The following is a 576716-nucleotide window of genomic DNA, read 5'->3' as shown; positions in this document are numbered from 1 at the left end:
TTCCATCAGTACCGCCTGATTTAATTTGACTAAATTCCATCAGTTTTCTTTTACTATTGCCGATATCCATCTGATGCTCTATTTGCAAGAACAGTATCTATTCCTCTCAACTGCTCTCCTAAATCAATTGCAGTCTTTGTCAGAACTACAGTGGGCAAAATAAATGTTGCATATTGCCTAAACTTAAATATTGGATGTTGTGATTCAGAAATACGTTATGAGATCATTACATTCATCTGTTTGTAATGTAATTCTATCGGAAAAAGTCCATGCTTCTATCATGAGGGGGCAGTATGTGCAGTTTATGGTATATGCCAACGATGTCACCTGTAAACATTGCCGTACTTGTGCTGTGTGTCATTACGGGAGTTGTGTTGCTTCAGGACGGTTCGGACATCAATAATGTGTGATCAGAGGCTCCATATAGTCACCTCAATGGAACAGGATATGTCAGAGCATATCACTGACTTCAATTTGCAGTAGGATTTTGGAGCTGTACTGGAACATTATGAATCACCTTGAAGAAAATGACTTATTGATGCATAGCCAACACTGATTCAGAAAATATCCTTCTGTGCAACACAGCTAGCTCTTTATTCCCAAGAAGTAATGAGTGCTGTCGACAAGGGATCTCAGATCGATTCCAGAAGGCTTTTTATACCGTTCCTCACAAGCGACTATAAATCAAATTGCGTGCATATGGAGTATCGTCTCAGTTGTGTGACTGGATTCGTGATTTCCTCTCAGAGAGGTCACAGTTTGTAATGATAAGCGGTAAATCATCGAGTAGAACAGAAGTGATATCTGATGTTCCACAAGGTAGTGTCATAGGCCCTGTGCTGTTCCTGATTTACATAAATGATCTAGGTGATAATCTAAGCAGCCCCCTTGGATTGTTTGCAGATGACGCTGTAATTTACCGTCTAGTAAAATCAGCAGACGATCAATTTCAATTACAAAATGATCTATAGAGAATTTCTGTATGGTGCGAAAAGTGGCAATTGGCAGTAAGCAAAGAAAAGTGCGAGGTCATCCACAAGGTTACTAAAAGAAATCTGACAAATTTTGGGTTTACGATAAATCGCACAAATCTAAGGGGCTATCAGTTCGACTAAATACCTAGGAATTACAATTACGAGCAATTTAAATTGGAAATACCACATAGATAATATTGTGGGGAAGGCGAAACAAAGACTGCGCTTTGTTGGCAGAACACTTAGAAGATGCGACAAACCCACTAAAGAGACAGCCTATATTACACCTGTCCGTCCTCTGCTGGAATACTGCTGCGCAGTGTGGGATCCTTACCAGGTAGGATTGACGGAGGACATCAAAAAAGTGCAAAGAAGGGCAGTTCGTTTCGTGTTATCGCGCAATAAGGGTGAGAGTGTCACCGATATGGTACGCGAGTTGGGGTCGCAGTTATTGAAACAAAGGCGTTTTTCTTTGCGACGAGATCTATTTACGAAATTTAAATCACCAACTTTCTCATCAGAATGCGAAAATATTTTGTTGACACCCACCTACGTAGGGAGAAATCAGAACACGAACGGAGGGATTTAGGTGTTCCTTTTTCCCACGCGCCATTCTAGAGTGGAATGGTAGAGTAGTAGTATGAAAATGGTTCGATGAACCCTCTGCCAGACACTTAAGTGTGAACTACAGAGTACCTATGTAGATGTAGAATGTCGCTGTAAGTCAAAGTGATGTCTCTGTAATAGTGAACAAGTTTCTAGCTGCGGGGTCAGAAGATCGTCACAGAAGTGACCGCAGAAGAAAAGCAATAGGTTTGCGGGACTGATAACTGCGTACAAAAGCAAGTAGAAACCCTCAACACAGTGCTACACATCAACAGCGTCAGTTCCAGAAAGATGCAGGAGTGCAGGTATCAAAAACACAAACGATAAGGAATAATATCCGTTAGCGGGGGTTACGTGCCAGAAGACCTCTCAAGTCTCCTCCCCTGAATCGGGTTCGGAGAGGGACTCCTGTCACATGGGTACTATACCACTCTTTGTGGCAGCTATGGGACCCGTATCAGTCTCCACCTTGACAATACTGATATTCGCGTGTGGAGGCAGCGAGGACACGTTTACATCCTCGTTACATCGTAGACCAACATCCTTATCAAGGCAATTGAGTCATGCTTTGGGATGGAATCATGTATGGCCGTAGGACACCCCTTGTGTGACAAGGGAGGATGATTGTTGTGAAGTATCGGGAGGACATCCTTGCACGCGTTGTGGACTCATTTGGTGAACATATTGGAGCGTGTTTCACGTTGATAGACAACAATGTACGTTCTCATTAACACAATCCTGTGAAAACATTCTTAGTGGAGCGTAGAATCAGTCGGATTAAATGGCCTCCATATTCTCCAGATCTCAGTTTCATTGAGAATGCATGAGCCACGCTAAAACGAGCAGTTTGCAATCATCCTAGAGACCATACAGAGCTTCATGGAGGCCGATGGGAAGGAATGGGACAATATCCCACAGACTTATCTTTACAATTTGGTAAGGCGTATGCTTAACCACATTCAAAAGTGTCTCCAGCTACGAGGAGGGCCAATTGGTTCATAACCAATGTGTAATGCAAGATGAGAATGAGAAGAAACTGTAGTGTTTGCAGTAGAATGCTTTCCAAGGGTTTGTTTTTGTTTTTTTGTTTGTGTGTTTCAAGTGAAAATGTGGCCCTCTTCTTTATTTTTGTTTTCTTACGACTTTACCTGGCAGATCAAAATCAGTTTTGTTTCCTGTTATACCTGGCACTGAGAATAAAGCAATATGCAATATTTACTTTGACCACTGTATAACGTCGTCGGTTGACCTCGAAGTTTCTTTTCGCTCAACTTTAACTCTCGTTACAAATTTATCCTTTGTTTCCCTCACAGCCTGTTCAGTGCACATATTGAGTAACGTTAGAGATAGGTTATAAACATTTCTCATTCCCTTCTCACCTACTCTTTCCCTTCCAAGTACTTTGTTACAGCTGCAGTCTGGTTTGTGCGGAAATTGTGAATTTCCTTTTGCTCACTGTATTTTATCTCCATAATATAAGAGCTCAGGACATCTGAACTGGTAACGCTGTTTCGGAAACACCCGTAAGTGCTTATACCTACCACGATAGTACATCAAAAGGGGTTTTATAAAGCGGGGAGATTACTCATATTAAAAGCACTAGAAGGCTAATGATGTAATTTAGGTTAAGGGGGTACTCTTCCACGATTTCCGTGGATTTTTTCCTAGTAAAATAAAATGTAATGCTTAAGCTGTTGCTGTTATTTTATTCCTTAAATCTTTGTCTTTGAGAAATCATGTTTGTGTCCCCAACGGACGCTCTCCGTAACCGCTGCATCAGGTGGAAGAACCCATTGTAACCAGAACGTTCTTCATCAGTGGGAATTCCCGAAGCCCTCCTTTTGAACCTGTAAGAAAACAGTTTTGTGTAAGTCATTTTCAATATATTTTCTGTCCATATACAAAAGATAATTGAGAAATATTAAGTTCTAACAAAATGGCCTCGTTTTGAAACACATGTTATTCGCGCAAATGATGAACGAAATACTGCAACGCCTCATTGCCATGCAGTCAGATTCTTAGCCGTAGCTGAAGAATGTGGCAAATTCAGGACCTGAAATTGCTCAGAGTTGTTTAACCCACAACCCGAAGTAAACAAAGTGTACGTGCTAGCCATTTTCTCAATGAGCTGAAGATTATCAGAGTAGTATTATATTTTACTTCGTTTTCAACACGCAAATAGACAGAGCAGGGAGAAATTTTGGAAATTCGTAAGGGACTAAATTGCTGAGATCATCGGTCCCTAGGCTTACACACTACTTAATCTAACTTAAACTAACTTACGCTACAGACAACACACACACCCCTGCCCGAGGGAGGACTCGAATCTCCGACGAGTTGAGCCGCGTGAACCCGGGTAAGGCGTCCCAGACCGAACGGCTACCCCGCGCGGCACAGAGCAGGATATTTAGATCTTGAGCAGTTGTAGAGATTGCTTCTTTTCAGCAAGACTGGAGTTGGACAAGTTACCTGCGTAACAATCCCTCCAACACTCCCGCCCGGTGTGGCCGTGCGGTTCTAGGCGCTTCAGTCTGGAACCACGTGACCGCTACGGTCGCAGGTTCGAATCCTGCCTCGGGCATGGATGTGTGTGATGTCCTTAGGTTAGTTAGGTTTAAGTAGTTCTAAGTTCTAGGGGACTGATGACCATAGATGTTAACTCCCATTATGCTAAGAGCCATTTGAACCCCCAACACTCGACCATGAGTCATATGCACCAAGCAGTTCCTCTGTCACCTCCCTGACAAACGCCACTGACATTTGAAAAATATACAGTGTGTCCCAGGTTTAACGGTCAGTATTCAGGAACATGCGAGAAACGATCATTTTAACCAAAACTGTCCTGTAAACATGGACTGTATAGTGCATACCTGAGAGCTGTGAGTGCTTGTTCAGTAGAGGAGATGCGTTTCAATGTTGCATAGCTCTTACGCTATGCACTTTAGAGCCTTTCTTGTTTTCGTCCATACTGCCATCTGTCAAAATCCGGAAAGTAAAGAGTACAGCAGGAGAGATTTGTTTCACTGTCTCAAAGACGAAGTGCTCAGAGCTCTTAGGGTATGCATTTTAAAACCAGTGTTTACTAGACATTTTGCTTCAGATGATCGTTTCTGTCATATCACTGAATACTGACCATTTCTCATGGGGCACCCTATCTCTATGTATCTCAGTATCACGCTCCATATCTGTAGCGAGTGGCAGCAACAGGAACAGCGACGGCAGTCAGGAAGTACCTACTCGCCGCCGCAACTTGTATTGCCGGGGCTCCTCCAAAATAGCGATCGGCGCTCCCCGAACACAATGGGCCATGAATCACGGCGCGTTTCTGGGCGCCACGGCGGTGGTCGCTGGCAATGCTGCCCAGACGACACGTCGCGGACCTGGCTGGGACACCACACGCCGCTGCGCCGAGGATTCCGCGGCCCACGGCGCTGGAACGCACGCCTGCTCGACCGCGCTCGTCTATTCTGGTGGCCCGTGCGATGCCTTAAAGCGGGCGTCGGCGGTCCCCGTCGGCTGGCTGGCAGAGCTGACGTGGCTTCATCGCGTGGAGCCAACGCAGCTCTCCGGGACACTTAGCGGGCACTCTGCCGATCTGCCGCCGGTCCCGGTGTTTCCATTGTGTACAGAGATAGGTCAGGCCACGTGGCCACCCGCGATACGTCAGACCTCGCAGCACTCTCGCGGGGCAGACTGTATACGCTAACTTATTAGCTCTATTTGACAGAGTTTTTTTTTCCTTATATAGTTTCGGCCCCCCCCCCCCCCCCAACTGGGCGGGCTGGCAGCAGCTTAGTATGCCGCTCTTCAGCCTACAGATTTTGTTTTAAAAAGATGAAGATAATAAATAATAAAAACAGGTGATAAAATCGGAGACGTAAATGGTAACATGGCGGAAAATCGTGGAACTTAAAACATAGAACAAAGAGATGATGATGCTAATAAAATACATATGAAGCAGACAGGTAAAATAATAGACAGACAATTAAAAAAACACGGCGACGGTCTGGTTTCTGTTCGCAAGAGACATAAAATTCACACTCAGCGACAGCATGATTTCAACAACACTGAACATTCACTTGAACACTGCACTAAAATGCTGGCAAATATGACATATCACAGCCGAGGGCAGACGGGGGGAACCTGGGCAGATGATGGGAAAGAAAAAGGGGGGGAAGGAGAGGAAAAACGAAGGGGGGTGGGGGAAAAGGAGCCGATGGAGGATGAAGACCCATAGGAGGTGGGCGGGGGGGGGGGGGGGAGAAGGGAGGCAGGGAGAGGTTAGGCGGAGTGAAAACAGGATGGAAGGGGGAAGAGGGAGCCCAGGGAAAGGACAGAGGAAAGGACGGGGGGGGGGGGGGGTAATGTCTCCTAGCAGTGCAGAGTACACCCTGATTCTAAATGGCTTTTGCTGCGATTGGCATTCATAAGTAATGCAATACAATATTTTTTTCTGAAAGCAGGTTGCTTTTATTCAGAATTCCAATACACCATATTATCTACCACTCTTTTGGTTCCAAAATACTGTTTTTCACCGTAATCTCCGTCCAATGCGACAGGGAGTGCGTCTGTGCCCGCCATGGTACCACTCCACTGGTCGACACCGGAGCCAAAGTCTTGCTACATTTAAATAACCTCCCCATCATCCACATACCGCTTCCCGTGGAATGCATCCTTCATTGGGCCAAACGGTGGAAGTCGGAATTTGCGAGATACGGGCTAGGTGGACGAGGAAAAACAACCCAGTGAAATTTTATGAGGATGTTCGACAAAAAACTGTCATGGTCAGCCTCGTAACGCGCCAGTAATTTTGCACAAATGATCCTTCGTTGCTCTATACGTTAGGCGGCTAGGAACCCATCGGGCACACACCTTTGAGTACTGCAACTGGTCGGCTATTGTTTGTGCACTGCCAACAGAGATGTTCAGTTGTGCAGCGACGTGTTTGATTTGATCCGCTCATCAGTGTCCACACGTTCCATCTTTGCAGGAGACAAAGCTGAAAGCGGCCGACCGGCAAGCCTGAGATCGGACAGGTTTGCGCGACTTTGTTGCGATGATGACAGACGCCTCGCCCAACGACTCGCTGTACTTTTGTTCACTGCAAGCGCCTATGAGTATCTACCGTGCTCTCGATTTCCACCAAAAGAAACTCAATGGCATCTCTCTGCTTGGTACGCACCTCCGTTACAGACACCGTTTCGAAGGCTACGTATAGAGCGACCAACTATTGGAACTTCATGAAACTATAAGGGCTGAAGCGGGAATATACCACGATGTCCCACAACAAGTTCCGAATTTTTTATCCGAAATCGGGCGAGAAAAAATGTGTTGCATTACTTATTAAAAGCCTCTCATATTTCCTTACGCCATACGACTCTAATATTCCGTTTTTAGTGTTTTGACAAATTCATTAAATTATCACGATGGTGAGTGTCAGTAGCTGAATCGCTCACTAGGAACGCCACTATCTATTGAAAAGTAAAATGGTTGCTCAGTGCAGGACAAACCATGACGTATTGTGTGGCTGGCTGAGAGTGAATGTCTAATAACGGCGTAACGAAGAGTCAGAACAATTTAAAATGAAACTGCAACAGATGTCAAGTTGATTAAGGCATTTTTGCTGGATACGGTTGCAGGTGAAAAAAAGACAAACAGTGGGCGACCTTCAGGGTATGCAGAGACTGTCGGAAAATCCGATTAGTGTTTACACGATCACCATTCAAATCAGTGAGAAAGTACCAAAGACTACACTTCACAGAATCTTACCAAACTTTTACAACTGTACGTTTACAAAATAATAGTCGTACAAAAACTAAAAGCAAGTGATTATGAATAACGAGAACAATTTGCCAATAACACTGAAACGTTCTTGTTGATATCCTCTTAAGCTAGCGTCGGTGACTCGACCTGTGATGTTGGGAGTTTTCCATGGAGCGATACGGGCGGCACTGAGTTTCGCGGGCGCCAGTTTCAGCACAGCGCGCAAGTTCGGGAGAGTGGATGGGCTTTTGGTAGGATGTTTGACACGGAATGTAGTTGGAGCGACGAGCGTGTCAACTTGTCCACGCTTAGCAACGGTCGCCAACTTACAAAGGCGCCGTATTTTTCAGTTTGGAGCTGGCAGAGAGATTGGAAGTCAGATATAAACTATTCGATTCCTTTCATGGCCTCAGATATAAACTATTCGATTCCTCTCAGGGCCTCCTATTGCTGGTCTGTAACATTTCTTATCCGGTCACGAAGGTTGTCCTCCGAGGTTTATCTGCTGTAATGTCGTTGCAACAGCCATTACCAGCCTTTGGGGAAGTTAATGTTGAGCTTCCGTTGGCCAAGTTACATCGTCTTCTGATGAAGCAACGTTTCATTTAATTGGCATTGTAAATAGTCATAACGTTCGTATTTGGTATAACGAAATGCCAAGACTTGTGAATGAGCGCTTAGGGGACAGTCCAAAACCATTCTGTGGTATGCATTAATCCACGACGAAGTTAACTATTCATTTTTCTTTCGTGAAACATCTTTTACCGGTACTGTGTTTTCCGATATGCTTCAGAATTATGTCATACCTCAGTTCCAGGTGATGCAGCCCCATGTAATGTTTCAAGTAGATAGAGTACCACCTCAATGGACTGCATGTGTTCGGGAATATTGCTCGAAGAGTTTCCTGATCGGTTGACTGTTACGGATGGCCCAATCCCATGGCCAACCAGATAGCCAGACGTTATGCCATTGGCACTTTTCTTTCGAAGATTTTGGAAGACCAAAGTGTACGCCACACTTCTACCTGATATTCGCACATTGGGTGAATCCATCATTCAAACATTTGAAACTTTCAAATGTTACAGAATGTGTGGCGCGAGATAGTTTGCGAATCGCCAGCGGTGTTCATATTGACTGCATAAAATGAAATTATACCTGAGTGAAAATTTTATGGCCCTGCGAATGCTTGTGGCAAATATTGTCTCTGTGCCGATGTCGAAATATTATTATGTCCTGATGTTGTTTCTAGAGTTGTAACAACTTTAAATCAGAATAACCATTCTTGGACATCCTCCATAATGTCAACTGGGATCTGAGAGCTTTTAGTAACTTCCTTTTGATTTTAGTCTTCAAATTTTCTACTGGTTAGATGTCGTCCCTCATTTCTTTTTATATTATCTGAGGCTAATCCATCTCGCCGCAAAATTGCCGTCTAGTCTTCTAGAGACTATCCTAGTACTATATCAGAAAATGGTAAAGAACATGGGTATAATTTTGGATGACCGTCTCAACTTAACAAAAAATACTCTCGCCACATGAAGGTAGATTTTCATTTTTTTTCTATCCGCTAGAAATTTCGGAACATATCTTGATAGCAGAGTGGAGTACAAGGTCACCAGCAATTTGAAGCCTAATGCAGGATTGGCTCAGGTGACTTTTAACATCGGGGGGTTATGTAGGGATTTTACAAAAGAGGATCAGGTAGTGATTGTGGGTGGGGCTGGTAATAGTATTGATAGGGATGGGGAGTACGACATAGATGGTGACCTGGAAAAGATAGCCACTCAGACTGGCAACACGAATGGGCATTTCGTGCAACTTTTTCAGCGTCACGATCGGCCTCATCTTAATACAGCCGTCGGGCGTAATAACATGAGACTTGGGGGTGCGCTAATGACAGAAGGCCTGAGCCACATTTCAGTGGTGTCGGTGGAGTCTATCAGCAGGACGGGTTTCACTAGACATGGCCTGCACCTCAACAGATATGGAAAGGGGAGGTTGGCAAAGCTTATAGGTGACAGCATAGGTGGGGGTGGTGGGATCACTCATGGGAAGATTCCGGTAGTTGTGGGTGTTAGAGCTGTACCTTTTTTAGATTGAAGTCAGCTGCCAGGTATTCCTGATTAAGGGAAGTCTCTCTAACAAAGAAACCACTTTCGACAAAGCTTAGGTATCCGATTAATGAGGGAATTAGTATATTTCATCAAAACATACAAGGCATTAGAGATAAAGTTAGTGAACTGCTTATAGATGTTGACTCTGAAATTATTGGTATATCTGAACACTTCTTAAATAAGGAGATAATTCAGAGGCTTCCTTTACCAGGATACAGGTTGGCTGGCAGCTTTTCTAGGAGCTCTTTGCGGTGTGGGGGAGTAGCCATGTGTGTGAAAAACGGTATCCCATTTGAGTCAATTGATGTTTCAAAGTACTGCACTGAAAAGGTGTTTGAATGTTGTGCAGGTGTGGTTAAATTTAGTGGAGCTAAACTTCTTACTGTTGTTATTTATAGATCCCCAGACTCCGATTTCACAACATTTTTGCTAAAGCTAGAGGAGGTTCTTGGTTCACTTTATAGGAAATACAAAAAGTTAGTTATATGTGGTGACTTCAGTATAAATTGTATAAGTGATTGTGCAAGGAAAAGGATGCTGGTAGACCTCCTTAATTCATATAATCTTATGCAAACCGTACTCTTTCCAACGAGAGTGCAAGGCAACAGTAGAACAACAATAGACAATATTTTTGTTCATTCGTCATTACTAGAAGGGCATTCTGTTAGCAAAATAGTGAATGGTCTTTCAGATCATGATGCACAAATTTTAAGTCTAAAAGATTTTTGTGCTGCAACACATGTTAAATATAGTTACCAACTTTTTCGGAAAGCTGATCCAGTTGCTGTAGAGACTTTTGTAAACCTTATCAAGGAACAAGAGTGGCAAGATGTTTATAGTGCTGATACAGTAGACGATAAATATAATGCTTTCCTCAAGACTTTTCTCATGCTCTTTGAAAGTTGCTTTCCGTTAGAACGTTCAAAACAGGGTACTAGCACAAACAGGCAGCCTGGGTGGTTCAAATGGTTCAAATGGCTCTGAGCACTATGGTACTCAACTGCTGTGGTCATTAGTCCCCTAGAACTTAGAACTACTTAAACCTAACTAACCTAAGGACATCACACACATCCATGTCCGAGGCAGGATTCGAACCTGCGACCGTAGCAGTCGCACGGTTCCGGACTGCGCGCCTAGAACCGCGAGACCACCACGGCCGGCTCAGCCTGGGTGGCTGACTAAAGGTATAAGAATATCTTCTAGAACAAAGTGGCAATTATATCAAAACGTTAGAAACAGTCACAATCTAAATGCAGTAGCCCATTACAAACAGTATTGTAAGGTGCTTAAAAAAAGTTATTAGGAAGGCAAAAAGTATGTGGTATGCAGATAGAATAGCTAAGTCTCAGGATAAAATTTCCTGACCGATTATAGTACTCGGTAGTGAAGCCACTTTATAAAAAGGGAGACAGGGATAATGTTGATAATTATAGACCTATTTCTATGCCATCGGTGTTTGCTAAAGTTATCGAGAGGGTTGTATATACATGGTTACTGCAGCATTTAAATTCACATAATTTGCTGTCAAATGTACAGTTTGGTTTTAGAAATAGCTTAACAACTGAAAATGCTATAGTCTCTTTTCTCTGTGAGGTTTTGGACGGATTAAATAAAAGGTTGCGAACGTTAGGTGTTTTCTTTGATTTAACGAAGGCTTTTGACTGTGTTGACCACAAAATATTACTGCAGAAGTTGGAACATTATGGAGTAAGGGGAGCAGCTTACAATTGGTTCGCCTCTTACTTTAAGAACAGAAAGCAGAAGGTAATTCTTCGCAATATTGAGAGTGGTAATGATGTTCAGTCCCAATGGGACACTGTTAAATGGGGCGTTCCACAAGGATCGGTGCTGGGGCCACTGCTGTTTCTTATTTATATAAATGATATGCCTTCTAGTATTACAGGTGACTAAAAAAAAATTTCTGTTTGCTGATGACACCAGCTTGGTAGTGAAGGTTCTTGTGTGAAATATTGAAACATTATCAAATAATGTAGTTCATGAAATAAGTTCGAGGCTTGTGGAAAATAATTTGATGCTAAATCACAGTAAGACTCAGTTTTTACAGTTTCTAACTCACAATTCAAAAAGAACTGATATTTTAATTAGACAGAATGGGTATGTTATAAGCGAGACTGAACAGTTCAAGTTCCTAGGCGTACGGATAGATAGTAAGCTGTTGTGGAAAGCCCATGTTCAGGATCTTGTTCAGAAACTAAATTCCGCTTTATTTACCATTAGAACAGTATCTGAAATAAGTGACATTTCAACACGAAAAGTAGTCTACTTCGCATATTTTCATACGCTTATGTCATATGGTATTATTTTTTGGCGTAATTCTTCTGATTCAAAAAGGGTATTTTTGGCTCAAAAACGGGCTGTTCGAGCTATGTGTGGTGTAAGTTCGAAAACCTCTTGTCGACCCCTATTCAATAGTCTGGGAATTTTGACATTGCCCTCACAGTATATATTTTCTTTAATGTCGTTTGTTGTTAGCAATATTAGCTTATTCCCAAGAGTTAGCAGCTTTCACTCAGTTAATACTAGGCAGAAATCAAATCTGCATGTGGAATGCACTTCCTTGACTCTTGTGCAGAAAGGAGTGCAGTATTCTGCTGCATCCATTTTCAATAAGCTACCACAAGAACTCAAAAATCTTAGCAGTAGCCCAAACGCTTTTAAGTCTAAACTGAAGAGTTTCCTCATGGCTCACTCCTTCTATTATGTCGAGGAGCTCCTAGAAGAGCTAAAAAATTAAGCAAATTCCAGTGTTACATTCTTGATTTTCTTTATTTAAACTAGCGACGTGTCGCCTGAATATGTTTCTTATATTTCATTTTATCTGTTTCTACAATCTACAACTGAATATGTTTCTTATATTTCATTTTATCTGTTTCTACAATCGTGTTATAATTTCATGTATTGACTCGTTCCATGACCATGGAGACTTCTCCTTAATGTGGTCCCACGGAACAATAAATAAATAAATAATAAAAGTAAACCGCCATTTGTCTGTATATTATTATATTTATCTTTTTTACTATCCGGATTGAAGGAGGAAATTTGATGAGGTCGCAAAAGTTCCATTCTGAGGTACCAGCTTGGCAGAAGTTATTAACCGTCCTTTCGCACCTGACCGTCAAGTGTATTACACGAGAGCCGTGTTAACGAGAATCTCATCTTATCTATACTGCAAATGAAAACGAAAGCACAGCGTTTCAAACAGTGAATCTTCGATAACTATTGAAACGAAGAGACTCTGATTTCCTTCCTTTTTAGTCAAATATGAGTCCTACTAGGGCTCTTGCTTTACTGGTTTATATGGACGCATAGGACGTCATACGACGAAACGCTGAGCTACCTCAGCCCTTCCACAATGTTAGGCAATGGACAGCGAGGGGTCGTATTGGAAAATTCACTGGTGAATTCTCCTAAGGAAATGTTATGAGTTTACTAGGAATTTCGCTTACTTACTCTCTACATTTTAGTCCTTTAAAACTCGAAGACATCGGATAGGAGTTGCTCATTCACATTATTATTGGTATGAGGTGGCAAGTGCAGAACATAAAAATCAATCTGGAATAGCTTATTATCCTGCATCCATAGAAACATAACAGAAAATATAGAAACTACAGGCAAAGCACAGGTTTGCTCTCGTCTCAACCTAATGAATAATAGTGGGTTAGTGAAATTGATCCCTTCGGTACGAAACCCAAACCCATCGGAGTATCTAAGCATGCATTCGAATACTAGGAATCAAACCTGAAAATGCGTTTCCAAATATATCTTTTCTACAGTAAGGCAGTAGCCCACAGCAATAACCGATACAGAACGTCAACAATCTGATATTTCATTTGGAAAAGAGAGCACAGGAATACCGGCTCATCAAAAATGAAACAATTCTGGACCCAAAACCTTTAAGGCTAGACGTGGTCTTAATTTCTACGAACGAAGTAATAAATTGTAGTTATTAATAGCATCCTGCCATCTATAGGTAACTTGTATTTGCCAGCTTTTTCTTAAAAACGCAAAACCAAAGATAATAGCTGCCTGGCGAAGAACGCAAACATATTACGATCTGTAGTCGTTTATTTTCGTACGGCAAGGATTTCGCCAAACGTAATAGACGGTCGTTCCGCGTGTTTTGAAGTAACAGAAGGCTTCACACTCGGCGTAAAAGTGGGTCTTGTATACGTGACCTGAATAGATGAAGTAAACTTTCAGTTTCCGAGAACTGCCGAAAGTTTCTCGTCTATTGTTCTCTTAAGATATCGCTGACTAGGAGAAAGAAATTTCACTGTGGACTCGCTCATGACAGAAAGAGCATTAATGATCTGACCTGGCCATTATTCAAGAAAATCTCTATAGCTTTACTGGATTCATAGATTCTTCTGTGATTCCCAATTTTTCAAGAGCTATTCGTGTTTTAATAGGTGGCCTTTCGTAGAGTACCTCATTGGGTTTTACTGTGTGTCGCTATATGCCTGTCAAAAATCATGCAGGTGTTCTTTGAATAAATTCAACTACCGCGGTCAATCCAACGTGATATCGACCGCGCGGAGATGGCAGTGCTCTAGGACGAATACGAGATGCATCTTTAAAATACGATGGCCACACAAATGAATAATCTTTAAAACAATTTCTTCCCAGAAAATCATTATACGCCTTTCCCTCTACACGATTCATGTGGACGTCCTTTTTATATACGACCAGTCGATTATCACCGAGATGTTTATACGACCCTAGTGAGTGTAATTTTGTCGTTGCTGACACACTATCCATGCGAGATACACAGGACCAAAGTTTAAGGCATTAAACTCGCGTTCCGGAGGACAACTGGTTTTCTGTGGTTTCGATAAATTACTTATGTCGATCGCCGGGGCGAATCGTTTAAACCACAGTGATACCTACAGGGCGAAGTGGCGTAGTGATTAGCTTGGTTCATATGCCTCTGAGCACTATGGGACTTAACATCTGAGGTCATCAGTCCCGTAGAACTTAGAACTACTTAAACCTAACTAACCTTAGGACATCACACACGTCCATGCCCGAGGCAGGATTCGAACCTACGACCGTAGCAGTCGCGCGGTTCTGGACCGAACTGCCAAGAACCGCTCGGCCAGTGATTAGCACCCTGGACTCGCATTCGGGAGGACAAAGGTTCAGATCCACGTCCGGCCATTCAGATTTTCCGTGATTTCCCTAAACCACTCCAAGCAAGTGCCGGCATGGTTCTTTTGAAAGGGCACGGCCTATTTCCTTTCCCCTCCGAGCTCATGCTCCGTCTCTAATGACATCGATGTCGACGGAACGTTAAACACTAATCTTCCTTCCTTCTTCCTCCAGTCACACTTCCTTCTTTCCACTAGTTGTGTATTGTGCTTCTGAGCTGAACACAATTCCGACATATGTGTAGATGACTCTACATCTACACCTACATCTACATGATTACTCTGCAATTCACATTTAAGTGCTTGGCAGAGGGTTCATCGAACCACAATCATACTATCTCTCTACCATTCCATTCCCAAACAGTGCGCGGGAAAAACGGACACCTAAACCTTTCTGTTCGAGCTCTGATTTCTCTTATTTTATTTTGATGATCATTCCTACCTATGTTGGTTGGACTCAACAACATATTTTCGCAATCCGAAGGGAAAGTTGGTGACTGAAATCTCGTGAATAGATCTCGCCGCGACGAAAACCGTCTTTGCTTTAATGACTTCCATCCCAACTCGCGTTTCATATCTGCCACACTCCCCTATTACGTGATAATACAAAACGAGCTGCCCTTTTTTGCACCCTTTCGATGCACCTGGTAAGGAGGGATTGAAGAAACGACTAAAACCATGCTAATTTCACCCTTCTAACAGATCAAACTGGTTAAAAAGTTTGTGCCATCATATTGATTTACACCGATTGCGTATCTTATTTTTATCGGAACCCACTGTCTTACTATCCTTTTCATTACAGAAGATTGCTACACTCTGCCATCTGTGTAACGGAATAATGACAGCAAAACCAGCGGATATATTTGAAATCGCGTTCTTTATTCTTTTTAACACATGCTGGCAGTTTCGACGTCAAATGGTGTCATCTTCAGGACCCAATAGTAAACTGCCATTGACAACCGTTTTGATGTGCAGTGAACAGAATAGTAGGCAGCGGGCCAAAATTAACTGGATTCCGTACCTTCCATGGCAATAACAAGCCCAGCATGGTCTGACGACGTACTTGACTTTAAATGCGTATTATACCAACTACAGACTGTAAATATCTAAGCACACGTCATCCAATACATGCGACTGTACGTTATTTGTACTTTCGATGTAACTATTAAAATTTTAATGTTAGCTGTTCGTTATCTTCTCATTTCTTTTTAATTTTTTCATGACTTAAACTACTCTGTTGTTCACTACGATTTTTGTAACTGTGTATCCTCGCGCGCCATCTATTAGCTTGTGTGACTTTTGCAACGTCTTCAATTATTTGCTCAGTATATTCCAATCTCTGTCTTCCTCAACAGTTTTTATCATCTACAGCTACTACAGTACCATGGAAGTCATTCCCTGATGTATTAAAACGTCTCATATCATCCTCTCCCTTCTTCTCGTCGCTATTAGCCATACGTTACTTACTTCGCCGACTCTGCGAAGAACCTCATTGCCTATGTCCACCAAATTTTTAACATCGTTCTACAGTATTAATTGCTGACATAATCAGGGGATGAAAATAAGTGACCTAAATATTTTCAAATAGAAATTCTTTTAATAGTCAAGATCGCAAACAACGACAAATTAAAAGATGGATGGGTTCGGCTGTTCATAATCCCATCTTCAGATCTGGAACGCAGTTTTCCGAAATTCCTTCACCAGGGAAGACGAATGGAATATTCCAGAATTTGAAACACGAACAGCTGTTAGCATGAGTTTCTTAGAAGTAGATACCTTAGGGGTTGCGAAGCAACTCAAATCGCTTGATACGGGCAAGTCTTCAGGTCCAGATTGTATACCGATTAGGTTCCTTTCAGATTACGCTGATGCAATAGCTCCCTACTTAGCAATCATATACAACCGCTCGCTCACCGATATATCTGTACCTATAGATTGGAAAATTGCGCAGGTCGCACCAGTGTTTAAGAAGGGTAGTAGGAGTAATCCACCGAACTACAGACCTATATCATTGACGTCGGTTTGCAGTAGGGTTTTGGAGCATATACTGTATTCAAACATTATGAATCACCTCGAAGGGAACGATCTATTGAAACGTAATCAGCATGGTTTCAGAAAACATCGTTCTTGTGCAACGCAGCTAGCTCTTTATTCATACGAAGTAATGGGCGCTATCGACAGGGGATCTCAAGTTGATTCCGTATTTCTAGATTTCCGGAAAGCTTTTGACACCGTTCCTCACAAGCGACTTCTAATCAAGCTGCGGGCCTACGGTGTATAGTCTCAGTTGTGCGACTGGATTCGTGATTTCCTGTCAGGAAGGTCGCAGTTTGTAGTAATAGACGCCAAATCATCGAGTAAAACTGAAGTGATATCAGGTGTTACCCAGGGAAGCGTCTTGGGACCTCTGCTGTTCCTGATCTATATAAATGATCTAGGTGACAATCTGAACAGTTCTCTTAGGTTGTTCGCAGATGATGCTGTAATTTACCGTCTAGTAAGGTCATCCGAAGACCAGTATCAGTTGCAAAGCGATTTAGAAAAGATTGCTGTATGTTGTGGAAGGCGGCAGCTGACGCTAAATAACGAAAAGTGTGTGGTGATCCACATGAGTTCCAAAATAAATCCGTTGGAATGCGATTACTCGATAAATAGTACAATTCTCAAGGCTGTCAATTCAACTAATTACCTGGGTGTAAAAATTACGAACAACTTCAGTTGGAAACACCACATAGATAATATTGTGGGGAAGGCGAGCCAAAGGTTGCGTTTCATTGGCAGGACACTTAGAAGATGCAGCAAGTCCACTAAAGAGACAGCTTACACTACACTCGTTCGTCCTCTGTTAGAATATTGCTGCGCGGTGTGGGATGCTTACCAGGTGGGATTGACGGAGGACATCGAAAGGGTGCAAAAAAGGGCAGCTCGTTTTGTATTATCACGTAATAGGGTAGAGAGTATGGCAGATATGATACGCGAGTTGGGATGGAAGTGGTTAAAGCAAAGACGTTTTTCGTCGCAGCGAGATCTATTTACGAAATTTCAGTCACCAACTTTCTCTTCCGAATGCGAAAATATTTTGTTGAGCCCAACCTACATAGGTAGGAACGATCATCAAAATAAAATAAGAGAAATCTGAGCTCGAACAGAAAGATTTAGGTGTTTGTTTTTCTCGCGCGCTGTTCGGGAGTGGAATGGTAGAGAGATAGTATGATTGTGGTTCGATGAGCCCTCTGCCAAGCACTTAAATGTGAATTGCAGGGTAATCATGTAGATGTAGATGTAGAACTGTAACTATAAAAGACAATTGCTTTAAGGTAACAGTGACTCAACGAATTGCAGGAAATATTCTAAACAGAATCATGTAAATAAGTCACTGACAGACAAACGTCATCCGAACAGGCCTTGAAGGCCCAATGGTACCGACCGGCCGCCGTGTCCTCCTCAGCCCTTAGGCGACGCCAGATGAGGATACGGAGGGGCATGTGGCCGACGCACCGCTCTCCTGGCTGTTGTCAGTTTTCGTGACCGGCGCCGCTACTCCTTAACAAGTAGCCCCACGATTGGCCTCACAAGGGCTGAGTGCACCCAGCTTGCCAACAGCACTCGACTGACCCGTCTAGTGATCCATCCAAGTGCTAGCCAAACTCGGCAGCGCTTAACTTCGGTGATCTGACGGGAACCGATCTTACCATTGCGGTAAGGCCGTTGGCAAATCACTGACACACCAATTATAAAATCAAGTATAGTGTTAGCAGATAAAATGAGGCTAAGATACAACGTCTGCACATCACAGTGCGTTCCAATATAAGAATCGATCTCAATTCGGTGTTGGCTGTACCAATGAGATAAGCATTTAAGATCTAATAAAATAAATAATTGCTATCCTTACAACAATGAACCATTAACAGACATTAATGCATAAGAGATATATACAAAGAAACAAACCATTCTTAAAATTTTTCATGCCTGGGATTCACAGTCATGTAAAATTTTTTGAAAGACATCATGTTTACACCAGTGATTGTTAAACTTATTATTTCCACTATTGCAAATTCGGCCTTAGGCCATTGTCAGGTGCAGATGTTTTGGTTTTAAGCCATGTCAACTTTATTCACGCTGACACATTTATACGTCGTTGTCATTTGCTGTTCCTTAGCAGCGTTACGAATGTATATAACAGCAAATGACGACGACGTATAAATGTGTCAGCGTGTATAAAGTTGACATGGCTAAGCCGGCCGGAGTGGGCGAGCGGTTGTAGACGCCACAGTCTGGAGCCGCGCGACCGCTACGGTCGCAGGTTCGAATCCTGCCTCGGGCATGGATGTGTGTGATGTGCTTAGGTTAGTTATATTTAAGTAGTTCTACCCCCCCCATGAACCATGGACCTTGCCGTTGGTGGGGAGGCTTGCGTGCCTCAGCGATACAGATAGCCGTACCGTAGGTGTAACCACAACGGAGGGGTATCTGTTGAGAGGCCAGACAAAAGTGTGGTTCCTGAAGAGGGGCAGCAGCCTTTTCAGTAGTTGCAAGGGCAACAGTCTGGATGATTGACTGATCTGGCCTTGTAACAATAACCAAAACGGCCTTGCTGTGCTGGTACTGCGAACGGCTGAAAGCAAGGGGAAACTACAGCCGTAATTTTTCCCGAGGGCATGCAGCTTTACTGTATGATTACATGATGATGGCGTCCTCGTGGGTAAAATATTCCGGAGGTAAAATAGTCCCCCATTCGGATCTCCGGCCGGGGACTACTCAAGAGGATGTTGTTATCAGGAGAAAGAAAACTGGCGTTCTACGGATCGGAGCGTGGAATGTCAGATCCCTTAATCGGGCAGGTAGGTTAGAAAATTTAAAAAAGGAAATGGATAGGTTGAAGTTAGATATAGTGGGAATTAGTGAAGTTCGGTGGCAGGAGGAACAAGACTTCTGGTCAGGTGACTACAGGGTTATAAACACAAAATCAAATAGGGGTAATGCAGGAGTAGGTTTAATAATGAATAGGAAAATAGGAATGCGGGTAAGCTACTACAAACAGCATAGTGAACGCATTATTGTGGCCAGGATAGATACGAAGCCCACACCTACTACAGAAGTACAAGTTTATATGCCAACTAGCTCTGCAGATGATGAAGAAATTGATGAAATGTATGATGAAATAAAAGAAATTATTCAGATTGTGAAGGGAGACGAAAATTTAATAGTCATGGGTGACTGGAATTCGAGTGTAGGAAAAGGGAGAGAAGGAAACATAGTCGGTGAATATGGATTGGGGGACAGAAATGAAAGAGGAAGCCGCCTGGTCGAATTTTGCACAGAGCACAACATAATCATAACTAACACTTGGTTTAAGAATCATGAAAGAAGGTTGTATACATGGAAGAACCCTGGAGATACTAAAAGGTATCAGATAGATTATATAATGGTAAGACAGAGATTTAGGAACCAGGTTTTAAATTGTAAGACATTTCCAGGGGCAGATGTGGACTCTGACCACAATCTATTGGTTATGACCTGTAGATTAAAACTGAAGAAACTGCAAAAAGGTGGGAATTTAAGGAGATGGGACCTGGATAAACTAAAAGAACCAGAGATTGTACAGAGATTCAGGGAGAGCATAAGGGAGCAATTGACAGGAATGGGGGAAAGAAATACAGTAGAAGAAGAATGGGTAGCTTTGAGGGATGAAGTAGTGAAGGCAGCAGAGGATCAAGTAGGTAAAAAGACGAGGGCTAGTATAAATCCTTGGCTAACAGAAGAAATATTGAATTTAATTGATGAAAGGAGAAAATATAAAAATGCAGTAAGTGAAACAGGCAAAAAGGAATACAAACGTCTCAAAAATGAGATCGACAGGGAGTGCAAAATGGCTAAGCAGGGATGGCTAGAGGACAAATGTAAGGATGTAGAGGCCTATCTCACTAGGGGTAAGATAGATACCGCCTACAGGTAAATTAAAGAGACCTTTGGAGATAAGAGAACGACTTGTATGAATATCAAGAGCTCAGATGGAAACCCAGTTCTAAGCAAAGAAGGGAAAGCAGAAAGGTGGAAGGAGTATATAGAGGGTCTATACAAGGGCGATGTACTTGAGGACGATATTATGGAAATGGAAGAGGATGTAGATGAAGATGAAATGGGAGATACGATACTGCGTGAAGAGTTTGACAGAGCACTGAAAGACCTGAGTCGAAACAAGGCACCCGGAGTAGACAATATTCCATTGGAACTACTGACGGCCGTGGGAGAGCCAGTCCTGACAAAACTCTACCATCTGGTGAGCAAGATGTATGAAACAGGCGAAATACCCTCAGACTTCAAGAAGAATATAATAATTCCAATCCCAAAGAAAGCAGGTGTTGACAGATGTGAAAATTACCGAACTATCAGCTTAATAAGTCACAGCTGCAAAATACTAACACGAATTCTTTACAGACGAATGGAAAAACTAGTAGAAGCCAACCTCGGGGAAGATCAGTTTGGATTCCGTAGAAACACTGGAACACGTGAGGCAATACTGACCTTACGACTTATCTTAGAAGAAAGATTAAGGAAAGGCAAACCTACGTTTCTAGCATTTGTAGACTTAGAGAAAGCTTTTGACAATGTTGACTGGAATACTCTCTTTCAAATTCTAAAGGTGGCAGGGGTAAAATACAGGGAGCGAAAGGCTATTTACAATTTGTACAGAAACCAGATGGCAGTTATAAGAGTCGAGGGACATGAAAGGGAAGCAGTGGTTGGGAAGGGAGTAAGACAGGGTTGTAGCCTGTCCCCGATGTTGTTCAATCTGTATATTGAGCAAGCAGTAAAGGAAACAAAAGAAAAATTCGGAGTAGGTATTAAAATTCATGGAGAAGAAATAAAAACTTTGAGGTTCGCCGATGACATTGTAATTCTGTCAGAGACAGCAAAGGACTTGGAAGAGCAGTTGAATGGAATGGACAGTGTCTTGAAAGGAGGATATAAGATGAACATCAACAAAAGCAAAACGAGGATAATGGAATGTAGTCTAATTAAGTCGGGTGATTCTGAGGGAATTAGATTAGGAAATGAGGCACTTAAAGTAGTAAAGGAGTTTTGCTATTTGGGGAGCAAAATAACTGATGATGGTCGAAGTAGAGAGGATATAAAATGTAGGCTGGCAATGGCAAGGAAAGCGTTTCTGAAGAAGAGAAATTTGTTAACATCCAGTATTGATTTAAGTGTGAGGAAGTCATTTCTAAAAGTATTCGTATGGAGTGTAGCCATGTATGGAAGTGAAACATGGACGATAAATAGTTTGGACAAGAAGAGAATAGAAGCTTTCGAAATGTGGTGCTACAGAAGAATGCTGAAGATTAGATGGGTAGATCACATAACTAATGAGGAAGTATTGAATAGGATTGGGGAGAAGAGAAGTTTGTGGCACAACTTGACCAGAAGAAGGGATCGGTTGGTAGGACATGTTCTGAGGCATCAAGGGATCACCAATTTAGTATTGGAGGGCAGCGTGGAGGGTAAAAATCGTAGGGGGAGACCAAGAGATAAATACACTAAGCAGATTCAGAAGGATGTAGGTTGCAGTAGGTACTGGGAGATGAAAAAGCTTGCACAGGATAGAGTAGCATGGAGAGCTGCATCAAACCAGTCTCAGGACTGAAGACCACAACAACAACAACAAGTAGTTCTAAGTTCTAGGGAACTGATGACCTCAGAAGTTAAGTCCCATAGTGCTCAGAGCCATTTGAACCATTTGACATGGCTTAAAGCCAAAATATCTGCACTTGATAATGGCCTAAGGCCGAAATTGTAATAGTGGAAATAATAAGTTTAACAGTCACTGGCGTAAACATGTGTCCTTCAAAAAACATTTTTAAAACTTTCATAGTTAATATACAACATTCTGGATTCAAGTAGGTCCACTAGTAAGTGACCCATTCAAAGCTGTAGACAAATTGGGAGCTGTGCGTTCTCGCGTAGGCCCAAATGTTAAAAATTAGGTCGACTGATAAGTTAAGGATGAAGAAGTTCTCTTCAGAGTCGGCGAAGAAAGGAACATGCGGGAAACACTGACAAAAAGAGGGTACAGGATGGCAGGATGTGTGTTTAAAAAATCAGGAAATAATTTCCTTGGTACTGGATGTTGCATCTGGAGTGGTCACAATTGTAATTCGTAGACTAAGAAGCAGGAAACAGACCAGGGCAGATGGGTACAATACAAAATATTAGTAAACAGTACTGTAATGGAATAATCAAACACATTTACTCATCTTTCGTTAAGCAGTCATGTTGAACATAACAAGCTTTTCCAATTTTTGAATAAAGTCTTTTGTCAGTTCAGCCGTAAACTCTCTTTTTAGCTGCGCTGGTTCTCGCAGACCTCATTATGATATCGGCAGCCGCTGTCCCGTGGAACTGAGCTGTCAAACTGAGTAGAACTGCTTTGGCAAAGTGACCTCCAAACGGTGCCTGCGGAGTCCTTTATGCCAGTGCTGGAGAGAACGTTGGTGTCGTGTAGTCTTCCCGTCGAGGGGAGGTGCGGCGCGTTATACTGCCACGCTGGCGTCATCTCTCGGGGTCCGCAGATACTGACGATCGCGCTGGCGGGCTTTTGACGGCCAGCGCACCAATGGTGTCATACGATGACAACACACTAGAGGGGGCTGTAGACGGTAAAAACTGTAAAGGAAGACAAAGACTGCAATACGCCCAACAAATAATTGTGGGCGTAGGGAGAAAGTGCTCAAAGAATGGTGGAAATTTGTGGTCGGGCGCATCAGACCAGTCAGAGGGCTGATGAGCAATAAAATGAAACAAAATAAAAATTACGAATTTGTTTTCACAGTTTAATTCATTTCCACAGCTGAGACGATTCTCGATATCTATGCAGTTTGATTAGGAGTCGATTGTGAGGAACAATGTCAAAATCCTTCTGGAAATACAGAAATATGGAATCCACTTGAGATCCCCTGCACCAAAAAAACCATATTTTGAACTAAGTGACTGAACATGTACTTAACTGTCAAGTGCAGTGAAATTACTGATGGCAAATATTGTACGCATATTTGTAATGTACATGCAAGCCAAAACTTCGTTGCAATTGCGATCGCAACTTCCGCTGACGCCCTTGTAATAGTCTTCGATAGGCACTAACGTCTTCGTCTAATGATTTTAATGTCTGTATTCTTCGGTTACATTCTGTGAACGTTAGGTTGAGGTTTTGCGGACATAAGAGATGAACCGGCGCAATCGCTTGCAAATAATCCAGGTGTTCCTGAAGGTTTATAAGGCCAGTTCGAGGGAATTTTCTCCGTACCGTCCAAAAGTGGACGCGGTTACTGTGACACCCTCGACGAGCATTTTCGCTTCACCTTCGATATAGCCTTGAAGGAGGACATATTTATTAACAGTGGACAAATAGGGGTTGCTATCTACCGAGCCTTCAAAATGTTCCCCAAACCTAGGCCAGCTCTCCTTGTCTCCTGAGAAGAGACACAATTTAATGGACGGTAATTTGACTGTCCTAGTAACTGCGTTGGCCGGAAGGACCACATTATTCGTGCTTGAAGATTACATGGGTTCAGAGTTTCCGCCGGACACGATGATTACGGCACTTTGCTTTATCAACGTAATCCTCACATAAAATTGTGTCAGTGTTGTAATTTTCCTTTGAATAAAGGTCGTTATTTGGTCGTCAAACAGTAGAACAATTGATAGCGTGTCCTCCAAATGTGCTTTGTAGTATGTAAATCCGGAGAGCAGTGTTTGAGCTGAGAATTCTCCGATCGCGGTGACGAGTCGAGTAATATTGGATGTCAAGTGAGTTCGCTTTCTTTTCAGCTTATGTAGTTTTCCTGTCGATATGTCTCACAATGTAGTTAGTAGTTGTCGCGAACAATTCAAAATTATAACAGCAGCAAGTAAACGAAACGTGGCAGCTACTGCTGACAAAAGCAGCTCGGAAATCAACCAGAGCTAATAGCTGCGAGACACTTCGGTCTTCAATACACTAAGATCTGCAGTATTTGTCCCACAGCAGTATTAAAGGCAAGAAGGGGGCTGTAGTTTTTACTCGAAAAGCAGACCAAGACGAATTACATAACATGCGTGAAACAATACATTTCCGTGAGCGTGAGTGTAATATGACTGCATGGCCGCTCCTCCTTATTAGGAAGTCTGAAGTGTTGTTTGCAGTAATTCTTCCATGCGTTGGCTGCAGTGATCCTGTCTCTCACGTTTCGGCACCAAATATTCGTTGTAGCTCCAAGGAGATAAGTAAGACACGCCGCTTCGTTTCACAACAACAAGAATATTTCACTTATACCAGAGAGAAAATGAGTAATACAAAGATATTATAATATATTATTCTATTGCGCAGCAACAACAGGGGATCTGAAGTGGATTCCATATTTCTATATTTCCAGAAGGCTTTTGAGATTGTTCCTGACAATCGGCATCTGGTCAAATTGCATAGCTACAGAGTATCGTCTCAGCTGTGCAAATGAATTCAGCTGTGCAAATGAATTCAGCTGTGCAAATGAATTGGTGATTTTTATTTTATTTTACAGGTCACCAGCCTTCTGACTGGTCTGATGCGGCCCGTTCACGAATTTCCGCCACCCCCTTAGCACTTTTACCCCGCGTTCTTAATTATTTGTTGCACATGTTCCAATATTTGTGTTGCTCTACAATTTTTACCGTCTACAGGTCGTTCTAGCGTGTTGTCATGTTATGACACCATTAGTGCGCTGGTCGTCAAAAGCCCGCCAGCGCGAACGTCAGTATCTGCGGACCCCGAGGTTGACGCCAGTGCGGCAGTATTGCACCTCCCCTCTCTGGGAAGACTACGCACACCAGATTACACCGCAAATAACTACATTAGCTATATAACACTGTTTACGATGACTACAGTTACTAAAGTCACGGTATCATGTTACGTACGGTCCACTGTGAGCGGAATATCGCATCTTCGTAGATTACAGTGTAATTGGCGATCGCACTTAGTTTATACATTTTTATAATCAGCACTTCAAACGTATTCATACAAACCACAAGAGTGTGATTGGCGATGGTATTTAGTTTATACATTTTTATAATCAGCACTACAAACATATTCCTACAAACCACAACTCATGTGCATGGATGTGTGTGATGTCCTTAGATTAGTTAGGTTTAAGTAGTTCTAAATTCTAGGGGACTGATGACCTCAGATGATAAGTCCCATAGCGCCCAGAGCCATTTGAACCATATTCATACAAACCACAACTCAAATGCGTTTGCAGTTTGCGCTAATCCCTTGTTAGTTCCGAAGATATCTGTCGGCGCTCGATATTCCGCGTAAGAAGACATAACTTCTCTAAAGATGTTATAAAGTGTTAATGGAGCTGTTAGCGGAAGAAGTAGACGGAGTGCTGACTGCTCAGTAGATCCGCGGAGAAGTACGTCCGAATTCATACGCACTGCTTTCGGCTTCAGCTTTTAGTACGCAGTCTAAACAAACTCGCTCTAAAAGCAATAATAAGCGAACGCCAGAACCGTATTGCGTGTTCTACGCACAACGTGTCACTGCCAACGCGGTCTACGAAACCGTACTAGAGGTACAAGAGCGTCTAAAGATACTGAACTCGTGTAGTTGGTATTTTCTTTGCCTCGAGCAAGGCAATACTTTTAAAAATTGCACGAAGAAAGACAAGGCCTTCTGAACAATGAACTTGTACACGCTTACGATACCCAGATGTTAGAATAAATCAAACAAGATCGAGTTGATTTACCTATTTCTGAAGCATACACAGACTCCTTTTATCTGCCACATCACATAGAAAAGAAAGACAAAGAACTATAAAATGGTGAGTTGTTTTTGATTGATCTGCTCTTGAAGAAGGCACACCGATGTTTTATAAATGGTCTCAACCTTCAACGACGTTCCGCCGTTATAGCTGATATCACTCAAGCCTCAGTTTGCTCTTCACTCGAGACGACCGAGATCTCATGACTTCTACGGTATAAGTTCCCTGTCGATGATAGTTCACAGTCAGTTCATAGAAGGGGGACGGTTGTTTACTGCTTCAGACGCCATTCTTTCGGTCCTACATGCGGCCCCTTTCTGTTTTCGGCCAATCTCAGGAAAGTCACAATTCTCCACTGCTGAAGCCTTAATACATAAGACTACGTACGTGGATGACGTTATGGCCAAATAACAACACGGATTGATATCTCTTACTGAGAGCTGATCTCCTTGATAGAATAAATACAATTTCCATTGTCATAATGAGCAACAAATTCACCACGAAACACAGAACGCCCAAGGACAAGACATATAAAAGAACATTATAGTACTGGGTGTGTTATAGGATCCAACAAACGAATGCTTTCATTAGCCCAAATAGCTGTCGCTGGCAAAACATTAGCCATTATAGCAACCAAAAGAATCTTTTTTTATAGTTACTGCAAGCTTCTACGGTCCTCTGGGTTTAGTCTCACCAGTATCCGTCACCGAAAAGATTTTATTCCAAACCAAATGGCTGCTAGCGTTTTGATGAGACAAAATCCCGCCTCATAAACTTTGCACGAAATGACGTACATCGCTATAGTCTCTTCCGGATCTATCTAATATATCTTTATGGTCCGCAGCTCGTGGTCGTGCGGTAGCGTTCTCGCTTCCCACACCCGGGTTCCCGGGTTCAATTCCCGGCGGGGTCAGGGATTTTCTCTGCCTCGTGATGACTAGGTGTTGTGTGATGTCCTTAAGTTAGTTAGGTTTAAGTAGTTCTAAATTATATGGGACTGATGACCATAGATGTCAATTCCCATAGTGCTCAGAGCCATTTGAACCATACCTTTATGTAGGTGGGACCTTTGAGAACAGAAGCTCGCGCATATTATTTTTTGCGATGCTTCTGACCGAGTACATGGTGCCGACTTTTATGTTACGTGTGAGATTCAAAAATGGTTCAAATGGCTCTGAGCACTATGGGACTTAACTTCTGAGATCACCAGTCCCCTAGAACTTAGAACTACTTAAACCTAACTAACCTAAGGACATCACACACAGCCATGCCCGAGGCAGGATTCGAACCTGCGACCGTAGCGGTCGCGCGGTTCCAGACTGTAGCGCCTAGTACCGCTCGGCCACCCCGGCCGGCACGTGTGAGGAAAACGGAAATACTTATATACACGTGATGTGCAGTAAAAAGTTGTGTCCGTCAAGAGAGTAATAATCTCACGTCTCCAATTGTTGCTACATTGTTGGAAATAAGGCTGTTGCGTTGTTACAACAATGCTAACAACTGTGATAATGACAATGCAACGTTTTGGACTGACTGCTCCATGGCCCTAGCATGGATACGAGAAAAACTCGACACCTGGAAGGCATTTATTAGTAACAGAATTGTGACATCTCTAGGGCATATCGCAGTGGTATATGTCTTCATTTCAGGGTCATCATACTTTTCCATCATGTAGGTCAGTGGTTCCCTACCTTTCATAGATGATTACCCCTGATTGCAATCAGATATTAGATAATACAGCCACCCCTCCGCCGCATCACCGACTTTCGCACCTAATTAAACTTTAGAATGAAAAAGAATTTTATTTGCCGGCCGAAGTGGCCGTGCGGTTAAAGGCGCTGCAGTCTGGAACCGCAAGACCGCTACGGTCGCAGGTTCGAATCCTGCCTTGGGCATGGATGTTTGTGATGTCCTTAGGTTAGTTAGGTTTAACTAGTTCTCAGTTCTAGGGGACTAATGACCTCAGCAGTTGAGTCCCATAGTGCTCAGAGCCATTTGAACCATTTTTTTTTTTTAATTTTATTTGGTCACTTTTATTTCTAAAATGACGAAAGATGAATTATAGTTAGTTTTTGTGTTTTATTAACCACCAACTAATGACTCATTCCAGCACGACCTGTCACCTCCCGCACAGATCATTCGTGTGTGTGTGTGTGTGTGTGTGTGTGTGTGTGTGTTTTTACAATGAATGATGAAGCAATTCCCGGTGCATCGCGACTGTTACTAGTACAACTCCTTGTCGGGTAAGGAAGCTAATTATCCACATACTTACTATTTGCAAATCACTTGATTGTGAGTCTCTTTACTTCTGTATTGGCAGAAACTGAAAGACTACAGGGTGCTAATGCTTTGTATCTGGCCATTATTACAGTAATAATAATAATAATACTGTGTACAGAATTGTAGTAATCCTTATGTATTTGATGTTGTATCATGCTGTAAATTATTTCATTTACCTGTTTCGAAGTGAGTAATGAAGCAACTTCTAAATTGCTGCATGAAATATCTACAACTTGAAGAAGACATTATACATAGGACATTATATATAGGACATTATATATAGGCCGGTATGTCTCGTTTTTACGGTCGTCGATATGTGACAGAAAGAACATAGTATGTGTGTGCTCGCCCGCCAGGTCAGCCGTGCGGTCTAACGCACGGCTTTCCGGATTGGTAAGGAGCGCCTGGTCCCCGGCACGAATCCGCCCGGAGGACTTGTGTGGAGGTCCGGTGAGTCGGCCAGTCTGTGGATGGTTTTTAGGCGGTTTTCCATTTGCCTCGGCGAATGCGGGCTGGTTCCCCTTATTCCGCCTCAGCTACACTATGTCGGCGATTGCTGCACAAGTAAGTTCTCCACGTACGCGTACACCACCATAAAATGGTTCAAATGGCTCTGAGCACTATGGGACTTAACAGCGAAGGTCATCAGTCCCCTAGAACTCAGAACTACTTAAACCTAACTAACCTAAGGACATCACACACATCCATGCCCGAGGCAGGATTCGAACCTGCGACCGTAGCGTCGCGCGGTTCCAGACTGAAGCGCCTAGAACTTGGCCACTACACCACCATTACTCTACCACGCAAACATAGGGATTACACTCTGTCTGGTGTGAGGCATTCCCTGGCTGGGAGGGTGGGGTGTGGGGGGGGGGGGGGGGGGGTGTCCACTGGGGGCCGAACGGCACAGCAACCCTGAGAGAGTGGTTCGGTGTGGGGCGGCGGCGGAGGGGTGAAGTGGACTGCGGTCGTCGTCGTGGGGTTGTGGACCACTGCGGCGGGGACTGAGCCTCTCCGTCGTTTCTAGGCCCCTGGTTAACATACGTACAATACAGTGTGTGTACTTGGAGTAAGTGAGGAGCCTGTAACCTCCACCGCATAGTGTTACGCTTTAATGTTAGTGATTGAGAAAAAGTAATTATTGATAACCTTTTTTTTTTTTAATACAGTTTCACGGCTGAAACACAATCAAACCCTTTTCGTTTTACCCGTAAGAAAATTTGATTTTACCCTTCGAGGGGTAATTACACCCAGGTTGGGAACTGCTCATGTATGTGCTCTGTTGGACTATGTGCAAGGAGCGAAATTTTCGCATCTGGCTGTCATTCAGGAGGCGGAATCGCGTGGCCTGTGGTAGAAACAGAGAGCCGTCAATAAATCTCACTGCGTCAATCACGCACCTGTTGTGCGTGGGCAAGACTTGGAGTCAGTCTGAACGCCTCGCACCGTCGCCTTTTGTGCGTTGGCGAACTGCATCAAGGTGGGCAGCGACGTCACGTCGGCCTCGCCACTCTTTGGAGATAAAGTGGGTACGATAATATGGCTTCTCTCCGTGCGCTACTTACAGCCCTACTTCCGGCGCCAGAAAAGCATTGAAGTGGCGCCTCTGTTTTCGCTCCAAAATTTTGGTTCAGTCATTGAGTTTGCGTCAGTTTGCCTAGCACAGGGGCCGAACGAAACAACCAATCGAAATAACATGATTTCAGTCAAACACCAACTTTGCGAAGGATAAATGTGCATCGTGTACGTAGAGAGGAGTAAGTTTGCCGTCTTATCCCCGATTTTTCGAAAATTTTGTGACGTTTCTCGGCCATCATGTTGGCAGTAGGATAGTCACCTGTGATTTTTGAGAGGGTAGAAGTTGGGAAGGAAGAAAAAATATTTTATGGGGTTGGTGACGGAGGCTCGAACCGCGTGGTTGGAGATCAACAGATGCAGGGGATGCTGGCCTTCGGCGGCTGTTTTGCAGCACTCTGTTCACTTGGAGCAGAGGTAAGCTTTAACAGTCCGCGGTAGAGCGATCCGTAATCTGACGAGTTCGCTGCTCGTATGTTTTGGATGTGCAGCCTAAAGTGCCGATTTGGCTCCAATTTGAATTTGGGTTCTTTAATATTGCATCAGCGACCAGCACAGATATAGGGTATCTCGGTGCTACAGCCTCCGTTCTGTCTTGCTTCCATAGTGTTCCACCTACAGCGCTCGCCTCACCCATTTTGCTATCGAGATTCAGCTGATTTTATTTCACTGCTACCGTTTTTCTAGTATTTGCGTCATTTAAGAGGAAATAAGATCCTACGAGAGGCATATTACTTCGTATTAATTGGCGCTACAATTAAAAGTTAAAATTCTATTAAGGGCACTTACTTTTGACTCATTTTGTTCAACTTCAAAGTAAATAAAGATTTCGTTAAAAACAAACTTAACTTTCTTAATTAGTCCTATAGCTCTCGTGCTTTGGTAGTACGAAGATAACCTGATACAGTATCAATCTGTGCTTCACTATGTCGTTGTCATTTGCGTAAAATGACCATATTGGACAAGAAGACATCTTTGTTTCTCTAACTGCTGTAAAAGCAGATTAAGCACACACGCTCTACCACGTATTCAAAGGGTTTAGTTTAATATGACGACACTTCAGAGTTACCGAAATTCAAACGTACACTTCACTATGCCAGTGGAGGCAATGTCCAGGAACGGACATTCCAACTGATTATCTTTATAGAGGAGTCCCTTCAAAAACAGTACAACCATTATCTGCCTGGTAGAGTGGACCTACGTTGTTATCTAACGCCCATCTCAATGGCCATATGACCGTCACGAATTTGACACTCTTGCTTCCTCGTTGGAATATACACTGAAGAGCCAAAGAAAATAGTACGCCTTCCTAATATCGTATAGGGGCCCCGCAAGCATGCAGAAATGCCGCAACACGACGTGGTATGGACTAGACTAATATCTGAAGTAGTGCTGGAGGGAACTGATACCATGAATCCTGGACGGCTTTCCATAAATCCGTAAGAGTACGAAGAGTGGAGATATCTTCTGAACAGCACGTTACAAGGCATCCCAGGTTTGCTCAATAATGTTCATATCTGGGACGTTTGGTGGCCAGCAGAAGTGTTTAAACTCAGAAGAGTGTTCCTGTAGCCACTCTGTAGCAATTCTGGACGTGTGGTGTGTCGCATTGTCCTGCTGGAATTGCCCGAGTTCGTCGGAATGCACAATGGACATGAATGGATGCAGGTGATCAGACAGGATGCTTACGTAAGTGTCACCTGTTGGAGTCGTATCTAGACGTGTCAGAGGTCCCATATCACTCCAACAGCACGCGCCCCATACCATTACAGAGCCTCCACTAGCTGGAACGGTCCTCTGCTAACATGCACGGTCCATGGATTCATGAGGTTGTCTTCATACACGTATACGTCCGTCCGCTCGATAGAATTTGAAACGAGACTCGTCCGACCAGGGAATACGTTTCCACTCATCAACAACACAAAGTCGGTGTTAACGGGCGCAGACGAGACGTAAAGCTTTGTGTCATGAAATCATCAAGAGTACACGAGTGGGCCTTTGGCTCCGAAAGCCCATATCGCTGACGTTTCGTTGAATGTTTCGCACACTGACACTTGTTGATCGCCCAGTATTCAATCTGCAGCAATTTACGGAAGGGTTCCATTTCTGTCACGTTGAACGATTCTTTTCAGTCGTCCTTGGTCCCGTTCTTGCAGGATCTTTTTCCGGCTGCAGTGGCCGCAGTGATGTCGGAAATTTGATTCTTCACAAGGTACACTCGTGAAATGGTCGTAGAGGAAAATCCCCACTTCATCACTACCTCGGAGATTCTGTGTCCCATCGCTCATGCGCCGATTGTAACACCACGTTTAAACTCACTTAAATCTTCACAACCAGCCATTGTAGCAGCAGTAACCGATCTAACCACTGCACCAGACACTTGTTATCTTATATAGGCGTTGCCTACCGCAACGTCGTATTCTGCCTGTTTACATAACACTACATTTGAATACGCATGCGTATACCAGTTTCTTTGGCGCTTCACAGAAACTTTCGCAAATTTCACTTGTCCAGAATATAAAGTCAGTAATAGATGCCACTAGATTTAGTTCTCACTGGAAACTTTTACGTACAATTGTATATATTCTTCGCTTCCGAAGAAGACTAGCCAACAGAGGAAATCTCCAGACTGAATTTATGAGGGGCGACAGAAAAGTTTCCGTTCGAAGATCGTACAGTCTAGAATCGGTAGGCCAATCAGGCAAAATCGCCATGAGCATTGAGGAAATTATCCCACTGGCATAGCAGGTTGAATATACCCGTCTCATAAAACATCGTGTCCTGCTGCATGAAGAAATCCAGAATTGTCCACTGCACATCCTCGTTCGAGAGCAATCATCACTCTTGAAGGCCTTTTCTGAGGGACCAAAGGCGCGACAATCGCATGGAGAGAGATCAGGATTACAGGGCTGGCGCTCTAGTGTCTTCCAGTTGAGTTGGCGTAACTTTTGCTTTACGACATTTGCGATATGGGGATGTGCGTTAATCATGAAGCAGCAACAGCACCCCTTGTTGCCGTTTTCCTAGACGTTTCGCCTTAACTGCTTGCTTATATAGCCGCATCGGAGTCACGCAGGGTTGCATACACGCTGCATCAACGTCCTCCAACGGAACCTTGTCTATGGACCTTATACTTCAGAGGACTTGATAGAAACAGGAATCTTTTGGATCAGGTCAGCACATACATAATGCTTCGTCCGAGAAATCACGGCCTTACTGAAGAAACTATCACTGCCGAACGATTCAAAAATCTACCATAATTACATGGAGGCGTACTGTGGCTAGATCGTCTGCAGCTCGAGAATTAACTCCCAAACTGAACTGACTCCAAAAGAGCAAAATCCATTCATCCTGGAGAGAAATCACAGTTTCACAATGGTGTTGATTATTATTGCACACTCGCTTACACCATCTTGGGGTTCGAATTTTACATATCAAACATAGATCATTGAGCCGTGTGGTTCGATCAGCGATATTCCCGCCGCCAGTATGGGTCATCTTTCCGGCGATGTACGCAGAGCGTTGTTTTTCCACTTGCTACATGTCTCCTGGCATCGGGATCTGCGGCGGCTGGCTTCGTCTAACAAGCAAGAGGGTAAGGGCCTTGCTTGTCCTGTAAATAGTGGTCGGAATCCACAACTGGGTTCTGTGCGGTTGACTGTATTTTCTTGGACAGCCGCTGCTACTCCTACTGCGTCTGGCCTACAATGTGTTGATTTTAATTGGTTTGATACGTAATGTTTTAAGGCGTATGTGGTGTGATCATTAACATTTACGAGGGCCTGGAGTGCTGAGACATTCAGTTGTAGATCTCTACTGCCAAGGTTTAACCGCCATTGAAAACAGTTTGCTGGTCCTTGTTTGAGTACCGTCTGGTTATTGTATTTATATCACACCACGGAGTTAAGATGACCACTCGCTATATTTTTCCCTGGATATATTTATCTCTGAATTGCAATAACATTACAGTTACGTTTCTGTTCGAAGTAATAGCGTGTCTGAGAGACACGTGTATAATTTTGAAATCAGTAGTTTGCTAAATTCTTACCAGTTACTGTGGCCAGTTGTTATTGTATGTTTAATGGCTTTAAATGGATTCTATTGGTGGTGGTACTAGAATTCCTTCAATGACAGTAGATCGATATTTTAATCAATTTCATGTATTTACTTTATTGATGTGTTGTAATGAGTTATTGTGTTTCTAGTTATTTAAGGCAGATATCAGTCTGTTGTAGATACCCACTAGTTCTGGGGTTTTCTCGTGCCCATTCTGAGTGTTGCTGCTCCCGTCTGGGGGTCCATGTTGAGCCTGTATTGGAAACAGCTGAAAGGTCGGCGTCCGTTTTCCGAGAGTAGTTGTTGAATCTCACGAACTTGTGCTAAATTAACTGAATTATTTTAGTAATAACAATCACTGTCATAATGAAAGAGTACATTGGTTATAAAAGTTAACTCATTTCAGTAGATGTTTAATAGGCCGAAAGTGCCGCGTTTTTATGAGTGTTTAAAGTAGAACTAATTTATTTTCACCTGAAAGGTAAATTTGAAACGTGTGTGGTAGTTTTAAACATGTGATGGTTTTGTTTGTCAAGTTCTCTTGTTTAAAGGTACCAAATACACTCCTGGAAATTGAAATAAGAACACCGTGAATTCATTGTCCCAGGAAGGGGAAACTTTATTGACACATTCCTGGGGTCAGATACATCACATGATCACACTGACAGAACCACAGGCACATAGACACAGGCAACAGAGCATGTACAATGTCGGCACTAGTACAGTGTATATCCACCTTTCGCAGCAATGCAGGCTGCTATTCTCCCACGGAGACGATCGTAGAGATGCTGGATGTAGTCCTGTGGACCGGCTTGCCATGCCATTTCCACCTGGCGCCTCAGTTGGACCAGCGTTCGTGCTGGACGTGCAGACCGCGTGAGACGACGCTTCATCCAGTCCCAAACATGCTCAATGGGGGACAGATCCGGAGATCTTGCTGGCCAGGGTAGTTGACTTACACCTTCTAGAGCACGTTGGGTGGCACGGGATACATGCGGACGTGCATTGTCCTGTTGGAACAGCAAGTTCCCTTGCCGGTCTAGGAATGGTAGAACGATGGGTTCGATGACGGTTTGGATGTACCGTGCACTACTCAGTGTCCCCTCGACGATCACCAGTGGTCTACGGCCAGTGTAGGAGATCGCTCCCCACACCATGATGCCGGGTGTTGGCCCTGTGTGACTCGGTCGTATGCAGTCCTGATTGTGGCGCTCACCTGCACGGCGCCAAACACGCATACGACCATCATTGGCACCAAGGCAGAAGCGACTCTCATCGCTGAAGACGACACGTCTCCATTCGTCCCTCCATTCACGCCTGTCGCGACACCACTGGAGGCGGGCTGCACGATGTTGGGGCGTGAGCGGAAGACGGCCTAACGGTGTGCGGGACCGTAGCCCAGCTTCATGGAGACGGTTGCGAATGGTGCTCGCCGATACCCCAGGAGCAACAGTGTCCCTAATTTGCTGGGAAGTGGCGGTGCGGTCCCCTACGGCACTGCGTAGGATCCTACGGTCTTGGCGTGCATCCGTGCGTCGCTGCGGTCCGGTCCCAGCACGTGCACCTTCCGCCGACCACTGGCGACAACATCGATGTACTGTGGAGACCTCACGCCCCACGTGTTGAGCAATTCGGCGGTACGTCCACCCGGCCTCCCGCATGCCCACTATACGCCCTCGCTCAAAGTCCGTCAACTGCACATACGGTTCACGTCCACGCTGTCGCGGCATGCTACCAGTGTTAAAGACTGCGATGGAGCTTCGTATGCCACGGCAAACTGGCTGACACTGACGGCGGCGGTGCACAAATGCTGCGCAGCTAGCGCCATTCGACGGCCAACACCGCGGTTCCTGGTGTGTCCGCTGTGCCGTGCGTGTGATCATTGCTTGTACAGCCCTCTCGCAGTGTCCGGAGCAAGTATGGTGGGTCTGACACACCGGTGTCAATGTGTTCTTTTTTCCATTTCCAGGAGTGTATAATGTTAGGTGCTACTGACGATAGTGATTGCATGATGTGTTACTTTGGTCCAGTCCTGCCACCCTACAGCCTATTGTGCTGAGTTTGTGTCGTTGCGTAAAAGGTGTAATTACATGCTGTCTCGATACTTCAATCGTTATTTTGGATTGTTCACGCCCTTAATGCTACAAAATCTGTTCTCCGTCACTGTGTACCATGCAAAATAGTACTCTGCGTTGCAGGTCAGGTAATAGAGGCCTCACTGCCTACAGACACAGCGAAGCTACACAAAACCTTTGAAGTCTGAGTGATCGAAGTGATCGATTTCGCAGATTCTTTGTCCTTTCAAAAAGGAAGCTTTATTACCAAGTGTTACGCTGTTCTGTTTAACTGCGCAGTGGCGAGCAATCCACCTTGAGATCGTTACCGCCCTAGCTGCAGATAAATTCTCATTAGCCATGTAAAGATTTATTAGCAGACTAGGCGCCCACATACTCGTACAATTTACAGCGACAACGGTAAGACCTTTCCGACAGCTATCTGAGAAACCCGGAACTTTGGACGATTCTTAAATTCTATCGAACCCACCAGTACATCGGCCAAAGAAGTATCACCTGGAAGTTCATCATCCCACGTGCAGTGTAGTTGGGAGGCTAGAGGGAGGGAATGGTCGGCTCAGTGAAACGATGCCTTCGTAAAGTACTCGGGTGGAGCGGTATGGACGAGGAGAGACTTCAAACTGTTCCTGTAGGCATCGAAACCGCACTCATCTCGAGACCTGTCTCCCAGACTGATGAGGTGCTCACCAAGTCGCACTTTCTGGTAGCAGCAAAGCTGAAGCCTTATTACTTCGAGAGGAATCGAGCCCTTAAAGTAAACTGGCTTAATAAAAGAGCTCCAGGTCCAACAGAAACTAACTACTTGCTGCTACTCCAGAGCGTTCACGAAGTTTAGATCGTCGGTAGAAGCTATACGAACAGCATCAGCGACATATTCCTTCTTCAAGAAGACGTTTTGCTCCGACATACGCGGGAAAGGCCAAGGGTAAAGGACTTAAGAGTAGGCCAGGACGGAGTTTATAGGATTGTTATTCTCACAATTCTGGATTGCAGAGAGATTACTAGGCCAAACCAACATCGTTGGAGATTTCCAAGGCGGACAGGATGCCGCAGCGCAGTATAATTATACAAACTGACGGAAACAAGTCAGAACACAAAAAAATAATAAATGTAGAGTAATAAAATTTCGAGAATACATTTGTTTAGGTAACATGTTTAGGTGATTAACGTTGCAAGATCACAGATTAATGTAAATGCTTAAACACCATTGCGAAATTGAAATGCTGGAACATTAATAATCGGTGTAACCGCCAGAATGTTGAAAGCCAGCAGCAAACGTCCATGCATTGTGTCGTATAGGTGCCAGATGTCCGTGAGTGAGGTAGATTCAAATGGCTCTAAGCACTGTGGACTAAACATCTGAGATCATCAGTCCCCTAGACTTAGAACTACCTAAACCTAACTAATCTAAGGACAGCACACACATCCATGCCCGAGGCAGTATTCGAACCTGCGACAGTAGCAGTAGCGCGGTTACGGACTGAAGCGCCTAGAAGAGCTCAGTCAGAGCGGCCGGCTGCGTGAGGTAGTGTTCCATGCCTGTGGCACTTGGTCGGTATTACAAAGTCAATTAATGGTGGTTGTGGTTGACGCTGGAGCTGTCGTCCGATGACGCCTCCATATGTGTTCGAATGAAGACAGATCTGGTGATCGAGCATGCCAAGGCAACATGTCGACAGTCTGTAGAGCATGTTGGGTTCAATAGTGACACGTGGGCGGACGTCTTCCTGTTGGAAAAGACCCCCTGAAATGCTGTTCACAAATGGCAGCACAACAGGTCGAATCACCGGGCTGACGCACAACCACGAAAATGCTCCAGCTGTCATGCAAAATCGCACCACAGAGCATAACTCCCGCTGTAGGCCGAATGCGTCTAAGACAAGTGATTGCAGGCTCTCGCATGGCCTCCTCCTAACCAGCACCCAGGTATCACTGGTACGAGGCAGAACCGGCTTTCATCAGATAACACAACAGATCTCCACTCCACCCCGCAATGACCTCTCTTTTAACATCACTGAAGTCGCAAACGACAGTGGTTTGGGATCAGTAGAATCCACGCTACAGGGCATCTGGCTTATAACGCTACAGGGCATCTGACTTCGAGCTATCATTGAACTAATCGATTTGAAACAGTTCGTTGTGTCACTGTGGTGCCAACTGCTACTCGAATTGCTGCTGCAGTCGCAGTACGACACACCACAGGCATACGCCGAAATCGAAGATCTTGCCTGTCGGTAGTGCCACGGGCCATTCGGAGAGCCCTGTCATCTTGCGAACGCTGCCAGCCATCATTTGCAGTGGCTACATTCCTGCCAAGTCTTTCTGAAATAAGTGGAAGAAAGATCGAGCTTCTCATGGCCTAATACACGACCTCGTTCAATCTCAGTGAGCTTCGTCGTCTTGAAGGCATTCTCGACTAACTCGCTACGTCCAACCTCAAAGGTAACCGTCACAGAGCGTATTTAAGGCAAACCTGTTTTACATCCTCATAGTGTCGCTATTAGCACTATCCTTATACAACTATCGCAAAATCTGAATAGACGTCATCTTTCAGATGTGGAAACACATCTACGAACTTTCTTTTATCTTGCACAACTCCTTTTTCTACGTCAGTTTGTTTGATGTCTTTGTATGACTCTTTCTCTCTTCATTATAAATAAAGATTCTTGTTGTTGTGAATGTAAGCGGCGCTTGTTACTTATTTACTTGGAGCTACACGCAATACCTGTTGATAGCACTCATTATTGTGTGTGAATAAAAAGCCATTTGTGTTTCACAGGAACGATATTTTCTGAATTCGTGCCGGTTATTCGTTAATACGTCGTTTTCTTCGAGGTATTGGATAATGTTTCGACGCAGTATACAGGGTGTCCCAGCAGGAATGGTCAATATTCAAGAATATGAGAGGAATGATCTTTCGAAGCAAATAAGACCAGTAAACTCCAAAATGCATACCTTAAGAGCTATGAGCACGTCTTCATCTTCGATACTGTGAAGGAAATCTCTTCTACTACATGCTCTTTGCTTTCCATATTTTGAGATGTGGTAGTGTGGACTAAAACAAGGTAAAAGTCCAGTAAACATGGGCTCTAAACTGCTTTAAGAGTTATGAGCAAGTGCTCATATTCGCTGCTGTGGAACACGTCTCTTCTTCTGAACAAGTTCTCATAGCTCTTAAAATATGCACTTTAAGAGTCCATATTTACCCGGCGACTTTTCCTTGTTTTAGGCCATACTGTGTCCTATCAACATATGGAAAGCAAAGAGCTTGTAGACGAAGAGATTTGCCTCACAGTGTCAGAGATGAATAGGTGCTTATACTTAGTAAGGTATGCATTTTAGCGCCCATGTATACTACATTTTTTGTTTCGAGTGATGGTTTCTGTTACATTCCTGGATATTGACCGTTCTTCCAGGGACACCCTATACTTTCCAACATCATTCTGCAAGTAGCTAACGCTCCATCTAGTAGCTCATAACAAGGCACTATATGCACACCTGGGAAAGGTAGGTCGTCCTTTCTTGTTGCGGGGGTCCTACAATCGTCGCCGCATGCCACATCTCTGTCGCCAAATGCCTCGATCTCACCATTCTTGATCATCCTCTTCCATTCCTCTAGTTTCCGTCGCTTCTTGAATACCTCTTAACCACACCTTCCGTGGTTTTCCTCTTCTTCTCCTTCTAGGAGGTTGCCATGAAATTACTCTCTTGGGCCGTCTGTCTTCTTCCATTCTCTTGACGTACCCAAACCATCCTCGCTGTCTTCCTTCTACTTCTACAATTATAGTTCTGTGTCCTTTCTCTTATTTCCTCATTTCGTACTTGATCAAATCATGAAATTCTCAAGTGGTCGGTTTCTTAACCTCTAAGTCTCTTTTTATTTCTTTCTGTGAGTTCCCAGTGCTCAGTCCCATACGTTGTTACTGGTTCCACGATGCATTTGTATAAATGAAGTTTTGCCCCAAAGCTCATTTTTGAGGACTAGAGCCGCGCGGGATTAGCCGAGCGGTCTTAGCCGTTGCAGCCATGGACGGTGCGGCTGGTCCCGGTGGAGGTTCGAGTCCTCCCTCGGGCATGGGTGTGTGTGTGTGTCCGTAGGATAATTTAGGTTAAGTAGTGTGTAAGCTCAGGGACTGATGACCGAAGCAGTTAAGTCGCATAAGTTTTCACACACATTTGAACATTTTTTTTTTTTTTTTTTTTTAGGACCAGAGTACAGGGTTTAACATTTGGATAGCCACCCTTCTCTACCTGATCCGTCCCTGGATATCTCTGTCACATCTTGCATCACATGGTAGGATACTACCCAGCTACTTGACTCTTTACACACTTAATAAGATGTCCATCAATTCCCAGGTTACTTCCCTCTTTCCCGCAACATAGATATTCCGTCTTCTCAAAATTAATTTTCAAACCCCACTTTTTATACCTTTCGATCAACGTCCTGAGCATGTAAGACATATCCCTCTTCATCGTTTGCAGCAACGACCTGGTCATCGACATAGAAAAGTGTGTACGTACTGTTTCCCACTTCAATGCCCATGCCCACGCACTTTCTAGGCCACTGATTCAGTGCCTTCTGCACATACATCTTAAAGAGTGTGGGAGACAGACATCAGCCTTGCTTCAGTCCATTAATTATACCGAAGACCTCTCTAGAAATCTCTTTCCCTACTTTGATGACACGTTCTGCTGACTTGTAGAAGTTAAGGCTGCTTCTTAAATACAATTTTGTCAGTTCCCCTGACCACAGCACCTCGAACAACAGCTTTTGTAGCACTATGTCATACTCTTTCTCAATATCTATGAAAACCAAATGACTGCTTGGATTCCTTTCGAATCTCTTCTCCATGATCCGTCTTAGGGTAAAAATGTTGTCTACGCATGACCTGCCTTTTCTAAAACTACTTTCTTCTTCCAATTTATATACAAACTTCTCCATTCTTGATTTTAAAATAATCCCGTGCAGCCTGCTAACTGTACTTTTGACACTTATGTCACGATAATTGCTACATACTTTATTGTTTCCTTCTCTATGTATGGTAGGTAGGTCTTACGGAAGTATTGCTCAGTACTGTCCTTTCCGAATCTCCTCATGATTCTGTCTTATACACTCCTGGAAATGGAAAAAAGAACACATTGACACCGGTGTGTCAGACCCACCATACTTGCTCCGGACACTGCGAGAGGGCTGCACAAGCAATGATCACACGCACGGCACAGCGGACACACCAGGAACCGCGGTGTTGGCCGTCGAATGGCGCTAGCTGCGCAGCATTTGTGCACCGCCGCCGTCAGTGTCAGCCAGTTTGCCGTGGCATACGGAGCTCCATCGCAGTCTTTAACATTGGTAGCATGCCGCGACAGCGTGGACGTGAACCGTATGTGCAGTTGACGGACTTTGAGCGAGGGCGTATAGTGGGCATGCGGGAGGCCGGGTGGACGTACCGCCGAATTGCTCAACACGTGGGGCGTGAGGTCTCCACAGTACATCGATGTTGTCGCCAGTGGTCGGCGGAAGGTGCACGTGCCCGTCGACCTGGGACCGGACCGCAGCGACGCACGGATGCACGCCAAGACCGTAGGATCCTACGCAGTGCCGTAGGGGACCGCACCGCCACTTCCCAGCAAATTAGGGACACTGTTGCTCCTGGGGTATCGGCGAGGACCATTCGCAACCGTCTCCATGAAGCTGGGCTACGGTCCCGCACACCGTTAGGCCGTCTTCCGCTCACGCCCCAACATCGTGCAGCCCGCCTCCAGTGGTGTCGCGACAGGCGTGAATGGAGGGACGAATGGAGACGTGTCGTCTTCAGCGATGAGAGTCGCTTCTGCCTTGGTGCCAATGATGGTCGTATGCGTGTTTGGCGCCGTGCAGGTGAGCGCCACAATCAGGACTGCATACGACCGAGTCACACAGGGCCAACACCCGGCATCATGGTGTGGGGAGCGATCTCCTACACTGGCCGTAGACCACTGGTGATCGTCGAGGGGACACTGAATAGTGCACGGTACATCCAAACCGTCATCGAACCCATCGTCCTACCATTCCTAGACCGGCAAGGGAACTTGCTGTTCCAACAGGACAATGCACGTCCGCATGTATCCCGTGCCACCCAACGTGCTCTAGAAGGTGTAAGTCAACTACCCTGGCCAGCAAGATCTCCGGATCTGTCCCCCATTGAGCATGTTTGGGACTGGATGAAGCGTCGTCTCACGCGGTCTGCACGTCCAGCACGAACGCTGGTCCAACTGAGGCGCCAGGTGGAAATGGCATGGCAAGCCGTTCCACAGGACTACATCCAGCATCTCTACGATCGTCTCCATGGGAGAATAGCAGCTTGCATTGCTGCGAAAGGTGGATATACACTGTACTAGTGCCGACATTGTGCATGCTTGTTGCCTGTGTCTATGTGCCTGTGGTTCTGTCAGTGTGATCATGTGATGTATCTGACCCCAGGAATGTGTCAATAAAGTTTCCCCTTCCTGGGACAATGAATTCACGGTGTTCTTATTTCAATTTCCAGGAGTGTATATCTCCACCCATTTCCCAATTTACCGTCCTCTACATCTACATCTACACGCCTATTCTGTAAATCACACTGAAGTGCCTGGCACAGGGTCCATCGAACCACCTTCACAATAATTCTTTGTTGTTCCACTCTCGAACAGAGTGCGGAAAAACGAACACCTATATCTTTCTGTGTGATCTCTGATTTCCCTTATTCTATTGCGATGATCGTTTCTCCCTTTGTAGGTCGGCGTCAACAAAATTCGGTGGAGGAAATTGCTGATTGAAACGCCTTTTGCTTTAATGATGCCCTCTCAAAATCCTGTATCATGTCCATGACACTCTCTCCACTGTTTCCTGATAGTACAAAAAGTGCCGCCTTTCTTTGAACTTTCTCGATATACTCCGTCAGATCTATCGAGTAAGGCTCCCAAATCGTGCAGCAGTACTCCAAAAGAGGACGGACAAACGCAGTACGGGCAGTCTCTTTAGTAAATCTGTTGCATCTTCTAAGTGTTCCGCGAATTAAATGCAGTCTTTGGTTCGCCCCCCTCACAATGTTTTCTGTGTGTTCTTCCCAATTTTAGTTATTCTCAGTTGTAATTCCTAGGTATTTAGTTGCATTTACGGCCTTTAGATTTGACTAACTTATTGTGTAACCGAAATTTAACCAATCCTTTGACCATTCACGTGGTTGTCTTCCCACTTTTCATTATTTAGAGTCAACTTGCAAATTTTCGGATATATATATATATATATATATATATATATATATATATATATATATATATATATATATTCTAAATCGTTTTGCAACTGCTTTTGATCTTCTGATGACTTAACTATACGAAAACGACACCATCATCAGCTGCTCAGATTGTCTCCTAAATCATATAAGAAACAACAGAGGGCCTATAACACGACCTTAGGGAACGCTAGTAATAACTTCCGTTTTACTCGATGTCTTTCCGTCAGTTACTACGAACTGTAACGTCTCTTTCAGGAAATCACGAATCCAGTTGCATAACTGAGACGATATTCCATAAGCACGAAATTTGATTATAAACCGCTTGTGAGTTACTGTGCCAAAAACCTTCAGGAAATCTAAACATACGATATCATTTTGAAGTCCATTATCGATATCACTCAACACTTCGTGCGAGTAAAGACCTATATGTGTTTAAAATTAGTTACGACTTTTGACAGTTCAGTACGGAGCACGTGGTCGGTAGCGTAGTTGCCAGCGCGTGCTGATTACGGCAGCTCACTCGACTGCGTGAACCGCAAGCCGGCCGATCTGCTATCTTCCTCAGACGATTCTAAAGAAATTATTCCGTAATGAACTCTGATTCTCGCACATCTTATAGCTTCATTCGTCAGCTTCCTGATGAACTGCCTGTCATTTCGTTAATGGTCATAGTTATTATGATACTTCAATATTAGGTAAACTACTGCACGAAATTCTTAAAGTTTGCAGTAAAAAAATGTGGGTCACTATGAATATACGTTTGGTTCGTGTTAGTTCATACGTTGTGCCGTATGAAATTTAGATAAAATATTGAATTAATCTTTAAACTTTAAAGGATTTCGCTATCTGTCTCCAACGTCGAGAAAATTGAATCTACATAAAGGGCTCCATCAAGAACGCACGCTCCAGTAAACAAACCAGAATTAAACATTCATAAATCCCTTGCATCTCACAAACGATCTCAGATCACAAAACGAGATTTTGGCAAATGATATCACGCAAAGAGGGGAATATTTTGCTATGTGAGTGATACGCGAAACTTCTATATCTACTATTCAGGAAACTTCAGTTTTTTAGATGGAATATTGTAACTTTTAAGGCCCATAAATATCTGGTGAAAAGAAAATTGCTGCGTGTTTTGCAACAGTGTAAGAGAAGAAGTTAAACGTTTATTTTTATATTGAGAACGGGCTATTAACCTGACTTGTCCTCAGTTGCTAGTTTAATAACACTGTTTTAGGATTATGTCACATTTCAACTGCATGAGAATGTTAGTGACTTGAATATTTGTAAACTCTGCTGTGTTTAGGTAAAAGAAGCAGATTTTAACATGGCACAAGAGACGTTATGTATTACTCAAAACTCATCACAGTCCCTTATGAATCCACGGCTCCTCAACTACCTTCTTGGTATGGCTGACAACTCGAGACCAGTCCTGTGGTGTAACATTTACAATGGCTTCTTCCGTCAGCATTTCAACCTCACTGTCCGTAAATTTCTTGTTGTTTTTTGACACATTACTTCTCATCTAGGACGATATACTCTCATTCGGATTTAAACGAGCATGATATGGAGAAAGCCTAATTAAACTATGCCTTTTAGAGTTAGCCAGTTCGTCGATGTGGTAACGTGGTGTATTTGGCTTGTACAGCACTACAAGTTTCATTAACTCTGCCTTAGACCTGCTATATTCAAATTTATCCAGTGTGCCATTTCTTTCTATACAGAATAAAATGTCTGTTTTCCTCCACTGCATTGTTGGAGCTTCAAAAAATGGTTCAGTTGTCTCTGAGCACTATGGGACTTAACTGCTGAGGCCATCAGTCCCCTAGAACTTAGAACTACTTAAACCTAACTAACCTAAGTACATCACACACGTCCATGCCCGAGGTATGGTTCGAACCTGCGACCGTAGCGGTCGCGCGATTCCAGACTGTAGCGCCTAGAACCGCTCGGCCACCTCGGCCGGCGCACTATAGTTTCACAAGAACGGTGTTTTCTAAATCCGTGTTGACTATTTGTCAATTGACTGTTCTCTTCGTGGTAATGCATAATGTTCAACCACAGTATATGTTCTTATATCCTACTGCAAATCGACGTTAGTGATATGGCCCTATAATCCAACGGATTACTCACACTGCCTTTCTTGAATATTGGTATGACCTGTGCAACTTTCCAGTCTTTGGGTACGGATCTTTCGTAGAGCGAGCGGTAGTGTATTATTGCTAACTATGGAGCTATTGTATCAGCATGCTCTTAAAGGAACCTGACTGGTATACAATCTGGACCAGAAGCCTTGCCTTTCTTAAACAGCTTCGCAACGCCAAGGATATCTACTTCTAAGTTATTCATGTTGGCAGTTGTTCTTGATTCAAATTTCCATTTTTTTGTCTTCTTCTGTGAAGGAATTTTGAAAAACCATGAATAGTAACACTGCTTTAGTGGCGTGGTCATCAATAACATCACCACCGTTAACCGCGCAGTGAAAGTATTGATTGCGTCTCGCCACTGGTGTACTTTACATACGACCAGAACCCCTTTGGGTTCTTGCCAGATTTCGATACAGAGTTTCGTTGTGGAAACTATTAAAAGCATCTCGTACTGAAATTCGCGCTACATTTCGAACTTCTGCAAAACTTCGCCAACTTGGGAATTTTGCGTTCTTTTAAATTTTGTTTTGTGTACCTTGAGGGATCAGTACCATCTCTTATTAATTTTACAAGGTGCTACTCCAGGCGGGTGCAAAATGAATGTGCGCAAGGGAGAATAATAAACGCTAAGATGAATATTTGACTCTGTCTGACTACCCCCTGAAGCAGATCTTAGGATCTCTTAAGTCTATAAATTACAATCTAAACATAAATGAATGATGAAGGCAACTAATCCTACTAAATGATAAACGTTGTTTCTGCTTATATATTAATTGTAGATTTTAAAAAAACCTTTATATTACAATGTTTACATTTCCTAAGTAATATTACTAATCAATTGCCCAACTCTGCCCCTTATTATGACTGCACGGTCTAATGACAACGCGAAATGAATGACATCATCTAAGTACCAAACACTAGAAGACACTACTTTCAAAGATGATCTACGGTGTTGTGGAACCTCAGTGGAAATAAACTAACATGATCACAGCTGTTTAGCTTTTATAGTCCTAATAAGCCGAAGCAGTTTGCGATATCACCGTATGTACTGCGTCCGGGGCGTCGAAGTGATGCTTCTCGTATTCGTTTGCGACTATGGGAGAACTCCAGCCACAATCTTTCAAACAATAGGACGGCAGAAGGCAGTCCTCTGACTAATATACTCTAATACTGTCTTCTACTCTCTGTGTTCTACAGACGAGAAACGCGAATCCCAGCCACAAGGACGGAGTTCAGATAACATCTCAACGTAAGTATAGGCAGAGGAAGTGCTCTCAATTACTGAAGCTAGCTGCGTACTCAACGACGATTTCCAACCCAGAGGTGAAGTCCAGAATAGTATAGGTTCGCAACAGTACAGTGCCTAACTGTTCTAACTATAAACTCTCCTGAGGGCAAACACAGCAAGTCCGTCTGTACCAACAAAGCTGATATCGAGTTACCGTCACACACAGGCGCTCACAACAGAAGATGCCGTCTTCCCAGCAAGGTTCGGATCCCCACCCTCGTAACTCCGAAAACGAATCATATCCCCGAAACCACGGAATATTCTCCCTCTCTGCAGATTCTTCCGAACGCTGACCAACCATATTTTAGTCTTTTGCCGTCCAACCCGCGGGAAGTTTGCGAGGAAGTACCTATACTCGTACAATGGTACGCTTCTGAGTAAAAATCCTTGGAAATAACCCAGCCTGCATGATTTCCAGTGTGCCACTTCTTCGTTTCTCTCACCTACATCTAAGATTTGTTGAATCTGGTAGTATTATCCAGTTATGCTTCCGGTCCTACTATAGTAGCGGCCGGCCGTCACTCTATTGTGCTCCAGAGCTCAGGTGCCACGACGTCCGTCTTACTACTTCCTGTGTTTAAGCAGAACAAACACCTGTGCGTGCCTTCCACCCGAGCTTGAGTTCTGCCTGCCGTTCCATCTCCACTGGCGTTCCAGCCTCTACCAGTACAGGCAATCATTCATTACGCCGTTTTTATAATAAAGATACTCCATCGCGCAATAAGCGTTAACAATTATTTACAAGGCGTACGTGACAATGTTAGTCTCCTTGAAATATTCATATATACGATGTACAATCTATTAAATGATATCTAATTGCGGGTGTAGTCCACGGCAAAGTATGTGGATGAGTGAAACTTCCTAGCAGATTAAAACTGTGTGCCCGACCGAGACTCGAACTCGGGACCTTTGCCTTTCGCGGGCAAGTGCTCTACCAACTGAGCTACCGAAGCACGACTCACGACCGGTACTCACAGCTTTACTTCTGCCAGTACCTCGTCTCCTTGTATGTGGATGAGTGCTTGTAAGGTGCGAAATTATAGCCACCTTACAATTTATTTGGTACTTATTTCTCAACTGCCGTCGATACTCCTCAGTGTCCTTCCTGAACCTCGTCATGATTCCGTTTCATACATTTCCACCTACTTCCAACTTTACTGCCCTTCAGTTCTTTCCGTTATTTTATTGTACTTCCTCGTGTTCCCTCTGCTACTTCGCCCCCACCCCTCTCCGACCCTCTTCGTCCCCCTCCTTCTGTCTCTCCTTATTACTTTCCCCGGCAAGGCTGCATACTGTCACCGTACTTATTCAATCTATATGCAGAACGTGTTATGAGGAATGCGAGGCTAGATGAATGAGAAACAGGAATTAAAATAGCTGGAATAAATGTAAACAACCTCAGGTACGCGGATGATACGATCCTGTTGGCAGAAAGTGAAGAAGAATTCAGAACACTCTTGCTGAACGTGAAAGACGAAAGTGAATAGGCCGGTCTTAGGCTGAATGTGAAGAAAACGAATATGATGGCAACTACACATACCAATTCGTGGGATATAGCAGGAGAAACCATGGAGGTAGTGACCACATTCAGTTTGAAACGTCCCCTTAGAAAAATTATACATGACTGTGCTTAAACTGACACACAATATTTTTGGCGCAACGCAATCTGACTTTCAGTAATCCCAACAAAAGAATGGCCCTGACTAACATTAACCTATACGTTTCACAAATCACTTACCTCACAAAAATCTTCGTTACTCGAACTACTGCAAAACAGCGAGCGCCACTACTGCCAGCTAAATAAAAGATTCAAACTACGGAAGGCACTAACTACTGATAGGCATAGTTAGCAAATGAAAGATTTTAATGGAGAACAAACAATGTATTTGCCTTACTAGTGTTCAAAATTCATAATATATATAGCAGTTCATGACATCCAGTCTTAAAAATTTCCAAACTCCGCCATTTCTCTCCCCACATCCACCACTGCTGGCGGCTCACCTCCAACTGCACAACGCTACACGCTGTTCACATCCAGCTGCCACTGCCCAACACTACAATGGCAGACAACAATGCTAACTAGCCACAGACTGCACACAGCACAGCCAGTGATTTTCATACAGAGCGCTACGTAACGTTGCCAATAAGAAAATATAAACAGCCTACTTACATAGCCCCCATGCTCCCCACAAAAAATTTTACAAATTGTTTTGGGCACTGGCCAATACAGATTTGAAAAATTTTTTCATAATTATAGTAAGAAAGATATCAAATGCACACACTTATTAATACAATGTTGGTCAAAAGCTAAAATTATCTCACAGTCCAGAAAGACAGTCCTGATCATTCATCACAGTGAAACTGCCGTTTCTTTTCTCAAAGTCTGAGCAGTAAAAGACAATGCACATGGAAGTAGTGGATTTCCATGCAGTCTTGAAGAAGTAGTGTTGTCCTTCCAACGGAAAGACAGTGCTGACTCTTGACATGCTGACAGGTAATGGGCCACAATAGAGCAAACCCACAGCAGAGTCATTCGAAGTTTTGAAGAATATTGGTAGGTAGGTCATCACAGAGCAGACCCACTGTAGTCCTGGTAGAGACTACGGTATTGGTGGGCCACCAGAGGTGCAGACCCACTGCAGTCCTTGTAGAAATAATGGTATTGGTGAGTCAGCAAAGGTGTAAACCCACTGTGGTTCTTGTAGAAATAATGGTATTGGTGGGTCATCAAAGATGCAGACCCACTGTAGTCCTTGTAGAGATGGCCAGCAGCCATCTATTGTGACTGTGCAGGTGCACAATCACCATTGAAGAGTCTTGCGGAAAATATAGCAAGTCCATAACCACCACTTGTGCACTCACAATGTTTTTGGAATTGTCCTTAGAACCAGCAATGCTGTTATCCAGTCCCTTGCTGAATTATTAACACACGTGCAAACACTGACAGTCCCTACTTCTCACATATTGTCCATATACTATGACCAACAGAAACGTGTGCAGCGAAATGTAACTTACAAGTTAATAATATGATGAATGGTGACAATTACAATTTTATAACACAAGAATACAATTACAAAGATACAGAAAACATCATTAAAAACATAATAATACAGATAACATTTGTAGTAATACAGGCTTTACAAAAGAATCGAAATAACATATACATCAGTGTTACAGGAATTATGACATAAGTACATACATAAAAGATCAGAATACTTTCGAAACATCAACTTCACACAAGAGCATTAAAACAAAACAGAACAGATAAATAATGTCTAATCACCTTTACAAAGTAAATAACATATTATTAATGCAAATTATATTTGAGGATAACAGTATTCCTCATCATAGTGAATGTAGCTTAGTATTAGAAGAGAAACAAATTCTATGAAACAGTACACAGAGACAGGAAGAAAACAAATACACAAGGGTACACAAACACATAGGGGGATAACACAAAAGGAAAGGACAGGGTTTGTTTTCAGTGTAACATTTGGTACTGCAGTCCAACCCAGAACTTCATTCCATAGATCGTCCCTCTTATTTCAACATTTGCTCCAGCCAAAAAAAAAAAAAAATCCTATCCAAGCATGCTTTCTGTATTCTGTTCACATCCTCTTTCAAAAATAGTTTTTCTCCGCTGTACACTACTTTTTTGGCCAAACCATTTTCTTATAGCTTCTCAATGCATTTCTTCCAATCCATCATAGCTAGTTTCTTATATAGTCTACCCCCTCTTAAGCTAACTTAAATCTACTGAGCTCAGATGCTAAACTAAGGGACGAGGCAATGCAGCAGCACAAAACAATTAACACAAACAGCAATGACAAAATATTCAAATGGCAAAGCAAGCTACAGTAAATGTAAATTACCAAGCAATGCAACATTACCACTAATATGAGCCAATGTGCAGCAACAAGAAAAATAAATCAGTAGTAAAACTAGCTTAACAGAGTAATACAAAGTGACATTCAGTAGCACTATGCATGGCAAACAGCAGCAGCAAATGCTATAACTAATACCTAAGCATGGCAAAGATCAAGCAGAAAAAATATTACACTAAAGGCAACAATGCAGATAAGGGAAATGTCTATTCACATCTTAATATCTATGTCATTAAAGTGGTGCACCACAAAAACTAATTCTACAAAAAATTACCAAGTACTTGAAAAGAAAATTATATATGCAGTTACTGTTATTAGTCCCTTCTTATTGTTCTTTCCATTCCAAGAGCTCCTTTTTCGAAGAATGTGGAACCATAAAGTAATTATTTAATAGATCTCTTGACAGAAAGTGTTCACATTAGCAAATGCATTTAATTTTATTTTATGAAACCAATGCTGCAACACAGCTAGAAAACAGATATCAAACGAAATAAGCAATTACGCAAAACAAAGCAAAAAAACATCATTCAACAGCTATGTGGCATTTCATAAGTCAGTAGAAATTCTCTCAATTCTAGTAGAAAGACACTTGTCATAATCAAGTGTGCAGATGTACGAATATTTCCCATCAATTCATAAGCATTTCAGTAAGTAGCACAAAGTACGAGTAATCATGTTTCCAAGTAATGAGCGTGTCGTATTTGCGATGCTTTCTACAAATAAATGTCAATAGTGAGGATAACGGCCTCTTTTTTTTCCACCTGTGCCTCTGAAAGGCACACACTAATGGCTTTTTTCCAGGCAGGTGGTACAGCTGGGCGTCCACGACGCATTATGTGAAGGTCACTTAACTTTCTTACCGAAATATTTACGACAGCAGTGACAGTCTCATATAAAAAATTTCACAGATCAAGAATTTGTGTTACAAATCTGTGGAAACAAAATCCTATTGATATAACTGTCCAAAAAATTTTCGTTGGCATTGTAATACACTCACACATTTACATACATTTCATAACTCTTAAAGTACAATTCTTGATTTCCAACATACTTTTTCACAAGTCAGAGTCCCTAACCACTACTCATTACTCCTTACCTTATTACACATATACATATTCGTTGACACTTTTTCAATATTTCATCATAATAAATATGTAGCATAATCAAATTCCTCATATAGCATCAGCTTATTGATCATAAACATACCGCAACAGCTTAATACACATTGTCGTCGTAATAATAACATCATAACACCTCAGTCAACTCTCAAAATCGTCGTAGCTTCCTCCAATAATTTCATAACCTAAAAAAAATTCTCTGCTCATTTCAATAGTGTCATCTACCTCAAACGTACTTTAAAATCATGATCCCATACCAAATACATCATTCAAAGCTCTCATAGTATCACAATGGTTCCAAAAAAATATGAACAGTTCACAAAGTACAGACAAAATACAATTTCATAAGTGTTAAATTATCCAACTGTGTAATTGCGTAAACATGTGTCACTGACAAAACAAATTTTTGTGTCTCTGTTAAATAATCAGATAGCTGTGTAATTCTGTGTTGGAGAAATATGGTACTGATGTGTAAAGTTGTATAAGAAAATACCATATTAGCTAGGGATCCTTGTGCTTGCCACACACATGGTACACAAAGTAAGCGTGTACCCCCTGAGGATTAATGAATAATACCCTCAGGTGTTACAGATTACAGCAGTGGAATGAAATGTATCATGGAAAACCTTTGTATCATTGTACTTCAAATATCTTTAAAAATAAATGTTTTAAGTACAAAATTAATCACTCAAATACGTGTACTGTAGCGCTAAACTGTGCGTCTTGTTGTAAGATAATCTCTGTGGAAGTGTCGTAGTTATCGTCCTCCGAAAGCTAAGTTCTGCAGAAGTCAGTGTACTTACCTCGTAATAAACAAAAGTGAAATGCTTCGCGTATAGATATCTTAGTTATTACCGTTATTGCCGTGATAAAGAAAGTACTCTGCTGTAACGTATCGTTGTGCTACGGAAAAGGCTGTCTCATTGTAGCTATACCACAAATGTTACTACTAAAACATGTTTTACTTTCCAGAATAATTCAGAAAAATTGTGCAGATATAAAACAGAAACACCGCAAAAGCAACATCATAAATTGTCACTCATTGGTAGCGTCGTGATAAAATCTTGTAGCTGTCAAAGAAACCAAATACTAAGTCATCTTTAATCTCACAGAAAGTACTTCAAATAAAGAACGTCTTTTCAAGTACCAAAATGTTGCATTAAAATCTCATTAGCAGTATATGTTCCAAGTATGTAAGCCTTACAGTCGTTACGTAATCGTGCAACTAAAAAGCAAGAATGTACACACACAATTAAACTGTGTCGTCTGTTCACTATAACAATGCATTCGTGATTACTGTCTAAATATGTTCCCTAGGTTCAAGACTGGATAGTTAACTTTAAAACATAGTTGCATGTTAACAGTTTCTAAGTCTGCCGAAGCGTACTAGTAACATGAAGTGAAAAATTTTATAGCAAAGACTAAATTAAAAAGCGGATTATCTTTCAATAAGCGGTTTTACATGTAAAGTGTGGTGCAATCCTTTACTCTTCATAGTACTCAGGGTTTCAATTTGAACGCAATTATCATGTCGTATACGTCGGTAAAGAATACTGGAATTTTTCTCAAGGTTAGCGTCTATGTAATTTTTCCGTGAGCCAGCCGGCGCACGTGGCTGCCTGCGGAGCGAGTCATTGTCTGTCTCTTTGTTGGCGCGCATCGTTATTGGGATTAGGAGCCCTAACTTATACAAATTCACATTGCCGAGAGGGGCCTGTCCTGTTTGAATCCCGCCAGTTCTGATGAAATTCAGGTCTGTCGTTACGATTGTATCGTCTGTCGTCAAGTCGGTAGTTTCCATAGTTTCTTTTTTGTCGGTCATGTGGTGGAGAATTTCTCCTGGAATCGTAACTGCGCGCTGAACTGTTGCGTCTGAAGTCATTCCGTCTCCCTTGACGGTTGAAAATGCTCACAAATTTGTGTTTTTACGTCATTACAGACTTTTTGACATTTCGATTCAGTGTTATGTAACTCAGTAGTTAAATCTTCACGTGTTTGTTCAAGTGTAGTGTCTAACTTTTGAAGCTTTTGCTGTGTTTGTCTCTGATTTTGTTCCATTGTGTCTAACTGTTGCTGTGTTTGTCTCTGGTGTTGTTCCATTGCGTCTAACTTTTGAAGATTTTGTTCCATTGTGTCTAACTTTTGAAGATTTTGTTCCATTGTCTCTAACTTTTGAAGCTTTGTCCCATTTGTTGCATTAATTGTAATAACAATGCACTGGTGTCTGAAACATGTTCCTCAGTGCTATTCGGCAATGCATTTGAACCGCCAATATTCGCATTTTGAAAAGCAGAAAATGTGTCTTGACTTATTTGAGGAAACGGCGAGGACGCAAAACCTGAATCTAAAGTATTTGCAAGATTGTGTCCTGTCATTTCGGATTCCTGAGGCAGGCTGTTGCCGACCGATCGATCGATAATGCTTCCCTGTTCACTAATTGTTTCACTGCCTACACCATTATTTGCAGCCCGCTCCATTTCCCTATGCACAATTATCAAATTACTACTTTGAACATTAGTTAATTCATTACACGGTGGCGCTAACACACTTCTTTCGTCTTCACTGTTATTTCTCAGTTTACTTTGGAGCCTAGTATTACGTTTTTCACACGCCATTATTGTCACAATATTTCACACGACAACACAGAAAAGCACAATTTGAAGAGCAAAATAAGAAAACACATTAACATAGCATTGAAAATAATATCTCGTTAATTGCAAGCGCAGCTGCGAAATACTTGGTGCAAATCTACATGCATGCCACAACTGTTTTACTGTACAAGAATGAAAACTACAACTACAAAGGGAATTCTCTCTATGATTACGCGCTAGCAATAGACAATAGCTACACTAATTACACAACTACAAGAACAAAATCAGAAGATTCCAGTGAGGTATCCTCGGCTACGGGTCGACATATGAAACGTCCCCTTAGAAAAATTATACATGACTGTGCTTAAACTGACACACAATATTTTTGGCGCAACGCAATCTGACTTTCAGTAATCCCTACAAAAGAATGGCCCTTACTAACATTAACCTATACGTTTCACAAATCACTTACCTCACAAAAATCTTCGTTACTCGAACTACTGCAAAACAGCGAGCGCCACTACTGCCAGCTAAATAAAAGATTCAAACTACGGAAGGCACTAACTACTGATAGGCATAGTTAGCAAATGAAAGATTTTAATGGAGAACAAACAATGTATTTTCCTTACTAGTGTTCAAAATTCATAATATATATAGCAGTTCATGACATCCAGTCTTAAAAATTTCCAAACTCCGCCATTTCTCTCCCCACATCCACCACTGCTGGCGGCTCACCTCCAACTGCACAACGCTACGCGCTGTTCACATCCAGTTGCCGCTGCCCAACACTACAATGGCAGACGACAATGCCAACTAGCCACAGACTGCACACAGCACAGCCAGTGAATTTCATACAGAGCGCTACGTAACGTTGCCAATAAGAAAATATAAACAGCCTACTTACAAGTTATATCGGTTCCCAGATCTCTGCTGATGGCGACTGCAGCCATGAAATCCGGAGACGCCTGTTGCTCGTTAGACAGTGAAAGGTGGCTACACTGAGTCACAGCACCAGAGATTGCGTCAAAGAGTACTATTCCACCGCCTCCACTGGTGCAGTAGTAGTTCAGAGGTTGCCGTGGACAGTACTTGTTGAGAGGATGTCGAGAGCAGTACTAGTTGAGAGCATGACGTGTGCAGTTGTTGTTCTGTTGGGCGAGAGAGTAGATGCTGCTCAGTTGGTGTAATGTATAGATGGAAAATGTTGCAATGATCACAGTGCATTTTTTGTCAATATATATGGAGGTAACAAAAAAAATTATTTCACATTTCCTTAATGACAATGCCTCTTGGTCACAGGTTCAGTCAACAAAGCATCTGGCTCATGTTCATGTATTAGACTTGTAATTCTGGTTTCTATGTGCAATTATAGTATTTCTGTTTTTTCAATTATTTCATTGTAAATGGTGTTTAAAATTTCTTGTCGTATTGAGGAAGAACCGTGCCAGATACATGTATGTTGAATCACACTACCACACACAGAACAGTTACACTTGTGCTTTGTTGTTTCGTAGCTTTTATAGTTGCAGGGGACTTATTAATCAATTGTGTTAACGGAAATTTCAAATGGTTCAAATGGCTCTGAGCACTATGGGACTCAACTGCTGAGGTCATTAGTCCCCTAGAACTTAGAACTAGTTAAACCTAACTAACCTAAGGACATCACAAACATCCATGCCCGAGGCAGGATTCGAACCTGCGACCGTAGCGGTCTTGCGGTTCCAGACTGCAGCGCCTTTAACCGCACGGCCACTTCGGCCGGCAACGGAAATTTCCTTTCATTCTTTATTGTTATTTTATGCAGTCAGACTGCGTACTAATACTAGTCAGGGCCAACCGGTCACGAGACTTAATAACCGGACACACAGCTAGTAAAATTATTGCATAAAAATTAAGCCCCCATGCAACAGGCGATGTCAAACCTTGACCAGGTTATAAGGTCCTGAGGTATAACACTAGCAACAAAGATCCATATTGTGAGGGCTATGGTCTTTCCAGTTGTGATGTATGGATGTGAGACCTGGACCATTAGAAAGGCTGAACGGCGAAGAATTGACTCCTTCGAATTGTGGTGTTGGAGTAAACTTCTTAGAGTTCCATGGACTGCAAAGAGAACCAACAGATCAACATTGGAGCAAATAAAACCAGATTTCTCCCTGGAAGGTCTAATGTTAAAACAAATGCTGACCTACTTTGGACACACAATGTGAAGGCATGCCTCCCTGGAAAAAACATAAATGCTGGGGAAGATTGAAGGAACTAGAAGAAGAGGACGTCAGAGGATGAGATGGATCGATGGCATCACAGAAGCAATGTGTTCCAACCTGGAAGGTCTACAGGAGAAAATGCAAGACAGGAAAAAGTGGAGTGATTTGGTTCATGGGGTTGTAACGCCGGAAATGCATATCCTCCTATTTCCATCTGTTGTACTATAATTTTTTTTCCTTATTTTGTTACCTGAAGATATGACATTTCTGTGTCTTTATATATTGTAATTGTTTTATTATGTATATGTATGTATATATATATGCATTTATGTCGTGTATACTTGGTTTGTTTTGTAAATATTATTTGTATTTTTACGTTGGGTCTTGCCTAGGGAAAACTATGCTATCGAACGATTATATCGATAGGTCGTGTGGAGAACCAGAGTGTTTAGGATCTTTGGTAGTGTTAACTCTGCCGTGTGGAGCGCGGGCAGAGCAGAGTCTGCCTGGAGTAGGGCGGTGGAGCAGGTGTGTTGTGTGACGCTCCCGCGAGTTGCCGCACTTTCGGGGTTTGGCAGCATGTAATTGCGCTCGACTTGCTATGATAGTTTCTGACACGGTGTCGCGGACGGGAAGCATTAGCTGGCGCACATCAAGAGCCCGTTTCGCCTGGTGACCGTGTCGAGAAGAAGGCGCGCCAACATCCAGCTTCTGCAACAGTGACGGCCGACAATGAGTGACTGTCGCCACCTCCCCAATCGACGACTGCAAACCTTCAATCAACCAACAAAGAAGACAAAAAGCACGTAAAGTTTTAGAACTGTATGGCAGACCTCAGCTTTTCAAACTGTTGCAGCAAGAAAAAAAAATGTAGCAACTTAGCATGTACTTTGTTGCTCATTGTCCCAACTGCTTTACCAAGCAGGGTCCCTTCCTTTTCTGGAATGAACCCAAGTGTCGTGGAAATTCATATGCCAGCATTAAAGTAACATCATTCCATTTCACTGCTTTAATTTCAAAGTTCAGTTAAAGTATTCATAGCTGGCTACAATATTTAGATTACACAAGCAGAAATTAAGAGTGCGAGTTCTGTTACCATATTTTAGCTTACCTGTGACTGCAGCTCAGCTTGGTACGTACTAAATTTCACTATTGTTAATTGTTCAGAATCATTTAATTCAAGTTCAAAGTTAAATCTCTTATTTCTAAATTGCGTAGATTCAAGAAGCTTTTGAAATGATTGTTGAGGTAGCCCAAGACTGACCTTATTTTATTGAATTTCGTAGTGCTTCAGAAACAAAGTTCACTATTAATTTCAGTCACTAAATGAACTTTCAATTTTCTGGTTTTATTAATTCTTTTGCTAAATTAAGTCAGAGTGTAGCGAAATTTATTACTTCTGACAAACATTCAGTTTTCACACAATGCATATCAACCTTCAGTTGCCACGCTTTTAGTGCTAAATATATGTGCATTAATCTTTCGTTTTCAGTTATTGTAGTAGTTGTCCATGGGACTGGCGACCGTAATTTTCCGCAAATCTCAAACATCTAATTAACGCCAATTAATTGTTAACGTAACGACGGCACATTTACTTTCTTTATTAACTTTACCCCTTTTCAAAATTAATTTCCAACAATTTCATTTGCATTTTTCTTTTCATTTAGATGTAACCCTTTCCTCCCTCTTTACTGACAGATTAACTTTGGTGACGATTGCTTTTCCCAAATTTCCATTAGGTACACGCAGTTTAATTTTTCACTGTCATTAAGGTCGATAAGTGAGGGGGAGGCTACACACCTATTTGTGGGATATAGCAGGGAAACCATGGAGGTAGTGACCACATTCAGTTATCGCGGTTCCCAGATCTCTGCTGATGGCGACTGCAGCCATGAAATCCGGAGACGCCTGTTGCTCGGTAGACAGGCGATGTCAAACCTTGACAGGGTTATAAGGCCCAGAGATATAACACTAGCAACAAAGATCCGTATTGTGAGGGCTATGGTCTTTCCAGTTGTGATGTATGGGTGTGAGACCTGGACCATTAGAGGGGCTGAACGGCGAAGAATTGACTCCTTCGAATTGTGGTGTTGGAGGAAACTTCTTAGAGTTCCATGGACTGCAGAGAGAACCAACAGACACCAATATTGGAAGGTCTAATGTTAAAACAAAAGCTGACCTACTTTGGACACACAATGCGAAGGCATGCTCGGGCATGGGTGTGTGTGATGTCCTTAGGTTAGCTAGGTTTAAGTAGTTCTAAGTTCTAGGGGACTTATGACCTAAGATGTTGAGTCCCATAGTGCTCAGAGCCAGCCAGCGAAGGCATGCCTCGCTGGAAAAAACATTAATGCTGGGGAAGATTGGAGGAACTAGAAGAAGAGGACGTCAGAGGATGAGATGGATCGATGGCATCGATGGCAAAGAGAACCAACAGATCAATATTGGAGCAAATAAAACCAAATTTCTCCCTAGAAGATCTAATGTTAAAACAAAAGCTGACCTACTTTGGACACACAATGCGAAGACATGCCTCGCTGGAAAAAAAACATTAATGCTGGGGAAGACTGAAGGAACTAGAAGAAGACGTCAGAGGATGAGATGGATCGACAGCATCACGGAAGCAATGTGTTCCAACCTGGAAGGTCCACGGGAGAAAGTGCAAGACAGGAAAAAGTGGCGTGATTTGGTTCATGGGGTCACGAAGAGTCGGAACCGACTAAACGATTAGAGAGAGAGAGAGAGAGTAACAGAACTGAGCGCTCTCCCGAGAACAGCGCCAAGGGCACGCACCCGGACTGCCGTACCCCAGTTACGCCATTGCGTGACATTCACCTGCAGACGAGTGGGAGGAATGCGCGGGTCGTGTTGAGGCCGAGAAGAGACGGCGCCCCAGTTTTCGTTCCTCAATCTCGATAGGCGATTGCAGGAATCAGCAGAGACCGCGGCGGGTCGAGCGCTTCGCGTGCCGTGCTGTGGTGTGTTGTGGTGGGCGTGCGCAGCGGACGCTTGTAAGGGGGATGGGGGGGGGGGGGGGGGGGATCGGAGGGGCAGAGCCGCGACCAGCTGGGACGTGTGCCCGCCGCTCAGTTGTTGCGTGCCCGCGTCGCCGTTCACAATAAGCCTCCGAGTATCTCGCGTAGTGCGCAGCCGTGCCGCACAGTGCCGTGTGCTTTTTATTCGCCTCGTTTCGTGTTCTGTTCCGCTGTGCTGTGACCACACATGAGCGCTCCCTGGACTCTCCCCGCGCAGGTCAGTAACCGTGCCAGATGCTCTCTCTCTCTCTCTCTCTCTCTCACCCCATCACATGCTATCACTGACACATTGTTCCGCAAACAATGGCGCGAGGCTTGCTCTAATTTTAAGATTAAACGATGTCGGTGAAAATGTGCAGCTGTTTTATATCTCCTGAAATCTTATACTCTTAATGTTTTTTCAGCATTCGTATTTCACCCGTCAAATACTTATGCAGTCACATTAATAGAAGTCATAGTAAGCAACAACTCACGATGCGATTGGAGTGGTTCTCTCAATCTTTAATGTTCCAGTTCGTCTGCTCGGTACTCAGAGTTGCAACATAATTCGATCTGAAGTTTTGTCTCCTGCGTGTAATGTGTCCACACTAGTGAACCATGCGTCTATGAGAGCTAAACTCGAAATTAAAACCAACATTGCCACTAGAAGATACCTAAGATTGGGATTCACCTCCTGACTGATAAATCCAAACCTCAATGAAGATTTTGGGTGCAATCATGAATACTACCTGTGCGAATACATCTAAAACTGGTATGGTGAGACCGTGGCTGTGTATAATTAATGTAGGTTTATTCTTGCAAAGAAGACAGCAACCAGCCACTATTAATAGTAAGAATCAAACTACATAAAATATTCTTCTTAAAAAAATATTTAGGGACGTTTCTTGTGACAACAGTAATGATAGCGGCTGGTTGCTGTCTTCTTCTTTGTAAGAATCAAACTACATAAAATATTCTTCTTGAAAAGATATTTAGGGATGTTTCTTGTGACAACAATAATGAACCGTTTAGCTACGATAAGAGCAGCACCTGTAAAGAGCACCGCAATTTATTGTTGTCACATTTACTTAATGTGCAAATACGTCTCTTTTCTGACGCTAATTGACAGTCTTTTATTATAAACATCTATTTATCATTAGGGCAAGATTTTGAGAGCCCCTCCTTGTATACGTCTCTTTTCTCACGCTAATTCAAAAAATGGCTCTGAGCACTATGGGACTCAACATCTGTGGTCATAAGTCCCCTAGAACTTAGAACTACTTAAACCTAACTAACCTAAGGACATCACACACATCCATGCCCGAGGCAGGATTCGAACCTGCGACCGTAGCAGTCGCGCGGTTCCTGACTGAGCGCCTAGAACCGCTGACGCTAATTGACAGTCTTTTATTATAAACATGTATTTATCATTAGGGCAAGATTTTGAGAGCCCCTCCTTGTATACTGAACCTGAAGTCAAGTTTTTAATTTTTTTGTTTCTGTTTATTTCTGCCACTATCTAAAATATCGATAGAAAACAATACGTAACACTACTTGAAGTTTTCACGATAAACAGTAATTTACACTGGTGTCATCACTAAAATTCTGACGTAATTACACCGACAAAAATGTTAATCTTGCTCGATAAGTGTGTATTAGGACAAGGTTTCATGCATCGAAACGCAACGCAAAAATTCAGATCGAAGTGTATGGTGACTGTAATTTTTTGTGTTTTGTTCCTTTCAAATATACATTGACCACTTTTTCCTAAAACATGATCTTCCACGCACGTTACAAATCAACAATAGGTAAACGTGTATATGGTTATGGTTGAATTAAAATTAATTTTTTCGTCTCTGCCTGATACCCGCTCATAAATACGTAAGAGGGGCAAGAACTGTCCTTTTCTGACTCTTATGGCGTTACACATGTTTCCACTTATAGTGCACAAGTGATCAATCGAGAGAAGTGCGATCCCAGAAACGTATACTCCCTCTCTCTCTCTCTCTCTCTCTCTCTCTCTCTCTGCGACTGGGAAGGGAGAACGTTTTCGTGCTTATAAATAGCCTCTCTGTTTTGAAAGGTGTAGCAGCGTGGCGCTGCTGCTTAACGTAGCGTATTCCTAAGGAAAACAACATCTAACAGTGCTAAGTATGTGTGGCTTGTGATAGCTGCAAATTGGCTCTTACTATGGACGCACTGTGCTGGAGAACGTTCCCGCTGTCGATGAGCTGCGGTGGAACCTTCTGTTGAGAAGCCCCGCAGTAGACGTATCTATTTCCTGCAGACATTTTCATTTCTGAAACATACACGACAAGAATAGAAAAGCGCGGGAAAATGACTGCGTCTTGTATTTATCCCTTTGTACACTTTTCAAGGGTGATTAATTATCCTAGACGTGAAACCTAAAAATTGTTACTTACCACGGCGGACGAGTTAGTAATTAGATCCTCGAACATACAGAGAGGCTATGATGTGGAGAAAAAAATCACTTGTGACATCTCAAATCATACGCCATCCCACTCAAAGGTTTAGTCCAAAGTTTTAATTACATAACTGAGGTGACAAGAGTCATGGGAGAGCGATATACACGCATACAGATCGCGGTAGTATTACGTACACATGGTACAAAAGGGCAAAGCATAGGCGGAGCAGTCATTTGTATTGAGGTACTTCGTGTGGAAAGGTTTCCGACGTGATTATGAGCGCACGACGGGAATTAACTGACTTTTAGCACAAAAGAAGCTAGGGGCATGGGACATTCCATTCCGGAAATCGTCAGGGAATTCAATATTCCGCTATCAACAATGTCAAGAGTATGCCAAGAACACCGCGCTTTTCTGTTTCAGACATAACCTCTCACCACCGACAATACAGTGGCCAACGGCCTTCAATTAACGACCAAGAGGAACGACGTTCGCGTAAAGTTGTCAGTGCTAACAGACACGCAACACTGCGCGAAATAACTGCAGAAATCATTGTGGGATGTTCTGCGAACGTATCCGTTAGGACAGTGCTGCGAAATCTGGCGTTAATGGGCTACGGTAGCAGATGGTCGACGCCAAGTCGGTGCTAATAGCACGACATCGCCTTCAGCGCCTCACTTGGGCTCATGACCATACCGGTTGGATCCTAGACGACTGGAAAACTCTGACCTGGTCAGATGAGTCCCGATTTCAGTTGGTAAGAGGTGACGGTAGGGTTCGAGTGTAGCGCAGGCCCCACGAAGCCATGGAACCAAGTTGTCACCATGCAAGCCGAGATTGTCTTCATAATGGTGTGTGCTGTGTTTACATAAATGGACTGGGTTATCTAGTCCAGTTGAACCGATAATTTCGGAAATAATTATGTTCGGCTAATTGGACACCATTTGCATCCACTCAAGGACTTCATGTTTAAAAATAATGATGTAATCTTTATGGATGACAATGCGCCATTCGCTGGTCCACAATTGTTTGTGATTGGATTGAAGAACATTCCGAATAATTCGAGCGAATGATTTGGCCACCCGTTGAACATCGGTGAACCGATCATTGTGCGGAAATAGATGTTTTCGGCTACTTGGAGTAAAAAAAAAAGGGTCAAATGGCTCTAAGCACAATGGGATTTAGCAACTGACGTCATCAGTCCCGTAGACTTAGAGCTGCTTAAACCTAACTAACGTAACGACATCACACACATCCATGCCCGAGGCAGGATTCGAACCTGCGAACGCAACAGCAGCGCGGTTCCGGACTGAAGCGCCTGGAACCACTCGGCCACAACGGGCGGCCTACTTGGAGTCCATTTGCAGCCATTCATGAACTTAACGTACGCAGACGATGGAATTTTTATGGGTGACAATGCGCCATGTGATCGGACCACAGTTGTTCGCGATTGGTTTGAAGAACATTCTGTACAGTTCGAGCGAATGATTTGACATCAAGATCGTCTGACATGATTCTCATCGGAGACTTATGGGACACAATCGAGAGATCAGTTCGTGCACGTTTTGTATTATTGAGAACAGGAGTCAAAGTGTCACGGACATGACACAGGATTTCGGGTGGACTTCATTAAAACAAACGCGTTTCCCGTTGCGGCCGGATCTTCTCACGAAACGCCGGCCGCGGTGGTCTAGCGGTTCTAGGTGCGCAATTCGGAACCGCGTGACTGCTACGGTCGCAGGTTCGAATCCTGCCTCGGGCATGGATGTGTGTGATGTCATTAGGTTAGTTAGGTTTAAGTAGTTATAAGTTCTAGGGGACTGATGACCATAGATGTTAAGTCCCATAGTGCTCAGAGCCATTTGAACCATCCTCACGAAATTTCAATCACCAATTTTCTCCTCCGAATGCAAAAATATTTTTCTGGCGCCGACCTACATAAGGAGAAACGATCATCATAAAAAAGTAAGGGAAATCAGAGCTCACACCGGAAGATATAGGTGTTAGTTTTTTCGGCGCTTTGTTCCAGATTGGAGTGATAGAGAACTATTGTGAAGGTGGGTCGATAAACCCTGTGCGAGGCACTTAAGTGTGATTTACAAAGTATTCATCTGGATGTAGATGCAAATACGTCACAGCTGAATTTGTTTCCGCGTGACTGTGCTGGTAGCTTTTCCCGTACGGGTGGCTGTCTGGTGGCGGAGTAAACAAATTCCTTGAATCGCTACAAACTGTCTGTGAGTTTTGTCAGTTGTTTATGCTGCAATCTCTACCACGATCGAGAATGTGACACAGGAGCCACTCTGGTAAAGCAAGACCTAAAGTTTCGCTGCTTCCAACTTTTTCATGTCCCTCTATGTAAGTTGTAAGTTCCAGTTCATACTTTAGACTCGACCTGCAGTAGGCTTGGACCAAGGTGGGGGGGAGTCTCATGGGACATACGTAGAATAAATAGGCAAGAGAACTACGTGTCTCGAAAATGATGAGGAATTCTTTAAATTAAAAGTTAAATTTAACATAGGATACTTAGACGTGGGACTTGGGGAAGGCAGGAAAAGGTGTGGACGAGACCTAATCAGCTATCGTTGGTTGCACAATAAACACGTACACTTTAAAGAAATAATTTTTTAAAAACAATTATTTTAGAAAAATTGACTCGTAACTCAAGCTACACTGACGGCTGAAGGCCTTATTAAGAAGAACTCAAATTACTTTTCGGCTGAAGGCCACAAGCAATATGAATAATTTAAACAAATATTATTTTTAAACAACTGACACAATCAGACCAAATAAAAAGGGAGTGATCCACAGACAGTTCTCCAAGGATCGACCTAAGAAAAAGTCCCTACAGCTGCGTAAGCGGTGAGACAGGCAGCCAAGAGTTATGCTCACCTAACAGGAAGGCAACTCAAACTATGTTTAAACGCCGATCAGTCCTCTTAGCAACTCCACCTAACGTGTGATGACCATTACAACGATGGAATAATTCAAGCGAGGGTGAAGTAACAGCCAGCACCGCGTCTTCAGAATCTGGTGTTTAAAACATCGAAAGGCAGAAGATATCACTACATCAAAGGTAGACAAAACAAACCACAATCCACACCGCAATCAAGGAGGCTGTCGAACTGCACGTCATGCCGGACAGCATCGGCAAGACGAGGAAAAGTACACTACTGCAGAAATACGCTAACCTCCAGGACAGGTAACTGGGGCGTTAGCGGCCACTAGTCAGTAAAATACCGGCTGGTTGCACTTCACTAAATAGTAACACAAAATTCAAAAAACTAATAACAGGCAGCAGAAGACAGCTAATGGATACCGCCAACACGACACGCTCCACTTGCTGCTGTTCATCTCACGGCGACCCTCGAGCAGCAACGCACGAATAAATGGCGTGATCCCAAATAGAGGAGGTTTCACTATTGGGTTAATGTTAACTCAACGTGGGAGGTCTGGTTGACAACGAGATTGTGGCCCTCGCAACTACAGCCCCTCGATCCGGAATGCGTGCGTGCCGCCAGCGGTCCCGGCATGTACTCGCGCTGCCGGACCTCTCGGCTGCTCCGTCCCAAACGAACTCTCAACACACCCGACCTGGAAAACACATCCTTCCAAAGATACTATGGGTACTAGATATCGATAAACGCTGCTGCTGCCTCTTGCAGACAGACAATGCTAACAGACATAGTGGCGCTAGTAAACAATAGAAGAAAACGAGACGCCACTATCACTATTACAAGGAACCAACCTACCATCGGCACCAATGCGAGGCGCACACGGCTCGGATACCTTACAGTTACTTACGTGAGTGCCTGCCTAGATGAGTGGGATCTTACTAGCAACATGATGGCCAGATAAATGCGCACATTCTCAGGTATCTGCTATCTATAACATATCAGACACGATTCGTAAGGCCAAAAATAGAACTAACAGAACACGGGAATGCAGGAAATGTATTCGTAGCTGCGAATATGGACAACCAGCTGCTGCATAGTGGAGTGAAGACAGTGAAAATTTGGGCCGGACTGGGACTCGCACCCGGATTTCGCCCTTATCGCGAGCGGTCGCCATACCTTGAGGCTACCCGAGCACGACTCACGGCTACATCCAAGCTTCCGTATGTCGTTGACCAAGTAATTACACCTTGTACTCCTACATCCATTATGCGTATACCCGTACTGGGGAGACACTCGATTTGAAAGTCGCTTGCCCTGTTTCGGCTGATAAATGCGGTACTGAAGTGCTCTGCAGTATCGTATAACACAAGATGTCCACTAGGAGAAGACAGGAAGAGATAGACTCTTAAGGGGGGTAGGGCGTCAAACGGGCCGACTTGGAGCAGGAGAGGCATCACAGACATTTTAATTTCCAGTGTCTATAATTTTACAAATAAATTCATAAAACTTAGTCAGCAACACCAGGAAGGATTCAGGATTTCACACTCATTGCAGTGGAAGTTCGAAAACATAACAAAATAAATTTTTTTACTTGCGAAATTTCATCATTTTTCACCTACTAATGGCTGCATTTGTTGCTATAGGTACACTTTTCTTCATAAGTTAGAGAGAAATTTTATAGTTAATTACCTCAATTTTTATCACAGTTTTCAATAGATTTGGAAAATTCTAGAGTTTCATACACCTTTAAGTATGGTTTGTATGCTGTGCAAAATTCATCGAAGAACCTCTCTTACTTATGAAGAAAAGTGTAGCTATAGCAACAAATACTGCCATTAGTAAGTGAAAAAAGGATGAAATTTCACATGTAAAAAAATCATTTCGTTATGTTTTCGAACTTCCACTCCTATAAGTGTGAATTCTGAGTCCTTCCTGGTAATGCTGACAAAGTTTTATGAATTTATTTGTAAAAGTATAGACAGTGGAAATTAAAATGTCCTGTGGTGCCTCTCCCGCTCCAAGTCGACCCGTTTGACGTCCTACTCCCCTTAAGGCTAACTTCCCGAGCATAGATGAAAACGATTGCAAGAAACAGTATTCCCTCGTTTACATGCCCACTTAGTTATGGTCTTCAGAGCTGTATTCATAGTCGAAGTGTCAAGTGAAATACTGATAATGATGAGAGTACACTTCGATTTCCGTTTGTGTAAATTATGACATTGTCAAAGTGTTCGGTGATGATTGGTATTATAGTTGTTAAATTAATTGTATGACACATGTCTGTCTCAAATTTTGGGACGAATGCAGATTCTTAAATGTTATGCAAAAGTGATGCACTAGTAACTGACTTAGACAAATTAGTATAATAATATTAAAACATTTTAAATGCTCTATGGTTATTACTCTTGGATTTCACATTTCAACCCAGCCGGCCGAGGTGGCCGAGCGCTTCTAGGCGCTACAGTCTGGAACCGCGCGACCGTTACGGTCGCAGGTTCGAATCCTGCCTCGGGCATGGATGTGTGTGATGTCCTTAGGTTAGTTATGTTTAAGTAGTTCTAAGTTCTAGGGGACTGATGACCTCAGAAGTTAAGTCCCATAGTGCTCAGAGCCAGAGCCATTTCAACCCAACGTTTTCGTCCCCGTCTGCGGAGGACATTTTCAGAGAGGATCGTAGCTTCTGGTAGTGTGTGAGTCAGACCCTGGCTCGCTACTGACTACAACAAAATTCCGTGTACGCGTGCTTCAGCGCAGTGGCGTGGCGTCACATGTTTTGACTACCCGAGGGAAGTTGGCCGTTGTACGTCCATACGTCTGCTGTTGTTATCATCCTATTGTGGAAGACTGGTACACATCTTCTTCTGCAACGAAGTCCAGGTGTCATTAAATTTCACGCCCTCCTCTTTTCTGCTGAAATTCCTCGAGTGTTTTACAATCTCTATGGCCTCTCTGTTTAGCCTTTCATGGTATCCGCTTGTGGCTGCCATTACTTGAGGCTTATCAAAATCAATATGGTAGTCTCCTGGCTGTAAAGCATGTTCCGTAGCAGCTGATCTGTCAATCTCACCTCTTCTACAATTGCCCTTGTGTTCTTTGACCTTTTTTTCTACTACCCACGTATACCTCCCTCACCCACACACACACACACTCACACACACACACACACACACACACACACACACACACATATATATATATATATATATATATATCCTTGGCCAAATTTAGTTGATCTGGTATCTTACGGGTGGATTTGTAGATTACCACGATGTTCCGTCTGTTTTAGGATTTTTGCTATCGGGACGGTAACGTCCGTACTGAAGGGCAGGAAAACTTATGATTTCTGCGGGGTGGTCTTAATCCTTTATTTTACCTCATTGGACGAATAACAGTTCTTGAGCAATGCATTGGTGAGATGTTTTAATCCTGTGTCAAGTGTCTCTGGTTCACAGATTTTCTTTGCCCTATCATCAATGTTTTTCTGGTGCTTCGCTTGTGTAGGGGGATAGCGGTTCCAATCCCGGCGTAGGTAATGGTCTGTGTGTGTGTTTTCGATAAACCGTATGGCCTAAGGTACCATCTTCTTTTTTGAAAACTAGCACATCAACGAAATTTAATCCTCCGCCTGTCTCCTCCTCCACGGTAATCTGAATTTCCATATTAATCCCGTTGAGATGTTTGTGAAAACGACCTCGTTCCTCTCTGCGCGCCTCCACAAAACAAAAGTACCATCCACGTACTGGAGCCAAATATTCGGTTTCTTGTTGGCAGTTTCTAATGCCCGCTCCTCGAAATTTTCCGTAAGGAAATTCCTTGTAACTGAGCTTAAAGGCGCTCCCCATAGCCATGGCATCTGTCTGTTCACAGAATTTACCGTTCCATTTGAACTACTTGGTTGTGAGGACAATATTTAAAAAGGTGTGCAGTATAAGGAAGAAAAATCCGATTCAGCTGTCACAACACCTCTTTGAACGTCATCATAGTAAATTGTGATATCATATCAAAACTTATCTTATCTTATCTTAGAAAATACATTAAGGAAAGGCAAACGTACGTTTCTAGCATTTGTAGACTTAGAGAAGGTGGCAGGGGTAAAATACAGGGAGCGAAAGGCTATTTACTATTTGTACAGAAACCAAATGGCAGTTATAAGAGTCTAGGGGCATGAAAGGGAAGCAGTGGTTGGGAAGGGAGCGAGACATGGTTGTAGCCTATCCTCGATGTTATTCAATCTATATATTGAGGAAACTAATGATGGTCGAATTAGAGAGGATATAAAATGTAGACTGGCAATGGCAAGGAAAGCGTTTCTAAATAAGAGAAATTTGTTAACATGGAGTATAGATTTAAGTTCAAATGGCTCTGAGCACTACGGGACTTAACTTCTGAGGTCATCAGTCACCTAGAACTTAGACCTACTTAAACCTAACTAACCTAAGGACATCACACTCACCCGTGCCTGAGGCAGGATTCGAACCTGCGACCGTTGCGGTGGCGCGGTTTCAGCCCGTAGTGCCTAGAACCGCTCGGCCACCCCGGCCGGCTAGATTTAAGTGTCAGGAAGTCGTTTCTGAAAGTACAGTATTTGTACGGAGTGTAGCCATGTATGGAAGTGAAACGTACGATAAATAGTTTAGACAAGAGAATAGACGCTTTCGAAATGTGGTGCCACAGAAGAATGCTGAAGATTATGTGAGTAGATCACATAACTAATGAGGAGATATTGAATAGAATTGGAGTGAAAAGGAGTTTGTGGCACAACTTGACTAGAAGAAGGGATCGGTTGGTAGGACATTTTCTGAGGCATCAAGGGATCACCAATTTAGTATGGGAGGGAAGCGTGGAGGGCAAAAATGTAGAGGGAGACCAAGAGATGAATACAATAAGCAGATTCAGATGGACGTAGGTTGCAGTAGGTACTGGGAGATGAAGAAGCTTGCACAGGATAGAGTAGCATGGAGAGCTGCATCAAACCAGTCTCTGGACTGAAGACCACAACAACAACAACAACATCAAAACTATTATGTCCTCCGACTGGACCACTATACTGTTTAATTTTTTGATAAAATGTGTCGAATTCTTAAATGTGAAATCCATTCGACCGCGGTATAATAGCCCGGAACATTGTATTAACTGTCAGTAATTAATATTTCACAGGGGATAGGGGGGGGGGAGCAGTGGGCTAAACAGCAACAAACTTTAATCCTAGCCCCTAGCCAGCCAACATGGTTGCAGTCCCCATCGGGTTCCAGTCCCCTTAGGATTTTTTAAATGCCTTCTGGCGAAAACTAGCATTTTTCCTTAAAATGATCCCAATCTGCCCAACTAAGGTACTACTCCGTCCACACTTACCTCAAGGTAGACAAGATGTTGAACTTTAACATACTTTCCTTCCTCCATTCGATGTTCAAGTTCAGACGATTCACAGATCGTTGGTTGAAAGGTAACATTGGTGGACGGTATGCTGGAGCACCAGCCAGATATTTGGCTACACGAGTATGAAAAACTGTCTCGCACCACGAGGTCGTTAATCCGCCACGACAATTCAATTTGACTCTGGCTGTATTTCTGTGCGCAGCACATTAAGCGCTGTCTAGGAGCAGGTAACATCGTTGTAAGACTGTCAGGCAGGTAGACGGACGTCAGCGGCTGCGGTATTCCCTGACAGCCGGCAGGCACTTACAGCGGCGTGAGCCACTCTGCTAAAGGCGCGTGCTTCCGCTTGCTGGATGACTTGCCGCTGTTCTTTCACCAACTCATGCTGCCAGCCGGTGGCCATTGTGCGGTCTACACCAATAAAATACAATGAAAGAGATTGACAGCAGGCTGTTTCACAGGATAATTTTCGCTTTTACCTTCCTCCTATTAATTATCTATATCCACACTCCGCAACCCATTTTGCTGCATGTGATAGAGGGTCCTTCTGGTACCATTATCATATCCTCTCTTGCCTGCTCCTTTCGTGCATGGGTTGTGAGGAAAACGACTCCCGGTATGCGTCGATATGAGTTCCAGTTTCTCTGATGTTTATGGTCGTGGTTACTTCGTGAGTTGTATATGGGAGGAAAAAAGCAAGGGCAAAATACAAGGAACGAAAAGCTATTTGCAGCTTGTACAGAATCCACACGGCAGTTATAAGAGTCGAGGGGCATGAAAGGGAAGCAGTGGTTGAGAAGGGTGTGAGACAGGGTTGTACCTTACCCCCGATGATATTTAACTTGTACACTGAGCAGGCAGTAAAGGAAACCAAATAAAATTTTAGAGTAGGAATTAAAGTTCAAGAAGAAGAGGTAAAAACTTCGCAATTCTGTCAGGGACATCAAAGAACTTGGAAGAGTAGTTAAGCAGAATGGACAGTGTCTTGAAAGGAGGATATAAGATGAAAATCAACAAAAGCAAAATAAGGATAATAAAATGTAGTCGAAATCAGGTGATGCTGAAGGAATTAGATTACGAAACTAGATAGTTAAAGTAGTAGATGAGTTTTGATATTTGGCTAGCAAAATAACTGTTGATGACTGCAGTAGAGAGGATATAAAATTCAGACTGGCAATGACAAGAAAAGCGTTTGTGAAGAAGGGAAACTTTTTTAACATGGAATATAGATTTAAGTGTTATGAAGTCGTCTCTCAAAGTGTTTGTATGAAGTGTAGCCATGTATGGAAGTGAAACAATTTAGGCAAGAAGGGAAGAAAAGCTTTTCAAACGTGGTACTACAGAAGAATTCTGGAGATTAGATGGATAGATCATGTAACTAATGAGAAGATACTGAATAGCATTGGGGAGAAAGGAAATTTGGGCACAACCTGATTAGAAGAAGGGATCAGTTGATGGAAGACATTCTGACATCAAACTACCGCAATTCAGTACTGGAGGGAAGTGTGGAGGGTAAAAATCGTAGGAGGAGATCAAGAGGTGGATACAGAAAGCAGATGTAAATCGCAGTAGTTACTGGGCGATGGAGAGACTCGCACAGGACAGGATAGCATGGACAGCTGCATCAAATATGTCTTCGGTCTGAGGACCACAACAACAACAAATATTACAGAACATACTTCTATTAAATTAATAAGGAAGTCCCAGAGTCGAACTATATGAACATAAATAAAAGAATATATGAAGAAGCAGGACGCAAAATGGTAAAATTTAAGCTCACCGTGGACTGACTACCGTTATAGATGACTTTGATCTTATAATAGCCTGAAAGTTTTACTCATAGATATGTCATTAAATGAAATAGTTACAACAAATGGTACAAAAACGACGCATTTTTGATTAATTATCAATGCACCGGCCTCTTGAAGTGATATAGTTTTATAGCATGCAAGTTATAATACGAAAAGCCTTTAATCGGCAGTATGTTGTTTCCCGTCATTTTATTACTAGAAGTCTAACCAAAAATGATGCATTCTCGAGATGTCGTCAGCGCGTCGGTGCTTTGAAACAGCATTTTTTCCATAGGATGAAAGTAGTAATATACACTAACAGAAAAAATTGTAACACCAAGACGGAGCTGTGCAACGTAAACAAAAGTTGGTAGGAGTATTTCTACATCTGATTGCTGATATCTGTTCAAATTTAGCGACAGTCGCATAATAGTGGTGCTAGTACCGCCACTATGAGGCTGAAAATCTGGTTTGGTTTAAGGGGACCACACCGTGGGTCAGGTCGAAAAAAATCCATTTTCGGTTTTCATCATATTTCGATAGATTAAGGTTTTATTTAAGTACTCTGAAAGGATTTTGCCGAAAAAAATTTTTCGAGCATTTAAAGAGCATTTTCCTACCACGTGTGTTTATGTGCCACGCCCACTTTTCTGTCACCGACTGTCAACCCACCCACTGTAAGCCATATGGAGATGCCATTATTAGCAAAATACAATGCGTAGGCCATGTTTAAAAACGTTTGGGAAAAAGGCTGAGAAAACTAACTGTTGATATGAGAGGAAAAAAATTAGAAGATGGAAAATTGTTGACCGGACATGGTCGGTTAACTGAAATTGAAATAGAAAACTTGCAGATATACTATGGGTAGGTAATTAGGAGAAATAAAGAAAATCTGGAGGCAATGAAGCGAGATGAAACTTCCTGGCAGATTAAAACTGTGTGCCGGACCGAGACTCGAACTCGGGACCTGTAGAGCACTTGCCCGCGAAAGGCAAAGGTCCCGAATTCGAGTCTCGGTCTGGCACACAGTTTTAATCTGCCAGGAAGTTTCATATCAGCGCACCTCCGCTGTAGAGTGAAAATTTCATTCATTAATGAAGAGAGATGTTTGGACCATATTCTTCCATAAGTCCTCTACTGATGATAAGCCATGTCATGGATTGTGTCCATCAGGAGAAAATTCGTGGTGCAAATACAACAGTGCTCAGGCAACTGGAGAATCTTATTCTCACCAGCATTCTCTTCCTGCTGCCGTTATTCGAGCAATTAAACCTATTTTCAGAGTCTTGGCTCATCATGACCTAAGGAAAAGTCTGCATGGGCAGATACAGAACCCAAATGAATGTTTCAACATCATAATTTGGAAACGCCTTCCTAAAACTGTATTTGTAGACATGCGTACAATGAGGAGTTCATGATGCTGTTATTACATTCAATTGTGGTAATATTGGAAAGTGTTGGGTACGGAAAAAGCTGGGAATTAATCCTGATGAAAATATAATCACTGGGCTGCAACATTGCTATAAAATGAGGATAGCCGATACAGACAGGTCTGCATCTAATTGGCCAAGAAAGCAAGACAAACATCCAAGAAGATGAAAAAGAAGCTGGAAGACCTACTAGAGGCCAAAGAAGGGCCATGATATGCAGCAGGACAGTTTTAATTAACTGTAAGCAAAAAATTTCAAAAGTTTTCTCTTTAAAGTCAATTTCCCGCCAACTAAAATTTTCAGTACATATGTCCCATTATATCAGAAACTATCATAGATAAATGAATGAAATTTTCAGAGAATCTGCATAACATAAAAAGCCACCTCAGGTACTACATTCATTAATTCATTAATATTCCCCCATTAGGAAGTTCACAAAAAAATATTTTCTGCAGAAAAACTTAATATTTTTTGTTAATAAATTTATAAAAGTGTTTCTTAAAATCAATAAAATGGGTAAAGTAGATTTTAGTACGGTTGACTCTATTAGCATCATGTAACACACAGTAAAAATATTAAGGTCCTGCATAAAATAGTTTTTTTTCAGAAATGGGTCAAATACTTGCCTAAATTAACATGGGCTAGATAGGCAGGGTGTGGTCCCCTTAAATACACGCTGTAACGGTCGTAAGCGTTAGTTACCTTTGAGACTGGACGTGATGAGTGGATGTTGGTCAAGAATGCCTTTAAGACGAAAATGTCACCATTGTCAACACCTCACTGATTAGAACGATGTCGTGTAATAGCACTAGGAGATGTTGGATGTTCTGTCTGCGATGTTGCAGAAAGACATGGCAGGGATGTAGCCCCTGTACATGATTGCTGGCAGCAGTGGTCACGGGAATGTACTGTCGCAAGAAGACCGGGCTCCGGACGGCCACGTGATAATATCGAAAGGGAAGACAGACGTGTCGCCGTAGGGCTCTGGCACATCGCATCGCTTCTGCAGCAACAATTCGAGCAGCAACTGGTGTCACAGCGACACAACAACGTCGGTTAATTTAAGGATAACTCCGATCCAGACCTGTGACGGGCTTCCCACTGACCCCAAAACCATACCAGCCACCTGCGATTTAAGTGGTGTCAAGCAAGGGATCATTGGAAGGCAGGGTGGAGGTCTGTTGTGTTTTCTGATGAAAGCTGGTTCTGCCTCGGTCCCAGTGGTGACCATGTGTTGGTCACAGGGATGCCGTGTCAGCAGCCTGTCTGCGTGTTGGACACACTGGATGTGCACCCGGGATTGTGATCTGGGGTGCGATTTCGTATGACAGCAGGAGCGCCCTGGTAGTTATCCCACGCGCTCTGACTGCAAATTTGTACGTCAGTCTGGTGATTCGACGTGCTGTGCTACCATTCATGGACAGCATTCGAGGCGTTTTCGCCGCGCGGGGTAGCCGCGCGATCTAGCCGCCTGGCCACGGCCCCCGCGGCTCCTCCCGTCGGACGTTCGAGTCCTCCCTCGGGCATGGGTGTGTGTGTTGTCCTTGCTGTAAGTTAGTTTACGTTAGATTAAGTAGTCTGTAAGCCTAGGGAACGATGACCTCAGCAGTTTGGTCCTATAGGAGCTTACCACAAATTTCCAAAGTGTTTTTCCAACGGAACTAATTATAGAACCATCGTTTTCTCTAAACAAGGCCTTTTACTAACTGTGTGGCAGGTTGTTTCCGTTCAGGCTTACTACACATACTTAGTAAACCATTAATTTTTTAGGGTGTGGAAAAAATTCTGCTACCAGTCACAATAAAAAATTATTTATTCGTCACACGACCCGTTTCGGGCTTTTGCCCGTCGTCAGGTGTTTATACATTGATGTACATGTTTATATTGCTGGAGATCACTGTTTAAATACAAAGAAAATTATTTGCTGATGACTAAACAGATGCAAGGGGAACAATTGTAGGTGGCAAGGCAGCATTTGTCGAAAATATATCTGTACTTACATAAAGATGAAGTATCCTTTTTGTAATTATTCTGTAGTGACAGTTTTTCCACTCAGTTGCACATCTATTACACTCCTGGAAATGGAAAAAAGAACACATTGACACCGGTGTGTCAGACCCACCATACTTGCTCCGGACACTGCGAGAGGGCTGTACAAGCAATGATCACACGCACGGCACAGCGGACACACCAGGAACCGCGGTGTTGGCCGTCGAATGGCGCTAGCTGCGCAGCATTTGTGCACCGCCGCCGTCAGTGTCAGCCAGTTTGCCGTGGCATACGGAGCTCCATCGCAGTCTTTAACATTGGTAGCATGCCGCGACAGCGTGGACGTGAACCGTATGTGCAGTTGACGGACTTTGAGCGAGGGCGTATAGTGGGCATGCGGGAGGCCGGGTGGACGTACCGCCGAATTGCTCAGCACGTGGGGCGTGAGGTCTCCACAGTACATCGATGTTGTCGCCAGTGGTCGGCGGATGGTGCACGTGCCCGTCGACCTGGGACCGGACCGCAGCGACGCACGGATGCACGCCAAGACCGTAGGATTCTACGCAGTGCCGTAGGGGACCGCACCGCCACTTCCCAGCAAATTAGGGACACTGTTGCTCCTGGGGTATCGGCGAGGACCATTCGCAACCGTCTCCATGAAGCTGGGCTACGGTCCCGCACACTGTTAGGCCGTCTTCCGCTCACGCCCCAACATCGTGCAGCCCGCCTCCAGTGGTGTCGCGACAGGCGTGAATGGAGGGACGAATGGAGACGTGTCGTCTTCAGCAATGAGAGTCGCTTCTGCCTTGGTGCCAATGATGGTCGTATGCGTGTTTGGCGCCGTGCAGGTGAGCGCCACAATCAGGACTGCATACGACCGAGGCACACAGGGCCAACACCCGGCATCATGGTGTGGGGAGCGATCTCCTACACTGGCCGTACGCCACTGGTGATCGTCGAGGGGACACTGAATAGTGCACGGTACATCCAAACCGTCATCGAACCCATCGTTCTACCATTCCTAGACCGGCAAGGGAACTTGCTGTTCCAACAGGACAATGCACGTCCGCATGTATCCCGTGCCACCCAACGTGCTCTAGAAGGTGTAAGTCAACTACCCTGGCCAGCAAGATCTCCGGATCTGTCCCCCATTGAGCATGTTTGGGACTGGATGAAGCGTCGTCTCACGCGGTCTGCACGTCCAGCACGAACGCTGGTCCAACTGAGGCGCCAGGTGGAAATGGCATGGCAAGCCGTTCCACAGGACTACATCCAGCATCTCTACGATCGTCTCCATGGGAGAATGGCAGCCTGCATTGCTGCGAAAGGTGGATATACACTGTACTAGTGCCGACATTGTGCATGCTCTGTTGCCTGTGTCTATGTGCCTGTGGTTCTGTAAGTGTGATCATATGATGTATCTGACCCCAGGAATGTGTCAATAAAGTTTCCCCTTCCTGGGACAATGAATTCACGGTGTTCTTATTTCAATTTCCAGGAGTGTATTTTCACGCCCATGTTTCAGTTTAAAATTTAGCTGCGTATGTGACGAATAAATAATCTTTTATTATGACTGGTAGCGCAATTTTTTCTACACCCTATAATGGAAACGCTCGCCCACATAACGCTGTTGTAACTCAACATGCGCTGTAGAGGGTCGACATGTTGGCAGCTGGATCACCAGATCAGTTCCAGTCGAGCACGCACGGGACATCATCGACGACAACTCCAGTGTGTTCCTCAAACAGCATTAACCATCTCCGTAATGGGCGTCATCGGACGACAATTTCAGCGTGTTCCACAGACAACATTAACCATCCCCGAACTGACGGACCGAGTCCAACAGGCATGGAACTCCAGCCTACAAACAGACATCCTGCATTTGTACAACACAATTCATGCACATCTGCATGCATACATTCGATATTCTGGCGGTAATACCGGTAATCAGTGTACCAGCATTTTACGTTTTCAATGGCATTGCTCGTATGTACATTAACCTGTGATGTCTAATGTTAATCACCCAAATACGTTAAGTAGAGAAATGTTTTTCCGAAATTTCATCACTTTACATTAATTACTTTTTGTTGTTGCGATTTTTTCACGTCTATGTAAAAACCAAGGAATATGTTCTCTAATTGCAAACCTAAGTCGAAACAAGGCCCCGGGAGTAGACAACATTCCATTAGAACTACTGACAGCCTTGGGAGAGCCAGTCCTGACAAAACTCTACCATCTGGTGAGCAAGATGTATGAGACAGGCGAAATACCCTCAGACTTCAAGAAGAATATAGTAATTCGAATCCCAAAGAAATCAGGTGTTGACAGATGTGAAAATTACCGAACTATCAGTTTAATAAGTCACAGCTGCAAAATACTAATGCGAATTCTTTACAGACGAATGGAAAAACTGGCAGAAGCCGACCTCGGGGAAGATCAGTTTGGATTCCGTAGAAATGTTGGAACACGTGAGGCAATACTGACTCTACGACTTATCTTAGAAGAAAGATTAAGGAAAGGCAAACCTACGTTTCTAGCATTTGTAGACTTAGAGAAAGCTTTTGACAATGTTGACTGGAATACTCTCTTTCAAATTTTGAAGGTGGCAGAGGTAAAATACAGGAAGCGAAAGGCTATTTACAAATTGTACAGAAATCAGATGGCAGTTATAAGAGTCGAGGGGCATGAAAGGGAAGCAGTGGCAGAGAAGGGAGTGAGACAGGGTTGTAGCTTATCCCCGATGCTATCCAATCTGTATATTGAGCAAGCAGTAAAGGAAACAAAAGAAGAGTTCGGAGTAGGCATTAAAATCCATGGAGAAGAAATAAAAACTCTGAGGTTCGCCGATGACATTGTAATTCTGTCAGAGACAGAAAAGGACTTGGAAGAGCAGTTGAACGGAATGGACAGTGTCTTGAAAGGAGGGTATAAGATGAACATCAACAAAACCAAAACAAGGATAATGGAATGTAGTCGAATTAAGTCGGGTGATGCTGAGGGAATTAGATTAGGAAATGAGACACTTAAAGTAGTAAAGGAGTTTTGCTATTTGGGGAGCAAAATAACTGTTGATGGTCGAAGTAGAGAGGATATAAAATGCAGACTTGCAATGGCAAGGAAAGCGTTTCTCAAGAAGAGAAATTTGTTAACATCGAGTATTGATTTAAGTGTCAGGAAGTCGTTTCTGAAAGTATTTGTATGGAGTGTAGCCATGTATGGAAGTGAAACATGGACGATAAATAGTTTAGACAAGAAGAGAAAAGAAGCTTTCGAAATGTGGTGCTACAGAAGACTGCTGAAGATTAGATGGGTAAATCACATAACTAATGAGGAGGTATTGAATAGAATTGGGGAGAAGGGGAGTTTGTGGCACGACTAGAAGAAGGGTAGGACATGTTCTGAGGCATCAAGGGATCACCAATGTAGAACTGGAGGGCAGCGTGGAGGGTAAAAATCGTAGAGGGAGACCAAGAGATGAATACACTAAGCAGATTCAGAAGGAAGTAGGCTGCAGTAGGTACTGGGAGATGAAGAAGCTAGCACAGGATAGAGTAGCATGGAGAGCTGCATCAAACCAGTCTCAGGACTGAAGATCACAACAACAAACACTGTAAACGACGTAATCCATCTTGACGCCAGCTAAATTGTGACGTAGCAAGAGGTCTTGCATCCCACTGGCCACCTGCCGGTACATGGAGCAAAAATCTGACGCATTGGTTCTGCTCCGGAAAGTGAAACCCCAGCCCCAGCTCCACGTCCCCGTTCTCTTCCACATCTCGCGTGTGGACGGCGCGAGGGGGCGGGCCTCGTCGTTGTGGAAGTGCGTGCGCAGTGGGCTCGGCAGCGACTGTTGTGCGCGCGCCAATTACTGGCGCTGCCCCCGCCGAGCAGCCGGCAATTGGCCCAAACGACGCGCGGCGCGATCCCCGTATCTCGCCGCGGTCAGCCGGCCTCGCCGCTGGTCTCCAGTTACCGACCGCATCTGTAGGAGGAACCTGCCGGACGCGCCTACCCACAGATACGTGTGTCCCCCTTGTCGCACTGCTTATGGCTTTGCACTCGTTCTTATTTTTTTTTCTTTATTGTATTTCGATTCCCCCCGAAGGGGGCGGGCTGACAGCAGCTTAGTATGCCGCTCTTCAGCCTAGAGACTTTGTTTTAAAAAAGGAGAAGATAATATATAATAAAAAACAGGCGACAAAATCGGAGACAAAGGGTAACAAGGCGAAAAAAATCGTGGAACTGAAAACAGAGAACAAAGGGATGATAATGCTAATAAAATACATGTGAAGCAGACAGGTAAAATAATACAGACAATTAAAAAACACGGTGACAGTCTGGTTTCTGTTCGCAAAAGACATAAAATTCACACCCAGCGGCAGCACGGTTTCTGTCCGCGACATGGGATAAGACGAAACAGCACTGAACAGTCACTGAAACACTGCACTAAAATATGACAGACCACAGCTGAGAGCAGGTGGGGGGGAACTGGTCAGATGATGGGAAAATAAAAAAGGGGGAAGGTGAGGAAAAACGAACGGGGGGAGGGGGGGAAGGAGCCAATGGAGGATGAGGACCCATAAGAGGGGTGGGGGGTGCTGGGCAGAAGCGACAGGGAGAGGGGAAGGCAGAGGACGGGAAGACAAAAAGACTCGGGGGAGGGGGGAGAAGAACGGTAGGGAGAGGTTAGGAGGGGAGAAATACAGGATGGAAGGGGGGAGCCCAGGGAAAGGATGGAGGAAAGGAGGGGGGGTGAGGATCAGAGTGGACAGGAGGGATAAATGGAGGGAGAGAGGGCATCATCCGGGAGGCGGAGTTGATGGAAGCCACCTTGGGAAAGGAGATGAAGGGTGTAGAGATGGAGGGTAGGGGGGACACAACAGTGAAGACGCGGCAGGGGGCGGGGATGGGAGAGGAGAGGAGCAACCAGGGGGTCTCGTTCTTACTTGGGGCCCACGTCAAATACGGAGCCTGCAACGGACTTGTGACGTCACACTAGTCGGATTGTCCGCCACACGTCGTGAACGTTCCGCTCCGTGCAGGGCCCACAGAAAATCAACATGTAATTCAAAAGGTATCCACTAAAGGTCTCAGCTTTGTCGTGTGCTACCGAGATCTTCCATGCATTTAAACATTCAATCAAAAATCATTAAAGGTGTCTGAAATACATTGCCAGAAAAAATTAGTACATTTTAGAGTTTTCCAATTCACTCAAGATTTCTTGTAGCAGCAGTACATATGGAGTACATGAAATGAGTGCATCTGTAGATCAATAGCAAATTGATCCATGCTGAAACAACCACATTAATATGTTTTTGTACGTCCACCCTTTTAGCAGGACGTCTTGGGGACGACGGCTGTTTACTATCGTGACAAAAAATAAAAACACCTACAGCCGTCCTTATGATTTTATTTTACTTTGTCACTACCAGTTTCGACGCTTGATTGCGTCATCTTCAGGCTGTTTTGATGCGGTACAGGTTGATACGATCTCCATGCATAACCCATCAGTTACCAGCATTACTGGATTCGCAGATAATGTGTCAGCACTCCAACCATCAACTGTCAACTGCATGGGGATCGTATCAACATGTACCGCATCGAATCAGCTTGAATATGACGCAATGAAGCGTCGAAACTGGTAGCGACAAAATAAAATCACAAGGACGGCTGTAGGTGTTTTTATTTTTTGTCACATTGGTATGTGATGCAGCTTCCATTGGCGGCACTAGAGTCGCTGACTCTGGCATTCAGTCGATTGTAGAGATGGGGAATACTGTCCGAGGATTCGTTATTCTACGCCTGTTCGACCTATCCACGTAGTTCTACAAAAGTTATTGGTTGACGAATCACATGAGTCTCTTCTCTCCCATCACATCCTACACTTCCTCAATTGGAAACAAATCCAGAGATTGTGCTGGCCGTGGAAGTTTCTGCACGTCTTGCAAAGGACGTTGAGTTTGACGGAAAGTGTGTAGACGAACATCATCCTGTTGGAACAATACATCACTTTCCTGTTGCAAGAACGCCAAAAGAATGGGTCTCACAAGATTTTGCACGTACCGAGCGCTGGTTAGCTCACGTAGCTTATCACACCCCGGACCATAAGGCGTGGGGTGACGCCACTGTGTCTTGGACGAATGCACTCCACGAGACAGCACTCCCAAGGTATGTGTCGTACACGCAAATTACCATCCCTTGCGTGGAGGCAGCATCTCTTTTCATCGGTGAAGACCACAGTGCGCCATTCCAAGTGATTCTCTGACAGCACTGGACGAGATGTGCATGTTGATGCTGTGACATGAATGGAAGACAGCTAGAGACGAGCGTTCCTGTAGTCCCATTGCCAATAACCGGTTCACAACAGTTCGTGCTGACACGCCTGGGCTCACAAGTCCTCTTATCTGTGCTGTGGTAGCCGTACGATCTGCCACTGCTGTCCTTACAATAAGACGATCCAGGTAGACGTCTGTGTTGCGTGAACGTCCAAAAAATCGTCCAAGTGTGTAAGGATGTTCACGTGACTTTCCCCGAAAAAACCATCCTGCCACTCGAAAGGCCACAACTAGAGCCCTTTCAAATTCTCTCAGTTGGCTGTAGGAAGCACAAGTGCTCCTCAGTGGCATGACTGCCTGGTTGCACCACACTGGGACTTTCGGCTGTGAGCATTTCCTGTTAAATGGTGGACACAGATGGCCGCTATCTGCTGTCGGACGACGTTGAAACCATTATCAGAACATCTATTATCTCCCAGGTGGCATATACCGTCATCGAAGTCGTCTTTAATCAAAGTAGTCTTTCCAGGCGTACTAATTGTTTTCCTAGTAGTGTTGTTACTCGCTCCCCGCCGAAGACATCTGTTGCAACTCGTAAGACCTGTAGTGTCAGGTCCTGTGACGTACCCACCAGGGCCAGTCTTTCTCGTGGGCTTGTTGTCATTGTCTTGCAGTCGCCATTTTGGTTTTCCGCGGTCTCCGTAACATTCCAGAAGAGGACTTGTATCCCTCCTTGAGCAACGCCACGACTGACCCCTCTCCGAACTAGGGATCATTCACCAATAACCCTGATGTGAACAGGACGTTAAAAGCAGCTTATTTATCTCTATATCTGTACTCCACAAGCAACCTTATGATATGTGGCAGAGAGTACTTTGCGTATCACTCCTCTCTTTCCTTCTCCAGTCGCCTATGCCGAGCGGGAAAAAAGACAGTTGGTAAACCTCCGTGTGAGCTCGAACCTTTCTAATTTTAGCTTCATGGTCATTTCACGAGATGCAGGGAAACTGCCCCAAAACGACAGAGCCTGATAAAATGATATACCTCGTATTTCTTGTTACTGCCACAAAGTCAGCATATCAGAGACGGTGAGTCGGTTTGCTTAGACCAGGGGTGTCCAAACCGCGTCCCGTGGTCCATTTGAGGCCCAAAGCAAGTGTCAGTGCGGCCCAAGAAGTAAGCGTTATCACACGGTCAGTAAGAAAAATCCATAAAATTCCATTTATATGAAGTTATGATAAATTGAATATTTTCAGTTTGGAAGTCCCACCACGCGATGCTACTTTCTTATTGGTCCATTCCGTTCTTAACATTGCCGTCCGTGCTATACTTGAACCTCCAGAATCCCTTTCTTATAACCGACCGGTCCGTCAGACGCGCTCCTCTGTTATCTTACAACTACTTCAGTTCCAGCTGCGAAATTAGAGATTTTGAGACGTATAATGAAATTAATTTATGGAAATACAAGGAAATTCAGTGATATTTCTGTACAGTTGTGATAAAGAACCTTTTTCATCGTAATTAGAAGTTAGAAATCTTCATGAGGATTGCAATTACTGTCAATGTTTGGTATCTATCAGTACCGTAATTCTGTTGTAAAAGGTCTAATTTCATATTCTATCCATTGCTACAAAAAAATCACGTTATGACATTAACGTCTCTATAACGAGCTTTCACGAAATCCATTAACTGTCATGTGTAATTTCTACCACAACAGATGATCGCTACAAATCAGAATGTCTTAGTACTGCTGGAATCGCGGAAGCTTCTTCCCTTGCCCTTCGCCACCCCGCAGCGGTCGTCATACTCATTGCCCTCGCACCCCACCCACATAAGACAAAGTTCTTTACAGCGTCGTTTATCAGATGGATTGCATAGAGTTGCAGTGTGACATCCAGCTAAAAAAAATTGATCAAGTTTCTTTATTGGAGTTTTAAAAATAATACCTGCCCAGAGATAAATATCACTTGCTGCACAGTCAAGTATTACATATGTCATCTTTGTCTGTAGGCATGTCCATTTGTGAACAGTTATTTTCAAGAATACAACACACAAAGAGTAAAAACAGAACCAAAATCTCAGACGAACACCATTAGAACACCCTGCGAATTGCAACAGCTTCGATCAAACCTGACACTGAAACAATAGTTTCCTAAATTCAAAGTCAAATGTCACATTTATTCTACGATATTTAATTACTCATATATAAAATTATTAATGAATTCTCATATATAAAATGTCAAATTAACTCCATAATGCTGTTTTAGACTAAAGAACAACAAATTAATAAATTCTAAATTACTTAAATGAGTTAACTGAATACCGCCGACCATATCTTCTTTTCCCAGCAGTTGGTTAGTTATTGTTAATATTTAGTATATTTTGTGAGACCCAAAAATACTCGTCTTCATCCAGTGCGGCCCAGGTATACTAAAAGGTTGGACTCCCCTGGCTTAGGGGCTTACATGTTACACGAACAATCCGTGCACATCGGGTTTTGGAAGTCTCCTGTTGCATTCTACGCCTGGATCACTTGATTTATAATTTTTGTGCATAGGTATATTATTTTATCCTCAATCACAGTTTATGCCTCCTGTCTTTCCATTCGTGTCTGTTTATGCTAGTATAATATGTAGTTCATTGCTATTATTATTTCGCTAATAATGGTTGGAAATTGTTAGAGAATCAGTAATCGCCAGTCATGGATTGGGAGGGCATGCAGAAGGGTATTCGTGCAGTTAATAAGAAGCACATGGGCTGATAGCCGGCCTCAGAAATGTTCGGAGTTCCTCAGTCTGTTTTAAGGAGACACAAGCAAGAAGAAGCCAGTTGTAGGGGATGATAAATGTTTATTTCGGTTCCAGGAAACACTTCCAACATAGCTAGAAAACTGAAATATTACAGCACATTAAAGACCTTGAATCCAAGCTATTTCGACTTTCATTGAATAATGTAAGGAAACTGGCATTTGAGTTACCCAAGAGGAATGATATTGGCAATTGTTGCATAAAAACAGACATTGATGGTAGGTAAATGCCGGTTTAATTTAACCAAACAAACAATAAGCATTTAATAGCCTACAAGACGAAAGAGTATGCCATTTTGGCCAACGACTTTCATGACATGACATTGTGTGAGATTTCTAATAATACATTGTAATAATAATAAAAAGTATACTACTTTTATTTCATGAACCACTGTGCAGTTAATATTTTTAGTGTTAAATTACAAAAATAAAGCTTACAGCTCAACAAATGTACCGATAGTAGAATTTATTCCCTTATGGTGTGCCCTGTGTAGAGGGAAGCAATATCGGTTGTCATAGTGTCGGAGCTGCAACACGATTGTATGCTAGGCTGGTCGATTCAGGATGGTGTGCAGGACGTTGGGTTTGTACTACCAGTCTTTCAGCAGTCGTGGAATCAGAAATGCTCCATTAGCAACTAGAGAGAAAATACTGAGATAGTTGTACAACGGCTGTTAGCAGTGACTCAGAAGTGTGATCATGCATCGACCCCGCGGCCCTCTGCATCGGACGGCATTGTTGTTACAACGGCAGTAACTTCTCCTCCCAGTGTGGCCAAGTGGCGTGTTGGCCTTGCGCTGTAAGCATTTCCCGGGTATGGTGCGTCAGATACTGCTGCTCCACGATCAGCTGCGTCAGCAGAATTTAGTGGGCGAGACCGCAGCACTGGCAGCAGCGTAGAGGCAGGATGTCACTGCACCCCGAACCCGGGACCTCAGCGAAGGGTACAGAGCCAGTGGTCTGGCGGAGTCTAGTCTGCCGTCAGGCGCTCTTGCGGCAGACGGGTGCTCGGGCACTGGGTTAGGACCGAGGCACACGAGAAAGACAGGCCGCGGCGCTTACGTCACGAAGGTAGTCCTGAACTCGCTCGCTCGCTCAGCTCAGCAGACAAAGTACGTTTCTAAACCTGTTAACTCGGAGCTGGGCGTGTAAGTATTAGCGAGAAATGCATCTTCCACTGGAAACTGCTATTTTGAAGTCTTGCTGATTAACAGTACTACAGCAAAATTTAATTTAAGACCAATACTCGATGTAAATGGTATAACGGCTTGTTTATAGCATTTAGCCTCTTCTGCTTAACAGTAATCATTACATGCTGGAAGTGCTGCCTTATGCAACTGATAATCATTTTAGCATGATGTTATTTTATTGTACGCTAGTACAGCCGTAACAAATTATAAGTAGGCCCACGGACTTCCCATCATTATAGGACTAATAACAGTAAGATTCCATAATAGTGGATTCCACTAAAAGATTCAGTTTTAGTTTGTATGGACACGCCTAGTTACGAGTTAACAGGTGTAGAAACGTAGTTTGTCTGCTGATGTGAGCGACCGAGCGAGCGCAGGACTACCTTCGTGACGTACGCGCCGCGGCCTGTCTTTCTCGTAGGCCTCGATTAGGACCGAGACGCTCTGTCTCCGAACCCAAGACCACCTTCTTGCCGAAATAAACAATAATATCATTCATAGCAGATTTGCTTTGCTCCATGCTACTATCCGACCGAAGAATGTCCGAACAATACTTTAAGAAAATTAATTTTGCACGGTATGTCACCTTAAAACTGGAGTAACAAATACAAAGGGCAAACCAAAATGTTGACCGACTAGAACCGGTCACCTTCGGAAAGACGATAGCGCTGGCACATGAAGGATTTTTCCTTTATGTTTTGTGTTCTAAATCCGTTATGTGACCATCAAAGTCGCTATTCTAGGAGCCGTTAGACCGTTCAGAGTGTCGAGGCGTTGAAGGGTGTGGATTCCGAGAGGTAACTGCTGGTGATATTCAAGCAAATATTGGCAAGCAGCAGGGAATCGGCACCATGAACCTAGGGGCAGTGTCTGCGCACGAGGCTCCACCGATGGCGAACTGCAGTTTTCTTGTGGCCAATTGTTTATTCCGTTGCATACAGATCTTGAGGAGCTGCTCCTGACGAACACGTAGCAGTCGCTTGCAGACAGCAAAGACAGCTTGTTGCCATTTCCAGAATAAATTTGTTGCCATTCCCTGAAAAATTTTCAGTATGCAGTGGGGTGTGAGTTGTGATATGAAACTTCTTAGCAGATTACGACCGTGTGCCCAAAGAACAGTCAAAACTGGAACCTGTGCCCTTGGCGGATAAGTGCTCTACCGAGTGAGCCATCCGAGCACGACTGGGGACTCGTACACGCAGCTCAAATTCCGTCAGTATCTTATCTCCTACCTTTCACACCAATCCCCTAGGCTGGGACTAGGGGTGCTAGCCCCGCAAGGTATGCAGGGGAACTGTTGTGAAGTTTGGTAGGGGAAGCAAAGCTCTGAGGGGGGGATCGTGAGTCGTCCATTGACAGCTCAGTCGGTAGAGCACCTTTTTATCATTCAAATTTTTCATGCATTTAACCACCCTCTCAGCTGTCTCTTTTCTTCTGCTGCTCCTATTTCAACATCGTAGACATTGGTCCACTCACACCAAACCACGTATGCCTCAGCAATTTGGTGAGCATCCACAGGATCTACAGACTGAGCGTTGTGGCACACAGGAGAGACACTGGATTTGGATGCTACTGGTCATCCAGATTTAGATTTTCCGTGCTCCATCTGAATCAATTAAGCAGAAAGCTGTAACGATTCCTTAAACAAAGAAATCGAGTATTTCCTTTCCTACTCTTGTTCAAATGTTTCAACTGGTTCTGAGCACTATGGGACTCAACTTCTGAGGTCATCAGTCCCCTAGATCTTAGAACTACTTAAACCTAACTAACCTAAGGACGTCGCACACATCTATGCCCGAGGCAGGATTCGAACCTGCGACCGGAGCGGTCGCGCAGTTCCAGACTGTAGCGCCTAGAACCGCTCGGCCACTCCGGCCGGCCTACCCTTGTTCAGGCTGAGATTGTGTTCCATCTCTTTTGCGATCGTAGTCGACGGAACGCTGAACTACAACAATATTTATTTTCGAATTTTACATGTGCTCTAAAAATCGCGCATCCTTAGGCTGCTGCAAAATATCTCCGCGGCGCAGCCCCTTGCATAAGCGGTCACTGACTCTTTATACATAAGGGAAGTGAGCAACATGACATTTTTTTTCCTTCATCTACGGCACTCTGTCATGAATTGTCTTGAGAGTTCTCAAGTATGCAGCGAGCTGCAAGCTGCAGCAAATATCTTTGTCAATAAAACACTGCTCGAAAAAAAAAAGTTCAACACTGACTCCCCACACCATGAAGCCCGGATTAGGACTTGCGTATCGTGGACGCAGGCACATCGGAATAGGCCGCTCCCCAGCTCTAGCTGTGCATGTGTACACCCACCGTCACATACAGGAAGAACCTCCTCTCATCACTGAAGACAACACTGCACCATTCCACTCTTCAGTTAATTCCTGCACATCAACGGAGCCATGCTTAGCCGTGTCGTGCTGTCAGTGGTAGCCTGGCCAGATTTTACTCCTGCTGCAAGCAAACGGTTTCCAGTGGTCCTCGATGACACAGCAGTGCAACACAGTGCCAGAATTTCTATCCCAGATTGTATTCGGTCGGCCACGGCTGCTAGAACAAAGTGTCGATCTTAATGTGTGTCTGTACTAAGTGGAGTCCAGAACCTGACCTATCACTCCTGAAAGCAGCGACACAGCACAGCATGTACAGCAGTCCTTAGATGCCTCCATCCACCTTCCCGCAGGCCTACAAGGGCACCCCATTCATATGCCTGCAGTTGTTCAGCAGGTGTACTTCGTGGTCAGTGAGGCATGGTTGTACCTTAGAATGAGTGTTGCAATCACTTCACACCTTTAGCCTATAAACCTACCACTACTTTTGTAATTTAATATGCTTTTACCTAAATAACACAAAACCCTGTCTCTATATTGCCACATATAACCCTCTTATTAAATTCAGTTTAGTTTCCAAATAATGAACACTATGGGAGGATAGTCCTGTTAATAGTATGCCCGCACACCCACCGTCCCCCACGGCAGTGGAGCTGAACTCAAAAGTTTCTGTATAAATTGTCCCGGTTAGTTAAGAACCTGTCGTGTGGGTCGGGCATAAAACATTTCTGAATCACGTTGTGAATCTAGTCGTGTGAACTAGCAGCTGAAAATTGATCGCGTTTTTCCAGAGATATTTCATACACTTTCAACCACGACGGATCCAAAGACAGTGTTTTTTTTATTACGCTGGAATAAGATATCAGTTGAGTTCCAGTCTATTTTTACTAATTTCTTTCCCTTAGTAATTTGATTTAGTTACTTTAGCAGTCTGTATGCTTTCGTTGAATCCTATTAAATCTGTTTGTAAAAAGGTTTATCAGCTTCCTTCAGTAACCCTTGAATGTTCACAGATATTATTGTCTATGTACTAGCTGATTAGAGAATTTAGTAAACAATGGGAATGTCTCGTATATTTCTGTTTTATTGACACAATTAAGTTCTTGAATTAATGAGAGTTGGCACAGGGGAATCAATGACAGGAGAGTTGATCCTTGTATGTATTGTTTCGGTATAACAGTCAGTCAGTACTACATTCCTTCGCGTATCTATCACCAAAGATATGCTTTCCCGTGAAACTGTCCTTTGCCATTAACGTCCGATAAATTAAAAATATGTCTCTGGGCCATACATTTTCTAAGCTTCTAAAATCTCACGAAACGATATTAATTATCGGTCCGAATCCTTTCAATGTTTGTTCAGTACAAGTTTATACTTTCAACGGGCAATATTTTTCACTTCTCGTTTATTAGCGGAATCACCTTGACAACGAGCGGCGAAGATACTAGTGTGATAAGGTCCAAAATATTTTCGGTCCCAATACTCTTTAATAATGTGTATACAGCGAATAAAGTCCTAATTCAACATAAAAGTTTCCGTATTGTCTATACATCTCTTCACAATCGTAAGTACACCATCGCAGGGTTTTGTTCAACACGTACAATCACCATTCACTTGAATATCAATGTTCGTACACCCAGTCACCTCTAAATAACTCCCTCTCTGGATTTATCCCAAAATAATCTATTCTCCACCGCTCCAATGTCTAATCAAGTTCTAAGAATGCAATTTAATTAGGCTTCTAATCCCAAAATTCCGACTACCACGGAAGAACTGCGAACACAGTCGCCACCGCTGAAAACAAAAACTGAAGAGACCTGACAATGCTGCGCATTGGTTTATATATTACATTCAAACAAAACGCAGCTCTGTTATGTCTTCCTTGGAGTCCCTTTGTACTACTTTGAGTTATTCTATTTTGAATATCTACTCTTTGTAAAATTGAACTATTACTTCGAAATACTATTAGCGTTTTTTGGCTCTTAGGTGTTTTCGTATTAAAGAATTTAATCTAATACTCGTTTCTGTATAACCACTCTCTAAAGAGCGATTACAATAGGAAACGTTAATCAATAGAGTTACCCTTTTTACAGGATCTGACCGTATGTTGTGTCTAATAGAAAAGTAAATCAGGCTATTCAATTCTTTTCCTAAGATTTTACCCAGCGATTAGAAAGAAACGCAGTATGAATAGCTTGGACAATTCAGTTCCAAGTTCATTTACTGCTTTAAAATATCTACTAAAGGTCGCCAGCCTATCCAGGCAATGAAACAGTGAAGTATTGGAAAAGCAGAAGTATGAATTTTGCCTACTTTCTTGCTACTGTTTAAGTAGCTTCTTCAAATAAATATTGCTCCCCGTAAACTATGTTGGTGCAGACACTAGAATTTCTTTTTGACTACTAAGCCCTTATACATTACGTTTTTAATAGAGAAAAAGACCAGTAGATAACTCCAAGGAAGCTAAAAAAAAATTGACCAGGGGGGACTTCTAGAAAAGCACTTTGTATAACCAACCAACTTAAATACTAAAATACTTGAATACTAAAACACACAAAACTTTTGTACTGAACATTTCACTTCATGAAAACCTCTTTCGTACAGAAAATTACTTTCAAAAGTTATTATTCTCATTATTTACACGAACACCATTTAACTGGTGCCTCTTTATATTAAGTTGACACTTCATAAGTCTATAAAACAGGGTACTCGGATTAATCAAACACCAAGAAGGAACCCTATATAGGTGTATGATTAGGATGAAGTAACAGGGTGAACCAGTTTCTTTAAAGTTCAAGAATGATTATTCACTAATGAAACACAGTTTAAATTAATGGTTCACGTAGTACAAAAGTAAAATACAAAAAAATCTCATCTGGTGGCTGTAGTAGGCTTGGGTGTTGCGAACAATTATGACTACTTCACTATCCACAGTAAGGCCTACAAGTATCTTGCTGTATGGGCTCAATTTCTCTTCTTGGCGGCGTTCATTTTTACATACAGTAGCCCAAAAGTTTGCAGGTATACCGTAAGCCGTTTGCAGTCTTCATCTGAGGCATATTTGTGCAAAGTTACAGGCGAAGCTTCTCCTGCTCCACACAGGTGTTGCCTCAATCACTGCTGCCTACAGACTGCGTGACTTACTTCCCGCGCTTGCTCTAGGTAGCGCGCCAGTTCGCCCTTGCCACCTTTTCCATTCCCCAGAGTCACTTTCGTTTCAAACAAAAGCACATAGGCTTTTACATAACACCTATTTCTTATATTGTTCCTAAGCTGACCATTTCTTACAGTTGTTAAATTTACATCAACATGAGCAGTTTATAGACGCAAATATTTTTAAATATAAAATGTCATCAGAAAATTATTTAACGTAATAAACAATTTACATAGTATTTTACATACATTATTCACATACAATGGAAATAACTTCGACCTCCAGTATAGCACAATTTACTTTACATATTTAGAACTATAGTACCACTATGCGAAAATTTTAAGGCAAAAATTATAAAAAAATTAGATGAACCATAAACAAATAGTATTGTAAGCTCATAAAAGTTATTGTGTGCATAGAAAAAACAGTGGACGCACAGACAGGCCCTCTGAGCGCCATTTGACGCTGATGACCGTGACAAGTGAATCGGTAACACAACAAGCGCTCAGTATTGACTTATTATACCCTAGTGCTACTGAACACAGCCCTTGATTAAGGTTGAATTTTCTTCCGGTGGTATACATTCGCAATCTGTTATATCCAACCAATGAGTAGAGTGTCGTTGTTCTAGGATTGCCAGCTGTAAACTATTATAGCTTTACTCATCACAAACGACATTAACTATAATCAGTAGGTTTCTACACTACATGCATTGCGCTATCGCAGTTTCATTTGCGGTGAATTCGAAAAAAGATTTCGAACAGTTACGTGACCGAGTAAGGTCATTTGGATTTGTATCATATCCACCCATAGGAGTGAATGTTATTCGCCGAATCTCATGAAACACATAGCATTTGAAGTATGTTTTGCTCTGTCAGAAAGAGGTCTCGTTAAGTTCGTCACCCAAATATTGCCTTTTAGAGCGGTGTTAAGTGAAAAGAGCGTCACACAGCGATGACCTCGGCCTAAAACACAAGTCCCATTCCTTTGTAAACACACTGAGCTAACAGACCCACTGAAAATTGTACAAAACAATCTGCAGGAAGTTCTATCGCTATTCTTCCTGCTGACACCATGACACAGTTCTGTTTATCCTGAGCACAACGCGGGCGCACAATCACTTTTACCTTATCGTTACATGCGACAGGTTCTAGTCTACTTGTCTACTGGACACTTCCATGACATTACGTACCTCCATTATCTCTTTTCCACTGAGTCTGACCTTTGTAACATTATAATAACTACAAGTTACCCACAAATTTCATAGTAACTTATTAAATGCGTGTTGTGAAATATTGCATTAATGCCCAATAAATAATGAACAAAAGGATACTGTCGAAAGCAATTACGTAAATACAACGTTAAATTTCCATTATAAAAACTAACAGGTTGACAGCAGTTGAAATGTCACTGTGTGTTTCTTCGAACGAATTCTCATTGCAAAAATTTGCTTATCTGTGCTCATCTTTCTTAAAAGGAGTATGATACTTACATGCTCTGTCCTCAGAGTGATAATTCAACTTTTATTCGTCCACTTGCATATAAATATCTTGTTTACACCTTCTATCACATTCTGCAGCTCAAGAGCGTGAACTTGTCAGATTAACTGTGAAGCACAAGTTGTGCACTGCATGCGGCGGAAAAGAAGGCCAGCGCCCACTCCCTTTGCCCGGATCTCATCCGAGATGTGGAGGAGGCTCTGCCGGCAACGATTGAGTGCACCTGACTGCAAATCGTAGCTGATGTAGGTACAAATGAAGCCTGCTAGCCGGGTTCAGAGGCCATCCTTGTTTCCTAGAGGCCTCAATTAAATATTTTATGTTAAGAGAGTAATTAGTTCACTCAGTCTTTGTGCTTTTGAATTAAATATACTGAAATTATAATGCTATTGAAATCGACATTACTAGGAAACAGACTTGGACTGACACTACCAGACACTTAAGTAAAATATGCAATACGTCATCTCTCAAAAAATAGTGTAATTGAGCTATCCTATATCTCTCATCTCCAAAATTACAAACCGAATTCTCAGATCCCCACGTCACGAAAATAATAAATGAACAGACGGATACCCTGCGTCTGTGAATCGTATACTGAATAAACCTATATCCCGCATAATATTTTACAGGGCAGAAAGGTTCATATGGTAGCAGGAACACCTCTACTGGGCGGTAGAAGACTTGAAACAGGCCGCTTAGACAGATGAGTCGTGGTCCACGTAGGTAAACGTCCGTGGTAGGTTACTTATATCGCAAGAACCACTTGAGGCACGCCACTTGATAAGATGGAAGTTGTCTTAACGCATGGGAAATATGTGCTTGATCTCTGTCTTACTGAGTGTATATGGGTCGCCGTGGAGAGTATACGTATTCGCTTTGGACTTTACTCTGTCTACTGTCCGTGAATTTTACGTAAGTGTCAGTCAAGTGGTCTTAGAGCAAGATGGAATGCCAGTGCTTGCGATGTTCTATGAAGTCCATACCCCGAGATGTTTAATTGCCATCATCATGGCTAATGGAAGCGTGACACACTAATTGCTTGGTGTGTTTAATTCAGTTGATCATGAGCGTAAATTAATGTGCTCCGAGGACTAATCAAATACTCACTTACCTATTTCTTATTTATTCACATGTTAAAACAATCAGTGAATTACGTTCTTTCAGTTACGTTTTTGATCTATATTACACGTAAATGACATTACATTTCCATAACTTTTGTTGACGTCTTATAATCGCTTTTCAAGACACAATCCATTGGAACATTGGTGAGCTGGAGATGAGAAATAGGAGAAGTAATATGCCGTAATATCCTGTCTTGGTAAAAGGAAGCGGTACTGAAATTCGTTTCTACCCGCAAAGTCTGAAGCCCTATTTATATTTCAGCTACAGCTGTAAGATGTTTGTGCTTAGATTTTTTTATATCACATGAATGTGAAATTATCTTCATGTGCGTACAATATTTAATAATGATTGGAAAATTATTAGTGTAATTAGACGCTCTATTCTTATTGACTAATTGACTATATAAGTCTTAGATTACAAGCGACAGGAAATTTGTAATTTGGCTCTCAAAAAGATATCGTTTTCCCTTTGTCACAATTTATAACAGTCTACCAGAAATTTCTAACGCAAGGTATCCGACAAGATTCAGTAGTTATATTCCTTACTAGAAATGGATAATTACGAGTGTAGACATTTCAATAATGCCTGTTTTCGTATGAAATAGTAAAATAACAGTATGTAAACGTATTCACATAGCCGACACGAAGAACAGACGTATAAGAAAATAACAGAAGCTATCCGAACATGTGTTACAATACGGTAAAGCTCTGCGAAATTATGAATTATGACCGTGTCATGGTGTACGAGAACACAAGCAGTTCGTAAAAGGTTTGTTTCATGTTGTTGTCGATACTCAGTGGTGTCCCTCTGCTGATCGATGACCTCACCCAATTGTTTCTATTGATCCCTATTTAGCTCTGTCGTTTGCTGCAACCCCCTTCCACAGCTTCATAATCCTTCTCACTGCCCTCTTAGTCTTTCCTATCTCTTCCTCGCTCTTTGGTACAATAATTCTGATGTAAATTTGCCCCCACTGGCGTATGATGGTCTGCTGTTCTACACATTTCCGCCTCAGTGCTTCTTCAGTTTTATTTCTTATTCTATTACGTATAATCGTGTACGTATGAACTGCATTCAGTATTCTTCCAGTATTCTTCGTTGCAATGCCTTCTGTGTTACCCATGTGTTGTTTTCCTGTTTATGTCTTAATGGCTAAACGGTTCAAATGGCTCTGAGCACTATTGGACTTAACTTCTGAGGTCATCAGTCCCCTAGAACTTAGACCTACTTAAACCTAACTAACCTAAGGACATCACACACATCCATGCCCGAGGCAGGATTCGAACCTGCGACCGTAGCGGTCGCGCGGTTCCAGACTGTAGCGCCTAGAACCGCTCGGCCACCCCGGCCGGCTATGTCTTAATGTCTAGGTCTGCGAGCTATACTGTATGATCATTAATAAAAACTACAAACCTTAGGGACGGATTCCTGACGGGAAATGCAGGGAAAAAGGTCCTAATAACATGTGTCCGGAAATGGACGGAGTGCATGCAACGACAACAAATCGTCCCGGAACGCAGTACAGAGCTGCGGCCCATCCAAGTTACAACAGATGCTCAAAGTGACCTCCATGGGATCGCAGCTGATAGAGATAGTAGCGGGGGACCGCTCTGAGCTTCAACAGCTGCTTCTCCTCTTGGCTTTTTGAGTGTCACATTTCTTCCTTCATAAAGCTGTGCTGATCTGATATGAACACAGACTGGTGGTGTTCCAGGTTTCTCCAAAGCTTTCTCTATGAAACAAAACATGTGCTCGGTGTGCCAAAGTTTGAAGAAAACCCTAGTTTGCGAAGTCTTCCATACATTATTCAATAGAGAATAAGACGTCTACGTTACCGGTCTGCAATCCCGAAACCTCATGCTGTCTCCGGTTCGAAAAATATTTTATGTACGTTCGTTCAATTTTCTGATCACTACACCCTGCTGAACTATACATTACATGCAAATGTGCAAATTCCTGTAAGAAGTAATGTTCCATCTCTGATAATCAGTAAAGAACTGTAAACAGTGGTAACCTTCGACGTGGGACACATCACAGTCGGTAGTGTATTGTTTTTTCAAAGTAGCACCATCGACATCGACGCAGCGTGCTTGTGATAAAACATACGCACTTTGTAAAGGCGTTCCTCACACTCATTGCTGTGTCAGGTTCCCGAAAATTCCTTCCCTCCCATTCGTTCATCATCGAATGATACTGATTTTAGGATCCACTACCGCCCGTCTAACATTGACTCTAAAAATGTGATGCCTCTTTCTTTTTTTTCTTTTTTTCATTAGTCTTCTGACTGCAATGGTGCAGCTCGCCACGACCTTCCCTCCAGTGGCACTCTCTTTATCTTTTAACGCATGTCCTATCGACCAGTCCCTTCTCCTAGTTAGTGTTTGCTCATAGTGCTTTCCTCATCGATTGTGCAAAGCATCTCCACATTCCTTATCTGTGACTCCTCCCCACTTTTACGGTAACAATCGAGACGTTGGCTGAAATACGGAGGATATAAAATGCAGACTGTAAATTACAAGAAAAGCATTTCTGAAACAGAAATTTGGTTAAAAAATGGTTCAAATGGCTCTGAGCACTATGGGACTTAACTTCTGAGGTCATCAGTCCCCTAGAACTTAGAACTATTTAAACATAACTAACCTAAGGAAATCACACACATCCATGCCCGAGGCAGGATTCGAACCTGCGACCGTAGCGATCGCGCGGTTCCAGACTGTAGCGCCTACAACCGCTCGGCCACCCCGGCCGGCAGAAATTCGTTAACATCGAATTTAAATTTCAATGTTAGGTAGGCTTTTTCTAAAAACTTTTGTCCAAAGTGTATCCTAGTATGAAAGGAGAAACAGCTCAGGCAAGAAGAGAACAGAAGGCATTTGCAGTGTAAAGCTACAGGAGAATGCTGAATATTAAATCCGTGCATCGGATAACGAATGAAGATGTACTGATTAGACGTCGGAAAAAAAGAAATTTATGACATATCTCGACCAAAAGAATAGAGCAGTTTCTAGTAAACGTCCTGAGGCGTCAAGGAGTCGCCAATGGAAAGAAGTGTAGGGATAAAACGTTTAAAGGGAGTAAGCAGGTTCAAATGAATGAATGTTGCTGTAACGTGTAGAGCTGCATCAAACCAATGTTCAGGGTGAAGACCACTACTACAACGGCAATTCATCAGAGAATCTTATGATGGATATCATTTTATGCTTTATTTTAATCCTACTCTTGAACATCTCTTTTATTTCCGTTATTGCTCTTTCCATGAGATACACTATGTGATCAAAAGTATCCGGACACTGGGCTGAATATGACCTACAAGTTCGTGGCGCCCTCTATCCGTAATGCTGGAATTCAACATGGTGTTGGCCCACCCTTAGCCTTGATGACAGCTTCCACTCTCGCAGGCATACGTTCAATCAGGTGCTGGAAGGTTTCCTGTGGAATGGCAGCCCATTCTTCACGGAGCGGTGCACCGAGGAGAGGTATCGATGTCGGTCTTTGAGACCTGGCACTAAGTCGGAGTTCCAAAACATCTCAAAGGTATTCTGTAGGATTCAGGTCAGGACTCTGTGCAGGCCAGTCCATTACAGGGATGTTATTGTCGTGTAGCCACTCCACCACAGGCCGTGCATTATGAACAGGTGTTCGATCGTGTTAAAAGATGCAATCACCATCCCCGAATTGCTCCTCAACAGTGGGAAGCAAGAAACTGCTTAAAACATCAATGTAGACCTGTGCTGTGGTCGTGCCATACAAAACAATAAAGTGTGCAAGCTCCCTCCACGAATCACACGACCACACTATAACACCACTGCCTCCGAATTTTACTGTTAGCACTACACACGCTGGCAGATGACGTTCACTGGACATACCACACCATGCTGTCGGATGGCCACATTGTATTCCGTGATTCGTCACTCCACACAACGTTTTTCCACTGTTCAATCGTCCAATGTTTACGCTCCTTACACCAAGCGAGGCGCCATTTCTCATTTACCGGCGTGATGTGTGGCTTATGAGCAGCCGCTCGACCGTGATATCCAAGTTTTCTCACCTCCTGCCTAACTGTCATAGTACTTGCAATGGATCCTGATATACTTTGGAATTCCTGTGTGATGATTTGGATAGATGTCAGCCTATTACACAATACGACCCTCTACCAACTGCCGGCGGTCTGTGTCAGTCAACAGACGAGGTCGGCCTGTGCACTTTTGTGCTGCACGTGTCCCTTCTCGTTTCCACTTCACTATCACATCGGAAACAGTGGACCTAGGGATGTTTAGGAGTGTGGAAATCTCGCGTACAGACGTGTGACACAAGTGACACCCAATCACCTGACCACGTTCGAAGTCCGTGAGTTCCGCGGAGGGCTCTATTCTGCTCTCTCACGATGTCTAATGACTACTGAGGTCGCTGATATGGAGTACCTGGCAGTAGGTGGCAGCGCAATGCACCTAATATGAAAAACGTATGTTTTTGGGGGTGTCCGGATACTTTTGATAATGTAGATTTCGTTCCTGTCTTGAGCCCTTTTTGCCCTCTCATCGTTATTGTCCCCTTTTGGTCCCTGTACAATGTTGCATATTAAAAGAGGAGTCACATGAAAACGAGATATTTACACTTACACAATCATGGTTTCCGCTTCAATGTGTCATATTAAAATGCAATCTTCGGTAACTTATAACACTTAAAACACTTGATAATTGCACTTGAAGCCGAAAGAATGATTGGGTAAATGTAAATGTAACACTGTAAACAAACGACAGTCTAATGACGGTACTGACTATAAAGAAATATATTATGACTGTGGCCCCGCATTATGAAAAAATTATAGAAAACGAGACAGATGGAAAGAAAAGTAAATGAACTGTTTAGTGTTTCGAAAGCAGAATTCATAACTGTTAATATAGGGGGGCGTTCAGTAAATGTTGCAATATAATTTTCTCGGCCTATTTCGATTGAAAAAATGTGTAGTTTGTTGTGGGACACTATGGAATATTCCCACTACAGGCCCTATAGTTTAATGACGTTCCGACTGCTTGCACCGCCAAACGTAGCCTTCAAAAACGGCGTCTAAGGGGGATGCGTTCCAAAAAGAGAGCTGCCATTGAGTTTCTTTTGACAGAAAACCAGAGCATCGCAGATATTCATAGGCGCTTGCAGAATGTGTACAGAGACCTGGCAGTAAACAAAAGAGCGGTGAATCGTTGGGCGAGACGTCTATCATCATGGCAACAAGATTGCGCAAACCTGTCTGATCTCCCGTGTGGCAGCTTGTTGCACGCAGCTGTGACTCCTGCAACGTTGGAACGTGCAAACACTCATTCGAGGTGACTGTCGGATCACAATGAAACACCTCTCTGCTCAACTAGACCTATCTGTTGGTAGTGGTGACAGACTTGTCCGCCAGTTGGGGTACTGAAAGGTTTGTGTCCGCCAGGTTCCTCGCCGCCTAACAGAAGACCATAAAGAGCAACGAATAACCATCTGTGCGAAATTACTGGCGCGTTACGAGGCTGACCGTGACAGATGAAGGGAGGTTATTGATGCAACAGGACTTTGACTCCGACGTAGACCAGTAGACTAATACCATGCGGCGTTCCAAGCGTAGTGGCATAGCTTCCAGAGCGCCATCTGTGTCTACCATTTAATAGGGAATGCTCTCAACCAGAAGGGTCAGTGTCAGACGTGTGAAACTAGCAGGCAACTATGCCACTGAGGCACACAGCCAACTGAGCGACTTTGAAAGGGGTCGAATTCTGACCTTCCGAGTGGCGAGATTGTCCTTGCGGAGAACTGCCACAAGAGTTGGATGTTGCGGAACGATGCTGGTATCAGTGGTCACGTGAACTCTTCACAGCCGGAGGCAAAGTTCTAGGCTTCCATGCGGCACAGGCGCGCATCAGGACCGTTGTATTGGAAGGGCAGCAGTGGCAGATTCTACAGCTACCACATCACAGATAACAGGGATTGTGAGCCAAGACGTGTCAACAGGAACTGTGTCGAACTGTTTATTATCAGTGGTATTGCGGGCACGCACACCTTTAACCCATTTTCCACTAACGCTACAGCATCGACGTGCATGGCTCAACTGGTGTCGTCAGAGGAACACTCGGAAGATGGAACTGGTCGCCATGATCTTCAGCGATGAGAGCAGATTCTGCCTGGACTTGGAAGGCCACAATTTCACCCCTTTCAAACTAGCTCTGTTGGGTGCAAGAAGCAAGAGTGCGTCTCCATGGCATGATTGCTTGCTTGGGCCAAAAGGGATCAGCAGATAACCAACCGTTATATGAAATTAAGCAATGCAGGCGCTGACTCTGGCATTCAGTCGATCGTATAGATGGCGAATATTGCCCTGGGATACGTCATTCCACGCCTGTTCGACCTGTTCAGTAAGAGTGTAATGATTTATGTACTCTATATGCACTTTTGCAACAATAGATTGCGACTGGACTGGAAACCTCTAAAAAGGTTTACTAATTTTTTTCAGGCAGGGTATTGAAAGTTATTTTAGAATCAATAAACACTTTACTTACTTTTTCCGCCTGTCTCTTTTTCATTTGACTGCCCCTTATACATCTTAAATGTCTCCTCGCGTAAGAAAATTTTCAAACTGGTTGAAATGTCTCTAAGCACTGTGGTACTTAATTTCTGAGGTCATCAGTCCCCTAGACTTATAACTACTTAAACCTAACTAAACTAAGGACATCACACACATCCACGCCCGTGGCAGGTTTCGGATCTGCGACCAAAGCAGCAGCGCGGTTCCGGACTGGAACGCCTAGAACCGCTCGACCATAGCGGCCAGCTAAGAAATTTTCGTAGCAAAAGTAAGGAAAGAAACAGGTTGGGAGTATTGTGACAACCTGTGAGGGGAGAAAAACATCGGAGATTAAATTAGATGACTCGAGCGTCAGTCGGAAAGTTACGTCAAGGCTAGAGAAGACAGTGCCAAAATTCAAAGCGTTCTGCTCGCGGGACCATTCCGAGCTGCCACGGCGGTAGACTATTGTGTCCTGGTAGTCGCCTGCTGGCCGCTTATCGTGTGTGTTTGAGCAGGCGCGGAGCTGCGCAGGTCGGGGCGTTTGCATAACAAGAGCAGCGCAGATCGCAGGCACAGAGACGGACAGGGGTCGCCGTTTATAGACGCCGTCGCGCCGTTACGAAACAACTGAGCAATCGCCTGCTGCTGTGGTGCTCTGCCGCCTTGCATCTGGTCGTGTCGCGACCGCTGCGGACTTTACTGCGTGACGCTGCCGCGCCTTGACCTGGTTATCACGAGAGAAATGTGCGAGATCGTGGTTCTCTATGTGGAATTCACATCTTGTATTCAGAAATACATTTTGGATAATATCGTGACGGCGCACCGTACTTGATGCTACCACTGCATCTCCCAGATTTCGAGTTTCGTGTCATGAGCATGCTCATAACAATAACTTTTACTTTCTTAGCGGAAATGACACAAAATGTACTATATTGTCTATATTTGCAGATTCGTTCAATCGTTGAAAGAATGATCTGTTCCATATGAAGCATACGTCGCATTAATAATTCTCTTTACTTTTTGAGATGTTCGTTGGTTAAGTGTCAGATATTTCCTTTGAGTCATGTACATGCTTCTTAGTAAAATTTTCATTTAGTATAATATTTCTAAAATACTTCCACTTCGTTCCCATCATTAAATACGCTGTAATATCATTGCATGTATGCGTTCTCAATACAACACCGTTTATTAACAACAGATATGCAGATGTACACTAATGGCCATTAAAATTGCTACACCAAGAAGAAATGCAGATGATAAACGGGTATTCATTGGACAAATATATTATACTAGAACTGACATGAGCTTACATTTTCACTCAATTTGGGTGCATAGATCCTGAGAAATCAGTACCCAGAACAACCACCTCTGGCCGTGATAACGGCCTTGATATGCCAGGGCATTGAGTCAGAGCTTGGATGGCGTGTACAGGTACAGCTGCCCATGCAGCTTCAACACGACACCACAGTTCATCAAGAGTAGTGACTGCCGTATTGTGACGAGCCAGTTGCTCGGCCACCATTGACCTGACGTTTTCAATTGTTGAGAGATTTGGCAAATGGTTCAAATGGCTCTGAGCACTATGGGACTTAACATCCATCGTCATCAGTCCCCTAGAACTTAGAACTACTTAAACCTAACTAACCTAAGGACAGCACACAACACCCAGCCATCACGAGGCAGAGAAAATCCCTGACCCCGCCGGGAATCGAACCCGGGAACCCGGGCGTGGGAAGCGAGAACGCTACCGCACGACCACGAGACGCGGGCGTTGAGAGATTTCGGGAATGTACTGGCCAGGGCAGCAGTCGAACAGTTTCTGTATCCAGAAAGGCCCGTACAGGACTTGCAACATGCGGTCGTGCTTTATCCTGCTGAAATGTAGGGTTTCTCAGGGATCGAATGAAGGGTAGAGCCACGGGTCGTAACACATCTGAAATGTAACGTCCACTGTTCAAAGTGCCGTCAATGCGAACAAGAGGTGACCGAGTCGTGTAACCAATGGCACCCCATATCATCACGCCGGGTGATACGCCAGTATGGCGATGACGAATACACGCTTCCAATGTGCGTTCACCGCGATGTCGCCAAACACAGATGCGACCATCATGATGCTGTAAACAGAACCTGGATTCATCCGAAAAAATGACGTTTCGCCATTCGTGCACCCAGGTTCGTCGTTGAGTACACCATCGCAGGCGTTCCTCTCTGTGATGCAGCGTCAAGGGTAACCGCAGCCATGGTCCCCGAGCTGATAGTACACGCTGCTGCAAACGTCGTCGAACTGTTCGTGCAGATGATGGTTGTTTTGCAATCGTCCCCATCTGTTGACTCAGGGATCGAGACGTGCCGGCACGATCCGTTACAGCCACGCGGATAAGATGCCTGTCATCTCGACTGCTAGTGATTCGAGGCCGTTGGGATCCAGCACGGCGTTCCGTATTACCCTCCTGAACCCACCGGTTCCGTATTCTGCTAACAGTCATTGGATCTCGACCAACGCGAGCAGCAATGTCGCTATACGCTAAACCGCAATCGCGATAGACTACAATCCGACCTATATCAAAGTCGGAAACGTGATGGTACGCATTTCTCCTCCTTACACGAGGCATCACAACAACGTTTCACCAGGCAACGCCGGTCAACTGCTGTTTGTGTATGAGAAATCGGTTGGAAACTTTCCTCATGTCAGCACGTTGTAGGGGTCGCCACCGGCGCCAATCTTATGTGAATGCTCTGAAACTCTAATCATTTGCATATCACAGCATCTTCTTGCTGTCGGTTAAATTTCGCGCCTGTAGCACGTCATCTTCGTGGTGTAGCAGTTTTAATGGCAAGTAGTGTATATACACTATGGTGACGAAACTCATGGGATAGCGATATGCTCGTATTTAGATGGCGGTAGTATTGAGCACACAAGGTATAAAAGGGCAGGACAATGGCAGAGCTATCATTTATATTCGGGTGATTCACGTGAAAGATTTCCAACATCATTGTGACCGCACGCGGGAATTAACAGACTTTGAACGCGGAGTGTTACTTGGAGCTAGACGCATGGGACATTTCATTTTGGAAACCGTCAGTGTTAAGAGAGCGCCGAAAATAATTTGTTGACTGTTAGCACTAAACACGTCGTATCAATCAACGACACTCACGGTAAAAAATGGTTCAAATGGCTCTAAGCACTATAGGACATAACATCTAAGGTCATCAGCCCACTAGGCTTAGAACTACTTAAACCTAACTAGCCTAAGGACATCCCAAACATCCATGCCCGAGATAGGATTCGAACCTGCGACCGTAGCAGCAGCGCGTTTCCCGACTGAAGCGCCTAGAACCGCTCGGCCACAGCGGTCGACCTAACGGTAAAGCGTAACCTAAAATTTTCACATTTAAAATCATGGTAGATGTTTAAACGCATTGAAACGGGGCTCCTCATATATATATTACTAAATGACTAAAATCCTTGATCCAAGATCTTCTAACCAACGGATTACAGGGCCCACGAAATTTATTTTACGACATCTACAAGCAAGCATGTTTGAATGAACAGGCACTGTAAAATAAACTGTCTAATATGTGCCTAGACGGGCAAAACGCCGATAATAATAACACTGAACGTGTTGTTGCCTCAATCTCCCTTTTTCCGGAATCTAAGCAATTTTGCGGCTGATGCAGTCAATGTGGCGTATGGAGGTTTTGATTGGTCTGGGGAGCGTGTGTAGGTAGTCGAAGCTGTTAAGGCGACTGGTCGCGTTAAGTGAGAAATAAGGGTTCGAGTCCCAGGCCGGCACACATTTCCGTGTGCCACTAATAATTCGTGATACCCGAAAAATCTGTGAGTGTTTCATGTAATTAGTGACCTAATTTAAAAAGTTAAAATACTGTCATAGTCTATTCAGTAAGAGGTACAATCTTACGTTAAACGTCCAACACGATAATTCGAGTACTAAAGTTAGAAACTGTATATGCAGTTTGACGTATCGTTAACTCACAGCGCGCAAATTACCCCGATTATAATCATCCAGTATTTGAGAATCAGAGCATTTAGCGACTTCTATCAAACTTTACATATAATTTCGAATCTTTTCGAAACTTTTTCTCGCTTGAACTTCCAAAGAATAATGAAAGGAAAAGGTTTATCACTTAACTACATTTTCACTATTCATGCAGCACAACTTCAGCATCAGGTAAGACGTTTTAATTTATTTCTTCTTTGCTACTAACTCCGCTCGCAACACATTTTGCGGGTAGTGACCACGTATGCCAACTCTCCCGCGATATCTGAGCGTGTTAATGCCCGCTTCTGGGATTTGGGAGGCACGTCGGCTCCGTATCAAATCCAACCGACAGATTAATGACATGGACTACTGAACCGGCCAGCGTAGATGTGGTTTTTGGGCGGTTTTCCTCATCCAGCTAGGTGAATACCGGGTTGGTACCCAAGTCCCGCCTCATTTACACGATTGGCAAACGTTTCGAAAACGTTCACACAGTTTCACATGGGTGACACAACAAGGAGACAATTTTGGTAGCCTACACATATTACTATCAGGGGGCAGCACGGTAGCGACAGGACGGTCACCTGGCCACCCATTAAATCAACCGTGCCAGTTCCGAAATATAACCATGGCGTCCCTGCGTAGATGCGGGACAAGGGCAAAGAACGAGACCACTGAACTACTGTACCTGTAAAATCATATCATTGTACGACATATAGTTCAGGAGATATGACTTCAGAATCATTGCGATGCGTGAAACGGACTTTTCACACCTGTGAGTTCGATCTGTAAAGAATTGGGTGTGGGGGGTTACTGGCATCGATACAAGAAGCAAGAACCTACTGTCCTTTTGGTGACTTACAAAAAACGACAGGTGACCTGTACCTTTAACAAGGCAATCTACATATACACTACGTAAGCCATTTTACGGCGTATATACCATCACATCGCTCCCTAACTTTGTCATAATGATTTGATGAACAATCCATCCTTGGCATACACCCATTAAAATAAATCGCTGGTTGTTGACTCAGGAGTCCTCAAGGGCACAGTCCGCAGCTCGTGGTCTCGCGGTCGCGTTCTCGCTTCCCGAGCACGGGGTCCTGGGTTTGATTCCCGGCGGGGTCAGGGATTTTCACCTGCCTCGAGATGACTGGGTGTCTGTGTTGTACTCATCATTTCATCATCATTCATGAAAGTGGCGAGATTGGACTGAGCAAAGGTTGGGAATTTGTGCGGGCGCTGATAACCGCGCAGTTGAGCGACCCACAATCCAAACATCATCATCATCATCATCATCATCATCGAGGGTACAGAGACGCGTGCGTTTCATCATTCACGGCGTGGCCAGTCTGGCACTCTAGTGGAATGCAGCCAAATGCCCATGAACCTTAGAGAAGACTAAATTACTAACATCTTCCTCTAGTTGAGGCATAAGTCATTATAATAACTTTCTGGTGCGGACGAGGTCACCGACAGTAGCCTCTGTAAGAAAATAAGGTCGCCTTATCTTTGCGTGTGTTTATCGTTCAAAACACAAACATTTTGGTGCACCTACCATGACTCACAGTGATATGTGAACTTTCAGTGCGCCAAATCCTAACGACCTGATTAATGAATTTTCCTCCCGGTGGAACGTAGCTTAAAGATGAACGCTAACCGGTCAACTCTTGTGGAAAGACGCAAGCTGTAAGTTTAGCTTTGTGTGGGTGAGCTGCACCTATATGAAGGAATAGAGAAAAATTAGTGTTTCATGTCTCGTCGATAACTAAGTCATTAGAGACGGAGCAGAAGATCGGATTAAGGGAACGGTGGGGAAGGAATCTTTTCAAAGGAATCATTCCGGCATTTGTCTGCAGCGATTTAGGGAAATCAGAGGAAACCTAAATGCGAATCGCCGGACGCAGTTTTGAAGCACCGCCCTCGCGAATTCAAGTCCAAAGTGGTAACCAATGCTCGCCCGGTTGCAGTTGTACGTTTTTCGGGTAGTCTCATAGAATACATCGTAATGTAGCTTGTGGTATGAATAGCTAACGTCCTCGAATGTTTATTTTCATTTATTTATTCATTTTTTCATAAACGTATGGTTCTTTTCTACCGCGGATGATCAAGACGATCCAGAGGATACGAGCTGCTGATACCTATGGTGGCGCTAGTCAGTACGCGTGTGACAGCATGCGTTACCATTATATTCCAAAACGCCGCCCATAAGAAACGGGATTAAAAAAAAAATGGTTCTGAGCACTATGGGACTCAACTGCTGTGGTCATAAGTCCCCTAGAACGTAGAACTACTTAAACCTAACTAATCTAAGGACATCACACACATCCATGCCCGAGGCAGGATTCGAACCTGCGACCGTAGCGGTCGTGCGGTTCCAAACTGTAGCGCCTTCAACCGCTCGGCCACTCCGGCCGGCGAAACGGGATTCTTCCGGGGCTCATACGTCGTGTTCTGTTGGTGATATAAACGTGTTTTGGATAGCCCTTGGTGTAGGGACCATTTGTATACCCAACAGCAGCTCACTATCGTAGAGTACAGGATCAAAGTTTAAACAGTAACACTTCCTACAGCTAATGTAAATGGAGCAAATCGGTTGGTTCTTTCTGCATTATATTTACCTATGGTGCGCCTTAAGGGGCTTATGGAGGCACTATTTATCTCATGGGCAGTTCATCAGAAAACTCAAAAAACCTGGTTTTTCGGTATCAAAACCGAGCAGCGGATTCCAAGATGGCCAAGCTCAGTAAATGGCTGTAATTTTTACGATATATTCCTAAGACATCCATCTCGAGCAACCTTCACAATTTTCGTGATGTCTTTATCCGTTTCCGAGTTACAGAACTTCAAAATTACCCTACTTGAACACATAAAATACGCACTTAAAATTCGGTGTGAGGTGAAAACGTAATTTATAAAACGACGCAGCACAGAAAAATCTGCTGTAAAGTACCTCTGTTATAATCAGAAGGGTTCTGGAAACCACATGTTACAGTTCTGAAGCATGTGCAAAATTTTTGTGCACCTAAAATCCTATCTGAGGTGCAAAATTAGTTTTGCATTATTTCAATTTACACACTAGTAAACTATCAAAATTTTAGTGATTAATGAAGTTCTTTTCATATGAGTGATATGTCCAGAGGGTCATATAGAGGGAACCAGCGGGAAAGGGCTCCTATCGGAGCACAAAAAAAGGCGAATGTGCACCTGTCTGAAAGATTCTGACTGAAAAGTGGGGTTCCACCCGCCTCCTTCTGTCTTCCTCCGTATATTCAAAAATATTCCCAAACATTTTGGCATCCGGACACATTCACGCCTTTTTGTGCTGCGAGAGAAGGACACAGTGGGAGTGAGAAAGAGACGGAAAAGTAATAAATACTGGAAGATAACAGACGGTGTTTATGGTATAGAAAGAGCAAAGGAGACAGCGACACTGTGGGAGAAAGAGAGGGACACAGTGGCAGTCGAACGTAATAGGCCGTGAGTGAACAGAGCTAGGAAAAGAGTGAAGAAGACAATGCCAGAGGGAGAGAAATAAAGAGAAGGAGCAAATGGAAATCGGTGAGAGCCAATGATAATGAGAGACAGAGTCTGTGAGAATGACAACGAGGAAGAGGGAGATAGTGACAGTGAGAAGAGAGAACAGTAGAGAAAAGGAAAGCAGTAAGAGACTATAAGAGGGAAACAGCGACAGTGAGACAGTAGTAGCAGGACAGAACGAAGGAGAGTGTGGCTAGAGACAGGAGGCAGTGACAGAGAGACCAGAGAAGGTAATGACATTGAGTTCGGCTGAGTGAATGAGTGGGAATGCACAAGTGAGAGTGGGTGGGTATTAGCGACTTGCAACTATGGGCTAGTGGGTATGAGCGAGTTACAGTTACGGCAGCTTGTGGGAGTTGCTCGTTAAAAGAGCGCAAACATGTTCGCGTGCCAAAATTTTTGGAAAAAATTTTAAAGGCGCTGGGGAAGGAAGAGTGCGGCATCTGGTACTACACTTTTTAGTCAGTCTTTTGAATAAGAATATATTCCCCTTTTTTTTGCTCCAATAGGAACATTTTTTGTTGGTTTAAATTTGTTCGAAGGTTTTTCTGCACTTCTTCTACAACAATCACTTTCATGCAAATTTCCTCACACGAAATGCTTGCTCTTGCTGCTGTGGGTTCCACAGTCTGTAACAAGGTATTGGTTCGGACTCATTGATTGCTCACATCTTTCATTGCCCATGTAAAGGACTATTGCATTGCGTCCCATCTAACCACTGCACGTCGCCGTGGTGAAACTGCACTGGAAGGCAAAACATACACTTCTCACAACGTACCATCGCCTTACGGAATCACTCAAAGCGTGTTTGAATTTCGTCTTTACCCCGAATGGTGAATATTTTACACTTTCTACACTGCACTGTGTATTTCATTAGAATAAATTCATTTCTCATAAAATACACGTTACGGGTATGAAGTGCTAATAATAATCGTATATCGCGCCAGTGGAAGCAAGAGGCAGGCGGAGGGGGAGAAGGTATGGTGCAAAACCTTTCCCATATTAGACATCATGAAACGCTACAAACGTAATCTTCCTTCTTTTGTTCATAACTTCAGAAACCTAGTATAATTACGCCCCAACTTGGTGGAAGTAGGAATGTTTTGTTTATGGTAATGTTTGCTGAAAGTTGACTATCCCACGAGCAAAATTTTAGATTTCGCATGTATATATCTATAACGTTTTCTTTAAAGAGTTTACATATACAACCAGTTAATGGTAATACCAGAGAACGATATTGTTTCATATTTTACTAAGTTATTCAGTACAATTGCTAGAACCTTCGAAGAATATTCAAGAAGCCTTCTTGCTAAAACTTTTGATAACTTTACATTGTCAAGCGGTCGCACATCCAAGAAACGTTCGTGGAAAATGACTTCGATCGCGGACGCCAACGAACAAGCAATATTCTATATCTTTCGCGTTTCCAAGCATGCGTGTCAATTTGTACCTCTCTCTCTACATTATTCCGTGATTTATTCAGTTTTCAAATTTATACTGTCTTTTTGATCACCCGGTATTAATGACGCGTATTACGCTATTTAACGTTTGACGATAAGCGGCAGTTCTTAAATGTCTACAATGTATGTATGAGCTTCCAGTATTAGAATGAGAAAAAGTGAACAAAAGCGTAATTCTATTTTTCTACTAATCTATATGAGGCAATTTTCTATCCGTAAATCAAGTAAATTGTATGGCTCGTCACATATTCCTGGATACATAATAAAACAGTTGCCAGAATTGCGGCAGCTAGTGCAAGTTCTCGAACAGATGCTGTTGTGTACGTTGTTGTGCCGCGATAACACTGAAGCGCTCAGTCAGGGAATAACCTTGGTGGTGGGAGGTGACTTTTCTCTTGACATTAACCGTGCGAAAGGAGAGAAAGTGAAGTCAAGTTCTTCATCTCCAGACCGTGCTTCGATGTCCCGGGTGGAATTCCTCTGACCAGTGTCTCGGGAAAAGCAGGCGCGGCCCCCTGTGTGCTATTTGAGAAGACCGTGAATGTGCCGTCTCGAACGACCTGAATGTCGGTGAGGACGACTGACTGTCTTGCTCCTTGTACTCAAGTCTTTGCGAAGATAAAGCGGAGAACAAATTTGTTACGATCCCTGCAAAACTACGCTTCCCGTTGATGTAGATTTAAGCCAGTTATGCTCGAATGCATTGCTTCAGGGCGATACTCATATATACATACAGATTATAAAAACGTATGTATACCAATCAGCCAAAACATTATGGCCACCGACCTATTATCGATATAAACCTAGCGAGGAATGGGTAGTCAGACGCATGCACGGTGCATCTAGTATCAGTGAGCGTGTTGTCCGCGTGTAGAAAGGGGAAGGCACGCGATCTATCTGAGTTTGACCGAGGGCAGATTTTGATGGCCCGGAGGTTCAGCACGAACATTTCCAAAACTGCATGACTTGTCTGGTGTTCGAGGAGTACTGTGGTGAGTGTCTTCAACACGTGGCGAAACCAAGGTGGAACCACATCCGACGTCATGGTGTTGGCCGGTCACCACTCATTACAGATGTCGGACGTCGTAGGTTGGGCAGAGTGGTAAAACAGGACAGGCGACGAAGTGTAGCGGACCTAACGTTAGACTTTAGTGCTGGGCAGAGTACATGTGTGTCTGAACACACAGTGCACCAAACACTCCTAACGATGGTCCTCTGCAGCCGAGGATCCATGCATGTGCCAACTTTAACATCACGACATCGGCAGCTACGACTGAAATGGGCACGTGACCATCGCCACTGGACGTTGGTGCAGTGGTAGAGCGTTACATGATCTGATGAATCGCGATACCTTGTTCATCATGCCGGTGTGATGGTGGGAATCCGTGGTCTTCCAGACGAATAGCTCCTTTACACCTGTACTGCGGGACAGAGACAAGCTGGCGCCGGCACCGTTATGCTGTGGGGAACATTCACATGGGCGCCAACGGATTCAGTGGAGCTCGTGCAAGGCGCCATGACGGCCAAGGAGTTTCGTACACTGGTTGCACCCCACGTGAACCCCTTCATGACGATCATCTTTCCCGACGTCAGTGGCATTTTTCAATAAGATTATGCGCCATGTGACAAGGCCAGGAGTGTGATGGAGTGGTTCAAGGAACACGTTGTGTGTTTCAGCTGATGTGCTGGCCCCCAAACTCGCCAAATCTGAACCAGATCGAACACGTCTGGGATGTGATTGAATTTGACGTCAGAGCTGATTGCCCTCCTCCCCGGAATTTACGGGAATTAGATAACTTGTGTGGGCGGATGTGGTGCCAACTCCCTCCAGCAACCTACTAAGGCCTCATTGCTTGCCGCGCGGGGTAGCCGTGCGGTCTAGGGCGCCTTGTCACGGTCCATGGAGCTCCCTCGTCAGAGGTTCGAGTCCTCCCTCTGGCATGGTTCTGTGTGTTGTCATTAGCGTAAGTTAGTTTAAAGTAGTTTAAGCAATGCGTAAGCTTAGGGACCGATGACCTCAGCAGTTTGGTCCCATAAGACCTTACCACAAATTTCCAATTTTTTCCTCATTGCTTCCAAATGGTTAAAATGGCTCTAAGCACTATGGGATTTAACACCTGAGGTCATGAGTCCCCTAGACTTAGAACTACTTAAACCTAACTAACCTAAGGACATCACACACATACATGCCCAAGGGAGGATTCGAACCTGCGACCGTAGCAGCAGCGCGGTTCTGGACTGAAGCGCCTACAACCGCTCGACCACAGCGCCCGGCTGCTCATTGCTTACATGATACGACGTGTCTCTGCTGTTATCTTTGCCAAATTTGGACATACCGGCTATTAGGTAGGTGATCATAATGTTCTGGCTGATTAATGTATGTGTACAAATGCGTGTAAACGTCTTAAATTTATGTGAAATATATGTGACATATGCGTATGGTGGTCAAAGCCAGAAGTGAAAGGATCCTCGTAAACCTCGGGATTGGTTTCAGTCAAACTTGGTACATGTATTACTTATTATCTGGAAAGAAACACTGTGGGGATAAAAACCAGCAACTTCCTTTTGGCGTGGGAGTGATAACATGGAGGAAATGGACGGAGAGAGGGGGAAAATACAGAGAGAGGGGAAAGGAGAAGATAAACTAATAGGAGATTGGATTATATGCATACCTGGCCACCCGGTACTCAGGTAGTATGCCGATAAAATTCTCTCGAGCTGCCAGCCGCGTCAAGTGAATATTTCGTATGACGTTATCAGCTGTTGTTTAGTGTTGAGAACGCTTCTGCTACTTTTGAAATGGTGATATTTTTCGTGTCTTATTAAAACAGTTTCTGTTGTATATTGTTAATAATACTACTGTAGTAATCGGCTTATATATATATATATATACAGGGTGTTACAAAATGGCACGGCCAAACTTTCAGAAACCATTCCTCACACACAAAGAAAGAAAATATGTTATGTGGAAATGTGTCCGGAAACGCTTACTTTCCATGTTAGAGCTCATTTTATTACTTCTCTTCAAATCACATTAATCATGGAATGGAAACACACAGCAACAGAACTTACCAGCGTGACTTCAAACACTTTGTTACAGGAAATGTTCAAAATGTCCTCCGTTAGCGAGGATACATGCATCCACCCTTCGTCGCATGGAATCCCTGATGCGCTGATGCAGCCCTGGAGAATGGCGTATTGTATCACAGCCGTCCACAATACGCGCACGAAGAGTCTCTACATTTGGTACCGGGGTTGCGTAGACAAGAGATTTTAAATGCCCCCATAAATGGAAGTCAAGAGGGTTGAGGTCAGGAGAGCGTGGAGGCCATGGAATCGGTACGCCTCTACCAATCCATCGGTCACCGAATCTGTTGTTGAGAAGTGTACCAACACTTCGACTGAAATGTGCTTTTTGTAACACCCTGTACATATATATGGGCGTGTGTGGGTTGTACGAGCGTGTGCGCTCGCGCGCTTAGATGTTGAGTAGAACATAGAAAATATTGTGCTTTTCATTTATAATTCTATAACATAATTTCGTCCCGTGTATGTTTTCGTCAGAGAATGGTCGAGAAAGAAAGGCAGTGTGGCAAAAATGTAATCTCTTGTCCGGAAAGTATCTCCATTCACTACTATCTGCCTAAGCTGTTCGGTCATTAGTACAGGGTTATTACAAATGATTGAAGCGATTTCACAGCTCTACAATAACTTTATTATATGAGATATTTTCACAATGCTTTGCACACACATACAAAAACTCAAAAAGTTTTTTTTAGGCATTCACAAATGTTCGATATGTGCCCCATTAGTGATTCCGCAGACATCAAGCCGATAATCAAGTTCCTCCCACACTCGGCGCAGCATGTCCCCATCAATGAGTTCGAAAGCATCGTTGATGCGAGCTCGCAGTTCTGGCACGTTTCTTGGTAGAAGAAGTTTAAACACTGAATCTTTCGCATAACCCCACAGAAAGAAATTGCATGGGCGTTAAGTCGGGAGAGCGTGGAGGCCATGACATGAATTGCTGATCATGATCTCCACCAAGACCGATCCATCGGTTTCCCAATCTCCTGTTTAAGAAATGCCGAACATCATGATGGAAGCGCGGTGGAGCACCATCCTGTTGAAGTCGGCGCTGTCGGTCTCCAGTTGTGGCATGAGCCAATTTTCCAGCATGTCCAGATACACGTGTCCTGTAACGTTTTTTTCGCAGAAGAAAAAGGGACCGTAAACTTTAAACCGTGAGATTGCACAAAACACGTTAACTTTTGGTGAGTTGCGAATTTGCTGCACGAATGCGTGAGGATTCTCTACCGCCCAGATTCGCACATTGCGTCTGTTCACTTCACCATTAAGAAAAAATGTTGCTTCATCACTGAAAACAAGTTTCGCACTGAACGCATCCTCTTCCATGAGCTGTTGCAACCGCGCCGAAAATTCAAAGCGTTTGACTTTGCCATCGGGTGTCAGGGCTTGTAGCAATTGTAAACGGTAAGGCTTCTGCTTTAGCCTTTTCCGTAAGATTTTCCAAACCGTCGGCTGTGGTACGTTTAGCTCCCTGCTTGCTTTATTCGTCGACTTCCCCGGGCTACGCGTGAAACTTGCCCGCACGCGTTCAACCGTTTCTTCGCTCACTGCAGGCCGACCCGTTGATTTCCCCTTACAGAGGCATCCAGAAGCTTTAAACTGTGCATACCATCGCTGAATGGAGTTAGCAGTTGGTGGATCTTTGTTGAACTTCATCTTGAAGTGTCGTTGCACTGTTATGACTGACTGATGTGAGTGCATTTCAAGCACGACATACGATTTCTCGGCTCCTGACGCTCTCGAGCGCCCTGGCGGCAGAAACCTGAAGTGCGGCTTCAGCCGAACAAAACTTTATGAGTTTTTCTACGTATCTGTAGTGTGTCGTGACCATATGTCAATGAATGGAGCTACAGTGAATTTATGAAATCGCTTCAATCATTTGTAATAGCCCTGTACGTAGTGGCTGTCCGCCGGTCATCACGTGCGCGCCCCACGATGCTCCGTGTTTAAATCGGCGCCAGCGGTCGCGCGTCCTGCGAGCAGGTGAATTCGCTGTGTGCACCTCTGTGACGAATGTGTTTGGTGTACCGGGAATTCGGTGAGTAATATTACATCGTACAAGAAGTCACGTACCGTGCAATGCACGTTTGATAGAATTTCCCGAGACCCAAGATTTTGAGATTCGTGCATGGATTAGAGATTGAAATCACCGGAAGAAAATATTGCAGGAACGCAACTGGATTTTCCGTTCTATTCTTGTTTTCTGAATTGCTTGCACCTGATACTCCAGAGCGGATAGTCTCCCTAAATAATGGCGTCCGAAAATTCACACACATTGACTGCTCCATCGGTGACGTGTTGTTGCAACACGCAGTTTATGGAGTTCGGACTGTGTGGGTCTTAAACGTTGCGTTTGAGGTTCCGAATTACGAATTTACTAAAACACAGAAAATATACAGAGAAGTGTTCTCTGTGATGAGAGAGTTTTGGACAAGTGCTAAGTAGACAGTGGTGTTCAGTCAGTTCGAATTGAAATTCGGTAACTCCGTTATATACATACACAGGTGAGTCGCGTAAGACGTAACACCCCCTTTGTTATGCACGTATCGGCATGCGGTCTTCGGCGAATCATAGCGGACTATGGTGCACATACGTTGGTACATGCATTATAATCATAACGTTTATATTGACCGAGATAATGAAGCAAGTACATGTTTTTTAAATGGGACGCTATACTTTTTTACCATAATTCGAACGCTCTGGAAAAGACGCGTATTGTGATGTAACGCATGTTGCTATTGTGATTCAAACTTTGCTTAAAAGATGCTGGGAACTATTGTTCGATTGAAGGTCGAGGCGGTCGGAAGCGGCTGCAGACTGTAAACACGCCTCGCGCGACCCGTAAAGCAGGCCGCGTCGTACAACCAGTAGGTCGTGCGACGTTGAACCAGTAGGACGTGTGTCTCCTATCCAGACATAGTTGCTGCTGGAACATTACGTCCAGATATGTACACAAATCAGGAGAAGTTAGACATGTTACCTTTGTATGGCGAATGTCGTAGGAATGCTGTCGAAACCGTACGGCGGTACAGGGATATGTAACCTGATCGTCGGTGTCCTACTCGCCAGGCCATTGCAAGAATGATCACTACACTGGTAGCTTTAACAGCAGACAAAGGAGAGGAAGAAGACTGCGACCGACAGAGACCACGAAGAGACTGCTCTGGCCATGGCGTTTATCGATCCTCATTGTGGCACGAGACGTATTGCCGCGGAATGTGGGGTCAGCCAGACGAGTATCATGTGCATTCTGCGCCGGCATAAGTTCCACCCATATCATCACCTTTCACTCCAACACGCACTCAAAGCACGCGATTTCGAACGTCGTATGGAATTTTGTCGGTTTGCTCTGCGACGCCTGCGAGGTGATAATACATTCTTCAAACGTGTGCTCTTCACCGACGAAGCAACATTCACTAATCACGGGAATGTAAATTTATGTAACATGCACTACTGGGCAGCTGAGAACCCACGTTGGCTGCATCAGGTACAGCACCAAAGGCCATGGCGCATCACCGTGTGGTGAGGCATTGTAAGAAATTACATCGTAGGACCTTATTTCATTACAGGAGTATTAAATGGAAATTAGTATCGAAAGTTTGAATCACAATAGCAACAGAGCGTTCGAATGATGGTAAAACAAGTATAGCGTCCCATTAAAAAAAAACAGTACTTGCCTCATTATCTCGGTCAATATAAACGTTGTGATTATTGTGCATGTACCAAAGTATGTGCTCCATAGTCGGCTATGATTCGCCGAACATCGCTTGACGATACCTGCAATCGCCCCCAGAATAATGGGGGTGTTACGTCTTACGCGACTCACCCTATGATATATATATATATATATATATATATATATATATATATATATATACTCCTGAAAATGGAAAAAAGAACACATTGACACCGGTGTGTCAGACCCACCATACTTGCTCCGGACACTGCGAGAGGGCTGTACAAGCAATGATCACACGCACGGCACAGCGGACACACCAGGAACCGCGGTGTTGGCCGTCGAATGGCGCTAGCTGCGCAGCATTTGTGCACCGCCGCCGTCAGTGTCAGCCAGTTTGCCGTGGCATACGGAGCTCCATCGCAGTCTTTAACACTGGTAGCATGCCGCGACAGCGTGGACGTGAACCGTATGTGCAGTTGACGGACTTTGAGCGAGGGCGTATAGTGGGCATGCGGGAGGCCGGGTGGACGTACCGCCGAATTGCTCAACACGTGGGGCGTGAGGTCTCCACAGTACATCGATGTTGTCGCCAGTGGTCGGCGGAAGGTGCACGTGCCCGTCGACCAGGGACCGGACCGCAGCGACGCACGGATGCACGCCAAGATCGTAGGATCCTACGCAGTGCCGTAGGGGACCGCACCGCCACTTCCCAGCAAATTAGGGACACTGTTGCTCCTGGGGTATCGGCCAGGACCATTCGCAACCGTCACCATGAAGCTGGGCTACGGTCCCGCACACCGTTAGGCCGTCTTCCGCTCACGCCCCAACATCGTGCAGCCCGCCTCCTGTGGTGTCGCGACAGGCGTGAATGGAGGGACGAATGGAGACGTGTCGTCTTCAGCGATGAGAGTCGCTTCTGCCTTGGTGCCAATGATGGTCGTATGCGTGTTTGGCGCCGTGCAGGTGAGCGCCACAATCAGGACTGCATACGACCGAGGCACACAGGGCCAACACCCGGCATCATGGTGTGGGGATCGATCTCCTACACTGGCCGTACACCACTGGTGATCGTCGAGGGGACACTGAATAGTGCACGGTACATCCAAACCGTCATCGAACCCATCGTTCTACCATTCCTAGACCGGCAAGGGAACTTGCTGTTCCAACAGGACAATGCACGTCCGCATGTATCCCGTGCCACCCAACGTGCTCTAGAAGGTGTAAGTCAACTACCCTGGCCAGCAAGATCTCCGGATCTGTCCCCCATTGAGCATGTTTGGGACTGGATGAAGCGTCGTCTCACGCGGTCTGCACGTCCAGCACGAACGCTGGTCCAACTGAGGCGCCAGGTGGAAATGGCATGGCAAGCCGTTCCACAGGACTACATCCAGCATCTTTACGATCGTCTCCATGGGAGAATAGCAGCCTGCATTGCTGCGAAAGGTGGATATACACTGTACTAGTGCCGACATTGTGCATGCTCTGTTGCCTGTGTCTATGTGCCTGTGGTTCTGTCAGTGTGATCATGTGATGTATCTGACCCCAGGAATGTGTCAATAAAGTTTCCCCTTCCTGGGACAATGAATTCACGGTGTTCTTATTTCAATTTCCAGGATTGTATATATATATATATATATATATATATATATATATATATATATATATATATATATATATATATCGGAAGTCACCGAGACTTAGTCTCGTCCAGTTATCAACCACAAACCTGCACAGTACGCCGTTCAACTGAACGTTTGCGTCAAAACTGCTCTCATTGGAGGCCCGTTGAGCTGTCGTCCAAGCTGAATAGATGCCGTTTGTTTCTTTTAGAGGGAAATCAGTAATGAAACTGAAACTTCATGGGTCACTTCTTGCAGCAATATTATATAATACTTACTTCCATGAAATATGTTTTACTAGGCTCTGGTCGAGTGCTCGCTAGGCATTTTGTTGACACTGACAGTGAAAGACTTCACCTACAAGTATCAGACGCCAGGCAAGGTTTAAACTACTCAGACGTTTAAAAGAAAACGTTGTTCTCCACATCAGCGTCGTCTACCGAAGGCAAGCCTGTCGTCTCTTCTATGTCAGTATTAGAGCGCGACTGCATATTATACTGACGTTTTCCTTCAAGTGTTCTTTTAGGAGGGTTGTCCTGCGATTTCCTTCAGGATCTTCAGTTGTCGTTTTAATGGCCAAGTGAAGAGAAAGAGCCTCTATCACCAGGTCAGTTCGGCATTCAGAGGGATCAATATGTTCTATCAACTGTCGATATTTCTTTCTAGGGTTCTGTTCCGACGCTGTAGGGCAAGATGTCGGCTCTTGAGACACGACACTTTCCGAACCACTGCGAGTGACACAAGTCTGCGACTTTTTAGCCGACATTTCCTCAGACGTTCCACTGTCCGGTGTCGGTTTCCTTTTGTGGGTGTCTCAACAACTGACCTTGTCTTTCCTTGCTGCTCACTGTTTTTATTTTTCAGAGTATCTTTCGTCTTGGGGCGTGGCTCAAGAAAGTCAATCCCTTCATCGCGACTGTGGTCGGTAGCTTTAGCGTCAACAGTGGCCCCTCTGTAAATCGGCAGAGGAATTTCAGTTGAGATCTGTATCTATTCTTATAATAAATAGTAAAACCGTTGTGACTAACTGTCGACCTGTCTGTCTGTTTGAACCCGTTAATACCCAAAAATACTAGACGAATTTTCGTGGGGTTTTCACACGAAACTTGAGCGTAGCTTGGGTCACCATGTAGGATTTATTTCATCAACGCCGAATCAAGAGAAGAAACAAGGTATTGTAAATTAAAGTTTTATCTAAAACCGTCGTGTCTGTCTATTTCAACGCGCTAACCTCCAAAACTTGTAGACGAGTTTTCATAGTGTCTTCACATGTGACTTGAGCGTAGCTTGCGGCAGCATATTAAGTTTTATTTCATCAAGATGAGACCATAAAAAAGAAAAACAAGATGACGTAATTTAACGGTTTATCTAAAATCTTCTGCCCAGCTTAGTATTTCGGATGTATAGTCAGCACGGCGTAGTACCCCAATGAACAAGTAGATGGCGCTGTTAGTTTCGGTGTACACCAAAGAGTCAATAGAAGGCGCCGTTAGTTTTTTTTAACTTGGTGACAGTTGTATTTTCGGAAGTTTACGTCAGTGACAGAATTAAGCGCCGCTAAGTTATCTTTACAAACACAAACTAACGGCTAATTTACTTGGCTACGATATATGGACTTACTTATTTCACATTGTGCATCAAAACCTCAAACACATTGCGTTGCTTCTTTCATTAAATTTTATTTACATCCTTTGCTCTTTCATGTTGCTTTCGCTTTGTTTACAAATAAAAATGCCTGGAAACAGGCGAATCTTTTTGAATCGCCAGAACGGTTAAAAAGCTGAGGATTATGCAGTCCCAAGAATCTAATGAAGATCGTGAGGTGAGACCTGCTGCGGTACGAGAATATCCGGCATTAACTCGTTCTTTGCTGACTCCTCCGAAAGCGAGGTGCGACGTAACTCTGGTCGAGAGTGTCATGCATTATCTTGCTCTTCAGAATCCTTCACTCACAAGGACTTAAACTTACTTTTCTCGAAATTAACAAATTTTCTCTTTAAGCGGTGCAGGTGAGCGAATTTTTATACCCAGAATTTCGCTTAGTCCTAACAATTTACAATTTCGCTTTTTACATCTACAATTCGCAGTCAGCTTATATTTGCCATGACCGTAAACAAAGCACAAGGCCAAAATGCTGCATGTTGCCAGCATGGCTCTCTCTCATGTTTGTGAAACAGACAAGCTGTTCGTTCATGTTCCCAATCATACTAATTCAAACATTGCATACAAAGAAGCTTTACAAGTCAAAAATAAATTCCACACTAAGAAGTCTCGGGAACAGCTATAAATAAATACCCAAGCAACTCCGGGTTACTCAGCCAGTAGTACATAATTTACATCAACTCAGTACATCTACGTCTACGTGATTACTTTGCTATTCACAGTAAAGTGCCTGGCAGACAGATCACGAACAGACGTGTCACACCATAAGGATATCTAGAGAGAGTGAAAGAAGACAGATTAACAAATAATATCCACATATTCTTCCAAAACAGGGGAAGAACCAAAAAAAAAAATAGATGGCAAAACAAGACAGAAAAAGAAAAAAATTCAGATCTAACAGGAGAAATAAAGCAACAGAGACAAATTTAGACCAGAAGCCAAGATATTCAAATGTTTTCAGGAAGATAAAACCAGCACTGGAGTCAAATGGTCAGACCAGAGGAAAATATCTCATTGAGAGAAAATAAAAGAATTTTGGAGGAGGATGAAGAACAAGAGAAATAAATTGTTATCTTGACGTGGCGCTTAGTTGGACAGAAGGAAATTTTTAAAAAATGGACTGGGAGCTTAAAGACATAATTAGTCACTACATTATGACGATGATAAAAATTGTAGCAGAGTTTGGTAATTACCTATGAACCAGGTAGCTAACCCTACTGGTGACGCAATTTTCTAAGGAAATGTAGCGGTCATGAAAGTGGTAAGCATGATAGTTAGTGCTAATAGATAGAACCAATTGCAGGGGGGTAAACCAGAAACTGGGTTATGATATCTTAGATAAAGCAGTGCGAAACAATAGACGTAGACAATCTGGCTACGTAATTTACATGTTTGCAAGGAAACCCTCTAATTTGATAGAAGCAGGGATATGTCTAGGAGGAGAGATGGAGTACTTTTATTTTTCTTTGGGGGAAGGGGTGTAACTGAAGAAAAGGGGAGCAATGGTGACAATAGACCAGAAAGCATGGAGAGGTGTTGTGCATGAGAGTGTAAGTAGACTGTTTATGTGTTTATATATTGGTAGCGCTATGTAGCGCTCTGTATTAAATCTCTAACTGCGCTGTGCGCAGTCTATAAGAGACTCTGTAGCTGGTCGGACGCGGTTGGAGGTGAACATCCAGCAGTGATGGAAGTTAGGAGTGAGTAGTTAGCAGTGATGGAGGTTAGAGGTTAATAATTAGCAATGTGCTAGGTTTGCAGTATTAGCGCGAGCGGACGATCTGGAAGTGTCCGACTTGGAGATTGAATATTATTCATGATTATATAATTTTTGGAACAGAATGTCACGGATGATTATGTATTTTTTTACTGGATGTCACGTTATTAAGGTGAAAATATGTTTGCTCTGCAACAAAATCTTTCCTTTGCTAACCACATGCCTATCAGTAGTTTGAGCCTTCAGTAGTTAGAATGTTTGAATTTATATCGAAACAGAAGTTTGTAGTAACTATTCTACATTTCTTAAGGATGCAAGAACTAAACATGACGAAGCAGTCATGAAGACTTATGAAATGTATAGGTTATTGTTAGGATTTCTACTAATTCAGGGCCATTCTTTTGTATTAATTATTCGAAGTCAGGTTACCATTTTTAAAGCAGTCAGATCGCGTTATCCTTGAATATTGTGAATAATTTATGAATAGGAAAAGTTTGAGTTCTGTTTCTCAGGGCAAATTCTGTGGGTCAGTTTTGAGATGATTAGAATAAGTAAAGAGAAAGTAGGCTCAGTACGTTCAGTTTCACTCAGCAGTTTAAGCAGGTTTACTTGCATTCAATTTCACTCAACAGTTTAAGTAAAAACGTAATAAAGAAGTTTCATCTTCTCAGTTATTTCAATTTAAGTAAAAAATTACTTTATTAAGAAGTTTCAAAAGGAAACAAAGTAAACATTTAAAGGTAATGTTACGGCGCTTAGTGTCGGCGAAAAACAATATTTGCACGAGTGACAGACACGCGTACAAAATGAGGTTCGGTTGAGGAAGGTGCACAGGAACTGAAGCATAAATCAGACCTGGAATGAATAACAAACATCACCATAAAATACATATATTATGAATATTCAACTTGTACATTGAAGATCAGCATGTGGTGCAGCATAAAGTCTTTTGTCTACTGATGGCGTTAATATGCACAATTGTAAGTCTCTGTATAACAGTTCTATTACACTTGACTGAAGCTAAAGTTCCACAGAGCTAACTATTCTAGCCGACAGTTGACATCTCTCTGGCGCGAAGTAAACATTGAATGTGCGATGCACGTCACTGTGCAGCTAAGTGGCTACAATGGCATCGTCGTGGACTAGACTGACTGGGCCCCGAAGAGTAACTGGAGAGTAACTGCGAGTAACTGACCCTGGGGTCGAGTCTGGCGCCCTGGCGGCGCTGCCGTACGGCGGGCGTGGATCTGGCGCCACTCGGCGTTGGTTGGCGCCCGTTGCAGTAGCGACCGCTGTGGACGGCCGATGCACTTGTGCTGCCAACTTCGGAGTTTTCGACCCTCTGTGTTATCGACTGTGCAACGATACCACAAAACACATCTTTAAAAGCAGATTTCTGTGCTACTTTTGCATAATACCACGTGTTTGTTGTTGTTGTTGTTGTTGTGATCTTCAGTCCTGAGACTGGTTTGATGCAGCTCTCCATGCTACTCTATCCTGTGCAAACTTCTTCATCTCCCAGTACCTACTGCAACCTACATCCTTCTGAATCTGCTTAGTGTATTCATCTCTTAGTCTCCCTCTACGATTTTTACCCTCCACGCTGCCCTCCATTACCAAATTGGTGATCCCTTGATGCCTCAGAACATGTCCTACCAATCGATCCCTTCTTCTAGTCACGTTGTGCCACAAACACATCTTCTCCCCAATTCTATTCAATACCTCCTCATTAGTTATGTGATCTACCTATCTAATCTTCAGCATTCTTCTGTAGCACCATACTTCGAAAGCTTCTATTCTCTTCTTGTCTAAACTATTTATCGTACATGTATCACTTCCATGCATGGCCACTCTCCATACAAATACTTTCAGAAACGACTTCCTGACACTTAAATCTATACTCGATGTCAACAAATTTCTCTTCTTCAGAAACGCTTTCCTTGCCATTGCCAGTCTACGTTTTATATCCTCTCTACTTCGACCATCATCAGTTATTTTGCTCTCCAAATAGCAAAACTCCTTTACTACTTTAAGTGTCTCATTTCCTAATCTAATTCCCTCAGCATCACCCGACTTAATTCGACTACATTCCATTATCCTCGTTTTGCTCTTGTTGATGTTCATCTTATATCCTCCTTTCAAGACACTATCCATTCCGTTCAACTGTTCTTCCAAGTCCTTTGCTGTCTCTGAGAGAATTACAATGTCATCGGCGAACCTCAACGTTTTTATTTCTTCTCCATGAATTTTAATACCTACTCCGAATTCTTCTTTTGTTTCCTTCACTGCTTGCTCAATATAGAGATTGAATAACATCGGGGAGAGGCTACAACCCTGTCTCACTCCCTTCCCAATCACTGCTTCCCTTTGATGTCCCTCGACTCTTATAACTGCCATCTGGTTTCTGTACAAATTGTAAATAGCCTTTTGCTCTCTGTGTTTGACCCCTTCCACCTTCAGAATTTGAAAGAGAGTATTCCAGTCAACATTGTCAAAAGCTTTCTCTAAGTCCACAAATGCTAGAAACTTAGGGTCCCCTTTACTTGATCTATTTTCTAAGATAGGTCGTATGGTCAGTATTGTCTCACGTGTTACAACATTTCTACGGAATCCAAACTGATCTTCCTCGAGGTCGGCTTCCACCAGTTTCTCCATTCGTCTGTAAACAATTCGTGTTAGTATTTTGCAGCCGTGACTTGTTAAACTGATAGTTCGGTAATTTTCACATCTGTCAACACCTGATTTCTTTTGGATTGGAATTATTATATTCTTCTTGAAGTCTGAGGGAATTTCGCCTGTCTCATACACCTTGCTCACCAGATGGTAGAGTTTTGTCAGGACTGGCTCTCCCAAGGCTGTCAGTAGTTCTAATGGAGTGTTGTCTACTCCCGGGGCCTTGTTTCGACTCAGGTCTTTCAGTGCTCTGTCAAACTCTTCACGCAGTATCATATCTCACATTTCATCTTCATCTACATCCTCTTCCATTTCCATAATATTGTGTTTTGTTTAAGGCCTACTATAATTGTTGTATGAGGATGAAGAAGCCAGACGCCGCATCACACTGTCTAGATATCTTTTTTTTTAAGACCTAGACGCGGAAACGCACTATCGATCGCCAGTATTCTAAGGAAAAACTCTACGCAGTGCACTAAGTGTGTAGCACAGTTGCACAGTAAAATCTAAGGTACTTGTTGAGCATGTGATTACATTGTTGCCAAGTTTTCTTCATATGATGTCAGTTTTGTACCGACGACATGCACCGTACAAATATTGGGTAGGGAAATTTTTTGTACTGTTAGCATGCAAGGAATCGCACTGTCGGTTTTGACCATGGGGGAGAAATATCCTAAATACGTAGGTTAGTGAATTGTGGGCCTAACGGTTCTCTTTTAATATTCGATATTGGTTTTATGCTTTTTGATAGTACGTAAGATAAGAGGTTAGCATTAATTATTTTCTTTACGTAAGTGAGACCGTTAGAAGCAGAGTATCTTGTAGGAGGCCAAAATAAATGTTTATTTTCTATTTAAATGAGCGTCAGGCTCCCTACAAGATTATCATAAGTGTTTTTTCACCTAAATATAGTCAAGGCCAAAGTTCACAGATCTACGACAAATGGTATCTCTGAAAGTATTTGAACTCTCGCAAAATTAACTAGTAGAACTATTCAGATTTAAATTAAATAATGTTCTAAAATGATTTTGTCACTTCCGCTCTTGTGAAAAGCTGTAAGAAAAGTTAATATTAAGTCCACCGCGTAATGATGGCCAATTGTTGCCAGTCAGCGATCACTGCTTTCGTCTTCTTGATAGCTGAAAAATATTAATTATTCTCTCTTTTCAATTAAAACATTGCGATTAGTGGCTGGCATGTTCTTGAAATAATACAATGAACTCATTTTTACACATATTTCCATCAATAACCTGATACACATCTTTTTTATCGTCTAGTCGGAAGAACAAAAAGAACATCTGCTAGTGTTCAACGCTACACACAATATCTATCTAACAATAGTAACATGAGAATCAGAAACAGCAGAAGAGCGAGTAATAACTTACCTTTTCCATCTTCTATAGTTAACCAAATATATAAATGTTTTATTTCACCATATTGTTTACTGCCATATTGTTTATCATCGTTATTCTCTTTCCCTACCGTAGTATCGACGTTATTTTTTTTGTAAATAATTTTATATTTTTTTCACAATTGACTTTCAGTCTGGTCTGTTTGGTGTTATTCAATATTTTTATACACACGCATTATTCTTAAACATCGCAAAAGGGACACTACATGGGGCACGTTGTGAGTGGTGTAACAAGCGGTTACACCGAAATGATTGTTACTGGGCAGCTAGTGGAAAATCTAGCGAGGCCCTTTCTTAGAGCTGCAGGAGACGTAGAAGGAATAGACTGACAGTGGAGCAGAAGATGAGAATACGTGCCCACTGCCCTTCGGACACAGTCGGAGCAGTTTACAGGCTTAGACACCTCTAGACCTGTCTTCCACTCACGGCTCAATCTTCCACTCACAGCACAACTTCGACATTCATAGCTCGACTCATGGCGTCGGAGAATGACGGAGTATGAGATGGTGCTCAGGTCTCCGGCAATGAAAGTAGATACTGCCTGCATGCGAGTGGTGGTCATTTGCACGTTGACGTATACTGATGTGACAAAAGTCATGGGGTACCTCCTAAAGTCGTGTCGGACCTCCTTTTGCCTGGCGTAACGCAACAACACGACGTGGCATGGACTCAAGTCGTCGAAAATCCTCTGCAGAAATACTGAGCCATGCTTCCGCTACAGCTGACCATAATTGCCAAAGTGTTCCTGGTGCAGGATTTTGAGCACAAACTGACCTCTAGATTATGTCCCACAAATGTTCGATGGATGACTAAATCATTCGCTCGAATTCTCCTGAATGTTCTTCAAACCAATGACGAAAAATTGTGGGCCGTGACATGGCGCATTGACATCTATGAAAATTCCATCGTTGTTTGGGAATATCAAGTCCATGAATGGCTGCAGACGGTCTCCAACTAGCCGAACGTGACAATTTCTAGTCAATGATCGGTTCAGTTGGACCAGACGACACAATCTATTCTATGTAAACAGCGCACACCATTAAAGAGCCATGACCAGCTTGCACAGTAAACATGGTACTCAACATTAAGGAACCATCACCAGCTTGCACAGTGCCTGGTTGACAACCTGGTCCATGCCATCAGCTCATACCAACTGAAACGTGGACTCGTATGACCAGGCCATGGTTTACCAGTCACCTAAGGTCGAACCGATATGGTTACTAGTCCAGGAGAGGCGTTGCAGGCGACGTCGTGCCATTAGCAAAGGCAGCTGCGTCGCTTTTCTGTCATCATAGCCCATTAACACCATATTTGGTCGCACTGTCTTAACGGATACGTTAAGTCCCACATTGATTTCTGCCATTATTTCACACAGTGTTGCTTATCTGTTAGCAACGACAACTCTACGCAAATGCCGCTGCTCTCTGTCCTTAAGTGAAATCCATCGGCCACTGCGTTTTCCCTGGTGAGAGGTAATGCTTGAAATCTGGTATTCTCAGCACGCTCTTGACACTGTGGATCGCGGAATATTGAATTCCCTAGCGATTTGCGAAATGGAATGTCTCATGCATCTGACTCCAACTGCCATTCCCTGCTCAGAGTCTGTTAATTCCCGTAGGAAATCACGTAAGAAACCTTCTTACTTGACTCACCTCAGTACAAATGAGAACTCTGCCAATGCACTGCCCTTGATACCTTGTGTACGCGACACTAACGCGATCTCTATATGTGCATATCGCTGTGCTATGGCTTCTGTAACATCAGTGGAGAGTTGGCGAATGATGTCTCGATGAGTTCATCTGTCGAAGAGAGACCGGCCCCTACCCACGATTTCCGTTAAGGGGTGCGTCAAGCCACAGCTCTTGTCCACCGTCCGCCTTTGGTGTCTATAGTGGGAACGTAGACCAGCCCTCGATACAGTCAGATGATCGACCAATTCTTCTCGGGTACTTGATGTGCTGTTCCAGCAGGATGCCGCTGATCCATACACTGCCCGTGACAGGACACCCTTTGCAAGTAGTGCAGCAATTCCCTGGTCAGTACGTTACCTGGACCTGTCTCCGTTGAATTCATCCGCACATGACGGGCCGACAGCTGACTTGCACGTTTCGTCCATCCACTACTCTTACAGAGCTGCGTGAACAGTTAGAGCTGCCGTGGAATAACGCATCCCAAGACAGTATTTGTCTCCTTCATGATCGTTTGCGTGCCGGAGAGAGTGGCCTTGTTCCCACCAGTTGAGGTTAAAGCGTGTGCTAATATACAGTTTCGATATGTGTCAGGTGCCTCAGAACCGCTTGAGCTATTTCTTTGTAAACGTAATCCTTTCATGTTCTCCATATGTGTTTTTCTTCAACAAGTTTTGGGCGAGCTGGAAAACTCTCGAAACGTGTGATATTTTTCTCCGGCGGTGTGTGATACATACTGTGAACAGTACAAGATGTTTAAAAAGTGGCGCAACATTATAGAAGAATGTTTCTTTTTTTGTTTCAGGTAAGATCCTTGTGTGATTGAAGAAGAATTGCGTTACAAGTTGCAGAAGAGTAATCATTGCCAGCCAGTACCTAGCATGTGTCAGTAACGCCGAGACTCAGAATGCCTTCATAGGAAAGAATGGTAAGGATGCTCCATACAATTCCATCAACAAGCGGCTGTACAAATAGTTTTACAAGACAGAGGTATGGCATATGCAGCTAAAAGTGGTCGACCAAAAGTGGCGCCACTAGAAAAATTGATCGACGTGTCAGCATTCTTCGAGTCCAACGAAGCCTATGGTGTCGTCTATCTTGCCAATCTAGTTTTTCCTTAGATACTGCCTATATGGCACTGCGAGAGTGTTTGAAGTTTCATCCGTACAGAGTTCATGCTGCAGCCCCAAAAAGTTTATTTCTTTGCTCAAAAATTTGTTTTTGTTTTTACGTACCCCGAAATAATAGACAATCTGAAAGTAGAGCTGTGCACCAGTGGTTCATGTCGTGTATAACACCAGATTGGGTAGAGCTCGCTGCCTAGTTTCGGTCTGAAGAGGAACGGATTCCACATCCCAAAGTATGTGAATGCAAATAATTCAAGCATTTGAGCTAAGTCTGCACAAAAAAAAGTGGGCGTTTGGAGTTCAGTGTCACGCAGGCGAATCTTTATCACATTATTAGCCTCCACAAGTGGCGTAACAATTTGTTGTCCACCTGCAGGAGACATAGTTTCAGCAGGCCGGGTCTAAAACAGATACAGCCAACAACGCCATAACATTCTGGGATCAGTGTTACCATAGCCAAGTGATGTCGAAAGGAGACTGCCCACTCCGTCACTTCATGTATCACAATCTGACTTTTTTGTTGAGATACTTTCAGGATGACACTTATATAACCATTCCTCACAGTATTACAAAATAATTTTTATTAGAAAACACCACTTTCTGCTAAACACAGTTTCCTTTTCTTTGTTACTTTCTCACACTAGTCTCAGTAAATAAGCTTAATATTCTGTGGGTATCGTTTTTTCCTTATTTGTGTATAATTATTATAAAAACTTTGGGTCGTTTTCTAAAAATATAACTAGTGCATCTATTTTCTTGTGGTCGCTCGCATTAAACTGCATTAATTCAAGAGCTGGTGGTACAGTGTGGGCCGCTGCTACATATTTTTTAAGTTGAGAGTGTGTCATCCGAAAAGCAGCCCCAAAAAGTTTATTTCTTTGCTCAAAAATTTGTTTTTGTTTTGACGTACCCCGAAATAATAGACCTGGAAACTCAGTAAAATTAAAGAAGCCTTCCTATGGTAACGCAACAGACGAACAAAGTGAGTCAGCACACTACATTCGGTAGCAATGCGAACAAGGAACGATCGCTGATGTTGTACGTAATAAGGCTGGAAGACAGAGTTAATTGCTACACACCGTTAGAGCAGAGTGCTCGAAGTGCGAATGCAGTAGAATGGCACCATAGGGATAGAGGGATGCCTTCATTGTGTTAACCATGCAGAGCATAGTAAGAATGCGTAAGTCCAACGTAAGAATGTCTATTCAGAGCACTGACACTGCAGAATATGGTTGGTTGGTTTGTGGTGGTTGAGGGGACCAGACTACAAAGGCCATCGGTCCCTTTGATGAATATGTTCAGCACTGCCTCTGAAAGGCAAAGTTGAGACACCTTTCAGCTACAGCCAGAGCGTCCATAAAGCTGGCCGGTGAAGGAAAGCAGGCCAAGTGAAGTCGTCATTACTTCGCAACAGCGACACAAACAAGAAAATTCCTGTGCAAATATTACTCGTGTCCAGTGACTTGAGCTACTTGTACTCACTTTGCAGCCATCTAGCATGGAGTCTGAACCTATGCCAGCCTATCCTCTGCTCGTCGAGACGGTCTTCAGTCTCTGAGGCAACGGCAAGTCCTGCCTGGAGGTCAGTCTACATCTACATCTACATCCATACTCCGCAAGCCACCTGACGGTGTGTGGCAGAGAGTACCTTGAGTACCTCTATCGGTTCTCCCTTCTATTCCAGTCCCGTATTGTTCGTGGAAAGAAGGATTGTCGGTATGCTTCTGTGTGGGCTCTGATCTCTCTAATTTTATCCTCATGGTCTCTTCGCGAGATATAAGTAGGAGGGAGCAATATACTGCTTGACTCTTCGGTGAAGGTATGTTCTCGAAACTTCAACAAAAGCCCGTACCGAGCTACTGAGCGTCTCTCCTGCAGAGTCTTCCACGAGTTTATCTATCATCTCTGTAGCGCTTTCGCGATTACTAAATGATCCTGTAACGAAGCACGCTGCTCTCCGTTGGATCTTCTCTATCTCTTCTATCAACCCTATCTGGTACTGATCCCACACCGGCGAGTGGTATTCAAGCAGTGGGCGAACAAGCGTACTGTAACCTACTTCCTTTGTTTTCGGATTGCATTTCCTTTGGATTCTTCCAATGAATCTCAGTCTGGCATCTGCTTTACTTATGATTAATTTTATATGGTCATTCCATTTAAATCACTCCTAATGCGTACTCCCAGATAATTTATGGAATTAACTGCTTCCAGTTGCTGACCTGCTATCTTGTAGCTAAATGATAAGGGATATATCTTTCTATGTATTCGCAGCACATTACACTTGTCTACATTGAGATTCAATTGCCATTCCCTGCACCATGCGTCATTTCGGTGCAGATCCTCCTGCATTTCAGTACAATTTTCCGTTGTTACAACCTCTCGATACACCACAGCATCATCTGAAAAAAGCCTCAGTGAACTTCCGATGTCATCCACAAGGTCATTTATGTATATTGTGAATAGCAACGATCTTATGACACTCCCCTGCGGCACACCTGAAATCACTCCTACTTCGGAAGACTTCTCTCCATTGAGAATGACATGCTGCGTTCTGTTATCTAGGAACTCTTCAATCCAATCACACAATTGGTCTGATAGTCCATATGCTCTGACTTTGTTCATTGACATTGCGAGCCGCAGTGCTGCCGTCTGACTCCAGACTGATAGGGGAGGTGTGAGTGACATCAGAAGACAGGCTTCCTGGTGGCCTAACCAGCAGGTCCAGAGAGGAGTCAATAACCATCACAGCGATGAACGCGCCTATGTAGTTGCATTCTTGCCTGCCTCCTGTTCCTGAGGGCCGACTTCGGTGCTGTGGACCTTACTGCCGTCGGAGGCCGCAGCATGACTCAGCACGACTTCCAGCCAGTGGGTGCTTCCCTGAGCGCCGTCTGTGATGTCAGAGAGAGCGCCTCGCTACCCACTTCCCTCAGCTGCTATCACCTGAGGCTGGGCGGGCAACACTGGCCTGCGACCCGTGACGTACTTCCAGTCTGGACTCAAGAGAAGATCGGGCGTCGCAACGAACTTACGACGTCACACTAATCAGCCTATCCACCACACTTGGCGAACGCTCGAATTCGCAGAGGGCCCACGGGATATCAATTTGTAATTGAAATGGTGCCCACTACAGACCGTAACTTCGTCGTGTGTATCGAGAGCTTGCATGGATTTAGAGGCGCAGCCAATTATTAACCTCGTGTGAAATAGTTACTCGCTCCTCGCCGGAGACGGCGGCTGGCACACGTTAGACAACCGTGCTGTGAATACACGCCACGGCCTGTCTTTCTAGTTGTGGGCCTCGGCTTCAAGCGCTGTGACGACCGTCAGTGCGCGGCGAGCGCGAGCCCAACGCATTCTTGAGTGGCGAGCGCCATATTTGCCCGCCGTAGCTGCTAGCAGCTGTGAATGAAGACAACCGTTTATTTTGGAAAAATAAATGTTTGTTTGGTTGATGATGTTTTACTAGGCTTATGGGGGTCGAATCAACCATCCCCCACTTAACCCAAGGAGTGACGGTCTGGACTCATTCTGACATCGGCAAGCTAACACCGTCGCCTAACGCACATAACGCCAGGTCGCAGCAGTAGTTTATTTCCGAGATGTGTTGTAGCAGTTCTTCAGAACCCGTGTCCCCCCTGCTTAGCTGATTGATAACGTGTTTGTCTGCCATGTAGCGGGCCCTGGTTCGATTTCCGGCCGGGTTGGAAATTTTCTCCTCTCGTGAATTGGGTGTTGTGTTGTCCTCTTCATCATTTCATCATCACCGACATGCAAATCGCCCAATGTGGCGTCACCTGAAATAAGACTTGCACCTCGGCGGTCGAACTTCCCCGGATGTTGCCTCCCAGCCATCTGTGCCACACGATCTTTTCATTTTTCAGAAAACGTGGGAATGCGTGTTTACGAACCTGTAACATTGTACTCAGCTATGTGAATCATAATTGAATCCGCTCGCAACATTTGTAACTTACAAGTCGATACTACAGACTGCACTGCTCTTTTTCATTTTATTTATCAAAAATGTTCAAATGTGTGTTAAATCTTATGGGACTTAACTGCTAAGGTCATCAGTCCCTAAAGTTACACACTACTTAACTTAAATTATCCTGAGGACAAACACACACACCCATGCCCGAGGGAGGACTCGAACCTCTGCCGGGATCAGACGCATTTTTTTTTTTTTTACATACAGGATTTGAAGAAGGTCAGTATGACGGCATCAATTTCCTAAAGCAGTACGACACACTGTAATTCTCAAAAAGCCTTTGAATGTTAGAAGATCTGCAAGCTTCGTTAAGTACAAAAAAATTCATAGTGTAATAACATGTTCGTTAGGATCTGAGTGCCTAGTGTGAAAGTTTACTATCGAGAAGTTGTTGGTTCGAACCTCGCATTAGCAGATTTCAATTAACAAATACTGAATCATAATTTTTAATAAGAATAACAGCTTTTAATTTTTAGTTACTTATCGTATGGGACTAAATCAAAGTTTGACACGCACTCCTAAAATGCCATTTCGTTAAATCGAAAAAACATTGCAAGCACCAATAAAACTGTTGAATCCGCAGAAATAAAGATGTATTTTATCTCCTGTTGGATGTTTCACACTTTGGTGACAAGTTTTAATTTAGCACGTCCGTAGCTCAATCATTAACATCGCTTCTAAGAAACTTTACACGTAATTCCAAACCTTTTCGAAACTTTTTCTCCCTGATGTCCCCGACAAAATAACTAAAGGAAAAATGTTTATAGATTGCTATAGGTTCGTTCTTCATGCAGTAAAGCTTCAGCGTCAGACATAACGTTTTACTTTATTAGTTCTTTACTGATAACTCTATTCGCAACACATTAGCAGACAGTATCCACATACACCACAGAATGTATCTGGAAAATATATATCAATGTACAGCAAATAGTTCAGAAAACATGACACAATGAAATTTGAAGTGCATACAAAACTAGTTTTTCTTAAAAAGGGGTTCTTTTATACACTATAAGACAAAAAAGGACGCACAACAAAGGAATTATCTCAATGAGACGGGAGTCGGTAGGTGTGAAGCATTTGTGCAGACGAACAAATTACTACAATTTCAGAAAAATTCGATGATTCATTCAAGAGAACGAGCTTCACAAATTGAGCAAGTCAGTAATCCGTTGATCAACCTGTGACCCTTAAACAAACAGTTATTTGGCTTATCATTGATTGACACATTTGCTGGATGTCCTCCTCAGCGATGTCGTACCAAGTTCTGTCCAACTGGTGATTTAGATAGTCAAAATCCGCCGGTAGTTGGAGGGTCCTGCCCACAATACCCTAAACGTTCTCAATTGGAGAGAGATCCGACGCCCTTTCTCGCCAAGGTAGGGGTTGGAAAGCGCGAAGACAAGCAGTAGAAAATCTCGCCCTGTGCGAGCGGGCATTATCTTGCTGACATGCAAGCCCAGGATGACTTGGCCATGGAGGGCAACAAAACGGGGCGTAGAATATCGTCGACGTACCGCTGTGCTGTAAGGTTGCAACGGATGACAGCCAAAGTGGTACTGCTGTGAAAAGAGTCGTGACGTACGGCGGACGACAGTCTGGTTGGTAACCCACCGCAACCTGGGGCGTCTCCATACACGTCTTTGCTGGTTCAAAATGGTTCAAATGGCTCTGAGCACTATGGGACTTAACTGCTCAGGTCATCGGTCCCCTAGAACTTAGAACTACTTAAACCTAACTAACCTAAGGACATCACACACATCCATGCCCGAGGCAGGATTCGAACCTGCGACCGTAGCGGTCGCGCGGCTCCAGACTGTAGCGCCTAGAACCGCTCGGCCACTCCGGCCGGCGTCTTTGCTGGTCATCGTGGCTCATTTCGAAACGAGGCCTATCACTGAAGGCTATTTTACTCTAGTCATTGAGACTGCAGCCGGAATTTTGACGATTTTACGTGCCAGTTGGACAATTTGGCACAATACCCCTCAGGAGGACACCCAACAACACTATCAATGTCAAGCCAAATAACTACTTGCGTAAGGGCCAGAGCCACGCGGAGTAGCCGCGCGTTTTGAGGCGTCATGTCACGGTCTGCGCGGCCCCTCCCGTCGGAGGTTTGAGTCCTCCCTCGGGAATGGGTGTGTGTGTGTGTGTGTGTGTGTGTGTGTGTGTGTGTGTGTGTCTGTTGTTAGTATAAGTTAGTTTAATTAGTCTACGGACCGATGACCTTAGCAGTTTGGTCCCTTAGGAATTCACACACATTTGAACATTTTTAAGGGCCTGAGATGGACCGAAGCGATACTGACTCATTAGATTTGTGAAGCTCTTTCTCTTGCCTCAACCATCCAATTTTTCTTAAATTGTAATCTTTCTTTTTTTTTTGCCTGTACATGTATATCAATCTACCGATTTCCGTCCCATTCGAATGATTCCTTCGTGAAGCGTCTTTTTTTTACGTTCATAGGACTTTGATTCTTTAAAGAAACGACAACGATGTTGGTACGTGGGAGGGAAGGTGGGGATGGAGGGGGGGGGGGGAGAGGGATTACTTATTTTGTAACCTAACTGAGCACGGGAATTTTCTCTTCTTCGAAGGCTATATTTCCGAGTTGTTTCTTGACAATTTCTTCGTTCAGCATTAAGAAACTGAAGTCCAGGCAGTGACCTTGAAATGTTGTAAGTATGAAGAAAATCGAAGGGGACAGAGCAGTCCCTAAGGTGCCCTTGTTAGTTGTTTTGCGATAAGGTTGCTATACTTTTTGCACAGCTTGTAGCGGCACTTACACTTCCGTGATACCTGTGTTACCAGTCTGCCCTAGTACCCCTTCTGTTGACGAAGAACCCTACCAGTAGGCTGTCACGGAGCCGGGGGTGCGCCAGCTCGCACCTCGGGACACGTGAGTCATTGTTGTGGAGGTCAGTGCGTGGCGCGCTCACGGGACCTCGCGGCCGGGAAGGCCGGACCGACCCCGTTACGGAGCGGCCTCAATCGCGCGTGCTGTGTTCTGCTGCCGCCGGGCCGCGACCACTTCCAGAAAATCGGACCGGTTTCTCGCCGGCCGCGACAGCCTCCGCTGGTAAACAACGCGCACCACACCTGCCACCTCGACCTTTCACTCCGCGCTGGTGGTTTTAAGGCTGTAGCTGTGGTACTTCGTACGAGCTTCCAGCTTCACACCAGACGCAGATCGAAAGGGCTGGGAGTCGAGGTGGGTGGGGAGGGGCGGTTATAGGGGTTGTGATACTCCCCCAAAGCAAAAACATCTAAGTAGATGCATGTCTCGAAATCTGGCAGAAAACCCAAAGAGATTCTGGCCATACATAAAGCACACCAGTGGCAAGACGCAATCAATACCTTCACTGCGCGATAACAACGGTGAAGTCACTGATGGCAGTGCCACTAAAGCAGAGTTATTAAACACGGTTTTCCGAACCTCCTTCACCAAAGAAGACGAAATAAATATTCCTGAATTCCAATCAAGAACAACTGCCAAGATGAGAATCATAGAAGTAGATATCCTCGGTGTAACAAAGCAGCTTAAATCACTTAATATAGGCAAGGCCTCCGGTCCAGATTGTATACCAGTCAGGTTCCTCTGAGAGTATGCTGATAAAATAGCTCCATATTTAGCAATTATATACAACTACTCGCTCACAGGAAGATCCGTACGTAAAGACTGGAAAATTGATCAAGTCACACCAATACCCAAAAAGGGAAGTAGCAGTAATCCATTGAATTACAGGCCTGTATCACTAACGTCGATTTGCAGTAGGGTTTTAGAACATACACTGTATTCGAACATTATAAACTACCTCGAAGAAACCGATTTATTGGCACATAGTCAGCACGGATTCAGAAAATATCGTTCTAGCGAAACACAACTAGCTCTTTATACTCCTGAAGTAATAAGTGCTACCGACAGGGGATGTCAAATTGATTCCATATTTTTAGATTTCGAGAAGGCTTTCGAAATCGTTCCTCACAAGCGTCTTCTAACCAAACTGCGTGCCTATGGAGTATCGCCTCAGTTGTGCGCCTGGATTTGTGATTTCCTGTCAGAAAGGTCACAGTTCGTAGTAATAGACGGAAAGTCATCGAGTAAAATAGAAGTAATATCCGGCGTTCCCCAAGTAAGTGTTATAGGCCCTCTATTGTTCCTTATCTATATTAACGACATAGGAGATAATCTGAGTAGCCGTCTTAGATTGTTTGCAGATGATGCTGTCATTTGCCGTCTTGTAAAGTCATCAGATGAGCAAAACTACTTGCAAATGATTTAGATAAGATATCTATATGGTGCGAAAAGTGGCAATTGACCCTGAATAGAGAAAAGTGTGAAGTTATTCACGTGAGTACTAAAAGAACTTGCTAAATTTCAATTACGCGATAAGTCACACAAATCTGAAGGCTGTAAATTCAACTAAATACTTAGGGATTACAATTACAAATAACCTACATTGGAAGGATTACGTAGGTAATATTGTGGGCAGAGTAAACCAAAGACTGCGATTCATTGGCAGAACACTTAGAAGGTGCAACAGGTGTACTAAAGACACTGCTTACACCACGCTTGTCCGCCCTATTCTGGAGTTTTGCTGTGCGGTGTGGGATCCGCATCAGGTGGAACTGACGGATGACATCGAAGAAGTACAAATAAGGGCAGCTCGTTTTGTATTATCGCGAAATAGGAGAGATAGTGTCACAGACATGATACGTGAATTGGAGTGGCAATAATTAAAACAAAGACGTTTTTCGTTGCGACGGGATCTTCTCATGAAATTTAAATCACCAGTTTTCTCCTCCGACTGCGAAAACATTCTGTTGGCACCCATCTACATAGGGAGGAATGACCATCACGATAAAATAAGAGAAATCGGACCTCGCACAGTAAAATTTAAGTGCTCGCTTTTCCCGCTTGCCGTTCGAGAGTGGAACGGTAGAGAGACTGCATGAAGGTGGTTCATCGAACGCTATGCCAGGCACTTTATTGTGAATAGCAGAGTAATCACGTAGATGTAGATTTATAATTTTACATTTATCAACTTCCAAAATTATCAGCTAACTTCAGGAGAATAAAGTAGTATGAAAATGCCAAGTAATTCTATTTTTGGTGTTGTGCTTGACTTCGTACACAACGATAAGGAGATGTGGGAAAGAGAGTGGTGCAGCAACTGTTATAGACAGGAGCAGAAATGATCAGTGTACAAATAACACAGTAAACAGAAGAATTATTTAACTTGTATTTCTCCAAGCGGACGAAGACACATTACAAATAACGCGGCAGCAATGAAGAGTCCTGCTATCACAGTGTACACAAGGAAGAGGGTCCCTGCACTACAGCACGAACTGTGGTGTTGAAACGAGGATGCTCCAAGCACGACTGGGCCCATGGCTACCGGTCTGTACTGCGGTGGCGGAGGGCGCTCCAAGTACAGAGCTGTGGATCACAGGCACACTTATTAGATTACAGTAAACGCATGTATCGCCATTTTGAAACATGAAAAGCAGAAATAATGATGAATGATATTGCCTTATTATACTAGAAAAATTTTGTGCATCTTTCATTCAGCTGTTTGCAGCACCTTCAGTCCGTTCAAAAGTATGCCATAGCTCAACACGAGTAATCAGTGAGTTCCAACTCATACCATTCTCGCAGTATTAAATTTGGCTTTTCATCCAATCGTGGAACGAGCTTCAGTATTGCCTACTTGCCTCCATATTCGTCCATCCGAGGCAGTTTGATATTCGGTGTTGGATTTTTATTGCTTCGTACCACTGCAGCCGTTGAAGCAGACTGGCTTGGAAGGTGTGTAAACGAAGACCGACTAAGCCCTCCCCGCACGTGCTAAGGCCTCAAGCAACAAAAGCATTAGTCCTTCCCCTATCTCGCGGTAGATAATCACCATCAAAATATAATGAAATTTCTCCCTCGGGAAATGATCAGCTTCTAAGAGGTCATAAAGGATTAAAATGTTTCTTTTACAATACAGTAATAAAGGGTGTTACAAAAAGGTACGGCCAAACTTTCTGGAAACATTCCTCACACACAAATAAAGAAAAGATGTTATGTGGACATGTGTCCGGAAACGCTTACTTTCCATGTTAGAGCTCATTTTAGTTTCGTCACAATGTACTGTACTTCCTCGGTTCACCGCCAGTTGGCCCAACTGAAGGAAGGTAATGTTGACTTCGGTGCTTGTGTTGACATGCGACTCATTGCTCTATAGTACTATCATCAAGCACATCAGTACGTAGCATCAACAGGTTAGTGTTCATCACGAACGTGGTTTAGCAATCAGTGCAATGTTTACAAACGCGGTGTTGGCAGATGACCATTTGATGTATGGATTAGCACTGGGCAATAGCCGTGGCGCGATACGTTTGTATCGAGACAGATTTCCAGAACGAAGGTGTCCCGACAGGAAAACGTTCGAAGCAATTGATCGGCGTCTTAGGGAGCATGGAACATTCCAGCCTATGACTCGCGACTGGGGAAGACCTAGAATGACGAGGACACCTGCAATGGACGAAGCAATGAATGTTTCCTGAAAGTTTGGCCGTACCTTTTTGTAACACCCTGTATATGTAGTGTGCTGCATATAGCCACATAAAATTTCCCCATTTTTGTGTCTCACAGCGTCAGTAACATAAAAACTGTTCACATGGAATATCGTTAAAAAGAATAGAAAATGTGCAATAAATGAGTATGTACGTATGTATGTATGTAGCGTCATTACATTAAAGATACTTGTGACATCATGCTGTCTGCGATGTGAACTTTGATACTAACGACTTGCTATCACAGATATGGCAGTAATGCAACAACACTTACAACTAAACATTTTTTGGTACATTTTCTTTTTTTTTAATATGTTAGAACAGTATAAGTAAGTAATTTTTTGCTCTCGTTTTATTGTGTTAAGTGTTTTATATGTTGATCTGACATAGGCCTTCACCAGTTAACATTTATTCCGTGTATTACATATTTATGTAAACGCTGTTCAATCAGGCACATTAATATATGTAGGATTTTACTAAAGCGGGAGACTGCTTTGTTAAAAAAAAAAATGTTTTTTGTGTAGCCGTGCTGGCGTGGGGACGCGGCAGTTCCGCAATCTTCAATCAGGTTAAGCGGTAATTTAAAATCAAGGCTGAAAATCAGCCGGGAATTGTTTTGAAAGACATGAAAGATAAGATGGGGACGTGTTTTGCTGAATGGAGTCGATTAGGAGTCTGTGGAATCCTATTCAGTGTGAGGCATCGTTAATCAAATAATCCGTTAATAAAGGAGGCAGACTGCAGTGATTTAGATTGCGGCTATTCACTGCGGCAGAAGAAGAAAGTCAGTCAGTAGAAGGAGCAGGTGAAAAGTGTGAACTGTGATGTAGCTGCATTGAACAGTGGTTGACTGCATATTGTGATCTCCAGAACTGTGGTATAGGAGTACAGAAGAAACTAACGATCAATGATTAGGAGCGCCGTAACAGCAGGCTAACATTTCAAAAGAAATTGTAACAACCTTCGTAACTTTTGTTTGTGACGCAAGACGGAATAAATGCGCACGTCTGTTACATAGTATTTCGTCTGCATTTCGGAGCTAAAACTCCCTTCGTGATACTTCCTGTTGCTATAGAAATCCGAAGTTTAAGTGCAAGAATTAACGCGCTTACAGTATGGAAGTTCAAAATCTAAGTTGGGTAAGTTATAAATCTATAATAAGGAGATATTATCCACTGTGGTCGATTACCATCTTTTATGATTGGACACAAGACGCAGAGATTTTTGTATCAGAGTTAACCACCAACGCGGACACCGCATGAAGCTACGACTTTGCAGTTCCACTACATCTCTGGAGAGGGCAATGACAACAAATTAGTTGCATCGAACAAAATAACAAACGGTACGAAGTTTTCTCTATATTAAAGCCGAGACTCTTTTTGTTAGAATTATAAAAGGGACTTCGATCCAAGTAGGAAACGAAATCTTTTGTGAAAGTCGGAAATGACAGCAGATTCTGTAGTGTGGGATTTCTTTTTCAGACCCGATAAATTATTTCAACCTCACCACGTCGTAACATGCAACAGAAATATACAGGGTGAGTCACCTAACATTACCGCTGGATATATTTCGTAAACCACATCAAATACTGACGAATCGATTCCACAGACCGAACGTGAGGAGAGGGGCTAGTGTAATTGGTTAATACAAACCACAAAAAAATGCACGGAAGTATGTTTTTTAACACAAACCTACGTTTTTTAAATGGAACCCCGTTAGTTTTGTTAGCACATTTGAACATATAAACAAATACATAATCAGTGCCGTTTGTTGCATTGTAAAATGTTAATTACATCCGGAGATATTGTAACCTAAAGTTGACGCTTGAGTACCACTCCTCCGCTGTTCGATCGTGTGTATCGGAGAGCACCGAATTACGTAGGGATCCAAAGGGAACGGTGATGGACCTTAGGTACAGAAGAGACTGGAACAGACATTACGTCCACATGCTAACACCTTTTTATTGGTCTTTTTCACTGACGCACATGTACATTACCATGAGGGGTGAGGTACACGTACACACGTGATTTCCGTTTTCGATTACGGAGTGGAATAGAGTGTGTCCCGACATGTCAGGCCAATAGATGTTCAATGTGGTGGCCATCATTTGCTGCACACAATTGCAGTCTCTGGCGTAATGAATGTCGTACACGCCGCAGTACATCTGGTGTAACGTCGCCGCAGGCTGCCACAATACGTTGTTTCATATACTCTGGGTTTGTAGGCACATCCCGGTACACATTCTCCTTTAACGTACCCCCACAGAAAGAAGTCCAGAGGTGTAAGATCAGGAGAACGGGTTGGCCAATTTATGCGTCCTCCACGTCCTATGAAACGCCCGTCGAACATCCTGTCAAGGGTCAGCCTAGTGTTAATTGCGGAATGTGCAGGTGCACCATCATGCTGATACCACATACGTCGACGCGTTTCCAGTGGGACATTTTCGAGCAACGTTGGCAGATCATTCTGTAGAAACGCGATGTATGTTGCAGCTGTTTGGGCCCCTGCAATGAAGTGAGGACCAATGAGGTGGTCGCCAATGATTCCGCACCATACATTTACAGTCCACGGTCGCTGTCGCTCTACCTGTCTGAGCCAGCGAGGATTGTCCACGGACCAGTAATGCATGTTCCGTAGATTCACTGCCCCGTGTTTTGTGAAACCCGCTTCATCGGTAAACAGGTAGAACTGCAACGCATTCTCTGTTAATGCCCATTGACAGAATTGCACTCGATGATTAAAGTCATCACCATGTAATTGCTGATGTAGCGACACATGAAACGGGTGAAAGCGGTGACGATGCAGTATGCGCGTGACACTACTTTGACTCAGTCCACCGGCTCTCGCAATGTCCCGTGTACTCATGTGTGGGTTCATGGCAACAGCAGCTAACACACCAACAGCACCCGCTTCTCCTGTGACGGGCCTGTTACGGACCCGTTTGCGTGCTACGACCATACCTGTTGCATACAGTTGGCGGTAGATGTTTTGCAATGTGCGGCACGTTGGATGCTTTCTGTCCGGGTACCGTTCTGCATACACCCTGCAGGCTTCAGCAGTATTTCGTCAACACTCGCCATAGATGAGTATCATCTCCGCCTTTTCAGAGTTCGAATACACCATGGTCACAGTTCCTACAACACTACACTATCATAGACGTCTGGTAACACGGTGTACTACAGTTGGTCTGCGTGCGGAGACGAATGCAGAATAACAATAGCAGCAAGCGCTACATGCGGACACTGCGACAGCTAGACCAAACCACAACAGTGCACTACAGCCACACTCGTAAACACGGTCGTCATCGTAAACATGTCCCTGCAGATGCTGCTCGCCGACCGTGGCCCGTGTTTGTTACAACACGCAACTGAACGTCGGAGGTTTCAAGCGTCAACTTTAGGTTACAATATCTCCGGATGTAATTAACATTTTACAATGCAACAAACGGCACTGATTACATATTTGTTTATATGTTCAGATGTGCTAACAAAACTAACGGGGTTCCATTAAAAAAACCTGTATATTACATATTACCACAGTTTAAACATCTGATGAAATTTTCTGATGAGACGTTTAGTGATTAAAGAAATTGATTACTTGGAGGCATCTGCTCTCTTCAGACATCATATAAATAACGGACAAGGCGATATTTGGTTGAATTTTGTAGGACAGTATTATTCTCATAAATCGTCATTACTACTTGATTTAATGTAAAACATGTAATCAGATCCTTATTCTGCTTAACAATAAAACAACTCATATTGAAAGTATTTCATCAACATGTCCAGTTTTGCACTGGCTTTCTTGCCTGATCTAATTTCAAGTAGACTCTAGCTGATCTTTCCATCTTTTCTTTGGATGCTCAATACCGGTACGTCTTTTCCCTTGAGGTGTATATTTGTATAGTAATTTACACATTCATTGATCTGACATCCATTGAATGTGTTCATGCCATTTCTTTGTGTATTCATCTATTTTTTGATGCGCAGTTCATTTCTGATTTCACTATTCTTCATCCGCTCAACGAGTTTGTAACCGGCTTGCAGTGGTCTTAGGAGCCTCATCTGGTGCTGCTACAAACTTCCTCCGTCGACTGGCAGCTAAGAGTCTAAGAAGTAAACCTACGCAACTGATACTTAAATTTTGATCTGTCTTGGGTATGATGAAGTGTAGAGGGAAAAAGAGTCATTTTTAATACGTGCCCAGGTGCAACACCACCTTGAAACAAACTGAGTTTAATATTAGAATGAATACCGTCCAAACGGTAACAGATACATAAAAAGGCTTCAAATAAAAGTTCTTTGGTTTTTTAATGTACGTTACAGAGGTACACCCAGATTTGTAGAAATAGTCTTTTTTTTTTAAATCCTGACCCCCACTACTTTATTTTTCATTTCGACATTTGAATAATAGCAAAATATATAGCATCGTTAATACCAAATTCTGTTATATACGACGAAGAGGTATTCCCATTTGTCAGAAATAAGCCAGAAATACCACTATATCGCTGTAAACGAGCCCGATGTGTGTCCTCTTCATTACCGGTTCTCATGTTGGGTTATTTAATAAGTCTTCACCAGATTCATCTATTCCAAATGTATATTCTAAATATATTTGTTTATTTTATTTTATGAAATATAAAATATCTTGTGTTTTATTTGTGTTTTCTTTTTACATCTGGCGACTTAATTTAAATTGTAACGTTATATTTGAAATTGTCTTTACGTTACTGTAAATCTGTACAACAATGAGAAGCCCAGAGTTGTTCTCCTTAAAAAATGCCGAATGCTCTTTGATTCTGCGCACCAAGCACACCGGACAGTTGCAGTTTCAGGACAGTAGACACAAACAGCATGTTTTTGAAGCAAAACTGAACAGGTGTGTAACATTTAGATGGTTTCTGTTCATTGTAACCACTCTTGTCCCAGGTTGACAAATATGGGAAAAGAAAACTGGTCGTGGATGAGGGAATTAATTTTTAGAACATTATTTCTTAAATGAAAGGTACATAATTTATTATGTAATAACGTCTGAAAAAGGTTTCAAGTAATTTTTCCATGGCCAAAATGTGTATGCGCGTAATTGCTGAATCATGCTGGTCTTTCTGGTAGGAATCGTTAAAATATTCATATCTTTTACATGTTTATTAATGTTATGAATTATTTTTTTTAATTTGCCCGGTCCATTAATCAAAACACAAGACAGATTTTTCATTCGTATTGGCTATATAAACCAGTTCGAACCATTTCCTTACGTGCTGCGATCTCAATTTACCGGACGTAGAAGCGAACACAAGGATATTTTCTGCTTTACATAAAGTTTTTTTCAACTTTGGTCCGAACTTATCATATTTTTCTTTCAAAACTATGAATAAGGGGGACATCGAATTTCCGATTGCACCCATAATGTGCTGTATCGTATAACTGCGTGTTAAGACACTGACGGATTTTACTACAATTTCAACCTTTGATTTTTCTTTGAAGGTTAATGTTTGTCCTACATGCATTTCCAAGTTGAAACGTGCCTAGTCAGATTAATACATTGTCCTCTCCAGCTAATAAAATTTTTGATCTCATAGACTCCAAAAATCCGTAAGCTTCTTCCCTCAATTCTTCATTATTCGCTGAAATTAAATGAAATGGTCGTATGGCAGCGATGGCCGGGAGATCCCACTCGGGGGAAGTTCGGCCGCATAGTTGCGAGTCTTTTCAGTTAACGGCACATTTGCGACTTGCGTGTCCATGATGATGATGTGATGATCAGGACAACAGCACCCAGCAGTAAATCGAACCCGGGTCTGCTGCATGGCAGTCAGACGTGATGATTACTCAGCTAAGGGAGCGGACTCGTTATCCGCTATTTGCATTTGAGTGGCGAATTTGTTGGTCTTCCTTGAAACAATCTGGTGTCTTAATTTAAAATTATGATTCCATTTTGAGGGACCCACGAAAAAATGTTGTGCCAAATTACGATCATCCCTTGCTTGTAAGTCTCACCTCTTGACTTTGTTCAGGGCAGTTTGAAAACTGATCAAGCTTTGTAAACTGCAAACGCTAAATATTTCTTGAATTCATCGACATTTTCCTTATATACATAATTGCATATATATATATATATATATATATATATATATATATATATATATATATATATACGAGTGATTCACCTGCCCCTACATATGTGTCTTACGTAATCTGCAACACTTTCAGAAACCCCACGTGAGACTTTCATTTTCTCTCGCTCAACACACACAAGATATTGGTCTTACAGAAAAACTGAAAAGCACCTTTTTTTTGGAAATTTAATGTAGCTAAATTTTGTACTGAGGTATGTTATCGCTGGAGACCAAAGTTTTCGAGTTAATCAAGAAAAACGCATTTGAATCTCATTTTCGTACGTTTTTCTTGAATAATTTGAAAACTACGGCCCCTAGCGAAAACGTATTCCGGTACAAAATCTAACTACATTAAAATTCATCTAAAAAGGTCCTGCTCATTTTTTCTGTAGGACTAAGAGGTTTCACGTAGCAATCGAGGGAAAACGAAATCTTGCACATGGTATTTGAAGGCGTTGAGGGTTGCATGAAACCCTTAGGTATGGGCAGCTAAATCGTTCGATATATGAGCAACAAAATATTCAGAGTTTCGAAGAAGACAGTTGAGAGATACAGTAGATTGCGCGTCCAGCGCTCAGCGTGTGAGCATCACAGTGTCTTAGCACGCGGCCTTTCTCTCAGATCCTTTGCTCTTGCTCCGCTGGCTTGGCTAAGTTTGGTCGGCCAGGGAAGAGAGAGAGAGGGAATCGTCTCTTCTATCCTGTTCCTGTTATGAAACTGCAACTGTCCGATGTGCTTGGCACGCAAAACTAAAGTGCATTCAACATCTCTTTTCCTTTTCTTTCTTTTTTGACGAGGACAATTCTGTGCTTCCTCATTATTGTACAGATTTACAATAATGTTACTACAATAATGTACAAACATTTTCATTTATAACATAATTAAGTATGAAAAAGTTAAAACCCGAAAAGAAAAAATACACCAAATGTAAAATGAAAACACAAATACAACACGAGATATTTTATATTTCATAATATATGCCTGTGTGTGTGTGAGTGTGTGTGTGTGTCTGGGTGTGTGTGTGTGTGTGTGTGTGTGTGTGTGTGTGTGTGTGTGTGTGTGTACACACATAGAATATACATTTAGAATACAATTATCTGGGAAAGACTTGTTAAACAACCTATCATGACAACTGACATTGAAACGGACACATATCGGGCGTGCGTACAGTGATAAAGAGATATTTCTAGTTTATTTCTGACAAATGCGCGTTTGTAATGCCTCTTCGCCCTATATGATTAAATTTGGTATAAACGATGTTATTCGTTTTGCTATTAGTCAAAAGTCAAAATGAAAAAACAAAGTAGTTGGGGAGGGGATTTCGAAAAAAAAACTTTTTCGACAAATCTTGGTGCACGTTGTAAATTACATTAAAAATCATACAACTTTTATTTCAAGCTTTTTTTATATCTGTTACCGTTTGGACAGTACTCATTCAGAAATATTAAACGCATTGTTTTTTAAAGGGCTGTTTCACCCCCTTATCGGTCATATTGGTACCTACATCGCAAAACGAAAAGCCTAGTATCTAAGACTATCATATCAATGAGTCACTGTTGGAATCAGCCAACTCAGACAAATACCTGGGTGTAACATTTTGTTGGGATATGAAATGGAATTATTACATAGTTTCAGTCGTGGGTAAAGCTGGTGGCAGATTACGGGTGGCAGATTACGGTTTACTGGTCGAATACTTGGGAAGTGGGATCGGTCTACAAGGGAGATTGCTTAAAAATCGCTAATGCGACCCATTCTGGAATACTGCTCAAATGTGTGGGTTCCTTACCAAATAGAACAGGGGATATTGAAAGTATACAGAGAAGGGCAGCACGAATGGTCACAGGTTTGTTCAATCGGTGGGAGAGTCACAGAGATACTGAAGGAACTGAACTGGAAAACTCTTGAAGACAGACGTAAACTATCCTGAGAGTCTACTAACGAAGTTTCAAGAACAGACTTTAAATGATTACTCTAGGAATATACAACAACACCTAAGTATCGCTCACATGGGGGTCGGGAGGATAAGATTAGAATAATTACTGCACGCACGGAGGCTTCCAAACAATCGTTCTTCTTGCGCTCCATACGTGAATGGAAGAGGAAGAAACCCCAATGACTGGTACGGTGGGACGTACCCTCTGCCATGCACCTCACAGAGGGTTGCAAAGTATGGATGTAGATACAGAAAATGTGTGTCTATTATTTTGCTCTACACTAAGACATATTAAAAGCCGATCAAAGTCGAAGTGTATCCCTTGAGTACGTTTACTCGTAAGTCTCTGGCCGTTACACTGGAACTGGTACTGACATCACATTCTAAAATGTTATTATAGTACTGCCTCTTTCCAAAATTTTTTCAGGAGTGGGTGACCTATAGTACCTACCAACTGTTGAAATTTTTAAAGTTTGTATCCTTGACCACTGAACGTAATAAATTAGAAAATTCTTAATATACTTTAGTTTAAGATACATGACGTTGCTATTGTTATGGTCTTTCCTGTTTTGGTTCAAATGGCCCTGAGCACTATAGTTCAAATGGCTCTGAGCACTATGGGACTTAACATCTGAGGTCATCAGTCCCCTGGAACTTAGAACTACTTAAACCTGGCCTAAGGACATCACAAACATCCATACCCAAGGCAGGATTCGAACCTGCGACCGTAGCGGTCGCGTGGTTCCAGGCTGAAGCTCCTAGAACCGCTCGGCCACATCGGCCGGCCTTGTTTTGGTCAACTGAGGAAGGAGGAATCTGAATGATAAGTGTAATGTACCACTTTCCTTCCTATGATAGTTTCAGTATTTAAAATATAATTGCAGGAAAGACTAAGAATTCGAAGTAGTTCAGGTTTTCGATTTGCGGAATAAAATGATACGAAAAGTGATAGTGACCAAAATCATATGTGCGTTAATATTGGAACTATCACTTTTTAACGGTCTAATAACTAAGAGATCCTGCTGTGACAGTCTTTCCAGTTTCTGGTGAAAGGAATCGCTATTTAGAACAGAGGTAAAAGATTTGGTCGGTGCTCATCAATACGCGTTTCTTACATTTTTAGGTGCATTACCTCTGTAACAGGAGATTTATATTATTATTATTATTATTATTATTATTAACAACGTTTTAAATAAATAACATTACTATTATTCGAGTAACCACGTTAACGTTCACATAACTTTCAGAAACTGCAGGTGATCAATGTATTCTTGAACTTCAATACTAAAACGCTGTTACCTCTTTTTTAAACGGCCTTTACATTCTGCATTCCATTATCTTCTTACGTTCTACGTGATATACCATGCAGCTCTTAAAAACTCACACAGCGCTAATTGAATTCCCACATTATTCTTTCGTTATAAAGAGCGTGAACTGTGAGTTGCGTTAAGATTTATCGTCGTAGCACCTGTAGTCTGAGTGACTTATCGTTCACCAGACGTCTACCACTAGTATGACAGCAAACCCGCGTTTGGGAAACGAATTGCTGTCCTGGGATTAGTTCGAGTTTGTGGACCTGTAAACTAAACAGTTTTGGCGAAGAACTGGATGAGTCGATTTTGGCATCTGTGGAACAGCGTTATCTACTGTCGCGACTGCTATATTTTGCGCACACGATTTCGTAATTCCGCCAGCATTACTTCCTTGCTGCCAGGAAGCGTGAATGTAGCTAAAATGTCTTGGTTCCCCTTGCCTACATAAGTTTTTCAACTTGACACCATTCATTTCACCTGCGTGTCAATCATTACTTTTTAGTGAAGAAACTAAACCTTAATAGACTTCCCACCATTGAGAGATCTGTGATGGTCACGGGAAATCGAATGTGGTTCCTTTCCCTCAGTCCCCAGCAACGAGGACAATGGATCATAATAGAAGACTGCGTCGATTTAAAGTATTATTGCCATCTTATAGGTGCGGAGCTTGCAGTCCTATGGTCCTGGTAGCTTTCCGGAAAAGCAGAGTAATATATTTGAAAACATGATCGTTTCATTGTGAATGACATTCAGAAGCAGGTGGACGGTATCTACACCAATAGTAACGATTTGAAATAACTTGAACAACGACTCTCAACCGCTATTGAAACCAGACAGCCCTCTCCGATGAGTCACAGCTTTTGCTACACAGAAGGGATGCATGTGTAGAGAAATACGAAGGAAAAAATCTAAACTTTGTTAGAAAAACATAAGGCAGAGGTATGTGTGGAATGCACTCTTGGTCGATTTGCTTACAACTTTTTCGGGGAAATAACATAAACATTTGCATAACATAGGGTTGGGTTGTATATTGTAAAAAGGTAAATCGCCTTGTTACACGACTATGAGCATCCGCAAATGGCTATAAAATACGATCGACTTTAATTCACTCAGTGGCTCCAGATTCCACTCCGGTAGCAGCGTTTTGTTATAGGAATCCTTCTAAATTCTGTCGACTAGAGCTGTACGAAGCTGTCAAACGACTTAAGTGCAAATAAGAACTGATACCCATATGTATCTTATTCAACCAATTCCAGCTGCGCTTGCTACAAATGGCGATTACTCTGCATGTCAGGAAATCATCATAATAATGTTGCGGAATATTTTAGCGGCAGTTAGGCAGCGTAACAGCCCGTGCTTCATCGTTGACACCTCGAATTTATTGATTGTGGTCATTGTGTTCTCTACCTCGTCAACTGGCGTACCAAACAGTTCAGAGGTCACGCGTGTAACATTCTTCTTCGGTTTCATTCATTACAGATAGTGCACCCTAAAGACATTCCTTATTTATTCGAGAAATATTTCTTCTGGCCACTTAAGGTACGGTGGAAACCATTAGACTTGTATAATGGAAAAACGGAAGTTACTATTGGAAATGAATCTCTAACTCCACAGCTTCGTCATCACTTCAGGCACCTAACTAAACAAACAGCACTGCTCCTGTCGTGACACCAACTACGTTGTACACCATGCGTTCTTACATTCGACAGCACCAACTCATTTGCTGTATTGTTAACGTTGCTTTGTCGCGATTGCGTTAGAATGAACTTTATTCCGCAACCAGTTGCAGTCTGTTATTGTTAACGGTTTTACTAGCGGTGCGATTCGAACAATTGGCGTTCACCTTCGGACATAAATATTGAACAAACCAGTTATTATGCTAACAAAATGCTACTGATTAAGTTAACATTATAGCTGTTTTTCTGAAGTTGTCGTGGAGGTCTTAATTTGAATCTCGGATAATATACTACCCTACATTAGCCCATTACCTGTGAAGCCCAGTTTTTCAGTTCTTCTCTATAAAAATTATGTTAATATTTGTGGTCAGAGTTCACGTATTCCGTTGGAAATATCTTATAATTTATAATCTGGTTTCGAAGTCTCTATCTTGCCATTATGTAACCAGTTTGAATCCTTCCGGTGTCTTCATGACTTTCACATATACAACAATCTTCCATGATTCTTGGACCAATTGTTAGCGATTGCTAAATTATGGTCTGTGCAAAACTATACCAGGCTGTTTCCTCTTTCATTCTTTTCCCCAGCCAAAATTCACCTACAGTTCATCCTTGTCTTCTTTTTCCTACTATGGAATTTCAGTCCCCCATCACAATTAAATTTTCGTCTCCCTTAGCTATGTGAATAATTTCTTTTATCTCATCATACATTTCTTCAATCTCTTCATCATCTGCGGAGCTAGGTGGCATATAAACCTGTTGTGTAGTGGGTGTGGATTTTGTGTCCATCTTGGCTCCTATAATGCGTTCACTATGCTGTTCACAGTAATTTACCCGCATTCCTATTTTCTAATATATTATTGAACCTATTCTTGCATTACCCTCATATGATTTTGTATTTATAACCTTATATTCACCTGACCAGGAGTCCTCTTCCGCCTGCCACCGAGCTCTACAATTCCCACTATAATGAACTTCAACCTATCTGTTTCCCCTTTTAATTTTTCTAACCTACCTGCGTGATTAAGAGACATAACGCTCCGATCCTTAGAACGTTGGTTTTGTTTCTACTGATGTCGATATCTTCCTGAGTAGTCCCGCCCGGAGATCAGAATGGGGAACTATTCTAACTCAGGAATATTTTACCCAAGAGGACGCCATCATATTTAACCATACAGTAAAGCTGTGTGCCCTCGGGAAAAATTACTGCTTTAGTTTTCCCTTGCTTTCAGCCGTTCGCAGTATCAGCACAGCAAGGCCGTTTTGGTTAGTGTTACAACGCCAGATGAGTCAATCATTCAGACTTTTGCCCCTGCAGTTCCTGAGAAGACTGCTGCCCCTCTTCAGGAACCACACGTTTGTCTGGCCTCTCAACAGATACCCATCCGTTTTGGTTGCTATCTGTCTCGCTGAGGCGCGCAAGCCACCCCACCAACGGCAAGGTCTGTGGTTTATGGAGGAGGCTCTCTATATCTACTATAAATATTTTCGGTCGTTCTAAGCGTTGGTACTGCCAGAGTTCATAAATCGTAAAAAAGAAGAAAATCTCTTGAATTGTGGAAGGCTGCAAGTGTTAATGGTTGTAGTGTTGATGAGGCTTTCATGACTTTAAGATCGGTCTCTTTAGAAAACTCGTACACTATATTTATTCGAACGCTTTTGACATGAGGTGGCTAAGGTTTAAAAATAAAATGTGTACTGCACAGCAGAGGGTACCGGGGACACACGTGTTTACAAATGTCAGAGTATTCCCTACACATTGCTTCGTAGTGAAAGTATATTCGTTTTGTAGAAATTTTAAGTCTGTTCCGACTACATTTTGCAATCAGTGTGAATTTTGTGCCAAAGTAGAGTCTTCCGTGGTGAGCGGTAATGCCTCAAATTAGGTATTCTCCGCACACTCACCATACGAGTAGCTTGCTTTCAGTACTGTAATTGCAACAGGGTTCACAGACACCAGAAACTGAACGGTAGCATTTATAAAACTATACGATACTGCAGCGCCTGTATTGATCGGAAGTATGATTTGTCACGAGATCGTTTATGCGTTATGGAGATGCCCAACAAACTCCAGTGGAAGGGGCTACAAGAGAAGTTTACTACTGAAGTTCCGAGGGCGTACGTTCCACGAAGAGTGGGGCATCATGTTACTTCCTCCCACATAAGTCTTGCGAAATATCTACTACAAGAAAAACCAGAGAAATAAGAGCTAATACGGACGTTTATCAACAGTCAGCCTTCCCACTCGTCATTCGCGAATGGAACAGGGAGGAGACGAACAGAGAACTGTATCAGAAATACCCCCTGATGCAGACCGTTAGGTGGCTTTTAGTGCATAATTACAACGTTGTTAATAGTACATACCAAACTGAGGTTGAGGAGATAGAGAAGAAGACGAAAAGTTAAAAAGGCAGTGAAGAAAAGAAATAACAGAGAACGATTAGGATCCAGTAAGGGGAATGCCCCAAGGGCAAAGTACTCGGTGCTGATGTGTGCACTGTCTAATCAGAAATATCCGGATACCCCTGTGAGATGCGGAATTGATCACTAGATGCCTCGATAGGCGGACCATCAGTATAAATGAAGTCATGAAGTGTTGTGTTGTCAGTAGAAGAGCGCTAACAGAAGAAAGGATCGATCAGGAAAGGTGAGTGACTTGGAACGTGGACTAGTCATGGGATGTTATCTAAGTAACAAATTCGTAAGGGGTATATTTCAACCCCCGTAAAGCTGAACAAGTCGGCTTTGGGTGATGTGATTGCGAAGTGGAAACGCGAAGGAACAACCACAGATGTACGGAGATCAGGAAGACCTCTTGTACCAAGAGACAGGGATCGTTGAGCGTTGTGGAGGATGGTTGTAAAATATCGCACCAAATGTGGGGAGTTAGTCAGTTACGAGTTTGAAAGTGCTACGAACAGCCCAGGTAGGAGAAGGACTGTACGTAGCGAGTTGAAAAGAATGGGGCACAATGGTAAAGCATGAGCCACACATTTCTGTTCAAGAATGGTTCAAATGGCTCTGAGCACTATGCGACTTAACTTCTGAGGTCATCAGTCGCCTAGAACTTAGAACTAATTAAACCTAACTAACCGAAGGACATCACACACATTCATGCCCCGGGCAGGATTCGAACCTGCGACCGTAGCGGTCGCTCGGTTCCAGACTGTAGCGCCTAGAACCGCACGGCCACTCCGGCCGGCCACATTTCTGTGCTCAATGCTAAGCGACACATGGTGTGGTGTAAAGAACGATGCCACTGGACAGAGGATGACTGGAAACGATTGCTTTCGAGTGACGGATCAAGTCATCAATCCGATGGAAGGGTCTGGGTTAGGCGAATGCCTGTAGAACCTTATCTATCATGGAGTGTAGCACTAACAATGAAGTGCGCAGGTGGTGTTAGGCTATGGTGATGTTTTTGATGGTTAGGCTGTGCTACCCTTATTGCTCTTAGGAAAGGACATGAACACAAGTTACATCATTGTGTACTGCGTACAGTAGAGGTACAGTTTGGGGACGATGATTGTTCATATCAGCATGACAATATATCCTGTCACACAGTATGTGGTGGGATAGCGATATGCACATCTGCAGATAGTGGTAGTATCGCTTAGACAAGGTTTAAAAGGACCTAGTATTCCATTGGCGGAGCTGTGATTTGCACTCAGGTGATTCATGCGAAAAGTTTTCCGACATGATTATGAGCGCACGATGGGAATTAACAGACTTTAACGCCCGACACGATTATGAGCGCACGATGGGAATTAACAGACTTTAACGCGAAATGGTAGTTGGAGTTCGACGGATGGGACAATTCATTTCGCAAATCGTTAGCGAATTCAATATTCTGAGATCCACACTGTCATGAGGGTGCAGAGAATACCAAATAGAGGCATTACCTCTCCTCACGGGTGCCGCATGAGTGGCTGTGCGGTTCTAGGCGCTACAGTCTGGAACCGCGTGACCGCTACGGTCGCAGGCTCGAATCCTGCCTCGGGCATGGATGTGTGTGATGTCCTTAGGTTAGTTAGGTTTAAGTAATTCTAAGTTCTAGGGGACTGATGACCACAGCAGTTAAGTCCCATAGTGCTCAGAGCCATTTTCTCCCCACGGGCAATGCAGTGGCCGACAGCGTTCACTTAACGACCGAGAGCAGCGGCGTTTGCGTAGGGTTGTCAGTGATAACAGACAAGCATCGCTTCGTCAGACACGTGGGCTTTTGCTAACAGCGCGACCTAGCCTCCAACGCCTCTCCTGGGTTCGTGATCATATCGGTTAGAACCTAGACGACTGTAAAATCGTGGCCTGATCAGGTGAGTCTAGATTTCAGTTGGTGAGAGCTGATAGGATTCAAGTGAGCCCTCACGAAGCCATAGACCGAAGTTGTCAATAAGGCACTGTGCAAGCTGGCGGTGGCTCCATAATGGTTTGGGCTATGTTTACGTGGAATGGACTGGGTCCTCTGGTCCATTTGAGCCGATCGTTGACGGGAAATGTTTATGTTCGGCTACTTGGAGACCATTCGCAGCCATTCGTGGACTTCATGTCAGCAAACAACGATGGAGTTTTTATGAATGACAATGTGCCTGTCACTGGACCACAGTTGTTCGTCATTGGTTTGAAGAACATTCTGCACATTACGAGCGAATGATTTTGCCACCCAGATCGCCCGATATGAATCCCATCGAACATTTATAGGATATAATCGAGAGGTCAACTAGTACACAAATCCTCCACCGGCAATACTTTCGCAATTGTGGATGGCTGTAGAGACAGCGTGGCTCAACATTTCTGTAGGGGATTTGGAACGAGTTCTTGAGTCCACGTCACGTCGAGTTGCTGCAGTACGCCAAGCAAAAGAAGGTCTGACACAGTGTTAGAAGGTATTCCAGAATTCGAATCGAGAACAGCTGCCAACATGAGTAACGTAGAAGTAAATATCCTCGGAGTAGTGAAGAAACTTAAATCACTTAATAAAAGCAAGTCTTCTGGTCCAGACTGTATACCAATTAGGTTCCGTTCGAAGTATGCTGATGCATTAGCTCCATACTTTTTTTCTTTTTTTGGTCATCTGTCTACTGACTGGTTTGATGCGGCCCGCCACGAATTCCTTTCCTGTGCTAACCTCTTCATCTCAGAGTAGCACTTGCAATCTACGTCCTCAATTATTTGCTTGACGTATTTCAATCTCTGTCTTCCTATACAGTTTTTGCCCTCTACAGCTCCCTCTAGTACCATGGAAGTCATTCCCTCGTGTCTTAGCAGATGTCCTATCATCCTTTCCCTTCTCCTTATCAGTGTTTTCCACATATTCCTTTCCTCTCCGATTCTGCGTAGAACCTCCTCATTCCTTACCTTATCAGTCCACCTAATTTTCAACATTCGTCTATAGCACCACATCTCAAATGCTTCGATTCTCCTCTGTTCCGGTTTTCCCACAGTCCATGTTCCACTACCATACAACGCTGTACTCCAGACGTACGTCCTCAGAAATTTCTTCCTCAAATTAAGGCCGGTATTTGATATTAGTAGACCTCTCTTGGCCAGAAATGCCTTTTTTGCCAAAGCGAGTCTGCTTTTGATGTCCTTGTTCCGTCCGTCATTGGTTATTTTACTGCCTAGGTAGCAGAATTCCTTAACTTCATTGACTTTGTGACCATCAATCCTGATGTTAAGTTTCTCGCTGTTCTCATTTCTACTACTTATTACCTTCGTCTTTCTCCGGTTTACTCTCAAACCATATTGTGTACTCATTAGACTGTTCATTCCGTTCAGCAGATCATTTAATTCTTCTTCACTTTCACTCAGGATAGCAATGTCATCAGCGAATCGTATCATTGATATCCTTTCACCTTGTATTTTAATTCCACTCCTGAACCTTTCTTTTATTTCCATCATTGCTTCCTCGATGTACAGATTGAAGAGTAGGGGCGAAAGGTTACAGCCTTGTCTTACACCCTTCTTAATACGAGCACTTCGTTCTTGATCGTCCACTCTTATTATTCCCTCTTGGTTGTTGTACATATTGTATATGACCCGTCTCTCCCTATAGCTTACCCCTACTTTTTTCAGAATCTCGAACAGCTTTCACCATTTTATATTGTCGAACGCTTTTTCCAGGTCGACAAATCCTATGAAAGTGTCTTGATTTTTCTTTAGCCTTGCTTCCATTATTAGCAGTAACGTCAGAATTGCCTCTCTCGTCCCTTTACTTTTCCTAAAGCCAAACTGAACGTCACCTAGCGCATTCTCAATTTTATTTTCCATTCTTCTGTGTATTATTCTTGTAAGCAGCTTCGATGTATGAGCTGTTAAGCTGATTGTGCGATAATTCTCGCACTTGTCAGCTCTTGCCGTCTTCGGAATTGTGTGGATGATGCTTTTCCGAAAGTCAGATGGTATATCGCCAGACTCATATATTCTACACACAAACGTGAATAGTCGTTTTATTGCCACTTCCCCCAATGATTTTAGTAATTCTGATGGAATGTTATCTATCCCTTCTGCCTTATTTGACCGTAAGTCCTCCAAAGCTCTTTTAAATTCCGATTCTAATACTGGATCCCCTATCTCTTCTAAATCGACTCCTGTTTCTTCTTCTATCACATCAGACAAATCTTCACCCTCATAGAGGCTTTCAATGTATTCTTTCCACCTATCTACTCTCTCCTCTGCATTTAACAGTGGAATTCCCGTTGCACTCTTAATGTTACCACCGTTGCTTTTAATGTCACCAAAGGTTGTTTTGACTTTCCTGTATGCTGAGTCTGTCCTTCCGACAATCATATCTTTTTCGATGTCTTCACATTTTTCCTGCAGCCATTTCGTCTTAGCTTCCCTGCACTTCCTATTTATTTCATTCCTCAGCGACTTGTATTTCTGTATTCCTGATTTTCCCGGAACATGTTTGTACTTCCTCCTTTCATCAAACAACTGAAGTATTTCTTCTGTTACCCATGGTTTCTTCGCAGCTACCTTCTTTGTACCTATGTTTTCCTTCCCAACTTCTGTGATGGCCCTTTTTAGAGATGTCCATTCCTCTTCAACTATACTGCCTACTGCGCTATTCCTTATTGCTGTATCTATAGCGTTAGAGAACTTCAAACGTACCTCGTCATTCCTTAGTACTTCCGTATCCCACTTCTTTGCATATTGATTCTTCCTGACTAATGTCTTGAACTTCAGCCTACTCTTCATCACTGCTACATTGTGATCTGAGTCTATATCTGCTCCTGGGTACGCCTTACAATCCAGTATCTGATTTCGGAATCTCTGTCTGACCATGATGTAATCTAATTGAAATCTTCCCGTATCTCCCGGCCTTTTCCAAGTATACCTCCTCCTCTTGTGGTTCTTGAACAGGGTATTCGCTATTACTAGCTGAAAATTGTTACAGAACTCAATTAGTCTTTCTCCTCTTTCATTCCTTGTCCCAAGCCCATATTCTCCTGTAACCTTTTCTTCTACTCCTTCCCCTACAACTGCATTTCAGTCGCCCATGACTATTAGATTTTCGTCCCCCTTTACATACTGCATCACCCTTTCAATATCCTCATACACCTTCTCTATCTGTTCATCTTCAGCTTGCGACCTCGGCATATATACCTGAACTATCGTTGTCGGTGTTGGTCTGCTGTCGATTCTGATTAGAACAACCCGGTCACTGAACTGTTCACAGTAACACACCCTCTGCCCTACCTTCCTATTCATAACGAATCCTACACCTGTTATACCATTTTCTGCTGCTGTTGATATTACTCGATACTCATCTGACAAGAAATCCTTGTCTTCCTTCCACTTCACTTCACTGACCCCTACTATATCTAGATTGAGCATTTGCATTTCCCTTTTCAGATTTTCTAGTTTCCCTACCACGTTCAAGCTTCTGACATTCCACGCCCCGACACGTAGAACGTTATCCTTTCGTAGATTATTCAATCTTTTTCTCATGGTAACCTGCCCCTTGGCAGTCCCCTCCCGGAGATCCGAATGGGGGACTATTCCGGAATCTTTTGCCAATGGAGAGATCATCATGACACTTCTTCAATTTCAGGCCACATGTCCTGTGGATACACGTTACGTGTCTTTAATGCAGTGGTTTCCATTGCCTTCTGCATCCTCATGTCGTTGATCATTGCTGATTCTTCCGCCTTTAGGGGCAATTTCCCACCCCTAGGACAAGAGAGTGCCCTGAAGCTCTATCCGCTCCTCCGCCCTCTTTGACAAGGCCGTTGGCAGAATGAGGCTGACTTCTTATGCCGGAAGTCTTCGGCCGCCAATGCTGATTATTTATCAAAATTTAGGCAGTGGCGGGGATCGAACCCGGGAACGAAGACGTTTTGATTATGAATCAAAGACGCTACCCCTAGACCACGGGTCTCCATAATTAATCATCATATACAACCGTTCGCTAGACGAAAGATCGGTACCCAAAGACTGGAAAGTTGCAGAGGTCACATCAATATTCAAGAAAGGCAGTAGGAGTAATCCACTAAATTACAGTCCCATATAGTTAACGTCGATATGCAGCAGGATTTTAGAACATATATTGTGTTTGAACATTATGAATTACCTCTAAGAAAACGGTCTATTGACACACAGTCAACATGCGTTTAGAAAACATCGTTTCTGTGAAACACAACTAGCTCTTTATTCACATGAAGTGTTGAGTGGTATTGACAAGGGATTTCAGATCGATTCCGTATTTCTCGATTTCCGGAAGGCTTTTGACACTGTACCACACAAGCGGCTCGTAGTGAAATTGCGTGCTTATGGAATATTGTCTCAGTTATGTGACTGGATTTGTTATTTCCTGTCAGAGAGGTCAGTTCGTAGTAATTGACGGAAAGTCACCAAGTAAAACAGAAGTAGTTTCTGGCGTTCCCCAAGGTAGTTTTATAGGCTCTTTGCTGTTTCTTATCTATGTAAACGATTTGGGAGACAATCTGAGCAGCTTGTTTGCAGATGACGCTGTCGTTTATCGACTAATAAAGTCATCAGAAGATCAAAACTAACTGCAAAACGATTTAGAAAAGATATCTGAATGGTGCGAATAGTGGCAGTTGACCCTAAATAACGAAAAGTGTGAAGTCATCCACATGATTGCTAAAAGGAAATAGTTAATCTTCGGTTACACGATAAATCAGTCATATCTAAAAGCCGCAAATTCAACTAAATACCTAGGTATTACAATAACGAACAACTAAAATTGGAAGGAACACACAGAAAATGTTGTGGGGAAGGCTAACAAAAGACTGCGTTTTATTGGCAAGACACTTAGAAAATGAACAGACCCACTAAGGAGACACTACGCTTGGCCGTCCCCTTTTAGAATACTGCTGAGCGGTGTGGGATCCTTACCAGATAGGACTGACGGAGTACATCGAAAAAGTTCAAAGAAAGGCAGCACGTTTCGTATTATCGCGAAATATGGGAGAGAGTGTACAGAAATGATACAGGATTTGGACTGGAAATCATGAAAAGAAAGGCGTTTTCCGCTGCGACGGAATCTTCTCACGAAATTCCAATCGCCAACTTTTTCCTCCGAATGCGAAAATATTTTGTTTACACCGACCTAGATAGGGAGGAACGATCACCACTATAAAGTAAGGGAAATCAGAGCTCGTACGGAAAGATATAGGTGTTTATTCTATCCCCGCTCTATACGAGATTGGAATAATAGAGAACTGTGAAGGTGGTTCAATGAACCCTCTGCCAGGCACTTAAATGTGATCTGCAGAGTATCCATGCAGATGTAGACCACATGACTTCTGTGATCTCAGTGTAAAGCAGCATCTGTGAGTGCGAGGCAATTGTTTGTGGATAGTAACATTCCTGAAATGGACTGGCCTGTCCAGTAGCGACCTAAAGACAATGTAATAGCTTTGGGATGAGTAAGAACGTAGACTTCGCTCCAGATCGCAGCGTCCGACATTAGAACTTTCTCCGGTTTCGGTTCATGAGGAAGGACCGGGTGGCATTTCTCCACAAACATAATGACATATATCATTGATAACGTCCTCAACAGATTTCAAGACGTTATAAAGGGAACGTGTGAGTGCATTCCATAGAATGTCCACTAATAGATGCCCGAATTTCTTGGACCATATAGTGCAGGTCGGGAAGCGCGTCATCTTTTAAACATGTCGCAGAGTTTAGCGATTTGGCTGCGACTAGCTGCTACCCAGCAGCAGTTCAGCTATGCTGATAGGAGATGACGTGTTTTCACTTACAGTACTGGCCATTAAAATTGGTACACCAAGAAGAAATGTAGATGATAAACGGGTATTCACTGGACAAATATATTATACTAGAACTGACATGTGATTACATTTTCGCGCAATTTGGGTGCATAGATCCTGAGAAATCGGTACGCAGAACAACCATCTCTGGCCGCAATAACGGCCTTGATACGCCTGGGCATTGAGTCAAACAGAGCTTGGATGGCGTGTACAGGTACAGCTGCCCATGCAGTTTCAACACAAGACCACAGTTCATCAGGAATAGTGACTGGCGTATTGTGACGAGCCAGTTGCTCGGCCACCATTGACCAGACGTTTTCAATTGGTAAGAGATCTGGAGAAGGTGCTGGCCAGGGCAGCAGTCGAACATTTTCTGCATCCAGAAAGGCCCGTACAGGACCTGCAACATGCAGTCGTGCATTGTCCTGCTGAAATGTATGGTTTCACAGGGATCGATTGAAGGGTAGAGCCACGGGTCGTAACACATCTGAAATGTAACGTCCACTGATAAAGTGCCGTCAATGCGAACAAGAGGTGACCGAGACATGTAACCAATGGCACCCCATACCATCACGCCGGGTAATACGCCAGTATGGCGATGACGAATATACGCTTCCAATGTGCGTTCACGCGATGTCGCCAAACACGTATGCGACCATCACGATGCTGTAAACAGAACCTGGATTCATCCGAAAAAATGACGTTTTGTCATTCGTGCGCCCAGGTTCTTCGTTGAGTACACAATCGCGGGCGCTCCTGTCTGTGATGCAGCGTCAAGGGTAACCGCAGCCATGGTCTCCGAGCTGCTAGTCCGTGCTGCTGCAAACGTCGTCGAACTGTTCGTGCAGATGGTTGTTGTCTTGCAAACGTCCCCATCTGTTGGCTCACGGATCGAGACGTGGCTGCACGATCTCTTACAGCCATGCGGATAATTTGCCTATCATCTCGACTACTAGTGATACGAGGCTGTTGGGATCGAGCACGGCGTTCCGTATTACCCTCCTGAACCACCGGTTCCATATTCTGCTAAGAGTCATTGGATCTCGAACAACGCGAGCACCAATGTCGCGATACGACAAACCGCAATCGCGTTAGGCTACAATTCGACCTTTGTCAAAGTCAGAAACGTGATGGTACGCATGTCTCCTCCTTACACGAGGCGTCACAGCAACGTTTCACCAGGCAACGACGTCAACTGCTGTTTGTGTATGGGAAATCGGTTGGAAACTTTCCTCATGTCAGCAAGTTGTAGGTGTCGCCACCGGCGCCAACCTTGTGTGAATGCTCTGAAAAGCTAATCATTTGCATATCACAGCATCTTCTTCCTGTCGGTTAAATTTCGCGTCTGTAGCACGTCATCTTCGTGGTGTAGCAATTTTAATGGCCAGTAGTGTACTTTCGCAGTGTGGGTGCGGTTTGCCCAGTTGCGGCAGCGGCACGCTGGGGCGGCGCCAGCCGTGGCCGGTGTGGGCGACGCGGGCCCTGTAACGCCGTGTCCGGCGCCGCCGCAGTCACTGTGGCGGTCACAGCTCGTGGGCGGCGGTTCGCACAGTCACCGGCACTAGTTTGGAGCCGCCGAACCCTATATTAAGCGGTGCAGCACAGCGGCCCGGCCCATCGCTGTCGCGTGCCGTGTAGCCGGTCCAGCGCCAGCCCCCTCTGAGCAGGCTCGCTTCTCGCGCCCGTGTGTCTCTTGGCAGCTCACGCCACGGCGCTGCCGGGCTGCGGAAGCCCGCCTGGGAACGAGCGGTATTTTTTACCGCTCCATCCCGCGGCGAGGCCGATATTCCCTGAACGAGAGCGGGTGAGTCTGCCGATATTTTGAGTGCTTCCTGCGTACGGCGTATTCTGAAATCTGACCGTTTCCACAAAAAGGGCTTTCAGGAAAGACCGAGGCAACTCTGTAAGCTTACACGTACTGCTAGATCCACATCCTGAAAATCAGAGCATGTTCTAACAACCCTACCACAACAAAGGTAAAATTTAATTATGATTGTAGTGTTGCTCACGCTGCTAAATATTGCATTTTCGGGCAACAACAAAGTTATATTATGTGGCAGGTGTCATTAGAGCACAGTTAATAAAGTCATTTCATGAAATTATGGATAAACTAGGCACTAATCTTTTCGTGTTTCCCATGCTAGTCTCGTTGTGAACTCATGGCTCAATCGTCGAAAATCTAGGTAGTGATGATTCCAAGCTCGAATGCAAAGAGGCCTAGGTGTTATTCTGCGATATTCAAAAGTGTTGTAGATGTGTTTCATAAACCATTCTTGAAGATTAAACTTTTGCAAGTTTGGACAATGGTGATGTAAAAAAAGTATTCATCACTCCGAATTTAAGTTACACTTCTCTTTTATTACTTTTGTTGTACCATCACTTCACAATATAAAACATACTTGAAAATATCTTCCTCACTGTTAAAGTTCACATTTCATAAACTGCATACAATTTGCGTCTTTTCAACATGACGACCAAGACTTGACTCTTTAAGAACCGCTTACGCGCCGAAAAATCAGAGTTACAACTACGTCAGAGATCATAGTGACAAAAGAAAGAATAAAAATAAGAATAATATCATTGCAATATATACATATCGATGTATCGAAGTACCTCTAAGTTAATGAAATCAAATCTGAATGTTGTCACAGGAATATGTTAACTATTTTACAGGAACACAGTAGAATATTGCTGGTATCGAGAGGTTGAGGTGAGGTGCCGTTATGGTTACGTAATTCGAGTACCATTACAATGTCTTTATTACAGAGCGAGGCAATAATTGAAACTTCTTTATTTAAATGACTGTGTCTGTACTTAAATTGCAGAATGACTGAGAAGATGAAACTTCTACGTTATTTGGTTCTGAAACAGCTGAGTGAAACTGAACGTACTGAGCCTACTTTCTCTTTAGTTTTTCTTATCAAGTCAACACTGACCCACAATATTCTAGCGCAAAGCAATCTGACTGCTCAAAAAAATTGCAACCTGACTTCAAATAATTAATTCAAAAGAATGGCCGTGACTAAAAAGAAATCTTAACAATAACCTATACATTTAATTAAGCACTTACCTCATAAAAATCTTCATTACGCGAACTACTGCAATACAGTGAGCGTCGGGGGACTGATGACCATAGATGTTAAGTCCCATAGTGCTCAGAGCCACAGCGAGCGTCAATACCGCCAGCTAAATAAAAGATTCTAACTACTAAAGCCACTAACTACTAATAGGCATGTGGTTGGCAAAGGAAAGATTTTGTTGCAAACCAAATAATGCATTTTTTACCTTAATAATGTGACATCTAGTTCAAATACGAATATAAATCGTCATTCACTTCTAGTACAAAGGAATATAATCATGAATAATATTCAGTCTCCAAGTCGAACATGTACAGATGCTAACTTCTCACATCTAACATCCATCACTGCTGGCTGTTCACCGCCAACTGCCCAACGATACTTCCATCACTGCTCGCGACTAACTTCCAACTGCCCAACAGTACTGGCGATTAACTAACTTCCAACAACGAGTCCGACCAGCCACAGTCCGTTACAAAGAAAGCGCAGTCACAGATCCAATGCAAAGAGCTACACAACGCTGCCAATAACAGAAGCAGCCCACTTACATAGTATACGGACCGATCTGGCTGACTTCTCTTTTTCGCAGCATTTATCCCGTGTGCGAGTCTGCTGTTTCTATAATCTGGCATATTTATTTTGCACTGACGGAAAATAAAATCGCAATACCAAAAAATAATTGACGTAGAGTAATGAAGCCGGCCGGAGTGGCCGAGCGGTTCTAGGCGCTTCAGTCCGGAACTGCGCTGCTGCTATGGTCGCAGGTTCGAATCCTGCCTCGGGCATAGATGTGGGTGATGTCCTTAGGTTAGTTAGGTTTAAGTAGTTCTAAGTTTAGGGGACTGATGACCTCAGAAGTTAAGTCCCATAGTGCTCAGAGCCATTTGAACCATTAGAGTAATGAAATTTCGCGAATACATTTGTCTCGGTAACATATTTAAGTTATTCACATTGCAGGATCACACGTAAATGTAAGCGCGATATAAGCCACTGCAAATGTGAAATGCCAGTACATTAATAAACGGTGTAACCGCCAGAATATTGAATACAAACATGCAAAATTGCATGTAGTGTGTTGAACAGGTGCTAGATGTCACTTTGTGGAATGGAGTTGCATGCCTGTTGCAATCGATCGGTCAGTACAGGACCGGTAATTGCTGTATGCGGGTGAGTTGTCGTCCCATGATGTCTCGTATGTGCTCTGTTGGAGACAGATCTGGTGATCGATCAGGCCAAGGTAGCATGTCGACATTCTGCAGAGTATGCTGGGTTACAACAGTGGTTTGTGTCCGAGGGGTATGTTGCTTTCCATGAATGGCAGCACAACAGGTCGATTCACCAGACTGGCGTACAAATTTGCAGTCACGTTGCTTGGGATAACCAAGAGAGTGCTCCTGCTGTCATACGAAATCGCAGCCCAGATCTTAACTCAAATTTTAGATCCAATGTGTTCAGCACGCAGACAAGTTGGTTGCAGGCCCTCAACTGACCGACACACGGCCATCACCAGCACCGAGGCAGAACGAGCTTTTATCAGGAAACACAATAGACCTCCACCCTGTCCTCCAATGAGCTCTTACTTGACACCAGTAAGGTCGCAAATAGCGGTGGTTTGTGGTCAGTGGAATGCAGACTACATGGTGTCTGGCTCGTTACTACCCTTGAAATAACCAATTTATAACAGTTCGCTTTGCCATTGTGGTGCCGACTGCTGCTCATAATGTTGTTGCGAATGCAGTTGCACGCGCCACGTCCACACGCCGGACACGATGATCTTCCCTCTCTAGTGTTGCGTGGCCGTCTGGAACCCGGTCTTCTTACGGCCGTACATTTTCGTGATCACCGCTGCCAGCAATCAGGTGCAGTGGCCATATTCCTGCCAAGTCTTTCTGCAATACCGCAGAAGGAACGTCCAGCTTCTCGTAGCCTATTACGCGACGTCGTTCAAAGTCAGTGAGATGTTGATAATGGCGTCTTTGTCTCCTTGAAGGCGTTATTGATTGAATTAACTCACCAAGTCCAATGGCAAAGGTAACTAACGCAGACGACCGTTACAACGTGTGTTTAAATCTAACCTCGTTTGCATCCTCATAGTGGCGCTTCTAAGGCCACTCTTATGCGACTGGCTCGAAATTTTAGCAGCCATAACCTTTCAGATGTAGAAACACGCTTACCAACTTTCGTTTATGTCGCACAGTTCCTTCTTGGTGTTACGATTTTCTCTCCGTCAGTATTTAATTTTATAGCCAGGTGCTTTTATCGTCGCCACTGTCATCAGTTAGCTCAAAGGAGGGAAGTTGTTTGAGCTATGTGTCTATGACTAGAATTCGGTGAGTTATTGTATTTTAGCTGTTTACGTATGGTGTTTTGTGAGGCAGAAACTGAAGACCGGCTCAATGTTTGCCTAAACGAGTGGGGAAAGTCTCTAGCAATCGAACCACTGATGGGAAACACGCCAAGATTTAGGTCCCCATCAAATGGATGGGTAGGTCAGTTAAGAGACTGAAGGAAGGCACAGTCATATCACCTCCAATAGCACCATACCTAGTAAGTCAGCCTTCGAGATGACGACAGCTTTAACTCCATTTTAACACGTTGCATGCGTGTATTAATATGCATGCCAATAGATAACACACTGCCTGAAACAATTTCTTTTTAGTGAATTTTTCGTTGTATATCTCACAAGGGAGCAACGTCTATTCGCCATCACTGATTTCGCCCAGATTTATGATATACTCAGAGATTGTACAGAAACGAAAGTGAGAGAAGTGGAAGCTCCAGGTGGGCAAGCGTTTAGAGAGGAAAAAAAAGCACTTTTGGGGCGGGTCGAGTGAGACATGAGCCAGTCATGTTAACGTAGTTTCCAGCCAGTGGGTGGCGCAGCGAAAGGATACAATACAGCAATATGAGGGACATGGGATCGAGTCGCTGGTTTAATTTGTTTTTTAATTTTTGCGTTACTTAAACTGCAAATAAACCGAAACAATGCTGTATCTATTGTATTTATTAATGTCTTCATAAAAGGTGTGAAGAGGAAAGGAAGAAGAAAATTATGGATCGCAAATAATTTCTAAGAAAGAATTGTACTTGCCGCGTCGACAGGACTCTGTAAACAACTCTCCAAAAAGGGATTGTAATTAAGGCGTGCAGGACGTCCATTAGTTTCATTTTGACCTTCGAGCATATCTCAGCAGTTGCACGCGTACAATAAATTCCCCAGTACGTGTAAAACATCAACTATAAAATAATAAAATATTTAGTTTTGTATACGAAGTTCTCGCGTACACCTTACAATGCCTTCCTGAAAGTTTCTTTGCATTCTAAACTTTTCATTTATTTTCATGCCTTTAATGAAAATATTTATAAACACGATATATTTCGGTTAATTTGTATATGTAACACAAAAACTGAAAATAAAGTTTCGTTAAATGTAGTCGACCTCACGACCCCCAGATTACCGCTCTATACTCTGCGTCAACCGATGCCTGAAAACTACGCAAACATAAATGGCTCATGCCTCACCCGACGCGCGCCAAATGTGCTGGATTTTTTTCCTAAGATCTTGCCCATCTAGAACTTCTACTTCTGTCACTTTCGTTTCTGGCCAAGCGCTGCATGTACCGTAAGTTTGGCTGAAATCGATGGTGGCGCGGTCCCCTTGTGAATGAAGTCAGTCTCAGAAATGAAAGTACCCCATCCGCTTACGTACATACTCATACAGTAAATACTTCTGTTTTATCGAGTTACACTTCTTATATCCACCACCGCTGCCGATTTCACTTGCACTTGCTGTTATAATGACTCTCAGCATTAAGGTAGCAGTTTCAGGTCACTGAGAATATAAGATATGTTAATCCGCACTGTAAGACGAAGAAAAACGCATTACGAAGGAATAATCGGGATGGGACTGACGACAGTATATGGGACGTACACGTACAGACGAAAAAATGATTGCAATTTCAGAAAAACTGGATGATTTATTCAAGAGAAAAAGCTATACAAACTGAGAGAGTCAATAACCTGCTGGTCCACCTCTGGCCTTTATGCAACCAGAGTTGTTGGATGTCATATTGAGGGATATCGTGTCAAATTCTATCTAGTTGGCGCATTCGATCGTTAAAATCCCGAGCTGGTTGGTGGGCTCTCCCCATAATGCGACAAATATCCTTAATTGCGGAGAGATCTGGCGACCTTGCTGGCCAAGTTAGGGTTTGGCAAGCACGAAGAAAGCAGTAGTAACTCTCGTCGTGTGAGGGCGGTCATTATCTTGCTGAAATGTAAGCCATGGATGGTAACAAAACGGGACGTAGAACATACTGCGCGGATGACAACCAGAGGGGTCCTCTTAAAAAAGAAATGGCACCCCAGACCATCATAGCTCCTGGTCGCTGGGCCTTATGATGGGCAACAGTCAGGTTGGTATCCCATCGCTGTCTGGGGCATCTCCAGGCACGTCTTCGGCCTGGGATCTCATTGACTGGAGTAAAATAGCCTTTTGTGACGACTCTCGCTTCGAGTAAAGCCCCGATGACCGGGAAAGATGTGTCTGGAGAGGCCCTGGACAGCAATGGGATACCAAACCGACTGTCGCCCGCCATATGTCCCGACAACCAGGATTGATGGTCTGGGGTGCCATTTGTTTTCATATCAGGACCCCTTTGGATGTCGTCTGTGATATTCTTACGGCACAGCGGTACGTTGACGATATTGTACACCCTATTTTGTTGCCCTTCATGGCAACCCAACTTGGGCTTACATTTCAGTAAGATAGGCTTCCCGCACCGGCGAGAGTTTCTAATGCTTGTCTTCGTACTTATCATTATCAAACCCTATCTTCCAGCCGAATTTCTCCACAATTGAGAACGTTTGGAGCATTATATGCTTATATGGATATGGTGTGTGTTCTTTCGCACATATCCATGTAAGTATATAGTTCTTCTTCTATGCGGATGCACACATATTACCCGAACTCTTACGGAAATTGGTAAGAATGTCTTCCACGAGTAATGAGTGTGTTGGGTAGGGACACTACGAATGTAGTGTGTGGACATATAAGGTGAGAATGTGGGTCTCGCGGGAGCCGTGCGCGAGATAGTCCCTGCAGTCGCACTATCCTCTGTGCCCTCGGTGGCTCAGATGGATAGAGCGTCTGCTATGTAAGCAGGAGATCCCGGGTTCGAGTCCCAGTCGGGGCACACGTTTTCACCTGTCAACGTCCATCAGCATCTGAAGGTATTAATATAATTCTAATTTCGTTTGGAGCATTATGGTTATTGTCCTCCAACCATCTCGGGATTTTGACGATCTAACGCTCCAGTTGGACAGAATTAGGCACGATATCGCTCAGGATGACATCCAACAGTTCTGTCAATAAATGCCAAGTCGAATAACTGCTTGCATAAGGACTAAAGGTGTACCAATGCTTACTGCCTTGCTCAGTTTCTGAAGCTCTTTCTCTTGAATTAATCATCCAGTATTTCTAAAATTATAATAATTTGTTTGTCAGTACACGTACATCAGTGGGATGATTTCCGTCCCATTCGGATTATTATTTCGCGATGCCTCTTTTTTTTGTACTTTATGGTCTGCAGTATTTTGGTACTATTATTGCCGAAAAGCATTTCGATGCTAACATTTGATGCTCGCTTCATATTGCTCGAAAGAAAGGAAGACCAAGTCCAGGTCGTCATTAAAGACGAAATACAATCTCATATAGGACAAGAAAAAGTGGAAAGTTTTTTTTTTGTATCTGGCACGTTGTCGAAGAGAAACTCATCAGAGATGGAGCACAAGAACGATTTGGGGAAGAATTTGGAAGGAAATAGGTCATGTTCTTTTCAAATAAACCATTCCATAATTCACCTTTAAGAATCGAGAGAAACAGTAGTAAATTTAAATCTGGATGGCCGGACAGGAATTTGAAATCGCTCTTCCGAATAGCATGTCTTAACTGTCGGTGGGGTTCAGTACCTACTGAGATCATCTTCGGCATGTAGAAGATTACCAAGTTTTAAGGTCGAATTTTTCTGAGGACCATGTGCAGACAGAACAAAATAGTTGCATTTAAAGTACATAGATACTTTTTGAGTGCCTGTGTAAGCAATCGTAGATCTTTCTGACTTTTTATGGATGTAATCCCGCCAGACAAAATGTTACTCACACTGGTTGCTTTGGATATCTGTACATCGTGTAGAAATTACACGAGGCGCTCAAGCGGCGTTTCACCGCCCATGTAAGTTAAGGCACTGAGTAGGTAGTGTGTGTGTTCCAATCGGTTGTGCAGTCTCAGGGCAGTAAGACCGGTCGACTTCGAAAAGTGTCAGAACAGCGTAAAGGAGCTATTGCGTTTGAACTTGCCCTTAACAGCCAGTGAATGAAGTTGCCCGACCTGTTGGTGTATCAATGCGGACCGCGACCGTATCTACAAATAGTGTAGCGCTCGCAAGTATTTTACGTGGCGTAAAAATAATGGACATAAAAGTTTAATGATTTTCCTGATGTTTCACCAATTCGCCATCAGCAATGGAGAGTGAACCTTCGACAATGTCAGCTGCTCGTGATGCCGAAAAAAAAAAAATTGTTAGATGTCGGCCGAAGATCCCGAGGCAAAAGCCAGCAGACAATACATCGACCTCGTGATTATTGTTTCAGCGGATTCCAGAACTGTTTCTTCTACAAACAAACAGCAAACTTAAGCACTCCTGAAATGTAAATTGTCTAGGACACAAAATCCAGTTTTCAGCCCAATTAACTTGGAGATAAAAAGACAGCAGCTTCAGTGTTTGCCGGCCGTAGTGGCCGAGCGGTTCTAGGCGCTACAGTCTGGAACCGCGCCACCGCTACGGTCGCAGGTTCGAATCCTGCCTCGGGCATGGATGTGTGTGACGTCCCGTGAAACAGCCAAGACAAACCCCCGAGATCACGTAGAACGTAAACACATTGGACTTAAGACAAACAAATCACAACAACAGGCGGCGCTGTAATCGCTGGTTGCAGTCGATCGGGACGTGTGTAGGCCTCCACGAAATTGGTCTGTCGGTCGGCCGATAAACTGGTGCATGTGTAGGGGCCTATAGAAATCATCGCCTCAGTTCAATGCAGAATACCAACTGATACACTGAGATAGTACCACGAGATATTCTGACGCGTTATAGTTTCATTCGGAGTCACTGTCTATGCAGGCATACTGACGCATGAAGATACAGAGAACGATGTCCGACGGCGGCAGGAAACTCGAATGCTAGCCATTGCAAAGACACCCTGCAGCCAGCGCGGAGGGATTAGCCGAGCGGTCTCAGGCGCTGCAGTCATGGACTGTGCGGCTGGTCCCGGCGGAGGTTCGAGTCCTCCCTCGAGCATGGGTGTGTGTGTTTGTCCTTAGGATGATTTAGGTTAAGTAGTGTGTAAGCTTAGGGACTGATGACCTTAGCAGTTAAGTCCCATAAGATTTCACAAAAATGGTTCAAATGGCCCTGGGACTTAACATCTATGGTCATCAGTCCCCTAGAACTTAGAACTACTTAAACCTAACTAACCTAAGGACATCACACAACACCTAGTCATCACTAGGCAGAGAAAATCCCTGACCCCACCGTGAATCGAACCCGGGAACCCGGGCGTGGGAAGCGAGAGCGCTACCGCACGACCACGAACTGCGGACTTAAGTTTCCACACACCACACACACACACACACACACACACACACACACACACACACACGGAGCCAGCGCGGACAGCCTGCAGGAGACAGCTAGGTCATCTGAGGCGTCGACTCGTTGTGGTCGTGATCAGCCGAAAGATAATTGTATGAGATCTTTTCTCTTAGCCCTAGGAAGATTTCGACCATGGTCGTCCGTAGCGGAAGCTTCGGCCGAACTGCTAATGAAGGGAGTGTACTGGGTAAGGAGAGCAAGTGTAGATGGAAATAATTGACTCTGATGGCCTCACAGTTCAGTGCAACAGCACAACAAACTGCACTGGTTGTAAATGTCAGAGGGAAGGTCTACGTCACACAGGTCGGGGCTGCAAATTAGTGCCTCATGTAAAAACACATGCATACCTTTCCATGGTCCGCGGGTTCGGGTGGCATGGTTCCATAAATACAAGGGCTGCTCAAAAAATTCCGAAACATTCGTAATTTCCGACCACTGGTATGTTGGAGCGAAATGCGGTTGGGGTCCCTGCACACGCCTGCGTTTATTTTGTAACTGTCGGAAGTTTCATTGTTGTATGTCTGTTAGTTATCGTTCAGTGCTGCATTGAGTAGAATGCTGTGTCGCACAGTTTGCGAATTTCTAGAGCAACTCGTCTGCATTAAATTTTGCGTGAAACCCAAGAAGACCTTTACAGAGACACAGCAAATGGACAGGAGACCTACCGTGATGAGTGCGTAAGCCGTACTCGGTTTTACGTATTGTCACATTGTAAGGGGTCCGCAGGCCCTTATTATAAATTTGCACTCGGCACAGGTCGATAGGGCAAACAATCGATTGTGTCGTGTTGCGAGAGCGAGTGTGGAGTTGAGCGAGTGCAATGTTGCGGGTAGAGGTGTGTGGAGGCTAGTTGTTGAAATGTAAGGCTTTAACGGAGAAGGGAGTCGCCATCGCCGTGATTAGACCCCTTTGTACTAGAATAATACCGGGAAGGTGAATAAGTATAATTACGGAAGTGGTCAGTGACATTTCTAGTGCCGATATTTTGGTTTCGCGTCTACCGCGCCGGCATCACCTTGGATTGCAGTGTTGGATGCAGTGATGGATTAGCGTGTGATGATAATGGAAAATGAAGAAGCCTGTGCTGAGATTAGCCGTATTTAAATATGTATGACGAAGGCAGTGGCTGTCTCCTCCTTTTTGTGTTTTTGAGACGAATATAGGTTCGTAATCAGTGAAACTGTGTTGGTGTTTTTCTTGTTACCAGACATTTCATTATTATAGTATTGAGAAGGACGAACTGGAAAGTAACAACTTCCGTAGCAGTCAATTCCGATTGCCAGCCCCATTAGGTACACGGTCACATTAATAATAATTATTGGGCTGCTATCCGATCAGATCAGGTCGGTCGAAATAAACGGCGGTGTTACAACATGCTTTAAAAATGCCGGACGGAAGTATAAGATGACTCTCGTTCAGGACGCCCTTCGACGTCTACCGAAGACAGTCACGTCAGGAACGTCAACGAAACTCTGCGTGCCCATCTAAGGATGACTGTCCTAGGGATTGCAGAAGAATGTAGCATTTCATTTGAATCATGTCATGAAATCCTGACACTGCATCTTGTAATGCATCGTCTTGCCGCCAAGTTCGTCCCACGGCTTATGAGTCAAAACCAGAAAGACCTTCGCCACACAATATGTGAAGAACTTTTGGATCGCGCAAAAGTGAACGAGACGTTCCTTAAGAGAATCATAACTGGTGATGAGACGTGGGTCTACGGTTATGATGTTGAGACCAAAATTCATTGTTGACATTGGGTCGGGAAAGATTCTCGAAGTCCAAAGAACGCTCGTCAGGTCAGGTCAAATGTCAAAGTCATGCTGATGGCTTTCTTTGACTTTGAAGGATTAGTCCATCATGAATTCGTACCACAGGGACAAACTGTTAATGTGTGGTACTGTTGGGACGTGTTGCCACGCCTGCGAGAAATGTGAGGACACAGCCTGAATCGTGGCGAGACAATTCATGGCTCTTGCACGATTACGCACCCGCACGTTCATCCCTGTTGGTGTGTGACTATTGCACAAAAAACGAAATGACAGTGCTGCCTAATCATTCGTAATCTCCCGACCTGGCCCCGGCGGACTTCATATTACTTCCAAAGTTGAAACCCCCGTTGACGAAGATTTGCTACGATAGACGAGACAAAAGAAAATTTGCAGAGGGCGCTCTGCGCGATTTAGCAAGAGGCGTACTAAGATTTCTTCCATACATGGATACTGAGTTGGCAGCGGTGTCTTGTGGAGGAAAGTACCGGGTGATCAAAAAGTCAGTGTAAATTTGAAAACTTAATAAACCACGGAATAATGTAGATAGAGAGATAAAAATTGACACACATGCTTCGAATGACATGGGGTTTTATTAGAACCACCCCATATTGCTAGACGCGTGAAAGATCTCTTGCGCGCGTCGTTTGGTGATGACCGTGTGCTCAGCCGCCACTTTCGTCATGCTTGGCCTCCCAGGTCCCCAGACCTCAGTCCGTGCGATTATTGGCTTTGGGGTTACCTGAAGTCGCAAGTGTATCGTGATCGACCGACATCTCTAGGGATGCTGAAAGACAACATCCGACGCCAATGTCTCACCATAACTCCGGACATGCTTTACAGTGCTGTTCACAACATTATTCCTCGACTACAGCTATTGTTGAGGAATGATGGTGGACATATTGAGAATTTCCTGTAAAGAACATCATCTTTGCTTTGTCTTACTTTGTTATGCTAATTATTGCTATTCTGATCAGATGAAGCGCCATCTGTCGGACACTTTTTTGAACTTTTGTATTTTTTTGGTTCTAATAAAACCCCATGTCACTCCAAGCATGTGTGTCAATTTGTACCTCTGTATCTACATTATTCCGTGATTTATTCAGTTTTCAAATTTGTACTGACTTTTTGATCACCCGGTATTTCGAAGGAGACCGTGCACAGTAAGTAAAAGGTAAACGTGGAAATATTTTGTGGACAAAGTTTCGGAATTTTTTGAACAGACCTTGTACTGTTACGTCGATACTGGACAATAACTACTACAGACTTGTTATGAACTCATAAATCCACACGCTGTATTCAAGGAGGAATGGTCAATAGTCAGGAGTATGACAAGAACGATCACTCAAAGAAAAAAATCCCATTAGAAATTGACTCTAAAATGCATACATCAAAAGCTATGAGCACTTAATTCACCCTAGAAGCTGTGAAACAAATCTCTTCTACCGCAAGCTCTTTGCTTTCCATATTTTTGGAGGATGTAGTATGGACCAAAATAAGAAAAAATTTCCACTATACTTGGGCTCTACAATAGTGACCTTAAGAGCTACGATCACTTGTTCAGAAGCAGAGACTTGACTCACAGTATCGAAGATGAATAAGTGCTCGTAACTGTTAAGTATGCCTTGTAGAGCCCAGGTTTATTAGACCTTTTTTGCTCCGAATGATCGTTCTTGTCGTATTCCTGAACACTGACCATTCCTCCTGGGACACCCTGTATAACAGAGCACAAATCACTTGATATACACCTATGTAGTTTAAAATGTAATTAATAATTCTGAATTACTAACGTAATGGTATATTGTCGTAAGACATGTAGCTGAGATATATTAGCGGTACCACAATAACTTAATATGGCTGTTTTATATCCTAATTTCTTTGAGCCTAGAATACGTGTAAAATAGATGTTGGAAATTGTGACAGATGTAATGTGAGTTGCTAGAGCAGCGAGGCGGCAGGTCAAGTCAGTATTAGAAGATAAATCATTAATCATCAAATTATCAATTGTACACTCTATTATGCAAAGTATAGTTGGTTGTTGAGACTAGATATACACTTGTCTGGTCAGAAGTATTCGGACACCTATTGGTGGACGTTAATATGCGATGTCTCCACCCTTCGTCTTTACGGATGATGGCTTGAATTCTGCTGGGGATACTTTATGTTACGTGTCAGAATGCCTGTGGAGAAATGTCATCCCATTCTTTCTCAAGAGCCGAAAACATTGAAGGTTGGCCACATACCGTAACATCACCTCCTCCGTAGCCGGCCGGTGTGGCCGTGCGGTTCTAGGCGCTTCAGTCTGGAACCGCGTGACCGCTACGGTCGCAGGTTCGAATCCTGCCTCGGGCATGGATGTGTGTGATGTCCTTAGGTTAGTTAGGTTTAAGTAGTTCTAAGTTCTAGGGGACTGATGACCATAGATGTTAAGTCCCATAGTGCTCAGAGTCATTTGAACCATTTTTGAACCTCCTCCGTACTTCACAGTAGTCATTACCCATGATGGCAGATAACGTTCTTCAGGCATTCGCCAGTCCCAGACTCTTCCATCGGACTGCGACAGGGTGCAGAGTGATTCGTCACTCCAAAACCCTCCTTCCCAATCACTGGCTGTCCAGTGGCGTCGCTTTTGACACCACCTCAATCGTCGCTTGGCACTGACCAGACAAACGTGTGGTTTATGAGAAGCTGCTCCACCATTGTACCCTATTCTTTTTAACTCCCTGCGCACAGTCATTGTGCTAGCTGGACTGCTGGTCGCATTTTTGGAATTCCCGAGTGATCTTTTCCGCATACTGCTTGAGACTTTTTTACAGCCGCCCAGCGCAACACTCTACTGTCTCTGTCAGTACATGAAGTCTGCTGGTACTGATTTAACGTGGTTGTTCCTTGGCGTTTCCGATTAACAATAACATCATCAACATTGGAATCGGGCAGCTACTGACAACATAATACTTTCCATCTCCTTTCATATTGGCCGGTCTGCCTCTCATGACACATAGCATTGTCCGACACTTTTAATCAGGACGTATAGATGAAGTCGGCAGAAGGAAACACCAAAATTAACTTCCAACACGCCATTATCAAGGCTGAGCCTGGTGTTGAACCTAGTGACCTTTGTTACAAGCAAGAGACGACGCCATAGAAAGAGCACAGAACTGTCCTAACAGTACGCGGCCAGCGCGTTTTTACTGGGCTAAGGCCGCGCGCTACACAGCATCGAGCCGGGTCGTGATGTCACTGCCTTTTACGGCCCACGCAGACAGTGGTGTTAGACACCGCCTTCTGCTCAGCCGGAACTCAGGACATTCCATCTTCAGTACTGAGCCAGTCCTCATCCACTTGGCACGTAGCCCAGGTAAACACTGTACAAACAGTACGCGTTAAAACAAAACAGTCTCAAGAGTATAGGGGATTGCTTTCCATGCATCGTCACACATCTTTCCATGCTTCTTCACACATTTGTTTAGTCAGCAGAAGGCGTAAAAGAAATGGTCAACAATCTTCAATGGAAGAGACTACTAGAAATGGTCTGTACAATATGGAGGGCCTTACCCTCTAACTTGCGAGCCCGCAGGTTCCAATTCGAGTCCATGGATGTGCCCCTACAATAACAGAACAAATATTTACAAGTTATTTTCAAGAAATTACATACAGTCATATTTACACCAACGATAAACGATAATTAAATATAACTGAGAACAAAAGCACATGCTGGTTAAGTAGCAAAATTCTGTAAGATAATTATAATCTTCCTAGGGTTAAGTACGTTACATATAAGAGCTTTGTAACAACTACTCGAAAGTAACGTGCTCCTAAAATAGCGTGAACACCTCGAACTAATTTATGAGCGTGACATGATGTCATAGGAGCAACGACGCATATGACATAATCTGTAACCAAAAAATCATCCGTAAAGTAAGTTATAATGCGTCTAGTATATCTACAGATATGACATGTTCCTACATCAAAATCACAAGTGTCTCTGATGTATCCAATGTATGAAACTTCCGTTTTAGATGTTTGAAAATGACCTAAGGCCGAAATTGTACAGTCGTACAGAAAATAAAGAAAATGACAGTTGAAGGCTTCAAGAAATCATTCAAAGAACATAACTTCATCCAAGTTATATCTCGCTCAATGACAAATAGGCAAAAATTAAGGTGTATCAGAGGCATATGGACAGTCTGTTTGCATACAATCCTGGCGAATGGAGCAGGAACGCAAGGGGGGCGGATAGAGGATTCGGGCAAGGGGGCAGAAGGGGGAGGGATGATTATATACCACATATCTGCTGCAACACAGCGTGGAGTGGTGCAGTGTCCTACGGAGTACAGATGTAAGAGAAGGGCAAATCTTTGGAATAAGATAGTAAGTGATCATTGTTCAGTCTTCAATTATCAGTGTGAGTGACGCCAACTCTCAGTACATCAGTGTGCCTATCACTAATGAAAATTTTTGATCCATAGGCCGCTTCGCATTAAAAGACCTGACATTACATCATAATTAACACATTTTCCCAGAATCGATCTTCTTGGTTTTAGTAGCCAATTTTATATCAGGCATGGTTGTGATTTCACTGTTCCTTTGTTTGCCAGGTGAGTTTAACAGCTTTTCCGCATTAGCTGACACATCTTAGGCAAAATATTTCGCTGCTGGCAGACTGAACAGGAGGTCTGCAGAGCTTCCGAGGAATTCCGTGGAATCGCATTTCAGTTTCCTCCATGTTTTCGCCGCTTTCTCATGTTCTCCCAGACAAAGCTTTGCGAGTGACAAATGATGTAACGAGCAGGCTTGCATTGTCCCTGGAACTAATGTCATAAATTGTCTCTCCAAAGGACGGGGTACCTGTGTTTGAATAGTAACCCAGGTAAAGTTACGTAACTTCAGCTGACTCACGAGAGCTCGCTGGACGAATTCTTCAAGTTGCAGAAGGCAACAAGTATTACACTACGCATTACTATACGGATAACCTTCCTGCCTCTTAAATGACACCCACTGAAGGAACGTAGAGAACCAACACCCGAGAAGAGCACCACAAGGTGCACGGTAGAGTGTGCCAGCAAGCAGTGCCATTTACGTCTCTTCCTACTCCATTCATTGTATCGAGGATAGAAGCACACAGTCGACGCTCCTACTGGTTAGCAACTCTATCTCATTTCATTCTACTCTTCTCCTCATTTCTGATGCACGAAACACGCTCAATAAACAGTGATATCCAGATATTCATCTTGAGGTTCAAGCTCACCCTCGTGTTTTTATTTGCTTACAGGTAAAATTTTTATGGATAAATTTATCACTTTAACAAACACACATGGGTAGAAAATAAGAGAAATCTGTGTTTCCTGAAGGACGAACTATCCAATGACAAATTGAAATGCTGCGCACTCCAGTTCCTTCCAATAAAAGTACAAGACTGAAACAAACCTTTTCCTAATCGAACAACTTTCCCGTGAGCTTTTAATTACGACGTGCTGAGTATCTCATACAATGGGACAGTTTCCGGAAAGAATTGCCTGAGAGCTCTTCATTTCCCTGTGGAAGCACTGTTCTTTTTCATAACTTTACCGATCAATACTACGTGTACCTATTTTCCTTACCCGTTACTTGGCTGACACCAAGCTAGAGGGGGCCAATACTAACACAGCACTCGTACTCTTAGTTAGATCCACTCGAATTCTCACCTCGATCTAGGTTTACAATTGATTTCATAAATTCGGAATAAAATAAAATTACTTGCATGTTGTATGCAGAACTTTTTTCTGAGATTATCACGAATTATATGACTTTTACATCAACAGTGCTTAGCATTTACTCTGCAGAAGCTGTTAAGAATTAGATACGTATGGACGTTTGTGAGATTAATATAGTAAATTTCCTTTCTCCCGAAATCGCTATATCAGAGGAAATCTGTTTTGTACACCTATAAATTCTTTTCATATCAGTTACTATTGTCATTGTTATTATTGTCACTATTACTATCATTATTATTATTATTTCTTAGTCAGCATTTTTTACTCACATTGCCGCTTCAGACACTCAAACCATATTAATACTATTTGTCATATTAAAATTACTATTTTTAGGTAACTATGTTGTAAAAATAGTACCGTATGTTTGAAACTCTTGTCCGACTTAAGACAGTGCCTGATGTCCCTTAATCAGACCAGATTAATTAAATAAATAAATGAATAGCAAATGTGTTCCCTAAATCCATGCTTACATCAATGCAGAATAAACTCTAAAAAAATTAATTTAATATAAAGTGACGTTAGCGTCAACGAGCAACGTCTCAGTCATTATCCTCTGCTTTTTGTGGAGTCATTCACTCGAAGAAGAAAATCACATCAGCAATGTCTAACATTCTAATGCATTTTCTGATGCCATGTTTTTCAAAATGAATAAAGCAAAGAAAACAACAGGCAGTAGTGGCTGAAAGAGGATTTTTATTTCAGACTTCTTACTGTCAGAAACCGTTATGAAATACATTATTATTTTTCGTTTTGTTTTTAGGTTTATTACTAACACTTAATCAACTGGAAGGTCAAAAGCCACACACATAACAAACTAACTTCTGAAGCCTATACGTTAATTTTCCGAACACGTGGCCATGGCTTCCGCATTCTAAATTCTCTCAAAATGTTATTAGGGCCCTAAAAAATTAAAATATTGTTTCATATTGTTTCATCTCCAGTAGCGAAGACAATAACGAAGTATGCAGTCACTCTCAAATATTTCATCACTTTTAGCTGCATTGCAACTTCTATAACTGACACAGAGACAATGGCAATTGTGGGTCATGGGTTTGGAGAAAATTACGCGTGAATGTTAGTCAATGGAAAAAAAAATCCTATTCCACCTTGTAGATAGACATTAACGAAGCTTCTAAGAAAAATTACAGAAAAGCGTTAAGTATTTTCTAAATAATTTATCTGCATCGTGATCCGATCTGGGTCTATCTTGCAACTCTTTAAACCATCACAGCTTTGCACTCTACACTACAAGACTGATTGGTACAGATATTTTCTTTGGTAACTGACGACAGCGTACTGAACAATATTACATCAGTATTTACCTTATTTGCAGACTAATAATTGTAGCTGTTAGGAGTAGTATGCTCTTAGGATGGGTAGAACCTCCAAGTACATGTGGCAACAACGAGTCAACCTAGTGGTGTGGTTACGACCGTGCGGGAGACATCAGGTGGTAAATTATGTGACGTGTTATGCGGAAAGACTATTATCCATAAAGCAAAAAGCAACTAACACGCTGAAATGGGTACATACTAAAGTACCAATGATCACATTATCTGCGTCAAGGAATCGAATATGTGGGGAGGGGGATTAAGAACTGGAGAGGAAACTCAGGCTTGAATAAAGTAAACAGGTCCAAGTGGACGCAGTTTGGAATAGTTATGCAGAGATGAAGAACGTTGCGCAGTACCCTCCGCCAAACACCGTACGGTGGTTTGTGGAGTATCTATGTAGCTGCAGATGTAGATATCGTGCAGACCAGCGAGGAGAGCTACTTCAAACCATCTTCAGACTGAAGAGTACAACTACAACAAACAGAATATTACCCAAAATTAGAAATCCATCAAGTAAGTACACATTGAAAAGAGATAAATAGTGTTGTAATGTGCAAGGACGCAGCGTCATGATAAGCTCAACCGAATGGACGGCAGTGTCTTAACTACACTACTGGCCATTAAAATTGCTACACAAAGAAGAAATGCAGACGATGAACGGGTATTCATTGGACAAATATATTGTACTAGAACTGACATTTGATTACATTTTCACGCAATTTGGGTGCATAGATCCTGAGAAATCAGTACCCAGAACAACCACCTCTGGCCGTAATAACGGCCTTGATACGCCTGGAAATTGAGTCAAACAGAGCTTGGATGGCGTGTACAGCTACAGCTGCCCATGCACAACACGATACCACAGTTCATCAAGAGTAGTGACTGGCGTATTGTGACGAGCCAGTTGCTAGGCCACCATCGACCAGACGTTTTCAGTTGTTGAGAAATCTGGAGAATGTGCTGGCCAGGGCAGCAGTCGAACATTTTCTGTATCCAGAAAGGTCCATACGGGACCAGCAATATGCAGAAGTGCATTATCCTGCTGAAATGTAGGGTTTCGCAGGGCTCGAATGAAGGGTAGAGCCACGGGTCGTAACACATCTGAAATGTAACGTCCACTGTTCAAAGTGCCGTCAATGCGAACAAGAGGTGACCGAGATGTGTAACCAATGGCACCCCATACAATCACGCCGGGTGATACGCCAGAATGGCGATGACGAATACACACTTCCAATGTGCGTTCACCGAGATGTCGCCAAACACTCGAAAAAATGACGTTTTGTCATTCGTGCGCCCAGGTTCTTCGTTGAGTACACCATCGCGGGCGCTCCTGTCTGTGATGCAACGTCAAGGGTAACCGCAGCCATGGTCTCCGAGCTGATAGTCCATGCTGCTGTAAACGTCGTCGAACTGTTCGTGCAGATGGTTGTTGTCTTGCAAACGTCCCCATCCGTTGACTCAGGGATCGAGACGTGGCTGCACGATCCTTTACAGCCATGCGGATAAGATGCCTGTTATTTCGACTGCTAGTGATACGAGGCCGTTGGGATCGAGCACGGCGTTCCGTATTACCCTCCTGAACCACCGATTCCATATTCTGCTAACAGTCATTGGATTTCGACCAGCGCGAGCACCAATGTCGCGATGCGATAAACCGCAATCGCGATAGGCTACATTCCGACCTTTATCAAAGTCGGAAACGTGATGGTACGCATTTCTCCTCCTTACACGAGGCATGACAACAACGTTTCAAAAAATGGTTCAAATGGCTCTGAGCACTATGGGACTTAACATCTATGGTCATCAGTCCCCTAGAACTTAGAACTACTTAAACCTAACTAACCTAAGGACATCACACAACACCCAGTAACAACGTTTCACCAGGAAACGCCGGTCAACTGCTGTTTGTGTATGAGAAATGGGTTGGAAACTTTCCTCATGTCAGCACGTTGTAGGTGTCGCCACCGGCGCCAACCTTGTGCGAATGCGCTGAAAAGCTAATCATTTGCATATCACAGCATCTTCTTCCTGTCGGTTAAATTTCGCGTCTATAGCACGACATCTTCGTGGTGTAGCAACTTTAATGGCCAGTAGTGTATAAACAGTGTTCAAATTTTTCACATCGTAGCAGCACAACCGGTTGAAATTTGCATATGCCGCTTTGGGATAGCGTAGTGAAAGATCTGGGGATGCGGATGTAGTGTCGTTACCTCCTCTTGAAAATTCAAAGCTGTGACTTTAGCAGGCAGAGAGACGCTCAACGTGTCTCTCGACTTTCGAGGTCCGATACTCATCGAATTCCTCGAAGACGGAAAAACTGATAACAGTGACGTATGGTGTGAGACACTCCGTAGCTTGCACAAATTCATTAAGAACAAACGCCGTGGGCTGCTCACGGTGACAGTGATTTTGCTGGACGATAAAGCGTGTCCACACGTGTCAGTGGTCATAGAAAATGTAATGCCCAAGATCAAATGGAAGCAGCTTGAGAATCCACCCCATTGTCTGGACATGTCGCCCAGCGACTTCCATTGTTTTGGTCCGCGAAAAAAAAAGATAGAGACCGAAAAGGAAAAAGAGAAAGGGAAAAGAGAAAAAGAAAAAGGGAAAACAGAGAGAAAGAAAAAGGGAAATCGGGCGACGCAATGGACACAGTGGAGCAGTGGAGGCCGAGTTTCTGTCATAACCACAGGAATAACCACAGCTAATCCTTCGGCTCATGAAACGGTGGGAGAGTTGTGCTCAGGCCTCTGGTAATGACTCCTGGATAAAGACTTCAATTATACCCACAGTGTTCTTCCGTGCCATTTCTTTCGAATACATCTCATAAATACATCTTAGCAGTTTTCGACAGGAAGCCATTTGACTTACACTTCATATATTGGTATTGACATGATATGAGACTTCAGCTTTTACCGTCGCATACGCTGACCGGAAAAAATCGCATCACCAAAAAGTAATTAATATAGAGTAGTGAAATTTCGGGAATATATTTGTCTAGGCAACATATTTAACTGATTAACATTGCAAGTTCACAGGTTAATGTAGACACGAGATAAGTCATTGCAAATGTGAAATGCTGGTACATTAATAATCAGTGTAACAGCCAGAATGTTGAATCCGATTACGCAAACGTGCATGCATTGTACTGGTACCGGCTGTGGGATGGAGTTCTATGCCTGTTGCACTTGGTCGGCCAATACAGGAAGACTCAATGCTGGTTGTGGATGACGCTGGAGTTGCCGTCCAATGATGTCCTATATGTGCTTGATTGGAAACAGATCTGATGATCGAACAGGCCAAGGAAACATGTCTACACCCTGTGGTATGTAAGCGAGCGTTATCCTGTTGGAAAAAACTCCCTGCAATTCTGTTCGTGAATGGCAGCACAACAAGTCGAATCACCAGACTGACGTACAAATTTCAAGTCAGGGTGCGTGGGATAACCACGAGAGTGCTCCTGCTATCATACGAAATCGCACAGACTGTAACTCCAAGTGTAGGTCCAGAGTGTGTAGTACACAGACAGGTTGGACTGGTTTGCTTCTAACCAACACGCGGCTATCACTGGCACCGAGGCAGAACCAGCTTTCATCACAAAACTCAACAGATTTCCACCCTGCCCTCCAATGAGCTTTCGCTTGTCTCCACCGAAGTCGCAAATGGCGGTAGTTTGGGGTCAGCGCAATGCACGCTACAGGGCGTCTGAGCTGTCCTTGAAGTAACCGAGTTGCAACAGTTCCTTGTATCACTGAGGCGTCAACTGCGGGTCAGATTGCTGCTGCAGACTCAATACGATGCGCCAGAACTATTGGCCGAACACGATGGTCTTCCCTTTCAGCAGTGTAACGTGGCCGTCCGGATCACTGTCTTCTTGCGACTCTACATTCTCGTGACCACCGCTGCCAGCAATCCTCTGCAGTGACTACATTCCTGCCAAGTCTCTGTGCAGTATCGCATCCATTTTCTTGTAGCCTCCTCGTTTACACTCAGTGAGGTGGTGATAATGGTGTCTCTTTCGCCTTAAAGGCATTCTTCGCTAACGTCAACTCACCATGCCCAATCAAGATGTAACTCACCCTCACAATCATTACAGCTTGTATCTGAATACACATCGTATTTCAGATATAGGAACACGCACACCAACTTTCGTTTATGTCGCACAACACATTCCTGGTTTCGCGATTCTTTTTTCGTCACATTGAATATTTGGAAGTTTCTGCCGATTGTGGATATGAATATTTCCTGTCAAAATGAAGGTGATAATAAAAAGCCACAGATACAACACCCAATGACCACTGTTACAGTCCTTTAAAATGCAGTAGTTGCTCTGAAACTGTTGGGTGTAGACAGGAATATGAAGTACTGTGACTAAAAACAGTGTATTAATAACAACAATATTCCTTACGTCTGATAAGTTGTCGATAACGAAAATTGGCTGTCTAAACACTAAGTCTGCGTTCGTATCATTACTTTTGCGTTTTAGTACGGTTACAGTCTATTGGAAGGGTAAACTAGATAGTCACGTACGAGCTATCAAGACACGTGCAAAGTACGTCGGTGGCTGTTACTCAGTCTTATGTCTGCAACATTGCACAATGACTCAAGACTCATTCTTTCTATCTGGGCATTCACTCTGGACTTGTATTTTATTGTATTGTATTGTATTGAAGTGGGGACCCAGAAACGACGGAGAGGCTTCGTCCCCGTCGTAGCCCACAGTGGTACACAACCCCACAACAGGCTACAGCAATTCACTCACCCCACCGCCGCCCCACACCGAACGCACTGTTACACTCTGGGCTTATTCGTACTGTAATTTCCCCAGTGAGCAGCTGCGTACTAGATATCGATACTCCGTTCCTTACCAACTCGGTATGATACCCCTCTTCTCGTTAAATCGCCTTCGTGGCAGTGTGTATTTTCAGAAGTGTATTCGGCGCTGCGAATAAGCAAATGCACCGTCCTGGATTTCGCAAGTTTACGAGGTTAAAGCACCGTGCATGTAGCCACTGGTATCATACGCACCATATGGCACATGCAAGTACACGTCCTAAATTAAGCACCAGCTCACAGCTCTTCACTAATCTTATTGATTAAAGATGTGAAGTTGGAGTTTTTTTAGACACCCTGACGGGTGCAGTGGATAAAACATTTGACTAGAATTTATAGTGTGTCCGAGCATCTTAGTTAAGATTGTCATGATCCTTCTACAATATCAACTCACAACAGTGCTGCAGTGGTTCCTTGAAGATTCCATTTCACTCATATTTCTTAAACAGTCTCTTATGATCTCCATTAGTGAAGCAAAAGTGACGATTAAATTTAGGACCGAGCGAGGTGGTTCAGCGGTTAGCACACTGGACTCGCATTCGGGAGGACGACGGTCCAAACCTCCGTCCGGCCATCCGGATTTGGGTTTCCCGTGATTTCCCTAAATCGCTGCAGGCAAATGCCAGGGTGGTTCCTTTGAAAGGGCACGGCCGATTTCCTTCCCCATCCTCCACACAATCCGAGCTTATGCTCCGTCTCTAATGACCTAGATGGCAACTAGACGTTAAACCCAATCTTCCTTCCTTCCTTCCTTCCTTCCTAATTTAGTTAAGAACCGTACACACCTGTACGAAAAAGACGTGTCTCTGTTACAAAGTGTTCATAAGTTGCTTACTTCTTTAGTAACCGCCGTTACGTAAGATGCGTCTAACGTGCCGTTATCGCTAGCAGCGCATTTTCCTATTTTTTTTCCATGGAATAGCGCGATTCATGAAGGGGAAGAAGGAGGGTGGTGTCGCAGTAAATAGTAATTCTGTATTATGTCATAACGCAGGAGTGCCTCTGCGAGCCTTGCATACAGCTGCGTACCTAGGCACGTGACTCGCACCCTCAGCAGTGCCTAGTTTTAGCCTCTATCGACTGTCACAGATTTTCGTCACATGCGTGACAAAGATGCTTTATACAAGACGTCTTTATTTATTCAACCTACATTGTTTAAGAAACACAAACAGATGAATCAAGCCTCAGAGTAAACAAAACTACATTACAAGTAACATGGGAGACGTGGACTCTTCTGCGTATGTAATAAAGCATCTTCAGGTGTCACTGTAACCGCACTACACTGACACACAATATCCTTTCGTTCTGATGTTTTTATAACACCGCATTCGTCTCGTGTGCTTCATGCATTTTGTTATGGTCGCGCAGAATGCGATCAAAATGGTTCAAATGGCTCTGAACACTATGGGACTTAACATCTGTGGTCATCAGTCCCCTAGAACTTAGAACTACTTAAACCTACCTAACCTAAGGACATCACACACATCCATGCTCGAGGCAGGATTCGAACCTGCGACCGTAGCAGTCACGTGGTTCCGGACTGACGCCTAGAACCGCTAGACCACAGAATGCGATCATCTTCTTTTCTTTTGCTTATGTGTCTGTTACAGCACCTGCTATTCATCTTTGGGTTTTTATCGGTTTTTAAGTCTGTGTGTTCTGTGTATCAAAGTCGAGAGAGAAAAAGATAGAGAAAATAAGAGAGAGAGCGTGTGCCAGTTATTACTTTGTTAAATCTGTTTATTGTGATACTTGGGTGGGTGTTCCTGAACGTGTGCATTGCCTACTCTGTATGATAATGTTTTTATCGGGTCAGAGGGTTACCACAATGAAAACTGCTCCTATCATAGTACAGAAAAAGGTGAATATGTCCTGGGCAGTTAGGGATGTAAAAGAAGGAAACTATCCGATAGCTTCAAAATCATTTAAATCAATACATCTTGACATATCCGCGCTTTTTTACTTGTTAGTATTAGTACCCATGTTATGTAATATAACGCACCGTGTCAAGTAAAGTAACATGATACATCATGTCATATTGTGCAATATAAGACAAAGCGTCATGAAACTTTACAACTGCAAGCATCCCTACTCTGGGATACTTCCTATTATACAAGCAACCACGCTCACGGATACTTCCTATTTTAGATGCACAGAACTCTCTAGAAGCACAAAAATTTGTGTCTAATTGTTCTTCTAACCTTCATTCTTATAACCCTCATCGAACATCGTATGTCTAAAGCAGCTCACCAAGCTGGGAAAGTAGGATTAACTCGTAAAAAGCGCGATATGTGAAAATGTTTTGATTTAAATGTCTTTGAAGTTTCCATATAAGTCAAAAACCTGGCTCCCTTCTTTTATATCCGTAACTCTACCGAGGACATATTCGCCTTTTTTGTGTTATGATAGGAGCATTCTTGTTTCCATCTTTTACTCTACCATAATTTTGACGTAGACCGCCATAGCTTGACAACCGATGTAGATTTTTGTTGACTTAGGCGACATCAGATCGTTATAGGCTTTTTCGTCTTTCGGACCATGTTCCCTGTACACGGTAACGGATGAAGCTTTCAAAAAACAACAGGACTACCACTGATTAAATGTATTTGTCTACCTTCTTACAAAATTTGACCCGATTTGCACAAGTCTGAAACATAGATGCGGCGCGCGAAAAAAAAAAAAAACTCACAGAAAATGTTTTCTGCACTTAAAATCGGAATGAAGCTAGATTTTTGAAACCAGCCTTCAATTTTATCGTAAGACTCAATTTTAATCTATTTAATTACCTTCAAACTGTTTCCACGCATTCAATTCACATAATGAAAGCTACTGATAACCTTGGGAGAGCCAGCCATGATAAAACTCTTTCATCTGGTGAGCAAGATATATGAGACTGGAGAGAAACCCTCAGACATCAATAAGAATATAGTAATCCCAATTCCAAAGAAAGCGGCGCTGTCAGGTATGAAAAGTACCGAACTATCAGAATAATAAGTCACGGCTGCAAAAAAAAAAACTAACACGAATGCTTTACACAAGAATGGAAAAACTGGTAGAAGCCGACCTCGGGGAAGATCAGTTTGGATTCCGGAAAAATGTAGGAATAAGTGAGGCAGTACTAACCATACGATTTATATTAGAAGACAGGTTAAGGAAAGGCAACCGTACGTTTATAGCATTTGTGAACTTAGGGAAACCTTTTGAAAATGTTGACGGCAATACTTTCTCTCAAATTCTGAAGGTGGCGGGGATAAAATCAGGAACCGAAAGGCAATTTATAACTTGTACAGAAACAATATGGCAGTTATAAGAGCCAAGGGGCACGGAAGGAAAGCAGTGGTTGAGAAGGCAGTGAGGCAGGGTTGTAGCCTATCCCCGATGTTACTCAATCTGTGTATTGAGCAAGCAGTAAAGGAAACAAGAAAAATTTGGAATAGGAATTAAAGTCCAAGGAGAAGAAATAAAAACTTTGAGGTTTGCCGATGACATTGTAATTCTGTCAGAGACAGCAAAGGACTTGGAAGGGCAGATTAACAAAATGGACAGCATCTTGAAAGGAGGATATAAGATGAACATCAACAAAAGCAAAACGAGGATAATGGAATATAGTGGAATTAAATCAGGTGATGCTGAGGGAAGTTTTTGTATGGAGTGTAGCCATGTATGGAACTGAAACATGGACGATAAACGGTTTAGACAAGAAGAGAATAGAAGCTTTTGAAATGTGGTGCTACAGAAGAATGTTGAAGATTAGAGGGGTAGATCACGTAACTAATGAGAAGGTACTGAACAGAACTGAGGAGAGAAGAAATTTGTGGTACAACGTGACTAGAAGAAAGGATTGGTTGTTAGTACACATTCTGAGGCATCAATGGATCACCAATTTAGTACTGAAGGGAAACGTCGGGGGGGGGGGGGGGGGGGGTGTCAGATCTTGGGAGACAAAGAGATGAATACAGTATGCAGATTCAGATGTATGTATGTTGCAGTAGTTACTCGGAGACGAAGAGGCTTGCACAGGATAGAGCTGCGTGGAGAGCTGCATCAAACCAGTGTTTGGACTGAAGACCTCAACAACAACAACAATGACGAATTTTACTTGCTACATTTCCCTGAATTTTAAACCATTGTACCCCGTCAGTGGATAAAGATTATTGTATAAAATGTTTCGTTTTCACTTTATTCATTTACCTGCCTTCGTGCAAAGTTTGAACCGGTTCGTACAAGTTAAAAGTATGGAAGTATAGCGTTTCTGAAACCTCCCATAAAAACGTGTTTTTGCACGAAAATACAAATACAAATGGTGCCATTAGCTGAACATTAATTTCAGCCGAATTAAAATATTTTGCAAAAGAAATTAATCGATTCGCACTATTTACCTGAGCGCCAGCTCCAGTTCGTCGTTCAAACCTTGTTCAGTATACTGCAACATAGCTACAGTAAGACAGATGATATAATGGCTATACAAATGGCCGTTGGTCTGGGCTAAACCAAAAAGTTTTACCTCATGCTCCTAGCTCAAATAGTAACAGTACACCAAGACTCGTCCCCATCCCCAAACCGTGATTCTGTGTTTGGGCTTTCCGGACATTTTTGTTGCAGTGCTTGTGCGTATTTTTCTATTGTGATAGGGTAGCACTTTCGTTTTCGGAGGTGTTACGAGAATGTTGAATGATTGGTGCTACATACCCACGTTGTTTTATGCTTTTTGTTTTTTATTTCAAACGTTCTTCTGGTCTGTCCTAAGTGCAGAGCATTGCAGCTGCTACGTTGAAGTTGGGAAATGCCAAACCTTTAGAATGTATTTGATCAGGGACAGAGCAGGATTACAAGTTGATAACCTGCGTCTTGCTCAAATTCTACTTGACATCCATCTCTCTCCCTAGTCAGACACCAGAGAGCCGAGTTATTGGTAACTGCTGACCCTTTGGTAGTTAACATTCAGTGACGATAACTTCTGACGGTTGCGTGGTGCGCTAGCTGTGTGTTTTCCTGCATTTTCCGCATTACGGTTTGTGGTCGGCGGGACCTCGCATACCGAGGTTTAAAATTTTCTTACATAGTGCGCTCTCGTTACATTTGTGGCTTAAAAATGATGGGGTGAGCACCTGTCTAAATATCAGTGGTTGCCGAAGACGGTGCCTGGCTACATTCCTGTGAGTTGTGCGAATGGTATACTTTGCTAAGTCGTGGGAGCTGAATTCGCAAATGAAATCAGTTTTCGGCTTTTGGTCTCAGTTTTATTGGGACACGCCACCCTCTGCCTATCAAAATCCTTGAAAATGCTGTGTGTTGGTCATTCACTATGGCTTAACTTAAAAATTCTGCAGATTTAAGTGCTCAAAAACAATCGACATGTGTACTAGAACTTACCACGCGTAATCCCCAGTTCAGAACACTCCTCAGTTCAGGACTGTCCTCTAGGAGCAGCCTTGAGTACATGCTCACTCCTACTGCGTTCCATTTTCATCGGCTATGGGCTACTAAAAATGACTAAAAGTCTCGAAACCGGTTTAGCCAACGCGCAGTATCCCTCGACCAATTCTAACAACGGAGACAAGCAACATGTACTGTTATTCGAGCTGACATCCAACGCCTCTCCACACGATGCCGCGACTGGTCTGAAGACGGAGGGCCTATAAAGGTCTTGAAATTATTGACCAAGCCAATTTGTCCTGATTACTATCATGTCGTTTACAGCCTGCGTAATATGAAAATAAATCTCGTTTTAGAGCACTGATTTGTCATTTTCCATTAGTATATCGGCATTAAAATATATATTCATTTCAGCACCACTAAACAATTTGATCAACAGAGTATCACTGTTTCGATACACATATTCCAGCGCATCACGTACGTAAGTGTAAAAAGATTTCTCATGCTTAGTAAAAATCGAAATACTCGGTACTGATCTTCGGGAGCATTACTGGAATTACATTCTATGATGTTCTAGCCGAAGCGGTACCCCATTGAATTCTTCCGACCTGTCAGAAAAGACCCGTGTCGTTTAGGAGACAGTGACGAGACTCTACGAAATGATTCAGTCTTTTTCTGTGTTTTAGTGAAAGTGTACGCGTAACGCATAGTCAACTCATGTGAGAGAATACCAGTGAGCCCACCAACCTTAATGTTCCCGGTTGACCAGCAAATCGTAACGTTCCTTCACAGCTCGACTCACTGAGAAAAGATTTGAATTTGATCCTTGACCGTGACACCTACTTTGCTAATTAAGACCTTAAGCCACTGCCTCCCCTGATCTTCCAGACGAATTCTGAAAATGCTTTGCAAAAAGCCATCGAAATAAGAGTGCCTCAGAAATATCTAAAGAAATCAAAGCATAATGAGGTAGAGATGTATAGTAGGAATGAGCGACACATATGGTTCTGCAGTTGACATCTGCCATATGCTCAGAACCGTAATGTCTCCAAGGTGACTCGTAAGTAAAGCTCGATGAAGAAAAAATGAGTTAATGTCAGTGATCAACGCTCACGGTGTTAGGTTAATCTGCTACCTGCAGGCACAACAGAAATAACGAATTTACTCCTAGATATTTCTAGAAACCGAAAAGAATAAAGCCCAGTTCTCAGTACATCATAGCTCGTTGGAATTATAACCAACATTCGTTTCTCCTTAGCATTTATTTCTAACCTGGCGCTTTTATCGTCGCGTGCTGATGTGAGTATTTTGATCCGTCAAAATGTGGGATAAGCGCTGTACAATATTGGCTGGCATATAAATACCACGAATCATACAGTAATTGTCTGGCGTTCCTCCATGTCTTTTCATCTACTCTCTCTCACTCCCACTTTCTTGCTGTGTGTGTGTGTGTGTGTGTGTGTGTGTGTGTGTGTGTGTGTGTGTGTGTATGGGGGGGGGGGGGGGGGGGTGTCACACAAAGAGATAAAGAGAGAGAAAATGAGACAGAAACGAGACGTGGAAAAGAAAAAAAAGAACAAAGCTGGATCGGGCCAGAATTAGACCGACCGTCTCACGATTTGCAAATGAGCGTGCATACTTCTGATTCAAAGTGCTATTTATATTTTGTTGCGTAAGTGTGCTTAGCTCTTTCGAGTAAGTGACAGCCATGACGAGGTACATGAGACAAGGTTGAGTGCGTGGCCAAATCTAGCCCCGTGGCAGTTATCTTTAGCCCCTTCAAAGGCTATTTCAGGACTTTTAATGTATTTTTTCAGGCTTATTGCACTATTAACTGTTTGCGTATGCCGAACTTCTTTATTTTACGAATGTAATCAGTATAGCTCACAATATTCTAACAAAGCTTTTTACTTTGGAATACACAGACACCTAATTGGCACTTCGGGTGCGAGGAATGCTGGGAGCGGAACGACAGGCAAAATTCCTTACGGGCAACACACATGACCGATATATCACTGGTAGTCTCGGCAGCAATATCTCCCACAATTAGTTGCTTACTTCCACCTCACTGCACACGTAAAATTTAAGCAATTTCAATTACGCTGTGTCGTAAAATGTAATTATGGAAGATCTGTTGTCGGATTTGCTGTACTTTCTAGTTTCTTTTGAGGTATAAGAAAGACAATCGAGATCTCTACGTGCTGAACCAAAACTTCTGAATCCTCTTAGTACAGTAAAGGAAATGCTAAAATAACGATGATATAATAATAGTTGTAATCTCAATAATTACGAAGGAAAGACAGAAAGTGCAAGGATGCACGGGAAAATAATAAAGAACTGAGTAGTGGGGACAACAAGGTAGATGTCAGTCGTTGAGTATCTGCAGTTCTTTGTACCGATAGAACTATACGTATGGATTCCTTTTCAAACTGGCATTAGGCATTACAGCATCTATTTAATTTCTAGCAGACGGCACCCCCACAGCCTATGAAGATCTCATTGTCAGATATATTAATTGCGCACATCAATTATCTCCACCGGAAGTTGTGAGCTCTCAGGCAGCGTAAACGTTATTGCATCCATACGCCAAATATTGCGGAGAATCTTCCACTATTAGTAGAGTAAAACAACTGTATTTTATTATGAACAAGTAAATGTAGCATGTATGATTACTTTTAAAATGCCAGACTGTGTGAAAATTGTATTTTTATTGCATTCGGTGGGTAACTGTTTTCTGTATTTTCTAGAGGCGCAAGCAGCTCTTGTTTGGAGGGGTCAATCATTGATGGAGGGGGTGGGGGTGGGAGAGGGGCGGTCTTAGAGTGCTATCATGGCTGGAATAAACGAAAGTATTTGCTTTAACAGTGATTTTCTTTGTGCGCAACTAGCTGCATGGACTTTAAAATTACTGGCATCGAGCTTTAGTCCGTCGCTTATAACCCGGTGAAACCAGTGAACCGTGACAATTTTCTTTTATAGTTTTTTAGTTTTATAGTTTTTCTTTCATAGTTAGTAACTGCTAGGAAGCGTTATAAGACCTTACGGGCGATAAACTGAAGTATTTCATACTCATGTACATGTCCTGTGAATATAAACGTCATACCTCTAGTCGTTCAAGATTTTCTATTTTTTTTTTTTTTTTTTTTTTAACTAGAGGGTATTTCGTAGATCCACAATGGGGATGCAGCAAGACCATTATGATGTAGATGCTTCGTGTACCATCCCTGGGACAAGGTGAAGTGTCTTGAGTCTTCTAGAGCGCCCATATTTGTCATGTCAGAAGTTAGTAATCAGCACTGGGTTCAGTCTGGCACAATGGTTCAAATGGCTCTGAGCACTATGGGACTTAACTTCTAAGGTCATCAGTTCCCTAGAATTTAGAACTACTTAAACCTAACTAACCTAAAGACATCACACACATCCATGCCCGAGGCAGGATTCGAACCTGTGACCGTAGCAGTCGCGCGGTTCCGGACTGAAGCGCCTAGAACCGCTCGGCCACTCCGGCCAGCCGTGTTGGTTGGTGTTGCACCAAATGCACCTGCGCTTTGCACATGAACTGGACGCAGGATTCAAACAACGGACAGCCTTCCTTTCTTCAACCTCAGTCTGCGCGCCCGTAACCTCGCTCCATAACACACTATGGCCTCCCGATAGAGGAGGATAATTATTGGTGGTGTAGCGTTCGCGACTCCAGCGCTGGAACGGTATCCGTGGTAAGCAGGTGTGGGCTGGAGGGCAGCCAGCAAACCACGGCCACCCGCAGTGCGGCGTGCGTCCTCCGCAGACGCGACAGGTGAGCGGGCTAAACCCCGCCCAGCCCTGCCGTGGGCGGCTCGCCAGGGCTGGCTATCTTTGCGCCAGTTTCATTACCGCAGTGGCGCCACCCTGTCGCCAGGTGCGTGCGGTGACCGCGCTGATACAGCCCTCTGCAAGTCTTCCCAAACCGCCTTCCGAGTTCTTGCTCTACCCAGGCGAGAGATGTTAGGTTCGCCCACGGAATAGAAATAGCTGTGGAGTGAGCATTCGGATGCGCGGAACGAGAATTCCGTCAGCAACATCTGCTGCAGCTCAAGTCACGTGGTTTTGGGACGGCACGTTTTAACCTATATAGCTATTAGCGTATTTTGAGTGTTATTACTTCGCTGCTATAGATAGATCACGTCCGAATTACAGCCTAACTTCTTATACGTCTTTTACAGACATCTTAACAATTTGGTAACAGGGACTGATGTTGGCATAAAGACGTGAAGTGCAATAGTATTCTGATTTTTTGCCACAATATCATAGCTCAGATTTCACTTTATTTACTTTTTTCTGGCAACAGGATACGAACTGACAGCCAACAATATTTTTTATGCTTTCTATTGTTCTTATATTCACGAAGCTTTGTTCTAATTAATTACGTTACAATGACACTGTAGACTGCGCCGAAGTGTCACTAAAGAAGAACGCATTTGGAACTACGAAACTGTTACAGTAAATACGGTAACCAATTTGCACCACCTGCTTGTCCAACATTATTTTCAATTTTTATTTATTTACTCTTCTGCTTTTTATAGACAAGCAAAATATCTATAACATTTTCTCGCCATCTCATCATAAAAGTGACACCATACAAATACAAGATCAGTGCTCGAATTTTGGAGTAATAAAAGGAGTGACAACCAACAAAATATATATATTACGTTTTCTATTGCACTGATTCATATTTTCGTATCTTTTCTAATTAATTGCGTTACAGTGACACTGCATAAGAAAGTGTCTCATGCGGAAATACTTAGATACACGCAAGGGTTTGAGAACCTGCGTGAATTGGAGGAAATTAATCAGAATGTCATGTATAAATTTTATCTGCATATGAGCACAGAGCCAGTAAGTATACAGCAACTGGCAGTTTACCCAAACACACTTGTAAATTTATCTAGCTCTTGTCTCGTAAACACATGCCATAAAATCGCAGAAATTATCTCTACAATACAAGACTTTATAATACCGTGTCTCGATATTTTTCAACACGTCACGTCAATATGACATTTAAAGTTATACATTTATTGTACGTACCTATGAAAAGTAGCTTGTCCTCCTTTCACATACTTCTCTTTAAATACGTAGCAACGACAATACTGCACCACAGCTGCGCAGAAACGCATACCAAACAAGGTGAATACTGTAAATTCAAGTTACTCAATTACCGCAATTGTTATCCCAGAATCACGTGACTATTCAGGTTTGATGTTGAGAACATGCGCGGCAGGCTATGGTATATGCATCTGTAGGATCACTGCAGTGATACCTCTGCGTGACGTCACTTTGACGTATCTGTCCAGTGTCGACCGTTAGTAAGGTCTATAGACTTTCGTGGTCGTATCTAGTCTGAGTGCGGTGAGCCCCCCGTGAGACGAAACTCGAAGCTCCCATCTGGTATACTTGCTACTGCGAGTTAATGATTCTTAGAAATAATGTGATTGGTTGCTATTTTCAATACCTAATCATTTCCAAGCATGAAAGTAATGTGTGGCTAACCAGATTATGTTCATTTCAGAAATGACGTCTGCAATTTACAGGCATTGTGCGTGCTTCGTTATTATTGATAGATATAAATGTATTTAGTGGTTGCACGCCAGTAGATAATTCAATCTTGCCACAAATTTGTCGATTTGATCTGTTTATTAACTTCATTTTTATTGATCTGATCATTCATGTTGTGTAGTTACATATATAAATTTATAAGTGCTTTGTACACAGGAGTAACAGTTATCATAGCATAACACTCTCCTGAAACCGTAAACGTATTAAAAATACAGAGTATCATTGTGCCTGTGGTATCCATTCATGCGCCCGAGTTTAAGTAACAACTTATATCTTGTACATTGATTGCAACTTTGGAAGCTATGCTGCCTTTTCTTTCTTTGAAACTGAGAACCTACCAACTCCATTATTAACACATGTATCACAAAAATTACTTAATAATAATCTCCTCAGTGGTAAAAGTGTGTTGTGGTTGCGTGAAGTATGTTCTAATTTTTACGTAAAATCAACATTTCCTACGAGAAAAACTAACTTCTTACTTTGCAACTGAAAGTAACTGAAACAACGAGAAAAAACGACAGCAGGAACATTCCTATACCGGTACCAGAATAAACTTCGTCTGCATACGCACTTCAGTTGAAGGCGTTCAGGTTTGGAAAAAAGTCTCCTAAAATAAGTAGCCTGTAAATTTTCCTTCATACTTTATAAACGGCTGAGACTAAGTTATTCTTTTTCAAATATATGATTCTTTACTATGCTCTTTACTCTGAGTGAGGCCAAGTCTGTTTTGCCAGGTGATTAACAAAAATGGTTCAAATGGCTCTGAGCACTATGGGACTTAACTTCTGAGGTCATCAGACCCCTTGAACTTAGAACTACTTAAACATAACTAACCTAAGGACATCACACACATCCATGCCCGAGGCAGGATTCGAACCTACCACCGTAGCGGTCGCGCGATTCCAGACTGTAGCGCCTAGAACTGCTCGGCCACTCCGGCCGGCGGTGATTAACATGTATTCAATACATATTGCCAATTGCGTGTTTCGCGCGTAAGTTGTAAATAGACAATGACAACTCATCCCTGGGACAGATCATTCTTATGTGTATATACCATCGAATATTAGAGAACGTACTTTTATTAAATTAAAAAAAAGTACCCAAATATCTTAGAAAAGCGAAGGTAGAAACAAAAATATTAGAAGCCGCAGGACGCCAACCAAAAAACTAGCTACCTCTGACTTCATAACCCAACATCTCAATCTACTTCGCCAGCGTTAATTTTATGACTTTTTTTTCACTTACACTTTATGAAAACCTTAGCTGCCAATATGTTATTGCCTTACATTTAACTATAACAAATATCACCAATAACAATGACTTTTCGAGAGAGCCGCAATATCTGAAGCAGTACATATTCAGCGGACATACTGTAAGTTGTAATTTAAAACCCATCAAATACGAACTTCAACTACAACGACGAAATTCAGTACGGCTTGTACACATCATAGTGTCGTCAACAAGGTGAGCCTAACGTCTCCCTTTCCAGGTGTAGAACAATGCGGCGAGCTGAGCCTAAAACTCGAACATCCAATTTCTCCATGATCTAAAGCCCTAAGCCCCTTTTCCGCTAGCGACTTCGTTGTCGCAGTCGACTACTCGAGGCAACTGAGTTTATGCCCGAATCATAATAATAAAGTGATTCACAGCTAGTTTAGCAACAACCAGCGATATTGGTCACTGGTTCTGTTCTGTATGCCATTGTGATACCGCTCTGCGGACGACAGTTACGGCTGCTAATATAACTCCTGCGGTTCGTTTTCATCCTGCGCATCTTTCGTTTGTGCTAATTTTTTTTATATAATATGTAAAAGAATGTCTGCAGCCATACCGAAACTGAGCAGCTTAGTGACGAGAGGGTAGTACAATTCTGCAATAAGTATTCAGTGCTTCAGGTTAACGGAAAACAAACAAAAGCTATCCGTACCGAATTCCACAGCTGTTGCTGCCGCTGCCGCTGCCATATTGGGCATCCTGGTTTAAGCGATCCATTCGATTTCAGCGAACCACCATCATCGCCCCTTTTATATCTATCATTACTCTGATCCATGTATACTACAGTGCACCTGCTGGAGTATTAGCCCCTTTCTGTGACACGCTTGTCGAACGTGTTTGGCCGTCAGCGCCAAAATTGTGTGTGCTCTGTCAGCTGAGAAAATGAGGGAATGAGGGCCGTCCTTCTTCGAAAAAGTTGAAATATAGTAACAGCATTAACGAAGCAACAGTGGGAGTAGACAAGCAAAGTTAAATTCATAGTGAGTATTGTTGAAAAGGTTGTATAATAAATCCTTCACACTGCCAGAAAATTGGAAAACAGTAGGGAAAGTGTCGTCTCAGCATTACAAATAATCATCATTAATTTGCTAGAGAAAGTACGTATAGAAACACACCAAACAAAATACAGAAGGCAGTACATAACGCAGTTTTAGTGTATCCTTTGTGTCTAGTTTTCTTTCTGTTTTTCGCACTTCAACTGATCTGATCTTTTCCCTGTTGACACAATTTTCATTAGAAACTAGTCTTTATCCAGGTACTGCAAAACTTAATAATTTTTTGCCTTCAGCTATTTGGTCTGTCTTGTGGGAGGACATTCACAAGAGAAATAACAAAGCATCAAAAATCTTATCATTTTGTCAGAAAAACAAAGTAAACATTAAAATTAAGACGACCCAAAACCACAAAATCTGTTGCTGTAACATGAGTGAGCGAGACGAAAATTAATGAACTTCCAGTGTTAGCAGATTATTTCATGTGGAGTGTTCAGTATAATCGTAATTTTATAGCTGTACACACTAATTTCATTAATTGACACACTTGCGACTTGGTTGACGGCTGATTCACGCGTAAGCACGTGACTCGCATCCGCCAGGAGTATTCGATTTTGAACAGAAATTCAGTCATGGTGAGAAACTGGCCTTAGGGATCAGTGGTGGTCTGTCTTGACAGTGGGCGAGTCGCCAAAGACAGGCCTTGGTATTCAAACACATTCTTGCAACCGTCTAGCAGAACATTTCACCGGATTTCAAATTCACTCACACGTACTGTACTTACAAATGTTACTTCCGCACTATATTGGTAATTTAAAGAGTACCTGTATATGTAAGTGAATAGATGCAATATATACACTGCCATACACGTTTCATCTCAATTTATTAAGAAACTTCTTCATCGTAATCTCCATCATCACTATCATCCATTCGAAATTATCAGTTTGATACCATGATCAGCCACTCTCCATCATCAGCACATCAAACATTATATATCGTCATAAGCCATTGCACATCATCAACAACCACTCTACATCATCAAAAACATCAGCTATTCTACGTCGTCAGCAGCTTGTCGACATCCACTACTGTGCAAAAAGACTGCCTGTACAGCTCCTCACGCATTATGGTCTTCAGCCCTTCACATCCATGTTGCTTCCAGCATGTATTCTAGTGCTACCTGCGAACCTCCACAGTCTGTTCTTATTTCATAGAGCCCAACAATAAACCCTGTCCATTCTATTTGATTTTCATCTTAGCCATAACTACGCCTTCCAGACTAGTATGCTCCTCAATGTATTTGGGTTTTTCCCATTCATCATTCTTCTGCCTAGATTCATGCGGCCTACCACGACTTCATCTCCTGCGCCAACCCCTTCACCTCAGTTATTTCTTGGACACATTCCAACAGCTGTCTTGCTCTATACTTTTTCCCCCAGATCCCTCAGTCTGTCATGGAAGTTATTCTATGATGTCTTCACACATGTTCTGTCATTCTGCACCTTCTTCTTTTCCGTTTTTTTATATAATCCATATAAATGTAGGAACACGTGAGACTATACTCAACCTCCGACCCATCTTAGAAGATATGTCAAGGAAAGACAAACCTACGTTTATAGCATTTGCAGATTTAGAGAAAACTTTTGACAATGCCTACTGGATACTCTCTTTGAAATTCTGAAGGTAGCAGGGATAAAATACAGGGGGCGAAATGCTATTTACAACTTGTGCACAAATCAGGCGGCAGTAATAAGAGTCGAGGGGCACGAAAAGGAAGCAGAGTTGAGAAGGGAGTGATACAGGGTTGTAACCTATCCACGATGTTATTCAATCTTTATACTGAACCAGCTGTAACGACAAATAAAGAAGAATTTGTAGTAGGAATTAAAGTTCAGGGAAAAGAACTAAAAAATTTCAGGTTTGCCGATGACATTGTAATTCTGTCAAGGAAAGCAAAGGATTGGAACAGCAGTTGAACAGGATGGACTTTGTCTTGAAAGGAGGATATAAGATGAACATCAACAAAGGCAAAACAAGGATAATGGAATATAGTCGAATTAAATTAGGTGAAGTTAAGGGAATTAAATTAGGAAACGAAGCATTTAAAGTAGTAGATGAGTTTTGCAAAAAAAAAAAAAACTGATGATGGCCGAAGTAAAAAAGGATTTCCGAAGAAGAGAAATTTGTTAACAGTGAATGTGGATTTAAGTGTTAGGTAGTCTTTTCTGAGTGTAGCCACCTATGGAACTGAAACATGGATAGTAAACAGTTTCGACGAGAAAACAATGGAAGCATTTGAAATGTAATGCTACAGAATAATGTTGAAGATCAGATGGGTAGATCACGAATCAAATGATAAGGTACTGAACAGAATTGGGGAGACAAGAAATTTGTGGCGCAAGTTGACCAAAAGAAGGGATCACTTGATAGGACACATTCTGAGACTTCAAGGGATCACCAATTTGATATTGAAGGGAAGCGTGGGGGGGGGGGGGGGAGTGAGGGGGGACTCGTAGAGGGAGACCAAGAGATGAGTACAGTAAGCAGATTCAGATGGATGTATGTTGCAGTAGTTACTCGTATCCAGTCCACATGATTTCTCAAAACCCTTATATAGCACCATATCTCAAACGCTTCGATACCTTTATGTAGCACCGCATATACCCTTTTCACTTGCGCTATTCTGCTTTTTATGTCCTGCTTGCTTTGCCTGTCTTTTGTTATTTTGCTTCCAAGACAGGAGAATTCTTCCACTTTATCTAAACTGTAATGCCCAATTTCCATGTGAAATTTATCATTAATCTCATTTGTGTTACTTCTTTTTATTTTCCCCGGCCGAGGTGGCCGAGCGGTTCTAGGCGCTACAGTCTGGAACCGCGCGACCGCTACGGTCGCAGGTTCGAATCCTGCCTCGGGTATCGATGTGTGATGGTTTACGCTCAATCCATATTCTATGCTAATTAGACTGTTCATTCGCTTCAACAGATCCCGTAATTCTTCCTCACGTTCACAAGGACAATAATGTCATCTGTTAATCGTATCATTGATATCTTGTCACCTTGAATTTTGCTCCCACTATTGAACATTTATTTGCGGCGCTGCCCTTTGATGTATAGATTGAAAAGTATGTGGGAAAGTTGTATCCTTGCCTTAGATAATTTTTAATCTGGGTACTTCGTTCCTGCTCTTCCATTGTTATTGTTCCCGCTTGGTTCTTGTACATATAACTTACACCTATTTTTCTAAGAATTTCGAACGTCGCTAGTTTTCATAGTCAAACGCCCTCTTGTAGCAATTTCCAACATGTATCTCCCCTGTACTCATTGAGCAACCATTAATTTTTGAAGAGTTTTCATGTTAAAAGACCACGTGTATCTCCCGTAAGTCAAACTTGATAATACACACTGGTTGTTAGCTTTCTGTTCCACACAAATCAGAAGCTAACTGAGGAAAACTGTTTAAATTGCTCCTCCAAGGCATCATTACTCTTTATTTCTTTTCCTGTCCACCTAGCTGCTGTTTTCAACGCCATAAATGTTGAAACTCGTCACTTGGTTCTGTGACTTCGCTGTTAATTTTTAAAATTTTTTGATTTTATGTTATTTTACTCTGTCATTCGATGGCGTGCTAAAAAGTAATGCCTCCGAAATGTTTATTTAGTTTTCGATATCGGCTAATGTGTTACACGTCATTTTCATGACTCAGTCGACTTCCCCGCTACGCTGGCGCAAATTGCAGCCGTCTGCCGCTAGAGCGCTCCGAATTGTAGCGTGTAAAATGTCGGTGAGTGACGTAACTGTATCGGTGGATGAGAAACAGTTTGCTGTAATCGTGTTTCTAGGCGCAGAAAACATGCCTTCTTTTGCCCGGCGTAGTGCACCAACCCAACATGGCATGGATTCAACAAGTCGTAAGAAGTCCCCTGCTGAAAGATTGAGCCATACTGCCTTTATAACCATCAACAATTGCTAAAGTATCCGCGGCTCGTGGTCTTGCGGTAGCGTTCTCGCTTACCGCGCACGGGGTCCCGAGTTCGAATGACGGCGGGGTCAGGGATTTTCTCTGCCTCGAGATGACTGGGTGTGTGTCTTTCATCATCATTTCATCCTCATTCACTCGCAAGTCGACGTAGTGGCGTTAAAGAACTTGTGGAGCGGCGTCCGAGTTCTCCCCGCGAGGGGTCTCCCGGCCAGCAATGCCATACACTCATTATTATTGTTATTGCTAAAGTGTTGCCGCGCAGTGTTTTGTGCACGAACTGACCTCTCGATGATTTCCCTCGAATATGCGATGGGTGGGGCCAAATCATTCAGTCGAATTGTCCTGAATGTTCTTCAAACCAGTCGCAAACAATTGTGGCCTGCTGACATGGTGCACTGTCACCAAAAAAAAAAAAAAAAAAAAAAAAAAAAAAAAAAAAAAAAAAAAAAAAAAGTCTTCGTTTGGCAACACGAAGGACATGAATGGCTGTAAATGAAGTAGCCGAACCTATCCACTTCCCGTCAATGATCGGTTCAATTGGAGCAGAGAATTCAGTCCATTCCATGCAAACATAGCTCATACAATTATGGAGCCATCACTAATTTGCCCAGTGCCTTGTTGACAAATTGGGTAAATGGCTTCTTGAGGTCTACGCCAAACTTGAATCCTACCACCAGCTTTATGAACTGAAATCGGGACTCATCTGACCAGCCCACAGTTCGCCAGTCGTCCAGGGTCCAACCGTTATGGTCACGAGCCTAGGACAGGTGTTGCAGGAGATGCCGTGCTGTTAGCAAAGGCGCTCGCGTCGATTGTCTGCTGCCACAGCCCATTAACGCCAAACTTCGCCTAACTGTTCTCACGGATATACACTCCTGGAAATTGAAATAAGAACACCGTGAATTCATTGTCCCAGGAAGGGGAAACTTTATTGACACATTCCTGGGGTCAGATACATCACATGATCACACTGACAGAACCACAGGCACATAGACACAGGCAACAGAGCATGCACAATGTCGGCACTAGTACAGTGTATATCCACCTTTCGCAGCAATGCACGCTGCTATTCTCCCATGGAGACGATCGTAGAGATGCTGGATGTAGTCCTGTGGAACGCCTTGCCATGCCATTTCCACCTGGCGCCTCAGTTGGACCAGCGTTCGTGCTGGACGTGCAGACCGCGTGAGACGACGCTTCATCCAGTCCCAAACATGCTCAATGGGGGACAGATCCGGAGATCTTGCTGGCCAGGGTAGTTGACTTACACCTTCTAGAGCACGTTGGGTGGCACGGGATACATGCGGACGTGCATTGTCCTGTTGGAACAGCAAGTTCCCTTGCCGGTCTATGAATGGTAGAACGATGGGTTCGATGACGGTTTGGATGTACCGTGCACTATTCAGTGTCCCCTCGACGATCACCAGTGGTGTACGGCCAGTGTAGGAGATCGCTCCCCACACCATGATGCCGGGTGTTGGCCCTGTGTGCTTCGGTCGTATGCAGTCCTGATTGTGGCGCTCACCTACACGGCGCCAAACACGCATACAACCATCATTGGCACCAAGGCAGAAGCGACTCTCATCGCTGAAGACGACACGTCTCCATTCGTCCCTCCATTCGCGCCTGTCGCGACACCACTGGAGGCGGGCTGCACGATGTTGGGGCGTGAGCGGAAGACGGCCTAACGGTGTGCGGGACCGTAGCCCAGCTTCATGGAGACGGTTGCGAATGGTCCTCGCCGATACCCCAGGAGCAACAGTGTCCCTAATTTGCTGGGAAGTGGCGGTGCGGTCCCCTACGGCACTGCGTAGGATCCAACGGTCTTGGCGTGCATCCGTGCGTCGCTGCGGTCCGGTCCCAGGTCGACGGGCACGTGCACCTTCCGCCGACCACTGGCGACAACATCGATGTACTGTGGAGACCTCACGCCCCACGTGTTGAGCAATTCGGCGGTACGTCCACCCGGCCTCCCGCATGCCCACTACACGCCCTCGCTCAAAGTCCGTCAACTGCACATACGGTTCACGTCCACGCTGTCGCGGCATGCTACCAGTGTTAAAGACTGCGATGGAGCTCCGTATGCCACGGCAAACTGGCTGACACTGACGGCGGCGGTGCACAAATGCTGCGCAGCTAGCGCCATTCGACGGCCAACACCGCGGTTCCTGGTGTGTCCGCTGTGTCGTGCGTGTGATCATTGCTTGTACAGCCCTCTCGCAGTGTCCGGAGCAAGTATGGTGGGTCTGACACACCGGTGACAATGTGTTCTTTTTTCCATTTCCAGGAGTGTATTAGTCGTACATTCCATATTGATTTCGGCGTTGTCCCATGCAGTTTTGCTTACCTGTTAGCAATGACAACTCTAAGCAAACGCCGCTGCTCTCGGTCGTTAAATGAAGGCCGTCGGACGCTGCATTGTCCGTGGTGGGGGGAAATGCCTGAAATTTGGTATGACTCTTGACACTGCGGATCTCGGAAGATTAAATTCCCTAAGGATTTCAGAAATGGAATGTCCCATGTGTCTAGCTCCAACTACCATTCCGCCTTCAGAGTTTGTTAATTTCCGTCGTGCTGTCCTAATCACTTCGGAAACCTTTTCACGTGAATCACCAGAGTACGAATGACAGCTCCGCCAATGCACTGCCCTTTTACACTGAAGCGCCAATGAAACTGGTATAGGCATGCGTATTCAAATACAGAGATATGTAAACAGGCCGGCCGAAGTGGCCGCGCGGTTCTGGCGCTGCAGTCTGGAACCGCGAGACCGCTACGGTCGCAGGTTCGAATCCTGCCTCGGTCATGGATGTGTGTGATGTCCTTAGGTTAGTTAGGTTTAACTAGTTCTAAGTTCTAGAGGACTAATGACCTCAGCAGTTGACTCCCATAGTGCTCAGAGCCATTTGAACCATTTTTGATATGTAAACAGGGAGGAGACGGCGCTGCGGTCGGCAATGCCTATACTGTATAAGACAACAAGCGTCTGGCACAGTTGTTAGACCGTTTACCGCTGCTACAACGGCACATTATCAAGATTTATGTGAGTTTGAACGTAGTGCTATAGTATGCGCACGAGCGATGGAGCACAGCATCTCCGATGTACCGATGAAGTGGAGATTTTCCCGTATGACCATTTCACGAGTGTACCGTTAACATCAGGAATACAGTAAAACATCAAATCTGCGACATCGCTGCAACCAGAAAAAGACGACTGAAGAGAATCGTTCAACCTAACAGAAGTACATCCCTTCCACAAACTGCTGCAGATTTCAATTCTGGGCCAACAAGAAGTGTCAGCGTGCGAACCATTCAACGAAATATCATCGATAAGGGCTTCCGGAGCCGAAGGCCCACCCGTGTACCCTTGATGACTGCACGACACAAACTTTACGCCTCGCCTGGGCCCTTCAACACCGACAGTGGACTATTGATGATTAGAAACACGTTGCCTGGTCGGACGACGAGTCTCGTTTTAAATTGTATCGAGCGGATGGACGCGGGTATGGAGAAAACCCCATGAATCCATGGACCCTGCATGTCAGCAGGAGACTGTTCAAGCTGGTGGAGGCTCCGTAATTGTGCGGGGCGTGTGCAGTTGGAGTGATATGGGACCCCTGACACATCTAGTACGTAAGCGTCCTGTCTGATCACCTGCATCCATTCATGTCCATTGTGCATTCCGTCAGACTTGGATAATTCCAAGCACTCTAAGACGTCCAGCCAGCATAGTATGTGTCGTGGTTAGAGGACTCGCGGCAGCTTCCGAGCCGCATAAAACTCTTCAAACTTGCTACATTGTTTTTCTTAAAGCTGTCCTCCAATACCGCTTCTGGTCGATCATGTAAACACTCCAATATCGATTCTGGAAATGCGGGTTCAGCTACCCGATTTCAAAAATGGTTCAAATGGCTCTGAGCACTATGGGTTTTAACATCTGAGGTCATCAGCGCCCTAGAACATAGAACTACTTAAACCTAACTAACCTAAGGACAACACACACATCCATGCCAGAGGCAGGATTCGAACCTGCGACCGTAACGGTCGCGCGGTTCAAGACTGTATCGCCTAGAACCGCTCGGCCACACCGGCCGGCCTACCCGATTTCAACTTTAAAAATCAATGTTCGTTCAATGTAAACATTGTGCCACATTTTAGCCGTGATTGGATTTTCAGTTTGTTACTTTCTTGCTTTGTAAATATTAGTTAATATGGATAAAGTGATTTTGTGTGGAGTAAAGGAAAAGAAGAGCACTGCACTGAGCAGGATGTTATTCATTTCCTTTATTTGTTTGCAGAAGACCTTTTTTTATCTTCATTAGAAAGGAAAGATATACTCAAATGCTGATGTATTTGTTGAAGTAAGAAAATCGAACTGCTTGGCAACAAACCAATACCTACTAGTTTGTGAACAGCTATACCCTCTCTCTCCCCTACAACTGCAAACGTCCTCGCACACAGACAGCGACTGGAGGCAAAACGTTAGCTAATTCTGCGCACAATAATAAGCATTCGGATATTTGTTAGCCATTCCAAGTGATGACGTCGCACTTTTGCCACAACGCGCGATATGTAAGAGAGTGTAATCAAACATTCTCGCACACTTGGAACGACGTGGGTAAGATTTTTATATATCTCTCCTTGAACTATTGCCTCCTCCTGGACACGAGTTCGTTAACATCCTTAACGAAATCGAAATTTCTCTTTACTAAATTACGATCAATTCGGAACGGCTGATTTACAAACAACATTTGTATAAAACAACCGACGCTCGGTAAATCTTTATGTACTGAGGTTAGAAAAATGGATTCAGTAAATGTAAATATGGCAGTGAAATGTCGTATGACTAGAGCCTCCCGTCGGGTAGACCGTTCGACGGGTGCAAGTCTTTCGATTTGACGCCACTTGAAAATTTGTTTCCGAAATTCCATTTTCGTCGTCCGTAAGTTGTGTCACTTGTAAACACAGCGACTGCGTATCGTTCGCTTCGATAGATTGCTTTATGTGCGCGGCGACCATCAGATGCAATTGCCGTCGCTCAGAGTAAACTTCGTGGATCGATAATTGTGTCTGGACCATGGTTTGTATTCTCTATGAATAGCTGAGTAGAACACTGATCACGGATGTGTAGCGGTTTAGCGTAGAGAGGTTTTAGCATTGTCTGTTCGCCTAAAGCTTTGTATGTTTGCCTGGCGCGAACCAGTAACGTGTATAGTGAAAAAGGATCCGACAGGACTTTCGGAGCGGCATCATGTTAGGAACTTGTACGCTGGTTCATATGTTTCGTAGAGGTACAGTGGTGGGTACGGTCTCTTTTAATGACATCCTACATTCCTTTGATCGCCTTTTTGGTGTTGCAAATGGGCCCGGTTTTCATTTTATGCATCGTCACATCTGACAGCAAAGAGGTTATGCATCATCATATCTGACAGCACAGTCCTAGCATGGTGAACGATTACTTGCACCATGGATATGCCAGGCCATTAGATATCGTCGTTTCCGGATTTAAATCCGGCTCAGCGCGCACGAACGCCTTATGTTGAAAGTTAACCTTATCCATTACAGGTATTTAAGATCCCATGACTATTCAATATAGATACAGAAAACTGCAACTTGTCACGTTTTTGAAATGGTTATGTACTCCTTGAACTGACTTTCGAACCTTTTCAGGCTCATCTTCTGACAGTGTACTGGAAGTTACATAGCTATTTCAAAGCGTAATGTTGGATGCTGGCTCTGTGTCAACAAGATGGAACATGCTTTAATGCAACGCCATGAGTATTGTTTATATGCCGATTTGGGTCCAAAATTAAATATTACGCATGCACACGAGGTCTGTTAGAAAAGTACCTGATCCTTTTTTTTTTTTCAGAAAACTTGATGGATTTGAACTTAGCGCACTTGCATGAGCCGACCTTGAACCTTCGTGCACATGCGTGAATTTATTTCCGCCTATCGATAGCGTCAGTTGCTGGCAAGCAGCTGTTGAGTGAGGTAGTGTGTAGTGCTCGCATCGGTTTTTCATTCCAAAAGAAATGACGGAACTATAGTACAGCGCTACTGCATCAAATTTTGCCAGAAACTGGACGACAGCCACGTGGACACCGTTCAGAAGATTCAGACGGCTTTCGGTGACGATGCTATGGGAAGCACACAGACTCAGAAGTGGTACAACCAGTTTAAAGACGGCTGCAAATCGGTGCAGAGCGAGCCACCCTTGGTTCGGCCATCAACATGCCAAAATGACGAGGTCATTGACAAAGTAAATGCTGTGGCGATGCAGGACAGTCTTGTGACTAAAAGAGAAATTGTGGAAGAGGTGGACATCAGGACTTTAACGGCACATTCCATTGTGACCGAAAATTTGGCCATGAAGAGTGTGTCGGCGAAATGCGTGCCGAAGCTGCTGGCGCCGGAGCAAAAGCAACTTCGTGATGGAGTCTCAGAAGACATGATGGACTCCACAAACAGTGACCTCGACTTCGTGAACGCCATAATCACTGGTGAAGAGTGCTGGGTGTATGGGTACGTCCTAGAAACCAAATCCCGGTCATGACAGTAGAAGGATTCTTCGTCATCAAGACCAAAGAAGCCCTGGCAAGTGTGCAACATCGTGAAAGTGATGCTGACTGCTTGCTTTGACTCCCATGGTATGGTACACCACGAGTACACCACAGGATCAATCAATCGTCAAAGACTACTACAGGGATGTCCCCGGCGCCTATGTGATGCTGTGTAGCGCAAGACACTGGACTTGCTGTCAACAGGAAATTGGCGCCTCCATCACGACAATCATCCAGCATCTGATTCAGACGTTTTTGTCGAAAAAGCAGTTCCCATGCTTCAACAGGCTCCTTACTCTTCTGATACGGCACCCTGCGACCTGGCGGTTCCCCAAACTCAAGGGGATATTGAATGGAACTTGATTCCAGACAGGAGAGGACGTTATGCCATCAACGACAGCCTCCATTCGGTTAGAGGCTTTTTCGACATGATGCCAACAAGGACGGCACTGCTGAGAGAAGTGTGTGGAGTCCCAAGGGAACTACTTTGAGGGTGATCAGCTGACCAATGCTCGAGGTAAAACAGGTTTTTTCCTCCATGGCCAAAAGTCGAATACATTTCTGACGTACGTCATATACACTGTAATGATGAAACTTTGCTGGCATCCAGCATTTGCTGTACAACTGTCGCTTGTTACAAAGAGTTTCTCATGAAGATATGACAGTCCTACTTTGCTCAAAGATATTATTTGTTTTTGGTTGCATGTATTATATGCATAGACTTTAATATATGAAAACATCTATTAAAGTCGATGCATGTAACACATGCAAAAATATAATAATATTTCTGAACAAAGGAGGCATATGTCATATCAATAGTGAAACCTTTGTAACAAGCACATGCTGGATGCTGGTTAAGTTTCATTATTACAGTCTGCACTGAGCAGCGAGAACATTATGACTAACCACCTAATAGCTTAATGGCCACCTTTGGCACGGATAACACCGGTGACGCATTGTGACGTGGAAGCAGTGAGGCCTTGGTAGGTCGCTGGAGGGAGTTGGTACTACATCAGCATGTACAAGTCATCTAATTCTCCTAAATTCTGGGGAGGGCCGATGAGCACTGACGCCACATTCAATCACATCCCAGATGTTTTCGATCGGATTCAGGTCTGCCGACTTGGGGGACCAGCACATCAACTGGATCTCGGCACTGTGTTTCTTGAACCACTCCATCACATTCCTGGCCTTGTGACATGGCGCATTATCTTGTTCAAAAATGCCACTACTGTCGGGAAACATGATGGTCATGAAGGGGTAACCACTGTACGATACTCCTTGGCCATCATGGAGCCTTGCACGAGCTCCACTGGACCCATGGATCCTCTTTTAATGTTCCCCAGAGCATCATGGAGCCGCCGCCAGCTTGTTTCCGTCCTGCAGAATAGGTGTCGGAGGAGCTGTTCCCCTGGAAGAAGACGGATTCGTGACCTCCCACCGGCATCAAGAAGAAGGTATCGGGATTCATCAAACCATGCAACACTCTGCCACTGCGCCACAGTCCAGTAACGATGGTCACATGTCCATTTCAAATGGTTCAAATGGCTCTGAGCACTATGGGACTTAACATCTGAGGTCATCAGTCCCCTAGATCTTAGAACTACTTAAACCTAACTAACCTAAGGACATCACACACATCCATGCCCGAGGCAGGATTCTAACCTGCGACCGTAGCCGTCGCGCGGTTCCAGACTGAAGCGCCTAGAACCGCTCGGCCACAAACGCCGGCCACATGTCCATTTCAGTCATAGTTCCCAACGTCATGGTGTTAACATTGGCACATGCATAGGTCGTCCGTTGCGGAGCCCAATCGCTAGGAGTGCTGGATACACTGTCTGCCCAGCAGTGAAGTCTGATGTCAGTTCCGCCACGGTAATACGCCTGTCCTGTTTTATTAGTCTGCCCAACCTACGACGTCTGGCTGTGGCTTCACCACGTTTTGAAGACACTCAGCACAGCACTTTTCGAACAGCCGACAAGTTGTGCCATTTCCTAAATGCTCGCGCCTAGCTTCCACACCATCTCAGTCCGCCTTGGTCAAACTCAGATCTCGCGCCTTGCCAGTTCGATACACGGACAACACGCACACTGATACTACATGCACCGTGCGTGTGTCTGACGAGCAGTCATTCTTCGCCAGGTGACGCTGCTGTCGCCTGGACGGGTTTTTATACATAGTAGGTCAGTGGTCACATTGTTCTGACTGATCAGTGTATATGCAAACATATTCTGTAAAAGCGAGTGGTATGGTACCAACAGTCACTTAAAATGGAAGCAGACAGATGGATATTAACAACAAAAGCCGCCCATACTGTCGCAGTAAGCACAATATTTAATTTTGGATCCAAATCGGCATATAAACAAAACTCAAAGCCATGCATTAAAGCATGTTCCATCTTCTTCACATAGAGCCGGCACCCAGCATTACACTTTGAAATAGCTATGTAACTTCCTGTACACCATCCGAAGATGAGCCTGAAATGGTTCGAAAATCGGTTCACGGAATAAATAACTATTTGAAAAGAGTGACTGGTTCCAATTTTCTGTATTTATATTAGGCTTAAGGAATTTATTCCTCTACCACAGAATATTGCTGACTTCCAGAGGGCGTTTGTCCAACACCACAAGCCATCCATTTTTCAGTGATACACTGTGAAGAAATGCTCGTTTGCGTTAAGATGGTCTTTGACTCTGAAATGTAATTTCTTTCCACTAGAACTGTTGAGACGTTACTCCTATTTCTGTGTTTTTTATATAATCTTCTTTGTTGCACATTAGAAGTTAGCGTGGTATGAAAGCACACACTGCCTTCTGTAAGAAACGCGGTAAACTAATTAGGAAAATCGTTATCGTTTCTCACTCTTTGGCGCTTTCGGCCTTAAGGTCTAGCGAACGTTCCAAGATCGCAGGCGAGTGTGGCGCATAATGTTGGCAGCTATTTGGGGTCAACACCGCGTGATGCAACGCTCCATGATGGCCGCCAAACGCAGCCATTGTATAAAGTTGCCACGTGGAGGCCATCTTTGCAACATGGCACTATCAGTACACACCCATGCTCTGTAGCATTGTAGCATTTGAAGATGTGTTGCGCCACGCCGGTGACGGGTGCGCAGTTCTTGTAAGCTAAATATCTGATGCACAAACTGCGCTCATTTTCACAGTGGAGGATCAACTGAGTTTCGTTCGAATTCGTATCTGAATGCCACGTCGTGCGCTCACAGCAAAGCGGAGACGTTTAGTCTGCCGTATCAAATAAAAAGGTTCTGGGTTTGAATCCTGGTCCAGCACACAACTTTAATCTGTCAGAAGGTTTCAAAAGAGCACTCGCCACTGCAGAGTGAAAGATTCGTTCCGCAACAATCCCCAGATTCCGGAAACACCATTTCTCCGCAATATCCTTCTTTTCAAGATCGCTGGTCCGATAAGGTATACAGCATGAAGTTGTAAAAGCAGGAGAGAGGTACTGCCAGAACTGAAGCTACGAGGGCGAGTCATGTGTGGTGCCTTGATAGCTCAACCAGTAAAAGCTAATGTTCTGGTATCGAGTTCCACTCTGACACACAGTTTTCATCTGCTAGCAAGTTTCACCAGAGCATACACTCCCTACAGAATAAAAATTCTAACCCACTCGCTTATTTGTTTATCCGGCCTTGAAGGACTCGTCGACCTCAAATCAGCATCCAGCGACTGAGCTCTTGAGCTGGGTGCATAGAATTTGATTCGGTCCCCAGCTGACGGCTGACGTAGGTACACTACTGGCCATTAAAATTGCTACACCAAGAAGAAATGCAGATGATAAACGGGTATTCATTGGACAAATATATTATACTAGAACTGACATGTGATTACATTTTCACGCCATTTGGGTGCATAGATCCTGAGGAATCAGTACCCAGAACAACCACCTCTGGCCGTAATAACGGCCTTGATACGCCTGGGCTTTGAGTCAAACAGAGCTTGGATGGCGTGCACAGGTACAGCTGCCCATGCACAACACGATACCACAGTTCATCAAGAGTAGTGACTGGCGAACTGTGTCGAGCCAGTTGCTCGGCCACCATTGACCAGACGTTTTCAATTGGTGAGAGATCTGGAGAATGTGCTGGCCAGGGCAGCACTCGAACATTTTCTGTATGCAGAAAGGCCCGTAGAGGACCTGCAACATGCGGTCGTGCATTATCCTACTGAAATGTAGGGTTTCACAGGGATCGAATGAAGGGTAGAGCCACGGCTCGTAACACATCTGAAATGTGACGTTTTGTCATTCGTGCGCCCAGGTTCTTCGTTGAGTACACCATCGCGGGCGCTCCTGTCTGTGATGCAGCGTCAAGGGTAACCGCAGCCATGGTCTCCGAGCTGCTAGTCCATGCTCCTGCAAACGTCGTCGAACTGTTCGTGCAGATGGTGGTTGTCTTGAAAACGTCCCCATCTTTTGACTCAGGGATCGAGACGTGGCTGCACGATCCGTTACAGCCATGCGGATAAGATGCCTGTCACCTCGACTGCTAGTGATAAGAGGCCGTTGGGATCCAGCACGGCGTTTCGTATTACCCCCCTGAACCAACCGATTCCATATGCTGCTAACAGTCATTGGATCTCGACCAATGCGAGCAGCAATGTCGCGATACGATAAACCGGAATCGCGATAGGCTACAATACGACCTTTATCAAATAGTTGGAAACGTGATGGTACGCATTTCTCCTCCTTACACGAGGCATCACAACGACGTTTCACCAGGCAACGCCGGTCAACTGCTGTTTGTGGATGAGAAATCGGCTGGAAACTTTCCTCATGTCAGCACGATGAAGATGTCGCCACCGGTGCCAACCTTGTGTGAATGCTCTGAAAAGCTAATCATTTGCATATCACAGCATCTTCTTCCTGTCGGTTAAATTTTGCGTCTGTAGCACGTCATTTTCTTGGTGTAGCAATTTTTTTTGGCCAGTAGTGTATTTCATGTTTTCGTACATTCGTCGCTTCCTGGATCTTCCAAGTGAACGTCTTTCTTCGGGGTATTACCACAGCACTGCTCAGAAGCGAAAGATCGCTACAGTTCTTACAACGTCTTTGGTAATTCTTCTTGTGTATCAGGATAATCACAAAGGAGTTGCAATCTTATAAGATTTTTCTCGCGTCTCCGCGTTGATTGTATAGTTCACTCTGCATTGTTTACTTTCCTACTTTCAACTCAAACGCAGTTGTTCTGTCATCACCGGGAACCTATCTATTCGTCATTTTTCCAATTACTGTGGCTGAATCTTCAGTCTCGTTTCCATTCTCCAAATCTGAGAAACTGATGTGTGAGCGCTTTGCATTTAATAACTATCTAGCGTATTCACCTCATCTATCCAATAAATATTTTCTTACTTGAGAGCATCTATTCGCCACTTCAATTAATTATTAGTGGATCACCTGTGTATCCCTTCCTTAGCTGCCTTACATTCTGGAACATCTGTGCCCGCTGCCATTCTCGTTGCTAGTTCTGTTTTCTATATCGTGTTAAACACGAATTTTCCCTTCTCAGTGCGTATAATCCTAGTTACCTGCTTCTTTATCATACGTAGGAAATCATTTCGGCTTTTATTGACTCTTGATGTTAAAAATACACACATCCCATAAATATCCTGTTTTATTCGTCGCGATATCTACACATGAAACGTTCTATCTTCTGCAATGTCTTAAGAAATCTTCTCGTGTACCTTCTACTTGCAGATACTTTGTGAATTACCACTTTCTGAATGGCGATGACGTGTGGAGTGTTTATAGGAATGTAAATCCAGATGCGTAAACAGACTACTCTTCGTATTAGGCGAAGGAAGAAGATCAAAATCTCAGATGGTGAGTCCAACACGTCATACATTACGCGTTTATTTTATAGGTTTAGACATAGAATGATTTAATAGGAGAAGGAGATGATAAAACGAATTAAGCAGCCTTGAAACTGTTGTGGTGAAGAAGGAGCGAACAAGGACGAGCGAAAGTTCCGGTTTGAGCGCTTCATAAGGCAAGAACCGCCGGCTGCGGGCGACTCCCTGGTACTGGAAGTGAGTCACGTTTCTGGCGGCGGAAAAGTTGCGACACGCGGCAGGCAGTGCCTTCAGACTGAAACAGTCAAAACAAATGGCTAAGGCTTATCAGAACCGCAGCCTGGCGCAATCACTTGCTTCCTCGTATGCTGTAGCCATTTCTGACACAAAGAAGATACAAGCCGAGGGTTAATCTGTGATTATTCAGCAGTGGACGACAAAGTCCCCAGAACGCCTATAACAAGTTTTGACGGCCATTAACCTGATGTGAAATTTTTCAGAGCACCACTAAACTATTGCAGTAGAAACATCCTTCCTTCATCCTTGTCAGTACTACGCTGTCACAACCCATGGGACATTCAAGGCAAAGTAGTGTGCTGGTACTTTGTTATGAAAATGAATGGAATGAAAAAAATGAGAGGATGAAGCCTGAGGCCGGAAAATCGTCCACCCCCTGCTGAGTAGTACCAAAGAGCTTCAGTTTCGCGTGACGTCACTGTGTTAGTACCGCGGACATGGGCGTGAGGTCTAGCGATAAGAAATTGAGTGCCAGAGTCCATTCCCCCTGCCCTCATCCACCTCACCTTAGAGGTCAAACACAACCTTGAAATTTTCTTCCAGCATCAAGGTTCGAACGCAGGAGCACCTGCTTGCGTTGACGACATCCACTGCGAAAGCTATTTCTGAATGTGAACTGCACATAAGAAGAAGATATTAAGTACAACAGCGAAATGCTTTAGAGTAACTGTTCGGCCAGAGGAGACACTCCGAAGGAAAAATTAATTTCGTATGAATCAAAATCCTTTGTACACAACAGCGATATTGTTTCGCGAATTATCTGATGAAATCTGTGTTGTGTTTATGATTTGTATTAGAGGTTAAAAACTGTAGAGGGAGACAGAGATTGAAATACAGGCAGCAAATAATTGAGGACCTAGGTTGCAACTGCAGATTTAGCACAGGAGAGGAATTAGTGGCAGGACGTATCAAACCAGTCAGAAGACTAAAGAGAAAAAAAAGGAACAAAAAGTAACGATGTGTCTTTCTTGGAAGATACCAGTTACGGCTCGTCTCCACCGAAAACACCGAAGCCTCACACTTTACATTGCGTCACTCATATTCCATGGATACCACAGAAAAAAAGTCTCGGATGTGGAAGGGAGTCCGTGATGTCATTTAACTTAATTTAAGTGCAAAACAATGAAATAACACTACATTACTGTATTACAGTGATAATTTTAACTACACATTAGCCTAAACCATTAAATGTAAGAGTTTCTGTGAAGATTATATTCGGTGAGCGGAAGGAATCGTCGAAACTCCACTGCATCTCCTACATGACATTTGATGTGCTGTCGTAGGTTGTTGAAAATATGTGTACCAATGAATGTGATTCCTTTCTGAACCAATGTTAACTCTAGATGTCTCTGTAGAAGTTGTTCTGTTGCTAGTGTTATAATCATGCTTTTCATTATTTCTTGTTGAAAGAGATATATTAGTAATGACTAAGGGCATTAATGGATAAATAACAACTTTTTTGATGAAATCTCTGCGGGGGGTTTCTGAATTAACATGAGATATAATTGTTATAACAGACTTCTGTAGTCTGAAAATATAATTCCTGTAACTGGAATTTCCGCAGAAAACGATTCCATAACTCATTAATGAACGGAAAAATCCATAAGAAATTGATTTCTTAATTTTTAAATCTCCTGAATCAAGGCATTTCATTAATTCTACGCAGTGGATTTTCCAATTTGTGATCTATCTGTGATCCCAAAAAGTTCTCGTGTTTCATGGTTTGAGAACTGGCTTTCCGGTCCGAGCTACGGATGTGATGGTCATGTGTGCATGAACTTTGCCCACTTGTGTGTATGAATGTGTGTTTTTTTTCTCTTTTCTGTCGAATGCCGTCGTCGAAACCTAACGTGTAAGTGTCTTTTCGTTGTCCCTATCTGCAACTCAGCGTGTCATCTTTACAGTGAATAGCAATCTGTCTTTACCTTATATTATTGTTATTGTTTGACAAGATTATTTCACAGTTTTTTGAATTCTGTGATAATTGGCTAATGGGTCACATCCTAAGGCATCAAAGAATCATCGATTTGGTTCAAATGGCTCTGAGCACTTTGGGACTTAACATCTGAGGTCATCAGTCACCTAGACTTGGAGCTACTTAAACCTAGCTAACCTAAGGACATCACACACATCCATGCCCGAGGCAGGATTCGAACCTGCGACCGTAGCAGCAGCGCGGTTCCGAACTGAAGCGCCTAGAACCGCTGGGCCACCGCGGCCGGCCATCATGGATTTGGTATTGGATAGTTGTATGGGGAGTAAAAATTATAGAGGTAATCGGAGACTTGTCTCTAACATACGAGCTGATATGGATTTAGGTTGCAGTAGGGGAGCTGCAACAAACGGGACCGAAGATAACAAAAACAAAAAAGAAGAGAATGGGCTGAAAAGTTTGACACATATTACGACAGGGGGAAACCATTGTTGATTGGATGGTGGAAGGACTCTGAAAGCCACTGTGTGTAGATCTACACACATACTGTGGAAACAACTGCAAAGTGCACGCCAGAGTGTAGCTCCCGTGTAAAGAAAGAATCGCAGCAGCAGACATACATGGGGAGGACAAAAATCTGGAAACCCCAAAAACACTGCCTAATACTGAGCGGAAAGCTGTTGGCAGTTAAAAAAGCTTCCAGTCGTCTCAGAATGACTAAATATGGTTCAGTATGGTTTTAAAGGGTATCTTATACCATTCTTCCTGAAAAATGCTGGTGAGTTCAGGTTCAGTATTATTGAGATCTTGTGACTGTGGCGGCCTGGGAAGATGTAACATTCATCCTTGTGTTCTCAAAACCAGTCCTGTACGATGCGAGAGGTACTAAAAGGGGCCTTGGAACATAGCATCACCATTGCGGAACAAGCAGTGCACCATGGGATGGACCTGATCAGCCAAAATGGTCACATAACGCTTGCCAGTAATGCGACCTCGCAAAGCCTGTGGTTTACGGAATACCGCGGCATGGCTACCCAAATCATCACCGAAACCCCGCTATATTTCATTCATAGGATGTAAACTTGGTCAAACGTTGTAAACAATGTAAAACAAGACTCATCCGACCAAATGACTTTTCGATACCGTTCCCCACAAGCGTCTTCAAACCAAACTGCGTGCCTACCGAGTATCGCCTCAGTTTCAGTTGTGCGACTGGATTCGTGATTTCGTGTCAGAAAGGTCACAGTTCGTAGTAATAGACGGAAAGTCATGGAGTAAAACAGAAGTAATATGCGGCGTTCCCCAAGGAAGTGTTGTAGGACCTTTATTGTTCCTGATCTATATTAACGACCTAGGAGACTATCTGAGTAGCCGTCTTAGATTGCTTGCAGATGATGCTGTCATTTACCGTCTTGTAAAGTCATCAGATGATCAAAACGACTTGCAAAATGATTTAAATAAGATATCTGTATGGTGCGAAAAGTGGCAATTGACCCTGAATAAGGAAAAGTGTGAAGTTATTCCAGGAGTACTAAAAGAAATCAGCTAAATTTCGATTACGCGATAAGTCACACAAATCTGAAGGCTGTAAATTCAACTAAATACTTAGGGATTACAATTACAAATAACCTAATTTGAAACGATCACATAGATAATGTTGAGGGTAGAGCAAACCAAAGACTGCGTTTCATTGGCAAAACACTTAGATGATGCAACAGGTCTACTAAAGAGACTGCTTACACCACGCTAGTCCGCCCTGTTCTGGAGTATTGCTGTGCGGTGTGGGATCCGCATCTGGTGGGACTGACGGATAACTTCGAAAAAGTTCAAAGAAGGGCGGCTCGTTTTGTATTATCGCCAAATAGTGTCACAGACATGATACGTGAATGGGAGTGGCAATCATTAAAACAAAGGCGTTTTTCGTTGCGACAGGATCTTCTCATGAAATTCAAATCACCAGTTTCCTCCTCCGATTGCAAAAACGTTCTGTTGGCACCCACCTACAGAGGGAGAAATGATAATCACGATAAAATAAGAGAAATCAGAGCTCGCACAGGAAAATTTAAGTGCTCGTTTTTCCCGCGTGCCGTTCGAGAGTGGAACGGTAGAGAGACAGCTTGAAGGTGGTTCATTGAACCCGCTGCCAGTCACTTTATTGTGAACAGCCGAATAATCACGTAGATGTAGATGTAGATGTAGATGTTCTATTGCTCCATAGTCCAAGTTTTATGGCTTCGACACCAAATTTTTCTCTTTCGCGTACGTGCATCGCCGATGAGTGGTTTTGGAATTCCATGCTCACGGCGCTCTCTTGGTATAGTTTTGGTACTGACAGGGCTCGCGAGTACGACACTCAGTTCTGCGATGACTACTGCAGATGTCATCCTCCAACCCAAGTAGCTAAGAGTACCGAAGGCACTTCGTTAATATTGAAGGATTCAGGAGTTCGCTGAAATAACGAGTGTAGCTGTCAAATGACAGGGCTGGCGAACAGCGCTAAACCGATAGAAAATAATTAATTATGAGGAATCGCAGAACTGTTATTGATTTGAGGAGCGTGGTAACTCCTAATTCCGCAAAAAAGAATAAAGAGACCAGTTTGGCATGTGTCTGTCGTTCCTGGCGCTCCAGATGACAGACACGAGGCAGTTTGCGTGGAAAGCGTTGTATTCCGGTAGATGTCAGCAGCTGCTGCTTCTGCTGGCGCCTCGGCAGCGCAAATATACAGAGGCAGCGCCGCGTGAGGGCAACACCGCACGGCGTGGGACACTGCCACAGGCTGGTCCCTAGCTGCTGTGTCGCGAGGCACCACACTGAGGGGCACGCGAGAATCACTATAGAAGCTCTCTCGTGTCGTTTTAATCTCCACGGGTCTACACTGTCTGATCAAAAGTGACCGGACACATGTAATGCAAAAATCGGCCACTAGATGTAACGAGAGGTGCACCCGTCAATACACTGAGGTTGCAAAAGTCATGGGAAGCCTCTTAATGTCGAGGTGGGGCTCCTTTTGCCCGGCGTAGTGCAGCAGATCGATGTGGCATGGACTCAACATGTCGTTGGAAGTCCCCTGCAGGATAACACTGAGCCATGCTGCCTCTACAGCCGTCCAGAATTGCGAAAGTGTTACTGCTACAGGATTACGTGCACGAACTGATCTCTCGATATGTCCCACAGCTGTGTGCAACAAACTACCACACGGGAGACCAGACAGGTTTGCGCAACCTTGTTGCGATGATGATAGACGTCTCGCCCAACGATCCACCGCGCTTTTGATTACTGCCAGGTCACTGTACACATTCCGCAAGCGCCTATGAATATCTGCCATGCTCTGGTTTTCCGCCAAAAGAAATTCAATGGCAGCTCGCTATATCGAACGCATCCCCCTTCAATGCGCCGTTTTTGGAGGCTACGTATGGCGCCGCAACCAGTCGGAACGTCATTTATTTACAGGAACTGAAGCGGGAATATTCCACACTGTCCCGCAACAAACTACGCATCTTTTCAATCGAAATAGGCCGAGAAAAAATTTGTGTTTCATTACTTACTGAACGCCCCCTATATTAACAGTTATGGCGTTTCCTTTTAAAACAGTAAACAGTTCGTTTGATTTTCTTTCCATCTGTTTCGTTTTCATTTGACTCCTCTTTTAATATGCAATATGTACAGGGATCAAAAGGGAACAGTAATGATGAGAGATGAATAAGGGTTCAAGACAGGGATGCAGGACGATCAAAAGTATCCGGACACCCCCTAAATCATACGTTTTTCATATTAGTTGCATTGTGCTGCCACCTACTGCCAGGTACTCCGTATCAGCGATCTCAGTAGTTATTAGACATCTTGAGAGCAGAATGGGGCGCTCCGCGGAACTCACGTACTTCGAACGTGGTCAGGTGATTGGGTGCCACGTGTGTCATACGTCTGTACGCGAGATTTCCACACTCCTAAACATCCCTAGGTCCACTGTTTCCGATGTGATAGTGAGGTGGAAACGTGAAGGGACACGTACAGCACAAAAGCGTACAAGTCGACCTTGTCTGTTGACTGACAGTGACCGCCGACAGTTGAAGAGGGTCGTAATGTGTAATAGGCAGACATCTATCCAGACCATTACACAGGAATTCCAAACTGCATCAGGATCCACTGCAAGTACCATGACAGTTGGGCGGGAGGTGAAAAAACTTGGATTTCATGGTCGAGTGGCTGTTCATAAGCTGGTAAATGCCAAACGACGCCTCGCTTGTTGTAACGAGCGTAAACATTGGACGATTGAACAGTGAAACAATGTTGTGTGGAGTGACGAATCACGGTACATAATGTGGTGATCCGATGGCAGGGTGTGGGTATGGCGAATGCCCGGTGAACTTCATCTGCCAGCACGTGTAGTGCCAACAGTAAAATCCGGAGGCGGTGGTGTTCTGATGTGGAGAGGGCTTGCACCCCTTGTTGTTTTGCGTGCCACTATCACAGCACAGACCTACATTGATGTTTTAAGGACTTTCTTGCTTCCCACTATTGAAGAGCAATTCGGGGTGAGCGATTGCATCTTCCAACACGATCGAGCACCTGCTCATAATGCACGGCCTGTAATGGACTGGCCTGCACAGAGTCCTGATCCGAATACTACAAAACACCTTTGGGATGTTTTGGAACGCCGACTTCGTGCCAGGGCTCACCGACCGACATCGATACTTTTCCTCAGTGCAGCACTCCTTGAATAATGGGCTACCATTCTCCAAGAAACCTTCCAGTACCTGATTGAGCGCATCCCTGCGAGATTGAAAGCTGTCATCAAGGCTAAGGGTGGGCCAACACCATACTGAATTCTAGCATTACCCATGGAGGGCACCACGAGCTTGCAAGTCATTTTCAGCCAGGTGTCCGGATACTTTTGATCACACAGTGTAATTCCCTCAAATTTTCCAGATTGTTCTTCAAACAAATCGTGAACAGTTGTCACTTGGTGACATGACGCATTGTCACCCCTAAAAATTACATTGTTATTTGGAAAAATGAAGTCCCCGAATGGCTGCAGACAGTCTCAAAGTAGCCAAACGTAAACATTTCCAGTCAATGATCGGTTCAGTTAGACCAAAGGGCCCAGTCCATTCTATTTAAACACAGCCCGTACCATTATAGGGTCACCACGAGTTTCCACAGTGCTTTTTTTATTTGGGTTCATGGCTTCGTAGGATCTGCAGTACACTCGAACCCTACCATCAGATCTTACCAACTGAATTTGGGACTTGTTTGACCAGGTCACAGTTTCCAGGCATCTATGATCCAAACGATATGGTCATGAGCCCTGGAGAGGTGCTGCAGGCGATTTCGCGCTGCTAGCAAAGGCACTCGCATCAGTCGTCTGCTCCCGTAGCCCATCAACGCCAAATTTCGCCGCACTGTCCTAATGTATACGTTCGTCGTACGTCCCACATTGGTTTCTTCTCTGTTAGCACTGACAGGCCTACACAAACGCCGCTGCTGTCGCTCGTTAAGTGAAGGCTGTCGGCCAATACGTTGTCCGTCGTGAGAGGTAATGCCTGAAATCTGGTATTCTCGTCACACTCTTGACACTATGCATCTAGGAGAGCTCCCTAACGATTTCCGAAATGGAATGTCCCATACATATAGCTCCAACTACCGTTCCGCTTTCACAGTCTGTTGATTCCCGTCGTTCATCCATAATCGCGTCGGCAACCTGACAGTCCTTTTATGCTTTGCGTGAGTGATCTGTGTATGTGCTTTGAGCTATCACATAACTTTTGTTACCTCAGTGTATACTACGAGACAGGGATTATTACGTTGTAAGTAAATAAGCAGTAACAGCAGAATGGATCATTCAAGAAAGCCCAATGACATCGACTGTGGAGTATCGTTGAACGCGATTTGAGTAACAGATTAATAGGGTATATTTCAAACACTTATAAAGCTGGAGAAGTCGATTGTTGATGACCTGGACCAATGCACCACAGCTGTCACAATGACTGTGAGTAGGCAATTAAGAAGAATGGAGTGCAATGTTCCATCAGTTCCTTATAAGCCACAAATTTCTGTAGTCAGTGCTAAGCTATTCTTGAGATGGTGTAAAGAGCGATGTCATTGGACAGTGGATGACTGGGAACGAATTGATCAATCACGCTGTACCCTGTGATGATCCGATGGAAGAATTTGGAATTGATAAGTCCCTGTAGAAGGGTACCTAACATCACGTGTAGTGCCTAGAGTGAATTACGGAGGATATAGTGTTACAACATGGTGTGATTTTAATGATTATGGTGCAATCCCCTTATTGCGCTTAAGAAAGCGATGAATGCGGAGGGATAGAAACGCATTTTAAGAATTGTGCACCGTGTACAGTAGAAGATTTTGGAGACGATGATAGTTTGTATCAACATGATAATGCACCCCACCATAAAGCAGCAACTACGACGTAGTGGTTTGTGCACAACAAGGCTCCTCTAATGGACTGCTCTGTCCAGAGTCCCGACCTGAACCAATGGAACACCTTTGGGTTGAATTAGGAAGTCCACTTCCCTCCAGATTCCAGTGTCCAGCATAACTGTTGCTCATCAGTGTGGGATCCGTACCAGTTCGGGTTGACAGAGGAGATAGAGAAGATCCAAAGAAGAGCGGCCCGTTTCGTCACAGGGTTATTTGGTAAGCGTGATGGCATTTACGGAGATGTTTAGCAAACTCAAGTGGCAGACTCTGCAAGAGAGGCGCTCTGCATCGCGGTGTAGCTTGCTGTCCAGGTTTCGAGAGGGTGCGTTTCTGGATGAGGTATCGAATATATTGCTTCCCCCTACTTATACCTCCCGAGAACATCACGAATGTAAAACAAGAGAGATTCGAGCGCGCACGGAGACTTTCCGGCAGTCGTTCTTCCCGCGAACCATACGCGACTGGAACAGGAAAGGGAGGTAGTGCAGTGGCACGCAAAGTGCCCTCCGCCACACACCGTTGGGTGGCTTGCGGAGTATAGATGTAGATGTAGATGTAGATGTAGAACTACCTCTGCCATCCCTCCACAGAGATTCAGGCACCTCATTGAAAGTGTTCACAGTCGAGCTGAAGTCGTCATAAAGGCGAAGGATGGACACACCCGTCATTAATGCCCTCTAACTGATGTCCATATACTTTCGATAACGTAGTGTATACTAATTTTCTCAAGGAAAATGCAGGAGTAGTACCAGAGTCACCATTAAGTGACACATTAAGTGCGACACTAGATACACCTTAATACATAGTGTTGGGTCCCACTTCACACGATCACTAGATCGATTGAGTTGAAAGTAATATTAGGAACGCAGACACAGAAACGAAAGCACCAAACGATTTATATTAGTCCAGAAGTTTCCGTGATCGTTGTTACTGAAGTAAAAATCTTCTAGATTGTTAGGCCGCTTCACGTTCCTCTTCAGTTTCTTCTTACACGATCCTAAAGAGGGGACGAAACGTTGATGGTGTATTTCCACATAAAGTAAGATGTATATTATACAGGGTGGTCCATTGATCGCGACCGGTCCAAATATCTCACGAAATAAGCATCAAACGAAAAAACTACGAAGAAGGAAACACGTCTAGCTTGAAGGGGACAACCAGATGGCGCTATGGCTGGCCCGCTAGATGGCGCTGCCATAGGTCAAACGGATATCAACTGCGTTTTTTTTTTTTTTTAAATAGGAACCCTTATTATTTATTACATTTTCGTGTAATACGTAAAGAAATATGAATGTTTTAGTTGGACCACTTTTTTCGCTTTGTAATAGATAGCGCTCTAATAGTCACAAACGTTTAAGTACATGGTATCACTGTAACATTCCGCCAGTGCGGACGGTATTTGCTTCGTGATACACTACCCGTGTTAAAATGGACCGTTTACCAATTGCGGAAAACGTCGATATCGTGTTGATGTACGGGGGTTGTGATCAAAATGCCCAACGGGCGTCTGCTATGTACGCTGCTCGGTATCCTGGACATCATCCAAGTGACCGGACCGTTCGCCGGATAGTTACGTTATTTAAGGAAACAGGAAGTGTTCAGCCACATGTGAAATGTCAACCACCTGCAACAAATAATGATGCCCAAGTAGGTGTTTTAACTGCTGTCGCGGCTAATCCGCACATCAGTAGCAGACAAATTGCGCGAGAACCGGGAATCTAAAAAACGTCGGTGTTGAGAATGCTATATCAACATCGATTGCACCCGTACCATATTTCTATGCACCAGAAATTGCATGATGACGATTTTGAACGTCGTGTACAGTTCTGTCACTGGGCACAAGAGAAATTACGGGACGATGACAGATTTTTTGCACGCGTTCTATTTAGCGACGAAGCGTCATTCACAAACAGCGGTAATGTAAACGGGCATAATATGCACTATTGGGCAACGGAAAATCCACGATGGCTGCAACAAGTGGAACATCAGCGACCTTGACGGGCTAATGTTTCGTGCGGCATTATGGGAGGAAGGATAATTGGTCCCAATCTAAATGGTGCAATGTATGCTGATTTCCTACGTAATTTTCTACCGATGTTACTACAAATGTTTCACTGCATGACAGAATGGCGATGTACTTCCAACACGATGGATGTCCGGCACATAGCTCGCGTGCGGTTGAAGCGGTATTGAATAGCATATTTCATGACAGGTGGATTGGTCGTCGAAGCACCATACCATGGCCCGCACGTTCACCGTATCTGACGTCCCCGGATTTCTTTCTGTGGGGAAAGTTGAAGGATATTTGCTATCGTGATCCACCGACAACACCTGACAACACGCGTCAGCGCATTGTCAATGCGAACATTACGGAGGGCGAACTACTCGCTGTTGAGAGGAATGTCGTTACACGTATTGCCAAATGCATTGAGTTTGACGGACATAATTTTGAGCATTTATTGCGTTAATGTGGTATTTACAGGTAATTACGCTGTAACGGCATGCGTTCTCAGAAAAGATAAGCTTACAAAGGTACATGTATCACATTGGAAGAACCGAAGTAAAATGTTCAAACGTACCTACGTTCTGTATTTTAATACAAAAAACCTACCGGTTACCAACTGTGAGTCTAAAATTGTTCAAAATGGCTCTGAGCACTATGGGACTTAACTGCTGAGGTCATTAGTCCCCTAGAACTTAGAACTACTTACCCGTAACTAACCTAAGGACATCACACACATCTATGCCCGAGGCAGGATTCGAACCTGCGATCGTAGCGGTCGCGTGGTTACAGACTGTAGCGCCTAGAACCGCTCTGCCACTCCGGCCGGATGTCTAAAATTGTGAGCCATATGTTTGTGACTATTACAGCGCCATCTATCACAAAGCGAAAAAAGTGGTCCAACTAAAAAATTGATATTTCTTTACGTACTATACGAATATGTAATAAAAATGAGGGTTCCTATTTTTTAAAAAAACGCAATTTATATCCGTTTGACATATGGCAGCGCCATCTAGCGGGCCAACCATAGCGCCATCTGGTTTCCCCCTTCAAGCTAGACAAGTTCCGTTCTTTGTAGTTTTTTTCGTTTGACGCTTATTTCGTGAGATATTTGGCCCAGTCACGATCAATGGACCACCCTATATACAAAATTAAATCGAGTTACGTTAGGTTAAATGAGGAAAATAATAACAGTGACAATAATAATAAGGTAAAAAAAATGGTTCAAATGGCTCTGAGCACTATGGGACTTAACATCTATGGTCATCAGTCCCCTAGAACTTAGAACTACTTAAACCTAACTAACCTAAGGACAACACACAACACCCAGCCATCACGAGGCAGAGAAAATCCCTGACCCCGCCGGGAACCGAACCGGGAACTCGGGCGCGGGAAGCGAGAACGCTACCGCACGACCACGAGATGCGGGCAATAAGGTAAGAAAGGCAGATTTGGACTGTGGATTACGAAAGCAATAGACATAAAAAAACTGTACAAAAATACTATCATCTAAGAGAGAAGGAAAGCTGAATGGAATGTAAGTAAAAGAAAAAAATGACTGAAAAAAGATTAAGGTAGGGCAAAAAAGGATCACTATTGGGAGAGGTCGTGAGTATTCCAGAACGAAATACTTTTTTCGCTACTAGATAATACGAAAGTCACTGCGATGCCAGTAGATAGAGCACTCGCTTGTCAAATGCAGCAAAGTATACCTCCATGAGAATTGAAGTACAATTTGTTCCTGTAGCGAGCAGTGGCAATACAAACGTTTATCGAGAAAAAAAATTATTTTATGGACGGAATTATCCAACACAGCGAGTAAAACTGACCTTTGTTTGCAGTTATAATAAGATAATAACTGTTCAAAATACGTTGAGAGGTACGAATGGGCGATGATAAGTAACTGTCACACCTACCAGTAATGTGGCACAAATGGGGTTCTGCAGCTTCGACCTTAGAATCATCTACCCTTGGCCTTATCCGCTCAGCGGCAGAATACCGGAGCCCTGTCTGGATAAACAGCAGCCACGCGAAACTGGTAGATCAGCACTTAAATGAACAATGCGGCTTGTTACTGACACAATCAGTCCACTCCAGCATCCTGGCTACCTGACCAGAGCCGCGTACTACCACCTAACGTGAGAAGAAGTAATATATTTCTGAAGCAACGTGAGACAATCTGCAACAACCAGCGGCTGTCAATTATTGAGGACGTACCTGATACCCGAATCAAATGGCTGGTTCAAATGGCTCTCAGCACTATGGGACTTAACTTCTGAGGTCATCAGTCCCCTAGAACTTAGAGCTACTTAAACCTATCTAACCTAAGGACATCACACACATCCATGTCCGAGGCAGGATTCGAGCCTGCGACCGTAGCGGTGGCGCGGTTCCAGACTGTAGCGCCTAGAACCTCTCGGCCACCCCGGCCGGCGATACCCGAATAAACACACTCTGTTCCAGACATCCCCCACTCAGAACAGTTATCATCCTGGCGGACCTGAACTTCAACCTCCACGGAACATGGACGCAGGAATGTTAGAATAAATTCCACCAGAGGTTCGTAGTTTTCTCCAAGCCAACAACAAACCAGATGACATGTAGTACACTCAACAGGATCCGGAGTTGCGGTGACCTATTATACAACGGGGAAAGATTACTAACACGGAGTTCACCCGTGGCTTTCTAAGAAAGACTGTCGGACATGTTGCTGCAGAGTACCATGTAAATTCGTACCTTGGAAACTCCTCGGACTTCTTGGACACCACAGTATATGTGATAAATTATGTAAATTACATGTTTGTAAACCGGTAAATTTTTCTATTTTCAACATTGCAACACAGTCAGCAATCGTGATAATGTAATATATAAGAAACTATCAGCCTCGGGATAGATATTATAGATATTATAGAATCAGGCTCAATTACTTGGGCTGAAACCTAGGTAAAAGTTGGTTTCATTACCGCAATCGAGACTGATAGTTTCTTATATAATTGGTAAACGATTTACATATTTTATTTGTTTGTTTAGTGTGATGTTTAATCACCATACGAGTAATAATATCACTACTGTCGTATTTTCGCCGTTTCTGCAACATCGCACAAGAACTTTGAAAACACCAGGTAGGTAAAAGTTTACTGCCCAGTCTCCGACTAGGTCATTAGAGATCCAGGACAAGGTCGGATTGGACAAGGATGGAGAAGAAAATCAAATGTGAGCTTTTCACGGAAAATATCCCGCCAACCACTGTGAGTGATTTATGGGAACGTAAATAAGGGTCGTTGGTTGAGGATTCGAATCCTGTTCTTCCTGATTTGGAGTCCAGAGTCTTAACTACATCGCCGCGCTCTATGGTCAGAAAATTCAAGGTTACCAACTGCTTGGGCGAAGGTGAGCAGCAAGGGCTCAGGCATGCCGCTTATGAAGTTACTGAAGGTCAGTGCACTGGTAAACAGGCAGTAAGTAGTTGAGCCACGTTATTGTGGCCACATCGTCGGCAGTGTGTGTCGCCTGTAATACGACACGTGCCGCGCACCTAGGTGCACAAGTTCCTCTGTGTACCAACTGCACTTACCAGCTGCTATACTCGTATATCAGCAGTCTTCGGCCGGCCGAAGTGGCCGTGCGGTTCTAGGCGCTGCAGTCTGGAACCGCGAGACCGCTACGGTCGCAAGTTCGAATCCTGCCTCGGGCATGGATGTGTGTGATGTCCTTAGGTCAGTTAGGTTTAACTAGTTCTAAGTTCTAGGGGACTGATGACCTCAGCAGTTAAGTCCCATAGTGCTCAGAGCCATTTTTCAAGCACTCTTCGCCGTTGTGTGTAAAAGCAACAGTTATCGATTTCCGTACTAATGAATACTGCAGGTGACACAGTAAGTCAGTTTCATGTCCCACAGATCAGCTACACGATGGCCCTCTCTAAAGAGAAACGAGGCAACTACTTCAAACGTCTGACTACTTTATAAATCGGGTGGTCCCGGCGGAGGTTTGAGTCCTCCCTCGGGCATGCGTGTGTGTGTTTGTCCATAATTTAGGTTAAGTAGTGTGTAAGCTTAGGGACTGATGACCTTAGCAGTTACGTCCCATAGGATTGCACGCACATTTGAACATTTTTGAACTTTATAAATGCGTTAAATATTTGACGTTAAGAATTTAAAACCCTTTATGGCTGAAGACGGAAAACCATAATTTTGTTTGTTTTGTTGATTTCATATTACTCACCCTTATAATATATATAATCATAATCCTTATGAGTCATATATATATATATATATATATATATATATATATATATATATATATGAGATTCATCGGGATTCTGACTGGTTTGATGCGGCCCGCCACGAATTCCTCTCCTGTGCCAACCTCTTCATCTTAGAGAAGTACTTGCACCCTTCGTCCTCAATTATCTGTTGGATGTATTCCAACATTTGTCCTCCTCTACGGTTTTTTGCCCTCTACAGTTTCCTCTAGTACCATGGATATTACTCCCTGATGTCTTCTGTTCTGGTTTTCCCACAATACATGTTTCACTACCATAAAATGCTATGCTCCAAACGTACATTCTCAGAAATGTTTTTTTAATTTTCACGCCTATCAAAGTTAATGACGTCATATCCTCTGAATTATGTTTCATACAATGATATAATTTTGCAGGTACTTTCAGGGGTATATGCGGATACTATCTGCAAAATTTGGTGCGAATAGAGTTAGTTGTAAAAACGCAATAAGTTAACTCGTCGTGGCTGGTGCTGGACTTTAGCTGCATCAACAGCGGAAATGTGGAAAGCGATAAGAATTTTTCCTTTCATTATTTTGCACGCGATGTCAGCGAGAAAAGAAAATTGGTAAAGATTTGAAATAACACATAAGGTTTGCTGGAAGTCACTAAGTGCTCTCATTCTCAAATACTGGATGAATATGGTCTGGGTAGTAAATAACATCAGTCGTCCTTTTTAAATTTTATTGGCAGATCTAGATTTCAGCTACAAACTAGCCATTCTTAATGCACTATCATTTTTGATTAATGCATGTAATGCCTGTTGGTCGGGCTTCATCCACAGTACTTTGTCGCGTATTCAATGAACTGTGGATGAAGCCCGACCAAGAAGCATCACATGCATTGATCAAAAATGATAGTGCATTGAGAACGGCTAGTTTCTAGCTGAAATCTAGATCTGCCAATAAAATCTTAAAAGGACGACTGATAGCTGAAATCTATTATTTAAAAGTCAATATAACAATCGCTGAGTGCAACAGCCTTCTGAATGGAAGGTAACCTGATAGTCCGGGTAATTCATACAATGTGAGTTACATTGGCTCAAGACACAGGCACAGATTCTAACTTCAATACGTGATTTAATGTGTTGCACCTTTAACGTAACGTAATACCTCCTAACGAGCAGATTATTGTAGTGATTTAAATTTTTCATTTCAGTCAACGATTGTATGACAAACATTAAAAATCAAATTGTTTGTTGCCCCTAAAAGCCGTTACACAGGCAAACTGCAAATGCATCCGGATGTTTGTAGCCCTTTTGATAAGTACTCGTAGATAATAAAGGTGGACGATTAGGGTTTTAATTTCCGTCGGTAACGAGGTCATTAAGGAAGCCGTCATGGCTTCGATAGGACAAGAACGAGGGAGGAAATTCTCCACGTGCTTTACAAAGGAACAATTCAAGGATTTACATAATCGATGTAGGGAAACCACTGAAAACTAATTTGAATGGGCAGAGGGTTGTTTTAACTTCGCATCTCCCGCATGAAAATTCAGTGCCTCAACGCGCCAATTCGCTCGGTGGAGAAGTAATACACGCTTCTCAGTGAGTATACAGTGAGATGACAAAAGTCATGGGATAGCGAGAAGCACACATACAGATGACACTAGTACCACGTACACCCACGCCCGGGTTCCCGGGTTCGATTCCCGGCGGGGTCAGGGACTTTCTCTGCCTCGTGATGACTGGGTGTTGTGTGCTGTCCTTAGGTTAGTTAGGTTTAAGTAGTTCTAAGTTCTAGGGGACTGATGACCATAGATGTTAAGTCCCATAGTGCTCAGAGCCATTTTTTTGAACCGCGTACACAGATATAAAAGGGCCGTGCATTGGCGGAACTGTCATTTGTACTCAGGTGATTCATCTGAAAAGATTTCAGACATGATGATGGGCGGACGACGGGAATTAAACAGACTTTGAACGCGAAATAGTACTTTGAGCTAGACGCATGAGACATTCCATCTCGGAAATCGTTGGGGAATTCAGTATTCCGAGATCCACAGTGTCAAGCGTGTGCCGAGAATACCAAACCTCAGGCATTACCTCTCACTGTGGACAACGCAGAGGCCGACGGCCTTCACTTAACGACAGAGAGCAGCGGTGCTCGCGCAAACTTGTCAATGCTGACAGGCAACGCTGCGTGATCACACATTGAAGGCTTTCACGACCGGATGTTTCAGCTGCCGAGAATTCTTCTGGGTTGTATGGCCGTGGTCCATGGAACTCTTCTATCCCTGACGTTTCGTCCAAAGCTACGTTGAACATCTTCGGAGGTGCTCCTGGCTGTGCTGAGTCATGCCGAGTCGGCAACACTCAGACATAGAAAGGGGGAACCTGGAAATGGGCAGAGAAGAGGAAGGAGGAGGTGGAGAGAGATAGAGGGGAGGAGGTGTTTGTCAGAGAGCGCGTGGAGAGGAGTAGGATGTGGAAAGATAGCGGAGAGGAGGAGGTCGACATAGGAGAGAGGAGGGGAAAACAGACAGACAGATCAGGAACCAGTAGGTTAGGACGTATATCCAGTTCCCATACATATTTAGCAATTGCGAAGCATTGCCAGGTTCGCTAGTGTAGTGCAATGTCCAAGGTACCAAGATTCAGGCTCATGCAGAACGGTTTCGACAGCTTTCCTTTCCGCGTACCATCCGTGTTTGCAATAGGAAAAAAGGAGGAAGAGAATGTGATGATACTGGTACGCTATCTACCCGTCCATCTTGCGCTATTCAACATAAATGAGTTTTGCGGAGCACGGATGTAGATGTGGCTACATCTCGTGAAATTGTTGGCAATAGGGGTGGCTGCTGAAACAGGTATAAGTATTTATACCATATGCAGTCTGTAATGCACGTTTTTTTACAATTAATATCTTTTGTCTAACTGTAGACTTGTCATACAGTATTATCCATAAAGCATTAATGAATGAAAATACGCAAAGTAAGCTAACTTTCTGCCATTTCGATCACCATAATGAGAAATAACAAGTGGAGCAAACGTTTTTCAGCATTATGGTGTAGAATGATCTATAATATTTAATTCAGAAGTCAAACTCTAACAAACAAGCACACCTAAAGTTTCGAACGCCGTATTTCATAAACTTCATTTCCCCCAGGTTCTCTAGTTACAATCGAAGTTACACCTTCTCTTATACAAAACTGCAGTGAAACATGCTGGCAGATTAAAAATGTATGACAAACGACGTTAAAATAAAAAAAAAGTTGTAGCTTGGTGAATGTTTTTTCGACATTCTCTGAAAAGCAACATCCACGCCACAGGCATTCTCGAATAATCTGGTAAGGACCCTTCCTTACAAATCACATGTATACATTGGTTCTGAGTGTCTTTTCTGGAAACTTTGTCACTATAGAGAGATTTGGATTGTTTTCAAATATCAGTTTTTGAAAGAGTACGAACAAGAACACACAATGCTTTCTGTATCTTCTCCATTTTCTGTTTATAGGCTAACTGATCATATGTGGAATGGTGTCTGTTGTCGAAAATCACCGGGACTACGAAATACTTCCACGACCCTCCCCTTTTTTCGTCTACAGTCAACTGATCACCCATGGATTGACGTCGACTGTTGTGTTCGCCTTCTCCGTCCGATGTAGGAGGCAGCGCCGAAAACATGTGTCGACTTCCCTGTGAAAGCTTACCAGCACATTCCCCTGTCAAACTCCACCGTTAGAGAGATCGATCTGAATACAGTAGTTAATGTGAATCATCACCTGTTATCGTTACACGACATTGCAGCTCGTCATCCACGAATGAGTAGTCTAGTTTATTGTGTTTTATGCTCACCGCAATCCTGAAATATCATTCTGAGTGACAAAAATATTTGTTGCTAAAACACGAAATTAGGCAACATACGAGGGGTGTTCAATAAGTAATGCAACACATTTTTTCCTGAAAGCAGGTTAGTTTTATTTAGGTTTCCAATACATCATATTATTTCTCACTATTTTGGCTAACAACCCTATTTTTCAACATAATCTTCGTTCAATGCGACGGCCTTACGGCACCTTACTACACTACTGGCCATTAAAATTGCTACACCACGAAGATGACGTGCTACAGACGCGAAATTTAACTGACAGGAAGAAGATGCAAATGATTAGCTTTTCAGAGCATTCACTCAAGGTTGGCGCCGGTGGCGATACCTACAACGTGCTGACATGAGGGAAGTTTCCAACCAATTTCTCATACACAAACAGCAGTTGACCGGCGATGCCTGGTGAAACGTCGTTGTGATGCCTCGTGTAACGAGAAGAAATGCGTACCATCACGTTTCCGACTTTGACAAAGGTCGGATTGTAGCCTATCGCGATTGCGGTTTATCGTATCGCGACATTGCTGCTCGCATTGGTCGAGATCCAATGACTGTTAGCAGAATATGGAATCGGTGGGTTCAGGAGGGTAATACGAAACGCCGTGCTGGATCCCAACGGCCTCGTATCACTAGCAGTCGAGATGACAGGCACCTTATCCGCATGGCTGTAACGGATCGTGCAGCCACGTCTCGATCCCTGAATCAACAGATGGGGACGTTTGCAAGACAACAACCGTCTGCACGAACATTTCGACGACGTTTGCAGCAGCACGGACTATCAGCTCCGAGACCATGGCTGCGGTTACCCTTGACGCTGCATCACAGACAGGAGCGCCTGCGATGGTGTACTCAACGACGAACCTGGGTGCACGAATGGCAAAACGTCATTTTTTCGGATGAATCCAGGTTCTGTTTACAGCATCATGATGGTCACAGCCGTGTTTGGCTCTCCAACTGAAAACGTCTGGTCAATGGTGGCCGAGCAACTGGCTCGTCACAATACGCCAGTCACTACTCTCGATGGTCTGTGGTAGCGTGTTGAAGCTGCATGGTCAGTTGTACCTGTACACGCCATCCAAGCTCTGTTTGACTCAATGCCCAGGCGTATGAAGGCCGTTATTAGGGCCACAGGTGGTTGTTCTTGGTACTGATTTCTTAGGATCTATGCACCCAAATTGCGTGAAAATGTAATCAAATGTCAGTTCCAGTGTAATATATTTGTCCAATGAATACCCGTTTATCATCTGAATTTCTTCTTGGCGTAACAATTTTAATGGCCAGCAGTGTATGAGGGCCTTTATGCTCGTATGGAACCACTCTTCTGGTCGACGTCGGAGCCAATGTCCTGGTGCATCAGTAATAACCTGCCCATCATCCAAGAATTGTTTCCCTCGGAGTGCATCCTTCATTCGGCTTCATTCACTGCCCTATATGGTCTTTTGTTCAACGGTGAGGAATCCAGCGGACATACGCCTTTGAGTACCCCAACTCATGGACGACGCTGTCAACACTACCCACAGAGACGTCCAATTGCGCAGCAAGGTGTTTGAGTGTGATCCGTCTATCACCTCGAATGAAAGTGCCCGCGGGTTACAACACTGCAGGAAACATAGCTGTGTGCGGCCGGGCGGCACGTGGGCGACAGTTCAGGTTTTTACGACCTTGTTGCAATGACGGACGCCTCGGCCAACGACTCGCCGTTCTTTTTTGTTCATTCTTAGGTCTCCATGAGCATTCTACAAGCACCTATGAGCATATAGGATGCTCTGGTTTTCCGCCAAAAGAAACTCAGTGACAGCTCTCTGGTTGGAACGCACATCCGTTGCAGACGACATATTAAAGGCTACGAGCAGCGCCTCAACTATCACAGCTTCAGGAAACTATAGGGACCGAAGCGGCAATATTCCACGATGTTCCACAAGCAATTCCACAATTATTCAACCAAAACTAGCTGAGGTAAGGAAATAAGTTGCCTTACTTATTGAACGCGCCTCGCAGAAGCCACTTCTTCAATAAATTAACTTTGATCAGCCTGTTTTACCTTTTATACACAAACACGGATAGTGATAGACATTATGGTCATCATGCTCAAGATCAGATTATTGCCGAGGTAAGCAGGAATAAAATCTTAACTTTGGAGCATCTGATAGACTCTGTAAACCTTAGACGCAAAATATTCGTTGCTATCGCAAACCCTCATTGTTTGATTAGTCTGATAAGCTGCTAGAGTATACTTTAAGTGTAGGGCAAGCAAATAGCGTGTTTGCACACACACACACACACACACACACACACACACACACACACACACACCAGTGCAAATTCGCAATCACAGGTCGACATTTCGGCTCCTCGAGTTTCTTTTCTGAGATGTAAGAAAAAGAAATCCAGTTTAATTTACCAGACGTTTGTCTTCAAAGCAGTGTGATTTCCCAGGAGCCTGCAGCAGTAACGCAAGCAGGAGTAAGCACTACGGCTTTAAAACTAGTCCCCTTGGATCGCTAAAGTCGCTGGTGCTACTTTGAGGTTTATTTCCGAGTCTCTTCGAGTGAACTGCTTCGTTCAACAATCGAAAAACAATTCGCAGATTTAAATGGTGTTTTATTTTGAGGACAACGAAGGCCGATTGAATTTAGATTAGATGGACCGGAATTACGCAGCGTTTTCGTCAAAACTAGAAAGCATAGATGCTTTCTTAGGGTGTTGGTTCATCAGAGCATTGATATTGGGCAGTCGGTATACTGGCGGAATATTGTGCCCGCTGGGAATTTAAAACGAGGCAAATTTTACGCTGAGAAAGACTGAAGACATATATTTTATCAGCAAGGCGAGCAGATGTCGAAAAATGCTCGCTCTTCAGAAGGCGCAGTCCACTAGATTGTTTTGAATCTTTATGACTACCGCCTTCTTTTGACGTTCGCGAAGTTTGCTCATTGCATCATTCTCAGTCAGCCAGGAGCCTGAAGTTACAGGTAGCATTCCAGACCATATATATATATTGTGTGTGACGTAAAAGACAACCAACGACTCAAATTCTTGCATAGTTACGGAACAGAATCGTTCCTACTTCTCTGTGCCAAATAATAAGTGAACTCTAATAAATTATGTGAATTTTGTGCAGAAGCTTTCGTTCATATCTACTAGCAACTACAATCGACAGCTATAGATTTTCACATCAAATTTCTGAATGCCTTATGTAACCCGTATTACTGGCAAATATACGAGGGACGTTCAGTGAGTAATGCAATACAAGTTTTTCGCGGCCAGTTTCGGTTGAAAAAATGTGGAATTTTTTGGAGCATTCCCGCTTCAGCCCCTACAGTTTCATGATGTTCCGATAGGTGGCGACGTTATACGTAGGCTTCAAAATGATGCCTGTAACAGATGTGCTCTCCAACCAGAGAGCTGTCATTGAATTCTTTCGGCGAAAATCCAGCTCATCGCAGTTATTCATAGACCTTTCAGAATGTCTACGGAGACCTTGTAGCGAGCTGGTTGGTCGCTGATAGCTGTGACTCCTGCGATTGGAACATGCGGACATAATCATTCGAGGTGTTCGACAGATCACACTCAAATTCCTCTCTGCATAACTGGACGTTTCTGTTGGTAGTGGTGTCATACTCGTCTACCAGCCAGGGTACTCAAAGGTGTGTTCCCGGTGGGTTCCTCGCCCCCTATCCACCGTAGCGGATAGTGGGAACGCAGTCGCATATAGTAATAATAAATAGCTTCAGGCTGCATTTACAGTGCTACAAGTTTTCTTGCATGATCGATTTCGAGACTTCACGCCTCATACTCAGATACACATCTAATCGAAGATTACGTGTCAATTTCCACATCTCACACAGGCTGTCAACAACCAGAATACCGGTAACCACGCGGTATGTCCGCAACTCCATGTAGGCGACGCTACGTGGGTGGGCATTGCGGACGTAAGTCGTGGTTACCAGTATTTTGATTGTTGACGGCCTGTATGACCTGCGGTAATAGACACGTAATCTTCGATAAGATGTGTGCAAAGGCGTATCTGAGAATGAGGCGTGAAGTTTCTAAATGGATCATGCAACAAAACACCAAAACTGCAGCCTGAGGCTATTTTAGTTTGTTTTTTTTTACTTTCTTTCCTTGATTACTAAAATACCTCGCTCTGCATCACATCTTTCGAAAGTTGAGTATCGCGGTGCATTTGCAATGTACAAGCTTCGGAAACGACGGCTTTCACAATTACTTAATTCGTAACAAATATGAAGTTGTAACAATAACGACTCTGTACTGTTGTACATATAAGTAATTATTTCCATCTGATTTTTCGATAAACTTGTGTAATGGATCTTCTGATTTCATTTTTTTTCATGCCATTATATTAAGGAAACTGTAAATAAGTTTCAATATGAATATTAATGTTTATGTCAAATGTCAAGTAATATTGTAATAGAATTGAAATGTAACAAATGTTGAAACTGTTGTAAGATGTTTAAAATTGTAACTGTGCGTCTGGTTCATACGTAGGCAATGTGTTAGGATATGTAGAATGCAAAGCCTCGGGTCAATACCCGGTCTGTCAGGGAGCGGTAAAAGGTGGATGGCAGGCGAGCGCGGGAAAATGCGCACGGCACAACGTGCTCAGCAGCAGTAGTAGGAGTTTGGCACTGGTTTGAGCAACACCTGGAGCGAGTAGGCTCTCGTGGAAGACATAGCTTCGCTGAGCCTCGGGTATGCCGTTCCAATGCCCACACAGCATGGCAAAATTCCATAGGCACTAAATGGAAAAGTATTGCGACGCTAAGAAGAATTAAAGTGCCGATACGTCAAGAGCCATAGCTGTGGTTGTATGTGCGCTCTGTGCCTCGCCATCTTGCCGCCTGCCAACCGCCGCATCGATACTAGCAGGTTGAAACTTTTAGTACTGTATTCGTATGGATCAGAGAGTGAACTGTGTTTGTTTTGTGCAATAATAACCTAAATTTTACCAGAACTTTTCCATCATTCAATTATCCTCACCACTAACCTAGACAGGGTCCTTCCCAAACGTTGTGCAATCCGAGTGTCCCGAAATGAAAATTAAAAATTGTGTTAATAATAATTATTTGCAGAACTAGCTATATTAGAATGGTGTTTAAAGAAAGGTTTTGTTAATGAACCAGTAAATGAATAACGAAGGTCTAACGAAGTTGAAAGATAACTTTAGTATTGATATAGTAATGAAGTTTATTATTTCGAGACAGATTTAAAGGCATTTAAATGAGCAATAAATACGATGAAAAGAGTAGTAACTTATATACTGGAAATCTTGAACGCATAATAAATTCAGTAATCTTTTTTTAAATATAGCGATCATAACAGTTTCGGGGTCCTCCCTCATTTATTTGAATTCTGAAGTGTTCTAAATTGGTTTGACCAGTAAAAGTTAAAGTCAATATAAAAGTCAAAATTCATCAGTGTTTTATCTTTATCAAAAGTGACATTTTGTGTGTGGCACGAAAGTGCTATTTCTATGGTAACCTGTGCCCGATTTTAATCAGATTAATAGACATTATAAAGTTTTGTAGTATACATTATAGTGTAGTGTTATGTATTCATGGTTTTCCATATCAGTACAGAACGTAAAACTATCAGTTCAATAGATTTTCTGGTTCTAAAATTCTACTATATTATGCAGTGTTACAATATGTTGTTTTGCATGAATATATACCAACTTGTACAGGGAAGAAACTCAGTTAATGCCTAATTAGGCTGGCGACCGTATTATTACCAAATTGGTAGCATCTTCTGGGTTGTTTTTGATTCATTCTGACGTGTAATTGCATTTCGAACTTACTTGACGGATCATTGTTATTAAAGAGCGGATGTAAGTCTGATTTGCCACCATTCAGGTACACGCGGTCGATATCTATACGAAAATCCTTTCTCATACGGTGAATCCCGCTCACCTACCATAGCACAGGCTTTAACGAGTGCTGTGTCAGGGATTACAAAGTCTAGAGTTTTTACCTCCTACAAAAATCACGTGAAAATTTTGAACTCATGTTTGGTATAATCCCGACAGTATCTATTAACATGTCATGGGTTAGTTCTTAATTACTATAAGGGCCATAGACACATGTTTCCTTGCAGCAGGAGAAATTTTAGAGTCTGCAGAAGTTTCTTACTTCAAAAGTGGCAAGCACAACTCTTTGCGCAGCTGAAATAGCAACTTAGTGAAGCCAACAATGCCAGGCTGCCATTGGTGTGTTACTGATGGGCGCAGCTCATCTCGCTAACTGTCAAAGGCTAATTTCTTTAAACCGGGCTACATATCTTTTTTTATAACTTTGACGAACACTCAGTTCCAGTTCAAGAGTTCTAGCTATAAGGAAATTGTGGTCACAGAACAGGAACTTCAGACTGGCGGTTAAATGCACCACTTTACCGGCGGAGCCCCACACAGTTAGCTCTCGTGTGGACCAGAGAGAAGTCGCTGCCAAGAAGCGGAAGCGGCCGCGAGATGAGGCTCATTTTGCTGTTACAGCGTAATTGTGAGTGACGGGCTGCTCCCCGGTACTAATTAACTTTTCATTCCTATGCTCTGCTCTTTACCGCACTAACGCGAGTACACTCGCAACCACGGGGGAAAAAAATCCTCCCGAAAACGATTCCCCTCCGTCACCTCACTTGGTGCGAACTTAAGGCCACAATCTCTCTTCCCCATGTCGGCCAAATACTGGTGATGAGATGTTCTTCCACCGCCAGACCTTGAACCGGCGACTTCCTAGTCGAACGCTATCGCACAGGCAAGCATTACTGCTACGGAGGCTTGTCATCTCCTACGTATTAAGGGATGTACAGTGAAGACTTTCACGACCGTATGTCAAAGTTGCTAGTGAGTCATCCGGTTTGTATGACCGATGTCCGAAAAACTTTTCGTCCATAACGTTTCGTCCATAGCTGCGCTGGACATCTTCGGAGGTGCTCCTGGCGACACTGAATCTTGCCGACTCACGAGTCGGACGTCGGAAAGCGACATAAATACTTCGTAAAATGATCGTGCTCGAGTTAAGCATGATGAGCAGAAAAGAAAAAGTCTCGAAACTAAGTGATATACAGACAGTGACAGGCGACGATCAATAGTTAAGTTTTAACTCTGGCAAAGATTATGTCTGCTGATCACGTGTAAACGTGATCACTCCCATTTTACACAGTATTTATGTCGCTCTCCGACGTCTGACTCATCAGTCGGCATGATAGCCTCACCAGGAGCACCACCGATGATGCCCAGCGCAGCTCTGGACGAAATTTCAGGAACTGAAAAGTTTCCTGGACCACATCCATACAAACTGGAAGACTCGCCAGCCATTAGGGGTTCGCTTAGCCTCAGATATTGACTCGTCTTTAGGCTACTCCATGTGGCGCGTTTCACCAAGACAATGTCCGGCCACATATGGCGAGGACGGTGTACTTTTACGAAGAAGGCCTACACATTCGCCTAATATAGGCGTGTTTCATGAGTTACTACCTGCCTTCCGCATGGAACACGCCTATTTCACCACTGTCTACTAGTGTGAGACACATACGGTTGCTGTCAACAAGTATGGGCCTGAAGATGATGTTGTAACAACATCGAAACTAGTTGCCAATAAAACCAACACCTTAATACAGCTGGAGGAATTTCGTCGTTTTTAACATAACCCAACGTTAGTCGAAGGGCTACTTAAAGGGCACAAACCTCTTTTCTGTACCTGAACCAACTAAGTTTCTATGTCTACAGCAGACAGCAAAGTGCTGCGCTACTAACTAATATTGAAATACTATATAAACACGCACATTCACTCACTCTTACACACAGAATGTGAGGAAGAAAGGGAAATGAGAAGCACAAAATACAAACAGTATTGAGGGCTTGGATGGAACATGAACAGAGAGTAAGGAAGTAGGAGTAAGGTGGAAGTACAGAATATCATTTAAATTATATTTAGGGCTTGCGCGGAACATAAATATACATGTATAAATACATTAGAGAGATGCAGAACACGGTTTGTCTGCATCGTTCAGTTAATTTATAATGAGATAAACATGCCCCACTGCTCAGTTTTCTCGCAGGCTGGGCCAAGAAACGAATCGATAATTCGAGGATGCCAATATTAAGAGGTAATAACATTAAATCAGAAAGACTACATCAAACGTTTTTGACAGAAACGTTTCACTGTGAGATCTACCAGTTTCCCGTCTGTCAGGTCTAAGGATCCCGTTTCACGACAACGTTCATCAGGTCTTTGAAATGTGACATGGTTTGCTATCCTTCTCCCTGAAAATCATTTTGCGCACAAGGACCTTGTTGCTGAACTGCTGCATCGTGGATTCCCATAAATAAGATGCACGTCATCTAACTCGGTTAGTGTGTAGCCAGACATCGAGAACCTGTAAACGTTAATAGAAACTTTATGTAAACGGACAACAAAAATGTAATTGTTTATCCAGATACTTGAACACTAAATGGTTCAAATGGCTCTGAGCAGTATGGGACTTAACTGCTGAGGTAATCAGTCCCTTGGAACTTAGAACTACTTAAACCTAACTAACCTAAGGACATCACACACATCCATGCCCGAAGCAGGATTCGAACCTGCGACCGTAGCGGTCGCGCGGTTCCAGACTGTAGCGCCTAGAACGGCTCGGCCACTCCAGCCGTCACTTGAACACTGCTACTAGTAATGAAAACTTACCCTTCCTAGCAATAAGATGTAACAGTGTTTGAAATCAGGTTCCAATGTCAACGTGTTGCATACGAAGCAGCCAAAGAAATTGTGGACTTTCGTTGTACGGAAGTCCAGCGCCAAACGCTTCAAGGACCCCTAGCAGGAAAACGGCGCTTCTGCGACGTTTATGTAATTTGATAAAAGTGTTTTTCTCATCTCCCAGAATTAATGGCGTAAACATATACAGTTAAAAGTACACGATACTAGGAGCAAAAAAGTCTCAGTAAACAAAGGAACCATTTGCGATATAATTGCGACTTTGCGGTTACCAGCCACTAATGACGTGATTCTGAGTAAACACAGCTTGCCGGTCCGTGGTGTGGTCTTTGTTTTTTGAAACGTGGAGTAGTAAACAGACTAGTTACGATGGTACAGTACACAGTCAGAGTGGCACTCGTGTCAGCTGTTTGCAGAGCGTCAGTTGTGTTGTTCGAGTGCTGGCAGTAACATGGAAAATTACAGTAATGAGGAATATGCGGATATGCACTTCGTGTATTTAGGGCTAACGCCAATGCACAGGAGGATGCACGCTTGTATCAAGAAAATACCCTTCCCGAAGGCACCCCGAGAATCGAACGTTTACAAGGGTGCATCAACGCCACTGAGAAACTGGGGGATTTGCACGTTCTGCGGGAATGGGTGGGTGTGCACAAATTAAATCTGTGCTTGATGATATGATGCTGCAAATAGTCAGACACTCTCCAACAATATCGACAAGGAGATTTGCCACACAAATTCCTGGAATGAGCATCGTCATGCAATGTACCCGTACCAGCTCCAACGAGTTCAGTACCTTAGGCGGACTTTGGTGCTGGACTTGTAAGGTGGCTATAATTTCGCACCTTACAAGAACTCGTCCACATACTTTGCAGTGATCTACAAACACAATTAGGTATCATGTGATAGGTTGTACATCGTATATATGAATATACACTCCTGGAAATTGAAATAAGAACACCGTGAATTCATTGTCCCAGGAAGGGGAAACTTTATTGACACATTCCTGGGGTCAGATACATCACATGATCACACTGACAGAACCACAGGCACATAGACACAGGCAACAGAGCATGCACAATGTCGGCACTAGTACAGTGTATATCCACCTTTCGCAGCAATGCAGGCTGCTATTCTCCCATGGAGACGATCGTAGAGATGCTGGATGTAGTCCTGTGGAACGGCTTGCCATGCCATTTCCACCTGGCGCCTCAGTTGGACCAGCGTTCGTGCTGGACGTGCAGACCGCGTGAGACGACGCTTCATCCAGTCCCAAACATGCTCAATGGGGGACAGATCCGGAGATCTTGCTGGCCAGGGTAGTTGACTTACACCTTCTAGAGCACGTTGGGTGGCACGGGATACATGCGGACGTGCATTGTCCTGTTGGAACAGCAAGTTCCCTTGCCGGTCTAGGAATGGTAGAACGATGGGTTCGATGACGGTTTGGATGTACCGTGCACTATTCAGTGTCCCCTCGACGATCACCAGTGGTGTACGGCCAGTGTAGGAGATCGCTCCCCACACCATGATGCCGGGTGTTGGCCCTGTGTGCCTCGGTCGTATGCAGTCCTGATTGTGGCGCTCACCTGCACGGCGCCAAACACGCATACGACCATCATTGGCACCAAGGCAGAAGCGACTCTCATCGCTGAAGACGACACGTCTCCATTCGTCCCTCCATTCACGCCTGACGCGACACCACTGGAGGCGGGCTGCACGATGTTGGGGCGTGAGCGGAAGACGGCCTAACGGTGTGCGGGACCGTAGCCCAGCTTCATGGAGACGGTTGCGAATGGTCCTCGCCGATACCCCAGGAGCAACAGTGTCCCTAATTTGCTGGGAAGTGGCGGTGCGGTCCCCTACGGCACTGCGTAGGATCCTACGGTCTCGGCGTGCATCCGTGCGTCGCTGCGGTCCGGTCCCAGGTCGACGGGCACGTGCACCTTCCGCCGACCACTGGCGACAACATCGATGTACTGTGGAGACCTCACGCCCCACGTGTTGAGCAATTCGGCGGTACGTCCACCCGGCCTCCCGCATGCCCACTATACGCCCTCGCTCAAAGTCCGTCAACTGCACATACGGTTCACGTCCACGCTGTCGCGGCATGCTACCAGTGTTAAAGACTGCGATGGAGCTCCGTATGCCACGGCAAACTGGCTGACACTGACGGCGGCGGTGCACAAATGCTGCGCAGCTAGCGCCATTCGACGGCCAACACCGCGGTTCCTGGTGTGTCCGCTGTGCCGTGCGTGTGATCATTGCTTGTACAGCCCTCTCGCAGTGTCCGGAGCAAGTATGGTGGGTCTGACACACCGGTGTCAATGTGTTCTTTTTTCCATTTCCAGGAGTGTATAAAGGAGACTGACATTGTCACGTACGCCTTGTAAATAATTGTTAACGCTTATTGCATGAAAGGTGACGGAGTGTCTTTATTGTAAAAACGGCGTAATGAATGATTGCCTATACTAGTAGAGGTTGTAACGCCAGTGGAGATGAAACGGCAGGCAGAACTCAAGCTCTGGTTGGAAGGTCCGCACAGGTGTTGGTCCTGCTTAAAGACAGGAAGTAGCTAGATGGACGTCGTGGCACCTGAGCTCTGGAGCACAATAGGGTGACTGCTGGCCGCTATTGTAGTAAGGGCCGGAAGGATAACCGTATAATACATTCGAACGCTGAAAATCTTGGACGCAGGTGAGAGAAACGAAGAAGTGGCACCTCGGAAACCATTCAGGCTGGATTATTTCCAAGGATTTTTACTCAGAGGCGTACCATTGTACGAGTATAGGTTTTTCCTCGCAAACTTTCCGCGCTGGACGACAAAAGACTAAAATATGGTTGGTCGGCGTTCGGTAAATTCTTTATAGAGGGTGAATATCCCCTGGTTTCGGGAATACGATTCGTTTTCGGAATTACGATGGTGGGGAGCCGAGCCTTGCTGGGAAGCCAGCGCTGGAGAGACGTGGTCTTCCGTCGTGAGCGCCCGTGTGTGACGGTCGCTCGATATCAGCTTTTGTTGGTACAGACGGACTTGCTGTCATTGCTCTCAGGAGAGTTTATAGTTAGAACAGTTAGGAACTGTACTGTTACGAACCTATACGATTCTGGACTTCACCTCTGGGTTGGAAGTAGTCCTTGAGTACGCAGCGTTAAGTAATCGAGAGCACTTCCTCTGCCTGTACTTACGTTGAGACGTTATCTGTACTCCATCCTTCTGGTTGGAAGTTCGCGTTTCTCGTCTGTAGAACACAGAGCGGAGAAGACAGTATTAGAGTATATTAGTCAGAGGACTGCCTTCTGTCGGCTTAGTGTTTGAAAGAGTTTGTTTGTGGCTGAAGTTCTTCCATCGTCGCAGACGAGTACGAGAACCACCACTTCGAAGCACCGGACGCAGTACATACGGTGATATCGCAAATTGCTTCGGCTTATTAGGGGTATAAAAGCTAAACAGCTGTGATCACGTAAGTGTATTTCCACTGAGGTTCCACTCCACCGTAGATCATCTTTGAAAGTAGTGTCTTCTAGTAAATGATGTCAGTCATTCCGTGTTATTGATATTTGGCCGCGCAGTCATAATAAGGGGCAGAGTTAGGCAATTGATATTTACAGATGAAGCAAGACTCACTCGTGATGGTGCGTTTCATTATCGCAATTCTCACGTTTCGATTCATCTAGACTCCATCCCACGTGCTGTGCATGAGTCTCCACATCAGCGACGTTTCTCGATGGTTGTGTGATTAGGGGTACTAAGTCATTGTAGTATTAGCCCCGTGGATTTCTGTGTTTTGGACGACCTTAAATGTGTTGTGTACACCACTCCAGTTAAAACGGTTGAAGAACTGGAACAGAGACGTGTCAATGCTTCTCAAGAATTCCAAACTGATCCTGGCATGTTTGAAAGGATTCGAAACGCATTGCGGCGAATAGATACAGGCTTGTATCCGGGTACAAGGACGACACTTTGAACACCTTTAAGTACGAGTACAGTCATCTAACTGCTGTCATGTTCATTCAAAACACCTGCGGTTCTACCAATTCTTAATGTTGTATGGAGTTGCTATTTTTTCCTAACAGGATGAGATTTACACAGAATAAATTCAGTGGCGGCTGGTAACCACGAAGTTGCAGTTATCTCGCTAAAGGTTCGTTTGCGGACCTATGTTTACTGAGACTTTTTTGCTTCTAATATCGTGTACTTTCAGCTGTTTGTGTTTACGCCAATAATTATAATGCTTTCTGTTTGTAGCAGATAACGATAGTGTCGTGTCATAAGAACCATTGTTTTCACTCTCGATCATTTCAAGCTATGATATACTACTTTTGATAAATAGTCCGTGCTGTTCAGTCATCCAGTAACTGCCCTAATTTGATTCCATGCCAAACAAATGGTAGTTTTCGACTGCTCGAAAGTTAGAAGGAAAGAATAAAATTATCATAATGAAACGAGCACTGCTTCAGTCGATAAGTCAAAGTCGTTGAAACAGTTATACAGTAAAACACAGAACGAAGATACTGATGCTCCCGCTTTTTTTCTCTTACAGAGCTTTCGTTACGTCACATAATGGGAATATTTGTTCAGATGCCAGCTACAATGTTCCAGATGCATACATTCTACGTAGTAGCAAAGTTGGATGTAATGGAATTTTCTGTCTGCGAAATGCAATATGGTTCGTGGCGCTAACATCAATAACCAGTATATGTGCACTATATTCCTGTAGTACTACAGACAGTTGCTGTCTTTAAGGCGTACGGCATGAAACACGCCGCCAGAACACGCTGCACCGCGTGATCACCCTGTCCCATTCTATAGGCAACAAGCCAGGAGCCACACAAAAATAGACGGCCCGTGCTTCCCTATTGCCTGAATTCAATGGTGTATTAAGTATTCTGCACGCTCGTTCATCTTAAGAATTAACGGCACCCACAAAGCTCTCTTAGTGCACGAGTAGTCATACTGATTTATAGTTAGACACTGAGATAAACGTGTTCAGTATGCAGCACAGTGAACGTGCTTCACTGCATAACCTGGCAGTCCTTTATTCCGAGCCCTTCTTGAACACGCGTAGTCGTCTTGAGAATGTACGGTGCGTCTGGAATAGCAACCCTTTGAGTATTTAACATATCATAATAATTTATGTTCACACACTCAAGTTGCGCACCACATGCAGGAAAGATCATAATGTGTACATTTGTATTGCACCCTTCAGCTTTGTACCATTTTCAGCTCCAGAGGTTCGGACATCTACTTACGTTAGTTTGAAACGACCTAAGAAACAGGCAAGTCATGCATGATCACATTTACTTAAACTTTTTCGGTCGTTAAAGCTGTTGAACCCACTGTCTTCTACGATGAACGTAGATATCAGTACTTGCACCCAAACTCTTTTCTTTTAATGTTGTAAATATCTTTCTTTCACTTCAGCGGCATTAGCGACAGCAGGAATTAGAGACAAAGGCAGAAGAGCTTCCCTTGCGTCCCAAACACCTATCAGACGAGGCACTTGGTTTAAATAGCAAACAGATCCTGTGAACACGTCGTTGTTTGTAGATTTATGAGGGTATTGCCGAGGAGTGTCGCTAGACCGCAGAAAGAGTTGGGAACTAGTATGTTATCGATGCACTTGAAATACTCCAGAGCGAAAACACATTCACATATGTGGTTAAAATAAAAGCCCATAAAATCACGCCATATAAGATCAGTATTGAAATTGTTAATCTACTTTGGAAAAAGCATTAATAGAAAGTACTCTAACATAGTTATGACATGCTGCGTTACCCGAAACTTTCCGAGATTAGCGAAATCACTTTTCTTGCAGTTCAGTTGATATTAGACAAGTCACCCAACGGAAAGTTCGGAATTGGTCAATTTTATTTTTTCATAATTCAGTCTTATAAACTTATGTAGCTCATCTTGAGGTCGAAGCTCTTCTGTTGTCCGTGTTTGCCTACAAATATTTTTTTTTTTTTTGAGGTAATCCTCCTTGAGCAAAACACTACTTTATATGCGATATTTTCGACATATGCTACGGCATGCAATGTGACTTACTACCGTGGCATTATAATGACTCTCCTAAAAATGATTATAGAGCCGGAACTGCAACAGTTTCGAAAAGATAAAAAGAATAGTCAAATGGTGGCCGTATTATTTCATTTCTGCTTGACTACTAGTCCAAAAATTACAAAATTGTGGAAACAGACTTTTGTTTACAACAACAAAGACTGGAAGAACCGAGACAGACGTCAGATTTCGTGTAAGACTTCTGACGAGCAGGGACTGCTACCTACGTAAGACATGGTATGCTGCAAAAGGAACAGTCGAGAACCGTGTGGTGTCGACCTTTTTGTAGAGGGCTATGGCGACCGGGAATTAAAAAACACTATTAAATTTATCCCCTCTTCTTCTTCTTCTTCTTCTTCTTCTTCCTCCTCCTCCTCCTCCTCCTCCTCTTCCTCCTCCTCCTCTCCTTTCCTTGTTTCTCTGCGTGGTCGCCATTCTTATATGGATTGTGGCAATGTTCGTGACAACTGTGGCCGAGTAACCTTTGTGACGCCATCACTCTCCACTCCCTCCAACGGGACAGTACCTGGATACTCCATTTCTTTCTCTACAACTAGAGTAAACGCCATGTTCAAGTGTGCGAACATTTTTAAATGTGTGCGTAGCGTGCATCTGAGGCGGAGCGTGGGTACGATCCCGGTATTCACTCAATCAGATGTGGGAAACCGCCCAAAAATCGCATCCAGGAGGGCCGGCTCAGCAGCCTTCGTCATTAATCCTCGAGGCGGATTATTTCCGGGGGAAGGGTCCATTTCCCGAATCCTGGAAGCAGAGCATTAACGTGTTCGGCTATCCGGGCGGATTCATCAAACTTTGCCCATCTGAGAATGTTATTTCGTTCTTGTATGCATCATAGTATGCAAACAGTGGATGCTCCAGTAGGCGTATCATTGTAAGCTTAGGGTAGTTGTGTCAAAGGACAGTTGTGTACAGTTGTTCACGTGCAGAGAGATTGTTTGGTTCTTGTAGAGGGTTCTGTGTTTACACCACCTATCGATCTTTGCATGATTTACAGGTGATCAGTGTCAATTTCGCCAAGTTATACTGATTCTGCTCGAAGGAAACCATCATTGCGTATGTTTTGTTCCGAAATGGTTACAGTCTAGCTTTCTTTGATGACGCCTCAGAATACACAGTAAGGGGTCGGAGATTCCGCGTAGAGGACCCAAGTCTTCGGGAAATGTAGCCCCTGTTTCACTCCACATTCCTTCTCTTTTCTTTAAATGCTGCCGCTTCTATTCTTACGTTGATTGGAGCCACTCCAGCAGGGCCATAGACCTTCTCAGTAGGTGTTGGCTCGAGCACAAGACGATTATTTTATATGTTGATTTGAGTCTCTGTGGAAATGATGAGTGACTTAGTTGCGGACATGGAACGGTTCCCATAGTCGGGGGGGGGGGGGGGGGGCGGGGGGGGGGGGAGGGGTGCAGGGAGTACAGTGAACCCTGCTCGCGGGTCCCCAGGAAAGAGTGGGTCAGTGCGAGGCTGTCCTATTACTGGCGGTCGCGGAATTGAGCCGTGCGGTAGCCCAGGTCCAGGTCTGCGCCAAGAGGCCACCTGCCGCCTCGCCGTCCAGCCCCATCGTCCATCTGTTGGAACGGCTCTGCGGCTCGGGCTCTCGGCCAGCGCCAGCTGCAGCTCTCGTGGTGGAAAACATCAGCCCCGTAGTCTTCAGCGGGGACAAAAATGTAACCTGTCCATACAAAAGCCGTCTCTGGACAGCGCAGATACGTACGAGCCTAAGACGTAACACCAGCCTCTACGACACATGGGTGGGAAGAAAAAGAGCAGGTTATTCGCAGAAATTTTAAAAATAGTTGGGGTAAGTTTTACGAGAGGCAGGCAGATAGAGCTTAAATACACTGTTAAATGTAAATGTCGTGTGACTAGGGCCTCCCGTCGGGTAGACCGTTCGCCGGTTGCAAGTCTTTCGGTTTGACACTAATTCGGCGACTTGCACGTCGATGAGGGTGAAATAATGTTGATTAGGGCAACACAGCACCCAATCCCTGAACGGGGGAAAAATCTCCGACCTAGCCGGGAATCGAACCCGGGCCCTCAGGATTGACATTCTGCCGCGCTGACCTATACCAGGTATTGGACTCGCAGTTTACTAGGGAAAAAAAATTCAAATCCCAGTCCAGTGACTCTGATTTATGTTCGTTGGTAGAATCCTTACATCGCTTCAAGCGATTGCTTAGACAGTTCCTTTCAGAAGAATTCTGGGGGCTCTACTGAGTACTATGTAAATACTACTTAGGAAACCTTAACTGCACTATAAATTAATTTAGATAACATAGCACGGATCTCATTAAACCTGTTATATACTCACACCAAACAAAGACGTCGATTAACATACTTTCAGTTATAGTCTTACGTGCAGAGAAATACACTACTGGCCATTAAAATTGCTACACCACGAAGATGACGTGCTACAGACGCGAAATTTAACCGACAGGAAGAAGATACTGTGATATGCAATTGATTAGCTTTTCAGAGCATTCACACAAGGTCGGAGCCGGTGGCGACACCTACAACGTACTGACATGAGGAAAGTTTCCAACCGATTTCTCATACACAAACAGCAGTTGACCGGCGTTGCCTGGTAAAACGTTGTTGTGATGCCTCGTGTGAGGAGGAGAAATGCGTACCATCACGTTTCCGGCTTTGATAAAGGTTGGATTGTAGCCTATCGCCATTGCGGTTTATCGTATCGCGACATTGCTATTCGCGTTGGTCGAAATTCAATGACTGTTACCAGAATATAGAATCGGTGGTTTCAGGAGGGTAATACGGAATTCCCTGCTGGATCGCAACGGCCTCGTATCACTAGCAGTCAAGATGACAGGCATTTTATCTCCATGGCTGTAACGGATCATACACCTACGTCTCGATCCCTGAATCAACAGATGGGGACGTTTGCAAGACAACAACCGTCTGCACGAACAGTTCGACGACGTTTGCAGCAGCATGGACTATCAGCTCGGAGGCCGTGGCTGCGGTTACCCTTGACGCTGCTTCACAGACAGGAGCACCTGCGATAGTGCACTCAACGACGAAGTTGGGTGCACGAATGGCAAAACGTCAATTTTTCGGATGAATCCAGGTTCTGTTTACAGCATCGTGATGATTGCATCCGTGTTTGGCGACATCGCGGTGAATGCGCATTGGAAGCGTCTATTCGTCATCGTCATACTGACGTATTACCCGGCGTGATGGTATGGGGTGTCATTGGTTACACGTCTCGGTCACCTCTTGTTCGCACTGACGGCACTTTGAACAGTGGACGTTACATTTCAGATGTGTTACGACCCGTGGCTCTACCCTTAATTCGATCCCTGTGAAACCCTACATTTCAGCAGAATAATGCACAACCGCATGTTGCAGGTCCTGTACGGGCCTTTCTGGATACAGAAAATGTTCGACTGCTGCCCTGGCCAGCATATTCTCCAGATCTCTCAACAATTGAAAACGTCTGGTCAATATTGGCCGAGCAACTGGCTCGTCACAATACGCCAGTCACTACTCTTGATGAACTGTGGTGTCGTGTTGAAGCTGCATGGGCAGCTGAACTTGTACACGCCATCCAAGCTCTGTTTGACTCAATGACCAGGCGTATCAAGGCCATTATTACAGCCAGAGTTGGTTGTTCTGGGTACTGATTTCTCAGGATCTGTACATCCAAATTGCGTGAAAATGTAATCACATGTCAGTTCTAGTATAATATATTTGTCCAATGAATACCCGTTTATCATCTGCATTTCTTCTTGGTGTTGCAATTTGAATGGCCAGTAGTATACCTAGTAATACAAGGGTGAGTCATACGAAAACCATAAATATTTTTTTAAATATTATTTATTGTGCAGAAGTGGTACAAAGCTGTGTCGCTTTCCAACATAATCTCCCCCTGCTCAATGCAAGTCCTCCAGCGCTTACAAAGTGCATAAATTCCTTCGGAAAGAAATTCTTTTGGTAGTCTGCACAACTACTCATGCACCGCGTGGCGTATCTCTTCATCAGAAAGGAACTTCTTTCCTCCCATTGCGTCTTTGAGTGGTCCTGACATATGGAAATCACTTGGTGATGAGGAAAGCGCCATTCCTTGCTCGCTCTCTTCGTTTCCAGTTGGTGGAAGTGATCCCAGGTTTCGTCCCCAGTTTCGATTCTTGCAAGGAAGCCATCACCTTCTCGTTCAAAGCGCCGAAGAAGTCCTTCACAATCATCAACTCTCCGTTCTCTCGTTTCAGGAGTCAGCTGCCGTGGCACCCATCTTGCAGACACTGGAGCACATCATGCACAATGTGGTGTGCTGACCCATGTCTAATCTGTAAACATGCTGCAATGTCATTCAGTGTCACTCGGCGGTTTTCCTTCACTATGGCTTCAACTGCTGCAATGTTCTGTGGAGTCACAACTCGTTGTGCCTGACCTGGACGAGGAGCATCTTCCACTGAAGTCACACCATTTTCGAACTTCCTACTCCATTCGTAGACTTGCTGCTTTGACAAACATGCATCACCGTACTGAACCTTCATTCGTCGATGAGTTTCAATAGGTTTCACACCTTCACTACGCAAAAACCGAATAACAGAACGCTTCCCTGGTGCAAGTCGCAAGTGGGGAGATCATCTTTCTACTGATACTGCGACGGTATGTGTGGATCGGCACTATGCTACCACCTACAGGCCATTCTGCACGCTGTTTGTAGCACGCTTACCAACTTACAGGATAACGGTGCGAAATTTCGATTTGTTATTACAAATTTAAGGTTTTCATTTGACTAACCCCCGTAGTTAACAGAGTAAGTTGGTACCCTTGTCTCCAGTTCGTAAGATCGCATTCGCACTGCGATTCCAGTGCCCTTGTTCGATACGACTCCTGCTGTATTCTGAAATCTGAAACATTTTTACTGATTTGCATGACAGTAAAACTTCGTGAAACAGGCGATTTAAAATATTTACTATTGACATTTTCGATGAGTCGAATAAAAAGCATGATACTTGTGTTTGATTTATGACTTAACCTGACTCCGCCCTCTGTTGACTACAATTTTCGTGCGTTAATACTTTTCAAACTGTGCAAAATTTTACTTTACTTATGTTTGCGTGAAAGATGCATATTAGAAAGAGCAAGTGCAGGTATAATACCAAAGTTAACGGTTTGCACATAACTTGCAGTAGGCCTGTTCGTTTGCAGATTGATGAATTGTTAGTTGACTCTCTGTCTAGTAACGTAGTTCCTCTTCTTGCAAGAAGAAGTCAGCTTTTAATTTTGAAGTATGTACAATGAAATAATATAGATACTGCAGGCAACTTTGTCTTCAAATCAATTTTTAATAAACATAAATTACACTTCTTCCAGCTAACACAATTTACTATGTTTCAACTGACCAGTTCTTAGGGCGATAACTCAACAACTTTACAACTCAAAATTTCACAGCCAAGTTGGCCAGCGATACAACTCGCATACTCGCGTAAGGATGCTACAGTTAAATATCGATTCTCAACATCCAGAGAAACACACATATGATTTATGTAAAAAAAAAAGCATATGGTTTGTGTTAAAAAATGAAAACTCTTTTAAGCTATTTTTCAAAACAATTACTGAAACATTAAATACAATTATAATGACAATTACAGCAACTTCAAATGCAATTACAATTTTGAAATGTATCGAAAATATAAAAACAGTTATTTTTTTGAAAAATAATAAATTTTGTGTTGAATTCATGTTTTCTGCTTATAAATATGCAAGGCTATTTGGGTTATGCTGTCGATATTACATTAAGTGCATGATTATAGTCTGTATACTCTTGGATGGTGCTGTAAATTTATCTGTGTACCGTATTCTACGTTGTGTGCGAAAGAAAGTCCACTGACCAATTCCGTTATAACGTCGGTATCTGATGGCTCCAAATGTCATCTTCATTAATTGTGTCAGAACACCGTCTCCCACGATTTTGCCGAGTGAGGAAGCGCAGTAGTAAGGCACCAGACCTTTATCAGATGCCTCTGTTTAACTATGCTGATTAGTTTAATTTCTTATAACGAGTCTGATTTTGACTACATGCCGAAATGGAAAAAAAAGAGTTGAATATGAGTTGTTGGATCGCGTAACAGGAGCTCCTTGTCCCCTCCATCTTCGGGGGAGGATTTTGTTGAAATAGTGACGAAAGAAAAAAGAATGTGCAAGTGATCTGGTGCTCCAAAACGCATCACCCGCAAGGCCTGTAGTACCAACAATGGCCCATCGTCGAATACACGAGGCAGCGTGTAGCAATCCTGAGGGGTTTGCCTTTTAAGGGATCGTGAGAGAACTGTTCGCTCACGTATACATTAACTAATAACACTTAAAAAAAACCGAACGCTGCTAAAACTAAAATTCGTACAGACAGTTCATGTGGGTTTGCTTGGCCCACGTGCGACGAATGTGTACATCGATAAATTTGTTCCCGTCAAAGAGCAATTCATCACTGAAGAAGATTCACGACAAAGAGTCCAGAATAGCGAATTATTTTAGAGTAGAAAAAAATCCGCTCTTGTGATAATCGTTGCTCAACTCACTAACGAAAGAAATGTTAGTTGTCATGCAAAGCGCTATCCATCGGCTTACAGCATGCCTGTGTTTAGTTAGCCTGGAGGATGTATCGAGATTTTGTGCCTTATGTTTCGTTGAACCTGTAGTTTCAGTTCCTTTGTATTTCCGTGTGGTATACCATACAAACATGAATCCCGCAGCATTATACTGCTGCAGCTGGCTTTCTCTCCAGACTCAGTCTGCCTGCAAATAGAATGAATAACAGTACTGTAATCTACCAAGGACATAGAACTGTATGCGTTACTAGCTCTTTTTCTTGTCAGAATTGGTATCCTAAAGTTTATTCTTATAATTTTGTACTGTATATAATTAACTGTTAGTGTTATAAGATGACTTGTCTATTTAAATGAAAACTTATTAAGTTATATTTCTTTCTTTTCAGGTAACTAAAATGCCCGGAACAGTTAACATAGCAAGGACTTCAAAGTACAAATATCGCACGCCCAAGTCCAAGGTTGCTCGAGAACCAAGAAGAATAGCAAACATCTCTAACTGCCACAGTAAGCTGATGAGAACAAATTCTATTATGGGATACTAAATTTTGTTAATCGTCTGCACCACAATCTACAGAAAACATCATGAAGTCCTTAACATACAAAGCATACAAGTCCATTCGTCAAACGTATAACAAATAGTAAACACCACTATATCCATACAATTTTGAAAATTGATTCGGATTTTCATCTCTAGAAATCTCTCGTACCGCTGTTGAGGATGGTCAAAACAATATGGAGTTGAAAGAAACTGTTCGTGACCATCATATCATAGTAAAAGCGAATTTTTAGGCCGTCTACCTCCATCAGGATAGCTAAGTGTTGTATTAATTGAGAGAGTTGGAATGTCTTATTTTCGTGAAATCAGTGGTTGCGGTAAAGTATCGGATAAGTTTAGTTGCCTGCTTTTAGTCAACTGAATAATTCAGACGACCTCGTGCTTTTGGATAAGATGTATTATACCTGAGCGCAGTTTTTGGGTAAGGCATAAATCAGCCACGTGCCTCTTGATTTTCTCATTTGAGATTTTCTGTGCCTGGACCACTGAAGAGATTTATTTGACTCATCGAAAATATCGACAGTAAATATTTTAAATCGTCTGCTTCGCGAAGTTTTACCATCACGCAAATCACTGTAATAGTTTCAGATTTCAAACTACAGCAGGAGTGGTATCGAATAAGGGCATTGGAGTCGCGGTGCGCATGCGATCTTACGAACTGGAGACAAGGGTACTAACTTTTCACAATTTAGTTCCCTGTTGTCCTACACAGTTATCTTCTTCGGTGATGTAGCTAAAGTCAAGAAAATATTTACTTTGCAAAAGTGGCAGTGAGAATGTTGCGTATATTTCATAGGCCTTTTTCAAAGCTCATGGTACTCTTGCACTCTGCTTCCTATATACTGGTATTTATTTTTTTATGGAATTTGCGTCTGTTAATAGAAATAGGTTTCATATCAGCCGTGATTTAAACAATCACACCGCAAGACAATAAACGGTTTCCTGTCGAGACGGCCCTTTTTTCGGTACGGTGCTTTAAACAAGCTGCTGAGAGGCACAAAGCAAGAATCTATTTTTTTTAATTCAAAGCGAAATTAAAATTTATCTGATTAGTCACTCCAAAAGGGAATTCACCCAAATTTCAGGAGTGAAATACTCGTTAATAATGCTGATCGTAAATTAGCCTCCAGATTTTCCGATAATTTTGTTGCATTCATCCGCAGTTTTCTTGGGCACGGATGGAGTAAGACTGCAGCGAATCAATTATAGTTGATTACTAATACAGTCTACAGAAGTAATTTTATTACAGCTACTACTCCCTTTCTGTAAATCTTGACATGTTCCACACCCATGGCGTTACTCCTCCATCACGGGCTCTATAGGACACGATATGTGAATGAGTGGATGGGTCATTCAGTGTCGTTAAAGGCCATATGCTATAAAGGTCTGAATTTGTCTGGTAATACAGATTGTCCCAGGAGGAATGGTCAATATTGAGAGAAAGGACAGGAATGACCATTCGAAGCAAAAAGGTCTAACAAAACCATGGATTCTAAAATGCATCACTTAAGAGATATGAGCACTCGTTCCTCTTCGCTACTGTGAAACACATCTCTTCCGCTGAACAGCTCTTAAGGTATGTTTTGTGTTAGCAGAAGAGCCAACACCGTGTTACGAGTGGAGGCCGAAATGCACGCGTTTTAGCTCACGCAGGCTGGCGTGAAGAGGGAAGAACTATACTGACGTGAGGTCTGGAACATGACAAGGAATGAGAATTCAGAAAGCAGACATAATTAGTTTGATACTTAACTTTAATCCATTAATGATGAACGTCGCTCTTGACGCTACATGATTCACAATATTATCTGTTCAGAATACATTCTTGAAGTAATTATAGGAACTGAATATGGCGCCTTGCTAGGTCGTAGCAAATGACGTAGCTGAAGGCTATGTTAAACTGTCGTCTCTGCAAATGAGAGCGTATGTAGACAGTGAACCATCGCTAGAAAAGTCGGCTGTAGAATTGGGGCGAGTGCTAGGGAGTCTCTCTAGACTAGACCTGCAGTATGGCGGCGCTCGGTCTGCAATCACTGATAGTGGCGACACGCGGGTCCGACGTATACTAACGGACCGCGGCCGATGTAAAGGCTACCACCTAGCAAGTGTGGTGTCTAGCGGTGACACCACAGTATGCATTTTAAAGCCCACGTTATCCAGACAATTTTTTTCCGCTTTAGTCCCTACTAACACCCCTCAAAATGTAGAAATCAAAGAGTTTTCAGTAGAAGAGGTCTCTTTCACAGTATCGACGATGAAGAAGTGTTCACAGCTCTTAATGTGTGCATTTTAGAGTCCATGTTTACTGCTTATAGATGTTTTTGCTTCGAATGATCGGTTCTGTCATATCCATGAGTAGTGACCACTTTTCCTGGGACACTCTCCACAGATGTAGGCACAACGTTCTCGTTCAACGTTACGTGTCGTGGTGGGAGGACACGATCCCCAAGCTCGTAATGTTTGTGGTTTCATTCAGTTCAGTCTATTAGCAATATTTTGCACTATAAATAGCTGTGGCCGTGATTTTGTAGACTGTAAGTGGGCGGGAGCAGAACTCGTACCAAACTCAGAAATTCTCGAAAGAAAATATATTTCCTTATAAAATAATGATGATGTCAGCACCATTGACTCAAATCACTTAAGAAAGGCATGTCTTCCGCTCCAGATGGTATACCAATCAAGTTCCTTTCAGAGTAAGCAGACACAATAGCGCCTTTCTTACCAATCGTATACAATCGCTCACTTGACGAAAGGTCTGTTCCTAAAGGCTGGAAAGTAGCACAGGTCACACCAATATTCAAGAAAGGAAATAGGAGTAACCCATTGAATTACAGACCCATATCACTGACCTCAATTTGCAGTAGGATTTTGGAGTATATACTGTACTCGAACATTATCAATTACCTTGAAGAAAATGACTTATTGATATATAACCAACACGGATTCAGAAAATATCGTTCTTGTGCAACACAGCTAGCTCTTTATTCCCATGAAGTAATGAGTGCTGTCGACAAGGGATCTCAGCCGCGCGGGATTAGCTGAGCGATCTAAGGCGCTGCAGTCATGGACTGTGCGGCTGGTCCTGGCGGAGGTTCCAGTCCTCCCTCGGGCATGAGTGTGTGTGTGTGTGTGTGTGTGTTTGTCCTTAGGATAATTTGGGTTAAGTAGTGTGTAAGCCTAGGGACTGATGACCTTAGCAGTTAAGTCCCATAAGATTTCACACACATTTGAACAATTTTTTTTTTTATTTGGCAAGGGATCTCAGATCGATTCCATATCCCTAGAGTTCCAGAAGGCTTTTGACACCGTTCCTCACAAGCGACTATTAATCAAATTGCGTGCATATGGAGTACCGTCTCAGTTGTGTGACTGGATACGTGATTTCCTGTCAGAGAGGTCACAGTTCGTAGTGATAGGTGGTAAATCATCAAGTAGAACAGAATTGATATCTGGCGTTCTGCAAGGTTGTGTCTGCTGTTCCTGGTTTACGTAAATAATCTAGGTGATAATCTGAGCAGCCCCCTTAGATCGTTTGTAGATGGCGCTGTAATTTACCGTCTAGTAAAATCATCAGACGATCAATTCCAATAACAAATGATCTATAGAGAATTTCTGTATGGTTCGAAAACTGGCAATTGGCACTAAACAAAGAAAAGTGCGAGGTCATCCACATGGGTACTAAAAGAAATACGATAAATTTTGGGTATACGATAAATCGCACAAATCTAAGGGCTGTCAATTCGACTAAAAACCTAGAAATTACAATTGCCGGCCGCAGTGGCCGAGCGGTTCTAGGAGCTACGGTCTGGAACCGCGCGACCGCTACGGTCGCAGGTTCGAATCCTGCCGTGGGCATCGATGTGTGTGATGTCCTTAGGTTAGTTAGGTTTAAGTAGTGCTACGTTCTAGGGGACTGAGAGTGTCACTGATATGATACATGAGTTCGGATGGCAGTCACTGAAACAAAGGCGGTTTTCTTTGTGGCGAGATCTACTTACGAAATTTCAATCACCAACTTTCTCTTCCGAATGCGAAAATATTTTGTTGACACCCATCTACGTAGGGAGAAATGATCATCATAATAAAATAAGAGAAATCAGAGCTCGAATGGAAAGATTTAGGTGTTCCTTTTTCCCACGCGCCAGTCGAGAGTGGAATGGTAGAGAAGTAGTATGAAAACGGTTCGATGAACCCTCTGCCAGGTACTTAAGTGTGAATTGCAGAGTAACGATGTAGATGTAGAGAAATGACTGTAACTGTAGTGACAATGGCCAGTTTTGCAGTCCACGCCACAAAAAATTTGTTTACTCAATGTTAACCAAACACTGAACGTTTACATTAAAAAGTAGTAACTAAAATGGTGTTATTACTGTTTGACATGATTGGTCATGTTTCTTCCATTTACACATTTTCCTGTCCAAGGTTTAATAACAAAAAAGTATGAAGCAACAAGAAGTATAGTGGGCAACTGCGGAAACGTTTCGAGGAACTTCAGTTTGTCTAACAATAGCACACAGTCCAAATTCACAAGACGGTTGAAAGCAGAATTTTCCGTCGTAGCACGTCAGTCACTAAGAAGTGTACATTCGTAATTTGTCGCGTGGATTATTATATGATGATCCACAAAGGAGACAACGATTTTGTGAGCTATATTTTTTTAGATCGAAAAGTTCTGAGCTCAGTTGATTCCATAAGACAGTATGGTCGAATCACCCTCAAGCAATTAAGCTGGGTAAATTGGCATTAACTCTACTTAACGTTATTTTGGAGCAAAAGCCAGTAACCCAAGTGCACAATCGGAGAAGCAGTCTTATCATATGGGGGAACTGTGTCACGCGTTTTGACTTTAGCCCGTGCGGAACTTCAGTCTCTCTATGGATGTGATGCCACGAATAATGAAGCTTACTGACAACCATGAAAGCTTTAATTTCAGGACGATGGAGCGCCCGCTCACACACAACAATTTGCGCAAACGAGAACTGAATTCCGGAAACCGTTTACTTGTAAGACAAGAATTGATTTTTCTAGCGTGATCAAATATCGGTTTTCCGGGCGTCAGTTATTTTACGAGAATTGCGTTTGCAAATCAGCTGTCCTGGTGTCAGCACAACGAAGTGATCGTAGTATTTATAATAGAGTGATGCAACGATTTATTAATGGATGTCAATGAACTAACAGTTCGCCGCTCCTGGTCTCGCGGTAGCGTTCCCGCTTACCGAGCACGGGGTCACAGGTTCGATTCCCGTCGGCGTCAGGGATTCACCTGCCCCGAGATGATTGGGTGTTGTTGTGTCGTCTTCATCGTCATCATTCATCCTCATTACAGTCGGAGGAAAGCAGCGGCAAACCACCTCCATTAAGACCTTGCCTAATATGGCGGTGCGGGTCTCCCGCATCGTTCCCCTACGCTCTGTCAAGAATCATGGGACTTCATTTCCCATCCAATGAACTATTAAGGGTGAGGAGGAGAAGACTGTTCATGAAAATACATTTAAAATCTCTTCAAGAAAAGAAGATAAAAATCTTATCACGCCAGGAATATAACTGTTTTATTACTAGTACATTCATCTAATCATGTACATTCTGGAAAACATACTGCCAAAGTTTGTAACACCCCACCTGTCACTTATCTGGTTTTGGCGTGTGTTCACCCCAGCTAATTGACTAACAGATCAACAGAGAGTGCAAAACTGCCGCAATATCGGATAACACAAAGAAAATAATAAGGCCCTGTGACTCCTGATTGAACTGCGGTGGCAGTGTTGACATTAATTGATTCAGAATTGATCACTTTTAATTAAAAAGGGGTGCACATTGATGTTATATTCAGCTATTGAATACCAGATGCAAATGTTGAACATAAAATTAATTAAGAAAATTACTTGGGATTTCAACTACTTGATTGAAAACAGATGCAGTCGATTAGCACAAATTTATTCTAACTCCCGACCTTCCATCATCACATTACATGACTCTCCTATCAGGCAGCGGTAATAAATTGCGTTTACGTGGAGTAAAGCGCGATGAATCAAAATTAATTCCTATCGACTGACCCAGGCGTAATGCGAAGTGTGAGAAGAATTCCCCAATACATGGCCCATGAAATCCTCGTGGAAGCTTTGCCGACGTGATCCAACAAATTAATTTCGCCTAATTCAAGCCGCTTTCTCAGAGCTTGAGCTGCCCTAAGCTGCCTCTTGTCGCTTCCCTTCTCCGCTCCCCAGCCAGTCATGTTCAACTCTGAATACTTCCCTGGGATCAACTAGCCTCCAGTAAATCGACGCATTTCCAAAGTTTTCATGTCATGTGAATTACTTTACATCACCCGACATTAATTATTCCAATACGTTCATACTATACCCTCTACAAGATGCATTGTGCCTTGTCAGTCATTTTTGTTCAGCCCTACTGTTCGCTCAATGCGAGTTAGGTGATCTTTAATGGCTTCATGTAAAGGGCATAGTTCTTGCCATCTTACAAGTTATTTCAACTACTCTGCAGAAGTTTCGCTGGGAAGCCCTTACACATCCACTAGACAGTCCCCATCTCTCCTTACGCTATTTCCATGTTTTTGGGGCCCCGAAGGAAGATATTAGTAGCCTTCGATTTGCTATGGATGAACAGGTGCACGCCTGTTAGCAATCATGGTTCCTTAGGAAAACAAAAACATTTGTCCATTAAGGTATTGACCGCCTTGTCTCACAGTGGGATAAATGTATTAAGAGTAATGGCGATTACTTTTGAAATAATACACAATTTACTTACTGTTTTCCATCTGCCTTGTTCTCATTTGGCGTCCCTTAAAGATACTGAAATCTGGAACCCAGAATCGCTTTTCCGGAATCAGTATGGAATGTTTACATGACCAAACAGTAACAGAGTAGGGGAAAAAAAGTTAACAAAAATCGGAATTTGGAAGCACATGTAAACTACCAATTATGCATAAAATGTCTGATTGTAATTCAGTGATGCTTTCACCAAAAGAGTGAGAAAATTGCGCACATCTATTGAAATAATGTTCTCCTAACTGGTCTTGCTCGACTGGATGTTGAAGGTGAAGTGCCTGGGAAGAAAGTACAAATGTTAAATAGCTGATGTACATATTACATTTTTTAGACTTCGTGTATGTAATTAAAGCCTAGTTTACACGACGACACTAGGTTGCAGGCAACTGCGCTACTGGCCACTGCGCATGCGCGCCGCGCGTTTGCGCAACTCGTTGGTGAACTAAACACTTTCGGCGTGTTTCAACTTTGGCGACACTAGTTGCACGAGTTTTGAGGTTATGTGTGTTCGTAGAATGTAGACAAACTGAAATATGAAGTGAGGAACGGAGAATAATGTTCGCTTTTTGAATATCTATGCTTTGCATAAGTGTTTGTGGGATTTCAGTGATACTGATCACAAAAATAGGCAACATATTGCTGCCGCTGAGACCGTCGTGTGCGATCATAGCATAGATGGCCTGACAATATCTGAGCTGCAGGGCAAAATTTATTGAGTTAGAAGTACAGATACAACTGAATTAAGAAAAATACATGAAAGTGTAATTCTAGCTGTGGAAATGCACTCGTCTACAAGACTAAAATCCCATCGTTCGAGTTGGCCAACTCTTTGTTAAGGAATATTGTTGACAGGAGGGAAGGCTATACAAATTCAAGAAGCTGCGTTCTTTATTCAATGTTCATCTATTTAAAACGTCGCTGCAGTGCTCCCCATTCACATAGAGAATTACGACTCTACCTCTTGCTGTTTCCAATCCCACGTTACATTCAAGCCCTTGTGACACTGATGAAACAATAGTTTGCCAATCAGCTTCAGTCACTTAGTGCCATCTCAATCGGTTGCAGAAGGTACCTCTCACCCTATGTGATACAATGGAGAGTTGCCGTTACTGCCTATGTTAGAATTTTGAAATATTGCCACTGTAAAGCTCTCTCTTCAAAAGAGTATTTTGCAAACCATTATCTTCTTGCTAATCTTAATAATTATTACTGTTAATGTTAATAATTATTGGTGTTAATGAAATGGCGTCATCAGCAGCTGAAACCGTATCTTATAGCATGCTGCGTGTTCTCGATTGTAATGCGCGCTATATGATCTGTAATTTCAGTTCTGGCGACAGTGCTTCATGCATTACAGTACCTTTTTTCCTTATCGCATAATTAACTCTATTTAGAAGAAACGTGAACAGTTCTAGTGACATTCTAAGATAATTAAAAGAACTTCTTGGATCTTCCGTTATAAATTGTTTCAGCAAGGATGCTGAGCAACCGAGCTGACGTCTTTTCTGCGTCCAGTCACGAATCATGTTTCTTATTTTTTTCTTTGTGCAGCGATTCCACGCAACAAACTTTAACTCCATCACAACACATGCGATGTGCAGCTGCCAAAACTTTCATTTCAGAGACGACTCAGGTACATACAAAATGACGAAACTGAAGTGTATACTGGTGTCGCCGTATCCACAGTCATATACGTAACCACTTGCGTGCAACTCATTCCACGCAACGAGTGGCGCAACCCAATGTCGTCGTGTAAACTAGGCTTAATAGGCTTACTACCAGTCGAAGCGTTATTAATGGAACCGATATTAGCACAGATCGCAGGACAAGTGTACAATATTTGTGCAACAGTGGGTTCAACATTCAATCTTTTTCTCACCGCGTATATTCTATAAGAAGTTATGAGCGGTCGGTTACTACGTTGCACGCTGCAAACGGCCTCCGGTAGCCTCGGAGAGATTCACCTTTCGCGTTGAGCTTCGCAAGGCCACCGACAGAGAGCATCGCAAGCCTACCTGTCGTCTTGCATTGCGCTAGCCGACAGACGCTGACACCCGTATCTTCACTGTTTTCTGCAGAGCCCACCGTCATAGAAGACTGCATTTACCTGGACTCCCTTATCCGTTCTTCATTAAACGTATTTCCCAATACTGCTTCTGGTAAGTTCAAGTACACTACGTTCACATGAGGCTCCCAAAAGGAATTTTTTAAACCGATTTCCCAATACCGCTTTACGGTTAGATCATACTCCGCAAGCCACCTACCGGTGTGTACTTCTGATATCACTAACTGATCCCTGTACCCTGTTCCACTTGCGAATGACCAGAGGGAAGAATGATTGTCGGTAAGCCTCTGTATTGGCTCTAATTTCTCGAGTTTTCTCATTGTGGTCATTTCCCGGAAAGGGTTTTCTCGTAATTTCAATTGCAAACTTCTCTGTGATGCACAACGCCTCTCTTGTAACGTCTGCAGCTGGAGTTTGTTGAGCATCTCTGTAACGCTCTCGCGACGACTAAACGATCCCTTGACGAAACGCGCCTCTCTTCGTTGGATCTTCTCTATTGCTTCTATCAGTACTATTTGGTAAGGGTCCCAGATTATTTGACAAATTCTAGAATTGGTTGAACAAGCGCCTTGTAAGCCACTTCCTTCGTGGATGAGTTACATTTCCTTAAGATTCTTCTTACGAATCTGTCTGGCATCTGCTTTTTCTATCGAGAAAACCGACATTTATTCGACCGGTCTAGCAAAACTGCTTCCGGCCTTAACATGTAAACACGACAGCGAAAACGGTTCCGAAATTTAATTTTCCTTTTTCAGGGAGTTGTGGCTCATGTAAACGTAGTAATAGACTCCAAAATATGGTTTTCAGTAAATCAGTTTCTCATTACTGCTTCTGGACGGTCATGTAAACAGTTCATTATCGATCTGATATAACAAAATTTTCCTTGACACATATGAGTCTCAGCTTTATCTACGATAATGATGGAAACTGAAGAAACTAATTAAAATTTGTGCCATGTCTGGGACTTGAACCTGAGTCTCCATTCTTACTAGGCATGGAAACCGAAAAAATGAATTAAAATTCGTACCACGGCCAGGAGTTGAACCCCGATCTCCTTGCTTACTAGTCTCGGCCGTGGCACAAATTTTAATTCACTTCTTCATGTTTTGGAAACAAGGAGACCTGTGTTCAAGTTCCAGTCACGGCACAAATTTTAATTCATTCCTTCAGTTTTCATCATTATCATAGATAAAGATGAAAATTAAATTATATCAAAACAGAACGTGGTTTCATTGCATTGTGTTTCTGCTTACGATTCCAACTTTGTATTGCACTCTTTGACTTGCGTTATGAATATTTTGCTCGTATTCTGCTTGATTTTTGCAAGCACTTTTAATATCTGGTGGTGTAAATGATTCCATATTTGTTTTGTTTCATATAAAACGCAAGGTTGTTTCATCGCATAGCGTTCTGAAGACACTTTTTCCTGCCTTCAAATCCAAGAGTGAACTGCTCGATGCCAAAGTGTTGCTAGTATATTGTTCATATTCTGGTTCAAATGGCTCTGAGCACTATGCGACTTAACTTCTAAGGTCATCAGTCGCCTAGAACTTAGAACTAATTAAACCTAACTAACCTAAGGACATCACACACATCCATGCCCGAGGCAGGATTCGAACCTGCGACCGGAGCGGTCGCTCGGCTCCAGACTGTAGCGTCTAGAACCGCAAGGCCACTCTGGCCGGCCATATTCTGATTTGTTATACTTTACATCCGTTTTTCGTACTTTCTCGCACTTAATGGTTAACTCCATTTTAGCAACTTGTGATAGAAATGATCTTAAAATGTCTTACATCTTGTTACGGAATGAGTATGTATTTCTGCTTTCACTGTTGTTGCTTCTTGCCACTGGGTATGGTTTTTCGTATTAGTGACAGACTATGTAGTTATTGTGCCAGATGCTATTATTCAGCAAAAATATTTTATATCGAAGTACATAGTTGTACATAGGAATCCGTGGTATAGTGTGAATGTACTTCCACTGAACTGAATGCTACCGCATTTAGTAAACTCTAGTTATACAGAATTGACTATTAGATCCAATGATAAAATCATGAGAATGGGTGTTATTTGGTTTTAAATTTACTTTGGGATGAGAGGATAATTGTAATACATTGATTTCTGCTAAAATGTATTGTTTGTAGTACCTGTTAATAACGTGTGAACACCTTTGCGTAACTACTGTTTAGTTTTTAGGATTTGCAATGAAGAATGTCTCAGTCATTAAGACTATAAAGCATACTCAGTAGCAAGAAGCAGCGCCATTCAAAGCAGAAATATATACTCATTGTGTGACAAGACGTAATAAAACTGAATGTCAGTTTTGTAAAAAGCTTCTAACATGGAGTTCTCCAGCCAATACAAGGAAGTAAGAAAAACAGGTGCTAACTAAAATAAAGAAGAATACGAACAATACACCTACAATACACTTAAATCGAGCAGTTCACACACGGATTCATAAGCAGAAACTGATAAACATGATCCATAAAACACTGTGGACGAAACCAACTTTTGTTTTATATGGAACGAAGACAAATATGTAATCATTTACTCCACCTAATAGTATGGATGCGAACAAAAAATAAAACAGAATGCGAGCAATATATTTACAATGCAATTCCACTCTGCGTCATCTATGTCACACTATTTTGACGTTTTGACGTGGGCTGAGGTCTAAATATTTCCACCTGAACATGACCACACGATCGTAACTCTAATATTGGGTTTTACAAACAAATAATTTTACAGTCAATAGATGACCACGACGTCAATTACAAAATTTTACATGACTATGAGAAGTTAATCGTAGCTTTTGATTGAGATTTCTCGGATATATTACTTTGCAAGGTTACAAAAACCTTTCGGTTTCCAGGCACACACTTTACTACTAAATTATTAGGCCCACCCATAAAGTATAAATGAAAAACCAACCCGCGTATTTCGAATCAAAAATACGGATTTTCGTGCCTTATTTTCACGTATTCAAAGTTCACTGCTGTTTTCTCTGCTTCCGTATTGTAACATCAGCCTTGCACCTCTCATATTTTGGTGTCCTGTGCGTTCTACTGTTTTTGAATCGTGATTGGGTCGTCAGGTTCCTACTTCCTTTTGAAATGTCAATTAATCTGTACGAAGTGACATTTTGTGCAGAGGGAGAGAAGAAGAAATATCTGACTGACCAATAACTTATCCACCTTCGATATTTAATTGAGGAGAAACATCTATCGATGTAACTAATCGGAAACTGGGATAGCTGATTCACAAACGCCATTCGTGTGAGACAACTGCTACTCATAAAACCGACATTTGATTGGGCTAGCAAAGGTGTCATACAAGCTGAACTTGTAAGCACGACAGCGACAGTCAGTTTCCAAAAGTCAATTTTCACCTCCCACTAGTTAAGCCGCGTGAAAACTTTGTGGTAGTAATATGGAACGAGTCATGGTAGGCGTTATCTTAGAGATGCACCGACATTTGAAGGTTACTTCAACAATTTGACTTCATTTTAAGCAGCTTACGTTATTTATTCAGGCTTTTGCCACACTCTATGTATATTTAAAAATGCCGTAAAATTAGAGTATTAATTAGTGGCTGAGAAGTCGTTACTTTGTGTAAAGCTCCTATTTAAATAGGTACATAATTCTATTGCTGCGAAGTTGGCGACGCAGTTACACTTGTTTCCTTAAGATTAATTAATTAAGGAGCAGTGAAATGAAAATCAAACACCCACCACAGTGGGACGATGGAATGGTTCCATTCACAAGTAATCACCAAACGCATTAAGATATTTATTCCACTGGGAGACGGGAAGATCAAATCCTGTTTCGTAGAATGCGGTCGGACGCTGAAGGATCCTCAAACGCACCTACTATTCCACTTCCACTTCCTCGTCCGACTGAAACCGACGTCCGCGTATGTCTTTCTTCAGGCTGTCAAAGATGTGGAAATCTCACAATAAAAGATCCGGGTTGTACGGAGGATGTCACCGAGTTTCCCAAGCAAATCGCCAAAGTGTAGCCTTTGTCCGATTGGCAGAGTGAGGCCGACCGTGATCGTGCAATAAGATGCTTCCTCAGCTGGTTCAGTTCCTCGAACATGGCACCACGATCAGTGCGCCGCGCTATGAAGACACATTGCAGAAATTGTGACGTGCCAAAAATTGGACGAAAGCTACGCTTCAATCATTTAGTTGGGAAACACTGCAACATCCGTTCAGCTCGGATCTTTCACCGTGTGATTTTCGCAGCCTTGGCAACTTGAAGAAAGACATGCATGGACGCCTGTTTCAGATGGACGAGACAGTGTACTAATGTGTGCGGTCGTGGATCCTTCGGCTGCAGACGGCTTTCTACGAAGCAGGAATTGGTCGTGTCGTCTTCAGTGGAATATATCTCTTAACTAGAAATACTTCAAAAGCCAAGATCGCTTAAATACTCTTTACTGGATAACCGGTTTCAACACACTAAAGGTGCCATCATCGGATCTGAATGTAGCTTAACATTTATAAACCATTTGGATATAACGATACATGAGGCAGACCAGCTGACATAAAATCATTGTCACAAAAATAAAAAATAAAATTATAAATATTTATATCAGCTGGTCTGCCTCATGTATCGTTATATCCAAATGGTTTATAAATGTGAAGTTACATTCAGATCCAATGATGGCACCTGTAGTGTGTTGAAACCGCCACCCTTTGCGGCCGAGCGGCTCTAGGCGCTTCAGTCTGGAACCGCGCGACCGCTACGGTCGCAGGTTCGAATCCTGCCTCGGGCATGAATGTGTGTGATGTCCTTAGGTTAGTTAGGTTTAAGTATTTCTAAGTTCTAGGGGACTGATGACCTCAGATGTAAAGTCCCGTAGTGCTCACAGCCATTTGAACCATTTGTGTTGAAACCGGTTATCTAGTAAACAGTATTTAAGCGATTTGGCTTTTGAATTATTTCTACAACAGAGTGATCGTCCCACTACACACTATGTGTTCACTGCAAGATGTCTTAACGCTTGCGGCGGTCACTTTTGAATGGAACCATTGAATGGTCCCGTTGTGGTGGGTATTTAGCTTTCATTTGACTGCCCCTCATACACGTGACGTAGAAACATCAATGTTTCTATATGCAGTTTTATGTCAACGAGAATTTAATACTCGAATTTTTTTAACAAAATGGAAGAAAGATCTGTATTATAATTTAAATAACAATGGCGGGAATGTTGTGTAATCCACAAAAAGTGTGAGACTGCTGACATCAATCGATTCATATGACAGGGACAAGTCATATCGTGCCTTGGACGAGCGCAGACTCACGGCAAAATTCGGAGTGGGCTGGAAATTTTTACAAGTGAAAACTTTCCGGCGGACTGTGATTCTATCCTGGTCTTATCCCTTTTTCTACAGCCTTTTTACAAGCTTCTTGCTCTATCAAATACCATCATCGGTTAGATACTACCAAAACATTGTTAACAAAAATGGCTCTGAGCACTATGGGACTTAACTGCTGAGGTCATCAGTCCCCTAGAACTTAGAACTACTTAAACCTAACTAACCTAAGGAGATCACACACATCTATGCCCGAGGCAGGATTCGAGCCTGCGACCGTAGCGGTCGCGCGGTTCCAGACTGTAGCGCCTAGAACCACGTGGCCACTAGGGCCGGCCATTGTTAACATTTCAGTGTTATTTCTGGTTCATAGCGAACATTACGCTACACCCATACACAAGAAAGTAATACTCGTATATTGCATTTTTGGCGCGTATCGCTTTTAGTGTGGCAAAATTTATGAATACACGTTTCTGAGTACACATTTCGCTGATTTAATTAATTCGATTTGACACAAAAGAAATTGAGGGAGATACTCCAATCAGCGCTCCATGCGCTCCCCAACATCATGAACTTTACCACAATTGATAATGTTAGCTCCACAGGCCCACGGTATATCTATACACCTACGAAATTCTTAATCAACAATCCAAAAAATGATTCAAATGGCTCTGGGCACTAGAACTTAGAACTACTTAAACCTAACTAACCTAAGGACATCACACACAATCATACCCGAGGCACGATTCGAAACTGCGACCGCAGCGGTCGCGCGGTTCCAGACTGAAGCGCCTAGAACAGCTCGGCCACAGCGGCCGGCTCAACAACCCATCTGGATTTGACGGTAACAGAGATATTCACACATACAGCAATAGGAGGAAATATTAACCGCTTTACCCTATAATTAATCTAATTCTGGCAGATAAAGGGGTGAAACCCTATGACAATTTACGCTTGAAATAAAATGTCTGGAAGAGGGCAGAAGAGTTTTCAAATGTAGGTTAAAGATGTTTCTCTTTAAAAACTCCTTCTGTACCGTAGAGGAATTATTGAATACAAATAATTAGTTATTTTCAGAGAAAAAAAAACCTTTAAATGAAACTTCAAGGCAGATTAAAACTGTGTGCCGGACCGAGACTCGAACTCGGGACCTTTTCCTTTTAATCTGCCAGGAAGTTTCATATCAGCGCACACTCCGCTGCAGAGTGAAAATTTCATTCTGGAACCTTTACGTGGTCAGCAAGTAGATACGGACTGTCCACCCACATTAGTGTGACCACGAGTCGAAAGCCTGAATGAACACCTTTGCGATGCGAACCGCTGCGAGACGTGCAGGAAGAGTCAGTGAGATTCTGGCAGGTAGCGACAGGACTGTGCAGCCATGCCAATTGCAGTGCCATGGGTACCTGCACTAGATTTCTCGACTGAGGATCCTTGGCACGAACAGCTCGATCGAGATGGTCCCACGGATTCTTGACTGGGTTTTAATCTGGGGAGCTTGGTGGCCGGGGAAGAACGGTAAGCTTGTCTTGGTGCTCTTCGAAAAACGCACGTACACTGCAAGCTGTGTGAAACGTTGCGTTGTCCTGTTGGTAGATGCCATTGTGCCGACCGAAAACAAACTGCACGTGAGAGTGCACATGGTCACTGAGGGTAGATGCATACTTGTGTTGATCCATTGTGCCTTCCAAAATGAGGAGATCACCCAGGGATGCCCTCTGGCTGAGGCGTAGCGCCGTATACCGATCCTGCCTTGGAGGCGGTCAAGTGGGAAATGTGTCTCAGAGCTGGATAGTGACGCGAGACTAGACGCGCACGTAGTTTATGTATCAGCCGATAGAGGACAGTTTTGGATAGGGGGACTGTGATTTTAGTTTCGATTGTGCCCACTAGAGTGCACTAAAGTAATAGAATGTTTTTCATAAACTGTTCTAGTATTTTCATAAAGTGTTATCATGTATTTTTATGTATGCAGAATGTTATAAATGTGTTTTAGCAGCATGAATGATGCGTGAGTGTGGTTTAAGGTTCATATGAAGATAATTGTTTAACGAGTTACGTAGTAGGATTTAGTGTGGGAACATTTCGAAGAAGTATGGCGTTGGACAAAGGGGACTTTTGTAGAATAGATTTGTAAAGTAAGTTTATGGTAAAGGGAAAGTTAATTCAGGTATAAATAACAATAGTAAATAACTTTATGCATAAGCAAAACTTCAGCATATTAGATAATTACGTCGGTAAAAAGTGCAGTCGTTAGGTTTACTATTTTGCCATTGGTTATTGATGAAAAGCGCGGACTGACGCGGGAGAGTGTCCTTTTGCTATTGGCTGTTGAGTAAACTGACCAGTGGTAAAGCAATATTCTTCGCGCGCTTTTCTCTGCTGGTAGAGAAGACTTAGAGTGTTCTAGAGATGAATGGGAGCCTAGCCATGAAACAGTTCGGACGTGTGTAGTAGTAGTTCCGATGGAAGCGTTAAGTTGCCCGATCCAGCAGTGTTTCATACATCAAAAGTATGGTAAAGCGACGGCATAATTATTCCGATGGGCGTGTAGAAATTTCGGAATTTTTAAGTGAATTTTGTGACGAGATAAGACTTATATTCCGCGTGGCGTATTGAGCAGGTCGGTGGCTAAAAGCTGTGACTGCATTTGGTACCGACAGACTTAATATTTGGTGAGCATTATCAATCAAAAACAATGAGTATTTTTGTAGCTATTACGTTTTCGGGAAATGCAACACCATAAACTTGCTAACGTGAGTGAATGGGATTGTGAGTGACTATGTTAAGACTAGCATGGGCTTGGCAGTGATACTTGTTCACCTAAGTTTCAGAATATATTAACTGAGGAAAAATTTTCAACATTTCATTTCGTGTGAAATGTGACTTTAATTGCAGCCTGGTTCACGTCGAAGTACAGTAGGTTACGCTCGGCTTCCCTACTGATGATCTGCTGAGACAATGTTCACAGGTAGGTGCAGGTTCGTCGTAAAGGGACGAAAAGAACCGCGCCGCCGCACGGCCTTGACCCTTCCAAAGACAGCTGCAGGGTATTTGCTTTCAGATGTTCCAAGCCGTGCACGTTAACGGCCGTCTGTCCAAAGAAGCATAAAACGAGATTTGTCTGAAAAGGCCACCTGTCGCCATGTACTGGACGTCCAGCTGCAGTACTGACTTGCAAATTCCAGCCATCGTCGCCGATGAATAACAGGCAGCATGGGAGCGTGAACCAGGCGCCTGCTGCAGAGACCTATAATCAGCAACATTTCCTGAACGATCGTTGAGTAGACACTGTTGGTACTACGTTGGCTCACCTGGCCGGTCAGTTGCTCAACAATCACACCTCGATTCGCACGCACACGCCGTCGTTCACCCTTGTCATAAACGGCCTGAGTGCTCCACAGACCCTCGGCGCCAGTTTTGGATTGCGCCATTTTGCCATACACAGTATACTTTAACCATGGGAGCACGCGAACAATTTACAAACTTACCCGTTTCAGAAATGCTTCCACGTTTGGCGTTTCAGTCCGGAACCGCGCTGCTGAACTGCGAATACATAGAAAGAAGGATCCTTTATTGTATGATTATATGATAGCGGAACAAACACTGGTAGCAGTTACTTCTGTAAAATATCTGGGAGTATGCGTGCGGAACTATTTGAAGTGGAATGATCATATAAAATTAATTGTTGGTAAGGCGGGTACCAGGTTGAGATTCATTGGGTGGTCCTTAGAAAATGTCCTCCATCAACAAAGGAGGTGGCTTACAAAACACTCGTTCGACCTGTACTTGAGTATTGCTCATCAGTGTGGGATCCGTACCAGATCGGGTTGATGGAGGAGATAGAGAAGGTCCAAAGAAGAGCGGCGCGTTTAGTCACAGGGTTATTTGGTAAGCGTGATAGCGTTACGGAGATGTTTAGCAAACTCAAGTGGCAGACTCTGCAAGAGAGGCGCTCTGCATCGCGGTGTAGCTTCCTCGCCAGATTTCGAGAGGGTGCGTTTCTGGATGAGGTATCGAATATATTGCTTCCCCCATTTATACCTCCCGAGGAGATCACGAATGTAAAATTAAAGAGATTCGAGCGCGCATGGAGGCTTTCCGGCAGTCGTTCTTCTCGCGAACCATACGCGACTGGAACAGAAAAGGGAGGTAATAACAGTGGCACGTAAAGTGCCCTCCGCCACACACCGTTTGTAACCTCCCCCTCACTTATCGACCTCAGTGACAGTGAAAAATTAAGCCGCATGTACCTAATGGAAATTTGGGAAAAGCAATTGTCACCGAAGTTAATCTGTCGGTAAAGAGGGAGGAAAAAATGGCTCAAATGGCTCTGAGCACTATGGGACTTAACATCTGTGGTCATCAGTCCCCTAGAACGTAGAACTACTTAAACCTAACTAACCTAAGGACTTCACACACATCCATGCCCGAGGCAGGATTCGAACCTGAGACCGTAGCAGTCGCGCGGTTCCGGACTGAGCGTCTGAACCGCTAGACCACCGCGGCCGGCAGGGAGGAAAGGGTTACATCTAAATGAAAGGAAAAATGCAAATGAAACTGGTGGAAATTAATTTTGAAAAGTGGTAAAGTTAATAAAGAAAGTAAATGTGCGGCCGTTACGTTAACAGTTAACTAGCGGTAATTAGATATTTGAGATTTGGGGGAAATTACCGTCGCCAGTCCTATGGACAATTACTATAGTATCTGAAAAAGAAAGGTTATTATACATATAATTAGCACTAGAAGCATGGCAACTGAAGGTTGACACGTGTAGTGTGAAAACTGAAAGTTTGTCAGAAGTAATAAATTTCGCTACACTATGACTCAATTTAGCAAAAGAATTAATAAAACCAGAAAATTTAAAGTTAATTTAGTGACTAATTAATAGTGAGCTTTGTTTCTGAAGCACATCTAAATTCAGTAAAATACGGTTAGTTTTGGGCTACCTCAACAATCATTTCAAAAGCTACTTGAATCTACGCAATTTAGAAATAAGAGATTTAACTTTGAACTTGAATTAAATGATTCTGAACAATTAACAATAGTAAAATTTAGTACGTATCAAGCTGACTGCAGTCACAGGTAAGCTAAAATACGGTAACAAAACTCGCACTCTTAATTTGTGCTTGTGTAATCTAAATATTGTAGCCAGCTATGAATACCTTAACTGAACTTTGAAATTAAAGCAGTGAAATCGAATGATATTACTTTAATGCTGGCTTTTGAATTTCAACGACACTCGGGTTCATTCCAGAAATGGAAGGGACCCTGCTTGGTAACGTAATTGGGACAATGAGCAACAGAGGTTTGTGCTACGTTGCTGTAATTTTGTGATGCAACAATTTTAAAAGCTGAGGTCTGCCATACAGTTCTAAAACTTTATGTGCTTCCAGTCTTCCTTGTTGGTTGACTGAAGGTCTGCAGTCGTCGGTCGAGCGGGTGACGACAGTCACTCATTGTCGGCCGTCTCTGTTGCAGAAGCTGGATGTTGGCGCGCCTTCTTCTCGACACGGTCACCAGGCGAAACAGGCTCTTGATGTGTGCCAGCTAACGCTTCCCGTCCGCGACACCATGTCAGAAACCATCATAGCAATTCGAGCGCAATTACATGCTGCCAAACCCCGACAGCGTGGCAACTCGCGGGAGCGTCACACAACACACCTGCTCCACTGCACTACTCCAGCCAGACTCCCTTTCTGCCCGCGCTGCACGCGACAGAGTTAACACTACCAAAGATCCTAAACACTTTGGTTCTCCACACGACCTATCGATGTAGTCGTTCGATAGCATAGTTTTCCCTAGGCAAGACCCAGCGTAAAATACAAATAATATTTACAAAACAAACCAATTATACATCGACATAGGTGCATAAATATATATACAAATAGTAAAAAAATTACAATATATAAAGGCACAGAAATGTCATATATTCAGGTAACAAAATAAGGAACAAATTTATAGTACAATAGATGGAAATAGAAGGATATGCATTTCCGGCGTTACACGTGCCCCAAAAAAGAAACAGCGGAAATGCATATGCTCGAAACATCAACAAAATTTAGCATTCGTCTAATTAACCATAAATCAATTTTTAGACCATAGTAATTGAGTGGAGACACTCCTAATCTTATTCCACTCTGTCATCTTACACAAAAGAAAACAGGTTGACAACATATTAAAATTCATAGAAAACATAGAAAATGGTTTAGCTATCCAAAAAATCAATACCTAACAGTATCAAGAAATGGAATACTATTTACAAAATTAATCAGAGTACATGGTCATAAAAGACAGGTATATCAAAATACGCAAATTAATAATTAATTACATAGAATACACATTTTATATAACCTTTTCATAATTAATACTCTCGCCATGAGAGTCCACTTAAAGCGAAACAAGAAAATAATATACAGCAGATCTACAAAAACATAAATATTGACAGCAGAATTCTTTCACATAGGCTGTCCGGGAAGAAAAACAACTCCGCCTTCCGTACCCGCAAGTACAAAGAATGCCGACAGCGGCACAAGAGCCGACAGCGGCTCCGCCTCGCCAGTATTGTTGCGCCCGCCTGTGCGGCACGCTTGATCTCACTCGCTCTTGTAACAACACTTCCAGAACGTCCGTTTCACTGAATTCTTTCGGAAAATCTCACTCCCGAGTAATCTCAAGGAGTCCATTAACACTATCACAGTGGATAACTCAACACTGTTTGTCATCATACGCATGTACTAGCCTGAAACTTAAAACAGCGTCTAAGTACATCAGCAATGACTATTAAATCACATATTTATGAAATCTTACAGCTAGTTACAAAATCATATTTAGATTCCTTAATCTACTGGGACTCAGCTGAAAACTTAAACTAGCAGCTTGGATTTTTCAATTGATTAATAATCAGTTAGTCTTAAATCATTTAGTCAAAATTAATTACATATTAATTACAACTTCTTTAATCTCCTCTTGGTCAGGCAAAGGCATGGCAATCTAGCAAATCGTTAAATATTACACTCTATATTTACATACTGTACAAATTACCCATTCTGTGATATTAATCAATCCTTGGTTGGTACAATTTCAAGTCTACAATCTTCTGTATACCTAATAGTTTTCCAGAGCTTGGATTCTCTAAACAATAAGCATTTGTGTGAGGTGTACCAATGACTTTATATGGTCCATTATAAACAAACTTAAATTTAGAGATTTCATTGTCTATCTCACTCGATTTCTCATGAGCTTTTACAAGTACTAAGTCTCCGATTACAAACTTAGCAAAACGCGCTTTAGCGCCATGACGACGTATGCGAGAATCGGCTTTTAGTTTCATTACTTCTCGCAAACGATCTTTTTTCACACCAATACTAATGTCAATGCCGAGATTCCTCATGTTACAGTAGCTCAAATTCATACCTTCGTCAATGGCATCTGCCCAGTTAACAATGTGTATAGGCTGGTATTGCCTATGCACCCCATCTCCTGCCTCGTCAAAACTAACTAGTATTGTTTTATCTTGTGACGTACATGTCAAAGTTTTGCTTTCGCAATTAATCACTGCACGGTACTTTAATAGCCAATCTAACCCGATAATTACTTCCGTAGTTAAGTCTCCTGTTCAAATCGTGCCCCACATATCTCGAAGTTGACAAAAATCTGTTTTGTGGCCGGTTTACTGGCCTTAAACAGTAGCACCGATAATTTTCACTCCTGTTGCTGGCATAACTACGATGCCAGGTCTGTCTTTCAGTAACTCAAATATTTTCCCAGATACAGCACTCAATCCTGCACCAGTGTCAATCAACACGTTTAGTTGTAGGTCGTGCATATTAACAGACACTACTATCTGTCTACACTTGTCCTCGACTGTTTCTTTATTTTCCCACAGTAAATCCTCGTCTATATCCAGGTCATTCCAGAAAAAAAACCTTCCGGCTTTGATCGTAAATCCGGCTTATCTGGCGGCTTTTTCAGCCTCTGTTCACATACAGTTTTAAATTCAACACGTTTATCCTGAGGCTTAGTCTGTAGCTTCGCCTCCAATACCGAAACCTTTTCCTGTAACTCGTCAACTAGTGAGTGTTGCTTTGCTATCAATTCACTAATTGTCACCTTCGTTGATTCCTCTTTGGTCAGACTGATCTACCTGGAGGAACGTGCCCAGTAGTATATGCAATTACTTCCTCTGGATCTGCGCAACCTGTACTGCTACCGTCTGACCGTATAACGTCAGCTCTAACCTCATACAAGCTGTAATCTACGTGCTTTTCTACCAGTCGTGTCCGGCTATCACTAAAATTCTCGTAATCTTTCTCCTCAATACTTTCGCAATGTTTAAACTGGAGTTTTGCGTCGGATGGGTCGGCCACTTCTAATACTATAGCTTTCGGTAAAGTCTGCCGGTCAGGGCCAGAACTTTCCGTTACTACTTCAACATCCAACTCTTGCGGCATGAAACACGACGAATCTTGCTCGTGCTCCCCATTAACATCAACTATTTCTGGTAAAGTCTGCCGGTTAGGGCCAGAACTTTCTATCATTTCACAAACACTATCTTCCTGCGGGACGAGACGCGGAAAATCCTGCACGCGCTCCCCATAAACACTTCTCCCATACAGGCCCCTATAATCTCTTAGTTCGTCGTATAAGCGACCGAACTGCCTTAACCAGACCTCATCCCTCTCTGCATCCCCTCGCTCGATGACGGACGTTTTATCCGACATCTGATCTTCTCTCAACACTTGCGAATCATTCTTAAACTCAATCTCCAGTTCCGCTGTGGGTGTTACAGCTGCCACTTTATAATCGATTTCCGGAACACTGCTTAGATTGTTCTCACTGACAGTGAATATATTTTCTGCTGCCGTGTCTACAGCTGATCTACTACTTGTGAGGGCACTCCCTTCTCCTAACACTGGCACACTCTCCCGCCGTTGATTATTCCATACGGAATTTTCATAACGACGACAACTCGGTTTTCTATTGTTATTGGGCCGCCAACATTTCTCCACGCCCCGTCGGCCCCTCACCGGCGCGGCTGATGGTTTCCCTGTCTCGTCCCAGCAGATCTGCTCCCCAGATGCTGCTGAGGCGGCTTATCACACCCTCTGGCGTTATTACTATTCTGTGAAGCCCGTATCACGTTCGTATGATACTGGTTTCCGTCATTCCTGTTATTATTTGCATTGTACCGATTGTCTTTACGGCCAGAACCACTATTGTTATTGCTGCCAAGATTGCGGTATGCATTATTCCCAAAGTCATCATTGTTGTGGTTGCTGTGGTACCCATTGTTGTTACCACGGCCTCTACCATTGTCGCGATTATTGCGCCAATTGTCCTCGTCCTCAACTCTTTCCAGGAAATCATTGATTGTCCTGTAATTGCTTCCTACGTAGTGTTTTGTATCATCTGGAAGCTTCTTGTAGAGTTACCAGACTATTTCGGATTCCGTGCGGCGATAACGCAAATATTCAAACTTGCGGATCCAGCCCTCACAAAACTCCTTCATCGAGCCGCGCGAATTCGCATCGAAAGGCCTCGATACGACAAATTCGCGCCAGACACTTTGCTGTTTTTGCTCTGACCAGTATTCAGCCAGAAACAAATTTTTAAACTCGTCAAAAGTCAGGTTCGTAATGTTGAGGTTTAAGCCCCAACGCTTGGCATCACCAGCCAACACGTCAATAACAGCATTAATTTTTCTCTCATTAGTCCATGATCTGGGTAAAACTCTTTCACAATTTTTAATGAAATCCGTCGCGTGTATACCGCCTTTTTTCAAGGGGTCGAACCGCTCCTCTTTCGTCAACAATTCCGAAGTGTGCACAGATTGGCACATAGCTCTGTTTTTCGTCAAGTTTCATTTCTAATTCCGAAACTCTCGTAATTACTTGGCAACTGGTTGTCGCAAGCGTTTCCACTTCCCTCTTTTTCTCTTCGCAGGTATTAGCCTGCTTCCTCACTTTGGTATCTACTTCGGATACTAAAGCCTTTAAAGTTTCCACCTTCTTTTGATCCTCTTTTTTCACTAATTGAATTTGTTCCGTCACCTTATTCTCGATGATGGGAGCAACTGCTTCTCCTACACTTTTCTCGATTCTGCTAATTTCGGAATAAAAACAAGTATTTATGCTCGCAATTTCCGCCTGAACACCTATCATATCGTGTTTAAGATTACCGATTTCGGTATTAATCACAACAATATGTTCTTTGATTTTATCAACTTTTGTGTTAACAACTCCAACATTGTTGTTAACAACATTAATAGCTTTGTTCTGATTGTCTAGCTTCCGTTCAATTTTTTCAGACTGAGCTTCCAGCTTGGCAGACTGAGCTTCTTGCTTGGCAGCCTGAGCTTTAATTTCTGCCGATTGACTCTTGATTTCGTTAATCAAAACATTCAATAAATCTGTTAAATTCCTGGAAACTACCGGTTTTACTTCCGTAGCGGCTTCCTCTTTAATTGTCCCCCCATATTCGTCATCATGGGGTTCAGATTTGATTTTCACTTCCGATTCCGAAACATTTTCTAAAGTTAGAAATTCCATTTCTGCTCTTTGTTGCGTTTCGGCGGTCACGTCTTTCATGCTAGCCGCCTGCCCCTGAACAATGGGTACCGCGGTGCGCGTTTCCCACTGTTCGACCGATTGTTCCGTATCCAAGTCTACCAAATTTTGGTAATAGTTGCCTTCACTCATTTTAATAATTTTCAATATAAATGCCAAATCTCAAATATAATTAGGATTACTCCCACTACTTATTCTCGCTGACGTAACGGCCTGTTCTTAACCAGTACTTTGTAACGAGATTTGCACAATGCAAAATTCGTGTCCAGAACAACCTCGAATCTGAAGATTGTCCTGTCACCAGGTCGCCACGTGTAACCCCCCCCCCCCCTCACTTATCGACCATAATGACAGCGAAAATTTAAACCGCGTGTACCTAATGGAAATTTGGGAAAAGCAATCGTCACCGAAGTTAATCTGTCGGTAAAGAGGGAGGAAAGGGTTACATCTAAATGAAAGGAAAAATGCAAATGAAACTGGTGGAAATTAATTTTGAAAAGTGATAAAGTTAATAAAGAAAATAAATGTGCGGCCGTTACGTTAACAATTAACTAGCGATAATTAGATATTTGAGGGAAATTACAGTCGCCAGTCCTATGGACAATTGCTATAGTAACTGAAAAAGAAAGGTTATTACACATACAATTAGCACTAGAAGCGTGGCAACTGAAGGTTGACATGTGTAGTGTGAAAACTGAAAGTTTGTCAGAAGTAATAAATTTCGCTACACTATGACTCAATTTAGCAAAAGAATTAATAAAACCGGAAAATTTAAAGTTAATTTAGTGACAAATTAATAGTGAGCTTTGCTTCTGAAGCACATCGAAATTCAGTAAAATACGGTTAGTCTTGGGCTACCTCAACAATCATTTCAAAAGCTACTTGAATCTACGCAATTTAGAAATAAGAGATTTAACTTTGAACTTGAATTAAATGATTCTGAACAATTAACAATAGTAAAATTTAGTACGTATCAAGCTGACTGCAGTCACAGGTAAGCTAAAATACGGTAACAAAACTCGCACTCTTAATTTGTGCTTGTGTAATCTAAATATTGTAGCCAGCTATGAATACCTTAACTGAACTTTGAAATTAAAGCAGTGAAATCGAATGATATTACTTTAATGCTGGCTTCTGAATTTCAACAACACTCGGGTTCATTCCAGAAATGGAAGGGACCCTGCTTGGTAATGTAATTGGGACAATGAGCAACAGAGGTTTGTGCTACGTTGCTGTAATTTTGTGATGCAACAATTTTAAAAGCTGAGGTCTGCCATACAGTTCTAAAACTTTATGTGCTCCCAGTCTTCCTTGTTGGTTGACTGAAGGTCTGCTGTCGTCGGTCGAGCGGGTGACGACAGTCACTCATTGTCGGCCGTCTCTGTTGCAGAAGCTGGATGTTGGCGCGCCTTCTTCTCGACACGGTCACCAGGCGAAACAGGCTCTTGATGTGTGCCAGCTAACGCTTCCCGTCCGCGACACCATGTCAGAAACTATCATAGCAATTCGAGCGCAATTACATGCTGCCAAACCCCGACAGCGTGGCAACTCGCGGGAGCGTCACACAACACACCTGCTCCACTGCACTACTCCAGCCAGACTCCCTTTCTGCCCACGCTGCACGCGACAGAGTTAACACTACCAAAGATCCTAAACACTTTGGTTCTCCACACGACCTATCGATGTAGTCGTTCGATAGCATAGTCTTCCCTAGGCAAGACCCAGTGTAAAATACAAATAATATTTACAAAACAAACCAATTATACATCGACATAGGTGCATAAATATATATACAAATAGTAAAAAAATTACAATATATAAAGGCACAGAAATGTCATATATTCAGGTAACAAAATAAGGAACAAATTTATAGTACAATAGATGGAAATAGGAGGATATGCATTTCCGGCGTTACACGTTGCGTGGCTTGCAGAGTATAAATGTAGATGTAGATGTAGATGCCGCTATGGTCGCAGGTTAGAGTCCTGCCTCGGGCAAGGATGTGTGCGTTGTCCTTAGGTTAGTTAGGTTTAAGTAGTTCTAAGTTTAGGGAACTGATGACCTCAGATGTTAAGTCCCATAGTGCTCAGAACCATTTGAACCACGTTTGGCCCAAAAGCCAACGTTGTTATTGTTGTTGTGGTCTTCAGTCCTGAGACTGGTTTGATGCAGCTCTCCATGCTACTCTATCCTGTGCAAGCTTTTTCATCTCCCAGTACCTACTGCAACCTACATCCTTCTGAATCTGCTTAGCGTATTCATCTCTTGGTCTCCCTCTACGATTTTTACCCTCCACGCTGCCCTCCAGTACTAAATTGGTGATCCCTTGATGCCTCAGAACATGTCCTACCAACCGATCCCTTCTTCTGGTCAAGTTGTGCCACAAACTTCTCTTCTCCCCAATCCTATTCAATACTTCCTCATTAGTTATGTGATCTACCCATCTAATCTTCAGCATTCTTCTGTAGCACCACATTTCGAAAGCCTCTATTCTCTTCTTGTCCAAACTATTTATCGTCCATGTTTCACTTCCGTACATGGCTACACTCCATACGAATACTTTCAGAAATGACTTCCTGACACTTAAATCAATACTGGATGTTAACAAATTTCTCTTCTTCAGAAACGCTTTCCTTGCCATTGCCAGCCTACATTTTATATCCTCTCTACTTCGACCATCATCAGTTATTTTGCTCCCCAAATAGCAAAACTCCTTTACTACTTTAAGTGCCTCATTTCCTAATCTAATTCCCTCAGCATCACCCGACTTAATTAGACTACATTCCATTATCCTAGTTTTGCTTTTGTTGATGTTCATCTTATATCCTCCTTTCAAGACACTGTCCATTCCATTCAACTGCTCTTGCAAGTCCTTTGCTGTCTCTGACAGAATTACAATGTCATCGGCGAACCTCAAAGTGTTTATTTCTTCTCCATGAATTTTAATACCTACTCCGAATTTTTCTTTTGTTTCCTTTACTGCTTGCTCAATATACAGATTGAACAACATCGGGGAGAGGCTACAACCCTGTCTTACTCCCTTCCCAACCACTGCTTCCCTTTCATGTCCCTCGACTCTTATAACTGCCATCTGGTTTCTGTACAAATTGTAAATAGCCTTTCGCTCCCTGTATTTTACCCCTGCCACCTTTAGAATTTGAAAGAGAGTATTCCAGTCAACATTGTCAAAAGCTTTCTCTAAGTCTACAAATGCTAGAAACGTAGGTTTGCCTTTCCTTAATCTTTCTTCTAAGATAAGTCGTAAGGTCAGGATTGCCTCACGTGTTCCAGTGTTTCTACGGAATCCAAACTGATCTTCCCCGAGGTTGGCTTCTACTAGTTTTTCCATTCGTCTGTAAAGAATTCGTGTTAGTATTTTGCAGCTGTGACTTATTAAGCTGATAGTTCGGTAATTTTCACATCTGTCAACACCTGCTTTCTTTGGGATTGGAATTATTATATTCTTCTTGAAGTCTGAGGGTATTTCGCCTGTTTCATACATCTTGCTCACCAGATGGTAGAGTTTTGTCAGGACTGGCTCTCCCACGGCCGTCAGTAGTTCCAATGGAATATTGTCTACTCCGGGGGCCTTGTTTCGACTCAGGTCTTTCAGTGCTCTGTCAAACTCTTCACGCAGTATCATATCTCCCATTTCATCTTCATCTACATCCTCTTCCATTTCCATAATATTGTCCTCAAGTACATCGCCCTTGTATAGACCCTCTATATACTCCTTCCACCTTTCTGCTTTCCCTTCTTTGCTTAGAACTGGGTTTCCATCTGAGCTCTTGATATTCATACAAGTCGTTCTCTTATCTCCAAAGGTCTCTTTAATTTTCCTGTAGGCGGTATCTATCTTACCTCTAGTGAGATAGGCCTCTACATCCTTACATTTGTCCTCTAGCCATCCCTGCTTAGCCATTTTGCACTTCCTGTCGATCTCGTTTTTGAGACGTTTGTATTCCTTTTTGCCTGTTTCACTTACTGCATTTTTATATTTTCTCCTTTCATCAATTAAATTCAATATTTCTTCTGTTACCCAAGGATTTCTACTAGCCCTCGTCTTTTTACCTACTTGATCCTCTGCTGCCTTCTTCACTACTTCATCCCTCAAAGCTACCCATTCTTCTTCTACTGTATTTATTTCCCCCATTCCTGTCAATTGCTCCCTTATGCTCTCCCTGAATCTCTGTACTACCTCTGGTTCTTTTAGTTTATCCAGGTCCCATCTCCTTAAATTCCCACCTTTTTGCAGTTTCTTCAGTTTTAATCTACAGGTCATAACCAATAGATTGTGGTCAGAGTCCACATCTGCCCCTGGAAATGTCTTACAATTTAAAACCTGGTTCCTAAATCTCTGTCTTACCATTATATAATCTATTTGATACCTTTTAGTATCTCCAGGGTTCTTCCATGTATACAACCTTCTTTCATGATTCTTAAACCAAGTGTTAGTTATGATTATGTTGTGCTCTGTGCAAAATTCGACCAGGCGGCTTCCTCTTTCATTTCTGTCCCCCAATCCATATTCACCTACTATGTTCCCTTCTCTCCCTTTTCCTACACTCGAATTCCAGTCACCCATGACTATTAAATTTTCGTCTCCCTTCACAATCTGAATAATTTCTTTTATTTCATCATACATTTCTTCAATTTCTTCGTCATCTGCAGAGCTAGTTGGCATATAAACTTGTACTACTGTAGTAGGCGTGGGCTTCGTATCTATCTTGGCCACAATAATGCGTTCACTATGCTGTTTGTAGTAGCTTACCCGCATTCCTATTTTCCTATTCATTATTAAACCTACTCCTGCATTACCCCTATTTGATTTTGTGTTTATAACCCTGTAGTCACCTGACCAGAAGTCTTGTTACTCCTGCCACCGAACTTCACTAATTCCCACTATATCTAACTTCAACCTATCCATTTCCCTTTTTAAATTTTCCAACCTACCTGCCCGATTAAGGGATCTGACATTCCACGCTCCGATCCGTAGAACGCCAGTTTTCTTTCTCCTGATAACGACATCCTCTTGAGTAGTCCCCGCCCGGAGATCCGAATGGGGGACTATTTTACCTCCGGAATATTTTACCCAAGAGGACGCCATCATCATGTAATCATACAGTAAAGCTGCATGCCCTCGGGAAAAATTACGGCTGTAGTTTCCCCTTGCTTTCAGCCGTTCGCAGTACCAGCACAGCAAGGCCGTTTTGGTTATTGTTAGAAGGCCAGATCAGTCAATCATCCAGACTGTTGCCCTTGCAACTACTGAAAAGGCTGCTGCCCCTCTTCAGGAACCACACGTTTGTCTGGCCTCTCAACAGATACCCCTCCGTTGTGGTTGCACCTACGGTACGGCTATCTGTATCGCTGAGGCACGCAAGCCTCCCCACCAACGGCAAGGTCCATGGTTCATGGGGGGAAAAGCCAACGATCATGTCCTTTCTGATATCATGTAAATCGCTCCGTTTCCGCATTATTATAACGGCTGCACTGTTTTCCGCGTCCCCCCTCCACTACTAATGCTGCCACCTGCCGTCTGTGGGTGACTACTGCACGTTGATGACGCACTTAGGTAGTCGCCAGATTACTGTGACTCCTTCATCACAGTTTCTACAGAGGCCTATAGTCGCGAATTCTTATAAAGTGGGTTTAAGATTGAATCCGAAGAGAGCTGTTCACTGAAGGTGCCGAGGTGAGCCAATGTTTGAGATGGTCCTGCGAACACCGTTGTTCTAAGTTAGGCTTTGGGAATCCAGATGAACAGACGGCAGGCAATTCAATCCCCTGTCTTTCCATATGCGATGCCACTGACTTAACAATTGCGCCATCTCGTTCGGCGGTAGCTGATGAAGTACTCAGACTCAACTGGAATATGTTGCCACCTTACTAACACAACAGCAAATAAAGACGAGTAGCGATTTCCTACACTACTGAACAAATTTCTTTCAGTTTTCGTACACATTCAAAAATCTTTTCGAAAAGATGAAGTTCTACGAGAATATGGAATAGGAGGCAAACTTTTGCAAGCAATTAAACGTCTTTACATAGATAGTCAGGCAGCAGTTAGAGTTGACGGTAAATTGAGTTCATGGTTCAGAGTAGTTTCAGGGGTAAGACAAGGCTGCAACCTGTCTCCACTGTTGTTCATATTATTTGTGGATCATATGTTGAAAACAATAGACTGGCTGGGTGAGATTAAGATATGTGAACACAAAATAAGCAGTCTCGCATATGCGGATGACTTAGTTGTGATGGCAGATTCGATTGAAAGTTTGCAAAGTAATATTACAGAGCTAGATCAGAAATTTAAGGACTATGGTATGAAGATTAGCATCTCCAAAACGAAAATAATATCAGTGGGAAAGAGATATAAACGAATTGAGTGCCAAATAGGAGGAACAAAGTTAGAACAGGTGGACGGTTTCAAGTACTTAGAATGCATATTCTCACAGGTTGGCAACATAGTGAAAGAACTGGAAGCGAGGTGTAGGAAAGCTAATGCAGTAAGCGCTCAGCTACTATCTACTCTCTTGTGCAAGAAGGAAGTCATACCAAGACTGAGTTATCTGTGCACCGTTCAATCTTTCGACCAACTTTGTTGTATGGGAGCGAAAGCTGGGTGGATTCAGGTTACCTTATCAATAAGGTTGAAGTTACGGATATGAAAGTAGCCAGGATGATTGCAGGTACTGGTAGATGGGAACAATGGCAGGAGGGTGTCCACAATGAGGAAATCAAAGAAAAACTAGGAATGAACTCTATAGATGTAGCAGTCAGGGCCAACAGGCTTAGATGGTGGGGTCATGTTACACGCATAGGAGAAGCAAGGTTACCCAAGAGACTCATGGGTTCAGCAGTAGAGGGTAGGAGGAGTCGGTGTAGACCAAGGAGACGGTACCTGGATTCGGTTAAGAATGATTTTGAAGTAATAGGCTTAACATCAGAAGAGGCTCCAATGTTAGCACTGAATAGGGGATCATGGAGGAATTTTGTAAGGGGGACTATGCTCCAGACTGAACGCTCAAAGGCATAATCAGTCTTAAATGATGATGATGATGATGATGATGAAAGACGAAATTCACCTTCGTATGACCTCCGAGTGCTTGGCAATTCACGACGACTTGTTTTCCGGGCTTCTGCTTGAGGCATCTGCGCGGTCAGTGACACGTTTGGTTTTTTACTCGGTGCATGCAGCCGTCAGCGGGCGAGTGGCCAAGGTGAGCCAGCCATCCTGTGAGGCGGGCCTGCCAGGGACTCGCCCAGCACATTCGCTTTTCGTTAAGCCTGTATCCTCTCCACACAGCTCCTGCAGACGCCACAGCCTGTTGTGCATTCTTACAATGTTAATGTGAGAATGAATTTGTAGTTTTCATTTAGAAAACTGATATTTCTCTAGTATGAACCGGAGTAGTGTCATGCCTTTGTTGTACGGCGATTAAGAGAAGGGAGTAGAGGGGAAGGGCGAAGCCTGTTCCAGCACACAGCCTGCACCTTTCGAACAGACGCGGGGTCGAGGGGAGGGTCATGACTCCCCGTCCACCTTTCCCCCAAGAACATTGTACTAGAAATGGCATTTCCCCTAGTTAAAAGATCACAAAGCCATACTCGCAGATACTGCCAGAAACGCATGCGTGAACATAAACGGAGATGCCAGCCAAGCTTGCATGTTGCGCTGTTGTATTTGACCACGAAAGACACCTCTGCAAAGTCCTCAGTACGTTGCAGGTGTCAGCCGTGGTCAGAACAGTGTTCCGTGTAGTTGTGAGTGCACTATATGGGAGCTACACTACTCGCCATTAAAACTGCTACACCAAGAAGAACTGTAGATGATAAACGGGTATTCATTCGGCAAATACACTCCTGGAAATGGAAAAAAGAACACATTGAGACCGGTGTGTCAGACCCACCATACTTGCTCCGGACACTGCGAGAGGGCTGTACAAGCAATGATCACACGCACGGCACAGCGGTCACACCAGGAACCGCGGTGTTGGCCGTCGAATGGCGCTAGCTGCGCAGCATTTGTGCACCGCCGCCGTCAGTGTCAGCCAGTTTGCCGTGGCATACGGAGCTCCATCGCAGTCTTTAACACTGGTAGCATGCCGCGACAGCGTGGAAGTGAACCGTATGTGCAGTTGACGGACTTTGAGCGAGGGCGTATAGTGGGCATGCGGGAGGCCGGGTGGACGTACCGCCGAATTGCTCAACACGTGGGGCGTGAGGTCTCCACAGTACATCGATGTTGTCGCCAGTGGTCGGCGGAAGGTGCACGTGCCCGTCGACCTGGGACCGGACCGCAGCGACGCACGGATGCACGCCAAGACCGTAGTATCCTACGCAGTGCCGTAGGGGACCGCACCGCCACTTCCCAGCAAATTAGGGACACTGTTGCTCCTGGGGTATCGGCGAGGACCATTCGCAACCGTCTCCATGAAGCTGGGCGACGGTCCCGCACACCGTTAGGCCGTCTTCCGCTCACGCCCCAACATCGTGCAGCCCGCCTCCAGTGGTGTCGCGACAGGCGTGAATGGAGGGACGAATGGAGACGTGTCGTCTTCAGCGATGAGAGTCACTTCTGCCTTGGTGCCAATGATGGTCGTATGCGTGTTTGGCGCCGTGCAGGTGAGCGCCACAATCAGGACTGCATACGACCGAGGCACACAGGGCCAACACCCGGCATCATGGTGTGGGGAGCGATCTCCTACACTGGCCGTACACCACTGGTGATCGTCGAGGGGACACTGAATAGTGCACGGTACATCCAAACCGTCATCGAACCCATCGTTCTACCATTCCTATACCGGCAAGGGAACTTGCTGTTCCAACAGGACAATGCACGTCCGCATGTATCCCGTGCCACCCAACGTGCTCTAGAAGGTGTAAGTCAACTACCCTGGCCAGCAAGATCTCCGGATCTGTCCCCCATTGAGCATGTTTGGGACTGGATGAAGCGTCGTCTCACGCGGTCTGCACGTCCAGCACGAACGCTGGTCCAACTGAGGCGCCAGGTGGAAATGGCATGGCAAGCCGTTCCACAGGACTACATCCAGCATCTCTACGATCGTCTCCATGGGAGAATAGCAGCCTGCATTGCTGCGAAAGGTAGATATACACTGTACTAGTGCCGACATTGTGCATGCTCTGTTGCCTGTGTCTATGTGCCTGTGGTTCTGTCAGTGTGATCATGTGATGTATCTGACCCCAGGAATGTGTCAATAAAGTTTCCCCTTCCTGGGACAATGAATTCACGGTGTTCTTATTTCAATTTCCAGGAGTGTACATTATACTAGAACTGACATGTGATTAGATTTTCACGCAATTTGGGTGCACAGATCCTGAAAAATCAGTACCCAGAATAACCACCTCTGGCCGTAATAACGGCCTTGATACGCCTGGGCACTGAGTCAAACAGAGCTTGGATGGCGTGTTCAGGTGCAGTTGCCCATGCAGCTGCAACACGATACCACAGTTCATCAAGAGTAGTGACTGGCGTATTGTGACGAGCCAGTTGCTCGGCCACCATTGACCAGATGTTTTCAATTGGTGAGAGATCTGGAGAATGTGCTGGCCAGGGCAGCACTCGAATATTTTCTGTATCCAGAAAGGCCCATACAGGACCTGCAACATGCGGTCGTGCATTATCCTGCTGAAATGTAGGGTTCCGCCGGAATAGAATGAAGTGTAGAGCGACGGGTCGTAACACTTCTGAAATGTATCGTCCACTGTTCAAAGTACCGTCAATGCGAACAAGAGGTGACCGATACGTGGAACCAATGGCACCCCGTACCATCACGCCGGGTGATACGCCAGTATGGTGATGACAAATAAACGCTTCCAATGTGCGTTCACCGAGATGTCGCCAAATATGGATGCGACCATCATGATGCTGTAAACAGAATCGGAATCCATCCGAAAAATGACGTTCTGCCATTCGTGCACCCGGGTTCGTCGTTGAGTACACCATCGCAGGCGCTCCTGTCTGTGATGCAGCGGCAAGGGTAACCGCAGCCATGGTCTCCGAGCTGGTAGTCCATGCTGCTGCAAACGTCCTCGAACTGTTGGTGCAGTTGGTTGTTGTCTTGCAAACGTCCCCATCTGTTGACTCAGGGATCGAGACGTGGCTGCACGATCCGTTACAGCCATGCGGATAAGATGCCTGTCATCTCCACTGCTAGTGATACGAGGCCGTTGGGATCCAGCACGGCGTTCCGTATTACCCTCCTGAACCCATCGATTCCATATTCTGCTAGCAGTCATTGGACCTCGACCAACGCGAGCAGCAATGTTGCGATACGATAAACCGCATTCGCGATAGGCTACAATCCGACCTTTAACAAAGTCGGAAACGTGATGGTACGCATTTCTCCTCCTTACACGAGGCATCACAACAACGTTTCACCAAGCAATGCCGGCCAACTCCTGATTGTGTATGAGAAATCGGTTGGAAACTTTCCTCATGTCAGCAGGTTGTAGGTGTCACCACCAGCGCCAACCTTGTGTGAATGCTCTGAAAAGCTTATCATTTGCATATCACAGCATCTTCTTCCTGTCGGTTAAATTTCGCGTGCACCGAAATGACAAGAATAATCCCTCACAAATTTCCGGTTCTGTTCGCATGCAAACTATGGTTATAATGATTTTTTTTAATCGGGTTGAAAGGCTTGCAAAGGAAACAAAAATCATTAGAAAACGCCAAATTAAGAATCTAACACAATGTTGTCATGGTTCTGCATTAAATGATTCCGTTTGTCTGGAGGCTGTAATTCGACGTGGTCTGGGCAAAGTATTATGAAAGTGATTGTTATGCATGTTTTATGTGAAATCCTATGAGTGCACACTTCAGTTTTATACTGTGCAAATAATGACATTGGCAGAATTGTTACAACTGTTTGCTATTATGGTTTCTAAATCCATGGTGCACGCACTCCTCGGAATTTCAGATGAATGCTTTTCAAATGATCCATTTATCAAAACATCAGTTTCTTGCAAGTCATGCTAATGCGATGTACTAAGAACTGATTCAAAGAAATTAGTATTATCATTTTAAGCATTTTATACAATCTATTGTTATTATTACTATTAAAAATCTACTCATCTCTGGCATGTTAAATTGGGAGTGAGGAAAAATTATATTTGGGTGGGGTGAGGGAGACAGTAACAGACAGCGACTCATTTCAGCACCGAACCTTGGATCAGCGGCTGCCTTTGAAAAGCACTAAGGGAACCGTTGGGGCTAACGTCCCCACCCCACGTACTGATCACATGACTTCTCCTCCCCCATCCGGCCGTCAGGATTCGAAACGGCTGCCTCCAGTGGTTCAAATGGCTCTGAGCACTATGGGACTCAACTGCTGTGGTCATCAGTCCCCTAGAACTTAGAACTACTTAAACCGAGCTAACCTAAGGAGATCACACACAGCCATTCCCGAGGCAGGATTCGAACCTGCGACCGTAGCAGTCGCACGGTTCCGGATGCGCGCCTAGAACCGCTCGGTCACTCCGGCCAGCTGGAACCTAATTGATTTTAAGTCGAACATTTGAGTGAATATAACGCTACAATATATATATATATATATATATATATATATATACATATATATATATATATATATATGTCTTGGAACAGTAGTGTGTGAAAGTAGGATGAAGCAAACAGCTTGGTGGAATGACACAGTCAAGGCAGCCTGTAAAAGGATAAAGAAGGCGTATCAAAAATGGCTACATACTAGAACTCAGGTAGACAGAGAAAGTTATGTTGAAGAAAGAAACAAAGCGAACAGAAAATTGCAGCGTCCAAGAAGAAATCTTGGGAAGACTTTGGAAACAGGTTGGAGACTATGGGTCAAGCTGCTGGAAAACCATTCTGGAGTGTAATTAGCAGTCTTCGGAAGGGAGGTAAGAAGGAAATAACAAGTATTTTGGACAGGTCAGGAAAACTGCTGGTGAATCCAGTGGATGCCTTGGGCAGATGGAGGGAATATTTTGAAGAGTTGCTCAATGTAGGTGAAAATACGATCAGTAATGTTTCAGATTTCGAGGTAGAATGGGATAGGAATGATGATGGAAATAGGATCACATTTGAGGAAGTGGAGAGAATGGTCAATAGATTGCAGTGCAATAAAGCAGCTGGGGTGGATGAAATTAAGTCGGAACTCATCAAATACAGTGGAATGTCAGGTCTTAAATGGCTACACAGGATAATTGAAATGGCCTGGACACTGAACTCGCATTCGGGAGGACGACTGTTCAATCCCGCGTCCGGCCATCCTGATTTAGGTTTTCCGTGATTTCCCTAAATCTGTCCAGGCAAATGCTGGGATGGTTCCTTTGAAAGGGCACGGCCGACTTCCTTCCCCATCCTTCCCTTATCCGATGAGACCGATGACTTCGCTGTTTGGTCTCTTCCCCCAAAACAACCCAAACCCCCCAAATGGCCTGGGAGTCGGGACAGGTTCCATCAGACTGGACAAAAGCAGTAATCACACCAATCTTTAAACATGTAATATATATATATATATATATATATATATATATATATATATATATATATATATATTACAAGTGTGTTGCAAAGACAAATTCTCAAATAGACATATTACTTAAGTTAGCGGTAGAAAAATATTGTTTACGAATAAATAAATACTTAAGTACGGTGTGTGCTAATGTCGCCCAGGTTACTGTAGTATCGAGCCCAACAATTAGGGAGAAAATGAGTGAGTGACACGCAACGTCAAAAAATTACACTTCAGAAACGTATAATAATTTATAAGAGCCCCCACATGTTTACTGAATAGTTTTAAGTGTAATCTTCCCTGCAATTCAGGCAGAAATTTCTTTCGATAATAACGAAGTGGGCCGCAGGCACTTAGAAGTCAAATAACAGTGCTCGAGAGCAAATGACGAAAGCTGCTTTCCAGAATCCCACAGCAGAATGAACTCGCTAACAATGTTTTTCACACACAGGGTGAAAATGGAACAAAATCTTCCACTTATTAAAAAAAAAAAGAGGACTCTATATAATTACCTTTATGTACGAGGGGATACAAAAAAAAAAAAAAAAAAAAAAAAAAACGGAATAACATTGCAGGGGGCGGAGCTCGTGTAGTACGCAATACTGTCGCTAGGCGTGTATAGCGCAAAGATATTGCCAGTTTAGCGCCGCCTGTGTTGTAACCTGGCTTGTTCTGTTCATCAGCAGTGATTGTTTTTGCTAACGCTGTTATGTTCTTGTGTCGTTTTTTTTATGATGGCGAGTTTAAGTGAACAACTTGCAGCTGTGAAATTCTGTTCTCTACTCGGTAGAAAATGCTGCTGAAACTGTTTTAATGCTGAAAACAGCTTACCAAGATGACACTAAGGGAAAAATTCAAGTGTAGGAGTGGTTTGCTCGATTTAAAAATGGTGACATGTCGATTAATGACAAACTCGGTCTGGACGTCCATCACTGCCCGAATCGACGAAAATATTGTTCCCCCAGGTCAGATCGTAAATCAAACCGTTTATTTGGAAGTTTTAAAAAGATTTCATAACAGTGTTCGTCAAAAAAGACCCGATTTGTGGCAGACAGGAGACTGGTTCTTCCACTATGACAACGCACCTGCACGTACAGCATCTCTGTTCGACAGTTTTTGGCTAAAATGGCATGGGTCCGCTGCCCGACACTCATTACTCACCTGACCTGGCACCATGCGACCGGTGTGACAACATTGAAGAATACAACAAAGGAGAAGCTGTGCCGGCCGGTGTGGCTGTGCGGTTCTGGGCGCTTCAGTCTGGAACCGCGTGACCGCTACGGTCGCAGGTTCAAATCCTGCCTCGGGCATGGATGTGTGTGATGTCCTTAGGTTAGTTAGGTTTAAGTAGTTCTAAGTTCTAGGGGACTGATGACCACAGATGTTAAGTCCCATAGTGCTCAGAGCCATTTGAACCATTTGAAGGGAGACGCTGTCAGGCATTTCTACAGCTGACCCCAAAAATTTTTCGAACAGCGGAGGCACCTATTAGTTCTAATGGAGATTATTTTGAAGAGGATAATGTTGTTTTGTAAACAGTTCGAGAATATATAGTTTTAAAAAGTAATTCTGATTTCAACGATCATAGCTTCTGAAAAGCAATCCTCAGTATCATACGGATAGGAAAGTGCACTTCCTGACAAAAAAGTCAAACAGCCAGGAGACATAGTTAGATTTTGTGCATGTGTGCAGAATCGGCGAGCATGTAAATGGTTGAAGCTGCTGTGAATGCTCAGCAGAGTGCAAGAGTGTTGTTCAAGTTTAGTGTTGTTACGAGGCCTATTAGGACATATACAGGGCGTGAATAGCGTAAGATGTTGAGTGATCACCGTAAAGATCACGGATATGCAGCGTACTAGAGTGAGACAGCGTTATCAGCACCTGACAAGGTTTCAAGTGGACCTCATTGTGGGTCTGCATTTGATCAGCTGGTCGAATCATGCAATATCCAGATATGTGGAGTATTCGGATGTTACACTCGCCCGATGTTGGACTACATGGAAACGGAACGTGAGAGCAGACTTAGTCGCCATCAAGGTACTGGTCGACCATATCTGACCACAAATAGGGAGGATACCCATGTTGTGCACCAACCACATCAAAACCCCTTCACATATGCAACTGCCAACCGAGAACAACTGATGGGCCCCCTGCAGCATTCCGTGTCATTCCGCGCAATTGATCGGAGACGAACAGCAGCCAGACTAGGAAATGACTGTCCTATGGATAGACTGGTGGCGTTAACACCACAAAACAAATGGCTGCGTCTGTAGTGGTGCCGTGACCGGGAAGCATAGACTGCTCGTTTTTATTTATTTAATCGTATGGCTAGGGCCCTCTGTCAGGCAGACCATTCGCCGGGTGCCGGTCTTTCAATGTGACGCCACTGGGGCGACCTGCAGTCGATGAGAATGATAGGATGATAGGATGATGATGAGCACAGCACAACATCCAGTCCCTGGGTGGAGATAATTCCCCGACCCAGCCCGGAATCGAACCCGGGCCCAGAGGATTGACAATCCATCTTGCTGACCATTCAGCTACTGCGGGCGGACGAGTGCTGCTGACTGGTGCCACATTGTGCTCAGCGATGAATCACGATTCTGCTCTCTCCCAGATGACCATCGTCGGCGAATATGGCAGAACCTGGCGAGAGCTCCCAGTCTGTCAGCGTTTTTGAGAGGTTCAGCGGTGTTTCTGTTGGCCTCATGGCGTAGAATGCCATAGGGTACGACTTCAGGTCACAGCGGGTAGTGATTGAAGGAACTCCGACAGCACATGGTACGTCGCAGACATCCTGTGTCGTTATGCCTTATCTCTCAGGTCACAGTATCGTGGTGCCATTTTTCAACAGGACAAAGCTCGTCTACACATGGCACGTATCTCCATGCACTGTCTACGTGATGTTGAGGTACTCGCGTGGCCAGCAATATTCGCATACATCCTGTGTTGTTATGCGTTACTTCTCTACTGACAGTATCGTGGTGCCATTTTTCAACAGGACAAAGCTCGTCTACACGTGACACGTATCTCCACATACTGTCTACTTCAGGCTCATCCAAGAATTGCGCCCCGCGGGCGCAAGACAGTGTAGTACAGCGCCCCGTTCGCGACCGTGTGTCGCTAGTGTCGCCATAGGAGCGAGCGAGCGAGAGAGAGAGAGAGAGAGAGAGACCGCACAGCACTGCTCTGCGCTGGACTATCCCGCGGTCAGATCTAACGTAAACAAAATATTCTATTTTAGAGTTAATTTTATGTAAGGGATATAGAGTCTCATTCTTACTGTTAGTAGTTACAAGTAAGTATTTTTTGTTATACTTCGTGCTACAATTTTTTGTATCCCTTTTCAGAGTTTAGAAATCGGATCCTTAGTTTGCTGTTTTGTACGTAGTAATTTTAACTGACAAAGTTTGAAAACTTATTAAAATAGAATTAAGTTTATAAAGCTCTTTTTTTCTTACAGTCAACGTTGTTAAAGAAGACAATTAACATTTTACACGTTTTTCTTTTTCGAGGAAACGATTTTGTCTAGGCTTGGTACAATACTCAGTGATACTGCTAACCTCAAAGAATTGGTCAAATTTTTATCGCCAATGAATGAACGGTTTTTAGTTTTAGGAAGTTACACATAAGAAAGCGGTCCTTCAGGCGGATATGGCACTGTAGGTCAATCAGCTCTAGTTGAAGCACTTGTGAGACGTTCTCTGCCCGAAGGGAAAACGGGCGAACAAATGTATCTCTCGGCTGGCGTTCGGGCGGTCCGCAGGGCCAGCTAAGCAGCACGGCTCGGCCACTGCGACAACACACGAATTCGCCCGGGGCGCTGGCCGCGGGCGATCGCGGGCGCTGGCTCCCCAGGGGCACAGTTTGGACGAGCCTGGTCTACTTGATGTTGAGGTACTTGCATGGCCAGCAAAATTCGCAGATCTGTCCACAAAAGAACATGTGCAGAACCAAATCGGTCACCAACTCCGCCCCAGTGCCCCATTATCTATGATACTTAGGACCACTTACAACAGCTCTGAGTCAGCTTGCTTCAGGCGAGCATACAACGGCCTTATGAGACCCTTCCCAACTGAATCAGTGCGTTCACCCAGACCAGAAGAGGTGCAACATCATACTGATAAGGAGGCTCATACTACCAAGTTCCTCATTAGTTTCCCTCGATTTTGTAATCTCTGCAACATCACATACCCTCTCATCAACTGTGAAGTTTGTTTCCTTCTCCCCTTCACCTTATTTTTTATTATTATTATTTAGCAGTTTACATATTTCTACTTTTCTGTGCAAAGATTGAACTACAATGCAATGCAAATTGAAATACTGCAAAACGTATTGAGAAACTTATCTGTTCTTCATACTTAAAACACTAAGAAGCAGCATTTCGGACTGCTGCTCTTGTTATGCAGCTCTTCACAGTTTTGAGTAGCTTTCAACATCAAGAACAATTTCACGATAAATGTAGCACAAATAAATATCACAGGAAAAATAAGGGTGTTTGAATACTTTTTTTTACCACGATACATTGAGGTGACAGAAGTCATGGGATGGTTCGTAATATGGTGTCGGGCTTCCGTTTGCCAGGCACAGTGCAGTATTTCGACGTGGCATGGACTCAATAAGTTGTTGTAAATCCCCTGTAGAATTATTGGGCCATGCTGTCTATATAGCCGTCCATAATTGTGAAAGCGTACCCGGTACAGGATGTTGTGCACGAGCTGAACTCTCTATTATGGCACCTAAATGCTCGATCGGATATCAGGTCGGTCGATGTGGTTGGTCAATTCATTAGCTGGAATTGTCCAGAATGTTCTGATGCATAAAAATTCCTTCGTTTTTGGGAACATGAAATCCATGAATGGCTGCAAATGGTCTTCCAGAAGCCCAACATTACCATTTCCAGTCAATGATCGGTTCAGTTGGACTAGAGCACCCAGTCCATTCCATGTAAACACAGCCCACACCATTATGGATCCTCCACCAGCTTGCTCAATGACTTGTTGGCAACTATGGTCCTATGGTGCATGGCTTCGTGGGGTCTGTGCCACACTCGAAGCCTACCATCAATTCTTACCAACTGACATCGGTACTCGTTTCACCTGGACACTGTTTTCCAGTCGTGCATGGTCCAACCGCAATACTCTCGCGCCCAGAAGAGGTGCTGCGGGCGACGTCGTGCTGTTAGCAGAGGCACTCGCGTCGGTCGTCTGCTGCCATAGCCCGTTAACACCAAATTTCGCCACACTGTCCTAACGGATAGGTTCGTCGTACGTCTCACATTGATTTTTGCGATTATTTTACGCAGAGTAGCTTGTCTGTTACGACTGACAACTCTACATGAACTTCCTCCTCTCGGTCGTTCAGTGAGGGTCGTGCGTCATTGCGTCGTACGTGGTGAGAGGTAATGACTGAAATTTCGTGTTTTAGGCACACTCTTCTCACTGTAGATCTCTGAGTATTGAATTCCCTAACGATTTTCAATATGGAATGTCCCATGCGTCTAGCTCCAACTACCAGTCTGCGTTCAAAGTATGCTAATTCTCGTTGTGCGGACGTAATCACGTCTGATATGTTTTCACATGAATCACCGTAGTGAAAACGACGGCTCTAACAATGTTCTGCCCATGGTACAGTAGGAAGAGTCATAAGGGCACGTCATGAGAGGTATGTCAAGCAACTCATCGACTTCACACTGTCATAGAGAGACACATAAATACAGGGCTATTACAAATGATTGAAGCGATTTCATAAATTCACTGTAGCTCCATTCATTGACATATGGTCACGACACACTACAGATACCTTGAAAAACTCATAAAGTTTTGTTCGGCTGAAGCCGCACTTCAGGTTTCTGCCGCCAGAGCGCTCGAGAGCGCAGTGAGGCAAAATGGTGACAGGAGCCGAGAAAGCGAATGTCGTGCTTGAAATGCACTTACATCAGTCAGTCATAACAGTGCAACGACACTTCAGGACGAAGTTCAACAAAGATCCACCAACTACTAACTCCATTCGGCGATGGAATGCGCAGTTTAAAGCTTCTGGATGCCTCTGTAAGGGGAAATCAACGGGTCGGCCTGCAGTGAGCGAAGAAACGGTTGAACGCGTGCGGGCAAGTTTCACGCATAGTGATGTGAAAGATTCAGTGTTTAAACCTCCTCTACCAAGAAACGTGCCAGAACTGCGAGCTCGCATCAACAATGCTTTCGAACTCATTGATGGGGACATGCTGCGCCGAGTGTGGGAGGAACTTGATTATCGGCTTGATGTCTGCCGAATCACTAAAGGGGCACATATCGAACATTTGTGAATGCCTAAAAAAACTTTTTGAGTTTTTGTATGTGTGTGCAAAGCATTGTGAAAATATCTCAAATAATAAAGTTATTGTAGAGCTGTGAAATCGCTTCAATCATTTGTAATAACCCTGTACTTTCACTAGGTGTTGATGCTAAAAATAGCTTCAATTTTGCTGATTCCGATCAAGGTTTTGGAAAGGGATTCCTACGTATTAAGGCAAATGACTGGACTGGAAGAACGGCAGCCTACCCAGATTTAAATTTCCGTTTATTTCTCCGAAAATGATTAACTCAGATGTCTGTAAATTTCCTAAGAAAGACCGGCCGAATCCATTTCCTATCCTTTCCACACTGATCTTATCCTATGTCTTTAATGGATTATATTTCAGCGACATTTTAATCCAAAACGCCCTACCTTGTTTTCTTACAAGATATACAGAATAAACATAAAGTCTAAAAATAGTAACCAACCGACCAGGAATTTCAAGCACAAGTAAGACGGTTACTGATGTTTTAGAGAGATTCACTTTAGCATTAGGGAGACTCTCAAACTCACATTATATCTTCCCAAGCAAAAGACAGAATAGTTATATAGGAGGAGGAGCACTCCGTCTTCAGGCCACAAGTGGCCCATCGGGACCATCCGACCGCCGTATCATCCCCAGTTGAGAATGCGGATAGGAGGGCGTGTGGTCAGCACACCGCTCTCCCGGTCGTTATGACGGTTTTCTTTGACCGGAGCCGCTACTATTCGGTCGAGTAGCTCCTCAATTGGCATCACGAGGCTGAGTGCACCCCGAAAAATGGCAACAGAGCATGGCGGCTGGATGGTCACCCATCCAAGTGCCGACCACGTCCGACAGCGCTTAACTTCGGTGATCTCACGGGAACCGGTGTATCCACTGCGGCAAGGCCGTTGCCAATAGTTATATAAGGGTGGATTAATATGGTTTTACCCAAATAATAAGTCATCTACCGTTACACAAGACAAACTAAGGGCACGTTAGGTTCTTCATACCCACACACGTGATGAGAGAAGTAATAAATATTTCAAATAGAAAACAACCTTTATGCGAGTTCCTACATTCTACTTAGACAAACCTGTGGTATTAGAAAGAGGCGCGATAAACGTCACGTATATTTCTAGTCTTCTGTCAGTACTCCAGCTGATCATCCCCGAATTTTAACATCTGTCTCGCTCTACAGACTCTTTGTGGAGGGGAATAACTTTGGCCCAACCGTTCTTTACGTCCCCAGTATCTTCGGTCAGATACAGTAATTAAATCAATAATTTCGTTAGCGTCTAGGTAGTACAGTATTCAAAACCTAACCCTAGTTCATAGTGTGTGTGTGTGTGTGTGTGTGTGTGTGTGTGTGTGTGTGTGTGTGTGTGGGTGGGTGTCTGTGTGTGTGGGTGTTCAGAAATTTGAGTATACTGGTAGGACAGCAATATGAATTGAGCAGTGAAAAAAGATGACACAGAAAAACTTTAGAAAACCCTGTAGCAACAAAGAGTTTCTTCTGAATAATACGCCATGTGATCTCCATTCTGGGCTCGTTTTTAACCAGCTGGCCTTGCTGCAAAGTTTCCGCCTCCACTACAAAACATCTATAGAACGTCTGCAGTTCCCTGCTCTGTTCTCGTCGTCTAATAGTGAAAGGAAGGCCAAATTGTTGCACGTTTGGCATTCAACAATACCCTTCAGCTATGTTCGTGTTGCCTGTAGGTAAAGTTTCAGTTGTCTCACTTTCAGTAGTGTGAAATAGGTCAAATGCTTTTAGGAAAAGGGACTGAAGATGTTTCAGACCCTCCACTCGATGCTGTAGTGCTTTACAGTAAGACACGCACCAACGAAAGTGATGCAGTTATTACTCCGGTATTTCTAAAAAGGACTGATACAAAAATATGTCAACTAAACAATTCATAAGTAATTACTTGTATTAGAAGTTAATCTATTGTATCTAGACCGGCCGGAGTGGCCGTGCGGTTCTAGGCGCTACAGTCTGGAGCCGAGCGACCGCTACTGTCGCAGGTTCGAATCCTGCCTCGGGCTTGGATGTTTGTGATGTCCTTAGGTTAGTTAGGTTTAATTAGTTCTAAGTTCTAGGCGACTGATGAGCTCAGAAGTTAAGTCGCATAGTGCTCAGAGCCATTTTTATTGTATCTATAAAGTAGAGTAAACCTAGTAAGAGATCGCTTCAACAGTATTATATAGCGGCAACGTTGTTGGTGTGAATGAAGAGAAATATTAGCAAAAATCAGTTCATAGTCTCGACACTTTAGAAGATAAAATATGCCACCTACCTGTCTGATTATGAGTGGTGTACAAAATGTCCGTTAGTATGTATTGCTACGAGGTATTAGCACTTCGTAAATATTGACATACCATTACCTGAAAGATAGAGTGACCAACTTTACCGCTAGTAAAGTTTTTATCGCGTCAGTATCGCCAATTATTATTAAAAATTCTCATTAGCTGTTTCGCCATTGACAGATATATAGATAATCACAAAAAAAGCTTCGTCAAATTTAAAGAAAACTGTTTTGAATTCAATATTATCAAAACGTAAGTTAACTTCACTGTGAAATACGATAATGATGTTTTGTGGATATTGATACTACATCTGCCGATGGCAATAACGTTCCTAAACGGCTTATGTCATTTATTTTTACAATGAGTAGCGATCCTAACTTAATAAAAATTTTACTGGCGTTTAGCGCTGCCACAGATATTGTATTTGTCTATCTGTAGTGGTTTACTGCTCAATACTCAAGCGGTAAAGACTACCTTCGGTTGCAAAGTAATATAAGGAAGTTTGTTTCATTGATATAGTAGCTGCGTAAAGCGTTTGATAATGAGTTAACTTTTGTGTTTGTCTCGTGTATTTCGACTCGAAACAAGAGACAGTACATGGAAAGAGAGTCGGCAAAAGTAGTGGGAGGAGTGGAACTATTATTTTAGCGGTGAGACATTCCGCACAGTAAGAATGTACTGCGGCTGTAGTCGATACTCAGAAGTCCTTGGGACGCCTATCTCGGCTCTGGTACTTCCCCTCGTCCCGTCCCCACCAGGTTGGGCGTTACCTCCAGCAACTCACTGGCAATAGTAATCGTAATCCTGTACAGCATGACCAACGTCAGTTATTAAGATATTGACTTAAAAAAATATCCTTCATCATTCAGGTCGACAGGCAGCAGAGAATGACGTGCTCTTCATTTTCGCCTAAAGTATTACTTGAGAGGCCAATGACGTTGCCACCTGCGGAGCTACGTGACTGAGAAGTAGAGACTCCGTTCACGAAAACTGACAACGGCCGGGAGAGTGGGGTGCTGACCACATTCCCCTCCGTGTGCGCAGTGACGCCTATTTGTAAGGACGACACGGCGGTCGATCGGTACCGTTGGACCTTCCGAGGCCTGTTCGGTTCAAATGGTTCAAATGGCTCTGAGCACTATGGGACTTGACTTCTCATCAGTCCCCTAGACTTAGACCTACTTAAACCTACCTAACCTAAGGACAACACACACATCCATGCCCGATGCAGGATTCGAACCTGCGACCGTAGCGGTCACGTGGTTCCAGACTGTAGCGCCTAGTACCGCTCGGCCACCTCGGCCGGCGCCTGTTCGGACGGAGTTTACTTAGCAGTATCTGAGAATCACAAGCAACACCGACAACGAAATTATAACACGCTAGACTTGAAGCATTTAGCACACATACCTCTACACTGATGAGCCAAAACATAATGACCACCTGTTTAATGGCTTATTTATCCGTCTTTGGAACCAAATACATCCCTGATTCTGTGTATCAGGAATCCGACAGTTTCTTAGTAGGTTTGTGGAGATATTTAGCGTTAGATATCTGCGCACAGGTCATGTAATTCGCCTAAATAACGGGCTGCTGATTTGCGCACGCGGTGATGGCGCCCGATAGCGATTCGGATGGGTTCCATAGGATTTAGATCAGGTGAATTTGGTCGCCGAGACATCAACATGAATTCGTTATAATGCTCCTCAAAAAACTTTTGTATAGTTCTGGGTCCGAGGAGACATCAAGCATGAAGGGATGCAGGTGGTTTCCAGCTGTCAGCGTGTCTTAGATTACTACCACCGGTCCAATGCAAGAGCAGGAGAATGTCTTCCATAGCATAATACTGCTCCCACCAGCTTGCGTCCGTGGAGCGCTGTTAATCTCGATGACGGCGTTTGTGGAGATGACCAGCGATCTAGTGCAGCAAAACTGTGGTTCACCCGAAGAGCCAACATATTTTCATTGTTCGACTGACGATTCCAAATGCTCCCATGCCGACTGCAATCGTAATTGGCGACGTAGTTGGGTCAACATGTGAACACGTAGGAGCCGGCCGCGGTGGCCGAGTGGTTCTAGGCGCTTCAGTCCGGAATCGCGCTGCTGCTACGGTCGCAGGTTCGAATCCTGCCTCGGGCATGGATGTGTGTGATGTCCTTAGATTAGTAAGGTTTAAGTAGTTCTAAGTCTAGGGGACTGATGACTTCACATGTTAAGTCCCATAGTGCTTGGAGCTATTTGAATTTTGATTTGAACACGTAGGAGGGGGGAAGGGGAGAGGAATCTGCTGTGGAGCTCGATGTTCAACAACGTACGATGAACGGTGTGCTCTGAAACACTTGTGCGTGCACCTGCATTGTGCTCTTTCGGCATCTCTGCCACAGATGATCACCTATCCTCCTTTAAATAGCAGACAAGCCTCCGAACCCCACGTTCTGTGAAGAGTCGCGGACGTCCACCCGTTTAGCGCCTAGTGGTAATTTCACTGTTCTTCTACATCTTTCCGTTGATGCTCACGACAGTAGCATGTGAACATTCGACCAGCTTCGCCGTTTTCGAGACATTCGTTCACAGGCCCTGCGTAATAATAATCCGCCCTTTGTCAAAGTCGCTTATCTCAATGTATTTCCCCATGTGCAGCCCATATCTTCACTAGCGTGATCCCCCGTCCGTGTCTGCTCCACTTACATACTTTTGCTACTGCGTGAGGTGCACGCAACACCACCAGGCGGAATCTAACGACGCAGTGGGTAGTGGTCTTAAGGTTTTGGCTTATCAGAGTGTAATGTTGCTCTGAACAATGCGCCACATGTTACAGTTGTTATGCAAGTTGTTGCAATTACAAATAAAGATGTGTGCTGCAGCAGCTCGTACGCTGTCTAGAACTACAGGTGGGATGTATGTTAGCAACAATGGGAGCGCAGAAGAAAATATAGAGTGCAGACGATGATACAAAATTAGTCAAAAATGCAAGCTACGGTGGGATTAAAAATGAGGAAGTATTAGCATATAAATATATGCTAAGAGTATTTTCCGGCCACAAGAGAAACTGTTGCCCTCTACATTTTCAATAAGAAAATCCTAATTTAGAATGTTTATCCAAAGAGAAGTATGTTAGCGGCAAGAAACAATCAATGCCTTCTCTGAGCGATAGCAATGGAGATACCATCGAAGACAGTGCTGCCAAAGCAGAGTTACTTAAAACAGGCTTCCGAAATGCCTTCACAAAAGAAGACGAAGTAAATATTCCAGTATTCGAATCGAGAACAGCTGCCAACATGAGTAACGTAGAAGTAAATATCCTCAGAGTAGTGAAGCAACTTAAATCACTTAATAAAAGCAAGTCCTCTGGTCCAGACTGTATACCAATCAGTATCCTGATGCATTAGCTCCATACTTAACAATCATATACAACCGTTCGCTCGACGAAAGATCGGTACCCAAAGACTGGAAAGCTGCACAGGTCACACCAATATTCAAAAAAGGTAGTAGGAGTAATCCACTAAATTACAGGCCCATATCGTTAACGTCGATATGCAGCAGGATTTTGGAACGTATGTTGTGTTCGAACATTATGAATTACCTCGAAGAAAACTGTCTGTTGACACACAGTCAACATGGGTTTAGTAAACATCGTTCCTGTGAAACACAACTAACTCTTTATTCACATGAAGTGTTGAGTGCTATTGACAAGAGATTTCAGATCGATTCCGGATTTCTGGATTTCCGGAAGGCTTTTGACACTGTACCACACAAGCGGCTCGTAGTGAAATTACGTGCTTATGGAATATCGTCTCAGTTATGTGACTGGATTTGTGATTTCCTGTCAGAGAGGTCACAGTTCGTAGAAACTGACGGAAAGTCATCGAGTAAAACAGAAGTGATTTCCGGTGTTCGCCAAGGTAGTGTTATAGGCCCTTTGCTGTTTCTTAACTATATAAACGATTTGGGAGACAATCTGAGCAGCCGTCTTAGCTTGTTTGCAGATGACGCTGTCGTTTATCGACTAATAAAGTCATCAGAAGATCAAAACAAACTGCAAAACGATTTAGAAAAGGTATCTGAATGGTGCGAAAATCGGCAGTTGACCCCAAATAACGAAAAGTGTGAGGTCATCCACATGAGTGCTAAAAGGAATTCGTTAAACTTCGGTTACGCGATAGATCAGTCTAATCTAAAAGCCGTAAATCCAACTAAATACCTAGATATTACAATTATGAGCAACTTAAATTGGACGGAAAACATAGAAAATGTTCTGGGGAAGACTAACAAAAGACCGTTTTACTGGCAGAACACTTAGAAAATGTAACAGACCTACAAAGGAGACTGCCTACAATACACTTGTCCGTCCTCCTTTTAGAATACTGCTGCGCGATGTGGGATCCTTACCAGATAGGACTGATGGAGTACATCGAAAAAGTTCAAAGAAAGACAGCACGCTTTGTATTATAGCGAAATATGGGAGAGAGTGTCACAGAAATGATACAGGATTTGGGCTGGACATCATTAAAAGAAAGGCGTTTTTCGTTGCGACGGAATCTTCTCACGATATTCCAATCACCATTTTTCTCCTCCGAATGCGAAAGTATTTTGTTGACACCGACCTACATAGAGAAGAACGATCAGCACGATAAAATAAGGGAAATCAGAGCTACTACTAGTGCTTCGTATGTACAGTAATAACAAAACCATTCTAACCTGTGGCTGTGGTTGTCGCCTTCTTAGGCCACACGGAAATGACGCTGATGTCCACAACAGCTCGGCTCCATAGACTGACGGCTCCACAGCAGACCAGATTCCAGCTGACTCCGCCTTTGCTGCTGGTCACAAACCAAATCACGGTTGTCTGTTACGCTCCGTGCCTCCAGCTTGGCACGAGAGACGCTGGCATCGAAGCCCTCTGGCTGAATGCGCTGCGAAAAATCCTCTAAAACCAAAGTTCAAAAGTGCAGATGCGCGCGGCACCCCCATCTATTGTTCTAACACTTGCTCTTCAACCAATAAGAAAATACATTTACAACCGCCCCACGGGATTAGCCGAGCGGTCTCAGGCGCTGCAGTCATGGACTGTGCGGCTGGTCCCGGCGGAGGTTCGAGTCCTCCCTCAGGCATGGGTGTGTGTGTTTGTCAAAAAACAAAAAAGATTCCACACACATTTGAACATTTTTGAACATTTACAAGCAAGAAAACGCAGATCTTAAACTTAACGTTAGATGATATCGACTCCAGGTTTTTAGTATAGTTTCTACATCTCACTCACAGTTGTCAGTTGGAGTACAGAATCGGTTTATTTGTTTATTTCTACGGTTCAGACAAATAGATTTGTATGCTTCCATGCTTAGCATTAACGTATAGTGCGTAAGTACCTGAACTATATTGCTAGAGAAGCTTAGTTACGTACTTCATTCGGTAAACATCCTCGTCATGTACGATCAACTTTCTGAATCATTGTATCCTTTATACTAACTTCCAATGAAGCACTTTTCTACTTGGTGTTATATTATTTGGTAGCCAGAAATTAATAAATTACGATTGACTTTGTTTCAGAGTTTAAGTAATGTACATTTTCAGAGAGCCGTTGCATAGTTCTTCGAAATGCGTTATTCACAGTTCCTTTTGTTTTGACTGCAAGATCTATGTTCAACAACTCCAGCTACAGCAACCATTCTAGCCGTCGCAGTTGTGTGCGTGCCTTCATGACGTTTGATGCCTTCCTCCAGGCGGCCACAGATATTTTCACTGTGGTTCAAATTCGATGCCTTTGCGATTCAGTCCAGATGTGCGGTTGTCTTTGTATGTTCCTCATGCCGCGCCACTAAAACTGTCATTTCAGAAAACCTGGCAAACAGTACTGCGATATTCACCACGAAGCTGAATTAATGGCAACAAATGGTTACCCAGCTGCAGAAAACCCGTTTTGATTCAAGATACCAGTACGTTTCATCAGAACCGAGGTGCCAGTCGGCGCGTAATTAAAATGTCTTCTGGAAAAACAAATTTTCCACCCAGCTCCCACCACTCCATACACGCAGAACTGGAAGTCTTCCTGCGTTGAACTGGACAGTGTCCTCTGTCATATACAGTTTGACAAGTGTACACGCTATGCATTCAGAAATTCGCAGGAGTGAACAAGCAATGACGTATTGCAGCAATTTCTGCCTCACAGAGAAGTGATTTTCAGCCACCATGATCGTCTTAAGGCCGCAGTTCTACCACGAAACCGGGATGTGTACCAGTGCTGCAAAGTCAGTGGGACAGCTCCGAGATATCCCTGTAAAATACAGCACTTCTTTAACTGGAAGGGACTTGGTAAACTCTAAAATTATTGTCTGCTTTTGCCACTCCATCTCTACCACGTAAGTTGCAAACGGAAAAGAATTTCCAAGTAATTTGCACCTCCTTGCCCCCTCCACTCCATCTCATTCCAAGTCGTCTGTAGGCGTTTGAAGTTTCCGTCAGTTTCTATTCATGAGGTGTCAAGTGTATGTTGAGTGTACCGGGTGAAAATTATTGAACTATAAAAAAACGTAAATTAGTTAAAAACTACGGCGTGCACACTCTTTATTCAACATATAAACGTTGCCACAGATGTTCGGATTTAGGTTATGACATGTTCGAAATGTCTGTCATTGTTGGCGATAATGTGGCGCAGACGAACAGCAAAATTCTGCGTGACCCGCTGAAGTGTCGACGACCTCCTGAATGGCTGTTTTCATATCAGCAATGGTTTTGTGGTTATTGCTGTACACTTGTCTTTAATATAGCCTCACAAAAACGAGTCGCATGTGTTTGGATCCGGAGAATATGGCGGCCAATCGAGGCCCACGCCAGTGGCCTCTGGGCATCCCAGTGCCAGAATGCGGTCCACAAAGTGCTCCTCCAGGACATCAAACACTCTCCAGTTTCCATGGGGTCGAGCGCCGTCTTGCATGAACCACATCTTGTCGAAATCAGGGTCACTTTGGATAATGGGGATGAAATCTTCCAAAACCTTCACGTACCGTTCGGTAGGCACCGTGCCATCAAGGAAAATCGCACCGATTATTCTGAGACTGAACATTGCTCAGAACACTGTCACCGGTTGAGGTGAAGAGACTTCACGATCGCGAAATGCGGAGTCTCAGTCCTTCCAAACACGCCAATTTTGTTTATTGACGAACCTATCCAAATGAAAGTGCGCTTCGTCGCTAGACCAAATCGTATGCACATCAAAGTCCTGTTGGTTAGTTCTGTCGACAAAAGTGTTGGCGAAACAGAACCGCTTTTCAATGGCTTGGGGCTTAATGGCTGATGGGTTGGAATTTTGTATGGGAAGAGATGCAGATCTTCAACAACAACTTGTCGCAGTGTCTCGCGGTTGATTCCCACCTGTTGTGCAACTCGTCTAATCGATTTCCTGGGGCTGGTTTGAAACACAGTGCCCATCTTCTGGATGTTTTGAGGCGTTCATTTTTTTTGGATAACTGACATTGCCAACACTGTCGTGACAAACACTATCTGTTCTCTCTAACTTGCGAATCAAGTTCTTGATTGTTAACACACTTGGACCGGTTTTCTGCAGCTTGAACTCGGTCGCAAGCTTCCTTTACTCCGTAGTTGAGATGTTGTAACTCGCATAGTAGGCTTTCACAAGCACTCTATGCTCTGGCACGTTGTACCGTGACATTTTTAGGTGCAAATGTCCAACAACAATAAGGCGCGTGCGCATGCGCATACTAATTCCCATCATACCCCGCGGCCAACCGTGCAGTTTGAAAGTCGAACGCAAATCGTTCAGAAGTTATGACGATTTTATTTCATATATTTCTATAATTCTCACCCTGCAGATGAAAAGCCATCCAGGTGAAATCTTAAACGAACATTGGTCAAACCACCCATTACTGGGTAGCCATTGTGCTTTACCAAGGAGAGGACAAAATAAGACTAATACCGTGATATAGACACCAAATTATTTTATGATTTATTAGGAACGCTATAACGGTGTCTTTTCCTGTCCCTTGTAAAACAACATCTTTCTGAGAGTTCTGCACTGCCAGTGTGTAAATGGTAGTTGTGGTGTTGTTTTTAGCCACAGGCATATCGTGCTTCGTAGACTTAATGATGGGAGCAATTGTCGCTACCAGCTCAGAACGTCCATCCGTTGGCACATCTGTCAGGAGCATATCTGTTACGAAAGCTTACAGAATTCAAGAATACTTCGCTAATTAAGATAGTGCAAAAAATTAAACATATTGATGGAGACAGGAGAGAAATGAAGATGCTCATTGCCTGTATTAAGAACACCACGGCACCGACGGTTATTTGTTGTTTTAAAATGCGGCAGAGGAACACAGTATCAAAGAAAATAATGCAACGGAAATTGCTATTCTGAAAACTCTTGTACATCAGGCGAATGGAGAGAAAAGTTTTTTATTTTGTTTTTAACATCACTCTTAAAGATTTTTTTAAATAAGTTCATAATATGATACAAACTTACAACAGGATATAAAAAGCGTTACTGGCTACAGATACAAAATAATAATCAACACTTATATCTCGTTTTCTGCAGGAACTCTATCGAATTTACGGCGTTCTCTTCAGCTATATGTTTCATGTCCTTCATCACCGAACTGCAGTCTCACTTTGGTGAAGTTGGAGTACATCTTTTAGGAGAGACGGGCGTCTTCAATTACGCCCTTTATCCTGGAAATCTTGGTCGTCTTGGTGAACCGGTCTGACTTCTTTGACCATGAATTGGTTTCTCTCCGTACATGTCCTACTCTCCCATCTCTGTGTGCATAGCCTCCTTCCCCTCTGTCTGTCCATCTCCTCCCTCCCCTCTCAGTCAGTTTCCGCCTGAATGTTCAGTAGAGCATCGTGAAAAAATTTGAAGCAAATCCGTCAAGATCTTTTCGATATTTTTGGTAACAACAGTTCCCCTTTTTATATACGTAAAACTGTCAAACTGATTTTTTGCTATGAAAACGTAGGACAGAAACCTGCCAAACTGAACGCGATTTTTTTTCTTTTTAATACCAAAAATACCATTACTACCACAATTACGAACACAAAGGGGAAAATATCAAGCAGATCCGTCGAGCTGTTTCACAATTGATTTAAGTTCTGACTTTACAGGTGGTTTTCCCAAAAATTTTCTTTCGTACAAACCTTGTCTTGACTACAACGAACACAACAAAAAATATCAACCATTTCGCCCAAACCGTTCTCAAGTGACGATCAGCCGTTCTCAAGTGATGATCTTTCATACATAAGGCAATTAATTTTTACACTATGTGATCAAAAGATTCTGGACACAACTCCAAAAACATACGTTTTTCATATTAGGTGCATTGTGCTGCACCTACTGCCAGGTACTCCATATCAGCGACCTCAGTAGTCATTAGACATCAAGAGAAAGCAGAATGGGGAGCTCCATGGAATTCACTTCGAACGTGGTAAGGTGATTGGGTATCTCTTGTGTCAGACGTCTGTATGCGAGATTGCCACACTCCTACACATCTCTAGGGCCACTGTCTCCAATGTGATAGTGAAGCGGAAGCGTGAAGGGACACATAACAGCACAAAAGCGTACAAGCCGACCTCTTCTGTTGACTGACAGAGACCGCCGACAGCTGAAGAGGGTCGTAATGTGCAATAGACAGACGTCTATCCAGATCATCACACAGGAATTCTAAACTACGTCAGGATCCACTGCAAGTACTATGACAGGTAGGCGGGAGGTGAGAGAACTTGGATTTCATTGTCGAGCGGCTGCTCATAAGCCACACGTGACGCCGGTAAATGACAAATGACGCCTCGCTTGGTGTAAGGATCGTAAACACTGGACGAAAGAACAGTGAGAAAACGTTTTGTGGAGTGAAGAAGCACGGTACACAATGTGGCGATCCGATGGCAAGGTGTGGGTATGGCGAATGCCCGGTGAACCTCATCTGCCAGCTTGTGTTGTGCCAATAGTAAAATTTGGGGGCGTGCACCCCTTGATGTTTTGCGTGGCACTATCACAGCACAGGCCTACATTGATGTTTTAAGCACCTTCTCGCTTCCGACTGTTGAAGAGCAATTCTGGGATGGCGATTGCATCTTTCAACACGACCGAGCACCTGTTCATAATGCACGGCCTGTGGCGAAGTGGTTACACGACAATAACATCCCTGTAATGGACTGGCCGGCACAGAGTACTGACCTGAATCCTATAGAGCACCTTTGGGATGTTTTGGACTGCCGACTTCGTGCCAGGCCTCACCGACCGACATCGATACCCCTCCTCAGTGCAGCACTCCGTGAAAAATGGGCTGCCATTGCCCAAGAAGCCTTCCAGCACATGATCGAACGTATGCCTGTGAGAATGTAAGCTGTCATCAAGGCTTAAGGGTCGGCCAGCACCATACTGAATTCCAGCATTACCGATGGAAAGCACCATTAACTTGTAAGTCATTTTCAGCCTCATTTTCAGCCAGGTATCCGGATACTTTTGATCAAATAGGGTATTTTGTGTAGATTAATACACAGTCGCGTTTTCTAGATGTGTCTGTGATGGGAAAGCTTAATCTGACAAGGGGAGGCCACGACGTTTGGAACGCGGATTTACAGCTAACTTCGTACACTCGTAGTACTCCATGAGGACAACAAAATGTGTAAGCAGTAGCGCGAACTCCTCAAACGTTATTGAGAAAATCGCAAGATAATTTCGGTCGTCAGATATATACCCATGCGTGGCCATTTTTACCATGAAGCTGCGGCAGTCGAGTGGTTAGCGTCCAAACCCAGTAATCGCTGGATCAATGAATCGAGTCCCGTTTGTCAGTTTTATTTTATTTTCAACACAGTCATTTTCTTTACTATTTATATTACAATTGATATAACGGGAAAAGACCTGTAATCGGGTGAACTTTTATTAAATTTGCAAATGTTATTTGGCAGTCTACAAATTTTTGCTATCACAAATAATATAATATTCAAAACTTGATGTTTTCCATGTTTTGACGAAACATACCATCCTGTAACTTGTTATGTCGAAAGCGACGATTAATTGTACCTCTTTCGAAAGCCGCGTGTGCCGGTCAAACTTGCAGGTAACAGGTAGTTTCGGGCTCCTTCCAGATATAAGGGATTTCTCAAGTCACGGACAAGCATACATTTTCAGTATCACTTTATGAGTTTGGTCGTTTAATAGTCGATAGTTATGAATATTTTATTATTTGTGACAATAAAAATTTGTAGACAGCCAAATAACATTGTAAATTTAATAAAAGTTCATCCGATTACACGTATTTTTCCCATTATATCAATTGCAATACAAATAGTAAAGAAAATGACTGTGTTGAAAATAAAACTGACGAACGGGATTGATCCAGCGATTACGGGATTTGAACGCTAACCACTCGGCTGCCGCAGCTTCATGGTAAAAACGGCCACGCACGGGTATATACAGGGTTATTACAAATGATTGAAGCGATTTCACAGCTCTACAATAACTTTATTCTTTGAGATATTTTCACAATGCTTTGCACACACATACAAAAACTCAAAAAGTTTTTTTAGGCATTCACAAATGTTCGATATGTGCCCCATTAGTGATTCGGCAGACATCAAGCCGATAATCAAGTTCCTCCCACACTCGGCGCAGCACGTCCCCATCAATGAGTTCGAAAACATCGTTGATGCGAGCTCGCAGTTCTGGCACGTTTCTTGGCAGAGGAGATTTAAACGCTGAATCTTTCACATAACCCCACAGAAAGAAATCGCATGGGGTTAAGTCGGGAGAGCGTGGAGGCCATGACATGAATTGCTGATCATGATCTCCACCACGACCGATCCATCGGTTTTCCAATCTCCTGTTTAAGAAATGCCGAACATCATGATGGAAGTGCGGTGGAGCACCATCCTGTTGAAAGATGAAGCCGGCGCTCTCGGTCTCCAGTTGTGGCATGAGCCAATTTTCCAGCATGTCCAGATACACGTGTCCTGTAACGTTTTTTTCTCAGAAGAAAAAGGGGCCGTAAACTTTAAACCGTGAGATTGCACAAAACACGTTAACTTTTGGTAAATTGGGAATTTCCTGCACGAATGCGTGAGGATTCTCTACCGCCCAGATTCGCACATTGTGTCCGTTCACTTCACCATTAAAAAAAAATGTTGCTTCATCACTGAAAACAAGTTTCGCACTGAACGCATCCTCTTCCATGAGCTGTTGCAACTGCGCCGAAAATTCAAAGCGTTTGGCTTTGTCATCGGGTGTCAGGGCTTGTAGCAATTGTAAACGGTAAGGCTTCAGCTTTAGCCTTTTCCGTAAGATTTTCCAAACCGTCGGCTGTGGTACGTTTAGCTCCCTGCTTGCTTTATTCGTCGACTTCCGCGGGCTACGCGTGAAACTTGCCCGCACGCGTTCAACCGTTTCTTCGCTCACTGCAGGCCGACCCGTTGATTTCCCCTTACAGAGGCATCCAGAAGCTTTAAACTGCGCACACCATCGCCGAATGGAGTTAGCAGTTGGTGGATCTTTGTTGAACTTCGTTCTGAAGTGTCGTTACACTGTTATGACTGACTGATGTGAGTGCATTTCAAGCACGACCTACGCTTTCTCGGCTCCTGTCGCTATTTTGTCTCACTGCGCTCTCGAGCGCTCTGGCGGCAGAAACCTGAAGTGCGGCTTCAGCCGAACAAAACTATGAGTTTTTCAAGGTATCTGTAGTGTGTCGTGACCATATGTCAATGAATGGAGCTACAGTGAATTTATGAAATCGCTTCAGTCATTTGTAATAGCCCTGTATTTGACGACCGAAATTATCTTGTAATTTTCTCAATAACGCTTGAGAAGTAGGCGCTTACTGCTTACACATTTTGTTGTCTACATCTACATCCACACTCCGCAAGCCACCTGACGGTGTGTGGCGGAGGGTACCTTGAGTACCTCTATCGGTTCTCCCTTCTATTCCAGTCTCGTACTGTTCGTGGAAGGAAGGATTGTCGGTATGCCTCTGTGTGGGCTCTAATCTCTCTGATTTTATCCTCATGGTCTCTTCGCGAGATATACGTAGGAGGGATCAATATACTGCTTGACTCCTCGGTGAAGGTATGATCTCGAAACTTCAACAAAAGCCCGTACCGAGCTACTGAGCGTCTCTCCTGCAGATTCTTCCACTGGAGTTTATGTATCATCTCCGAAACGCTTTCGCGATTACTAAATGATCCTGTAACGGAGCGCGCTGCTCTCCGTATGATCTTCTCTATCTCTTCTATCAACCGTATCTGGTACGGATCCCACACTGCTGAGCAGTATTCAAGCAGTGGGCGAACAAGCGTACTGTAACCTACTTCGTTTGTTTTCGGATTGCATTTCCTTAGGATTTTTCCAATGAATCTCAGTCTGGCATCTGCTTTACCGACGATCAACTTTATATGGTCATTCCATTTTAAATCACTCCTAATGCGTACTCCCAGATAATTTATGGAATTAACTGCCTCCAGTTGCTGACCTGCTATATTGTAGCTAAATGATATGGGATCTTTCTTTCTATGTAGTCGCAGCAAATTACACTTGTCTACATTGAGATTCAATTGCCATTCCCTGCACCATGCGTCAATTCGCTGCAGATCCTCCTGCATTTCAGTACAATTTTCCAATGTTACAACCTCTCGATGTACCACAGCATCATCCGCAAAAAGCCTCAGTGAACTTCCGATGTTATCCACAAGGTCATTTATGTATATTGTGAATAGCAACGGTCCTATGACACTCCCGTGCGGCACACCTGAAATCACTCTTAGTTCGGAAGACTTCTCTCCATTGAGAATGCCATTTTGCGTTCTGTTATCCAGGAACTCTTCAATCCAATCATACAATTGGTCTGATAGTCCATATGCTCTTACTTTGTTCATTAAACGACTGTGGGGAACTCCTCACGGAGTACTACGAGTGTACGAAGTTTGCAGTAAATCCGCGTTCCAAACGTCGTGGCCTCCCCTTGTGAGTCGACCGTAATTTCGATCCAAATGGCTCGGAGGCAGCTTGTAACGCATCGGTCACCAGTGTGGTCTGGATGGACGAGGCGGGCGTTGATGCAAGTGTGACCTGTGGGCGCCGCGGCTGTTCGCCGCCGCCGCCGCCGCCGCCGCCTGTCGCCCCCCGCCACTGCCACTGCCGGCTGCCTGGCTGCGGCCCTCTGTGCTGTCTGGGAACGCGGGGCGTCAGTCGAGGGCCAAGGCTGGTGGGCGCCGCTTGTGCCACGTCACGCAGCCAGGCAGCCAGCACGGAACAGACCGGCAAGCAGCGCGCCGCCCCACACCCGCCGCAGACACTCCGCGCCTTTGGTGTAAGTGCCGAGGGCGCCGCTCAGCAGCGTCGAGAGTGCTTCCTTCGTCCGGCGCACCGACTTCTACGTAAATTTCCTCGGTGTCGTCGCAATACAAGTCGCTCCCGATCTCTCTTCCCTCCCTTCGCACTTCTGCTCGAAGTTCATTTTGTTGTTTTCGTGAATTGTGTCCGCTAATCTTCTCTTTTGCAACTCATTAGACGCAGTGTAAGTGCTGTGAGAAAGTGTCATGCTCAGTTCCAAATGATTTGATATTCCATCCTCTATTGGTGTTGTGACATTCATCTGATGCTTTGTACAACTTCTGTCTTTTCTTTGTTTTTGTCAAAAACATCAAATTGCTGCTTTGTTGACAAACTACCTGTCGGCTTGTGTCTCGGGTTCTTCGGCCGACGTCTGTTTGATGACTGTTCTGACGTTTCGCTAGCACGAATGATTGGCATTGTCAAAGCTTCACCAACCATTGCTGGTGGTGGACTGGAGGGTGAAGCTTTGACAATGCCAGTCACTCATACTGGCGAAACGTCAGAAAAATCATAAAAAATTTGAAAATTTGCGCTACGGTCGCAGGTTCGAATCCTGCCTCGGACATGGATGTGTGTGATGTCCTTAGGTTAGTTAGGTTTAAGTAGTTCTAAGTTCTAGGGGACTGATGACATCAGATGTTAAGTCCCGTAGTGCTCAGAGCCATTTGAACCATTTTTTTTTTTTGGTAAATTTGTGGTAAGATCTCGACCAAACTGCTTAGGTCATCGGTCCCCTCATGCACAGTGCGGCTGGTCCCGGCAGAGGTTCGAGTCCTCCCTCGCGCATGGGTGTGTGTGTTAGTCCTTAGGATAATTTAGGTTAAGTAGTGTGTAAGCTTAGGGACTGATGACCTTAGCAGTTAAGTCCCATAAGATTTCACACACATTTGAATATTTTCATCGGTCCCTAAGCTTACACGCTACTTAATCTAACTTAAACTAACTTACGCTATGGACAACATACACACCCACGCCCGAGGGAGCACTCGAACCTCCAATGGGGGAGCCCTAGACCGCGCGGCTACCCCGCGTGGCAGAAAAAATCATCGAACAAATGTCAGCCGAAGAGACCGAGACAGAAGCCAACAAGTAGTTTGTTAACAAGTGGCCACGAAAGCCTTAACAGTTTTGTGTTGCTAAGTTATTCGCATATTCCGTGATTGCTTAGAAATGCTACAGATATATAGCTATGCAGTGCAAAATTCCAAACATTTTACAAAAATAATGCATATCCTCTTCCTCTAGACAAAGATCCTTCTTTTATTTTCTTCATCATAGTATCTTATGACAGCAAACCTTTATTCGCATTCTTTTTTCCACCGTTTTTTCTATTCTATTGTTTAGCTTAATGTAATGTCGTATCCACTTCTATCTTCTTCGGTAGACCATCTGGTGACACCAAACCTGTATAGGTATGCTCTTTTCGACTATTTTTTCTATTGTTCGCCTAATGTAAGTTCGTATCTCACTGCTGGCGTGTATCTAAAAAAATGACACAGTTCATAAATAATAGTATCCATTATATTACCTGTAGACGGATGCCGGTAATCAACGTCTGAAGTCACCTCTAACCATTTATAGGAATGCAACAAATGTTCTCTTTACACCTTCTTTATCTAAGTATGGGCCACTCCAGTGTTTTTCTACTGTTTACCTTTCTGTGTGGTCGTATCTCACTGCCTTGTACATAAAAAAGAAATATATTTTAATATGAATATCCAGTGTGATTTTTGTGGTCAGATCATGAGTAGCATACATCCTGTGAGCAATGTGTGTGAACGGTCGCTTCCTACCGTTTACATGAGTTATTTATGTTTATATTAAAAATACACATTCCTGCATTTACATTGTGTTTAAATTTATCAAGTGGAAGAGCTGTCTACGAAAGTACTCGAATGTTTTTAATGTTCATGTTATTGTGTCCTTCCTTCTCTCTTTGTGTAGAACAATTTTCAAAATTAGTGGCGTTTTTGTAAGTGTAGGCTCTTGTGACCATTGTCTCTGTCAAAAAAATTCATCAGGGTATGTTACTGCACTGTCAGTGTAAAATTCTCCAACGTTCCGGCCACTGTTGTGAATAGCCTTCGACGGGGTCTTGTGCCTGAGAAAGGCTATGCATTTTAGAGCACACACTCTGAAAAATTTTATTGACATTGAAATCGAGATTTGATCCACCAATATTTGCACCTCGCCTGTTTTCAGCTTCCTATATCGTTACCACGCAACACCTGACTTGACTAGCATTCATGAAGACACTAGTGCACAAGAAGTTAAGCCTTGAAAACTAAAGATATGGCAACGGCTCAGAATGAATACTGCATAGTTTGCCACAGTTTTGATACATCGTGATCAGTGGAGCTATTCTGTTCGTCGTGTGATTTTTTATGAATGCTATAGTCGTTTCCAAATTCTCGCCGGATTTCAACAACAAAGTTCGTGGGAGAGTTATGTGGTTTGGATCATACCTTAGTTTGACAGTAAACCCTCTGGTAAGCTATTCTCGCTCAGACGAGAACTTGTGCGGCTGAACCACACGACGTAAAATCATTGGAGAATCCAAATCAATCTTCTAGATGGTGGGCTGTTTGCCCTGCCTAGTGGGTGGAGATACGTAACTATTTACAATTAAAATTTAAATTAATTGAAGCACATATCACATATACGTAAGAGACTATTTTTCCATCTAATGGTACAACATTTTTTCCACACCCTTGGCTAGCACGTGACAGAAATCCTCCGTTGGCATTCCCGAGCAGAGAGTGTGTAACGCCAGAACTGTTGATGAAAGAATTTTTTAATAAGCGCTTGTATATTTATGTCTTTCTCCAATATTCTTCAGTGATTAGGATTAATCTGAGCAGATATCTCACTGCTGCGACTAATAAAGAAGTAAAAAGAAAGGCAAGTCAATAACAACATTACTTTTTTTCGCTGCGTTCAGGATACCAGCAGCAAGCACCCTTCAAGCAGTTTGAACAGTCATGTCTCATCCGCGTTCATATTTGTGATTAACAAATCACCATAACATATATTACGTTAGCAGATGCACAACGTGTTCTTCCTCTATACGTCAAGGCCGAAGCACGTAAAGAACGATGGCTTACCCATCTACTGCCAGCTAGCAGTACACCCTGGCAGTTTCAAACCTCAACAGATCTTTCACAGAGAACTGTATTGTTTCATCGTAACAAGTTTCGGTGATTGATATACAATAATATCACTGGGACACTAAAAGTAATCGTTGTATATTCACAATGTCTATTCAAAAGTTTTCTCTAGGTTACATCAGCAGGACAGGAATGATGGCGGAAAGGTCCAAACAGCGACAAAGTTTAAAGAAAAGGAGATATTTTTACCACAGTATGTAAGTGAGATATAAGCAGTAATAATCTTCGGTGTGCTAGTACCGACAGTAACTGGCAAAAACTGCAATTATTATAAAATAATTTTCGCAATAGAAACAAAGAAACTTCTACGTTAGTGAAAGATACGGAACCAGGACAATTACTAAACCCTGAGATAACGATGTAGTAAGTTTTATGACGTTGACAAGAGACTGGCGGAGAATATATATATATATAGTGAAATTCAATAAACTTTAATATGCCTCATAGTTAATTTTATTTCCAAAAATAAATTGTGTTTGACTTCCTAGTGTAAGCAATGCCTATATTTTTTTCAAATTTTTAAAGGGCAATCTGAATTGCGTGTATCTGCGTACAACATGGAAGCCACTGAACTAATATTGATGTGCTGTGCCATGTAGCATTCAGACGTAAGCTGGTCTAAACTAATGCCTTTGTGTCTTTTCTGTACAGCGGACAGAGAGCAAGACACACTGAGCTTTGTTTTGTATACAGTACTGCTGGAGCTTGTCAACTCCGATATGGTCGTATGATCAGTGCATTGGCCAAATTTCTCCCACAGGCGTATTAAGTGACCTACAGACGGGCAGCCAGTGACGAGAGTCGGAAGTGACACCTCCCGCATGAGCGCTGTTCATTTGACCGTGTGAATTCTCATGGCCAAAGCAAGAGGTGTGAGTCGACATTCGGAATACATTACAGACGATAATTCAGCACGCTATCGGCTCCAAATGATGCGTCGCTGTAGTACAGTACATACAAATGAGAAGGAAATCGTTTCGTTCAGCATTTCTCCAGTAGAAGCCGAGAGCTGTCGTCAGCAGTGCGCCATCGTTTGCGAAATTCCCTTCCGCGTAATTGCCAGCTGGTTCTAGGATTTTTCTGAGATGTCAAAACTTTAGTTTCTCACAAATTTTAGTAATCGGCGAAACATAACCTCTTTTTTGTGAATCAGGACGTGACTGTCGATGTGGAAAAGATGTGATTCAGATTTTTTGTGTCATTGTGTCTGATGACGATCACTGGTTTTATTTCTAAAAGTACTGCTTTCAGCTGTAATCTACAGGCATCTACAGATCAGTGGTGAAGCAAGATACCGCATGCTCCTTTGTGTTCAGATTTTTCATATGCTGCAACGCTAATCTGAAGATGGCTGTAGTTCACAACTGCAACTGATCGCTATGAAAATAAAACCAGTGTCAGTCGTCTAGTAAAAGAAAAAAGAAGAACGTAAAACCCTGCCGTAGTTCACATTCAGTGTAAATCAGGTGTCTCATGGCACTTCTATGTACTATGTATTAAAATTTACTTCTGTCTATTTACAGATGAAGCTTGCCAGCTAAATGCCAGTGTGGGAACATTATTACCCTACGCTTATCTCCGTTGTCCCAACAGAAACGATATGTTGGAGGTTGAAGAATATTCCTGTTTATTGGAAAATAAAAATGGTTCAAATGGCTCTGAGCACTATGGGACTTAACTTCTGAGGTCATCAGTCCCCTAGAACTTAGAACTACTTAAACCGAACTAACCTAAGGACATCACACACATCCATGCCTGAGGCAGGATTCGAACCTGCGACCGTAGCGGTTGTGCGGTTCTAGACTGTAGCGCCTAGAATCGTTCGGCCACTGCGGCCGGCTATTGGAAAATAAAGTGTGTACAACTGTAGCGGATGTTATCGGTCATGAATAATATTCCTACAAGCCTCCACGAAAACATTCAAGGCCGAGTTCCCAGAAAAAATCGGTTTCTCTTAGTGACACAGCTTTCTCTGAAATTATCTTATAAATCAAAGTTCATTCTGACTGTTCTGCTGTGCACACTGACGGAGAAAAATTGCATCACGAAAAAAAAATTAATGTAAAGTGTTGAAATTCCGGGAACCTATTTGTCTAGGTAAGTGATTAAGATTGCAAGGTCACAGGTTAATGTAAGAGCGAGATAAGCCATTGGCAATGGGAAATAGTGGTACATTAATAACCGATTTAACTGCAAGGATGTTGAATGCAAGCATGCAAACGTGCATGCATTGCGTGGTACAGGTGCCGGATGTCAGCTTGTGGAATCGAGTTCCACGCCTGGTGCACTTGGTCGGCCAATACAGGGGCGGTTAATGCTGGTTGGTTGGTTGATGTGGGAGGAGGAGACCAAACAGCGAGGTCATAGGTCCCATCGGATTCGGGAAGGATGGGGAAGTAAATCGGCCGTGCCCTTTCAAAGGAACCATCCCGGCATTTACCTGAAGTGATTTCGAGAAGTCACGGAAAAGCTAAATCAACTCGCTCGGTGCGGTTAATGCTGGTTATGGTTGACACTGGAGTTGTCGGTCTGGTGATGTCAAGTAAGTGCTCGATTGGAGACAGATCTGGTGAATGAGCAGACCAGGGCAACAATTTGGCACTGTGTAGAGCTTGTTGGGCTACAGCAGCGGTGTATGGGCGAACGTTGTCCTGTTGCAAAACACCCCCTGGATTCAACAAAACCTGACGTTTTAATTTCACGGAACGGGCATATGATTAGTGAGACTGAACAGTTCAAATTTCTAGGTGTTCAGATAGATAGTAAGCTGTCGTGGAAAGCCCACGTTCAGGATCTTGTTCAAAGACTTAATACTGCCATTTTTACTATTCGGATGGTATCGGAAGTGAGTGATCGTTCGACACAAAAATTAGTCTACTTTGCTGATTTTCATTCGCTTATGTCGTATGGTATTATATTTTGTGGTAACTCTTCCCATTCTAAAAGGATATTTTTGGCTCAGAAACTGGCGGTTCTTGTCCAAAAAGGTATGCAGTATATTGCTGCATCCATTTTCAATATGCTACCACTCGAATTCAAAAATCTTAGCAGTAATCCACCCGCTTTCAAATCGAAACTGAAGAGTTTCCGCATGGGTCACTCCTTCTATTCTGTCGAGGAGTTCCTTGAAAAATTAAGCTGATTCTTATTGTGTTGTTAATTGCGTTTGCTTAAACTTATGAACTGACTTTTTTTGGGTTCACAAACATTTTATTTTTATCTGTTATTACTTTTATGTTGTAATTTCATGTAGTGACACGTTCCATGACCTTGGAGACTTGCTCCTCAATTTATACGGAACGTGACGTGTAAATAAATAAATAAATAACTGACGTCTGACATTAAATGAATACGCTGGGGTTGCGGGACTTCCCAAGAAGATATTTAATAAAATGCATTTGGGTTTTTACGTCTAGTTTGAAAGTATATCTCGCCCATGCTGATGATACTGGTTTTGAGCAATTTCAGTTAGTTTTGTTCTACTGTGGCAGCTTAATATTATTTGTAGGAGACCGAATGCAGAAACGATTAAAGTAGTTATTTGTTACCTATGTCTGAAACGCTCTAATGAGATAAATTAAAATATTCCTTTATTTTGCGCCATTCATAGGTTATAAAATATCTTTGTGACTGAAATTTGCAGTTGGGAGGGAGAGGGGGGAGGAGGAGGGGGATGGCTATTCTTCTAGCGCATGTCAGGGTTCTGCATCTACCAATAAATCAGGCAACACAGTGAACAAGTGGCGCAGAAGAAAGATCTACGATTGGCTGTCGGCGGCCCCCACTGCTCGACTCGCTGAAACCATTATTTTAATCGAAATATAAGGATACTGTTGTTTCACGTCTCCACATCACCCAAGACATAGAAGGTGTCCATAAATGTTTACCCTGGTAACAAAACAAAGTAACTCCTTGTCGGATACAGTAATTAAATTTGGAACCTTACATAAGCATTTAATATATGTAATACACTTCAGCATTTAAATCACTTCAACATGTGCACAACTGTTAACACGCGAAATATCAAGCTGGTGTTCAGTCTCTTGCCAGACATTCTGCTACATGTGTGGTGTGATTGTGCCAGTGGCATCTCTGATGCGTTGTTACAGTGTGGCAAATATCATTAACTGCTGTTTTGTACACCACAGTATCTTTCACATACTCCCAAAGAAAGAAACGTAAGGGATAATGCCAGGTGATCTCGGGGACCATGGAATTGGGCCTTCTCTCCCAGTTCAACTGTTAGGAAAGGTTTAATTGAGAAAATCGAGGACGTCTAGAGGGGGAACACAATCTTGCTGAACGATTATAGCGTCTTGTATGTGGTCGGGGAAGGGTGTAATTCACCAACATGGCTAGGTAAACATATCCACTTACTTTGCTTTCAAGGAAGAAAAATGGGCCAGTCAGTCGATCACACATTAACCTCCACCACACATTAACTTTTGGACTGTCCTCAATGTCTTCTCGTACGACATGAGGCTTTTTGGATCTTAAAATTCGGACATTACGGCGATTAACTGAGCCACGAACATGAAAAGTAGCCTCGTCGAAATAACGCACACGCTTCAAGAAATCATTGTCCTCATACAAACGGTTCAGCACGTCCGTTATAAATTGTTCACGTCTTGGACGATCACCTGGTTGTAACGTCTGAGCCGGCCGGGGTGGCCGAGCGGTTCTAGGCTCTACAGTCTGGAATCGCGCGACCGATACGGTTCTAATCCTGCCTCGGGCATGGATGTGTGTGATGTCCTTGGGTTAGTTAGGTTCAAGTAGTTCTAGACCTCCGCTCTTAAGTCACATATTGCTCAGAGCCGTTTGAACCATTTTTGTAACGTCTGAACAATTTGGACCTTGTACACCTACAATTTAAGAAGTTAGCGAACCACTTCATACACTGTCCTCTTTGGCACATAAAGCTCCCGCGAAGCTTGTCTGACCGATTTCTGTGGCTATCTCGTGAATATGGTTTGAATCGCCTGCACAGCCTCCTCCGGAACTGCTTGTCCGTTTCTGAACCGCCCTCGTTGCCAAAAAAGTTTCCATCCATGTTGTGACTAACCTGGCAGCAGGTGCTTTCTTTTTCCATAATGGATAAAAACTTCCGCTGCACGGAAATCGCTGATTTGGTTTCTGATAATCACACAACAGTGAGCTTTCTCCTGGGGTAGCCATTTTTACGATGTAGCTCACACACCGCCCTTTGTGGCGAAAGTGTTGATTGAGACATAGCTGTACAGAAACTTAATGTGTTCCTTAATAGAACTGTAACAAAAAACAAACTTTACTCTGATAAATATAATTAATATTTAATCTCGAAATTATCTACAAAATTTCAGGTCTCGAAGTGGTTTGCCCGGACTTCGGCGCACCTTCTGGGACGCGATAGTCCCTTGTCAGCCAGCAGGTTTCTGTGTACGTCCCGTCCGCCGGTTATTCCAGGCTTCCGGCAATTCGTTACACTTCGCGGATTACGTTCTTTTGTGGCCGCGTCATGGTAGCCGCACTGCTAGCTTCTTGCTGTTCCCTTGAGCGTCTGTGTGCCAGTGTTGTGAGAATGTGTTGGCGTCTCCCTATGGCAGGAATATTTGCGCACAGCAACAGAGGCCACGGGTAACGGGACGCCGTGTGCGGGCGGTCACTGTAATTGCGCTTTCACCAGCCGCGATGCCCAGGTGGGAAATTCCATCGTTCCTCCGAAGGCAGCCAAGAGTTCGCGACCATTCCATCTGGATCGTGCTTGGCGCCACCGTCAAGCATCTGAGTAAATCTCGCCCGTCCTCCTGTCCTTTCACGTATCGAACCAGATGACGAAGTGTTAAGACAAGGCGTCAGTAAGTTCTTCGTTTGTGCGGCCGTATTGCCCATAGCTGCTTTATAATTCTTGATGGTATTTTCGTTCTGTCGTTGCAACTACAAAAAGTGCATATTTTTTCACCAGACGCGTTTCGCTTTATTAATTAGAAGTTCCGGGCTGAATTGCCGTGGTCCATATATAAAACTTCTTCTCCTTCTTGACGTTTCTTTGCGTACTGCGGGCAACATCTTCTGGGTGAGTCGGCAATTCAGCCCGAAAGCTTTAATTAATGAAGATGCCGGCCGTGAAAGCTTACATGTTATGCGTTTCGCTTTATTGATATAAAGCATCATCAGTGGTCTGTAATTTATTTACGTTTTGACTTGCTTTAAGACTGAAAAACAGTTCGTCAACAACATGCGTCTGGTGAAAGAAAAACACTTTTTTTTTTGTAGCTGCAACGACAGAACGAAAATACCCTCAAGAAAAGTTAAGACCAGGGACTTGCATTCAGAACGGTGGTGTTTCAGTCCCCATCTGACCACCAGAATTAGGTTTTCCGTAGTTTCCCTGAAGATCTCATGGCAAATGCCGCGTTGCTTTCTTTGAAATGGCATGGCCGATTTTATTCATCATCCGAGCCTGTCCTCCGTCGCCAATGACCTGATCGTCGACTCTTCCTTTCCTTCTTTTTCCTCTTACATAGCAGAAATGCTATACAACGTTGCAGATTGCAGCACTGAACATTTTTTGCAAAGTGCAGGCACACGTGCAGGCTATCACGTTTGGTGTAGAGGCTAACTGTTGAGACTTTACACACTGTAATGGGTGCGGGCGAACTACATAGCTCCATATCCATTGATTATGCTATCAACAGTCATCTTCTGTATTCAGTAATAACCGTCACATATCCAGGGATAGTCGACTGATGTACTCCAAATAACATCAATACATATAAAAAAATGTATGTGTGTGTTCCACATCATCTCCTAAACCAATGGACCAATTTCAACCAAACTTGGTACACATATCCCTTAGTGTCAGGTCTCAGGCAACAATCGCTGTCAGAGTAATAACCACCTACCTCTCATAGTTCAAGAAATATGTCATCAAAAGTAAGATGCATCAAAAAACTGCTGCATCATGCATGACGTTTAAATTTATTACTTCTATGTCACTAATTCTACATGCAATAGATTTCGCTGACAGTATCCACATTCGCCGCTAAATGTACCTACAAAATTATATCATGGTACTACACATAACTGAGGAGATATGACGTCATAAACACTGAGATTTGTGAAAGACTTCCGCATTTTGTATGACGTCTGCGTTTATTGCTTCTTTGCGACTAACTCTATTGGCAATACTTTTGCAGACAGTATCCACGTATGCCGTTGAATCCAACTACAAAATCATGTTATGATATCAGACATAGATCAGGAGACATGACGTCATAAACACTATGACGCGTGAAAAACGGTCAGGTCATGTGTGACGTTCAAACTTGTTACTTCTATTCCCAACATTTAGCAGACGGTATTCACATATGCCGCTAAATCTACCTACACAAATGCATCATTGTATGACACACAGTTCAAGAAGTATGACGTTGTAAATACTGAGACACATGAAAAAACGCAGTATCATGCGTAGAACATTAATACTTATATTATTTACTACTGAGAGTGCCGGCCGCTGTGGCCGAGCGGTTCTAGGCGCTCCAGTCTGGAACTGCGCGACCTCTCCGGTCGCAGGTTGGAATCATGCCTCGGGCATGGATGTGTGTGATGTCCTTAGGTTAGTTAGGTTTAAGTAGTTCTAAGTCCTAGGGGACTGATGACTTCAGATGTTAAGTCCCATAGTGCTCAGAGCCATTTTAACGAGTCTGTTACACATGAACAGAGTACAGATTGATAGCGAATCTTGTGAGGAATGTTGGCTGAAAATCTTGACCCAAAGAGTCTAGCATTACCAGTGACTCGTTCGCAAGCTTTTTTCTTTTTTTTAATTAAAGAATGGGGGATTGATATCTGGATAGCTTTACTAAGTTTTCTGTGCTGATATTCCTGTACGCATGACGAGACATTATTAAACATTTCACTGAATGTTAGCAAACACCCTCACACACTATCGGAGGCGATTTTTCAACGTCGTAGCTGTGTTGATTGTATGTCGTTGGATTTTTCCGTTCGATTCAGACAAAAGGCATGGCTTAGGAGACGGCATTTTACACAACGAAGGATTTGGTTGCTAGGATTGTGGCACTCTCTCAAGAGAGAAGTGACACAGAAGCTACAGCGTGTACGTTGTAAAGGTTATCTTACTGTTAATTTTGCCATTATCACAGCATTTTCAGCAGCTACAATAAGAAAACAGTATCTTGCACAAAATAATGTACACACTAGTACAAGTTACACAACTGTGTCAGTTAATTACCTAAATATGTTTTGCAAGTTTGGTTCATGTCTTTCGTACTTAAATACTGAGGTTTAGTGCGTGGTTACATTTTCACTATGTTGTTGCAGGCCTCACTTATCATCGAAGAAACTCGCACAGGATTACAAGATTAACACAAAATACCTGTATTCCATAGTGTAAGGAAAAATGTAACCACTTCGGGATTTCTTTTACACTCTTTTATTCTTGCTTAGTAATGTGTATCGCACGTGCGTCGTACATGACCACCATGGTCCCTATACTCCACTGCGCGACGTCCGTAGGAGGAATGGAGGAAGCTCTGTTCCTATCTTTGGAAACGAGAATAAAGTCTAATTTATCGGTATCTCATAAACTGGTCATGAGATTAAGAAAGTATTCACAAAATAATTTAGAAAGATAAGAGTTCCATTCTACTCAAAATTTCGATGATATCCGTAAAGCAGAATGGTTCAAATGGCTCTGAGCATTATGGGACTTAACATCTGAGGTCATCAGTCCCCTATAACTTAGAACTACTTAAACCTAACTAACCTAAGGACATCACACACATCCATGCCCGAGGCAGGATTCGAACCTGAGATCGTAGCGGTCGCGGGGTGCCAGACTGTAGCGCCTACAACCGTTCGGCCACCCCGGGCGGCAGCAGAATGGTTTACTGAAATTCATATTGATTTGAAAATCACCTGTCAAATCATAAACTCATTATAACACGCATAATATTTTTAAAAAGCTCACAGTTTTATGATTTTTCACTCTTAAGCATAAGACCGATGACCTCGCTGTCTGGTCTCCTTCCCCAAACAACCCAACCCAACCCTCTTAAGCATAATAAGCTAGTGTACAAATGAGTTTCAGAAACGTCAAATAACCTGTTTGTAAATTCCATAAATTCTGACATCGTCGACGTAATCTCCGACCGTGGAAGCCTCTGATGACGTTAACGATCTGGTGCAAAGTTAACGGAGGAACCCTGAACCAGAAACTGCAGACACAGCAGTCGCGTGAGAACGGCTCGTGGCTCGTCTGAATGTAGCGCACGCTCGCTACCTCTGACCCGGCCTATAACATTTATTGAGCGTTTAAGCGGAGCGTCACTCATCTCCGTCAAACTCTTCGCGCTCTAAGAAAAAGCCTTAGTCACGAGAGAGACGGTGTCCTCTCGGAGCAGAGGCGAAAGAGCTGGAAATTGCACCGCAGCTGCTAGATGGTGTGGGGTTCTGGTCTGTTGCTCCGTTGTTTTCGTTCCGTGACCCTGATAACATTTGCGCTGACTGCGTCGGAGGCAGCAGCTGTCAATTTGTGTGTGTGTGTGTGTGTGTAGGGGGCGAAGGGGGGGGTCCTATCAGCTTAAGCGCCGTCAGCTTTCATAAACACGAAAGACAGCTGTTGGTAATTCTGGCTGCCCTCGTGGATTGAAACTGACTGGTACCAGACGTTCTTCCTGAGATCTTTCCTTTTCTGCAGACCGTTGACCCTGTCCTCAGACGAAACTACGGCAGCACGAGCGTATAATATAATGGGTGGATGAAAGTGAGACACTTCTGGATGTCGTTCGCCTATCATCTCTAGCCGAGAGGTAACAGCTTGCAGGTAGTTACATGATCAGAGTAACTGTCGTGCTACTTCGAGTTTGTCTCTCTGTCGATGATTTTTTTTTTGTAATTCATCTGAACAGTTATGCCGACATAAACTTATGACCTCAGTGTTTGTTTCCATCTAGTGAAACGCTACTGCAAAACCGTTGTCTTTACTGAGCGGGGTGCCATAGTTCAAAAGCCCATCCAGCTATGCAGATTTATCTTTCCATGTTGTTTCTCAAAATCGCATGGGACGACTCTTGAATAGTGCCATTGAAAGGACGTGGCCGTTTTCTTTCTCTATTCTTGTCCAATCTGAGTTTGTGGTTTGTATCTAATGACCTCTTGCGTTCCATAAATCAGCTAAGGCGAATGTTGAAATGGTTCCTTTTAAAAGGGCGAGGCCTATTTCCTTTCCCATCCTTGTCTAATGAGCGCTTCCGCTAAGTAGTCGATGGGACGTTAAAATCTTATCTTCTTTTCCTTACTTTAATGACTTCGTCGTCGACGGGGCCCTAAGGTTCACTGCTTACCATTTTTCTAACGGCACAGAGAGAGAGAGAGAGAGAGGGAGAGAAATTGAGAAACAGAGACAGGTTTAGTATTCCGTTCAAGCCCTTCCAAGTGTTATCTTAACGGCGCGGGCAGCACTTAGAGAGTCCTGCTCTCTTCTCGTCACAATTACCACTTGCGCACCGACCATTGACGTAAAGCGCAGCTCGCTAACGGAAACTACAATCAGGACATTCTGCACAATCCGAGCGGATGATTTAACCACCCAGATCGCTCGGCATGAATCCCATCGAACATTTCTAGGGCGTAACAGAAAGGTCAGTTCGTTTACAACATCCTGCACCATGAACACTTCCACAATTATGGGCAGCTATGCTACAAATATAGCACCATTCTTATCCGTCATCTATCAGAGATCATTGGAACGGAGGAAAGTTTCACGGGACTGGAAGAAGGTCCAGGTCGTAGCAATCTATAAAAAGGGTAGAAAATCGGATGCACATAATTACCGGCCAATTTCACTGACATCAATTTGTTGTAGAATGATGGAACATATTTTGTGTTCAGACATAATGACGTTTCTAGACTCTGAGAAGCTCATGTGCAGAAACCAGCACGGTTTTAGGAAACAGCGGTCATGCGAGACACAGCGGGCCCTCTTTGTGTATGATATACAACAGGCTCTAGATACCGGTTCCCAGGTCGATGCCATATTTCTCGACTTTCGAAAGGCATTCGACTCAGTTCCGCACTGTCGCTTGCTACAAAAAGTGCGCTATCCAATGACATATGCGGTTGGATAGAAAGTTTTCTAATAGACAGAGAGCAGTATTTCGTCCTGAACGGGGTAACTTCAACAGAAACAAGAGTAACTTCAGGTGTGCCCCAGGACAGCGTAATAGGTCCTCTGCTTTTTACGATTTACATAAACGATCTGATTGATGGTATTGACAGCGGCCTTAGACTGTTTGCCGATGATGCTGTACTCTACAGGAAAGTAGTATCACACGATAGTTGTGAACAAATCAATGAGGATTTGTAGAAAATAAATGCGTGGTGTAATGACTGGCAGTTATCTCTCAATATTAGAATATTAGTAAGTGTAATCTACTGGATATAAAATGCGAAAATCCCCATTAATGTATGAGTACAAAATAAATGATCAGTCTTTGGAAGCGGTAACATCACTCAAGTATCTGGGTGTGACTATTCGAAATGATCTCAAATGGAATGATCAGATTACACAAGTAACGGGTAAGGCGAACTCTAGAGTGCGGTTTATTGGTAGAATCCTGAAGAGATGCAGTCCTTCAACAAAGGAAATAGCTTACAATACGTTAGTTCGTCTGTATGAGACCCTTACCAGTTGGGTCTGATTCAAGAGATTGAGAAGGTCCAAAGAAGAGCGGCAAGATTCGTGACTGGTATATTTAGCCATCGCGAAAGCGTTACAAATCTCATAGAAAGTTTGAAGTGGGACACACTCGCAGGTAGACGATGCGCTAAAAGGAAGGGGCTGCTCACTAAATTCCGAAATCCGATCTTCACCGAGGATGTAGAGCATATATTATTACCACCAACTTCCAAATCGCGTAATGATCACCATTCAAAGATAAGGGAAATATGAGCTCGTACTGAGGTGTTCAGACAGTCGTTTTTCCCTCACGCGATCCGCGAGTGGAACAGAGGGGGGGAAATATGACTTTGGCGCGCATTGTGCCCTCCGCCACACACCGGTTGGTGGCTAGCGGAGTATATATGTAGATGTAGAGGCAGCAGAGCTCAGTATTTGCGCAGAGACTTCCAGCGACTTGTTGAGTCCAGGCCACGTCGTGTTGCTGTACTACGCCGGGCAAAAGGAGGGAGCTTCGACACGAAATTAGGAGGTATTCCATGACCTTCTTCATGTCAATGTATTGCTTCATGTGCTGCGACTCGTTCGTATCCCGTCACCGGCGTCTGTTATTGAGTACCACGACCAGTCAGTACGATGATTTTTTCCTATGCATCGAGCGTCTAATGGTGCTGCCCTTGGACATACATTAATCTTCATCGATTGTCGTGTGCAGTAGGTTTTGTAACCAGTAATAAGAAAATAGCTCTGCATAGTATGGGTTCTCAGCGCTTTTTATTGTCCAGCATTGAACTATCGAATAGTTTCCTGCACTGCCACACAACTACTCGTTATTACAATCAGAGACAGGTCATGGAGACCACTGTCACTGAAATGTCGTTGTCCACGGGAAGTGACTCAGGCTGCGGTGACTTTTTCCAGTTTGAGGAACTCCACAGACCCTGGCACGGTGCCACGTGGTAAGCCCACTGTCAGTCGATCTCGGGGATGGATGTCATATCTGGTCGCGATCAAACGCTCTGACATATCGCGTCTTACCTGACCTGTACTCGAACGTCAAGGTCGCGACCTCTACAAGGTCTGACGACATGCGAACTATGTCCTTGGCGTCAAGGAACCTTCGTTTAACATGGTGTAGTGTTGATCTGTGACTTGAACACGATCGCTTGACCCAGATTGGTTGTCCGAAAATAAATATTCTTTACAACTACTTCTGGTGGTTTCATGATGCAACTTCGAAGCGCTGTTTATAGAAAACACGCAGAAATGCTTTGAGCTGTGGGGGAAACCGATGCAAGCGTTTGTACTCGTCCACGGTGACTGTGTTCCTCGAATATGAAGAAACTTGTACATCTACATCATACTCTCTGAGACACCTAATGGTACTTCTGGTGCCATTAATTGATTCCCACCCCCTCTTTCCCCTACACCCTATTCCACTCGCAAATGGCGCGCGGGAGGAATGGCCCGACACTCGATAAGGTCGTAGTTTTTTTACTAACTGGCAGTGCAGGACGGTGTCAAATGCCTTCCTGAATTCAAGGAACACGGCATTAACCCGAGAGTCGTTATCTACAGCGCTATGGATCTCAAGGAGGAACAGAGCGAGCTGAGTTTCGTAAGATCTCTGTTTGCGGATCCCATGTTGATTTCTATTTCATTTGTCGTAAAAGTCTAGCCTGTTCCATAATTCTACAAGAGACTGACATCAACGATATAAGTCTATAATTGTGTGCCTCTGTCCTGCAGCCTTTCTTGAAAACGGGAGTGACCTCCGCCTTTTTTGCAGTAGCTAGGTGCCCTTCGTTGCTCCAGCGATCTACGATTAACTGCCGCTAGAAGGAGAGCAGGTTCTTTCCCATAATCTTTGTACACTCTCATAGCTATCTCATCTGGTCCTGATGCCTTTCCTCTGCTAAGTGTTTGTAGTTGATTTTCTACTCCGCGAAAGGTTATCTTAGTATCTACCATTTCGACGGTCTTATGATAATTCAAAGGAGGGACTGTGTTACGATCTCCGGCGGTTTAACAGTTTTGGAAGTTCGAATTCAGTATTCCGGCATTCTTCCTGTTATTTTCCGTTTTCTTGGCAGTGTGGCCTCTAGAGTGATTGAATAGATGATTTCGAACCGATTGCTGATTTTTCGTAAGACAAAATCTCTTAGGGTTTTTACTCAGCTTTTGCTTTGAAAGTCGTTGAACGTATCCTCATTGCTCTCCTTACACTTAAGTTCGCTTCACAGTGTAATATCGATGACTGTCGCTGACTATTGTGCCTCATGCCACGACAAACCATTTCTTAGCAATGCGACCAGGATGACGCGTCCGCGTTTGTGTGTGTATGTGTGTGTGTGTGTGTGTGTGTGTGTGTGTGTGTGTGTGCGTTATTTCAACCCTAATACACGAATTTTGGAAGACAATTCTACAAGGTTGTCGGTTCACACAACATTTTAATCGAGTTTAGCCATCCAAGAACCAGATATTCCTATCGGCGTCCTTAAACCGCTCATGATAACTTGCAATGAAAAGGAATAGTGAATTGACTGCAGTATGTAACGTACTACAACACAAGCATTTCACCAAAGTAAATTAAGACAGTTATGCCGTACCACAAAAAATCTGTGGGCGACAGATGTTACACCAGCGGCATATTTGGTTCCTTAAGTCGTCTTAGGCTAATAGACGTCTACCTAATCTTTCAGATCTGGCCGGCCGCTGTGGACGAGCGGTTCTAGGCGCTTCAGTCCGGAACCGCGCTACCGCTATGGTCGCAGGTTCGAATCCTGCCCCGGACATGGATGTGTGTGATGTCCTTAGGTTAGTTAGGTTTAAGTAGTTCTAAGGTCTAGGGGACTGATGACCTCAGATGTTAAGTCCCATAGTGCTCAGAGCCATTTGAACCATTTTTCAGAACTGGGAAGCTAATGAAACAGGAAAGAGAATGCGCCGCGCGCAAGTTGGGCCTTCAGCCGCGCTACTGCCGGGAGCACTGACCTCGGCCTACATGTTATAAACAGTCGTGTAATTTGTGTGCAGCCGGTGGGTCTCCCATGCGCCTCGAGGACGCTCACAGCGTTGCTCGTACTAGGAACGCTTGTGTGAAGGAGTTGCAGCCTACCTCGGAAGTACTGTGCATAGAGTAGACACATCTCTGGAGTGAGCATTGTGTTCTGTGCATGTTGTCAACATTAAGCTGGAATTGTCACGTGATCTCGGAAAGACGCTGTCTGTTTAAAGCCAGTTCACACTGGTCGTCACATCACGTCACATCACGTACAGAACATTCCACAATGCATTTCAAGTGGTGGCATTCACACAGCTCGTCAATGGTCCGTCACGTCAGGTCATGTCATGTCACGACACGTCACGTGTAGGTTTCTTGGGAAGAAAGTTTTGACGGCGTCGTCGTCTGCTAACATCGTTAGTTAACCATTTTCGCCACGCTCACTTATAGTAGTGGATTTTACGGTTTTGTGTCTTCGTAATCTTCATTATTATGCTTGGTTCTCGTGGAAAATTACAAATGTTTCATGACTACTTGGATATTTTTTTGCATTGAGTGAGGTCAGATATCTGAAAGCGAAAAAGTATTTCGGTTCTACAATAATAGTACGGAGCTGACCCTACAACGTATGTAAATGAGAACATGAGCTGAGAAAGCAGTTTCCATAAAATAAAGTTTTAAGTGAAATGGTGAGCTTTAATGAAGGCGAAAAATATAGCTCTTTATGGCATTATTAGTTACGTAAGAAAAAAAATGATATAGAAACAGGCTCCAATTATTTCGTTATAGCTATTGTTTGACATGTCTATATGTGTAGCTATATTTCCCCTACCAAATAAATGTCGATCTTTCGAACTGCTGTTTAATTTTGCATCATTTTAGCAAACAAAATTAATCGAGAACATATTGTATTGTATTGTATGTTAACGACGGAGAGGCTCCGTCCCCGCCGCAGCTGCAGTGGTCCACAAGCCCACAACGACTACCGCAGTCCACTTCACCCCTCCGCTGCCCCACACCGAACCTCTCTTGCAGGGTTATTGTGCTGTTCGGCCCCCGGTGGGCCCCCCAGGGAACATCTCACACCTGACGAGGGTAACCCCTATAAACACGTGGTAGAGTAATGGTGGTGTACGCGTACATGGAGAACTTATTTGCGCAGCAATCGCCGACATAGTGTAACTGAGGCGGAATAAGTGGAACCACCCCGCATTCGCCGAAGCAGATGGAAAACCGCCTAAAAACAATCCACAGACTGGCCGGTTCACCAGACCTCGACACAAATCCGCCGGGCGGATTCGTGCCGGGGACCAAGCGCTCCTTCCCGCCCGGAAAGCTGTGCGTTATACTGCACTGCCAACCGGGCGGGCATCGAGAACGTAAGTTATAAAGTTTGCTTTGGCTATCAATAACCTTCGTCGTTGTTAGCACCTCAGTTCCGGTACTATATTCCGACATGGGGTAAGCGAACTAACGTGACATGGCGTGACGGACAGTGTGAATACACGCTGACGTGACGGTGCCGCGACGTGATGCCCGTTCATTTTGTTCGTCAAAACTAAGAGCGCAGTTTACTCCAGGTGTCAAATACAAATAGTCATAGTCTCTACAAAACGCCTATACCAAATCCACAGAACCTACGTAGGGAATCTGTTTCTACTAGCGATATGACAACATTCAAAGTTTATAGGATGCTTTATGGACAAACCTATGCCGTTCCGAGATCACGTAACCAAGGTGAAAACGTATTCTGACTACAGAAATCAATTCTGCGCATCTGAATGCTCACTTCAGTGATATTTCTACTCAGTGGTACAGCAGAGAGACATCATACAGGATGTTTCAAAAATGACCGGTATATTTGAAACGGCAATAAAAACTAAACGAGCAGCGATAGAAATACACCGTTTGTTGCAATATGCTTGGGACAACAGTACATTTTCAGGCAGACAAACTTTCGAAATTACAGTAGTTACAATTGTCAACAACAGATGGCGCTGCGGTCTGGGAAACTCTATAGTACGATATTTTCCACATATCCACCATGCGTAGCAATAATATGGCGTAGTCTCTGAATGAAATTACCCGAAACCTTTGACAACGTGTCTGGCGGAATGGCTTCACATGCAGATGAGATGTACTGCTTCAGCTGTTCAATTGTTTCTGGATTCTGGCGGTACACCTGGTCTTTCAAGTGTCCCCACAGAAAGAAGTCACAGGGGTTCATGTCTGGCGAATAGGGAGGCCAATCCACGCCGCCTCCTGCATGTTTCGGATAGCCCAAAGCAATCACACGATCATCGAAATATTCATTCAGGAAATTAAAGACGTCGGCCGTGCGATGTGGCCGGGCACCATCTTGCATAAACCACGAGGTGTTCGCAGTGTCGTCTAAGGCAGTTTGTACTGCCACAAATTCACGAAGAATGTCCAGATAGCGTGATGCAGTAATCGTTTCGGATCTGAAAAATGGGCCAATGATTCCTTTGGAAGAAATGGCGGCCCAGACCAGTACTTTTTGAGGATGCAGGGACGATGGGACTGCAACATGGGGCTTTTCGGTTCCCCATATGCGCCAGTTCTGTTTATTGACGAAGCCGTCCAGGTAAATATAAGCTTCATCAGTAAACCAAATGCTGCCTACATGCATATCGCCGTCATCAATCCTGTGCACTATACTGTTAACGAATGTCTCTCGTGCAGCAATGGTAGCGGCGCTGAGGGGTTGCCGCGTTTGAATTTTGTATGGATAGAGGTGTAAACTCTGGCGCATGAGACGATACGTGGACGTTGGCGTCATTTGGACTGCAGCTGCAACACGGCGAACGGAAACCCGAGGCCGCTGTTGGATCACCTGCTGCACTAGCTGCGCGTTGCCCTCTGTGGTTGCCGTACGCGGTCGCCCTACCTTTCCAGCACGTTCATCCGTCACGTTCCCAGTCCGTTGAAATTTTTCAAACAGATCCTTTATTGTATCGCTTTTCGGTCCTTTGGTTACATTAAACCTCCGTTGAAAACTTCGTCTTGTTGCAACAACACTGTGTTCTAGGCGGTGGAATTCCAACACCAGAAAAATCCTCTGTTCTAAGGAATAAACCATGTTGTCTACAGCACACTTGCACGTTGTGAACAGCACACGCTTACAGCAGAAGGACGACGTACAGAATGGCGCACCCACAGACTGCGTTGTCTTCTATATCTTTCACATCACTTGCAGCGCCATCTGTTGTTGAAAATTGTAACTACTGTAATTTCGAAAGTTTGTCCGCCTGAAAATTTACTGTTGTCCCAAGCATATTGCAACAAACGGTGTATTTCTATCGCTGCTCATTTAGTTTTTATTGCTGTTTCAAATATACCGGTCATTTTTGAAACACCCTGTATATGGAACTATAATGAAGAGCATGTAGCAAGTCTTTGGTTTTATGTTATTTTCAGCGCATTCTATGTCAGTTAAAGAAGGCACACTATAATCAGTAAGTCGTTTTCCCTCTTTTGGTTACTGAAACATAGGAATTTCCCATGCTAACCATGATGCTAATTACACTGAGGTGCAGAAGTCATGGAATAGCGATATCCACATATACCGATGGCAGTGGTATCGCGTATACGATGCACAAAAGAGCAGTGCATTTGCGAAGCTGTAGTTTGTACTCGGATGAGTCATATGAAACTATCACCACCATGATGGAAATGGAAATGAGCGTTTGGCGTCGTTGGCCGGGAGGCCCCTTACGGGTCAGGTGCGGCCGCCCTGGTGCAGGTCTCATTACATTCGACGCCACATTGTGTGACCTGCGCGCCAGATGGGTATGAAAGGATGATGAAGACAACACAACACCCAGCCCCCGAGCGGAGAAAATCCCCGACCCAGCCGGGAATCGAAGCCGGGCCCCTTAGGACGGCAGTCCGTCACGTTGACCATTCAGCTATTATTCGGGAATTAACGAGAAACTACAGTTGAAGTTAGACGTCTGGGACATTCCATTTCGGTAATCGTTAGCGAGTTCAATATCCCGAGATGTACAGCTTCAAGACTGTGCCAAAACTCCAAGTATCAGGTATTCCCTCTCCCCACTGACAACGCAGTGGCGGACGGTCTTCATTTAATAACCGAGAGCAGCGGCGTTTGCGTCGAGCTGTCAGTGCTAACAGACAAACAACACAGTGCGAAATAACCGCAGGAAGCAATGTGGGACATACGATGAAGGTAGCTGGTAGGGCAGTGCGGCGAAATTTGGCGTTAATGGGCTATGGAAGCAGACGACCGACACGAGAGTGCCTTTGCTAACAGCACATTGCCTGCAGCGTAGCCATGTCGTTTGGATCCTAGAAGGCTGCAAAACCGTGGCAACGTCAGATGAGTCCCGATTTCTGTAGTCAAGCGCTGATGATAGGGTTCCAAGTAGTGCAGACCCCACGAAGCCATCTACATCTACATCCATACTACGCAAACCACCTGACGGTGGGTGGCGGAGGGTACTTTGAGTACCTCTATCGATTCTCCCTTCTATTCCAGTCTCGTATTGTTCGTGGAAAGAGATTGTCGGTATGCCTCTGCGTGGACTCTAATCTCTCTGATTTTATCCTCATGGTCGCTTTGCGAGATATAAGTAGGAGGGAGCAATATACTGCTTGACTCCTCGGTGAAGGTACGTTCTCGAAACTTCAACAAAAGCCCGTACCGAGCTACTGAGCGTCTGTCCTGCAGAGTCTTCCACTGGAGTTTACCTATCATCTCCGTAACGCTTTCGCGATTACTAAATGATCCTGTCACGAAGGGCGCTGCTCTCCGTTGGATCTTCTCTATCTCTTCTATCAACCCTATCTGGTACGGATCCCACATTGGTGAGCAATATTCAAGCAGTGGGCGAAAAAGTGTACTGTAACCTACTTCCTTTGTTTTCGGACTGCATTTCCTTAGGATTCTTCCAATGAATCTCAGTCTGACATCTGCTTTACCGACGATCAACTTTATATGATCATTCCATTTTAAATCACTCCTAATGCCTACTCACAGATATTTTATGGAATTAACTGCTTCCAGTTGCTGACCTGCTATATTGTAGCTAGGTTGTCAACAAGACGCTGTGCAAGCTGATGGTGGCTGCATAATAGTGTGAACTGTGTTTGCTTGGAATGGACTAATTCTTCTAGTCCAGCTGAACCGATCATTGACTGGAAATGGCTATGTTCGGCTACTTGGAGACCATTTGCAGCCATTCATGTTCCCAAACAAAGATGAAACTTTTATGGATCACAATGTGCCATGTCACTAGGCCGCAATCGTTCGCGACTGGTATGAAGAACATTCTGGACAATTAGAGCGAATGATATGGCCAGCCAGATTGCCCAAGATGAATCCCATAGGACATTTCTGGGACATAATCGAGAGGTTATCTTCGTGCACAAAATTCTGCACCGACAGCGCTTTCGTAATTGTGGAGGGCTATAGGGGCAGCATGGATCAATATCTCTGCAGAGGTCTTCCAACTACACTCATGCTCATAAATTAAGGGTAATTGCAGAATCTGGTGCCATAAATCTGACCTGTTCCAGTTCCTCTGTCAAAGACATTGCAGGGGTGTACGTACACCAATCATAATACCACCCCACACCATCAAACCATAACCTCCATACACGTCCCTTTCAAGGACATTAAGGGGTTGGGATCTGGTTCCTGGTTCACGCCAGATGAAAACCCGACGAGAATCACTGTTCAGACTCGCCTGTGAACATAACCTGGGACCTCTGTTCCAATGACCATGTACTGTGTTCTTGATACCTGGCTTTACGGGCTCTCCTGTGACCAGGGGTCATTAGAATGCACCTTGCAGATCTCCGGGCGAATAAACCGTGTCTGTTCAGTCGTCTGTAGACTGTGTGTCTGGAGACAACCGTTCCAGTGGCTGCGGTAAGGTCCCAAGCAAGGCTACCTGCTGTACTCCGTGGCTGTCTGTGGGCACTGATGGTGAGATATCACTCTTCTTGTGGTGTTTTACACCGTGGACGTTCCGTACTGTAGCGCCTGGACACGTTTCCTGTCTGCTGGAATGGTTGCCATAATCTTGAGACCACACTTTCTGGCACACGGAGGGCCTGTGCTACGTACGACATGCTGTGCTTGACCAGCCTCCAATCGCCCTAGTATTCTACCCCTCATAAAGTCATCAATATGTATTCTTTGAGCCATTTTCAACACACAGTCACCATTACCAAGTCTGAAAACGTCTGCACACTTACTCGCTGCACCGTACTCTGACGTGCACCAACACACCTCTGCGTATGTGGACTGCTGCCAGCGCCACTGTGCGGCGACCCCAGGTGAAATGCACCGCATGGTCATACCCCGAGGCGATTTAAACCCGCAAACCGCCCACCAGAGAGTTGTTTCACCATGTATCGGCATTATCCTTGATTTATGAGCATGAGTGTAGTTGTTGAGTCCATGCCATGGTGAGTTGCTGCACCACGCTGGGCAAAAGGAGGTCCGACACGATATTGGGGGACATCCCGTGACTCAGTGTATGAAGCGTGGGGCTACCGGTAAACTGACAAAGACGCTGCCGCCGAGGAGACACGCACGTGCTCACTCAGCAGCGACTCTTTCAACACTCGGCGGCCGCCAAGGTGACGCCAGTCCGACGCCTGCCAACTGGGCTGTGGACTGGCGCGCCGCCTCGGGGCCAAGGTGGGCGAGCGCCCTTGTAGCCCCTGAGGATGCAGCCCGTCCGAGACTGCCGAAACGCGTTTCTGCTTGTCCGTCCGCATCGCTGCCAACTGTGGTTTTCATCCATTACGCGGAAGCTATGAGACTGGCGCAGCTCGTCGCCTTTGCTGACGGCATCCAGGAGTTCTTTAAGAACAAATAGTCATTATAAGGAGGAATTATTCAGCAGAAATCCTTGATGGCTTGATCTACATCTAAATTTATACTCCGCAAGCCACCCAACGGTGTGTGGCGGAGGGCACTTTACGTGCCAGTGTCATTACCTCCCTTTCCAGTTCCACTCGCGTATGGTTCGCGGGAAGAACGACTGCCGGAAAGCCTCCGTGCGCGCTCGAATCTCTCTAATTTTACATTCGTGATCTCCTCGGGAGGTATAAATAGGGGGAAGCAATATATTCGACACCGCATCCAGAAACGGGACAGCAAGCTACACCGCGATGCAGAGCGCCTTTCTTGCAGAGTCTGCCACTTGAGTTTGCTAAACATCTCCGTAACGCTATCACGCTTACCAAATAACCCTGAGACGAAACGCGCCGCTCTTCTTTGGATCTTCTCTATCTCCTCTGTCAACCCGACCTGGTACGGATCCCACACTGATGAGCAATACTCAAGTATAGGCCGAACGAGTGTTTTGTAACCCACCTCCTTTGTTGAAGGACTACATTTTCTAAGGACTCTCCCAATGAATCTCAACCTGGCACCCGCCTTACCAACAATTAATTTTATATGATCATTCCACTTCAAATCGTTCCGTACGCATACTCCCAGATATTTTACAGAAGTAACTGCTACCAGTGTTTGTTCCGCTATCATATAATCAAACAATGAAGGATCCTTCTTTCTATGTATTCGCAATACATTACATTTGTCTATGTTAAGGGTCAGTTGCCACTCCCTGCACCAAGTGCCTATCCGCTGCAGATCTTCCTGCATTTCGCTGCAATTTTCTAATGCTGCAACTTCTCTGTATACTACAGCATCATACGCGAAATGATATGTCTCGTGTTAATATCTCCACCTCTGCGAACATGCTGCTCTCAGAATCTATAGTAATCTGCGCCACCCGCGTCTGTAGCAGAGGTCATGGACGCAAGCAAGTATGCTGGCGTTCTAACAGGTGGTATAAATTCGAATCTCAGTAGTGTTAGAAATTTTTACCGCCAGAATTTGATCGAAAAGGGGCAAAACTTTCCATTATGCTAAGTTGTAGCACAACGTATTGCATACAAATAATCGGAGAGACCGATTAATGTTTCGCAGTGAAACAGTCACAACCGTTAAATGTCTCAGCATGCGTCACTGAAAGTGGAAAGCCCACATAAAACTTGGTGTTTGCAAGAAGGAAACTAGACTGACATGGTAGAATTCTAAAAAAAAAAAAAAAAAAAAAAAAATGTAATTACAGCACGAAAGTGCTAGCTTAGGAAACCCACGTTCGGAAAATTCTTGAGTATTATTCGTCGGTCTGACACCGTCATCAACCTGGATTAACGGTTTCGTCTAGCAAAAGAGAGAGCGCATGGAGATGCTCAGCAAGCTCCAGTAGCAAACTTAAAAAAAAAAAAAAAAAAAAACTTATGGGACTTAACTGCTAAGGTCACCAGTCCCTAAGCTTACACACTACTTAACCTAAATTATCCTAAGGACAAACACACACACCCATCCCCTAGGGAGGACTTGAACCTCCGTCGGGACCAGCCGCACAGTCCACGACTGCAGCGCCGAGACCGCTCTGCTAACCCCGCGCGGCGGCAGACTGCTACAAGAGAGGCGCTGTACATCGCGAATTTACTGTTGAAATTCCGAAGTTCCACGTTCCAAGTACGGTCAAGGGAAATATTAAATTCTTTTACAAACGGCCAGTAACTTCAGGTGAATATCAGCTTACACAGATCCCTTAGGACAAGCTGTTTTTCATGCACACCATTCGTGATCGAGATAGTGGAAGAGAATGTACATCATGCGTCGTGTTCATCACACGACTGAAACTAACTCTTGTCGTCTGATAGTCAATCTTTCCACACAGCTTTACTTAGTTCGTAACCTGTGTTACGCGTTGTAGTTATTACCTTCTTCTACAATAGTGACTGTCTATCACTTCTTCCTTTGTCTTGGTGCCTAAGTACGTAATCACCCTAAACCTTTTCCCTCTAAATTTTTCACAAACTTCTTTTCTCTTTTCTTGTCTTTAAAGTATGAACTGATCATAAATCATCTGTTGCTTAATTTTAGCACCTCGCGTGACAACTTATTTCAAAAACTCAAGTTTTAATGACAATATTGTTCTGCCAAGACCGTGCAATTACCGACACCAGCATTTATTTACCTTATATTATTGGCCAGTTTTCGTTGCTGAGCAATTGTCAAGTGATACAGAAAATAAGTATGCACCTTATGACATTCAAATCGTGAATGGTGCTAATCACAAATAAAAGCACGACATGCGACATAAGAAGGGCAGACATAGTTACACAGTACAGGCTTTCTTGTGGATGTAGGAAATTGGAGAAACAACTGACAGTTCAAAACTTTATTGGCAATTTGAGAGCCTGGTAAGGGGATTCTGTTCATTGGAGCGATAGTTGTAAAAGAAAATAAATAACTGACGCAAGAATCGGTGTTAGGTCATAGCTCTAAATGGATGGAATCACTAATTATGACGAAAATAAACTCTGGTCGGCCGGAGTGGCCGAGCGGTTCTAGGTGCTTTAGTCTGGAACCGCGCGACCGCTACGGTCGCAGGTTCGAATCCTGCCTCGGGTGTGGATGTGTGTGATGTCCTTAGGTTAGTTAGGTTTAAGTAGTTCTAAGTTCTAGGGGACTGATGATCTCAGATGTTTAGTCCCATAGTGCTCAGAGCCATTTTTTGAATAAACTCTGTCGTAAATCTTTGACGAGAAGCGTTAATCCAACTACGAGCGCTTCAGTTTCTCACCAAACTGCCATGGAATAATCTCCGCCATGTACTCGTACAACCTGCATTCCTCAATGAAAAAGCTGTAGAGCGCGAGACTTAGTAAGATAATAGGAAAACTTCGTCGGTATCTTGACGTGTGTTTATAACAAAAATAAATGGTTCAAATGGCTCTAAGCACTATGGGACTTAACATCTGAGGTCATCAGTCCCCTAGACTTAGAACTACCTAAACCTAACTAACCTAAGGACACCACACACAGCCATGCCCGAGGCAGGATTCGAACCTGCGACCGTAGCAGCAACGCGGTTCCGGACTGAAGCGCCTAGAACCGCCCCACCACAGCCGCCGGCTGTTTGCAACACAGTGTTACCTTAGACATGCTGCTAGTGAATACGGTGTACCTCTGCCTGTCTCCTAACTGAGAAACAATGTTTGGAATTTTAGTACTCTTTAATGGAAATTAGAACCACTAAAGGACTTGGCGGTTCTCACATACGAAACGTGTTGTCGCGACGTGCGCTGCTCACATTAAAAGAAAATTCAGGATCTCCAAATACAATGACGGAAAAAAATAGCAGCACGAAGAAGGAGTTGTGCGACATAAATGAAAGTTGGTGGGTGTGTTTCTACATCTGAAAGATGATGTCTACTGAACTTTCGCGCCAGTCGGATAACAGTGGGCTAGTGGCACCGCTATGAGGATGCAAATCAAGTTTGCTCCAAATACACGTTGTAACGATCGTGAGCTACCTTTGAGATTGGACTTGGTGAGTTGATGTCAGTCAAGAATGGTTTTCAGGCGACGAAGACGCCATTATCATCTCACTGTGTTTGAACGAGGTCGTGTAATAGGGCTACGAAGAGCTGGATGTTCCTTCTGCAATACTGCAGAGAGATTTGGCAGGAATGTAGCTGTTGTATGTGATTACTGGCAGCGGTGGTCACGAGAAGGTATGGCCGCAAGAAGACCGGGCTTTGGAAGACCACGTGGGCTGCCGAGAAGGAAAATCATCGTGTTCAGCGTCTGGTTCTGTGGCACTGTACTGCATGTGCAGCAGCAGTTAGGGAACCAGTTGGCACCACAATGACACAACGAACTATTACGAATCGTTTATTTGAAGGACAAATCCGAGCCAGACGCCTTGTAGTGTGCATTCCACTGACCGTAAACCATCGCCACTGGCGACTTCAGTGGTGTCTAGCGAGAGCCCATTGGGGGGCAGAGTAGAGGTACGCTGTGTTTTCTGATGAAAGGTGGTTCACCCTTGGTGCCAGTGACGGCCGTGTGGTTGTTAGGAGGAGGCCAGCTGAGGTCGTGCAACCAACCTGTCTCCGTGCTTGACATACTGGACCCAGACCGGGAGTTATGGTCTGCGGTGCGATTTCGTATGACAGCAGGAGCACTCTCACTGTTAACCCACGCACCTTGACTGCAAATTTGTACGTCCGTCTGGTGATTCGATCTGTTGTGCCGCCATTCATGAACAGCGTTCGAGGGGGTGTTTTCCAGCAGGATAATGCCCGTCCGCATACTGCTGTTGTAACCCAACATGCACTACAGAGTATCGACATTTTATCTTCAACTGATCGATCACCAGATCTGCCTCCAATCGAGATCGAGCACATATGGGACATCATCGGGAAACAACTTCAGCGTCATCCACAACCAGCTTTAGTCGTCCCTGTACTGACCGACCAAGTGCAGCAGGCATGGAACTGCATCCCACAAACTGACATCCGGGACCTGTAGAACACAATGTATGCGTGTTTGCGTGCTTGTATTCAACACTCTGTCGGCTACACCCGATACCCGTTATTAATGTATCAGCATTTCGCATCTACAATGATGACTTATCTAGTGCATACATTACCCTGTGATCTTGCAAAGTTAATCACGTACATTTTTTTACCTAGGGAAATGTATTACAGAAATTTCATTACTCTGCATTAATTATTTTTTGGCATTGCGATTTTTTTTCCATTAGAGTATTCTGAATATCGTTCAGACATAAGCAAGAGGGCTGTCGAGGCAAGGTTTCGAAAACTTCCGAAGCTAGGTAACCTTTCCTACGACCTCACACAAGTAACAGCTGCCATGGATGGCGCAGTAAACCGCTTATCGTAACAGCGCCTTGCAAAAAGGAAATACCACAGCCCAGCTGTGTTGCTTAAGTTAGGGAGAACCACTGTTTAAAGTTCGTCTGTCTTTCTTCGATGATAAAGGATATTCTTTTATTGGTCAGTAAACATTAATTTTTCATTTCGAACATTTTTTAAACTAATGTCTCAGACTCGCCTCTATCACTTCCTAAACAGCACGATTTCACTGTAACAAGCGTTGGCGTTGAAATTACTGCTGTGAGTTTTCCGGGTCAACACGGAATACTGCGTAGTGCTTATTTTTGAACTGCCACTTGTTAAAATTAAGATTTATCATTAAGCTTAACTACTGCATACAGCAAACAACTTTTTTGCCCAATCCAAGAAACACGTTGATGAACGTGATGAAACTGTGTACAACCAACCGTAACAGATATATGTGGAACTTTGCATTACGAGGTCTTCATTGTAATTACAGTCCCAGGAGAAGGAAGTGTGTCTCACTTATTAACGGATTGCGATTATCGAGCTAATGAAATTAGTCAAAGCAACCAGCAGAAGTTCTTGTATAGATCCATGCACTGCTCGCAAGAATTTCCAGCAACCTTCTACGCGTAGGTTATTGTAACCTTGATGTCACATGACACCGTTCGATTATTCATTAGTTAGTTGCGAGTATCATTATCTTTGAGTCTACCTGACATTTTTGACTTTTTTTCTTTGTGTCCCTGTCGATCGTCGGTAAAGGGTGATTGACGAAAACGCGTTGAGATATTAAAAACTAATCCATTTGATATTACACGCCGTTATTAAAGTCTGAATCGCGAACCACGCAAGCATCACAGTCTGTCGGACGAGTGAATAAATGAAATTTTCCCTGTACGCTAAAGTTCGTAAGTCACACAGTATATTGTTTTCTTAAGGTTATATATTGCACCATATTTCGCGGATTTTTGCTCGCGACGATCACCTACTGCCATGCACCGCGACAAAACACCCTTACTAACAGCATGAGACCAAGGGCTGTCTCCCACCACAACCACGAGTGGGTGGCAGTGGGTGGTCATGGTTTGTCTGCCAGTACGTATACACGGAAGCCTTTTACACATAGATATGCAGTCTGGTCCCAAAAGTCTGTCAGCCCCCCTCTTTTTTTCATAATGATGTGTATTTCGTTATTTATTTATTTCGAACATGTCATAGCAGATGTGTGACAAACGTTGATACTTGACGTTCCAGCTTGTTTACTGATCTAGAACATCAGTATGGGCGCCATCATTGCAGCGGCACAAAATGATGTAGCGCCAGGACCTGTGTGAAATTTTCCGAAGCATTGTTGTTGTTGTGGTCTTCAGTCCAGAGACTGGTTTGATGCAGCTCTCCATGCTACTCCATCCTGTGCAAGCTTCTTCATCTCCCAGTACCTACTGCAACCTACATCCTTCGGAATCTGCTTAGTGTATTCATCTCTTGGTCTCCCCCTACGATTTTTACCCTCCACGCTGCCCTCCAATACTAAATTGGTGATCCCTTGATGCCTCAGAACATGTCCTACCAACCGATCCCTTCTTCTGGTCAAGTTGTGCCACAAACTTCTCTTCTCCCCTATCCTATTCAATACTTCCTCATTAGTTATGTGATCTACCCATCTAATCTTCAGCATCCTTCTGTAACACCACATTTCGAAAGCCTCTATTCTCTCTTTGTCTAAACTATTTATCGTCCACGTTTCACTTCCATACATGACTACCCTCCATACAAATACTTACAGAAAAGACTTCCTGACACTTAAATCTATACTCGATGTTAACAAATTTCTCTTCTTCAGAAACGCTTTCCTTGCCATTGCCAATCTACATTTTATATCCTCTCTACTTCGATCATCATTAGTTATTTTGCTCCCCAAATAGCAAAACTCATTTACTACTTTAAGCGTCTCATTTCCTAATCTAATACCCTCAGCATCACCCGATTTAATTCGACTGCATTCCATTATCCTCGTTTTGCTTTCTTTGATGTTCATCTTATATCCTCCTTTCAAGACATTGTCGATTCCGTTCAGCTGCTCTTCCAGGTCCTTTGCTGTCTCTGATAGCATTACAATGTCATCGGCGGACCTCAAAGTTTTAATTTCTTCTCCATGGATTTTAATTCTTACTCCGAATTTTTCTTTTGTTTCCTTTACTGCTTGCTCAATATACAGGCTACAAACCTGTCTCACTCCCTTCCCAACCACTGCTTCCCTTTCATACTCCTCGACTCTTATAACTGCCATCTGGTTTCTGTACGAATTGTAAATAGCCTTTCGCTCCCTGTATTTTACCCCTGCCACCTTCAGAATTTGAAAGAGTATTCCAGTCAACATTGTCAAAAGCTTTCTCTAAATCTACAAATGCTAGAAACGTGGGTTTGCCTTTCCTTAATCTTTCTTCTAAGATAAGTCGTAGGGCCTGTATTGCCTCACGTGTTCCAACATTTCTACGGAATCCAAACTGATCTTCCCCGAGGTTGGCTTCTCCAGTTTTTCCATTCGTCTGTAAAGAATTCGCGTTAGTATTTTGCAGCTGTGACTTATTAAACTGATAGTTCGGTAATTTTCACATCTGTCAATACCTGCTTTCTTTGGGATCGGAATTATTATATTCTTCTTGAAGTCTGAGGGTATTTCACCTGTCTCATACATCTTGCTCACCAGATAGTAGAGTTTTGTCAGGGCTGGCTCTCCCAAGGCTATCATTATTTCTAATGGAATGTTGTCTACTCCCGGGGCCTTGTTTCAACTTAGGTTTTTCAGTGCTCTGTCAAACTCTTCACGCAGTATCATATCGCTCATTTCATCTTCATCTACAGCCTCTTTCCATTTCCATAATATTGTCCTCACGAACATCGCCCTTGTATAGACCCTCTATATACTCCTTCCATCTTTCTGCTTTCGCTTCTTTGCTAAGAACTGGGTTTCCAACTAAGCTCTTGATATTCTTGCAAGTGGTTCTCTTTTCTCCAAAGGTCTCTTTAATTTTCCTGTATCGAGCGAGGTGGCGCAGTGGTTAGCACACTGGACTCGCATTCGGGAGGACGACGGTTCAATTCCGCGTCCGGCCTTCCTGATTTAGGTTTTCCGTGATTTCCCTAAATCACTCCAGGCAAATGCCGGGATGGTTCCTTTGAAAGGGCACGGCCGACTTCCTTCCCCGTCCTTCCCTAATCCGATGAGACCGATGACCTCGTTGTTTGGTCTCTTCCCCCCAAACAATCCAATCCAATCCAATTTTCCTGTAGGCAGTATCTATCTTACCCCTAGTGATATGCGCCTCTACATCCTTACATTTGTCCTCTAGCCATCCCTGCTTAGCCATTTTGCACCTCCTGTCAATCTCATTTTTGAGATGTTTGTATTCCTTTTTGCCTGCTTCATTTACTGCATTTTTGTATTTTCTCCTTTCGTTCATTAAATTCAGTATCTCTTCTGTTACCCAAGGATTTCTATTAGCCCTCGTCTTTTTATCTACTTGATCCTCTGCTGCCTTCACTATTTCATCTCTCAAAGCTACCCTTCCTTCTTCTACTGTATTTCTTTTCCCCATTCTTGTCAATCATTCCCTAATGCTCTCCCTGAAACTCTCTACAACCTCTGGTTCTGTCAGTTCATCCGACCTTTTTGCAGTTTCTTTAGTTTTAATCAACAGTTCATAACCAATAGATTGTGGTCAGAGTCCACATCTGCCCCTGGAAATGTCTTACAATTTAAAACCTGTTTCCTAAATCTCTGTCTTACCATTATATAATCTATCTGAAATCTGTCAGTATCTCCAGGCATCTTCCATGCATACAACCTTCTTTTATGATTCTTGAACCAGGTGTTAGCTGTGCAAAATTCTACCAGACGGCTTCTTCTTTCTTTCCTTACCCCCATTCCAAATTCACCTACTACGTTTCCTTCTCTTCCCTTTCCTACTATCGAATTCCAGTCACCCATGACTATTAAATTTTCGTCTCCCTTCACGATCTGAATAATTTCTTTTATCTCATCATACATTTCATCACTCTCTTCGTCATCTGCGGAGCTAGTCGGTATATAAACTTGCACTTCGTATCTATCTTGGCCACAATAATGCGTTCACTATGCTGTTTGTAGTAGCTTACCCGCATTCCTATTTTTTTATTCATTATTAAGCTTACTCCTGCATTACCCCTATTTGATTTTGTATTTATAACCCTGTATTCACCTGACGAGACGTCTTGTTCCTCCTGCCACCGAACTTCACTAATTCCCACTATATCTAACTTTAACCTATCCATTTCCCTTTTTAAATTTTCTAACCTACCTGCCCGATTAAGGGATCTGACATTCCACACTCCGATCTGTAGAATGCCAGTTTTCTTTCTCCTGATAACGACGTCCTCCTGAGTAGTCCCCACCCGGAGATCCGAATGGGGGACTATTTTACCTCCGGAATATTTTACCCAAGAGGACGCCATCATCATTTAAGCATACAGTAAAGCTGCATGCCCTCGGGAAAAATTATGGCTGTAGTTTTCCTTTGCTTTCAGCCGTTCGCAGTACCAGCACAGCAAGGCCGTTTTGGTTAGTGTTACAAGGCCAGATCGGTCAATCATCCAGACTGTTGCCCCTGCAACTACTGAAAAGGCTGCTGCCCCTCTTCAGCGACCACACGTTTGTCTGGCCTCTCAACAGATACTCCTCCGTTGTGGTTGCACCTACGGTACGGCTATCTGTATCGTTGAGGCACGCAAGCCTCCCATCAACGGCAAGGTCCTTGGTCCATGGGCGGGGGTGTCCGAAGCATAGGCAGTGTGATTTCCTTGAATGCCTCCCTAAGAGCTTGAATGCCTCCCTAAGAGCTTGCTTCAATTCGTCAGTTGTCTGGTGTAGTTGTTACACAACAGTAAGAATGTTGATTCACCGTACTGTTAAAGAAATAAGGCCCTATGAGGTTCCAGCCCAGATCGTAACATGTGAGGGATTATTCTCCAACTCTTCATAATAATATGAGTTTTCTTTGCTCCAGAAGAAAATACCCGTGTTCCGAAAAGATCGAAAATGGCACATTCGTCTTAGAAGAAAACTTCGCTCCGCTATGGGAGATTCGCTCATCGAGTAATCTTGAGCAAGCTTCATGTCTTTGCCGCCTGTCCTCATCACGCGACTCTTTTACGAACATTGGCCTAAAGGATTTTAATTCCTGATCTTTTTTCATGTGTGTCAGTATAGTCTTTTTGTGGAATTCCAATTATAGCAGATCTTTCCTGTGGTGATTTTATGGGAGTTGTGGTCACAGAATCTGCCGCTACTGCACATGGTTGATGTCATGTCGATAGCCGGAATGTCCTCTTTCCATCCAAGGCGGATCCGGTTCTGAAGAGCTTCTATTGCCATCGCAGTAACATTCGCTTAAGTGGACCTTCTTCATCGAATCGTGCCGCAAAATCCCGTTGCACATCGCTTATGTTTCTGAGCCATGTACTTGACAGAACATATTCTTCCAAACTGTAGATACTTGTGTACGCCATCTGAAAGGAAGGAAAGACATATGGAGTGTAAATGTACATCATGACCAAAAAAGAGGAGACTGGCAAGATTTTCGGACCTTACTGTTGATTATAAATTACTATTATAGTAAAGAAAAGTTATTAACCCTCTAGCACCTGTCCATACTTCCGAAAGTGATACTCTGATACATACATATATATTCTGAAAACCATTGTGAAGAGCATGGCATTGGGTTTCCACGATCATGATAGTTAAAACGGATTTTTCTCGTTCCATTAATTTATGGTTCACGGGGAGAACGATTGCTTAAACGCTTCTGTGTAATCAGTTTCATCTTGTTTCCGCTACCTCTACGGGAGCGATATGCGGTAGGCTGTAATATATTCCTAGGTCATTCTCTTAAATCTGGTTATTGAAACAGGGTAAGTTGTAACGGGATGGTTTGCGTTTGTCTTCAAGCGCCTGCCAATTTATTGGTTCAAATGGCTCTGACCACTATGGGACTTAACCTCTGAGGTCATCAGTCCCCTAGAACTTAGAGCTACTTAAACCTAACTAACCTAAGGACATTACACACATCCATGCCCGAGGCAGGATTCGAACCTGCGACCGTAGCAGTCCCGCGGTTCCGGACTGCAGCGCCTAGAACCGCACGGCCACCGCGGCCGGCGCCAGTTTATTATTTTCTGCTTCTGCGTGATGCTCATCTATTGGTCGAACATTAGTGACCCACTTCTTTGTACACGTTCAATATCCCCTGTCAGTCCCATCTGGTACGGGGCCCAAACGCTGAGCAATATTCTACACTACTGGCCATTAAAATTGCTACACCACGAAGATAACGTGCTACAGACGCGAAATTTAACCGACAGGAAGATGATCCTGTGATATGCAAATGATTAGCTTTTCAGAGCATTCACACAAGGTTGGCGCCGGTGGCGACACCTACAACGTGCTGACATGAGGAAAGTTTCCAACCGATTTCTCATACACAAACAGCAGTCGACCGGCGTTGCATGGTGAAACGTTGTTGTGATGCCTCGTGTAAGGAGGAGAAATGCGTACCATCACGTTTCCGACTTTGATAAAGGTGGGATTGTAGCCTATCGTGATTGCGGTTTATCGTATCGCGACATTGCTGCTCGCGTTGGTCGAGATCCAATGACTGTTAGGAGAATATGGAATCGGTGAGTTCAGGTGGGTAATACGGAACGCCGTGCTGGATTTCAACGGCCTCGTATCACTAGCAGTCGAGATGACAGGCATCTTATCCGCATGGCTGTAACGGATCGTGCAGCCACGTCTCGATCCCTGAGCCAACAGATGGGGACGTTTGCAAGACAACAACCATCAGCACGAACAGACTATCAGCTCGGAGGCGGTGGCTGCGGTTACCCATGACGCAGCATCGCAGACAGGAGCGCCTGCGATGGTGTACTCAACGAAGAACCTGGGTGCACGAATGGCAAAACGTCATTTTTTCGGATGAATCCAGGTTCTCTATACATCATCATGATGGTCGCATCCGTGTTTGGCGACATCGCGGTGAACGCACATTGGAAGCGTGTACTCGTCATCGCCATGCTGGCGTATCACCCGGCGTGACGGTATGGGGTGCCATTGGTTACACGTCTCGGTCACCTCTTGTTCACATTGACGGCACTTTGAACAGTGGACTTTACATTTCAGATGTGTTACGACCCGGGGCTCTACCCTTCATTCGATCCCTGCGAAACCCTGCATTTCAGCAGGGACCAGCATGTTGCAGGTCCTGTACGGGCCTTTCTGGATACAGAAAATGTTCTACTGCTGCCCTGACCAGCACATTCTCCAGATCTCTCACCAATTGAAAACGTCTGGTCAATGGTGGCCGAACAACTGGCTCGTCACAATGCACCAGTCACTACTCTTGATGAACTGTGGTATCGTGTTGAAGCTGCATGGGCAGCTGTATCAGTACACGCCATCCAAGTTCTGTTTGACTTTATGCCCAGGTGTATCAAGGCCGGTATTACGGCCAGACGTGGTTGTTCGGGGTACTGATTTCTCAGGATCTATGCACCCAAATTGAGTGAAAATGTAATCACATGTCAGTTCTAGTATAATATGTTTGTCCAATGAATACCCGTTTATCATCTTCATTTCTTCTTGGTGTAGCAATTTTAATGGCCAGTAGTGTATGTTGTTTTGCTAGACTGATTGCATTTTTACACTACTATTACGTAATCGAGGACATAGTATCGATACCGTATCTATCGCAACAAAAAACCTACATGCGTTTGTAACAGTAGCTTCGGAACGTCTCTGCTCACCCACTTTTCCGAAAGCGAGTGCTGTGCCACTGCCAGAATGCCACCTCACTCGGTCGCGACACAAAGGTATGGCATGTCGGGTGCAGATCAGTAACCTGGCAACGAACGCGGCTCATTCCACTGGGAGGTATCACGGGACGGGGGAGTCCGCCTGCGAGCGCCGCGGCCGGCAGACAACAATAGCCGAGCGGAGGCGGCGGCCGCGGCGTGCAGTGCCCCGGCCATCACACCACCGCCTCTCCCTGACGTAACGCGGCCCCTGCTGTCCCCGGTGCTCTGCGGCTGGAGCCCGTCACACCCGTCCAGCATCCATCCGGTGCGATTGAACGTTGAAGAAGACCGCAGAAAACTAGTCGAGCTGCTCCTATTGTTTAATTCGCATCGCAGTAGCTTACGAGGCAGAGAGGTCAGCCGGACATATATCGAATTAACAATTTTTGGTATGGTGCAGGGCCAGCCAGTGTGTGGCATTTAGGTGATTTCCCACGCTCGTTAAGCATATTATACGACGGAAAAAAAGTTTCCGTTAGAAGGCTGCACATTCCAGAATCGGTATGCCAATCAGGAAAAACCGCTGTGAGCTTTGAGGTAATCATTCCACCGACGCACGAGGTTTATACACTACTGGGCGACGATTTCCAAAGTATTATTCATCCCTATTGGACTGTATCAATTTTAAGTAACTGAAGAGACAGGAAAGAGTCAAAGAAGAGTTACGCGATAATGGGGGTGTTAAGTCAGTTTGAGGGCGTCACAAGAATTCTCAACAAGCTCCAGCACGAGCGCTTAATGTTCAAATTTTTACATGTTTCAAGAAACATTTTACTTCCTCCAAGAAATACGTCATGTTGTGATCATGATGGTAGCATTTAAAGAAATTTGTACTTAACGGAGGCACACCGACAGTTTTCTTCACGTAGACGGTCGTAAACGGTGAAGTGATAATGGTTATTTTATACCAGTCCCCGCCTCTACGTACTTGCCGCACCGTGGCTTGCGAAGTAGTGCTGATATGGAAATACGTCAATATTAACAAGCTAAAACTGGTTCTAAAGCTGGAAAACCGGAAGGAGTTCGAGAGTGTCTAGTTATACTCATGTTCAGAAAGAAAAGAACGACTTGAACGCCTAGAGATAGGACGTTCATATTCACACGACATGTACATTAGTACGTCCTGCAGAAATGATAAACATTTGAACCATATCGGCCCACGGCCTCAAGGTCAACGTCGATATAGCGGCGCTACAGTACCTTCCGGTAAAATGTGCCTGCGGCTCTCGTTGGCGCTACATACAGAGGGTAATGGATCAAAAAATGGTTCAAATGGCTCTGAGTACTATGGGCCTTAACATTTGAGGTCATCAGTCCCCTAGAACGTAGAACTACTTAAACCTAACTAACCTAAGGATATCACGCACAGCCATGCCCGAGGCAGGATTCGAACCTGCGACCGTAACTGTCGTGCGGTTCTTCCCGGGTTCGATTCCCGGCGGGGTCAGGGATTTTCTCTGCCTCGTGATGACTGGGTGTTGTGTGCTGTCCTTAGGTTAGTTAGGTTTAAGTAGTTTTAAGTTCTAGGGGACTGATGACCAGAGCTGTTAAGTCCCATAGTGCTCAGAGCCATTTGAACCATTTTTTTGTCGTGCGGTTCCAGACTGAAGCGCCTAGAACCGCTCGGCCACAGTGACCGGCGGTAATGGATCAGTGTGACTTTAGCAGCGTGCAGGATGCCCCGCAGATACGAGATGCCTCGTATATGCGCGAACCGTACCGTCAAGTCAATGAGTTTGAAAGAGGGCGCATTATTGGCATGAGAGAACGTGATGCATCCATCAGCGAAATTACTGCTCGTCTGAGATGAAGTGTTTCGGCAATGCAACAGATGGATGCAGAATGGTTCACGAAAGGCCGTACAACACGACGAGACGAGGCAGGTTGTACCACACGGACCACACTTCGAGAAGATCGACAGCTCATGCGAATGACATTGCACGACAGATCTGCATCCTCCTCGGCTGTGGCGCAAGAGTGGAATACTCTTCCACTCTTCTACACCATCAGGGGTGACAGCCAGTCGCCGTTTATTACGGCATGGGTTAATTGCGTGTCGTCCACTTCTCCGCATACCTTTGACGAATGTGCAGAAACATGCAATGGTGTGTGGAACGACGTCACAGGGGACAGTAATGGCATCAGATAGTATTTTCGGACGACTCCAGGTTCTGTTTTTCTGAAAATGATGGTCGCATTTCGGTTCGCGGCAGACAGGGTAAGCGGCATCATAGTGACTGCATTCGCACAAGACATATAGCGCCAACTCGAGGCCTTATGGTATGGCATGCTATTGGATACAGCCATAATTACAGTTGAGTGTCCAGGGCACTTTGACCAGTGTGACCTACCTGAATGACATCCAGCGACCCGAAGCCATACTCTTTCTGCGCAACACCCCAGACGCCATTCTTCATAAAAAAACAATACACGACCACATGTTCCTGCGCGAACGCATACCTTCTTGGTGTAACAGGATGTGAGCCTTTTCCCTGGCCCACCAGATCGCCGAACTAGTCATCAATCTAAAATGTGATGGATATGGTGAAACGACGGGTACAGTGCTGTGGCGCGATGCCAACCACCATAGATGAACTTCGGAACCAGTTGAATGCAACATGGGTGGCTATATCACAGGACGCCATTCGCGCCTTATAAGCGTCGATGCCATCATGCACGGAACAAGTTATCAGAGCCAAAGGCAGACCCTGTGGCTACTAGACAACAGGACACATGCTGGACGGAGAGGACTGTAATCCTAATCATTTTTTGCCGAAATACTAATGTATATCTCCTGTGAATGTGAACTTCCTATCTCTAGTAGCTGAAGGCGTTCTGTTTTTTTTTCTGAACATGAGTGTATTTCCGATTGCCATGAACTCCATGAAAGCGCTTGATACTTCACAACGGGTCTGTAATAGTCGCAACAACAATTCTAGGAACGTCCATACCGAGAACCAAAAGCTAATACCCTTGCAGTCACATTGGACTGGCATCTGCGTCTTGAAGAATTTGGCGTCAAGGAGATGGGATTATTCCGTGAGCTCCACCCGACCCTGGACCCGAGGCTTACGTTCCCGCCGCATCTGCAGCTCATCATCCGTAAGTCTGTCAATCAAACGCTGCTAGAGCACATGGTATAAGTGTAGGGTAATGTGATGATGCGAAACATCACTTATCTCCAAAAGAACCTATGACATTTCTCCACATGATAATATGGCGCCAACGCCACGAAACATCACTTAATCTCCAAAAGTATCTATGATATTTCTCCACGGAATAATAAGACGTAAACGCCGCTGCTAGGGATCTGGTAAAGGCAAATCGCATTTACTCCTATTAAATGAAAGAGAGTGGCTAGAATGCGACAATACGAGTAAGTGCGCATGACGCGAAAGCTGTAGCTGAAGATACTTGACACAATTCATTGAGTAAAAATCTCTGCCTTGTAGACATATACAAATAAACAACCTAAGGGAAAGCCCAAGCCTTATCGGTATGTGTGAGAAAATGCACCTGCTACAAGTCGTAGACTAGCAGCAGCAACAGTAGCAGCAGGTGATTTAATGCACAGCTGCCTCAAGAATTTCATCGAGCTTGAAGGATTCAGTTTTAACCAAACTGTCGCTGCCAAGCTATCAACTACTGTAGCAAATAGTGCGAAATATTTTATTCAAGATTATTAAAGAAAATACCTCGTCTGAAAAACGTGGAAAATGCAAGATGCAGTCCGATGCATCATATCATTCGATCATTCAGAAGACATATTTCGAGGAAAAGGAGGAGAGATTGTGTGACCAGTCATAAGAAAAGCGGTGAAGTAAAAGTGACTTCTGAGCCAAATTTAAATGTTCCAAATCCCACGCTAGTATAAACAATGAAGAAAGAACTAAATAAACATAACATTCGTTGCCAAACCACCGATGGGCCATAACAGTAACAAAAGGAGGAGAGAATGACGTAACAGTCGTAAATAATGGACAGCCAACCAACAGAGAACAGTCATCTACTCCAACGAACCATCCTTCACGCTGTTTCCAGCAACAGATCGAGTTTACGTGTGGAAATCACCGACCAAATCTTATGATCCGCACTGCCTCGCGAAAATGGTAGGGAATCGTAGAGCATCTTTTATGATCTAAGGTACTCTTCTGGGGACCTCATCATTGAAGATGTACATTTCCGAAAGTAAACAACGCGTACCCCATTTCTTCTGTCCGTCCTATGATATCATTTTCCCTCGAAGAACACAAGTGGATGATAGTAGAGCATTCACATGACTTTTAACCTTTCGATTTACTATTACGTAATATGCTTTTTTGCATGCATAGTTTTTACAACTGTTACTCGCTTCAAATAAATTACATAGAAACATACGCTACTCATCGCCTAAGAAATTAAAATCAAATGAATGCTCAATTCTTTTGTGTTTTCATTTCTCTCTATCCACGATGAGATTGGGCGAATATTTTATTTATGCATTTGTAAATCAACTAACGTATGTTCCTCTGGTTAATAACCTCATTGTCACTGGCAGTTTGAAAGTGAAATTCTTCGTAATTACAAGAACGCATTTCCGAGTGTCTTACAGAATTCAGTCTGTGCTGAAGGAAAACAGAACAAGCACGATCCGCTGCCTTCAAGTTCAGAGCGTTCGCTCTGTGTTTAAACTCGTAAAAAAGTGCAGGTCCCAGATAAGGTCTGGTTTGTATTGAGTACTTAATTTCTTGAAGTGTAAATATTTTCACTTCATACTGCGTTTACGGCCTTCGACTGAACAATTCCATACTTTTCTCACCGCGATTGGAGAGTGTTTTACGAAATACCATTTTAATAACTGAAACTGGTATCCATATGGAATGAATAATACGAATGGCATTTGACATGTTCTTGAGTATTTTTTTCTAGTAAAATTCCTTGAATCATCGTATTGTGACTGATTCAGAGTTGGAAGTTACTGTTGCATGTAATGTATGAAACTTTAGCCATGTGCAATATTTTCTGTTGTTTAGCATATCTTAGACCTGTTGGCCACTGGCGACGTCGTAGTGTAACATTACTCAAAGAGCAAAAGTAATTTCTTCGCCTGTGTTGTCAAACTTCCGAGTTCAGTCAGTAATTTGATATAGACTACTGCGATTACATCGGGAAAAACAGAACTTGCGAACAAGGACAGCGAGCGATGTTTTGTCTTGATTTCTATCACAAACTTTGAGGTGCATAGAAAGAGCATCAGCCAGAGGTATGACATTTGTTTGTGTCGACTTTTTCGAAGTAATATACATAACGGTTTTAAGATGCTCATCGGACTGAATGTTATTTCTAAATAACATGTTCAAAATACAATCAGGCTACAAAAGTTACATTTATAATATTCGTTCTTAAGGGCTCCACCAAGTATTCCTGAAGTCGTATTAACGACATTACATACGGCTCGAATATTTTCTTCTCTGAGACGTCTCGTCAGTTAATCCGTGAAGGACGTGAGCAATCCCATAATGTAGAATGTGAACGCTCGATGAAAATTATGAACGACGTATTCCACTGACTAGAAAACTAAATTCCAGAAATACAGCGTACACTATTACCGTCAAGCTCTAGGGAAGACAGTGCCAATAAAGAGGACTCTGGCTATGAAGTCCATTTGCTCAATGAAAATCTTATTTAATATATCATAACAGATTCATGGAAGTGTGTGCGCATCGGGTTGCTTTTTTTTTTTTTTTTAGATGGTCTCTTTTCTCTTCTCTTTTATCGCCCCAAGTCTTATACCTTAACGAATACGACTTGTGTAGAATAGAAAAGCAGCTAAACATTACACCAAAGTTATAAATGTCTAGACTTGCGCGACTGGTGTCAATCTTGTTAAACTCCTTCTGAGGGTACTGCTGTGTCATGTAAAAAGTCACTGCAACACAGCAGAAAGGTCTGCTATTTAATTCTTTTACCATTTAAAGTATTTTATAAGATAATGCAGCAGTACAGTCAGAAGGACCTTAATGAGATTACATCAAAGAAGTTTTACGTGACAGATTTGCACTGTTCTCCAGCTGTAGTTTCGAAAAAAGCATGGCACATTGGCAAATGTATTTTGAATGAAGGAATTGTAATTTTTTAAATTGCTATAGCGTCGAATGTTGCGCTGTATTACGCATTAGGAACGTGAGAATTGTCAGAAAACTTCTGCAGTACTTTCTTTGTTAGTGAACTGCTTTCTCTGCGCAGTTAGGCCCTGTCCTTCACTCGTTAACAACTGTAGATTTTTTTTAACTCGGTACTGATAAGGAAGCGGTAAACCGACTAAGGGAGACCTGACCGACAACGAATAGGAAGTGACGTTATCTTTGGTGGACAATACGCTGCCTTGAAAACAAATTTTGTAAGCAGCTCGTAATCACCCAAATTTTCCAAATTTCAGTGCATTACTCCCTTTTTTGGTAGTTTCAGAGTTGATAGTAGGCTCATTTTGCTGAAATAAATATGTAAGTTACCTTTCTTAATTGTCGTCACTAGTTTTCTAAATACCTACTCAAAGAATGTGTAGTTGCATCACAGTGGTTGTGTTGGCAGAAGAGCCAACACCGTGTTACTAGAGGAGGCCGAAACGCACGCGTTTTAGCTCGCGCAGGCTGGCGTGAGGAGGGAAGAACTATACTGACGTGAGGTCTGGAACATGACAAGGAATTAGAATTCAGAAAGCGGAGGTAGCTAGCTCGATACTCAACTTTAATCCATTAATGATGAACGTCGCTCTTGACAGTACATGATTCACAATATCAATATCAATAGTAACTGAATATGGCGCCTTGCTAGGTCGTAGCAATTGACGTAGCTGAAGGCTATGCTAAACTGTCGTCTCGGCAAATGAGAGCGTAAGTAGTCAGTGAACCATCGCTAGCAAAGTCGGCTGTACAACTGGGGCGGGTGCTAGGGAGTCTCTCTAGACTAGACCTGCCGTGTGGCGGCGCTCGGTCTGCAATCACTGATAGTGGCGACACGCGGGTCCGACGTATACTAACGGACAGCGGCCGATTTAAAGGCTACCACCTAGCAAGTGTAGTGTCTGGCGGTGACACCACAGGTTACATCGTGGATTCGCAGATATACAGTTACACTGATCAGCCAGAATATTATGGCCACCAACAGAATAGCCGGCAGTATGTCCACCTACGGCACAGGTACGAGTGGCAAGGCGTCCTGGCATGAAAGCAAGGAGACCTTGGTAGGTCGCTGGAGGGAGTGGGTACCACGTCTTTACGCAGAAGTCATCTAATTCCCGTAAATTGCGGGGAGATAGGCGATGAGCCCTGACGCCAGGTTCAACCATACCCCAGATGGGTTCGACCGGGTTTTGATCTGTGAGATCTGGTGAGTTGGGGGGGGGGGAGAGGGGGGAGAAAGACGAGCACATCAACTGGAACTCGCCACTGTGTTGCTCGAACCACTCCATCACATCCCGGTCTTGAGACAGGGCGCATTATCTTGTTGAAAAATGCCACTGCTGTCGGGAAACATGATCGTCATGAAGGAGTATACATGGTCTGCAACCAGTGTACAATACTCCTTGTTTATCATGGTGCCTTAGACGAGCTCCGCTGGCTCCGTGGAGGTCACGTCAATGTTCCCCATAGCAAAATGGAGCCGCCACCAGCTTGTCTCCGCCCCGCAATACATGTTTCCTTGGGAATGATGGGAATGATGAAGCGGGTATCGGGATTCGTCAGACCATGCAACGCTCTGCTGATGGTCACGTGCCCATTTCAGCCCTAGTGGCCAATGTCGTATTAACAATGGCACATGCATGGGTCGTCGGCTGAGTTGGCCCGTCGTTAGCGTTCGGTACTCAGTGTGTTCAGCCCAACTTGTACTCTGCCCAGCATTGAAGTCTGATGTTAGTTCCACCACAGTTCGCCGCCTATCCTGTTTGACCAGTCTGCCCTGTCTACGACGTCCGACATCTGTAATGAGGGGTGGCCGCACAATTCCACGATTTCTGGACGTGGTTTGATCTTGGTTTTCCCACGTGTTGAAGACACTTAGGACAGCACTCCTCGAACACCCGACAAGTCGTGCAGTTTCCGAAATGCTCGTGCCGAGCCTCTAGGTCATCACAATCTGACCTCGGTCAACTTCAGACAGATCGCGCGCCTTCCCCATTCTACACACGGACAGCGTGCTCATTAATACTACATGCACCGTGTGTGTATCTGACCAGCAATCATTCCTCGCCAGGTGACGCTGCTATCGCCTGGACGAGTTTACGTTGATAGTAGGTCGGTGGCCATAATGTTCTGGCTGATCAGCGAATATCACCCATACTCAACTGATAGACTCCATTCCCTTTATCACTATCTCTGACGTGGTTACAGCGAACTGAGGAAGGAAACACCGATCACATAATTATGAATGCCGCGAATGAAAAGAAGTACAGATGGATTATGCTCCGCCTACCTCATGTGGCTATGACGCCCAGTGCGTCATAACGATCATCTATAAAAGTATACATTGAAGAAAAGAACATTTAAATGTGAATTTTGAGCTTACTGATCCGAGAAGCAGTCGTAGGTGTTACCCCTGACGGGCCAGAAACCACTTTGTCACTCACTCTCGCATAAAATTTGAATACAGAATTCGTCAAAGCAGCCTTCCACGCTACGGTATTGCTTTACCTTATAAGCTTGCAACAACCAAAGACAAAATTCTGGTGGTCCAGACGCTTCCGACTTCCACCGATGGAAGGCTAGGGAATCGAGGGCTGAAACAGAAGTGCGCGGATACTATGGACTTAATTGGTTTTACTGCATTAACAGCAGTTTCTGAATGACTAAATTCTGTTCTTCATCGTTGCGCAACTGAACCAGAGCTCAGTCACTAATAACCTCGATATTGACTTAAAATTAGACTCTAACCTCCACTACCTGCAATATTTGTACCTGCAATAATGGTGTGGTGTCTAACATCAGCGGCTATACTGCTGCCTTATAGTCTTCTTTCTTTGTTCAGTTCTCATAAAGAAATTGATGAAATTATAATCAGAAATGTTGGGAGAAGATTACAAATAGTGAGGGACCAGTGGGCTATGAAATAGGGTTACATATAAACCACTGTGATCAAAGTTAGTGAGGATGCAACGTGAAATAACTATTTTTTAATAATAAGTACCAAGTTGTTAAGATATAGTAGGGCCAGTTGAGTGAAGAATACGCAAAGGATAGAAAATTTGCATAAGAAAGCCTTGTTAAGAGTGTAATGAAAAAGCAGAGAGTACAGAAAAATTGTTTTTCTGTCATAATTTGTGTCTAAGAAATAGAAACCATCGTCAGTAGTGTACCGGGAATAGCAATGTGAGCAATGATACCAGTCATACTGAGTTAGCAAGATCAGGATGCGCCAATGAAATGATTAATGACCACGTAGTTTATACAACTAAGAATTCTAGACATAACACGATAAATGAGCCACAAATCAAAGAGATGCATATAAATTTGTAAAAGCTAGAGAAGGAATATGGAAACACGTAAGACTGGAGACATTATGAGATATGTTTGGGCTCGTTGAATATTGTACTGTACACAAATCAAAGTAATGTATCTGTGTAAATACACTCCTGGAAATTGAAATAAGAACACCGTGAATTCATTGTCCCAGGAAGGGGAAACTTTATTGACACATTCCTGCGGTCAGATACATCACATGATCACACTGACAGAACCACAGGCACATAGACACAGGCAACAGAGCATGCACAATGTCGGCACTAGTACAGTGTATATCCACCTTTCGCAGCAATGCAGGCTGCTATTCTCCCATGGAGACGATCGTAGAGATGCTGGATGTAGTCCTGTGGAACGGCTTGCCATGCCATTTCCACCTGGCGCCTCAGTTGGACCAGCGTTCGTGCTGGACGTGCAGACCGCGTGAGACGACGCTTCATCCAGTCCCAAACATGCTCAATGGGGGACAGATCCGGAGATCTTCCTGGCCAGGGTAGTTGACTTACACCTTCTAGAGCACGTTGGGTGGCACGGGATACATGCGGACGTGCATTGTCCTGTTGGAACAGCAAGTTCCCTTGCCGGTCTAGGAATGGTAGAACGATGGGTTCGATGACGATTTGGATGTACCGTGCACTATTCAGTGTCCCCTCGACGATCACCAGTGGTGTACGGCCAGTGTAGGAGATCGCTCCCCACACCATGATGCCGGGTGTTGGCCCTGTGTGCCTCGGTCGTATGCAGTCCTGATTGTGGCGCTCACCTGCACGGCGCCAAACACGCATACGACCATCATTGGCACCAAGGCAGAAGCGACTCTCATCGCTGAAGACGACACGTCTCCATTCGTCCCTCCATTCACGCCTGTCGCGACACCACTGGAGGCGGGCTGCACGATGTTGGGGCGTGAGCGGAAGACGGCCTAACGGTGTGCGGGACCGTAGCCCAGCTTCATGGAGACGGTTGCGAATGGTCCTCGCCGATACCCCAGGAGCAACAGTGTCCCTAATTTGCTGGGAAGTGGCGGTGCGGTCCCCTACGGCACTGCGTAGGATCCTACGGTCTTGGCGTGCATCCGTGCGTCGCTGCGGTCCGGTCCCAGGTCGACGGGCACGTGCACCTTCCGCCGACCACTGGCGACAACATCGATGTACTGTGGAGACCTCACGCCCCACGTGTTGAGCAATTCGGCGGTACGTCCACACGGCCTCCCGCATGCCCACTATACGCCCTCGCTCAAAGTCCGTCAACTGCACATACGGTTCACGTCCACGCTGTCGCGGCATGCTACCAGTGTTAAAGACTGCGATGGAGCTCCGTATGCCACGGCAAACTGGCTGACACTGACGGCGGCGGTGCACAAATGCTGCGCAGCTAGCGCCATTCGACGGCCAACACCGCGGTTCCTGGTGTGTCCGCTGTGCCGTGCGTGTGGTCATTGCTTGTACAGCCCTCTCGCAGTGTCCGGAGCAAGTATGGTGGGTCTGACACACCGGTGTTAATGTGTTCTTTTTTCCATTTCCAGGAGTGTAGATAGCATTAAAATTGCGTTTCGTGAGGATACGTTAGTTTCCTTCAGCCCTTATCTTATTGTTCTGAGAATGCTTTGTATGTGAAAGAACAAAGTGCTCCAATTTGCAACACTTTAACTACAATACTCCGGTGGTAATGCTAGCCGCACATCCCGTTTCACCTCCAGATCTGTTGGAGTACGGTGTAGATACTGAGACAAGGAAGCACCCACCTGGAAGGGATTCGGACGCAAAAAAAACTGAAAAATCCCAAATTCTCAGGTTGAATCAAAGTTGGGAACTTTCAGTCTGGAGCCAAACCCCAACACTTGAGCTACTCTTTTGCTTTAAAACTCCCGTGATGAAAAATATACGATATGAAGCGAATGAGTGTGGGCGATAAACGCGGTGCCATTTGGCCAAGGATCATATTACTTGCTATAAAAGCACAGGAAACATGCCCATGTATTTTCCCTGAACGACGACTGTGCAGACGCATTTAAGTTCTTATTCGGCAATAAGGAAGTATTGTGTGCACTATCCGAATTACCTTACACAGAAGTCCATAACTGAGGCAGAAAGTCTTCTTATCGGTTTTTCGCTCTTAAATTCATCACATGTGGCTACAAATGCACAGTTACTTACGTTAACTTTTCTGTCGGAGTGCTAGCGATATTGCGGTACTTAACAGCCTATTGGCACTTGAATTAGTTTATGATCAACTTCGCAGAAACGTAAAGTTTTTCCACACAGCTTGTGTTCTGCAGGTCGTTGCAAGCGTATGATGAAATACGAATGATTTTCTTTTTTTAAGTATCGCGATTAACGAGATGATCAGAAAGTTTAAGAGTCGCACGGCAAAGCCGAATCACTCAAAATATTGCACACAATCGGCTAGTCAGTAAAGCGCGCTCTTATCGCTTATACAGATATTTACTATCAGCGCCAAGAGTTAAATGGCAGCATTAAACACATCGAATAATTGACAGTGTACTATGAAGAAAAGGTCACGTCGAACCGCACAGCCACCAAGTAGAAACCACTCCTTAGATGATTCGATCAGTCAAGTTCAGCTACCAGTGCTGTAGATTTTCTTTTCCACATTTGCCTGATAATAAGCACGTCGTTGATATGTTACATACAAAATTAGTTTATATGATAATTTTAGTGACATCAATCGAATACATCAAGTTCTTTTTCCTATAAACCAGTAGAATGTGTGCGTCGCCATATAATGTATACCATAACAAACGATTATACTTATGAGGTTTGAAGTGCAATGAAAAAATGATATGAAAAGCATGTAATTTATGTAACGTGTAATTTAGTTTAGTATGTTACTTGAAACTAGCATATTATGAGGCTACTGCCAATTATGGTAGGAACTACTGAATTTGAGCAACTGTTATTGAAATCAGATGCTCCAGTGGGAATACTTTGCAAAGCTCCAACACTAACAAGTCTTCTTTCTTCCTTTATTATACATTACGACAATCACTGGCTTTATTTTTTTACAGTGACCGGTTTCAGCTGTGATCTACAGATAATTGTGAACACAGACGAGATCAAAATTTTGAAAACAAAATCAGTGGTCGTCGTCAGGTCTAATAAAAGAAGAAAGAAGAATCAGTTTTTAAGCATGGCTTTCTCCAAATCGATAATTATTTCGTATGCGCACGATGAATACTACGTTATGATACAGCGATGGCAACGGCAATAGCGAAAAAACTTATTAGTGTTTAAGCTTCGCACTATACCCCAAAGCGTATCTCGTGTCATTACATGCTGACATCAGGAGAGATTAGAACATGCTTTAATGTGTTTTTAGTACAATAACCGTGAGGGCACTTCGAGCAGCAAACTTCTCAAGAAATATAATTAATATGTCCGCTGATCAACCGTGTTTATGATTCATTTATTTTGTTGTTTTGTTTTGTTAAGTCTGATATGGTTTACGCTAGTTGTCGTAGGCGAAGACATTAGATGTTTTCCCTGCTTCGTTTCTCAGACACGTCATCGATGGGAGATAGATGAGGTGCAGTTACCTACTATATCAGAGTTTCATGTCAGTACTGACAAGAAATTCCACAGGATCGTGCAGGAGTTCGTGAGCATCTCGTGATGCGTTTGAAAATATGATTTCGTTATAGACAAATGGTTACATAGGTCCAATTTTTTTCCTTCCTGCCGATATCTCGCGGTTCTTGGACCTTCCTTAATGAGTCTTGTGAGTCGTATACGGAAACAACAAAATCTCTAAAATCTAAGGAGAGATCTGTCATTCAAGCAATCTCATCTGAAATAGTAAAAATCAGTCCACGTGCAGTTTCATGTTCAACCAGGCATTGGAGACTAGCGTTTTAGCGACGCGCCGACGCTAAGTCGCCAAAGATGACGCCCTTACTAAGGTGAACGAAGATGAAGAAGGGAATCGCCGGCGAATTTAAGAAATCTCCGAAAATCTGAGGATAGTCTAAAGATGATTTGCACTCACCTTCCGAAATCGAATCCAGTGTTTTAAGCAATGCTTCACCTCGCTTGGCCGTCTTTAGCAGCTTTTCTATTGTATTTTTAAGGCTGAAATGGAAAATGATTCTGATGTTGGTCTAAACAGGTGTCCGGAAAAGCATGTCAGGGCCAACCTATGTATCAAGACCGACAGTGTGAATCTTCATTGTCAATTTTTCGGTCTCACCCAAACTCATGAGCTAACGCTCTGCGTATTAAGGTAAATGAACAGGTTGATCAATCTAAATTTTAACCAAAGGATTGTAGCAAAAAGATCATACGTGCTATTCTTATGATTAATGCCCAACAGGGTTGCTGCTTTAGCAGGCATTATGTGTTAAGAAATATTGCCCGTTAATTTAGAAAATAAGTTAGCTTTTGGCATCGGCGAAAGATTGCTTCAGTCTCAAGTGGAATAAATTGTACTAAAAGGCCTGCTAAATGCAAGGTTTTTAGTTTCATGCCGGATGACGTGTGATGTATCCAACGGGCGCAAGCAGCCTTAGATGTAGTGAATGGTAATCAGATTCCTGAAGCGTTGGTGCCACGAGGCGACGTCTCCAGAGCTGGCACGATACGCGTTACGAAACTGCAAGCCACAGGCAAGCTTTGTAAGTGCCCAGCTCCCATAATTAAGAGAAGATTGTGAGAAGAAACAGGAAAACCAGGGAGAGAGAGATAGCTGATGTCAGCGTATTTACATCTGGCCGGCTACACTGCTGACCTCAGCTTTAAGCCTCTGAGGCGCGTCTCAAGCCAAAGACCGATCAACATTACTAAGAATGTATTGCACCTCTTTTCTTACTAATTTGTAATCTCAGCACGATAGGACGGCCGATCATGTCAGGTATTTGCGTTTCTAGATCGAGTTTTGGCCTAGGACTTATTCGGAAGTGGTTCCTGACTCACGCCAACAGTAGAGGAAGTTAGTCATCGGTGAGCCATGTAAGGAAAATGTATGGTAAAATCCTCTGATACTGTAACAAGTATTTTATTTTCGTCCGCCCAGTTAGCCGAGCGGTCCAACGCACGGCTTTCTGGAGCTGGAAGGAGCGCCTGATCCCCGGCACGAATCCGCCCGGCGGACTTTTGTCAAGGTCCGGTGAGCCGGCCAGTCTGTGGACGGTTTTTAAGCGGTTTTCCATCTGCCTCGGCGAATGCGGGCTGGTTCCCCTTACTCCGCCTCAGTTACACTATGTCGGCGATTGCTGCGCAAACGAGTTCTCCACGTACGCGTACATCACTATTACTGTACCACGCAAACATAGGGGTTACACTCGTCTGGTGTGAGACGTTCCCTGGGGAGGGGGGTCCACCGGGGGCCGAACCACACAATAACTCTGGGCTCGGTGTGGGGCGGCTGAGGGGTGAATGGACTGCGGTTGTCGTCGTGGGACTGTGGACCACTGCGGCTGCGGCGGGGACGGAACCTCTCCGTCGTTTCTATGTTCCCGGTTGACATACATACAACATGCATTCTTTTTCAGTGTAACTTGATCTTTTGCACTTCCCTATAGAAGACACTGAAGTAATAAATATTCACTGTTAATGAAGTATCTGAAAAATAAAGCATTTGTCATCGGCCCAGTCAAGGGAAGTGGTTTCCGTCATTGGGCCAGATAGTTTCCACGGATGAGATACAGTATAATAGCTGTTAAATACGAGTACTACAGACGTCTAAAAATGTCAATATAGCTCATATTTATTATTTTTAGGCGTTTTCATTAACATCTGAAACCGAATAACATGTATTCGAAAACTGAGAGGCGAAAAATCACATGTGGCTGGTTACCAAAACGCTTACAAACTATTCGAAAATATGCAGTGAAAACCATTACTTAAATTTTGTTCATAGTAACCTACTTAGACATACGTGTAGATAAAACAGCTCTTTCATATTCCTACATTTTTGTCTATCGCCACACGGACTTCATTTGCAGTTTTCACAGTAGAACAGTTCCTAAAGCCAGCATATTCCTCACGAACTCATTGTTTGCATAACAAACACTCAATTATGTCTTTTATGTCATTGCCACAAATGACACAAAACCATGACTCCTCCCGAGACATCGCCCTAGATTTCTCTGAAACTTCTACAGATGGCGAGAGTTGAATGGTATCTGAATTCATGGTTGCTTGATTCTGTAGTCGTCTTTTAGGCACAATTGTTGTTTCCTATTTACGCTTTTTGGTTTTCCGCCTCTTACATTCTCTGTTTGTATCGGCTGCTCGTGACAAGTATGGCTTTGTGATCTGTATTAAAACTTCATCCTGGAGAGAGTTTGTCCGATATGGAGATTTCATCCAAGAAAAACTTTTGATGCCACTGTTTCAGTGCCACCTGGAATAGATTCTGGTCTATGTTTATGTCCAAATGCCGAGAAGACTGTGTTGCGCCTAGGGCTATGTGGTTCCAGAACTAGCTGAATGACAAGGACAGCTGTTACTCTTACAGGAACATCATTTGTTTCAAACTGCGTCGCAGCTACAAAATGGTAATCTTAAAGAGAAATCGTGTTTACTGGCCATACTCCTGTTTTTGCAGAGCCATTCATTGCGGTCCCTATTACTGCAGTGTGCCCATATGCTTTGTCGAATAGCCAGGCAGCAACATGAAACAATATGTAATTTATTAAATAAAGTATTACTTGTTGTTATTCAGTTAATCGTTATTCAATTAACTGTTACTCAGTAGATCGTTGTAAAATAATTGTTCAATTAATTGATACTCACCGCTAATATGGCGGATCTTTAAGAACACGGGGTACACTTAATGACTGCTAGACTGCTCCTATTCTCGGTTTCCACAGAGAAATCGATCCAGTCCATCGATGTAGCCGGCCCATTGATAGCAACCTTACCCTGTACCTACTCTTATTTCTTCTCTTTCACAGACTTTATTTGTAACGAAAGTGAAAGTCAGTACTGTACTCACCAAAAAGTGCAAATTCCCAGTAGTAGCACTTTTGTCATTGCCTTTCTCTGACCCGTTACAAAATGTCCGGTCTCCAACACTCAATTCGCCGGGAAAATTTTAATCAATCTGTCTTGCAAAAACAAGAACAATAAAGGTAGTCCGCTTACGGAGTCTGGAGAAGGCTTTGTCAAAGTAGGCTTTGTCAAAGCGGTATGTTGTCTCGTGCATTTGAATCTTGTATTGGGCAGAGTGCTGCTATAATGAAAACTGTATTGAGTATGAACATTGTGGAAAACTTTAAAGCCAGCAGTAGACCAAAATTCGACATCATGATGAGATGGCAAAGTTGCCAGCCGCATAGCAGTAATGGACCATAGAGCTTCACTTCCAGGGCCGGCACTACGATGGAGCACTGAAAGGTCTGAGTCCACATGAGTCTTTACTGGAACAACCCATTCCAGTTATAGGATGAAAAGAGTAAAAAACAGCATTAGAAAAGTAATGAAATGTCAGCAGCCGTGGTTTTAATCCTGAGGAACAATTTGTGATACAAGATGCTGTTTTTAATCTCGCCAGACACACAATATACACTACTGTTCGTGAAAATTTCAACGCGAAGGAGGAGATATATTATTGCAATGCTATTTATTCCACAGATTAGAGACATGACAGTACATACATGACTAGAATTACAGAACGGTACATGCACTTTGACCATGAGAATTCAGTACGGAGTGAAGCCACCATGTGCTGCAGTGGAAGGGGGTCATGAATAAAAAGAGCGCCTGCGTATACTGCTGGAGAATACGCTGCTACGTGGTTTGTAGCACCGACAATGGTTGCAGGACGACCCGACGTTATCACAAACATGTTCGACAGGTGAAGTGGTAAGCGAACGTGCGGGCGAGGGGAGCAGTGGCTTCTTCGAAGAAGACTTGCGCATTCCTCGCCACGACAGGCCGGGCATTGTCTCGTTGAAAGATGACATGTGAAGGCGCCTGCGGGAAGGGCAGCGCACAGTCAAAAAACAATGGAATTTTTATGGCTGACAATGCGACATGTCACCGGCCCAAAGTTGTTGGTGACTGGTTTGAAGAACATTCTGAACAATTCGAGCGAATGATTTGGCCACCCAGATCGTCTGACATGAATCCCATCGATCGTTCATGGGACATAATCGAGAGGTCAGTCCGTGTATAAAACTCTGCACTGGCAGAACTTCCACAATTATGGACGGCTATTGATGTGGCATGGCTCAATATTTCTGCGGTGGACTTCCAAAGACTTGTTGACTCCATGCCCCGTCGAGTTACTCCATTATGCCGGCCGAAAGGAGGTCCGACACGATATTAGAAGGTATCTCAAGGCTTTGGTCACCTCAGTGTAGAAGGCAATTTATTCTCAATTCGTCCAAGCAGAGCAGAACAGTGACACATGGTCGGCATGCGGCAGCCGATGGTGACCAGACATTGTAGGACATGGCTTGTAGCATTGTCTCTGTTTGATCAGCCTTACAAGATGTGACTGGCATCAATTTCTTCACCGTAGTCGCACAATGTGGTCGTGATTAGACTAGTAGGATGTAGATGCTTCCTGCAACAGCCGTGATAGAACATGAGGTTCCTTATAGTGTTTGTGCGTCTTGAGGAGCATCGATTTTTCTCGTGCCAGAAGTTATGAACCAGGTTCACTTTGGCATGATCTTTGCCCTTGTATTTGGAAGTTTTTTGCCATTTTGTCTTCCACTTCTCTCTGATTGTTGAGCTGACAACGTTTAAAACATCTGCAGCTCGTAATTCCATGTGTCCTCAACGCTCCGTCGTAGTCAGCTGCTTTGGCTAACTGATCTACTGCTCCATTGCCTGGTATGCCACGGTGCGCCTTTACCCAGCACGTAACTTACTAATTCCTATTTATGACTCGTAGCATCAGATTCATGAGGTCATATGCTATTGCACGGTTGGATCTTCCGCTGTGCAAGTGACTTTATATAACTCCAGAGGTGGTCTGGAATCAGAACGGATAATGAACTCAAAAACCAATTGCTTCTCGGCGTTTTGAAGGGCTCGAACAACAGTCGTCGTCATCGTGAGTCCCTTAGGAAGCCTGAATTTCATTCCAATGTGATAGCTTCTATTCCAGTAAGTACAACAACGTCCACCTTCAGTCTTCGACTTGTCGGTGTAGGTGAAACTTGCGTTGTTATATTGGGAGAGGTACTCTGTCAAACTGAAATTATTTGAAGACCCACAACTGCAATTTTGTAGCTCTGTGGAATCCAATCAATGAGTGGCTTCAAGAAGATATGGCTTAACTGCAGGAACTTTTCTACTGTCTTCCCAGCCGAACTGAGGCCATTATCAAGGCGATTTTGCAAGGTGTTAGCGTGTTGTCACTTGATCGGTGATTATTTTATTTTATTTTTTGTTTAGTGTGCCTGTTTACACTATTTGAGCATGTGTGACAGTTGGCTGGTGCCATTGAACAGAATTTCTTAAAGCTAATGAAATCTGGCAACCGTTGACTTTCAGCATCACAGCTATGCTGTTTTTCCAGATGTATGTTATTTTGAAGCGTAGGTGGAATATTACAAGGAAGAAAGGTTATTGTCTTATGTTACGTGGACGTCGAGGTTATTAGAAACAGTGATAGTGACAATACCGGAAATCGGATGTTTCCGTTCATGAAACCAACCGGTTGTTTGCTTCAAGTAATTTAGGCAAACTATGGGTGACCTATATTACGGTTACCAGACGGAGATTTGAAGTTCTCTGCTCCTGTGTGTGAGCCCTAGGATTTAACATTGCACCACCTTGATTAGTTTCCATTGTTAGCGTCTAGTGTCTTCACGCGAGGTTTATGGGGGGGGGGGGGGGGGAGTTCAGTTCCTTGACATAACAATGGGAGCTATTTATTGTTTACTGTCAAATCTGTCAACATTTTTAAGAGTTCCAATACTTCTCCCAAGTAAGGTAGTGGACAACATAGTTAACACATGATTGGTCACGATAACATTTCTCATATGTTCGCGTTGCCACTCTCTTCTAGAGTCTAGGATTTACACTAACCTGTGAATAGTAGTCAACTTCACAGTTGTGAAACCTTTTATTCGATTTGTTTGCGTCGGCCGTTGTGGTCGAGCGGTTCTAGGCGCTTCACCCTGGAACCGCGCAACCGCTGCGGTCGCAGGTTAGAATCCTGCCTCGGGCATGGCTGTGCGTGATGTCCTGAGGTTAGTTAGGTTTAAGTAGTTCTAAGTTCTAGGGGACTGATGACGTCAGATGTTAAGTCCCATAGTGCTCAGAGCCATTTTTTTTATTCGATTTGTTTGCACTTTGTACCAGTGTTGACAATGATTTTTGTCAAAGGTGCCAGTAAGTTCTTCGTCAAACCGAAAGATAGAGCATCTATAAAGAACAGGTGGTCGGATTACGTATATTGTTTCGTGTCGCTTTTGAGCATCTCGTTTGTAGCTACAAAGAAGAGGAGAAACGTTAATAACTGATCGTCTAGAGAGGTCTAAAATCTGATTTTTAAACATCAGTCTTGTTTACAACGTCCGTGTTGGTCTTCGTCAAAGCGGGGGACAGGGCGCCAAGTGAGCGGCACGCAGTCGTGACATCACTAGTCCAGAAAGAGCGCTGGAGGCCTACGTCATCCATTCCGCCTCTGCTCCGTGTTCCTGGAACTCTGTAGCCGTCGGTAGCGCCTCGGAAAACTACAGCAAGAAGCCTGGCTAGAAGCACGCATTGTATCCATGTACAACTTCCTGTGTAAGCTGTGAAACTAGGAAGGAAGCATACGAATTACGTAAAACGTGCAGGACATAAGCAGCGCGGTGGCACTTGTGCTCGAAAATTAAAAGAGTAGCGGAGTGATGGCGAGTATGTGAAGTGAGCAGCGTACACAGAATATCTCAGAATTACTTTTACGAACACTGGGCCAGATTCATCCTTCAAAAACAACCAAGAATGACCATATAAACGTATGTCCCAAAGTACATGTTCTTTAGGTAGACTCTTTTATTCGTGTGAGGAATACGCTCCAAAATTTGCCTGTTGTTGTTGTTGTGGTCTTAGTCCTGAGACTGGTTTGATACAGCTCTCCATGCTACTCTATCCTGTGCAAGCTTCTTCATCTCCCAGTACCTACTGCAACCTACATCCTTCTGAATCTGCTTAGTGTATTGATCTCTTGGTCTCCCTCTACGATTTTTACCCTCCACGCTGCCCTCCAATGCTAAATTTGTGATCCCTTGATGCCTCAAAACATGTCCTACCAACCGATCCCTTCTTCTAGTCAAGTTGTGCCACAAACTTCTCTTCTCCCCAATTCTATTCAATACCTCCTCATTAGTTACGTGATCTACCCACCTTATCTTCAGCATTCTCCTGTAGCACCACATTTCGAAAGCTTCTATTCTCTTCTTGTCCAAACTGGTTATCGTCCATGTTTCACTTCCATACATGGCTACACTCCATACAAATACTTTCAGAAACGACTTCCTGACAATTAAATCTATACTCGATGTTAGCAAATTTCTCTTCTTCAGAAACGATTTCCTTGCCATTGCCAGTCTACATTTTATATCCTCTCTACATCGACCATCATCCGTTATTGCACTCCCTAAATAGCAAAACTCCTTTACTAGTTTAAGTGTCTCATTACCTAATCTAATCCCCTCAGCATCACCCGATTTAATTTGACTACATTCCATTATCCTCGTTTTGCTTTTGTTGATGTTCATCTTATATCCTCCTTTCAAGACACTGTCCATTCCGTTCAACTGCTCTTCCAAGTCCTTTGCTGTCTCTGACAGAATTACAATGTCATCGGCAAACCTCAAAGTTTTTACTTCTTCTCCATGAATTTTAATACCTACTCCAAATTTTTCTTTTGTTTCCTTTACTGCTTGCTCAATATACAGATTGAATAACACCGGGGAGAGGCTACAACCCTGTCTCACTCCTTTCCCAACCACTGCTTCCCTTTCATGCCCCTCGACTCTCATAACTGCCATCTGGTTTCTGTACAAATTGTAAATAGCCTTTCGCTCCCTGTGTTTTACCCCTGCCACCTTCAGAATTTGAAAGAGAGTATTCCAATCGACTTTAAAAGAGAGCAGAATGCTGCTAGTCACTGTTAAATCACTCTGTCTTGTTCAGACAAATTTCGGGCTTGCCGCCGACCGTCGTTTAATTCACCGCATTCTATTTCGACTGGGCATCTTCATGTGAGCCATCGAAGACGATGAAGCCTTTTTTCCCCTTTATTGTGATTTCATTCCCCTGCCCCATATGGGCAGGGGAGGGCTGTCAGCGGCATTATCCGCCGCTCCTCAGTTGAGTGACATGACAAGTAATACAAGAATAAAATGTTGCATATAAGGCGATAGAAAAGGGAAACATAAAACAGAGTAGGGGTAGATAATGGAGGTAAAAATTCACTGACATGGGGACGTTCATGGGGGCACAGTTAAAAAAGTCGACATAAAGTTAAAAAACACAGCTGACGATACTTAAAACACAAAAAAGACACTGAAGCCACACACACAGGTTAAACGTTTGCCACACTCCAGAACAACACACTATAAACCCACCTCGAGCCTGAAGCCTTGCTCCGTTCCACAACATATAGCGCGCTTCAAGTATTCCGCGCATGCGTCAAAAACAAGTAAACAGACAAACCACATTTTCCGGCGGCAGCGCCCTCTCAGGTGGAACCGCGGAACTTAGCTGTCTTCTGCATCACCGCGGTCTTTGACGCACTCTGTTGTCTTCGGTTAGAACAAATCTTGGAGATGTTGGGATTCCATGCATGGCTCACCTGACAGTGACTGGCACATGCCCAGTCGAAATATCGCGCGATAAATTAAACGACAACCAGCTGCAACATTCAATTCGCCGGGTAAATTTTAATCAGTCTGTCTTGCAAAAACAAGAACAAAAAAAGATAGTCCGCTTGCGGAGTCTGGAGAAGGCATGTAGGAGTAGGCTTTCTCAAAGCGGTATGTTGTCTCGTGCATTTCAATCTTGTATTGGGCGGAGTGCTGCTATAATGAAGACAGTATTGAGTATGAGCATTGTGGAAAACTTTAAAGCCAGAGGTAGAGCACAAAATTCGACATCAGGATGAGATGGCAAAGGTGCCATCCGCATAGCAGTAATGGACCATAGAGCTTCATTTCCAGGGCCGGCACTACATCGGAGCACTGGGAGCGTATGAGGCTGTATTGAATTGTATTGTATGTTAACCGGGGACCTAGAAACGACAGAGAGGCTCCGTCCCCGCCGCAGCCGCAGTGGTCCACAACTTCACGACGACTACCGCAGTCCACTTCACCCTTCTGTCGCTCCACACCGAACCCAGGGTTATTGTGCGGTTCGGCCCCTGGTGGACCCTACGGGGAACGTCTCACACCAGACGAGTGTAACCCCTATGTTTGCGTGTTAGAGTAATGGTGGTGTACGTGTACGTGGAGAACTTGTTTGCACAGCGATCGCCGACACAGTGTAACTGAGGCGAAATAAGGGGAACCAGCCCGCATTCGCCGAGGCAGATGGAAAACCGCCTAAAAACCATCCACAGACTGGCCGGTTCACCGGACCTCGACACAAATCCGCCGGGCGGATTCGTGCCGGGGACCAGGTCTCCTTCCCGCCCGGAAGCGTATGAGGCTGACTATTCCCACTAAAAGGTCTGATTCCACATGAGTCTTTACTGGAATAACCCGTTCCAGTTACAAGATGAAAAGTGTAAAAAACAGCAACAGAAAAGTATTGAAATGTTCCCGAGGAACAATATGTGATACAAGATGCTATTTTTAATCCCGCCAGACACACAATATACACTACTTTTCGTGAAAATTTCAACGCGAATGAGGAGATATATTATTGCAATGAAATTTATTTCACGGATTAGGGACATGACAGTACATACATGACTAGAATTACAGAACGGTACATGCACTTTGACCATGAGAATTCAGTATGGAGTGAAGCCACCATGTGCCGCAGTCAAAGGGGGGCATGAACAAAAAGAGCGCCTGCATATGCTTCTGGAGAATATGCTGCTACGTGGTTTGTAACACCGACAGTGGTTGCAGGACGACCCGACAGTATCACAAACATGTTCGACAGGTGACGTGGTAAGTGTACATGCAAGCGAGGGGAGCAGTGGCTTCTTCGAAGAAGTGTTGCACATTCCTCGCCACGAGTGGCCGGGCATTGTCTCGTTGAAAGATGACGCCATCACACATGCCTTTTGCCTGCTGTGCCACTCAACAATGCAATCCGCCCCATTGAATTCACCCCGCTAGCAGCCACGTACTTAGCAATCACAGTAGGACAAGTTGAAACAGGACTCGTCCGAAAATACTGCATTTAGCCACTGGGCACGCCAGTGACATCGTTCACGTGACCGTTGCAGTATGAAGCATTGTTGGTTTCTGACCAATGGAAGCTGACGCATAGACAGGCGTGCCGCCAATCCAGTCCTCAATGGATGGCGTCGAATCGTCGACCCAAACATATCCACACCTCTTGCAGTGCACCAACTGTGGACGAATTTGTTGTGTTGGTTACGGCCAGGCGGATAAGATGGCTTGTCATCCCGCTCTGTGGTCATATTGTGAGATCCTTTATCCGTTCGCTGCTGTGTCTGATTCTCTTCTATCCACTGGTTGCACAAACGCTTGAGTGTCATAGCGGCGTGCCCTGTACGACCCACAATGTCACGGTACGACAAATCAGTTTTCCAGAGTCCAAACACTCTGCTCCGTCGAACTGTTTCACAAGCTTATATTGCCCCCTTTGGCGTCGATGAGAGATACCTGCACTTGCTTGCACGTCACCACTTCGTTTGACGGTTCTGCACCGACTGAGTGTACTGTAACACTGACCTGTCCGACCACAGAAAGTGGATGCTTTTGAGCCTACATGCACGCCATCTCTCTTCAGACTTAACCACTTATTATGGTTCCACTGTCCTAGAGACCCTCCGGTTTTAGAGTGTTGCAATTTTCACAAATAGTTGTGTAGTTTTCGGTGGAGAACAGGAATGGGCAAAAGGACAACTCACAAAGTGTAAACAGATAAAAAGAGATGTTAATGCCCTGATTTTTATACATTCACACCAAAAACGTGCTGTATACCAGACTTTCTATCTTTGTCCTTGCAATGTATATGTCATTCGACAGTTGGTATCAAAGTGATTAGGTCTTCATCAAAGTCTGAAGGTTCAAATGGCTCTGAGCACTATGGGACTTAACATCTGAGGTCATCAGTCCCATAGAACTTAGAACTACTTAAACCTAACTAACCTAAGGACATCACACACATCCATGCCCCAGGCAGGATTCGAACCTGCGACCGTAGCGGTCACGCGGTTCCAGACTGAAGCGCCTAGAGCCGCACGGCCACACCAGCCGGCAAAGTCTGAAGGAGTGGCCATACTTGAAACTACAGATTTCTGGTTTGCTGAACTTGATCGAGAGTGTAGCGTAAATATTGCATCCCACAGCCTGACATCACTTGGTCTCTGTTAAATTAATAAAAAATTGAGTACATGAGAACAGTTCAATTTTTTCCACCTCTATTTTTTCTTTAACTTAGAACTAACAGAAATAATCTTTACGACTTCAAGATTAAAAGCTCGTTTACGACCTCAATGCAACATATTGAATACAAGGTTTCAAAGGCATTAGTATGAAACGTGAGAACCAAGCGAAACCCAAATGACTTAGGTGTCAACTTATTATACACTTGTTTCCATAAAACTCAAACACGTTAATAATTCCGGGAAACAAAACATATTACGCATGTAGCTGAAAGAAAATATTAAACAGCTGATGTCCCTGCACCTTCCATCAACTTGTAACAAAGAAGACAAAAACAATTGTAGTATAAATGTGTTAAGACAATAGTTATAGTCAAAATGCCACATCAAAGTGCTGCAATTTACTTTGTCACTGCACTTGACAGATAATTAAAGGCTTGAGAGTAAGCCAACATTCAGTGCTGGGCCAAGTGAGAGAACCCAGCTGCCAGAGCTAATTTGGCAGAAAGGCATCGAGGCATCATTTATGGGGTGGACTTGGATGGAAATCCCTTGGTAGAATTTTAAATTTGTCCAAATTTCACGGCGTGTCTATTTCAGTCATCGATATTTCGTGATTTGATTTATAGTAAGCAGTACTTACAGAAGCAAGCCGTAGTACTGCGTGATTCAAAGAGTAAGTGCCGATTCACAAATTGAAAGCTTTAGGATTGAGATCCCCAGTGAATAGCAGCACTTTATCTCAGAAAGTTATTTTTGCATGTCTTTGCTACATACGAAGTGTGATCAAAAAATACGATGTATGAATTTTTTATTGGCAACTACTGACTCTACAATCATTTAATGTAACTTTTGTGATAGCCTGACCCGTTGAGAAAGGTAGCGTCAAGTTGGAACACGTTCTGACATCTCAGTCAGCGTCCAGAGACGCTTGAGCGAGGTGTGTTCATCGTCTGTCGTGCTACATGGATTTCGAACAACGCGCAAACATTAAATTCTGTTTGAAGTTGTAAAATGGTGCCAAATAAATTCATGAAATATTGAAAAAGGTGTATAGCGATAATGCTGTAACTGCGAAGACTGTTGACAAGTTGTATGGGCGGTTTAAAAACGGAAATGAGATGGCAGAAGACGACCAACGTTCAGCGCTTCCATTAACATAAAAAACAGTAGAAAACGTGCATAAAGTGGCAAAAACTTTTCGTTCAAACAGGGGAATAACTATACGAGAACTTAGCGTCCGCGCAAATCATTTTAACCGATAATTTGCAAATTAGATGAGTGAGCGCAAAATTTGTTCCCAGACTTTAGTGTGATGAACATAAAGAAATTAATATTAGTTTACACGGAGTTGGAGGATCGTCTTTATTCAGATCCTAACTTCATGTCCAAAATTATAACTAGAGATGGAACTTGGGTCGATGAATATGACCTTGAGACTAAAATTCAGAGTTCCCACTGGAAAACCAGTGAATCTCATCGCCCAAAAAAGGTTCGTTAGTCTAAATCGACTATCAAAGTCATTCTCATGGTTTTTTTTTTTTCGTGTATAGGGGGCGTGGTGGGATTTCGCTCCAACGGCGGCAACTGTAGACGCCAAATTTTACAAGAGCGTACTGCAACTTTCGCGAAACGATGTACGCAGAAAGAGAACAGAAAAATGTGCCAATGGTTTCCTTCTTCAACACGACAATGCACCGTGCCACACCTCGAGTTTGTTTCGCCAGTTTTTGGCCGGGAAAAGTGTTCCTGCATATCCACATCCTCCTTATGCACCAGATTCAGCATCAAGCGATTTCTAGCTGTTCCAAAAAATTAAAACCGTGCTTAGACGAAAACGTTTTGACGCCATTCCTGACACCGAGAGGGCCACGACAGAGCAGCTGAATGCCCTTCCACGTAAGCCTTCCAGAAATGTTTCCAGTTATGAATTCAACGTTCGAATAAGTGCATTGCTAACCAAGATTATTATTTCGAAGGAGATTAAATAAAATTTCACGTAGCTTATTACTTTGGTTCTAATAAAATTATTCGCCATATTTTCTATCATATTTCGTATACAGTGTGTGCCAGGAGAAATGGTCAGTATTCATGGATATAGCAGGAACGATGATTCGAAGTAAAAAAGTATAGCAAACATGGGCTGTAAAATGCATACCTTAAGAGCTATGAGCACTTGTTCCGTAGAAGAGACGTGTTTCACAGTAGAGAAGTGGATGTGGGCCCATACCTCTTAAGGTATCCACTTTAAAGCCCATATTTACTAGACAGTTTTTTCCTGTTTTGGTCCATACTGCCACCTCTCAAAATATGGAAATAAAATAGCTTCCAGTGGAAGAGATTTGTGTCTCAGTATCTAAGATGATGAAGTGCTTATAACTCCTAAGACTTGTATTTTAGGACCCACGTTTACTAGGCGTCTTTGGTTCGAATAATCGTTTCTGTCATATCCGTGAATATTGATCACTTCTCCTGGGACACTCTTCATGTCCAAGAAAAGGGGAAAAGACTTCCTCCCTAGTTTGTACTCCGCATTACGATCTACCTCGGTCTCTAACTGGTTGGTTGGGATAGCTCGTTTGTCGACAGGAGGCAAGGACTGTGTCGCGGTATTACTTTGGTCGCTGTAAATGTCATCAGTTCGTTCGTAAGAAGTCTGAGCCTCGGAACCCAACAGAGCCTTGTTCGCCTCCGTGCACCCAGGAGCCATGCTGGAGGTGGTGGAGCCACATTCCGGAGGCAGCCTGGGATCTCTGCCGCCGGCCGGCTTTAGCCTTGAACTCAAGAGGAGCAGGCAGACTCACGGTACTTAACCCTGCAGCGGGCTGGCGCTGCCTGCTGCTAACTCCCGCCGCCCGAGCCGCTGAAGTCGCGATTCTTTGTTCATTACTGTATGCATAGTGACGTAGCATGCACTGCTGGCTGAATGAAGCACGACAAAATCGACGTCAGTTGTAGTACGAATAAACGAGTGAAGATAGGATTAGTACAGCTACATTAAAATAAATCTGTCCTCAACCCAAAGGTCACTTTGTGCAACGCTCCGGCTTACGAAGAGGAGGTGGAAGGATGTGTCATCGTCATTAGTGTTCTGCTCTAGGGTAGGTCTTCACTTGCATGCACTCCTGTCATTTGCTACCCTCTTCGGTTTCTCATGATTGTTTCCTGTTCTTATACTATCCACCATCTGGTACCTTCTGCGTCTTCTTCTTCTGCCACTTACGTTCCCTTCACAGCATCCATCAGAGTAAACAATCTCTTCTCATCCAATGTCCAAGCCAATTGTGTTTTCCCTTCTGGATTACTTTGAAAATTCCTCTCTCCTTCCTCATTCTTCTCAGCACCTCCTCATTTCTCGATTTGTCCACCAATTGTATCCCTTCCATCCTCCGTCAATTCCACGTCTCTAATGTTTCTATTCTTCCTTCTTCCTCTTTCCTCAGTGTCCATGTCTCAGCTCCGTATAATGCCACGTTCCATATAAAACACTTCGCCAGTCTCTTCCTCAGATGGCTTTGCACCCACATAGAAGCCTCATCTTCTTAGTACATGCTTTTTGGTAATTGCTACACATGTTTTCACCTACTCATTACATCTCATGTCATCCGTAACTATGCTTTCCACATATTTGAAAGCACTAACTTGTCGTATACCTTTCTGCCCTAACTTTGTAGTTGTTCTTATTTTTCTCGCATTTATCACCATACGTTTTGTCCTTTTCTTATTAATCCTCAATCCGAATTCCTCACGGGTCTTATTTCATTCTCTTAACATTCCAGTCACAATTTTTTCGCTCTATGCAAATAACACCGTATCATCCACAAATCGAATACATTATATTCTCCTACCACCAACCTGCACTCCTCGTTTTCGTTTCAAACGTTTCTGAATGATGTGTTCCAAATACGTGTTAAATAGTACTGGGGAAAGATATCAGCCTTGTCTCACTCGCCTTCCAATTTTCATCTCATTCCCAATCTGTACTCGTATTTTCTGTTGTAGGTATAGGTTCCTAATCAGCCTTCTATCCCTCCAGTCGATACCATTCTTTCTTAGAGTGTCCATTAAGGCTATGAAAATGACATAAAAAATCCTCGTACCGAGTGAAGATTGTACCCCTTACCTCTCGATTTATTGTCTGGAACTCAGCCGTCAGATTACCAACAGCTGCACAGCTACTTTTCGATGGTCTTAAACCTAAAGCGAGTGTTTAATACCCACTGACAGGTCGTAAGTTATTCTTTTCGAATGGCAGCAACGAACCCGGCGATCTTAAGATCGTCATCTGACAAGCCGCTCACCATCAACCACCATCAACTCACTCCATAAACAATGCGGAGATGTTTGGAATTTAATACAGGTTATTGGCACGAAATCTGATGATGAGGAACTTCACATCACCATCTCTTCTCCCCTTGACAGTCAGATATTGGCGGTGGTTATTTCTTATTTTGTCTACCACTGTCACTTACCCGTTCCTAGTTCCAGTTCCGCGGGAAGAACGTTTGTTGGTGAACCTCTGTGTAAACTCGAAACACACTAATTTTCCCTTTGTGATCTTTTCGCGAGATATATATATAGGAAGGATGAACATATTGACTGATTCTTCCAGCAACACACTTTCCTGGAATATTAACAGTAAACCGTTCCGTAAAGCGGAACACCTCTCATGTAGCGTCTGCCAGTGGTGTTGGCTGAGCATGACTGCGACACTTTGGCACTTATGAAATCAACTCTTAACGAGACGCGCTGTTCTTCTTTGGATCTTCTTTGTTTCCTCTATCAGTCCTATCTGGAATGAATCCAAGACTCACAAGCAATATCCAAATAATGGTATAACGTGTGTTTTGTAGGCTACCTACTCTGTGGGTAGATTACATTTCTTGAGGATTCTTCCAACGAATCTAAGTGTGGTATCCGTCTTACCAGCTATTAGTTTTACGTGTTCGTACCACTTTAAATCGCTTCGTATGCATACTCCTACGTACAGTGAAGAGCCAAAAAAACTGGCACACCTACTTAATATCGTGTAGGACCCACGTGAGCTCGCAGACGTGCCGCAGCACGACGTGACATGGACTCAACTAATGTCTGAAATAACGCTGGAGGGAACTGACACGATGAGTACAAGGGGTGGAGATCCCTTCTGAACAGCACGTTGCAAGGCATCCCAGTTATGCTCAATAATGTTCATGTCTGAGGAATTTGGTGGCCAGCGGAAGTGTTTAAACTCAGAAGAATTTTTCACTCTGTAGAAATTATGGACGTGTGGGTGCCACATTGTCCTGCTGGAATTGTCCAAGTCCGTCGGAATGCACGATGGACATGAATGGATGCAGGTGATCAGACACGATGCTTACATGTCACCTGCCAGAGTCGTATCTAGACGTATCAGGGAGCGCATATCACTCCAACTGCACACGCCCCACACTATTACAGAGCCTCCACCAGCTTGAAGAGTCCCCTGCTGACATGCAAGGTCCATGGATTCATGAGGTTTTCTCCACACCTGTACGCGTCCATCCACTCGATACAATTAGGGACGAGACTCGTCCGACCAGGCAACATGTTTCCAGTCGTCAAGAGTCCAATGTCGATGTCGATGGGCCCAGGCGACGCGTAAAGCTTTGTGTCGTGCAGTCATCAAGGGTACACGAGTGGGCCTTCGTCTCTGAAAGCCCACATCGATGTTGTTTCGTTGAACGGTTCGCACACCGGCACTTGTTGATGGCCCAACATTGAAATCTGCAGCAAGTTTCGGAAAGGTTGCACTTTTGTCACGTTGAACAATTCTCTTCAGTCTTCGTTGGTCTCGTTCTTACAGGATCATTTTCTGGCCACAGCAATGTCCGAGATTTGATGTTTTGCCGGATTCCTGATATTCACACGTGAAATGGTCGTACAGGGGAATCCCCACTTTATCACTATCTCGGGGATGCTCTGTTCTATCGCTCTTGCGCCGACTGTAATACCACGTCCACACACACTTAAATCTTGATAACCTATCATTGTAGCTGCAGCTACCGATCTAACAACTGCGCCGGACACCTGTTGTCTTATATAGGCGTTGCCAACCGCAGCGTCGTATTCTGCCTGTTTTCATATCTCTGTATTTGAATACGCATGCTTATACCAGTTTCTTTGGCTGTTCAGTGTATTTTATGGAGATGGTCGTTGCGAGTAGTTGTTCCGCAACCGTTTAATCATATGATAATGGATGTTTGTGCTTATTCATGCGCAATACATTTATACTTGTTTATGTTGAGAGCTAACTGCCAAACCCCGCACCGAGCTTCGATTCTCTGTAAATTTTCCTGCGTTTCGATACAATCCTCTTGCGTTGCAACTTATCTGTATACAACAGCATCATCCGCGAAAAGCCTCATGAAACTTCCGACTCTGTTCAGTAGGTAATTTATATATATTGTGAATATTAATGGTCTTTCAACACTTCGTTGTGTTACGTCCGAAGTCACTTTACGTCTGAAGGTTCCTCTCCGTTAATAATAACACGCTGTGGTCCGTTAACCAGGAATCCTTCAGATCCAATCACACAGCTGGTTTGATCTTCCGTACGCTAGTGTTTTGTTCGTATCTGTTACCCCCGAGTTGGGGGTCTCAGACAAGCTTGCGCTAGTGACCGCAGCTAAGAAGAAAGAGGGGAAAATAGCCAGAAAAAGACAACTTACTGTCGACCATTTCTCTAGTGGCTGTACTGATGCCCCTGTGAGATCGACCGTTCAGCTTGATGTTTCAGCATGATGATGTGGCCTCATAGGGAAACAAATGTCAGAAGTGACCTGCATTATCATCTATGATCGAACTAAGCCCAAACACGAATGGTCTGAACATCCTTTCGGAGCACTTCTGTCACTTCATTCCACACTAGACAGTACTAAATTACATGACTCTCAATCTCTACACGACCTCTTTGCAGTAAAGGGAACTCTATTTCTTGTCTTACTAGATTGTCTGGGTATGTAGGGCTTCTAGTCTCTCTGCAACTGGCCCGTCTGCCTCCCCCCTGCCGTCAGTAGCAATGAACTGTGATCTAGCATCGAAGCAGCCTGACAGGCAGCGCCTCAGGAACACATCAAAGGCCTCTCTCTAATTCAGTTTCGTAATGTGTAGCACCCCATACTTCAGCCCACGGCAGCCTCAGGAAATGCTGATCATATGTTAGTGATTTGTGGTACTTTTCGAAACTTGAATCGTTTACATACTATGCAAGTAAAGCTACAAATCAATATCAAGGATTAATTAAGCACGATTCTATTTGAGGGCGTAGGCCTTTCAGTTCCTACACCCTCGTCTCAGCTCTCTCAGCAAGCTAGAAGGTCACCGGGGAATTACACGTGTACCGAAATTTTCGATGTGTATAAGGGGCAGTCAAATGCAAACGAGACAAATGGAAAAAAACGTAACGAAGCTTTTTATTATTTCAAAAGTAATCGCCATAACTGTTAATCCATCTATCTCGCTGTGAGACAATATGATGAATACCTTCATGGAAAAATATTTACGGTTGTCTACGGAACCACGATTGTGCCCATGCGTCCACCTCTTCGTTCAAAGTAAATTGACGGCCTGTCTTTCTTCAGGGCTCCAAAAATATGGAAACGGAATAGGGAGAGATGGACCGTATGGAGGATGTGTAAGGGCTTCCCAGCGAAACTTCTGCAGCGTACTCAAAACAACCTTGGCAATATGTGGGCGGGCATTATTCTGCAAGAGAATGATGCCGTCCGTTGACACTCATGGGCGTTTGGACTTAATGTCGCGCTCCATTTTGTGCAAAGTGTTCGCGTGGACATATTTTTTGAAGCCGTCAAGAAACGTATTCATGGTCGTCGATTTGCTTCGGACAAAGAGGTGCATGGCTGTTACAGTCATGGTTCCGTAAATAACCGCAAATTTTTTTCCATGAATGCATTGACCGTCTAGTCTCACTATGGGCAAAATATATTAACAGTCATGGCGATTATTTTTGAAATAATAAACAGTTCACTTACTTCTTTCATCTATCTCATTTTCTGAATGATTTCGTGATGCCTTCAGCTGCCATTATGTTTATTTCATGTAGGATTGTACAGTTTCGACGTTAGACGATTTTCAAGTATTTCTTGGGTGATTTTTTAATAGTAAATTATGCCATGTATGTCGTTGCTCCTATACCTTCATGTTATGCTCATAAAATAAATTAGAGAGGTTTTATGCTTTTTTAAGAGCGCTTTACTTTCGAGCAGTTGTTGCAAAGCTCTTATATGGCATAATTTACTACTAAAAACATCCATAAAATACTTGAAAATGGCGTAAGGCTGAAATTGTACAATCGTATACAAAATAAAGAGAATGGCAGCTGAAGTCATCACGAAATCTTTCAAAAAAATTAATCGCATCTGCAGACCCCATCGCATTAAAAATGTCTAATTTTGATTTGACTGCCTCTTATACTTGAAAACTCATGCAACACCATTCCGTTCTTACGCACACCGCTATTAGTCATTTGAAGTATCAACTCTTATGTTTCTGTTCAGTAATGATTTTAGATTCGGAAACTTGCAACCAAAATTACCAAAAATCTTACCACAAGCACATGCAGAGCTAGATTTCGAGACTGGAAGTAGAGCCAAGCAGGGTCCAACGGCTACACCACACAGACGATTCTTAATCTGGCCTTCCAGCCAGCCGGTGAAAGATTTTTAAGCATTTCCCAACACTCATTCACTTCCGCCTCGGAAACAATGTCCAGGAACAGTTACACGTGAAATCATACGGAACAAATTTTACACGATTTGTATTCAGATTTCACGCATAACTTTCTCCATTCCGGGAAAAGGAATGAAAAAAGAACTTAAAAAATGGTTCAAATGGCTCTAAGCACTATGGGACTTAACATCTGAGGTCATCGGTCCCCTAGACTTAGAACTACTTAAATCTAACCTACCTAAGGGCATCACACACATCCATGCCCGAAGCAGGATTCGAACCTGCGACCGTAGCGGTCGCGCGGTTCCAAACTGAGAACCGCTCGACCACAGCGGCCGGAAAAAGTACTTCGATTTCATATAGCCGGCCGGTGTGGTCGAGCGGTTCTAGGCGCTACAGTCTGGAACCGCGCGACCACTACGGTCGCAGGCTCGAATCCTGCCTCGAGCATGGATGTGTGATGTCCTTAGGTTAGTTAGGTTTAAGTAGTTCTAAGTCTAGGGGATTGATGACCTCAGAAGTTACGTCCCATAGTGCTCAGAGCCATTTGAACCATTTGATTCAATATGAAACAGCTCGAGATAATTATTTTACTCCCTTAAACATACTGTTGCAGCTACAATTAGGACGAAGAAGAATTTCAACAAATGTTACACTGTGAGGTCTCCGCATATTGGTAGCCAATGATGGAGCATAGTTGGTGCCGAAAGCTAGTTTAAGGCTCCGAGCTACCGCCGACAGTGCGACAATATCTTTGCACGGAGGCTTAGTCTGAACAACGCTGAAGGCTACGAGCTTCGAGCGGAAGGTAATACCCATTTCGACAGTAAGAACGATGAACTGACAGTAGAGTTCAGTAGATACGTTAAAAGTTCGTTTCTACTTGATGTAGATGTTTTAACGCATCGGTTCAGAGTCGCGACTGTACGTTTTGTTAATAAACACTAATTTTGAAACTGAATACTTAATTAACTGGCACACCATAGTCCGAATCCAATTTCCTACCTCCAATGACCACGTTAGATTCCCAATTAAAACGCAGATCTCACAGCTACGCGTCATTTTTCATACAAAATCTTGGTCCCGAACTCGAAAAGTGTAGCGTATTGTATGGCGTTTGAAACACACTCCTACAGATGTGACTCCCGATCGCCATACTCATGTACGTGCAGACAGAATGACTTAGAGTTAGTTTACCCCTCCAGAGACCTCCTTTCCTCTTTTTTTACGGTAGCCGTTAGTGTAAGAAGCAGTACCTCACACGCGTGCAAATGCACCCAGATGTCGGCAGCAGATGTAGAACAGTGTCTTAGTAGCAGACAGCAGACCCAGCGACTACAGCCGGCGGCCTTGTGTACACTAATTCCCACGCGTCGCGACCTACACTAGTAAGCCGTTTCCTTTTCATGGCTGTTCTTTTAGCAATTCTCTGGACATTTCAGATATGTTGATGCAATAGTTCATTTCAGACAGTTATAACCAACATATTCACAAATGTCATAAAGGAGGTATTATATGGCAGAAAGCTAAACTTTTGCTTGAAACAAGGTACGATAACACAATTAGCACTTACAGCGCCATTTTACCTTATACACAAGTTGCTGTATTGTCGTATTTCGTCCCTCGTTCGCCGTCTAAAAAGGGGGCCGCGCCTACGCTTCACCACCGACTCCGTCCAAATTTATTGTTTATGCACGACTTGTCCAGAGATGAAAGTAAAACTTTTGAAATAAAAACAGCATTTTTGACGCTGGTCGAGCGAGAAATGACCTATTTATATCATTGTTGTTTCGAGGCAGCTGTTGGCGTAACAGAAGTAGTTCACATCGGTAAACCGAAATGCGTGGGTCCGAGTCAGTATGTTGAAACTTCTTTTTATTTTCAATTTTTATGTTATTCACACTGAAAATAAACCGAAATAATGGCCAATATATTTTATTTATTAATATTTTCATAAAATGCATGAAACCAAAAGGCAAAGTAAAATCTGCGATTGCAAATAAATTTTCAGGAAGGGATTATAAGGAGTACACGAGAACTTCGTAGGTGGAATCAGATGCTTTTGTTATTTCACAGTTGATTTAAATGTGTTGGGGTATTTTCATCGTAAAAACAGGAGAAGCAGTAATTTTCAAGGCATCTTGCACGCGTTATAAACGCCGCATTTTTACAATAAAATTCCTACAGAAAAGCAAACTTGGTTTGCATCCATAAAAAAATAGTCCCTCATCGCACAGTTTGGCAATAAACTATGTATAACATATCACTACATTGAGTATTGATTTAAGTGCCAGGAAGTCGTTTCTGAAAGTATTTGTATGGAGAGTGGCCATGCATGGAAGTGATACATGGACGATAAATAGTTTAGACAAGAAGAGAATAGAAGCTTTCGAAGTATGGTGCTACAGAAGAATGCTGAAGATTAGATAGGTAGATCACATAACTAATGAGGAGGTATTGAATAGAATTGGGGAGAAGATGTGTTTGTGGCACAACGTGACTAGAAGAAGGGATCGATTGGTAGGACATGTTCTGAGGCATCAAGGGATCACCAATTTGGTAATGGAGGGCAGCGTGGAGGGTAAAAATCGTAGAGGGAGACCAAGAGATGAATACACTAAGCAGATTCAGAAGAATGTAGGCTGCAGGAGGTACTGGGAGATGAAGAAGCTTGCACAGGATAGAGTAGCATGGAGAGCTGCATCAAACCAGTCTCAGAACTGAAGACGACAACAACAACACATCACTTCGCCAAATACTGGCGGCGGTAGCTGGTAATGTACAACAGGATGTATTTTGATGCCCTGGCTGTGATTTGTTTCCTCTCTGTCGATGAGATACGAGCAGCTTTTTGATCAAATTCTATACCTGACGATAGAAATAGATATTGCAGGGTTGCATCAGTTGTGGAGTGCTGCTCGAAGCCCTTGGAACGATATCTGCAGAGTCCTCGTGAATGTTGTAAGTACAGTTCTTTCTGGGAAATTTATTTAAAATTCCAGATTTTCCTTTGCTTTTCCTGTTCTTGCCTTTTATGAAAATATTAATAACTACAATATATTGAGCTTTATTTCGGTTTATTTGAAGTATAAATAACGTAAAAAAATTAAATTAAAAATGACACAAGTGTACTCGCAGATGCGAATACGTGCAACCATCAGCTGTGTAAGGGAATGACGACAATGAAGGTCTGTGCCGAACCAGGCCTCGAACCCGGATTTCCCGCTTCGCGCGAGCGGTCGCCTTAACCGCTTTGTCTATCCGTGCAAGAATCACGGCCAGGCCCAAATTTCCATATGTCGTCGTTCCTGTGACACAACCTCTACTAGTACACGCATCATGTAATTCCCGTACAGGACAGGACATTTTAATTGAAAGTCGCTGCCTGGTATAGTCTGTCGGTAAACTGAAGAGCGAGCGAGCGAGTCCCCACTCTGCCTACCCACGTAAATCGCAAGGCGCTTCTACTGGCTGTTCCACAACGCAGTGCCGGCCCTGCTGCGGCGCGCGCTTTAAATCTGAGGCGACGCCGTGTACAGATATCTCTTGGCTGCGTTCATTTTTAGACAAATGCATTAAGACATTAAGGAATACAATACACGATAGCTTCTTCCGAAACACAACATTAAAGAGTAAATAATATTAAGATAAGAATGGAAATCAGGATTATACCACAAACATAGAACCGAATGCCTGTTCATGTGAATGTATTGTATGTTCCTCTATTGCTATTCGTGAAACGAACCCCATATAATGCAATCAATCTGTATAATTTAAGGCTTGCTCTTACTTTGTATTTCTACTAAAAGGCAGAAGTTTTCTTCGAAGGACTGCATTGAAACTTAACAATTTTTGCAACACGAAGAGTGCTTAAAAGTAAGCAAAAATTTATGATTTTGTGTGTTGTATTAGTCCGATTTGCACTTCTTTTTTGCCACTGTCTTCGTAAACATGTCACAAAAGTATGTGTACAATGTTATGCATATTGGGTATTTACTCTGTTGTCAGCTGTAAAAAACGGTTACGTGTGTTTTGGTAGCATCAACGGTTATTTGTTTTGTATAAAAATAGATTAGAGAATCTGTATTAAATTTTGTTATAGGGATGGAATAAAGAGTATGAAATTTTTAGAAATGTTAAATATTGCTTTCTGTTCTGAGTGAACCAAGGGCATACAAGAGGTATAAACATTTCAAATCAGGCCTTAAAGGACAGCGGTTTTACAATCATGGATGAGATTAAAAATGCACAGTTAAGAGACCTATAAACTATCCCGATGACACACTTCCTAAAGAATTTCGGCAATTGGAAAAAGCACCAGCGCAAGTGTATAGTATGTAATGGGGAATATTTTTATGAGGATAATATTGCTGCAAATTAACAAATAAAGTTCTTACCAAAAACTAAAAATTAATATGTGAACGCTCCTCGTATGTCAATCTTTTTGCTTAGAAGTCCAGAATCGATGTACATGTTTCGAATAAAATTTCAGCAGAGTTTAGAATAGCTATTGTGCACATATTTCAAGCAATATGTCACAGAATAAGGTGAATAGTGATCGAGACAGAGATTTAGTGTTCCATAAGCATCAGAGGTTTTACCTGATTTTGAAACTGTCTATAACGATCGGTTTCCTCCCAAGATTATTAGTTTTCCTTCGCGGCGATTCCACTAAACCATGCGGCGTATTTTCACGTTCCTTCCGTATGCGTCCTATTCTGCGAGGCTGACGTTTGCATAAATTGCAGCCCTTTACTGGGAGTGGTAATATTAGCCAACAGTTCTTTTTTGGGTCGCCTCTTTAATACACGCTGTAATAACATTAGAGACGATCGAACGCTCGTTACTCCGCAAATACCTACCTCCTCTTCCTCGTATTCTGCACATTTTCTAACAATGCTAGACGATTATCCATCACTTCCGGATCTCGAAGTACATCAGTAAGTATACAAAGTTAACTGACTGACGCTGACAACTGAGGTCCCACGAACAGAAACGACATTTATCACTGCACGCCGATCTACACCGCTACACAGGTAACGGGAAACAGATTTTGGGTGCCCCTGTAGGCCGGTGGCAGCGTTCTTCAGGGAAAGGCCACTTCCCCCACCAAAAGCGCTGCTCGCTCTTGAGTTTACAGAGAGTCTATATTGGCGGATAAATACTATATTGCAGTGACTGTGTTTTTAAAAACATAGCATCGTTCTTCTTAATAACACATCCACTGCAGTGTCGAAAATATAAAAGCTTCAGCATAGGGGCTCGAACCAGCTACCCTCGGATTACCGATCTGTACTGGTTCCGCTCCGCCAGCAGCTGTCTCGCCCGACCATCGCCAAAAATGCTGTTTTTCCTTTTTTTTCCTAATTGCTTGGCCATCTGCAGCTTCCACTTCCGTCGCTTTCATATCTGGCCGAGCCTTGCGTGTACGATAAATTAGACGAAATCGATGATGACGAGCAGGCGCAGTCCTTTTGTAAGTGCAAATGTGTGGTTTCAACAGTGTGATTAGCACAAAGCTGAAAAGAACACTACGCTCACTTCACAAGAGCAGCAAGTGGACATTTTACACCATTTACATCGTACCCGCACTGGAGAAGTCCAGTATCAAAAGCCACTGTGATCACATTATCCAGACATTTTCCATGGACTGTTCCAGACCGCTGTGTCTTAATCACTTCACTGAAACTCCACATTTGCTCTTATATGACGAGTAAGGCAAGAAAATTACAACACAGAAATTTCTTCTTCTTTTCCCTAGCGATTACCGGCCGCTGTGGCCGAGCGGTTCTAGGCGCTTCAGTCTAGAATCGCGCTGCTGCTACGGTCGCAGGTTCGAATCCTGCCTCGGGCATAGATGTGTGTGATGTCCTTAGATTAGTTAGGCTTGAGTGGTTCTAAGTGCTAGGGGACTGATGACCTCAGATGTCAAGTCCCATAGTGCTCAGAGCCATTTGAACCCTAGCGTTTACCCGTCAAGTATGGGATCTTCTTTTTAAGGATTTAGCTAATTTTATTTTATTATTTAACTTGGTAGCCGGATGTCACAGTCATTAATTTAACCTAAGAGAGGTAAGTCGTGCGCATCTGTGATTCATGTAAACTTTGTTCTGTGCTTTACCGTATTTGGTTTGTGCATCATATTCTCTGAGCCGGAATTTGGGGACCAGCCCAGCATTTGCCAAAACAAGTGTTGGAAACCGCCTAAAAACCACGCTTAAGATGGCTTGTGTTCCAGCCCACGGTCGTCAATTCGTTAAGCGGATTCAGTCGGGTCTGGATCACCTGTCTGTCTTCGCAACCTAGCGCGCTGCGCGGAACGCAGGTTAAGATCAACTGCGATTTCTGTTTTGTGAAATATGACGCTGTAAGTACTACGTGTGTTATCCGACATTGCTTCAAGCAAAAGTTCTACTTTTTCACAAATACCTCATTCGTGACTTCTGTGAATGTGTAGGTAAATGTAAAAGTCATGTGACTAGGGCCCCCCATCGGGTAGACCGCTCGCCGGGTGCAAGTCTTTCGATTTGACGCCACTTCGGCGACTTGCCCGTCGATAGGGTTGAAATGATAATGATTGGGACAACACAACACCCAGTCCCTGAGCAGAGAAAATCTCCCATCCAGCCGGGAATCGAACCCGGGCCCTTAGGATTGACATTCTGTCGCGTTGACCACTTTTTTACCGCTTTTTTTTATTTTAATAATAATCTTTATTGAACAAGCCGAAACAAAGCAACAGTTCTAACAGTTCTTCTAAGTACTCAGCTACCAGGGGCGGACAATCTGTAGGTTATAACTGTATTTTAGTGGTATTCTTCCTTCAGTCTTTAGGCTAGTTGACTAACCCGGCATTGCCTGGATATTCATTTTCCCAATTTTTCATTAGAAACGAAACGTCGTGCGGACTGTTGCAGTAGACTCGGTGTGAGATAATCCCCGGAAGTGTCTACGCTGGACGCTGCTGCTTTGAGTGTTTACAGCGCGATTTGTAAACGTCTCTATAGCAACGCCTGTTCGAACGTCTATAGACGGCTATTGTTTTCGCCTATAGCTGATTGCGCTTTGCAGTTGAAAGCTGTCAAAAATTCTACTAGGTGTCAGAGATTTCCTGAAGTTGACTCAACTGTGGAAGTGTCTTGGTAATAAAGAATGAATATATTAACACTTCACGCATGATTCTGCATTTTGTTCGTATATCTCAGTGTTTATGGCTTCACATCTGTTGAACTATGTGTCTTGTGTAGGTACATTCAGCGGCAAATGTGGATACTGTGTGTGAAATGTTTTGCAAGAGAGTTAGTAGCAAAGAAGTAATAAATTCAAACGTCATGCGTGATGCGAGAGTTTTTCACGCATCTCACTGTTTATGAGTCGTATCTGCTGAACTATGATAGACAAGTGGTTCTTAAGTCCACAAGATTGTTGCCTGATAGTAAGAGATATGTGTATCAAATTTGGTTGAAATCGGTCACGTGGTTTTGAAGGAGATATGGAACACACACGTTAACCATCAAACTCTTGTGAATCGGCTGGTCGTAATGGTTTGTTACACGGTATTGTTTCAAATAGCTCTGAGCACTATGGGACTTAATATCTATGGTCATCAGTCCCCTAGAACTTAGAACTACTTAAACCTAACTAACCTAAGGACATCACACACATCCATGCCCGAGGCAGGTATTGTTTCTTCAGCAACTTATCCGTATTTACTCTGTAGATTCCTTAACCCTCGTCCGCAGCTCGTGGTCGTGCGGTAACGTTCTCGCTTCCCGCGCCCGGGTTCCCGGGTTCGATTCCCGGCGGGGTCAGGGATTTTCTTTGCCTCGTGATGACTGGGTGTTGTGTGATGTCCTTAGGTTAGTTAGGTTTAAGTAGCTCTAAGATCTAGGGGACTGATGACCACAGCTGTTAAGTCCCATAGTGCTCAGAGCCATTGAGCCTTAACCCTCAACCATCGATGGTACACAAATGCAGAGTTTTACAGATAAATGACTTTGATGAGTGGTATAAGACACATTTTCGTGTTTTAATGTTTTTTTTTGTTTATGTCGTTCGAGCTAGTTATTTTCCTCGTAAGGGTGCATACTCAGTAGTTGGGAACCTACAAGTACATTCTCTCTACACTGTGACTTATTTCGGGAAAGGCATTAGCAGTGATCGTAATCCAAGAACCATTAAATTATTCGTGAGCTCACTCAGGAAAACCGTCTGAAACTTGTGGAACATAAGGAAAGGAAAGGGTGTTTGAGTTTAACATACCGTCAGAGTGTAACACAATCCTGAAGAATATTCAAGGACACAGTACAAGTAACGGATGCTTCGCGGCGGGCTATCCCTCATGTGTTCCCTCACAAGCATTGGCCCAAATACTCACGACCGCCCGAGGTGGCGGAGTGATTGGCACACTGGACTCGCATTCGGGAGGTCGGCGGTTCTAACTTGCTTCCGGCCCTCCTGATTTAGGTTTTCCGTGATTTCCCTAAATCACTTCAGACAAATGCTGGGACGATTCCTTTAAAAGGGAACGGCCGATTTCCTTCTCCATCCTTCCCTAATCCGAACTTGTGCTCCGTCTCTAATCACCTCGCTGTCGACGGGACGTTAAACATTAACCTCCTCCTTCTCCCAAGTACTTACGTTATGTCTGTTTACAATGCCATTAAAATGAAACATTGCCTCATCAGAAAACGCTGTTTGCTGTAAGAAATTTTCAGTCGTATCCACGCCTAGTCTCCTGCACAACCGTGTCCAAAGTGTCGTTCCAGAACAGCCAGCAAACAACTTCCACAGCAATAGAAGAAAACATTACTCGTAAACTTTTCTGTTTTGGTAGAAGTACGTACTATGCGCACGGTGCACGGTTACTCGCGAAGTGCTCTCGTCGTTCACAATTACGTGGTTTCAGTTATTGCAAAATATGAATTTCGTAAGCGTACAGCTGCCAAACCCGTATACCATTGTCTTCGGTGCCTGAAGCTGACGTGATGCTTGTCTCATTCATTTGGATGGTAATCGAGTAAACACTGTCCGAATGTTTTCGACAGCTTCTGCATACGTCGAAGGTCGCCCGCTACGCTCTGCTTTTCAATCGTACACATATCTACGAGGGGCGTTTGAAAAGTCCGTGCAAAAATAAAAACTACTTACGTGTTTGGAGTAAACCTTTTTTTTTATTTTCGACATAGTCTTCTTTTAGACAGCGTCTAACGCTGTTCTAATTTGTTGATCCATTCCGAATAATAGGAATTGTCCAAGTCTGCAAAATAGCTATTAGTTGCTGGAATCACCTCCTCGTTTGAATAAAATCTTTGTCCCGCCAGCCGTTTCTTCAAATTGGGGAATAAATAGTAGTCCAAGGGAGCCAAGTCTGGAGAATAGGGCGTATTTGAAAGGAGTTGGAATCCTAATTCCATTAATTTTGCGACCAGAACTGTTGAAGTGTGTGCTGGTGCATTGTTGTGATGGAAAAGGACTTTTTTGCGGTCCAATCGCCGGTGTTATTCTTGCAGCTCGGTTTTCAAACGGTCCAGTAACGATGAATAATATGCACTTGTAATAGTTTTACCCTCTTCCAGATAGTCAATGAGGATTATCCCTTGCGAATCCCAAAACACAGTCGCCATAACCTTTCCGGCTGAAGGAATGGACTTCACCTTTTTTGGTGCAGATTCTCCCTTGGTAACCCTTTGTTTATATTGTTGTTTGGTCTCAGGAGAATAGTAATTTATCCATGTTTCATCCACAGTGACGAGACGACACTTTAAGTCCTGCGGATTCTTCCTGAGCAGCTGCAAACCATCCTTGCAACACTTCACACGATTCCGTTTTTGGTCAAGCGTGAGCAATCGCGGAACCCATCTTGCGGATAGCTTTCTCATGTCCAAATGTTTATGCAAAATATTATGTATCCGTTCATTCGAGATTCCCACAGCACTAGCAGTCTCGCGCATTTTAACTCTTCTGTCATCCATCACCATATCACGGATTTTATCAATGATTTCTGGAGACGTAACCTCCACAGGGCGTCCAGAACGTTCAGCATCACTTGTGCCCATATAACCACTCAGAAAATTTAGAAACCACTTATAAACTGTTCTAATCGAAGGTGCAGAGTCACCGTAATGTTTATCAATCTTCTCTTTAGTGGCTCTGAGCACTATGGGACTTAACATCTGTGGTCATCAGTCCCCTGGAACTTAGAAATACTTAAACCTAACTAACCTAAGGACATCACACACATCCATGCCCGAGACAGGATTCGAACCTGCGACCGTAGGAGTCTCACGGTTCCAGACTGAAACGACTAGAACCGCACGGCCACACCGGCCAGCTTCTCTTTAGTATCCCGAGGCGTTTTGCCTTTGATAAAGTAATGTTTAATCACCACACGGAATTCTTTTTCGTCCATTTTTTGACAATCACTCGACTACCTTGATTCACACGAATGCCAAACACAAAGAAATAGACCAATATGCCTGAAACTTGGTGTGCGTTCTTTCCAAAGATGCTACTAAGTAAACATGACCTCGATACGCGCCGGTGGTGCCACCTCTCGGACTTTGCCTGCTGGAGTGGCGAAGCGGTTCTAGGCGCTACAATCTGGAACCGCACGACTGCTACGGTCGCAGGTTCGAATCCTGCCTCGGGCATGGATGTGTGTGATGTCCTTAGGTTAGTTAGGTTTAAGTAGTTCTAAGTTCTAGGGGACTGATGACCTCAGAAGTTAAGTCCCATAGTGCTCAGAGCCATTTGAACCAGCCATCTCTCGGACTTTGCACGGACTTTTCAAACGTTCCTCGTATAAAAAAAAAAAAAAAATCCTTCTGTGCCTAATCATATGGTAACAGTTTCCGATTAAATTGTTTTGAATTTTCGTTGCACCGTGACGGAGAGTTCGTCTCAGTGATCCACACAGTATGTTATGCTTTACCTGAACAGGTGCCGCAATTTTACGCTTTAATTAATACCAGTACTCCCAGCGACAGGTTCACCAACTGAAACACGCAGTTTGGAAACTTAACGAGTTTGTCAATACACCAAAAACAGGATATCGTAGACATATGGTGAGAGTAAGTGGTAATAGTAGTTTGGGATCCGGATAAACATTTTAGCACACCGTGTACTGTGCGTATAGTACGTACTTCCACCAAAACAGGAAAGTTCACGAGTAATGTCTTCTTCTATTGCTGTGGAAGTTGTTTGCTGATTGTTCCAGAACGACACTTTGGTCGCGGTTGTGCAGGAGACGGCGTGGATACGGTTGCAGCCGAGGCCTTCTCTCGGCCTTGGTGGCGGCAGAGTCACTTCCCACGGCCTCTCGTCATCGCTGCGAGCTCTCTCTCTCTTGTCTCTCTCTCTCTCTCTGAACCGGCGTCGTAAGCTGCCGCGCGTCTGGAATAGGTTGCTGCTGTTGAGCCGTTGAACACGGACTGTGCACTCGAACGCCCAGCGTACCGCGTACACCGTGCTGCTGAAAGCTCAGAAACGAAGCGGCGGTTTGCACTATACTGCACGCGCGTCTCATTGTGGTATACGCGATAGCAGCGCGCTCCAGCGGCAACCGTCGGATGCATCTGGCTCGCAGATCTCACAGTTTGTTTACAAAATGGACGGGCGTAAAATTCCTACGTCATCTCTATTAAAACGCACATTGCCTCCATCTTCCGTAAGCTATTCATGCCATTCTGCCTGTAGTATACATAACAAAAACTTGGTATCCATGAATACGTTATAAGCCAAAAAGGAAAGTGTCATATACAGTCAAAAAGGACTTCAGCTTATAAAAATCCCGCTACTAATAGTTCGATACAAATTAACAGGAGTCTTCCACAGAAATTAAAAATTATTTTATCGTTCTCACTTTTTAGTAAAACCATAAGGTCATTTTTATTTGATCGTTGTTTCTGTTCAGTAGCAGAATGTTCAGAACGCGTGAAATACAAGACTAAACAAGTACGCGCATAATATCTTACTGCATGTAATGCAAGCTCTCTTGATAAAGCCAATCGAACACACACATTCCTGAGAAAGAGCACACTTATATTTACATAACATCGAATCCCATAGAATATAGTTGTATTGAATTGAAAATAAATTATCAGAATCTATTGGAAAACCACCGAAGCTCAGTAAAAGAAAATTGGATGCAGTGGGACGCGGACCTGCAACAATTACGCGTCGCTTTGTAACTCCTTATCTCTATTCGTTACGCTACACTGAGCTTCCATGTTCTATGACACTAACTCCCAAAGGCTTTAATCGTAGATACGCTATTAACTGACATTCAATTACAACAAATTGTAGCAAGAAAAATATGTTTTTTGTGGATCTTTAATCTTAAAATTTACTTCGCAGTAAAAATATGGGAACGCTCATAGAGATGTGTCGACAGACTATGGATGCCTACTTTTCAGTGTCACTAGAAATTTAAAATTTGCCATATTGTTATACAAAGGCAACAACTTAAATTTTTTTATTATTTGCTGGTTCATATTCCACCTAATACATTTATAATAGCTCTTCAGTTGTGCTTTACAGATGTTTTTGGTCTTCCACTTTCTTCAGTTTGTTATAATAGAGTCGAATGTCACTTTCTCAAACAGGACCAGTCCTTTTTAGTACACACAATGTAATAAAATTAACATTGAAAATATTAAAGCAGGACAACAAAATATAGGATATGTAAAAGGGAAAGGACAAAAAAACATGGGTCACACAAGAAATTATTTCCAAAATGGAGGAGAGAAGAAAATTTAAAAACAACAACACTGAAGATGCCGGAAAGATGTACTGAAGGTTAAATAATGAACTGCGAAGAGAAACAGAGCAGGCTAGGAGAAAATGGCCAAAAGAGGAATGTGGTGCAACTGAAGAACTGGACACGAAGGGAAGATACGACTTACTGTACAACAGGGTAAAGACTATGCCATGGGATCAAAACAGAGCAGGAAGTGCTACTACGGAAATTTTGAGTAAAGACGAAGAGGTAGTGTACAAAGATCGTGACTATGTCCTCCAGAGATGGGAAGAATATCTAAAAGAGCTATATGACACAGATCGCAAACCAGAAAGTCTGGAACTTGAATCGCTTAGCAGTGTAAGTGATGACGAGAAAGGACCAACCATGATAATGGAAGAAGTAAAGTCTGCCTCAGCTCCAGTGAAAAATGGAAAAGCAGTAGGTACAGATACAATAATGGGAGAAATATTAAAATGCTTGAACCATGACGGAATAAGAGAAATATTGAGGCTATGTTATAAAATATGACAGTGGTGAATGGACTGAGGACTTTCTGACAACTGTAATGATTCCATTCCCGATAAACAAGGAACCAAGAAATGCAATGAGCACAGGACAATTAGCCTCATTTCACATCCAGCCAAAGTAATGGTTCAAATGGCTCTGAGCACTATGGGACTTAACTTCTGAGGTCATCAGTCCCCTAGAACTTGGAACTACTTAAACCTAACTAACCTAAGGACATCACACACATCCATGCCCGAGGCAGGATTCGAACCTGCGACCGTAGCGGTCGCGCGGTTCCAGACTGAAGCGCCTAGAACCGCTCGGCCACTCTGGCCGGCGCCAAAGTAATGTTAAGAATAATTAATAAGAGACTTGAAAAAGTAATGGAGGAGAACTTGGCGTGGAGCAGTTTGGCTTCAGACGAAATACGGGCACCAGAGACGCAATAGGGCTCCTACGAATCTTGGGAGAAAGGTTTACAGAAAAAGGAGGAGACCTCTATATGCGCTTCATCGGTCTAGAAAAGGCATTTGACAATGTGGCTTGGGACAAGCAGGCGACTATAAGGAGGGAAAAGAGAGTGGACTGGAAAACCAGAAGACTTGTAAATTGATTATATCTGCACTAAAAAGCCTCACTCAAACTGAGATGAGAAAGTACAAACTGGATCGGACTAGGAAAAGGAGTAAGACAAGGATGCTGTCTATCACCTACCCTCTTCAACCTCTACTTGGAAAATATGATTGACCAATGCTCATTAGATGACAAAGGAGTAGAAATTGGAGGAAGAGGAGTAGGGTGTCTGAGGTTTGCTGATGACGTGGTCCTTCTAGCCACAGGATAAAAAGAATTACAGGATTTAGTAGACACCATTGAAGCTAACGGAAAAAATATGGAATGAAAATTAACACAAAGAAAACAAAAGTATTGGAACTAGGAGGAAATAATTGAAATAAAAATCATGCTGAATGGCGAAATATTAGAACAGGTGCAAAATTTTAAGTATCTTGAAAGCAGGATAGACACCGACTGGAAGTGCAGCACAAAAATTAAAACAAGGATAGCAATGGCAAAAGAGGCATATGGACTTTGAGGAAGAAAGACAGAGAAAGGCTGAAGGCTTTTGAGATGTGGGCATGGCGGAGGATAGAAAGAATAAGTTTGATGGACAGAGTAAAAAATGTTGAAGTACTGAGAAGAGTGGGAGATAAAAGACAGTTACTAGATGTAATTAAAAGAATAAAAAGAAATTGGATTGGGCAAATATTCAGAAAGAATGACGGAGTGATACAAACAGTTTTAGAAGGTTATGTAGAACGGAAAAGGAAGCGAGGAAGGAAGAGATTCCAGACACTGGATGACGTGATGGACGGTACAACATACAGCAGCCTTAAGAAGGAAGCAACGGATCACAGAAAATGGAGAGGCAAAGGACCTGCTAATACAGCAGAAAACTGATGACGAGTATATAATAAAATGTATCCCGACACCTATTAGTAGTCATTAATATGGGTTGTGTCCACCCGTCATCTTTACGAGCCTTGAACTCTGCTGGTGATACTTTCAGTGAGGTATCTGAAGGTCTGTGGAGGAATGGCAGTCCATTTTTCCTCAAGAGCTGAACCCAGAGAAGGTTGTGATGTTGGACGCTGGGGTCTGGAAAGTAGTCCAGTTCTTGCGAAACACAGCTAGCTCTTTATACTCATGAAGTAATGAGTGCTATCGACAGGGGATGTCAACTTGATTACGTATTTTTAGATTTCCAGAAGTCTTTCGACACCGTTCCTCAGAAGCGTCTTCTAACCAAACTGACTGTGCGCCTATGGAATATCGCCTCAGTTGTGCGACTGGATTCGTGATTTCCTGTCAGGAAGGTAACAGTTCGTAGTAATAGAAGGAAAGTCATCGAGTAAAACAGAAGTAATATCTGGCGTTCTCCAAGGAAGTGTTATAGGCCCTCTACTGTTCCTGATCTATATTAACGACATAGGAAACAATCTGAGTAGCCTTCTTAGATTATTTGCAGATGATGCTGTCATTTACCGTCTTATAAAGTCATCAGACGACCAAAACGAATTGCAAAATAATTCTGTGTGGTGCAAAAAGTGGCAATAACCCTGAATAACGAAAAGTGTGAAGTTATTCACATGAGTACTAAAAGAAATCCGCTGAATTGCGATTACACGATAAGTCACACAATTCTGAAGGCTGTAAATTCAACTAAATACTTCGAGATTACAATTACGAATAACCTAAATTGGAACGATCACATAGATAATGTTGTGGTAGAGCAAATGAAAGACTGCGATTCATTGGCAGAACACTTCGAAGGTGCAACAGATCTGCTAAAGAGACTGTTTATACTACACTTGTCCGCCATATTCTGGGTTATTGCTGTGCGGTGTGGGATCCGCATCGGATGGGACTGACGTATGGCATCGAAAAAGTTCAAAGAAGGGCGGATCGTTTTGTATTATCGCGAAATAGGGGAAATAGTGCCACAGACACGATACGTGAATTGGAGTGGCAATCATTAAAACAAAGGCATTTTTCGTTGCGACGGGATCTTCTCACGACATTTCAGTCACCATTTTTCTCCTCCGATTGCAAAAACATTCTGTTGGCACCCACCTACATAGGGAGAAATGATCATCACGATAAAATAAGAGAAATAAGGGCTCGCACAGAAAAATTTAAGTGCTCGTTTTTCCCGCGAGCCGTTCGAGAGTGGAACGGTAGAGAGACAGCTTGAAGGTGGTTCATTGAACTCTCTGCCAGGCACTTAATTGTGAATAGCAGAGTTATCAGGTAGATGTAGATGTAGAATCCACTCCAAAGATGTTCCATTTGGTTCAGGTCGGGACTCTGGGCAGACCAGTCCATTGTAGAAATGGCAAGCTCCACAAACCACCACCTCACAGCTGCTGCTTTATGACATTGTCACGCTAATACTAACAACTATCGTCTCCGAACTGTTCCTCTACTGCAAGCAGTACACAATACTGTCAAATTTGATCGCATGTTTCTGCAATTAGCGTTTTCTTAAGCGCAATAAGGGGACCACATCCTAACACGAAAGACCTCCGTTCTTCACTGTTGGTACTGACACGTGGTGGCAGGTAACGTTCTCCCTGCATTCGCCAAAGCCAACCCTTCTATCGGATTGCCATAGGGTATAGCGTGATTCCTCACTACACATCATTCGTTTCCAGTCATCCACTTTACAGTGACGTCGCTTTTCACTCCACTTCAAGTATCGCTTAGCATCGACGAAGAAAATGTGTGGCTTATGAGAAGCTGCTCGACCACTTTACCCCATTCGTTTTAACTCCCTAGCACATCCACTGTAGTAGATGGACTACTGGCAGCACTTTGGAGCTTTGGAGTGATTCCTTCCTCTGATTCCATGCGTTTTTGTACAACCACCTTCCACAAAGCTCCAGGACCATTGTCCTGTTCTTGGCTTAGCTATGGGTGTTCGTTCACGTTTCCACTTCACTATCATTCTATCGCCAACCGTAGACTTGAGCAGCTTTAGAAGGGCTGAAATGTCCCTGATGGATATGTTATGCAGTTGACCTGCAACGACTAGTCCACGTTCGAAGTCACTGAGCTCTCCAAAACAATCCATTTTACTGTTACTGCTTGTCTACTGATAGTACTTCCCCCCTCCCCCCCCCCCCCTCCCACCTCGCCCGGTTCCTTTCACACTGACGAGTTCGCCTCTCGTGACATCTAGTGGTCAATTCTACATTATAAAGGGGTGCCCGGATACCTACGACGCGACAGTGTATGTCCTAACCATCCCCAGTGTTTCTCATCCGCCAGTAACTTTCCATATATCTTCATACAAAAATCAGCTTCGAACATCTGACAAGGATGCCCATAAGACAGCTTATGAACGCACGATGCTGGTGCGTGATCTGTTCAGTGACCATCCATGGCCGAACTCAGCTTTCACTTTACTACTGAATTTTACGATCCCTGCAATTTTTGAAAAAATGGATGGATATCGATTTACTTTTTAATATCAGAATCCACCTTCATAGTACTAAACATTGCATTCCCAATAAACGACGACAGAATTACTCAGTAATGAACCAAAGAAATTACGGATTCCTCATATGAAACTAATAGGTAAACAATCATTAATAAAACTCTGAAATTTTGTCTTGAAAGTTCATATCTGCCTAATGTAGGCAAGCTTCTTGTGTTTCATAATCATAGGAAACATTCAAACAATTTACTGTATTTGGCAACATCTATCTTTCTTTCGTTTTACGTACACACCATCTGTTAGCTTTGTCTCCAGCATATACCAAGCGCCGAGTCTTCCAGAATGATCAAGTCTTCGAAGAAAGTGCGTGACCAATTTGCAATTCCTATCCTTTTCGGTAAGGTTTATTAAGAATCAAAACTGAAACCGGTTTTTTTTCCGAAGAGGTGAAACAAGGGCTGTTCAATATCTAAGAGGACAAATGAAGACTCGTCATCCATTGTTGCAATTATTCAAAAAATAAATAAATAAGTAACAGAAATAAAAATTAAATTATGCAAACATTTCGTTTCGAACAGTGAAGAACTGTGTAAGACTTTCATGTTCTGTATAAAAAAATTGTGATCCAATGCTTGATCTCAGATGGAGAATACTTTACCAGTGTGTACAACTGAAAAATACAGTGTGTACAACTGAAAAATACAGTCGCCTATTCCATAAAGCGTGACTTTCTGCCAGACCGATTTAGTCTGTAACGAACCTTGTGCGCTCATTTTAGTGTTATCTGACTTTCCAAAGAACAGTAAATCCTGTAACACAAACTATTTAAGCAGGCGGTCGTTCGCTGCACAAACATTTGCACAGATTAGTCAGCTTCTCCCAAACAAAACTTCAGCAATGTGCTGCTTGCGCCCTAGCATGTCTTTTTCTCCTCACAAGCTGTCAGTTACCCACTGTGGAACATTCAATCGACTAACACGACTGTCAGGCCGCAACAGCGAAGAGCATAGGAGTAGAAGAGTGCTGCTGTCGTTCATGGCAGCTTACAACGGCAATCACATCCGTTGTTTATCGACCAAGTGCCGGGTGTTCCAAATGAATATCGCGGTTGTAAGGCTTTGTAGCGTTTGTAACATTCAATTTACAGTTCTAAATAATACGTAAAATGAAGAGCAACGCAAACAGTTTCTGTAACAAGTGTTTAACGTGAGCACCATTCGTCACGCGGCACACATTAAGTCGATATGTGAGTTCTTCCCATACCTTGATCAGTGTGTCTGGAGTAATCGTCGCAACAACCGATTTAATCCCGTTTCTAAGTCGGGTAGATCAGCTGACAGCTGATGCACACACACATGAACCTCCAAAGATAAAAATCGAATGCATCGGGTGAACGTCTGTCATTCGGCCTCTTGCGGCCAAGCGAGCGGTCGTGAACGACATCGCTTAACCAGTCGCGTACTGACAAGGGAACCTCCCCATCGCACCCCCCTCAGATTTAGTTATAAGTTGGCACAGTGGATAGGCCTTGATAAACTGAACACAGATCAATTTAGAAAACAGGAAGAAATTGTGTGGAACTGTGAAAAAATAAGCAAAATATACAAACTGAGTAGTCCACGGGTCGCATAGGCAACATCATGGACGAAATGAGCGTAGGAGCGTCGTGGTCCAGTGGTAGCGTGAGCAGCTGCTGAGCGAGAGGTCCTTGGTTCAAGTGTTCCCTCGAGTGAAAATTTTATTTTCTTTATTTTTGCATAGTTATTATCTGTCCGTTCGTTCATTGACGTCTTTGTTCACTGTAATAAGTTTAGTGTCTGTGTTTTGCGACCGCATCGCAAAACCGTGCGATTAGTAGACGAAAGGACGTGCCTCTCCAATGGGAACCGAAAACATTTGATCCCCACCTAACTTGTACACTTGGCGAATGGGTAAAAAGATTCTTCTACCTTGCCCGATTTAGGTTTTCTTGTAGTGAAGAAAACATAAGAGTTTGTCACATAAACTGAAAATAAAAAATTAAACTTTTCACTCGATGGAAGATTTGAACCAAAGACCTTTCGTTCCGCAGCTGCTCACGTTACCACGAGACCACGGCACTCCTGCGTGCCCAGTGTCCTTCATGTTGCCTATCTTCCCATGAACTACTCAGTTTGTATATTTTGCTTATTTTTTCACAGTTCCACACAATTTCTTCCTGTTTTCTCAATTGATCTGTGTTCAGTTTTTCAAGGCCTATCCACTGTGCCAACTTATAACTAAATCTGAGGGGGGTGCGATGGGGAGGTTCCCTTGTGAGTTATGGCAGTGAGGCGGCGCACCATCTTGCTGGCAAATAAAGTTCTGTGGTTCAACTTTCTCCGATTGAGAGAAGAGCCATAGTTCTAGCGCATCAAGATAAGAAACACCGGTTACAGTTGCTTTACCGAAAAAGAAAGGCCCATAAAATTACCGTCGTGATATGACACAAAAAACATTCATTACAATGAAATGAACACCCTTAGCTGCTTACAGGCGTTGACATACGTCAACGGGGACAGATGAAAATGTGTGCCCCGACCGGGACTCGAACCCGGGATTTCCTACTTACATGTCAGACACTCTATCCATCTTTTTTTTTTTCGTTTTCGTTCGTTGTATGTGCTCGGAGCGTACGTCGTAAGACATCCGTTTAAGCTCGTCTTTAATCGGTTAACTAAGTTTTTTTTGTTACAGAGGGCTGCTAACCCTCTGACCGAACACGCTTTTTTTTATTATTATTCTCATTTTGTTCGTTTTCGTTCGTTGTGTGTGCTCGGGGCGGACGTCGTAAGACATCCGTTAAAGTTCGTCTTTGATCGGTTAACTCAGTTTTTTTTTATTATTATTACAGAGGGCTGCTAACCCTCTGACCGAACACGCTGAGCTACCGTGCCGGCAATCTGAGCCACCGAGGACACAGAGGATAGCGCGACTGCAGGGATTTATCTCTGGCACGCCTCTCGCGAAACCCACATTCTCAACGTATTATCCTGCACTACATTCGTAGTGCCCCCGCCCATTATACTCATTACATGTCCGAAAGAACAGATCCAATCTTAGTAAATAAAAGAACATTCAATTTAGGGTAGTCTCTTTGCAACTGTTCCATCTCATGGTGATTTACTGGCCCCCAGATGCGCACATTTGCGATTGAGTGAAATGTCGATTCGTCTCTGAAGACAACACGATCCAGAAAATCTTCATCGTCATGCAGTAACATTTCGTTTGCAAAGTTCGAGCGTAAACCGTAATCTGTAGGCTTTAGCGCTTGTAACAGTTGCAAAGCATAAGGAAGTAGTTGTAAGAGTCTCCTTACAAGTCTTCACACAGACACCACTGTAATTACTAATTCACGATTAGCCTTCCGAACTGATTCCTAGGGGCTTCTACGTCAAAGGCTCTCTCCCTCGTTCAACACGTTCTTCAGTCACTCTAGGTCATCCCGTACCCTTTCCTTTACAAAGACGGCAGCTGAGTCCAAACTGATCATTCCATCTACGAATGTAACAATCACTTGGAGGATTACAATGGAAGTTATGCACGTTGTATTATAACGACAGACACAGGAAGCAATGCATGCTCACAGGTATACAAACACACCTATGAGTCGCTCTTTCATTTGATGTATTATTTATAACTACAAGCTGAATGTAATAAATGCCACAACCCTTAAAAACACAATATTTATTTTGAAACTCGCGATATATTATTTAGCGAGAACATTTTGACCATCACTTTGCCGTGAGAGCGGGTGCTCCTTGATCACGTGGAAGACTCGCCATATCGGTCTGAAAGTGTGTTAAAAGTTTCAAGGATAACAGAGAATTGTTCAGACGTCTTGGTGTGAAGATAATCTGGAAAGCTGCTGAATGAAACTAAGCAAGTTGTAAAGGACCAACTGTTGGCAAAGGAGACCACATACGTATTGAGGCTTTTCACGCGATCACAAAAGTTATGTGAATAATCAAGAGACTGGAACATACGAAGTTATTTACTAGGGAAATAGAAGAGCGTCCTCCAAAGTGTCTTTTCTCCTAGAAACGAATATTTACAGGAAAGGCTAATTTTAAATATAGTACTTCATTTTAGTTCCTGAACTCTGATTTTTGGCAGATGGCTATACTTTTAGTTCTAAATACGGACATAATGGAGAGAAAAATCCTGGTCCTTTTTAATGCCCTTTGTGTTTTGGAGTTAAGTTGCTACGCAGCAATATCACTGAATTTTTCCGCACATTGTCATAAAAATAACTATATTTGTCTGGTTCACGTACAAATTCAAAAAATATTGACATCATCCCAACTACCAGTTAACACTAATTTATTTTAAAGTTCATCACACTTTCCCTGATTAAGGCTTCTGCTTAGTGGCTTAATATCAGCTGCAAGAGATGACCGCAGCCGGCCGAAGTGGCCGTGCGGTTAAAGGCGCTGCAGTCTGGAACCGCAAGACCGCTACGGTCGCAGATTCGAATCCTGCCTCGGGCATGGATGTTTGTGATGTCCTTAGGTTAGTTAGGTTTAACGAGTTCTAAGTTCTAGGGGACTAATGACCTCAGCAGTTGAGTCCCATAGTGCTCAGAGCCATTTGAACCATTTGAGCCAAGAGATGACCGCCTTTTGCCTCCGTTTATCAATGTGGGCTCATGCGCTGCTAGTAAATCGCAAAATGTTATTTGCAAAAGACTGACTTTGAGCATACGCGACCCATTCTCAGCTAATTCTGTTGCCTGCTCGAAAATGCGAGCAGTCATGCGGAACCCATCATGATGCAATTTTTCGCATGCCCAGGCGTTCCTTCAGGGTGCGAAGCACAGTCGTATGCGCTAATCCGGTTTCGTGAGCGATCTCACGAATCGTATAGCGTCGATCACTGTCCACTAACGCGGAAACAGCATGCTCTTCTTCTTCAGAGACGCTAGGACGACCAGCCCGATGCATGTCTACCACAGTTTGCCGACCTTCGTTGAAGGCTTTTACCCAACGTGCCACTGTTCTGTACGGCAATGCCGATTCCTCGCACGCTTCTTGAAGACCTTGATGAGACTGTCGTGCTGTATGACCTCTGGCACATTCAGTCTTGATCCAACTCCGTTGTTCCTGTTTCGAAAACATAGAGACTCCGTTACGTTAGACCGCTCGCTAACAAGTGACTGTGTTTCCCTCGATTGCGCCGGCCGAAGTGGCCGTGCGGTTAAAGGCGCTGCAGTCTGGAACCGCAAGACCGCTACGGTCGCAGGTTCGAATCCTGCCTCGGGCATGGATGTTTGTGGTGTCCTTAGGTTAGTTAGGTTTGATTAGTTCTAAGTTCTAGGGGACTAATGACCTCAGAAGTTGAGTCCCATAGTGCTCAGAGCCATTTGAACCATTTTTCCCTCGATTGCACGCACGCCGGTGATATGGGACGGGCGAGTCCTTTTGCTCGGAGGTAAAGTAGGTATGTGAACAACGTGTGCTATCAGCGACAATAGTAGATTCCATTGCATAGTGTCTCCACAGCAGTGTTAACACTATTTAAGTTACAATCTACGTACATATTCATTTATCGGAGGTAGTCATTCGCAAAATCTGAAGTATAATTTTCTTTAATAGAGTTTCAATGATTTAATAGAACAGAGAATCTGGAGGAAAGAGAGAGAGAAGATGATAATGGTTTCACAATGTGGACGCTAAGGCAAAACATTGTCATCACCTGTTTGACAGAGTGCTGGTCCATCTTTGACAAGCAATACAACCGCGATTCTGCGTGGCATGGATTCGACAAGACCGTGAGAGTTTTCTGAAGCTATGCGACACCAGATGCCTACGCACAGGTCATACAATTCCCGTAAATTACGGGCCCGAGGTTTTTGGGCGTGGATCTGGCTCAAATGGCTCTGAGCAGTATGGGACTTAACATCTAAGGTCATCAGTCCCCTAGAACTACTTAAACCTAACTAACCCAAGGACATGACACACATCCATGCCCAAGGAAGGATTCGAACCTGCGACCGTAGCAGTCGCGCGGTTCTGGACTGAAGTGCCTAGAAACGCTCGGCCACCGCAGCCGGCGTGGATCTAGCGCCCGATGGTGACCCTGATGTGTTCCGTCGGGTTCAGTTCAGGAGAATTCGATGGCCAAACGTCAACGTGAGTTCACTCCACGCTCCTCAAACCAATGCATTACAATACTGGCCTTTTGACACGGACTGTTAGGTGGAAGATGCCCTCGCAGTTGGAGAAGACATCAAGTGCTGCAGGTGGTCAGAAATAATGTTCATGTATTCCACAGCTGTCATGATGCCTGTGAGATTACAAGGGATACTGTAATAGTACAACTAATTTGCTGGATGTGGTAATGTTTACTGTGGAAGAACAGTTGGGGTGTAACAAACACAAGTCAAAATATTTATGGTTCAAATGGCTCTGAGCACTATGGGACTTAACTTCTTTGGTCATCAGTCCCCTAGAACTTAGAACTACTTAAACCTAACTAACCTAAGGACATCACACACATCCATGCCCGAGGCAGGATTCGAACCTGCGACCGTAGCGGTCGCGCGGTTCCAGACTGTAACGCCTAGAACCGCTTGGCCACTCCGGCCGGCAATATATTTTTGGAGTCACCTTCTGGATAAAGAGAGGAGGCAGCATATAACAGTTTCACATTGAATTACTTAGTTACATAATTGCCTATGCCTCAGTGCATAACTTGGTACATGTGTTAATAATGTAAGGTGTGCTTGTCTTGCTAATCATTGGATTTGCTGGGTATCTGATCACTGAAATACGAGTACTCCATAAACATAAGAGCTCTTGAAAATATTTAAAAACTCATATTTAAAGCATAGTAGCAGGGATAATATTTTGGACATTAAAGAACATGTTTTATATAAAAATTAAGTGGTAAAGATGTTTGAGAACCTCTACATAATAAGTTATTGTCTTTTATCGTGAAGGTACTGTTCAGTTTTCGATCTATGTAGAGCAAGATGAGTATTTCGTATGCCACACCTTTTAGGCAAACACGTGATTAAACAAAAGAAGAGGGGTGAAACTGCCAAAAAGTTGAGTGCCCTCAAATATGTAAATAATCTGATGATTGTCTACAAAATACTATATGGTATTTAGTTTTACGTATTTTAATATTGCAACATTGTAAATGCATAATGGCCATGTTTAGAAATAATATATTTGACTAATGTAGTGTCACGTGACCGGACACAGGACGGAGGATAGGGGACAAAGGTCGAGGTCTTTTGATCGTAGTCCCTCGGTGCGGATAAGAGCCGCCGACATAGTATCACGTGGCCATCAGTTTGTTTTGTGGATGTGATTTAGAAAAATGGAAAACGTTTCCATTCTAAACAGTTGTCGGTGTAAATCATTTGTGAACGATCGTGATTTAGACAAATACTTGAATTCATTCAGTGCTATTTACTCGACATAGGGCGCGAATGCAACTGTGAACAACTGAACCCCTTTTGCAGACGAGTCATGGTAAAAGTTTGTGTACAAGCCCGAGTGAAGTTGGCATGCCTTTAATTACTATCACAAGTCTCATGGAAGCCTAGCTAAATGCCCCTCATATCATAAAACTGCCCCACTGGTCTGCGTCCATGTGCATGTTTCGGGCAGCCTGGATGACGACGTATCGGGGCACGACCACTGACCTGGTGTAACAAGGAACGTGATTTATCCGACCAGGCAACGCTTATCCATTTATCCACGGTCCAGTCTCGATGATCCCTTCCGTGCTCGCGGCAGCCGTCACTGGCGCTGTCGGTGCGACAACATGGGAACACGTAGAGGTTGTCTGCTGTGGAGCCTCGTATTCAACAATGAGCGCTAAACGGTAGCTGCGAAACACGTGTGACTACACCTCCATTGTACTGTGCTGTCACATCTGCCATTTGTCGTCGCGTGTCCTGCACTGCAGAGCAGGGAAGTCTCCTGTCTTGAGGCGTGGAAGTCCAACAGCTACTCGCATATTCTTGGTTTCGCCAGCCGTCAATCACTTTCCATAGACGAATGAAATAAACAGGAAGTGCAGGGAAGCTAAGGCGAAATGGCTACATGAAAAGTGTGAAGAAACCGAAAAAGAAATGATTCTCGGAAGGACTGACTCAGCATCCAGCAAAGTCAAAACAACCTTCGGTGAAATTAAGAGCAAGGGCGTTAACATTAAGAGTGTAGTGAGAATTCCACCGTTAAATGCGGAGGAGAGAGCGGATAGATGGAGCGAGTACATGGAAGACCTCTGTGAGGTGGACGACTTACCTGATGACGTGATAGAAGTAGAAACAAAAGTCGATAGGGTAGAGTTATAGGATCCAGTATTAGAATTAGAATTTAGAAGATATTTGGAAAACTTAAAATCAGATAATGCAGAAGGGATAAATAACATTCTATCTGAATTTCTAAAATCATTAGCCGCGTGGTTTGAGGCGTCATGTCACAGACTGCGCGGCCCCTCCCGCCGGACGTTTGAGTCCTTCCTCGGACATGGGTGTGTGTGTTGTTCTTAGTATAAGTTAGTTTAAGTAGTGTGTAAGTCTAGGGACCGATGACTTTCGCAGTTTGGTCCCTTAGGAATTCACACGTATTTGAATATTTTCGCCGCGCGGGATTAGCCGAGCGGTCTCAGGCACTGCAGTCATGGACTGTGCGGCTGGTCCCGGCGGAGGTTCGAGTCCTCCCTCGGCATGGGTGTGTGTGTATGTCCTTAGGATAATTTAGGTTAAGTAGTGTGTAAGCTTAGGGACTGGTGATGGTTCAAATGGCTCTGCGCACTATGGGACTCAACTGCTGTGGTCATTAGTCCTCTAGAACTTAGAACTACTTAAACCTAACTAACCTAAGGACATCACACACACCCATGCCCGAGGCAGGATTCGAACCTGCGACCGTAGCAGCAGCACGGCTCCGGACTGGAGCGCCTAGAACCACACGGCCACCGAGGCCGGCAGGGACTGGTGACCTTAGCAGTTAAGTCCCATAAGATTTCACACACATTTGAACATTTTTTAAAATATTTTCTAAAATCATTGGGGGAAGTGGCAACAGAAAGATTATTGAAGGTGGTGTGTAGAATGTGAGACTGGCGGTATATCATCAGACTTTCGGCGAAACATGATCCACAGAATTCCGTAGACTGCAAAGTGCGAGAATTACTGTACAACCAGCTTAACAGCTCATGATCTAAGTGACTGACAAGAATAAAATACAGAAGAATGGAAAAGAGAATTGAGTATCTGTTATATAACGATCAGTTTGGCTTTAGGAAAGTTAAAGGCACCAGATAGGCAGTTTTGATGTTGCGGCTGATAAACGAAGCAAGACTGAAGAAAAATCAAGATAAGTTCGTAAGATTTGTCGACCTGGAAAAAGCGTTCGTCAAAGCAAAATGGTGCAAGATGTTCGAAATCCCTAGAAAAATAGGGATAAGCATAGGTAAAGATGGGCAGTATACACTATATCCAAGAAGCAAGACAGAACAATAAGAATGGAAGGCCAAGAACGAAATGCACAGATTAAAAAGAATTCAAGACAGCAGTCTGTAGCCGCAGCTGTTTAAGTCTATACGTCGCACAAGCAATGATGGAAATAAAACAAAGGTTCAGGAGTGCTATTAAAATTCAAGGTGAAAGATATCAATGGTAAGATTCGCTAATGACATTGCTATTCTCAGTGAAAGTGGACAAGAACTACAGCACCTGTTGGATGGAATTAACAGTCTAATGAGTATATAATATGAATTGAGAGTAAATCGAAGAAAGAAGAAACTATTGAGACGTAGCAGAAATGAGAACAGCGAGAAACTTAACATCATAATTGGTTCAAATATGTGTGAATTCCTAAGGGACCAAACTGCTGAGATCATCAGTCGCTAGCCTTACACACTACTTAAACTAACTTATGCTAAGAACAACACACACATCCATGCCCGAGCGAGGACTCGCCCCCGACAGGAGGGACCGCACAATCCGTAGATGGCACCTCAAACCACGCAGCCACTCCGCGCGCTTCACAATTGGTGACCATGAAGGGTGCGATTTGTGCTTTTACCAGTGGGGGGGGGGGGGGGGGGGGAAATGTCTTAGGGGGTTAGTAGAATTATATATGTTACTAGCTTGGACCGTGGCGTTATGCATGGTTAAACAGCTATTTATAAATAGATGTTAATGGCGAAACTCACTATTCACGCGTATGCACTATCAGAAAAGCCATCCCTTGTTATATCTTTAAAAGTACATTATAGGTAAAGCTTCTTTACAAAATCATCTACATACAGGTATACGAGAGGAATTCAAAAAGTAGAGGCACATTTGTGAAAAGCTGTACTTATTCTGATGTTAGAAAACTGAAACATATTAGTAGTATTAATAGTAAGACTTACTAAAAACTTTCAGTGTTCGGCTCCACAAATTTAAATTATATGTAAAGTTTTACTCCAGTGCGAGGGAAATAAACATCCCAGGTTGGGATGCATAAACTATATCCAGAGGAGGGGACGGTCTGATGCAGAGGGGGGGAAATCCCCCCCCCCCATCCTCCCCTGCAAATCGCACACTGTGACCATGAAGTAAGATGAAGTTAAGGAATTTTGCTACATAGGCATCAAAATAATCCATGACGAATGGAGCAAGGAGGACATGAAAAGCAAACGAGCACTCGCAAAAAGGGCATTCCTGGCAAAGTATCAAACATAGGCCTCAATTTGAGGAAGAAATTTCTGAGAACGTACGTTTGGAGCACAGCATTGTATGGCAGTGAACCATGGACTGTGGGAAAAACAGAAAAGAAGAGAATAGAAGCAGCTGAGATTTGATGTTACACAAGAATGCTGAAAATTAGATGGATTGGTAAGGTAAGGAATGAGGAAGTTCTCCACAGAATCGGGAAGGAAGGGAATGTATGGAGAACAGTGACAAGAAGAAGGGACAGAATGATAGGACATATGTTATGTTAAGACATGCGGGAATAATTTCCATGGTACTAGAGGGAGCGGTAGAGGTCTAAAACTGCAGAGTAAGACAGAGATTGGGATGCTTCCAGAAAATAGTGGAGGACGTAGGTTCCAAGTGCTACTCTGAGATGAAAAGGTTGGCACAGGAGAGGAATTCGTGGCGGGCCGCTTCAAACCAGTCAGAAGACTGATGACTCAAAGATCGTCACGACAGTAGCACGCAGTCAAACGGCTTCGCAGTTCCCGATATGCTCGTTTCTAGGCGCAGGGTCATAACAGCCAGCCTTTGTCAAAGACGCTAATATCAGTGAATTCCACAATTTGCGGCACATAACGTCGGTGAACTCAAAGTAGTAAATGCGTTTTGCTATTTGGGGAGAAAAATAACTAATGGTGGTATAAGAAGAGAGGATATAAAATGTAGACTGGCAATGGCAAGGAAAGCGTTTCTGAAGAAGAGAAATTTGTTAACATCGAGTATAGATTTAAGTGTCAGGAAGTCATTTCTGAAAGTATTTGTATGGAGTGTAGCCATGTATGGAAGTGAAACACGGACGATAAATAGTTTGGTCAAGAAGAGAATAGAAGCTATGGAAATGTGGTGCTACAGAAGAATGCTGAAAATTAGATGGGTATATCACGTAACTAATGAGGAGGTATTGAATAGAATTGGGGAGAAGAGAAATTTGTCGCACAACTTGACTAGAAGAAGGGATCAGTTGGTAAGACATGTTTTGAGGCATCAAGGGATCACCAATTTAGTATTGGAGGGAAGCGTGGAGGGTAAAAATTGTAGAGGGAGACCAAGAAATGAATACACTAAGCAGATTCAGAAGGACGTAGGTTGCAGTAGGTACTGGGAGATGAAGAAGCTTGCACAGGATAGAGTAGCATGGAGGGCTGCATCAGACCAGTCTCTGGACTGAAGACCACAACAATAACAACAACAACGTTGGTAGAATGATTCCCTATTCGTCTCTGCTCCGCTTATTTACTTTCCGACTGCATCACGAGCCTGCACAACGTCACTAAGTGGCATTCAGTCCCGCTGTGCACAGTGGTCATAATGTTCTGCCCCATCAGTTTATATATATTTGCAAAAACTTCGAAAGAGAGCAAATTTAGAAATGAGTGTACATGGCAGGTTGGTGGAGTATTGGCAACAATCCTGCTAGGACTATGGTTACGAAGTGCAGGGTATTTATAAATTAGTTAGGGTGTTTATACCTAAATTATACTAAATTAACCTTTAATTGTGAAAAGATAAATTACTTACAGATATGTATGATACGCACTGAGTGCAGTGTGTCTTAAAGTCTTATTCCCGCCTTAACACTGTTAGTTCCCGACGTTCCCGCTAGGTGGCATGCGCGAATGAGTTATTCCGACGTGAACGTGGTGCAACAATATCCTGGCCATCACAACCACCTGATTTAAGCCCAATGGACTTCTGTGTAAGGGGCTACATTAAAGACAGAGTGCTTGTTCCTCCGCTTCCGAGGAACGTCGACGAGCTGCGACAACGGATAGCACATGCAGAGCTGCTACCAAACATCAAGACTTGCTTCATTGGATTTGGCAGGAAACATGACAGATCGGACATTGCCGTGTTACAAAAGGTAGCTACACTGAACATTTGTAAATAAAACTTGAAGATTGCTTCATTCTGCGCTGTATCAAACATTTCTGCAAGTTATTTACCTTTTCACAACTAAAAGATACTTTCGTATAAATAATTTATGAACACCCTGTACAGTATATTTTGTTCACTTTTTTTTGGTTTAAAGCCAAGTTTCGACACTGAACTATAAGCCGAGAATAAACAATCACTGGCAACGGAAGTAAACACAGCAGTGTTCGCAAATTTTGTGACAGAAGCTACAAAGAATATAGGCAGTTGACAAAATGTTTTACGATAACTGCCTTCCTCAGCATGTGGTAAGCGAGTAAGGCGAATACTGTTTGCTTGTCTTGAACGGGAGGATACTTGGGACGTTGGCAAGAAGCTGCGGCGTTGGATTCCAACGCATTTATACACCGAACGAGACTCGGGGCACTACTGTGGGAGCACTTGTGGTTTTCACACGACTGGTGGCGCCGATGCTCCGGAAGTTACGTAACCAGTCCGCAAAATTCAATTTGTCCCGCTCGCTGAGGTGACTGCGAGGCGCCGCTGTGGATTCGGAACCACGTTATGTGCTTTTACTTGTTGAGCAGGGGTTCTCCCTGTATTTATCGATATTTGAGTGTTCGTGCCTAACGAAAAATTAGCAGAAGTTTCCATGATGGCAGTAATCGCACGAACGCCGAAATGATCAACAGTTTATCATAGGTCGTTGTAACAGCGAGGGGTATCAAGCGATAGGAAGAGAACGTAAAAGTCATTCCCATTTTCAAGAAGGACATCGGACAGATGGGCACAATTATACGTTTATATCAGCCGGCTGTTGTGACCGAGCCATCCTAGGCGCTTTAGTCCTGAACCGCACTGCTGCTACGGTCGCAGATTCGTATTCTGCCTCGGACATGGATATGTGTGCTGTCCTTAGGTTAGTTAGGTTTAAGTGGTTCTAAGTCTAGGGGATGACCTCAGATGTTAAGTCCCATAGTGCTCAGAGCCATTTGAACCCTTTTTTTTTACGTCTATATCGCTGACGTCAATCTGTAGCAAAATTATAAAACATGTATTGTGCTGGAAACAATAACAATGCCTAGGACTAACCACGTAAAACAAATGCAAAGGACGATCAAAAGCTTTCCGTTCGAAGGCCATACAGTTCAGAAACGGTATGGCAATCAGACAAAATCGCCGTAAGCACTGAGGCAATGATCCCACCGAAGCATCAGGTTGAGATATCCGTCTGGTAAAACACTGTATGCTGTTGCAGGAAGCAGTCCATCCGTAACTGCTTGCTGCATATCCTCATCCGATAGGAATCGTCCACCGTTCAAGGCCTTTTTCAGGGGACCCAAAACGTGGTAACCACATGAGAAGAGAGCAGGACTAGAGGGTGGGTGCTCGAGTCTCTCCCACTTGAGTTGACGTAATTTATGCTTTACGACATTTCTGATATTGGGGAGGGTGTTATCATGAAGCAGCAGCACCCTATATTCGACGGAACTTACCGCGCCATTCCACAATCGTGGTTTCGACAGACATGCTGCCCCACACACATTCTTCATTCTCCGATGTTTGTCCTTCGGTAGCCAGGAAAAGATAATAGCAAGTTGGTCCTGTTTGGACGCATTTGGTAATAATGTCGTAGCACACGTATCGGAAAGACACGATGAATATTACATTAATTATTTGTTTACATGTTGATGCTTGAATACCCGAATTCTTCAGCTCTACAATAACCGTTCCCAGTGTTAGTCATTAGCTAGTCTCTTCAACCTACATTTATTGCAGCTTTTTTCCTGTATCAGCTGATCGATGTATTTCAGCGGTAGTTGTCCCCTTCATGTTTTACCTGCCATTGACGCTTCTAAAATCGTATTCATCATAGGTACACGTCCTAATATGTGCCGATCCATGTCTATCTCGAAGCAGGTAGGATTTAAGGTGTTCCGCATATCAGATTTCATTTCCTTTCGCGTCAGTACTTCTACGCCAATTATTGTGCCCATCCACAATATTTTCTTTTTAATGTTGAATAACAAGTAAACTGTTTTTATTCTATTGATTTTTGTATATTTCAAACTAGTTTTCGGCTTACTGGGCCATCTTGAGGAAACAACTAACTATCGTCTGAAGGGGACACTAGTTCCTATGTAAACAAACATTATAACCAAAGATACAATCCACTTGCATAGAGTATGGTGCATGAAACTTGTTTCTTAACGTTGAGATTGAAGTTTACGCAATTCAATGTAATTGAGATACACAATATTACAGGTTAAATGGTTATAACGCTAAATTTTGTGATGTCTTGACACTGGCTGAGAAACTGTTAAACTGAACACTCTTCATTTATGTTGCGCAACGAACATGTTTTTAACTGTGTAAATTATACTGTCAGATTATGTATTTTAATTATTACGTAAAATACTACCCATTGCCTAAAGTTTTAGAGGTTATATGTTTATGATGCCATAGTTCGAGAGGTCGTTTGCTCCCACTGTCAGGTAAGGCTGTTTGTCAAAAGCTGTAGTGTTTTTCTCTACTATTCCTGTTTCACGTTTCTGTTTGATATGAAATTACTCCTCACGCGATTATCCTGATAATACTAATTTTCTCCTAATGTTCTAATGTACTTTTTTTTCAAGACTACCAGAACAGATGTAAAACAGGTTAAATATTAACGGGTATGTTCTTTCAAAATAAATATTAGATTCTCGGCGTTCGTAACAATGTACATCTGGAGTTACGTAGTACAATTTTCTTTGCTGGTGATTTTCCACGTAGCTTCTGCAGCGCCTTTCCTTGTTTCCAGTTATTCGCGAATTAGTAAAGACAGCAACCATAATGTGTTCACAAATGAAGTAAATTTCTGACCTAATACAGAATGTAGTCGTATTCTGTCTCTCTCAAAAAATTAAATTGAGGTTTCCTAAAATAGTCTTGCAAGTGACTAAGTCGGTATGAAACAGAGTTTCAGAGTTGCGTAACGAGAAGTCGTAACGAACGGGGGGAAGACTACATTGGCGGCGGTGCCAGACAACAACGAGCTATATATAAAAGGCAAAAATCTGGCCTCTGTGCGGCCCGATGAAGCTGCCGTAAATACCCGCTGCTCTGCGCCATCAGAGAACTCTTTGTGTTGTTGCTGCTGCTTTAGGTTATAAGCTTCCCAGATCAGTACCACCGAGTAAAGTCAATGCTCACGACTTCGTACGGTTGTTCGATGAATGAACACCCTATTGTTGTCTTTCATAGGCAGCCTAGTGATCACAGTACGTAGGTGGTTAAGTCCTTCTTGGCGTAGCATTTCTATCTCTTACCTTTGTTGTCAGCTGGCTGTAATTACCATAATTCGTTTACTGACCCCTCTGTTTATAAGCGATGTTCTCATTTTTTATCTAGAATGTTTCCCTTAAATGCCTTGAGAAAGCTGTTATCGTGAATTTAATTTTCATCAAGTTTGGTTTATCTCTTTTGTATGGTGCTAATCTGTGTCCTTTTTCACTAATTTCGTATAAAACCTTGTCATTGGATTTTACCTCGATTCATTATGTTTCTTGTTTTGTTATTTGTCTTTATATGACATCTCTCTCCTCTTTACTGTTTCTATATTTCCCAATATCACTAACGCAGCTTAAGACGCTCCAAACAAACTTCTTGGAAATTTTTTCCTTGATTATAGTATATCCAGATGATTGTTTGTTAGTATATTAGTTTCATATCCCAAGTTTTGCTTGACCACAAAATGGTTCAAATGGCTCTGAGCACTATGGGACTTAACATCTCAGGTCATCAGTCCCCTAGAACCTAGAACTACTTAAACCTAACTAACCTAAGGACATCACATACATCCATGCCCGATGCAGGATTCGAACCTGCGACCGTAGCGGTCGCGCGGTTCCAGACTGAAGCGCCTAGAACCGCTCGGTCACATAGGCCGGTTCGACCACAAAAATTCCGCTGTAAGGCGTATTGTCATTGGTTACAGTTCTCCTCAACAACAGAATTAATTTACTCAATTAGTCTGATCTGATGACTGGGTCCAGTTCATCTATAACTATCAATTTAAGTTCCTTTGTATTTATCCTCGGGTAAGTTTGGTCAGGTCGTCTGTCAGAACCCTTATCATGTACTTTAATTCCTTCTGCGGCATTAGAAAGGATCGCGACACTTGAAAATGGCGTTGTAAGCCGAAACAGGAAAGCTTGTTGTGCAGAAATATCTAGAGACAAGCAAATAAATATTACATTGCAGCTATTGGAATTGACTCATTGTAAAATGTTGCTTTTCATTTCTAATTTGCTCAAGCGATTTACACTAAAATACATATTTGGGATACAAATTGTTAGAAGTGAAGATCAGTGACACTGTTTCAGAGTTGGCGTGTAGATTTCACATTAGAAGGCATTCCAGCAAGCTAATCACCATGTATGGATGTGCATCACACAAGCAGAGTACTTACTTTCTGTCTAGAAGAGCGATCTAAAAAGGAGCGTACACTGTGGTTTCAGCGCCGAAATAGGTTTTTCAGCTGAACGTTTGAGGGGAGAAGGTAGGTTCTTTCCCGCATCGTGCAACACATGGTACATGTTGTAAACGGTGACTGGGATCAATCACACGTGCACTCGTACACGCGCGTGGGAAGAGTCTGACAGACCAAAACAGGCGGCACTCGCAGAGAAAAACGAATGAGGTTCTGTCTTCACTTCTCGGCACCGACAAGTGTCATCTAAAATTAAAATGATGTCATGTCAGAGAATCATAGACAAACAAGGATACGTGCGTACGATATTCAGCAATGAATATTCTGCTTCTGTTTAAGCAGGAATGACGAAGGCACCCTAGTCACTATCAAATGAAAGGAATTATTGTTGAGTGCCCTGTTGCTCGAAGATGTGGAGTCAAGTTACGGGACACGGCTGCCTACAAAGCTAAGTTACTTCCTTATGCATTCCAGACACATGGACAGCATGCTAGTAGTTGCTCTACAGATCTATGCCTCACACCCGGGGAGAATTTTAGAACAAGATAACACTCAGTCTCCCAAACCCCACCCCCACCCCCATTCAGACACACACATATACACCTTCCTCGGTGAAGAACTGGTTGCAAGCCATGTGCACTATCCCATGGCTTGCATCAGCACATGAAGCGTCCCAGATCGATAACGTACAGAGTGAAATTGAGCGTAACCCTCAGAAAGCGACTCTTGTGCAATATTCCAGAATGTTTTGCAGTGATTGAAGCAGTGCCGATCAACTATTACAGGACGTTTTTCAGGTAGCAGTGTATGATCCATGCTCCGGTACAGCACACAGTGTGCAAAATGGAGCTAGTACTACTTTATTACTAATTCCGCGTCATTTACCAGTCACGACTGGATGGACTGCGCCCAAATTATATACATACATATGAGTGTTTGCAATTTTCCATATAACGTGTGAAGAAAATTGTTCACAATAAGGACTGTCCAATCACTTTGCTCGCTGTTGAGAAATTGTTTAGCTGAGTATAAAGGGTGCTGTCTGAAGTCGTATGAAATTTTTCTTTTGAATGTTCCTGGCGGCAGGTACTGCACTTCTCAATGCAGTGTGTTGAACACCTTTAGAACAACCATTAGAAAACTATTTTGTCTTCCAGACAGTCGACTGCTTGGTATTCCAGTGATCCTCTTGTTGCGGGTGTCATACTTTTGTATTTCTTGCCTCTTGCGGATGAGGCACAGAAACACACACTCTCCGAAGACGGCCCTTATTCCTAGCTGGTTAAATATAGGCTCGCATAGCTCTAGTCTTTTGCTTGTAGTGGTGATGCTCACAGTGTTGTTTTATGATATTAACACGTCCTTGCAACCTGAAGGGTATCATTGTGTATTAAACTGGGGACCTAGAAACGACAGAGAGGCTTCGTCGCGCCGTAGCCCTCAGTTGTTCATAACTCCATAACAGGCCACAGCAGTCCATCCACCTCACCACCGCCCCACACCGGACCCAGGGTTACTGTGCGGTTCGGTCGCCAGTGGACCCCCCAGGGAACATCTTATACCAGACGAATGTAACCCCAAGTGAATGCGTGGCAGAGTAATTATGGCGTACGCCTACGTGGAGACAGTGTTTGCGCAGCAATCGCCGACATAGGCGGAATAAGGGAAACCAGCCCGCAATCGCCGAGGTAGATGGAAAACCGCCTTAGAAAACATCCTCAGCATACCGGACCTCGACACTAACCCGCCGTGCGGATTCCTGCCGTGGGCTGGCACTCTTTCCCACTCGGGAAGCAGCGCGTTAGACTGCGCGGCTAGCCGGGCGGGCTACGGATGTCATACTTGGCTGGCTCTGAGCACTATGGGACTTAACATCTATGGTCATCAGTCCCCTAGAACTTAGAACTACTTAAACCTAACTAACCTAAGGACAGCACACAACACCCAGCCATCACGAGGCAGAGAAAATCCCTGACCCCGCCGGGAATCGAACCCGGGAACCCGGGCGTGGGAAGCGAGAACGCTACCGGATGTCATACTTACGGAGCTATGAAATAGTTCATAATACACCGTTGTAGCTACTGGTCAGTTAGCACATCCTTTGGTCCTTCAGAACATATATTACACGGGAGAGCTCGTAGTACACATACATTCCAGAATGAGATTTTCGCTCTGCAGCGGAGTGTGCGCTGATATGAAACTTTCTGGCAGATTAAAACTGTGTGCCCGACCGAGACTCGAACTCGGGACCTTTGCCTTTCGCGGGCAAGTGCTCTACCAACTGAGCTACCGAAGCACGACTCACGCCCGGTACTCACAGCTTTACTTCTGCCTTCTGTAAAGTTTGGAAGGTAGGAGACGAGGTACTGGCAGAAGTAAAGCTGTGAGTACCGGGCGTGAGTCGAGCTTCGGTAGCTCAGTTAGTAGAGCACTTGCCCGCGAAAGGCAAAGGTCCCGAGTTCGAGTTTCGGTCGGGCACACAGTTTTAATCTGCCAGGAAGTTACACATACATTGTTTGCTCATTTATTGACAGTTCGCTGTCAGTCATAAAGCTCAGCAGTTTGACAGCCTCCATATTATCCTGGCATACAATGTTGCTGTGGCTGTTTATCAGATGATGCGCTTCTTTTTATTTCGTTTTATTTTTGACGAACCACCTTTTGGTGTTTTCAAATAGCATCACTGTTGCTTCTAGAGCTTGTGCACCAGTTTTTCCTTTAGCAAAAAGGGCGGAGTCATCAACAAATTGTAGCATGTGGTAGTTACAACCTATATCATTGGCATAAATAAGATACATGATAGGTCTCTTGACGGATTCCTTGGGCACAGCATGATCCAATTTTTCTTCTTGGGAGCGCTCCATGGCTGATGCTACCTGCTTTCGGTTTTCAAATTAAGATTGATAAGATTTAAGAGTTGCCAGAACATCATCTCCAATACCATAAAAATTAACTTATTGAGCGGTATCTTGTGCGAAATGCTTTCAAATGCTGCGCTAAGGTCAGAGAAAGTCAGTGCCACATTTTCTCTGTCCTCAGCGCCTGCTTTATCTTTGTAATTAAGTCCAGTGCTGCTGTAACAATTGACTTTCCTTTGCGATGCTATGTATCCTGGAAGAGTTTACTGTCTTCAAAGTAATCACAGACTTCATAAATTTAACTAAACTTGGAATTATTGAAGTTGGTCTAAGACTGGACACTTCACGTGGGTCACTTTTATTGTAGACAGGTACTGCCCGTTACAGTTTCAGCGATTCTGAGAGGACACCAATGGATAAACATTTGGCTAGTAGTTGAGCAAACTCTGGTAAAATTCTCTTTGGGACCGTGAAGGACATACCATATATCTCAACTTTGTGAATGCTTATATATGAATTCACTTTCTTTTACAAAGTCCTTAGGCTGTACTTAATTCCAGTCTTTAATAATGCAACGGTTTACATTTTTTATATGAGCTGTCCCCCTATGAACCATGGACCTTGCCGTTGGTGGGGAGGCTTGCGTGCCTCAACGATACAGATAGCCGAACTGTAGGTGCAACCACAACGGAGGGGTATCTGTTGAAAGGCCATATAAACATGTGGTTCCTGAAGAGGGGCAGCAGCCTTTTCAGTAGTTGCAGGGGCCACAGTCTGGATGATTGACTGATCCGGACCTGTAACACTAACCAAAACGGCCTTACTGTGCTGGTACTGCGAACGGCTGAAAGCAAGGGGAAACTACAGCCGTAATTTTTCCCGAGGGCATGCAGCTTTACTGTATGATTAAATGATGATGGCGTCCTCTTGGGCAAAATATTCAGGAGGTAAAATAGTCCCCCATTCGGATCTCCGGGCGCGGACTACTCAAGAGGACGTCGTTATCAGGAGAAAGAAAACTGGCGTTCTACGGATCGGAGTGTGGAATGTCAGATGCCTTAATCGGGCAGGTAGGTTAGAAAATTTAAGAAGGGAAATGGATAGTTTAAAGTTAGGTATAGTGGGAATTAGTGAAGTTGTGTGGCAGGAGGAACAAGACTTTTGGTCAGGTGAATACAGGGTTATAAATACAAAATCAAATAGGGATAATGCAGGAGTAGATTTAATAATGAATAAAAAAAGGAGTGCAGGTAAGCTACTACAAACAGCATAGTGAGCGCATTATTGTGGCCAAGATAGACACGAAGCCCACGCCTACTACAGCAGTACAAGTTTATATGCCAACTAGCTCTGCAGATGATGAAAAAATTGATGAAATGTATGATGAGATAAAAGAAATTATTCAGGTAGTGAAGGGAGACGAAAATTTAATAGTCATGGGTGACTGGAACTCGACAGTAGGAAAAGGAAGAGAAGGAAACATAATAGGTGAATATGGATTGGGGCTAAGAAATGAAAGAGGAAGCCGCCTGGTAGAATTTTGCACAGAGCATAACTTAATTATAGTTAACACTTGGTCCAAGAATCATGAAAGAAGGTTGTATACATGGAAGAACACTGGAGATACTAGAAGATTTCAGATAGACTATATAATGATAAGACAGAGATTCAGGAACCAGATTTTAAATTGTAAGACATTTCCAGGGGCAGATGTGGACTCTGAACACAATCTATTGGTTATGAACTGTAGACTAAAACTAAGAAACTGCAAAAAGGTGGGAATTTAAGGAGATGGGATCTGGATAAACTGAAAGGACCAGAGTTTGTACAGAGTTTGACAGGAATGGGGGAAAGAAATACATTAGAAGAAGAATGAGTAACTTTGAGGAATGAAATAGTGAAGGCAGCAGATGATCAAGTAGGTAAAAAGACGAAGGCTAGTAGAAATCCTTGGGTAACAGAAGAGATACTGAATTTAATTGGGAAAAGGAGAAAATACAAAAATGCAGCAGGAAAAAAGGAATACAAACGTCTCAAAAATGAGATCGACAGGAAGTGCAAAATGGCTAAGCAGGGATGGCTAGAGGACAAATGTAAGGATGTAGAGGCTTACCTCACGAGGGGTAAGATAGATACTGCCTACACGACTGTTAAAGAGGCCTTTGGAGAAAAGAGAACCACTTGCATGAATATCAAGAGCTCAGATGGAAACCCAGTTCTAAGCAAAGAAGGGAAAGCAGATAAGTGGAAGGAGTATATTGAGGGTCTATACAGGGGCGATGTTCTTGAGGACAATATTATGGAAATGGAAGAGGAGGTAGATGAAGATGAAATGGGAGATATGATACTGTGTGAAGAGTTTGACAGAGCACTGAAAGACCTAAGTCGAAACAAGGCCCTAGGAGTAGACAACATTCCATTAGAACTACTGACAGCCTTGGGAGAGCCAGTCCTGACAAAACTCTACCATCTGGTGAGCAAGATGTGTGAGACAGGCGAAATTCCCTCAGACTTCAGAAAGAATACAATAATTCCAAGCTTGTAAAGACCTACTTTTAACACCTCTACCACCTATATGTATGTCGAAGTCAACACGAAATTTAATTTTAGAGTTAAGGCGTGTAAGATAAGATAAACAGTTCTCGATCTGTGCAGTAAAATTTCCAGTTACCAACTGATGACAAGGCATTATGTATCTTTTCTGATGCTTTGGGAGATATCTACTATTTTTTTCTGCAATGTGTGCGTGGAATTGGCGCAAACAAACACTACCATCACACGTATTATTGGGCGCCCAGTGTCAATGGAAAGCTGCGGTCTGTTTCCCATTACAAACAAAATGATTTTTAAAGGGGAATTTTAGGCGCCCATTCGATAGAGCAGCCCCAAATTATTCTAGTGCGATATTCGGTTTATCGATATTAATCAACAGTGCCAGTAAAACAAGAAGAATAACGATGACTCTAACAGCGAACGAGCAGCGCGCAGGTGTCAACAGTTTGACCAAGGTGCACAGACATGTATGATTCTGATCGGAAAAGGGGGGGGGGGGCATCGACATTGACCACAGAAGACAACGTCCAGGCAATTACGGAGCTGATTTTCCAGCGATGGGCAAATTCTCACAACGGTTCTCTCCTTGACCAAGGAGCGGATTCCTATCGTCGCGGAATTGAGCGATTGGCAAAACGTTTCGATCGTTGTTCACAGAGACGTTGTAACTACCAGTATGTTACTATCGTTATGTATCTGTGTCACTTTCAGTAAAAGTTACCTGGCCTTCGAAAATTCGACATTGACCACAGAAGACAACGTCCAGGCAATTACGGAGCTGATTTTCCAGCGATGGGCAAATTCTCACAACGGTTCTCTCCTTGACCAAGGAGCGGATTCCTATCGTCGCGGAATTGAGCGATTGGCAAAACGTTTCGATCGTTGTTCACAGAGACGTTGTAACTACCAGTATGTTACTATCGTTATGTATCTGTGTCACTTTCAGTAAAAGTTACCTGGCCTTCGAAAATAATGGGTAATTTACTTTGTTTTTAAAAAATGGTCTCGTACCTTCGGGAAACACATACCAGTACAAACTACTCTTTCTTGCACTTAAACGTGCTATCATTTCGATTTCTGACATTGGTGGCAATCTATGATATGGCACATTGTTAATTATTTTTAGAACCGGGACTGGTTTAACGTTGCCACTAATGATGTTTATACGCCTTGTCAGATACTTAACTGTGTGCAGCAGATAAACAAAACGAGTGTTCGTGATGTGTAACGTTATACCGGTATGAAAATAGCTATTGATACCGACTTCCCTGTGAAGAGTTTCGTTCGATCAACATTGTATAAATTAAATGGTAGCTTCGAATTCGAATCAAGGCGCAACCTGGCATTTTTAACTTTCTAAAGAGTTACCCGAGGCTAACGTCAAGTTAACTTTAATCCATCTGTTAATCAACAAATCACTGGATTTGATTGTTGACAGAATGTAAAATACTTGCTAAATTACAAGGAAATTAATTTCGTATTCACTGACAACTATATTCTAATTGATATGCGCCAACTTTTTAATTCACAGTACTAAATCGTTCTACACATCATAGATCTGAACTTAAATCACTCACAGTAACACGTGGCTCAGTGGCTATGGTGAGGAGTGGGGATTGCCCTGTTGTGACAACTGGTAGGAGAAGTAAACAAACATGGCGGAATAGTATTTTTAAAAGGGAGCGGAAAGGTTATTACGAGCTGTTAGGGATAATTATATGCAAAATATGGTACACAGAAGCAGCATAACAGCAGTTGGATATTAGTAATGTTGTCGGGTAAATGGCGAAATGTACATGTCTGCAGTGTCAATGCCTATATTCGGAATCCTAAAGTTTAAATCTTCGACGCGAGAAGGTTTGTATTAAAAAAAATGTTAACTGTGAAATTCAGTTCTTGGTTTTATTTGTATGTTGCGGTTTTATGTCATGTGGTGGCGTAATGATTTTATTATTTGTATTACCTATATTTGGAAATACTGCAGTACAGGGAAAACAACTGTGATTGCAGACGTTACTTAAAAGTAAAACTAGAAATGTTATCTGTAATATCATTTTCAGTAATAACGGCAGTGTGTGCAGAGGTACAGTGCGTTGACTTATTTATTTATTTAGATTCCATAAATCCTATACAGCGAGACATTCCCACGGATGTAGGACTTGTCAGATTAATACAAATTATACAAAAGCAATACGTGAAAAACACTTGCAAGAGGAGATTTAGGTATAAGAAAAATACAAGTTAAGAGGTATAGGCAAAATTACACTTAAAAAAGTTAAAATAAGGGCAGATCTTAATATCTACATAAAAGACGTAACAGTGATTCAAACTATCGTAATGCATAAGAGTACATCAGATTTAATTAAAACAAAAATCAATTAGAGTTAACACAATCTAATTATTCTTTGACTGAATAAAAGGAATTACCTATTAGTGTTTGACCTGTTGTTTAAATTTGGGAACCTCGTGGACAGGTGATTTCAGTGATGTTGGGAGAGCATCGAACACCTTGCAGCTCATGTAATGGACTCCTTTTTGTACAGTACTGATGTTTTTTTTAAATTCATAAAGGAAGTCCATCATCCTCCAGGCATTGTGGTTGTGGTATGAATCATTGGTTTTGTGTAGTTGCTCATTTTTACCAATGAAACATAACAGGGAGTAGATATATTGACACACAGTTGTCAGTATCCCTAATTTTCTAAAAAGGTTTCCACAAGAATGTCTTGGCTGAACGCCTCTCATTATCTTAATAAATCTCTTTTGGGCAATGAATATTTTTTTGGAATGTGGCTGATTACCGCAGAAAACTATGGCATACAACAATAGTGCATGTGGGATTACAACTCGATAATAAATTCAGTTGAGAAGGTCATACCACAGAATTGCTTAAGTGCCTAAACAAGTCTGTATGTGCCATGAGAATGATGTCAGATGTAGGCAATATAAATATAAAAAACACTTGAATACTTTGCTTACTTTCATTCTTTTATGTCATATGGGATCATATTCTGGGGCAACTCATCAAACCAAGCAAACGTTTTTATGGTGCAAAAGCGTGTGATACGAATCATTTGTGGTGTAAATCCAAGAACATCTTGTAGGAACCTGTTCACAGAACTTTGTGTTCTAACCTCTGCTTCTCAGTATATTTATTCCTTAATGAAATTTGTTGCAGGTAGTAGGCCTACATCTCTATTTCCAGCCAATAGCTCAATGCATAGTATCAAAACTAGGAATAAGAACAATCTACATAAAGACCTAAAGTCACTTACCTTGGTTCAAAAAGGGGTCCAATGCTCAGAAATATACATTTTCAATAAATTGCCAGCAACCATTAAAAACTTGGTTTCATATAAAACAGATTTTGAAAGACTTTTTGATAGGCAACTCCTTCTACTCCATAGATGAATATCTTAACAGAGACTGTTATGCTTGCTTAAGTTAAAATATCTTTTAGATTTCAGTTTTGACAACACTTGGTCACAACAATCAAGATTAGGTATTTTGTGTATGATAAATTTATTAATAGTGCATAACGGTGTTTCATTCTAACAGTATGTTAATTCTGTAAATATTAACTGTTCCAGTTTACTGCATCGTATTAATCTGTTTTGATTATCTCCTGACAAATGATTAAGGTAGTAAGTATTATATTCAATTGTTTTATGTTACACTTTCTGACATGTTCCACACCCACGAGAACCATCTCATTTTTTGGTTCTATGGAATGAAAACTGAATGTAATGTAATCTAAAATAAACCGTTTTTGTGGTGTCTCAGTCTTTCTTACATCCAAATGAACAAACTTTATCTTGCCAACATTTCGTGATAACCCATTATTTTTAAACCAATTAAATATTTGATTAAAGACAATATTGACCAATTCCTCAAGATTGTGGTTGGGAATTTTGTTGATGAGGATGGGAGTGTCATCAGCGAAATGAGTAAAGTGAATTTTAAAGCTAGTACACAAGGTAAGGTCATTGATAAAGATGAGGAAGAGAAGGGGCCCAAGTAAAGAGCTCTGGTGAACACCAGAGCCAATAGAGCCCCTGCTAGATGTCACAGAGTGCCCTTCAGATTCGTTCAACACAACTTACTTTCTTCCAGTTAGGTAAGATTTAATCCATGAGCCAGCTGATCCACTTACACCATAATATTCAGCCTTTGCTAAGAGGATTTCATGGTTAACATTATCAAAGGCTTAGAAAGATCACAGAAGATACCAACAGGAGATAATTTATTATTAAAAGACTCTTAAGATTTGATGGGTGAAGGAGAAAATGGCTTGTTCTGTTGACACTCTGTTGAAATCCAAATTGGATACTGTTTAATACCATATAATGAGTGAGGTGGTCAGTAGATCTTTTGTGAGCCAATTTCTCAAGAATTTTGGATAAGGTTGTTAAAAGGGAGATGGCCAATAGTTGGTAATGTCAGTTTTATCATCTTTTTTAAAGAGAAGTTTGACAGTAGCATGGTCTCTCAGGAACAATCTCGTGCTGGATGGCTTCATTGAATATGTGACACAGTATTTTGGTTATTGGCTTACAGCATTCCTTTAGCAATCTTGAAGAGATACCATCAATGCTAACAGAATTCTTGCTTTTTATCTCCCTGATTATATTCTCAATTTCATGTGCTGTGACAGGAGACACTTTAATCTGCCTGTTTTTTAAAATAGCTTTTTGAAAGGATAACATGGCTTCGTTAACACAACATGTTTTTCCAGTTTGGGCTAATGTTGCCAAAACTTGGTTCTTAAAAATGTCTGTAATTATTTTGACATTTTCATTGATGGTATCATTTGTTTTAATTACTGTGGTGTTTCCTGCAGCAGGGATATTACATGTTTCCCTTTTTATTATGTCCCAGATGGTTTTAATTTTGTTATTACAGACATCAATTTCTGATTTTATAGAAATGCTCTTTGCCCTTCTTAGAACCTTTTATGGATAGAGCAGTGTAGTTTGTAATTTTTTTTCCTTTTCTGGGCTATAACTGCATTTGAGTGAGGCATGAAGATTCCTTTCATTTCTACAGGAGAATTTGATACCCAAAGTTAACCAGTTTTTATTAGAATATGTTTCACATTTGAATTTGGCAGTCTATTTAGGAAAGGCCCCTTCAAATAGGTGGATAAATTCATTTACAAAAGCATTATACTTGTCATTAACATCGTCAAAGAGCTCAAACTGGTCTTAGTCAACTTCTTGTAGGGAATTACAGAAGGTATTGATAGATTTTAAGTTAATTATTCTGAAAATTATACTGCAGCAGTTGTTCTTACTAAGAGGGCTACCACCTTCAATTAAAAGTAACTGACCATCATGGTCTGAGAGCCCATTTAATATACATTTTACAGTTGTGTTCAGATTTCTGCTTCTGTCTTAAGATGATGATGTAAATTTGATTCATGGAATTAGCTGTGACTCTAGTGGGAAAATATACCAGAGCTGTTAAATTAAGAGTTCATTAAATGTGATAAGTCATTTTTACCATGTTATTAGTAAGAAAGGCAACATTAAAATCACCTAAAATTACAAATCTTTTGTTTCTGAAGAAAAAGAGAGAGAGAGAGAGAGAGAGAGAGAGAGAGAGAGAGAGAGAGATTCTAACTGTTTTAGGAAAATACAATTTTTTCCTGTAGGGACCCTGTAAAATGATAGGACAGTAATTTCAGAAAAGTCTGTACAGATTACAACTGCACAGACTTCACCAAGTAGATCAATACACAATTCACTCAAGTCTAAATATCTGTAAGCTATTTTGTTCTTAACATAAATTACCACTCCACCTTTATCTAAAGAACGTCTATCATAAAGAGCTGCTAGATTGTAGTTATTCAGTTGCAGCACATCAGAACCAAGTTCCATAAAGTGTTCACTAAAATAGATAATGTCAGCATTATTAGTACAGTGCTCATCCAAAATGTTAATGGATAGCTCATCTAGTTTACTTAATAAGCCTTGAATGTTCTGACGGAAAACTGAATGTATTAGCACTGGCTGGAGATTTGAGGTGGTTAATTGGGTTAGTCTCTCTCAAAGTATTGACATTAGGCTTACTTTAAGATGTAGTTATGACACAATTTTCCTTGCCTTGGGATGATAACATAAAAAATTCTCACTGCGTACTGCGGATTTTTTGGGCCTCTGGCTGCTCCTTCCTGCAGGTGGCACTTCTCCTTGAGATGGTGAAGAATTCTTGTGTGTCAAGTGCTCGGATGGTTCTGCCACAGCAGCCACTGATACTCTGGGTGCTAATGATGCTCTTCATCTTTTTGCTCCGGAACTATCCTTGATATCATTAAATGTTCCTGAGGTGATGCTGGGGAAGCCTCTTCTGCTTGTGAGAGTGATGATATCCCCTGACCTTCTTCTGAAATTGTTGGTAGATCTATTCTGGATAATGAAGTAATTTCTTGAATAACCAATGGCGCAATATCAGTTGTTGGTGTTTGTACTACTGTTGCAGCTGCTTCTGATGAGAGTGATTGTCCTTCAATTGATTCAGGTTTTGTTGCCCTTGGTGAAGGCTCTGTTGTATCAGCAATTAATCCTGGTGTTGCTTCCACAGGTGCTGACTCTGTTGGATCCACTGATACGGTGAATTTGCTGATACTATTGATAGTGGGTCAATTGTTTGGAGTTGAGTTGTAGCAGCAATTTTGGAATGTTGAGCTGCTGCATATGATGGTGGTTGCTGAGGTACTGAAGGCTGAACTGTTCTAGGCAAGTCACTTCTTTTTTTGGCAGTTGCAGACAGCATTTCCACAGTTTTGCTGCAGAGTAGTTTCTTGCCCTTTCTGTTAAGGTGCAACCCATGTCTCATGAAGCTGTCTTTTTGTAGGAAGTCGACAGACAGAATCTGAGTGTTGAGATACAGTTTGCATATATCTTCAAACTGTTTATTAACCTTGGTTATTTCTTTGTTTGCATGTGATTCATATATAAGGTCATGTCAATGTGGAATTCCCATGATGATCATTGCTTTACTATTGCGAGAATTAAGTATCATCGTCAAGTTTTGTAAATGTTGTCCCCCCCCCCCCCCCTCCCCAATTACTGTATATTCATTTATATTTTTTGTGTTTTTCCGGTTTTGTACATTGGTGCTCCAAGTTTCACAAAACTGCAGACAATGACATCATGATCTTCACGTAAGATTTTTGCTAATCCACAACCATGACTTTCCGAGTGTGTGTTTACATTAGGGGATTTCTTGCCTTATCTTTCTGAACATATTTATAGACACGCTTTTATTTGACAGCACAGTACCAAAAGTTTTTTTTTAATATTTCTATTTTCTTCAGGGGCACTGAAATGGTTATTTAATGGCACTTGGGTGACAGATTTGTTTGGTTTTTGATGGGTGAACTTTTAGGCCTAGTATATTCAGCACAACTTTTATTTGGCGATGCATTAGCACTATGTAGTGAGTGAAGATATATCAGTGTAGATGCAGATATGAATATACTTCTGCTGTAGTTACATTGTGCATGATAAACATCAAAAGGTCAAATTATTCCTGGAAAAAAAAAAAAAACTTTATGGACTCCTCAGAAACATTACAGACCAATTTTTGCCGGCATCTGATGTGAGATAAACTAGTGGCGTATGCACAGTACAACAATAATTGATGTGTATTGAATGATACTTTCTAATTGACATTGGTCAGCTAACATGTGTAATGATAACATAATTCAGACTTAATTCCTGATTGATGCTTACATATAGATGTATGCACACTAAATAAGTGTTTTGTTCGGCTACTATTACTACCGAACTTGTGTAATGAAAGGGGTGAGTCTGGTAAATTAAGACCTGAATTTTAAATAAATAGAAATATTTTTCAGTATTATGTATTTGCAAGGTTTTAGGAAATGTGTAGACCTACAGTGATTACAAGACTGAAGTTGTTTCAACTATGTTACAGTGATTGGTGTTTCAACAGACACCATTGGCAAATTCCTCATGTCGGAGTGGTCAAGCAGCACAGGACGGAGGACTATAATCAGTCCAGCTTACATCAAATCATACAGCAGTGCCACTACCTGCCCGTGTAGCAGTGGATACGCCCCAGAGGTACAGGTCTAAGCATTTACTGCTGTAGAAAGTTTAAAACTACATTATCTCTTCTTTGCCACTGCTGAAAGTAAATAAATTTATTTACATATGCGTTATGATATTTCATTATTGATAGTTGAAAGTATTGAATGTATGTTATTTATTTTTACTTTGTGTGCCTGTTTTATTTTGTGCGCTTCTTTTCATGTGCATTGTATAGTAAGCTATTCTTACACGTCGTGTTAGCTAATTATATATTGTGTAGATTGTCCATGTTCTGTTTATTAAATGCTTCTTACAATGCATTATCCTTATTGTGCAGTGTTCTGCCTGCAAGTCCATAAGATGTCAGTTGTTTGCTGATATTAGTACAGGGTGCCTATGTTCCATTTTCAGTAACTGTCAAGAAGAAAGATATGAACAATCTATCGGCACCAGTATTGAGACAATGTAAACAAAGTACAGCTTCTTAATATTATGATTCTCAGCCTATCTTCTCGTTATTGCGCTGGCAGAAAATTACTAAGACGACAAAATGATTGAAACTTCCTGGCAGATTAAAACTGTGTGCTAGACTGAGACTCTAACTCAAGATCTTTGCCTTTCACCAGCTTGAGCTACCGAAGAATGACTCACGACCCGTCCTCATAGCTTTACTTCCACCAGTACCTTGTCTCCTACCTTCCAAACTTCACAGAAAAATAAAATGATTACTTAAGATAAAACCCTTTGAATTTGTTAGGAGGTTTATTGAAGGATCCGTATTTGAAAGACTGAAAAATATAATTAAACAGGAGACAGACACACTAAAACTCTTTCGAACATTAGCATTTGATGATTTATTCACTGAGGTGTAGAAGGGTAAAAAGCAAGAATTGATGAAGTAAGATACAGAAAGAACCTCAAAAAACTTGATGTAAATAAATAGTTGCAGGTGGTACCATGTGTACATCCCCCCCAGAGATTTGTGTTTTGCTTCCTCATGTACTTACTACTACAAGTGATGTTTACTGTTGGGAGTTTAATTTGTCTTTGCAAAATTTCAATTTTATGATCTGTTACCACTATTTCCATTTGTCACTTATAACTTCTTTCACCTTGGGCAATGTTTGTTAATACCCAAGTTGCACTGTGGTTAGGAGTCCACATTAAACTGTAGGCCAGGAGTGTCAAGTATCAGTGCTGCCCAAGGAGTGAGCATCTCTCACAGAATCACTAAAAAGAATGATCTGTGAAATTTGATTTATGGTAAGTTACAATAAATTGAATGTTTTCAATTTGAATTTCCCATCCACACACACACGCACACACACACACACACAAACACACACACACACACATCCCTTCTCTTCAGCAGTTATTGTTAATGGTAAGTATGTTATTTGCAACCCAAAAATATTCGTCTCCTTTCAAAGTGGCTCAAAAATAAGCCAAAGATTAGACAGCCCTTTTATAACTGGCTGGGCTAGTCATTTCTAACGCCGGAGAGAGGCATACCATTACCTCTAGGACCAAGCCTAGTAAAGCACTATGGCATTCCAACCAGCCTTTGCCCAGATCACTGCGTAACCTCTCTTTTTTACCATGGTCTTTTGGTTCCATAACAAAATTTTAAATTATCACCAAAATATTAGGAGATACTTTAAATGATTTAGAGGACTGGCATGAGCATATCAGTAACTGTCTCGGTTTTGCTGAGATGAATTCTTCTTGGGTTATCAGTCGAGTGGTGGTGTCGTCTTGTCACAGTGTTTCAATGAGTTTCGTACCCATCATCTTCTGGCGAAGTCTGACTTTGCTAGAAGATGATGGGTACGAAACTCATCGAAATGTTGCGACGAGACACCACCACTTGGCTGATAACCCAAGAAGAGTTCATCAGTGGAATACGCCGAGAAAAACTGCAATCCCATGTGTCTTGGTTTTGATCATCAGGTCTATTATCATAAAATAAAATAACAAAAACCTGAAATCCAAATTGTTTTCAGGACTGTTAAAAGCATCAACTAAGGCGAACATTCACAGATGGGATGCTGGTTGTCTTAGAAGAAACTGAGTTGCTGTTGATTCCATGAACCTAAAAATTTACTATTCCTAGGAATTTGCTACAGCAAATGTTCTTATACTAAAAGCTAAATATGCTATAAATTGTTAGTGTCCAGTAATAGTCTTAAACACAACTGTCATGGGAACTAGCACCAAGTTTCTCACACTGACCCACCTGAGAGTCACACTCTGTAGAACAATCAAACAATCTTCTTCTCCTTTTTTTTTTTTTTTTTTTTTTTTTTTTTTTTTTTTTTTTTTTAAAAGCATAGTTTGCATTTGAAATGGAAAGCATAGATAGTAGAAGTATTATGGCTTCATTACCGAGATGGGTTTATGATGCTCTGGGTCCTCCCAACTAATACTCTTAACATTCTGTCATTAATCATGCGTTTTTAGCAGGATTGCTTGAAAATTCATAGGATAATTTGAAAGATAAGTGTAACAAGCTGCCTCTGCTAGAACTGCTGCCTTTCTTCAGAGATAGATAATTCAAATTGATACATAGACAATGTATGTTAAGGAGTGTGTTGTGTTTATCTTCTGCATCTCACAATACTCCTAAAGTATAAATGCAGTAATTAAAAAATACTTACAAACTGTGTAGGTAGACGGAACTGCACAAAAAAAAGAAGTTTCTATTTTGGTCTGTTGGTACTCCACAATAAATGCTTCATGCCACACACATTTAGGGCTCATTTGACAGTGCCGGCCGCGGTGGTCTAGCGGTTCAGGCGCTCAGTCCGGAACCGCACGACTACTACGGTCGCAGGTTCGAATCCTGCCTCGGGCATGGATGTGTGTGATGTCCTTAGGTTAGTTAGGTTTAAGTAGTTCTAAGTTCTAGGGGACTGATGACCACAGATGTTAAGTCCCATAGTGCTCAGAGCCATTTTTTTCATTTGACAGTTTTTGTTTTTACAGCCAAGTTTCTTGACACTGATAGGAACTGTTGATTGCTTGCAGATGATATTTATATGATTCTCCATCAAATTAGCAGTACACTATATTGTATTATAGATGATCTAGTACATACATGAATTATTATAACTCCATTTTTGTCTTTCTTCTACACCAGAGTAGCTCTGTCATACATAATGACATATATATGTTATGAATATAATAGAGGGAAACATTCCACGTGGGAAAAAAATATATCTAAAAACAAAGATGATGTGACATACCAAACAAAAGTACTGGCAGGTTGATACACACACAAACAAACACAAACATACACACAAAATTCAAGCTTTCACAACAAACGGTTGCTTCATCAGCAAAGAGGGAAGGAGAGGGAAAGACAAAAGGATGTGGGTTTTAAGGGAGACGGTAAGGAGTCACTCCAATCCCGGGAGCGGAAAGACTTACCTTAGGGGGAAAAAAGGACAGGTATACACTCGCATACACACACACATCCATCCGCACATACACAGACACAAGCAGACATTTGTAAAGGCAAAGAGTTTGGGCAGAGATGTCAGTCGAGGCAGAAGTACATAGGCAAAGATGCCGTTGAATGACAGGTGAGGTATGAGCGGCGGCAACTTGAAATTAGCGGAGGTTGAGGCCTGGCGGGTAACGAGAAGAGAGGATATACTGAAGGGCAAGTTCCCATCTTCGGAGTTCTGACAGGTTGGTGTTAGTGGGAAGTATCCAGATAACCCGGACGATGTAACACTGTGCCAAGATGTGCTGGCCGTGCACCAAGGCATGTTTCGCCACAGGGTGATCCTCATTACCAACAAACACTGTCTGCCTGTGTCCATTCATGCGAATGAATGACAGTGTCCATTCGCATGAATGGACACAGGCAGACAGTGTTTGTTGGTAATGAGGATCACCCTGTGGCTAAACATGCCTCGGTGCACGGCCAGCACATCTTGGCACAGTGTTACACCGTCCGGGTTATCTGGATACTTCCCACTAACACCAACCTGTCAGAATTCTGGAGATGGGAACTTGCCCTTCAGTATATCCTCTCTTCTCGTTACCCGCCAGGCCTCAATCTCCGCTAATTCCAATTTGCCGCTGCTCATACCTCACCTGTCTTTCAACGACATCTTTGCCTCTACTTCCGTCTCGACTGACATCTCTGCCCAAACTCTTTGCCTTTACAAATGTCTGTGTGTGTGTGTGTGTGTGTGTGTGTGTGTGTGTGTGTGTGTGTGTGTGTGTCCTTTTTTCTCCCTAAGGTAAGTCTTTCCGCTCCCGGGATTGGAATGACTCCTTACCATCTCCCTTAAAACCCACATCCTTTCGCCTTTCCCTCTCCTTCCCTCTTTCCTGATGAAGCAACCGTTTATTGCGAAAGCTTGAATTTTGTGTGTATGTTTGTGTTTGTTTGTGTGTCTATCGACCTGCCAGCACTTTTGTTTGGTAAGTCACATCATCTTTGTTTTTAGACATATATATGTTATGTTATTCAGAAGTCTACAAGAGCCACATAAAACATTTTTCAGTGTAACTACATTTGGCAATTATCGGCAAAATTTGAGTTTACAGTCTGATTCAAATTGTGTGGTCACGCCTATCCGTCGTCTGTTTATTTCTTGAGCTAAGTTCTAGATGGGAATGATTCGTTGTAGATGTGACAACAGTGGAGTGGTTGTTATATCCAAGCTAATTGTGATGTAGCTTGTGTTTCATTGAACCTGAAAAACTGCAGGGAATTGATCTGCTGCTTTAAGCCGTGCTTTGCTGTATTGTTGAATAAACTATGTATCAGTTATTTAAATGGTGCGTAATGCTTGTTTATGACTGTTGAAATTATTAAATGTGATATTGTGTTTAGCTGATAACTTGCAAGTGGTGTCTCCCTTTATGGCAGTGTAATTTTACACTAAATATGCAGTTAAATGTTCTGCTGTGCCACAGTTGTCTCACATTTTTGCTTTGCATTATGAACAGTAATAGTAGATTGGTAAAATGTTCTGTATGCTTTTCTTGTCGTGTTTTGCTTCTTACTGACACAATGTGTTTTGAATCTGTTATTTATGATGTTGCCAGTCTTCTTAGTGTTTTCATGAAGTTCTTTATGTGGCTGCATGGATACAAAAGTAATCTCTGTTGTAATTATCAGAATTATATTTTGTTTGCACTACTTTGGTATGAAAAGCTCGTCAGTAAAGTAATACATACAGTTCGGTTTACATTGAAGCTTGACACAGTATATTGTTTTACATCCTTTTAGTTAAAGTAATAATTTGTGATTTTGCTTCATATCAACACTACAAAAACATGCTTCATGGCTTTGCTGTTTATGTAACAGACAGTTCATGCTTGTTAGTGCCATGTCTCAGATGTTTGGACCTGCATAACTCATTTTGTAGGACAGTTAGAGAGTGGTATAGTAATAATTGCACTTTTCCTTGAACGCTATTTTGTTTTTCGTTTGCTAGACTTACACAAGATTCCTCATATCCACGCTACTGTAATTATTGCACATCGCAGCCAAGTACTTCTCAGTCTCAGTGACCGGAGGTCAAATTTGCAGACAAGTCAAGAATTGGGTAGGTGATCTTCTTTTTCAGTTTGAATATTTTTCAGTAATTTTTTCGTACTTACCAGAAATTTATAATTAGAATGTAACATAGTTCAGTATAAAATCGAAAAATGAAAAAAGTAGGAGCAGAGATTATATGCTCTCTGGTTACTGACTGCACTGCACCATCAAATTATTGAACATCTAACAAAATCAACAAACATTTTCATAGCATTATTCTTTTAGTACATTTATAGTTTCTCTAGGTGATGCAAATATTTCGAGTCGTCTTATCTAATGGTGACTGTCCCTTCCTTTCTGAGTAAGGAAATACTTGTAGCAGAAGACTGGAATAATGAACTATGATACTGACTAGTGTACTTCCAGGTGTTTTATAAAGTAGTTGTTTCCATTTTCTGCACAAAATGGAAACTACTTCGCAGAACACCCAGAAGTATACTATTTATCAACCATGCCAAGAAAATCACAACTATGATGCTATGCTCATGTTTGTATTGATATAGTTCCCTCAATTGGCGAATAAGAAGCATTCTGAAATATTTTATTTTCAGTAGTACTGTATCTCTTATTTTACTGTAGGATATAGCATACTGAAAGGTGAATGAGTCAACAGAAAGCATGTATAAAGGTCAATGCTTTATTTACAATGTAGTAAAAGTTAGATTGCTTTATTTGCTATATTATCATTTTGTTGCTTACATAAAATGTGAAATTAAATGTATTATAAATTGGCCACGTAACAGTATTCTCTTATCTCTGTTTCCTTGAACTTGAAAAAATTAACATTTAAGCTACCTTAATATGCTTGCATGTGCCATTTTGAAACCAAACTCATCCCAAATCAGTTTCTCTGATAATATAAACTATTTAATACACGTTTTTATTTCGAATGATAATGCTTGATTTTGAGTTGAAATAAATCTTAATGAGAAATTTGATCATGTTCCATTGATTACTTTGTAGTGCTTTGAAATAGTATGTGACAGGTTTAAATATAATTAATACTACACCATGTTCCACATAATTCTCATCAATATTAGTATGTCAAAATACCAGAAATGTAATGGTGTATTAGAATCAAGTACTGTTATATGCATAATGTGACATTACATCTAAAGTTAACAGTGATTCTAGAACAGGTATAATAGTAAAAGCTGTAAAAAAAATAAAATGTCAGTAACATGAAGATGCCGTTAAACTGAAACAGAAATTTTATAATTTTATAAATATTATACCTAATGAAGCAGTGTGGAAATGCAGACATGTGAATGGATCTTCTATTTATAATCTGACTATTTACTCATGACACTGTTGCCCATAGAATGTGTTTGCATAGGGAAATGTTACAAATTAAATAGGGTGATTCAGAAGGAATAGTCACATAATTTGTGAAGGGATTGTAATGTGAAAATAAGCCAAAAAAGTCATATGAACATGTTTCTGATTTTCAGTCTTTGTGGAACGGGAGCAGGTTGAAAACTACACACATCCATGAATGATCATGAAGACATAACAAAATACTGTGTAGGTGCTATGGTGGTGAAGATGACTGATCTACCCTACAAGAGGTGTTCAGAAAGTCCCCCACCAGTCTCCATGCATTTGTCAATGCGTTGGAGGGTGTGTTGTGTTGCACATCGAACATCATCTGGGCATGCTTTAATGAGGGCAGCAGCGTCGGTGATGTGTGCGACAAGTTCTTCATGTTTATTCACCTTCTTAGCGTACTCATCCCCATTTCACCAGTCCCATAAACAGAAGTCTAGTGGGGTTAGGTTGGATGATCTAGCAGGCCAGTTAATGGATCTGCCACAGCCACTCCACCACTGAGGAAATGTATTATTCGGATACTGAGATACTTGTTGGTACAGTGAATCAGTGATCCAGCATGTTTCAAGTACATTTGTCATCAGTGCTTTAATGTCAGGTCTTCCAAAAGTGCAGGAAGGTCTTCTATTGGAATATGTGCTTATGCTGCGGCTGTCATGCGATTTGGCAGGAATGCAGGTCGTATCACGGGGTCATCAGTCATACCATATCAGACGTTCACCGAGAACCTAACTTAGAATATTGTTTCCATAGTGTCATGTGGCTTCTCCATTGCCCGTGTATGCAAATTGTGGGTGTGGACACCATTGCATGTAAATGTAGTGTCATCTGCAAATAAAATATATTGCATTTGGCTCTATGTAAAGCTAACAATTCACAAAATCGTTGTCCGCTTACTGAGCCACCTGGATGCAGATGGTGCATTGGCTGCACATGGAGCGGGTAGAAGCCCTTGGAATGTAACGTACATCGTACTCACATTAACGGAATATCGAACTGATGGGTATTGCACCATGCACTGGTGGTGGGAGTCCATTGTACCATTGCAATAATGTCTTCCCTTTCCACAACTGACTGGGAAGCCTCACATTCTGATATTATGTGTGTTTTGGGTAATGTTCCGGATTCGCGTAATCTTTGAAAAATCCTTGGAAGTACCCTGGCACAGCCGTTACAGTACCTGTGTACAAACAGGATGTCTGCATATTCTTTATGGATGAATGTATGCGATATGTTGATTTTTCACAAACACAGTAGACTTGCTCAGTTAAACAACACTTGTGCATGACACGCATATGGCCTCATGACTGCTCACTGATACATCCCACAGTTGCACACTGGGTATGCTTGCAGCTATTGCGTCAGTGCCATGTCGCTGTGCTTCCATTTGTTGGAGAACCCCCATACCTCTTATAGGATAGATCAGTCGTCTGTCCCACCATTATCTGTCCACCACAGCATATACACAGCATTTCGGCAAGGAATATTCACACTTGTCTTTCGTATGCATTCATACACATGTGAAGTCTTCAACCTGCTCCAGGTTCACAGCAATCGAAAATCAGATACATGTTCATAGAAACTTTTCAATTTATTTTCACATGTAGAATCGCTACACAAGTTATGTGACATTCTTTCTGAATTGCCGTATAATAGTGTTCTCAATCCAAATGGAAGACAAAAATAATTAACAACAATATTTCAGACAGGAGAGGAGCATCCTCTTTCTAGTTGCTGAAACCAGAACAATAGGATTACGGACTACAGGCATTTCTGAAAAAAGGACAAGAAAATATTTCCTTCATAGAGAGAAAGGAGATACTGAAAATAGGAAAACAGAGTAGGTTATAAAATTTTTTGGAAATAGGAAAGATCACTCTAAACTCTGGATTAGATGATACACAAGGTGCGAGAACTTAAAAAGTAACAAATGTCAATAGCTGTTTTTGAATAACTACCTTAAGCTAAATGAGTGATGGGACCACATTAATTGTTTGTGTTGAAGGGTGGTGGCAGGGGTGAATTCACTTAAATTCAAGAAATTTCATGAGTGTCTTTAAATCTGTGTCCACAGTTGCTTAGAAATTTTGAGTGATTCCATACTGCCTGCAGCTGTCAATTTTGAGTTTGGTGTTGTACAATTTTGGCTTTCCAAGTACCTAGATGTAATTATTAACTGCAGTCAATAAATGTGTCTACATACTTGAAAAGGTGTAACATTGAAATTGTACTGTAGTACAGAAAATCAACCAGAAATTGAGCATACTTAAAAAATTAGAGTTTTTGACTGCAGAAAAAAATTGCCTATGCGTGAGTATCACTAAGGTTATTATGCCCCTATAAGGTTACTGAGTGAAAGAAATTGAATAAATTTACCAGATGTTGATACCATGTAACCACCTTTCTTAGATACAGTTCTGGTGGTATTCAGATTTTGGTGGGAACTGAAGAGAGCTAACAAGAAATAAAGTCAAAGGGGATGGACTGTTTTAGTATAAGAACTGAGAGAATGGAAGGGAATTAGCCCAATTTTTCTTTGGTTTTGCTTGCCGTGCTGCATCATTTCAAATTCTCAGTTAGTTTGTATTGATTGACAGAGGAAGTACATTTTCTGTCAATTGTGTGTCTAGTAAACTTATGGGTCATGGGTGTGTAGCAGTGAGGTGTACATGTCCAGAAAAGTATTGAGATGTATGTTGTCACAGAAAAAGTTTTGTGGCAATGATCTGAAGAAAGGAATTATCGTCAGGGAGTGATTGGTGTTGAGAACACCCACCAGCCATTGAGACACCCAATGGCAACCAATATCATTACTGCTGTTGTTCATTTATTGAAAAGAAAATGGCCCTCTCCTCAAAGATTTGTGAAACATCCCTATTAGACATGGTCCTATTGGAAATGATACAACTTTTCCTTTTCCCAACCTATAAACATGTTTATCCTTACAAAAATTTACATTTTAACATGGAATCCAAACAAGAATGTCACCTACACTAAGTGTTTACAAAGGTGAAAATAACAAAGAACTAGAAAAAAATGAAGTATTTATTGAGGGTTAAATTCTGAATTTGAATTTGTCTTAACTTGGTCCAAACACTCCTTGCTGAACCATCAATCCACGTCGTATTCATCTGTTATGACATAACAAAAACAAATATGTGGTAAAGCATTTACCTGTGCTTCATCTAAAATACTTTTGACTATCATTATAAACTGATGATTAGTTTGGCTTTAGGAATGGTGAAGGCACCAGATAGGCAGTTGATAATGGAAGCACGACTAAAGAAAAATCAAGGTGGATTCATAGGATTTATGGACCTTGAAAAGCATTCGACAATGTAAAATGATGCAAGATGTTCAAAATTCTGAGAAGTATGGGTAAGCTATAGGGAGAGATGGGTAACATACAACATGTACAAAAACCAAAGGAAATAATAAGAGTGGAAGACCAAGTACGAAGTGCTCTGATTAAAAAGGGTGTAAGACAGGGATGTAGTCTTTCATCCCTACTGTTCATCTGTACATTGAAGAAGCAATGTCAGAATTAAAAGAAAGGTTCAAGAGTGGAATTAAAATCCAGGGCGAAAGGATATCAAAGATACGATTCGCTGATGACATTGCTATCTTGAGTGAAAGTGAAGTAGAATTACAGGCTTCACTGAATGCAGTGAACAGTCTAATGAGTACATAATATGAACCGAGAGTATATCGAAGAAAGAGGAAATTAATGAGAAGTAGCAGAACTGAGAACAGTGAGAAACTTTACATCAGGACTGCTGGTCATGAAGTAGATGAATCTTAAGAAATTCTGCTACCTAGGCAGTAAAATAACCCATGATCCATGATGAATGGAGCAAAGAGGATATCAAAAGTTGGCTAGCACTAGCAAAAAGGGCATTCCTTGCCAAGGAAAGTCAACTAGTATGAAACATATTCCTTAATATGAGGAAGGAATTTCTGAGACTGTGCCTTTGGAGTACGGTATTGTGTGGTAGCAAAACATTGACTGTGGGAAAACTGGAACAGAAGAAAATAGAAGCATTTGAGATGTGTAATAGGGTAAGGAATGAGGAGGTTCTCCACAGAATTAGCAAGGAAAAGGAAGATATGGAAACCACTGACAAGAAGGAGCAGGATGATAGGACATAAGTTAAAATATCAGGGAGTAATATCCGTGGTGCTAGAGGGAGCTGTAGAGGGTAAAAACTGTAGAGGAAGACAGAAATTGTAATAAATCCACAAAATAATTGAGGACGTAGTTTACAAGTGCTGCTCTGGGATGAAGAGTTTGACACAGGATAGAAATTCATGGAGGACCGCATCAGAGTCAGAAGATTGATGGTAGAAAAAAATAGACTGGATTAAAGAAAAATTCATCTAAATAGACCCTTTACCTTCCCAGTATTATCATAAAGCATATTTTAAAGTGCTTGTGCTTTACTCTAATATACTCTCTGCAAAGGAATGATTACAGAAGATTCTGTGTACGCTATAACAACCATATCATGAAAGAACAATGTTATCCAGTTCAGAGGCATGTGCTTGTTAGTGTCTTTGTGTGTATTTGGGGGGGGGAGGAGTGTAACAGAGAAGTGTAACAGAGTTTAGGCTTCTGCTTAACATCTCTGCATGTTTGCTGTTAATTTGTATCCTGTCAGAATTTCTTTTCCCATTAGTCATTTGTTCTACTGAAGTTTTCATAAATATTATAAATGTATGATCACGAGGCATACATTACACTCTAGTATACACTGATCAGCCAGAACATCGTGACCACCTATGTAATAGCCAGTCTTTCCACCTTTGGCACAGATAACAGCGGCAACACATTGTTCCATGGAAGCAGTGAGGCATTGGTGCATCCCTGGAGGGAGCTCACCCTACATCTGCACATACAAGTAACCTAATGCCTGTAAATTCCAAGAAGGGGGGGGGGGGGGGGTCAGTGAGCTCTGACACTACGTTCAGTCGCATCCCAGGTGTGTTTGATAAGGTTCAGATCTGGCAAGTTCAGGGGGCCAGCACATCAATTGGAACTTACCACTGTGTTCCTCTACTCACTCCATCCCACTCCTGGCCTTGTGACGTGGCGCATTATCTTGTTGAAAAATGTAACTGCCGTCGGAAAACATGATCGTCATGAAGGGGTGTACATGGTGTGCAACCAGTGTATGATACTCCTTGGCTGTCATCGTGCCTTGCACGGGCTCTACTGGACCTATGGATGCCCACGTGAATGTTCCCCAGAGTGTAATGGAGCCACTGCCAGCTTGCCTCCATCCTGCAGTACAGGTGTAAAGGGGCTGTTCCCCTGGAAGATGATGGTTTCACGCCCTCCCACTGGTACGATGAAGAAGGTATCAGGATTCATCTGACCACGCCACCCTCTACCACTGTGCCAATGTTCAGTGCCGATAGTCGTGTGCCCTTTTTAGTTGTAATTGCTGATGTTGTTGTGTTAACATTGGCACATGCATGAATTGTTGGCTACAGAGGTCCTTCATTAGCAGCATTCAGTGCACTGTGTGTTCAGACACACTTGTACTCTTCCCCGCATTAAAGTCTGTTGTTAGTTCCAGCTCAGTTTGTCCACTATCCTGTTTTACTAGTCTGCCCAACCTACTATGTCCGACATCTGTAATGAGGGGTGGCCGCCCAACCCCACTATGTCAGAATGTGGTTTCACCTTGGTTGTGCTACGTGTTGAAGATGATCACGACAACGCTCCTCAAACACCTTACAGGTCATGTAATTTCTGAAATGCTCATGTCAAGTCTCTGGGCCATTACAGTCTGCCCTTTGTCAAACTGAGGTAGATAGCGTATCTTTCCCATTCTACTCGTGGACAGCACACTCACTGATATACATGCACCATGCCTGTGTCTGACTAGCTGTCAGTCCTCATCAGGTGATGCTGCTATCGTATGGACGGGTTTATATCGATAATGGATTGGTAGTCATAATGTTCTAGATGATGAGTGCACAACTAGCTCTGAATATAAAACTGAAATATTGTTTCTTCTTTAGCTGTTCCACTGAATTGTAGTAAGAGAGCAGTAATATAATAATTTAAAATATAAGAAGAAAAATAGAGGCAGAAAGAAATTCTAAGGCGTGTGTGTGTGTGTGTGTGTGTGTGTGTGTGTGTGTGTGTGTGTGTGTGCGTGTGTGTGTGTGTGTGTGTGTGTGTGTGTGGGCGCGCATACGCATGCGCAGCAAATGTTGTAGGATGAAGAAGATAGCAACAGATTTTTTGTGAAAGCACAAGGTATAGAATCTTCCTAATAGCTTGTAGTAACAAGGTACTGAGTTCTGTGCAGTTGAAAAGAAGCTCTGTAAGTCTTTTCCTTATGTATGTGGCCTACAGCACACATATAAGAACCTGTTTTACTGTGACACTATTGACAACTAATGGAAATGGTTGGTAACTGCAGCACATGAAAGTGGCAGTAAATTGTTGCACTATCACTTACAGTTATTTACATGTTGTACAGTTTATGATAGTTTGACAGTCAGCCAGTGAGTGCACTTCAGGTAGGATGAAGCATTTTTCTGCCTTACATGCACAGAACCTCTCTCGTACCATCACAGACAGCTTGGTATGTAAACCATGATGTGAGTTTGCTGCGTATGTATGGCACCTCAATCTGGCTGAACACTCAGCAATGGCCTTAAGAATTGAAACCAATGTGCATCTGGGAAGAGATCTCCATAAACATACAGTCAAAGTGGAGAAAAATGCCACTTTCATTGATTGGGGGAGAGGTGGGAGGGATTAAAAAACACATCTCTTATCTTACACCAGAATCTTCCTAAAATAGCGTAGATATTTTCATACCTTTCAATAACATTTTAAACTTTTGATTTATTAGTTTTGCATTCACAGTTCAGAAGCTGACTGTAATTTGTGTAAAATGTGTCAGGGGGCAAGTCTGATTTCTGAAGCTCTGATATAAATATGGTAGCACACAGCACAGTCCAAGACCGTCCGTGCGTGGTAAAGAGCCACATCCTACACGAGGTGGCCCTGTTAACGCAGAACACGGCGGATCTATAGGAGAAAACCTTGAAAAAAAATCTCACATTCCAAATCCTCAATGGGTCTGCACTCGAGTCGAGCGGCAGCGAGGTCAGCGTCTGTCCATCTAGTAGGTGCGGCTGTATTATATGCTCCAGGAACTGACAATCCCTGGTTCTAAACACCCAGTGGAAACACTGGACCAAAACTTACAAGCTATCACGATTCGTGAGAGTAATGACAGAATTACCCCAGGTGGTAACCAGTCCACTCGTCGACAGACGACAACTGGGTTTTCGGATTCTGGGGAACCCGGGCCATCACGATCAGAGTTCTCAAGCAAACTTCGTCCCAAGGTTCCCATGTACATTGGTACCTTTAACATTCAGACCCTAATTCAACCTGGAAAATTACACAACTTAGTAACAGAGCTAGACCAACAAAAAATTAAGATCTTAGCGTTACAAGAAACTAGATTCACGGATTAAAGTACAATAGACTATGGAAACTATCGCATCTTCAAGAGCAAGACTGACAAACGAATTGCCAATGGTACGCCACTCCTGGGCATGGCATTTGCGGTGCACAGAAATATATTAGGCTCAATTAGAGAGGTCTCTTCCATAAATAATCGCCTCATGACCATGCGTATCCAGTGCGCCAACAAGAAATAGACATTGATAAATGCTCATGCACCCACAAACATAGACAACAAAAAACGCCAACTACAAACTGAAAAATTCTGGACTAAACTTGAAGATGTCATGGCCAAAATTCCCCGGGATGATATCAAAATCTTAATGGGAATTTCAGTGCACAAATTGGCAGAGAGAAAGAACACCAAAAAACTGTAGGAAAATATCCAGCACACAGATTCACCAACAGAAACGGACTGAGATTTATTGAACTATGCCAACAAAATAATCTAAAAATAATGTCTACATCTTTGAGAAAAAAACCTAGAAAACAAAAGACCTGGAGGTCCCCCATACAAGAGATCGGCGAATATCAGATTGACCACATTGCCATCTCCTATTTCGTACAGAAAGAGATCCATGATGTCCAAGTCCGCAGAGGGGCGAACATTGACTCAGACCACTACTTAACACGCATTAAAGTGAAATTAACCCCAAAAAAATTCTATCCGAAAAAAACACACGTGATGAAATTTGACACACGAACAATCAAAGAAACCAATCTGAAGGAGGACTGGGAAAAGGAACCAGCTGACTCTTGGGAAAAATTTCGAACAAAAATTACAAAGAAGGCAAAAGAACTGATCCCATTGAAAAAGAACACAAAACACCCCTGGTGGGACTCTGGATGTGAAAAAGCGCTGGAAGAAAGAAAGAAAGAAAGCCTTTCTGAAGTATAACAGTAAAAAATCCCCTGAAAATCTAGATCACTTCCACAACACCAGAAGACAAGTGGCAAAAACAATCAGACAAGTCAAGAGGAAGTACCTCAAGGAACAGTGTGAGTCTGTTGAAGAAAATTTCCGTAACTATAATGTACGAGACTTCTATAAGACCTTTGCTGGGAGAATCAATGGATACGGCTCACGAAATCTATGTTTCAGAAAACCAGATGGAAAACTAGCGCTCACAAATTGGGAAAATTGTGAGGAGCTGGCAAGATACTTTTCCGGACTCCTCAATTGCCCTGAACCTTCTTCAAGATTCCCTCAAGAAACTGCTATCTACACAAATCCAGAATCCCCACCACCTACACTAGAGGAGATCCAAAGACATATTCATAGACTGAAAAACAACAAGGCAACCGGAGAAGATAATATCACTGCAGAACTACTTAAAAATCTTGGACCAAATTCCCTCAAAGAACTCACTCAAATCATCACAGACATTTGGCAGACAGAAAAACTACCAGAAGATTGGAAATGCGCCCTAATTCATCCACTGCATAAAAAGGGAGACATGGCAGATATAAACAACTATCGAGGAATCTCCCTTCTCCAAGTCACTTATAAAATCCTCTCAGCTTGTCTTCTTCAACGAACACGAAGAACAACTTGAACACAGTATTGGTGAATACCAAGCTGGCTTTCGCCCTCACCGATCCTGTGCAGAACAAATTTTCAATTTGAAGACAACACTAAAATACAAAGCAGTCAGAAACAGTCCGATCATTTGTTCCTTTGTTGATTTCGCAAAGGCTTATGATTCAATCGATAGGCAATCTCTCTTTATTATCCTTGAGGAGCTAGGACTCGATCCGAAAACCCTAAACCTTATCAAAGAAACGCTCACAAACACAACTTCTAAGATAAAATTCCTGGGTGAAATATCAGAGCCCTTCCTGATCAAAACCGGCGTCAGACAAGGTGACGGCTTGTCTCCACTCCTCTTCAACCTTGTCTTAGACAAAGTCATCCGAGAATGGGAAAAAGAACTGAAGAATCAAAATTACTGGAAGCCTATACAACTAGGAAGATCTAAAGATGGTATTAAAATTTCATGCTTGGCATTTGCAGATGACGTGGCCATTCTAGCAGAAAACGAGACCACAGCAATTAAACAGATAGACATTCTCAAAGAATGCGCCGAAAAAGTTGGGCTACAAATTTTCTTCCAAAAAACCAAATTCATCTGCTCAAATTTGAAACTCAAAAACTGACTACAAAATATGGACAAATTGAGAGAGTTCCACTATTTAAATACTTAGGCGAGGTCCTAGAACCCACAGGGGGAGAGAAAACTGCACAAAAAGTTCGACTGCAAAAACTGAAAAGAGCATACTGGAAAACCCACAACATCTACAATAAAAAGTGTCTCTCCATTCACTCAAAAATACGACACTACAATACAGTAATCAAGCCCGAAGCACTATATGCCAGCGAAACACTCACACTCCATAGAAAAGGCGACCTGGAAGGCATCCTGAAAGAGGAACGCAAAATTATCAGAAGATTCTTGGCCCAAAAAGAACGGAAGATGGATACAGGTTACAGTCTCGGAAAACTACAGAAAAATTATCTAACCTCGCCGCAGACATCCGGAAAAGAAGACTAAAATTTTACGGTCATATCCACAGACTCCCAACACCCAGACTCTCCCACAAAATTTTAATATACATTGAAAAATTGAAAACCATACCCTGGATACAAGAAACCAAAACAGATCTAGCAAATGCACAAATAAATTCTTCAGAAGTTATGAACAGAAATGTATACAGGCAAAAAATCAATAGTTGGAAAGTACAACCCGAGAATGAAGTTTGCAAGAGACAGGGGGAACAAAAATGGACAGAGGAAAGAAAGAGAATTCATGGGGAAAGAATGAGAGAAGTTTGGAGAATTAAAAAATTGAATCGGAAAAGCTTTGCGTGATCCGTATGGGTCCAATCGCACATAATAATAATATGGTAGCACACAGCAACATGTGCTCAGAGATATTGATAACTTACACTGAAACATGTTCGTGCAGCATATCTTTTCCACAGTTTGACAGATGTATTTGTATCTTAAGTTTCCATTAATGCATATGGATCGTTTGGTGGTAACCTAGTAACCGTATCTGACTAGTATTACATTTTTTTTCTCGTGTGACCTATTTTCACAAATACTATAGTGGTGTGCATGTAAGACAGTGGGTGATGCACAATGGAAAGTGACAATGTAACACATGATGCTCCAGCCAAGAGTTATTCTGCCATATTCCGACTGTAGCATTGCCTTTGGGGGTGCACATGGAACATTTAGAGTTGATTTTCATTGTAACTTGGGCGTAGTGAAGATTCTCAGTAGTGTCCATTAAAGGTGGCATAAAGCAAACAGGACAACTTAAGAAGGAACAGCAATGGTTTTCTGAACTTATAAATTTATCTAACAAGAATAATAAGCAGAAACAGTGGGCCCAGTGTGTTGCCCCTCTCCAGCATTGCCAGTTACCAACATAGGCAACAACTGGAGAGTGTGATGTGGGACAAAGACAGATAATACAGTGGCACTGTCATTGAGTCCCTCTGTGCATGATACTGCTGCCTTCTTACGTGCATACCACTGTAGCATTGTGGAGATTGTATTGCAGTTTAGGGAGGGTTTTGCTCAGACCAGTGTTCTTGAAGTAATAACAATGAAAATGTTGAGCAATAAACTTGACATGAACATATTACTGTGCTTTGTAAACAATCTAGAACTACAATAGTCACTTCTGATGAAAGTGTTAGTGCAGCTATATCTGCAGGTATAGTGTTAAACTTTATTTGTTCAACTGCAAGTACTTTTGTTGCTTTTATTGTGTTTTTATTCATTTTATTTCTTTGAAAGTACCACTTCACAAAGGTTATTATTCTCCCTTCTACTGTATGTTTGAAATGTTATCAGCACAGGAGCAGTTGGTGATATTTTGTATAAATGCTAGTGTAATTTCATGTAGTTACAGTTGACATGTATTGGTGTGTAAAATTGCAGGAGAAGATGTCCCATGCAGGTGATGGCCTGCATACTCCGGGGTATTTATCATGGAGGAAACTACAGCTAAGTAGAGCAAAGCTGAAAGCATCAAGCAAAACATCAGCCCTGTTATCAGGGTTTGCAATGGTTAGTGTAGTGGATCATATATTTCTAGAATTGTTGCAGATGTTTTAGTCTTGATAAGTCTATCTGTCAAGCGCTTATGCCCGTTAGAGTATTGGTTCAGCACAATACTAGCTTAACATGAATTTCACATTTTTACCAGTAGGTTTTGTAGACAATAAGGAGAATGTTAGATATTGGAGCAGCCTACAAGCAATTGGAGTATCAACATCAAAATCGTAGTATTTTTAGAAGTGTGAGCTCCATTTGCTACCTGCATATGGTTGTTAAATGTTTCTGTTGTGCCACGTATTTATGCTACTCAGTCATATCTAAATCATGTATGTGGCACAATGGTCATATGGGGCTGGTATGCAGCTGGACGAGTTTAAAAGCAAACTGCAAGAAGTGTGGTCAAGCATATTTATTACTTTGAAGCTACACCTGTAGCTCTGCTGGTGGTCAGCACATCAGCTGTGAATTATGTGAACAGATTTTTCTTTTTACATGATATGCATTTATTTGTATTCTCTCTCTCTCTCTCTCTCTCTCTCTCTCTCTCTCACACACACACACACACACACACACACACACACACACACACACACACACAAACACACAAAGAGAGCAACCTGTCTTCGCTGGAAGAATTGTTAGAAAGTTTCAGCTGCAAAGAAGACCAGAAAAGATTGTAGAATTACAGCAGGACATCAAAGTAATGCAGAGACGAGCAGAAGAGTTTCAGATTTCAGAATGGAAAATTCATTATGTAAAAGAATATCATAGAGATGTGTTTTGTTGTGGAAGGATGGTGGGGAGGGGAGGGGGGTTTGGAGTGACAGACATTCTTTTTGTGAAATGCTTTTTGGTAAGATTAAAGAGTCAGTATTACAGACAGGCTGGAAACTCCCTCCATCACATTTCTTGTGCAAGGAACATAAGAAAGGGATATGGTGAGATTGGTTGTGTACAAAGCACACATACAGTAATTTTTCCCGTACTACATTCACAGAGGTGGTACAAATAGTTGTTTAAGCTAATGAGTGAGTGTACAGTATTTTAGTGTCAACTGTGATCTTTGGCTGATGATGTAGAAGTTACAAAAATCATGAAATATTTCAACATCTCTGAACCTTTTTTAATCAGTAGTATTCTATGCTCAGTGTAAATTGTACATCCATGATGTGGTGAAGAAAATGGTAAGGAAAACAGAACAGTTGAAAATTTGTACAGTATTAATAGGGCACTAAATTCAGAATTTATTCTGCCCTTCATCTAATAGATCCTCAATGTCTGAGAGAATGAACAGAAAAAATTACATGTGAACACAGATTTGGTAAGCCTCTTTTTCTCTGTAGTTACTCTTATCATGTGTTCTGTACAATTGCATATTGATTCAGCAATGGTCTATGTCTTTATTACAATTGATACTCTGTCCTTGAATTCGTTTAAATAAAATTGATTAAAACAAAGTACATAGTTGAAATTTCAGATAATTCAGTGACTTACCTGCACTATTACGTTTTTTTTTAGATAGTATTTGACTGTTGTATTGTAGGAAAACAAACAGTATTAAAGGTTAATACTACTAGTTGCTGATTAAAAGTATAGTGTCGAGTATGTTCATCTATGAAGTAATGAATGTTGCACTCAAATTAACAAGACATGTTTGCTGCACACCTTTACTATTGTTCTGTGTTGACTGTCATTTGTATCCATTGTCAGTGCGTGATCTGTCTAATTCGACAGATTGTTTGCAGATTACATTTCATTATATTTAGCAAAATATGAATATTTACACTGACTTTTGCACCAAGATTGCAGTGCATAGATTCTGATCATGCTCTTATGTGCTTATAGCTCAATGCATATTGTCACATCTAAATCAGAATCAAGTCCAAATATGAAGGCAGGGTCAGCAGTGAAGCTCAAAACCAAGTACTGAAAGCACATTCATTACTAACACCAACATACAGCCAGATCAGAACTGATTTGTACAGTGTGTGCAGTTTTTTTATAAAAACATGAATATTTCAGATTTTTTTATGTATATAAATTATAGAGTGCAGCAATCAGTCGTCCTTTTTCTTTAGATTTCATTACGCAAATCCAGATTTTGGCTAGTTGCTAGCCATTCTCAATGCACTATTTTCTATTCTCAATGCATGTAAAGTCCCTGTAGTTCGGTTGTCAGTCAAAGTTCTTTGAATACTTATACGTGTGTTAGCAATTTGGTAGTTGCTTCCTCTTGTGTATTGTCTTCAGTGACACTAAGCTGACCTTCCTGGACTGTACTGGCTGCTCAGTGCACATGTGTTTAGGGATTAATTGTGGCTGCACTTGAGAATTAGTGATGCAAAGTTCTCTTTGGCCATGTACCTTATTTATGACTATCACTAGCATGTGAGATTCTTTTGTTAGCATAAGTAACTTTTTGCAAGCAATGAAATCTTCACAGTTTTAACTGTGCACCTTAGTTGACAACTGGAACCCAGCACAGTCTTTATTAACAGGCTGCTAATGGAGGGAGTTTATTCTGCTCCACAATAATTCATGTCCAAATGTCTCCCAGGTCACATCAACTGGTTCAAGTGGGACCAGCTTGAGCATCAACCCTTCAGCCTGAACATGTTGCCCTGCAACCTCTGCGTTTTTGGTCCACTGAAAAAACATTTCAGTGGGAAGTGCTTCAGCTTGGATCATGAACTGAAGGGCACAGTGGAGGACTGGCTCCTTTCACAGCCACAGGGATTCTGGAAACGGGGAATCCTTTGGCTTGTGAAACAGCCAAGATAATTGTGCTCAGTCCTTCGGTGATTACTTTCGAACGACAACTTCAGTTATACTTTCAGTGTTGTTTCATACCTTTTCTTTTGAACCCCCTCATATGATCGCTTGTGATACCTACAAGAAGGCCCATCCAAGAATAACATCATGACTAAACTCTGTTAAAATGACAAATTCTAAGAGCTGTGTTATTTCATTGACAGTTTTTCTTGCAAGACATGTTCCTGTCAGCTGGATGTATTTCCCATTTGTGACCTTCAGCATAATCACTTTCATATTGCACTACATCATCTTCTTTTGCTGTTGATGATTAGCATTTGACATTGTTGGAGTTGACTACCACCTGGACTAGTAAGCTGTTGATGATATCAGTGAGATTTCCTGTCATCTACGTTGCAGCTTCATCTTCATAGATTGTTGCCTTGCTTAGTTTTCCTGAATTCAGTGACTAAGTAAGCGGTTGATACCTCTGCCAGTGACGGGGAATGGCTACAACATGTTGTGGAGTGGCCTCTTGCAGGTAGACTATAATTGTCTGCAGTCGACTGACGTGAGTAGGACTGTTGCGATGGTTGACATTTGCTGCATAGTAGCCATCAAATACTTGTCATTTTTCTGTGCAGTAGTGCACAATGTATCCACAGTGAAAACAAGACTGATATGTTGTCCTCCGTCCTGCAAACATTTGTTAACTTGGCAGAGTTGATTGTACCTGCATTGGTTGGTTGCTCCTTTCTAACGTATCAAGTCGACATTCAATGCCACTATGCCTTATTGTCTTATGTACTCAGTGTGACATTTCTGGCTGTCATACACTACTGTATCTTTTCTCATGCTGTATGGTGTGTGAGACAAGCAAGGTCATGGCGGTTTTCCACAACTGCCATAGGGACGACATTTGGCATTAACTTATACCTCTTTCATTCGCTCTTTTCCTGTTGCATTTCCTCTGTTCACTGGCACCATTTGATGAATTCCTCTGTTGTTGTGATAGCCTTTACCAGAAGAGCTTGGTACATGTCTTTTGCTGTGCTTTTCATCAGATGTGAGATTTCATTGGCTTCTGTCATACCGGGATTAACGATGTGACGTAGGGCCAAAACATTCTGTATGTACAACTGTGTTTTTTCACCGTGACATTGGTCCCTGTTCTTCCATTGTTCTTTAGATGAACAGATGTGCTGCTGATTGCCCTCAAAAAATTCTTCAGTTCTTCCTGGAATTTGTCCCAACTACTGAGCTTCTGTTCATTGTCCTCTAACCACTGCCGTCCAAGTAGAAGTACATATTGGCCAAACACATAATGTCATCCCACCTCGTGTATTTGGTGACTCGGTTGAATTATGTCAGTTATTTTGTCGGGTCCTGACCAGTCTCCAGAAAGCAAGCTGACTTACCGCTGTTTTGTAATCCATCTGTCTTGTGCATAGGGATGGTGTATTGCTTGTGTTCCGGTTCTTGTCCTTATAGGCAAGAGGTTTTATGTTACCTAATTGAAGCTACAGTAATGTAGATGTCCTGAATTACCCAGCATCTCCACCAAATAGTGTCACGTCTGGTTTAGACTAGTGTTCAAATCTGAAGGCAGGATTGTCAGTGAAGTTCAACACTTAGTACTGAAAGCACAGTTATTACTGACACTGATGTACAGCCAGAACAGGACTGATTTCTTTCAGATAGAATGCAGTTACTAAACAGACATTGAGTATTTTAGAATTCTAGTATTTATACAACCATTAACTATTCCAGATATACAAACATCACAAACTTAAGATGTTTCAAGAACCTTCCAGAAACGATAAATATGAAATAATAACAGGCGACACACAATACACCAACCAGTGATGCTAACCACTACATCATACTGCATGCACCAAAGTTTGACATTGGAGATGTTGATGTCGGTGCCTTAGGAGTCATAATGTCTGTTGAGGAAATGTAATGCAAATAAATTAGAACTAAACTTTTTCTGTGCTGTGCACCTCTATTATGAAGCTTAATTTGCCAGCTCCTACACATTCTCCTTATATTGGATGAGAAAAAATTGTAATTGATCTGCAGAAGGGAATCCCAGTATTAATTGCATTACTGGGAAGCACAAGTGATGGCAGGAGGGGGGGGGGGGGGGGGACCACACACACACACACACACACACACACACACACACACACACACAGAGAGAGAGAGAGAGAGAGAGAGAGAGAGAGAGAGAGAGAGAGAGAGAATATTCAAAGCAGTAAAAGGACTCTGACTGATGTGACAAGAAATGGTCAGTTTCTTTTGTAGTTGTTTATACCAGCCCACTATATCCAGAAAAACTAAAACTGTTCTCTCTGTGTTTATAGTTTTGCTTGTGTAGCACTTTTATGTGTGTTTACATGGTATACAATTTATGCTTCCATGTACTTGCTTCTTCATGAATGATTTGATATTTTTTATATTATTAACAAGATAATGTTTGTTTTGTGTAATGAATATTACTGTTCACCAGGTGAAAGTTAAATATAATTTCAGAATACTTGTTTGTGCTTCAGGTAGCAATGGTGGAAGTGCAGCTCAATGAACGATCTAAAGTACCTCAGGAAATGCTGATAGCATTTGCTATCTGCACTACGTTGCTAGTTGCAGTTCACATGTTGGCATTAATGATCAGCACATGCATCCTTCCCAACATTGATGCCGTTTGTAACCTACATTCCATCAGCTTGGTTCATGAATCACCACATGAACGTCTGCACTGGTATATAGAAACTGCATGGGCATTTTCTACACTACTGGGACTTCTTTTGTTTCTGTGTGAAATAGCAATATTGTGCTGGGTAAAATTTTATGACTTTTCAAAACTTGCCGCGTGGTCTGCTTGTATTGTTCTTATACCAGTTCTTGTTATTTTCTTAGCATTTGCTGTTCATTTCTATAGATCTCTTGTCACACACAAATATGAAGTTACAGTGTCTGGCATTAGAGAACTAGAACTTTTGAAGGAACAGATTGAACTAGGTGATACAGAGGGAAGAGTAAATGGCATTGGGTTGTTCAATAATGCACAGATTGTGTAATGCATTATTGATTTTTAGTATGAGACCATAACCTTTCTACTGATTGCATCATTTTCATTAAACTGGAAAATGTTACATGATGTGTGATCGAACTTACTGAGTATTTAAGAGCTGTGCTACTTATTTGTGTGTTGTATCTCGAATAGAATGCCAAGGTAAATATTATTTCTATGATACACTGAATTTGAAGTGTAGCCGCACATTCTTGTCTTCCTCATAGTTTATATTCTGCGTTGATTACTGTTAGTTGTGAAGTATTTACAATCATGACCATAAAAAATGACTCATCCTCTGTGTGTGTGTGTGTGTGTGAGAGAGAGAGAGAGAGAGAGAGAGAGAGAGAAGGCTTTAAAAGCTTTAATGTGATGAATTTCAAGAGAATTCTAATAGTTTTGAAATGTGTATTGTTTACTTTTCGTTTTGAGTGCATTGTTGAAATTGTTCAGAATTATTGCATTTGGGTGGAAAGAGCTTAGTTCATTTTGCCTGTTTCATATGTGGTTGTATTTTGAATTTATTCTTTCTCATATTACATGTGAGCTAAATATTATACACTATGTTTGCCATTCAGTTTTCAATTTTTTGTTACTGTCTAACTAGAAGAAGAGATATTATGTGTGCTCAAGTGCTGTATCTGAAAGTTCCATATACAGAAAGCAGAAAAGTGGCGATAAAGAATTAAAGCTAAAACTTTTTATTGGCACGTGTGACTTCTGGAATTATGTCTAAAATGTGGTAACAAGGCAACAGTAGCATGTAGCAGTTAATAGGAAAGATTTTGAGTTGTAGATTATTGTACCAAAGAAAAGGAAGAAAGACAAAGTATGAAAAGTTTTGCAGAAGCCAATGAAATATACATAATACCATATATTACTATATATTTTTCCTCATTTTGAATGCCTACTTTCTCCACCTCTTTGTGATTAATAACTTGTTCTTTCCAGTTTTCCACAGCTCTCTCTTTCTTCCTTTCCTCTATTCCAGAAGAAAGTGTTTATGAAAATGTCAGATTTATTGCCTTAGTTTCCATATATTACTGCTCATTAGATTTGTGACAAGTATTGAAATCTATAGTTTTTTTTAAAGCCAATTGTAGAAGACCTTGTTAAATCAGTAAAAATATCTGTTTTTCATGAAGACTTTGTAGAGACTTTTGTTGAACGAATGGTAAATTTGTTAGTGATATGTCAGGAAATACTCATGCTGTAATTAAATTATAAAATAAGAAATGAAATCTGTTTTCAGCAATATAGTTTTGATGAAAGTGTATTTTGAGAAGGTATCTTCCACAATGCCATTAAATGCACTGACATTCCTGTTTTGACTTACAATTTGTGTGTACTTGTTGACATTTGTACATAAGGGAGCAGCCATGAAGAAAACCATTTTTAACCTATAACACAGTTTTCATGAAAGACTTTTGGAATGTATATGTATCTTCATGGCACACCTGAGTTCTGTCAGAAAATGTGAAAAATTGAAATTATTTGGTACTTTGTATGCTGTACATTTCTCATAGAATGGACAATTGTTGCATGATGGAAAAATATGCTTTTTCAGTTACTCTAGAATATTACATAAAGAAATTTAATAATCTTTGAGTTTCTCTCTTTAAGTGTGAGGAGAACAGCAAACAATTCTACCCAAAAATAATTAAGCAAGTCTCCTAGGACACCAAAGTACCTGAAATCGTGGCATGTATCAAGAATTAGTTCTATACCTACCTTTTAATGTTTACAGTGTCTTTAAAATACAATAAAATAATAAAGTTAGCTTACCAGTCCTCATAACAAGGTTACTAAATTAACATTTTGTCATTCCATAATTTTCTACACAATCCTTTGACTGAATTGTTATCATTGTATGAGACAGCCACATCTGTGTCTTGATTGTAAACTGTGGAATCAGTGGTTGAGAGCTATACAGTACCTTAATGTTAATTATTTGTACTAAATTCTCAAAATGTATTATGCTGTGCCACATGTTCTTTTTTATTGTGCGCAGTTGTATTTAACTGCAACTAAATACCAAATTTTAAAGATACTTGGATTTTTTTTCTGAAGTAGTTAAATTCCATTTATCTTCTATGTTTAGAGATTGCATTCAAATTATTCTGTAATACAAAAAATACTTCTAGTATTTTGTGTGTGAATGTACACAGTAAAACTGTCATTTTTTGCTAAATTATAATTATTTAAAAGTGATTTTGTGTCACTGCAGATGCAGTCTTTCAAATGTCATGATATATTTAAGTACAAATTTTGTGGTTTGTGGCATTTTGTGGTCAAGTGTACTGTATTTGTATATAAAATCTTGATGTCATGTATATAATTCCTGTAATTAGTGTGCTGTATGTTTCTACTTGAAAAATGATAAGTTCCTTTTGTTATGATAATTGTGCACTGTACAGAAATTTTTGTCAAATTTTGGCATTCATAATTGTTTTGAAAAATAAATAAAATATTTGTATGTGTAATTCATTTTAAAAAAGTAAAAGGACCACAGTGACCTAAAGACAAGAAGTCACAATTTACTTCTAAGGAAATGCAACTTGACATGTAGAAATTGTACTTAGTTGTTGCAAACATGATCATATCTCTAATGTTTTATTCTGTTTCATTTTAAACATTATTCACATCAAGTGTGACAAATTATCCGGTTAGGGAGAAGCAGTTTCCACACATCTTTTTACTGAAGTTAATTTTTTTGTGGGTTTCAAGCACTTTCACTATAAAATGAATTTTTTTGTCGTATATCATGTCTTGCAGCCTTTATGATTTACAGATGGACTGCTACTCTCATATGCCTGAAAAAAAAAAAAAAAAAAAAAAAAAAAAAAAAAAATCATTGCCGACCAACACTTTGTAATTAAAACTATTATCCTTCTGACTGCTTTTCTTTACAACAACACTACCGTCTCAAAAGTTAGTTCTGTTTTTCCTTCCTCACCCATGGACAATCTTTGGGTACCCTATCAGAAGGAAACTTTGTTTCTAAAATGATTTGGGACTGATATTACAGTTAAATGAAGTGTAACTGCAATAAATCTTTCATGTATATTTTATAGGAGTTATTTGTTCTCACCAGCTTCTTCGCGTGATTTTATCTTGCATTTTGTATGTTGCAAGATTTACGCAAAGAGACGTTCAATTAATACAAGTGGAATTTTGACATGCGGTGTAGTCTGTTGTGACCCAAATACAAATATACTTACCCTGGGAAATTTAATTATGTACTTGAAACCTGCCTCCATGTTTGCTTTTATGGCTAATACTTCTGTAGTATTCATTTAATTTTATTCTGGCCATGGAATATTAAGCAGACTGCTTAGATCCACTAAGATTTTGAATGGTGTACACAAAATGTAACTTAAAATAATAGCTGCTTTTATGATATTTTCATAGAATATTCTTGATAAATAATAACATATGCAGGAGTTAATCAAGCATTCATAAATCTGTAGGAGGAGAGATAATTTTGAAATTTACCTTTTGAGTGATGAGACATACATGTTAGATTTGGAGAGTTTACGTAACCACTCTGTTGCATCCTTCCCATTTTCAGTTATCACTGCAGTGAAACCTTTGTCTACACAGATAATTATAGAACCCTTTGCCTCTAGATCATGGATGACCTGAATGTGTGCTGGAGTAAAGTGTAAGGTTTTGGAGACGTTTTCGGGAATGATTGGAAGGCAGTGCTGGGAATGGGAAATTTGTAGAATGCCTCTAGATGATGGTTTTTGGGATAGGAGGAGGATCCTTCTGGAACTGTGAAGGAAATGAAGCATTTAATGCTTGTTCTATTTGTGGACTGGTACTGGATGGTGAAGCAGTGTTTCAAGTTGAGGCTGCAGGTGAACAAGAGGACTACTTATGAGTTGGAGAGATTGGTGTTGTGCATGGTGGTTAGAGGAGGTGTCACCACTTTTGAAGCATTTCACCAGTGTGGTTGATAGCTTCCTCATACACTGTGAGGCAGTTTCTTTCCCAGATCTAAGGGTAGTTTCACTGAGAGTGATTCAAAGTGAGCTTACATACTGTGGGGCTGAGAGGTAGAGAATTGTAATTACAGACTGGAACTGTTGAAGGTAATGCTTGGTGGAGGCAATTGATAGCTGGAGGATAAGATTAGTAAGGGCTTTACTTTTTATATGATAGTTTTTAGTTATAATGAGGTAAGCACTGATAATTGATTACTAATTAAGAGCTGTCAAAAGTGTGCAGAAATTATTTTTAAGATGCTGTTTCTGTGGTTTGAGAGACTTCATTTATCACAGCCTCGGGCTTGCTATTCGAATGAAATTTCATTTGTGATTAATGAGAAAAAATTGTACATCAGGTAGGATTAATGACATAAAGATAGAAAAATAGAAATATAAGGTTTAGTAACATATTACCTATATTCAACCATGTGATTTTCATCTTCTGAATTGGTGAAAAAGCCCCATATTTGCACTTCCATATTGAAACTATTTTACATGTTTATTACATTACTACATGACTCTAATGGTGCATATTTCACCTAAGTTGCTGTGATGTGATGGAGCATGAGATTCGCTATTAGTTCCATTTATATAACTCGCAAAATAAAATAAGAAAATTACGTACTTCCATCCATAATTACAAGAAAGTTATGCAAGTTCGGACATGCAACTAACATAACAGGATATATGAGTTATTTAAAGAAACATTAGACCACTGTAATAATGAAAACTAATAAGAATAACTTATCACATACATTAAACCCACACTAATCAGATGATGATAGCATCTTCTGTTTTCTTCAACATATAATGTTGCTTTACTGGAGCAGGAATGAACGTTATGAAATAGTGAATTTCTAAAGCTCCAATCACTGTGGAACAGAACAGTTGAAAGTAGCTCCAATAGTGGAAGAGAAAATTCAGTGGGAAGAGATTGAAGTTAATAAGGGGTTACTGAAGTACAGGTCGGGAGGAGAGTGTGAGAGTAGTTCATGAATGGCAGTAGCAAAATAAAGACAAATTCAGGTAATAGTCACACTAATTAGAGTAATGATATGCATATGAACTAAGATACTCTGCCCCTTCTACTAGTTGTGCTGTGTACTTCATTTACAAGTGGATGACTTGGGTGCTGACTTGTCCCATTGGGTACACTATAACATTGCACTTTCAATAGAGGGAAAGATGACTTGCATATAGACCACCACAAGAAGAGAAAAGATATAGTGGGAACACCCCCTGCTTCACTCACACAGTGCAGGCAATATATACTGTACATGTATTGTATCCTTCTATGAAATCACTTTATTTATTTACTTCTTCAATAATAATATTTCAGTAGTGGTACTTATTGCTATAAATTACATATCAGTGAAATAAAATTGCAATTAACAAAAGCTAATGCAGACAGCTAAGATTGACAGTAACTGCAGACAAGTCAATACAGGACCAAAATTACCTCCTCCCGCTGTCCATTGATAAGCACTTGGTACTCATGTGAACTCAGTCATGTCATATGTGACAGTTTCCTATGTGGTTATGACAACAGATCAGCTGTCAACTTGCATGGGGGCCTACTATCATACTGTGCATAACCGCAAAATTGACCACCCAGTTGACGTGTATGCTGCACTCCGCTATATCAATGTCTTCAGCAGCTGTTTTAATACCCATGTTATTTGTATCCCCCAGAACTGCCTCTTCTACACTATATACTTTGTTTCTGCATGCCCTCCTGGCAATAAATTCCACTAGTTTCCAACCTCAGCTGCCTACCCCCCCCCCCCCCCCTCCCCTCCCCGTCCACCTTCTTTCCCTACTTTCAACCCTTATCTCAAGTGTCTTATTCTACTGTATTTATCTCCTGACTCAATACTGAACTACTCTTTCGCCAACATTGGTCTCCTCCCTTAACTTTTACTCTGTAAGCCATCTCAAAGGAAGTGCATTTGAGGCTCTTCCAAAAAGCTACCTGTGCCCTCAGGGTTATTCATAACCATGACCGCCTGAGGGAATTTTTTAGTTCTAGCTGAGTACAGGTATGTTTACCTGTATGTAGAGGGCTGGTCAATTTTGCTAGCTCTCATATTAGAGCTTCAGTGTCCACCACTGAGCATTATGGTGAAACCCAGAAAAGGGTGTTAGAATGATATGCATGATCAGTAAGCAATCTTCATATAGGCTGCTGTTGAGGCATCTCTAGTATTCTTTCTCATGGGATTTATGTCAAATAACATGGACAAATTCAAAAGGAACTGCAGCATTTACTCAGTGAAAGGCAGACAGAAAAATTATTCGCACCTCTATGATATGAGCTGCTGAAGCAGGTTTCCAGTCTAACTGAATAATGTGAGGATAAACCCTGTGTTTTAAAATCTGTGAATAAGTTGAAAGGCTTCCCTGTAGCATTTTTACTTTCTGCTGTACAGGTGTTCCATACAGCAGCTGTGGTACTTACATGTGCACATGCAAATCTCTTGTTTGAAGTTTTTTTCCTCTGGTTTCTGTTATCAACATGATAACCAGAATGTACATTTTTTTCTCTTCATTTGCTTATAAAGCTAATACACTAAATTGTACAAAATCGTTGCTTAAAAGGTTCCTAGATGTATATTTTTCACATTATATATGTATATAACTGTGCATCACTGTCATAAATATCATGAAATTTTGTGCATCTCATGTCTCTTAGCTACCTTATGTCTTTTAGCTTTATATGTAAATATTTACACCAATAACACATTTTAAAATGTTTAAAAGTGAATAAATTGTACTCTACTCTTAATATAAACTGTTCAACAGGGAGTCGTACCCGAATGCACCTTATCGCTCTCAAGGTGAGATTATACATAAAACACATATCGGTAGGCCCTACTTCAAGAACATGGGATGACATTATATGATTAAAAATTATGTATCACAGCTTTGATTTCAGTAGTTGGCATCATTGGATCTAAGTATTGCTTCAGTTCTAGAGGTGGGTTTTTAAAAAGCTACAATACTCATTTCAGAACAATAATTTTTCTTCATGAAAGAAAGCAAATTTGATACACTGCTCTTGTCATTATTAATTGCAACACATATTTTTGGCAATAACAATGTTGCCAGCAAAGGTTTCATCACTGTATCATCTAGGTCTAACATTCATCTACTACTGACTGCTATTCCATTCCAACTCAGCTGCCTGTGGGTACAAATCTGCTAATCCTTAAACAAACTTGTGGCACACTTTTTATACATTGAAACATTTTACAACACATATTTCCTGTCAGTTACAGGCACAATATGACCTTTGCAAGCTAACAAATGATTTTCTATTGGCGTAGTGTTCAGTAATAAACTTTAAAACATACAAATTTACATTCAGCATAAAAGTTTTACAAATGTATTTTGATTAGATCTCTTGCTGTAAGACACCAACTTGTAGTACAAATTGTTTTTAATATTAATAAAGCATGAAAATTGACAATTTGATGTTGCAAATCATACCCAAACATCACAATTTGCTTCCAAATATGTATTTGAACAAAAGCTTTCAAGAAACTAGCCTTTTGTATAATCTAATAAAACACCATAACAAAGCCATCTGGTTCCCTAACAATGCCTAATTTTAACATGTTAATTTGATAACCCAAATATCCCCCAAAGTCAATTAGGCCATTACACAAATTTTTAAATTTACTTTGCCAATACACATTAACATGTCCAAATTGTGGTTGCTGAATTATAAATTTTTTATTTCATTCAATAAATTTTGAACATGCAGTATTTATTGTTGTAAAATATAGCTTTGAAGCTAATTTTATTGAGAAGTGGGCTCCACAGCCAAAACTTATAGTTATTTACAGTATTAACTATTATTTATAATTGTAGAATTGCTTCAATAAAAATCTTGGAAAGACCATTTACTGTACTCCCAATTATATAAACATTGTTACATACACTTTTTCTCATAAACATCAAGTGCAAGAACGAAATATAATGAGTCCATCATATATAATTAACTAGCAGGTCAGACCAATTACATCATAAGGGCTCTTAACATTAATCAGCTTCCACCCCCCCCCCCCCCCCCACCCGCCACCCCACCTCACCACCACCACCACAATTTAATCTGCGGACTTCTATGGTGGCCACGAATTCTACAAAAAAGCTTTCTATGATTTTAATAGGTTGTAATCACACCCAACACAACAAGGGAACATGTGTTTCCAGGCTATATCAGCAAGTCTGACCACAACGGAGGACAGAAAATCATGTGGACTACATGTTAATAGTCAGAATCACAGTGGCATAATTTGAACATTCAGCCACTGTCTTGAGAAAAGTGGTAGCTCATAATTAAAATTAGTGGAACAATGCTCCAAACAAATTTTAGTCTTTGTTTAAAACTGTGTAAAAGGAAACAATTTATTCATCAACTTTACAGAATCCTAAAAAAACGAAATCAAACTTTTTTTTTACTTACTTTAACCTAAACTGTTAAATTCAAGCCTGATCTATTCATCTAAAAATGAAATCCATTTTTCTTAATTTATTAACAATTTTCTTCTTGATCTCTGGATAACCACCAAGGAAATTTTCCTCCACTAAAAGCACTGTAAGTGCAGTTACTCTTTCTATATTTATAGTGCTTCTCAAAAAAGTTTTCAGTATTGAAAGCAGCATTTTTCTTCTGATGTAGTCATGCATACTGTCAAGAGAATTTTTTTCAGTTTTGTTATTTCACGAAGATCATCATCCAGATTATTTTCCAAGATAGATTCCAGTAGATCAATTAATTTGCAATATTTATGAATGTCAAACCTGAAATAGAATACTATTAGTTCAATTTCAAGCTTTTCTTTATCAGTCATGGTTTATGCTTCAGTGGTCAGAGACTGCAGTTGGTTATACTGTAAATTATTTCAACACGAGGCATAATCTGATAAAAAGGTCTAACCAAAACTTGAAAAGATAGTCTTTCAGGTATTTTCAAATTCTTGTGCTTCTGCAGTGATTTGATTTGCATTTGATGTTGACTTGATTACAGTAAGGCAGTTTTTTAAAGGTAGAAAATTTTGATGATCCTGTTTATGGTTTATACATTGAAGTTCCACCCTGTAGGGGTGGATGTGGGATGCTGACATTCATATGCCTCTTGAGAATGGACACACATTGTGATGATCTTGAGAAGAGTTGTGGAGATGCTTCAGGAACTGAAATTGGAGTCCCTGGAGGAAAAGCAATGGTCTTTTTGAGGGATACTATGGATAAAATTTAGAGAACCTACATTTGAAGCTGACTGCTGAACGATACTACTGTCACCTAATTATTTTTGTGTGAAGACCATGAAGATAATATGTGAGAAATTAGGGCTCATACAGATGCATATAGACAGTCATTTTCCCCTCACTCTGTATGCAAGTGGAATAGGAAAGGAAATGGCTAATAGTGGTACAGTGTACCTATTAAATTAAGCTGATGTATTTATCTCTTTTTGAAACAAGATAATTTTTTTTAAATAAAGCTGAGAACCCCAGCCATGGTCTGTGTTCAACCAAAAAGGCTGAATTAGTATGTAAGTGAAATCAAAACAATCACAGGCTGAGTGAAAACATTCATATAGCTGATATAAATGACATGGACTTGTGTCAGTCAGTTGTTTCACATAAAGTAAAACAAAGCAGGGAGAGTGCATGAAAAACATCCATACAGCTGATGTGGCCACAGTGGGGGGGGGGGGGGGGGGGGGGGGGAATAAATTCGTGTGCTTAGTCCTCTAATAACTTATGCAACTCTCGCTAGATGGCAGTACTGTTACGTTACTGTAGTGTAGTGCACTCAGGCGGGATATTTGCAAACTTATTCTAAATGTGGATAAAATAGCCAATGGCAGAAACAAAACAACTATGTAAAACATTATCAAAACAATAATACTAAACGTCGATTAATGACGCATCATCGAAGCGTAGTAGAGATGTGCAGAGACAGAGATTGGATAGTGAGGTTTCGGCCACTCTACATTCCTTTATTACATATGTGGTGTCACCGCCAGACACCACACTTGCTAGGTGGTAGCCTTTAAATCGGCCGCGGTCCGTTAGTATACGCCGGACCCACGTGTCGCCACTGTCAGTGATTGCAGACCGAGCGCCACCACACGGCAGGTCTAGAGAGACTTACTAGCACTCGCCCCAGTTGTACAGCCGACTTTGCTAGGAAAGGTTCACTGACAAATACGCTCTCATTTGCCGAGACGATAGTTAGCATAGCCTTCAGCTACGTCATTTGCTACGACCTAGCAAGGCGCCATTACCAGTTAATATTGAAATTATAAAACATGTACCATCAAGAGCGATGTTCTCCAATTATGGATTAAAGTTAAATATTCCAAGATCTTCGTACTTTATTTGCTACTATTAATTCCCTTAACTGTTCCAGACCTCACGCCAGACTGCGTGAGCTTTAAAAGCGTGCATTTCGGCCTCCTCTAACAACACGGTGTTGGCTCTTCTGCCAACACTTCAACATAGATAGTGGAACGTGAAAAATGTGTGGTGGTTGGTATGACACCCTGAGCCTTCGGGTCGCCCATAAAGAGCACTAGAGCAGTACTTTGCAGAAGCGACCATAGAGTAAATATTTAGATATTTATTTACTCTATGGAAGCGACGCCCCCAAAACCGCTACTACATGCAGCTTACGGACGTTCCAAGGCGCAGCCTAAACACTAACCATTCGGAAAACATCTATCGATACCAACAGTTCCAAAAACGTTGACCGTCGTTATTTTAATCGGAATGGGAAATATGCGAAATTCGTCCTGATAATTTAAATTATGTAATACGTTCTTGCGAAATTTACTTTAACATATATTTTGGGGCGGCTCCGCCTCAGAGGCTTTAATTACGAGCCGTGCCTGATATAGAGGTTCTATACAAGGGCGATGTTCTTGAGGACAATATTATAGAAATGGAAGAGAATGTAGTTGAAGATAAAATAGGAGATATGGTATTGCGTGAAAAGTTTGACAGAGCACTGAAAGACCTAAGTCGAAACAAGTCCCTAGGAGTAGACAACATTCCATTAGAACTACTGACAGTCTTGGGAGAGCCAGGCCTAACAAAACTCCACCATCTAGTGAACAAGATGTATGAGACAGGCGAAATACCCTCAGACTTCAAGAAGAATATAATAATTCCAATCCCAAAGAAAGCAGGTGTTGACAGGTGTGAAAATTACCGAACTACCAGTTTAATAAGCCACGGCTGCAAAATACTAACACGAATTCTTTACAGACGAATGGAAAACTGGTAGAAGCCCACCACAGGGAAGATCAGTTTGGATTCTGTAGACATGTTGGAACTCATGAGGCAATACTGACCCTACGACTTATCTTAGAAAATAGATTAAGGAAAGGCTAACCTACGCTTCTAGCATTTGTAGACTTAGAGAAAGCTTTTGACAATGTTGAGTGGAATACTCTCTTTCAAATTCTGAAGGTGGCAGGGGTAAAATACAGAGAGCGAAAGGCTATTTGCAATTTGTACAGAAACTAGATGGCTGTTATAAGAGTCGAGGGACATGAAAGGGAAGTAGTGGTTGGGAAGGGAGTGAGACAGGGTTGTAGCCTCTCCCCGATGTTATTCAATCTGTATATTGAGCAAGCAGTAAAGGAAACAAAAGAAAAATTCGGAGTAGGAATTAAAATCCACGGAGAAGAAATAAAAACTTTGAGGTTCGCCAGTGACATTGTAATTCTGTCAGAGACAGCAAAGGACCTGGAAGAGCAGTTGAACGGAATGGACAGTGTCTTGAAAGGAGGATATAAGATGAAAATCAACAGAAGCAAAACAAGGATAATGGAATGTAGTCGAATTAAATCGGGTGATGCTGTGGGAATTAGATTAGGAAATGAGATGCTTAAAGTAGTAAAGGAGTTTTGCTATTTGGGGAGTAAAATAACTGATGATGGTCGAAGTAGAGAGGATATAAAATGTAGACTGGCAATGGCAAGGAAAGCGTTTCTCAAGAAGAGAAATTTGTTAACATCGAGTATAGATTTAAGTGTCAGGAAGTCATTTCTGAAAGTGTTTGTATGGAGTGTAGCCATGTATGGAAGTGAAACATGGACGATAAATAGTTTGGACAAGAAGAGAGTAGAAGCTTTCGAAATGTGGTGCTACAGGAGAATGCTGAAGATTAGATGGGTAGATCACATAACTAATGAGGAGGTATTGGAGAGAAGAGAAATTTGTGGCATAACTTGACTAGAAGAAGGGATTGGTTTGTGGGGCATATTCTGAGGCATCAAGGGATCACCAATTTAGTGTTGGAGGGCAGCGTGGAGGGTAAAAATCATAGAGAGAGACCAAGAAATGAATACACTAAACAGATTTAGAAGGATGTAGGTTGCAGTACTTACTGGGAGATGAAAAATCTTGCACAGGATAGAGTAGCATGGAGGGCTGCATCAAACCAGTCTTGGGACTGAAGACCACAAAAACAACGTATTCCATTGAGTTTACCATGGAAATACAGTGTTCTTCTACTGTTGATTTTAACATTTGCTACAGACAGGTGTATATTTCATGTTCTATACAATGCTCCTGAACAGTTCGTGTCATCTGGTCAATATATGCAACACCACACTCACTGGGAATTTTGTAAATACCAGCTGTAGTGCCAATCAAACCATGTTGTCCCATAGCATGACATGTTCACAATGGAAGAGCAGTTTATGTATGAAGGCCATGGGCAACAAGTACTTCGTGGGAAGGGGCATGTGGATAAGACTAATTTAGTCCTCCACTCAATGAGCTAGTACCGGTAGGTCCATACAAACAGGTTCTTGCACGGCTAAAACAAAGTCGGTAGGAAGCACCAGTTTTCATGTGTAGTATTTCAGTGAGGGACACTTGTTGGTCCTCCTTGAAGATGGTTTGGACACAGCATAGTACCCATGGCAAAGCTTCAGTCCACAATCTAATGTGGTACGTAATAGTGGCTTTGAGAGTCCTGTGCCACTGCTTGACTAAAACGTATTACAGTGCAGTTATGTTTTGTGTGACAGAAATTACACAGGGTGCCGAAGAGTGCTGACTCGAACTGGTGGCTTTGATCAGTAGTTATCATGTCTGGCATGCCAAAATATGTTCCTACAAACAGGTGGGCGGTGGACTCTGCTGCGATGTCCTTGAGAGGGGGGGAGGAGGACGGGAGCTGCTTCCACCTATTGGAATGCTCTGTCTATCATTAGCAGTAAGTACTTGAAGGCCTCTGGTAGATGGCCAACAAAATAGATGTGCATATGGCAGAAGTGGGTTTTTGGAATTTGAAACTTACCTAATTGTGGTTGTGCATGGCTTCTGACTTTACTGCATTGGCATAATATACAGTCTTGTTTTTTGGTGTTGGGCCACACAAAGTGTTCCTTGAGGAGTTGGAGACAGTGGTTCTGACACCTGGATCAGATAGGGTGTGGAGTTGATTGAAAATTGCATGGTGCATTTTTTGTGGCATTGACAGCCAAATCCCGTTAAGGGACACTTCACAGAGAATCGGCATTTCAGTCCCTGGGACAGTGGGTCGTTTGATTTGTAGGCCGGTATTGTGGTTGCGCAATTCCTTGATGCTAGTGTCTTTACACTAGTTGGTGGCTAGCTTCTCATAATCAAATTGGAGGGAGATGACATTGACTCATGATAAGTAGTCGGTAGTGAGGCTGTCACTTCCGTGCAGGTGTCATACATCTGTAGTGTACTCAGCAATAATATCCAGGTGTCAGAAGCATCAAGGTTGACATCTTTCAGTGGGTGCAATATCGCATTGATTAGTGGTTTGTGGTCTGTAAACACTATCACTTGATGGCAGTCAGTATCTTCATGGAAGTATCTCACCGCCTAATAAACAACAAGGAGTTCTCAGTCAAAGGCTGACCATTTGCCTTGAGAGTATGTAAGTTTCCACAAGAAGAATGAGAGGAGCTGTATCTCCCTGGCCACTAGTTGTGCAGAACAGTGCGTGTTGCAATGTCGTTCACATTTGTGGTAACTGTGAAATATGCATCCGGAATGGGATTGGCCCACATGATTGTATGTGTATGGCTCTTAAAACAGTGGTTATGCATTCATAGATTACTGTCTTGGTTGACTTCTTATTTCTGAAACCATGTTGAGGACTGGCTAATATTCCATTTTTGTTCATGATCTTTGTTAACTTATTGTGCATTAGTTTTCCAGTACTTTTGAAAATACAGGATATCTTATCTTTGACATCAACTTTGATTACTGAAATAACTTCGGATCTTCTTGGCTGATTAGAAAATACAGCCATTCCTAATGAGCAGTTACATATATGAGTGAACGGATCAATAATATTTTTGAGAGAGAGTTGTAAGATTCTGCTCAGTATGTTGTTTTTAGTTTAGTAACAGCCCTTATTGTTTCCACCTTGATTCCATGATCCACAAACATAGATAATTTACAGCTGTTGATCTCGTTTTCTGCTGGTTGCTGATTTCCAACAAAATTAGTTTTTATTAACAATGTAGGAAAAGATAGATCAGTACACACACACACACACACACACACACACACACACACACACACAAAGCAAGCATACATCTGTGTGTGCGTGAGGTGTGCTTGATTTGTGTGTGTGTGTGTGTGTGTGTGTGTGTGTGTGTGTGTGTGTGTGACTTTACTGATGAAAGTTGTGGCTGAAAGCTACATGTGAGTGTCTTTTAATGTGCCTGTCTACAACTTGATGTGTCTTCTTTATGGTAAGTAGCAGTCTATCTTTTCCTAGATTGTTGATATTCCTACCCGGAGTTCCATTGTTTCATTTTTATTAAATTTTCTACCATTCCGGTGAAGTACCTGTTGAGTAATACTGCATTTGGTGTTTCACTTGGTTCTGTCATCTTTTTACTGTCATGTAACAAGACAATATTCTCACTGGTTTTCATATTCTTGCTCATTTCCTTTTTCATGATATCCCACATAGCTTTTACTTTGTTTGTAGACTTTTTTATACACCTATCATCGCGTGCTCTTTTTGCCTGTATTATGACCTTTTGTGAAATTTTTGTGTATGTTTTATAGTTATTGTGCATATCTACTGTGACATTATTTTCTTTGCAGATTTGATGAAGTTCTCTTTTTTTCTGGAAGGAAGTTGTAATTCCTTTGGTAATCCAGCCATTGCCTCTTGCATTATTTCTGATATTTCTCATTTTTAGAGGGAAGGCAGTATCAAAATGCTTTTTTCTAGAAATATGTTGAATTTTGTATCTGAATTTTATGTTTCATTGATGGCAGGCCAATTTTCACTGTGGTAGTGAATTAAAGATGTTTATGCTTTCGTGATGGAAGATCATGTGTTTAATCTTAAGTAGGTTGTTTGTCTGTTCTCCTTCAGTGGTGAAGGTCATTATTAAATCTTTATGCTACTGAATCCTGTATTGAATACTTCTACAGACCGCTTAAATTTCTCTTTATCAGTCAGACTTTGATTCTAGGCTGCCTGACTGGTTGATGTTATTCTTGTTGTAAGGCGTGCTGTGACAGTAAGATTAAGTGATTAGCTGAGACTGACCAGAACGGCTCCCCATTAACAATTACTGATAAACCCTACATTAAAAGTCACCACAAACTATAACTTCACATATTGCTGCATATACCATTCAATTTTTTCTAGATATACCTCAAAATTTTCTGACAGGGAATGGTACACTATGGCTATTATCAAATTTAATTTTGGAACTTTTGTTGCTACTATCTCAAAGTCTTTTTCACGATTCTGGTGAGTCATTTTAGCTACATTGATAACTTCTGTATCATGCTTGATGAACATGACTACTCCCCTATAATTATTACCCAGTCTACAATAGAAGTCAATCAGAGAGAAATTTTTTAGGGAGACAGATTTATTAAGGTCTCTTCAAGCCACTACTCAGAAACACATATTACAGAACTATCTTTTAGTTCATGCATTATTAATGCATTTAAATTTTCAGCTTTGTTGTGTATGACTGACATTTTAGTGAAAGATCTTCATTCCTGAATTTGTGGGACTATCTACAGTAACCTTACCTTCAGTTTAGATGCTGGTTATTTATAACTACCGTAGGTGCTGCTTTCAGCAATAAAAAATCCTTCAGATGACTTGGCTGCCTCATGGTATTTCTAATTGGGCATGCTGCCGGGGTGTTTGGTGGTGATGCTAAAGTAGTTGTAGTTGCTGTTGGTGAGGTGGTTGTTGATCTTTGTGAGGTTGTTGCAGATCCTGTTGAAGTTTCTTCTGAAGCTTGAGTGGTTGTTTCCATTGAGACTACAGGTCTTGCAACAGCACATGATTTTTTAGTACTGGGACAACAGTTTTGACAAATGAAACAGATTCATAGTTGTACTGATTGACATCTTGCTCTCTCCTTTTTTTCTGGATAGTTTCTCTGGTCTAGATCATTGTTATTCCTCAGATATCTACTTTCTTCTTCAGTTGTAGTTTGCACTGTTCTGATTATTTTCTTTTCATTTTCTGCGATTTTTCCCCAAAAGCCACTCATTAATTGTAGTTTGTACTGTTTTAGTCATTGTCTTTCTGATGCCTTTTGCTTTCTCCTTTCTTATTTCCTTGTCCCATGGTTTTCTGGGGCTTGATATTAACATTTGGGATTATTGCTTTATTCTTGTTAACAAGAAAAGCCAGTCTTTCATATATCTGTTTCTTTCCTTCTCTGTTTAAGTGGAAGCCTTGTACAGAAAATTTGTTTCTATTAATCTTTCCATTCCAAAGTTAACAGTAATTCTTCTTTTTTGAATTTCTTAACTCATTGACTGTCTGTACCAAATGGTAATTTTTTGCTTCTATTTTTGAATATAGGTGTTGTACATCATGTTGTTTTGGGATAGGATGAATAATTATATTGGTTTTATGACTAAGTTTCAGTACGTTCTCTAATGTTTCATACAAATGCTTTTCAATCTTTTGAAAGGGATTATCAGTCTCATTTGTATCTTCTATTACCACTAATTTATCATCTATTATGAAAGTTTTTGTTAGGTTTACCACACTTTTTTTGTGATTCCCTTTAATGGTGCTCTCCTATAGAAATGATCTACATTCTCTTCTCTGGCTGGACGCTAAAATAAGTACTTTGTTTTTCTCATTTCTGACCATTTCACTTCAGCCAAATGTATTTATAACAGACATGATATTGGACACTGTCAGTTCATTTGTTTTTATGGTCATATCACTTTCACTCTTTGTTTCTGCATTTTATTTATCAGATTTTTGAATGCTGTTGCATTCAGGGTTATTAACAAGGTTCAATATTTGTGTGTTTTTCATTTCCTTCATGTTTCTCTTAATCTCACTGATATGGTTTTCTAAAAATGTTATTCTTCCTAACTATTTGGCATTTTGTTGGAGAAGAATATTTCTGTTGTGGGGATTGAGGTGTTATGTACGGTAATATCGAACCCAACATTAAGTATTCGCTCGTTTATAATGAACTAACTTTATCCTGATCATGTCGCTACAAACACATCCGCTTGAATACAGAGTTCGGAACACATTGAGATCAACAGTTTTCAAAGAAGTTCATTCTCAAAGATGAGGCGGTCGACACTTGCAGTCGATAACCACCACAGAGCCCTCACCGGCAGTGTGGAGCACTGTAAGGGTGATGAGAGGTGTGTATGCATGCAGCCGGCTGATGGCACAGGTGCGCGTGACCAATCGTATCGTGGCAGGCACTAGTGCGAGGCGCGATCGGACCATTTCTCGATGTCTTGGTAGGCGCGACCAGCGGAGGGAAGGTGTGGAAGGCATCCACAGGTTCACTGTGCCATGCTGCTGATGGCACGGTGGAAGCAGAAGGCGGCGATGTGTCGATGGGGAGAACATCGTCGTGCCGAGGCCGTGCGGTGCAGCGTGCTTTGATCCGATCAAAGGCACGGAATGCGTCGAAGATGCAATGCAATGTATTGCCAAAGTATTTGTCGGCAAGTGCCGCGGTAAGTGCGACGTGTCCAGTAACAGTTTGTTATTGGCCATATGACATGAAGGAGCAAGCATGCTGTGGCTTAACAATTTGCGTAAGAGATGCCGGATGAGCAACACATGTGGTAATGACAGAGTTATAGAGGCGCTTGATGTCGCAGCAAGGGAGAAAACAGCAAGCTGCACATGACTGACCTTGGTGGCAGATGACTTTAGTGTAGATGGAAGCGTCAGAGTCCGTGGACAGTGAGTGCATTACAGCAGTAGATGGCAGGATGTTCCAAGCGGAGTTGACAGTGTCAGTGTTTTGATGTGCGAAACAGCCGTGATCGAAGGTTGGGGGGCGTGGCCGTGAGCCCTGTGCAAGAGGCATGGTGACGGCGAGAGGTGATGGAAGGCGGACGTGGTTGGCGAAACCATGGTCAGAGCAGGAAGGCGATGAGATGTAATGTGAACGTGATGAAGTCGAATTGGCAGATGAACTACTGGTCCATGGTGGAGAGGCGACACAGTTTGTTGGAACTGGAGCTGCGTGTGTGCTGTCGGCGCTGCAATCGAGTCGTAAGGCTGCAAGCTGCTCGCATGAAACTGCTGCACGTCGTATGTTGGAGCGGAAAGATGCTCACTCAGTGAAGCAGAAATGGCAGATGTGTTGGTTGTACATTGCGGAGGTAGTGAAGAGGGTGGCAAAGCAAGTGGCACTGGAATGTGGCGGGTTATGCCGTAGTACAGAAACAGTGTCTGGAACTACCAAGGAAAGGTGGCAGCGGCGTAAATAAGTTGCTTGTATCACATTATTAATAATGAATAGGAAAATAGGAATGCGGGTAAGCTACTACAAACAGCATAGTGAACGCATTATTGTGGCCAAGATAGATACAAAGCCCTCACCTACTACAGTAGTACAAGTTTATATGCCAACTAGCTCTGCAGATGACGATGAAATTGAAGAAATGTATGATGAAATAAAAGAAATTATTCAGATTGTGAAGGGAGACGAAAATTTAATAGTCATGGGTGACTGGAATTCGAGTGTAGGAAAAGGGAGAGAAGGAAACATAGTAGGTGAATATGGATTGGGGCTAAGAAACGAAAGAGGAAGCCGCCTGGTAGAATTTTGCACAGAGCACAACATAATCATAGCTAACACTTGGTTTAAGAATCATGAAAGAAGGTTGTATACATGGAAGTACCCTGGAGATACTAAAAGGTATCAGATAGATTATATAATGGTAAGACAGAGATTTAGGAACCAGGTTTTAAATTGTAAGATATTTCCAGGGGCAGATGTGAACTCTGACCACAATCTATTGGTTATGACCTGTAGATTAAAACTGAAGAAACTGCAAAAAGGTGGGAATTTAAGGAGATGGGACCTGATAAACTGAAAGAACCAGAGGTTGTACAGAGTTTGAGGGAGAGCATAAGGGAACAATTGACAGGAATGGGGGAAAGAAATACAGTAGAAGAAGAATGGGTAGCTTTGAGGGATGAAGTAGTGAAGGCAGCAGAGGATCAAGTAGGTAAAAAGACGAGGGCTAGTAGAAATCCTTGGGTAACAGAAGAAATATTGAGTTTAATTGATGAAAGGAGAAAATATAAAAATGCAGTAAATGAAGCAGGCAAAAAGGAATACAAACGTCTCAAAAATGAGATCGACAGGAAGTGCAAAATGGCTAAGCAGGGATGGCTAGAGGACAAATGTAAGGATGTAGAGGCCTACACTAGGGGTAAGATAGATACTGCCTACAGGAAAATTAAAGAGACCTTTGGAGATAAGAGAACGACTTGTATGAATATCAAGAGCTCAGATGGAAACCCAGTTCTAAGCAAAGAAGGGAAAGCAGAAAGGTGGAAGGAGTATATAGAGGGTCTATACAAGGGCGATGTACTTGAGGACAATATTATGGAAATGGAAGAGGATGTAGATGAAGATGAAATGGGAGATATGATACTGTGTGAAGAGTTTGACAGAGCACTGAAAGACCTGAGTCGAAACAAGGCCCCCGGAGTAGACAACATTCCATTGGAACTACTGATGGCCTTGGGAGAGCCAGTCCTGACAAAACTCTACCATCTGGTGAGCAAGATGTATGAAACAGGCGAAATACCCTCAGACTTCAAGAAGAATATAATAATTCCAATCCCAAAGAAATCAGGTGTTGACAGATGTGAAAATTACCGAACTATCAGTTTAATAAGTCACAGCTGCAAAATGCTAACACGAATTCTTTACAGACGAATGGAAAAACTAGTAGAAGCCAACCTCGGGGAAGATCAGTTTGGATTCCGTAGAAACACTGGAACACGTGAGGCAATACTGACCTTACGACTTATCTTAGAAGAAAGATTAAGGAAAGGCAAACCTACGTTTCTAGCATTTGTAGACTTAGAGAAAGCTTTTGACAATGTTGACTGGGACACTCTCTTTCAAATTCTAACGGTGGCAGGGGTAAAATACAGGGAGCGAAAGGCTATTTACAATTTGTACAGAAACCAGATGGCAGTTATAAGAGTCGAGGGACATGAAAGGGAAGCAGTGGTTGGGAAGGGAGTAAGACAGGGTTGTAGCCTCTCCCCGATGTTGTTCAATCTGTATATTGAGCAAGCAGTAAAGGAAATAAAAGAAAAATTTGGAGTAGGTATTAAAATTCATGGAGAAGAAATAAAAACGTTGAGGTTTGCCAATGACATTGTAATTCTGTCAGAGACAGCAAAGGACTTGGAAGAGCAGTTGAATTTAATGGACAGTGTTTTGAAAGGAGGATATACGATGAACATCAACAAAAGCAAAACAAGGATAATGGAATGTAGTCGAATTAAGTCGGGTGATGCTGAGGGAATTAGATTAGGAAATGAGACACTTAAAGTAGTAAAGGAGTTTTGCTGTTTGGGGAGCAAAATAACTGATGATGGTCGAAGTAGAGAGGATATAAAATGTAGACTGGCAATGGCAAGGAAAGCGTTTCTGAAGAAGAGAAATTTGTTAACATCGAGTATAGATTTAAGTGTCAGGAAGTCATTTCTGAAAGTATTTGTATGGAGTGTAGCCATGTATGGAAGTGAAACATGGACGATAAATATTTTGGACAAGAAGAGAATAGAAGCTTTCGAAATGTGGTGCTACAGAAGGATGCAGAAGATTAGATGGGTAGATCACATAACTAATGAGGAAGTATTGAATAGGATTGGGGAGAAGAGAAGTTTGTGGCGCAACTTGACCAGAAGGAGGGATCGGTTGGTAGGACATGTTCTGAGGCATCAAGGGATCACCAATTTAGTACTGGAGGGCAGCGTGGAGGGTAAAAATCGTAGAGGGAGACCAAGAGATGAATACACTAAGCAGATTCAGAAGGATGTAGGTTGCAGTAGGTACTGGGAGATGAAAAAGCTTGCACAGGATAGAGTAGCATGGAGAGCTGCATCAGACCAGTCTCAGGACTGAAGACCACAACAACAACAATCACATCAGTAACGTAGAATTTCCACTTGAGGCAGCGTGATGATGAAAGTTGTGACATCTGGGACATAGATCCATGTAGTGTGATCATCAGGGTATTAGTTGTAGCTTGTAGTAACAGTGAAGGATCGGAAGCAGTCGGAGGCGGAACAATGACAGGAGCATCTCGTTGCATGTTGTGCTCGGTTGGTGTCGGCTGCAGCATGTGTAACTGATCTTGTACCAACAAGTTGTATGTCGCAATTTGCTCATGTAGCTGTAGCAGTTGTTCAGGCGAAAATGTATGTCATGAAGCAGTCAGAGGTGGAAAAATGACAGGAGCACATCGTTGCATGTCGTGCTTGGTCGGTGTTGGCTGCAGCATGTGTAACTGATCTTGTACCAACAAGTTGTATGTTGCGATTTGCTCACGTAGCTGTTGCAGTTGTTCAGGTGAAAATATATGTCATGAAGCAGTCTGCTGTGTATCACTGAGTAAAATGGGGTCGAAATCAGAATCTGTCTGGCGTACAAGACAAGGTTGGCGGTACAGTATTGATGTAACAGTTCGAGTAGAAGAGATCATGTGTGCGATCACAAATGTGAAACTCAGTACTCGGCAGAGGTGGAGTGAGAACACGTTCACTGCTGTATGAAGCATTGATAAGGCTGAAATCGTCTTCTGGGGTGGGTGAACAGGTTGCGGGCGTGATCCAGTAGTGAACGGCCGAGCAGTAAGCATGCATAGTGTCGGTGAGTTGTTGACAAAATGCAGATGTGGTAGGCATGGTGGGATTGTATGTTGTGCAGCTCTTTGTTTTGACTGGGTCGAGGTCAGTGAGCCAGCAGGCGGTGGCCGTGACATCGCTGTCGGTAGCGGTTGAGCAGAGTTGGTGCAGCTCGGGTGCTGTGTAGAGGGAGGCATGGCACGTCCAGTGTTGCACTGAGAAACAGCCAGCATTGTCGTTGGTGTAATTGGTGCATTGTCATTGATCAGTAGCATGTCCTTGTTCCAGTGAATTCAACCAGGCATGCGATTTAGCCATAGTTCGGAGTTCGTGCAGACTGGGATTTGCAACATAGTCCCCATTTGTTGCAGGCCATTGTTTGGCATGATTGTCCGATATTGAAGCATTGCAAAAAGTTAATTCATTACACAAAAGCAAGTCAAAATAGTCCAAATTAATCAGCAAAGGAGCACTGCACTGTCCAGAAGTGAAATTACCGATGCGTTGAGTGGGTTTCGACGAATGACGTGTGCACCTCGGTCGCATTGTCTATGTGTGCGAAGGTGACGAAAGTTACCAAAAAGCACAATTCACACAAGAGTCGGGAATTTACACACTAATTACACTTCCTGTACACTGCATCCAGATGCGGCGAGATGCGAAGTCGATGGACGTAGAAATCCGACAAAGGGTTGCTGCATTCTTTGTCCATGGCGATGTTCCAGTACACATTTCTGGCATCGTAAGCGGCGTTTGTGAACGTCGGGGTCACCAGTGTGGGGATTGAGATGTTATGTATGGTAATATTGAACCCAACTTTAAGTATTTGCTCGTTTATAATGAACTAACTTTATTCTGATCATGTCGGTACATACACATCCGCTCGAATACAGAGTTCAGAACACACTGAGATCAACAGTTTTCAAAGAAGTTCGTTTTCAAAGATGAGGCGGTCGACTCTTGCAGTCGATAACCACCACACTGTCTTCTTTTCTCACTAACTAGCTCTCATAATTAACACCATGCTTTAAAATTAATATTTCTGTTGTTGCACTGTATACAGTTACCATGTCTGTTGCTCCACTTGTAACATGCTTGTTTTGTGACCTTTTTGTTACAGGATTCATAGTTTTTAGTTTTTCTTTTCATGTTTACTGCACTTGCAAAAGCCTTGTACACTTATATTGGGGCACTTTTTGCACAGAACACTATTAAATATATTATTTTTCCAAGCACAAGTTACAGAATGCCTAGTACTAGATTATTAGTACGTCATTCAACTGATTAGAGATGTTTCTGCACATTTCACAAGAATTTCGTGTTGAATAAACTGGAAACAGTGAAATTCCTAAACAGGTCAGCTGATGATTACCATTATGAAATTATGCTTCATTATCCCTTATGTCCCATCATGCAGCCATCATTGATTCAAAGTAGTTGGATGTACATCTGATCTCAGGTCAGTGTCCACATTAGGTTCTATGAGTAATAAGATTTTTAAAAATTAACGGCTTGATCTCTATGTTTGTCTTGTATTAGCATAAAGCATCCTTCAACTACAAACACCAAGCTAATGATATAATATAGCTCAGCATTTATTCACAGATTTTCAACTGACTAGTTGAATCAACTTTTGTCCTGTCTTTGTACATTTAAAAAGATATTATTTGCAATTAATCTTGTGATGGATATTTAACACACTGGCAATATTAATATGAAATGGTGAAAAAACTGTACAGAGTTTCCTGGAGGGGGATCTGGATTAAGAGAATCATAGTCTGCAGTGCATGGGGTGTATTGGTGGTAATTATTTTCTTAATGCAACTTGTGATATGCATGCACAAAGGAGAAATGTGAACAGCACACAAGTGTTCTAAATAAATATGAAACATAAAAAAGCTTAATATTGGTTCACTGAAATACTGAAAATAGATGGTATTAAGAAGAAATCTCATAAGCCTGGTTGCTATGCCCAACTACAAGAATACAAGAATGGCACTAACACATATGAACTAAGATATAAATTATTGTCATACATTCTTCACCTCCACAATCAACAAGGAAAGAAACAATCAAGTTTGGAAATTGGTTGAAAATAATAAATAATTAATTAAAATATGGATTAGTTTAATTTTACAGTGTGGAAATATGTGGTAGTAATGCTATGGACCTTAATAGTTTCTCAGAATGAAGCTAACAGTACAGGAGAGGAACTGATGGGCAAGAGCACTGATATCTCAGGTTGGCTAGATACATGCCCGAAACAGTCCCTCAATACACCCGTTGAGTGACATTTGATCAAGTACAAATATCTCTCCTTCTGCTTTCAACAAAGTCATATCAGTCTGGCTGTTCCCCCTATCGACTATTAACGTTGATATGAAGCATTCTCACATATTAATGACTTTGTAGATGACTCACTTACAATCTGAGACATTCAGTAGCCAATGAATATCTCGAAGTAGTGTTATCTTGGAAAAGTAATGGTAATATTTACTCACAGTTTAACCTGCCATCAAGCGGGTGCAAAGAAGTGCGGTAAGCTTTAAAGGTGTGCAGTAAGCTCTAAACCTACCAGAATATACAGTTCTGCACCTTGTAAAATGTAAAAATGCTTTTGGCTTTGTCTACATAACTGATTCTCTTTCTTTAACCTCAACACAAAAGAAATGGAAAGTCTTCTTCTATTATTAAGGAGCTATTTGTCATGGCCTATTAGTAGATAACTGTTTTCTCAACTTTAACTGTGTTCTCATATCGTGGCAAGTTTCTGTATTCTTACAGTGTGGCAAGTTTTGTGAAAATGTATGAGCTCAGTGACAGTGGATGAGCAAATTATTAAAAATGTGTTCTTGCACTTCATCAGAATATGTCTTTTATAAGATATTACACAAAAGAAGTGGGATGGAATGATGTAGTTGTAATGTTTCCTCCTTTCTATATAATTATGTAGTTCTCAATTTGTTCAAGCAATCAGTCATTCATAATATGAAACACAGTCATAGCTCATTCACTCAAAATGATTCAGAAATTTTACTTGTTAGAATGAAATCAGGCGATGATTCTTCTTCTCTGCAGGCTCGTGCTTTGCGGCAGTCTGCTAATCTTTTGCATGAAGGAGCAATATATATATTTCCCTTTTAATCGTACAATTTCGTATCAGTTATCTTCTGTCATAAATCTCAATAGTCAGATTACAGTTCTTCAAACAAAGCTCAGGCTATTTTTTTTTTTTTTAAACAACCACCAGAGAGAGTACTACAAAGAATAATTATGCGCTCATGGCATGGCTATTGTATGAAACTATTTTGCGTATGGATTCTGCGAGTATGAGGATAGAAAATTAGTAAATGTCATTCAAGGGTAGAATTGTATCAGAATAAGTCATCGAATATAAAGAGATATTACATAGTAATTTGTGCATTTACCAAGTATGTTCATGTGATAGCATTCCCCTTTAAAATAGTACCCATTTGAGTCCACACATCTACATTCATTTGTTCCAACACTCAAATTATTTCTGCATATCACTTTCTGTGCAAGGAGTCTCCCATTTCTACCTTCCAGAAGAACAGAACACTTCAGTAGTATGCTGCCCATCCACTGCTGCTGAGTTTATTGATTCTGATGAGACTTGTTACAGTGTAAAGAAACAGTTCACTTGTTACAGTGTAAAGACACAGTTCAAGGTGAGAAAACAGTCATATCTCTACAGTTCATTGTGGTCACTAAGGAAGGTTAAAGAGTCCACATACACTCAAAAGGAAAATACATAATTTATTGGGAAAATTGAGAATTCTGAACACAGGTTTCCTATGTGGGGTCAGTTAACATACTTCAGCCAGAAGGCAAGCTTTGCACAGAGGAGACTATACATTCATCCCATTCTTTATTTGTGAATATAAAATGAACAACTATAACATGTCGTGCCCTCTGTCAAAACACACCTTACTGTAGTTGGCATAGAAAAACAAATGAGTTATCAACCCAAAGGTTAATTGCAACACCACACAGCCATATGAGGTACGGTTCTATTAGAGGCAGTAAATCCTTGTAATTCTCCAATGTGAGAAACAATTGACCTAGCCAGTCATAGCCATACTTGCAATTTTTAAACATGAAATCAGATTCATGTCATAACATACCTAAAGCATATTTATAGATGATATTTAAAATAGGCAGAAGTTGGTCTTTAAGAATAGTACATTCAGATAAACTAAGGGTAGGCAAGGGGGATATGACCACAGTTTCCAGTCACAGGGAATGAATCTGTAAGAGAAGAAGAAAAGCTAATCATAACAATGCAGAATCTAACAGACCATAGGAAACTGTGAGAAGAGGTGAATGACATCCAGAATGCAAATAATGGACCATTTCAAATTAAGTGATGACATGCTTTGTTTTCTGTGCACAAAACGTCATTAACACAAAATGACAGTGGCCCACAGTCACCTCAAATAGCATCATGAAGCTAGTACTATTTCTTTAGTCTGATGTCAAAGTAGTTGTAAATCCTTAGTCATGTTATCAGTTAAATATGTATCCACAGAGAAATGGAAAGAACTTAAGTTTTAACATAATTATAAATGATATTTGTAACTATATATTTAAAAGTTGGCTCAAATAGTACATGGAAATCGTTTTTCAGTTGTCTACTGTAAAATATCTAATAAAAAGAGCCAAAAACATTCAATTTAGTTCATCTGCTGCCCAGTTCTCCGATAAATTCAGGATTCATAGTATATTTTGCACATCATTGTATTCAGCAATTACTAGAACTTCTGTAAAGTAATACCATGACTTTTAACATCTTACTAATATATACATCTCAGTCTTGTTGAATTATATGTATATTTATTGTACTTTTTCAAACCACTTACTCATTTGTTTTAGAAAGACAAAGTTTCCCATAGGTCCTGTGATTTACGTTTACAGGTGACTGGGTGAACTAGGAGCTGCAATGTCAGACAAATCATCTTCTGCTATACTGAAAAAGCCAGCTCCAACTTTTTTCCCATTTTACTCAAGGCAATATTCTGGCAACAACAATTCACCCTGGTTTACAGGGTCTCTTTATAATGTGAGTACCTTCCTTTAGTTTATGACAGGCAGATGTTGAAGATGAACTGCATGCACCATTAATGTACTACTCAAATTGAATTTCATGTTATTCAATACTTCTTTCTCACAGCATATTTTCATCAAATAATACAAAAACATAAAATTCCAGGATGAAAACAACTAGTAAAAATGAGGACGTGTAACCATGCAAATACAGTTGATTGGTTGGTGGCACATAGACACACTTAACAGCTCAGAAAATGCACCAGAGTTTGAAGAAGCTATCATCTTAAATGATGTTTTCAAATTCATGAACTGGGGAAAAGGAGAAGGAATATGTGTTAATGAAACTGTGGGTAAGCTTGCACTCCACATAAAGTAATGTACACAGAATTAAAGCTTACAGAATTACTTTTTATTTCTAGCAATAGACATCCACATCCACAAATAAACACAGATAACTTAACACTGAGAGTAACTTCAAAGATACTGCTTGTACCAGAAATAACACACACAACAGTCAGTTGCTGGATTGATTTGCAAGATCTCAGTGGTATGGTTTCCTCATTGCAATTCCAGTGTACAGTGGCTGGAGTGGCGATTTAATGAGATTTGTTCGGAGCATGGTGTGAGTGTGTGATGTCAAAAGATTTGTAGACAAAAACATGGTGTTCACCATGGCATGAAGCAGGAGGGTGACATGTTTTGCCTAAGTGATCTTGGACGTGTTACACCGACTGTGGCAGTTGTGTTGCAGATGGCTGTGGTGCTGATGTAAAAATAGACTGCTAGAGCGTGTATCAGCTCCACATACACCATTTCTGCTAACGATGATTTGATGTCGGGCTTGTAGATTGTACGACGACCTAAAAGGACCAAGGGAGGGGCCTCTGTCCACTTCTTGCAATTGAAAATGAGATCAGCCTTTAGAATTCGATGCCATGCCATCTTTCTACCATTCCACTGCTGGCAAGGTTGGACTTGTTGTATGACGATGCTGGATGCTGTATAAGTTGGACAATTCTTAGAACAAACTAGATTTGAATTGTTGGCCCTGTTCTGTTGTAACATGGAGAGGGCAAGTGAATTGTGCTATGTAGGTGGTAGTGATGGTCTTTGGTGTTATCTTGGAATAAGTGTCGACAAAGGGTGTAGTTTCTGCCCATCAAACGCATCTGTCCACTGTTTGTAAAAGGAGCCTGTAGCCATCCACAGGTGCAAGAGGGCCTACAAGACTGATGTAGGTGTGGTCAAATCTTGCTAGAGAGCTCGGGGAATGAGGACCACTGTGCTAGTTAGGCTCATATGAAGACTGTGAAAAGCTTCTTTCATTTCTGTGGGACAGTTGAGGGGGAATCAGCCTGTGATGTCATGTCCTGTGAGCTCACCTGTAAGTGGCATTTGTATAATTGCCATTGCTCAAAAGCTGCAGCAATAAAGGTTGACCATTCCCAGGAAACTTTGTGAGTGCTGGTAGTCAGTCGGTTTTGGAAAGGCATGTAGAGCTGCTATCTCCTCTGGTAACAGATGAATGGCATCTGCCAAAACTGTGTATCCCAGGAACATCAATTCTGTTTTACCAATGACACAGTTCTCTTAATGCAATACTATGCTATAGTTGTGCAGCTGATGATGCAATTCCCACACATTGTTCTTGTTGCTGGGCATTTGGTGAGCACACTAGCCTTTCATAATGGTATACAAAGGGAAACAGAAACTCCTTTAAGACTTCATCCATGCCTGAGTATCATTTTTGATCCATACATAAAAATTCAGATAGGAAAAAGGGTGTAATTACCATTTTTTTGGAATTCTGGAAGGGGCCACACCCTGTGACGCTAAAAACTGTTGCTAGTGGCTAATGCACAGGTAAAATCTTGAATTTTTGGTATTGGGCATCTGCCTGGAACTGTCCTGGCACATCGCCATGGTGATCTTCATAGGTGCACCACAAACCATCTTTCTTGTGAACAACGTGCAAAGGCAGACACCATGGGCTATCAGGACAGTAGCCTATCCCAACTTGGAGCATTTCTTCAGATATAGCCTTGGTTTCTCTGAGGCAATTCTGGGGGCATGCTGTAAAATGGGTTGGCCAAGGACATGATGCACAAGGACATGTTTGATGTCATTACACTTTTCTGGTGTCTGCAAATCAGTAAGAGATTTCCGCTGTTGTTTATTGTAGTTGGTATTTTCTATTCTCTGTGTTATGCTGTAGGCAGAGTGCCCCCATCTGCTGTCTCGTGTAGTCTGTAGTCATGTTTTCCTCAAATCTGCCATTAATGCACAATAAGCAAGGAGGATGGTACCTAATATAGGTTCAATGACAATGAACATCTGCATGAAGATGATGGTGAAGCCTAAGTGGCCATAGGTGGCTATCACCAAGTTTTTCACTGCTTTCAGTGGCTTACCGTCAGGTGGGCACCAGGCTGGGAGCATGCTGACATCTCAGCTGCTGTCAATCAGGAAGGTCATCCCATATGCCTGTCTGATACGTACAAGTGCAATGGGGTGTGCTGGCAGCTGTAGCATTTGTGGAGTTTGTGTACACATCGTACCACTCCTGTAGACGTACCAACTGTTGTGGTGCAGTTTGTCTACAGTTTCATGCCGATGTTCCACCTGTTGTTTATCTTGCATCCATGACGGGTGTCACTTTTTGTACAACATGCAATCTGTTGTGCCTCATCAAGACCACAGTCATAATTTGAATGGATGCAAGTTTATGTGCATTTCAGTGCCTGCTGCCTGTGGTACCAACAAACATTAACAAAGTTGACTCCAGATCGCTGGAAGTACATCATTGTAGTGCATGAGGATCACAGCTGTTTACTTTCTCCTTCCTGCTGCTGTTGCAGCACTTGAACCAATGTAGCCAGTATCTCAACTGTGGCCCATGAACTCTGGAACCCTTTAAAAATGCTCTGGAGCTCTTTAAAAATGCTCTGTCAGAGGAGTGGCATGAAGGTGCAGCAGTCAACTGTTGTCTCTTTAGGCAACTTTGCATCTACTGGTTGGAGTCAGTTTGCATGTCATCTGCTGATGGCATCAAAGCAACAGTTGCTGGCAACTCCAATTTGCGTATATTTTGATGAACACTTTTACCAACTTGTCTGCTAGTTGATCATGCACTACCAATGCTACTTGTGATGGTAAGCGGTGTTGCCAAATATGCAACAACAAATTATCCAAAACTGTAATAGTGTCTATCATACCTTGGGGGAAAAAGGCTCTGAATTCTAGACCTGATGGGCCAGTTGGGACTGACTGCCAGCCACATCATCCTATGCCAATGGAGACATTGGATGCGGTACACAGGGATGTGGGGTCAGAAAACTACTCTCCTGGCTGTTGTCAGATTTCATGACTTTGTAGCTGCTAATTCCCACTCAAGTAGCTCCTCAATTGGCATCAAGTACCTGATTGCAACCCATTACAGTCCTCACACCAAGAAAAAATGCCTGGTAGTATCAGGAATTGAACCTGGGTCCTCTGCATAGCAGCCAGCAGCAGCTAACCACTGACCTACAGAGGCGGACTGTTGTACCCCGTACATGCCACCAAAATACAAAAGGGATTTCATCACCTCCTTTTTCTTGATAAAGCACTTCTCTGAGCCTGTAGTGTGGCAATTTCGTGCAGCGAACAACTAATTCAGCTTTCAAAGCAAGGTAAATCTGATGCTGTAGCAGGTGCACAATAATGTCCAAAACCAGTGCTGTCATCCACTGGTCTAAATTGCTGGTCATTCATGTCGATTGGCCATAATCATAAGTAATCTGCTGGTGCATGAAAGTATTTTCTGTGAACATGAACCAAATTTGTTATTGGTCAGGCGTAAACAGCAAGCACAGTATGGAAGAACCACTTGAATCAACAAACAGGCTATTCATTCTTCCTGAGTGTGATCACAACACAGAAGAAATCACTTGAGCAGCCCACATTGTCAAATCTGCCTTAACATCACCTCCTGGTCTGCCTGAAAGATCAAGTGGATAGAGGTGTGCAGTTGACATTGCTGTCTGCATTCATTAAACCAATGTGGAGTTGTGCAGTGTTTTAGTATTCAATTCTTTGCACTGTACTTTGTCCACTTTTTGCATTGTGGAAAGGAAGAGCTCCAGACCTTCAGTTTTGTAATGAATTTCCTGAATCTCATCATTGATGGTTTACAACTGCTTGTGGGAGTCTTCTATTGCTGTGGCATCATATTTAAATGTTCAAAAAATAAACTGTCCAGAATTATACTAATTTCTTCATTGTCGAGGTCACCAATTATATGGGTAAGGCTTATACACCACATAAAATAGTATACAAGAAACTGAAGCATACAGAATTACTTTTTATTTCTAGCAACACAAGTACACATCTCTAAACAGTCACAGATAATTAGATACTGACAGTAACTTCAATGATGCTCCATGTACAAGACGTAACACACGCGGCAGTTGTTTACTCGATCCATTACTCCTGGAGAATATGTTATATGAACCACCTTAACTTTGCTAATAACATTACATGGATTGCCCCTATAGCAGATAAAACTCCAACAACTAATGGAGGTACTTTATAAGCAAGCACAAAAGTATACCTGAAAGGCAACTGTAATAAGATCACAAAATATACAATCAGTACGTCTAAAACAAAATTGCTCAAATTAACAATGATAACATAGCACCACTTGTTGAGTTTCTGTATGTCAGTCAGATGAGGAAACAAATGAATTGATAACAGAATAAAAATGATCTGGAATATTTTGTAAAGGTTAAAAAGTACATTGTGTCTGAAATGGAAAGTTTAGAGTCAGTGTGTATTTTCAGTTTTGACTTTTAATAGTTAGGCATGAGCTTCTAATGCAAAAGACATTAAAAAACTAGAGGTTGCTCTGTAAGCAATGGAGAAATAAATGTTGGAATTTCCAGGAGGAACAGGAAAAAGTGGGTAAGGGAAGACACAGCTATGAAATATACATTGTAAGACAGATGCTGATGTTCAGGAGACAAAATTTTTAGCACTGCTGATACACAAATATAACAGTAAAAGTGATGACACTATCCTAGCTTTCAGAACTGCTAGTTCCTTTTTCAGGGAGGAGAGGGAGAGACAGGTTGCAGAAGGTTAAAAAGAAAGGGCAGGTCATTCAGATCCCAACCTTTCCATCCCCCAAGGCAGGAAACAGCAGTTCTGAAAGCTAGGATAGTGTTGTCACTTTTATATGTTTCTATAGGCAGTACTTATAATTTTTCTCCCTGAAGGTTAGTAGTGCCCAGCAATTCTGTCTCATAATGTATTAGTTATCTCAATGTTAAATTTTCCTTTGACAAAACAACAACTCTAATAAAAAATAAATGGAGCTGGGCAGTTGAATGGAGGGCAAGGGGACTAAGGAAGTACATTGCTTGAGTTCCAGAGGTAACAAAAACCTAGATAACAACCTAAAGAAGATGGATGGATGTACATATAAAGCTGAAAACTAGACTGTACGGAACAGTTTAGATAAGGCCTTCATCCAGCAGTTACGTCAAACTTGTACTACCGCTGCAGCCGATGATAATGACTCTTTTATTAGTGTAAGCATACACACACAAATAACACCTCCCTCCAAACACACACCTACACAAACACGTATCTATGCGGACTTGGTGGCACTAACTGTGAGAAGTTGTCTGGACAGATGGGTTGGGGAAGGGGGGGGGGGAGGTGAATAGTCAGGATATATATATATATATATATATATATTTATTGCTGGCAGGTCGACAGACACACAAACAAACACAAACATTCACACAAAATTCAAGCTTTTGCAACAAACTGTTGCCTCATCAGGAAAGAGGGAAGGAGAGGGAAAGACGAAAGGATGTGGGTTTTAAGGGAGAGGGTAAGGAGTCATTCCAATCCCAGGAGCGGAAGACTTACCTTAGGGGGAAAAAATGATAGGTATACACTCGCACACACACATATCCATCCGCACATACACAAGCAGACATTTGTAAAGGCAAAGAGTTTGGGCAGAGATCTCTGCCCAAACTCTTTGCCTTTACAAATGTAACTCTTTGCCTTTACAAATGTCTGCTTGTATCTGTGTATGTGCGGATGTAAATGTGTGTGTGTGTGTGTGTGTGTGTGTGTGTGTGTGTGTGTGTGTGTGTGTCTGTGTGTGTGTGTGCGAGTGTATACCTGTCATTTTTTCCCCCTAAGGTAAGTCTTTCTGCTCCCGGGATTGGAATGACTCCTTACCCTCTCCCTTAAAACCCACATCCTTTTGTCTTTGTCTTTCCCTCTCCTTCCCTCTTTCCTGACGAAGCAACCGTTTGTTGCAAAAGCTTGAATTTTGTGTGTATGTTTGTGTTTGTTTGTGTGTCTATCGACCTGCCAGCACTTTCGTTTGGTAAGTCACATCATCTTTGTTTTTAGATATATTTCCCACGTGGAATGTTTGCCTCTATTATATTCATATCCCACACTGTTTCTCTCTATTTCAAGCTCTTTCTACAGTTTTGTGAATGCTACTGCAAATATCCTGCATTTTCTGCTGCTGCTGAGTGCCTCTTGTCTCCCTGTCTCCTGCGTACTCCATATTTGCCTGCCTGCTTCCCACCCCATCAGCTCCTCTCCTTCCACCTGCCTTAAACTTCTTCACTCCCACCACACCCACATGCTATAGTAGCAGGTCTCAAAAATCAGTGTCTTCATGACTGGATTTTGTGTGTGTGTGTGTGTGTGTGTGTGTGTGTGTGTGTGTGTGTGTGTGTGTAGATGATGTTCACACTAGACAAAGAACAAAATGTCGCTCAAAAGCTGGAACAATTATTTTCTGAGCTGTTATACACATCTATGCACCACCAACCAACTAACTACAGATGAGTGGCATTTTTATCTATCATATTTTCACCCAATTCTGTTGAGAAATAAACCCATTTCTCAGTCAATTATCAGACAGACTTGCCTGCTCAACTTCTTGGTTACATATGGAATGAAGCACTGAAATCTTGAAGCATGCTTTGATTGTTTATCATCACAAACATGTGTGTACACATACACTAACCCTCCCCCTGCTCCACGTTGCCAATACACACATTGCAACAATTTGTAGTTCTTGATGTAGAGAAACCCTCTGAAAATAGGGGTTCAATTGATGAGGCATGTAAGTAGTTGCTACTTGTCTTAGGCTTTTTTTGAAGTGAGTGAAATCAAATGTTTTAAAATAAAATATTGTGTGTTTTTTTTTATTTTTGAAGGCTTTGATACTATTTGTTGCTTTTTCTTGCTCTGTATATATATAAGGGCAGTCAAATGAAATGCGAACACCCACCACAACATGACTGTGGAATGATTCCATTCAAAAGTAATTACCACACACATTAAGATAGTTATCCCAGAGGGAGACAAGATGATTAATTCCTGTTTCATGAAACATAGTCAGCCACTTACAGATCCAGAACCACACCTTCTGTACAGCTCAGATCTTTCACTGTGTGATTTTAACATCTTTGGCAACCTGAAGAAAGACACCCATGGACTTCGGTTTCAGCCGGACGAGGAAGTGAGGGAGTGGGTGTGGTTGTGGATCCAACAGTGGCCGACTGTGTTCTGTGAAACAGGAATTGATCATCTTGTAACCCAGTGGGATAAATGTCTTAACACATTTGATGATTACTTTTGTGGCAAGGGTTTGGTTTTCATTCGACTGCCCCCTCATATGTTTGTAAAGAAAAAAAGAATAATGTAACTGTGCATGCAAGGGTGCTGTTTCTAAAAGAGATACCATGGCTGTCATAACAGTATACCAATATGCTTTTGGTGTGCTTCAATAACCTCTTATACTTTTCATGTTTTTTGGGAGTACTAACTGGTTTATATTTCAGGCTGTATTTCTGAATTAATCTGAGTGAATGTTTTCAAGGATTCTTTCAATGTTATGTTGAATTCCTTTCCTTGTTCCTGGCAAAATCAGTACACTATCTTAATGATTACAATATCAGTTCAGTATTAAAATTAAGAAAATCATAAAATTATAGTTTATTATGTAATGACTTCTGTACTTTTACATAATGGTTTGTTTGCTCATTTTCCACTGAGAATTCATATTTATTGACCCAAATAGTAATAACCTGTGCAGATTACAATAATGCATGTCTCTGAAAACACATTTGTATCATAAAATGTATCTAATTACAGATTATAAGAACAGAATCAACATTTGAAGACTCACAATAGCTTGTAAGTGGGCAAGGGTTGGCAAAGAGGAAATGATAAATGATATGCTAAGTTAATGTACAGTCATGTTCAGACAAGTTAGTGCACTATAAAAACATCAAAAGTAGCTCTGTTTGTGAACATTCATGTAAGTCTACACAGTGAGATCGAATCCTGAACAGTCCTTTAACAAGTTATGCAAACTGCAAACAATTATCAGTATCTGCTATCACAGGCACATATCACATAATCTCATGAAACAGCTAAGCTCTCCATATATCAGTACATATTACTAATACAATGAGGAAAGAAGGGACTAGGAGGAAGGGGTAGAAGGAATGACGTTTACATTAGCTCACTGAATCTGAAGATAGAGCACTCCTCATTCCAAACCCACCCCCTCCCCCTGGAGAGTGCAGAGCACAGAGGAGAGGAAATTGGCATTGTCGAATACAGGGGTATTGTAGGCCGCGCAATGGTTCTTGGTTGATTGTGTGAGGTAGCACGACCACCATGCCTTGGATGGAAGGCACGGGTGGACCATTTGTCATGAAGCTGGGGAGGTCCATGCCAGCTGGACTGGAGAAGGTGTAGTCTGCAATCCAGTAAGGAGGATGGGCTGGTTAATGAACATGTGTGAATTGGCCCAGCACGGGAGGTGTCGGTATTGGAGGAGCAGCAAAGAGGGGGCATATGTATCTTGAGCATCCCGTTGGTGCTGACTGTCACTGTTATTCCAGCTGCATCCACCTCATCTGGAATGGGGACTGTGCATTAGATGTAAAGTGGGTGGGTGTGGCCTCATGCATGCAAACTGTCCCTCAGATGAAGGACACATTTTCAACTCTCCCCGTTGATTTCTATCAACGTCCCATGCACAGCTGATGTTTGTAATTCATTGAAATTTCATTCTTCACCGCTGTCAAATCCACCATGGTGTCTGTTCTTTCAGACATGTTCAAAAGGACAGACACCATACACATATAATTATGGCAATCACAAGCCCAGGATCATTTCTGTGCAGGGGCACACATATGCTCGAACTCGTGTGGGAATGGGGCTTGCCACAAGCATTGAGATTAATGGGTAGGGAGTACTACTTTCATAGTGTGTGGAGTAAGTTGAGACTGTGGGTCTGCTGGGGGGTGTGCTTGGGATAAGTCCACACAGCCACACTAATTCCTGTGTCCTCAGTGGCTCAGGGGTTAAAGTGCCTGCCAAGTAAGCAGGAGATCCTGGGCTCGAATCCCGGTTGGGCACACATTTTCAACTCTCCCCATTGATTTCTATCAATGTCCCATGCACAGCTGATGTTTGTAATTCCTTGAAATTTCATTCTTCACGGCTGTCATGATTCACCATGGTGTCGGTTCTTTTGGACATGTCAGAAAGAACAGACATTATGCACATAGAAAATGAGAATGTTGTTTAGGTATGCCTAGCAGTAAGAGCAGTTAAAGAGAAGTGAGTTTGTGACATTGCCAAATTTGTGCCACGTTTTTGAGGTCATAAGACATATATATAAACTTGTAAAGGTCAACAGGGGTGATCAAGGCTTTTTTTGGTGTGTCACTCTGTTCCACAGGTATTTATAAATATGCCTCAGTACAAAACTCTGAAAATGCATGCTCTACTAAATAGTTGGGCAAAGCCTTGAATGTTTGGGATAGGATACTTGTCTATTATGGTAAATGAATTAAAATAACAATTGTCACCACAGAGCCACACTGTGCCATCCTTCTTGGGAACTAAGTGTATGGGGGACAACCAATTACTGTCTGACAGTGGAACAGTACCTGCCCACAGATGTCCATCCACTGCAGTCTTAACAAGGCATAGTTTGTGTGGAGGGAGGTGGTGTGCTTTATGAAGCACTGGGGGTCGTCTGTCATGACAATTTTATGTGTTGTCCTATTTGTAATCACGTTCATTTGAACTGATGAACATGACAAGGGGACATCTCAAGCAGAAGTGGGTAGCACACAAGAGTAACTAACCTGAGATGCAATCAGTGCGGATGAGGCGGGTTCACCAGAGTTGAAAGAGGCAGATCACTGTTGCTGAAATACAGCAATGTAGACATCTACATCTATACTCTGCAAAACTACCGTGAGGTGCTTGGCAGTGGGTATGTCCCATTGTATCAGTTTTAAGGTTTCTCCCTGTGCCATTCATGTATGGCGTGCAGGCAAAATGACTGTTTGAATGCCTCTGTGTGTATAGTAATGATTAAAATCTTATTCTCACAATCCCCATGCAGGAAATATGTAAGGGATTGTAGTATATTCTTAGAGTAATCATTTAAAGCCAGTTCTTGAAACTTTGCTAATAGACTTTCTCAGGATAGTTTACGTCTATCTTCAAGAGTCTTCCAGTTCAGTTCCTTCAGTATCTCTGTGACACTCTCCCATGGATTAAACAAACCCGTGACCATTTGTGCTGCCCTTCTCTGTAAATGTTCAATATCTCCTGTTAGTGCTATCTTGTATGGGTCCCACACACTTCAGCAGTATTCTAGAACTGGTCTCACAAGCGATTTGTAAGCAATTTCCTTTGTAGATTGGTTGCACTTCCTCAGTATAATGCCAATGAACCAAAGTCTACGACCTGCTTTACCTACAACTGAAACTATGTGATCATTCCATTTCATATTCCTACAAAGTGTTACACCCAAGTATTTGTATGAATGCCAGATTCCAGTAGTAACATTGATATTGTAGTCATAGGATATTATGTTTTTTTGTTTTATGGACAGAAAAATTTTATGTTTCTGAATATTTAAAGCAAGTTGCCAATCTCTCCACCACTTTGAAATCTCATCAAGATCTGACTGAATATTTATGCAATTTGTGTCAGATATTACTTCATTTTGGATAACTGCATCATCTGAAAAAGCCTGAATATTAATAGGCATTGCAAATCAGCAAGGGCATGCTTAGCCATGCCATTCAGTTCTGTGCTGCAAGCGCAAAGGTCATCATCTGAATTTGGATTAGAGTCAAGAGAGATTAGTGGTGAGTCAGCTCACCAGAGAAGAGCATTTGAAGGGAACTGATTCAGTATCATTGGAGGGCTGAGGGGGAGAGGGAGCTGAGGCAGTGACTGAACATGCAATATGTGTACCTGAAGCACAGTGCACTAAAGCAGATGACAGGAGGTCAGGCAATGGATCAAAGTGAATAAGGAAATCAGTTCCAAGTACTGGCTCTTGAACATCAGCCACTTGGAAGGACCATGTGAACAGTTTGATGGGGGTGTGTTTAATAGATAACACAACCATTGCATCAACACGAAGTGTTGATTTATTTGCCACTTGTAGGAAAAGTTTGGTTGGTTTCACATCCAATACAATGAATGAGAGTAGGACAATACCAACATCAGCTCCAGTGTTGAGAAGGAAATGGTAACATCTGCATAAATCCAAGGCATTCAGATAGCCTTGTAGAGTAGAGGATAGAACAGAATGCAATGTCTGTAGGTGCCCTTTGCCATTGTCTTGAGCCGTGGCGCCTACTGCACAGGGCGGTTGGCAGTTGCTGGCAGCATCCCCAAAAATTGTGTGGAACCACCACAATGGATATACTGGGTGGGGGGAACTGTGTGTGGGTCAGCTGGGAACACTACCCCTCCCACAACAGTAGGAGAGGAGACAGAGGGGATGACTATGCTGGCTCAGCTGTTATCGATGAAGTTTGGTGAGAAGCAGCTGGTGGTTTGCATTGCTGGCCACTAGGTGCCTGCAGTTCATTGTGTTGCTCAAGGTGAGCCCACGACCAACTTCTGTTAACCTCAGTGGCAGACGCTGCACTGCGTGAAGGAATTAGGCAGCAGTGTTGAGTAATAGTGTATGCCTAGTCAGTCTACAGTACTTTATCCTTGCATGATGATGAGGTATGGGGAAGCAACTGTAATTGTAATTCCTGTGACAGTTTAACTAACCACAATGTCCAGAGCATTAAGTCTGGCATGACCTCTGTCATGACCTGAGCATGGAGACATCGCTACAGTTGGGAAGATGTTCTGTCACCTAAACTCTCATCGCAGATGATGCCGTGGATTGCATTTGCTGGTGTACATGAAAGGTGCTCAGTGAGGAGTGCACAATCAGAAGCACATTTGTTATCCTTGGGTGCATTTAGAAACAAGTCACCAATAATATTGGTTAGGTCAAGCAAATAGTTCACCAAACAAACAAAATGATTGCCATCATCTATGATACCATACCAAGGTATAAACCAAGTCATGGGGTCACCTATTTGTATTGGTGGCAGCTTCAGAAAACGACCTGGCGGCAGAGCTTGTGGCAGAGTCGGTAGGGTGCAGGACACACAAGGGTTCAGAAGAGTAGCATCCACTGGTGTCATCTATGCAAAGTGACAGGCCCAATATACTGACGAAAGTCCAGCACTTGTGTTGGCACGATATGATGCCCAGCACTCACAGGTCATGTGGTGAAGGGTCCCGTGTGGCCACATAATGAAGACAGCATGGCTGGCATGGAAGAATCGTACAACAAGACAGGTGAAACTAAAGCAGTGGTGCCAAGGTGTGCTGTCAGTGGTCTGTCATATCTGTGTAGCAGGGGGCAGCACATGACCACAAGTGAAACCCAATGCGGAAGCATCGACAACAATGCCGATGGATTCTTGAAGGAAGGTCAAAATCATGATTGAGTCCTGAGCGGAGAGGCAGAACCATGGCTGGTATGTTGCTCAAGTTCTGCACGGTGTGGTAGATTAGGTAGATGCAGGAGTATCTCAACGCAGTTGACTCGAGTGTCCCATTGGCTGGTGCAGAAGTGGGTACATTAAACAGCAGAGCACGATCGGTGAGAAAGTCGGCATCAAAGGTGTATGACATATTTAATGGTGGGCCACACTGATGAGGGGGAGCCATGCATGTGGACCCTGAAACTGTACAGCTGATTGATCCATAGTGGAGTGAGGTAGAAACTCCAGAAAGAGGAAGCCAGAATCTCGTGCACAAGAAACTTCCTGGTGAACACAGACTCCAGTATCGGGCATCAGTGGAGGTGTGTGCTGCACCTGGCATGACAAAGGAGGTTAGAGTTGTCTGTTCCAAGGGACTAAACACTGAAGAAATGAGCATCCTCATTGTATTAGTAGCATCTGCAGAAAAACATTGTGCTTCACAACCAAAAGCCAGTACGTGGTAGCAATGTCATGCACTGCGAGAAAGGTTTGAGGTTGACTCACCGTTTGAGCTGGTATGAAACCAGTAATAAGTGATGCACAAACTGAAGCATGTTCACAAGACGTGGTGTCACCGATGTAGATTTTCTATCAATGATGATGAGTTTCTGGATTGAAATAATCAACATTTACAATCGAGCACTCTTTATTTGCACAGGATTACACAAAAATAAAGCACAGCATGCAAAAACAATCAAAGCCTAAATGTATTCCAAAGTTTATTGAATCTGAAGATAGAGTGCTCCTCATTCCAGAGTCATTGGCAATCAGTGGTCACCACAATGTTACACACTAAGCATAACTCTTCCAGTTATTTTCTAATCATCTCTCTTTAAGTGTTTTGGAGCTAAAGATTTAGTAGACATGAAAACCACATTTGCAGTACCAGTATTACAAGATAGTTCATTCACTGACTAGCAGAGAACCCGCAATTATTTACTGCAAACAAATTAAATCTGTACTCCAAAATGAAACATAACATTCATGGACATAGAGAGTTGAAGAAATAGATTATAAGATTTACATATTATGAAAAAATACTAATGTAGGATACTGTTCTTCTTTTAATCACATGAAAAATGAATGAGATTAAGGACCAACATTCACTTTCAAACCAAAAATCTTTTTCATGGATGAAAGAAAATACCACATTTTAGGATTCACTGTTATAAGTGTTTTCATAGATAGAAGGTTAGAAACCGAATAATAACCCACCATCATGAGTACATATTTTGATCATGCCACAGCAGGTAGGTAGCACTTAGTGTTACATGATGCTAAAATGAAAGGTTATCAGCACCCTTGCATGAAAAAGGAGAACAAATGTGGTTGAAATCTACTAAAACAACAATAAATTCTGAAATCACACTGTATCAACAAACTCAGCACAATAAACAAGAATTTAAAATAGAACATTTACATATGTGAGGACATAAAAGAAATCCATGTAATGTAGATAAAAACACAGCAGAATTACTGTAGATAAAATCATTTATAAAATGCCAGGACAGAGACATTTAAAAGAATCCAGATACTGGGGCTAAATGACTATTTATAAATTTTGAGTGACGCAGCCTGTTATAACCTTTAATCACCAGTAATTGCGTGGATATTCAAACACACTCACTCAGAAACAATAGCCGGTTACATGATAACAACTCAGTATCTCTGATTATACTGCCGTGCCGTGACATGCAGCCAGCACCGTTCATAGCTAGGTGGCGCTCCCGTGCTCAGCCGAGTTGCGGAGCGCCTCTTTCGCCGTTTGCGCGTACTGTCGTGGCGGCACTGTTCAATGTCATGGCACTGTCACAACACTTTCCCCCCCTTGAAGAAAAAAAAAAAAAAAAAAACACTCACTTCCTTGGAGACATGGCCTCTTGTGAGGCCTCGAGAAGATCCCACAGAGAGACACGAGAGTATGGTCGAAAATGTCCAGGACGGAAGCTCGTGCGTGGAATGTGCCTCCTGGACGAGATGATGGGTGAAAACTCCGGAGCAGCATCCATAGGTGTCGTGGACCTGGGGGTGTGCTCCAGCGAGATGGGCCCCGGAGAAGGCGGTGTCGCAACTGGGGCCGGTTCTGGCGTACTCGGAAGCGGTAGCGACGTCGGCTGCATCAACACATACGCTAGATCGGCAGCAGCGACTGGACTGGCTTCTCGGGCTGGTGGAGGCGAAGGAAAGGGCGGTGGCATCGGCGTGGCCACCACTCGTGGGCGCATCTGGTCGTAATGGCGAACAACCATGCCCTCGTCCGTACGTATTTCACAAAGCCGGCGGCCGCGAAGAGCCTTGACCACCCCTGGAATCCATTTAGGGCAAGATCCATTCCCGCACTACGCCTGACAGGGTGAAGCAGGTGCAGTAGAGTGCGCGGTTGGTGGCCATGCAAGAGTTCAGCAGGGCTGCGATCACCCAGAGGCGTGAAGCGATAAGAACTCAGAAATTGCAGCAGAGCGTCATCTGTGGAAAAATCACTAAGGAATTTTTTCATCTGGCTTTTGAAAGAGTGGACAAGGCGCTCGACCTCCCCATTCGATTGTGGATGGAAGGGTGGTGCTGTAACATGATGAATCCCTTGTCCAGTACAAAAATCACGGAAGGCCTGCGAAGAGAACTGAGGGCCATTGTCCATGACGATCGTGGATGGAAGACCTTCTAACGCAAAGATTTTGGACAAAGCCAGCGTCATCACCACAGTGGTGGGCGACAGACATCGAACAACAAATGGAAACTTCAAGAAGGCGTCAATCAACAGTAGCCAATAAGTACCGAGGAAGGGGCCGGCAAAGTCAGCGTGCACCCGTTCCCATGGCTGCACCGGATCAGGCCACGGAGAGGGCATTGTATGAGGTGCAGCCAGTTGTTGAGCACACTGACCACGCGCAGCAACCATGTGGGCGATGTCCGAATCACGCAACAACCATGTGGACGATGTCCGAATCAATACCGGGCCAATAAACGTGCCTGCGGGCCAGGGACTTAGTCCGAGAAATCCCCCAATGGCCTTCATGCAACAGTTTGAGAACATCTTTGTGAAGAGAGGCTGGCACCACGACCTGTGGAGATGCGCCATCCGTGGCCAGAGGAACAACACCATCACGAACAGACAGACGAAGGCGCCAGGCATGGTAGTTGCGAAGGGGATTCAATGCCCGGCCCTTGGTCCTGTCCGGCCAACCCCGTTGAACAAAACCGATCACCTGACGCAGGACCGGGTCCCGCGCAGTAGCCAACGTGACCTGCGAACCTGTAAGTGGAAAACCCTCAACCGCACGACATTCTTTCTCATCAATGTGGAAACAGAGTAGTTCATCACGATCGAAAACCGGGTCGGGGCCGATCGGCAATCACGACAATGCGTCAGCGTTGGCGTGCTGGGCCATGGGGCAATATGAATCTCATAGTGAAAACGAGACAAGTATAAGGCCCAACGTTGTAGGTGGTGAGCTGCCTTATCCAGAAGCGACACCAATGGGCTGAACAGAGAGACCAGCGGCTTGTGGTCGGTGATGAGGTGAAACTTAGAACCATACAAAAAAACGCTGAACTTTTTTAGAGCATAAATGACAGCGAGCACTTCCTTTTCGATTTGAGAGTAATGCCGTTGCGCATCGTTGAGGGTCTTGGAAGCATAGGCGATGGGTCGTTCCGACCCATCCTTATACCGATGGCCGAGAACAGCCCCTAGGCCGTACTGTGACACGTCAGTCGCCAGAAGCAAGTGCTGACCCAGACGGAATGTGGCAAGACAAGGCGCCGACTGCAAATGAGCCTTCAGGCAGACAAAAGCCTGCTCACACTCGTCGGACCAACAGAAAGGGACGTTTTTGCGTAACAGCTGATGCAGAGGATGAGCTACCACCACCGCGGATGGAATGAATTTGTGATAATAAGCAATCTTGCCTAGAAACGCCTGAAGTTCTTTGATGGTAGACGGCCGGGGTAGAGCGTTAATGGCCCCAACGTGCTGACGTAGAGGACGTATACCCTCATGGGACAAGTGGAAACCAAGATACACAATGGAGGGTTGGAAGAACTGTGACTTGTCCAGATTGCACTTCAACCCAGCTGAATGCAAAACCCGAAACAGTGAACGCAAATTGCAAAGGTCCTCCTCAGTGGAGGCCCCCGTGACAACAATGCCATCCAGATAGTTTATGCAGCCGGGAACGGAAGCCGTGAGCTGTTCCAAAAGCCGCTGAAAAATGGCCGGCGCGCTAGCGACTCCAAATGGTAACCGCTGGTGTTGATACAACCCACAAGGAGTGTTGATGACGAGAAATTCCTTGGAAGAAGCATCCAACGCCAACTGATGGTACGCCTCTGATAAGTCAAGTTTGGAAAAGAACTGGCCCCAGCTAACTTGGTAAATAACTCCTCAGGACGGGGAAGAGGATAAGTGTCAATGAGGCTCTGAGCATTGACGGTGGCTTTAAAATCACCACACAATCGCAGACTCCCGTTTGGTTTAGACACCACCACGATGGGCGATGCCCATTCGCTGGAGGTAACAGGAAGGAGAATCCCTGAAGCTGTTAACCTGTCTATCTCAGCCTTGACAGGTGCACGCAATGCCACCGGAATAGGGCATGCCCGGAAAAACTTAGGGCGAGCTGTAGGTTTAAGAATAATGTGGGCTTCAAAATCCTTGGCACGACCCAGACCAGCAGAGAACACGGACAAAAATTCAGAACACAATCCATCCAGCTGTTGATACGGAATATCCTCAGATATGAGGTGCACATCATCATCAATGGAGAACCCGAACAACTGGAAAGCATCATAACCGAACAGGTTTTCAGTGCCTGCATGATCCACCACATAAAACGTGAGGGGCCTAACAACAGACTTGTAGGCAGTGGAAGCATCAAACTGGCCAATGATAGGAATTTTCTGTTTATTATAAGTTCTCAGATTTTGCGTAACTGGAGACAAGGGAGGGGAGCCCAACTCCTAATACGTGCGGGAATTAATGAGAGTTACTGCAGAGCCAGTGTCCACTTGCATGCACATGTCTTTATCCAGAACACGAACAGTAACAAACAACTTATTTGTTTGAGAAAGCACACAGTTAACACCCATGTCCGATGCCTCATCCTCGTCAACAGGAACTTTAGGGGACTGACATACATAAGCAATGTGGCCTTTTTTCCTACATGAATTACACGTGGCCCAATGTTTTGGACACGCGGCCCTGTCATGCTGTACAAAACAACGTGGACAAGAAGGAAGTGCGGAACGAACCTGCTTCTGTGGTTGCTGTTTTCGCTGCGAGCGTTGCGGCCCAACGCAACGTTGTTTACGCGAGTGAACCGCCGCCACATCTTCATTCTCCTGTGAAACAGGCAAATTGACCATGTCAAAAGTTGACTGTACAGCGCCTACATCACACCACGCATATATTTGCGTGCCAGCAGCATGAGACACTTCAAAGGATTGAGCGATGCTTAGAACTTCCGACAACGACGGGTTTGGCGGTTGTAGGGCACGTTGCCAAACTTCTTTATCAGGAGCAGGCCATAGAATAGCATCCCTAACCATTGAATCAGCATAAGACTCATGATGAGTGTCTGTGACAAACCGACACTTCCTACTCAGACCGTGTAGTTCCGCTGCCCAAGCCCGGTAAGATTGATGGGGCTGACTGAGATAGCAGCTGATAGATCCGTGGGGAAATCCAAGATAGAAATAACGACTTACACATAGGAGCGTCAACAATGCCGAAAGCCAAGAAGTGTTGCCACAAACACTTCTCATAATCCTCCCAGTCTTCAGCGGCCTCGTTGTAAGGAGGGAATGGAGGCGGAGAAGAGTAAGACAGACGATGAGTAAGCGACGTCGACAACGCCTGAATAGCAGCCGTCAGCTGTGTTTGTTGTGCCTGAATAGCAGCCGTCAGCTGTGTTTGTTGTTCAATGAGCGCTTGCATAAGCTGTTCCATGTCTGCCCAGTCACGAACACACAAATCCACATCGCAGTGAAAATATCTGACCTCGTCGCCAAAAATGTTATAACCTTTAATCACCAATAATTGCGTGGATATTCAAACACACTCACTTAGAAACAATAGCTGGTTACACGATAACAACTCAGTATCTCTCATTCGTCTGCCATGCCGTGACATGCGACCGGCGCCGTTCGTAGCTCCCACGCTCAGCCGAGTTGCGGAGCGCCTCTATCGCCGTTTGCGCGTACTGTCGTGGCGGCACTGTTAAATGTCATGGCACTGTCACAACACAGCCACTCTACAACACATTAGAATATCACAGCCAGCATTTTTGATAGGATCCCTGACTAGACATAAAACTTTAATGAAAAATACCAGATCTGTCTCATTGTCATTTAAGGGGAGACGATGGGAGTCTTGCAATGATATCTTTGTAAATCTGTATCTCTGTAATTTTTTGATCAATGTCACTGAAATTTTGCACACTTATGTGTAGGGATCCAATATGTTGCAAATAATTTTTATAGAATTGTTAATAAAATTTTAATGCTGTGAGAGAATTTTGAATTTTTGGTTACATTTTTATTTTAAGGTACAATTTTTCATTATGTCCAAGCAAATTTGGTAAATTTTTTCTATCGTGAAGTAATCTACACTCATAAATGTACAATTAAGTGCAGTAACTTTTTGGTGAATTATTTCTATTATTTTCTGTGATATTTTGGATTTGAACATTTTTTTACAGTCAAATTTTCCATATATTATTAACCACAAAATTGTTTATAATGTCTAGATTAAAATTTTGTTCAACTTAAGTATTGCTCCCATGTAAAAGAATAGATGTGCCAAATTTCATCAAAATCCTTCCAATAGTTTCTGATGTAAGTGTTCCTGAAAGGAGAAAATCTTATGTTGCAGAAAAATAATTTTAAAGTTTGGATATAATGTTTTAAAATTTTTTAAAATCATACCATAGCTAGAACCACCCATATCCATATTACAGTTCTTCCTCATCATCCTCTGCAGCACTTTTACCTCCTCTGCTTCTTTCCCTAGCAATTTTTTCTGTATTCTATAGCAAAGTGTCTGCTTTCATGATTTCTTGCTCATCGATGACCGTAGTATCTGTTCAGTGAAGACTCCTGGTATGAAGCGCAACTTGCTGAGGATGTGAAGTATTGCCACTTTCCCATCGTTAAACACTGCTGCGGCTTCCAAAGCAGAAACCTTCACTACCAAATTGGAAACAAACTCTCTCTTTGGACATCTCTTCCAAATAAGAGCAATGAAGCTTTAATTTAATTTGGGTTCTGTGATTTACCATGCAGACATTTTTATAGCAGTTCTGGTGAAGTGCTCAAAAAGTTGGGTTAATGGCCATGTTGTTGTTTATGTTGTGGTCATCTCCAGTACCTACTGCAACCTACATCCTTCTGAATCTGCTTAGTGTATTCATCTCTTGGTCTCCCTCTACGATTTTTACCCTCCATGATGCCCTCCAATACTAAATTGGTGATCCCTTGATGCCTCAAAACATGTACTACCAACCTATCCCTTCTTCTAGTCAAGGCATGCCACAGATTTCTCTTCTCCCTAATTCTATTCAATACCTCCTCATTAGTTATGTGATCTCAGCAAATGGACTCTCTTTAAATTTTGATAAAACACAGTATATACAGTTCCATACAGTAAATGGCACAACTCCAGTAATAAATATAGACTTTGAACAGAAGTCTGTAGCTAAGGTAGAATTTTCAAAATTTTTAGGTGTGTCCATTGATGAGAGGTTAAACTGGAAGCAACACACTGATGGTCTGCTGAAACGTCTGAGTTCAGCTACGTATGCTATTAGGGTTATTGCAAATTTTGGTGATAAGAATCTCAGTAAATTAGCTTACTATGCCTACTTCGATTCACTGCTTTTGTATGGCATCATATTCTGGGGTAATTCATCGTTGAGTAGAAAAGTATTCATTGCTCAAAAACGTGTAATCAGAATAATTGCTGGAGCCCACCCACGGTCATCCTGCAGACATCTATTTAAGGATCTAGGGATCCTCACAGTAACCTCACAGTATATATATATTCACTTATGAAATTTGTTGTTAATAATCCAACCCAGTTCAAAAGTAATAGCAGTGTGCATAGCTATAACACCAGGAGAAAGGATGATCTTCACTATGCAGGGTTAATTCTGACTTTGGCACAGAAAGGGGTAAATTATGCTGCCACAAAAGTCTTTGGTCACCTACCAAACAGCATCAAAAGCCTGACAGATAGCGAACAAACATTTAAAAATAAATTAAAAGAATTTCTAGATGACAACTCCTTCCACTCATTGGCTGAATTTTTAGATATAAATTAAGGGGAAAAAAAACAACTTAAACATTAGTGTCATGCAATATTTTGTGTAATATAATATCGTGTACAGACATCTTTTATTAAGCTGACATGTTCCACATCATTACGTAGTGCCGTATTCATGATCTATGGAACAAGTATTAATCTAATCTAATCTAAATTTAATCTTCCCATCTAGTCTTCAGCATTCTTCTGTAACTCCACATTTCAAAAGCTTCTACTCTCTTCTTGTCCAGACTATTTATCGTCCACGTTTCACTTCCATACATGGCCACACTCCATATAAATACTTTCAGAAAAGACTTCCTGACACTTAAATCTCTACTCAATGTTAACAAATTTCTCTTCTTCATAAATGCTTTCCTTGCCATTGCCAGTCTACATTTTATATCCTCACTACTTCGACCATCATCTTTGCTTTCCAAACAGCAAAACGTATTTACTACTTTAAGCGTCTCATTTCCTAATCTAATTCCCTCAGCATCACCCAATTTAATTCAACTACATTCAATTATCCTCATTTAGCTTTAGTTGATGTTCATCTTATATGCTCCTTTCAACACACTGTCCATTCTGTTCAGCTGCTCTTCCAGGTCCTTTGCTGTCTCTGACAGAATTACAATGTCATCAGCAAATCTCAAAGTTTTTATTTCTTCTCCATGGATTTTAATTCGTACTCTGAATTTTTCTTTTGTTTCCTTTACTGCTTGCTCAATATACAGAATGAATAACATCAGGGATAGGTTACAACCCTGTCTCACTCCCTTCCCAAACACTGATTCCCTTTCATGCCCCTAGACTCTTTATAACTGCCATTTGGTTTCTGTACAAATTGTAACTAGCCTTTTGCTCCCTGTATTTTACCCCTGCCACCTTCAGAATTTGCAAGAGAGTATTCCAGTCAACGAAGTCAACTAATGCTAGCAAAGTAGGTTTGCCTTTCCTTAGTCTATTTTCTAAGATAAGTCATAGGGTCAGCATTGCCTCACATGTTCCAACATTTCTACGGAACCCAAACTGATCTTCCCTGAGGTCAGCTTCTATCAGTTTTTCCATTCGTCTGTAAAGCATTCCTGTTAGTATTTTGCAGCCGTGGCTTATTAAACTAATAGTTTGGTAGTTTTCACATCTGTCAACATCTGCTTTCTTTGGGATTGGAATTATTATATTCTTATGAAGTATGAGGGTATTTCGCCTGTCTCATACATCTTGCTCACCAGATGGTAGAGTTTTGTCAGGGCCAGTCAATCAAGGCTGTCAGTAGTCCTAATGGAATGTTGTCTACTCGCGGGGCCTTCTTTCGGCTTAGGTTTTTCAGTGCTCTGTCAAACTCTTCACGCAATATCGTATCTCTCATTTCATCTTCATCTGCAAGCTCTTCCATTTCCATAATATTGTCCTCAAGTACATCACCCTTGTACAGACCCTCTATATACTTCTTCCACCTTCCTGCTCTCTCTTCTTTGCTTAGAACTGGGTTTCCATCTGAGCTCTTGATATTCATACAAGTGGTTCTCTTTTCCCCAAAAGTGTCTTTAATTTTCCTGTAGGCATTATCTCTCTTACCCATAGTGAGATATGCCTCTATATCTTTACATTTGTCCTCTAGCCATCTCTACTTAGACATTTTGCACTTCCTGTCAATGGCATGTTTTTAGACGTTTGTATTCCTTTTTGCCCGTTTCACTTACTGCATTTTTATATTCTCTGCTTTCATCAATTAAATTCAATATATCTTCTGTTACCCAAGGATTTCTACTAGCCCTTGTCTTTTTTACCTACTTGATCCTCTACTGCCTTCACTATTTCATCCCTCAAAGCTACCCATTCTTCTTCTACTGTATTTCTTTCCCCCATTCCAGTCAATCGTTCCCTAATGTTCTCCCTGAAACTCTCTACAACCTCTGGTTCTGTTGGTTTCTCCGGGTCCCAGCTCCTTAAATTCCCACCTTTTTGCAGTTTCTTCAGTTTTAATCTACAGTTCATAACCAATAGATTGTGGCCAGAGTCCATATCTGCCCCTGGAAATGTCTTACAATTTAAAACCTGGTTCCTAAATTTCTGTCTTATATTATATAATCTGTCTGAAACCTTTGAGTATCTCCAGGCCTCTTCCATGTATACAACCTTCTTTTATGATTCTTGAATCAAGTGTTAGCTATGATTAAGTTATGCTCTGTGCAAAATTATAGCAGGTGGCTTCCTCTTTCATTTCTTACCCCCATTCCATATTCACCTACTATGTTTCTTTCTCTTCCTTTTCCTACTATCAAATTCCAATCCCCCATGACTATTAAATTCTCATCTCCCTCCACTATCTGAATAATTTCTTTTATCTCATCTTACATTTGATCAATCTTTTCATGATCTGCGGAGCTAGTTGTAATATAAACTTGTACTACTGTGGTAGGTGTGGGCTTCGTGTCTATCTTGGCCACAATATGCATTGACTATGCTGTTTGTAATAGCTTACCCGCACTCTTATTTTTTTATTCATTATTATACCTACTCCTGCATTATCCCTATTTGATTTTGTATTTATAACCCTGTATTCACCTGACCAGAAGTCTTGTTCCTCCTGCCACCGAATTTTACTAATTCCCACTATATCTAACTTTAACCTACCCATTTCCCTTTTTAAATTTTCTAACCTACCTGCCTGATTAAGGGATCTGACATTCCATGCTCTCATCCATAGAACGCCAGTTTTCTTTCTCCTGATAACGATGTCCTCCTGAGTAGTCCCCGCCCGGAGAGGACGCCATCATCATTTAACCATACAGTAAAGCCATTGCAACCTCATAAAGGAGGTTATTTTTATGGCTGTAAGGTTCCCTTCTTTCCTTGCTTTTCAGAAATTTGCACCATTTGTTAGAACATAGGTCATGACCTAAAATGTGCAATGTGCAAACCAAAGCTTCTCTCTTTCCACCATCCACCAAATTCACATTTCCTCCACAAAAGACCTTTTGTAAGTGCCTCTGCCACCAACTCCAGATCCACAATTCTCAAACCTGTATTTCTGCCATGATTTATTTCTTCTGACACAATACCTTTCCCAAGTTTTAGTTTATATGCAGTTGGAGACAACCTAATGTTTCAATCTGCAGCCCCAACCCTAACCTCAACATCAGTATTTCGCTTTATATTGGAAATATGGGATTTACTATATTTTTAAATGCTTTACCAGGCCTATCCATTGTAAAATATATTCAACCTTTTACAAAGAATGACACAATAAATCTAACTTCACTCAAATTGCACTAAACAGCACAAAACTTGTTTACAAAGCTCCACAGCCTTCTATACCACACTGCTTGGACCACAAAATGGCTCCACAGCCTTCTATAGAACAAGGCTGTATACAAAAAAATCACAGCCTTCTAAAGCTACATTTTCCATGTACACAGGCAAAATTGAGAAAGAAAATTTTTCCTCCACTGGATACCTTGCGAAGTGGGCATGGGGTATTACATTGCTTACAGTTTTTTTTTTTTTTTTTTTTTTTTTTTTTTTTTTTTTTTTTTTTTTTTTTTTTAGTTCGAATTTCAAAGAAAAATTTTGGGATAACAATCTTAATTAAATTTAATTTCAGAAAACCAAATACAAAAATGTGATTTTTTTTTGTGATTTCTGCCATCATCTCCTCTTAAAAGAGAGAGCAGATCCTGTGGGAGACTCAAGCCTACCCTCAGGTCACCACATAAAACACACTCAGTTAAAATATGCAGCCTGTTTTTTGCATCTTTGATACAATGGTGCAGCGCCCTACTGTGAGAGATAGGCTTGAGTCTAGGGACAATGTCTTGTCTTATTCTTAATCTTGTGATAGCTACTTCTTTAGCTCACAGTGATGAGAAGAGTTAAGCCATAATTGAGTGGTAGTGTCACTGTCTGGTTGTCCCTCGCTTCCAGTTACTGAACCTCCCACCAACACAGGGCCATCTGGGTTATGATGGTAACAAAGCAAAAACTGAAATGCTTAACTCCATTTTCAACTGTTCCTTTACAATGGAAACCTCAGGAAAATTGCCTCAGTTTAATCCTCATACACTGAGAAGATGAATGAAGTAAGTATTACTATCAGTGGTGTTGAGAAACAGCTGAAATCATTAAAACTGCACAAAGCTCCAGTGCCCAACGGACCCCTGTCAGATTCTGTACTGCATTTGTGGCTGCGTTAGCCCCTCTTATAAGTATAATCTATCATACATCCCTTGAATGGAAAACCATGCCCAGCTCTTGGAAAAAGGCACAGGTCACACCAAACTACAAGAAGGGCAGTGGAAGTGATCCGCAGACTACCATCCAATGTCCTTGACATCGATTTGCTGGAGAATCTTACAACATATTCTGAGTACAAGCTCAATCAGTTATCTTGAACAGAATGCTCTCCTCAATGTGAACCAGCATGGATTCCGAAAACATCCATCATGTGAAACCCAACTTGTGCTTTTCTCACATGACATACTGAAAGCTTTGAATCAAGGCACTAAGGTAGATGCAGTGTTTAAATGTGACTTTAAATGTACAGAAATGTAAAATTATGCATTTCACAAAATGAAAAAAATGTAGTATCGTATGACTGTTATATCAATGTGTCACTGTTGGAATTGGCCAACTCATGCAAATACCTGGGTGTAACACTTTGTTGGGATACAAAATGGAATGATCACATTGGTTCAGTCTTGGGTAAAGCAGGTTGTAGATTTTGGTTTATTGGTAGAATCCTGGAGGAGTGCACTCAGTCTACAAAGGAGATTGCTTACAAATCACTGGTTCTAGAATACTGCTCAAGTTCATGAGACTCATACCAGGTAGAATTAACTGGCAATACTGAATGTGTACAGAGAAGGGCAGCACAAATTGTCACAGGTTTGAAACTTCCTGTCAGATTAAAACTGTGCGCTGGACTGAGACTCGTACTCGGGACCTTTGCGTTTCGCAGGCAAGTGCTCTACCAGGAGAGCTTCTGTAAAGTTTGGAAGGTAGGAGGTGAAGTACTGGCAGAAGTAAAGCTGTGAGGATGGGGCGTGAGTTGTGCTTGGGTAGCTCAGTTGATAATGCACTTGCCCGCGAAAGGCAAAGGTCCCGAGTTCTAGTCTCGGTCCGGCACACAGTTTTAATCTGCCAGGAAGTTTCATATCAGCGCACACTCCGCTGCGGAATGAAAATCTCATTCTGGTCACAGGTTTGTTTAATCCATGGGCGAATGTCACAGACATACTGCAGGAACTGAACTGGAAGACTCTTGAAGACAGATGTAAACTATCTCGAGAAGGCTATCAACAAAGTTTCCAGAATGTGCTTTAAGTGATGACTCTAGGAATATATTACAATCCTCAACATATTGCTCACATCGGTATTGTGAGGATAAGATTAGAATAATTACTGCATGCACAGATGCATTCAAACAATCACTCTTCCTGTGCTCGATACACAAATGGAGTGGGAAGAAACCCTAATAACAGGTACAATGGAACATACCCTCTGCCCTGAATCTCATGGTGCTTTGGAGAGTATCAATGTAGATGCTCAATGATTTGGTTTGTAATTGCATTATTTTTCTTTGAGTTACAATTAGGTTTAGTCCATTTTGATGGAACCAAAATTTGAAATTTTCTAAAGGCACCTAATTTTCAATTTTCAATAGAACTTAATGAACATCAATAGAAAGTGGTAGGTCATTTATGTAGAAAGGAATATGGATCCAATATCAATTCTTGTGGGACTCCGTGCAACATGGTTTTCCAGTTTTAGAAGTAACTGCTTGAATTTGAGGTTACAATTACTCTTTGTTTCCTATCTGGTACATATTCATTGAACCATTTTATAGCTGTCCCTGATTCCATGTATCTCTAGTTTGTGGAGAAGTAAGGAGTGGTTCACTGGATCAAATGCTTTTGTCAGATCACAGAATATTCCTGTGACCTTTTTACCATAATGTAATGTGGAGCATATTTTTTGAGTAAATGCAATGATGCTGTTACTATGCTTTTTCTGTGTTGAAATCCAAACTGGTTTTTAAAAATTTTGTCATTTGTAGAAAGAAATTTTTGAACTGTTTGGCTGTAATCTTTTCGAACACTTTAAAGAACACCAGCTGAAGAGAGATAGTACAGCAACTCCTCATATCTTCTGTCAATAACCTTTTGAAAAATGGTTTTATTTTAGTACATCCAGAAAACATCTCTGCTCAAAATATTGTTTTGTAATAACTGACAGTGGTCGCGAAATGATATCATACACACCCTTGATTACAGATGTGGGTATTTATGCCAAACAGATGAAGTTTTGTTTTTTAAAGACAGTATTTCATTTTCCACATTCTTTTGTGTGATTTTTTTTTTAAATTACTTAGAAAATGTGTTCTGGTTGTTTTGAACTTTTCTTGATTGGCTGCCACATCTACATCTTACCTCATTACATTTAAGAAAAATTCACTGTATCAATTTGACATCTAAAGAGGGTTTACTATATCAATTTCTAATTTAATTTTCAGAATCTTGTGACATTTGACCTTGGCTCCTAATTCTGACTAAACAGCTGACAACATTTCTTTTATCTTAATTCTCTGGCTGAAGATGAATGTATTATAGGGCATTTTTTAGCTGCCATTCAACTTTACTGAATATAGCTTTATAGCATTTGACATAAAAAAATCAGAATTTCTGTTTGATATGAACTTACTGTGGAGCTCTCTTTTTCTAGTACTAGAAACTATTGTTCTTTGTTTAATCTATTTAAGGTTACTGCTTATTTTCTTACAGTAAGATCTATGAAGAAAAGATTTATCAAACACATCTAAGAAACAAAGTAAGAATTTGCAATACTTTGGGGCTTGAACTGTAGTGGTCTACAGGCCAGCTTACACTACTTCGTTTGCTGCAGAATAAATCCACATTAATTTGATGAAATTCCTTTCTTATATTTATTTGTGTAGGCTTCATTTTACTGCTTTTGGGAGCTCACTAAACAGAGCTGAGTTATCTGAGATACCTAGTTTTAAGCAGTAATCATTTGCATTTTCAAACTGGTAGTTTGTAGAAGTATTATCAATGTAGATCACTGATCTATTGTTTTCTCTAGTGCCTTCAGAAAAATTTATCTTGAAACCAGGTTTCTGAATTAAATCACAAAACTTTGTGGTACCACTGCTTTCAACTTATACATTTAAGCTGAAGTCTGCTGCAGACACAACTTTTTCTTTCTTTCTTTCTGAAATTTTTCTAGGAGCCACTGGAATTTGGCTAGGAACACTCTTTTTTACAGTGCATCCAGGAATTCTACAGATGCCTATAAGTGCTGCATTCAGTTCACAAAACATTACAGAGCAACTCTATATCACGTTCTCTTCATTTAAATAACTAAAATTTTCTCTCACTTTATGACTCACTGAAGAATCAACAAGAATGCAGTAGCTACCACTAGATTTGTTTCTCTTTCAAAACCTGCTAGGTGCCTTAAAATTATTAACACTATTTAAAACCTGAATACAATTTTCTGTTAACCAGTGTTCATTTAGGCTAATTATCTTGAAATTTACACATTCTGAACGCAGAATTTTACATAGATCAATTTCAGAGTATTTCAGTTGATATTCCAGTGTTTTAGTACATAATTCTTGTTGTTGACTATGATTTCATATGCATCTTTTCTTTGGTATCTATACTTTTTATTTGCCTTGTCCCCCACCATCAGAATGTATCTGTTTCCCTTGCTTTTCAGGATTTTACAAATGTCTGTGAACATTTTCCTGAAGTTCATAGAGCCTATGCAATTGAAGGATAGGGCATTTTTCCTCACACATTTATCATTTAAAAACTTATTTGGGTCAATGAATATTGAATTGTGTTGTTCCCTAGTGCTCCTGTTTATTCTGCTGACTTACCTATCTTCTGTGGATAACACCACTAATATCATACTGACATACAAATAATGGAAAGTCCAAGACAGACTAACAATATAAAAAGGATAGATTGCTACTCACCACATGGAGGAGGCACTGAGTTGCAGACAGCACAGTTAAAAAACACTAGAAATATTTTCAGCTTTCGGACAAAGGCCTTTTAGAGAAGTAGATTCCTCATACATTCACAAAATAATAGCTTACACATGCATGGCCACTGACTATGGGTTCTAAGGCCTGACTCTTTAGATATTCTCTACTTTGACCTTGAACTAGCATGTATAATAACCGAATTATCAGGTCTGTTGTGTTACAACACTACTCTGTTTACTTCAACAAGATACTGCATATATCAATGTCAATGTCCTCATGCATAGCCTAAAACAAAGACACAGCTCAATTTGCTTTCACAACCATCCTATGTGAATTTAGTGTCCCTCCTGGTGTAACTCATTCTTAATCATTCAATTATGCAAAGTTGCATTCTGGCCCATCCTCATGTGTGAAATCCACACCACCTGAGAACCTAACCTCTCCCATGACTTGGTGGGCAGAATTGAAAAAATCAAAAAATACAAACAAAAAAGAACTGAAGAACCTAGAGGGGAAGAAGGAAATGAAATTTCATGGTTGGAGAGGGTATGTGATGTTATTTTAGTGATTACAAAATCAAGGAAAAATTTTGGAAATTTGTGGTAAGGACTTATGGGAACAAACTGCTGAGGTCATTGGTCCCTAAGCTTACACACTATTTAATCTAACTTAAACTAACTTACGCTAAGGATGACATACTCACTCATGCCTGAGGGACGACTCAAACCTCCAATGGGGGGAACCATGTGGACCATAACAAGACGCCTCAGACTGCGTGGCTACGCTGTGTGGATCAAAATCAAGTCAAATTTATAAAGAACTTGGCAGTATGACTTAAACTAACTTACGCTAAGGATGACATACTCACTCATGCCTGAGGGACGACTCAAACCTCCAATGGGGGGAACCATGTGGACCATAACAAGACGCCTCAGACTGCGTGGCTACGCTGTGTGGATCAAAATCAAGTCAAATTTATAAAGAACTTGGCAGTATGAGTCCACTTATCAGTATGATATTACACCCATTCTGGTCTGGATGCATGCACTGATTTGTTAGGGAAGGGTGTTATAAAGTATCCCCTCCTGAGGCAAGCTGCACACAACTGTTTTATCTGGTCCATGATATTTTGGATACTGGCTCTGGAACATCTGAGCCGGTCCCACACATTCTATAGTGGATAGATCTGGGGATCTTGCTGTCCACAGGAGTACCTCCACATCATGCAGACAGCTCACAGACACATTTGCCATGTGTGGACAAGCATTATTATGTTGAAGAATGGCAGTATAATACCATCACATGTGTAGGATCTTGCCCACTCATCTCGTATAGGGTGCCTAAGGGATGCTGCATCCTCGGAATGCTATACAACAATTCAAGCAAATAACACTGGTAGTTTTATTTCTGTAAAGCAGATTGACAATACTTAACTTGGAGATTTACAAGGAGTAGTTGTAAACAATGGGTGACTTGCAAACAGTAATATTCTTGGCTGTGCAGTGTTCCTGCGAGTTGACACACTTCTCTAAGAACTGATCTGCAACTGCCGGTCTACAACTGTGCTTATACCGTCCACAAATGTCCATATGTGGAGCTGATCTGAGTGGTCGAGACTGGCAGAAGCAGTGCTTATATTCACTTCAGTTTGAGGGTGCTCCTGTCACGTTGCAGTCCTATTCCACTGACGTGTCACCGCCTTCTCTCGTCTTGCGTTCATCTTTGTTCCGGTACTAGTGGTTATGCCAGAACATTCCTCCCCCCAAGAGAATGGACAAACATTGTGTAACGAGTGCAACCATGGCAGGGGATGCAGGAATGGGGGCGCAATGTTGGACCAGAAGCTGTGGCTGCAGGGGACATCAACCTTCCGGCCGTACCCTGCCATCCAGCTTGCATTCTGGTGGAAACTTCCCCCGGAAAATGACCAGAAAGACACATCCACCTCCCACTGCCATGAACCAGATGAAGAAGATGGCAACTGCTGTGGTGGGAGTAGGTCCAGCTCCATTGGTAAGACGAGAGGAGGCGGAGGAGACGAAGGCTCCGTCTCCATGGCGTCATACCACAATGTTGTGATGACACCCTCTGGCAGCTGCTGTGGCCACGCTGTCCTCTGGACCTGTGAATCTGGGGGAAGAGAGACTGAAAGATCATCATGTACATGTACATGACAGAGGTGAAACTGATTCTGATGTTGGCACTGCAAGCCATCAGAACCTGAAATCGGATACATGCAAGTGCCAGGTCGATGAACAATACTGCCTAGCGTCCACCATCTGCTGCCACCAAAAATCCTGTCAAAGGCAATATCATGTGGTGTGAAGCAATACTTGCAGCCTTCCTGTGGCGCTGGATGCTGGGGAGGGTGGAGCAGGTGGAGCAGTGTCCGATGGCAGCGGCTGTGAAGCAATTCCGCCGGTGATGCTCCCTCTCATGGGTATTAATGATATGAGGCAAGAAACAGTTGCAATGCTTGATCCCTGGTGTGTGTGGAGTGAAGTTTGGCCATCTGCCTCTTGAATGTTCTGACAAAACATTCTCCTTCGCCGTTTGGCTGTGGAGGTAATGGTGCACTACTCAGGTGCTGTATGCCATTGCGTACACAGAATGTTTTGAATCCATTTGACATGAACTGAGATCCATTGTCTGACACTATTAATTCAGGTAAACCTTCTAGGCAAAAAATCGATGACAAGACCTGAACTGTGCTATGTGACATTGTTGAGTTCACGGGGGACAGTAAAAGGAAACTTGCTATATGAGTCAACCACAATCAATCAACTAGTGTTCCAAAAAGGTCCCGCAAAATCTATGTGCACATGTTGCCATGACGATTGCTACTTATGCCAAGCAGAGAACTTTTGTGGTGGAGCGGACTGATTTTCTGCACATGCGTGACACTGTGACGTCATCTGCCCTTTTTGGGCGTCCATACCCTGCCAAGTACAGTCTCGATGCACTAACTGCTTCATATGAACAATCCCCCAGTGACCTTGGTGAAGTAACTGCAACACCTCATTTTGCAATGCCTTAGGGATCAACACACGTGACTGTCCACTGTCATTTTGAACAAGAATCACACCTTTCTGTACAGCAAGACCATGCTGATGTTCACAGTATTGGCACACTACAGAGTTCTTTATGCTGTTCAATGGGTGAGGCCAAGATGTGCAAATGTAGTTGAGCAAAATGTTCAAATTTGAATCGGTTTCCATGGCCTGTGCAATTTCCCTACAGTTCAGTGGGAAAGACTGAAGCAATTCAGACTTCTGAGCATTGATGTGACAACAAGATGCAGCAGAAGTGTCAAAGTCTGTGTCAAGGCCAATCAGAAGACGTGAAAGTGTGTCCGCATAATGATGTTGAGCTGTCGGATGATACACAATCTCATACTGGTATTGAGACAACAACAAAGCCCATCTTTGCAATTTTTGGGCAGTTTGTACAGAAACTGGTTTCATCGGATGAAACAAGGACTGCAAAGGTTTGTGATCCGTTACTAAGTAGAATTTTCTGCCATACAAATAGTGGCGGAATTCGGTGACACCATACAAAATAGCCAAAGCCTCTTTTTCAATTGTAAATAGCTTTGGACAACACTTTTGATGCAAAAGCTATAGGTCTGTCTTTATCACCAATTCTGCGAGAAAGCACTGCACCGATTCTGTAAGAGGAAGTGTCAACTTGCAATACCACTCGTTTGTCAGGATCAAAGTGAACTAAGCATTGATCACTGAGCCATGCATCTTTAAGTTTTTGAAAAGTTACTTGGCACTTATCTTTCCAAACGAAGGGGAAGTTCTTGGGATGCAATCAATGCAATGGAGCCACTATTTGTGCAGCATTCGGTGTGAACTGAATGTAATAGTTCGTTTTCCCTAAGACTGACTGCTATTCTATGATATTGCAAGGAAATGGCTAACAAATGTGACTAAGATTATGCAACTCAGGTTTTAAAAAAATCACACTTGTTCAGTCTACACTTTAATGCTGCATCAGATAACACATGAAACAAAGCTTGTAAATTTGCAATATGTTCTTCAGGTGTTTGACCTGCTACTACAATATTGCCCAAATAGTCTGAACAGTTTGGCACTTGTGCAGTCAGCTGTTCCAAATACCATTGGAAAATGGTGGGTGTGGAAGCACTGCTAAAAGGCAAGTGCAAATATTCAAACAAGCCCAAATGAGTATTTACTACACACACTTTTTAAGAGTCTTCATCGAGCGGTATTTGAAGATATGTGTCGCGTAAATCAATTTTTGAAAAGTAGTGTCCAGCGCCTAATTTGTCCATGAGATCCTCTGGGCATGGCAATGGATAAGTGTCAATTACAGACTTAAAGTGAACACAGAGGTGAATGCGACTTGAAGGTTTGGGGAGCAAAACCAGTGGACTTGCCCATTAACTAGCTGATATGGGCACTGCAGCTCTGTTATCTTGCAATTCTTTAAGTTCAGCAGCGACTTTGTCCCTTAATGCAATGGGAACAGTTCTGGCCCAACAAAATTTTGGCTGAGCATTGTCTTTCAGAGTAATATGTGCAACAAAATTGTTAGCTTTCCTAAACGTTCAGAAAGGAGTTCTTGGAATTCTTTTAGCAAGTTAGCTACTCTGTCTTTTGTGTTAAATGCTGACACTGACAAGATATTGTCCTGAATGTTAAAGCCAAATAAACGATAGGAATCAAGACCAAATATGTTCTCACACTCACATGATTGTAGCACTGTAAAAGTCACTGTTCACATATGTGAGCAATACATAGCAGGCAAAGTACATGTTCTGAGAATGGGAATGTCTTGTCTGCCATAAGTCATCTAGTTCCATGCTAGTTTTAGACAGGCTTGGCAAGCCTAACAGTGCATACATCTGACGATTGAGCAATGGTGACAGAGACACCCATGTACAACTGAAATTTCACATGTTTCACAAAAAAGCAATTGAACAAAAAGTTTGTTTAACTGATGTACCACTGAAGAAACTGCATGCTTGCTACTTGCAGTCTTGGAATATATTGCATTAATGACATGGGCCTTGTGACGAGAGTTTTGTGACTGGGCTGCATGATTATGTTTGTTCCGTGCAATCATACAGATTATACATGTCCTTTCCTACCACAAGCTTAACACTGAGCTTGTCGGGAGAGGCAGTCTTGGCGTCTGTGCTGTGAATAACACATGGGGCAAGAGTTAATTCTGTTCGCCTGTGCAGCGAACTGCTTGTGTGGCATGGAACATTGTTTACTCAGCATGGCTAGCGTACATCGCCGGTGCAGAATGGGGTGATCACAACAAGGCACAGGAGTTGTACTGATCTAGTATTTGCACTACCTGCTGAAATGATGGATCGGACTGTTTCAAAATTTGTTCTCTGAGTTTAACATCAGGTTCATTGTACACAATAACATCATGCAACATAACATGTAAAAAGCACCACAAGCACATTTGAATTTACATTTTGTCGTACCTTGCAAATCTGTTACCCACTTGTGATATGTTTGCTCTGACCGTTTTTTGCAGTTAAAGAATTGATACCTAGCTGCTACCACATTCACTTGTTGGTCATAATAGTTTGTTAGAGACTGTACTACTTGGTTGTATGACAGTTCACTTTGGAGTGGAATTAGGAGAGTTTTTGAATTAATCTGAACACTGCAGTTCCTACTGTTGATTATAAATATGGAAGTATCACACACTGTGTGCGAGTAAATGGGCATAGAACTGTTATAACCACTTGGTTCACTCTTCTTTTTGTTCACAAAACTGTTGAAAAGGTGGTATAGCAGCTGCAGTAGGTGGTACTTGTTCTGTCGGGCACACAGTGTTGTTAAGTAGCTGCTGCAGCATGTTGAGTAATGCTGATATTTGCTGTGTCTGAAACTGAAACATCTGCATTAGCTGTGTGGCATCTAACATGTGTGGGCTGTGGTGCCTGAGCAAGGGTTGGGACAGGTGGGAGGGGGGGGGGGGGGCAGGGGGTCATATAGGAAGAGATAAATGCACAAAATATACAAGGCAAGCAATCTAAATAATGACAAAATCAAAGAAATGTTCTGCAACACCCACCTGAAAACACTTATTAGCAATAATGACAAGAAACTGTTAAAGCAAAGCGAGCAGGCCTGAAAAGTAAAGGCAAGAGAGAATTAAGGCGCCAGCACAATATACACAAAGTGCCATTGCCGTCAGCCATTGGATTTGTTTGTAACACGTCATCACCAGTTGTTGGGTCTTGCCCACTAATCTCGTATAGGGTGCCTAAGGGATGCTGCATTCTCGGAATGCTGTACAATAATTCTAACAAATAACATTAATAGTTTTATTTTTATAAAGCAGATTGACAATATTTAACTTGTAGATTTACAAGTAGTAGCCGTAAATGATGGGCAACATACAAACAGTAATATTCTTTGGCTGTGCAGTGTTCCTGCAAGTTGACACAAGTCTCTAAGAACTGATCTGTGAGTGCCAGTCTACAACTGTACCTATACTGTCCACTAATCTCCATATACGGACCTGATCTAAGCGGCGAAGGCTGACAGGAGCGGTGATTATATTCATTTTGGTTTGAGGGTGCTTCTGTCGTGTTGTGGTCCTATTCCGCCCACCATTGGCCGACATTGTTTCACCACCTTCTCTGGTGTTGCGTTCTTCGTCTTCATTCTGGCACTTGCGGTTATGCCAGAACAACATGAAAGGTAACACAAGTTCACAGGATGTGTGTGATGTACCGGTGTGATAGCACAGTTCCCTCAACCACTACCAGCCATAACCTGAAGCCACAGCAGATGGTTCCCCATATCACGTTCAACTAATAACAGGAAGTGGGAAACTATACAAATAATAAATGAAACAGGAATTGAAGGTATAATAAACTGTTTGAAGAATACAGACTGGAAAGATATATACAATTCACCAGGGATAAATGAAAAATATAATTATTTCTCTAATACGGTCGTAGGTCACAATGAAAACTGCTGCCCTAAGAAAGTAATCAAAGCAAATAGATTAAATGTATCAAAACCTTGGATTACAAATGGAATAAAAGTATCTTGCAAAACAAGAAGAAGACTGTACTTAATGTCAAGGGAAAACGATGACTACAGAGCTAAATCACATTACAAATTATTTTGTAAAATTCTAAACAAAGGAATAAGAGCCGCAAAATGAATTTATTTTCAAGAAAAAATAAATGCCTCTAATAACAAGATAAAAACTATATGGAACATAGTAAAAAGTGAAACAGGAAAAACTAATCAGGCAAATGAGGAAATTATGTTAAATGTAAATAATGAGTTGATTAGAGATACCTCCAAAATTGCAGACACTTTCAACAACTTTTTCCTTTCAGTAGCAGACAACTTAGGTTTGAATAGTTCCTCAGAAGAACGCTTAAAATATTTAAAAAATGCATTTCTGCATAGGTCTGACAAAATTCAACTATATCCTACATCACCAAAAGAGATTTCTGACATTATTAGCTCTCTTAAAAACAAATGTTCCAGTGATTATGATGAAATCAGCACTACCATAATTAAATGTTGCTCCTCAGAACTTTGTGACATACTGAGTTACTTATGTAATGAATCCCTCCACAGTGGTACTTTTCCAGATAGGCTTAAATATGTTATTGTCAAACCATTACACAAAAAAGGAGACAAATCATCAGTGGAAAACTTCCGTCCCATTTCATTGTTGGTAATATTTACAAAACTGTTTGAAAGGGTTACGTACAATAGACTTTATAAACACTTAACTACAGAAAAATATTCTCATTCACAATCAGTTTTGATTTTGGAAAGGATTCTCAATGATCAACCTATATTCACTTTTACAGATGATATATTAGAATCAATAAATCAAAAGTTATTACCACTTGGAATATTCTGTGATCTGGCTAAAGATTTTGATTGTGTTAAGCATTATATCCTTATACAAAAGTTAAAGTATTATGGGATAACAGGAGTAGCAGGCTCATGGTTCTCATCCTATCTTTTTAATAGAAAACAGTGTGTGTTTAAATCAGGCTTACGACATAACAATAGTCATTCAAAATATGAAACCATCAGACAAAGGGTGCCCCAAGGCTCTATTTTAGGTCCCTTGTTGTTCCTATTAATGACCTTCCATATGCAGTCTCACAAAATGCAAATTTTGTCTTATTTGCAGATGATACAAGTACTGGTATAAAAAACAGTACCCGTGATTTCACTGAGCAATCAGCTAATGAAATATTTGGAAGTATCAGTGGGTGGTTCACAGCAAATGGATTGTCACTGAATTTTGACAAGATCCAATACATGCAGTTTAGTACCTCACAAAGGTATAATATATTCAAACAATGAAATTAAAGCTGTAGACAGTGTCAAATTTTTGGGGCTACAAGTTGGCCAAAACCTAATTTGGAAAACTCACACTCTGGACTTAATGAAATGCCTTAGTTCAGCTACATTTGCAGTACACATGATGGCAGAAATAGGTGATTTAAAAATGAAGAAGTTAGTTTATTTGGCCTACTTCCATTCACTAATGAGTTATGGAATCATCTTTTGGGGAAACTCCTCTCACAAAGAGAACATTTTCAAAATTCAGAAGAGAGTCATTAGAATTATATCTGGTGTCAGTCCTAGATCATCATGCAGAGATCTCTTTAAGAAACTTGATATTCTAACTACTACTTCTTAGCACATATACTCATTGATGTCCTTTGTCATTTCCAACATGTCTCTTTTTACACAAAATGGTGCAAAACATGATTATAATTCCAGAACCAAAAACAATCTGTATACGGACTATAAAAGCTTAACATTAGTACAAAAAGGAGTCAGATACATGGGTACTCATATATCCAATAACTTATCAGAGCATATCAAATGTCTTGTAAGTGATAAAGATCAGTTTTTGAGAGTGAATTAAAGAACTTCCTGTTGGCCAACTCCTTCTACTCCATACTCCATCAGTGAGTATCTTCACAAGAATTATAGGCCATAACTCTGTCTGCATTAGAATTGTACAATATCCATCTATCTGAGTATCCATCCACACATATACAGACACAGGCAGACATGTGCAGATGGATATATGTGTGTGTGTGTGTGTGTGTGTGTGTGTGTGTGTGTGTGTGTGTGTGTGTGCGCGAGTGTATACCTGTCCTTTTTTCCCCTAAGGTAAGTCATTTCGCTCCCGGGATTGGAATGACTTCTTACTGTCTCCCTTAAAACCCACATCCTTTCGTCTTTCCCTCTCCTTCCCTCTTTCCTGATGAAGCAACTGTGGGTTGCAGAAGCTTGTAATTTGTGTGTGTTTGTGTATTTTTGTCTCTATCAACATACCAACGCTTTCGTTTGGTACGTTACAGCATCTTTGTTTTTAGATATATTTTTCCAACAGGAAACATTCCACATGGGAAAAATATATCTAAAACAAAGATGATGTAACTTACCAAATGAAAGCGTTGAATTTTGTGTGTGTGTTTGTGTTTGTTATTGTCTCTATCAATGTACCAACACTTTCATTTGGTAAGTTACATAAGATATACAGGGTGTTACAAAAGATACGACCAAACTTTCAGGAAACATTCCTACACACAAAGAAAGAAAATATGTTATGTGGACATGTGTCTGGAAATGCTTACTTTCCACGTTAGAGCTCATTTTATTACTTCTCTTCAAATCACATTAATCATGGAATGGAAACACACAGCAACAGAACGTACCAGAGTGACTTCAAACACTTTGTTACAGGAAATGTTCAAAATGTTCTCCATTAGCGAGGATACATGCATCCACCCTCCATCACATGGAATCCCTGATGCAGCCCTGGAGAATGGCGTATTGTATCACAACCATCCACAATACGAGCACGAAGAGTCTCTACATTTGGTACCGGAGTTGCGTAGACAAGACCTTTCAGATGCCCCCATAAATGAAAGTCAAGAGGGTCCAGGTCAGGAGAGCGTGGAGGCCATGGAATTGGTCCGCCTCTACCAATCCATCGGTCACCGAATCTGTTGTTGAGAAGTGTACGAACACTTCGACTGAAATGTGCAGGAGCTCCATCGTGCAAGAACCACATGTTGTGTCGTACATGTAAAGGCACATATTCTAGCAGCACAGGTAGAGTATCCCATATGAAATCATGATAACGTGCTCCATTCAGCGTAGGTGGAAGAACATGAGCCCAATCAAGACATCACCAGCAGTGCCTGCCCAAACGTTCACAGAAAATGTGTGTTGATGACGTGATTGCATAATTGCGTGAGGATTCTCATCAGCCCACACATGTTGATTGTGAAAATTTACAATTTGATCACGTTGGAATGAAGCCTCATCCATAAAGAGAACATTTGCACTGAAATGAGGATTGACACATTGTTGGATGAACCATTTGCAGAAGTGTACCCGTGGAGGCCAATCAGCTGCTGATAGTGCCTGCACACGCTGTACATGGCACAGAAACAACTGGTTCTCCCGTGGCACTCTCCATACAGTGACGTGGTCAACCTTACCTTGTACAGAAGCAACTTCTCTGAAGCTGATTTAGGGTTATCGTCAACTGCACGAAGAATTGCCTCATCCATTGCAGGTGTCCTCGTCGTTCTAGGTCTTCCCCAGTTGCGAGTCATAAGCTGGAATGTTCCATGCTCCCTAAGATGCTGATCAATTGCTTCAAATGTCTTCCTGTCAGGACACCTTCGTTCTGGAAATCTGTCCCGATACAAATGTACCACGCCACAACTATTGCCCCAAGCTAATCCATACGTCAAATGGGCATCTGCCAACTCCGCATTTGTAAACATTGCACTGACTGCAAAACCACGTTCGTGATGAACACTAACCTGTTGATGCTACGTACTGATGTGCTTGATGCAAGTACTGTAGAGCAATGAGTCGCATGTCAACACAAGCACCAAAGTCAACATTACCTTCCTTCAATTGGGCCAACTGGTGGTGAATAGAGGAAGTACAGTACATACTGACGAAACTAAAATGAGCTCTAACATGAAAATTAAGCGTTTCCGGACACATGTCCACATAACATCTTTTCTTTATTTGTGTGTGAGGAATGTTTCCTGAAAGTTTGGCCGTACCTTTTTGTAACACTCTATATATATATATATATAAAAGAATTTGACTCTTTCCACATCCCAGAGACTTGAGAAACAATAAATGTAATCAATGACACCAGAACAAACATTGCTCTGTCTCTCCAAAATATTGGAAGATTGGGACCTCTCCCAAGTTGTCACATGGGATGACACATGTTGTTGAAGGGAGTCCATTACATGTTCTGAGGTGACAGGCACAGATGTGAAGCTTGCTTGGTACACAATATAGTGACAATCCCTTGTGGTGGTCAGTAAGGGTTGACTGGTGTCACATCTGAATGCCCCACAATTGTGGATATTGCATTATTTGACCGGCTGGCCAAATGGAGACTGTGGACTGTTTCAAACCCTCTCAGGTGCTGATAAAGCTGTCTCATGTGAGTATGTGACATCTCCATGTCCTTCACAGTGAGTACTCAACATCTTGATGCTCTTCATGCCCTTTATGCAACCTAACACTAAACATGAAGAACATTAATCCACTCTAGTGGCCATTCTGTCTCCCACTGAGAATTGCAACTTTAATCATTTACATACCTGCCAATAAACAGGTGAACCCACATTGACATTTGATTGTGTCATTTGAGTGCTTTACTTTTTTTGTCAGGCAGTGTAGGTTTGGCCCTGTGATCATTCTTAATTAATTAACACTAAATTGGTCCTCTTCCACAAAGCCAGTTTCTCTGCCATCTAGTTTGATGGAGGACTGTTTTGTTCTTAATTAGAAGCTTAATCTCAGTCAGATGAAAGGAAGAAGTATATTTACATTGCTGCAGTCATCAGCACCATACAGCCTACAAAAAAGTGAAAGATAATGATAAAATTGTGAAATTAATTGAGAGAAATGTTATCCATCTGCTCTAGCCAACTAAACATAGAATGAATGAATATTGTACGAGTTTGTTAAAACTGAATCAACATGTGCAAAATCAAACAATTGTAAGTATAAAGCAAATAAATGAAGCAAAAATGTTTAACAAGTTTCACGTGATAAATTAATTTATAAGGATAATTTGAGTTACTTCTCAACTGGATAGCCGAGCTCATTAATGTATGATTTCTTGGATTCAGTGAGGCAAGTCAGTTCCGGATTGTATCTACCTCATGGATTAATGATAAGGAATGCTGGGCCAGCCACACTGGATGCAGTTTTTAAATGCTCACCAAAACTAGGTAAATACTAGGCTGTCGTCTATCTCGCCCTTCAGATACATGCAACACAAACATTTAGAAAAGTCCTCACATTTGAGCATCAAATTCATATTAGATGCAGGCAGATGGGATGCACAGATTCTGTACTGGGGGAAGTGGTGATGTCAGGAAGGGCATCCAGCCCCAAATGTGAGTGATATCATCAAAACCCACAAACAATATCATCTCCAAAGAGACACAGGAAAAAGGCAAAGAAGAAGAAGATTAGTCTTACTAGACTTCCTCCATCCATTATTTTGTTGAAAGAAGCCATTGTCATCAATAATCACTTTATTGAAACCAATTCAGGGACAGTTTGCATCATTTATATAGTTTCTTCCCTGCATGTCTACTATATGAGAAAACACTATACTCTAATGATTACTCATTCCACAGCCTAACACCATCTGGACTTTCCAGGAGCTCCAAATAACTATCCATTGTAGCAGCAGTCAGTATTTAATATGACAATTGTGGTTCATTTCTGTCTGAATTTGATTCAGTTCCTCTGCATTAATTATGTGATCCACCCATCTAATTTTCAGCATTATTTTGTATCATGAAATTTCCAGAACTTCTGTTCACTTTTTTCTATACTGTTTGTTCTCCATGTTTCACTTCTACATAAGGCAACACCACAGACAAATACTTTCAGAAAATACTTCAAGAATTTATATTAGATGTTAAGACATCTCTCTTCTTAAGAAGCATTTTTCTTGTTATTGAAGTCTGCATTTTATATCCTCCTTATTTCTGCCATCACCCTTATTTTACACCCCAAATACCAAAACTTGTCTTTTATTTTCAATGTCTAATTTCCTAATCTAAATTTCTTCAGCATCACCTAATTTAATCTCAGTACATTCCATTACTTGTGTTTTATTTTTAATTATGCTCATTTTTTAACCTCTTTTCAACACTATTTACTCTGTTCAACTGATATTTTCTCTGTCTGTCAAAATTATGTCAAGGCAAGCCTCAAAGATTTTATTTTTTACTTCCTGAACTTTAATTCACCTTTCAGAAATCTCTTGAACTCCTTTACTGCATGCTTAATGTACAGAGTGAATGATTTGGGAGATATGTAACAACTCTTTGTCACTTTCTTTTTAACTACTACCTCCCTTTCATGTCCTCTGCCCTTATAATTGCAGTCTGATTTCTGTACAACTTATAGATAACTTTTAACTTCCTTTATTTTATTCATGCTACATTCAAAATTCCAAAAAGTGTGTTCTAAGGTCAGAATCTACAGATGCTTTAATGTAGATTTGTCATTTGTTTTGTCTGTTTTCGATAACTTTCACATCTGTCACTACCTGCCTTCTTTGGGATTGGGGTTATCACATTCTTCCTGAAGTTTGAGATTTTTTTGCATGTATCATTCACTTTGTTTACCAGTTGGAATACTTTTGTCATGGTTGGCTCTGCTATGGATCTCCAGATGTCTTGTTTCATCTTACAGTTTGTCTTTCAGTGCATTGTCAAATTCTTCTTGCAGTATCACATCCCTCTTCTTCTCTTCATCCACTTTCTCCTTCCTTCCTGTAATACTCACTTCAAATTTCTTTCTTTATATAGCCGTTATATGAATTCCTTCCACTATTCAGCCTTGCCTTATTTATCTAGTACTGGCTTGCAATATGAACCATTTTTTCCAAAGGTTTCTTTAATTTTCTTATAGACCATTTATCTTTCCCATAATCAAGCATGTTTCTATAACTTTGTGTTTCTCATCTGGCCATCCCTGCTTTGCCATTTTGCTCTACCTGTCAGTCTCAGTTTTTAGATCTCTGTATTGCAATTTCCCTGTTACTTGTTGCAATTTCCCTGTTACATGTTCTACCCTCTGAAGTCTTTTATCTTGGGCAGCTTCTGACCCTTCCACTCTCTTTAGAACCATAAAAATTTAACTAAAATTTTATTAACTAATCCAGTTTTACAAAATTACTGTGTGTGTGTATAGGAGATTATAAGTCATCCATTATTAAAAGTATAAAGTAGAGAGTGAGAGAACCAGTAAAAAAATATTTTGCACTCAACTAATTTGTTGTCACTCATTGTCAGTTCTTCTCTTTCTTTTGGCATAGTCATTGCTAAATACTGCAGAGAGGTGTCCAAGGTCATTAATACCATAAAGCAGGAACCTATTTTTTCTTCAAAATTAATTTATTTCACACTTTGCACAATTTAACACACTTTTTCCAAAGAACTGCTGACTTCCAGCTGTATTGTGGTACGCAAATATGTTTACATGTCCTTGACCAAGGAATTACAGTTTTATTAATATTTTATAAAAGCAAAAAGAAAAACAGTCTTCTATCGATTTCATCTTCTAGAACAATTATGGAAAACGATAAGTATGATTATAATACCAAATCTAAATACTTTCAACCTCACAAAAGAACAAAACTGTCAAATACATTAGAAATAAAAAATAATTATGTTTCTCATAAAATAGTTAATCTTATATCATCTATATACTTCATCAATGCTACATTTACAACAAAGTTATAGAAAATGTACAATTTGCAACTCTGATCTCTTTGGGCCATGTTCTGAATTATAGTGTATCAGATTCTCCAATTCTTGAAGAAAAAGAGATGTATTGAACTATTCCATTACATGTTGCTGAATAATTTATGTAAAGACCTGCATCATACTATCCCACTACGCCCTCCTCATCTCATGCATCCTTCCCTACGCACTTAAAAGCTAGAATAAATAGTTTTCTGTTTTATGATTCTGTGTGACACACATCAATTAGCTACAGCTAAGTGGTTGCCTTTTGTTTATCTACACATTTTTCCATCCAGATATTTCCATTGATGTAGTACTCACTTTTATATTTTTCTTTGGAGGAGATGTTAACATTGATGAGGAAAATATGACGTGTATTGTCAAAGCTGTATAAAGTGATTTTTCATGTCTTTGTTATGCAAGTTCAATGGAATCTATGTACTGGTAAAACTGAAATTGTTTGATACTTTGTTGTTGTTTGTGTGCTTCTGAGGAACCAAGCATTTGCAAATCTTTTGTATTATGTTTTAAATAAATAATCTTAACTCAATTACCTATTGGATGTGCTCCAGTCTTGTCTCCCCCTTAAGCTCTTAACCAATATGACTTCCTCTAGTGCCATAGAAATTAGTCTCTGATGTCTTAACACATGTTTTATCATCCTGTCCCTCATATTGTCAGTGTTTTCCACATATTTCTTTCCTCTCAGATTCTGCAGAAACCCTTCTCATTTTGGATAAATTCTAGCATACGAATCTACCAATTAGCTTTGACCAGTGATATCATACCAGACTCAAAGATGCAACACACACAAGATTTCAATATGATGACCAATATTTGTAAATGTTTTTATTGCACAAAAAGTAATCATGAATTATAAAATCATAGAAAATTCTAAATAACAAATATAGAAACTAATGGAACAATGTCAGGAAAATGGATTTCTGGATGTGGTGAAACTAACATCTACTGTAAGAACTTCAGAAAATCGTAAAACATAGCAATCGCAACAGACAGGAACAAGATACAGGTAAAAATCATGAAAAATAATGAAATGTGGAATTGACAACTAGGACTGGGCTTTTTAGCTTAAGTACATGGAGCGATACCAAAAAAAAAAATTATATCCTCAAACAAATCGCACTACACACCCAATGAAAAATCATAAAAAATTGCAAAATTTGAATCAACTAGAATTGAGCTATATAGCTTACATACATGGAGTGAGACCAAAAACATTAAGTTCTAAAAGAAATTGCTTATACACCTAACGGAAAATCATCACAAATAACTAAACGTGGAATTGACAACTAGAACCGAGGTGTGGAGCTCAAGCAGACAGAGCAACACACACAAAAAATTAAATCCTAAAAGAAGTCACACTACACTCCTAATGAAAAATAGTTAAATGTGGTGTTGACAACTAGGATTAAGTTATGTAGTTCAAGTACGCAGAGTGATACCAAATAAATTAAATCCTAAACGAAATCACACAAAACATGGAATCAACAACAACTTGAATTGAGTAACATAGCTAAAGTTGACAAAGCAGAAAAAAACTATAAGAAATGAAGCCATATTTTGAAAAAAAACCAGCCAAATATTTGTGAGAACCAATTTTATAAATGTGATTGATGCTTGCTTCACTTGCAGCAATATAAGCTGTGCTCTTGGGTTCCTGCCTAACCTCACCCTTGGAAATTATGCTACAGTCAGAAAAAAAAACCAGTCAAATATTTGTGAGAACCAACATTGTATACATGATTGCTGCTCATTTCAGTGGCAGCAATTTAAGCTGTTCCCTTAGTTTCCTGCCTAATGACACTCTCAGAAATGTGACGTATTTAGAATAAACAGCATAGTTTATACCAGATACTAAGATAACCACAGATAACATTTAATAATAGGCCACTTACATCCTTCACATCGTAAACTCATGTCATCATGGCTCAAAGCTGAGAACTGGAATCACACACTAGAACTGACTTCTCGTTTCCTCTCATATCAGTCAATCTTATTTTCAACATCTTTCGGTGACACCACATGTCAAACACTTTGGTTTTCTTCTTTTCTACTTTTTACACGGTCCATGAGCCACATATAAAACCTTATTCCTTCTTTCTTAAACAAAGCGTTTGCAAAGATTAAATTGTACTACTAATAAAATTCTACTTAGTTGCTTCCCTTTTCATTTCTTTCCTCCAGTCCATGTTCTCCTATCATTTTTCCATCTCTTCTTTCTCCTAAATTCGAATTCCAGTCCTCCATTGCAATTAAATTTTCATCTCCCATAACATATGTAGAGGACAATGTAAGGATGTAGAAGCTTATATCACCAGGGTTAAGATAGATGCTGCCTACAGAAAAATTAAAGAGGCCTTTGGAGGAAAGAACTACCTGTGCAAATATCAAGAGCTCAGATGGAAAACCAGTCCTAAGCAAAGAAGGGAACACTGAAAGGTGGAAGGAGTATATAAAGTGTCTATACAAGGGTGATATACTTGAGAGGAATATGGAAATGGGAGAGGACATAGATGAAGGTGAGATGAGAGATATGATACTGCATGAGGAATTTGACAGAGTACTGAAAGACCTACATCAAAACAAGGCATCAAGAGTAAACAACATTCTGTTAGAACTACTGACAGCCGTGGGAGAGCTAGCCATGACAAAACTCTTCCATATGGTGAGCAAGATGTATGAGACAGGCGAAATACCCTCAGACTTCAAGTAGAATATAATAATTTGAATTCCAAAGAAAGCAGGTGGTGATCAGTGTGAAAATTACCAAACTATCACTCTAATGGGTCACAGATGCACAATACTAACACAAATTCCTTACAGACAAATAGAAAAAAAAATGGTAGAAGCTGACCTTGGGAAAGACCAGTTTGGATCCCACAGAAATGTAAGAAAACACAAAGAAATACTGACCCTCTGACTTATCTTAGAAGATAGGTAAGGAAAGGCAAACCTACATTTCTAGCATTTGTAGACTTAGAGAAAGCTTTTAACAATGTTGAATGGAATACTCTATTTTAAATTCTGAAGATGGCAGGAGTAAAATACATTGAGAGAAAGGCTACTTATAATTTGTACAGAAACCAGATGACAGTTATAGAAGTTGAGAGGCACGAAAGGAAAGCAGTGGTTGAGAAGGGAGTGAGACTGGGTTGTAGCCTATCCCTGATGTTATTCAATCTGTATATTAAGCAAGAAGTAAAGGAAACAAAAGAAAAATTTGGAGTGTGTATTAAAATGCAGGGAGAAGAAATAAAAACCTTAATGTTTGCTGATCATATTGTGATTCTGTCAGAGACAGCAAAGGACTTGGAAGAGTAGCTGAATGGAATGGACAGTCTCTTCAAAGGAAGATATGAGATGAACATCAACAAAAGCAAAACAAGGGTAATGGAATGTAATCAAATTAAATCAGGTGGTGCTGAGGGAATTATGTTAGGAAATGAGACATTTAAAGTAGTAGATGAGTTTTGCTATTTGGGAAACAAAATAACTGATGATGGTCAAAGTAGGGAGGATATGGAATGCAAACTGACAACAACATGGAAAGCATTCCTGAAGAAGAGAAATTTGTTAACATCACTTATAGCTATAAGTGCGAGAAAGTCTTTCTTGAAAGTATTTGTATGGAGTGTAACCCTGTATGGAATGAAACATGGACAATAAACAGTTTAGACACAGTTTAGACAAGAAGAGAATAAAAGTTTTTGAAATGTGGTATTACAGAAGAATGCTGAAGATTAGATGGGTAGATCACATAACTAATGAGGAGGTACTGAATAGGATTGGGGAGAAGGGAATTTGTGGCACAATTTGACTAGAAGAAGGGATCAGTTGGTAAGACTCATTCTGAGGCATCAAGGGATCACAAATTTAGTATTGAAGGGAAGCATAGAGGGTAAAAATCATAGAGAGAAACCAAGAGATGAATATGCAGATTGAGAAGGATGTAGGTTGCAGTAGTTACTCGGAGATGAAGAGGCTTGCGCAGGATAGAATAGTGTGGAGAGATGCATCAAACCAGTCTTTGGACTGAAGGCCACAACAACAACAACAACAACAACAACAACTCCCTTAACAAATAGAGTAATTTTTGTTATTTCATCACATGTTTTTTTTTTTTAATCTCTTCAGCATGTGCAGAGTTAGCTGAATGTACGTTTGTATTATTAAGTACAGATGATAATATCGACTGGAAGAAAAAGAATGAAAGGGCAAGCTACTGAATAGGATTTTGACCATAGCACACTTATGTCTATCTTGGCTCCAGTGATGCTTCACTATACTGTTCATAGCAGTTCACTCACATTGCTAATTTTTGATTCATTATTAGTCCTATTCTTGCATTCCTCCTATTTGATTTTATATTGATAATCCTATACTCTCCTCACCAGAAATAATACACATTATTGTTTGGGCAGTCAAATGAAACCAAAACACTTGCCAAAACAAGAGCATGGAATGGTTCCATTTAAAAGTAATCATCACATGGTTTATGACATTTATACCACTGGAAGATGAGACGATTGATCCCTGTTTAGTAGAATGTGGACGGCTGCTGACAGATCCACAACCACAACTCCTCTTGCACTTCCCTGACTGATTGAAACTAACAACTGTGAATATCTTCCTTTAGGTCACCAAATATGTCAAAATTATGTGGTGAAAGATCTGGGCTGTATAGAGAATGTTGCAATGTTTCCCAGTGAAATCACTGAAGCGAAGTCTTCGTCCGAGTGGCAATGGGAGGGGGTGGGGGCGAAGGGGGCAATGTTATTGTACTACAGGATGATATCGTCCAACAACATTCCTGGGTGTTTTGACTTTATTGTGCTCCATAGTCCTTCAAAATATCTTCATAGCACTGTGCACTGATAATGGTTTCACAAATGAGGAACTTGGCAAACAGAGGGCTCCTGCAGTTGTAGAATGAGTTCATCATGACCTTACCAGAACTTGTTTGAACAGATTTGGATTTCTTCGATGGGGGAGATGCAAGGTGTTTTCACTGTCGGCTTTGTCCTTTCCCCTCAGGTTGTCAGAATGCTGTTGGATAGAATCATCCCCTTGCACGATGAAGCCTGACCCCCCATTTCCAATCAGACGAAGGCTAAATTTCAGTGATTTGGTTGGGAAAACTGCAACATCCTCCATACAGCCCATGTCTTTCACCATGTGACTTTCACATCTTCGGCAACCTGAAGGTAGATATGCATGGACATTCGTTTCAGAGAAAGTGCAAGAGCAAGTGCAGTTGTGGATCTTTCAGTGGTTGACTGCACTCAACAAAACAGGGATTGATCATTTCATCTCCTAGTGGGATATATGTCTTAACAAATGTGGTGATTTCTTTTGAATCAAACTATTCCATGGTCCAATTGTGGCAGGTGTTCAGTTTTCATTTGATGCCCCTCATAATTCCCACTCTATCTACATCTATACTCCACAAAACACAGTGAGGCACATAGCACAGAATATGTCCCATTTACCAGTTATTAGGGTTTCTTCCTGTTCCATTCACATATGGACTGCAGGAAGAATGCTTGTTTGAATGTTTCTATGCATGCAGTAATTATTCTGATCTTATCTTCATGATCCCTATGTGAGTGATATGTAGGGGGTTGCAGTATATTCCTAGAGAAACTGCATACAGCTGGTTCTTGAAACATTGTTAATAGACTTTCTTGAGATAGACTAAGTCTATCTTCAAGAGCCTTCCAGTTCAGTTTCTTCAGTAGATCTGTGACACTCTCACATGGATTAAAAAAACATGTGACTTTTCGTGCTGTCCTTCTCTCTATATGTTCAGTATCCCCTGTTAGGCCTATCTGGTACAGCTCCCAACACTTGAACGATATTCTAGAACCAGTCACACAAGTGATTTGTAATCAATCTCCTTTGTACATTGACTGCATTTCCCCAGTATTCTACCAATAAACTGAAGACTACCACTTTAACCTATCCATCTCCCTTTTCAAATTCTCTAACCTATGTATCCAATTAAGGGATTAAATATAATGTGCTCTGCTCCATAGAGTGACAGATTTGTTTTTCTAATGACAGCATCCTTCAGAGAAGTCCTTGCCCAGATATGGATATCTCTGGAACATTTTTCCTAAGATTGTGCCATCATAATTAAACCATACGATAGAGCTGTATGTATTGTAGAAAATGGACTACTGACAAGATACCATGTGCTAAGAGGCCTTGAACCATAAACTGCCTGATATTTCTTTTGTCGATATTCTTTGTTATGATTGTGTGCTATGTGGTCTTCAGGATTTCATGGAAGAATACTCACCTTGTTGCACCTAAAAGCTTCTTCAGTTTATTGTGTGGGGAGTATCTCTCGACAAACCTATGTTCAGGACTGCCATTATGATGATGTGTTCATGTTGACACTGAAGTGAATGGTAGTCCAGGTGGAAGGCTCCCAGTGTGTTTATTTTTGGTAGCTAATAGATGACACTGGTTAATCACTTATGGCTGTGTTGACATAATTCAATGAACCATGAATTCTGCCTGCCTTCTTTAATAATGTTTAACTCGATTAAGATGTAGGGTTTGTGGTCAGATTGTATATTGGTTCCAATATTCCCACCATGTTTCTGTGGCCTGGCAGCCCTTGGAGGTCAACAGATGGAGAGATTATGTGTGGCCTTAGCCTTGTTTCACACAAGAGAATTGCACAAGAGGTTAGTGTCATAATGTAAGACACAAACAATGGCACGGTCACAATAAACCAAAGCTTAGTTTTCTTCTTCCCAATACAAGCGAACAACAGTTGAGAACATGGAGACACACACAGAAACAATCCTGATCCTGATACAAGCAGCTGCTGACAATAAGTAAGAAAAAAGCAAGGGAGCGAGTGCTTGCTGAACAGTGCTTATAAAGAGGAGGGCACTAATAGATGGTGAAGTAGGTGCCATGCCATGTGCACAAGTCATGTGGCCCAACACAGTTGGCCTGTGGTTGCTGTCCCACACAGATGCCATTGGTAGAAAATTTGAAGTGTAGGACACCTGTGGCCTGGTGCTTTGGCATGTATCCAAGTGTTACAGACAGAGTAACATGTTAGTTTATGGAAAGAAGGTTCAGTTCTTCACAATGTTTACACAAGGGCTGGAAATTAAATGCACCACTAACTTGTCTGACGCATAGGTTTAGGGGGCTTGCTTCAGGTAGTTTGACAAATTTTCCCCTACCAGCTGAGCTGCGTTTTGATTGTCTGAAATTACTAAGGTTTGTGACTAGAGGAGCAATTTGGTAGAGTACGGACAAGTTTGAAACAATTAACCCTCTGTCTTTAAATAGTAACAGTGAGGGAGTAGATAGAATAATTAGCAGTACCTTTCACAGTTCAGCATGGATAGAAATGGAATGATTTGCAGAGCTGATGCTGCCTGCATGAAAAAATAAATTTAATGACGTCAAGATCAGCAGGCAAAGCCACAATTCAGTTTAAAAATTTCTGTGATGACTTTGGTTGTAATTTTTCTAATTAGGAATTATGTACAGACATAATCAATATGATGCATGAGAAATGTAATCTACGAAAATAGCAGGAACCACAGTGCTTCTATTACAAACAAATAGGGATTTGAAGAGCAAAAGAAAAACAATTAGAGGCATTAGTAATAATTACAAAAAAATGGTTCCAATGGCTCTGAGCAATATGGGACTTAACTTCTAAGGTCACCAGTCCCCTAGAACTTAGAACTACTTAAACCTAACTAAGTAAGCACATCACACACATCCATGCCCGAGGCAGGATTCGAACCTGTGATCGTAGCGGTCGCACGTTTCCAGACTGTAGCACCTAGAACCGCTCAGACACCCCTGCCAACTAATAATTACAGTTAAGAGTTATGTAGCAAGGACAATAGGAGAAGGCACAATAACAAAAATACATAATTAATATTATGGGAAAATAGGTTTTTCAAAGAATAAAATAATATTACACCAGTTAGGTATCAATATCCTCTCTTTGAACCAGTCTCACCCAGCCCCTCCCTCCTCCCCCAACTCCTTCATCTTTATCACCTCTCTTTCCTATGAAAGATGGGTCTCTCTCATCCTGCAAGTCTCAGTGACAAGCCCTTCTTTTTTACCTTTCTCAAAACGTCCGTCTCTCCTCCCTGAGGAATGAAATATTAGTTCCAGCTAGAACAGTGTATATACTTTGAATTTGGGGTTTAAGAAGCTGCTTCAGCTGTATTTAATATTTTTATTATCATATCACAACTAGTTTTATGGAACTGAAAACCACACCCTCAGATGACATCTGCATAACAATGAATCATTAAAGAGTAACAGACCCTAAATTATCCACTAATAGAAAATAATTAAAGAATTTTTACAAACATGTAAGACAGAGAAAACTATACTCACTTAATTAAGTCATAACATCCTGGAACATGGAACCAAACATTCATTGTCAGACCAAACTAATAAACCACAAAATGGTGGTATGTCAATGAATCAAAATAGTGCACATAGATATCTAGAACAAAATGGCCGTTGGAGCCTAAGCAGATTACACCACAGTAATCCAATGGCAACATGAAGATAGATAAAACAACCGTATAAAGACCTGATGAGTGGAGAGTTTAAAGAACAGAGGAGGAGCTTGGAGAGAGAGAGAGAGAGAGAGAGAGAGAGAGAGAAGACTGCACTCACCCCACCTTGTGTCGACTAAACTGTTACTGCTCCCTGTCCTGTCACCAAATGGCATGGCAATAGGCTCAAAGGTCCCATTTCTGACACCAAACTATAGCAACCCCCGGAGCAGGGTGGGGCAGTTACTAGCCAGGATGGTGTGAGCAGGTGGTGGAGGTGAGATAGGAGCCCAAGAGGCTCCAGAGAAAAGCAGCTTCAAATGTAGCAAGTTCTTTTATTGATGTATTTGAACTGCTTGGCTGATTGGCTGTTGAATTCTGCCGGCCTACCTGCCTGCATACCCAGTGATGCTGACACAGCACTCCACCGTGCAGGCAGCCTTGTTACATAAGCCAGCTGTGCGGTGTCCCCATCAACTGTGTGTTCTTGATGATGGCCTGTCTGCTATGGACCCTGTGATACATGTCTCCATCTGCATGGGAAACACCCACCACATGGAGACACCCATCCAGCAATGGTGGATGATGGCTGATGTTCATGGTGTGCAGCCCACTGTCCCCTGGGCAGAAGTTGGCCATACTGCTGGAGATGATCTGGTGTGGCCAGTCGCACTAAGCCAGGAGGCATTTGATCAATGACTTCTCTGGGTATGTCTAGCACAGCCCCATCATCTTGACAACCCCCAAATCTGCGGCTAAGCTATTTCTCTGCAATATGCCTTCCTCCAGGAGTGCTAGTCTTGCATGGCATCAAGCTCTTCCTCAGTAATTCGAACTAAATTGACAGTGTTCCTAAGGCTTTGGCTATTGTACCTTTCAGGGAGAGACTTATGCCAGACTATGACCAATGATGGAAAATAAATTGGCAGCCTAACTGTGCACGACTTGTCCATAATTAATCATAAATTATGGTGAGGGTCTTCTGCAATAAAAGATGATGTCCTTTACATTCAACTTCTAACAGCAGAAACACATCTCACTCATTCCTGTTGACAAAACTAACAAATGCTGAACTGCAACACCACAGCCACAGACTGTTCAGTATTCATATTTCAGTTAAATATGCCCCTCAATACACTTTAAAAAACTTTCCACTTTAATTTCACATATTTCTACCTCCTGACTGTTTCACCAGATGCACATTTGACTGACTCCATCTCACTACTCTCTTCGCATGCTTGATACTGATTAGCACTGTCAGCACAACACGACAATGCCCATTTCCCCAGAAAAGGTGCTAAACAATAGAAAATTCTGGCAGCTAAGGATGGCAAATAGTGCATTCTGCTAGGCAGATTGCTGGTAAGGATATCAATATGGTATCCTTACATCCAAATCCTTAATTGTTTTGCAAAATGCAAATTTTGGAAAAAATGAGAATTCAAAACCCAATAAATTTACAAACACCCCATCTGGATAAAGGAAAACCATAAAATCAATACACCTTACCAACATCTGTGATTCAACCCTCAATTACAGCTTTACAATATACTTCAATAAGACAATGCTCCAACTCTTTCATATACTGAAAGTGTACAGTGAGATCCTCAGTATATTTCGAGAGGGCCTGCATGTCACTGCAGATGAGAAGATCATGGGTTGTTAGGCTGTATGGAAGGGACTTCTTGGTATGAAATGGGTGGCAGCTGTCAAAGTGGAGGTACTGTTTGTGGTTAATAGGTTTGATATGGACGGAGGTACTGATGTAGCCATCTTTGAGGTGGAGGTCAAAATCTAGTGACAAAGCAATCTGGGATAATTTTACTTCCCCTCTTGTTTTGCCATCTGCCTCCTTAAATTCGTTTTTACACTTTTAACTAATGACCATTTTGATAAAAGAGAAAGCCTGGCCTTCAGTTTTAAAGAATATAACAACAGATCTAATTTTGTGTAGTTTTAGGTATGTAATTGATTTTCTAATTTCTTTTGACTATTCCCAGATAGTATCTCTTGTTATAGGGTGAAATCAGTAATTGTTTCCTAACTTAAATTCTATTGTTGACTTATAAACAACTATAAATTTTGTAATAATTGTAAACATTTGGAAGATTAAATGCTAGTAATATTAAAGTATCTACTTGGCTCTGTTCGAAAATACGTTAGCAAAGCCAGCCCTTAATTAATTCCTAAGTAATTAACTTTTTGTCAAAAGTATTGTTTGTGTAATGATATATGTTAATTTCATCATTTAAACAAATAATTTGGCCTAACTCTTGTACTAGAAGAAACTGTTAAAAAGAACCAATTTTTCGATATATTAAGTTTTAATGAGTTAAGTTTTAATTGTGATTTCTGTAAATTAAACATCAAACAATGTGAAGTTGCAGTACCTATTATTGTGAGGATATATAAGGGCCCAGTTTTTGGTCCTGGGACAGTCAGTCCACGGCAAAGTTTCAGACGAGGAACCTGTGTTGGTTAGAATGACAACAATGCATCAACATAGGAGTGAAATAAGTGTTACACCAATAGGTCATGTGTTAAAGCAATGACAGTGTCTGTTCAATTTACTTGAAAGACTGTGAACTGTGTGGTTATGCTTTTACTGCTCGTAGATGTTCAACATGTATAATTGTGTATTATTGGGGGATTGTGAACAGTGAAAGTAAAAGACTGTGAAACACAACTGTACATCTGTCAGCTACATCATTTACAGTAGACAGTAGTTGCACTCCCCCCCCTATTTTTTCAGCCACTACGTTGACACCGAGGACAATCAATGAAGAAATAAAGCAGGGAATGTCATCACAACCTAGGAAGGTGGCTTGTTGGATTGAGTAGGACCAGGTGAAGCAAAGGGAGGAGAAGTTGTTGAGGTTCTGGAGGAATGTGGATAGGGTGTCCTCACCCTCAATCCAAATCGCAAAGATGTCATCAATGAATCTGAACCAGGTGAGTGGTTTCGGAGTCTGTATGTTTAGGAAGGATTCCTCTAGATGGCCCATGAATAGGTGGTGCCATGAGGGTGCCCATAGTCATACCACAGATTTGTTTGTAGATAATGCCTTCAAAGGAGAAGTAATTGTGAGTGAAGATATAGTTGGTCATGATGACTAGGAAGGAGATAGTTGGTTTGTAATCTGTTGGGTGTTGGGAAAGGTAGTGTTCAATAGCAGGAAGGCCATGGGCATAAGGGATATTTCCACCTCGTCCCTCCGTGCTCCCCGACAGCACATCACTGTCCGCCATGCCTACCTTACTATCCCTCCCCCTCCCCGCCCCAGCCTCCTCCTTACCCCCACCCATTGTGCACAGATGATGCTGCTTGCAGTGCGGCCTCAGTTGCCTGAGACTGCAGTCACATGTATGTGAGTTGTGTTTGCACTAGAGTGTATCTGTGTTTTCCATCTAATTCTGACAAAGGCCTTACTGTCCAAAAGCTATTATCTGTGACAGTCTTTTTGTTGTGCCTATCTGCGACTCCGTGTCTCAATTATATGGAGAGTAGCAACTTCCCTTTTCACAGTATTGTTACATTCCATCCTCAGTTTTCTACTCAATAATGCTTACAGTAGCAAGCCATATGCAACCCACTATGCAAGTAAAGCTTTTGTGACTCTTACACATATTTCTGATTGATGACTTAGTTTGCTGTATTCCTGCCATTGATTTGTACTGATGTTGGGGTCTCATACCACTGCAACCCATCTTCTTTTCTGCTGCTTCACACATATAACACTTCTTCCACATGTGTCAATTACCATTGCCATTTGTGCGCAAGGTAAATTCCCTGTTGTTGCTTTTCACAGTTCAGTACAGTTCCTTTCTGTGATTATCAAATCTGAAAAGTGAATCTTGACAAGGTACATCCCTTGCAAGCACTTCCTCAGTAATCATAAGTAAGCTGACAATTTTTCCGCAGCTTTGAACTTCTATTGGAGAGGCTTACATCAAAACATGACTGATATGAAAAATAATCTGCAGCCTAACTGTGCTTGGTGCGTCTATAATTATTTACCATAAAAATTAATCATAAATGATGTTAAGGGTAACCAGCAACAAAAAATTATGTCCTTTACACAGTTTATCCAACTTCCAACAATGGAAACACATCTAATTGTATTTCATTCATTCCTGTCGATGAAACTAACAAATCCAGATTCATTCATTCCAAACAGCAACAGACTGTCAAGTATTCCTACTCCAGTTAAATACACCCCTCAACACACTATCATGAAATTTCCACTTTGACTTCACATCTTTCTGCCTCCTGACTCTTTCACCAGAGGCAAATTTGAGTGACTCCTCCCAACTATGCTCTTTGTGCTCTCATTACTGGTTAACATTGTCACTGCAAAATGATAAAGCTCTGTTTGCTGGAAAAGTCATGAAGTGATAGAAAGATCTGGAAACGAAGTCTGGCCAACTAGTGCATGCTGCTTGGAAGACTGCTGGGAAGGAAATCAATCTTAGTATCCTTACAGAACCCAGGAAAACTCCTGTGATGTTTGCAAAGTAGAGAAGTAGGCACGACTGAAGCTGTGAGGATAGCTCATGATTCATACTTGGATATCTCAGCAAGTAAGAACATTTCCCATGAAAGGCAAAGTTTCTGGTTCAAGTCCCAGTCCAACTGACAGTTTTAATCTACATCTTTCCTTGGTGTTGGTTTACTTAACAATCCATTCATTCATCTTGTTCCATAGATCCCTCATGAAGAAACACCTTCAAAGAATTGCACTGTATCTAGGTATATGTTAACAGATAGAAGTAACACTCAGCTGTGTAAAGAATCAACCATTTTTACACTGGAATTATAATGGTCACCTTCGAAATATAAAAGTTACATTGAAGCACCTCAGTTACAAACATCATTTTGTATTACAGTACTAAAATAAGTTTACAAAATGAAAATTCCAAAATTTGGAAAATTTCTAGAAGGTGTTGCTACTAAAATATACATATATTTTTTAATTTATACTGCTTCTTGTCATGTGACTATAGGTAACTTGCTAAAAAATTGCATCTGAAGAATTCCATTCAGACCCATAGACAGGACTACGGAATCAAATTATTCAAGTTATTTTTATATTTGTATTGTGGTTATAAGTGTCAAAGTTCATTTGAAACTGAGATTCATCTTTTCTGTTAATAACATGCTGGCATGTAAGATGAGTGGAAGCATATTATTTCTATAGAAGTCTACGAAATGGTGGCAAATAGAAGTTCTGCCTTATGTCGGAGGCAAGCATAAAAAGTAATTATAACCACTGTGTGGGTGAGGCTGAGGTCAATTAGTTAGTGCCTTCAGGTACTCATTGACTGAATGAAAAGTATATTTCATTAGCGAATCTTTAACTTTATTACTGAAGGTATTGTTTTTGTTTCTAATTGATAGGTGTAATTTGTTGAAAAGCAAGCTGCCTATATTTCTCATCCCACTGTGACGTTTGCTTAATCCTTGTACCACCAGATGAATGTTTGCCTTCATTCTTGTGTCATGGCTGTAGCTTTCTTCTTGTGTCATGGCTATAGATTTCTCCATTTGTTGCAAAGAGATCAAGGATTTTTTCTAACAGAAGAAACTGTCTCTATAATGTAAGTACAGGAGACAGGCAGCAGAATGAGCTCTTTGAAAATAGATTAGGTGGCAGGTCATATTGGTACTCCATTATTTTTATTACTCGTTTTTGTAACAGGATAATTTTTCTGTGAGTAACCTCCAGAAAGGGATGCCATATGTGCACAACCATGATAAACAACTTTTAGTGTGTTTATATCACATGATTGCCAGAGAATTCTGAAAGCATGGCGAAGACTACCAAGCCTGTTTAACAGTTTTACCCTGTTGGTGGTTCCACTGGAGTGATCTGCCAATCCAGACTTCAACACTTTGTTTCCATTACTAGTTCAATTTCTTTGCCATCAATGTACAAGTATTACATATAAGCAGGATGGTTTTGGGATGGATAGAAAAGCATATGAACTGTATTGTTTGTGTTCAACAGTAATTTATTGTAGTGGCGGCACAGGAGGAGTGTTTCAGTTGTGTCGTTAATTTTGAGCTTCAATTTAAGAGCCGAGTCTGACTGGAAGACCACATTTGTGTCACCTGCAAACAATACAGCAGAAGTATTAGGGAGATTTAATGGAAGGTCATTGATAAAGTGTAAGAAGAGAACAAGGCCCAGTACTGTGCCTTCAGGGGCTCCACAGCTTATCAGGACTTGATCAGAAGAATTTTTATAGATTCAGGGCTTGTGTTTCTATCATTTGTTTCAGTTGGTGAGATGGAATTTGAGCCAATTATTTGTTGTACCTCTGATGTCACATGATTCTAGCTTCTGAAGCAACAGTGAATGATTAGTGAGGTCCAAAGCCTTAAAGTCCAGAAGAAAATTCCTTTTGATTGAAGGCTTTAAGAATCTGGTCAGTGAAATTGGAGGGTGCATCATAAACAGTCCTGGTTTTCCTAAATCCAAATTGGTGTTTGGTTAATGATTCAGTTTTTTTCTGGAAATGCTGTGATCTATTGAATATGACTTTCTCAAATATCTTGGACGTAGCTGGGAGTACAGAAATAGGACGATAATTGTTCACATCATGACTGCCCCCCTTTATCAAGAAAGGCATTTCCTTTGAGGTCATTAGCTCTTCTGCGAAGCATTATCTGTTTATTGAGCCACTGATCACGTTTCATAGCAGTGGGACAATTTCTACACATATGTTCTTCAATACGTAATCTGGGATGTCATCAACTTCACATGAAAATGATTATTTTGTGGTTCATGTGATTTTTAATACCTTTTGTTTGATTACTGATCTCAGAAAAAAATTGACTTGTCTGATGCTGGGAACATAGGTTTGCTTGATACTGCTGACATAGTGATTCTTGATACTAGATTATTGGCAATCTATAAGAAACACAAGTTAAAAAGTTCACTAATCTGTTTTGCATCAGAAATTTTTGTTCCATTTAGCTGGAGCTATTCGGGTGAGACACATTTGGTTTTGGTTCGTATAGTACCATTGACAACTTCCCAACAAATTTTTATTGTATGCTAACTCATTACAGAGCAAGGAGTGAAAAAATGAAATATTCTAGCATTTTTCAGAAAGTCAAGCAATTAGATACACTTTTAACACTACAGTCTAATTTGTTGCTATCCCACAGTATCTACCTGCTGAATGTAGTAAATTTTTTATCAGGTCCACTCTGGAAGTTAACTGCGTTGTGATGTATTTTACTATGTTAACAATCATCAAACATTTGTGACTAGCACCAAATAAAAGGATTAGGTGCACTGGCTGCAGGATTAATTGACATAGTTTATAATAACTTTGACTACTGGTACTACAGAACACATTTGTTTTGGACCAGGACCAAATAGCTTAGTCACTCTTCACATAGTTTATTCTGAAACTATTAATGTCTTAATAAACAATGTCACTGCTCACTGTATTAATAGTTATCTCAGAGTCACACTCCTGGGCATCAGTAATTATCCATTACTGGACATCGAAAAGTCTAATATCCTAACATTAATTACACAGTGTTACTGTCTGTCCCTGTTACAAGTTCACACCTGAAAGCAGCCAAAAGATAAATAGCAGCGAGAACAGTTGAAAACGTGTACCTCAACTGGGACTTGGACCTGGGATCTCCTGCTTACAAGGCAGACGCTCTATCTGACTGAGCCATTAAGGACACAGAGGATAGTGCGACTGCAGGGACTTATCTCTGGCACTCTTGCTGCGAGACCCACGTTTCCAACTTATTGGCCACACTTTACATTTTTAGTGCCCTTGCCCACTATACTCATTACTTAAAGCATTCAGTCTACCGAATCCCGTAAGAGTTTTGAGCAATGTGAGTGCATCCGCACTGCAGAAGATCACTGTCCCTGTTGATATTTCCCAACACGTGTAAGCAGCTACAAAGGTCTGGATTTCACTGTAATTTCATTCTTCAAAAGCTGCAAGATCACCAATGGTGTCTTTTCGTTTGGGCACCATATTCAATCAAAATGATATTTAGTCTGTCTTGATATTTTGAATGTTCTAAACAGTCACTGACCCACAACCACTTGTGAGTTAATACATTCAGTTGTTCAGTAGGCTTCTTATAAATAAGTGCTTGCCATAATAATTCATAATCTGCATGAAACATGCCATGCAGAGTTTATATATGACATGAAAGTTCACCCGAAAATATCTCATAAAATAAACCACTCACAATGCTTGACTTCCACCAAATACTCAATATTGTAGTCGCTTTTTGTCAACAACACGAAACCTGATCAATTGCATGAATTGATTCATTTGGTACACATTTGATCAGCGTGGTTTAACGTAGGTGTTCACCAGAAGGCGGCTCCTGAGTTATTACATCAACTCATAGACCTGAGGCACAAAGCCCCACTCACTTCTATACTTGTGGTGTTCCTAATGTCAGCCAATCAGATAAGCACAAGTAATTTAGACCAGAAATCTCATAATTCCAAAACTAAGTATAATTTAATGAAAAAGTGGGATTTCTATCCACAAAATAAAATACTAATAAATTTAATACTCAAAGCCCCTTCTGGGTACTTTTCACGACATCAAACTCACTCGGACATACATCACAAATTCCCCTATTACACAACAACTTTCTCATGCTTACATTTACATAGATTTAATAAATTATCACATTCTTACTTTATGTATGTCGTCCATGCACTCTCTCAGTCTCTCCAAAACACTCACACAACCAAAACACAATGAAATAATAATTTTCCACTGTCTGTGTAATTAAGTGAGAAATATGTGATAATGAAACTAAAGAAAATTCCAGAAAATTAGATTATATGAACCTATCCTCTTGGTTGTAGTTTCAGTTGATACTATAGATGAATACATTACTGGCCCTAACTCAGTTTCACAATGGTAGCACAGTTATTATGTGTTTTAGATAAAAATTTATGTCTCTGAAAGTATTGAAGTTATTGGTTCAAATTTTAACAATATGGTTGTGTTATCCATAGAATTTGATATACAAAGTATGAAAAAGATCAATTAATATTTAATAGTACTTCTTCAGATTCACAGAGAATATGTGTAACATATAACAGACAGCATTAAGCAAGTACACCGCTTGCTTGGCTCAGCAGTCAGCGTCAGCTGTGCGAGAATGGAACCACAATCTGCTGTCTTCCTGGCTCCACAGAAAGCTACACTTTCAATGCAAGATGACAACTCATAATAATTTGCCACATTGCAATCTGTTCTGACTTCTGTACCACAATTGCTGGTCCAACTAATTGTGTGATTATTCTCTTAATTTTATTTGACATTCCCGACCTCATAAAACAGTTTCCTAACTCAAAAATCAATTTATTGAACCACTTACTGTAGCTTGCCAAGCTCTTCTCAGGAGTTTGGTTTATCAGTATCTTCCTGAAGATACACTGCTGATTTTTTTCTATTTCTTCTGTCTCCAGTACTTGTGTTTCCACTTTTATGTTGATGAACACATCTCTCTCTTTTTTTCTATTCCTGGTCCTGTTTCCCTGTAATTAGTCACATTAAATGCTACTCTTTTGGTTCTGCTTCAAGCAGGCTTTGTCTGGACCCTTTATCTCTATCTTATTTTGTCCAATGCACTATTGTTTCATTCTGTCATCCATTCAAACATCACATCACTTCCATCTCTCATTGTTTGATCAAACTGCTTGTAATTATTCCTTACGAGAATCGTCACCTTAGTGTGAGCGAGTAATGAGTGGATACATTACATATGTAGAGTGTGGATAGTTGGGGAATGTGGGTCTCATGGGAAGTGTGCAAGGGATAAGTCCCTGCAGTAGTGCTATTCATGTGTGTCCTTAGTGGCTCAGATGGATAGAGCATCTGCCATGTAAGCAGGAGATCCCGGGTTTGAATCCTAGTCGGGGCCCACATTTTCGGCTGTCCCCATTAAGGTATATCAACAACACCTGTCGGCAGCTGAGGGTTTCAATTAGTTATCAATTGTTGATATAATTTGGGCAAATCTCGTTTTTTAATATTGACATTTTCTGTGTTTTTGAGAATGATATCCTCATCTCCGCATCTCTTTCCTGTTTGCTTTCACAACACCCCTTATGGATTTTGATTTGTTATCAGACTGTCTTAAGTTGTCATTACTAATAAATTTTGCCTTTTCTTTTATACATGAAGTACACTTTTTTTCTTGCAGGGGCATTGAAGGAATTTTGAGGACAATAGCATTATGGTCTGATAATCCCAAATCAGTATTTGTTACTTCTGCTTCTATGGATTATACATTTGAAAATATATTATCTATAAGACTGTTTGTATTATACTGGGTGCGTCAAAAAAATGTACACACACTTTGAAGCGTCATAGAAATTTATTTCCCGTTCTACAACGTTAAATGTCTGGAAATGGAAAGCTTAAAGTCCAATAGGAAAAACAAAAGTACTTTGCAAATGTGATTAATGTTCAAACTGGTGGCCTTCAGCATCAATACATTTCTGAGTATGAGTCACCACTGATTCCGTACATTGTACTAAAGTGTCCAATGAGATTTCTGCGCACACCGCCTGAATCTCATTCCAAAGTGTGTCCAGGTTACGTGGTTTACATTTGTACACCTCATCTTTTACTGTGCCCCATAAGAAGAAATCCAGCGGCGTGAGGTCTGAAGAGCATGCAGGAAACTGTCGATTGGTCCCCTGTGTCCTATCCACTGGCCTGGCACATTGTGATCCAGATATGCTCATACGTCCCTATGATAGTGCGGCAGGGCGCCATCTTGTTGGAAATAAAACTCATCATTACTGTATAATGCATGAATGGCAGGGAATATGGAGTCAGTAAGCATTGTTAGGTATGTTTCTCCAGTAACAGTACCTTCAAAGCGGAAAGGCCCAATGAGTCTCCTTGCAGACAAACCACACCACACATTTACACCAGGCAAATTCACAGCTTTTTCAACTGTAATGTGAGGATTATCTTCAGCCCAGTACACACAATTGTTCCTATTGACAGTTCCATTGAGTTTGAATTGGGTTTCATCCGACCAAATTATGCTACCCATAAATCCTGGTTCACGTCTCACCATCTCCTGAACTCATTCACAAAATTCTAACCTTCGATCTGGATCGTCGTCGCTTAGCTGTTGCACCAGCCTTGAAATGTACACACGAAACTTGCCTTTCTTCAGAATGCGTAGCACACTACTAGCACTTACATTACCCTCATGTGCCGCTTGCCTTGAAGATTTTTGAGGCGAACACTGAAACAGTTCCAAGACCGCAGTTGTGGACTCATCACTTGTAGCTGTACGAGGTCGCCCTGATCGGCCATTTGCACATCACACACTGTTCCATTAATTTCGAATTTGTCTCGTAGACATGTAATTGTTAACCTTGAAGGTGGTTCTGTACCATACTCACTTCTCCATTGTCTTCGAACCACAGCTACATTCTCAATTCTCAAACTTCCAGTACCACTTAATTATCTGCTTCTGCGCTTCAAAGCTCAAACCCACATCCGCCATGTTGCAGTTACTTCCTTGCCACTGCTGCCACCTGTTGAAGAAACATAACATTACTTTCTCACAGATATTTAACCTTGTAGAACGGGAAATAAATTGTCTGTGACAGTTCAAAGTGTGTATACATTTTTTTGACGCACCCTGTATGTTATTCTTGTGGGTTTGTGTATGTGTGGAAAGAGATTGAAACTACATAATAGATTCACAAGTTGATTTTTTAGCCTCTTTCATTCATAAGATTTATGCTGAAATCCCCACAGGCAGCTACAGTGACTCTTTCAGTAAAAACAATGTTAAGCAGTGTTTCTAATTGATTAATGAATATGTCTGTATCCCCAGTAGGTGGTCTGTATATTGCTATGACTATGACTTTTCCCTGTATCTCATACAACTGTATAGCTGCTGATTCAACATGATATTCCACACTCAGTGATTCAGCCTTTAACTGCAGCCTCTAACTGCAACCATAGAACTGTTAGGCAAAAGACTTGAAATTGTAAATAGCACCAAATTTTTGGAAGTTTCGATCCAAGATGACCTAAGATGGCAGAAACTCACACAACACCTATGTAGTAAATTAAATACCATTCGTTATAGTATAAAATTCTCGCTGGATGCTCATCAATGCAAGCCATAAAAAATGTGTACTATGCCCAAGCAGAATCACTACTAAGATATGGTTTAATTTGCTGGGGAAATTCACCACCCAGAAAAAGCTGATTTATTGCATAAAAACGAATTATAAGAGCCATGGAATGCTCAGCACCTCAATCTTCATGCAAACCCTCATTTAAAAAGCTTCATATTCTTCCATTACCATGCCTATATATCCTAGAAACAATAATGTTTATAAGGAAAATCGTAGATGGAAATAGCAAGATTGCTCCAAAAAACCAAAATATCCATTCCTACAACACAAGGAGTAATCAAGATTTACACAAGCAGTTTTCACATACAACACTAAAACAAAAAGGACCCTTGCAAGCAGGAAAAAACTGTATAACAAACTACCTAAAAAAATTAAGGCTACAACTGGCATGCATAAATTCAAAACTGCAGTGAGTGACTACTTGCTACAGAATTGCTACTATAGTGTTGATGAATTTTTATCTACAATGTAAATATGTGAAAAATTTAAATAGTTTATACAATTAAGGCCAAAATAAGAAATGTGTACATGTAGATTTATCTGTGTATTATATGTGGTCTATTACATATATGTGTGTGTCTGTATAATCAAGGCTGAAAGTATGAAATGTGTGCGTGAAAAATTTATTTGTGTATTTGTGAAATGTTATTCCCATATGTTAGAGTTATATTTCTATATACTGAAAACCATACAACAGTTTTTCTGTTAAACTTTATTGCAAATTATTTGACTTGTCCTATATCATTATGTACCCCTGTACAGTGTATGATACACAGGACCAATAAATATACAATACAATACAGTTTCACACCTTCTTTTGTACCTGATACTTGATGTAGTAAGGACCTCCATTTTTGGCATTTTTTTCTACAGTACTGACTTGCCAGCTTATATGGATGAATATTAATAGTATTTCGTTCAAAACTTCTGCAACAATGCTCCATGATGCACATGCAGTCAATGTTTGCACCATTTGTTGCTACCTCAAGTTCTAGTAATTTATTTCTAAGGCACTGAATATTTAGGCTTAAAATCTGCAAATGACTAGGATGAAAACTGGTTACAGTTTTATTTATGTTTTGTGGTGTCATATTTGTTCCTGTGGCCTGGTGAGATACCAAAAATCCCTGAGAAAGACAGGTTTCCTGCACCTCTTAGGTTGTACATGTACATGTACATTGGGCTGTGGTGAGTTGCTTGTTGCTGCTACTAATGTAATTAATACTGCCATTTCTGTTGTTGTTGTTGATGATGGTGATGTTGTTTCTGACACTTCAAATGTTGGTTCTGCTACTACTGCTGTGCTTTCTTGTAGACTTGGAGTCTTCCCGTTTTTCTCGTTTTTGTCTAAAAAAATATTTGGATGATGAACTGTAGTTCTCTTGTCGTTCAAATCACTGTCTACTGTTCTTTCTGTTAACACTTCACCTTTTTTTACATGCTTTGCTGGTGTTGATGACAGTTCTAATGATTTTACTTCTTTTTGAAATGCTTTTGTTATGGAGTCTGGCAATGATCATTTTGGTTTTGATTTTATTTTGGTTTTTTATTTCCTTGGTTATCAGGTTTGCCAGATATTCTTTCCCCAATGCATTCAGATGAAGTCCATGTTGTGTGTGGAATCTACATCCAATATTGCTTATATCAACACATTTCACATTTTTAAAATGTCTGCAAATTTTTACAATCTGGTTGTTGGCACTTTTTATTTCCGTATTAACACATGACCATCTTACAAGATCATAGCAATGCAGAGTATTGATAATTACTACATATTGTATGAGTGAGGTTCCTCAGACACTATTTAAGATTGTGCATAGCACTCATGGTTTCATTTTGTAGACATCGTTTGCCCCTTCGAGAAGTTCAACAAAGTCTTTATTGTGCACATTTTTTACCTCTGCAGATGCAGTCCTTTTTTTAATTTTGGCACGTGAGGCTCCTGGTTACACTATAGCATACAAATATGTTTTACATGATAACAGTTTATCATATTAAACTCACCTGCTCAGCCAGTCTTTCAGTGACCAAGAACATTAGCAGCTGACTGCTTTGCCATAGCAAAAACAGAGCTTGAAGAAATGCTGCAAACAGGGGCTACACACAGATCAGACAGCCAACGGTCTTCATCACTGCATCTGGTCAAGAAGAAAGATGGCACCTGGAGGTCCTGCAGATATTACTGCGTATTACATGCACTCACCCTTCCAGACCATTACCCGGTACTGAATATTAAGGATTTCATAATTGTACAAGTGGGAGCTACGACCTTCAGCATGATTGATTTTAAGAAGGCTTGCAGTCAAATACCGGTAGAGGGAAAAGACATACCCAAGACCACAGGGGTAACCCCATTTGGTCTTTTTGAATATTTGCATATGCTATTTAGTTTCAAGAACGCTGCACAGAGATGGCAGTGTTTCATAGACGAAGTCTTAAGAGGACTCAATTTCTGCTTTGTTTATCTCAATGATATTCTGGTATTTTCCAAGATGACAACAATACATGAAGATATGCAACTATAGTGTAATAGTCAACAAAGCAAAGTGTGCTCTGCAACAGAAGCACTTGACATGTCTTAGGACACTCAGGACATCATCAGGGACATACCACACCCAAAGCAGTTTCAACAGTTAAGATGATTCCTGGGAATCACAACTTTTTCTGTTAACACCTACTAGGAGCAGCAGAGATTTGAGCACCACTGATAGCAACACAGTCAGGTAACAATGAGGTACAACCCTCTGCCATGGACACTGGAAATGCTATGAGCCTTTGAAAAGGTAAAAGAAAGTTTGGAAACAGCAGTTTTTTTGGCCCATCCAGTTCAGGACACATTGTAAGTGACAGTGGTAGATGATAGCCAGCAGGCAATCAGCATAATTCTCCATCAGTATACAGGAGACTTTGGCAGCCCTTGGGTTTTCTCTCTCATGAACTGACAGAGGCTCAAATCAAGTGGAGTGTATACGCCTGGGAACTATTAGCTATTTACAAAACAGTGAAACACTTTCATCTTTATGTGGAGGCCAGGCTTTTTGCAATGTTTATGGAACATAAATCTATCACATTTGCCTTTAGCAAATGCAAGGATAGCTGATCCACACAAGAATTATGCCAGCTTGAGTTTACTGGCCAATTCACCAAGGACATAAGGCACATAAAAGGGGTGAAGAATGTAGCACCTGAATTTTTCTCATGAATTGCAGCTATATTGTGCACAATTGATTACATACAATTCGGCAGAGCACAAGCTAGTGATAAACAGTTGCAGGAATCAACTGGGCTACAGCTTAAGCCTGTGTGGCTATTATGGACTAAGCATATGATTTTGTACGATATTTTAAAAACCAGCCCCAGATCTTTTGTACCAAAAAAGTTATGCAAAGTGGTTTTTTTATAGTATTCATAACCTAGCCCACCCTACACAAAAATAAGCATTAAGCTTTTGACAGTGAGGTTCTTGGGCCCAGCACAATGACAGATAGTCACCAGTGGATAAGAACCTGCATACTGTGTCAGCAATGTAAAGTGATAAGACATGTACACAAGCTGGTGGAAGAGTTTCCAAAGGCAACAGGCTGGTTCTCCCAAGTACATATAGGTATTGTGAGCCCACTGCCTTCATCAGGAAACCACTCTATTATATATTTACCACAACTGACAGATTAAGTGATGACTTGAATAATCTTGCTGTCATAATTTGACCAACTTCCTGTCATTACATATTGTACCATTAGGCAACACATGATCAACTAAAAAGTGCTGATGACATGTTGAAGAATACAGTCTACGGATACGAAGATATCATGAAACGGAATATAATATTATCAGTTATGCGAGACCTGTATAATGGAGATCACATATGATAGCTGCAACGGTGAAACAGAGTAGCACTCATCCACAAAAATATGTAAACATTGGGTGTTGCAAGACAAAACAGTGTATAAAGTATTTACCTTTGCATTAAAAGTAGAAAACTGCACTACAGATTTGTAGATATCCTCCATTTCACTCTATGTCATTAGAACAATGAATGAACACTTCTGAATTCAACACATTTTATTATGCATGATTGGGGAGAAGAGGAGTTTGTGGCAGAACTTGACGAGAAGAAGGAACTGGTTGATAGGACATATTCTGAGGCATCAAGGGATCACAAATTTAGCATTGGAGGGCAGCGTGGAGGGTAAAAATCGTAGAGGGAGACCAAGAGATGAATACACTAAGCAGATTCAGAAGGATGTAGGTTGCAGTAGGTACTGGGAGATGAAGAAACTTGCACAGGATAGGGTAGCATGGAGAGCTGCATCAAACCAGTCTCAGGACTGAAGACCACAACAACAACAACATGATTAATTAACACAACAAGCGATTCGCAAAAGAACACAGAACTGTCAAAACTGCAATGCGAGTGAGTGAACATAAGACACTAATATGCACCTGCTGTCTAAAGCACAATAAAATACACTAGGTGCGTTATTCTGAAGACATTGCTTCCCACACTGCTCACTCACAGTATTGTGCAGCTCCTTTCAAAATCAAACTCTTATTCGCACTTCTCATTCATCTTCTCCAGTTAAACAAACTGTTTTACCCATGTCATAGAGGGCACAATTAAACTTTATCATCTGATGAGTTTCCACCTTGTATAAAAAAGATTTCCACAGAAGACTGTGAATGCTCTGGCACAGCTGCTGTTAAAATTTCAGCTCAATGTTGCTCTGAAAATAGTGACAATCAAGATACAACAGAAAGGTCCTCAGCCCATATGTTCAAAAACTTCTAGATATCAGAGGTCAGATGGTGAGTATCGCGTACCTTGAGGGTCTCCCAAACAACTGTGTGATATGACTCTTTTTGTGTGTTCAGTTGGAGGTTCAGACAACCTAAATGGGAAGGGTTTTCTTCCTCCATACACAATGACCCCTTTCCTTGCAATGTGTGAGAGTCGCAACCTAAATGTATCTGTTGAATGTAAGTGGCTACTTGTGTTGTATGATGATGATAGAAGGGAGAGGGGAAAGCCTGGTTCTGACACATAGCCTGTCCCTATTCTCTTGAATAGTGAGGAGTCATCAAGCTCAGTGTTACCATCTGATGGACTGATCAGCATCAACGTTATAATGTCCCTTCACTGTGTGAAACACTGCAGTGAGATTTGGAATTTAATGCAGAACACTGATGGAAAGTCTGGTGATGAGGAACTTCACACAACCTCCTCTCCTCCCCTTGCTGGCCAATACTTGTAGTGAAAATTTTTTCACCACCAGAGGATTCAAACTGCCTATCTCTGAGTCAAGCACCACTGCACAATTAGTAACCTAAAACATAGCAAAAACTGACAGTGTATCAGTACAAGTGTATATGTAAAATTTGATAAATAAGTGAAGAAGTTCTTAGCTATTTGCTCCAGAAATTCTAGATTTGTGAAGTCAGCTGGTGTCCTGTGTCACCAACTTAAAAATTTTAGCCGACTGACTAACTTGATTATGCTCTTCATGGGTATGCTGCCAGAAGTGACCTCTTCAATACACAGTATTTTGGCAATCCATCTGGCCGCCATCTTCAGATGCGCTCCTCCTATCTTTTCTACGTAATTCTGTAGCTCTCAATTCGTTCGAGCAATCAATCATTCATGATAGGAAACACAGTCATAGCTCAGTCACTCAAAATGACTCTGAAATCAGGCGATGATTCTTCTTCTCTGCAGGCTCGTGCTTTGCGGCAGTCTGCTAATCTGTACAAATAAAATGCCTCGTAATTTTGGGAGCGTTGTATAATCAGTCGGGAAACCTCATATCAAGCGGATATTTGGCTTTGATGAAGTTTAACCTTCCGAAGAAGTAATGGAGCTCTTGGATTATTAAATACAGGTTCGTATCCAGTCTTTCGGAAGTTCCCTTCTGATTAACAACTACGCAATATATCGATAAATATCATTAATTCTCAAATTTCCAATACACACCTTTTATTTGAAGGAGCAATCTATATATATTTCCTTTTTAATCGTAGAGTTTCGTCTCAGTTATCTTCTGTGATAAATCTCAATAATCAGATTACAGTTCATCCAAACCAAGCTCAGGCTAATCGGCACGAAGACAATCTCGGAAGCTCCCTTTCTTTTTTTTCTAACAACCACCAGAGAGAGTACTACAAAGAATACTTATGCGCTCATGGCATAGCTATTGTATGAACGACTTTTCGCATGGATTCTGCGAGTATGAAGATAGAAAATTAGTAAACGTCATTCAAGGGTAAAATTGTATCTGAATAATTCATCGAATATAAAGAGATATTACAATTGCCCCTCGCAGTGAGCAAAGTTAATGGTAATACACTTTGCGAGCTAACAGAAAAAATTTGTTGGGTTGTTTATTCAAAAGAGGAATATTTTGAATTAGTAGAATTTTACTACAGAGAGTATGGGTAACATGTTAAGACAATAAGTTACGAGAATACCTAAGCTGTAGCTTTTACATGTACCGGGGTATACCCGCATCCCAAGTACATAATCAGGGAAGATGTAGATTGGTGTAATTACGAAAAAGTCTACCCATTCGGGAACTGGCCTTCACAGGGAAACCCTGGAAAACCCGGAAGAATAGACCCCAGATCAGGTATTAAAGAAGATAGGAAAGCCTAAATCCAGTAATTTTGAAATATATAGAAGCTCTATAGATTAGATCGAAGGAAAAGTGTCTCATAGCCAAAAAAAAATTTTACGATATTGCTAAAAAAAAAAATTTTCAAAATTCTTCTTTCGACGATGTAGCCGGCGATCTCGTTGTGAAGTCGATGGAACAGGAACACTGGGTACGGACACCGGGTAGGCGACGTACAGCGTTTGGTGTAGGCGGCACGGAGGACAGGCGATGGCTTATGGTACAGGACAGAAGCTGGTAACGTGCCGTAGAAACAGGAAGATGATCTCAGGAACAGATGGTCAGGGACGTGAACATGAAACAGGTTTAAAGTGGAATAAGAAAAGGTTCTGACTGAATAAATCCCTGGAAGAGAGTGGATTAAGGCAACGAAGTCCATATTTCATCGTTGAACTCAAAATCGGAGTGGATTCTTATATTCTTCCATCTGTACTAGACTGAAATATCCATCAGTCCTGACAATCACGAATTTTTTTGTAGTCCTCAATACCAAAGTTGTTTTGCATTACAACTGCTGATTGTCCAAAACATTGCCAAATAGACTGTGGGCAATTAAATTTTGTTGTAGCTCATATCGAATGTATTCCTCTCAAAAAAAATTTTAATCTAATCTTCGTTTTGTTATAGTCCAGGTGGAAGTAGAGCATTGAATCTGTCCGAGGTTTGCTTTCAATTACGAAATTAAGGATAAAATTTAAGTTTACACCTGATGAAAAATTTTAAACATAGGCATATGACACTGACTCCACAAAAGGAATAATTTGAAAAATTTTCATTATTCTTATAACATTGATTTATAGATCCACTTCCAAATAAATATCATTAATGATGACGTATGTTCATTTAACAAATCATCCAATCGCAGAATCTTCTTCATCCTCTCATGAACATTTATGGAAATATATTTCAACAGTTATGTCCATAATATGAAACACACAAACTGCTATTCTTAAAATGTTAGTTAAAATTCTTAAATTAATTCTCCTGGTAAAGAAGGCATAATTAAAAAATCTAAAAATTACAATAATTTTCTCTCGCGCAACCAGAGAGTTTCTTCAATTTTTTGCAACAGTGACATTATCGACTGTTGCTTCATTTCACAGTTCATTTGTTTTCTTGCGCGAACAGCGCACATCATACACACAGCGTATTTACCTACATATCCCACACTGTTCAAGTTTCACACGCAATTCTCACATAAGTGCCGTGTCTTGAGGAAATGTAGATGCACTTTCATTGTATATCACTGTGGCTTCTGCTCATAGTCCACACTTACAAACACTAGTAATTAACAAATTCTTCTACCTATCTTAAAATTTTTGTGCTAAACTGTCACAGGAGTAATCTCACTGTCTCTTAACCTATCACAGGAGTAATCTCACTGTCTCTTAACCTCTCACAGGAGTAATCTCACTGTCTCTTAACGTATCACAGGAGCAATCTCACTGTCTCTTAACCTATCACAGGAGTAATCTCACTGTCTCTTAACCTCTAGACAACATAAACTTCTTGATATTTATATACACATTCGACTCATAGTCAAATTCCACTCTAAATTCTGCTCCATATTTGGTATCACAGATATACGATCCTTCAAAAAATTTCTTAATATCATTATGCGGGAATAATCCCTTTATTCTTTTCGATTTGGGATATGCCAACAAGTATGATCCAGGATTTGGTACATTTACAATAACATATGGTCCGGTATAAATAAGATTCCATTTCTTTATGTTCTTCATCAGTGTCGAGGAATGGATGTGTCGCCTCAATAAAACCTTTTCTCCAAGATGAAACGTCTGAATCCGGTGAATCCGTTTATCATATGTCAATTTCCGTTGTATTGCCTTTTTAGTTAAATTGACAAGTGCGAGTCGAATCTTTTCCTCCCATTTTAAATTCTGGTCTTCATACTTTTCTTACATTGCCTCCAGGTTTTGGAACGACTTAGAGCGGAGAACAATATGGACTAGTTGATGGCTCAATCAAGTTCCATTCCAACATTCTATTTATCTCCCTTTGAACGGATTGTTTTAAACGCCAGGGGACCGGATAGTGCGTGTAACAGTAAGTCTGATGTGGCTTCACTTGTAGGTGACAAATATACCCTTTAATAACTCCTGATTTCTCATCAAAAATCTCTTCATATGCCTCTAACAAATAATGAAGCTGCTGCCTTTGTTCTCCGGTAAGCTGATTTGATTCACTAGCTTTTATCATTGATGTTTGGTTAAAGTCTTCCTGTTGTATCAAATCCTTTGAAAGCGCCTTCCAACGACCGTTTGTAGTGTCAATTAATTGAATTATGGCACCGCGACAGTATTTCTCATGCACAGTTTCCTTTCTATTTAAATCCAGTGCTATCTCTTCTCCATTTAATCTAAATTTAACTATTCCTTCCAAAAAATCAATTTGACAATCGTACTCCTGCATACTCCCAATACCAAGAATACAGTCCACTAATAACTTCTCCACTACAAGTAACGCGCATTTTATTGCTACATTTCCCATTTTCATCTCTAATTGTGTTTGTATTTTGACATTGGGAGAGCGTGCTCTAACAGCTCCGATGATTTTGCAGTTCTGTACTGGCAACATTGGTACCTTCTTCTTCCTAATAATTCTCCGAAAAAGAGCGCCTGAGATGACATTGGCGGAAGCAGCGGTGTCTAATACCACATTCGTTGGAACTTCCTCTATTTCAACAAATACTTCCGATACCGGAACACTCGACCTGTCATTATGACACGTTATTAAATCCTTTGTTAACTCTTCAGTCAACAGCTCACCATCATTATATCTTAACAATTGTAATTTTACTGTTTCGCCCCTAACAGATCCCCTGACCGCTCCTCCGGGTCACGATGCGGTCATGTTTAGTTTGACTGATTATTGGTCCGATTGGTATTTGTCTCTTCAGCTACTTCAGTGATTATCGGTTGTTGTGGTGAATTCTGTCTATGTTGTCTTGCTTGATTCATGTAATTATTGTTGTTGTTCTGCTGGTGTTGGTAGAACTGTCCTGTGTTGCCATACATTGGATTATATCGATTAAAATTCCTACTGTTCCTAAAATAGCCCCTCGCTGCACCATTACTAAAGTTTCCATTATGGTAATAATTATTGTTTGCATTTTGTCCATTGCTAAGTCTCCTTGGAGAGTGTAGTTGGTTATGATTATTGTTACTGCTACCATTACTGCCATTCCCACTCGAGTTGCAGCTCGGATTCGCTTCTATTGCTCTTCTTTGATATGACATTTCTCTTGCCCTTTAATTGTCCTCCTCAATTATATCAATACGATCAAGCGTAGTCATAAATGAGTCTATATCCTTATCATTTACATATAACAGCTGATTCCTTATACTGGTGGGTAGTGTGGACTTGAGTATTCTAAGTATATCCGACAAAGGAATCGGTACATCCCAATACAAAGATTTATTAATGTATTTCTCAAAATATCTCTTTAGAGATCCTCTAGAAAATGAGAAAGGCTCAGGATATAATACTTCCTGCCTAAGTCTTTCTTGTATTCCAGCAGACCAATATTTTGCTAGAAAAGCCTGCTCAAATTCTTTGTAACATTTACAAGAAGATGTTTGTTCGGATGCCCACAATGCTCCTGTTCCTTGTATATATCCAGATACAAAACTAATCTTTTGCCATTCTGTCCAAGATCGTGGAAATAGATTTCTGAAACTTCGAATAAAGACTACAGGATGAACATTCTTTTTGTCAGGGTTAAAGATTTGAAATTGTCTCTGTTTAATCATCTTTTCCTCAACGGTACTACGATTCCAAAAATCATCCTGTTCGTACTCTTCCCTGTGGCTATCCGTTATATCGAATCTAACTTGTGACGTACCAGTTCCGTCTACATCGGATCTTGACATGGACGGAATTTCACGCGCAGATTGAGAATGTTGTTTCCTACTTCTCGCTGTTTCTAAATCCTCCGGCGAGAGATTTAGTGATCTTTCGATGTTTTCTTTCCAAAGCGAGAAATCTTCGCCAAGTTGTTCTCGAACTTCCTTTAACCCTTTGTTAAAAAAATTATCCTCGGAACTCTCTGAAATTGACTGTAAAGCTACTTTCACAGTTTCTTCTATCGTTTCCGAAGGAGAATTTTGCCGCTCTAATGTCATTTCTGAAAACTTTCCCCCAAGTACATTCATTCTATGTTCCACTATCTACTGTTTTTCCTTCACTTCGTCAAATTGCTTCTTTAGATTATCTTGGGATTCTGTTATTTCTGGTATCATAGCTACGGAACACTGTATGTCCTTTTGAGCTTGTATTACTTGAGGAACCAGTTCTACTTGTTTTTGTATCGTGTCAATTTTGACGGATACATATTCGGTTAGTTCCGCTTTTAATTTACTATTGTTTTCTTGGCATTGTTGTTGGACCTGCTCAATTCGAGCAATAAGATTCTGTTCGGTCCTTTCTGCCTGTTCCTTTATTTCCTGTGTCTGGGTATTTAATCTCTGATCTAATTCGGTAAAGGTTGCTCTTAACTGATTTTGTAATTCTGTTTGATTTTCGGCTAATTGATTTTGGAGTTCATTTTGTATAACGGATAAGTCTCGTTTTACCTCCGCTTGTCCTTTGGCTAATAGAGACAACTGTTGCATAATAACAACTAATGTGTCAACAACCCTCTGATCAGCTGTTGTATGAATGTTTTCTGAACCAGCGGGATTATTTATATTGCTACCGCTAGCCACAACAGTCTCAGAATTGCTGTCCGTGGCCTCTGCTTCTACAGGCGACAGGCGTCTAAAGCTAGCAAAATGAGGGATGCTCAACTACCGGACCTACCGATAGATGGCTCTACCAGCTGATTACAGTCGTCTGTATTGCCCGCCATATTCGAATTTGGCAAGAAGTTACTCTCGGTCTGTACGGTGTATAAGGAATTACGGACTATCGAAATGGTGATTTCTTGTTCCGATTTCAATTGTACGAAGCGATGGAGTAAGGAGAGTGACTTACCATTTCACAGGTAATACGACTACCGATACAATACGATAAAAATACAGACTTAGTGCGTTTGCTAATTCGATGTTTTTGAACAGGTTTCCTCTAAAGCACCCAGAGCTACTAAAGACATGGATTATTTCAGTGAAGCGGAAAGATTTTAATCCTACGTCTTGCAGTTTTCTTTGCGGAAACCGTTTCCGACAAGATGATTACGTAGTGAGCCCTGGAACGTGGGAGAAACGTTTCAAACCAGAAGCAGTGCCATAGTTTTTGACTTTCCGACACATTTGATGCACCAAATAAACAGTCACGACGACATGTTGTTAGGATTTTGAGTGAAAACGATTATTCTCCATTTGAGGTAGCTAATTACTTTCCTTGCTGTGTGTGCGCTTTTTACTTTTGTAAATTTATTTCGTACGCTACATAGGTCTAAGCAATGTTGTAATACAGGTCCATATTTTTGTTTTTAGCGTTCTGTCATGGAATCCGTGCTCGATTTGCCCATTGCAGACGCTGCTGATTGCGTGGAGAATGTTGTCAATGAGAATTCTTCCGTGGAAAGCATGTCCCACTTATCCAATGCAGAAGCTGCGAATTGTGTCGAAAACGTTAGTATAAGGATGTTTTCACACCCCAACGTTTTCTTATAATATTTTTTCATCAAACCTTGAGTTATTTCAATCGTATATAACGAAATTATTTCCTTATTTAGAGTGCAGTTGGTTCTTCAGTAATTGATTGTGGTATACAGTCGAAAGTATAAATGGAAGACAAGGCGACCGAAACTTGCATTTTTTTCCCTCAGACATTGTGCAAGAATTAAAACGTAAACTGAAGTGTGTTCGTGAAAAAATTCGAAGAAGAAAGTGTTTTCCGTGGATGACATGATAAGTTCATTGAAGGAGAAGGGGCATCTTCCTGAGAAGTTACATAACTTCCTCAATCATCAGAAAGGAACACAAGTGGAATTAGTGTGCAATTTAGTGAACAACTCTCTCTCATCAAAGGGTAATAGATACACAACAAATGTGAAAATGTTTGCGATGACTGTGTACTTTTATTCACCAGCAGCATATGAATACCTGAAAAAATTAATGCCTCTGCCCCATTGATTTCAAAATGGGTGGCAAGTGTAGACTGTGAACCTGGCGTCTTAAAAGATGTTTTCAAGTACATTGTAAGGGACCAGTTCAGTGATTGTCTAATTGTAGACAGTGTGGCAATTAGGAAGCAAGTAGTTTGGGACCAAGGAACTAAGCACAGGTTTTTTAGACTTTGGTGGGGAAGTGCCTCAGTAAAAGAAGTAGTAGAGCCATCTGAGGCTCTGGTTTTCATGCTTGTCTCTATTAAAGGCAAATTTAAATGCCTGATTGCATATTTCTTTATCAACGGTGTACAGGCAAATAATCAGGCCACACTGATAAAATCTGCTTTAGAGAGGCTGCATAGTTCTAGCATTAGGGTTTGGTGTGTTACATGTGATGGCTGTAAGGTAAATATAAGCACTTTACGTTCACTTGGCTGTACCTTAAATTTTTACAAGGGTGATTTTAAAAGCTACTTTCCTCATCCTGTGGAAAAATACAATGTTTAATGTATCTTGGACATGTGCCATATGATTAAGTTTGCCAGAAATGCTCTAGCAGAAGTATCTGCTATTGAGTCTCCAACTGGCATTATTAGGGTCTAGTGCAGCAGGGGATACAACCCGTCGGCTTTGGACAAGGACGTCACAAGCCGCCAGAGAGCAGTTTACCATTTTCGCTTTTGCTGTTATGTTTCAGTTTAGTTTTTGTACTGATTGCTTAATAAAGTGGATCTGTTTATTCTATCTCGTGAGATTTTTTTTTAAAAAGTCAAAAAACACTTATCAGCCACTGAAGGGAGCTACAACACTAAGAAGAATCGCTTCTCGATTGGCGACTTGTGACGTCAATGTCCAAAGCCGACGGGTTGTATCGCCTGCTACACTAGTCCTTGGTATTTTCAGACACTGAAAATTATATCAAAAGCTTAAAAATCATTGGTGTTCCATTGCTGCTCCATGCAAGAAATGTTAAATCTGCATTAGAATGTATTTATCTCTATGCTTTTCCCAATATGGCCAATAAAAATGCATTTGTAAATTCTGTTAACTGGGGAAAACTGTTTAAAACAAGTGACTGCGTGTACTCTGTTGTAGAATACTCAGAAACTGTTTCAGATATTTGTGATTGCTGGGGATATGCGACAGAAATATTTACAGGCCAAGATTTTGCATTGTGTTAAAATTAAATTCGTAGATTACCCATTTCCTGCTCCTGCTCATGATTACCATTATGGAATTGGGATTGAGGATTTACATCAGACTCAACTTGTTTGTAAGTTTGCATCCCTGTACTCCTGCACATGCTTAAAAACATATGGAAAAAAAAGCCCGCTGAGAAAATTTTAAACAACAAATCACGTATAAGGCAGAAGTTAAATAAACTCATATTGTTTAATCATGTATAGTGCTCAAATTGGAAAAGATTATGTATTGGGACATTTTATGCAGATGGGTGTGACATTTTGACAGATTTTTTAAAACTATTTTGTCCATAGATTTGTTGTTGTATAATGATGAACTTCAAACGATGAATCACATTGAAGTAAAATTAACTCTTTACATCCTGTGTAGATATTGTAACAAAATTATAATTATTTATTATATAAGCTTATTTTAAGATGTTAGGTGTTACAAAATATACACTTGCATTAAAAACAGGTGATTTGTGTGAAATTAATGAAAAAAAAAGTTCTGAGACTTATTTGACAGATAGCTTTCAGTGTGAGAAAATATTTCCCTCAATAACTATGTTAACTTGAATTTTTCACTTTAAGAAAGCAGTTTAATCACAGAATGGGTGTGATCTAATGGAGTATGCAGTGGCCCTATGTGTCAAACAGTAATGTTTGTGGATACTCTGCAACATAAGAGCAATAAAATTGTTACTCTCTTAATTCTTGTTTTAATACTTCTTAGAATGAACACAATGTTCCAGTTGATCGTAAGCATTCTTATTACTTTAGAACCATTCTAGAATAAGGGGGCCTGATTCAGGCAAAACCTAATTTTCTTAATTTTGTCTTTATTTTGCTAGGAGATCTTTCTATTATATTTTCCTGTGTTGAGGGAGGGGGGAGGGGAAGAGAATGCAAATAATCATATAGAATTATCTTTCTAGCACTACAAAGTACTGAATACAGTGATTACAGTTACACTTGGAAATCTAGGAAATTTCAAAAAATGGTTCAAATGGCTCTGAGCACTATGGGACTTAACATCTATGGTCATTAGTCCCCTAGAACTTAGAACTACTTAAACCCAACTAACCTAAGGACATCACACAACACCCAGTCATCACGAGGCAGAGAAAATCCCTGACCCCGCCGGGAATCGTACCCGGGCGCGGGAAGCGAGAACGCTACCACACGACCACAAGTTGCGGATTAGGAAATTTCAGTATTCATGTTACATGCCTAATTTTCATCAACATTTACCTTAATTATACAGTTACACTTTTTGCTGATTTGAACTGTGTACTACATGTTAAAAAGATTTTGTTTGGTCATAGTAATAAAAGCATTTCATTTTTTTTTTTTTTTTTAGGTCATATGTCCCATATGGAACTGAAATTATCAAGTTACAATGACAAAGGAAGGAATTAACATTAAGGAATCTTACTTCACAGAAATTATGTAACTATGGTTACACTTTTTGCAAGTTAACTTTAACACAAACCATTTAGTTTTCCATTAAGAGTGAAAGCAGTTGCACGAGTCACGTAAAGAACAAAGTTTCCCATAGGGAACTAAAGTATTTTACGTTTGACTTATTGCAGACCCAAAGTATTGTGATCTTCATATTTCTATTTAAAAAAGTTTAACTCAAATTCACAGACATTTTGGAATCTGTACATACATGTGTGTAACAAGGTACTTTTCATGTGTCATGTGGAACCTTTAATTTTCTGGTTTAAATATAATTTATTTCATGAATTACCTTTAATACCGACAATGTCAACATTGTACAGAATAACAAACCTCATGAAAAATGCGAGAGATTGTAATGTACCGAACTTGGAATGGCTCTTTATCAATAGCAGGTAAAATAAAGGCTTCTATTAAATGTTCAACGAAACCAGTCAGTACCTCTTAATTCACCATAGAGGTGATACAGTAATAAAAGAATTTACTTTTTTCAGAATTTCTGCTAAGTATTAAAAGTGTGAAGACCTATTCAATAAGTATTTGCTTTACCAATAACCTGTAGTACAAGCACATGTATAAGCAGGTAATTAAGGGAGTCAAGACTTGTGTTAAAATTAAAGATACTGACTGGTATTACTTGCTCACAAAACATTGTAGTTGCTGTACAGTTTATGCTGTAAGTGGTGTACCCAATGTGATTCCTGGAGGACATAATATTCTGTTATCCTATGGGAATGCACTGCTACCACACCTGTTGAATATTCTGTTATCCTATGGGAATGCACTGCTACCACACCTGTTGAAAGTAAGTTTTGCTGTGGAATAGTTGTATCAGACTTCTGTATCAGAAAACAAATCTCCACTGTGACACCCTCATGTTCATGGTATGCTATTAGCTATAATTACAGGAATACTCTTCACATGGAGGAGGGAGGGAGGGAGAGGGGGGGGGGGAGGGAGAGAGAGAGAGAGAGAGAGAGAGAGAGAGAGAGAGAGATGGGAGAAAATCATGTTCTTAGGAGGAGTGAGTGTGAGAGAGAGAGAGAGAGAGAGATGGGAGAAAATCATGTTCTTAGGAGGAGCAAGCTTTACAGCAGCATATGCTGTTAAAAGCATAGTGAGATTTTCTTTTTCATCATTTCCAACATTGTACACAACTTTCTTGCACTTTTATTTTATCACATTTTTCCCTTGAGAATGGAGAAGAGAGAGGAAGAAGAAAAAAAAGAAAAAGTAAGCGAGCTTTCATAAGAACTGAAAACTCTACTTGTGTCATTTGTTATTTTCAAAATGTTACTCTCTTTCCAAATGCTGTTCTATTTCTTCAAACCAGGTTGAAGGTTATTACATGTTATTTACTGTACATTGTCCAGCAATACTTCTGTTGTTACTGGATAGTTTGTAATTTGGCACTACCTTTGTACCACTGCTATTGTCTAGTGTACTTTTGCAGATAAGAAAATCGACTGGACTAGAATGTCCTGTCAGTATAGGACAAATTCAGACAATATGGAACTTTTTACACTAAATTTGCAATATGATGTCACCCTTGTCTAACACAGATTGTAGCAGCCGTTGGGGTGCCTGTCTGGCCAGCTTCTACAGCTTTTGCTTTCAGCTCCCTTTCTTTTTTTTCTAACAACCACCAGAGAGAGTACTACAAAGAATACTTATAATACGCTCATGGCATAGCTATTGTATGAACTACTTTTCGCATGGATTCTGCGAGTATGAAGATAGAAAATTAGTAAACGTCATTCAAGGGTAAAATTATATCTGAATAATTCATCGAATATAAAGAGATATTACAGCCTGCGAGAGAAGCAGAAGGGCTGCCCCCTGTGAAATGAAGAATTGGAGCACCGCCGGCGGCAGAAACTGGCGAAAGTGATAAATCACAAATTAAAATGTAGCGGGTCGAAAACCAGACCATTGTTGTTTTCTATCAGATAAAATAGGGTTCCATATTATGCTTAAAGGAAAACCTCTATCTCTATTAATAATGTCATTGGATAATCACATTTCGATGAATTCCTTGAGCACACAATCCCAGTAACGAGAAGCCAGAGGAACAATTTGTATCTCTTTAAATGACATGTTATGCCCTTCATTGATACAATGTTGAGCGACGGAAAATTTTTCAGGCTGGAGCAAATGTACGTGATGCTGATGTTCCACACATCAGTCATGAACAGTGCAAATAGTCTGTCCAATATAGGCCTTTCCACAATGACAGAGAATGTTATAAACTCCAGGCTTTCTCAATCCCAAATCATCTTTAACAGATCCAAGGAGGGCTCTAGTCTTGGCCAAAGGGGGAAAAAAAAACACTTTTAATATCATATTTCCTGAGAATTCTAGAAATTTTTAAAGAAATACTTCCAACAAAGGGTAGTAAAGCAACTTATTTACTAGTAATCGGCACTGGTCCACATGATGGTCCAAACTGAAAAGCACGATTAATGTGATGATCGGTATATCCACTGAGCTGTGTCAAATTTTCTGAATCAGAAATGGCATAATCCCTCTTGACCAATGTACATAGAACTCCCATGCCCTGATGTGGTGGATGACAGTTCGTAGAATGAAGATAGTGGTCTGTATGTGTGAGTTTATAATAAACGCCATGTGCCAAGGTACCATTTTGTGTACTAAAACATCCAAAAAAGGTAATTTTCCATGTTTTTCAATTTCATTAAGAATTTGATGTGTGGATGAAGACAGCTAAAATTTTCATTGTTTGGCCACATGGAATGGAAGCTCTTAATCAGTTTTTAGATCATTTTAACTGTCTTCATCCATGCATCAAATTTTTGATGAAAATTGAAAAGATGGCAAATTACCTTTTTTGGATATTTTAGTACACAAAAAATGGTACCTTGGGACATGGCGTATATTATAAACCCACACATATGGACCGTTATCTTCATTCTATGAGCTGTCACCCACCACATCAGCACATGGGAGTTCTACGTACATTGGTCAAAAGAGCTTATGCCATTTCTGATTCAGAAAATTTGACACATCTCAATGGATATACCGATCACCAAATTTATCGTGCTTTTCAGTTTGGACCATCAGATGAAACAGTGCCGGATACCAGTGAATCAGTTTTTTTTCCCCAAGACTAGAGCCCTGTTTGGATCTGTCGAAGATCATTTGAGACTGAGAAAGCCTGGAGTTTAATTCCCTGTCATTGTGGAAAGGCCAATATTGGACAGAATATTCGCGCAGTTCATGACCAACGTGTGGAACATCAGTGTCACATACATTTTCTCCAGCCTGAAAAATCTGCCATTGCCGAACATTGTCTCTAACAAAGGGCATAATATGTCATTTAAAGAGACGCAAATTGTTGCTCCAGCTTCACATTACTGGGATTGTGTGCTCAAGGTATCCATCGAAATACGATTATCCAATGACATTATTAATAGAGATAGAGGTTTTCCTTTAAGCAAGATATGGAACCCTATTATCTGACATAAAATGACAATGGTCTGGTTTTCGACCTGCTACATTTTACTTTGTGATTTATCACTTTCGCCAGTTTCTACCGCTGGCAGCGCTGCAATTTTTCACTTCACTGGGGGCAGCTCTTCTGCTTCTTGCACAGGCGCAGTGGCCTGAACCCGGGGTATAAAGGAGCCGCCATTTCTGATGTTCATTCAGTTCCGGTGTGATTATGTCTCAGCGATCGCAACTGAAGATGGTGGCCAGATGGATTGCCAAAATATCGTGTCTTGAAGACAATCGTATCCGGCAGCACACCCGTGAAGTGCTTAATCATATAAGACACTGGGAAAATGTATGGGATCACAACTGACTGACGTACCTACCTGGTGCACATGCCAAGAAACATACAAAAATGCAACAATGCAAACGCCTTCTGAATAGACAAAACAGAAAGAGTTTTATGGCACTGCTGGCTGGGATACTGCAAGGGTTAAGTTCACATGTAAGAATAAAATGAGATACAAGAAGATCAAAGACTGTCGTATGCCACAAGTATCTGAGGCAGTGTAGTTAAGATGTCCATTAAAATAAATCTGTCAGGAAACTGAGCAAACAAAAATAAAGACTTAAACTAAGCCTGACAGGGTCTACTTCTCATTTGATTAAGATTTTGGTGTCTATCTGATCTAAATGAATCTAAAGCTTCAAGGGGATACATCTCCAACAAAATTCAGTGTTTTCATCTGAAAAAAGGATGTTCATAAGACAGTATAGTATGTACAGGGAGTCAAATTCACATATTAACAGTAGTGTAACACCAACTACAACTCATTGTCTGGTTAGAGTTCAGGCAGTGAGCATTCATCTACATCTATACTTAGGCAAAACACTGTGACATGCAATGGTGTACTTGCAACTGCCCCAGTTACTGGGGCTTCTTCCTGTTCCATGGTTGACAGCAAACCACTGTGATGTTCATGGTAGAGGACACTTCCTATTGTACCAGTATTAGGGTATTAGGACTCCTTCTTGTTCCATGGCTGACAGCACCTGACAAAGATAATTAGTCACTTTTTGTGTGTGCAAATGGGATCACCCTGTGGAAACATATTGCCTGAAACAAAGTATGTTTGTGGCCTATGATATTAAATAAGAATTATAAATTTTCGTTTTGCACTGCCTTCTGGTTGAAGCCTATACATTACAAAATAATACAGAGAAGGTTTCATATACAGTTTTAACCATTCTCTTGTTAATATTATATTTCATTAGCAATTAGAATTTCACCCTATGTAAATAAAGTTCTTCAAATATTTTTTTTATTCTTTGTGCAGAAGAAAAACAATAAGCTACTTACTGACCAGTTGTAAATGTAATTTCTGTTTCGTACTGAAGTTGTAACTCTAGCTGAAATCCACTCTTAATTCTTTATTTAATGTTACAGGAAAAAATGTCGTCAACGAATGATGAATGTCTGCATACTGCTAATTTTTTGACATGGAGAAAAATACAGCTGAGCAGAGCTAAACTCAAAGCATCAAGCAAAACTTCTGCTCTTTTGTCAGGGTTTGCAATGGTGAGACAACAATTTTTCTTTGTGGTTAGGCTTATTGCCACAGTCTCGTGTATTTTGTTGAGATATATATAGTTTCTCAAAATTTAACCATATTAGTACTTCTAAAATTCAATGTCAAAAAAAGTATTGGGAAACCCTGCAGTGGAGGTACATGGGCACAAGTTTCCTAAATTCATTGCATATCTGATGCAAGTATAAACATATGGTAATACAAAGGGAAAACCATAGTTACAGTTAAATAATTTTCTGTTTAAAATTGTCAGCCTTTTCAGTTATTTTGCATCTGGTTGAATCTTTCACTAAAATAAAAAACAAACAATGTGAGATGTGTTACAATTTTATAACTGACACTTTTATTTTTCAGGTGGCAATGGTTGAACTTCAACTGGATGAAAAGACACCTAAAAATTTGCTGATTGTTTTTACTGTGTGCACAACACTCCTTGTATCTGTTCATTTGTTGGCCCTTATGATTAGCACATGCATTCTTCCTCATATTGAAACCATCTGTAGCAGTGACATCAAGTCCACAACTATAGTTCAAGAATCTCCACATGAACGCCTTCATTGGTACATTGAAATAGCATGGTTTTTTTCTACTCTCTTGGGTTTGCTCCTCTTCCTATGTGAAGTGGCTATTATTTGTTGGGTAAAATTTTATCTGTTATCTACAGCAGCAGCTTGGACAACTTCAATTATTATGATACCAGTAATGATTATTTTTGTTGCGTTTGCAGTTCATTTTTACCATACACTTGTTATGCACAAATATGAGGTAACAGTATCTGGCATCAGAGAATTAGAGCTACTGAAAGAGCAAATAGAAGCTAGTGATCCTGAGGGAAGAAGTGACAAAACAGGAATATATGGAGGGATACAGATTATATAATAATATGTGTAGCCTAGAGCAAATGCCCATCATTTTCAAAATGGGAAATGAAGCAAATATTGCTAAAAAAATAGTACCTGTCATAAAATCAGGTAAAAAGTCTTATAAGTTATATATTGTAAATTACATGACACAACTAATATGGTGCATTATTTTATTATAGTGACAGCACTGGAATGTAATAAAAATCCTATGTAATTGTGAAAATAAAGAAATGTAATGGCAGTTATAATAAAATTTCATTTCAAACACTTTTATACAGTCAATTGTTTAGAACTTCCAAATTTAATTCCCTTACACATCTAGTTCTTCACAGGTATTCTTTTATTCCACAGGTAAAATTGTATGTTGCAACAGAGACAGTGAGCTACACAATTATTTCAAAAACAGTTCCACATTTTGAAACTAGTTTTTTGGCAAATGATGGTATGCAGATGGCACATAATTTTGTTTCATGGTTAATACTTGTAACTCTTACAATAATGAAAAATAAACAAGTAAATATATGTAATTGAGTCGAATACCTTTTGTAATAGCATTTAAAAGCTCTTAAAATGACAGTGTCGCTGTTTTACTGAACTTATTGTAGAGGTATGTGAGAAATATAATGAAATTGAGAGGCATTTTCATTAAATTTTCCACTATTAAAAGTGTTGTAAAACTGGAAATTCTTTTAAAAAAGGTAGTGAAAGATGAAGTGAACCTGACCAGAAATTACAACACAAAGAAAGCTCTAGTAGAATTTATGCTACAACTGTTGCACTAAATGATTAATGGTAATTATGAACATATGGGTGAATAATTAGTGTGGGAGTGACAAGTCGATAGTCGACAAGACACTAAGAGATTCTCTTTACGAGCGGGGTTCTTTGGAGGACACGGGAGTGTTCGTTTTTCCCGCGTTAACGTATGTATCAAGTGTGTTTGTGCGGTACAATAAAGGTGGTCGTTCACAGTATAAATTTCACACAAGTGTTTTCCTTTATGTAGTGAAATTACCCCTACATAAGTGGTGACCCCGTAACTAAGCAGTGTGACAGTAGGCAAGTTTCTTGAGATATTTTCTGCTACGTCTCGTATCGACATGTCGTCTGCACAGAACCTCTTCCGCGACATCGACGGCGTCATCCAAAACATCAAAAAGGAGCTCGACACGATGCAGCAAAACCCTCAGTTCACAGTGCCACGGACGCCTACATCTCAAACCGACTTCGCCCACGACGTTACGTTTCCAACTGCGCCGCGTGTGCCGGCGGGTCCCGCGCCGCCGCCACAGGACATTGCCTCGCACAACCAGCGCGCAGGACACGCCGATATCAGACCCAAAGTGCTCCCGTTTTCATCACCCGCGTCGGTACCGCTCCCACGAGTTTCGCACTTTCCGTTTGCCAGTGATCGTGGGCCACCCGCGTCGTGGTTACAAATTCGACCCCCACCTTTCGTTCCCGAGCGTCCGGAAATTTGGTTCGCTATTATGGAGAACATTTTCGTGCAGCAACAAATAGTCAACGATTTTGAACAGTTCACGCTAGTGATATGCAACCTGGACCAACATGCGTCGTCAGTGGTATCGGATATAATTATGCAACCCCCACCACAACAAGCCTACGCCACTCTCAAGACGGCTTTAATTTCGCGTTGTACAAAACCTGTGGATCAGCGGATATTACAGCTCCTGTACCACGAGAAACGCGGTGACAGGTCGCCTTCAGACTTTTACCGGCATTTACGTGCTATGGTGGACCCTTCCGTGTTCTCAGACACATTACTTTTGCACACATGGCAACAGCAGTTACCTCCGCAGGTGGGCTTAACCTTAATTGCTTACGAGGGCTGGCCATTATGCGAGTTGCTGCAGGTAGCCGATAGAGCGCACTCCCTGTTCGACTCGCGCGTCACAGTGGCCGCCGCCGCAACCACCTCGGCCAACGACACCAGCCGAGCACGGCCGGAGCTGGTCGACGCGGCGCCTCCTGCTTGTGCTGCCACGAGCGCCGGACGCGACCGAAGATTTCCGATCTCTCCGCGCTGCCATCGATCAGCTGACCGCCCAGCTGCAGCGGCTAGAGCCACACGATGTTGCGGCGGCTGACACACACACGCGTCATCGCCAGCCGACGCGACCGCCGCGTCACGCAAACAATGGCACCGGTTATTGCTGGTTCCACCAGCGCTTCGGCGCGCAAGCTACGAAGTGTAAGACACCGTGCTCGCACCCAAACGCATCCCATGGCCTGCTTTAGGCGCAGCCGACCGTGACAACAAGCAACTGCGCCTAAACTCACAGACGCATGGAAGGGGAACGCCCCCATTTCAGCACGAGCCTACGTTATGTGGATCGACTTCTCCCACAGCTGTAAGGTACGCTGCTTCACAAAGACTTTTCGTTCCTGATCGCTCTACAGGATGGATGTTCTTGGTTGACACCGGCTCAGATGTCAGCACTCTGCCTGTAAATTTCTTCCCTTCAGACAAACGCACTGAAGAGACCACTTTGAAAGCAGTCAACGACTCAGTCATCCACACATATGGACAGAAAACACTGCCAGTGGACATTGGGCTACCAGAAGAATGCAACTGGACCTTCGTTATGGCCGATATCGACCAACCTATACTAGGTGCTGATTTCCTGGCAAAACATGCATTGTCCGTGGATTTACACAAGTCACAACTCGTCCATTCTGTCAATGGATTTGTTATTCCGGGAATACAAGGACGTCCGACTTCTCATGCATGCCAAAGGGTAGATAACCTCAGTGCACCCACCTGGGAGGACACCATAGCAACGAAGGAAGCTGACCGGCACATGGCTCAAACGACATCAAAACGGTTAACGACACAACAACAGGCTCCTGCTGTTTCAACCACAAAGGCGACACCCTAACCACAACAGGGAACAAGAAAGAGCAGGGCGAAGCATGAGACGGTGCACCACATCCGTACAACTCCAGGCCCACCAGTCTCCTCACGTGTTCGCAGGCTTGCACCTGATCGCTTGCGGGGAACCAAGGCCATTTTCAACGAGATGCTACAGGAAGGAACTATACAGCCATCCAACAGTCCGTGGTCCTCCCCTCTGCATCTCGCCCGTAAAAAGAATGGGTCATGGCGCCCGTGCGGTGATTATTGAGCTTTGAACGCCCGAACTGTTCCAGACAGATACCCTGTGCCACATATACAGGATTTCACCCATTCACTGGCCGGGGCATCCATATTCAGTGTTTTGGATTGCCGTAAAGCTTATAATCAGATCCCAATGGCAGAGCAGGTCATACCAAAGACTGCAGCGACAACCCCATTCGGGCTGTTTGAATTTTTGGTGATGCCATTTGGGCTGAAAAATGCGGCGCAGACATGGCAACGGTTCCTAGACAGCGTACTAAGAGGACTACCATATTGTTTCGCCTATTTAGACGATATTCTGGTGTTTTCGGAGAATGTTTCTGACCATCAGAAACACGTAAGCGAGGTGCAAAGCAGGCTTAGTGCTCATGGAATTACACTTAACAAGGACAAGTGCGTGTTTGGGGAACCCGTTGTAACCTTCCTGGGTTATAAAGTGTCAGCTCAGGGCATTTTCCCACTGCCAGAGAAGCTGGAGTTGTTGCGTACCCTACCACGGCCTCAAACCTACCACGATCTCCGACGGTTCCTAGGGATGATAAATTTCTATCGTCGCCACCTCCCCGGAACAGCAGCAATCCAGACGCCACTGAACAATGCCTTGGCCGGACACAACAAAATTGGCAAGCGCCCACTCCCATGGACACCCGAGATGGACTCGGCTTTCAAGGCACTGCAAAACAGCCTTCACAACGCAGTGGGGCTTGCACACCCTGCACGAGGAGCTCAGCTAGCCATAGTAGTGGACGCAAGCCAAGTCGCAATCGGGGCAGCACTGCACCAGAGAGTGAAGGGTCATTGGCAGCCACTAAGTTTCTTCTCACAAAAACTACAGATGAGTCAAACTCGTTGGAGTGCATATGACAGGGAACTCCTCGCAATGTATGAAAGCGTCAGGCACTTCCGCCCCTTAGTTGAGGGCAGGCAATTCACCATATACACCGACCACAAACCTCTCGTGGCAGCTTTCTACAAAGTCAGTGATTCATGTTCCCCCCGCCAGGCCCGCCATATAGAGTTTATATGCCAGTTTTCAACAGACGTGCGTCACATCCATGGTGCCGAAAACATTGTGGCAGACTATTTCTCACGTATTAATGGGATAAGTCCAATGTTAGATTATTTTGAATTGGCAAGGGCTCAGGCTTCAGATACGCAGCTGCAATCCTTGTTGGTGGACCCGTCCACTGGCCTACGTTTACAACTCGTGGACGTCCCCTGCAGCCCATGTAAGGTATGGTGCGACACCTCCACGGTTAGACCACGCCCATACATCACCCCCCAGTTCCGACGAAAGGTATTCGACAGCACTCACAACCTGGCAGACCCGGGAACCAATGCCTCAGTGAAATTAGTGACGGACCGTTTTGTGTGGCCTTCAATCAAGAAAGATACACGGGAGTGGGCCCGCAGCTGCTATCAGTGTCAACGTAGCAAAGTGGGACGCCATGTTCACGCTCCAGTAGGACAATTCCCAAACCCAACGGCACGTTTTGGGCATGTACACATTGACTTGGTTGGACCCCTCCCCCCTTCAGAAGGTTACAGGTACTTGTTTACGGCAGTGGATCGTTGCACGCGGTGGGCAGAGGCTACACCAATCAGGGACATTTCTGCAGAGACTACTGCACGCGCATTCTTGGATGGCTCGTTTTGGGTGCCCATTTTTCGTTACCACCGACCAAGGACGCCAGTTCGAGTCAACACTGTTCCAACAACTGTCAAAACTCTGTGGTTTCCAACGAAACCGTACTACTAGCTATCACCCGGCCAGCAACGATTTGGTGGAAAGGTGGCACCGGACCTTAAAGGCTGCTCTGATGTGC

The 576716-nt window shown here is 42.4% G+C and overlaps 1 protein-coding gene across 4 annotated transcripts; it reads left to right on the top strand.

Annotated features, from left to right (window-relative positions):
- The first annotated feature begins 315047 nt into the window (after positions 1-315047).
- On the top strand, positions 315048-572020 carry LOC124753909 (calcium release-activated calcium channel protein 1-like). 4 transcript variants are annotated; one of them, XM_047249024.1, is made up of 4 exons: positions 315048-315163; positions 434035-434183; positions 570747-570878; positions 571243-572020. In XM_047249024.1, the coding sequence occupies exons 2-4, from the start codon at positions 434073-434075 to the stop codon at positions 571765-571767; spliced, it is 768 nt and encodes a 255-aa protein (XP_047104980.1). In that variant the 5' UTR covers positions 315048-315163; positions 434035-434072; the 3' UTR covers positions 571768-572020. The 4 variants fall into 4 exon arrangements, with proteins under 4 accessions (XP_047104980.1, XP_047104978.1, XP_047104977.1 ...); XM_047249022.1 differs by lacking the exons at positions 315048-315163; positions 570747-570878; positions 571243-572020 and adding exons at positions 427746-427950; positions 452490-452618; positions 457916-460916; XM_047249021.1 differs by lacking the exon at positions 315048-315163 and adding an exon at positions 427763-427950.
- The last annotated feature ends 4696 nt before the right edge of the window (positions 572021-576716 follow it).

This window comes from Schistocerca piceifrons, chromosome 1, assembly GCF_021461385.2.
Source record: "Schistocerca piceifrons isolate TAMUIC-IGC-003096 chromosome 1, iqSchPice1.1, whole genome shotgun sequence".
Classification (NCBI taxonomy): domain Eukaryota; kingdom Metazoa; phylum Arthropoda; class Insecta; order Orthoptera; family Acrididae; genus Schistocerca; species Schistocerca piceifrons.
Note: the sequence above shows the minus strand (reverse complement) of the source record. Positions and strands in the feature narration are given on the sequence as shown.

Excerpts from the sequence above, each read along its gene's own strand:
- LOC124753909 (XM_047249021.1), top strand. The coding sequence starts at position 427,884 with ATGTACATGTCTGCAGTGTCAATGCCTATATTCGGAATCCTAAAGTTT. Across the intron at positions 434,184-570,746 it reads GCAGTGGATACGCCCCAGAG|GAAAAAATGTCGTCAACGAA; the intron begins GTACAGGTCTAA and ends TTAATGTTACAG. Across the intron at positions 570,879-571,242 it reads TTTTGTCAGGGTTTGCAATG|GTGGCAATGGTTGAACTTCA; the intron begins GTGAGACAACAA and ends TTTATTTTTCAG.